Here is a 576,716-nt window from a genome sequence, read left to right as displayed (position 1 = left end):
ATTCCCGATGAATGCTGGATGGCTGAATAAGTACTGTATGCTCATTTTGCTTTGCAGAAGGAAAAACGTGAGAAACTCTGGGATCCAATTCATCGTGTTTGTTTGGCAGAAGCTTGCAAAAAACTTGATGAGTTTGACAGTGCACATACAAATTTGTCACAAGTTAGTACTTTTTCAGACTGGATTTATAGTATAATCTTTGAGCTATGAGTAATAATTAAATTAAAATTGTTGAATAAAAATTAATTGTTAAAGTGAGCTTCTTAACTTAGAACCCTCATTGTCACTCGTGAGAAATAATGCATTAGTATCTGATTTTAGTAAAATACTTAAAAGCTAGGTGACTGTTTCCTTAGTAACAAATGACCAGGTGATCTTTATGCATTAATATTGTAGTTCATGCTATCTCATTCATTTGCAGAATACTTAAGCCAATCATTCTTTCATGTAACAAATATATATATATATATATATATTGAATTGACTTTATTACTTACCTCCTTCATATACATGAGGAGTAAAAATCTTTAAGTTACGTCTGTCTAAATATGCAATTTATAGTAAATAGTATGTACAACAGAACAGTCAATGTAACATAGAAATACAGTTGAATCAGCTTGAATTAATCAGGCTGATGGACTAGTGGAAGGAGCTGCCCTGGAGCCTGTTGGTCCTGGCTTTAATGCTGCGGTACTTTTTCCCGGATGGTAGCAGCTGGAAGAGTTTGTGGTTAGGGTGACTCAAGTCCCCAATGATCCTTTGGGCCCATTTTACACACCTGTCTTTGTAATGTCCTAAATAGTGGGAAGCTCACATCTACAGATGCGTTGGGCTGTCCGCACCACTCTCTGCAGAGTCCTGCAATTGAGGGAAGTAGAGTTCCCATACCATCCAGTGATGTAGCCAGTCAGGACTAGTTTGTACTGTTATAGTGATCAGTGAGTGGTATACATGTGTAGTTATGCACCATATTAGCATGGCAAAGTATGCAGAGCAGGCATATCATGAATAGTTCTGCAATATTGACTTGGCAATGTTGCTTCGTAAATAGAGTTGAACATTCTAGCTGATGCCTGTCTTAACCTTGCACAGATGAACACAGGCTGAGCAATGGCATGAGCTGTCTCCAGTCCCAACCTGCCAACTTAAGAAAGCAATTGTGGACAAGTGTGTCCCTGCATAATTATTTAGTCTTTCCCAACCAGAAGTCCTGGATGAAGCAAGAGATCCTCAATTTACTGAGGGCCAGATCAGTGGCATTTATGACTGGTGACCAAGAATAATACAAGAGGTGCAAGTCCAACCTCTAGAAAACTATCCCACGTGTGAAGTGGCAATTCCAGACCAAACTGGGATCACCGAGGTACAACTGTGGCAGGGCTTGAATACTACTATTTCCCACAAAGTAAAACCAAGCAACACGTGACAACAAGGTTTCTCTCCGAGATGAGCTCAATGCCTTTTATGCTTGCTTTGACCTTATTAACTTCCACAGTCCCTGATGACCCTGTGATTCCAGTCTCTGAGGCATCCTACAGGAGGGTAAACCCACAGAGATCATCATGCACAGGTGGGGTGCTGATCACTTGGCTAGAATGTTCACTGATATCTTTAACTCCTTGCTTCGACAGTCTGAGGTGTTAATCAGGCTTCAGTTACATTGGTGTCCAAGAAGAACATTGTAACCTGCCTCAATGACTATCGTCACTGTGATGAAGTGCTTTTAGAGGTTGGTGTTGAAACTTATTAATTCCTGCCTGAGAAGCATCTTGGATCTGCTCCAAATTGGTTACCATCGTGGCAGATCAAGAGCATATGCCATTTCATTGGCCCTTCACTTGGTATGGAACATCTGGAGAACAAGGACAACAGGATGCTCTTTATCAACTGAAACCTGCATTCGTCCCCTCGAAGCTAATCAGTGAGCTCCAAGACTTGGGACTCAATACGTCCTTGTGCAACTGGATCCTCTCTTTCCTCACGTGAAGACCCCAGTCAGTTTGGATTAGCAACTTCTCCACAATCACCATTTGCACAGGTGCGCCGCAAGGCTGTGTGCTTAGCCCCCGACTCAATTCATACTTATTACTGTGAGGCTAAGCACAGCTCCAGTGCCATATTTAAGTTGCTGACAACACCACTGTCCTTGGCTGAATCAAACATGGTGGTGAATTAGCATATAGGAGGGAAGTTGAAAATCTGGCTGAATGGTGCCATAATAATAACCTCGCTCAATGTCAGTAAAACCAAAGAACTGATTATTGACTACAGAGGGAGGAAGCCTGAGGTCCATGAGGAGGTCCTCATCAGGGATCAGATGTGGAGGGGGTCAGTAACTTTAAATTCTTTGGCATTATCATTTCTAAAGTATCTGTTCTTGGTCCAGCATGTAAGTGCCATTGCAAAGAAGGCATTGCAGTGCCTCTCTTAGAAGTTTGCAAAAATTCAGCAAGTCATCTAAAACTGAAAAAACTTCTACAGATGCGCAGTGGAGAGTATGCTGACTGGTTGCATCACAACCTGGTCTGGAAACACCAATGCCCTTGAATGGGAAATCCTACAAAAAGTAGTGGATATGGCCCAATCCATCACAGGTGAAGCCCCTCTCTCCATTGAGCATGTCTAAGGAGCACTGTCGCAGGAAAAAGCATCCATCATCAGGGACCCCATCAGAAAGAAGGTACAGGAGTCTTAAGTGTAGGATAATGGTTGGTGGGATGCTATTACAGCCCAGGGCATTCCAGAGTTTAGAGTTTAATTCTGGTGCCATTCTGTAAAGAGTCTTTGCATGTCCTCCCCATGGAATATGTGGGTTTTCTCTGGGTCCTCCTGTATTTCATCCGTCTTCTGTGCAGTTTTTCATTGATTCTATCGTGTTTATTTGTATTTACTGTGAATGTTGGCAAGAAAATGAGTAAGTAGTTTTTGGTGACATATATGTACTTTGTTAACAAATTTTACTTTGAACTTTGACTTGTGTTTACAAACATTATGAATCATTTAGAGCTTTGTTATTTTAGTTTTTCTAGTGGCTGTTGTGACAATTCACTAGTGCTTGAGTTTCCGGAGTTCCTTCATTTTGTTACAAGATGTTGTTTGCAACATGCTGTTGAACTAGATTTCAAGTTTTTCTATAAACCAATTGCTCTTAGTAGTGAGTAGATATTTTCCCTCAAGAGTGTAGTGGAATAGGAAAATAGCAGGGAAACTGCGGGATTGGGATGCAAAAGTGATGATGTCTCAGAAAGGATATCCTCACTGAAATAACCAGATTTCTCAGAGCAGGCTAAGGGCCACCAAGTATTTGATGAGATAACTGAGCCAGTCAAATGAATTATGTTACTTCCAAAGTCAAGTTGGTGAAATTACCTGCTCCTTGTTTAACATCGATTGACTGTTCGAGTGAGATCCAGTGTTAGCTTCAATATTAGCTGAATAAATCCAACCCTTCTGAAGATTGCATTATTCACTGCATATGCGTCTGCTGTATGACCATGCATTACACATCATGCATGTAATGTCCAGTTAATAATCACGTCACTATCCTCATGCTGAGATTGATGTACAATTTGGTTGCCATGATAGGCCTAAAGGAGGACACTGGGTGACGAAAATTGCCACTGAGTACATGGCTGTGAACTGTTTTGGAGCAATAATTTCAAATGTGAGAAACATAAGTTACCAGGACTTGTGTGTTTGTTACCAATAATTCAGGAAATTAATTCCTTTGTCATTTATATCACTTGCTAAAAAAAATCCAAGTTCACGTGAAGTGTTTTCTAAGCAGTGTAACTGCTCAATTACACTTGTAAATGTTTGTGAACTGATATCAGATGGAAACAGTGAGTGCAATAGCCCCATTGTCATTTTTTGTGAAGGCAGAAAAGATGGAGCGTGAAGAACTCAACACTCAAGTAGAAATGCTGAACTCTATGGAAAAGAAATATTGTGATTTGGGTCCTTCTTACGACTGCCTGGTATGGCATGATGGTGAGACGTGGAGGTAACTAATGAAGTGATTTGTAATTTAAAAGAATGCATGTATTAGAGATGTATATTATAAAGGTGTTTTAAACCTTTTCAATTGCTTTTAATTTTGTAGTTAGAATATGTTAGTGTTTTAAGTGCCTCCATGTACACTTGTAATATCACAACAAAACAATCAATATCTTGGGGTTTAAAAAAATTTGTTGTTACTTTCAAATGTTTCTCCATGATTTATATTTTTATGCAGAGCCTGTGTGAATACAAGTGACTGTGGGAATCTCAGTAGCTGCATTGTATTAAGAAACTACAATGAAGCTCAAGAATATGCATCATTTGGCTTATCTGAGATGCTGAACTACTCAGTCAATATTTATGATGAAGGAAATACTCTCTGTATTGTAACAAGTGGAGGTAAGACTTGATTTTGTTCTATTAGGGTAAATGAAGGATTGAAGTAAGGGAAAATAAACAAACTCTGGCTGTATGGAATTTTTAACTGAATTTTTGGCACTGTTGTATCAAACACTCATTCAACCAATAGAGAGAGATGCTGGAGCTTTGATAGATCTGTCACTTGGTTTTGAAATGTTTCTGCAAAAGACCTTAAATTCTGATAAAATAGATATAGCAGCTAATGGTTTTAAATAAGTAAATGGATTTCTCAGTAATTTTGACTCATTATTTGTACAGTCTTGTCATTGCAGTATGGAATTTGCTCATTTTCCTGACACAGTAAAATCTATTACATAAATGCAATTCTATTAGGATTATTTATCGATTTTACATGGTAAAATCACTACGGTCCTTTCCAATGTGGTCGATAGTTATTTTCATATCATTCATGACATACATTATCCTTCTGCTTTGCAGTACTTTACATCCATTTGTGTGAAATCTTCTCTACTTTGTTCTATCACTTAATATGTTCTATACAGTACATCTCAAAGGAGACTTAGAATGTTGGATAAAACTCAAGCCCCTCTGACTTTCAATGTCATAGAAGAGGAGCACACAACTGTGTTCTTGCTGCTCTACCTGTGCAATAATAAAGAGAAGGGGATACTAGATAGAAGCCTCACTCTAGCCTCTACCTCTTTTCACTGAAGACTTTTGAACCAAAGCCTCAGTTTTGTACTCTAGTGCTGTCCACTCCAACAATGGCCACTCTACTTAAACCTAATTTGTTTTTGTGGCCTTCGCCAATTTCCTCATTATCCAATTTACAATTGAATAGAAAGTCCCGATGGTCTCCACATTTTAGATCTCCCACTACCCACAGCAAGTAACGACTCCTACTGCTCAAACCTGAACAGAAAATCCTGACCGGCTCCATTTTTTACTCAGAGAGATCTTTAGTGTCCCTGTCAAGTATACCTGTGGGAAGTGTATTTGGCAGCAGGTCCTTACAGACTATGTTAGGGAACTGGAGCTGGATGGCTTACGGATCATTGAGGATAATGAGAAATTGGTAGACAGGAGCTACAGGCAGGCAGACACACCCATATTGCAAGTAGAAGGCAGGTAGTTAAATAATTGACAGGAGAGGGAAAGGAAGATGGTGCAGACTACCCCGTGCATGTTCCCCTCGATATCAAGTATATCGCTTTGGTTACTGTTGAGAGGATGGCTTACCAGGATAAAACTGTGGTGACCAGGTCTCCAGCGCTGAGTCTGTCTCTGTGGCTCAGAAGGAAACTGGGTGAAGAGAAGAGCAGTGGTGATAATGGATTCTGTAGTTAAGGGAACAGACAGGAGATTCAGTAGATGTGAAAGAGACTCCTGGATGTTATGGTTGCCTGTCAGGGACATCTCAGATTGGGTCCACAACATTCTGAAGGGGAAGGATGAGCAGCCAGAAGTCATGGTACATATTGGTATTAATGACGTAGCTAGGGAAAGGGGTGGGGCCCTGAGAAGCGAATAAAGGGAGCTAAGAAAGAGGCTAAAAGGCAGACCTCAAGGGTAATCATCTCTGGAATGTTGCTTGTTCCACATGCCAGTTTGGGGGGAGGGTAACAATAAGATGGCACTGTCGATGAATGTGTTGCTGATGAATTTGTGCAGGAAGCAGGGTTTCAGATGTGTAGATTACTGGGATCTCTTCTGGGGAAAACATGACCTCTACAAAAGGGACAGGTTATGCCTGAACTTGAGGAGAACCATCGTCCTTACATGCAGGTTTACCAGAGTTGTTGGGAAGAGTTTAAACTAGGCTGGTGGGGATCAGAACCAGTGTAATGGATCAGATGTTGAAGCAGTTAGTGGATGATCTGGGGTTTAGATGTTTCAAAAGGGAAAGGGAGGGAGGGAAATGAAGTTAGGGGCCTTGTATACTAAACAGGAACTAATCACAGCTGCAGAAAGTGAGGATATTGTGGAGGGATTGTTTACTGCGTCATGGGTGGAAGTCGGAAACAAATGGGGAGCAATCACTTTATTGGGAGTGTTCTATAAAGCCATCTAATAGCAACAGGAACTGAGGCGAGAGCCGTTAAAAGACTTTGGAAAGGTGCAAACTTAACCGGGTTGTTGTCATGGGTAACTTCAGCTTCCCTAAACCTGAGTGTGAGAAGTTTAGATAGGGTAGAATTCTTTAGCTGTGTCAAGGAATGATGTCTGACATAGCTAGGGAAAGGGGTGAGGCCCTGAGAAGCGAATAAAGGGAGCTAAGAAAGAGGCTAAAAGGCAGACCTCAAGGATAATCATCTCTGGAATGTTGCTTGTTCCACATGCCAATCACTATATGATTAGGCTGACTGGAGAAGAGACCATACTGGATCAAGTACTAGGTAATGATCCTATTTAGGAAAGAGATCTGTTGGTGTATGAGTATTTCAGAGGCAGTAACCACAACTTCTTTCAGGATAGTCTGGAACAGGGATAGTCTGCTCTGATCATTTGATTTGGCTGATTTATTAAGCCTTTCAACTCCTGCTTTCCTGTAACCTTTGACACTTTTACTCATCAATAACCTCTGCTTTAAATATAGCCAGTGAGTTCATCTCCACAGCCACCTGTGGCAATGAATTGCACAGATTCACCACCCACTGGCTAATTAAATTCCTCCTCACTTCCTCTCTGAAGTGATGTCCTTGCCTCTGTTGGAGACTCACCTACTATTGCAAATGTCCTTTCCATGTAGATTTTCAGTATTTGATAATTTTCAATGACATTCCCCCTCATTCTCTTAAATTTGAGAGAGTCCAGGCCCAGAGTAATCAAACGTTTCTCATATGTTAACCCTTTTAGTCCCGGGACATTCCCATAAACATTCTCTGGACACTCTCCAATGCCAGTACATCCTTTCTTAGATCAGAGACCCACATCTGCTCATAATACTCCAAATCTAGCCTGAGCCATGCCTTATAAAGCTTCAGCATTACATCTTTGCTTTTATATTGTAGTTCTCTTGAAATGAATGCTAACATTGCATTTACCTTCCTCACTAATGACTCAACCTGCAAGCTAACCTTTAGGTCACTTTGCACCTTCAATTTGTGAATTTGCTTTCCATTTAGTAAATAGTTTATGCCTTTATTCCTTCTACCAGAGTGCATAACCATACACTTCCCTGCACTGTATTCCATCTGTCACTTTTCTCTGTCCAAGTCATTCCGCAATTTCCTGCTTCCTCAACACTGCCTGTCCTTCCACCTATTTTTGCATTGTCTGCAAATGTGGCCACAAAGCCATCAATTTGATCATCCAGATCTTTGACATATAATGTGACAACAAGCAGTCCCAACACCCACCCATGTGGAAGATCACTAGTTATCACCTGCCAACAAGAAAAATCCCCCCTTTTCCCACTCTTTTCCTCCTGCCAGTCAGCCAATCTTCTATCCATGCTAGTATCTCTCCTGTAATACCATAGGTTCTTATCTTGTTTAGCAGCCTCATGCTACACCATGTCAAATGCCTTCTGAAATGCAAGTAAACAGCATCCACTGATTCTCCTTTGTGTATTTTGCCTGTTATTTCCTCAAAGTGTTCAAACAGATTTATCAAGCAACATTTCCCTTTGAGGAAACCATTCTGCCTTCGGCCTTTTTGATCACATGCCTCCAAATACCCTGAAGTCTCATCCTTATTCATGGGCTCTTAACATCTTGCCAACCGCTGAAGTCAGGCTAACTATGCTCTAATTTCCTATCTTTTTTCCTCCCAACCCTTAAAAGAGTGGAATGACATTTGCAATTTCCCAGTCCTCTCAGTTCATTTCAGAATCTAATGATTCTTGAAAGCTCACTACTAATGCATAATCCATAATCTTTTCAGCTAACTATTTCAGAACCCTGGGTGGGCAAACAATTATAAAAGATTCTCAAAGTGAGGATTTATGAGCCTTTGGTGAGGCATCGTCTGATTAGGGATAGTCAGCATGGCTTTTTGAGGGATAGGTGTACCTCATGAGCCTGATTATGTTTTTTTTTCAAGGTAGTGACAAAATACATTGATAGTGGGAAAGCAGCAAATGTATATATGGATTTTAGTAAGGCATTTGTTGAGATTCCCCATAGAAGGTTTATCTAGAAAGTCATGAGGCATGGGATCCAGAGAAACTTTGCTACATGAAATTGGAATTGGCTTTCCCACAAAAAGCAGAGGATGGTAGTAGATGAAGCATATTCTACCTGGAGGTCCTTGAGTAGTATTCTGCAAGGACTAAAATGCCTCACTAAAATCCGTATACACACTTGCTGCTGGGATCCCTGCACTTTGTGATTTTTATAAATGACTTAGATGAGGAACTGGAATGGTGGATTAGTCAGTTCAAAGGTCAAAAGTCCGATTTAATGTCAGAGAAATGTATACAATATACATCCTGAAATGCTTTTTCTTCGCAAACATCCACAAAAGCAGAGAAGTGCCTCAAAGAATGAACGCAAGAACCCAAAAGTCTTTTCCCCCAGCTCCCCTTCCTCCTGTGCATAAGTGGCAGCGAGCAATGACCCCCCCTCCCCCCACCACCAGCAAAAAAATAAACAAACATTGGCACCGTCACTGAGCACTCAAGTGTGGGCAAAGCATTAGCAAAGACACAGACTTGCAGTTACCCCAAAGACTTTTCATTTCACCCAGCATTCAACATACCACAGGTTCTCTCTCTCCCTAATAAGGGAGAAGAAGGTGTCTCTATTTTCCCAGCGAGCAGGGAGATGTGACAAACAACTTTCTGGTTTACAATGTTAAAAGTCCATTACGTAGCTTTTTTTTTTAGCTCTGTCCCTGAAATTTGCAAAGATCCCGGGTCTTTAGGCACATAGCAGTAGATTTTCCGACTCCACTGACGACACACGGGTCTCCTGCCATGACACTGACCTGCGATCTGCCCATCTCCAGTGCCCCGAGATCATAGGCATCAAAATCCGAGCCAGACTCTCAGGCCAAACCCTTGGCGTGCCGAATGGCAAGTCCTGAAACCCCGAGATGGGGTCCCATTCCTGCAAAGAACCAAAGTCAGCGTGTAACTCCAGGTCAGGGTCTTGAGAAGAGTCCTGAAAGGGAAAAATAAAGATATTAAAGATGGAAATAGGGATAATGTGAAGGCTGGTGTGTTGATGTTATGGTTGTTGCAGATTACAGTGGGCCATTGATAGAAGAGCTGGGCTAAGAAATGGCAGATGGAGTTAAATGTAGAAAAAAAACTTGAAGTTATAGGGTCAGCATAGAAACAGTCCTTTAGGCTCATCTAGTCCATGCTGAGCTAGTAATCTTGCCTAATCCCACCAACCTGCACCTGGAACATAGCCTTCCACACACCCCATCCATGTACTTGCCCAATTTTCTCCTAAGTGTTGAAATTAAACCCATATCCACCACTTCCACTGGCAGCTCGTTCCATACTCACCACCCTCTGGGTAAACAAGTTACCTCTCGTGTTCTCTTTAAACATTTCACCTTTCACCCTTAACCCCTGACTTCTAGTTCTAGTGCCACCCAACCTCAGCGGAAAAAGCCTGTTTCCATTTAACCTATCTATACTGTTAATAATTTTGTATATCTCTGTGAAATCTCCGCTTATTCTCCTACACACTAGTCCTAATCTATTCAACCTTTCCTGATAATTCAGGTCCTCCAGTCCTGACAAAACCTTGTAAATTTTCTCTGCGCTCTTTCAATGTTATTGTTGTCTTTCCTGTAGGTATGTAGGTGACCAAAGCTGCATACTTTATGCCAAATTAGGCCTCATGAATGTCTATACATTTCCACATAACATCTTAACTCCTGTACTTTGATTTATGAATGACAGTGTGCCAAAAGCTCTATGAGCCTATTTGTCTGTGACACCACTTTCAAGGAATTATGAATCTATATTCCCAGATCCCTCATTCCTACTGCACTCCTCAATTCCCTACTGCTCACTGTGCAAGTACTACCCTGGTTTGTCCTCCCAAAGTACAACACTTCACACTTGTCTGCATTAAATTCCAGCTGATCCAGATCCTGTTGCAAAGTTTGATAGCCTTTCTCGCTGTCTACTACCCCGCTAATCTTGGTGTCATATGCAAATTTGCTGATCCAGTTAACCACATTATCATCCAGAGCATTAATATGGATTACAAGCAGCAGTGAACCCAATGCTGAACCCTGCAGCACACCACTAGTCACAGGCCTTCATTCAGAGAGGCAACCATCCACTGCCACTCTGGCATCTCCAGTGAAGCCAATGTGTAATCCATTTTGCTACCTCATCCTGAATGCCAAGCAACTGAACCTTCTTAACAACCTCACATGTGGGAGCTTGTCAGATGTCTTGCTAGGATCCATGTGGGCAATATCCACTGCCTTGCCTTCATCAGCTTTCCTGTAGCTTCATCAAAACCCTATAATACTGGTTTTTTCATGATCTACCACACACAAAACCATCTTGACTATTCCTAATCTGTTCTAATCTATTCCAAATACTTGTATATCTGTTCCTTTGGATTACCTTCCAATAACTTACCCACTACTGTATGTCAGGCTCTTCAGTCTATAATATCCCAATTTATTCTGAAAGCCTTTCTTAAACCACTGAGCAACATCAGATATCCCTCTGATACTTCACTTGTTGCTAAGGATTTTTAAATATTTCTGCTAATGCCCCTGCAATTTCTGCACTAACCTGCCACCTTTTCAGACCTTGGGGTTTATGCGCCCTAGTTTGTCTCGACAGCAAACATCTCCTCCTCTGTAATCTCTGTATAATTCATGACTTCACTGCTGTTTTGCCTCACTTGAATAGACCATGTTCACCTCCCAAGTAAATACAGATGCAAAAAATTAATTTAATATCTCCCCCATCTTTACTGACTCTGAATAAATGAGCACTGTGATCTTTAAGAGAACCAGTTTTGTCCCTTGCTATCCTTCTGTTCTTGACATACCTGTGGAAGCCCTTGGGATTCTCCTTCATCTTATCTGCTAGGGTAATCTCATGTCTCTTAGCCCTCCTGGTTTCCTTCTCAAGTGTTCTCTTGCATTTCTTATACTCATCAAGTGCCTCATAACCAGGACCTCAATATCTCTCAAAAACCAAGGTTCCATTAACATGTTATCTTTGCCTTCTATTCTGAAGGAACATGCAGACTCAGTACTCTCAAAATTTCATAGTTAAAGACCTCACACTTACCAAGTACATCTTTGCTAGAAAATAACCTGTCCCAATCCCCACTTAACAGATCCTTTCTGATACCATCAAAATTGGCCCTTCTCCATTTAGAATCTCATTTCGAGGACTAGGCCTTCTCCATAATTATCTTGAAACTAATGGCATTGTAATCACTAGATGCAAAGTGTTCTCCAACATACATTTCTGTCACCTGCCCTGTCTCATTCCCTAATAGGAGATCTAGTATGGCACTCTCTCGTGTTGGGACCTCTATGTAAAGATTAAGGGAACTTTCCTGAACATCTTTGACAAACTCAATTCCATTCAGTCCTTTTACAGTATTGGAAATGTATGTGATACACTTTGGAAGATTGAGTTTGAAGGCAGCATAGAGGGCTAATGGCAGGATTCTTAGCAGTGTGGAGGAATGGAGGGATCTTGGGGTCCACATCCATAGATTCCTCACAATTGCTGCAAAAGTTGATAGGGTGGTTAAGAATGCGCATAGTATGTTGACCTTCATTAGTCAGGGGACTGAGTTCAAGATCTGAGGTAATGTTGCAGCTCTTTGAAACACTGGTTTGACCACGCTTGTAGTACTTGTTTCAGTTTTAGTTGCCTTATTATAGGAAGGATGTGGAAGCTTTAGAGAGTGCAGTGGAGATTTGCCAGGATGCTGCATGGACTGAAGAGCATCATAACAGAAGTTTGAATGAGCTATGGCTTTTTTCTTTGGAGCAAAGGAGGATAAGAGGCAACTGGATGGAGGTGTATAAGATAAGAGGTATGGATAGAGTGGACAGCCGTTGCCTGTTTCCCATGGTGGCAATGGCTGATACATGAGGATATACTTTTAAGGGGATTGGAGGAAAGTATAATGGTGATGACAGAGGTAGTTTTTTTTTGACAGAAGGAATAGTAAATGAATAGAACACTGCTGGGTGTGATCATGGAAATGCATTAGGGGCATTTAAGAGACGCTTGGAGATGGGATGAAGGAAAAGTGGAGGGCTGTGTGGAATGGAAGGTTAATTTGATCTGGAGCAAGTTAAAAGGTGGGCTCAACGTCATGGGCCAAAAGGCCTGTTCTGTGTTGTACTGTTCTATTTTCTATATTCTAGCTGCTCCTTCCAAATGCTTACTGAGATCTTACATATTGTGTGTGTTTGTTACCCCTCACAATTACAATGCATTAAGATAACAGGGTGAAAGTATCGCCTCTTAAATATTCCATTAATCTTGTGTAATTGATTCAGTGTACCAGTGAAATCGTAGCGGTGAAAGCTATCTGCTGCATTTCTATTGCTGGCATTCTTTCTCAACAGGGGCCCATGGGACACATGTAGCTAGCATAGCTGCAGGTTTCTTTCCAGACGACCCTGAACGGAATGGCATAGCACCTGGGGCTCAAATTCTTGCTGTGAAAATTGGTGACACAAGACTTAGCACCATGGAAACAGGCACAGGGTTGATCAGAGCTGTGAGTGTTTTGTTTGTGAATTAATTTTTGTATCAACAGTAAAGTTAGAATGTTTAACATTAACATTTACTTGGATTTTTTTATGTCTGATCTCATATTTTGAAATAGAGGAGATAAAATTTCGATTTGCATGTTTTTAAATCTTTGAAGTTGAACATTCCATTTTTGGCAAATTAATGACCTTTTAATGATCTCTTAAGTTGAGTAGCCCTAACTGAAAACTCAAGTTACATCATTGCAGGGAGTTCTAAGCTCAGCTGTTCTTCTGCACAGAGAAATAATAAATAGAGAATTACCCAGGGTTATTTTAATGTGCCTCCAAACACCAGTCAGAAATGTTGATGATGTATTTCCTTATTTCTGAAACTTTGAGATTCATTTGTAAAGCTATGATCACCATCTAAACAACTGAAATAATGGCCCTTTTGTCATGCTCAGTGTTGGAGCGTTAGGCTTGGCTCTGTATTGCGAGTCAGATATGAGGAACACATTGGTTAGTTTTGCTACAATTTGATAGAGTACACAGCATAAGGTACTCGGATTCCAGTTGCAACTGACCTGAAATATGTTATTGAAACAGTACACTGAAATTAAATAATTGAAATCATAGAGAGACGTGTCTTCTCTGAAAAGCAGTATTATGCTAAAATATCAGTTTGCATAATCTGGAGTATTTTGGATTTTCTTTATTTTAGCACAGTTTGTTAAAATGATCAATAATACATTCTGTAAAAATTACGAGGAGTTAATTTGAAAGATTATTAGAACATTCATTTGGGCTTTTTAATAAGTATTTCGGTGGCATGAACATGTTAGTTTTTTTTATCCTTTTTGTAAACAAACACAGAAGATAGAAAATAAACCTGCTTTGTGTCTTTTTCACCATGACTGATTTCCATAAGACAAACTAAATTTCTGTTTGTCACAGATGATTGAAGCAATAAAATATAAGTGTGATCTTGTAAACTACAGCTATGGTGAGGCTACACATTGGCCTAATGCTGGGTGAGTACAACTGATGCTGTTTTTTTCAGAACTGTGTGTTCAACGTAGATTGAAAGAATAACTTGCGTTATTGTTGAAATAAATTTGACAGACCAAATTTGAATAGTGGCAAGAGAAATTAATTTGCTATTAATATCCCATAAGATATTCTGTCATTTTTGTAAGATAGTCAGGTACCAATGGTATATCTGGTAGAGCACATACAACACGTGCCAATTAACTAGCTGGAGTTTTCAAGGATATTTTCAATCTCTCACTGCTGTAGTCTGAGGTTTCCACATGCTTTAAAAGGGCATCAATTCCAAACATGCTGAGATTGGATTTTTAAAGAACAGTCAAGACTCCATTATACCCATGACTGAATCCATACTGGACTTTATCTGGTGTGTAAGATGGATACAAACCTGATAGGAGGTAGTAACTTACTGAAAGACTGGAAGAGCAATATTACAAATGTTACGAGCCTTACAAAGAACTGGAAGGATAACAGTAATTTTCCTGCATCCGTACATACAGTTCACACACAAGAACTATTGAGGAGTTGCCTGCCTAGTAAAGTGACCATTAAAACTTCTGCCCAAACCCTTTACTGTCATTAAAAGCAGGCCTGAACCAGAGTTGGGTGTCAGAATGGGTTCCCAAGGACTATATTCCACCTTGTACTCAAGTTGGCGTGTTAACTGGTCAGTAGCTCTGTATGTAGTTGATCGCTCTGTTGCGTTCCTCTGTAAGCTTGGATTTGGGATTGAACTTTGGACTTTTGGTCAAGCAACAGCAGCATGTGCCCATCAACTCCTTCTTGAAAAGATTGCCATTCTACTCATTTTATGCACACTTCAATAAAATGGAAAATATATTCCCTATTGTGAGAATGTACAATACAGTGATTTCTTTTAACATGTCAATGTAAAGAATCTGTCAGTTTCCAAGCCAGAGAATTAAAATTGTTTTGGTGTCTAATTTTCGAAATTCAACCTGATTCTGATTCTGATCTGACCTGTACCCAACACATATACTTGGAATGTGCTGGGCTTGTATCGAATAGCCCGGCTCAATTTTGTATACTTCATTGCATATGTCAGGAAGATTTTTTTTGTAATTAAGTTCACTTCCATATGGCATGCAATCCACTTTTTTTCATACCTTGGGTCTTCATTCACAGATACTTCACTGCTAGAGTGCTTGATTTGCATTTACCACACATATGTTTTGGCATACAGATAAATAATTGTCCTCTGTCCTCTCCAATTGGACTCCCCCTTCTCCATGAACTTTTCTTTCACTTTTCTTTCACCAATGAACTTCCCAGCTCTTTACTCCTCCTCCCTTTCCTGGTTTCACCTATCACCCTGTGTTTCTTCCTTCCCCACACCTCCCCATCTTTTAAATCTGACTCCCCAACTTTTTTTCTCCAGTCCTGATGAGGGGTCTCTTTTGCATAGATGCTACCTGGCCTGCTGAGTTCCTCCAGTATTTTGTGTGTGTGGCTTGGATTTCCATCATCTGCAGATTTTTTCTAGTTGGAAATAAATAATGGTGTCTGCTACTTGTTTGGATGAATAATCATTCTTCCATTCCTGTTCAACTGGATTTACTGATCCAAATGATAGGTCAGATGAATCACAATAATTTGACCTACAAAAATGTTCATCATGGCTCTTCAAAATATAGGCATTTCAGGATGATGGATGAATATGTCTCATATTTTGCTTGAAATTTAAAATAATGCATAATAGAAATATAGAAAACATACAGCACAATACAGGCCCTTTGGCCCTTAAAGCTGTGCTGAACATGTCCCTACTGTAGAATTACCTAGGCTTTACCTATAGTCCTCTATTCTTCTAAGCTCCATGTATCCATCCAAGAGTCTCTTAAAAGACCCTATCATTTCCGCCTCCGCCACCACCGCTGGCAGCCCATTCCACGCATTCACCATTCTCTGTGTTTTTAAAAAAAAACTTACCCCTGACATCTCCTCTGTACCTACTTCCAAACACCTTAAAACTATGCCCTCTCGTGCTAGCCATTTCAGCCCTGGGGAACACCCTCTGACCATCCACACAATCAATGCCTCTCATCATCTTATACACCTCTATCAGGTCACCACTCATCCTCTGTCACTCCAAGGAAAATAGGCCGAGTTCACTCAACCTATTCTCATAAGGCTTGCTCCCCAATCCAGGCAATATTCTTGTAGATATCCTCTGCACCCTTTTTTATGGTTCCCACGTCCTTCCTATAGTGAGGTGATCAGAACTGAGTACAGTACTTCGAGTGGGGTCTGACAAGGGTCCTATATAGCTACAACATTACCTCTCGGCTCTCAAACTCAAATGTTGTCAATAACCAGACTTGAAAGATTTAATGAGAAAGGTACTCAATTATATAGTGTAGATTGATTGAGTTGTTGGTGTAAAATTAGTTTGAATAGATTTAGGTGAATTCCATAACTTTAGGTGACTGTACTGTGTGCACAGTTACAAAAAGTCTAATGTGATGTTTCAACATTTTTAGATGTATTTGTGAAGTGATTAATGAAGCGGTATTGAAACATAATGTGATCTACGTGTCAAGTGCAGGCAATAATGGACCATGCCTTTCCACTGTAGGATGTCCAGGTGGAACTACTTCCAGTGTCATTGGTAGGAACTAGTTTTGTTCAAATCCTGTGAAACCATTTCTTTTTTACTGATGTTTTCCACTTGAAGGTGTTGACAATGGATTGAAGTGATCCAGTACATCTGTCAAATCCCTGTTAGCGTGTTTAATCTTAGATGATGGTTTTAAATCCATTGGATCACAATGAACTTCACTATTAAGCTATATTGTGTTATCAGCCACTGTTCCATTTCTTCAGTTACTTGTAGCCTTGTTATACAGAGAAGTTGTAGAGGGTGTATGGAGTATGGAGGGTGCCAGCGGTGGACCACGTTATACCAGAGATATCGGTATAATTGTAGTACAGTGGAGTCTTACTAGCTGAAATCAGCTCACCTGATTCATTCTGAACAGGCAAGTGGTCAAACTTTGACTTAAAGAATCCAGACTTTGCATGTATTTAAGCTGTGGAATTTTGACCAAAATAACGGTTCTTAAGTTTTAGGGATTGTTGGTTAATTTGCCAGTTATTTAGCTTGTGCATTTTAAAACATTTGCATTATTATAGTTTTACAGAATCATCCTCTATTTCCCCCGCACTCAGAAACAAACTACTGGAAGATATCTGAGCCATTTTACGTCTTTTCGAACCTTGGTTAAAGAATATAAATTGATTAAACAGAAAACTTCTTGTTGGACAATTGCTGAAATGTTTGTTATTACCTAATTGTTTAATCAACCTTTATTTAAATTCTATCTTCAGTAAAAATTCATTTTAGTAAATAAATATTCCTGTTCAGCCAGATGTAATCACTCTGCAAAATGTTGATGCTCTGGATGTTTTCTTATTATGAGGCTGCAATTTTCCATTTTAATAGGCAGAAAACTATAGGAGCCTTGAGTTTCTAATTGGAAATTCTATGTTCTTGAGTACTCTTTGCATGGTACTATGGGAAATTAAACTGAAAAAGCTGTCTAATTTTGTTGCCGTGTATGTCAAACAGTCAAGGCTCAAAGCTAAAAGGACTAAAATATTTGAAAACCAGTTTTGCAAATGCCTGCATTATAATATTTTAGTTAAAATACCATGTCTTAACTTGCATAGCTGTATGATGTTATCACTCTGTATGATACTAGTTTTTTCATGCCTTTCCTATATAATGCATGACCAAATGGTTGAATAGTTTATGTTGTGGTTCTAGTTTATTTTAGTTTGCATCCCTTCTTTTTCCTGAGCTTGTACTTGTGCATCATTCTAGCTGGATATTTAATGTAAAATTGAACGTAATGTACTTTGATACAGTACCCTGTACCACATTTGCTGGTCTGCACCATGTCGTCAATTGCGATTTACTTTGCTTCAGTTTGGCTGCTGTTTAAAAATTTCACAAGCAGTTCAGTGGAGAGAATTATGTTGGTTTACTGGTTAACTTTTTCTTGTCTTATTTTACCTTGATGGACGTTCTGTGATTTGGTACCTAAATATTGCATTTCAATGGTTGGCTTTCAGTTTTGGAATTCTTTGTAAATTATTGTCTGAAGTATTTGGAATAATGTTTGGGAGAGTCATGTAAAAAAAGCTTTAAGACAAGACATTTAATTTTATAAATGGTAAATATAATGAGAAATTAGCTGTTGAAGAATATCACACTTTGTTCATGCCTGTTAAACTGTAGCTGAGCTGTACATTTAGTGTTAGTGCATGGCTTTTTTTAATTAATTTTTTTTATGAGTATCTACAATACAACAACAAAAAGAAACATAAACAAAATGGAGATTTATAAAGTGCAAAACAAATGTGTCTAATATATCATTCATAACAATACGGAAAAAGCACCCAAAATAAAACCATATAAAGTTAGTGTCCTCCCCACCCTTCCACTACAAAACTCCAGGCCAACCATTTCAATGTGTAAAAGAAAAATTAATTAGAGCATTCGACCCCACAGAGCTGTAAGTATATATAAAAAAAGAAAATATAATGTCTACTACCGAAACTATAATACAATTCACGTAAACGTAAAACTTACAGAGGGAAAAAAAGCTCTACAAAAAAAAGGATAAACTTAATCTAAAGAGGAGTTATGAAAGTATTCAAGAAAGGGTCCCCAAACCTTATGAAACTTTATGTCCAAATTGAGAAGTGAATACTTTATTACTTTATTGTCGCCAAACAATTGATACTAGAGCGTACAATCATCACAGCAATATTTGATTTTGCGCTTCGTGCTCCCCGGAGTACAAATCGATAGTAGATATAATAAAAATTTAAATTATAAATCATAATTAGAAAATAGAAAAGGGAAAGTAAGGTAGTGCAAGTCAAGTCTGGATATTTAGAAGGTACGGCCCAGATCCGGGTCAGGATCCATTTAGTAGTCTAATCACAGTTGGAAAGAAGCTGTTCACAAATCTGGCCGTACAAGTCTTCACGCTCCTGAACCTTCTCCAGGAAGGAAGAGGGACAAAAAGTGGGTTGGCTGGATGGGTCGTGTCCTTAATTATCCTGGCAGCACTGTTCCGACAGCATGTGGTGTAAGTTGAGTCCAAATGAATCTTTTCAAGGTTTAAGCAGGACATAATATTACTAAGCCATTGAGCATGAGTGGGTGGGGCAACATCTCTCCACCTAAGAAGAACTAACAATCTAGCCAACAGAGAGGCAAAAGATATGTTCAACATTTAGTCGGACACAAATGCAAGTCTACTTCACCCAAGGTGCCAAAAAGAGCAATCAGAAGGTTAGGTTCTAAGTGGCAATTAAATAAAACTTCTCTCCAGAATTTCTCTAGACTAGGACAAGCCCAGTACATACGAATAAGAGAAGTCTCGCCCCCCTTTACACTTATCACAAATGGGACTAATGTCAGGATAAAACCACGATAATTTAGTTTTAGACATATTGTCAGAAACACACTGAGTCTCAGCAATTTGCAGAACGGTAAACTTTATTTCTCGAGTCTGCAGAGTCGGACCCAACCAGCTCCTGCTAGATTGAGTGCCGAATTACACTTTGCACAGTTTTTTATACCCTACTTGTTTACGACTTTGTGAGTTGCACCCATGTGAGGTGCAGACATTCTTCCTTAATCTCATTACAAAATTACAAATGTGATTACCCTTTGGCCCACTTATCAGCCTCAGCGCATTTTGACCGTTATTGTTCAACCGTTAAGCATGTCTTCCCGTTACCCGTATCGCTTCTTTAATCAGCAAGCTATTGTTTCATCCTCATTTTGCAAATTGGTTTATACGTTGCCCTGCAAGTTGCTTTGCACGCTCTTTCTGTGTCAGCACATACTAAATGGACTCCTTAAGTACCATCTTTAATTTAATCATTTCTCTCACATATGACCCCTATGTTCAACCTTAAACTGCAAAAGGCAGTGGCGAGCACTAAAGAGGTTGAATTAACTGACTTAAGAATTGAATCCTAAACTGCATCAGATAAAGAAATATTTAAATCGTGCTCCCAGGCCGTTCTAATTTTATTGAAGGGTGCACGCCTCAGGATCACTCATTTATCACGAATATAAGATATTAAACCTTTACCCAATGGATTAATACGAAGAAACGGGTCCACAATGTTTTTCTTGGGCATCTCAGGAAAGTTTGATATTTAAGGGTTAATGAAAAGTCTAATTTGAAGATATCTAAGGAAATGAGTATCAGGTAGGTTAAACTTTACAGATGGTTGTTGAAAAGTTGCAAAACGATTATCAATGAAAAGATCTTCAAAGCGCCTTATGCCTTTTCAGTACCAATCATGAAGCGTTGAGTCTTGCATAGAAGGTAGGAAAAGATGATTGTGTAAAATAGGACTAGAGAGAGAGAAAAACCATGCATGGCTTTACAGTACTAGCAGTCACTGATTGGGATTCAAGTCCCACCAGTGTATTGTGTGGAATTTGTATGTTCTCCCTGTAACCACATGGGTGTCCTCCGGGTGCTGAGGTTTCCTCCCATGTTCTGCAGGCTTATAGTTTGGATCAATGAGTTGGCGTGGAAGCATGACAACACTTGCAGGCTCCCTAAAGCACAATCCTCAGACTGCGTTGGTTCTTGGTGCAAAAACACTGCATTTCACGGAATGTTTTCAAGTACACATGACAAATAATGTTCATCTAGTCATTGTGTTATTGGAGCCCAATATATGTCCTGAAAGATAGATAAGATCCAGGGAATGCTTCCATTAATCCGTGCATGGCATCTGCACTATTCTACGTTGGTGCTCTGATGTTGAACTCGATACCTTCCACTTTTATGTGAGTGACTTTCAGAAATAATCCAGGTTAACAGGTTGTTAGTCTGGCCTTCTCTTAACAACAGTTGTGTATTCTCGGTATTGCAAATGGGTCCTGGGTTTAATTATTGATATGGTAAAATTAGCCATACATTTACAAATTATATGTATGTTTTTACACTACCACACAGCAAAATGAATAATGTGTATGCAAGCTAAAAGAATGTAAAAGAGGAGTTAGTAATGCAAATTCTCCAGGAATATTGGTATGATACTTGCTGTACCAAACACGGCAATGGTAATCGCTAATAATGTCAATAAATAATATACTGTGTTGGTTGTTGATGCAAATGGTTTATTTCCCTGTAAGTTTCAATGTGCATATGACAAATAAAGCTAATCTCTTTTATCTTTTATATAGGAACATCTGGCATTTATCAGCAGTTAACAGTTGCATTTGGAGAACATTGAAGTTTAAATGGTCATGAGGGATTTCTGAAGGTTAATCTGGAATTACTTGAACCACCACCAATTACCATTGAGATATAGTAGCTTTAATGGCAATCTGTCTGTAGTATGAAAGTGATAGTGAATATATGGAAAATGGAGTGACATTCTAGAGGATGTGGAGGACCAGAGTAGCAAAGGTTGTTGAGCAACTGGTACTGTTCAGGCTCCTTTTTTGTGAGCAATTCTCTGACGTTGCCTCTACTTCTCTAAGGAGATCCTTGTGCTGATCTGCAGTTTATCACAGTTGCATGGGGTGGTGGGGGTGGAGTGGGGTGAGCATTTGCATAGGTTTGCCAGCAGTAGCCAAAGCAGTGATTGCACAAATTTTTTAAAATATTCTTTCCAGGCTGGTTCTAAAGACATCATGATATAAAGAAGATAGCAGATTGGATGTAGGCTTTTTGAGGAGAGGAATAATGCAAGAGTTCATTGAAACCCACTGCATTGGAGGCACTACATCAGAAGCCAGAGTTGTTTCAAAACACAAAGGATATTACTTGCACATTGTTTAGCTCAGCTTTGATCATTAGCTGATGGTTGCCATATAATACCTGGGAACTGCCTTGGTGCATTTCTGATGGGGCAGTCCATTGTACCTTTTCTTTTATAGTTGAAGGTGTAAACCAAAGTGAATATTGAAAGTCAAAGATACTGGAAATTTGAAATAAAAACTGCAAGTGCTGGAAGCTGTAAACAGGTCAGGTTGCATCAGTGAAAGGGAAACAGAGGTAACATTTCAGGTTAAAGTCTCTTTAACCTGCCGATTGTTCAGGCCAATGTAGAGAGGGAAGTGGAACAATGAGTGTCATTTGTGAAATGACTGAAAATATATTGTGGTCAGTATGTGGGCTCAACCTTTGACCAACCCATGGAGTGCAGAAAGACAAAGAAGTTAATGCTATATCTGGAGCATTTTTCTACTGCCTGATTATGGAAAGGCGAAATGCATTGTATTTAAAGGGAGATGTAATCATTATTCCTCAGCTAATAAAATCACAAGGTAATCACCTGGATAGCAAATACAATGGGTTATTTGCATGGCAAGTAACATTCTGCTCTGGAAACTCTATACAAATGACCATTTCCATTAAGAAAAGCTGTGAAAATCTCCCTTCAATGTATTAACCCCCTTAGGCACCCCATTGGCAATGTAGTTCATTGTGGACTTGCTGGTATCTTTGATTTATGAATCTCTTTTCTATAATAATGCCATTCTCCACCCATGTGAATACAGTGCACCAAGTAATCATAATGCACTTTGTTGATATAAAACATTTTGCTTAACTAAACACTTTCCATTTCATAAATCAAGTAATGCTTGAACACCACCCTCATGCATAATGTTGTTACCTGACTTTTGTGTGTCTTTCCCAATTCTAGAATGCTCTTAAGCACCTGTGAACAAGCTGTTATTTGTTCTGAAGATTGTTTAGGCTGCTTAATTGACTTGACTACAATCTGTTCCCACTTCCTCTGCATAAAATCAGTTAGATTAATTTGCCAATAAGCAACAATAAGGACTTGGGTACAGTAACAAGCATTAGTGGAATGGCAGTAGTGAGAATATGAATACTATGAGAGAGAACAGCCAGTATGTTCTCCACAGAACCACTTCACTACCCTTTGGCAATATCTCAGTAAACCTAACTTTCTGTTTAGGATGCATTGCTTGAAAGTTGTGACAGTTTAAAATCTACTCCATACAACCATATTCAAAACCACAATGAATTGGAATCAGGTTTCGTATCACTGGCATATGTTGGGTAATTTGTTGTTTTGCAGAAAAAGTGACCTAGGTAGAAGTTTCTGAGGCACAAGAAAGTGTAGACGGAGACATTGGTGGGCAGTAGGTTTTTGTGACAGACTGGGCTTTGTCTACATCTCTGCTTTGTTTGTGGTCCTGGGTTAGAGCATTTGTCATGCAAGCTGTGATGCATCCAGTTAGGATTCTTTTTATGGTGCATGATTTAAATGGTATTAACTTGATTACTCTTCATTCTAGTTGGCTTTGACTTCATGGGATGACAGTTTAGAAGTAATTGCACTATAAAAAAGTTATACCAGCAATTCAGTTTTATTTTGAATCCACAGGTGTTGGTGCATACGTTTCACCTGACATGATGGTTTCTGAATACTCCTTGCGCGAGAAGCTGCCTGCCAACCAGTACACCTGGTCTTCAAGGGGCCCATGGTAAGTAACTTCTGTGTTGGTCAAGTAGTTGGTTAATTGAGGAAGATTTATAATGATGCATCATGGATTATGCAATAACATTACTAAACCCTAAAAAGTATATCTGAAACTATATCTGAAAAATTACATTTTTATATAATTGTTACTATCCAGATCTATAATGACTAAACACTGGCAATTCCTTTCAGAACAATGGGTCCCAATCAGCATAATTCACCTCAATGTAATAAACCGAAGTTCCTATGTTACCTGGCATTTCCAGTAAGCTCTTTGTTTTAGCATTCTGTCTCCCTCTTCTCACCTATGTTATGATTAATACGTGGAAATCATGCTCTCATAGATGACACCACCATCATTTGTCACCTGGAGCCAACCCATTGCAAACGTTGCCTTTGTTCTCTGAACCTTCTACTCCCCTCTGCAACATAAACACTTGTTTACTCACATACTTAGTTGAGATGAAAGGTGGTTGACCTGGGGGGATGTTCACAGATGCTGTCTGAGCTGCTGGGTATTTCCAACATATTCTGCTTTTATTTCAAGGCAGGCTGGTACTTTCTCCTTTATAAGATCTTGTGTAGCTGAAATGCAGAATTCATAATTGAGTTGCGCTCCAAATTTAGGTTAAGGATTTTCAAAATAATAATTAGGTTATTTTTCTGAACAGAATTGAAAGGGAATCAGAAGTAATAGAATATTTTCAAAAAGTATCTGAAACAGACTTTGAACCATAAAAGCTTTATGCTTAATATCTTAAAAGTTGTATGGTTTTTGATACTTTAAACCACTGGAAACCTACTCTTTATTTGTAAGAAAAAACTTGGGGAACTTGAATTAGCACTGTTCTGAAGTTATCAAGTTTCCGTTGTGGATAAAATCTAAATTACTTGTATTATAAGTACTCAAGTTTAATATTGTTTCATGATTTTTATAGTGTAGATTATTTAACTGTTAAAAATGTTTTTAAGTGCTGATGGAGCTCTCGGAGTGTGCATCAGTGCACCAGGAGGTGCTATAGCTTCTGTTCCAAACTGGACACTACGTGGAACACAGCTGATGAACGGTACCTCAATGTCTTCTCCAAATGCGTGTGGCGGCATTGCTCTTTTGCTTTCAGGTAACGTAATGTATTTTTGTGAATGACTGACTGAAAAAATGTGAACAGAGTAATGCTTTGCATATGCCTATATAAGCCAACCTATTATTAAATAGACATGACATGTTATGGCATGTTTGTAAAGGGAATCTCTTAGTGCTTTGTTGAATAACTGATTCCTTATTGGCTAGAAGTGATGTTTGCCTGTTGTAATTTTAAAAATAAGTAGTTTAAGTGTGGAAGAATTATTCTTCAAATCTTGTCGGCCTTATTTTGCACAGTCCATTATGTCACGTTGATCCTTAACCCTTATGCTACAGAATGCTTACCATAATGTGTTTGCTATGTAAGCTGGCACCATACTCTGAGAGTCACTGATACTGCATGATTCATCCCATTGTGAAATATTTAGATAAATGGCTTCCTCTGTCACTTAGAGCAAGGTTTATACGTCAAGGGTGTTATATATTTAGAACAAGTCACTGGAGTACTACTAGAATTTGTAGGAAACATGATTTGGACCAATAATTTTTTTCTGATTATTAGTCTCTTAGTGTGTTCTTATATTTTATGCCGCTGAGTAATGTCTATTCTGGCAGCTACTAAAAAAAATTGAGGTCAATTTGTGCCTGTTCTCTGCACTACTTCCAGAGGCTGATAGTTTTGTCTGTGTTTTGCCAATCAATATTTCTGATTATGGCTTCTTGTGTCCCATGCTATATTGTGCTGAGTATGTAATTTAGTATTTATATGTATTTTGATTTTAATACAACTTTTGCAGGCCTTAAAGCGAATGGTATTGGCTACAGTGTTCATTTCATTCGGCGAGCACTTGAAAACACAGCTATGAAGATTGATGATATTGAAATATTTGCACAGGGACATGGTGTAATTCAGGTACGTTTGTAATCTTTCTTTATTCTTTAAATTTGGTTATGATGTTGGAGTGATTTGAAGAAATCAACTCTTGTTAGTGGTGTATTAGTTAATGTCTGGATATGGAATCATTGTTAAGATCTAACAATTTATTGTTAGAAGCAAGGTAATGTAGTTACATCTCTTCGAAAGCATTGTGCCTTAACGCATAATTTAGCAATGTTTGTGACATAACACACACATTGCTGAATCGTGTGATGTGGCACATTTTGATTTTTACCTGTATTGTAATTGCAACTTCTGCATAGTTTTACAAATTAAAATTATTTGCCTTATTCTATATTTTCAAAGAGATGGCTACAGAGATGGTGGACACCTTAGCTGTGGTCCTTCCAAAATTCCCCACGCATTGAAATGATCTCAGCACATTGAAAAACATTACAAGTGTAACCCTCTCACTGGGCTTGTAACAAACTCCGTCTAATGGCCACACAACTCTGCATCACGTGGGTAACGGTGAGAAGGCCACCTTCAGTAAGCAACACACATCTGGGGTTGGTATGATTCGGGTTCAACCAACCAGGAAAGTTGGAATGTTCTGATGAGGGAACGAAAATTGTGGTGAATGTTGTGTAAATACAGTCCCATGCAAAGCCATCATTTGCCAGGAAATAACAGATTGTACACTGGCATACAATTACAGTGGAAGTATAGCAATATTCCAACTTCAACAGTTAACAGAAAAAGAAATACAAGATCTCTTTACAGTTAAACCAGTCTAAATGTGCACATAAATGTTGGAGCTAATTTCTGTAGTATTTGGGTGCATTGCTTTACTCACAGCTCTGAACCCCCATCATCAGCCACAGATCAAACTTCCCTCGAAGAACATCACAATCAAACTGGCTAACTCAGAAGTATTTGCACTTCCGCCTTGACTCCATTCATCTGCACAAAGCTCTACTTACAATAGGGTCTCCCCTTCAGGTGGGATTCTCCAAGCATCTTCACGTGCTCTCTCTCCACACCTCCTCACAAAGCTAAAACTCAAAACCAGATCCAGGAGAGAGATCAGTTGGGTGGGACGAGCAGACAAGGGAGTCGCATAGAGCAGGAAAGCAGGGGAGTGGGGTGGGAAATGGGTTTAGTGGTAAAATGCTGGGCAGACATTATGGAGAAAAATGTGCTGAATATGAAGGCTCATTGTTAGGTAAGGACAAGGAAAACCTATCGGTTATGGTGGGAGGATGGATGAGAGTAGATGTGTGGAAAATGGAGAAAATTTGTGTTTTAGAAACCTCATTCTTGGTAAAAGGAAGCTGTCTCAAATGTTCTGGAATGGAAAGCTTCATCCTGAGAACAGGTGTGTGGTAGTTACTGAGAAACCGAAAGAACAGAATAGTGTGTTTGCAAGTCACAGAGTAAGAACAGGTATAGTCAAAATAACTGAAAGTCAATTGGTTTTAAAAAGGTATCAGTAGACAGTCTGTTGCCAAAGATGGAGACAGATCAAGATCATAGGGAGCTGTCAGCAGTGGACCAAGTAAATTTGAATACAATAGCATAGCCATTCAAGAAAATAGGAAGAAAAAGGCCTATGTCTATTAGTCTGATAATATTTTGGTAGAAACATACTGGAATCCATTGTTAAGTGACAGCAATATACATGGAAAAGATTCATTCAGGTTTCTGCAAAACTTAAGAGCACTGGTGTGAGAGTAATATTCTAGCGTGAATAGTGGATTGGTTACTTGGGGAAATGAGTAGGGATAAATGGATTATTTTCAGTTCAGTGAACTGTAACAAACGGGTACCTCAAGAATCAGTGGTCTCTTTAACTATGATATGTACTAAGGCCAGCATTTAATGCCCTTTTCTTAATTGTTGTTGGGAAGGTGATGGGTGAGCTATCTTGAATTGCAGCAGTCATCCTGGTATGACACTCCATGGTGCTGCTGAGGAGAGAGTTTCAGGATTTAGACCCAGGAGTGGTGTTATTGCTGTGACTTTACTTGACTTTTTTTGGAGTAGAGTCTGAGGTTTGGAAGCTTGGATCAGAAGTGTGTTTTGAGGGTGGTAAATAATGCAGTCACTGTTTGGTGGTAGAGAAAAGACTGAATGTTGGTTGATGTGGTGCCTATCAAATGGTCTGCTTTCCCTTGAATTCTGTCAAGTGTCTTTAAAGTTGTTGGCACTACACTCATCCTGGTATGTTCTGCAGTTTTATTATGGATCATCTTTATTCACCAGATACATTTCATGTATTAGGAATTTGCCAAGGTGTGTTGGTCAGAGCATGACATGCAACAAAAAACAAAAGCATTCAACAATTATAAAGAATTATATAAAGTTAGTGGTTAAAGTCCAGATATGGAATAAAATGTGCATAAATACAGAATTATCAGTATTTACAATGTAAGCAGCATTATAAAAGTGGTTTGCAGTGCTTACAGTGCAGTGACAGGGGTAATAAGGGGGGGAAGTCTGGCTAGAATGTTGATCAGATTAACTGCCTGGGGGGAGAAGGGAGGTTTTGTTTTCGTAGCTGTATAGCACTTTCTAGAAGGGAGCATTAGAAGAGGCAGTTTGCTGGGTGGGTGGAGTCGGCAATGGTTTTGTTCTGCTCGCTTCTTTGTCCTGTACACACAAAAGTCTTGCAGTGATGGTATTAATGAGTCAGTGATTTTTTTTCTCTCTGCTGACCTGACTGTTTGCTTGTATGTCGTGAGAGGATCCTGCACCAAACCAGGCAGTAATGATTGATCTGAGAATGCTCTCTATGATGGCAATGCAGAAATGTACCAGTATGTTCTGGAAAAGACTGAATTTTACCAGCTGCTGCAAGAAGTACATCCTCTGCCGAGTGTTTTTGTTAATGAAGAAGACGCAGTTCTCTCATCTGAGGTCCTGTGAAATAATGAGGCCCATGAACCTGAATGTTGAAATGGTCCTAACTAGAGTTGCTGATGATGAATAGCTGCAGAGGAGATACATTTCTCCTGAAGTCAATATGCATCTCCACTGATTTGAGGACATTCAGCTGCGAGTTGTTGTGATTGCCCTGGGATACTAGCTTGTTTATTTCGTGGTGGTATTTGGATTTATTACCTCTGGCCATCAGTTCAATGACAGTGGTGTCCTCCGCAAACTTTATCAGCTTGATTGATGGATCTCGGGTGACAATCATTGGTGTAAAGAGAAAATAGGAGAGGGGAGAGAATTTGTGAACCTTGTAGAATTTTCTCCTTTTCTGCATAAATATGACCTACAATGTGATCAGATCTTCACGCAAGTACTAAAACTAGATAAAGAGAACCCAATTAAGTAAATAACACAAAAACGTTATATTTGTTCATTTATTTATTGAGAAAATGATCCAGATGAGACTAGGGTTGTGTAAACTGTTTGGTTTCATGATTATTAATACATTTTTGGTACCCCAGGTCACATTCCAGATCCTGCAGTTGCTAAAGTTTCTCAGTAATACGACCACTTGGCTGTACTTCTACTCCCAGCATATAGGCAGAGACTAAAGCCCACAGTGCCAGTAGTGAGGACCAAGAAAGTATGGTCAGGGGAGGCAGAGGAGTACTTATAGGACTGCTTAGAGACATTGGACTGAACAATATTCAGTGATACATCTTCAGATATAAATGAATTGCTCTGGATTTTCAGCTTCTGCAGAATCTCTTGTGTTTATGAATGCGCTGTTTGTCGCCAACTTCAAGATCTGTGTGGATGATCCAGGACTATACAAGAAGCCCATGTGTGACCTATGGAAGGCTATTTTAAGAGCAAATAAACAAATCTGTTTGACGTTAAAGACAGAATCAGATGCACATCAGCTCTGGCAGGGTTTGCAGACCATTACTTCCTACAAGGTGAAACCTAATGTGAATGGTTGTGCTGCTTCAGTCCCAGATGAGCTCAACCCCTTTTATGCATGCTTTAAAAGGGAGAAGAAAATTATACCTGTGTGAATTGCTGCAATATCAGCAATATCAGAACATCTTTCAAGAGGGTGAACACTCGTAAAGTGTTAGGTCTGTTACATCCGTAGCCCCCTCCTTTGTGAGAATCGCAAGATCACTGTTGGGTTGGGTCAAGGGGCCCAGGAAATGAGAAAAGAGACGTGCAGGCTAGCTCGTTTCCCCGGCGATTAAAGCTACGGGACATGGCCATTGTCTCTTGGAGACCAATTTGTGGATTGAGCTACTATACTACGTGAACGCCCTCAGGCAAAGTGGGCTGGTTGAGGGAGAGAGTGCACACCCACAAACTGATTGACCTACGACCCTGCGAGTCAGGATAAAAGAAGGTCTGTAGGAACAGTCCCTCAGACGCACCAGAAGAAACGTTAAGCGACCACGTAACAGCAGGAGGTCATCTGAAGGAAGTCACGTCCGTTCAATTCCGTGGCTGGAACCACAGAAAACAGCTTGTAGCTGACAATGGGAGAATCCGCTCCCCTGACTCAACGGATTGGCATCATAAAAGACCCGGGCAAGTTTAAACCGCATCGCTCTTAAACCCAACAACGCTGCAGCTTGAACGAACTGCTAGTGACTGTTATCTTTCCATCGGACAATACATTATCCCCTAGACAACAATAGAGCTATTTCTTATTGGTTATTATTATACCCGCGCTTTAGATTTAGCATTGACGACGTATATTATCTGTATGTTGGCATTAATCTTATTTTTGTGCCCTTTGTCAATAAATACTTTTAAAAATAGTACCATCAGACTTCAACGGACCTCTCTATCTTTGCTGGTAAGTGATCCAGTTACGGGATTTTGTAACAGGTCCTAATGGTGTACCTGTGCCAACCAACTGGAGGGTGTGTTCAAGAAGGTCTTCACTCTCTCACTTCTGCAGTCGTAGATTCCCACCTGTTTCAAAAGGGTGACGATCATACCAGTGCCCAAGAAAAGCAGATGAGCTACCTTAATGACTATCACCCAGTTGCACTCACATTTACTGTGATGAAGTGCTTTGAGGGCTTGGTCATGGTCAGAATAAACTCCTTCCTAAGCAAGGACCTGGACCTGCAGCAGTTTGCCTATCACCACAATAGGTCTACAAGCAGACGCAGTCTCATTGGCTCTCCTCTCGGCCTTGGATCACCTGGACAATAGCAATACCTATGTCAGCTGCTATTTATTGATTACAGCTCACAATTGAACACAATCTTGCCCTCAGTTCTAATCAACAAGCTCCAAAACCTGGGCCTCGGTACCTCCTCCTATAACTGGATCCTTAACTTCATCAGGAGGTGTGTGGATCGGAAATAATTTTCCCTTCTTGCTAACACTCAGCACTAGCACACCTCAAGGATACGTGCTTGGCCCACTGTTCTACTCTCTCTGTGTGGCTAGGCACAACTCAAACACAGTATATAAATTGCCAGTGACACAGCTGTTGCTGGCAGAATTTCAGATGGAGACGAGGAGGTGTGCGGGAGTGAGATAGATCAGCTGGTTGAGTGGTGTCTCAACAGCAACCTTGCAGTCAACATCAGAAATACCAAGGAATTAATTATGGACTACAGGAGGAAGAAGTCAAGGGAATGTGCACCAGTGCTCATCAGGAAACCAGAGAGAAAAGGATGCGCAGTTTCAATTTCCTGGCTGTCAACATCTCTAAGGATCTGTCCTGGGTTGAACATACTGATGCAGCTACAAATAAGGCACGACAGTGGCTATATTTCATTCGGAGTTCGAAAAGACTTGATATGTAGCTTAAGACACTTGCAAATTTCTACTGATGCACTGCGGAGGGTGTTCTAACTGGTTACATCACCGTCTGATATGGAGGAGCCACTGCACAGGATCGGAAAAGGCTACAGCAAGTTGTAAACCAAGCTAGTTCCATCCGGGCACTCACCTCATTAGCATCAATGACAATTCAAAAGATGATGCCTTTAAAAGGTAGCAATCATCATTACTGACCTCCATTCCCCAGGACGTGGCCTCGTCAAATTGCAGGACACTGAAGCCACACACTCAACTTTTCAGGAACAGCTTCTTCCCCTCCACCATCAGATTTCTAAATAGACATTGAACCTATTTTCACATGTTCTTTGTCTTTTTATGCTACTTATTTTTATATGTTGTTTTATAGTAATTTATAGTTTTTTAATATTATTATCTTTTACAATGCACTGCTGCCAAAAATGACAAATTTCACAACATATGTCAGTGATTATAAGTCTGATTGTGATAATACTTTTATAAGTTTTCAAATTTGACATATGAAATTTATTTCTGCTTTCTTAATAGGTTGATAAAGCATATGATTACCTCATACAAAACTCATCCATGCCCAGTAGTAATTTGGGTTTTAATGTTGTTGTTGGCAATCAACGGGGCATTTATCTCCGTGATCCACACCACGTAGCTTCACCTTCAGACCATGCAATATCAATAGAACCGGTCTTCCCAGAACATGCAGGTGAGAACAGTTTGCTGCTCACATGTTATTTCTAGTCAGTGTATTACATTCATAGAGCATTAAGTTTCATAGTTGAAATTCTGCAAAGCATCAATATTGTGAAACAGAACATGAATTTAGTTCCACTAGGCACTTTAAACTGCCTTACAGCCGATGATATTGTACTGCCATTGTTAGAAAGTAAGATAGATCATTGCAACTGGTGTTCTGTCCCCATGTGATTTCTAAATTTTCTTTCATGTTTGTGATAGTTGATCAATAAAATGTTGGTTGGGACACTGAATCCTACTCTTTGAGGATGCCTTGCATCCAAATGTGAAGGCAACAGGTCCTCCAATACAATTGTGGTAGTCATTTCTTGACTATCAGTAAACCTATTGATCAATTTTTTAAGTTGATTGTAATTCCTAACTACCTTTCTTGTCAGGTGTTCATGATAATGTTTCTCATGGCTGCTTTAGACTGATACTGGGCAGCTGAAACTGTATATTTGTGTATGTGTGTTTATTTTTGTAACATACTTTCACAACCACCTTTGTCTTTTCATATTAAGGATTAACTTATTTACAAAGCTTGCTCTGTTATTCAACCAGCTCACAAGCAATAATTCTTCTCCCTATTTTTTTTTGCTTCCTTATAACAAGTGTTTAGCTTTTGACACAGTCTTAAATAATCAACTGTGGTAATGCATTAAACAACCTTACAGATCTCTGATGGACAGCACGTTGTTATTGCAGGTAATGTTCCTGTTTCACACTTAAGACAAACTGGATTGGTTATGACTTGTGTTATCTGTAACAAGTTTGTATTAACTGATAGCACAATGGTCTTCTTGGCCTCTGTCCTGTCATCATTCAACATATCTATCTCATCCACAAAGTATCATTTTTATATTTGTTGAGCATAATTTTACTTTCCAAAATAGGTGTCTTCTGCGAATCATCTTGCCTTCTAGATAAATGAACATATTTTCCTCTTCATATATATCAAACTGATTAGTTTGGAAAAGATCTGGTTACCTTTGTCTTTTTCGAAGATGAGTGATCATTTTTCAATGCTGGAGTACCTCACTGCTTGAGCTCAGTGGTTCAATGAGACAGCTTACCATCTTGTGAATAAACTATGTAAATAGAGCCTTGAAATATTGTTACAGCTGTTTCTTCCTCTTCCTAATTCCCCTGAGTTCTTTTTTGGCTTCTTTATAATCCTCAAGTGTTCTGTTTGATTCTAGTTTCCTAAGCTTTAAATATTTTTCCATTTTCTTTGTGTCTAAATTCATCATTTCTCTTCACATCCAAGGTTCTTTTTCTCTTGTCCTTCATTATGTCCCCTCTGTGTGCAGCTGTGATAATGTCCCTGATTAATAGTAAAATTCCCCATCTCTTTTACCTCCCTCTATCTTTTCTAGAACATCAGTACCCTGGAACATTAAGCACCCATTCCTGTCCCTCTCTCAACCAAGTCTCTATAATGGACACAGTATTGCAGATCCATGTACTACTGATCCATGCTCGTAAGTTCACTCATAGCATTAAAACACGCACGCTTCAAAGTATCTGACCTTTTTATCAATTACTTTGCTCCTGCCTACTTTTATTGTCCTTGACATCTACATTCCCCTCCATCCCTCCATTTTCTGACCTGGTGCTCTGGTTCCCATCTCCTCTACCAAACTAGTTTAGACCTTCCCCACTTGTACTGGAAAACCTCCTGGTTAAGATATTGGTTTCCCTCCAATTCAGATACAAATCGTCCCTCCTGTACAGGTCAACCCTGCCCCAGAAACCTGAAGCCCACTCTCCTGCATCAGTTCCTTAGCCATTCATTCATCTGTACTGTTATCCTATTCCTGCCCTGACTAGCACGTGGCACCAGAAATAATTCAAAGTTTGCTACCATGTAGGTCCTGCTCTTCAGCCTCTTTGCTTACTCCTTATACCCACTGTGCAGGGCCTCTTCCCCTTTTCTGTCTATGTCATTGGTGCCATTGTGAACCACAACCTCTGGCTGTTCATCCTCCCCTTCAGAATATATTGCAGCACTCTGAGACATACTGGACCCTAACACTTGATGCCTTTCGCAGCCACAGAATCTCAGTCCATCCTCATAACTGTCAAATCTCCTATCACTATTGCCTTGCCTGACCTTACCCTTCATTGCTGAGCCTCAGAGTTGTCCAAAGTGCCAATGTCCTGGCTGCTGCTGTGCTCTGATGGGTGAATCCCTTGACCATTCCCCCCCCCCCACCCAAGCAGTATCCAAAGGGGTATACTTGTTACTGGGGGGAGCTGGCCACAGGGGAACCTTGCACTGGCTGCTTAATGTCCTTACTTCCCCTTGTGATCACCCATCTAGTATCTGAGTGACCACCACCTCAGGTTAAGTGTCATCTATGAGGTTTTCAGTCTCCTGAATGGTTCATGATGATATTTAAAGTTCAAAGTAAATTTATTATCAAAGTACATGTATATCACCAGAATCAACCCTGAGATTCATTTTCTTGCAGGCATACTCATTCATAATAGAATAACAACCATAGTGGGATCAATGAAAGACCACACCAACTTGGGCTTCAATCAGTGTGCAAAAGACAACAAACTGCAATTTCAAAAATAAAGAAATAATAAATAAGCAATAAATATCAATAACATGAGGAGAAGAAGAGTCCTTAAAAGTGACTCCATAGGTTGTGGCAAGTGAATATATCCCTTTTGGTTCCAGAGACTGATGGTTGGGGGTAATAACCATTTCTGAACCTGGTAGTGTGAGTCCTGAGGCTCCTGGACCACCTTCCTGATGACAGCAGCAAGAAGGGAGCAAGAGTTGGACGGTGGGGTCCCTGATGATGGATGCTGCCTTCCTGCAACAATGCTCTGTGCAGATGTGCTCCATGAGCTTTACCCATGATGGATTAGGCCATATCCACTATTTTTTATAAGGTTTTCCATTCTACACTGGGCTGTAATGCAGCCAGTCAATATATTCTCCACCTCACATATATAGAAGTCTGTCAGAGTTTTAGATGTCACGTCGAATCTGCGCAAATTCCTAAGGAAGTAGAAATGTTACCATGCTCTCTTCATAATTGTACTTGCATGCTAGGCCCAGGGCAGGTCCTCTGAGACAATAACAGCGAAGAATTTAAAGTTGCTGATCCTCTCCTGATTGGCTCATGGACCTCTTGTTTCCACCTCCTGAAGTCAATAATCAGCTCTTTGGTCTTGCTGATAATTGAGTAAGAGGTTGTTGGTATAACGCCACTCAAGCCAAATTTTGAATATCCTATATGATTTATCACTACTTTTGATTCGGCCCACAACTATGGTGGTGTCAGCAAACTTGAATACGGTATTGGAGCTATGCTTAGCCACGCAGTTATAAGTGTAAGGCAAGTAGAGTTAGGGGACTAAGCACACAGCCTTGTGGTGCAACTGTGCCGATGGAGATCATGGAGGAGATGTTGTTGCCAATCCAAACTGACAGGATGCAATTACACAAGGAGGTATTGAGGCCATAGTCTTGAAGCTTATTGATTAGTTTTAAGGCAATGATGGTAGTATATAACTGAGTTGTAGTCGATAAAGTGCATCCTGCTTTTTGTGCATCTTTGCTCTTCTTTGTAAATGTGCTTTACGTATCTTTGTTTTTGATAGAAAACTCTGAGCGGATATCTCTGCAACTTCACTTAGCACTAACCTGTAATGCTTCTTGGATTCAATGCCCTAGTCACTTGGAGTTGATGAATCAATGTAGACATATAACTATACGAGTGAATCCCTCTGGCCTTCGAGAAGGGGCGCACTTTACTGAGGTATCCTTTGCAAACTAAATTTATAATAAATTATATGAGTTACTTTTGATTATGCAAAAGGAAAACAGATTAATCTTGAAAAGAGCCTTTATTTCTTGTATCATACACAAAAGGAACTCAGCATGCCAGGTAGCATCTATGGAAAAGAATAAATAGTTGGCATTTCAGGCCAAGACCTGCCCTGATAAAGGGTCTTGGGCTGAAATGTTGACTATTTACTCTTTTTCATAGATGCTGTCTGGTCTGCTGGGTTCTTCAAGCATTTTGTGTTTGTTATTTGGATTCCCAGCATCTACAAATTTTTTTGTCTTTATTTCTTGTATGTTTTTCATTCAATTATTTTTCACTTAATTGCCAATGTTTAACTGATACTACTGTGTCATTCTGTCCCTCTTCACTAGCATTCATTTTCAGTTCACTTTTTGTTACCAGTGTGATTTCACTTCTAATTGATTGTTTTAATATATCATTTGTTGATAAGGTTTATGTCATTGCTTTGATGATTTTTAAAGTTGTTTCAGTCTCCTGGGGTATCTTAACCATGTCACTTTGTGTTTTTGCTGGTGTTAGTCCATTTTTACATTTGTACATGGTTTTCAGTATCATGGACACATGCTGTCTGTTGCAGGCCATTGTTGGGTCTGTTTTTTTTTAAATATCCGGGGGCCTGAGCAATTTAGCAAACAGAGTTTTCTGAAATTATTCAAAAGAATGTATCTCTAGTTGAAGGTTGTCATTATTATTGTCTACCTCTAAATTTGTCCAAATTTCATTAGGCTGTATTAGATGAAAATTTCTGATGAAATGGTCTGTTTATTGTAAAAATCAGAAGTCTTGAATTCTAAAAATAAAATTTGGTTTTGCTGATGTAAGTAATTGATTCTTGTATTATCAATTAATTCCCTTCAGACAATAACAGTTAATCACTGCATTGCATTTAGGAGCCTTGGGGAAGACTATTGGCTAATGCAATACAAAGTATATGAAAGTGATAAGTGTTTTCAAGGTCCAATTATTAACCAATTTTGTGTTGAGGGCCTTCTACAAAAATATGGAATATTTAAGCATTTGTCTTGTCCAAATACTACTATATTTGTTTATTGTAAAACTCAGATTCCCATTTAAGGAATTAGGTTAATCGTAATAAAGCCCAACATAGTTCTGAGTCATTAACAGTAGGATTAGCTTTCAGTTAATTCACTGATTTCTGCATATTTTGTTGGAAAACGTTGCACTGTGTGTGTGTGTGTGTGTGTGTGTGTGAGAGAGAGAGTGAGAGAGTCAGTGATATTCTCACTGCGAATTGGAGACTATATTTGTAACATTTTAAGGTACTATATGTAACACTGCATAGTTAGTTTTTCACTAGCAAATATGGTTATTTGTTCATTTATTGCAGATCAGTGGATATGATACCACAGCCCCTGATGCTGGGCCTTTGTTTAGAGTTCCAATAACAGTTATCATGCCCTCAAGGTTAGTAAACTTGTTTATCAATTAATTAACTGTTGTTACGGCCTTCATATTATCTTGAATTCATACCCTTCTGATTCAGGCAGAATAATTGATCTGATCTGTAACTTGGAGACAGAATTGACCGAATGTTTGCAAACAGGAATTGAAGAACAAATTACAAACTGTAACATTCTCATCCTGTCAACTTTCAGCTATGTAAATATAATACTTGCCTTGAATAGACAAGCTGTTTTAATGGCTGTCCACCAAATCACCAGAATACATATACTGTTGTATTGCAATATAGTCTTTCATTCAAATTTATACAGTGGGGAGTTAAACAAAATATAATAAATAAATGTGTCAGACCTCTGAGGTAGCTCTTGGACCTCGAGCACACTTATTTTTCAGTAGTTAACTTAACCTATTTAATCAAGATTTCATAGTTAACAGTAGCTGAAACCCATAAAATATTAATAGGTCACATTTTCAGAATCTTGCGTTATATTTATATAAATTGTTTTACACAAACTACATTTCATTCATCATACTTTTCAAGTAAAAGCTTTATGTATCCTCCAGAGCTGAAATTTGCAAGATTCATAATTGTCATGTGAGTCATCTGAACGGCTTACAACTGAAGTAAATACTGTGAAATCTGTAAGTGCTGTAAATTTAAGGGATCTGAAAGATCTTGGTGCAGGTGATGTTATTTTGAAAATAGTCAGCAAAGCTGCCATTTCTCCTTCAGGACACTTTTATAGCCTCTGTTGCTTGGTGTTCTAACTCCATGATATCTGACCTGGATCTCATGATAGCTATGAATGCTAACAGATCAACTTTTTCATTGCATTGTTCTAACAGACTGTAATTCATTCAGCACAAACTTAAGCCTTTTTTCTGGTTGCCTGCATTGTGCCAGGAAGTGCCTGTAAGATGGTGGGCTGTCCATTCCTTTCTACTCCACTGTTTTATCAAGTTCTGACTGCTATCTGTCAGTGTTAAAATTATTTCTGATTGAAGCCTTTTAAAATTGTGTAATCTATAAATTAATTGCTGTTTTCAGTTGTGTTCACTTGACCTCTCTGCCTGACCTTCCCGTCAACTCTTTTATCTTCACTGCCTTTCACTGAACTGTTCTTTTCCAAATTAATTTACTGTAGTTGCTCAATTGCACCTGTGTTAGCTTGCTCCCAAAAGCTTTGCATGCATCAAATTATTTCCTACTTCTTGTTTTGTTCCCTTCATTTTATCTTCAGCATCAACAACAAAAGGCCCCACAAATATTTTTGGATCAACATAAACAAAACACTGAAGGATCTCAGCAGTCAGGTAGCAGGTATAGAGGGAAGTGAATATCAATGATGAATATCGGGCCTTTCATCAGTACTGGAAGAGGAAAAGGCTGAAGCCAGAATAAAAGGGGAGCAGGTGGGGGAGGAGCACCAGCTGGTAGATGCTGGGTGAATCCAGGCACGTGAGGAAAGGCTGGAGAGTGGGACAGAGGGTAAAACAGGAATAACATGATAGCTGACAGGCAAAAGCTGAAGGAGGAGGAATCTGATCGGGGACACTATACCATGGAATAAAGAGGAGGGGGGGCAGAGAGAGGGAAAGTGATGGGCTGTTCATGAGGGGAGAGAGGGGAAAACAAAAGGGCAACAGGGACCCGGGGAAAAGGAAAAATGGGGCTGAGCAATCAGAAAGGAGTGGGTTGAAGTTAAAAGTAGCAGGGGTCGGTCTGGAGACAGCCAGTGCTGAAATATTTTTGTTAATGTCTCACTCCCTTTTCCAGTAATGACTTCTACCTATACTAGCACCTGTTTTCAATCCCTTATAGTCATGCATGCTTTCTCCCTTTTTATTCAATTCATTTATTCAATCTTAAAGTTCTGCTAAAATTACAAACACTCCCCTGCCTCTTCCTGAATTCTTGGTTGCAGATTACATGAAGCCTCGGGTTATGATCTTGTGTACACAGATGTTCACTTTAAACCTGGCCAGATCAGACGGCACTTTATTGAAGTACCTTGGGGAGCTACTTGGACTGGTAAGGGCACTTTATTTTGAAAAGTTTTTTTTTAATCCTTCTCAAAAACCAATGGATTTTGTTGTTTGTGCTTTTAAAGTATTTTCACCAGCTTGTAATTTTGGTGTATGACATGTGCTGACATTTGTATAAATGTTCTTATTTGTTGATGAGAATGGAATAAACTTCTCATCATTACATAGGCCAGTTCACCAATATTTTCAGTAAAGCATTATTAGCAAGAATTTGCAATGAAGATTGATCTGTGGGCTTGGTGTTTAGTTCATATTTTTCAGCTGACCAGGGTTAGTGGTCAAGCCTTAAAAGAAGCTGGTATGGAATGCTAGTAAAATAAAATGGACCAAAGATGTATTTTCAATATGACCATGTTGATTATAAATTTAAGTTGCTTTCACCCTTGGCATGTAGATAATTAAAACAGCTGGGAAGATACTCCAATCTTGTGCAACCCACATCATTTTGTGTGTAAGAATTGTGAAGGGGCGGTGATTGCCATCTTTGTTTAGAAAGCCTGAGTAATATGTACTCAGTTTTTTCAGTGGCACTGTGTCAAAATTTTAATCTGCAGAATCAGGAGACCAACGATGCCATGAAAAAGTGTTCAGCCCCACAGTTATTTTCACTTTTTACTCTCACTTTCTGAATTTAAAATATATTGAAGTAGGGTTATTTTGAGCTAATCTACAAAACATTGTGCATCATGTCAAATCAAAAGAAAAAAATTCCAAAACCTGTCATTAATTTTTTAAAAAATCAAAAACTGAAATTGTGAGGCTAAAAAAAGTATTCAACCCCTTTGTAATTACTATGCCAACTTTCCTCAGGTGTAATATACTGTATTATCCAACCAACTCACCCAGTTTGTTATTGTAGAAAATTGGAGGATCACCTATTTTCAATAAGTAAATATCTCCTCTTTCTAAGGTCCAACAGTATGGTAGATTTTCCGCAGACCAAACCAAAATGTAGAAAAAAGAACATTCACAAAAAGTCACGGAAATGAAAGTAGAGAAGCACAAATCTGGGGAAGGGTGAAAGACCATCTCAAAGGCACTCAATGTACTTCGGAGCTCAGAGCAGTCCATTGTGAAAAAGTGGAAAAACAATATATAAGTGAGGCTACTGTGATGCCAACATTCATTCTGACTGTGCTTCTGAAGTTAGTGGCTGCAACTGGTGATGAAGTCCATGGCTTCAAAATCTCTTAAGGTCTTGCACAGAAAGGATATCTTGCTCAGAAAGAGTGCCAAGGAAGAAGCCCTGGCGATATTTATTTTAAAAAAAAAGCATATCCTTGCTTGTAAAAACTTTGTAAAGCATCGCTTAAAATATACTGTAAAGATGTGGAAGAAGGTCTTGCGATCAGGTGAGATTATCGTGGAACTTTTTCATCTCAACACCAAGTGGTACGTGTGGCATAAATCTAATACTGAGCATCAGCCAGTAACACCATCCCTACTGTAAAGTATGGTGGAGGTAGCATCATTCTGTAGGGATGCTCTTCAGCAGTAGGCACTGGGAATCTGTTCAGGATTGATGGGAAAATGAATGCTGCTAAATACAGTGAGGTCCTGGATTAAAAACCTGCTGGCCTCTGCCAGGAAGCATGAACTGGGGAGAAAGTTAGTCTTTCAGCAGGGCAATGACCCAAAGCACACTGCCAGAACAACCATGGAGTGGCTTCAAATGAAGAAATTTGATGTCCTTGAGTGCCCAGTCAGAATCCTGACCTTAACCCGATTGAATGTCTCTGGCATGACCTCAAGATTGCTGTCCACTGCTGCTCCCCAAATAACGTGGCACATCTTGAACAACTTTGCAAGGAGAAATGAGTAAATCTTGCACTATCGTGTTGTGCAAAGTTAGTAGAGGCTTATCCAAAAATATTGGCTGTAATAGCTGCGAAAGGTGGTTCAACTAAGTACTGAGGAAAGGGGGATGAGTTGGGAGCTAAGGGCTCAAGAAGACGAAGAAAGGGGGAATGAATACTTTTGAACTACTGATATTTCAGATTTTGAATTTTTAGTTTTCATGTTTTACAATTTTTACCTGTTTTTTTTGGGGGTTCTACTGTGCAAGAAGAAGCATGTGATTCACAAGTAAAAGATCTCAGTTTAATTAATCAGAATCCCTGATTGTAATATTCATTTATATGAACAAATGATTAGGGCTGAATACATTTTCAAGGCACTGTATGTGAGCTCGCAAACCAGCATTGGCATCGGTGTAGGAAAGATTCTGAAGTTTTCATTGTTTTTTAATGCTTCCTCATTACCCATGTCATTCTACTTTTCCAACCAGATTTGGTTATGACCACAGAGGCTGAGTGGTATACCTGCAAGATACTGTACATACAAAAAGCGTCTTTGTCAGTGCTCTCAACGTGCATTGCCATCATTTAAATACAGAGTGCAGTGCCATTGCTTATTTCTATTTCTCTATTCTTTTAATTTCTTCTTACAGAGGTCACTATTTCTTCACTTTCACCTGATGTATCCTCAAAGTTTGTCCTTCATGCAGTGCAACTGGAAAAACAAAAAGCTTATCGCACTAATGAGTTCTATAAATTCACATCACTTTTAGAGAAAGGATCATGTTGTGAAGCATTTCCAGTTTTGGTGAGCATAAACCTAATAACATAAAAGCATTTCAATAACTTTTGCTTTAAACTCTTGAAAATTAATTTTGAAACTTGACCTTTTTTACTGTTGTTAGAATGGTAAAACGCTGGAATTTTGCATTGCCCGGTGGTGGGCCAATCTTGGTGACGTCAATATCAACTATACCATTTCCTTCCATGGAATCCTTTGTACTCCCTCCCAACTGCACATTGTAAGTTCTTATTTTTCATTTTACATATGAATACTTCAGTTTTCATTAACTGAACCCAATCCCTAGAGCTAAATTTTAATTAAAATGATATACAGTTTGAGGGCAGTTAAAAATTAAGCAATATGTATATTTTAATTACTTACAATGAACAATTTAAAACCCCAATTTTGTACCAAGTACACTAAATTTTATCTTGTGGCATTTGTCTAGTATGTACTTTTCTGATGATATAAGATAACGATACTGAACGTTAAGGTGTTACTGGGTTCTAATATTCATTTATGCTGATTTTTAAGTAAGATATTCAAAACAGTTGAACAATTTTCTTAAAGCAAGTCCATATTAGCCATCATGTGTTAACAAATGAAAATGAAAGATTGCAGATGCTGTAAATGGGAAGTAAAAATGAAACAAATATGCAAATACTTTTTGGTTAGTTCATATCTCTGCAAAGTTGCTGTTTGGGATCAATGACTTTTCAACAGAACTGCTCTTATGAAAGTTCATAAACCTGAAAATCAACATTTTTTCCTACACAGATGTTATTGAGTTGCTGAATATTTCCAGCATTCTTGCTTTTTTTTTTAACATTTCTGGTTAAAGGCTCTTCATTAGCTCTTCCATGCGTTTCCTCCCAATCTGTTTTTATTCTATTTAGCTTCTATCTTCTTCAGTGTGTCATTGGTAGGATCATCATCTTTTTAAGTGAAGATGTACCAAAAGTAAACATTTAACACCTTTACTGTATCCCCTGCTTACATTATTTTATGACCCCTACATTAACTATTCTTGTACAATTCAAATGACATTAATATTGCACTTCAACTTTTTTTATTTCTGTTTCCACCTGTGAAAACTTGCTACAAAATTACACCAAGTTCCATTACCTTGTAGAAAATCTGAAGTAATGTGCTGAACTATGTACTTTCTTTTCACAACTACAACTTTAGTAATACAGGTTATTGGCGAGATTACTGCATATGATATAATTTTCTTTCTTTAAGGTAGAAATTCAGAGAAGATTTACTAGACTAATAACTGGAATGGATAAGCATCTTGTGAAGAGACTGGATTTAGGCTCGTAGCTGGTGGAGTTTAGGAGAGCAAGAGGGAACTTGCTTGAAGTGTACAAGAATCTAGGGGTCTTAACGGAGGATATGAGTACACTGTTTTTCTTGTATGGTAATATAAAACTAAGGGGCACCTTTGCAAAAAAAATTTGTTTCTTAAAGGTGGCAGAGATTTTGTTTCTGCAAATCCCAAGTCTTTGGGACTTGATTTTAAGAAATAAAGCTTTTGTATAACTTAAGAGGTAGATAGCTCAAGAGGGTGAAAGGTTATCTATAAGGGTGGAAAAATGTAGTTGATCTTGCAGTCAGGTCAGTCATCATCATACTTAATGATGGAGTGGGCTTGAGAGGCCAAGTTGATTAAAATTCAAATTTCATGTTATGAAATTTCATGTTTAGAATTAGGTACAGTAATTAAAAAAACAAGTAAATCAAAAGACGTTTCAGAAGAGTTTTCATGAAATGTTTTGATTTCATGTACAGTGGATTCTAGTTAAGAGGGGCATGTTGGGACAAGTAGCTGGTCCAATTAGCTGAAATTTCATGGAAATAGTTAAAAAGATAAACTACTGTTTAACTGAGCAAAAAATTACATATTTAAATGAAATACAGAACAAATTAATACACTAATAATACTACTGATGGTTATCTGTCGTATCCGACAATGACGGGAAACCTGTGTGGGTGAGTTTTTAAAGTGAAAAGGCTGTTGTACTGGGGCAGTTCCACACTCTCAACCTCAAAAGTACAAGTCCAGTGGTGTAAGTAGTCATCACAACTTTGCTCTCTGGAGCATTTCAGAACCGTCTTCATTGCCTTTAGATCTCACTGCAGATCTCATCCACCCATCCACCCCGTCTGCTGGAGTTGACTTCATATGCTAGGACAGGCATGTCCTGTCCCAATTAAGCGGCATAATGTAAAAAGGGAATCCCAGCTATTTTCTCAATTAGTTTTTGTTCTTTAAGAATAATCCCAATATGTGGCTGCTCTGATTGACAGAAGGCCCAATTAACTGGAATCCACTGTATTTGATTTAAAATGTGATATATTGCAACAATAAAATGTTAGAATTGAAAGAGCGCTTTCATGTAACAGGAGTGATCAAAGAGTGCACTAAACTAAAAAAGAGAAAATGTTTAGCACAGTAATAAGTAATATTTTTATAAATAACCTTGGGCTTATTTTACCAATTCCCCTCCCCCCTCAAAGAGTTAATTAGTTTAATTTAGCTAAATTTGAATGATTGGCTAATCCAAAAAAAGCTAGTTACTTCAGTTTTAAATGTAAATATACATTTCTCTAAATATTTTGACCTATTGTTTCTACAATGTAGAATGCTTCAGATGGAATTACTCGTTTTGATGTAACATCCACAATGAAATATGAAGAAATTGCTCCCTCTATTAGTCTCAAATGTTGGATTCAATCCTTGAGGTAACTAATGACTTGTAGATTATCATTATTCTCTTCTTGACATTGAGGCTGCATACTTTATTGAGGATAATACTTTCTCTTGTTGATTTGCTTCATGTGCGTACTTCCTCGGAATACTCTTCTGGGATCACAGAAATCTATGGAAATGTTGCTGCAAGTTGATTTACTTTAACTGTGTAATTAATCTTTAATTTTGACAAATTGGTAAAGATAATAGTTGAAATGGTTAATCTTTCAAAATATGGTGATAAGATTGCTGGAAATTGACAAAGAAATCCTACTGTGACGTGTTGCTATGTGGGTTGATGTTCCATAAGTAATTGATCACTATAAGGTCATAAATGATTCTCTCATTTTTGAGTTAAGAGTTATAGTTCTGAGTTCTATAAAACAAAGTCAAGCTATTGAGTGTTTTTTAGAGTTCAGTGTAATGCTGCAGGAGTGAAATCTTTAGTAAGTGGATGCCAAGCTCAACTTGTCATTCAAGTGGATTAAAAAAGGACACCTCCTGCCCTTATTCCATGAATTCACTTGGTACATCACATTTATTCCTCAACAAACCAATCTTAAAAAAGATCAGCCTGTATCTTGCAAGAAAATATTGACATTCACTTGTATTAACTCTAAGCTTTTTAAGGATTTCCTTATGAATCTCATACATAACCATATAATAATCACAACACGGAAACAGGCCATCTCAGCCCTCCTAGTCCGTGCCGAACTCTTAATCTCACCTAGTCCCACCTACTCGTACTCAGCCCATAACCCTCCACTCCTTTCCTGTCCATATACCTATCCAATTTTACCTTAAATGACACAACTGAACTGGCCTCTACTACTTCTACAGGAAGCTCATTCCACACAGCTATCACTCTCTGAGTAAAGAAATACCCCCTCGTGTTTCCCTTAAACTTCTGCCCCCTAACTCTCAAATCATGTCCTCTCGTTTGAATCTCCCCTACGCTCAATGGAAGCAGCCTATTCACGTCAACTCTATCTATCCCTCTCAAAATTTTAAATACCTTGATCAAATCCCCTCTCAACCTTCTACGCTCCAATGAATAGAGACCTAACTTATTCAACCTTTCTCTGTAACTTAAGTGCTGAAACCCAGGTAACATCCTAGTAAATCGTCTCTGCACTCTCTCTAATTTATTGATATCTTTCCTATAATTCAGTGACCACAACTGTACACAATATTCCAAATTTGACCTTACCAATGCCTTGTACAATTTTAACATTACATCCCAACTTCTGTACTCAATGCTTTGATTTATAAAGGCCAGCGTTCCAAAAGCCTTCTTCACCACCCTATCTACATGAGACTCCACCTTCAGGGAACTATGCACTGTTATTCCTAGATCTCTCTGTTCCTCTGCATTCCTCAATGCCCTACCATTTACCCTGTATGTTCTATTTGGATTATTCCTGCCAAAATGTAGAACCTCACACTTCTCAGCATTAAACTCCATCTGCCAACGTTCAGCCATTCTTCTAACTGGCATAAATCTCCCTGCAAGCTTTGAAAACCCACCTCATTATCCACAACACCTCCTACCTTAGTATCATCGGCATACTTACTAATCCAATTTACCACCCCATCATCCAGATCATTTATGTATATTACAAACAACTTTGGGCCCAAAACAGATCCCTGAGGTACCCCGCTAGTCACCGGCCTCCATCCCGATAAACAATTATCCACCACTACTCTCTGGCATCTCCCATCTAGCCACTGTTGAATCCATTTTATTACTCCAGCATTAATACCTAACGACTGAACCTCCTTAACTAACCTTCCATGTGGAACTTTGTCAAAGGCTTTGCTGAAGTCCATATAGACTACATCCACTGCCTTACCCTTGTCAACACTGCTCGTAACTTCTTCAAAAAATTCAATAAGGTTTGTCAAACATGACCTTCCACGCACAAATCCATGCTGGCTACTCCTAATCAGTTCCCGTCTATCCAGATAATTGTTAATACGATCCGTAAGAATGCTTTCCATTAATTTACCCACCACTGATGTCAAACTGACAGGTCTATAATTGCTAGGCTTACTTCTAGAACCCTTTTTAACAATGGAACCACATGAGCAATATGCCAATCCTCCAGCACAATCCCCGTTTCTAATGGCATCTTAAAGATCTCCATCAGAGCTCCTGCTATTTCTACAAAAACTTCCCTCAAGGTCCTGGGGAATATCCTGTCAGGACCCGGAGATTTATCCACTTTTAAATTTCTTAAAAGCGCCAGTACTTCCACCTCTTTAATTGTCATATGTTCCATAACTTCCTTACTTGTTTCCCACACCTTACACAATTCAATATCCTTCTCCTTAGTGAATACCGAAGAGAAGAAATCGTTCAAAGTCTCTCCCATCTCCCTCAGCTCCACACATAGCTGACCACTCTGATTCTGTAAGGGGCCAATTTTATCCCTCACTATCCTCTTGCTTTTAATATAACTGTAGAAACCTTTCGGATTTATTTTCACCTTATTTGCCAAACCAACCTCGTATCTTCTTTTAGCTTTTCTAATCTCTTTCTTAAGATTCCTTTTACATTCTTTATATTCCTCGAGCAATTCCTTTACTCCATGCTGCCTATATCTATTGTAGACATCCCTTTTTTTCCGAACCAAATTTCTAATATCCCTTGAAAACCATGGTGCTTTCAAGCCTTTCTTTCCTTTCAACCTAACAGGAACATAAAGATTCTGTACCCTCATAATTTCACCCTTAAATGACCTCCATTTCTCTATTACATCCTTCCCATAAAACAACTTGACCCAATCCACACTCTCTAAATCCCTTCACATCTCCTCAAAGTTAGCCTTTCTCCAATCAAAAATCTCAACTCTAGGTCCTGTCCTGTCCTTCTCCATAATTATATTGAAGCTAATGCTATTGTGATCACTGGACCCGAAGTGCTCCCCAACACATACATCTGTCAGCTGACCTATCGCATTCCCTAACAGGAGATCCAACACTGCCCCATCTCTAGTCGGTACTTCTATGTATCGTTGCAAAAAACTATCCTGCACACATTTCACAAACTCTCAACCATCCAGCCCTTTTACAGAATGAGCTTCCCAGTCTACGTGTGGAAAATTAAAATCTCCCACAATCACCACCTTGTGTTTACTAAAAGTATCTGCTATCTCCTTACACATTTGCTCTTCCAACTCACACTCCCCATTAGGTGGCCTATAATACACTCCTATCAGTGTTACTGCACCTTTCCCATTCCTCAATTCCACCCAAATAGCCTCCCTAGAGGAGCTCTCTAATCTATCCTTCCAAAGCACCGCCATAAGATTTTCTCAGACAAGCAATGCAACACCTCCTCCTCTGGCCCCTCCTACTCTATCACACCTGAAGCAACTAAATCCAGAAATATTTAGTTGCCAATCACACCCTTCCTGCAACTATGTTTCACTAATAGCTACAACATCATAATTCCAGGTATCAATCCATGATTTAAACTCATCCACCTTTCTTACAATGCTCCGAGCATTAAAATAGATACATTTAAGATACTCTCCACCTCCTCCTCTCTTTTCATCCCTAATTCAAATTTATTATCCTTTTCTTTCTTCTCCCCTACATCTTCGGGCTGAGCGCATCCCTTCTCCATCACCTGCCTTTCCTCCCTCACACACTAGTCTACTTACTTGCTCTACTGGTGAACTAACCTCCTCTCCCATAGTTTCCTCAAATTGATTCCCGCCCCTCCCCCCCCATCTTACTTGTTTAAAGTCTGCCCTGTAGCCCTAACAAACCTTCCCGCTAGGATATTGCTCCCCCCAGGATTCAAGTGTAACCCGTCCTTCTTGAACAGGTCACGCCTACCCCAGAAGAGGTCCCAATGATCCAGAAACTTGAATCCCTGCCCCCTGCTCCAATCCCACAGCCACGCATTCATCCTCCACCTAATTCCATTCCTACTCTCACTGTCACGTGGCACAGGCAGTAATCCCGAGATTACTGCCTTTGCGGTCCTTCTTCTTAACTGCCTTCCTAACTCCCTGTACTCTCGTTTCAGGACCTCTTCCCCTTTCTTACCTATGTCATTGGTACCTACATGTACCACGACCTCTGGCTCCTCACCCTCCCACTTCAGAATATCTTGGACGCGATCAGAAATGTCCCGAACCCTGGCACCAGGGAGGCAAATTACCATCCGGGACTGCCGATCACCTCCACAGAACTGCCTGTCTGAACCCCTGACTATCGAGTCCCCTATTGCTATGGTCCTCTTTCTTCTATCCCTACCCTTCTGAGCTACAAGGCCGTCCTCTGTGCCGGAGGCCCGGCCACTGTCACTACCACCAGGTAGGCAGTCCCCCTCAACAGTACTCAAACATGAGTACTTATTGTCAAGGTGTACAGCCACTGGGGTACTCTCTAGTACCTGCCTCTTCCCCTTCCTGACTGTGACCCACCTATCTGCCTCCTGTGACCCCGGAGTGACCACCTGCCTGTAACTCCTCTCAATCACCTCCTCACTCTCCCTGACCAGGCGAAGATTGAGTAACTTGCATGAAATCACAAAATTGAAGTCAAACTGCGTGCAAGTGCTAAACTGTGTTGGGCATAACACAGAGAATATTCCCTTTAGGTAAACACTTTGCCTTTTTTGGTTTTTTTTTACAAAAGTAATCTTAATACTTTTTGTTTCTGAATACATTTACTTGTAGAAATTTACATTTTAACTTATTAACAATTCTAGCTAAGCAACTAGATGTGGTGGTTAGCATTTACTCCCAATATAAGTCTCTCTGCAAACATCGTGAACTGCAGTTTTTGCTGGGAGAATGACAGTACATGATTAAGAACTTGTTTGCCAGGAGTTATTGGCCAAAGTAGCCATAATTGGATGGCAGGAAATTTGGCACAATTTAATTTTTATGCAAATTGATGAAGAGCAGTGTTGACAGTATGTAGAGCAAATGAAATTTAATATTTCAGTTGTTGAGGAACATATAGATAATTAAGTGTTAGAGAAATTAAGGCGAATGATGGGCATGCAGTGTTCCAGGACAAAATAAGTCAGTTTTGCCAACAGATCAAGTGAGGGGTAGAATTCATAAGCCAGGTTTCTTAGTGAACTAAACTTTTTTTTATATTTAGAATAAAGCTATGTCATACTGAAGCAAGTTACCATCTTGCTGTGAAAAATATTTAGAATGGGAGAAACAGATTTGCATTTTAAATTCATTGAAATAAATTAACATTTTCTTAAATATTTAAATCAAAAATGTGTTGAAACATAAAACAAGAAAGCTATCTTTGATTTCTAAGATAATCCTACCTGGGGATGGAGTACAAACACATTTTCACAGACATTTTGAAGTGATACAATATCTTTTTCCTTTTGTTTTAGTAAATATATATAATTCAATTAAAATATTAAAACACCAATCGCTTTTATCATTTATTTTTAAATTTCAGACCACTAAGTGCAAAAACAAGGCCTTTGGGTCCACGAGATGCATTACCAAACAATCGGCAGTTCTATGAGATTATTTTGACATACAGTTTCCATCAAGTAAGTATTATAAAGTAGTTCATAAATAAAGTCCTGAGATATTCATTATTTTGTTGTACTGAACTTATGGAATTGATTGCTTTGTTGTACTGAAAATTATAAGAAAAATTCAGGACAAAATTCAGGGAAGCTGAAGCAAAAGACGAAAAAAAGCTTGCATTTGGCAAGTTGCCATCACAAAAATTATGGGAGCTTTTGTTTAACCTTCTGAAATGTCTCCAAGAATTATTCAAATTTTAGAAGAGCATTTTGCACAAAATGATTGCTTCAATGATAGAGTGACACAGCACAGAAACAGACTCAACTGGTCCATTCCTACCACAGCATCCTCCCTGCTAGCTCCAGCTGCCTGCATTCAGCCTGTGACCCTCCGAGCCCCTCCCCTCCATTACACCTCTTAAATGTTGGAATTGTACCTGCCTTGACCACTTCCACTGGCAGCTTATTCCAGGTATTCAGTGCCCAATATGTGGAGAAGTTCCCTCTCAGGTTTCTTTTAAATCTTTCCTTTGTCTTGTATCTGTGTACTGTCTAGTTCTGGATTGACTGTCAACCTTGGCCATACTCCTCATGATTTTATAGACTTCTATAAGGTCTTCTGCCATGGTCCAACAAATAAAGAGCCAGTGTGGCCAACCACTCCCTATAACTCAGGCCCTCTAGTCCAGGTGGCATCCTTGTACATCTCTGCTGCACCTTCTCCAGCTTGAAAAGGTCTTCCCTATAACAGGGTGACCAGAGTTGTATTCAATACTCCAAGTGTGAATGCGTCAGTGACTTGTATAACTGTAACATAATGTCCTGACTGATGAGCCCAAGTAATTTTTGTGCATCTCTGACTATGTGCCCATGCAGGAGAAAATGCTACTAAACCATCTATGTTAGTATCATCGTCCTGCTTTTTTTACTGTTGTTTGAAAGTTTTACTTCGTTTTTCTATTTTTCTCAGGTGGCTTTGACTAATGTTTGCATATATTTCAGCAGGCTGTTGATATGGTTCCAAAGTGTACAGCTGCAAACTGTAATTATAGATTGACTGTGTAACTTGTGGGTATTTCAGATAGTTTGTCACTGTTTTCCTACCTACTATACATATTTAAAAAATCCTTTATTTGTAATTTTAGCCAGTGATCATTAAGTAATCAAACAGCAAGTATCTCCAAATGCTAGAATTTTAAAATCGGAACAGAGTGCTGGTGATATTTGGTCCTCTCCTGTGAGAGAGATGGTTAATATTTTCATCAGGGTATTATTGAGTATTGGTCAATTTGGATGTTGAAGTTGGATTAATGAATTCTGAAAGGAATTGTAGGTCACTGCCATTATTTTATCAAGTAGTATAGTTTAGGAATTCTTAATTTGTATGGTCATCTGTACTATTTTGAATGAAACATTTATCAACTGAACAATTAGAGTTGAATTTTTTTCAAAATAATGTCAAGTTATGGAAAAATACTTTTGACATTGCTATTAGCACTATTGCCAGTCTGTGTGCCTTTTGAGAAAGTGATGTTACTACTTAAATCTTCAAATGGAAACAAATTCAGATTGTTCTTTATTTGCAACAGGTTAGCTACAGGAATTTTTTGTCTTGAGGCATTGATAGGATAGATAGAACCTTTTTCTTGGGGAAGGAATATACAGAACTGGAGGCACAACTTAAGGTGAGGGGGGAGAAATTTAATGGAGATATGAAGGGCGAACTTTTCACACACAGAGTGTTGAATAGTAGGAACAAGCTGCCAGAGAAGGCAGTGGAAACATACATTTTCAGTGGTTAAAATTTCTTTGGACAAGTAGTTTGGGATTTATAGAGGGATAAGGGCCTAATGCAGTTAAATGGGATTAGCATAGATAGGCATCACAGTTGGCAATGACAAAGTAGGCTGAATGGGATAGTTTCTCTGCTGTATAGTTCTATGATAATTTTGGATGAATAGAAAAACTGTTGATCAGAAAACAATCTAAACGTAAAGATATGGTATTTAAAAAGTTCTGTCTTCAGATTCATTTTAATTCTTTAATGTTCTGTGTGCATAATAACTATAGTTCATATAGTAAACATGATCGGTTTGAATGTTTTGCTATAAACGTTTTTTCAAAGTTATTTTGCAAGAAATTTGTTATTCTCAAAAGGCAATTATATTCATTTTTTTCTGATTATAGACAAAGAACGGTGAAGCAACAATCAGCTGTCCCTTGCTTTGTGAGCTACTGTATGAATCTGAATTTGATAGCCAGCTGTGGATGCTATATGATCAAAACAAAAAACTTGTGGGCTCAGGAGATGCTTACCCACACCAGGTAACTAAAGTGCAAATAATAATTAATGTACAAGAACTAAATAACTCCTGCAGAAACCACCTGCATTTTATAATGTTGCTATACTATGAATATCAGAGCTTAGTTTTATGACTATATTTTTGATTTCCTATGTGGATGCTTTTGCTCATAGCTTTTTGAAACAAGTTATTTTCAAAGTAGGCAGTGTTTCGTTTCAAAGGTTTGTTCTGCTCATTGTCCTGTGTATGAACTGTTAACATTTTAGGCAGTTCTCCCTCCAGTGTTGTTTATCCAGTGCTAGATAAGGAAAAGAGTAAAGAAAAATCAAGGAACTAAAGTCTTTATAGAATCAGAACTTTATGTTTTTTGTCCATCTGTGCTAAAATGCTAATTTCTTCTAGATAATTATGTTTTAATAAAGAACATTCCAGTCTTTTTTAACCACTGTCCTATTTTGATTGTCCCCTTTTCATCCTTACTGAATTCATCGGTTACTTAGAAATTAAATTACAGAAGTGCTTTTTTTCACAGTAAACATAGAAAAGATCTTTTTTTAAATTTCAGGTTAAGTTGGCTGCTTTCAACTCCATTGCATTGCAGGTATATTCCCAACTATATGGCTTTCTGTTGGCACTGGAACTGATTGCTGGTTCTCCTTTGTTGTGGACAAATGCCCATACTATCATGAGAGCTTCCTAAACATCTCCATGACAAACTGTTGCCCTCAGATTCATTTTACTGCAGCTTTTCCTTCGCTGCTAAAATCCTGCCAAATAGAGACAAATTTTAATTCTTCACTTATGGGTTAAGGATGTTGCAGGCAAGATCAACATTCATTGTCAGTATAAGTTTCTCTTGAGAAGGTGACAGTGGATGGTGGAAAGGCTAGTCAGTCACGAGTTGTGGGATTGGCTGCAGAATTGTGTTTTTGTACCTTCATATTTCCATGTGTGGTCTCAACTAAGATGACAGCAAACACTGATGATAATGATTAGGAAGCTGGTAATTAGTGATTAGACTTTCTGTTTTTGGAGATGGTCACTGTCAGGTTCTCAATCAGCTTTTATATTACATGCAAATTAAATTTGCTGTTGGTGACTTAAAGCATTGACCAAAGTTCTCTGACGCAAACATCCAAAACACTACTGCTCCTGACTTGGAGTGTAGCTGTGCAGAATTACGATTAAGCGTAGAAGGAAACTACACTTGCTAGACTAAAGCTGAATTGCAGCTTTCTTGCATTGTGTTTGTGTATTGTTGAATGTGATCTCCATGTGCTGACCTTTTATCTTGTTAACCCAATTCAAAGCTTGCCTGTTCACAGCTGTATTAATCATTTATTTGCCCCATTAACTAAAAATTTCACCTTAAATAGCTGAGCTACTCACTGTGCAACAATTTATCATTCTTCTCCATGTTGCTCCTCCTACAGCCACGACTGAATGTGTGGTATAACACCCTGTCTTTGATCTTACAGTATTCTCAAAATATTTGGCTTTGAATGGAGTGACTTGTCACAGACATGTGTTTTGGGGCCTTTTATCAAAACGTACAGAGAAAATCTGTCAAATTAAAGACCAAATTATCCGTCAGAAGTGTGCCTTTTAATCACAAGCAACATAATGGGAAGAAACCAATAACATAACAAACAAAAACTAATTATGCTTAACTTTCTGGATTGCTCTATTAAATTTTGGTAGTTGAAAAATGAATGATCATTTGACTACAAAATTATGTTCTGGTCTGAAGTAATCACTTCACTGGGCATTTCCACTGTACATTGAAGTTTGTGATGTTCTGAATGAGTATAGTAACCATCTTCATTCTATAAATATTACCTTTACATTTTACAGTAAATGGAAAAATAATATCAGATTTCTATTTCCAGGGTTAATTAAAATTATTTTGCAGCCTTTACTGTACTTGTGTCATTTATTTGGAATCTGAGTATTAATTGCTCCTTTACATCTTAAATTGAAATTGCCTGCCCTGGGGTTGGAGGACTTGTCTGAAGGGTTGGCTGAATAGGTGGGAAAAGGGCTTGTTTTGCCATCGCTGTCTTATTTTGTTGTTGTTTTTCTTGCCGCTTATGTTCTACTGAACACTGGGGCATTCTTTGTTAGCGCTGGAATGTGTGGTGACACGGGTTGCTCCCAACACATCTTTGGGTATGTTGGTTGTTAACAAAGATGACGTATTTAACTGTTTGTTTCATTGTACATGTAATAAATAAATCTGACAGAGCATTTTAATTGTTCATTTTCTTGTTTTGAATAACAGTATTCTCTGAAGTTGGAAAAAGGTGACTACACTATCCGTCTCCAAGTGCGAAATGAACAACTTAGTGAGCTGGAGCGCCTTAAAGATCTTCCAGTTATTGTATCCCATAGAATCCCCAGTTCTCTGAACTTAGATGTTTATGACAATCACAGCAATGCACTAATAGGCAAAAAAAAAGCCAACAGTTTAATTTTACCACCAAGTTGTTCTCAGCCCTTCTTTGTTACTTCTCTTCCTGATGATAAGTAAGTCATACTTCTTTAGTATTTGCATTATAATTATAAAATGACAAGTTGTGTTCAGTGCTTTAAAAAATTAAAATAAACTCAAGGCATTTCATAAAAGCTTTACTGTACAAAATTTAAAGCTGTGCCATATGAAGAAAGTTTAGGACAGGCAATTAAAGCTTACTTTAAGAAATGTAATAAATGAGAGAAAGATGAAGTTTGAAAGAGGTTTAGGGAGGGAATTCCAAAGTTTAGGAACTTGGTTCCTGAATACACAGTGACTATACATAAAGCATAGTAAATTGGTGTTGTCCGAGGCCAAAATTGGTGCTTAAAAGTAAAGAATTGCAAAGCTGCACAGTGTTTTGAAACAAGAATTATAAAATTATGGCACAACTTGACTAAGCACCATTGTAATTCTTTAAAGCCTGTGACCAGTGGAGTATCTAAGGGATATCATTCGTCATCTTCATTAATAATTTGGATGAGGATGGAGTGGACATTTTCTGTAAGTTTGTGGATGACACCAAAATTGCTGGTATTCTGGACAGTGCAGACTTGAATTACAGTAAATCTAGGCAAAGTGGGAAAATGTCAGTTTTATATGTTTACTGAGATACAGCACTGCTGCCCAGCAAACCCTGATTTAACCCTAGCCCAATCACAGGACAATTTACAATGACAAATTAACCTGTTAACTGATATGTCTTTTAGTCCGTGAGCCAGTAGGGTTAGTCGGTACCATCTGAGGGGAATAATGCTCATAGTGATTTTTGACAAGGTATACATTAGAAAGAGTTAGAAAATATGTGATAGCATTGCACCAGTGGTAGCTTTGTGTGCTAACATGCATTTTATAACACTAAAATAAGTGTTTCTGAAAAGTGGCCAATATAAAGTACAACACATATATTCAGCCTAGTGGTATTTTATCATCAGTGATCCCTGAATATTGAAATTTGTCACAACGATAGCTGAGTTCAAGCACTTTTCATCAAATGTTGTTATAAAATTCTACATTGAAAACTATGTCATTGGTGGCACTCGCAGTACAGTGCCCAATTTCAGCAGAGTGAATCATTTCAGTTTTAGAAAAATATTTGTCTTTTGTTTATTTTGGAAAAATTAATAAAAACCCTAGGACATATAATCACATGGATTTGTAGAGAATTTATTCAGGAATTCAAATAAGTAAATACTTTTTGTATATATTCCATGTTAACATCTGTACAGCAGAAAATGTTCCCCCTCCCCAAAAGGTAAAAAAACCTCATTTGGAGAGATTTCTGTTTTATCAATGTCATGATATTTTCCATATTGTTGTATCAAATCAAAACACTCTTAAGCTTTTGTCATAGCATGTAGAACTACAGTACAATAATTCAAATGTGGGGTTCCACACGGCCATAACCTAGCCCCCATTTAGTGGTAAAATGAATATATTTAATCAAAGATTGCTTTCCATACTTTGTTTTCCATACTTTCATAACCTATTAATAATCATAATAATTTTCCAAATCTTCCACATATTCATCTGAAATTTCCACACTCTCTGAGGTGGATGCCTGGTTCTCACAGTCTGCCAGACTACACATGTCAGTACACCTGAGGTCATTTGCAACACACATTCATCTTGGAAGTGAACATTTTTTTTTGGACAGCTACAGGCCAGTAGATCCAGGACAGCATCAGGTGCTGGCTGGCCTTCCATCCAGTGCACCACCAACTGTTCAGCTTCCTCTTCTCTCTCCATCTTCCATCCTCTGCCAACAGGATTTGGCACTTGTGGGTCCTTCTCCAAACATCTTCTCGCTGTGCATGTTTTGTTAAGCAGTCCTTGCATGGTGGAAGTTGATAACTTTTGATTTCACCTTTTTTGGCACAGAAAAGGTGATACCTGAGCTCATTGACCTTGGTGGTCGATGCTTTTGGGGCATACAGGAGACATGTAAATGCCTCCAGTTAGTCCATCAGTTCTGGGGAGAGGTCCCATTCCTGACCCAGCTCTAAGAATGTGTCTTGAGTTTCCTGTTGCTGGTCAGAAGTTTTAGAGCACTTGTCTTCCCTTTGTCTGAAAAAGTGTTTACAGTGTCACATCCTGTATATCCGTGCAACCCAATGAGAGCCATAGAAACTTCTACGCCAACAGTGGCAGCAACCTTCCTGTCATCTACAAGCCTTGTACGGGTTCTAGTTGCCACACTTCTGGAACAATGGGGCCTTAATCTTGTCACAAAATGCTAAAGACGTGATAAAGACATCTGTGTCTTCTGAGCAGATCACTACAGATTGGTATCCCTCACTTGTGGCATGGGCAGCAGGAGAAGTAGGCAGCCATCTGCTTCTTGTTGCCACTGAAGAGCTGACATCTCCTCACTGTCTTGAGATGTGATTCTGTAACACTTGTCATTCACAGTTGCATACAGAATCTTCTCCTGTAGTTTTGCTCTGTGCTCCGCCTTCCTCCATTCATGGACCATGAAGCTAATGACACTATTTTTGTGACTGACTTTGGTCAGGAAACTCCTCCACTGCCTCACCATCTGTGTGCCTGTGATATCTTGCAACTCATGACCAGTCTCTTCACCCCGAGAGATCTTGCACTATTCTTGATAGAGTTCTCCTTGTATATGTTCAACACAACAACTGTTTTGCTACTCTGACTGCCTTCCCTCAGAGCAATACCCAGAATTGTTGTGGCAACATCTCTGAAAGTAACTTAATCATCTTTCAATCTTTGGACCAAATTCATTCCATCAATCACTGTAGCAGAGTTTCCTGGAGTTGCTTTTCTACTGCTACATTTTTCTGCAAGGTTGTGGCTAAAGTAGCTTTATTTGTCTTTCTCAGCGATCCTTCTGGTGTGGACAGGGCCCAGGGCAATGGTCCAAGGGGATGAGAAAGGATATCCTCCATACGTAGACTGCGCCCTTGTGCCATCGCTATGATGCATCCACACAAAGACCGGTCTGCCTTCAAATGATTGCCCTCCCATTTGATTTCACTTCTCTCTTCTTACACATATCACTGAATGTTTTCAGCTTGTTGGTTTTCATTGGGTCATGGAATTTCTTTGCTGGTGGGTCTTCCTCTAGTCTCTCATTCTTGAAGGTTGCATAGCATTGATCACCAATCCCATTTGCCTTCATCAGGCCGGAGGCAGTGTCCTTGGGGGCTGCCTTTGCCGCAGAGATGCTAGTGAGGTCCTGCTTCTCTGCAAGTGGGTTGACCCATTCATGTATGAGGTTAACCACTGCTGAAACTGCTTCCTCATCTTTCTGGATTCTTGGCCGCTGTAGCTCTGCATGTCAAAGCTCTGATTTGTTGCCTTGCACCATCTCCCTTATCTGTCCCAGGAATGCTCTGCGGTGCTCAGCTGTTACATAGTAACACTTGATAGCTCCAGCGTTCAGGCTGAACTGTGATGGGCCTCCAGGAGTCTGTGTGTCTTTGTTCACTGTGGTTTCAATAGCCTGGTCCACAGGGATCTGCCCAAAGAGGTTGTTACTTGACAGCTACACTGAGAATTGGCCTGTCTTGAAGACCTCATATGCAAAAGGATTCTTCTCTGGGAGGTTCATCATCCAAGCAAAGTAAGGGGACAGGTACCTGGCATAATTCACCTTATCGTAGGCAAAGCACCATGGGATCATGGTTCTTATAGCATGGAGATTACCATGCAAGCCTACCACCAGTGCAAAGCTATCACATTTTTTCTAGCACTGGGGGTGTATACCTTGCCAAAAATCAGTATAAGAATTATTCACCCCAGATGGAACCAGTGGCCCAAATTTAGGTTCCTGGCTCATGGACTATTTGGACTGTGGGAGGAAACCAGAGCACCCAGAGGAAACTCTCACAGTCACAAAAATACGTAAAACTCCTTATCAGGCAGTGGTGGGAATTGCACCCAGGTCGCTGGTACTGTAAAACATTGTGCTAACCACTACACTGCAGTGCCACTCCATGGACGAAACTTAATTCTGATAAACATTTAGTAAAGCAATTTGTGAATTTAGAACAGGACAGTGAATGGCAGGGCCCTGGAAAATGTTATAGATGGAGAGACTTGTCTACAAGTGCAAGTACATATTTACTTGAAAGTGTTGACATAGGTTGACATGGTGATGAAGAGGTGTGTGGCATACTTGTTTAGGGAGGATGCTGAATACAAGAGCTGGGACATCAGTGTACGAATGGGTTGATAGTTATGTAGTACTGGGCCTCAAGTCATCACAGTGTGCATAAAGGTGAATGAAGCAATGCACATTTAGAGTGTGCACTAGACATTACCTCACAACACTCAATATCAGATACTTTGTCTTAGAAGTACTGGCGGGATTAAGAGCTGTTAACTACATAGTGAAGCTATAGCATTCCTATTTACAACTGAACGTCCAGGCATTAGTGCTTACAAGTGAATGTCAGTGTGCTACTAACATTTTCACCTCCACCGTCAAAGTTGGTTCCCACTGTAAGACAAGGTTAGCAAGAAAGATTATCAAGAAAAGTCCTCCATTGGGGTATAATAAACACAAGAGATGTTGGAAGTCCAGAGCAGCACACACAAAAGTGCTGGAAGAACTCAGCAGGTCAGGTAGCATCTATGGAAATTAATAAACAGTCAACATTTCAGGCTGAGACCCTTCATGAGGTTTGGAAAGGAAAAGGGGAGGTGCCAAAATAAGAACATTGGTGGGAGGGGAAGGAAGAGAAGCTAGAAGCTGATAGGTGAAGCTAGGTGTGCGGGGGAGAGGGATTAATTAAGAAGCTGGGATGTGATAGTTGGAAAAGACAAAGGGCTGGAGAAGAAAGAATCTCATAGGAGAGGAGAGTGGATCATGGGAGAGGAAGGAGGAGGGGCACCAGGGGAAGGAAATAGGCAGGTGAGGAGAAGAGGCAATTGGCCAGAGTGAGGAATAAAAGAAGAGGGGAGTGGAGAAAGAAATTACCAGAATTTGGAGAAATAAATGTTCATGCCATCAGGTTGGAGGCTAACTAGATAGAACATGAAACGTTCCTCCAACCTGAGAGTGGCCTCATCATTGGGGCATAATCTAGAATGAGTGAAATGTGCAATAGTGTTACACTTCTTTTGTTCCCTAACACAATCAAATCATGTCTGATTATTTCCAGGATTCCTAAAGGAGCAGGACCTGGTTGTTTCCTGTCAGGAACTTTAACATTGGCAAAGAGTGAACTGGGAAAGAAAGCAGTGAGTATATAGCTCTTCCAAACTGCTTGGAGGTGGCCTTTCTTGGGTGTGCAGAACTTTTTAAAATATGATTTATTGTTTTTTTCCAAAACTGCCTAATATAGTATTTAGACCCTGCTTCTCGAAGCCTTCTTCATTCTGTTCTGCTGCTTACTGGTCTCTGCTTTGCATGCAGCTTGAAACAGTTAAACTCAAAGATTGTTTGGTTTTAAGGTCGATGCGTTATTAGGAGATAATTTATTTCATGTAGGTATAAAGTTGTGAATACAATATTAAGACTTTTGAAAACCACAGTTTATTAGTTTGTGGTAACATATCTTGCTCTTTGTATAGAAACATCTTACAAATGAAACACAATATATTAGCAGCATGTCTTAAGTAAAATGCCCTGAAAAGAATAAAATCGCAGACTTTGCCTACAGCTACCAGCAGTGAAATGGTACGGATAAAAAAAAAGCTATAAATTCTTTAAATAACTTAAAAATGTCAAAATAGAGAATAATAAGCAAATGGTGTATATTACTGTCTGGAAATTATATATTTCAAGGAAAAATAGTTGTTGATTTTATCTTTCATTTGCTTCTATACCTACATGTCTGTTTGTACATTTTTTAATTTCATAGCCCAGTTACATCCAGCCTATATTCTGTACTATAGTTTATCAGATTTGAATTTTAATTGTAAATTAGCTTAACCATCAAAATCAAAATATTTGACAAGTCTGGTTGTGAGGCAATGTAAAATGTCATTTTAATGAGAAATTTAGAAATCATTGTACTGATTGGTATACAGATAATTTGATCTGAAGTTAATTCAAACTGTTGAGAATTTTATGTACCTTTTTGCTCATAAAATATAGTAAGCAAAAATAAGGGAATTCTTATAGATTTGAAGTAGGCAGATTTTTCCTTTTCAGAAAAGTTTGGGAACTGAACTCCGATAAGATTAGTGAGGGTGTCCAAATTGTGCAGTGTCTGCATGTTTTCTTACAATTGTTGTTCTGACTCCCAGGGGCAGGCTGCATCAAAACGTCAAGGAAAGTTTAAAAAGGTACTGCATTGTCATATATCACTATCTTACTTACTGTGATTCTATTGATATTTTACATTCTGGATGAAGTTTCTGAGATCTTTTAATGAGATTGGGATTACATTCACACATACCAAATCTGTTTTTTCACATTATTTCCCTGAATGAAGAACATATGAATAGCAATAAAAATGTCTCCGATTTTGCGATCAAGCTGTTGCCTTTATGGGGAAGTAAAACCTAATGTTTGGAAAATATTACAAAACTAAATTAGGAATTTTTGTGGAATTACTGATTTGATCCAATAATCAATTAGAAATCAGCATTTCCTGAGAAAATTAAGTGAACACTTGTAACTTTACTCTTGTCAGAAGTGCTGGAAGCACACACAGTGCTCTTTGACTGGAAATGTTAACTCAATTTTACTCCTAACAGATGCTGTCTGACCTGAGTGTTTCCAGCATTTTGCTGTTTTTGTATTGGATTTCCAGCAATTGCAGTGTCTTTATTTTCTTTAGCATAACATTTTATATATGTTCTTGAATGTTGTTATAATGGTGTTCTGCCTGGTTATGTAGCTGAGATCAATTAATCATTCACAAAATTGTGTGTTTCCTTTCTTAACTGAAAATTAAATCGTTGCCCACCAATTCTCAAGGTTTAATTTTATCTACAGTTTAATGATTAGACTCTACAAGTTATATTGTCAGCAATGGTTTCAGGGATATAGGATTCTGCAACTTCCTGGCACTCTTAACATATTGACTGCTTGAAAGTGTTTTGATAAACTGGGTTGGTTTTGTAATCTAAAACAAGTCATTTTGGATTGCATGATGTTTGTAAATGGTCTCTTTAAAGGTTTACTTAAAATATACTAAGTTACATATTATGGAATTCAAAAGTTTATTCATGTAGGATGGAAATATTTTATTGATTTACATCAACCACTTTTTACATAGTTTTTTTTACCACTATAGTACTTTTGTATCCAAAAAGTCTGGAGGTGTTAGTACAAAGTCTGCTCTTTGTTCAGAGCAGATAACATGTTTCTTCAAAATGTTTCACTTAATTGTTAATTTAGTTTTTGATTCAGATTCCCAAACAGTTCATTTTTGGAACAGAATGTGATTTTTTTAAATTTGTATATGAAAATTAGTATTTAAAATGGGAGTCTTTGTATGCTGATATTATATTTTTCACTTGTTCTACAAATCTGATATTAGCATCTTGATCCTATATTGGCACTAAGAAAGGACATAACTTCTTCACTGTGGACTAAGTGTGTGCCTTAATCTACAGTTTGAAATGTATAATTAGACGAAGTTAGAATTTTTAAAAACTATTGCTACTGCCTACTGTACTGAAGTTATTTTACTTAGCTTCTTGGTGCTTGCTCAGTAATAAGACTGTAGGATATAGGAGCAGATTCAGGCCATTCGAACAAGTTAATCTGCTCCATCATTTCATCATGGCTAATTTATTAAACATCTCAACCTATTCTCCCTGCCTTCTCCCCATAACCTTTGACACCCTTACTAATCAAGAACAAACTAGTAATGATATCAGTTAGTGTGCTATTGATTCAGAAATGAATTGCATATAAGACCATACAACCCCAAAATAAATTATTAACATGTTCTAATCTCTGTTATATTAACAATGTAAATGCATCTTTGTGCTAGAAGTCATCTTATTCTTCGGCCTCCCCTTGAAATTAAAAATGATTTACTTCTGGTTTTGGGAATTCCCAATTTGCTAACATGGCTAGTGTGGGAACCGTAGACTCTTCCACGAGTGGTGGCTCACTGGGTGAGTGGACTGATAGTTTGAAGTGGCACGTTCCTTTCTGCATGCTTCTGATGTCATAAGATATGGGAGCAAAATTAGGCCATCAAGTCTTGTCTGCCATATTTCATCATTTGATCCATTATTCTTCTCAGCCCCAATCTCCTGACCTCTCCCCATATCCCTTCATGCCTTGACCAACCAAGAATCTATCAACCTCTGCCTTAAATATTTGTGAAGACTTGGCTTCCACAGCTGACAAGAATTCCCCAGATTCACCACTCTCTGGCTAAAGAAATTCCTCCTCATCTCCTTTCTAAAAGGACACCCCTCTATTCTGAGGCTGTGTCTTCTGGTTTTCAACTCTCCCACCATAGGAAACATCCTTTCCACATTTACTCTATCAAGACCTTTCACCATTCAATAGGTTCCAATTAGGTCACCCTCGTTCTTCTGAATTCCAGTGAATACAGGCCCAGAGCCATCAAACACTCTTCATATGACAAGCCATTAAGTCCTGGAATCATTTTTGTGAACCACCTTTGAACTTTTTCCGGTATCTTTCTAAGGTAAGGGGCCCAAAGTCAGGCCTCACCAGTGCTTGATAAAACCTCAACATTACATCCTTGCTTTTATATTCTAGTCCTCTTGAAATGAATGCTAACATTGCATTTACTTTACTCACCATAGACTCAACCTGCAAGTTAACCTTTAGGGAATCCTATACACTAAGACTCCCATGACATTTGCACCTCAGATTTTTGAACTTTCTCTCTATTTAGAATATAGTCTGCCTGTTACTTCTCAGAACAAAGTGCATGACCGTACACTTCCCGACAATGGATTCACACTAGATTCTTTACTGTAACACCATGGGCTCTTGTTAAGCAGTCTCGTGTGGCACCTTGTCAGGGGCCTTCTGAAAATCCAAGTACACAACATCAATCCATTCTCCTTCATCTATCCTGCTTGTTATTCCTTCAAAGACTGTCAACAGATTTGTCAGACAAGATTTTCCCTTGAGGAAACCATGCGGACTAAGGCCTATTATATCATGTGCCTCTAAGTAGCTCAACCGCATCCTTAACAAGCCTTTCCAATATCTTCCCAACGACTGAGCTCAGATTAACTGGCTTGTAATTTCCTTTCTTCTCCCTCTCTTCTTGAAAAGTGAAGTGACATTTGCAATTTTCTAGACTTCCAGAACCATTCCAGACTCTGGTGATTCTTGAAAGATTATTACTAATAAAGCCTCCACAATCTTTTTAGCCAACTCTTTTAGAACCCTGCGGTGTACACAGTCTGGTTCTGGTGATTTATCTAGCTTTGAATCTTTCAGTTCGCAAGAACTTTCTCCCTAGTAATGGCAGCTTCACATGCTTCTGACCCCTGACACATTAGAACTTCCACCATACTGCTGGTGTCTTTCACTGTGAAGACAGATGCAAAATACTTATTCAGTTCGTCAGCCATTTCCTTGTCTCCCATTACTACCTCTCCAGCATAGTTTTCCAGTGGTCCAGTATCCACTCTTGCCTCTATTTTACACTTTATGTATCTGAAGAAACTTTTGTATTTTTTTAATTTTATAGGCTAGCTTACTTTCGTATTCCATCCTTTCATTAATGACTTTTTTAGTTGCCTTCTGTTGGTATTTAAAAGCTTTCCAGTCCTCTAACCCACAAATTTTTGCTCTATTATATGCCCTTAATTTGACTTTTACATGGCTTTGAATTTTCTTGTTAGCCACAGTTGTGTCATCTTGCCTTAAGAATATTTCTTCCTCTTTGGGTGTTTTATGTACCATGCCTTCCAAGTTGCTTCCAGAAATTTCAGTCATTGCTACTCTGGTGTCTTTCATGCCAGTGTTCTTTTCCAATCAATTTTGACCAATTCCCCTCTCATGCCTCTGTTATTCCTTTCACTCCACTGTAATACTGATACATCTGACTTTAGCTTCTACTTGTCAAATTTCAGGGTGAATTCCATCATATTATGATCATTTGCCCCTAAGGGTTCTTTTACCTTAAGCTGGCTAATCAATTCTGGTTCATTGCACAACATCTAATCCAGAATACGTGCCCAACGCTGGAAGAACCTGATGAAGGATCTCGGTCCGAAACGTTGGCTACTCTTTTTTCATGGATGCTGCCTGACCCGCCTAGTTCTTCCAGTGTTGTGTACGTATTCTTTGATCCACAGCATCTGCAGTTGTATTTTTGTGTTTTGATCCAATCCAGAAAAGCTGGTCTTATAGTGGGCTCAACCATGAACTACTCTAAAAACACATCTTGTAGGCAATCTAGAAATTCCCCCTTTTGGGATCCAGCACCATTCTGATTTTTCCCAATCTACCTGCATATTGAAGTCACCCATGAATATTGTAACATTGCCCTTTTGGCATGCATTTTCTATCACCCCTTGTAATTTGTAGGCCATGTTCTTACTACTGTTTGGGACTCCCATCAAGGTCTTTTTACCCTTCCATTCCTTGGCTTTAGTCACAACAATTCAATACCTTTTGACCCTATGTCACCTCTTTCTAATGCTTTGATTTCATTTTTTACCAACAGAACCATGCCACCCCTCTGCCTACCTGCCTGTCCTTTTGATGCAATGTGTACCCTTGGACATTAAGCTTCCAGCTATAAACTTTTCTCAGCCATGATTCAGTGATGCCTACAACATCATACATATCAATCTGTAGCTGTGCTACAAGCTCATCTACCTTATTCCATATACAACACACATTGAAATATAACACCTTCAGTTCTGTATTCACCCTTTTTGATTTTGTCTGCCTTTTACATTGCAGCTCAACCTATTGACTGCAGTTTTGCCCCATCATCAGTGTCTAGGACTGTCACTAAAAATTGCCTTTCTTTGTAAACCATATACCTCCTCCTCAGCACTATCACTCCGGTTCCCATCCCCTGCCAAATTAGTTTAAACCCTCCTGAAAAACTCTAGCAAACCTGCCTGCAAGGATTTTGGACCCCTCAGGTTTAGGTGTAACCCATCCCTTTTGTACAGGTTGTACCTTCCTCAGAAGAAACCCAATGATCCATAAATCTGAACCTCTGCACCAGATCCTCACCTGCCAAATCCTCCTATTCTTACACTCACTGGCACATAGTACAAGGAGCAATCCCGAGATTACTGCCCTGGAAGTCCTATTTTTCAGCTTTCTACCTAGCTCCCTAAAATTCCTCACCTTGTCTACGTATATCAGTGGTGCCAGTATACACCAAGACTTATTACTGCTCACTCTCGCCCTTGAAAATGCCATGGACACAGTCTGAGACATCCCTGACCTTGGCAGCAGGGAGACAATAAAACAGCCAAGTGTCTATCGCATCCACAGAATCTAGTGTCTTTTCTTCTGACTATGGAACCCACTATCAATGGTGCAACCCTCTTCACCTCTCTGCTCTTCTGAGCCATAGCACCAGACGCAGTGTCAGAGACCCCCTCATTGGTATGCAAATTGTATAATTATTATTGAGGGGAATGGCCACAGGTGTAATCTGCACTAGCTATACATTTCCCCTCCTCCTGACAGTCAGCCAGTAACTTGTCTCCTGCAGCCTAGGAGTGATGAATTCCCTGTAGCTCCTATCTGTCACCGCCTCATTCTCAAGTATGAGTCGAATGTTATCAAGCTGCGGCTCTAGTTCCTTAATGTGGTGTCTCAGAAGCTGCAGCTTAGTGCACCTGGTTTATCCGGGATACTGGATGTCTCCCAGGCTTGCCGTATCCCACACAGTAAAAACACTGCCCCTGGAGCCATTCTCACTACTACTACTAAGCCGAAACAGATGAAGAATGAGGAAATAAAAGCAGAAAGGGAGTAACTTGCTGGATACTTTACCTGGTCCAAGCCTGATCTTGCCTAAGCCCGATGAGTCAATGCCATTCTAAAGACTGGCACACTCACATGAATGTCTGCTCTGCTTGCACCTGCATTATTTTTATTCTCCCTTTCTGATGAATCCGTCTCTGTTGATTGAGTTGGACTGTGATCAGAGAAACTGCCGCAAAGCTCTGCTTTTTAAATCTTGATCACGGACCTAATTGAAAAGGTCACTGTTTTTACGCACTCCCTCTCAGGTGATGGGTCACCGCTCACCTCATGGCCATGAGGATCTCAATGCACCCCCCCCCGAGCCCAAACCCTCCTGTACTTTGGCTGATCATGGGCTAAGGATTACCAAGAGGCAGCAAGGTGTTGCATTTTTTTTGCAAGGAAGTTTTGAGCACATTCTTTAATCTTTTTATCTGTTTGCCAGTGACACACATTAAAACAGTGTGACGTTTTCTTGTAGGAGTTTGGTGTCAAGCTACTAAAAGGAGTATGTGTGATGTGACCTGTCCATTGTAGTCACTGAGTATAGTAACTCAGGCCTGAATGTTGTCATGGTTTATTTATCCTTCAGGTGAATCTGAAGGATTTTTGTGGAGAGCTCGTTTGTATTTTTCCAGTGTTTTGAGATGCCTGCTATAGTTAGTCCTGGTCGCCAAAGCGTGCAGGAAAGCATGAGTTTTGTGCCTCTCTGAGATGCTGACTTTCAAATACCTTTTACCTCAATTGACCAAAGGTTGTGTTGATGCATTGAAGTCTTTGGTGAATTTCATCATTGATGTCTGACTCCCTAGATACTGGAAGTGGTGGACATTTTCCGGAGACTTGCCATCAGCCTCTAGTGTAGTTCAACAAGGGCTCTAGTGTAGTACAGTAGTGGTCCTTTGCCGTATGGACGTGGTGTACAAGGTCCTTCCTCTCTTGCTTTTCAGTGCAAGTGTCATTGATAGCTTGGGCATTAAGCTTCTAAAGATGCTGGAAACACAGACAAAATGCTGGAGTAACTCAGCAAGTCAGACAGCATCTATAGAAGAAAATAAACCGCTGATATTTTGGGCTAAGACTTTCATTTGGACTGAAAAGGAAGAAGGCAAAAGCCAGACTTAAAAGGTGGGGGCGGGGGGAGAGAAATTACCAGCTGGCAGGTGATAAGTGAAACTAGGTGAGGAGAAAGATGGTAGTTTGGGTGGGGGATGAAATAAGAAGATGGGAGATGATAGGTAGAAGATGTAAAGAGCTGAAGAAGGAATCTAATAGGAAAGGACAGTGGACCATGGAAGAAAGGGAAGGAGAAAGGGATCAGAAGGAGGTGATGGGCAGGTGAGGAGAAAGAAGGTGTAGAGGGTAACCAGAGCAGGAATGGAAAAAGAGAGTGAAGGGGGAAGGTGTAGTAATTACCGGAAGTTAGAATAATAAACATTCATGCCATCAGGTTGGAGGCTACCCAGGCAGATAATGAGATATTGCTCCACCAACCTGAGTTTGGCCTCATCATTGCAGTAGAAGGGGACTATTTGGGGCTCTGAGTGGTGGTGAGAGAGGAAGAGTAGAGGCAAGTGTAGCCTTTGTCATGCTCGCAGGGTTAAGTGCCAGAAGGGAAATCAGTGGGGAGGGACAAGTGGACAACGGAGTCATAGAGAGCATTCCCTATGGAAAGGAGAGGGTGTAGGAGGGAAGGATGTGTATAATGATAGCATCTTACTAGAGGTGGTGGAAATTACGGAGAATGATGTGTCAGATGTGGAGGTTCATGGGGTGAGATGAGAATAAAGAGAATCCTATCCCTGTAATGGCAGTGGGAGGATGGGGCGAGGGCAAATGAGCGTGAAATGGAGGAGATGCAGATGAGGGCAGCATCAGTGCTGGTGGAAGGAAAAACCCATTCTTTGAGAAAGAGGATTTCTCAGATATTCTAGAATAGAAAGCCTCACCCTGAGAACTTACAGGGTGGGAAGAGGTATTGTCATGATAGCTGTGAGAGTCTGTAGGTTTATAAAATATATTAGGAGACAGTCTCTCCAGAGATGGAGACAGAGGGATCAAGAAAGGGGAGAGAGGTGTTAGAGATGGACCAAGTAAATTGGAAGTTGGAGGCAAAGTTGATTAAATTGACGGGCTCATCATGGGTGTAGGAAGTAGCACCAATGCAGTTGTCAATAGGGTTGTGTTGGGTAACCACTGAAGGCTTGGAATGTGGACTCTACCACATAATCAATAAAAATACATAGCAGAGGCCCATGTGGATGCACCTTTGATTTAGGGAAAGTGGGAGGGTGCAAAATTGTTGAGGATGAGAGGCAGTTCTGCCAGATGGAGGAGGAAGGTGGTGGAGGGGAACTGGTTAGGTTTGTTGTCCAGAAAGAAGTGGAGAGCTTTAAGATTTTCTGATGGGGGATGGAGGTGTATGGAGACTGGCACGTCAATAGTGAAAGCAAGTGTCGCCGACATAGATAAGGAAGGACTGAACCAAGAGGTACAAAACTAAGTTGAGGTATGTGGACACAAGTTCAGTAGGCAGGAGCTGGCAGAAACAGTGGGCCTACTGGGACATTTAGGTTTTTGAATCTTGGGTAGAATATAAACATAAGCTGATGCAGGGACCCCTACTCTTCTCAACTGTTTATCAGCTCCCTCTGGTCCCTTTCCTCTTTCCCTTTCGTCCAGGTTCTACTGTCCTCTCCTCGGATTCCTTCAACTCCTTACCTCTTCCAACTATCAACTGCCAGCTTGTACCCTCTCCCCCCCCCCCCCAAACTTGTTATTCAGGCATCTGCCCTCTTTCCAGTCGTGATGAAGGGTCTCAGCCCAAAATCATTAACTGTTTATTCCTCTCCACGGATGCTGCCTGACTTACTGAATTCTCCAAAATTTTGTGTGATGATAGTTTTAACTTTGACCTCACTGAGCCTCCACAAACATAAACATCATCTATTACTGCAAACCAGCTACTGGGGTTCAGGTAACCTTGGTTCTGAAGGGTTTCAACCCGAAAGGTCAACTAGCTTTGGTCTAATTGGATGGTGTAGACTGATTGGGCCAGAAGGGCCTGTTACTGCTTTGTATCTCTAAGTTTTTTTATATAAAGAAGTACCACATTGAGCGGTCCCACTCTGCAGAAGGGATGATGAGGCAAAATCACAAGAAACAGTTGTTGGCTAGAGGTGAAATGTAAATAGAGAAGAACTTGAACAATTGCATTTTTTTAAATAATGTGATTTACAGCATGAAAGGAGTAAGATTAAATTTGTGAAGTTAAGCACAAGTTAGGTAAAATATTTTACACTTGGAATTTTTGAGGTTGTGGAATGCAGTCGCATCATCGAGGACCGAAGCAGAAGACAGGTCAACATCTTAGACTAAAAAAGATAAATAATTGATTTAAGATAAATAAAAGAGTGAAGGATATATGGGTTTAGAACTTACGTTTATCTATCAGAAAAACACCATCAGTTAGATGGACCAAATATCTTACTTTGTTATATTTTTGTTTAATCTAGAATATATTTATTTTATTAAAGCATAGCATTTCATAAATTTGTTATTAGTACCTTAATGAAACAAGCTTCTGGTTGCATGAATAACATCTAGTTATCTCCTCTCTTCCTCTTTGTGTCCTAAGTTAAATGACAAAGTCATACTAAATTATTTTAGTTTATTACTATCCCAAATTAAAGGTGATTTTGCCCCTTTTTAGGTTCCCCCAACATGTATTACTATTCAGCTGAGAAGGTAGGAAAGCAGCCTGTTCCCGAGGCTCTTCAGCTGCTGCTTTGTCACTGCTGCTAGGGCGTGCAGGTAGTGACATGTCACGTTTTTGTTTTGTCTTGGTATTGCCTTTTTATTTGATCCCTTCTACCTTCCTATGTTCTTCCTCTGTATCATCTCCTACTTCTAAGTGATGCCCATCATCACCCTGGACAGCTTATGGTCTGAAATGGCCACCTGGAAGTTCACAGATGTGAATATTGACCCAACAATTGATACTACAGACAGATTATAAATTGAGTGCTAAATGAAGCAGATAATGTAGGAGACATTAATAGCAGAAAAGTTCTCTTCTCTAGAGAAGACTTTTTCAAGTAGGAGTAGAAGTAACTAGTTGTGCTAAATCAGGACATGGAATCATGATTCACGTAAAATCTGGCCAGAACGAAAATTCCAAAACAAGTTTTAAAAACATTCAGGAACAGAGGGATTTTGTTGTACAAGTCCAGTGATCCTGGGGGGTAACACCACAGGTAGATAGGTGATGATGAAGGATTACGTGATACCACCCCTTATTAGACTTGGTTAGACAGCTGTGTTGCCACACTATGCGAATGATACAATTGCCCTAGAATGGTTGGAAAGATAACTCACCAGAGTAGACCGTTTAAATCATGAAGTAAGATTGGATAGGCTGGGTTTGTTTTGATTGAACACCAGATGAGAGATGGTACACAATTATAAGGAGCCTGGTCTGTACAGATGGTAGAAAACTTCTACCCAAAGCAGAGGTACCTTTTTTATATATATATAAAAAAAAATTAGACTAGATAAATTTAGAGTGAGGGGTCCTGTGGCAATTTTTTATTTCACTAAAAAGCTGGTAGAATCTGGAATGCATTGCATGAGTGGAGGCAGGTGCTCATACAACATCTTAATAAGTAAGATTATGACTACTGAAGATTATGGACCTGTGCTGTTAATACCATATTAGATTAGTAATGATCGCAAATACATAATAGGCTGAAAGGCCTGTTTCTTGTGCTGTATGACTCTGTAACTACATCATGAAATCTTCAGACACATTTATAAATTCCTAGTAATGATCATTTAAGAAATATGCATAATCCATGCCACTGTACAGATGATGTGCGCTAGTGCTGTCAAATTTCTATGTAGGTATACAGATTCACATTTTCTTAAAACTCCTTTTTTGAAATATGACATTATGAAATGTCTTATTCATGGAATTTATATAGTTACTAACAGATGCCAAGACACCACTGTGGCATTAAGTTGATGTTAAAATGTACTTGGCTGGATTAGGCAGTGCTAGATAGCAAGCTTTTTAGGAAAGTAAAATGGATTGTTGGGGCATTAAGCACATATTGGTCTGGAATTCACAATCAGCAATTGGTTGACACAAGTTCTCATTTAATGAAAATTTACAATATTACAAAAAAAAAGAAAAGGATCCAATCTGGAGTCTGTGGCAAGTTTGTTGGCTGGGGCTCTGCTCTGGTGATAGTGAATTTGGAAACAGATGAAATAAGTAGTTAATGATTACACATTTTCCTAGAAAAATCGGTAATTAGAATCAGAATAATGTTTAACATCACTGATCTACACTCAGCGCCCATTTTATGAAGCACGCCTGTACACCTGCTAATTAATGCAAGTGTCTAATCAGCCAATTATGTAGCAGCAACTCAGTGCATAAAAGCACGTGGACATGGTCAAGAGGTTCAATTGTTCACACCAGTCATCGGAATGGGGAAGAAATGTGATCTAAGGGACTTTGACCACGGAATTAATGTTGGTTTCAGATGGGGTGGTTTGAGTATCTCAGAAACTGCTAATCTCTTGTGATTTTCATACACTATAGTCTCTAGAGTTTACAGAGAATGATGCGGGGGGGGGGGGGGGGAATCCAGTGAGCAGCAGTCCGTGGTGAAAATGCCTTGTTGATGAGAGAGGTCAGAAGAGAATGGCTAGACTGAATCAACCTGACAGAAGGTGACAGTAACTCAGATGATTACGCATTACAACGGTGGTGTGCAAAAGAGCATCTGTGAACACACAACCCATCAAGCCTTGAAGTGGATGGGTTCCAGCAGTGAAAGACCATGAACTTACACTCAGTGGCTATTGTATTAGGCACAGGAGGCGAGGAAGAAGCTCTTCTAAAAACATTGAGTGCGGATCTTTAGACTCCCATTAGGGTAGTAATGAAAATAGAATTAGAGTCGGAATAAGGTTTATTATCACTATACACTCAGTGACTACTTTATTAGGTATACTTGCTCATTGGCGAGGATCCTTCATGATAGATGTCAACTTCCTGAGGCACTACCTTTTGAGGACGTCCTTCATAATGGAGAAGCTTGTGCCCATGATGGAGGTGGCTGACTCTACAATGCACTGCACCCTTTTTCAGTCCTGTGCATTATTGTAGCCTCAATACCAGGTAGTGATGCAGCCAGTCAAAATGCTCTCCATTCTGCATCTATTGGAAAATTGCTAGAGTCTTTGGTGACAAACCAAATCTCCTCAAACTCTGAATGCAGTATAGCCACTGGGCTGCCTTCTTTGTAATTACATCAGTATGTTAGGCCCAGGATGGATCCTCTGAGAGGTTTGTGCCCAGGAACTTGAAGCTACTTATCTTTCTACTGCTAAGCCCTCATTCAGCACTGATTATCATGCTGAGCCAGATTAAATTGGAAAGCAAACTGGTGTTCAGCTCACCCCTCCATTTCAGCTGAGATCCCCTGCCCGAGATCATCCTGCCTGCCTGTGCTTGACCCATCTTCTCACTCTTACCATCAGGTGGGAGTTGCAGGAGTCCGGGTCCAGGAGCAGTTGTTATCCTACAGCCATTGGACTTCTGCACCACCTTCACTTCCTCAGTGCTGAACTGTCTGCAGCTGTGGCCTCCCTTTCGGGGACTTCGCAGCTCATGGTCTATGTGTTATTTGTTTACTTTTTATTATTTGCACCATTTGTTCTTTTTACGGACATTGGATGTTTGTCAGTCTTTGTCACTTGTAATTTTTCCTGGATTCTGTTGTGCTTCTTTGTTTAGTTAGTGCTTGAAAGATGAATCTTGTGATTCTATATGGTAAATATACTTTGATAATAAATTTGCTCTGAAATTTGAAGTGGCGCAAAAGCCAGTGAGATTTTATCTACTGTAAATCTGTTGTGGCAATAGGCAAATTGCAGTGGATTCAGGTTCTTTCTCAGGCAAGAAATCCTTCTTTTAACATCAAAGAAGAGAAAATCTACAGATGCTGGAAATCCAAGCAACACACACAAAATGCTGGAGGAACACAGCAGGCCAGGCAGCATCTATGGAAAAAAGCACAGTTGACGTTTCAGGCAGAGACACTTCAGCAGTACTGATAAAGGGTCCTGGCCCAAACCGTTGACTATACTCTTTTCCATAGATGTTGCCTGGGCTCCTTTAAATATAATGGCTTTAATCTTAATTCCTATATTAAAACAATTTTCCTATGCTTTTAGACAAATTCATATTCTGTTCATTTCATAAAGAAACCATCTTTTTGCGCAGTTTGGCTTATTCTATTCTATTCTTTGCATGCAGTTTGAAAATGAATCCTTTCAATATTGACCTTTTAAACATGTGTACTGTAATGACCAAATTTCTTTTCCCAAATGAAATATTCATCCACAAGTCACAAACATATTCATTACATTAATGCTGTGAGACAAAATTCGGGTTTCCCAACCTGAGGTTCATGAACCCGTCAGTTAATGGTAAGAATCCGTGGCATAAAAAAAGATTGGGAATTCCTGGTATTTATTGTTCCAGGTAAAAATTTTATTTCATCTACTTTTCAACACTAAAGTAGTTTAAGAAACCTCAGATATTCAAGACTGAAATATTCATTTTGAGCCAGAGCATTAAAATTGATCTTCACATGGAAGTTATGTTTGATGGGTGGTGATAGGGGGTTGAGTTACAGAAAAAGATATTACAGTGATGTTGAAATTTAAGGTGGTGATTATCCTCAGAGATTTGGCAACAATGAAAGAAATCCACAATTAATGGCAGTCACTCGCTTTAAATTGTTGCAAAGAATGAGCAACTAACAAGATCATCTAGTTTCTTATCAATACATTCTTTAACACAAAAACAAATCTTCCATTGGAGATCGATGCATCTGGTTATTGATTGGTTGAGACTTAGTTTAAAGATGACTGGCAGATCCTGATAGTAGGTATTGAGTTCAGTAATTCTCTATTTTATGGTTATTCATAGGGTTTTTCTTTTGACTAGTTTAATCTTTTTTGGTATTATTAGCCCAGAAATGGCGTTTAATGTATTAATTAGCACTTGAGGTATTGTCTAATTGTATAATGTTAAAACGCAAAAGGTGGCCAGTGTCTGTTATGGCTGTGCCACCAATTCAAATTATCCATATTTATGCTTGTGCTCTGGGTCTGTTGCTCATTGCCTTCAATTTCTTAACAAAATCATAACAATGCAGTTTCAGGTTTTTTTCAATATAAATACAATACAGAATATTTTAATATGAATCACATCATTCCACTTGTATGAGATCGGTTTTCTTTCTCTACAGTCCTTGTGCATTGTTTTGTTTTGCAGTGATTCCAGTTGTTTTATTGTAGCATGGCGAGAGGTGCTTAAATTGTGGCCCTTCTTCCAGCATTCTGTCATGACTAATTTGTTGTGTGGGAATATCAGTGACTTTCTGACAGACTAGTAGTTTCAGCAAGTTAACAGGAGTGGCTATCAGTCTCTGTATGTGTTTTTCAGTCAGTTAGGTAGAGCCTAGGCAAAGACCACAGCATCTCTTTCTGGATCATCTTGATAAATGTGCATTCCAGAAGGAGATGGATCTGACTCCTGGAATGCACATTCCAATATTTCTCATACCCATTACAGTCAGTGTATTGTGGCACTGGAACTCAAACCATATGTGAACAAAGGGCTTTTTTCATCACTGGCCAAGCAAGGTCTTGCCACTATGTCCCTTGTCCTATGTATGTGGTTACCTCAAGCTTTATATGATCTGAGTACACAAATTTCAGAAGTTAAGGTTTGATATGTACCTAGCGTTAAATAAGATAGCTGTAGTCATGTGGCTGCTGTGTTGTACTACCTGTCCTGCAATGAACTCTATTTAGAAGAACACATTGATGATAAAGCAGTTCAGCAGTGATCTGCATAAAATGTCTTCAAAGCCCAGCAGCCAAAGGAAATGCTATGTCCTCCTGAATGGTTCCTTGAGCAAGCTAACCAAGTTACTTGGAAGAATGATTCATTGCCAAAACTGTTAGACTCATTTCTTTCGGTTATTTTTGTTATTAAATCTGCTTCAATCACCTTTTCAATCAGATGGGTTTGCTGGCTACTTTTAACATTGACAGCTATTATAGTTTACCAAATCTGATATGTTGGGATGATAGAAAGCCATTACAAAGCTGCCTTTGGGATGGAATTTGACACAAAATGCTGCTAGTTTTCTTTAAGATTCTGCAGTGTCTGTTCGGTAACTTTAATATTAACTGAATCTAGTTTTTGATACTTTGAAACAGATATTTGAAGTTCCGTAAGAGTTTATAACTTTACAAACAATATTTATATGTTCAGAATGTATTCCTGTGTTTTTATTTCTATTAAAGTAAATGAAAGTAATTATTTTTATTTTAATTATTATTGTCAAGGAGGTGATACAGGAGCCTAAAGGCACACTCAACATTTCAGGAGCAGGTTCTTACTCTCTGCCATCAGATTTCTGATTAGATGATGAACCCATGAACACTACCTTTTTCCCTCTTTTTTGCTTTGCTTTTGTAATATACTGTGTATACTTACTGTAATTTATAGTTTTTAATATTATGTATTACAATGTATTGCTTCTGCAAAACAAAAAAATTCACTGTGTGCCAGTGATATTAAACATGATTCTAATTTTGATTCCTTTTCTAATTGGAAGAGAGGCGCTCTCTCTTAATGATAATGTTTATTTGTGTAATACCTTCAATTAAAAGTATTCCAATGTAATTCAGTTAATTAACTTTGTAATAATGCAAAGCCTCCTACTGTGGACTTACTTGTTCTTCCCTCCTCTCTTTCTATCTCTTCCTTTCAGTTATGGGCTTGAAATTCAATTGTTCTTAAAACCATCACTGCTATTGCAATTGTCACCATCCCTCCATTCTGGTGTTACATTCTTAAGTCCTCTAAATACCATGGCTGATCTACCTTGGATTTCAGTTCCTCTTCTGTGCATAATCCTTATTGCTGTCCATCAACTTACCTACCTCCACTTTGAATACTTCTAATAATGTAGCTGCCACACCTTCAATGACAGAGAATTCCACAGATTTGCTACCCTGTCCAAGAAAGAAATTCTACATATCATGGTTTTAAATGTTCTGCCCATTGCCCTGAAACTATCTTCCCTCATTTGGGTTGGAAAACTGCCATCAGAGGAATGAAGGGTTGCAGACCCAGAGGAAATAATGTTTATGGATTTAAATATAATCTTAAATTTGGTCACAACCCAGCAAAGAGACTCCACAAAGGAAAAGATGAATATGACCACTTAGACTTTTCTTTAAACTTATCCCAGCCTCAGTTTCTACTATTTTTCTTTGTGGTGTCTTATCTTGTTTTCACTTTAAAAAATGGAAATTTTATTAATTTATCATTTCCTTTCTTTTTTTTTGTTTTGTAGGATATGGTGTCTGTGCAGTATCATCTTATACCATCTCCAAATAAGCAGAAGAATGGAAGCAAGGATAAAGAAAAAGATGTAGACAAAGAGAAGGATATGAAAGATGAGTTCACTGATGCTCTTAGAGACCTGAAGATACAGTGGATGGTCAAGTATGTGTTTTCTCCTTGGAAGTGTGGGTAGACCAGTAAGGGCTATCTGGAAATTTATCCATAAATTTTGATGTTGTGAGGCAGCATCTGTAGAGAGTGAAATAGCTAACATTACAGTGTTAGTCTGAAATTGTTGAATTCTGTCTCAGTCATGGAGGTTACGATGTGTTTTTTTTTGGAGCTGAGATGTTGTTCTTCAAACTTGTATTAGTCTTCATTGGAAAAGGGCAAAGACAGATCAGAGTGAAAATGGGATGGGGAATTGAGATGACAAGCACCCATAAGATCTCTTGAAGTATAAGGAGTCACAGAGTTGGAAAAGTGAACCAGTTACATTGTTAGGGGAAGACGTATCTGTAATTACATTAAAGGTGGGAATTATGAAGATTAGTCAATTAAAAGTGGAAGCTGGTAGGGTGGAAGGTGATGACTAAGGGAATACTGTCCTGGGAGGAGGAGAGGTGATGTGAATATCTGTTGCAAAGGTGGAACAGATGCAGCGGCAAATCCTATCAGCTACGGGGAAGGGGGAACCATAGTAAAGTAAAATAAACTATCTGTGTGGAAAGTGTCAAGATCAAAACAGATACATTGGTACAGGAGAAAGATTGCATCTTCAATCCTGCACAGCTATTCAGGAAGATCATGATTCAATCTTAACCTCTGCATCACTTTCCCCACTCTCTCTTCATGACCCTTGACTACTTTTATAGTTTAATGTCTGTCAGTAACTACCTTGAATACAGTCGGTGACTCTCAAGTAGAGAACAGTAAAGCTTAAAGAAGAAAATCCTCTTTATTTCCATCGTAATTGGCGACCATTTAGTTCTGAATAGCCTACAAAGAGAAATAAATATTCTCTCAGCTCCTACCTATCCATCCCCTTCAAAATTTTATGCTTAAATAAGATCAACTCTCATTCTGCTGATCGCCAATGAGTATAGGCCCAGTCTTCTCCACCCCAGATGGACATACATGGCCTTGTTTTGACTTTCCACTCTAATTCACTTGCTGTATCTGAGGAAGATGTCTGACATTTTCTTCTGTTGCTGAGTTCCAACACAAGCTAAACTCCTATCAAGGCTTTCATGTTGCCCAACTTTGTACCAGTTTATTCTAGAAGATATTATAAGTAGGTAGACATTTGCTTATATTCTGATTTTTAGTGTAATATTAACCAGAATGCTTGTTTGCATTCATCATTAATCATTTATTCATTTCAACATCGTAAGGTATTTACCTAACACATTAGTAATTCTATGCATGTTTATATAGAATCCAATTAATTTTTTTCAGAGTGTGATGGTAACTGATATATGAAAGATTAACTTCATATAATGAAGTTTACTCATTATCTCTGGAAAACGATGCATTTTTATATGTTTGGAATATTCAAAGGTAGCCTTCATTCAGAAAATTGGACTGGCAATTCAATTTTCCCGACAAGTTTCACATTTTTCTTAAAGCAGTTTTCCAATGGACTGACTCCCCTTTATAATTATGTGATCAGATCTTCAAGTACGAAACTGCAAATACTTTGGGGTTCTGTAGCTTGATTTTTATGGCAATTATTATTGGGTGGTCTAAGGAAAAAAAAGAATTGTATATCTTAAAAAAAATTAAATTCAGCATTTTAAAATACCTCTGAAAGAATGGGCCGTTTTTTACAGAAGCATCTATTTAGTACTGTAATGTTAGCTGTGGTTGTCATTAGTTCATTTGCTTTTTTTGTAAGTTTTGTTATATTATTGAAATGGACAAAGCAATACATTTATGGCTCTGACTAAAGAAGAGAATTTAGAACTAATTTCAATGTGAGACAACAGACACAAAATAGACCAATAGCACACATAGAACATAGAAACAGAAAATCTACAGCACAATACAGGCCCTTCGGCCACAAAGTTGTGCTGAACACATCCCTACATTAGGAATTACTAGGCTTACCTATAGCCTTCTATTTTACTAAGCTCCATATACCTACCTAAAAGCCTCTTAAAAGACCCGATCTTTTAAGATCCGCCTCCACTACTGTTGCCAACAGCCCATTCCAAGCACTCACCACTTTCTGGTGTTTTAAAAAAAAACTTACCCCTGACATCTCCTCTGTACCTACTCCCCAGCACCTTAAACCTGTGTCCTGTTGTGGCAACCATTTCAGCCCTGGGGAAAAAGCTTCTGACTATCCATGCGATCAATGCCTCTTGTCATCTTGTACAGCTCTATCAGGTCACCTCTTATCTTCCTTCACTCCAAGGAGAAAAGGCCAAGTTCACTCAACCTATTCTCAAAAGGCATACTCCCCAATCCAGGCAACATCCTTAGAAATCTCCTCTGTATCCTTTCTATGGCTTCCACATCCTTCCTGTAGTGAGGTGACCAGAACTGAGCACAGTACTCCAAGTGGGGTCTGACCAGGGTCCTATATAACTGCAACATTACTTCTTGGCTTCTAAATTCAATTCCACAATTGATGAAGGCCAATACACCATATGCCTTCTTAACCACTGAGTCAACCTGCACAGCTGCTTTGAGCATCCTATGGACTCGGACCCCAAGATCCCTCTGATCCTCCACACTGTCAAGAGTTTTACCATTAATGCTATATTCTGCCATCATATTTGATCTACCAAAATGAACCACCTCACACTTATATGGGTTGAACTCCATCTGCCACTTCTCAGCCCAGTTTTGCATCCTAAGAATGTCCCACTGTAACCTCTGACAGCTATTTCACAACACCTCCAACCTTTGTGTCATCAGCAAACTTACTAATGCATCCCTCCACTTCCTCATCCAGGTCATGTATAAAAATCACAAAGAGTAAGGGTCCCAGAACAGATCCCTGAGGCACACCACTGGTCACCGACCTCCATGCAGAATATGAACCATCTACGACCATTCTTTGCCTTCTGTGGGCAAGCCAGTTCTGCATCCACAAAGCAATGTCCCCTTGGATCCCATGGATCCTTACTTTCTCAATAAGCTTGGCATGGGGTACCTTATCAAATGCCTTGCTGAAATTCATATACACTACACCTACTGCTCTTCTTTCATCAATGTGTTTAGTCACATCCTCAAAAATTTCAATCAGGCTCATAAGGCATGACCTGCCCTTGACAAAGCCATGCTGACTACTCCTAATCATATTATACCTCTCCAAATGTTCGTAAATCCTGCCTCTCAGGATCTTCTCCATCAACATGTGTGATAATTTCCTGTCCAAAGGTGCATCATTGTTTCTTTTTATGCCATTTGTCATGAAGCAGTATCTCTTGATGTTACAAGATCTTTTTCTTCTCCATGGATAATCATTTGATGCCATTTTCAATGTCAATGGCTTAATTCAAAGCTCAAATTAAATTTTATTATCTAAGTACAGCACATGTATGTCACCATATACAACCCTGAGATTCATTTTCCTTAATGCCATTTTCATTGCTTTTCAGAGGTTCTCCAGAACAGTATTTACTTTGGAATGTTGTTATTGCTATAAGATTGTGAGAAATTATCTCTGTTTCATCAAGTGAAGAAGTTTATTTGTTTGCAGATTGGACAGGAATACATTTTATGAAGAATTGAAAGAGTCTTACCCAACCTATCTTCCTCTGTATGTTGCAAGACTACATCAATTGGACAATGAAAAGGTGAGATGCATCTGAATGTTAATTCCAGTGCTATCTATGTAGAATTTGTGCATTCTCCCTTGACTGCATGTGGCTCCCCCAAATACTCGGGCTTCATTGAGAGATGCAGCTGACCATCAACCACCCGTTTTCACTAGTTCTACATTAATCCCATTCTCCCTTCATTCTGTCAATTCTCCCTAGATTATACCATTCACTAATACATGTAGGACAACTTGCATTCGCCAGTTAATTTACTAACCTTACACAGATGACGTCTGTGTCCATCTTACATGGGAGGGAATAGGAGCACCTGGAGGAAACCCAATCAGAGATTGTGTAAACTTCACGTAGGCATCACCTGAGGTCAGGATTGAACCAGCCTCTCTGGTGTTATGAGCTGATGGCTCTGCCAGCTGTGCTACTATGCCATTGATAATACTTCACATTAAAACGATGAACACTGCACCACATCACCAAGAGATGATGAAGTATGGCCAGACTAGTTCCTGGATGATTTCCTCTGGAAAAAAAGTGCAGTTAGATATGTTATTGTTTGATGTACTCAACTAAAGTTTAAATAGTTTCAGTATGGTGGTGTGACAAGTGCTGAGGATCTATGTTTTAATTTTAATCCCCTGCATAAGCCTGTTGAAAACCCAGCCTTTGAGAGCTGAGTATGACTGAGAGAATGAAGAAACTGTGCAGAACACGACTAGTTGCTAGAACATGGACACTGTAGAGGAAAAGAATTCCTAAGAGTATGCAATGAGCAGAACAAATTTAGGGTGCAGTTCAGGAAATCCAGATGGGTGTGATTGTTTCTTTTTTAAAGTAGGGGAATGGTGCCATTGTCTGTAGCTGCCAAGGTCATTGTGACCCTCTACAGTTTCAAATGCGTGTTGTCCCAGTTACACATTTTGAATTGGTTTATTATTGTCACCTGTACTTAGGTCCAGTGAAAAATTCATCTTGCATTCTGTTCATACAGATCACTGTGCATTGAGCTACTAGAAAGTAAATCAGTAACAGATTGCAAAACAGGGTAACACTTCAGAGAGTGCAGTGCAAGTAGACAATAAAGTGAAAGATCATAACACGATAGATTGTGAGGTTGTGTCCATCTTTCATAACAAGGTAGATATGTAAAAAAAAATACTGGCCCTCTTGTTCCAACCGAATGCATTGAAAATTGTTGGATTCGTATTCAAACCTTTCACAAGCTCACTTCATTCTACTTATGCAGCTTCTTGCTATCATTTTTTAAATCTGTTTCTATGTGCTCTAGCTTTCTGCTGTGACCTTTTATGCTTTCCAGCTGTTCCATTGGTATCAAAGCTTCCAGATGTTCTGGTTCTGAAACTCTTCAGACTTTCCTACTTCCTTCCTAAAGATGATCTCCATGTCCGTCATTATTACTGAAATTACTGGTGGTAATCACCACTAACCCATCCATCTTCGTTGAGTTTCTGTTTTCTCTACTTCTTACCTTGTTCTCTATCTGCCATGTAATGAATGATGAGGGATTTTCTTCAGTCGTGTGCTGCTTGTTTTAGCATCAAATTTGCTATAAGGTTCTAACTTTCATTTAGGAACGAATTAAAAGAATGGATGCAATAGCGGAAGCAGCAGACAATGTCATATCTCATATTGATCAAACCACATTAGCAATTCACCTAGCTATGAAGACTGATCCCAGACCTGAAGCAGCTACTGTCAAGAGGTACATAATTAAACACTGTCTCTACTTTTGTTGCTTAACCTACAGAAGAAATTAGAAATTAATTATCTGTGCAGCCTCAGTCATTTATTTCCCTGGCCAAATTTTGTATATTTATGATATGCAGTAGATCCTTAAATTTCTCTCATGATTTTGTCGGGTTTTAAAACTGTATTTACTGCTACTGATTCATGACTTAAAACTTAAGAATAAATGATTTATGTTCACATTTAAGTTTTACATTCTATTGAGGACAATTGGCTTGTAGAAATTAACTTTTGGAATATTTGTTTACAGAGGTTTCCTGAAAAAATGGATTCAAAACTGTAGCAGTTTATGCACAGATAACTAAATAACCTGACAGCTTTGATATCTGAGTTCTTAAAGGATTTTTTTTTTGCTGTAATTGTAAAATTGGGTATTCTAACAAAGGAAAATTCTTATGGGATGATGCTTGAATTAACCTTTGAGAAATTATTCAAAATGTATGATTTCTCGCTATGTTGAAATCTTTATGTCACTTTGGTATGGAGATCACTCTGTTCTTGTGTTTAGTGACATGGAAAGACAGAAATCGTCACTGATTGATGCTTTATGCCGAAAGGGCTGTGCATTGGCTGATATGCTTCTTCAGTTCCATTCACAAGATGGGGCAGCATCAGAAGAAATAGACAGCACAGGAGATGATCCCAAAGGCACCTTCAGAAGCTTGTCTGAAACCTTTTGGGAGATACTTAAATGGACAGATCTTACTGATTCTAAGGTAAATTTATTTTTATTGAATAATATTATGATAGCAAACTGCACTCAGTGGCCACTTTATTAAAGTACACCTGCTCATTAATGCAAATATCTAATCAAATACATGGGAGGATCTCCATGCAGACATGGTCAAGAGGCTCAGTTGTTGTTCAAACCAAACGTCAGAATGGGGAAGAGATATGACCTAAGTGACTGTGACTGTGGAATTGTTTTTGGTGCCAAACACAGTGGTTTGAGTCTCTCAGAACCTGCTTATCACCTGAGATTTTCACACAATCTGTCTCTAGAGTTTACAGAGAATGATATAAAAAACATCCAGTGAGTGACAGTTCTGTGGGTGAAAACGGCCTTGCTAATAAGAGAGGTCAGAGGAGAATGGCCAGACTGCATCAAGCTGTCATGAAGGTGACAGTAACACAATAACCACATGTTACAACAGTGGTGTGCAGAAGAACATCTTTGAACACACAACACATCAAACCTTTGAAGTGATGGACTACAGCAGCAGAAAACTGTGAATGTAAAAAAAAATACAATCAGTGGCCACTTTATTAAGTGCCTCTCATACCTCATAAAGTGGCCACTGATTGTATTTTTTTTTACATTCACAGTTTTTGCGGATAAAGTCTTTGATCACTCCATTATTTATTCCAAGCGCTTTTAACTGAGGGCAACAAGCTAAAACTCTGGAGATCCCTGTGTAAAACAAAACATGCTATAACTGGTTTACAAATTTAATCCTTTGGTTTTGACAATCCTGGGCTATGTCTTGCTCTTGGTATCACCTTTCAATTCATTTTCTGTGCTTGCCTACAAGTGAATTTTCCCAAGTTTACAAATGTCTTTTCAAATCTTTATAGACAGATTATTCAGTGTTCCTAAAATCCAATGCAAGCTGTCCATCTATTGCTGTATGATCTCAGTTCTCAGTGGCTGGCATCATATTCTAGGCCAGTGAACTCTGTTTAAAATCTTCAGCCAGGAAGCCACTTTTCAACCCCAGTCTGCCAATGAGGTTCGATTCGAACATACCTGCTTTCTTACTCCCTTGCAGCCCCTCACAGCACTGCCTTGCTCCTTCATGCCTTTGCCTCTTCCTCCATCATCCCGTGCCCCCCTCACTCTCCTCACCCTGCACCAACCCGACCCCTCACCTCCCCTCACATTCATTGATATAAAATGGGCAATGCTGGGGGCTAAGCATACAGTCATGTGATGCACCTGGGCTGATGGAGATTGTGGAGATGTTGCCAATCTGAACTGACTGGGGTCTGCAATTGAGAAAGTGCAAGCAGTTTGGCAGCATAACACTAATGCAACGCAGGTTCAATCCTGCAGCAGTCTGTAAGAAATTTATGCCTTCTGCCCAGGACTGCAGGTTTCCTCCTACCTTCCAAAGATGTATGGGTTAAGAGATTCAAAATACATTTATTATCAAAGTATGTATGCAGTATACAACCCTGAGAGCAGAGAATCACTATGGAACCTACTCAGAGAAAACATCGAACCCCCAATATGTGGGGAAAAAAGAAGAAATTGCATAAACAACAAAAACACAAGTGTGTATCACAAAAAATCTTAAACGTCAAACCGCAGAGTTCTTGAAACAGTCTAGGAATGTTCAGTTAATTCAGTTCAGTTCAATCTAGGTCTGTGTCGTTTGTTGGCTGTAGATCCAGACCAATCAAAGACGCGCAAAGTAGCAATTTTTAAAAAGAGTAACCAAAAACCAGAAACACATGTAACATGAACTATAGAGTCCTCTTAAAAAAAAAGGTCTAATACACAAGTTGCACCAGTCAAACTTTGCCCAAGACTCTTGCACTTTCCTCTGGCAGCAGCAAGTGAGAGGGAGAGCGGTCAAGTGAGCCAGACGCGCTGAACACTCGCTGACCTTCTGCTTTCATCCTTGTCAATTTCAGTCTTGCTCGACACTTTAATCAGCGAGTAATAGAGCCAATCGTGGGTTTGTGCTCCACCATTAGGCTGCACACTCCATTCTCAACCATGCCAAATTCCCTCGGAGACAGCAAGAGTGCCAGATCGCTCAGTTGGCCCAAAAACAAGTTACCAAAAAATGTGAATTGCAGGCTTCAATCGCACTCAGTAGTCGAAGTATATATGAAAGGAGGAGGAGGGGAAGTAGTAGTTTAGTGAACTGCCTGCAGGTTAATTAGTCATATGGACGTAATTGGACAGCGCAGGCTCATTGGGCCAGAAGACCCAAGTGAATAAATAAATTACTCAGAAGGGACTTAGGAAAGCCAGAGTCCACGAGAAGTCCTTTGTCAGATTAGGTTAAAGAGAGTCCCAAGTCATTCTATACAAACATCAAGAGCAAAAAGATTGTAGGGTGGGTAGAACCACTTGAATTGTCTAATTATGACAAGGCAAATCGGGACAAATATTAGAACTCATAATATTGAGGAACCCCAGCTTCCTAGACTTAATTGAATCCAATCAAAGAAATCCCAGATTGATGTATTTAAGCTGTTTCTTTACGAATACGATCAGCCAAATCAATTATGTCTTCAGACTCATCAGGTATGCAAGTACAACACACCTTGCCTGCGAATGTTCCCTCCCTAACGGCTAAGAAAAGATCTAATGCCATTCAACTTTGAAAACCATTTTGCGCATAGTGACTCCTTCTGAGTGTGTGATTCCTTTATTGACATGCCCAACAGCTGGAGGCATTAACAGCATCAGCAAATTCATTCAATACCTGCAAGTATACATTATGAGTCAACCCATTTGGCACATTTCAAGTAGGGAAAATTGGCAAAAATATAACAACAAATAATAATAGAATAAACATCATAATTTCCAGTAGCTATCCACTGTGAAGTCTCCTGGCTGGTTAGACATTTGCTCACTGTAGCCCAGCAGCGAAGGCACTGAGTCAGAGGTTTCTAGCACATTGGCCAGTGTTTTTATCCTTGTTGGATACTGCTTCAGCACACTTACAGTGAGTAGTGTGTGTCCATTTACTTTAACCTACTTTCACCACGGAGTCAATAAATAACAGCACTTGACAAGGACCTTCCCATCGAGCTCATTGGTTCCTTATGCAGTTTCTTAATCAGGACCCACTCACCAGGAATCATTGTGTTACTTCTCCTGTTGGGTCACTCCTAGCAGCAGAATCCGGGTGAGAAGCAGACTGTACAGATTGGGTTAATTTCACACAATACTAGCTTAATGTGTATATCAGCCTCTCTGAGATCAAGAGCTCCCAGTAGTGACATCTGTTACTACTTCAAATGGGGTTAGTTTAATTTTCCTGTTTGGGGTTCCTCTGATACTACAGAAGACCATAGGCCACGGTACATGTTCTTTGTAATACTTAGTCAGGTGTTGTTAGATTCCATTTGTTTGTTTAACCTGTCCTGATGACTCTGAGTGATGTGGATAATGAAAAGACCATTCAATATTTATCAGTCAACATAATTCCGAACAGGCGTTCTCAGAAAAATGTGTATCTTGGTCAGAGTTGATGTGACATAGCAATCCCCATTGAGTAGTTGCTTTTCTTGCTAGAAATGCTTCCACCCATCTTGAAACCTTGTCCATTGTTACCAGTGCATCTGATATCCTTGACACTTTGGCAAAGTAATGTAGTCCAATTGTATATATAATGATGGATCAGGTGGGACAGATATTCTTAATTGGAGTAGTTTTTTGGCTGCACCAGGATTTGTTTCCTGGCATATCATGCATCTTTCAAACCTTTGTTGAGCTTGTGCCCTAAACTTTGGATTCCACCACCATTGTGAGAATCCATTAATCATCCTTTGCACTCCAATATGCTGCGCCAATTCGAAAACAATGTAGTTGGAGCTGTTAGTCTATGACTTGTGTCATGTCTCCATACTCCATCACTGTTTAACTTCCCACCATTCTCCTTCCAGAACCACTTTTCCTGGTCGCTGCATCGAGCTTGCATCTCTGGAATATCTTATATGTTCGTCTGTGATACAATCCAACTTAATTTCCATAACTTCAGTTGCTGGGTCACTGCTTATGTTCCCAGTACTGCTTTTAATTCTTTGTCTTTTGTTTACTACTTTTACTCCTTCCCATGCTGCCTTCTTCACAACTTCATCTGTGAATGCATTTCCAAGGCTTTCCATTGTGGTCATTTTGGAGTGGCTTTTACATTTTAGTACAGCCATTTCTGACATCCATGACTTCTTGCACAAGTTGGCCATTTTTGACTGGGGATGCTGCAGTCATAACAAATCCCCTTTGTCTCCATAAGTTTCAAAAATTATGAGCAACTCCAAACGCATATTGAGAATCAGTGTAGGTATTGGCTCCTTTTCCTTGTGCCACTCTGTAGGCTTCAATCAGGCCTTTCAGTTCTATCTGTTGTCCAGAGCTACCAGGAACCATGCTCACTTCAGTTTCAAAAATAACAGCCCATCCAGCCATTCAAATTCCTCTCTCAATCACTGAGAAGCCATTGATGTACAGAATCAGATCTGGGTTCAGTAGAGTAATAATTTCAGTCCTTGCATATTATTGTGCAGCACAGTCATGATCATCGTAGTCTTGCATGGCCAACAGTAATAGTGCAGCTGAATTGACTAAAGTCACTCACTGAATGATGGTATTAGGTGACTCAAGAACAGTAGACCATTTGAACCACCAGGTGGCTGTTACTTGAGAGGCCCTATTCATAGTGAAGTGTATGCTTAGTGTTTACCTCGAACATTGATCAATGCTAGAAACATCCATGACTGTCATATAGGTTGCCTCCACTGCTCATAGACATGAACCCATTCCTAATGCTACATTATCTATTTGGCAGTAATAATCAACAGGATACTCTTGGTCTCCATGTTCTTGAGTTAAGACTGCCATCATGTAGCTATGTTTGTTGTTGACTTACAGGGTAGATGATTTACCCATATTGGGGATTCCTATGCAGGTGCAATACACAATGTCACCTTTAAAGTTTGAGACACTTGCAGTCGTTCTTCGTTAAGAGCCACTAGGTCATCAGAGTGCTTACTGTCCTTCAGCAGATCGTTTAGTGTTTGAGCAATTTCAACTTATGAATTGACCTTGTTATAGTTACACTATCCCAGAAAGGATTGGAGCTGCTGGACTGTTGTAGGTGGTTTTGCTGACTTAATGGCTTTTGCACGACCCTCAGTGATTTCATATTTACCTTGGGAAATTTTCTGTCCCAAGTAAATTACTACTACTTGTTACAATTGTGCCTTGTCTAGATTTGCTTTGTGACCTTTGGAGGATAGATAATCGAGCAAATAAAGCACATCATGTTCATGCTGGTCTGCAGCTTCGGATGCAATCAGGACATCATCCACATATTGTATGATAGTCGAATCAATGGCTGGTAAGTTCCTCAGATGATGTTGTCTGAAAGCCATGTGATAGACAGTGAGACTGTTGTGGAGCCCTTGTAGTCACTTTGTCACTGGTATGTTGACCATCAACTGCGAGAGTCAACAACAGTTGGCAATCAGGTGCCAGCGATACTGACTAGAATCTGTTGGCCAGATCAATAACCGTAAACCACTTGTGTGATACCTTCAGGGCATTGAAAATTGCTGATGGATCGGCTACTAAGGAGTGAGCTTATCAATACATTGACTAGCAACCCTGTAATCCAATCAGTCTCCAGGTACCATTTGCTTTTTTAACAGGACAAACTTGACACTTTGACAGACTGAGTTTTAACAAAGTCCCTTGGTCCTCCAGCTGGTTGACAATAGGTAAAATACCTTTTATAGATGCTCTGCTCAGACGATACTGCTTAGTACAAGGTGGCATCTTAACCATAAATTAACAGCATTCATTTCCAGCAGGCCACAGTCTTTCAATCATTTGGGATTCTTGGTTAGTTCAGATTTGACCAACTGCATGAGATTCCACATGAATTTACCCTCCACAAGCTCAAGGGTAGAGTTTAAAGTTAACAAGGCTTCCGTTCCAAGAAGAGGTTGGAAGACATTTCCTACCCAGGACTGTATGTCTAGTAGGGGAGGACGGGTTTGTTTTTGATCAGTGTAATTCTCTGGCTTCCTGTGCCATGTGCACAATTACAGATATTAGTCCATGGTACTTTACACCTTTCAGCGACAGATCTAGCTCAGCTTCTGTATCCAATAAGAATTAAGCACATTTGTGTGTGTGTGTGTGTGTGTGAGAGAGAGGATGGTGCAGTTGCAAACCCACCCAGTCCTGACATACCAGGCAAGGTCATTTGATTCCAAACAATTGGTTTATTGATCATTACAAGATCTGGTCTCTCTGGTGCTTCCCACTCCCTACCCTTTTACCCTCTCGCTGCCCCCTTCCCACTTTCAGTCCATAATAGGCACCCATATCAGCAGGTTTGCCATCCCTCACTGTCATGAAAGTTATATTTTTGCAGCACCAGTACTATGCATTACATAAAATTACTAAAGTACTGTGCAGGTTTTAGTCTCCCTAGCTATATTCAGAGCAACCCCCCCCCCCCCGGAATTTTTCATGTTCCATTGTTTTACAACATTAATCACAGTGGATTTAATTTGGCTTTTTTTGACATTGATCAGCAGAAAAAAAACCTGTTTGGTGTCAAAGTGAAAACAGATCTCTACAAAGTGATCTAAATTAATTACAAATATAAAACACAAAATAATTGTGGAAGTATTCACCCCCATTAATTTGACACACCAAATCATCACTGGTGCAGCCAGTTGGTTTTAGAAGTCACAGGACTTCTTAAATGGAGATCACCATGGGTAGTCAAGGTGTTTCAATTGATGGTAGTAAAACTACACCTGTATCTGGAAGGTACCTATGACAACTCTGGAGGCATTACAAGCTTCAGTGGCTGAGATGGGAAAGACTGTACATACAACTGTTGCCCAGGTGCTTCAGCAGTCACAGCTTTATGGGAGAAAGACAAAGAGAAAGCCTCTGTTGAAAAAACACTCATGTGAAATCTCAGCTAGAGTTTGCAAGAAGGCATGTGGGAGACTCTGAAGTCAGCTGGAAGAGCGTTCTATGGTCTGATGAAACCAAAATTGAGCTTTTTGTCCATCAGACTAAACACTATGTTTGGCATAAGTCAAACACTGCACATCATCAAAAGCACACCATCTCTACCATGAAGCAAGGTGGCAGCTGAATCATGCTGTGGGGATGCTTCACTGCAGCAGGCCCTGGAAGGCTCGTGAAGCTAGAGGATAAAATGAATTCAGCAAAATACAGGGCAATCCTGGAGGAAAACCTGATGCAGTCTGCAAGAGAACTGTGACTTGGGAGAAGCTTCATTTTCCAGTGAGACAATGACCCCAAGCATAAAGCCAAAGCTACGCAGGAATGGCTTAAGAACAGCAAAGTTAATTACCTCAAGTGGCCAAGTCAGAGTGTTCAGATGCCAACCCAATTGAGAATTTGTGGTTGGACTTGGAAAAAGGCTGTTCACTCACGATCCCTGTACAATCTGACAGAGCTGGAACAATTTTGTAAAGAAGAATGAGGAAAAACTGTGTAGACTATCACACAGACTCAATTGCTGCCAAAGGTACATCTACTAAAACTGAGTTGAAGGGGTGAATGTTTATGCAATCAATCATTTTGTGTTTTATATTTGTAATTAATTTAGCTCCCTTTGTAGAGGTCTGCTTTCACTTCGACACAAAAGAGTCTTTTTCTGTTGATCAGTGTTTTTAAAAAGAGCCAAATTAGATCCACTGCGATTCACTGTTGAAAAACAAAACATGACAACTGCCAAGAGGAGTAAATATTTTTTGTAAGCACTCTGTAGGTGCCTAAGACTTTTGTACAGGATTGCATGTCTGTGTCTATGTATGTGTGTATATAGCTTGAGTACCCCTTATCCAAAAACCTCTGAAATCAGATTTGTTTGAGTGCTGACATGACATTACAAACTGAAAATTCCACAAGGCACTGGGAAAGTACCCAGGTGATGCACAGGTCTCTACACATCACAGACAATTCTGAGAAGTGACCTCATATATGTTATGAACAGAAGTTACTGAAAAATAGAAAAATGCTACATAAAGGGAAAATTTAAGATCTCGCTTATGTATTGAAAGAATGGATTCGTCAGTGATGGGGTGAACATATGCTGCTTAAAGGTATGCTGATCATGAAGCAAGCAGAGGACTATCATGCCGAAATGAAAAATTGAATGTAATTGTGAGTATTCAGCAGGCTGGTTGCAGAACTTCAAGAAAAGGCACAGCATTTTTTAAAAGATTTGTGGTGATAAAGCATCTGCTGATCACAAAGCATCAGAGAAATTCATTGAGTTTGCCAAGGTAGTTGCTAATGAAAAGCTAACATGCCAAACAAGTATAAGGCAGATATACATCTGTTGTATCTAACACAGCTTGTTAAAATCATCAAATTAGAATTTCCTGACTTTTGCAAGGTAGGGGATTGTACCTGTTGTTGAGCTTGTTTTTGTTGTCCAGCTGCTTTCCTATGCCAACAACTTCTAGCCCAATGTCCTTTCTTACCATAGAGGAGTGGCTCAGAGTGAGATTGCTACGATACACATGCTGAAGTCCAGTCCTACTTTTCCTGTATGTTAATAGGTATTGACTATTGTCTGGCCTGTAGCAACTGTGGCTGTTGACTAACAAGCAATGACTGTTGTCCTATGGTCAGTGGCTGTTGATCAACAGGTAACTGACCCACCTACAATGATCTTATTCAGGTTTTGATATCTCATTCTACTTATTAGGTGGCTTGCACTAGCTCACTGTATGGAACACCAACTTCACTCCAATTCTCTTTTTTTTGTCAGCTTCACTGTTTTAGCAACATCCAATTTCAAGGCACCCATAAATGTTAATTTCATGAGACCATGTGTAGAGTACTCTATGTTAGCTTCATTTGTTCTCAGAACTCCTGAAAAACGTAGACATGTTGCCCTGTAGTGTTCCTCGTATTCAGAAACATCCTCAGAAATATTTTGCTTATAATCAGCCATCTTCCTCCAATCAGTCTGTATTGGGACCTGGTCTTCCAACCACATCTTAATAGCATTCCAACCATCTTGTATATGTTGTTTATCTCTCATGTTGTCATCTCTATGATTTAACTGCCTAATTTGCTGAGGAGACAACATAGTAGCCAATATGTGGATGCCTTCATGGGTGAAGTTTAATATATGTTCTTAATACACTAAAGCTCATCCCAAGTCTTAAAACTTACTTTTTTTTTGACCATGTATCAATCTTCTCTGGTTCAGGTGGTTAACAGAAAACCATCCTTTCATAGGTTCCATCTTCAGTCCTATGTGTCTTCATGTCCTGGTCTTTATTGGAGCAAAAACCGTGACATAGCTGCCAATCCTATTGTTTCATCACAGTCATCCTCACTTAAGGCTCTAGAGTTCATTTGTCCATGTTGTAATTTCTCGGAGTTTGGAGGGTGCTGCTGTCTTGGACGACTGCCCAACGTATGGGGTGTCTCCTAAGGAGAAGCTTCACTGGCAGGATCACTCACTTGAGGTCCTTGTAGGGCTTTCTTGTACCACTTCAGTTTGCTTCTTACCCCTGTACAAAGCGCTTCAATTGAATTACACTTATCATGTTTTTTCTCTCATCCAGTTAATGCAAAAATTTGCATTTCAGGCTTTTTCTATCATACTATTTTTGTTGTTTATCACACGTTTCACTTTTCTTTCCCAATTGATTAGTTAACTTCTTCACTCACTCTGCCAAGTCATAAATATTTTCGAACAGACCACGTGTTTGCTTAAACTCTCAGATACAACTTTCTAACTTGGTGCACTCGCGCTTTCTTAACTGCTACTGTCCTAGCAGTACTTTCTTTTCCAGAAGACATTCTTTGGATCTTATCACATACCTTCACTATTTCATTTAAAAACTATATGGTGCATAAATTTCATCCTAATTGCTTCATTAATCTTAAAAAAATTGGAATATTTATTCAGGTAAGAGCTCAATCCCTCAGTCATCTGATCATGCATAACTGTAGATTCTGTAGCAGATTTCACAACTTTGGCCATTGTCTCATTTCATTCTTGTGATGGGTGAAGGAGAGAGACCCACCCCCTTGTGGCAAGGGAATGAACAAAGAGGAAAGAGAACAACAAACAACGTGCCATACTGTTGAGGGGAGAAGCATCTTGTAAGAACAGAGCTGCAGTTATGATAAGGGATTTAATGGGGCAAAAGGATTTTTTTTAGAAAATTACTGTTCTGGCAGCTTTAATAAACTCAACCTGGCCATAATACAGGGATAACCTAAGAGTTCTTCCGTTCTAAATAAGGGTATATGTGGTAATTTGTTGAGGATACATCATTCTTTATCTCATTTGTCTCATCTCTTTATGATGCACTTTATTAGGTTTTAACTTTTGCATACAAGCATGCATTAGCGAACAAAATGTATGGTCGTGCTCTCAAATTTGCAATGAAACTTCTGGAAGATAAACCAAATAAGGAAAACTGGAAAAATTGTATTCAGGTAAGATGTAATTTATGTAATGAAAATCAAAAAAAAACTTAAGATGTTTGAAATCTATACAAAGCAGAAGCAAACTTATAATCTCAGCATTTCCTCTTCCTCGCTGCCTGACTTGTTGAGTGTTTCCAACTTTTTCTCACAACTTGTTGTTCTGTGGAATTAAAACATTGTGTTGCGATGGGAAACTGAAGTTTCTTCAGCAGAAACAAAATTGAAAGAGCAAAGTGGTTAAAAGTAGAGTAGTGACTTGTCCATTTATAACTCCACATTTAATTACTTATTTAAGAAGGCTGAAATCCCTCCATTAAATATACATTAATGGCTCATGTAAACTTCTTGAGATTAAAGAAGAGGCCAATGATCTATCAGGTTTTTTTTAACTCAGTAGATCTGAATTACATTAAACTACATTAATAAGCTATGAATATTCATTTAATTACCAGTAGCTTAAATATTTACTCAAACTTGTGGATCAAGGTTATTCAAGGAAATGTTACTGATATAATGATGAGCCAATTCAGAATTTTGTGTGGACATCAAGGTCCTGACACAGTTGATCATTCTGCTCGATTCCAGAATGCACAGAAGTATAACGTCACCACTGCCCCTCCTTGCCCCACTGTGCCCTCCCAGTCCCCACACAGGTACATAGAAACATCCCATTTACAGAGTTTTGCCATTACTTTCATTGTGGAGAAACAAGAGTGTAAATGAGCCAGATTGTGCCTACACCCTTTGTTACCTTCCCCATCCCTCACTGCAATGCCGTTTGCGTGGTTGTATTTACTTTCTGTAGCCCTGTGGTTCCAAATGACTTCATAGGCCCAAATCTGTAGACAACCCATCAAGTGGAGCGGACTATGAGATAAATAAATCTCAGGCAGTGCATCCTAAGGTCCTCTCCCTGAAAATCAGAGATGAATTAAAAAAGTAAATTAAAACAGTTAAAAAATGTTATTAAAATATGTAAACTTTTTTAAAAGTACATTAACACTATAGATTTATTAAAATCTAAAAAATAATTTTGACAAAAATCACACCAATTAACCAGTCAACAAAAATATCTTTGGACGTGTGAGGAATCCAAGCATTTGGGAGAAAACCTGCTGTCACAAGAAGTGCACGGGTTCCGTTTGACCACAGTGAGGTCAGGAACAAACCAGGACCACTGGAACTGTGAGGTAGCAGCATTACCAGCTGTACCACTGTGCTACCACCAACTAGTTACCTGTTGGAGGATGGCTGGCAGCCAAATCTGCTTATAATCTGAACTCATGGAACAAAACCAAGTTTATGGTGGGAATATTATTAGAGCTGGATATCCCAGACATGGGTTTACTTACTAAAAGTCAGTCTCTGACACTAATTGGCTCCCATCTAATATGTTGCTGAGCTCTGTGAATATGGCAATGAGGATACAATGTTGGATTTGACAATCAAATTCAGAATAAGCTAATCCACTTAATTTTTCCAGTCAATTGATATCAACCTAACAATCATCATCATTATGTGACGTGCTGTATGATGTGGGCTATCATGGTCTTTAATCTGAGAAGTTCTATTAAGCTCTATAAAACTTCTGCCTGTCCATCCCTTGATGTGTCTCATGAGTGTCCTGTGCTGTTGACTGAAAGATTTTCTTCCATCAATTTTTCCTGTCACTGCAAGATGTTCAAGCTTCTCTTTCTCAGTGCATGTCCCAGAAATTCCTAACAATAAATTCTTTAAAGAATCAATGGAAAAATCTGAGAAAAATTATTTTACATATTAATGTGAAACCCTTTTGTAATTGCTGTACATATCTCTCAAGCTAGCTGGAAAAGATATAAATCTGTAAATACACTTTTAATGTTATAATTAATAATAATAGACAAAGCCATAGAGACATGTGCTTGCTGAAAATTCATCGCAATTAATATCCCTGAGTAATTGTAACATCTGACTTACAAAGTGTATGTTAATGATTTAGCAACAGTTATTCAAATATGCAGTAACATTTGGTATTTTCTTTCACTTAGATAATGAAGTTACTTAAATGGAGCCATTGTGCATCATTTGCAGAGAGTTCGCTTCCTGTAATGTTTCCACCAGACTACGCCCCCTTCTAGAATAAATGTTACAGGCATCAAATTCAGTGAAGAAAATTAACAAGTTTTATACTGTTGTCTTTTTCTAAAAAGGCAGTTATTTTAAGTTTGGACTTTTATACAATATGTTTTCATTCATTAATGAATGCAATTATTATATGACATGGCTGTTATTGTTTGCCATGGTACCTACTCTATTTAAAAATTGTGTTCAGTTTTCTATCAAAGCATGGATAAGTAAGGTTCCATACTGCATCATTTCAGGGTTCCTTAGTTTAATTGCTACTGTTCTGAAGTACATCTGTATATTTTTTTTATTTATTATATTTAGGTTTATTGCGTTTGCATGTTTGGAAAGAGTAACATTTTTTTTGCCTCTAAGTGGGCTTAATCTGATTATGATTTATGTATCTTTTATCTCAGAATTTCAGGAAAATGTTTATTTTTAATATAAATAAATTCAGAGGCACTTTGTTTTCACAGCACAATTTTCCAGAAAGAAATTGAATTATGTTGGAAATTGTGCTTCATGCAAATTTCCATTTTATCATACCCGAGAAACTGAAAGTACACTCATAATATAAAAGAGGCAAGTTCTAGATGCATTATCCTAAATATGTTTACTGAAAGAAATATATTTGACATTTGATTATTTTCTTAAGTAATTTGCCTATACGTTACATATTCTTATACCATGAAAACATTTTTGAATACCTTTAGTGCTTTTCTACTTTGTTTGTCTAATGAAACAAAGTACAGGTGCCTAGAAATTCAGTTGCACAATAGTGTTTTCTGGCAACTTGATGCAATGGAAGATTAATTTTCTTCTCCTGAATGAAACACAATAATGACCAGATTCAGGTCAATTTGTATCACTCTGGAAATTCAACCTGGCACTTCTTAAATGTGTCATCTTTGTATCCTGATGCCCAGCATAACATTTCTTTTACTACCACTTGCTTTGGAGCACTGTGGGAGAACTCAGACCACATTGTTGCAGGAGGAACCATTGGACTAATCCTTGGAAAACCTGGTCTTCCAAATGCAGTATTGGACTTGGACTTCTTTGATTCCCTTATTTTCTTTCACACCCACCCCAAGATAGTGACCAACACTTTCCACACCTTCCGCAGCCCCCCCCCCAGTAAATTCAGTTCCATATCCGCATTACTCCTAAATGTGCCAATCCTGCTGTCCACTGAGTCCACCAATTACATGAAATGTAGTAGCCTGCCTTCACCACTTGCTTAATTCCCAAGCCTGACTATGTGAAGCTTGGTTTGATCTTTGGCAGCTGCCTTTTCCACCCGGTATCCTTTCTGTAACTTTCAGATCAAGGCCCCCAAACTACCCGATTCTTCTCTGCCCACATCTCCCACTTACCCCTGCAAAGGGCTTCAATGCCTCTCCCTTCCCACATTTATAAAGCTCCATCGCTTTTTCTTTCTCCTCAATGCCTCACCATCAGTGCCTCCACTCATTTCAAATGTTCCTAGCCAGAGCAAAAGCTCAGTGACAGAATGTGCAGTGTCTGGTTTAAGTTTGCAGTGTGGGAGCCAATGGTCAAAGTGTCATCGCCCCCTGTTGCAAACCCTGTCTGATGCACTGTTTTAGGTGCACTAAAACTTTAGGCCAGGCTTTTGATAGGAAATATCATTCAAATCCTTCTCATTCTGATAACCTAAGTAATAAAATTATAGACTGTGCAATATATAAAGATTACTAATTAATATTTAGAAAATTGTGCTAACTAAGCCTAATTCCAATAGGAATGTTTTGGTTATTTAGAAAATTCTGGGTACTTTGAATTTCAACTCTACTAATTTTTGAGGACAGGTTAAAAAAAAATTGGTACATTTAAAGGGTTTGCTTGTTCAGCAACGTAATAACCTAAACAAAAGTTTAACAAAGCAGAATTATTAGCAGTGGCAGTTACATTGGATAAAATGTTGTGGTACATTGTAAGTTGAAATTTAAAATCCAATATGCTATCTTCAACTTGAATCTGGATCCCAATTTTTAAAATGCAATAAAGGTTTTGATAGTTATAATGAAGGCCTATGAACTGCATCATTTAATGAGGTTAATGTTATGTGACCCTACATCATATAAGCGGTTTTAACCCCCCCCACCCCGCACTTCTATCAACATTTTTAGTTATCTAAGAATTGAAATTAACGATTGCTTTTACTACTACATTTCTGTGAAAACAAAGTCCACATTTCTTTTTGCATTTATGTGTAATGTTTCCAAGTATAACTCCTGAAAAGTATGACTGTGATTTAAAGACTGTTCAGTTGTATAGTGATTGTGATCCTTGAGCCCTCATCCAGGGCCATTAGCAATTCTTAATATCTCAAGAACTTTAAATCACTCCTTAATCTTTTTAATTCCAGGCATTCTGTAATTATTCCTCAACTTTTAACTGCTTAATATATGGAGTTTCTGTTATGCTATATTCCTTCCAAGTGTAATAGGTCATTGTAAAGAAGAGTTCTGAGTTGCACTAGTTCTCTTGTAATCTGACAGAAGCTTTGAATACCTGGCTACTTAGGTCCTAAGTGAATAACTATATATTTACCCACTTTGAAATCTATTTGTCATCATCTTGCTCTTTTATTCTTTAATAGTTCTATCCACCCTGGTTACAATACTGTCATCACTGGTAGACCTTGAATATGTGGCTTTCCATTATCTGAATTTTTTAATGTTATATATTGAATCGTGGGGACCTCAGCATAGATCCTCTTCCTAATATGCTAACCAGGTCATTAATTTGTTTTCAGTTGTTCGAGGATCAATTTTAATAATCTCTTATCTGGGAATTCTTCAATTGCTGCCTGTAAATCTATATAAAAATGCATTAAGACTATATCTCAGGCCACTAACTAACTTTTGTAAAAGATCGGTTAGATTTGTCTCAGGTGACCTTTCTTTTACAAGTCAATGATGACTGTCTCTGATACACCAAAGTTAAGATGTTCTGTTTTCCATCCTTAATTACAAGCTCTAGTAACTTCCTGACAACAGATGTTAGGTTAATTGGTCAGTATTGGTGGGTGGGGCGGGATTTAACACCTACTTTGTTCTAGTTAAAAAGATATCATTGCGAGTGATCAGGTTGAAAATGCCAGAATCAGTTCAGCTGTTACTGCCATACATGTGGTGTGGTGTTTTGATGTTGGAGACCATGGGAACATGATAACCTGTGCTGGTGCCACCAACTTCAGGAATATGTAAGCATGTACAACAAAAGAATTCTTTTAATAAAATGCCAAACCATGATACATAAAATGTGGATTTCGAGTTCTAAATCGGAGAATGCTGGCAAAACCTATGTTTGGTGCTTTTTTATGACTTCATGAACAGGGTCCAATTTTAAGAGTGAATAACACCACATAAAGTTAGTTGGTGTTGCTTAAAGCCAAGTGCTGGAATGTCAGGAATTTTGTGCTCAGTCTAACGATGAATGTCAGACCATGGAACTTGCAGCTAGCTGCAAGCCATAACTGAATGTGAGCAAAATCAGGCATGCTGTTATTCAGATTCAGATGCAGAATTAGCAGAATGAAAACATCCTACTCACCAGCTTTCCAGTCATGCACACACAACAATTGGAAGGTGAAACCCTGGGTTTCATTTCAAGGATTAGTCTCGGTTATTGAACATTTCTATGCATGTCATTTACTGCATATTGTTCAGTCCACCAAAGCCAATGATTCACTATAAACAATTTTTTGTCAGTCAGGGCATAAACATATCATAATTTTGCTTCATTATAGGAATCAGAATCAGGTTGAATATCACTGGCACATGTTGTGAAATTTTTTGTTTTACTGCAGCTGCACATTGCAATACATAATAAACTATAAATTACAATAAAAATATATACTGTATATAAGTAGTGCTAAGTACTACTTTACTATTTATTGAGAGTAGATCTCTCAAGCCATTTGGTTTTCTCCAGCCTGTCCACCATTGAATAAGATCATTAGATCACGGCTGACAGTCTCATCCTCTACTCTAGATTTTCAAATTCATCGGATCTATTCATTTCCATTGGGGAGAGTGTAGTATCTAATCAGAGTATACCATGTCAAGCACTTCAGGATGTTTCAATCAGTGTTTTGATTCTCTTTAGAAAAATTATAATTTATCAAAATTTCAATGAATAAAAGCCCAAACTGTACTGTAAAAAAACTTTTTCATCTCAGAAATCAACTAAGTAAACCTCTGAACTTCTACCCTTCACCACTATAAGTGTAATACTTAAATATATTCATAAAATAGTATAATTAGCTGATAACGGAGATCTAAATAAGTGTAAGTGTTTCCAAGATGTTTCTTTCCACAGTGTATTCTGTGAAGCTAAGATTAATTTAAAGCCTCATGGTGAAGGTGTCCCAGGTCGCAGTTTAAAGAAAGAGATGAATGAGTTCGAAACTGGACTTCAGAGTTAAAGAAGGGCTTGAAAGTAGAGCTTGTTAAACTTTAGATAAAGTAACAGGCATTTAAAGCAATTTTTCAGAATAGGTGCATTTGAACAAGAAGAAAAATATCCATAGAGAAGATCCACCATCTGTGGTTAACTAAAATAAATTTACAGATACTATGAAACATAAGGTTTGCAAAGAAGGATGACAGGTACAGCCTTCTACATAAAGTTATAGCCTAAAGGTCAGATCTGCACAAGGTGATCTGCAGCCAGAGCAGGACATTAAGGTCACCTTGCACAGTACTGTTGTAATTTTATGTAATGCACTGTCCTCTGCCACAAAAAAAAACAAATTTCATGATGTGAGTGATGATAAACCTGATTCTGATATGGGTCTCTATTGTGGTCAGAATGGGAAGGGGGCAGGGAGAGGGGAAAGATGGGAATCATAACACCATCAAACACTGAGCTTGCTCTGCCATTTCTTCATGACTAATCAATGTCTCTCTCAACCCCACTGTCCTGCCTTCTCCCCATAAACTCTCATGCCCCGCTTGTCAAAAATCTTATCAACCTCTGCCTTGTATATGCCTTGTAAATACCTGGCCTCCACAGCTGTCTGGCAATGATTTCTATAGATTCACCATCCTCTGGCTCAAGAAATTCTTCCTCATCTCTGCTCTAAATGGACGTTCCTCTACTCTGAGGTTGTGCCCTCTAGTCCTGAACTCCCCCACTTACAGGAAACATCTCTCCACATCCACTCTATCAAGGCCTTTCAATATTCAACAGGTTTGAATGAAATCCTCCTCCCCCCCCCCCCCCCACCCCACCATCTAAATTCTTGGGAGTACAGTCTAGGAGTCAACAGATGTTCCTCACGTAATAAGCCTTTCACTCAAGGAATCATTTTTGTGAAGCTCCTTTGAATCTTGTCTAACGTCTTAGATAAGGGGCACAAAATTGCTCACAATACTCCCAAGTAAAGCCTCACCAGTCCTTTATAAATCCTCAACATTACATCCTTGTTTTTATATCCTAATCCTCCCAAGATGAATGCCAACATTGCATTTGCCTTGCTCACCATTGACTCAACCTACAAGCTCACCTTTAAGGAATCCTGCACAAGGATTCCCTAGTCCCTTTCACCTCGGATTTTTGAATTTTCTCTGTTTAGAAAGCAGCCTACCTTTTTATTCCTTTTAGCAAAGCACATGATCATGCTCCCCAACACTGCATTGCCCTTTCTCCTAACCTGTCGAGATCCTTCTGCAGCATTCCTGCTTCCTCAATACTACCTCCCCCTCCATCTATCTTCATATTGTCTGCAAACTTGCCTACGAAGACTTACTGTACATTCACAAACCAAAAGCTGTGGATGAACCAGGAGGTACGTCATCTGCTGAAGGCCAGATCTGTGGCATTCAAGTCTGGTGACCCAAGCCTGTACCAGAAAACCAGGTATGATTTGCAGAGAGCTATTTCAAGGGCGAAGAGACAATTTCAAACAAGGTCGGAGGCAACATCGGATGTACGGCAACTGTGGCAGGGTTTGCAAGACATTACTTCCTACAAAGCGAAACCCAATAGCATGAATGGCAGCGATGCTTCACTATCAGATGAACTATGTCAGGATGTTGTTCATGAACAATAGGTCAGCATTTAATACCATCATTCCCACAATCCTGATTGAAAAGTTACAAAACCTGAATCTCTGTACTTCCCTTGGCAATTGTTTCCTCGACTTCCCAACCAGAAGGCTGCAATCTCTGCAGATTGGTGACATTTCCTCCTCGCTGACGATCAACACTGGTGCACCTCAGGAATGTGTGCTTAGCCCACTGATCTATTCTGTCTATAACCATGAATGTGTGGCTAGGCATAGCTCAAATACCGTCTATAAAGTTGCTGATGATACATCCATTGTTGGTAGAATCTCAGATAGTGACGAGATATGCCAACTAGTGGAGTGGTGTTGCAGCAACAACCTGGCACTCAACATCACTAAGATAGAAGAGCTGATTGTAAACTTAAGGAAGGGTAAGACGAAGGAACATATCCCAATCCTCATAGAGGGATCAGAAGTGGAGAGAGTGAGCTGCTTCAAGTTCTTGGGTGTCAAGATCTCTGAGGATCTAACCTAGTCCCACATATCAATGCAGTTATAAAGAAAGAAGCTGCAGAGGGTTGTAAATTCAGTCAGCTCCATCTTGGGTACTAGCCTACAAAGTACTCAGGACATCTTCAAGGTGTGATGTCTCAGAAAGGCAGCGTCCATTATTAAGGACTTCCAGCACCCAGGGCATGCCCTTTTCTCACTGTTACCATCAGGTAGGAGGTACAGAAACCTGAAGGCACACATTCAGTGATTCAGGAACAGCTTCCCCTCTGCCATCCAATTCCTAAATAGACATTGAACCCTTGGACACTACCTCACTTCTTTAATATATATTTCTGTTTTTGCATGGTTTTTAATCTATTCAATATACATATACTGTAATTGATTTACTTATTTATTTTTACTATATTATGTATTGCATTGAACTGCTACTTCTAAGTTAACAAATTTCATGACACATTCTGATTATAAATCTGATTCTGATTTAGCCAAATTTGTTACCCAAATCAAAGAAGCAGTCCCAACACCAACCTCTGTGAAACACCACTAGTTATCAGCAGCCAATCAGAAAAGGCTTCCTTTATTCCCACTCCTTGCCTCCTGCCAATCAGCCAATGCTACATCCGTGCTGACGTCTTTCATGTAAAACTGTGAGCTCTTGTTAAGCAGCCTTGTCAAAGGCCACCTGGAAATCCAAGTACACAACATTGACCTAAATGATTGATTAGCTCTCTAATAATCATGGTTGAGAAAAGGGGAAGGGAGAGGGGTAAGAGTAAGAAGCACCCAGAGGGACATTCTGTAATGATTAATAAACAAATTGTTTGGAATCAAATTACCTTGCCTGCTGTCTCAGGGCAGGGTGAGTCTGCGTCTGTGCCAACCCCACCTCTGACAATCCTTCTTTACCATCTGGTCCACAGTAGTGTTCCACCCTTGTCATTCCCAAAATCCTTTGCTTCTGCCATTCTCCCCCCACCCCTCATGTTGACAAATACGGTACTGTGCAAAAGTCTTTAGTGCTCTAGCTACAGATATGTTTCTGGGACTTACGCACACGGCTATACACCAGATGGTGAAATTAGCTACATGTCCCAATGTGGTGTTTTCTGAAAGGGGCTTCAGATGGAGTTAGGTGTGGGAGAGAAGGGTGAAGATTATAACAGGAGCTCGGAGATTATAGGCCGAGGCAATAGAGGGGTCAAGATCAGAATCATGTTTATTATCACCGGCATGTGTCATGACATTTGTTAACTTAGCAGCAGCAGTTCAATGCAATACATAATATAGAAGAAAAAAATAAATAAATTACATTATATATAGAATCATGCAAAAAAAAGAAATAATATATATTTTTAAAATGAGGTAGTGTTCAAGGGCTCAATGCCCATTTAGGAATCGGATGGCAGAGGGAAGAAGCTGTTCTTGAATCGCTGAGTGTGTGCCTTCAGGCTTCTGTACCTCCTACCTGATGGTAACAGTGAGAAAAGGGCGTGTCCTGGGTGCTGGAGATCCCTAATAATGGACGCTGCCTTTTTGAGGCACTGCTCCTTGAAGATGTCTTGGGTACTTCGTAGGCTAGTACCGAGGATGGAGCTGACTAGATTTACAAGCCTCTGCAGCTTGCTTCAGTCCTGTGCAGTAGCCCCCCCCCCCCCAATACCAGACAGTGATGCAGCCTGTCAGAATGCTCTCCATTGTACATCTATAGAAGTTTTTGAGTGTATTGTTGACTTAACAAATCTCTCTCTGAAGTCCACAATCAGCTCTTTCATCCTACTGACGTTGAGTGCCAGGTTGTTGCTGCAACACCATTCCACTAGTTGGCATATCTCATTCGCTCCTGTACGCCTTCTCGTCGCCACCTGAGATTCTATCAACAATGGTTGTATCATCAGCAAATTTATATATGGTATTTGAGCTATGCCTTGCCACACAGTCATGAGTTTACAGAGAGTAGAGCAGTGGGCTAAGCACACACCCATGAGGTGCGCCATTGTTGTTCGTTAGCGAGGAGGAGATGCTATCACCAATCTGTACAGATTGTGGTCTTCTGGTTAGAAAGTCGAGGATCCAATTGCAGATTGTGGAATCAGATTTTTTTTAAAAGGGAGGAGGATCATGGAACCAAATATGGGAGGAACAGTGAACAGTTAAGGCCAATGGGAGGAGGGGTAGGGGATACAAATGTCTAATTCCATCTGCCAACCACCCTTCCTCACCTGGATCCACCTATCAGTTGCCAGCTCCTACCTCTCCCACGCCTTCGTCTCTTTATGCTGGCTATCACCCCTTTACTCATTCAGTCCAAATGAAAGGTGGTCAGCTGTTAATTTCCTTCCACAGATTCTGCCTGACCTACTATGTTCCTCCAACAGCTAGTTTTTGCTCCAGATTCCAACATCTGCACTTTCTTGTATCTCAAACCATACACATCGAGTTCTGCATCATACGTGAATTAGAAGTTCTGTGCAAACTATTCTGAAGTGCTTCAGAGGTCAAGGATAACCTGTTTCCACCCACATCTTTGGATTCTACTGTAACTGGAGAAGTCGACGTGACTTTGAATGGTACTCAAGGGGGCAGGTGCTGGTGCAAGCTGGTTGTTTGGAATGCTATACAGCCCTTTTGTAAATGGCTTCCATCTGTAAAGGCTGGGTAGATTCCTGGATGTCTGAGCCAGAGATGGTTTTAACATTGTCATATTTCTCACTATTTCTTGATTTCTTTCCACCTATCATCTGTTCCTGGATTTTGACTCCTGTTGGACCTCAGCCTTCATGTAGCTGTTGATGTATTTTCTTGGATGGATAGATCGATACTTTATTGATCCCAAAGGAAATTTCAGTGTCACAGTGGCATTACCAGTGCACCAATACACAAATATTAGAGAAGTAAGAAAGAATAAAAGATAGTTACTTTAAAAATAAGATGTACAAGATTTACAAGTTCACATGGATAAAATGGTAGTGCAAGATGTACCCTAATATTATACAGTAATGGGTGCACATTCACACTGTGATGGTAGTATTGAATAGGATGTCTGCAATAGCAGGGTGTGGTAAATTGAACCTAAACAGAGGTTAGTAACAGTCTAACAGGAGGGGTCATCACTTCCCCAGCTATAGGTTGACTCATTATAGAGCCAAATGGCCGAGGGTAAGAATAACCTCATATAGCACTTTTTGGAGCAGCGCAGTTGTCTTAGGATACGTATTACTAAAAGTGCTCCTCTGTTCAGCCGAGATGGCATGCAGAGGGTGAGAAACATTGCCCAGAATTTCCAGAGTGTCCTTTGTTCTACCACAGCCTCCAGTGTCTCCAGTTTGCCCCCTACAACAGAGCCAGCCTTTCTAATCAGTTTATTGAGCCTGTTGGCATCACCTGTGTTGACACCATTGCCCCAGCGCACCACCACATAGAAGGCTGTACTGGTGACAACAGACTGATAGAACATGTGAAGGAGAGGCCTGCATACTCCAAAGAAACCTCAGTCTCCTCAGGAAGGCGAGGTGACTCTGGTCCCTCTTGTACACAGACTCTGTGTGGGTGTTCCACTCACGTCTATCGTCCAGGTGCACCCCCAGGTACTTGTAGGTGCTCATCACATCCACATCCTCACCATCGTAGTAACAGGGATCAGTGCAGCCTTTGTCATCTTAAAGTCCACCACCATCTCCTTTGTTTTACTGACATTGAGCTGCCGATTATTCAGCTTGAACCATTGGACAAAGTCCTCCACCAGGGCCCTGTGTTCGTCCTCCCTTTATACACCCAACCATTGCTGAGTCATCAAAGAATTTCTGCAGATGACGTGACTCAGTGTTGTACCTAAAGTCCGTGGTGTACAGGGTAAACAGGAAGGGAGTCAATACAGTCCCCTGTGGGGCCCCAGTGCTGCTTATAGCCATGTCTGACACACAGCTCTGAAGCTGCACACACTGTGGGCTGCCAGTCAGGTAGTCCATTATCCAGGATACAATGGAAGTGCCAGCCTGCATCGAACGGGGCTTCTTCCCCAGCAATGAGGGCTGTACAGTATTGAAAGCACTTAACAAATCAAAAACCATGATGCTCACAGTGTTGCCCGGGTTATCCAATGGGAGTAGGCTCTGTTCAGCAGGTAGATGACAGCATCATCAACTCCAATGTGCTCCTGTAAGCAAACTGTAGGGGATCGAGGTCAGAGGTGAGCCAGGACCAGTCTTCATGATGTGTGAGGTCAGGGCCACTGGACGGTAGGCTGCTTTAGTCTGTTCAAGAACACCAGACTTTCTATATGCCATTAAGATATAGGATCTAGGAGCAGAATTAGGCTTTTTGAACCATCGAGCCTGCCATCTGAACATGGCTGATTTTCCCTATTTTCCTGTCTTCTTATGATCTTTGATGCCCTTACTAATAAAAAAACCTATCAACATCTGCTTTAAATATACCCAGTGACTTGGCCTCAATGAATGTCTTTGGCAATAAATTCAGTAGATTCACCACCCTCTGACTCTAGAAATTCCTCCTCCTCTTTGTTCTAAAGGGATGTCATACTATTCTGAGGCTATGGCCTTTAGTCGGAGACTCTGCCACTCTGGAAACATCCTCTCCGTGTCCACTCTATCTGGGCCTTTAAATAGGTTTCATAGAGATGCCCCTCAATCTTCTAAACTCCAGAAAGTACAGGCCCAGATCCCAACTCTCCTCATTAGTCCTTAATCCCCCAACTAATGAAGTCCAATACACCAGACACTCTCCTAACCACCCTATCAACTTGTGCGGCACCTTTGAGGGATGTGGACGCCAAGATTCCTTTCTGTCCTTCCACACTGCTAAGAATTCTGTCATTAGTCTTTACAATGCCTTCAATTTTGACCTTCCAAAGTGTATCCCTTCATACCTAACTAGATTGAATTCCATCTGCCCAGTTCTATATCCTGTTAATGTCCTATTCTAACCTTCTACACTATCCACAATATCACCACCTTTGTGCCATCTGCAAACTTGCAAACCACTCTTCCACTTTCTGTTCCAAATAATTCATAAAAATCACAAAGAACAGTGTCCCAGTACAGATCCCTGCAGAACATCCCTGGGCATCAACTTCCAGCAGTATTTGCTCTATTTACTTCCACCACTACCTCCTATGGACAAGCCAATACCTAATACACAAGCCCACCTGACTTTCTGAATGAGCCCACCATGGATATCTGTTCAAAATTTACACTCTCAAGTTCTTGCCTAATAACATCAGAATTCACCCTCTCCCAAGTCAATATGCTATCTAATCCAAGGCGATAGTAAAAGGTCAGGGAGTTGTGGTCACTGTCTCTGAATCTCTCTGACAGAGCAATCTGACACCTCACCCACTTCGTTGCCTAGTACCTGATCCAGTATGACTTCTTCTCTAGTCAGCATGTCTACATATTGGACAACAATCCTTCCTGGACACACCTAACAAATTCTATCCCATCTAAACCTCTTGCACTAAGGAGGTGCCAATCAACATTAGGGAAGATAAAGTCATCCATGACAATAACCCCATTAGTTTTGTATCTTTTCTAAATCTCTCCCCGCCTCTGATGTGCTCCTCCCTGCTGCTATTGAGGGGTCTCTAGAATACTCCCAATATGAGGGGTGATTGATAAGTTTAAGGTGGAGGGAGTTAATTTTAGAAAACCTAGCACATTTATAGAAGTCGATGTCTTGGACCTCCAAAAGTGGTCCACAGCAGGGGTGATTGATAAGTTCATGGCCTAAGGTAGAATGAGATAAGTTATACATCTCTTGTTACATGCACGTGCAGTTCAATTCTTTGAGTGATCATGCAGAAAGTTTGAAGTTAATAACTCATCTCCTTCACCCCTCTGCTTTCTGGCTTCCACCTACACTGACTCACCAGATGATCCCTCCATGACGTCCATCTTTTCTGCAACTGTGATATTGTCCCTGATCAGCAATGCCACTGCCCACCTCTTTTACCTGCCTCCCTGTCCCTTTTGAAATATCTAAACCTCAGATCATCCAGCAGCCATTCCTGGGCTTGTGATAGCAAGGTCTCTGTGATGGCCACAACATCGTAGTTCCGTGGACTGACCCATGCTCTAAGTGCATCACCCTTGTCCCTAATTAAAATAGACACATTTCAACCCATCCAACTGACTGTATTTATGTTCTATCCACTGCTTGTCCATCATCGGTCTGTCTGCACACTGCATCTGTAACACAACTGGTCCATCCTCTGACCTATCAAATTGATTCCAATATCCTTGCTAAACAAGTTTAAACACTCCCCAACAAAGATATTGGTCCCACTCAAGTTCAGGTGCAACCTATCCTTTTTTGTACAGGTCATACCTTCCCGAAAAGAGATCCCAATGATCCACAAATCTAAAACCCTGCCCCCTGTACCCACTCCTCAGCCACACATTCGTCTGCATAATCATCCTATTCTTACCCTCACTGGCACATGGCACAGGCAGCAATCCACAGAGTTGCTACCCTTGGTCCTGATTTTCAGCTTCCTATCTGCCTAGTTCCCTATAATCTGCCTCCTGCAACGTGGGTGTGTTGCCTCCTTATAGTTCCTATCCGTCAGAGTCAAAGAAGGGAAGTGTTTAAGTTATTTCTGTGTGTCAAAGAACAATGTCAGTATTCTGAAATTTACCCCCTTCCTTAGCTATGTCTGTGTTAGCTGCACCAGTTTAATCATTTCCCATTTTAGTTGGCCATTGGGTTTTTTATTTGTATTCATTTATGGGATGTGGGCATCGCTGGCTAGGCCAGCATTTATTGCCCATCCGTAGATGCCCTTGAGAAGGTGGTGATGAGCTGCCTTCTTGAACCGCTGCAGTCCCTGAGGTGTAGGTACACCCACAGTGCTGTTAGGGAGGGATTTCCATGATTTTGACCCAGCGACAATGAAGGAACGGCGATATGTTTCCCAGTCAGGATGTTGAGTGACTTGGAGGAGGATTTCCAAGTGGTGGGGTTCCCAGGTATCTGTTGTTCTTGTCCTTCTAGCTGATTGTGGCCATGGGTCTGGAAGGTGCTTAGGAACTTCGGTGTGTTGTTGCAGTGCATCTTTGGATGTGCTGACGTCCAATCAGTGAGATCTATTGCCGAGGATTTATAAGGATGTACAGTGTGTCATAGCACCCAATTATGAAATAGTTCAGGCTGCATTTGTATCCCCAGCTATGATTAAAATTGACACCAGCATCTAATAAATATTTTAACAAACTTGAACTAATCCAATATCCACATCAAAGGTATTCATTTTAGGAAGTTTTAGTAGGTGAATTTCAATCAACTCACCACATCCTATGTTCTTGTAGCTATTTTCCCAAGTACTGAATGCAAAGCTTATCCAGCATTCAAGCTTTACAACTTCATCTGTGGCTGAAGAGCAATTTGAGAGCAGTTCTTGCCAATCACACACAACAGTATCTTTGAGATGTCGTGGTTTTGAAATACGCAGTGGGCAGCAGATTAAAACAATTAAAAGTCATCAAAGCCATTGTTCCAAAATTTGCAAAAAGGTAAAAATAAGTGATAAATAGAGAAACACTATACATATAAAAAATATTTAATAGAAATGCATGCAAAATAAAAGCTTAGACTTAATTATGCAAAAGAATATGAATGACTATATTTTGATAATGTAGTAGAAATAAAGAGCCTTATAATATTGCAAATGGTTTGGTGATTCATAACAATTGTGAAAGAAATTTATCTGACCCTAACAGAAATTATTATAGGATGAAATTTGCTTGTACTTTCTCTTAATTACATTATGTAAGTATTAAAGTTTTACTTCTTTAGTAATTAAACATCAATTTTAATTAGCTTCTACAAATTCTATAAAATCTGATCCAAAAATTGGCTATATTTCTAATTAAATTCTTTTCTATTTAAACATATCGGATTAAACATGCAAGCTATTCATAACTTGGAAATATATCCCAGATAGTTCAGTGTTACAATATGAACTGCTGTACAAGTGAAAGGTAATATCTCAAATAGAACTGAACAAAATGCTAAATTGATACATTTCATTTAAAGTACAGCTTCTAATTCAATGGATTTAAAAAATGGCAGTCTTTCCATTGTGAATGATTCTGTGAAGTTTTGAAAGGAAATTCCAAATTTAATTTCAACAAGTTTCATTATCACACTTTCTTGTTCCTTTAACTATTATCATTTCAGAATTTGTATCATCTGCCAGAATTATTGTATCAAAAGTTTGCTTGAATTTTTCCAAAAACTCATAGTCTGATTTAAATCTAAGTTTGTTTGCCCACAATATTACAGTGTCTGGTTGACAGAAATAAACAAACGTAGCCAGTAGTTCATCCAGATAGTCATGATGATAAACAACATCTGCTGCAAGGATGTAATCGTAACGAAGTTCAGAGTGAGGGAAGTTTTTATCCATATCTACATTCCAAGCCAACTCCTTAACCTGAGGTAGATGTCTGCTTCTGTTTCGTGTATTTCTCATAAGGTTACTTTGTAAATTACCCAATGAACAGGAGAGATCAGTAGCAGTCACACAGGCACCTGAAAGGAAGGAAAATTGAGACAAACTGGTTCAAACTTCATTGCCTCTATCAATTGTCATATTATTAGAAACATAGAAAACCTACAGCACAATACAGGCCCTTTGGCCCACAAAGCTGTGCCAAACATGTCCCCATCTTAGAAATTACCTAGGGTTACCCATAGCCCTCTATTTTCTGAGCTCCATGTACCTGTCCAGGAGTCTCATAAAAGTCTCCATCATATCCACCTCCACCAATGTTGCTCGCAGCCCATTCCACACACTCACCACTCTCTGCGTAAAGAACTTACCCCTGACATCTCCTCTGTACCTACTTCCAAGCACCTTAATACTGTATCCCCTCATGCTAGCCATTTCATTCCTGGGTAAAAGGCTCTGACTATCCACACAATCAATGCCTCTCATCATCTTATACACCTCTATCAGGTCACCTCTCATCCTCCAAGGATAAAAGGCCAAGTTCACTCAACCTATTCTCATAAGGCATGCTCCCCAATCCAGGTAACATCCTTGTAAGTCTCCTCTGCACCCTTTCTATGGTTTCCACATCCTTCCTATAGTGAAGCGACTGAAACTGAGCACAGTACTCCAAGTGGGGTCTGACCAGGGTCCTATATAGCTGCAATATTACCTCTCAGCTCTGAAACCCAATCCCACAATTGATGAAAGCCAATGCACCGTATGCACGTGCTTGCTGAGGTAAAAAAGGTAAGGTCGGTAGGTACTTTTTCATTTATTCTGACTAATCTGGGATCAGGTAATGGGGGAGACAGTCAGAGCAGTGGTGTGCTCCGTATGCAGTATGTGGGAGGTCAGTGTCAACACAGTTGTCCCTGATGACCACACCTGCAAAAGGTGCATCCAGCTGCTGCTCCTATCAGACCGAGTTAGGGAGTTGGAGCAGGAGCTGAATGAACTACGGATCATTCGGGAGGCAGAGGCAGAGATAGATAAGAGTTATCGGGAGGTAGTCGCACCGAAAAGACAGGAGATAGGCAACAGTCAAGAGAGGTAGGGGGAGCAGACAGAGAGAGCAGAGCACCCCTGTGGCCGTTCCCATCAACAATAAGTATACCGTTTTGGATACTGTTGGTAGGGATGAACTACCAGGAACAAGTTGCAGTGGTCCTGTCTCTGGCACTGAGGTTGGACCCTTGACTAGGAAGGGGAGGAGGGAAGAGAACAGAGAAGTAGTGATAGGGGATTCTATAGTCAGGGGGGCAGATAAGAGATTTTGTGGGGAAGATCAGGAGTCTCGGATGGTATGTTGCCTCCCTGGTGCTGGGGTCCGGGACATCTCAGATCGGGTGCAGGTTATTCTCGAGAGGGAGGGCAAGAACCCAAATGTTGTGGTCCATGTAGGGACCAACGACATGGGTAGGATGAGTGAGGGGGTCCTGCGTAGTGAGTTCAGGCAGCTAGGTGCGAAGCTGAAGGGTAGGTCCTCCAGGGTAACAATCTCAGGATTGCTACCTAAGCCACATGCGAGGGAGGCAAGGAGCAGAAGGATTATACAGATTAATACATGGCTGATAGGATGGTGCAGGAGGGAGGGCTTCAGGTTTTTAGATAATTGGGCTTTGTTCCAGGGAAGGTGGGATCTGTTCCGACGGGACAGTTTACACCTGAACTGGAGCGGTACTAACATTCTTGCAGGAAAGTTTGCTAGTGCTTCTCGGGGGGGGGGGGGGTTTAAACTAAATTTGCAGGGGGCGGGGATCTAAAATGAGAGAGAGGATAGCGAAATGAACAATAAAGGACAGGTGGGGACTACAGGTTCCGGAATATTAAGTGTGTAGTAGAGAAAGGTGAGACGGAACAAGTGATAAGGAGGACACATGTACAGAGGGATGGTCTTACGGATCATGGAGTTAAATGTGCAGAAAGAATAAGTAAATTTAGAAAGGACAACAAAATTCAAGGGGTGTATAGCCCGATGGGAGTTTGGGGAGCTGGGTTAAGCACAATAGGCAGCAATTCAAACAGAGAGAGGAGAAATGGGCTAAAAATTCTATATCTGAATGCACGAAGTGTCAGAAATAAGGCGAATGAGCTTGAAGCTCAGGTGCGAATGGGTAACTACGATGTTGTTGGGATAACGGAGACATGGCTACAGGGAGATCAGACCTGAGAAATGAATGTACAAGGGTATACGTGCTATCATAGGGACAGAAATGTGGGCAGAGGGGGTGGGGTGGCCCTGTTGGTGAGGAATGAGATTCAGTCCTTTGCAAGGGGGGACATAGGATCAGGAGAAGTAGAGTCTGTGTGGATAGAACTGAGGATCAGTAAGGGCAAAAAGACCCTAATGGGTGTTGTCTACAGGCCCCCAAACAGTAGCATGGATATTGGGTGCAAGTTGAATAGGGAGTTAACACTGGCATGTGGCAAAGGTAATGTCGCAGTAGTTATGGGTGATTTCAACATGCAGGTGAACTGGGAGAATCAGGTTGGTGCTGGACCCCAGGATAGGGAGTTTGTAGAGTGCCTACGGGATGCATTCTTGGAATAGCTTGTACGAGAGCCAACCAGGGACAAGGCTATTCTGGATTTAGTCTTGTGTAATGAACAGGATTTGATAAGCGATCTTGAAGTAAAGGAGCCATTAGGAGGTAGTGACCATAATATGATAAGTTTTTATCTGCAATTTGAGAAGGATAAGGGCAGATCGGAAGTGTCAGTGTTGCAATTGAACAAAAGAGACTATGGAGCCATGAGGGAGGAGCTGGCCAAAGTTAACTGGACAGATATCCTAGCAGAAAAGACAGTGGAACAGCAATGGCAGGTATTCTTAGGAATAATGCACAAGGCGCAAAATCAGTTCATCCCCCGGAGAAGGAAGGATTCAAAGGGGGGAAAGGGGCCACAGTGGTTGACAAAGGAAGTCAGAGATTGCATAGCATTAAAAAAAAGAAGTATGACAGAGCTAAGGTGAGTGGAAAGACAGATGATTAAGAAATTTTTAAGGAACAACAGAACTTAACTAAAAAGGCAATACGGGAAGAAAAAATGAGATACGAACGCAAGCTAGCCAGGAATATAAAGGAGGATAGCAAAAGCTTTTTTAGGTATGGGAAGAGAAAGAAGATAGTTAAGAACAATGTTGGGCCCTTGAAGAATGAATTGGGTGAAATTGTTATGGGAAACAGAGAAATGGCAGAAGAATTTAATAAGTACTTTAGATCTGTCTTCACTAAGCAATCTCCCAGATGTATGGATGGGCGAAGGACATAGGGTAACAGAGGAAATGAAACAGATTGACATTAGGAAGGAAACAGTGATGAGTAGACTGATGGAACTGAATGCTAACAAATCCCCAGGTCCAGATGATCTACATCCTAGGGTACTAAAGGAGGTGGCTCTGGAAATTGTGGATGCATTGGTAATAATTTTCCAATGTTCCTTAGATTCAGGATCAGTTCCTGAGGATTGGAGAATGGCTAATGTTATTCCACTTTTTAAGAAAGGAGGGAGGGAGAAAACAGAGAACTATCATCCTGTCAGCCTAACATCAGTAGTGGGAAAGATGCTGGAGTCCATTAATAAAGATGAAATAGTGGCATATCTAGATAGCAGTGATTGGATTGGGCCAAGCCAGCAAGGATTTACCAAGGGCAAATCATGCTTGACTAATCTATTGGAGTTTTTCGAGGATATAACCAGGAAGTTAGACAAGGGAGATCCAGTGGATGTAGTGTACCTCGATTTTCAGAAGGCATTTGATAAGGTCCCACATAGGAGATTGGTGGGTAAAATCAGAGCTCATGGCATCGGGGGGAAGACATTGACATGGATAGAAAACTTGTTGTCAGATAGAAAGCAAAGGGTAATGGTGAATGGGTGTTCCTCAGAATGGCAGGTGGTGACTAGTGGGGTGCCACAGGGCTCGGTATTGGGACCACAGCTGTTTACGATTTACATCAACTATTTAGATGAAGGCATTGAGAATAACATCAACAAGTTTGCTGATGATACTAAGCTGGGTGGCAGTGTGACATGTGATGAGGATGTTAGGAGAATTCAGGGTGACTTGCATAGGCTGGGTGAGTGGGCAGATACTTGGCAGATGATGTTTAATGTGAATAAGTGTGAGGTTATCCACTTTGGGAGTAAGAACAGGAAGGCAGATTATTATCTGAATGGTGTAGAGTTAAGTAAGGGAAAAATACAAAGAGATCTAGGAGTCCTTGTTCATCAGTCACTGAAGGTGAATGAGCAAGTGCAGCAGGCAGTGGAGAAGGCTAATGGAATGTTGGCCTTTATTACAAAGGAAATTGAGTACAAGAGCAAGGAAATCCTTTTGCATTTGTACAGGGCCCTGGTGAGACCACACCTGGAGTATTGTGTACAGATTTGGTCTCCAGCGTTAAGGAAGGACATCCTGGCTGTAGAGGAAGTGCAGCGTAGATTCACAAGGTTAATTCCTGGGATGTCTGGATGTCCGGTCTTACGCAAAGAGGATAGAGAGACTGGGCTTGTACATGCTGGAATTAAGGAGATTGAGAGGGGATCTGATTTCCACATATAAGATTATGAAGGGATTGGACAAGATAGTGGCAGGAAATATGTTCCAGATGCTGGGAGAGTCCAGTACCAGAGGGCATGGATTAAGAATAAGGGGTAGGTCATTTAGGACAGAGTTAAGGAAAAACTTCTTCTCCCAGAGAGTTGTGGGGGTGTGGAATGCACTGCCTCAAAAGGCAGTGGAGGCCAATTCTCTGGATGCTTTCAAGGAGGAGCTAGATAGGTATCTTATGGATAGGGAATCAAGGAATATGGGGACAAGGCAGGAACCAGGTATTGATAGTAGATGATCAGACATGATCTCAAAATGGCGGTGCAGGCTCGAAGAACTGAATGGTCTACTTCTGCACCTATTGTCAGACACCTAGACAATATTGTCTATTGTTTTCTTACCACAGAGTCAACCTGCACAGTAGCTTTGAGTGTCCTATGAACTCGGACCCCAAGATCTCTCTGATCCTCCACACTGCCAAGAGTCTTAACATTAATACTATATTCTATCATCATACATCTCACACTTATCTGGGTTGAACTCCATCTGCCACTTCTCAGCCCAGTTTTGCTTCCTATCAATGTCCTGCTGTAACCTCTGACAGCCCTCCACACTGTCCACAACACCTCCAACCTTTGTGTCATCAGCAAATTTATTAACCCATCCCTCCACTTCCTCATCCAGGTCATTTAAAAAAATCACAAGAGTAAGGGTCCCAGAACAGATTCCTGAGGCACACCACTGGTCACCGACCTCCATGCAGAATATGACCCATCTACAACCACTCTTTACCTTCTGTGGGCAAGCCAGTTCTGCATCCATAAAGCAATGTCCCCTTGGATCCCATGTCTTGTTACTTTCTCAAAAAGTCTTGCATGGGATGCCTTGTCAAAAGCCTTGCTGAAATCCATATACACTACAACTACTGCTCTGTTTTCATCAGCATGTTTAGTCACATCCTCAAAAAATTCAATCTGGCTTGGAAGGCACAACCTGCCTTTCACAAAGCCATGCTGACTATTCTTAATCGTATTATGCCTCTCCAAATGTTCATAAATCCTGCCTCTCAGGACCTTCTCCATCAACTTACCAACCACTGAAGTAAGACTCACTGGTCTATAATTTCCTGGGCTATCTCTACTCCCTTTCTTGAATAAGGGAACAACATCTGCAACCCTCCAATCCTCTGGAACCTCTCCCATCCCCATTGATGATGCAAGGATCATCGCCAGAGGCTCAGCAGTCTCCTCCCTCGCCTCCCACAGTAGCCTGGGTAGATCTCGTCTGGTCCCAGTGACCTATCCAGCATGATGTTTTCCTAAAGCTCCAGCACATCCTCTTTCTTAATATCTGCATGCTCAAGCTTTTCAGTCCACTGCAAGTCATCCCTACAATTGCCAAGATCCTTTTCCATAGTGAATACTGAAGCAAAGTACTCATTAAGTACCTCTGTTATCACCTCCGGTTCCATACACACTTTTCCACTGTCACACTTGATTGGTCCTATTCTCTCCCATCTTATCCTCCTGCTCTTCATATACTTGGAAAATGCCTTGGGGTTTTCCTTAATCCTGTCTGCCAAGGCCTTCTCATGGCCCCTTCTGGCTCTCCTAATTTTTTTATTAAGCTCCTTCCTGCAAGCCTTATAACCTTCTGGAGCTCTATCATCAGCAAGTGCTCATTAAATATCTCACTAAATTAATAAACTAACTATAATGACATCATAATGAAAGAGAATTGTCTAATTTAATAATCACATATTAAAATTTGCTGGTGATACCTCTAAAATAAAAATTTTCACTACTTCACAGCTTAATATGCTTTGGAGAAGTAAAAGCATTTAATATGCTTTTTGCATTGTTGGGCTCCGGCAGGATATAAAACATTAGAAGTATGAAACACAACGCAGCTCATGTGCACACCACTCATTTCTGTGTGTTACAGTGATGGGAAAAGGTGAAGGGCACTCTGTTCCCAGGATCAGGCTGGGAATTTATGTGCTTTAATGAGGATGGTAGCCTCCAACTTAAGCTTGTTTGCAAATTTAATTGTTGGCCTCAGCAGCTGAAAGGAACTGAGGACAGCTTGTGGGTCAGCAGAAGAGGCAGAACTTTGGCACACTGCATCTCGGAGAATGATTGGATTGAATGGTGGAACAAGCACGATGGGAGGAGTGGTCTACTCCTATTTTCTTGTGTTCTTCTATTATCTACTGGTCAGCCTGCTCCACCCCACACAAAAAAGTTCTTGGGTCAGGGACTGGACTCTTCAAGAACACTCCACACACACCCCCGCCCCTCTCCAGCACCTCCTGTGAGCTCTCCCCTTTCTTTAGCTCAGGGATTAGAGAATGGGCTTCATACCTTTCTCTCCGCTCAGAGAGAAGCCAAACCCACCAGTCAGGCAAAGCAGGAATCTGTCCAGTACAAAAGGTGAACAAAGGAGGTAAAATGGGTCTAGCTAGCCTTCTGTAATCTCCAGTGGAAAGTTGCCTGCAACTATCAACACCAGTCTAACTCAGTCCTACTAGTTTATCTTTATTATGGGTATTATCAGTGTCAATGATAGTACAAATTAATCAGACATGCATTCAGATAAAGTACAATAATACCTCTACAGTGCTGGCACCATTGACAACATATTACAGTTATTAATCGCCTTTAACATAGCAACACATACAAAAATTCTATATAAAGGCACCATTGTATCAATGTTGACACCACATTCCACAAAAAGAAATTGAACAGACTGGGTTGAAGGACTGAGAGTTTAACAGACATCACAAGAAGAGGGAGGTTTTTGAAAGGAATCCTAATGTTTAGGAGGGACAGCTACCGATGCCAAATCATTTAAAATGAGAGATGAATTGGCAGCTGACTTAAGGCATTGCCTGGCCAGGAATTGATATAGTGATGTGAGTCTGGGTGACAACTAACACCAAGGTATGGGTAATGATATAGGAAGCAGAGTTTAGGCTGGGCTTAAGTTTCTGGAAGTAGAAAAAGAGTGAAAAGTCCAAGCAGCAATCAATTCCAGAAGTAAGAAATGCACAGATGGGAATTGTTAACAGCTGTTATTGTAGGGTGGAATTGGTGGAATTGGTGGAAACGTATATAATTCACAACTACAGACATTGAATTGGGGTTCACTTTTGGGATTCACTGGTCTGACATGATGATGTAATTACATAAAGTACTTTCACTGCTGTGTGTTATGTGTTTGGAGTACAATAAATGAGTTGTTATTAAGTTGTTATTAACAGAGTTATATTTTCTTAAATATAAAATGCCTCACTATTTTATTTGTGAAAACCAACATTATGAGTGGGTAGCTAATACCTGCATCAACTGCTTCGGAAGCAAACTACAGGTTAAAATTTACTAGTCTGGTATTGTTGAGACCTGATGGTGCTGAGCCATCATCTCCCTCTGAGCGGAACTGTTCTAAGTACAGATGCTTTAGGCACACCCTAGATTACATGAGCATTCCGAGAACTGTGAATAAACTGAAGTGAAAGCACTGTCGGCTGAGACTGCAAAAGTTGGTAATTAGCTACTACAGATCAATGCACATCCTAGTTAATTTTAGTTCTTAGTTAGAATTGGTTAAGTAGTGAACTAGTGCAGATCTGTGTTGCAGATTCAAAACACGCTGGAGTGGGGTTTTGTCAGACCACAGAATGCTGGACTAGAGTTGCAACCTGTACTGACTTACTGTGTTCTTTTGCAACAACAGATACTTTTGGATGACCTGATAGTTTGGTTTTAAGTTACGTTTCTTGGCACTGTTTGCAGGGTGGATAATAGAAATGTAATTGTCAAACTAGAGTATTTGATCTTAGAAAACTGCGCTATATTCTTACATGACACAGTTCAATGACTTGTGAAAGCAAGAGTGATTTCTCTCCATTTCAAAGTAGGTCATTTAGCAGGTTGTTTGCATAATACCAGTTATGGAAAATCTCCCAAGTTGGCTGCTCTTCCACCTCTGAAGGACCCCCCAGGGCTCCCGTCACATCCCTCTCTCCTACATACTGCTTCCAAGGCAACACTTAGCTTCTGTAAGACGGCCAGCTCTCTCTCTCCCTGTGCTCTCCCTATTGTCACTACCTCATTGCTGTCAGACAATGAGGTGTCAAGTAAATGAATCATTAACGGTTACATTAAGAGAAATGCTAAACAAAGCTAATAGAAAGCTGATTGTCATATTGAGGAATCTGAAGCACAAAGGAAAGAAGTTATATTATGGCTCTGTGAAGACCACATTTGGAATCGTGACTATTGAAAGGCTTAGATAGAGTTGATGTTGAAAAGGTGTTTCCCATAGTTGGGGAGTCCAAGACCAGAGCGTACAGCCTCAGAATGGAGGGATGTGCATTTAGAAGAGATTAGGAGGAATTTCTTTCACCTGAGGGTGGGTGTCTATGGAATTCATTGCCACAGATAGCCTCAGGTGGAGGCTGAGTCATCGGGTATATTTAAAGCCGAGGTTGATAGGTTTTTGATTAGTCAGAACATTAAAGGTCATGGAGAGAGGCAGGAGAATGGTGTTGAGAGGGATAATAAATCAGCAATGATCAAATAATGGAGAGAATTGATGGGCCCAATGGCCTAATTCTGCTCCTATGCCCTAATGTGGGGCATATTGCAAGTTCTTACATCTTACAAGTTGATGGAGTCCAGCACAGATTTCCCATGTTAACCTTGACTCCAAGTGTTACAAAGTGAATTGCACATAGCTCTTGTCTCTGAGTTTAGGTAAAGGAGTCATTTGAACTATTTGTTTTAAGAAGTTCGGGGAACTGATAGGGTAGGAAATCCCTCTGCTTGATTCCTTCCTTAGATCTAATATCTCTCCCTGGGCTTGATTCCTTCCCTAGATATAATGTCTACCATCTTCCACTTCCTTCGCCTTCATTCTCCTCAAGGCTCTGGCCAAACCTTTGCTTCCTTTTGTTTCTTCGACTGGTGCCCATTTTGCCTTCATGCATCCAGGAAGTATTTCTACATTAAAGACACTGCATGGATGGAAGTTGCAATCATGGAATGACAAAAGGAAAATAGTTTTAAAATAAAATGTTGAAGTTTTATTATACTAACCTAGCAAACAAGCCACAACAGATAATAGTCCTGTTCCAGCTCCTAATTCTAATACATTCTTGTCAGTAAGATCAAATTCCTTCCAGTTGTTTTCTAAAAAGTGGCTCAACTCAATTGCCTGTGGGAAGAGACAAATAAAATGTCAATCAATAGTTATTTTTGTAAGATATCCTGTAACACTGTTCACATTAATTCGAATGGAATTACTCCCAAAACAGTGATTAAGATTACATGGTGATAACTGACCTAACTATCTTGAATAGGACATGTTACTGGTAAAGCACAGCAAAAAAAAATCTGAGGTTCAGACATGATCAATGATGAGACATGGCCATTGACTGAAACTGCTGCAAGCTGCTTCCGAACAGGAGTCTCCAGAGCTTGATGAAACTCACCTAAACAGTGGAATCAACAGCTTATCCTCCGGCCACATCTTGGCAAGAGCTGAATATCAGTTTCTATGGCTGAATCTATGTAAGATACCTCTCAGACACTTTCCATATTTTGATACCTTGTGAAGAGTAACTAACCTTATACATTATTGCACTGTTTCATCATGATTGCTATGTATGTGTGTCTACCTGTTTCATAGTAGATCCTTCTGCTGAAGATCGGGTGAACAATACTGGCCTGTGGTAGGTTCAATAACCAGGTTCTCTATTCAAACCGGAGCCTTGTTAACTTTCATCCAGGTACTGTATGTTTGTAAAAGGACTGAAGATAGTAAGTGTAATAATGTGAATATCAGATGGCACTAATCTAGAGCTACTCCCAAAGTGTGAGGTGAGGTTAGGGCCTCTGTCGGGGTCAGAGTTGATCGTTGATACTGCGTCCTTGTTGACCATGTTGGATACCAAAATTCCAGTTCACTGGTTCATTTGGTGAGAGCTGTATTGCCTTGTTTGTGGCAAGGATGGGCCAAGGCCATGGGGTCACCTGCAGCAGTGTCCCAGGAGAGGAGAGCTGAGTTGGTGTAAGAGAGAGGAGGGGCCTCTGTGGGGCTCATTGGAACCTGCGTTGAGTTAGGGGGTGTCCCCTCCCATCAGTGCTGCCCTCCAGTGTTACCTTGGTACCAGTCTCAGTGTTTGCTCAGTGGAAGAACAATATAAAATCATCCCACTCAAGGACATGGGCTATATTGTTATTTTTCTCTTTGTCACTGTAGGTTTTTCTGAAATTGTAACCCTTTGTGCTATGTGCTACATGCAGTGTGCTGTTGGTAATGTGTCTGGCACCTTGGTCCCTGAGGAACACTTTTGTTTGGATGTATAGTTGCATGATAATTAAACTTGAAGGAAACAGCAATAACACTGACCAACAAACCCTAAAAATTCCTGGCCCTGAAATTGGTCAATACGCTCAAAACATTGCTTCGTGGCAAACCAGCAAGTGTTTTGCTTGAGGGTCCGCAAGGGTCAGTTCACAGTGCAGAAGGCCTCTAATTTGTTTCTCACACTGGGGAAGATTCCCCTTCTGTTTCATGTGACTAGAGTCTACAAACAACATGAGAGACAATAAATGCCATCAGGGGTGCAGAGAGTCAGAGGGTGCAGTCCACACAGGGCAGTGGGATCAGGCTGAATTGGAAATCAGCAGGCTGAGGGTGGAGTGGCAAGGTTTAGGGGCTGTTGGGTGAATTGTGGATTAACAGCGGACAGTGAAACTGGAATTGGTAGTTTATCATCCTGAGAATAGCTTCAGGTTTACGTCCACTTAAAAACTCAGTACACACATGTTGTCACTTGGCAGAAAATTATTCTCAGGGTAATAAACTACCAAGTCCGGTCCAGTGTTCATTGTTTTCGGTGTAGCAGTTTCTACTGTTTCATTAAGCCAATATGTTTAGCAGTTCTTCAGCGCTTCGTGCCCTTTGTTCTTTGGAATTCAAAGCAGGGAATCAATCATTTCTTCAATAAAAATAGTGTAAAAAAGCCAATTCTAAAATCTGCAGGCAAATCATTGCAAACTCCACATTGTCAACGCTGTCCGAATCAGAAACCTGAAAAGGAAATGTGATTGTGTACGAGTGTGAAATTTACTTAACATGCCAGTGAGGTAGAGGGTGGCAGAGTCGAAATTCTTTTGTGTGTTAGTAGCAAAAAGTGTGTGCACACCTGAGAAGGAACATTGATTATACGGTTTAGAAACTGCAAGGCATCAGACTACAAGACCCTATGCAGGTGTCTCTCCCGCCACCCCCCCCCCCACCTTTACAAAGGTAGAGCGTTCCTATGAAACCTTTCTTAAGCTGAAATGGCGTAAGGCAAAGAACCATTAACTTATATGGGAAAAATGTTCGTTAAAGCGGAAATCCTCTTTGTAATGCGAAAACAGGTCTTTTGTAAAAGCGAAGTGGCATAAAGCGAACATTCATAAAGCGGGTGACACCTGCAGAGGATAGTTAAAATAACTGAGAAGATCACTAAGGTCTTCTCCCCCTCCATTTGTGACATTTACTGGGAGCATTGTAGATGAGGGGCTCAAAGTATTGCTGAGGATCCCTATCACCCATCCCTCAATCTCTTTGACCCACCACCATCAGGAAGGAGGTACAGGAACATCAGCACTAGGACTACTAGACTAAGTGTACCCTCAGGCTGTGAATACCCTGTCACCAGCGAGGTCTCGTCACTACGTCAGCAAGCTGTTCACTGTTTACCTGTGCTGCCCTTTACTACACGCATTTTGAATTATATTTTATTAACTTATGTATAGTATAATATTTTGGTTTGTGTGCTTTGCATGGTACAGCTATTGTGGGTACACTGTGGTCAGGAGGACCTTTGTTTCATTTGGTTATAAAGGTGGTGCTGAGGGACCAGGAGGGATCATTGTGTTATGTACACCCCACCCCCAGAAACTTGATGCTGCTAACTTTTGCCACAGAGGAGCCAGGTATGTGCAGCGAGGAGTGGTCAGCCTGAAGTCCACAATCATCTCTTTGGCCTTGTCTATGTTGAGACTCAAGTTGTTGTGCTTGCATCATTCTATCAGTCGCTCTGCCTCCTTCCTCTCTGTTCAGGTCTTGTCATTGTTTATGAGGCCAGCCATGGCTGCGTCATCAGCAAACTGGATGATGTGGACTGAACTGGATCTAGCAATGCAGTCGTGCATCGGCACGGGTCTGAGCACACAGACCCAGCTCAGCGTAATGGAGCTAGAGGTGTTTCTGCCGACCTGGACAGATTGTGGCCATTTTGTCAAGAAGTCCAAGATACAGTTACAGAGAGAGGTGATGAGACCCAACAAGGAGAGTTTCCTTACCAGGTTCTGCAGTATGATCATATTAAATTTATTTATTTATTGGCACACAGCATGGAATAGAACCTTCCAACCCTTTGAGGTGCACTGCCCAGCAACCCCCAATTTAACCCCAGTCTAATCACGGGACAATTTACAGTGACCAATTAACCTACCAACAGTACATCTTTGAACAGGAGAACCTGGAGGAAACCCATTCAGTCACAGGGAGAACGTACAAACTCCTTACAGGCAGCTGCAGGAACTGTAAAGCGTTGCGCTAACCACCACGCTAACACGCCACGCCAGGAAGTCGTGAAACAGCATCTTGGTATGAGGCACCATTTTCCAGGTGGGATAGGACAGAGTGGAGTGCTGAGGCTATACCACCCTCAGTGGACTAACAATAAGCAAAATGGAAAGGTCCGGTGCAGCAGGAAGATGGAATTTAATGCAATCCATAACCAGCCACTCAAAGAACTGCATTGCTGCTGAGGTCAGTGACACTGCACAGTTGTCATTGGGGCGGGTTACTCTCACCCTCTTGGGCACCGGGATGGTGGGATGATAGTTGCCTTGAAGCCCGAAGGGATGTGAACTGTTTCGGAGAGATATTGAAGACATATTTTGGAACCTCTGTTAACTGAGCTTCACGGTCCTTCAGCAGCAGGCCCGCTATGTTGTCAAGCCCCACAGCTTTACCTGGGTTGACCCTGGCTAGGGTCTTCCTCGCATCAGCCGCGGCCAGCCTGCTCCTCGGGAGGAAGGGGGGCCTCCCTCACTGGCACATTGTTCCGTGCATCGTGCCGGGAGTCAAAGACATTCAGCCTGTCGGGAAATGAGGCATCACAGTTGTTAACGCGCAGGCTGGTATTGTCTTCTGTTATGCCCTGCCACATGTGCCTCTTGTCAGAAGGGCTGTATATTCTCAATGAATAATACCGCTTTGCCTTCCTGACGGTGCGGGAAAGTGCAGCTCTCGTTATCCCATCTTATCCCCGATCTGAAGGCAGCGTCCCGATCTCTCAGCCGTTTGCTGTTAGCCATAGCTTCCGATTTGCCTTCACACAGATGCGTTTAGTAACAGTGATGTTCCCAATGCACTCCTTGATGTAGCCAGTAACAGATCTCATTTTCAGGGATGTTAATGAGGTAGCCGCCTCACTAAACATACTGCAGTCCGTGTTTTCAAAACAGTCCCACGATGCTGAGCTGTTCCTTCTGGCCTTGTCTTTATCTCCGTTTGAATTTGTCTGGCTTATTTAATCAGTGGTTAGTATGCAGGAATTAGCATTGTAGATAAATGACTAGAGGATTTGAAGTGAGAGCGGGTGGCAGCGTTGTATTTGTCCCGGGTGCTGGTATAAACCAAGTCTAATGTGTTCCCACCTCGGGTAGCAAAGTCAACATACTGATAGAATTTAGGCAGGTCTGAAAACAGAGCAATCTTATGATTATTTATGACATTTTTTCAAAAAATGAATCTAAATGGAGCAACTTCTTTGATAGAATGTTAACAATAATTGCAGATCTATGTTCAAATATCTTTAATTCATCAAGAATTGGATGAATTATTTTAGTAGTTTTAGAACATGAAGACTAGATTTGTGTTGCATGGATTTTAGAAGAATGAGGAGGTCTCACTGAAATTTACAAATTTGGTACTTGGCTCAAGAGGGTGCATGTAGAAAGCGTTGGCTCGTGGCCAAGTGGTTAAGGTGTTTGTCTAGTGATCTGAAGGACACCAGTCCGAGCCTTGGCTGAGGCTGCGTGTGTCCTTGTGCAAGGCACTTAACCACACCCACACATTGCTCTGCGACAACACCAGTGCCAAGCTGTATGGGTCCTAATGCCCTTCCTTTGGACAACATGGAGAGGGGAGACTTGCAGCTTGGGCAACTGGTCTTCCATAAAAAAAACCTTGCCCAGGCTTGCGCAAATCCATGGTCTATCAAGGAGGCCTACATTTACATGTAGAAAGGATGTTTCCTCTGGCTGAGGAGTGTAGATCTCAGAATAAGGGAAAGATTATTTAGAGTTAAGATAAGTTTGAGAAGTTTCTTCATTGAGTGATTTCTGTACTCTGGAGTGCCGCGGAGGTGCAGAGTTGATTGGTTTCTGGATCTTAGGAGAATCAAGGGGCTCAGTGAAAATCCAAGAGAGTGACGTTCTACAATTCTACCGATATGGCCCCGTGCACCATGGGTAACTCCCTCTCCTCCGCTGAGCAGATCTACACAGAGAACTGTCAGGGACCCCCACCACTCAGGCCACTGCTACCACGAAGAGGAAGGTACAGGAACCTCAGGACTCACACTACCAGATTCAGGGGCAGTTATTACCACTCAACCATCAGGCTCTTGAACTAGAGGGGATAAATTCATTCAACACACAAAGTACACTGCAGATGCTGGGGTCAAAGCCACACATACAACACGCTGGTGGAACTCAGCAGGTCAGGCAGCATCCATGGAATTAAATTTGTTCAATTTTGTTCCCACAACCTATGGACTCACTTTCAAGGTTTTAAATTATTTTTTCATCTTTTTAATTCATTTTTTATTTTTTATTTGCACAGTCTTTTGCATATTGGTTGTTTATCCGCCCTGTTGGGTATGGTCTGTCATTGAAACTGTTATGGTTTCTGGATTTATTGAGTATGCCCACAAGAGAACAAACTTCAGGGTTGTGTATGTACCTTAATAATAAATTTACTTTGAACTTTTAATTGAGATGGAAGATAAGCAATGATGAATGGTGGAGCAGGTTTGATGGGACAAGGGACCACCCCTGCTCTTATTTCTCATGCTTATATGTTGGAAAACTTGGAGATAGCTGTGACGCAGAAGGTATTGCTATGATTTCTTGCCACACCAGCATCTTCATTTATGGCCCAGATTTTGCTGGAAGATGCCAAGAGTTTCACCTAGAACTATCAACATCTCTCAATGTACGTGCCAGAACTTGTGAGCGAATGGAGACGTGCTACTTTTGCTGACTAAGCTCCAGTTCACAGTTCACAGCTGCACTCTGGCACTGAATTGCAACAAAGACCAGCAATACAGCAAGATCTTGTTGAGATCCCACAGCATTTAGACCGCAGAATCTGCCCATAGGTCCAGGTTAGACCTGATGCAAGAACTGACAGCACATTCACTCAACGTGTACAGTAGAGATGAATGCGACGGGTTCCTTTTATACCAACACAAGAAAGTATTCAGCTACTGGCCTGCTGAGTTCCTCCAGCATTTTGTGTGTGTTGCTTCCTTTTATTCAGGATTTGTTGTTGCTTTAATGTTTCTCAGCTCCTTAAATTTTGATTTTAGCTCTTTAGTTTTTGGAAATGCTTATTAAATGTTAAATACAATTCTTTATTTAATTTTTAACATCCATTACATATTTAAGGATAATTTAAAGATATTGACATCAGACAAAGCAGACCTTTGCCATCTGTCTAAGACTTCCAAATGAGTTATGGATGGGATTTGTTCAGGCACAGTCATTACATTAGAGTCATAGAAAAGTACAGCACATAATCAGGCCCTCCAGCCCATCTGGTCTATGCCAAACCATTTAAACGGCCTACTCCCATCAACCTGCACTGTGACAATATCCCTCCCCTACCTTCCGTAAACCTCACTAAACTTCTCTTAAGCTTTGAAATTGAACTTGCATGCACCATTTGTGCTGGCAGCTCATTCCACACTCTCATGACCCTTTGGGTGAAGATGTTTCCCCTCATGTTCCCATCAAACATTTCACCTTTCACCCTTAACCATGACCTCTGGTTGTAGTTCCATTCAACCTCAATGGAAAAAGCCTGCTTGCATTTACCCTATCTATACCCCTCATAGTTTTGTATATCTCCTTCAAATCTCCTCTCAACCTTCTACTTTCTTAGTCTTAACCTTTTCAATCTTTCCTTATAACTCAGGTCCTGCAGACCCGGCAATATCCTCTGTACTCTGTCAACCTTATTTACATTTTTCCTGTAGGTAGTTGACCAAAAGTACACACAATACTCCAGATTAGGACTCAACAATGCCATATGCAAATTCAATATAACATCCCATCTCCTGTACTCAGTATTTGATTTATGAAGCCAATGTACTGTACCAAAACACACAAAATGCTGGTAGAACACAGCAGGCCAGGCAGCCTATAGGGAGAAGTATAGATAGTATATATACTTCTATACTTCCCTATAGAAGTATAGGGAGAAGACCCTGTCCTGACGAAGGGTCTTGGCCCGAAACGTCGACAGCGCTTCTCCCTATAGATGCTGCCTGGCCTGCTGCGTTCTACCAGCACTTTGTGTGTGTTGTTGTTTGAATTTCCAGCATCTGCAGATTTCCTCGTGTTTACTGTACCAAAAGTTTCTTTATGACCCTATCTACCTGTGATGCCATGTTCAATAAATTCTGGACCTGTATTCACAGGTCCCTTTGTTCTGCCACACTCCTCAGTGCTCTACTGTTCACTGGGTAAGACCTATTCTGTCTGGTCCTTCCAAAGTGCAAACCCCTCACTCCTCTGCATTACATGCTATCTGCCATTTTCAGCCCATTATTCCAGCTGATGCAGATCTCTCTGGAACCCATAATAGTCTTCCTCGCTGTCCACTATGCTCCCACTCTTGGTGTCATCCGCAAATTCATTGATCCAGTTAATCACATTATCATCCAGATCGTTGATATAGATGACAAACAACAACGGACCCAGCACTGATCCCTGCGGCACTCAACTAGTCACAGGCCTCTAATTAGATGGGCAACCCTCTTGCTTCTCCCACAACCATTATGTCTAATCCAATTTCCTACCTCATCTTAAATACAAAGCGACGGAACCTTCTTGAACAAATACCCATGCAGGACGTTGTCTAATTCCTTACTTGAGTTGATGCCTTCATGAACTTTCCTGGTAGCTTGCTCAAAAACTTCTATAAGATTGTTTAAACATGACCTACCATGCACGAAGCCATGCTGACTATCCTTAATCTGTCCATGCCTATCCAAACACTTATATACGGAATCTGGTCCCTTAGAATACATTCCAATAACTTTCCCACTGCTGATGTCAAGCACACCGGTCTATAATTTCCTGGTTTATCTTTAGAGCCTTTCTTGAACAACAGAACCACTTTGACTATGCTCCAATCCTCTGGTAACTCACCTGTGGCCAAGGATGATTTAAGTATCTCAACTAGGACCCCAGCAATTTTTGCAGTTGCCTCCTGCAGGGTCCAAGGGAACACCTTGTCAAGCCCTGGGGATTTATCCACCCTAATTTACCTCAGGACAGCAAACACCTCCTCCTCTGTAATCTGTACAGGGTTGATGTTGCTTTGCCATTGTATGTTGAATTTCAGTCACAGTGCAGCACCTCACTCCAGTCTGAGACAGTCTGTGCAAGCAGGATTGATTCTGAGTCTGAGCCAGGGAACTAAGGTTGGAGGAATGGAGACCACAGAAACTGTGCACAGAACAGGAAGGATGTGATTGTATCCCGGAATGGAGTATTTGGTTAGGAGGAGAGACAGGATAGGTTGGGTTGGCTTTCCTGAAGTGGAGAAGACTGAGCAAGGCACCAGATAGATGTATACAAAATTCTGATAGGTTAGATAAGGTAGAAAATGAAAAGCTTTTACACATGATGCAGGTGTCTATGACAAATGAGCATAGGTTGCAGGCGACAGGTAGGAAATGAGGTAATTTTTTTATGCGGAAAGTCTTTAGAGTCTGGAATGTGCTGTCTGAAGAGGTAATGGAGGCCAGAAACCTCACAGTATTTCCAAAGCATCCAAACAATTATAGAGAAGGATATGGACCTAATACAGTTTATAGGGCTAATGTAGGTAGCTACAACAGATAGCATGAATATGATGGACTGAAGGGCCTGTGTCTTTGCTGTACAACTTAATGATCCTATCTACTTTCATCCATTATAATGTGAATCATTTCCATCTTTATACCTGTCTACGCCATTTTATGGAGCATGGAAATGCGATATGTTTTTGTGCTCTGTTTTTGGCTACTTGGCATCTTGCAGCCCTGAGGTGAATCATAGTGGCAAGGGAGTCTCAGTCCTGTGATGGAATGACCCTTGTCCAGCACCCATCACCAGCTCAGTCAGCCCTCCTTTTGAATGTGATCAGTAATACAACTAATGCGAGAACCCCTGAGATAATCCTGCTCCCTCTGAGTGACAAACACAACACTTGAGCTCTAACATCCCAAGAAAAATTAATCCAATAATGAAGAGTAAATTCAGATTGGTAAATAAGCTCGTGCAAAGCACAGAAAGCGTGTTTATCATTGTTTTCTATGTTCTATATTGCAAATGCTTTTTCCCGCCCAAGTTCAACATTCCAAATGACTCTATCTTGTATAACGCACCGCTGGCCAGATCACTGCTCCAAAGTGATCTGTCGATTCGTGGATGGTGATGTCATAACCTGCAATCAGATAGGACTCCTTTGGAATATTACAGAAAGTGGAGGGAATCCATTCCCTATGGGCCGTGTTGAAAGTTGTCTTGACGTCCTTGGGGGCTTCTAGTGGAAAGGAAACAGAAATACAATGTTCATTTTAACTGAAAATAACTGGTGCACTTGCAACAATCATTCACATACAGATTGACAGTACAATGCTTGTATAGTTGCCCTTCGGTGTTCCTGCATATTTTAATTCATAACTAAAAAGCAAATGTTATTACTTTATCAAATATTGTGTGATGAGGTTTGGTATGAACAGATCCTTGGGGAACTGTCTGGAATCTTTGCAATAGATTTGAAAAGTAATTTATCTGAATATTGTTCAACAAGTCATAGTTTTCCTTCACTCCATTGCTCCACGTTCTATCAGCCCTGAATTCTCTATTCCCTTCACTTTGATATTTTATGCACACACCCACTGTTGCAATCTTACCTTGATCCACTTAAACCTCCATCTCTGGAAGGAGGATTCCAGTCTCACCTGCCTTCTTCTCTCCAATGTCTTTCTTCTGATTTCGTTTCTTTGATTTATTTAAGTTTGTTTTTGCATTGTAAATGTGAAGTACAGAAGAAAGCGATTGTTGTTCAAGATATATTTAATCAAAGTAGAAGTTGGAGCAGTTTTGGGGATTCTGATTCTAAAAGAATAGCAAGTTCAATTTGCTACACGTAATAGATGTAGGTTACTTTTAAGGGGCAGAACCAATAGAAATTAAAGTATTTTTCAAAAGAGAAAGCTGACAAGCAGCACCAGTAATAATCGACTGATAAAGCTTTGATATTCTCTTCTTCAAGATTGCTGTTTTACGAGTTTATTATTGAACAAGCCAACAAAGAAAACTGGAAAAATATTGACTGCAGGTGTAAAGCTCCATACACAATCTGTCTTTGGGTCATGAATGCCTAAGTTATGGACACCACGCCGTTCAAAGAGATCATATAATACTTGTTAAATTCAGTAGTCTGACATATATGCATTTATTTGTCCCTCTGAACAGCAGAACTAGTTTCTTCTCTCTATTCATTTTCATTCATTGTTCTTTTTTTATCAGGCTTAAGTGTTTCTGATGCCTTTCATTACAATACTGTGGAGTACAGTTGCCATAGAGTGATTTTTGTGTATTTTCTAATTTATGGACAAAATACGGGCATCTGTAAGTAATGGGACCTATTTGCAACATGGGGCAGCATGCACTTGCAATTTGTTTTGTACCCTTAATTTGAAGAAAAATTAAACCTTCCGAATGTGATATTTATTCACTCAAAAGGTTATTGTTTCCTCATAGCAAAATTGAATATTAAAAGGTAAGTGACTGATGTGGAAACAGGGAGACATTATTATAAATAACATAAGAGAGAGAATTGAAGTCACATTTTGGTTGCAGTAATATCTTGCTGTGATTCTTCACGTTGGTGACTGAGCCTATTGCTTAGCAAACAGAGAGCAACAATATTGAAAACAGAAGACAGTAGAAAGGTACTTGAATATCATTTATTTTACAAATTACAAATTTGAAGTAACTGGGTCTGTTATTAATTGTTATTCAGATTTATGTTCCTCTAATAGATATTATCCCTAGGGTAATGGCTGATAATAAAGATCATTGCCTTCTCAATCTTAGTATAAGGAAATGACAGAGAAATGTATCTTAGAAAAATAAATTTAAAACTTCTTGACCTCCAGTCTCCCAGATAAACCGTCTGTAGCAGGTGCACTGAGCTGCACTCCTGACAGAATGTTTTAAGGAACTGAAGCTGCAGCTCGATGAGGACAAAGCAGAGGTGATAGACAGGAGCTTCAGGGAAGCAGTCACCCCTAGGTTGCAGGAGACAGGTAACTAGGTGACTGTCAGGAGAAGGAGGGGAGATGCACAGCCAATGCAGAGCTCACTTGTGGCCATTCCCCTCAATAATAAGTATACAACTTTAGATACTATTGAGGGGGGTGGCCTACCAGGAGGAGCCATAGTGACTGGGTCTCTGTCACTGTGTCTGGTGCTGTGGCTCAAAGAGCAGAGAGGTGAAGAGTACTGCAGTGTTGATAGGATATTCTTTAGCCAGAGGAACAGAGACAAGGTTCTGTGGGCGCGATAGAGACAACTGGATTGAATGTTAATTTCCAACACACTTCTTGTCCCACATCCCTCCGGGAGAAGGTTCAGGAGTATGAAGATACGTACGGCCAGATTTAGGAACAGCTTCTTTCCAACTGTGATAAGGCTGCTGAACAGATCCTGACCTGGATCTGGGCTGTACCTTCCAAATATCCGGACCTGACTTGCACTACCTTACTTTCCCTTTTCTATTTTCTAATTATGATTTATAATTAAAATTTTTATTACACTTACTTCAATTTGTACTTCAGGGAGCGCAAAGCACAGGAACAAATATCACTGTGATGATTGTACACTCTAGTATCAATTGTTTGGTGACAATAAAGTATTTCTATTCTATTCTATACGATCCTGATGCCAGGATCAGAGATGTCTCAGATCCTGTCCATGGCATTCTCAAGGGCAAGGATGAGCAGCAGAAGTCTTGTTACATATTGGAACCAATGACATAGGCAGACCTGAAGAGAGATTTTAGGGAGCTAGGTAGAAAGCTGAGAAACAGGACCTCGAGAGTGGTAATCTCTGAATCGCTGCCTGTGCCACGTGCCAGTGAGGGTAAAAATAGGATGATTTGGCAGGTGACTGCGTGGCTGAGGAACTGGTGCAGGGGGCAGGGATTCAGATTTATGGATCATTGGGACCTTTCTGGGGAAGGTATGAACAGTACAAAAGGGAAGGGTTACACCTGGACCAGAGGGGTCCAATTTCCTTGCGGGCAGGTTGACTAGAGTTGTTCGGGTGGGTTTAAACCAATTTGGCAAGGGGGTGGGAATTGGAGTGAGGGTGCTGAAGATGTGGTAGTTGGTTTACAAACAGAGACAATGTGTAGTGAGACTCTGAGCAAAGAGAGGCTGATGATAGGGCAAAATTGCAGGCATCAAGATGAGCTGCAATGAAAATGTGGACAAAATCGAAAAGGGTGAATACAGGACGAAAGGTAGTTAAATGCACGCAGTATACGGAATTAGGTCAATAAACTTGTAGCACAGCTGCAGATTGGCATCTATGATGCTGTAGGCATCACTGAATCATGGCTGAAAGAAGCTTAGGGCGTCCAAGGATATGCATTGTATCAAAAGGACAGGTATAAAGGCAAAGAGGGTGGTGTGGCTGTGTTCATAAAAAATGAAACTAAATCATTAGAAAGAGGTGACATAAGGTCGAAAGGTGTGCTGGATTATTGTGGATAGAGCTAAGGAACTGCAAGAGTAAGGATATCCTGAAGCCAGTTGTATACAGACTCATAAAACAGTAGTAAGGTTGTGGTCTACATGTTACAACAGAAGATAGAAAATGCAAGCCAAAAGGGCAATGTTACAATAATCATGGGGGATTTCAATATGCAGGTAGATTCGGAAACTCAGTTAATGTGGGAATAAAAGATGGGGAGTTTCTAGAAGGCCTACGAAGTAGCTTTTCAGAGCAGCTCATGGTTGAGCCCACTAGGGGATCAGCTATTCTGGATTGGGTGTTATGCAATGAACCAGAAATAATTAGAGAGCTTAAGATAAAAGTGAGCTCAGGATATCCCCTTAGGGGAAAGTGATCAAATTTGCTCTGAAGTTTGAGAAGGAGAAGCTAAAATCAGATTTATCAGTATCACAGTGGAGTAAAGGGAATTACAGAGATATGAGAGAGGAGTTGGCCAGAATTGATTGGAAAAGAATACTGGCAGGGATGTCAGCACAGCAGCAATAGCTGGAATTTCTGGGAACAATTCAGAAAGCATAGGATATATACATCCCAAACAGGAAGAAGTATTCTAAAGGCAGGATGACACAGCCATGGATAACCAGGGAAGTCAAAGCCAACATAAAAGCCAAAGAGAGGACATATAATAGAGCAAAAATTAATTGGAAGTTAGAGGATTGGGAAGCTTTTAAATACAACAGAAGGTAAATAAAAAGTCATTAAGAAGGTAAAGATGGAATGCAAAAGTAAGCCAGCCAATAAATTAAAGAGGATACCAAAAGTTTCTTCAGATACATAAAGTATAAAAGAGAGGTGACAGTGGATATTGGACTGCTAGAAAATGATGCTGGAGAGATAGTAACGGGGTCAAGAAAATGGCAGATGAACTGAATATGTATTTTGCATCAGTCTTCACTGTGGAAGACACTAGCAGTATGGAGGAAGTTTCAGGTGTCAGGGGTCATGAAGTGTGTGAAGTTACCATTACTAGGAAGGAGGTTTTTGAGAAATTGAAAGGTCTGAAAGTAGATAAGTCACCTGGACCAGATGGTATATGCCCCAGGATTCCGAAAGAAGTAGCTGAAGAAATTGTGGAGGCACTAGTAATGGTCTTTCAAGAACCACTAGATTCTGAAGTGTTTCTATAAGACCAGAAAATTGCAAATGTCATTCACTCCACTTTTCAAGACCAGAGAGAGGCGGAAGAAAGGAAATGTTAGGCCAGTTAGTCTGACCTCAGTGGTTGGGAAGATGCTGGAGTCAATGTTAAGGACGTGGCTTGGGGATACTTGGAGGCACATGATAAAATATGCATGGTTTCCTCAAGGGAAAATCTACCCTGACAAATCTGTTGGAATTCTTTGAAGAAATAACAAGCAGGATAGACAAAGGAGAATTGGTTGATGTTGTGTACTTGGGTTTTCAGAAGACCTTTGACAAGGTCCCACACTTGAGGCTGCTTAATAGATTATTAGCTCGTGGTATTACAGGAAAGATTCTAGTATAGATAAAGCAGTGGTTGATTGACAGGAGGCAAAGAGTGGAAATAAAGGGGGTCTGTTTGGTTGGCTGCTGGTGACTAGTGGTGTTCCACAGGGTTCTGTGTTGGGACTGATTCTTTTTACATTATTGTCAATGATTTGGATGATGGAATTGATGGCTTTGTTGCAAATTTTGCAGACAATATGAAGATAGGTGGAGGGGCAGGTAGTTTGAGGAAGTAGAGAAGCTACAGAAGGACTTAGACAGATTAGAAAAATGAGCAAAGATGTGGCAGATGGAGTACAGTGTCAGGAAATGTATGTCCATGCACTTTGGTAGAAGAAAAAAAGGTTGACTGTTTTCTAAATGGAGAAAAATACAAAAAAAACCTGATGCAAAGGGTCTTAGGAGTCCTTGTGCAGGGTTCCCTAAAGGTTATTTTGCAGGTTGAGTCTGTGGTGAGGAAGGCAAATGCAATGTTAGCGTTCATTTCAAGAGGACTAAAATATAAAAGCAAGGATGTAATGTTGAGACATTAGCTGAGGCCAAACTTTTACGTTCCATGAGTCAATTTTTTCATGCACAAGTTCAGATGCACCATACAACTCTTGTACTCTCATTCATTTCTTGTAAAAATATGTTAATATGGACATATTTAGCATTTTACATGATATATTGATTTAATATAAAGATAAGATAAACACTACTTACCTTAATGAGACGTTTAACAAATATATTTTGTCTTCTTTTGAATTCTTCCTATTTCTTAATCACATATTCTTTCCGTAACTCAGACCCAAGCACTATCTTTAGTTTTCCTTCTATTTCAGTCTGATGTTGTGTTTTATAGTGTCTATTAAGATCATGTCTTCTATTATGTGAGAAAGTGTTTTCACAAACAATGCACAATGGTTTTCCTGACGGTCCCGCTATAAATAAGAACTCATTTTCCCACTGTTCATTGAATTCATGCTTACAATCACTTTCTGATTTTCTTTTGCTCATTTTCTTTTGCACTGTGACGGGTAACTGAATGTAAAAACAAGGCTTAATTTTTGAAAAAGTACAAAACTGCAAATGTTCACAAAGGACAAACAAAGCACGACTCCATAGTGCACAAGTGTCAACTGTAAACTGAATGGCAAAATCCTGCGATGCACCGCTGATGCAGACGTTTGGCGCCTAAGGATCAAACGTGCATTGAACAGTTACGGAACGACTGCAGAACAAAAGTCCTTCTTTCATAGTTTGACCCATTGAATATTTTTTTTTAATTGAAAACAGATTATTGTGAAAGAAGATAACATTTGCCAAAAGATGTACACGAAATAATAACATCTCTAAAAGTAATTGCTACATTTTAGATTTATTCTCAGTAAAACCTATTTCTAGCTCTAAGCTACTTGAATTCCTGTTACAGATATTTTCTTCTACAAATCGGTTTTTGGTTAATACTTTTTGCATGAGTAGGCTTACTTTTTTATTATTATCACTGGGGTGCAATGCGCCACTTCTGGCACGTGTGCCATAGGTTGGCCACCCCTGCATTAGCTGGTGAGGCCTCACTTGCAGTACTGTGAGCATTTTGGGTCCCTTATCTTAGAAAGGATATGCTGTAAACTGGAGAGGAAAAAGGAGATTCACGAAAATGATTTCATGATGATTGTCAGTATCTTCAAATTTTTCATAGTTCCCAACCCGTTGAAGTAGTGAACTTCTTTAATTTTCACTCCCAGCCATTTCTGGAATTTCCAAATCCGAATGCTTAAAACCGCGGTGAGCAAAACAGTTCTGAATTGCCTTACTGTTTATTTCTCACCAACTGTTAGTGACAAAACTCTCTGCTTTTTGAACACATGCAACAAACACTATTAAAGAACTTCTCACTCCAAGCATGATTTAATGTCTAATGGCCACACAAGCCCACACGACTGACACTAGAAATGATTTGGTGCCAGTCTTCTGTCCCAAGTAAGAGGCACAGTGTCCCAAATAGAAATGCTGGCTTTTTCCTTGATTAATTTTTGTTCTTTAAGAGTTGTCCCAAATAACCAGCTGCCCCAATTAACTGACACCTCACCTCAACTAACTGGAATCCACTGTGTGTGTGTATGTACTATATATGTATGTGTGTGTATATATACATATATATATATATATATATTGCTCCCTACTACATTACATTATATAATTCTTCATGGGTTTCATTGTGGTCTAAGGTTTATTATATTGCTCTGAAAAGTGGTCGTTTTTACCAATTTTTAAATCCAAATTCTTTCTTGCAGCTTATGACCTTTTCCAAATTGATACCACATTTGTGCTTTGAGAGAAAGGTGAATATGCAGTAGAGTAAAGCAGATAATCAAATATATAGCCATACCTCGTTGTTCAGTTTCAGATTCTACTTCTACTTCCTTTTCTTCATGTTCATCTTCAAATTCATCTTCAATCTCTGTAGAGATATTTGCTGTAGAGGTGCACTCCATTGTCGATAGGTTACTGCACCAGTCACTGCAGAATAACAGTACCTCTCAGTGGTCAGTTGAGAGTGTTATGAAAATAATAGAGTTGCAGAAAAGACACTGTTAACCTCAACAGTGGGAAATCTATATTCAGTGACAGCTCAGCCATCGGATTATGCGGCAAAGTTTATTGTACTTCAATGTGGCCACAATGGAATGCAGATTTATTGTGCCCAAGTAGAAACAGGAATACTTAATGTATGTTAAGTAAAGCCATCCAATTGCTTGATGTTTGAGGTAGGCAATGGAATTCAAAAATAAGTGGATAAATATATAGACTAACAGCTAAGTAATATTATTTTAGTCTCATTTTCATTTCATTGCACATTCTTGTTTTTGTGTTTTTCAATCACTGTTATTTAGTCTACTGCATTATTACTGGACTGTTTCTAGTCGACAATAGCATTGTCTGAGGTTCTGCCAGGCTACAATAATGTTCTACACATTCAAAACAAATTGGATGTCTATCTGGGTTTCATGACACATTGCCTGAGATGCTGTATCAGCTCCAAAATGCTACTTAATGAATGCCTATGAACACAGCTTTGAAATAAGTTGCACAAGCACCATGTTAGTCAGGGTCTTGATGCATGAGGATCAGACAGATCATGTCAGTACGTCAGGGAGAGAGTGAGCTCTGGGTTCTAAGGGTAGAGTGGTCAACTTGGTGTTGAACAAGGTGTGAACTGTCTGCCTTTCAGTGTGAGTTATTTCTGTGAAGCCTCCTGTACCTTCTGCTCAGCTACAACTTCAATCTCATTGGCTGCCAAAGTGCCTGTAGCCATATCTCAGGGTTGCTCCACGTGGAGGATTTTCAACTATGCGGTTTGCATCCGCAATTGCACAAAGAATATTGTCACTGATCATCAAAAAGCACCAAGTAGGTCTGGAAGTCATTGCCAAGTCTTGCTTTCTCGCTGAACAGAACCATCAACAACTGTCTGAATTCTACTTAGCAGCTGCCACAGGCCAACTGCCACATCTTCGATATTTCACAGTCACAAGTGGTTTCTCCTTCTCAATTTCTAACCGATGCCTGCCCATTCCCACTCTCTCCTTTATTTCAGATTTCCAGCAGCACTTGCTCCTTAATCACCTACTCTCCAGTTTCCAACTGGGCCACTCAGCTTCAGACCTCATCACTGCCTTGGCTCAGTCCAAAGAGGTCAAGTCCAGGGATGAGGACAATCACCCGCTGACTTCAAGGCAGCACCAAGGACCCTGGTCAAACTGATAGGACAAAGGGACAAGTATTTCAGTGACTGGAGTTATGCCTCAGAAAGGGAGATGGCCATACTTACTGGTGGATAACCCTATCGCAGGAGGTTATTGCAGAAGATCCTTTAGGTAGTTGTGTAGATGCCACTACTTTCATCAATGATCTTCTTTCTCCCATAAGATCAGAAATGGGTGATTGCTTCACTTTCAGCTTCTCAGCAAATGGAGCAGTCCATGCCCAGAATCAACAAGTCCAAGACATCATCTAATAAGTGCAAGTAATACTCATATAATGGAAGAGGCAGGGTAATAACCAACTCTGATGAGAATCTAATCAACCATCCTTCACATTCAGGGGCATAACTAATATCATCCCCTACCACCAAGATCCTGGTGTCGACATTGATCAGAAATTCAACTGGACCAGACACATAAAGAGTATGTCAACAAGAGCAGGTCAGAGGATAGGTAACCTGTCATGAATGATACATGTTCTGACACTGCAAAGCCTTTCCATCACCCATATACCTGCTACGAGGTCACAATTCAGACGTACGATGGAATTCTCTCAACTTGCTGGGATGTGTGCGGCACTATTCACAACAAAGCAGCCAACTTCAATGAGCCTAATCAACCACCAAAAGCAATCCGAGTGCATAGGAACGTGAGGAGCTGGGCAGAGTATTGGACTTGGCCTAGTACTTCATGGCTACCTCCTTCCCTCTATTGGGGTTATCTACGGAGCGTGCTGCCTCAAGAAGGCAACATACAAATATCCCTGCCATCTGGGCCATGCCATCTCTTTTCTGTTCTCATTGGGCTGCGGTTTCAGAAGCTTGAAGTCCTATATCTGCAGGTTGAAAAACATCTCTTCAAGTATTTGGTGTGACAGTGGGAAGTGGAATTGAAATGGAGATCCTGGCTACTTTGTCCGATGAAGTGAGGGGACTCAATGAAGTGATCCCAGGTCTACATCAGGTCTCACCAATGTAATGGAGGCCGCTCTGGAAGCACTGGGTACAACAAAGGACCTCGAAGGATTCACATGTGAAGAACAGCCTCACCTGGAAGGACTCTTTAGAGCCCTGAGTGGTATTGAGGGAAGGGGAATGAGGCAACTATAACAGAGTGTAGTTGCAGGTATAAGTGCCTGGAGGTAGGGAAGAGCTGACAAGGGAGTCATAGACAAAGAGCCCCTGGGGAATGTGGCGAAGAAGAGGGAGGGAAGATATGCCTGGTGGTGGGATCCTGTTGAGATAGTGGAAGTTGTGGCAGAGGGCTCCATTTCCACAAAACCAGTTTCTATTTGACCATACCAATCTGCTCCAGCCAAATCCTGTTATATGCATCAACCCCTCTGAACCGGATCCTCATCACCTTCAGGCAGTTAGGCCTGGTGGTGAAGAGGACTGGATTGGTCAGTCAAGTTGCTAAAGAGCATAGCCTCAATTTTCCTGCCATTGATCTCTGGCCCAGGATGCCAACTCAAACTGGTCACAGATGCTGATCAATCTGCAAACCGTCCTGAGCAGAAGTGGGTGACATTGTTTATGTACAGGGAGGCTTTAACTTATGTGTCTCAATCACTCATTTTATTCTCTTGTCCGTTTCACGGATTGAAGGTTCAAAGTAAATTTATTATCAAAGTACATACATATATGTCACCATATACAACCCTGAGATTCATTTCCTTGTGGGCATTCATAGTAACTACAAGAAGCACAATAGAACCGGTGAAAGACCGCCCCCAACAGGACAGACAAACAATCAAGATGCTGAAGACAACAAACTGTGCAAATACAAAAAGAAATTATAACAATAATAAATAAATAAGCGATAAATATCCAGAACAAAAGATGTAGACTGTGGGAATAGTTCACTGACTGGGTGAGTGAATTTGAATTCAGTATTCCCTTCTAGCTCAAGAGCCTGGTGGTTGAGGGTAATAACTGTTCCTGAAGCTGGTGGTGTGAGTCCTGAGGCTCCTGTACCTTCTTCAGCAAAGAGTTGAATGCAACACATGAGACGGGAGAGTTGTCAACCGTAACTGATTCCAGATTTGATGGGGAAACCATCTGTCTCCCACCTATAAATTGTAACCCAGGTTAATTAAACCCAAAGATGTTAGAAAGCTCCACCTGTGGAGGGATGAAAACGAGGTTTACCGAATTTTAAAGAAGGAACTTGAGGAAAAAAGCTATGCGAGAACAAAGTGTGGTTGACGCAGCCTGAGAAAGCAAGAGGAGCTTGTTAGAAACTAAAGATATAAAGTGTTAAAGTGGAATTCGTAGTGAGTATCTGTACCCTGCTTACTTGAAAACCTCTGGGTGAAACCCCTGGAGGAGAGACGAGAGTGATAGAAGCTACGGTTATAACAAACAGCAGCTGTAACGAGACAGTATCGGCAGAAATGAGTGTCTAAGATCTCTACCGTGTAACCAGAACAATAGTTCTGCTGGATCACACCAAGGGTTTGGTCAGGTTTTTTTTGTACAAGTTCGTGGATCAACTTTCCGTGGATGATCAACTACTTCATCCAATGAACCAAGAAACAAGTTGACAAGCCACCCAAGATGAAGAACCAGTGTGGGAATAAGACCGGATCTAATTAGTTAGAGGAATTGGAGTAATAAAGGTAATTCTAATCAATATCACTGATTCTAGCTAAACAGGAATTTGGTTTTTGTTGATATCTGAGATTTGAAACCAAAACAGAATGTTAGAATTTTGATTTGTACTTACACATGTAAATATTTTGTATATTGCTTTTTTTAAAAAATAAACAAAACTTACCTCCAGAAGTGTGTGTTCTCTATTCATTGCCTCCTTCCAATATCTAGATGGCCTGCTAGCATCTAGTGTTACATAAGACTTGGCAAGCCAGCCAGGAGACAGATAACCAATTAGTATGCCAATTAGATAACTTATTAGTATGCAAAACACTAAAAGAATCTTATTGTTCAAACACACTTGTTCAATTAAGACCTACAGTGAAAGAAAATGGAAGTCGTGGAGGAAAAGGGTGTCAAAATCCCAAATGCTGTTTTAGTCAGAGGCATAACAGGAAGAGAAAAAGATGAGGAACTACCAGATTTCTAAAAGAATGTGGCTCAGTTGCCAGAGTTATTCCTCTAGTTGATCCCAGTGCAGAATTTCTGAAGTCCTTGATTGTAGGGTCCAATTTAGGTTCTGCCGTACAAGATCTCCAGCCCTTGATAGCCATGCATTCAACACACAAGCGGTGACCAAGAAGTTTCCTACCATGTAGTAACTTTAGCCAGTGTTTACACTCAGAAAGTTGGAAAAGACACCACTCAAGCTTATCTTGGTGAGTTGAAAACCTTAGTGAAGTGCAATGGGAAAGATTATGACAAAACCCTGAGAAAGATGTTAACCAGATCTGTGAAACCCTTACTACTGAGAGTAGGGAAGCAGTCACTGTTCAAACTGCTGAAGATGTACATAATAGGACCAGAACTCTTCAACTCAGAGCTGACTCCTCTGATACTAACCGGCCAGAAACAGCTCTAGCTGCTATGCAGAATAATTTGATCCCTGTAATACAAACTAATGGAGTTTCAGTGAACCCATTCCTCTCTCCCAGAGATCTAAACCCTCCAGATATTCAAAGCGTTGTAGTGGAGCACATTGTGCACAGTAATGACTTGCTGGCTCATGACAATCCACCAGTAAGGCTGGTAGAACCTCTCGTCCACCTAACGAGGCAGATTATGAGACTTGGTGTGCTAGTGTTGGACTGCTCTTGCAAGACCCAAGTGTGTCTGATCTTCATATAACACAGAAAATATCTGAAAGTGTTCTTCTACCAGCTTCTGACATCATCAGGTCAACAAGCCCCGGAGCTTCACCTGCCTGTTACATACATCTTCTAGATTCAGCTTTTGCCGCCTTGGAAGACAATGATGAATTTTTCACCAAATTCATGAACATGGTATAGAACATGGGTGAAAAACCATTCATCTACCTACAGCAGCTACAGGTAGCATTGACACTGACTGTAAAGTGAGACAGGGTTGTTGAAACTGAGGCTAACAAGCATCTCTTAAAGTAGTTTTGTAGGGGATGTTGGGACCACTCCCCAGTATTAGAGCTGCAACCGGAACAGAAAAAAGCAAAACCACCATCGTTTACTGAACTATTGACATTTCTATGAACAGAGGAAGACAAGCATGTTTCCAGAACCACATTTAGGAATAGTCACACAACATGTCATTATACAGTCTCAGATTGCAGGTGCCGGTAAAGAAAATGCTGTAGCACAGCCAGTTTCAGTTACTTCTCAACTGACTAAACAAATTGCTGAGCTAGCTACGTCACAAGCTACGGAGCAGCAGAAGGTAATAGCAAGCTCTAAAACAGCAAGAGATAAGCCACCAAAAGGAAAGGCTGAAACAAAAGATAAACAAGCGTCCACAACCACTGACAAACAGCCAAGTGTAAAACTGCTTTAAATGTGGTGAAGGTGGGCACATCGCCAGCTCTTGCTGCTATGAGCCCAATCCGGCACTAGTAACGGAAAAGAGAAGACAGCTTGAAAGAGATGGAGTGAGTGAGAGTCACGCCATGGTACTCCTAAGCTTCCCTCTGAACTAGAAATGATTCCTGTTGTGGGACAAACAGGGGCTGAAGTTAGCAAAGCAAATCTCAAAAGCTTCAAGATGTTGCTCAGTGAAGCAAAGTCCCAGAAGGAGTGGGAGCGCATCTTGAAGTTTACTGCATCACCTGGTGAACTCAGGCGATATGGTTGAAGTTATCACTGATGTCATGCAAGAGGTGTGAGAGAGTTATCACAGATGTTGCCACTGTATATGTCAGATCCTTAACAATGTATTCAAGTGCTATACCTGACAGTTACACACAAGGAGATCAGTGCGGGAGATTTCTCATCTCTCTGACACTGAGCTTACAGATTCCCAGTTAGCAGATCCTTGTATTAGGGAAGTCATCAAGCAGATGGAAACTGGAGAAAAAAATCCATCCCCTTCAGTGAGAAATGCAATCCCTAGACTACCCTACCGACTCAGAGAATGGGATCGTCTAGAGCTAAAAGACAGAATTCTCTACAGGGAAAGATTAACCGGAGATAAAACCACATACCAGCTTGCTTACCTGAAAAGTTTCAATCTGAGGTTCTTAAGAGCCCTCAAGATGACTTTGGTCACATGGGTATTGATTATACCCTGGACTTAGTCAGAGGCCCAAGAAGACTGAAGATGTGGAACACAAGATTAAAACATGTGGTTGATGGGTAAGAAGAAAGACCTTGCTTGAGAAAGTTGCTCTGTTAGTGAATATTGTGACTACTCGACTCTTGAGGCTGGTCTGCATGGACTTTCTTACATTAGAACCTGATCAAAGTAACACAGAGGATGTGTTAGTAATAACCGATGATTTCACTAAATATGCTTTGGCTATTCCTACACCTAACCAAAAAGCCAAGACAGTTGCAAAGTGCCTGTGGGAGCATTTTATCTACATTATGGTTATCCCGAGCACCTACATAGTGATAGACGGCCAGACTTTGAATCCCACTTGATTAAAGAATTGTGTGAGATAGATGGAATTCAGAAAGTCAGAACTACACCATATCATACCAGAGGAATCCCTGTTGAAAGGTTAACAGGATCCTCTTGAATATGTTGGGAACTCTGGATGTGAAAAATTAAAGTTGCTGGTGAGAATTTGTGAAACTGATTGTCCCTGCTTATAACTGTACTAGCAATGAGATGACTGGCTTTAGTCCGTATGAACTGATGTTCGGACAACAACCCAAACGTCCAGTTGACTTAGCTTTCAGACTACCCTTGAAAGACAAACATGGTAAATCACATTCTCAATGTGGTCAAAATTTGATACCTTATCTTGAGGAAAGCTTCAAGATAGCTACGGGGAACTCACGGAAAATGGCAGACCGAAACAAGACCAGATATGATAAACATGTGACAGCTTCAGAGTTGAAAGAAGGAGACGACATGCTAGTAAGGAATGTGTGCCTATACGGTAAAAAACTTGCTGATAAATGTGAAAAAATAACCAATGTACTGGTGAGCCAAGCTGGAGATCCGCCTGTCTACAGGGTACGCCCTGAGAACCAGGCTGGGGCCATACAAACATTACATGGGGATCTTTTGCTCCCTTGTGGATTTCTTCCTTCTGAAGACAATGAACATCTTTCTCCTGTCTCTGTTCACAAGAACTCAACTCGCAGGAGTACTAAGAATGAACAGCTGGTTGAAGAAGAAAATCCAATTGACTCTGGGAAGAGGATGAGGATGAGGCTTATTACATCAGACCAAGACTTGACATTGTAGATGAACCTTCGAAGAGTTGAGAAATTTCTGAACAGTTACACAGAAGAACTGTGGAATTCAACCCAAGCCCAAACCAAACATTTGCAACCACTCCAGTTGCGGACCCCGTGCTGGAGTCCCAGAGAAATGCAAGTTATGTACCTGATGTAGAGGAGCCCACTGTAGAAAATAACTTACCTATCAGTCCTGAAGAAAACCCTGTGGAAGAAACAACAAATGAGGAAGTATGTAATCAGGGTATCCTACCTGATGAAAGAAGATTGGAAACTTCGTCAACCAGATGAGTCTGAGATTTGTTAAGAAAAAGAGACACGTGACCAAGTGTTGACTAGAAAGGATACAACAAATGAATTCTCACAAAGAAGAGCCTGAACTCAGAATGTCTTCTAGACACAGAGAAAAACCTAGAACTCTAACATATCCTGAGCTTGGAAATCCTTTAGTGACAATAATTCGGTCCCTTTCCAAGCTTTGAGTTCAGCTATTGTAGAGTCTCTTCCTGTCATGGTCCAGACCATGAAATCCACATTCTGGTTCACGGTCTGGTCCATGTTCCTTATTCCAGGTTTTCCAGGTTTCCCCAGTTTCTGTTGAGGCAGCTGATTCTTGTTTGGGCTGGCTTCACAAATAACTTCAGGATTCAGCCTCTGGCTGCTGGATTGTTCCTGTCCAAACCACTTGTCTGTACCCTTCCCTTCACCTTCCTGCCTGGAGCCTCACATTACCTGGCCTTGCCTCTGCCTGGAGCCTTGCCTCGCCTCACCCATGTCTGGAACCTTGCCCTGTTTGGAACTGTCTGTCAGTGTCCACGCCTTCGCTAGGTAGGTCTGGCTGTTTTGCCACTACCTAACATTGGGAACTGTCTTGTTGTGTTCAGCATTCTGTGTTATGAGTCTTGGCCCTACATCCTGTACCCAAGGAGGGATCCTGGCTTGGTGTTCCATGTTCCTGTCTCTCCCTTGGCTCTGTGCTCTCATCATGCCCATGTGCCTTGCCCAGCACAGGAGTACCTTGCCCAGCCTGGTGCTGGGATTCCCTCATCTTGTGCTGGGGTTCCTTTGTCCAGGAGTCTCACGTCCAGTCCTGTGCCTCCCCTCGTCCTATAGCCTTGTCTTGTCCTCGTCTGGTTCTGGAGTCCGAGACTGAGTCAAGACCCAGGTTCTGGGTCTTTGTCCAGTCTGGCTCAGAGTCCATGCCCAGGCTCCTAGTTCCCGGTTCCATGTCCTGGTTCCCTATCCTAGTTAGGTCCTAGCCCAGGCCCAGAGTCCTTGTCTCATCCAGGGCTGGTGTCATGTCCATTGTCCTTTCTTACCCACTTTCCTTGCTTCCTTCTCACACATAGTCCTGTTCCTGGTAGTTCAGTGTCTGTCTCTAGCATTTGGGTGTACTCCCAATGCGCCCCAGTACGACACTCCCAGAGTTCATATATGTTGAACACCCCAAACCCACTCCAGTATAACTTGCATAAGTTCGAAGGGGGAGGGTGTAACCCAGGTTAATTAAACCCAAAAACGTTAGAAAGCTCTACCTGTGGAGGGATGAAAAAGAAGTTTACCGAATTTTAAAGAAGGAACTTGAGGAGAAAAGCTATGTGAGAACAAAGTGTGGCTGACACAGCCTGAGAAAGCAAGAGAAATGCCACAAACTATTAGAAACTAAAGATATAAAGTGTTCAAGTGGAATTCGTAGTGAGTATCTGTACCCTGCTTACTTGAAAACCTTTGGGTGAAACCCCTGGAGGAGAGACGAGAGTGATAGAAGCTACGGCTATAACAAACAGCAGCTGTAACGAGACAGTATCGGCAGAAATGAGTGTCTAAGATCTCTACCGTGTAACCAGAACAATAGTTCTGCTGGATCACACCAAGGGTTTGGTCAGGTTTTTTTTGTACAAGTTTGTGGATCAACTTTCCGTGGATGATCAACTATTCATCCAATGAACCAAGAAACAAGATGGCGAGCCTCCCAAGATGAAGAACCAGTGTGGGAACAAAGTGTTTCATGACGTAGAGGATTTGATACAGCTGGATATATCAATTTATTTTCATTTGAACAATCTGAATTTAAGTTTCTGCAGGAACTGATTATTTTAGCAAAGACTTTGATAAGTTACTGAATGAGATTTACTTTGTTTAAAAGCTGTGATGTTGGAGAATTGTTGTGAAAGGAGTTAAGCTGTATATATGTGTGTGTGTATATACACATTTGAAAGATTTGAGATTTGAAACCTAAACAAAATGCTGGAAATTTGAAATGTTCTTACTCATGTAAATATTTTATATATTGCTTTTTTTAATAAACGAAACTTACCTCCAGAAGTGTGTTTTCTATTCACTGCCTCCTTCCAAAACCTAGAGCTTCTGATGGCCTACTAGTACCTGATTTAGTAATATGCAATTTGATTTTTCTCATAAAGAGTGTGGCGACCAGCCACACAAAGATAGCATCAGCGCTACACAGGTGTTACACATCAGTGTAGAATAGTTGGATCCAATTTCTGATTCCCTCCCCAAAACCCATTTTGGAGAGCACGTCCATCTTGGACGTGTAGGATATCTAACATAGGCCTTCTCCTGGTTCAAGCGAATCAGGCAGGCAACTAATCCTCAATTCTGCACATGGCAATGGTATCTCTGAGCAGCAGAAGGCTGTCAGAGAGTTTCCTGCCAGGTACAGCATAGCTTTGGTCTGAGTGAATCACCTGTCCCAGACAGGCTTAACCGGATGGCAATACCCTTTTAGAGGATCTTATTGTCCACGTTCAACAGTGACATGAGTCTCTAATCCCTGATGTCCTCCCTCTCCCCTTTCTGCTTGCTCATGTGTGTAACATTGTCCTTCCTCATAGTCTGACAAGCTGCCAGCCCAGAGCATTACATAATTGCATTATAAACTTTCAGCAGGTCTGGGTCCATCCGGTCCCACGGTGCCAAATACAACTCTGCCAGAATGCGTTCGCTTCCGGGAGTTTTATTCATGCTGAAGGAACAGATGGTGGCCGTCAGCTCTGCCAAGGTCAGAGGCAGATCGAGACTCATCTACTTGCTATCATCTAACATCTTCCTGATAGAGGACGGGATGTTCAGGAAGGTCCTGTTGTCTGCTGATCCTCACTCTGCCTGCCAGAGAGGATGTTTCAGAGATGCCTTTTTCCTTAAGGCTGTGGATTACAGAGCTCCCCCTGTGCACCTTTTGCGATAGGTGTGTATTTTATATTTCAAAATAAGTATTATTCATAATAAAACAATATTCACAATAAACCATGCAGTGCCTTTTCATTCTTTATATTCATAGTCAATGCTTTCCATACTCTTCTATTCCATTCACACACACCAACAGCACTCAACCCCTGGGGTGGGATGTGTGTGACTGGAGTAACTAAGGGACTTGTTCACCAAACCTGGCTCCTCCCTCTCCAGTGGGAGAAGAACCCCACACTGTAGTTCTCCCCCACTGACCCCTGGTGGTGGCTGCACCAAGCTTCTATGTGTCCCTCGGCACGTACTCCTGCAGCCTGGTATGTACCAGCTGGTAGCATTCCTCCACAGGCATCTCGTGTGCGGGCGGACCAGACGATGGAACCCCCTGTAGCTTTTATGTACGTCCCCACACTAGTGTGCCAGAAACTGCTATAGCCACAGCGCACCTCTCCTTTGAGCATTGCTGGCTAGCTTTAATTTTTGTTGACCACTGGAAAAATGGGTCCTGTGCCGGGATGAAGAGCAAGAGTCAGAGGCAGAATTGGCTCCGAGCAGTCATTATGCAAATTGCCAAAACGCATGAAGTTGATGTGCTGTCAGTGTTAAATCAACAATTACAGGGCTATCTCATATCATAACCTCCACAGCCACTTGCAGAGATTATGATTTGTGATCTATGTAATTCCCTTTTCATTGTATATAAAACTTTATTGCATAGGGCTGGAAACTAGACCAGTGCACAGGAAACTAAATAGAAAGAGACGATTATCGCTGAATCTGGAACAGCAACCCGACTGTGTAGGTGGAAGGTGAATACATGCTTTACATCGATATTCACAGAAGGTGGTGGGGGGTGGGTTGTGCAATGGGCAGTCGAATGAAGGAGGGCCAAGGTGAAGTGAGAAAAAGAGCAAGCAAGAGAAGGAGAAGAGGGAGAGGAAGAGAGAGGGGTGGGAGGTGGTGGTAAAGGAGCATATTAACAGATCTGGCGTCTTTGAAAGTGAATAAGTCTCTCAGAGATAAAATGCATGCCAGACTCTTAAAAGAAGAGAGAGTGCTAATTTTGCCAAATGCTCACATGGTTCCAAATAACTAGTAGGTTGGTCAGAAGGTGACTATTTAAGAAAAGCTGATACATTGATAGCCGTAGGCACGCCAGCCTGATGATGCTGGACAATTGTCAGTACAGCTCTGTGAGAAGTTAACCAGTGTGGATTGCTAGAGAAATACTGTGGCTACAGCTCATTTTTTGAGGGGATTTCGAAACATGCCATGAAGTTAGAGGATATGATGTTATAAATTTGGATTTCTGTAAAGCATTTGACAAAGTTGATTTAGAAAATAACAACCCAAAGGAAATTGCAAGTTGGATTAAAAATTGGCAAAGAAAATATTTCCCCAGGCTCTTGCTTGTGTTAATTTAAGAATATGTCAACTTGTAGTCATGTACTGCATTACAGGTGCAAAACGCTAATGATCATGACATTTAAACCCTGTGAATGTTTACCCAAGGTACAGGAGCCTCAGGACTCTCACCTCCAGGTTCAGGAACAGCTATTACCTCTCAGTCATCAGGATCTTGAACCAGTGCGGATAACTTCACTCAATTTCACTTTTCCCGTCACTCAATTGTTCCCACAACTTATGAAGCACACACAAAATGCTGGAGGAGCTCAACAGGCTAGGGAGCATCTATGGAGAAGAGTACAGCCGACATTTCGAGTCGAGACCCTTCATCAGGTCACAATTTATGAACTCATTTTCATCGCATGTTCTTGATATTTATTACTTATTTATTATTGTTATTATTTCTTTTTTCTTCTTGTATTTGCATGATTTGTTGACTTTTGCACACTGGTTGTCCGCCCTGTTGGTGCAGTCTTTCATTGGTTCTATTATAGTTATTGGATTTATTGAGTATGCCTGTAAGAAAATGAATCTCAGGGTTGTATATGGTGACATATATGTACTTTGATTTGAACCTTGAACTTCGAACTATGGCAAAACACTTGAACTTTGAATTTGAACTTAAACACTCATCAGTGGCTGATATTAAAAACACTACAGTTCATTAGTGTACTTTCTTCAAAACAAATGTGGAGAGACTATCGTCCACTTAACAGGTTTTAGATTTTAACCGCAAGGAAAAGTTGGAATTTTCTTGTGACATGCAAAGCACACAATTGTCCAGAATTTCCTTCCAGTGCTAATTGGGTCTCCCAGTTGCAACACATCCTGAGCCTGCCCTGACCTTGGTGGCTTTGCTCTCTGTTATGCCAAGGCTTTCCATAGTGTAACATTGTAAGACCTGCGCATACCCCTCCCAGGAAAGAGCTGAAAACTTATTGAAGCTGTAATGCCTGTCTTAGCTGGCTGTTAAATTCATCAAACATTTTTTTATGAAAAAGACTAAAATAAAAGATAAAAATAAGAATTAAAACACTCAATATTCTCAAAATATTTTAAAATCTTTAATTACTCCCAATTAATTCAATCAATTATAAATTGTCTAATATGTACTTTGTTCCCTTGCAACCATTCCTCTTCATTCAAATGATTAGAGTCTAAGTCTATTCCCCTTGATAGTGCTGGGAAAGTGTGGCAATTTCTTGCTCGGAGAATTGTTGCAGAACAGTCAAGACATTGGCGCTTATGATTTCCAAAATGAATCACCTCTGGAACTAATCATCAGCAAGTGGCCCCAGTGCCAAATACATTCTCCCCGCTGTAAGGAGCACACTAAATCATGAATCTGTGCACGTAAGGCAACAGTGGCACTACGCCTTTCACCATTCCATGATACGCTGTGCAGGAACAGTGCTGGTGGGTGGGTGAGTGTGGTGTGGGGGAGGGGGACGAGGTGCGGTTGGATTGGATAGAAGATCAGTGATCAGGAGGCATAGTCAGACCAAAGGAAAAATGTAAATCCTGGCTACGCTCCTATAGAAGTAATGACGTCCCTCCTCACCTCTACCTTTTCTCAGCTTCCTCATAGTTGCTTATTAGTAATATTTCTCAAACTCTCTCAAGTTCTGATGAAAATTCACTAAGCTGAAACATCAACTGCTTTTCTCTCCAACCTGGCTTCGCTGTCCCAGGGCACAGTAGTGAAGTGCAGAAAGTCATTCAGTCTAAGTGATAACAAAGTTGGAGCAGTGTCAAAGAATCTCTTGTCAAAAATCTATTGATTTTGGATGAATAATTTATTCAATTACAGTATTTTAACTATGCAACTAAAAGTGTTACACTGATCAGATTACTTGGATCTATTCCCTCATATTAATATTACTTCATTATTTTACTATATTGTAATACTATTAGTTGGTTGTTTCTCAGTTATTACAGATTCTCTGGCAGTCAATGCAGTCAAAATGATCAGGCCTCTTCTTTAACGGACAGTACGTTTTCATTAAGTTGTTTTTACCTTCTTCACAGCTCTTTGTTTCCAATGGCTACCAGTAATGCAGAATTCAAATTAACTGCACATCTCAGCAAAGTACCAGAAAAAACGAACAAAAACAATCCAATTATAAATTATACACATTGAATCATTAAATTTGCAAATAATTCATGTAAAGATACACGAAATAAAATTTGTACCTTCTGTAAAGCAGTTTGAGAACGCTAATGTGTCTCCACTCCTGGAAGTGTCAGGAGGATTTGGAGTTGGACTGCAGTAAATAAAGCCAATGCAGGAGAACACTCCTCCCCTCCATCAAAAGCCAAGTGGTATTATTATTGTCAATTATCCAGCAACATTATCCAGTAACAACAGAATTTATTATCTAACAGCAACAGAATTCAAACACTTACAGCCTTTCTGCTGTTTATGGGCAGGTTTGTTGTTACACTGATCTCACTTGAGTGAGCTGTGCCAATGGTGTATCAAATCTAAAATGCCGAGGTCTTACGATTACTCCTCAGAGATGATAGGAAAAGAAGAGCACATTTTGGGAAAGGATTGCACACTATGTTCTGCCATTCTGTACATGAGGCAGCCAAAAGTCAGTTGAGTCTAGTTTAAATTACAGGAGAATTTATTAAATTGATGGTGTTTACTCTACAAAATGATTTGAAAGTTTGACATGAACATGGCCTTGAAGGCATCACCTTGAGTTTAAAGTAAAAATGTTTCTCCTTGTGTTCTCTAGACTATCTGCTGTAACTTTGATGGAAGATCCTCATAAATCCCGAGCCAACCATAGGCCACTTACCTTCTTTCTTTAGAACTTGTAGTGGGAGACTGGGAGGAGACATGGTAATTCTACCTCACATCTCTTCAGTTTAATTCTCAATGAGTCAGACTGATCTGACCAATGTACAATGTAAGGTGATATCTGGGAGAAATAATCTCAAACTTGCAGCAGTGAATCTTGTTTAATTATTTATGAATCTTAGTCAGGGAGTGAATTGTTGATATGAGGACTTCTTAGCTGAAAGTAGGAGCTAGTCCTCAGTAATGTGCAAACAGATAGATACCTGTGTAGGCAGGATTGAACTTCCCTGTGTACCTTTTTGGCCAGTGCATTAGTCAACAGTAAATCAATTGATTGTCTTATTGGATTAAAATCACATGATATTACATTTAAAATCTTTATCGGAAGTGCAATTTTAAATATCAAATAAATCAAGGGGTTTGGGGTCAGTGAATGGAAGTGACACATGACCTTATTGAATGGTAAAGCAGATACAGGGCAGCAGAGTGGTTAAGATGGTAGAAGAAAAGCCTCACAGCACCATGGTAGATCTTGGCTGAAACCCAGTCCAGGAGCTGTTTGTATGGAGTTTGCAGTTCTCTCTATATCCATGTGGGTTTCCTCCCGGAGTTCAGGTTTCTTGCGATTGTAGGTTACTAGGGTAATTGGCCACTGTAACTCACCCCTGGTGTGGAAGTGATTTGTAGAATTTAGGGCACGTCGATGCAAAAGTGGGGAGCATAAAATAAAATGGGATTAATTTCAATAGGACAAGGGATCTGCTTCTGTGCTGCAAGACTCAAAGACACCATGTGGTACAAAGTGCCAAGTGATCTACTCCTATATCTCTGCTTTACGTTCTCAAATCAAATACATTCAATGGATATAAAGTTTGCACGTGGCTGAAATTTTACAACATGAGCTCCTTGAGGTGTGGGCCATTGATCTAATGTGTCTTGCTATACAGACACAATAACATGGGGACAAAGAAGTGTTTAAAAAAAGCCAGAAAAGTAGAAGCAGGTTTTTGAAATGCATTTTAATTGGTGCAGGTTGTGGAAAGTGTAGCGAGTTTACAAGTTGCAATTTCAATGAATGAAACATATGAAAAATATACCAAGTCAAAGAATGATAAGAATTCAAGAATAATGAATTTTAGGCCTCCAACAGCTGGTGGGAGATAATGGAGGAGGCATTTATTTATTTAGAAATACAGTGCGGAACAGAACCTCCAAGATCAACAAGCCGCATTGCCCAGCAAACCACCTGTTTAACACCAGTACAATCACAGGACAAGTTACAATGACTAATTAACCGGTACATTTTTGGACTGTGGGAGGAAACCAGAGCACCCAGAGGAAACCCACGCACTCATTGTACAAATTCCTTAAGGATGCAGCAGAATTGAACTCCAAAATCTGGAATACCAGATAGAGTCATAGAGTCATGCTCACCACTGCAGTGATGCTAGAAAGTGTGTGAGCCCTGTAGAATTTTCCTTATGTCTGCATCAATATGACCTAAAATGTGATCAGTCTTCACATAAGGCCTAAAACTAAATAGAGATCCCAATTAAATAAATGACACTAAAACATTATACTTGTTTATTTATTAATTGAGAAAAATTATCCAATATTACCTATATTTGATGGAAAAAATATGTGAACTGCTGGGGTAATGCCTTCTACAAAAGTCAATTGGAGTCAGGTGTCCCTGTCTATGAGATTGGAGGTGTGGGTTGTAGAGGTGCCCTGCCCTATAAGAAAAAGACACACAAAGTCAGGTTACTGACAGAGCCTGCTCTTCTCAAGAAGGATCTGTATATGTGCCCCATGCCTCGATCAAAACAACTTTCAGAGAACCTTAGAAGAAGAATTGTAAGGATGCATGAAGCTGGAAAAGGCTACAAAAGCATTTCTAAAGACCTGAGTGTTCATCAGTCCACTGTAAGAGAAATTGTCTACAAATGAAGGGAACTCAGTATTGTTGCTACTCTGCCAGGAGTGGGTGTCCTGCAGTGATCACACCAAGAGCACAATGTGCAATGCTGAAGGAGGTGAAAACGAACCCAAGGGTAACAACAAAAGCCCTGCAGAAATCTCTAGAACTTGCTAAAGTCTCTGTTCATGTGTCTACTAGAGGAAAAACACTGAGCATACATGGTGTTCATGGAACGACACCGCAGAGAAAATCACTGCTCTCCAAAGCAAACATTGTTGCATGTCTCAAGTTTGCAAAAGGGCACCTGGATGTTCTACAATACATCTGGGACAATGCTCTGAGGACAGATGAAACAGAAATTGGACATTCTGGCAGAAATACACACTGCTACATTTGGAGGAAAAGGGTACTGCACACCAACACTAAAGCCTCATCCCAACTTTGAAGCATAGTGGAAGGAGCATCATGGTTTGGGGCTATTTTGCTGCCTCTGGGCCTGGACAGCTTGAAATTGTTGAGGGAACAAAGAATTCAAAATTGTATCAAGATGTTTTACAGGAAAATGTCAGGGTAGTAGTCCATCACCTCAAGCTTAATAGAAGTTGGATAATGTATCAAGACAATGATCCAAAAGACAAGAGTAAATCAACAACAGCATCGTTTAAAAAGAAGAAAATTAATGTTTTGGAATGGCCGAGTCGAAGTCCTGACCTTAATCCTATAGAAGTGTTGTGGAAGGACCTGAAGCAAACAGTTCATGCAAGGAAACCCACCTTCATCCCAGAGCTGAAGCAATTTTGTAAGGAGGTGTGGCCTAAAATTCATCCAAGCCAATGTATAGGACCGATCAACAGTTGCCAGAAAAGTTTGGTTGAAGTTATTGCTGTACAAGGGGGTCACACCAGCTACTGAAAGCAAAGGTTCACATACTTTTTCCAGCAAAGCATGTAATATTGGATAATTTTTCTCAATAAATAATGAGAAAGTATAATACTTTGTGTTATTTATATAATTGGGTTCTCTTTATCTAGTTTTGGGACTTACATGAAGATCTGATTACATTTTAGGTCATATTTATGCAGAAATTGAGAAAATTCTACAGGGTTCACAAACTTTCCAGCACCACTGTCACTACCATTCTCCCCAGGCAGAATTGGTAGTTGTAGTGGGTGACTTTAATTTCCTTAGTATTGACTGCGGACTCCTAGGTGCCAGAGGCTTAGATGGGCAGACTTTGTTATGTGCATCTTGGGGGGGCGGGGGTTGTAGACAGTCAACCAAAGGACTGTACTTGACCATGTATTGGGATGTGAGCCTGAACAGGTGGTCAGAGTTTCAGTGGGAGAGCATTTTGGGAGCTGTGATCATAACTCTGTAAATTTTCAGATAGTTATAGATAATGGTCAGACTAAGGAGCAAAGTGCTAAATTGGGAAAATACTAGTCGCAACAGCATTAGACAGGATAGATTAGGAGTGACTGTTACTGGGTCAGTCCATGTCCATCTGACAATTGGGAGGTCACTTAAAGACCAAATGTTCAGAATTTAGGGCCAACGAGACAAAAACAAGAATAACAAGGTCAAAATGAAAAATGGAATCACATGTAAGATTTAGAAAGATGATATCAGCCTCTGAGGAATATAAAGGAAGCAGGAGAGAGGCCAATAATGTCTTTGATGAACATGATTAAAAAGATTCCCAAAGAGTTTTATATTTACAGTAAAAACAGGAGGGTAACTAGGGAGGGGGTAGGTCCACTCAGGAAAGAAGTGGGTGAGGTAATTATGAGATGCTTTGCATCAGTGTTCACTAAGGAGTAGCACATGAAGGATAATGAGATTGGGGACAGATATAATGATGTTGTAGGACATCTTGCTATCAAAAACAAAGATATCTTAGGTTATTGAGAGAGGCAAGGAAGGAGGTTAACAGGGCACTGTCAGAGACCTTTGTATCCGGTTAGCCACAGGTGAAGTCCCAGAAGATTGGAGAATAGCTGATGTTGATCCTTTTCTTAAAGAAAGGCAATGGAGACAACTCAGGGTTATCGATGGAAACAGACACAAAAGAAATGTTCAGGAGGCGGTTGGACATATGAATACAAGTGGATGGAAGGGATGTAGTCAATGGGGTAGCAGATGGGATTAATTTGGATTGGCATAGCCATTGTGGGCTGAAGGACCTGTTCTTGTGATGTGCTATGTCCTGTGCTAGAAAGTGAAATTAAACATTTACATTGTTGTTGGAAGAACTTGAAGGAGCAGTACAGAGGATCTTCTGTGTGTCAAAAAACCTTATCTCAGACTTGCTTTCTCTATTATTTGAAATATATTGTGGTGATAATGACAATCTATTGTGGTATATAAGATAATGGGGAAAATCTTTGCACTAGAATAATATCAACTGTAATAATAAAAATTAAGAGGTATTTAAGAATTGCATGATAAATAAGAAATAAAATACGTAAATGTAAAAGAGAAGTATGTTGCTTTGAACTTTGATGGTTATCAGTCTGTGGAAAGGTCCCCATAACACAATGCAATGTAGCTCAGGTTACATCCAATAACTGTCAACATCCAATTTGGCAGTGGATGGGGCATTCAAACCAAAATTGAAGTTTGTCCACTCTCAGTGAGTCTAGCAGGTTAATTCCTCTCTGAGACATTGGAAGCTTCACAAATTATAGGATAACAATTCAATTTCCTCTATATTTGATAATTATCTGGGTATGTCATTTGTTGCTAATGTCAAACTGGAATCCACAAAATGTGGACATCTTTGCTTTAAGAAACTGCTGTTGTAATTTACTCCCTTTAAGAAGCATTGAACCTAATCTGCATATTTCTTAGGCAATGCACCTGCTGGATTCACAACAGCAACATTAGGGAAACAAGTCAGTGCTGTTAGAGTGATCTCCCCATACTTCATGGAGATGAGGTCAGGCAGGGAAGATTATAACAAAGGGCAGCAGAAGAACACGGGGCGAAGGTTGATTGTAGGTAATGTTGTATGGATTCCCTCTTCCCGTGGAGCGGGCTGATGTGTCCCAGGATCAGTGGCAACAGTGCACCCAGAGATCCCAGAACAGCAAAGTCTTGAATTGTACAGAGCACAGATGGCAAGGAATCTTACAGGACAGGGTGGATGCAAAAAATAATATCACAGGGGAAACTTTCACTCCTCTCTGTCAATAAGGATGAGGTTTCATCATCATAGATTTCATCATTAGATGTGTAAAATGTGACCAAAAAGTTGATGCCAGGGTCAGGGTGAATCATGATAGGAAGTCCAATTTCATGGGCCGGACCTCAACAGGAAATACATCCTAAACATGTCTAAAATTGTGTACAGTTTATAAATTGCTCATTTCTATTGGAGCTTAAAGGCATTGCAATATGCACTGACAGCCCACTTCAAGAGGTGAGGGTGTCAAAGATGATGGGTTTGGTGGAAGGGGTCTATCAAGGACTCTACAAGTCACATTTTCTGTATTATTTTTACTTGCACAAGCTGTCTTCTTTTGTGTTTTGGTTGTTCACCAGCCTTTAACGTTTTATAAAATTTCACTGTTTATTTTTTCCTGTAAAAGCCTTGAAAAAATTAATCTCAAGGTAATATATGGTAACTTTGAAAATAAATTTGTTTTAAACTTTGAACAGGAGCAAGTAGCAGATGCTCGTTGTTCAGTTTGGAGGCTTATGGCCATCATTTTGCTACATGAATCAGTGCTGGGTCCCCTGCTATTTTTCAAAGATGCTTGAATGTTCAGATGAGAATACATGAGGCATGATTAGTATGTTTGCAGGTGACACCAAAGTTGGTGGTGTGGTGGACAATGAGGAAGATTGCCTTGGGTTACAACAGGATCTAGATCAAATGGAAAAGTGAGCCAAGGAATGACAGATGGAATTTAATTCAGACAAATGAGAAGTGATGCATCTTGGGAATGCAGGATGTACACAGTAAATGACAGAGCCCTGGGGAATGTAGTAGAACAGAGAGACATAGTTTATAGTTCCTTGAAAGTAGACAAGATTGTGAAGGAAGTGTATGACAAGTATGTCTGTATTGGATGGAATGTCTTGTTACAGATGATAGTGTCATAGGACAGGTGTTGAATCAGGACCCAACTGCAGGACACAGACACTGGAGTCCCAGAAGCAGGACGAGATAGAACCCAAGGACGGGACAGGATGCAGTCTAGACAGGGGAAGCAGGACCAGGACAAGGGACTGGGAACAAGAAGCCTGGGGTGGACTTCAAGCCCAAGACCGGACAAGGACCCAGAACCTGGGTCTTGCCTCAGGCTCAGACCCCCAAATCCAGGCAAGGACATGACAAGGCTTGGCTAGGGACGGGGTCTTGAGGCTTGGGTCAAGGCTGGAGGCTGCAGGATTGGAGCTTGGGGAACTCAGATGCTGGAGCTAGGGGCAGACTGGGAACTGTACATCAACATGGAGCCGGGACTTATCCTCCGACAAGCCAGGACTCATCTTTAACAGGACACTGACATGAGACAGGACAGCACACAGACAGAACTGGGGCTTATACACCAACAAGCCAGGACTCATCTGTAACTCCACACCAAGGTGGGGCAGGACCATCCATCAGGTAATGGCAGAACAGCCCAACTTACCCCATGGAGGCAAGGACAAGACAAGACAGAACCCCCACAGGGCAACAGCAGAACAGCCAGACTTACCCCACAGGGCAAGGACAGGAAGAGACAAACACCAAGGAACAACCAACTGTTCCACATCTGCATCAGGGTAGCTCCAATTAGCCATTACAGCCAGCAGCCTTGGCTGGCTACAGAAGCAGCCAGATCCCTACCTAGCTCAGAGTGGCTGACAGCCACCCAGCTGGCCCAGGAAATAGCTGAATCCATACCACAATGACCGCTCTGACTACTACCAGCAAGGCTCCCAGAAGCCATGGTTCTCTAAAATAGCCCCAAGAGTCCATTCTAGCCTTCCACCAGCCATAAGTTTCTTGACAAAACAATCCCCAAACCACACTCAATACTAGGGCCACTTATATTCCCAGTTCCAATATGAGCCTCAGGTGTTTCAAGTGAAGTCCAACCGCAGCAAGGGGCCGCTGGAAAACCCGGAGCCCGGGTACACGGACCGGACCACAGACTTTGGACTGAACCGTCACAGATAGGGTGTTGCTGAGACTGCACCTGGAGTCACCAGTTCTGGGCACCATACTATAGGAAGAAGGTGATTAAGCTAGAGATGCTGCAGGAAAGATTCATAAAGACAATGTCTTTATGAGGGCTGCGTTAAAAGTGTGGGGGAAAGATGTAAAGGGAAGCTGAGAACCAAACTTCTCACACAGACCCTAATGGAAATGGGAGTTGTAGAGGGGAGTGCACTTCCAAGTTCAAAGTCACCATATACAACCCTGAGATTCATTTTCTTGTGGCCATACCCAGCAAACCTATAGAATAGTAACTATAACAGGGTCATAGTTAGATCAACCAGGATAACAAACTGGGCAAGTGCAAGTATGAATAAATAGTAATAAATAATGAGAACACGAGATAATCAGATAAAAAGTCCTCAAAGTGTCGGAACATTTCAATGATGGGGCAAGTGAGTGTAGTTGGCCTCCTTTGTTCAGGAGCCTGATGGCTGAGGGGTAGTAACTGTTCCTGAACATGATGGTGTGAGTTCTGAGGCTCTTGTACATTCACAATGAGGGCAGCAGTGAGAAGAGAGCTCGGCCTGGGTGGTGGGGATCTCTGATGATGGATGCAACACACACAAAATGCTGAAGGAACTCAGCAGGCCAGGCAGCATCTATGGAAAAGAGTGAACTGTTGACGTTTCAGGTTGATGAAGGGTCTCGGCCAAAACATCGACTGTTTACTTTTTTCCATAGACGTTGATTTCCTCCACCATTTTGTGTGTGTTGCTTGTGTTTCCAGCATCTGCAGCTTTTCTCTTGTTTCTGATGATGGATGCTGCTTTCCTGTGATAACATTTCATGTAGACATGCTCGACGGTTGGGAGGGCTTTACCTTTGATGTACTGAGCCAAATCCATTACCTTGTGTATGATTTTCTGTTCAAAGGCATTGGTGTTTCTGTACCAAGCTGTGATGCAGCAGATCAATATACCCCCCACTACACATCTATAGAAGTTCGTCAAAGTTTTAGATGACACGCCCAAACTCTGCAGACTCCTCAGGAAGTAGAGGCACTGCTGTCCCTTCTTAGCAATTGCTCTTACATGCTGGGTCCAGGTCAGGTCCTCTAAAATAATGACACCCAAGAATTTAAAGTTGCTAACCCTCTCCACCTCTGATCCTCCAATGGGGACTGGCTCATGGACCTCTGGTTTCCCTCTCCTGAAGTCTACAATCAGTTCCTTGGTCTTGCTGGCATTGAGTGAGAGTTTGTTGCTATGGCACCACTTGGCAAGTTTTCAGTCTCCCTCCTGTATGCTGATTCATCACCACCTTTGATTTGGCCCACAACAGTGGTGTCATCAACAAACTTGAAAATGGCATTGAAGCTGTGATTAGCCACACTGTAAAGTGAACAGAGCAGGGAACTAAGCATATAGCCTTGTGGTGCACCTGTGATGATGGAGATTGTGGAGATGTTGTTGCCAATCTGAACTGACTAGGGTCAGCAAGTGAGGAAATCCAGGATCCAATTTCACAAGGAGGTACTGAGACCTGGGTCTTGGAGCTTATTGATTAGCTTTGAGAAGATGATGGTTTCAAATGTATTTAAAATGTTTAAGACATTTGAGCGGGTTCATTAACAGGACCTGGGCCAAATGCAGGCAATGCAATTGGGTCAAGAAGGCACCTGGGTTAGCATAGACTGGTTGGGTTAGAGAGCTTGTCTGACTCAAACTGTTTGACACAAAAACAGCTTTGTGGCAATATTGATTTAATAAGATGAGATAATGATATAGATTATTGGACCTTCCTATAGATTGACTAGAAAATATTAGATACTTTTAAAATAGAACACATTGTCAGGGAAAGTGGAGGCAACTCAGTCAGACATTAGGATTAAAAGGATCCTCTCCGGGATCTAGTTTGCAGATGATTTATTTCGATTCCAGTTCCATGTTTTCTGGACTGGTAGAAGTGGATCCACAGATGCTGTCACTGGTGGGATAGATGTGCTTAGCAGGTTTCATGTGTGTGTGACATGGTGTTTGCTTCTTCCGAAACCTGTGCATCATCCCTATCGTAATGTCGTGAGGTGTTTTGGCCTTTCTGAATACTCATCCATTTTGATTGGTTATAGAGAAGGGACCCTCTGCATCTAAACTGCCTTGGTCAAAATCTCCCTGGGTTACACTTGCGAAGGACACGTCTAACCCAGGTTTTCAACACTGCAGACAAATACATTTTGTATAGGGTAGAAAGTTCAAGGCTAGAAACACAGAAGACTAATATAAATTTAGAAAAGAGGACAAATGCCACATGTCATGCAGGATCTGGAATTGTCTTTTAAGTGTTTACATCAGAACCTTGGTGAATATGTGTTCCATTCTCTGTATTGTTTCCTATTCATTGAAGGAACTAGAGAAACACATCTTCACTGCATTTTTCTGTCAAGCCTTCCTCCCCTTACATAAAGCCATCTTGATTATTCTAAGCAGAGCAGAGACCATTGTGCATAAGGACCTACTGTACAAATCCCTCTAACTTCAGTGGAACGCAGTATCAGCAGGGAATGAAAAGGAATGGCTGTTGTTGAATTATTCTCAGGGCCAGAAGATACTTACTACCCCCAAGGAGTATGGATTGTTATAAAATAGGGAGACGTTGTACCAGCTTTGCTGCTGACTATCAAAATAGTTTAATTCCCTTCCTCCTTTCTCATATTCCTGTGGAATTTTCTTGTTCAGATATTTATCCAATTCGCTTTTAAATTCGGTCTGTTTCACTGCTCTTTAGGAAATGTATACTTTGTACACTGTGTCAAAATTGAATCCTTACCTCACCTCTGGTTCCTGTGTCAATCAAACCTATGACAAATGGTGACTGACCTTTCTGCTATATGAAGCACCTTCTCTTTATTTATACTGTTGGAAGTTTTCGATTTCAAAGCTTGTATGTATGAATTTTTTTTAATCCCCCCCCCTACTCTAAGAAGGATTCTCCAAAATCCCCTAATAGTTGAGGTCTTTCATTGCTTTAGTGACACTATTCCAAACTCTCTCCGTGGTCTTACTATCAGGATGCCCAGAAGTGTGCACACCATTCGAAGTGAATGATTAAAGGATAAGTAGAAACTCCTTCTGCATGCTCAATATTCCTCCATCAATAAAACCAACAATTCTGTATGCTTACTCACAGCCTTGTTACCGTCAGTGCTTTTGTTTAAACATGCATAGAAGGCGTTCAACACCTATTTTAAATAATACCATTTGCTTTATATCAGCTTTCTTGAGGCTTCCCACTAAAAGATTACCCGCCTTCAATGAGTCCTGTCCATATCCTGCTGAATTCTTCTCTAAGCCTTTTGAATGTTTACTACTGTTCAGAATATCGTATGATGTATAAACTTTAACATCATGACCTTTGTACTGAGCACCAGGCTGTCAACATGTTTCAAAAGTAAGAGTCTTCCAAAAGGGAGCTTTGCTGATTACCGCTGTGAGAAATGGTCGCCCATTGTTGCTCTCTGCATTCTCTGCCTTTGCCAGTTTATCTCTATGCTGGCAATAGCCCTTTTAATCCCAATAATGTGGTACATTATTAAATGCTTTTTGCAAGTGCTTCAGCTGCACTGCACTCAATTCTCAATTACTTTATCAAATTATTCTGTTATTGCAGAATTAAAATTAATCTGTTTCTATTCCATTGCGCCTCGCAAATCTCTTCAAACACCATAACAATGCAAAAAACGGAGTAGGCAATGTTGTAAATTTGAAGTGATATGATTTAGCAAAAGAAATATGGAATGGATAGTTAAATTAAATTAATAAAGCATGTGACAGCAGAATGGGTGTTTAACAACAGCCACAGAAACAATTAGTCCTTTATTTCCAAGATTTTATTTCTATATTATAAACTTATATTGGTCTTTGTTCAATCACATCTTGAGCACATTTCTCTGCACACCCAAATCATACTGGGTAGTCTATAGGAGTGAAGCTTGCTAGATTATCATAAGGATTTACAACAGTAAGCCATGAGAAACATGTTGCTCAGAATGATTACAGAGAGCAAGATAAAGCTATTAAACTTCTAAAGGGTTTAAGTTGAAAAGTGAGGATGAGTGAAAAAAGTACTTTGTCCATCATATCTTCATCAATCCCATTCTCTGTCTTACTTAAACCAGCTTTAGTTTCCTTTATTCTTAGTTACTGGTGTTTGCATGCGCCTTGCTCTTCTTGATGATGAACTTACAGGTTTTGGAGTAACCCAGGTGAGCCATGGCAATGACATACAGCACAGTGAAATTTCTGTGTGCTGAGGCTGGAGGGCGTGAATTTGATGGAGTGCCAAGAAAAAAAACAATTTGTCCAGCTTTGTGTCAATCTTCTTAAGATTTGCTGGAACTGCACTCATGGAGAATATTCCAACACCATAAGACATAGGAGCAAAATTAGACCATTCAAACCTGCTCCACCATTTTATCATGGCTGATCCTGGATCCCACTCAACCCCATACACCTCCCTTCTCACCATAAACTTTGATGCCCTGGCCAATTAGGAAATTTTCAATTTTCACTTTAAATAAACCCATGGACTTGGCCACCACAGCCACCTGTGACAGAGCATTCCACAGATTCACTGCTCTCTGGCTAAAAAAAAATCCTCCTTACCTCTGTTCTAAAGGGTTGCCCATCAATTTTGAGGCTGTACCCTCTAGTTCTGGATAACCTCACCGTAGGAAACATCTTCTCCACGTCCACCCTATCTAGTCCTTTCAACATTCGGTAGATTTCAATGAGATTCTTCTGCATTCCAGTGGGTACAAACCCAGAGCTGCTTAACTCTTTCATTCCCAGAATTATCATCGTGAACCTCCTCTGGACTGTCTCCAAATATTAACACATCCTTCTGAGATATGGGGCCCAAAACCATTGACAATATTCCAAGTGCGACCTGACTGGTGTCTTATAAAGGCTCAGCATTATCTCCCTTCTTTTATATTCTATTCCCCCTGAAATAAATTCCAACTTTGCATTTGAATTCTTTACCACAGACCCAACATGTAAATTAACCTTACGGGAATCTTGCATGAGGACTCCTAAATCCCTTTTGCACCTCTGATGTTCAAATTTTCTCCCCATTTAGATAACAGTCTGCACTATTGTTCCATTTACCAAAATGCATTATCATACATTTCCCAACACTATATTCCATCTGCTACTTTCTGCCCATTCTTCCAATTTGTCTTAGTGCTTATGCAATCTCATTGCTTTCTCAGCACTATCTACCCTTCCATCTACCTTCATATCATCTGCAAACTTTGCCACAAAGACATCAATTCCATTATCTAAATCATTGACAATGTGAAAAGTAGTGGTTCCAATACTGACACCTGAGGAGTTTCACTAGTCACTGGGAGTCAATCAGAAAAGGCCCCCTTTGTTCCCCCTCACTGCCTCCTGCCTGACAATCATTCCTTTATCCATACCTTTATCTTGTTAAGCAACCTCATGTGTGACACCTTATCAAATGGCTTCTGAAAATCCATGTAAATGACATTAACCGCCTCTCGTTTGTCTACCCTGTTTGTTACTTCCTTGAAGAACACTAACAGATTTGTCAGGCAAGATTTCCCTTTGCAGAAACCATGCTGACTTTGTCTTATTTTATCATTAGTCTCCTAATATCCCGAATGGACTCCAGCACTTGCCCAGCTATTGAGGTTTGGCTAACTTTCTTTTGCCTTCTTCCCTTCTTAAAGGGTGGAGTGACATTTGCAATTTTCCAGTCCTCCAGAACCATGTCAGAATCAAATGATTCTTGAAAGATCTTAACGAATGCATCTGCTATCTCTTCAGCAACCTCTTTCAGAACTCTGGGATGTAGTCCAGCTGGTCCAGGTGACTAAACCACCTTCAGACCTTTGAGTCTGCCTAGCACCTTTTCCTTTGTAATAGCAATGGCACTCACTCCTGCTCCTTGACACTTGGGGACCTCTGGCACACTGTTAGTGTCTTTCACAGTGAAGAGTGCTGCAAAGTACTTATTAAATACAAAACCCATTTCTCTGTTCCCAATACCACCTCACCGGCATAATTTTCCAGAGGTCCAGTATCAACTCTCACCTCCCTTTTACTCTTCGTATAACTTAAAAAATTTCTGGTATCCTGCTTTATATTATTGGCTAGTTTGTCCTCATATTTCATCTTTTCTCTTCTTATGGCTTTTTTAGTTGTCTTTCGTTGAATTTTGAAAACATCTCAATCATCCAATTGCCCACACACTTTTGCTACATTATATGCCCTTTCCTTGGCTTTTATGCTGTCCTTAACTTCCTTTGTCAGCTATTGTTGCCTACCCCTGCCATTTGAGAACAACTTTTTCTGTGGGATGTATCTATCCTGTGCCTTGTGAAATTTTCCCAGAAACTTTACTCAGCTCTGCTCTGCCGTCAACCCCACCAGTATCTCCCTCAAATTAACCTCAGCAAGCTCATCTCTCATGGCTCTGTAATTCCCTTTATTCCATTGACCTACTGATAAATCTGACTTAATGCTTCTCCCTCTCAAATTGCAGAATGAATTTAATCATATTGTATTCACTGCCTCCTAAGTTTCCTTCACCTCAAGTGCCATAATAAAATTTGGATTATTACACACCCAGTCTAAGACAGCCTTTCCCCATGTAAGCTAAAGTACAAGCTGCTCTAAAAAGCCATCTCATAGGCATTCAACAAATTCCTTCTCCCATCATCCAACCCCAACCTGATTTTCCCAAACCCCCTGCACATTGAAGTCCCCCATTAAACTTGTTTCATTACCCTTATTACAAGCCCTTTCCAGCTCCCTTTGCAATCCCAACCTCACATCTTGGCTACTATTTAGAGGCTTATATATGATACCCATAATAGTTTTTTACCCTTGCAGTTTCTTAACTCCAACCATCGATCCAACATTCTCTGACCCTATGTCACCTCTTTCTAAAGATGTAATTCCATCTCTTACCAACAGAGCCGCACCACCACCTATGCTTTCCTGCCTGTCCTTTTGATACAAATTATACCTCCTTGAGCGTTTTCACCAGCGCTGCCTCCGCACCCTTGCACTGGAGTGACTTTGTCTCCAACATAGAGGTCCTCGAACAGGTGGAGGTCACCAGCACCGAGGCCATGCTGTTGAAGACGCAGCTGTGCTGGGCAGGCCACATCTCCAGGATGGAGGATCATCGCCCCTCCACTGGCCACCATGACCGGGGGGGCACTGAAGAAGAGGTACAAGAAATATCTGAAGAAATCCCTTGGTGCCTGTCACATTCATCATGCCAGTGGTCTACTCTAGCCTCTGATCGCAAGGTCTGGTGACACACCATTCACCAGTCTGTCTCCTCCTTTGAGAACTCACGCAGGGCTGGTCTTGAGGACAAAAGGAGGAGGAGGAAGAACCCTGACACAGCAGCACCAAACCCAGAACAGATTTTCCCTTGCAGCTGCTGCAGCCAGGTCCACGTGTCCCGTATTGGCCTCTCCAGCCACCAGCGAGCCTGCAGCAGACATGGACAGCCCCATTCCTAAATCTTCTTTCGCGAAGCCAAGCCATGTTATCCTTTGATATTAACTTCGACCTTTCAGCCACGACTGAGTGATGCCCACAAAGTTATACCGATCAATCACTAATTGTGCCACAAGTTCATTCACCTTATTCTGTATGCTATGTGCATTTAAATACGGCATTTTCAGTCCTGCATTCTCTGCCCTTTTGAATTTTGTCTCTTTGAGTGACTCAGCCACCAGTTACTCAGCCTTTGAGCTGCTCTTATAGCCACAATGATTGTGTGCTTGGTCTAGGTGAGTTCAAAGGATTCATAAGGTCAACAGGCAATTTCAAGTGATTCATGATATATTAATCTTCTTATGGACCAAGACAAAAAGGTAAAGTAAAAAAATCTCTTTACAAACAATCCATTTACTAAGTAAACAGTCCAGCAAAAATAAATTTTATGAATATATGGTCTTTATTAATTAAATATGCTTTAAACATTATATTGCATATATGTCTATAATTCAACAGGTAACAACTTCATTTTGGAAATAATTGTGTCATCATTAAATGAAAATGTATGCTGCTGTTGTAATCTTTCTGTAGAAGATGCTGAATCGTCTCTCCAGTAGAAGATACTCAAACCCTGTACTATCCATTGCTTCATTCAGGCTGCACATGGCAGGCACGTTTGACTGATTAATTATGAAGCTATTTTTACCAATCGATTAACTTATTTAAATATTAATCTCTAGAAAAATTAATTAGGTGTTAACATGCCACAGGAAGGTTATTTGCCATTAAGAACTGCAAAAAAAAAGGAAACATTTTATTCAGAATTATTTTTCTTCATGTTTGTAAAAGATTACTTTCATAAACAATAGAGACATTAAGAAAATGCCTAAAAGGAAATATAGAGTGCAGAGTGGTTAATTTCAGAGGAAATGTTGAGAGTGGTTGACATTTTTATAAAGTGGAGCATAGTGCATCAGTGTTCTCGGACAGTTGTTTGCCTGCTTGCTGTGCTGTGCTTGAGGAATGAATGCTAGTCCAATGAAATATAATAAATACAGACACTTGGTGATTGTGAGCAATTCAAGAGACATATCAGGAGGCATGCTCTGATCCAAAATTAATCTGTAAATGTCAGAAATCTTATCTACAGACAGATTTTAAATATTAGATCTTTAGATACATTTTCTCACGGCTACACTTACCCTAGAAGGCTTCTTAGCTGGCAACACTTGGCAACACTAACTGTACAAACTTTGCTGGAAGCAAAACACGTATCATTTTGTAAGTTTGATTTCAGGGAGTTAAATTTAACCATACAGCATAAGGATAATTATTGCTTTGGAGGTATGAGCAGTTAGATCTCATGTTTCTATTCCAATCCTTGTTTTTTTTCGTGTTGCTTTATACAGTTTTATCTGCAAACTTGGGAGGTCATATATAATGACTGTGTCAAATATATGTTGAAATCTGTGCACAAAGGTGTTGTCCTTATCAAGCCTAAATTTCATTGTCCATAAAATTGTGGTGTCATCCTGACATAAATGATCAAAAGTCATTAAAAGTTCATTCAAGTATGGGTGACTGTATACAACATCAGCTGCCAATAAATAATCATAATGACATGTACTCCTGGGGAAAGCTTTCTCCAAATCTATTCCCCATTTCAGTTCTCTGACCTGCGGCTGATATTTGCTTCTTGATTTTGTATTTTGAGATATATTGTATTGTAAGTTATCCAGTAAATGAGGCAGATCTGTTGCGGTCACATTGGAGCCTGGAAAAATCAGGAATGGACACTTAGCAAGCATGCAAATAGCAAGATCAATAATAAAGAGAAAGGATCTATTGAGTGCAAATCATAAAGTTTGTTATTATCGTTATGCATGGAGGCACATTGCTAGTATTGAAATTCATCCTGTTTGCTGAGATAGTACATTTGGAATGGAGCTATTTAGCCACCAGCATACTCAAAGCAAGCCTCAGTCACATAAATCTTTTTGGAAAATTGTACACCGTCTCTATGCTGCAGGCTCTAATGATAACAAACAAAATAGTGGAAGTATATTTGTGAATTCCTGGTGTTACTGAAGCTACCCTTTACTTGCATATTTGTCAAATTTCCTCCATTTACTTAAACAATATCATTAAGTGTTTCTTTATATCAGGGGTACTTTTTAATAAAGGATTTAGCAATCAAGACATTAATGCTGTACAACAACTAAATGCAATGACACTGGATTTACACTGTATAGTAATATTGTAGGGTAATGTCATTGGTGGAAGTGTACATAATTCACAACCACTGACATTGAGCTGGGGTTTCACCTTAAGGGGTTGCTCTGAAGAGGTGCTGTGATTACATAAAGTGCTTTTACTGTGCTGTGTTTGGAGTATAATAATGGAGTTGTTATGGTTTTGCTTAAACACCTGATGCAATTGTATTTGTGAAAATCTACAATATCAACAGCAGTTGTTAAAGATATCTCAACACAATTGTAATGCGGGAGTTTTTTGTTAGAAACAACTTTTATTTGTTCCCTTCTGTAAAAACAACATACAGAACAATTATTTCAGATGCTCTGCTCTACCTTCTTAACAAACTCTGTCAAGCTGGAGGTACTTTGTTGAAAATTCCTTTTACATTTGTATTAATCAAAAAGATGAAAAGACCAGCTTTGTTTGTCACGTGTACTTCAAAATATACAGTGAATTGTGTTAAACAACAACACACACAAAATGCTGGTGGAACACAGCAGGCCAGGCAGCATCTATAGGGAGAAGCACTGTCGACATTTCGGGCCGAGACCCTTCGTCAGGACTAACTGAAAGGAAAGATAGTAAGAGATTTGAAAGTAGTGGGGGAGAGGGGGAAATGCGAAATGATAGGAGAAGACCGGAGGGAGTGGGATGAAGCTAAGAGCTGGAAAGGTGATTGGCAAAAGTGATACAGAGTTGGAGAAGGGAAAGGATCATGGGACGGGAGGCCTCGGGAGAAAGAAAGGGGGGGGAGGCAGGGAAGAAGCACCAGAAGGAGATGGAGAACAGGCAAACAACTAAATATATCAGGGGATATAATCAGGGGAGGAGGGGCATTAACGGAAGTTAGAGAAGTCAATTTTCATGCCATCAGGTTGGAGGCTACCCAGCCGGTATATGAGATGTTGTTCCTCCAACCCGAGTGTGGATTCATCTCGACAGTAGAGGAGGCCATGGATAGACGTATCAGAATGGGAATGGGACATGGAATTAAAATGTGTGGCCACTGGGAGATCCTGCTTTCTCTGGCGGACAGAGCGTAGGTGTTCAGTGAAACGGTCTCCCAGTCTGAGTCGGGTCTCACCAATATATAAAAGGCCACACCGGGAGCATCGGACGCAGTATACCACACCAGCCGACTCACAGGTGAAGTGTCGCCTCACCTGGAAGGACTGTATGGGGCCCTGAATGGTGGTGAGGGAGGAAGTGTGAGGGCAGGTGTAGCACTTGTTCCATTTACAAGGATAAGTGCCAGGATGGAGATCGGTGGGAAGGGGAACCTTATCCCGAATGGGGTGGCGAGTGGATGGGGTGAGGGCAGATGTGCGGGAAATGGGAGAGATGCGTTTGAGAGCAAAACTGATGGTCGACGAAGGGAAGCCCCTTTGTTTAAAAAAGGAAGACATCTCCTTCGTCCTGGAATGAAAAGCCTCATCCTGAGAGCAGATGCGGCGGAGACGGAGGAATTGTGAGAAGGGGATAGCATTTTTGCAAGAGACAGGGTGGGTAGAAGAATAGTCCAGGTAGCTGTGAGAGTCTGTAGGCTTATAGCATATATCAGTAAATAGGCCGTCTCCAGAGATGGAGACAGAAAGATCAAGAAAGGGGAAGGAGGTGTCGGAAATGGACCAGGTAAGTTTGAGGGCGGGGTGAAAGTTGGAGGCAAAGTTAATGAAGTGGTTTGTGAATTGTGTTGTTTGTGTCAATATTTAACACAGTCTGAGATGTGCCGGGGTAGCCTGTAAGTATTGCCATGCTTCCAATGCCAACATCACATGCCCACAATTTATTAACCCTAACTCGGTAGTCTTTGGAACGTGGGAGGACTCAGAGGAAATCCATGTGGTCATAGGGAGAACGTGCAAACCCCCTACAAACAGCAGTGATAATTGAATCCAGATCTTACAGCTGGAACAGTACAGCATTGCGCTAACCGCTACACAATCGCACTACCCTGCCTGAAGACAGAAACCATGCAAACTGTCTTTTGTTTAATTAGTCTTCTCACTTCATTTGTATACTCCCTAGAAGTCCCAAGTCCCTTTGCACCTCTGATTGTTGAAACTTCTCTCTGTTTAGAACATTCATTCCTTCGACTCAAGTGCACGACCACACACGTCCTACACTATATTCCATCTGCCACTTCTTCTGCAGGCTCCCTGCTTCCTCAAAACTACTTGCTCTTCTTCATATCATCTGCAAACTTGGCACAAAGCCATCAATTCTGTTTCATCAGAAACCATTGATATATAATATGAAAAGAAGCAGTCCCAATACTGGCCCCTGCAAAACATGACTAGTCACTGGCAGCTAACCAGGTCCCCTTTATTCCCAGTCAGTCAATCTTCTATCGATACTAGCATCTTTCCTGCAATGACATGGGCTCGTATCTTCAGCCTCATGTGCAGCATCTTGACAAAGGCCTTCTGAAAATCCAAGTAGACTATATCCACTGATTCTTCCTTGTCTATATTGCCTGCCACAGTATTTCCTCAAAGAATTCCAACAGTTTTGTCAGGCAAGATTCCCCCAAGAAAACTTTGCTGACTTTGGACGATTTTACCATGTGCCTCAAAGTACCCTGAAACCTCATCTTTATTAATGGACTCCAACATTTTAAGGCTACCAGACACAGGGTGGCCCAGTAACGTAATGGTTAGCATAACACTTTATGGTACAGATGACCCAGATTCAATTCCCGCCATTGCCTGTAAGGAGTTTGAATGTTCTTCCAGTGACCGCGTGGGTTTCCTCTGGGTGCTCCGGTTGCCTCCCACAGTCCAAAGACATCCCAGTTGGTAGGTTAACTGGGCATTTTAAATTGTCCCAGGGTTAGGCTATGATTAAAATCATTGCTGGGCGGCATTGCTTGAAGGGTCAGGAGGGCCTATTCCACACTGTATCTCAATAAATAATTAATAAATATAATTTCTTCTGCCTCCTTCCCTTCTTAAAGAGTGGAATGCCAGTTGCAATTTCACATTCCTCTGGGACCATTCTAGAATCAAGTGAAAAATCATTACTAATGTCTTCACAATCTCTTCAGTTGCCTCTTTCAGAATCCTGGGGTATAGTCTGTCTGGTCTAGGTGCCTTATCTACCTTCAGACCTTTCAGCTTCCCAAGCACCTTCTCCTTAGTTATAGCAACTACACTCGCTTCTACCCCCTGACATTCTCAAATTTCTGGCTTACTGCTAGTGTCTTCCACAGTGAAAACAGTCACAAAATACTTATTAAATTCATCAGCCATATCGTTCTCCCCCATTACTACCTTCCCAGTGTCATTTTCCAGCAATCCAATATCCACTCTTATCTTTCTCCAGAAAACCTGCCTACAAGGAAATTGGTCTCTCTAGGGTTTGGTGCTGAGGGGAATGGCCACAGGGAAACCCTACATTGATTGCTTACTCCCTTTACTTCTGGTAGTCAGCTGCCTACTATCTGAAGTTTGCTGTCTGGGGGTGACGACATCATTAAAATTCTTGTCTATGAGATTTTCAGACTCCCAGATAACCCTGAGTACATCCAGCTCTAGCTCCAGTTCCTTAACCTTGTCACTTAGGCTGGATGCACTTAGGTACCCAAAATCCTGTACCTTATAGGAGGAACCTTAACTACCTCTCAAGCTTAAAGTCTAGCCTGCTCCTGTTCTCCCATCATCTGGTAACTCCAAAACTGTCTGCTCCACAATGGCCGCTTTGTTTACACCTCACTTCTTTTTATTGGCCCCTGTCGAGTGCTTAAGAGATCATTATGATTGCAGCCTGCTAAAAAGTTCGGAAAGGCCTCTTACTAACAAGCATCTTCTCACAATGATTGCAGCCCATCGATTTTCCATCTTAAGAATTGTATTTTGAAAAGTTGCCTTTACTTACCAAGTATAGAAGCAACAATTGACACCAGTCCTGTCCCTGATCCTATTTCAATTACGTTTTTATCAATTATCTCGTGCTGGCAGTGTTCCAGGTAATAGCTCAACACCATGGCCTGTGTGATTAATCAAACAAAGCATGTTAGCTTCCTCGTTACAGTCCAGAATCAGGATCAGGTTTAATATCACCGGCATATGTCGTGAGATTTATTGTCTTTGCAGCAGCAATACAATGCAATACCTAATAATAGAGATGAAGGGTCTGGTATGAAAAGTCGACTGTTTATTCCTTCCCAAAGATGCTGCTAGAATGCTGAGTTGCTCCAGCATTTGTATGTTTAACAGAGATGATCCCCTTCTTTAAGGAATGCGGTTTCCCTTCCCCCATCATTGATGGTACCCTCACTTGCATCTCCTTCATTTCTCAAACATCCACGTTCACCCCATCTTCCCATCACCTTCAGAATGATAGAGTTCCTCTTGTCCTTACCTACCACTCCATGAGCCTCCACATCCAACATATCATTCTCCATAACTTCTGCCATCTCCAAAGGGCCTAAACACATCTTTACCTCGCTCCTTCTCTCTGCTTTCTGCAGGGACTGATTCTCTTGTCCATTCACCCCTCCCCAATAATTTTCTCCTGGCACTTAACCTTGTAAGTGGCCGAAATGGTACACCTGCACATCCACCTTTTCCTTCACCTCCCTTCGGGGCCCCAAACAGTCCTTCCAGCTGAGGCAGTCCTTCACGTGTGGATCTGCTGGGGCTGCCCATTGTGTCCAGTTCCCCCAATGCTGCCTCCTCTACATCGTGGAGACATTTCGTAAATTGGGGAACCAGTTTGTCAAGCAGCTCCGCTCCATCTGCCTAAAGCAGAACCTCCAGGTGGCCAAACGTTTTAAATCCGATTTCCATTCCCATTCCAACATGTCGGTCCGTGGCCTCCTCTTGTGGCATGCTCAGGATGGAAGAGCCATATATTCTGTTTGGGTAGCTTCCAACCTGATGGCATGAATAATGATTTCTCCCCCTCCCCTCTTCTATTCCTCACTCTGGTCTCTTATCTCTTCTCACCTGCCTATCACCTCCCCCGGAAATCCTCCTCCTTCTGCTTCTCTTTGGATTCACTCTCCTTTCCTGCCAGATTCCTTCCTCTTGAGCATTTTACCTCCTTCCCCCCCCTCAACCTGGCTTCACCTATCGCCTTTCTGCAATCCTCCTTCCGTTCCCACCCCACTCAACCTTTACATTGGCATCTTACCCTTTCCTTCCAGTCCTAAAGAAGGATCTCGGCCCGCAATCCCGACAGTTTGTTCATTTCCATGGATGTTGCCTGACCTACTGAGTTCCTCCAGCATTTTCTGTGTGTTGATTTGTATGTGGTACTCTTTTTCCCAAAGGTAGAAATGTCAAATACAAAAGGGAATAGGCTTAAGGTGAGCGGGGAACACTTGCTCTTTTGGAAGAGGACAGCGAGGCTTTGAGAGGAAGTGCGGCGGCAGCCATTTTCAAATTGCTTCTTAGATCAGAGTTCTGAGAGGCGGGACTGCGCAGGTGCGTGAAGGAGGCCTGGGAAGGCGGGAAGATATAAAAAGAACGCAGCCTTAAGAAGCGGGCAGCTTCATTTGCGGGCAGCGGAGTGCGCCGGGAGCAGAGTGTAGGGCTTGGGCTCAGGGGGCTTAGGCAGAAGAGGGCACAGTAGGCTTATCTTTTAGTTCTTGTTATTGTCAGTTATACGGGAAGTATGAGTGTGAGGGCAGCTTGTTGTTCTCGGTGTCGGATGTGGGAGGTCCTGGAGTCTCCGAGCCTCCCGGACGTCCACATCTGCGCCAGGTGCGCCGAACTGCAGCTCCTGAGGGACCGAGTTAGGGAACTGGAGCTGCAGCTCGATGACCTTCGCTTGGTCAGGGAGAGTGAGGAGGTGATTGAGAGGAGTTACAGGCAGGTGGTCACTCCAGGGCCACGGGAGGCAGATAGGTGGGTCACGGTCAGGAAGGGGAAGAGGCAGGTACTAGGGAGTACCCCAGTGGCTGTACCCCTTGACAATAAGTACTCATGTTTGAGTACTGTCGGGGGGGACAGCCTACCTGGTGGAAGTGACAGTGGCCGGGCCTCCGGCACAGAGGACAGCCCTGTAGCTCAGAAGGGTAGGGATAGAAGAAAGAGGACCATAGTAATAGGGGACTCGATAGTCAGGGGTTCAGACAGGCGGTTCTATGGAGGTGATCGGGAGTCCCAGATGGTAATTTGCCTCCCTGGTGCCAGGGTTCGGGACGTTTCTGATCGCGTCCAAGATATCCTGAAGTGGGAGGGTGAGGTGCCAGAGGTCGTGGTACATGTAGGTACCAATGACATAGGTAGGAAAGGGGAGGAGGTCCTGAAATGTGAGTATAGGGAGTTAGGAAGGCAGTTAAGAAGAAGGACTGCAAAGGTAGTAATCTCGGGATTACTGCCTGTGCCACGCGACAGTGAGAGTAGAAATGGAATTAGGTGGAGGATGAATGCGTGGGTGTGGGATTGGTGCAGGGGGCAGGGATTCAAGTTTCTGGATCATTGGGACTTCTTCTGGGGCAGGCGTAACCTGTTCAAGAAGGACGGGTTACACTTGAATCCTGTGGGGACCAATATCCTAGCGGGGAGGTTTGCTAGGGCTACAGGGCAGATTTTAAAGTAGTAAGATGGGGGGGGGGGCAGGAATCAATTTGAGGAAACTATGGGAGAGGAGGTTAGTTCACCAGCAGAGCAAGTAAAGAGACAGTGTGTGAGGGAGGAAAGGCAGGTGATGGAGAAGGGATGCGCTCAGCCCAAAGATGTAGGGGAGAAGAAAGAAAAGGATAATAAATTTGAATTAGGGATGAAAAGAGAGGAGGAGGTGGAGAGTATCTTAAATGTATCTATTTTAGTGCTAGGAGCATTGTAAGAAAGGTGGATGAGCTTAAAGCGTGGATTGATACCTGGAATTATGATGTTGTAGCTATTAGTGAAACATGGTTGCAGGAAGGGTGTGATTGGCAACTAAATATTCCTGGATTTAGTTGCTTCAGGTGTGATAGAGTAAGAGGGGCCAGAGGAGGAGGTGTTGCATTGCTTGTCCGAGAAAATCTTATGGCGGTGCTTTGGAAGGATAGATTAGAGAGCTCCTCTAGGGAGGCCATTTGGTTGGAATTGAGGAATGGGAAAGGTGTAGTAACACTGATAGGAGTGTATTATAGGCCACCTAATGGGGAGCGTGAGTTGGAAGAGCAAATGTGTAAGGAGATAGCAGATATTTGTAGTAAACACAAGGTGGTGATTGTGGGAGATTTTAATTTTCCACACGTAGACTGGGAAGCTCATTCTGTAAAAGGGCTGGATGGTTGAGAGTTTGTGAAATGTGTGCAGGATAGTTTTTTGCAACAATACATAGAAGTACCGACTAGAGATGGGGCAATGTTGGATCTCCTGTTAGGGAAGGCGATAGGTCAGCTGACAGATGTATGTGTTGGGGAGCACTTCAGGTCCAGTGATCACAATAGCATTAGCTTCAATATTATTATGGAGAAGGACAGAACAGGACCTAGAGTTGAGATTTTTGATTGGAGAAAGGGTAACTTTGAGGAGATGTGAAGGGATTTAGAGAGAGTGGATTGGGTCAAGTTGTTTTATGGGAAGGATGTAATAGAGAAATGGAGGTCATTTAAGGGTGAAATTATGAGGGTACACAATCTTTATGTTCCTGTTAGGTTGAAAGGAAAGGTTAATGGTTTGAAAGCACCATGGTTTTCAAGGGATATTAGAAATTTGGTTTGGAAAAAGAGGGATGTCTACAATAGATATAGGCAGCATGGAGTAAAGGAATTGCTCGAGGAATATAAAGAATGTAAAAGGAATCTTAAGAAAGAGATTAGAAAAGCTTATTGACAAATAAGGTGAAAGTAAATCCGAAAGGTTTCTACAGTTATATTAAAAGCAAGAGGATAGTGAGGGATAAAATTGGCCCCTTACAGAATCACAGTGGTCAGCTATGTGTGGAGCTGAGGGAGATGGGAGAGATTTTGAACGATTTCTTCTCTTCGGTATTCACTAAGGAGAAGGATATTGAATTGTGTAAGGTGTGGGAAACAAGTAAGGAAGTTATGGAACCTATGACAATTAAAGAGGTGGAAGTACTGGCACTTCTAAGAAATTTAAAAGTGGATAAATCTCCGGGTCCTGACAGGATATTCCCCAGGACCTTGAGGGAAGTTTGTGTAGAAATAGCAGGAGCTCTGACGGAGAGCTTTAAGATGTCATTAGAAACGGGGATTGTGCCGGAGGATTGGCGTATTGCTCATGTGGTTCCATTGTTTAAAAAGGGTTCTAGAAGTAAGCCTAGCAATTATAGACCTGTCAGTTTGACATCAGTGGTGGGTAAATTAATGGAAAGTATTCTTAGAGATAGTATTAATAATTATCTGGATAGACAGGATCTGATTAGGAGTAGCCAGCATGGATTTGTGCGTGGAAGGTCATGTTTGACAAACCTTATTGAATTTTTTGAAGAAGTTACGAGGAATGTTGACGAGGGTAAGGCAGTGAATGTAGTCTATATGGACTTCAGCAAAGCCTTTGACAAAGTTCCACATGGAAGGTTAGTTAAGAAGGTTCAGTCGTTAGGTATTAATGCTGGAGTAATAAAATGGATTCAACAGTGGCTAGATGGGAGATGCCAGAGAGTAGTGGTGGATAATTGTTTATCGGGATGGAGGCCGTTGACTAGCGGGGTGCCTCAGGGATCTGTTTTGGGCCCAATATTGTTTGTAATATACATAAATGATCTGGATGATGGGGTGGTAAATTGGATTAGTAAGTATGCCGATGATACGAAGGTAGGAGGTGTTGTGGATAATGAGGTGGGTTTTCAAAGCTTGCAGGGAGATTTATGCCGCTTAGAAGAATGGGCTGAATGTTGGCAGATGGAGTTTAATGCTGAGAAGTGTGAGGTTCTACATTTTGGCAGGAATAATCCAAATAGAACATACAGAGTAAATGGTAGGGCATTGAGGAATGCAGAGGAACAGAGAGATCTAGGAATAACAGTGCATAGTTCCCTGAAGGTGGAGTCTCATGTAGATAGGGTGGTGAAGAAGGCTTTTGGAACGCTGGCCTTTATAAATCAAAGCATTGAGTACAGAAGTTGGGATGTAATGTTAAAATTGTACAAGGCATTGTTAAGGACAAATTTAGAATATTGTGTGCAATTCTGGTCACCGAATTATAGGAAAGATATCAATAAATTAGAGAGAGCATGCAGAGACGATTTACTAGGATGTTACCTGGGTTTCAGCACTTAAGTTACAGAGAAAGGTTGAACAAGTTAGGTCTCTATTCATTGGAGCATAGAAGGTTGAGGGGGCATTTGATCGAGGTATTTAAAATTTTGAGAGGGATAGATAGAGTTGACGTGAATAGGCTGTTTCCATTGAGCGTAGGGGAGATTCAAACGAGAGGACATGATTTGAGAGTTAGGGGGCAGAAGTTTAAGGGAAACACGAGGGGGTATTTCTTTACTCAGAGAGTGATAGCTGTGTGGAATGAGCTTCCTGTAGAAGTAGTAGAGGCCAGTTCAGTTGTGTCATTTAAGGTAAAATTAGATAGGTATATGGACAGGAAAGGAGTGGAGGGTTATGGGCTGAGTGCGGGTAGGTGGGACTAGGTGAGATTAAGAGTTCGGCATGGACTAGGAGGGCCGAGATGGCCTGTTTCCGTGCTGTGATTGTTATATGGTTAAATCAGAAGTTTACTTCACACAAGTAGCGTTAGGTGCCCAGAACTCACTGAAAGGGAAGTGGTGGAATTAGATATGATAACAACGTTTATCCATAATTTAGACAGGCACATGAACAGGGAGGGATATCGACCATGTGCAAGCAGGTAGGATTAGTTTGGACTGGCGCCCTCTAATCCACTGCCCAAATGGTCTGTTCCTGTGCTGTACTGTTCATTGTTTTATGTTGTATCTAATGGTCTTCTGTTTGCTGTTTTATCAGATGCATAAAACTAATTAAAAGAGCAAGCATTTTTGTATACCTGGCCACCAGTGATTGGGAAATAATTCAGAGTGATATTAAAACTTGTAAGTATGCCTACCGAAGGCCACACATATGCACCATAACAGTCAATGGTTTCTGTAATTTTGATTTCACATCCAGCAAACTGAAAGCCCTCCCAGGACATGCCTTTGAAAAGGTTTGGCACGAATCGCCTCTTCATGATTTCTGATGATATATCTTCATCTTTAGGTGTTTCTAAAAGTAAAGAAAGATATTAAACTTCACCCAGGAACACTCTAACAGCCATCCTCTGAATTGTAGAGGCAATAGGGGCTTTTGAACCATGAAGTGCCTACTATAATTTTATTTTGTTTGATTTTGTTTATTTTATTTTGTCACACTTGCTTCCTGCTATCATTGCCTACAACATCAAGCCAAACAATGTGGAAGATAAAATAGCATCCAGAACTGAACAGGAAAGTTACATTTAAATAACAAGGCACAAACTAAACTGTTGGTGATATAAGATATATATTCAATTATCCAAGGTCATCAATTTTTCTTATTTTATCATCTCAACAACTGTCTTTTAAGTATAGTGGATTCCAGTTAATTAGGCCAACAATTAATCGGGGCGCCACAAGTTTGGGTCAACTTTTAAAGAACAGAAACTAATCACGAATATAGCCAGATTCACTTTGTTATTTGGGACACCATGCCAGAAGAAGAGACTGTTACCGAATAGCTTTTAACTAGTGTCAGTCATGTGTGCTTGTGTGGATGTTAGACAGTACATCGTGCTTAGAGCGAAGTTTTTAAATAGTGTCAGTTGTGTGTATGTGTGTTCAAAAAGCAGTGATTTTTTGTCAATTATAATTGGCAACAAATAAGCAGTAAGGCAATTCAGAACTGTTTTGCACACTGCAGTTTCAATCATTCAGGCTTTAAATTGCCAGGCACAGCTGGGAGTGAAAATGAAATGATTTCACTACTTCAACAAGTTCAGAACTATGAAGAATTTGAAGATAACAACAATCATTTTGAATGTTGCTTTTGGTCCCCACTGGACACTCAGCTCTCACCTGTGGATCAAAGTATTTGTTTGCATGCGATAGTTGCCACACCGCAGTACATGCTTCGACAGGTGGGCTAACTCAGGTGAGAGTAGCTAGTGAGTCTGATATCCTGGTGATATAGGGACATGCCTGTCCTAGCTTGTGAAGTTAGTTCCAGAAGTCTGGGGGGGGGGGGGTGAGATCTACAGCAAAATCCAACAGCCAGGAAAGTGGTTCTGCAACGCTCTGTGTAGAGCGAAAGGCATGATGAGGCAGCGAAGAAGTCAAGGTCATCCACTGCGACCAAGAAAGACCCCGTTTGTGACAACTACCTGTATGTACCTCTAGACCCAGACTTCTGAGGTCGAGAGAGCAGAGTTGCCCCAGTGTAATGGCTTTTCCACTGCACAGGTACTTTTGCCATTGTCGGATATGATGGACAGCATTGGTAATATTGGTGGTGTTCTAATTTGTTCTGCATTTCTTTTAAATACTCGTATTTTTCAATTTTTTAAACTATTTCCATGAAATTTTAGCTATTTGGTGCAGCCACTTATTTGGACCTAAATGTACTGGTCCCGATTAACCGGAATCCACAGTATTCCTTCTTCCTGAAAGGTATCTTGAGTTTACATATAGAAAAAAGAATAGTTTCATAGTATAAAATTAGTAATGAATCAACATTCCAGACACAAAACTGTCATGAATGAGTGGATTACCCACTTCAATTATAACCCAGGCTATTCCATAATGGCATTTTCAGTCAAGAGAACACATGCACGAGAGATCTTGACTAATTACTTTTCACTTTAAACCACACTTATTGATAATCATACCTTCCTTAATGCTTGAGTTTTCTGATTTGCTCATTGCAATGAGTTCCAAATCTCTATGAAAGAAATGGAAAGTTTAACACCTAATTAAAATTGTCACATAATATTAAATACATAGAAATGTAAGATGGGTGAGCACAAGTAGAATTTTCGAAAAGATAAATCTTCAAAATGTCATTTTCTGTTGAGAAAAGTACAGATTCAGCAAAAAGAACATTGTTGTGTGAAGGGTATGTGCTGATATTAATTCTAGTTACTTGTTGAAAGGAATGCCAATTCCATGAATTGTGAACTCCCACTTATTATTGGACAATTTGCATGGTATTCTAAAGAAGGTTTCTAATATTTCGCTTTGCTGTTAGTCTACTGCATACTTTCCTCTTAAATTCACTGCAGAAATTTAAGTCCTGTAGTTAAGTAACGTGATATTTGTTAAACACATTGCACTAACAAGGCAAGCTATGAGTTGTTAACCTTCTGCAGAACCTGGCCTGTCACTGAGGCCTTGTTTCCCTATCCAGAGCATGTAGCCATCTGAATTCCCATCTGTCTGTTTTCAACCTCCTCCACTGCAAGGGTGAGGTCAAGAGCAAATTATAGGAACCGCACCTTATATTGCACAGGGTAGTCTATAAATCCATGGCATGAATATTTAATTCCCTATTTTCAGATCACTCACTTCCCCTTTCTGAATGTGATTGGTGAGGTTGAAGCATGGTTGGAGGGGGAAGGATGGGCCTCCACACCGTTGCCGGCAGCCCATTTCACGCACTCACCACTCTCTGCGTAAAAAAACCTACCCCTGACATCTCCTCTGTACCTGCTTCCAAGCACCTTAAACCTGTGCCATCTCATGATAGACATTTCAGCCCTGGGAAAAAGCCTCTGACTATCCACACGATCAATGTCTCTCATCATCGTGTACACCTCTATCAGGTCACCTCTCATCCTCCATCACTCCAAGGAGAAAAGGCCGAGTTCACTCAACCTGTTTTCATAAGGCATGCTCCACAATCCAGGCAACATCCTTGTAAATCTCCTCTGCACCCTTTCTATGGTTTCCACATCCTTCCTGTAATGAGGCGACCAGAACCAAGCGCAGTACTCCGTGGGATTTGACCAGTGTCCTATATAGCTGCAACATTACCTCTCGGCTGTTAAACTCAATTCCGTGGTTGATGAGGGCCAATGCACGATATGCCTTCTTAACCACAGAGTCAACCTGTGCAGCAGCTTTGAGTGTCCTATGGACTCAGACCCCAAGATCCCTCTGATCCTTCAAGAGTCTTACCATTAATACTATATTCTGCCATCATCTTTGATCTACCAAAATGAACCACCTCACAAATTGATCAAAGGGGAATTATTTGACTTTCATGCAACAAGCTAAATGAAATGCAACTCTATAAATACATGGAAGCACTAAGTAAAAATTATCAAAACCAATTCAGCTGTTGGACTCAAACATTACTTAATATAAAGTCAAATTTGTTACTGCCAAAGCGTGTGATCTACAGAAGATATTGCCTGGAGACTCAAGAGACTGTATATAATAGAACTTGGAGCATTAAAGCAAACTGTTGGAAGAACTCTGTGGATTAGCAGCATCTATGGGGGGGCAGCAAAGAATTAGAAACATAGAAAATCTACAGCAAATACAGGACCTTCAGCCCACAAAGTTATGCCGTACATGTCTCCATCTTAGAAATTACTAGGCTTACCCATAGCCCTCTATTTTTCTGAGCTCCATGTACCTATCCAAAAGTCTCTTAAAAGACCCTATCATATCCACCTCCACCACTGTTGCCAGCAGCCCATTCCACGCACTCACCACTCTCTAGTGAAAAACTTACCCCTGACATCTCCTCTGTACCTATTCCCCAGCACTTTAAACCTGTGTCCTCCTGTGGCAACCATTTCAGCCCTGGGAAAAAGCCCCTGACTATCCACACGATCAATGCCTCTCATCATCGTATACACCTCTATCAGGTCACCTCTCATCCTCCATCACTCCAAGGAGAAAGGGTAGAGTTCACTCAACTTATTCTCATAAGACATGCTCCCCAATCCAAGCAACATCCTTGTAAATCTCCTCTGCACCCTTTCTATGGCTTCCACATCCTTCCCATAGCGAGGCGACCAGAACTGAGCACGGTACTCCAAGTGGGTCTGACCAGGGTTCTATATAGTCTCTTGGCTCCTAAATTCAATTCCACGATTGATGAAGACCAATACACCATACGCCTTCTTCAACACAGAGTCAACCTGCACAGTTGCTTTGAGTATCCTATGGACTCGGACCCCAAGATCCTTCTGATCCTCCACACTGCCAAGAGTCTTACCATTAATACTATATTCTGCCATCATATTTCACCAACCAAAATGAACCACTTCACACTTATCTGGGTTGAACTCCATCTGCCACTTCTCAGCCCAGTTTTGCATCCTATCAATGTCCCGCTGTCACCTCTGACAGCCCTCCACACTACCCACAACACCTCCAGCCTTTGTGTCATCAGCAAACTTACTAACCCATCTCTCTACTTCCTCATCCAGGTCATGTATAAAAATCCCAGAAAGAAGGGTTCCCAGAACAGATCCCTGAGGCACTCCACTGGTTACTGACGTCCAAGCAGAATATGACCCATCTACAACCACTCTTTTCCTTCTGTGGGCAAGCCTGTTCTGGATCCACAAAGCAATGTTCCCTTGGATCCCATGCCTCCTTACTTTATCAGTAAGCCTTGCATGGGGTACCTTATCAAATGCCTTGCTGAAATCCATATACACTACACCTACTACTCTACCTTCATCAATGTGATTAGTCACATCCTCAAAAAATTCAATCAGGCATTGTTTATAATTTGGGCCAACACCCTACATTAGGACTGATTATGGAGAGGGAAAATAGCTGGTATAAAGAGGGGAGGAGTGAGACTCATTAGTAAGTCCAGGATGGGAAAGAAGGTAGTCAAGGATAATGAACAGATGGTGGGTAAAAGGTTGAAACGGATAAAGAAAAAAATAGAGCCAGACTGGAGGAGTCCATAGCTCCCTGAAAAAGGTTGTACAAGTTGGAGGGGAGGTAAAGAAGGTGTAGGGTAATTCTGCCTTCCTTAGTCAAGGCATTGGGTTCAAGACGCAGAAAGTTACATTGCAGCTTTGTAAAGCTCTAGTCAGGCTGTATATGGAGCACTGCATTCAGTTCTAGTTAACTGATTATAAGAAGGATGTTGAGGCTTTGCAGAGGCTGCAGAAAAGGTTTAGAAGAATGCTTGCTACCTGGATTAGACAGCAAGTGCTATGAGGAGAGCTTGGACAAACTTGGGTTGTTTTCTCTGGAGTGTCAGAGACAGAGGGGAGATCACAGAGAGGTTTATTAGGTTATAAGATGCTTAGAGCCTGTAGACAAGGTCAAAATAGAGGGCAGGCATTTAAGGTGAGGGGGTAAATTCAAAGGAGACATGCAGGCAAATTGTATTTACACATTCTTGATAGTGCATTCCAGGGTCCCATCAGGGGTAGTGATGGAGGAGGCTGGGTGCCAGGTAGAAATATGTCTCTATGAAAGGATGTGTAAAGCACTCCTTCCCTTGGGTAAGGTGTAGCACTGCCTCCCCAACTCCAATCAGGGTCACATCAAACCATGGGAGTAAGTGGTGGATGGTCGTATGAGCAGCTTGTGTATGTTACAAGTCCTGGCTATATAACACTGATGCTAGGCAGACAATCTCCGAAGAAAATTGATAATGGCTGGGGTCACCCGTCTTGTAAAGACACTATGCAGGTGACAGACAACTTGTCAACTTGTCATGACAGACAGTTGTCATTGACAGACAACTTCTGTTAAAACAAATTGCCAAGAACAATTATAGTCAAAAACCATGATTGTGTTCAAGAAACTTAGATAGGCACAGACATCCAAGATCCACTTTCAATTTCAAGAACATTTTCAAGGACTCTTCAGCTCATGAGCTCAATATTTATTGCTTATTTATTTGTTATTATTATATCTTCTTTTTTGTATTTGCACAGTTGTTGTCTTTTGCATACTGGTTGAATGTCCATGGTGGTGAGATCTTTCATTGATTCTTTTATGGTTATTATTCTCTTGATATATTGAGTATGCCTGCAAGAAGATAAATCTCAGGGTTGTATATGGTGACAAATATGTACTTTGATAATAAATTTACTTTGAACTTTAAATGTGCAGGAAACGGATATTGTGTAGGCAGAAGAAATTGGGCATTTGGTTACTAATTTAATTAGTTCTGCATAACATTGTGAGCTGAAGGGCCTGTGGCTAAACTGTTCCACAATCTGCTGTATGTTCAAGGTTGCTCTCTACTTCTTCAGTTCTTTCTTGAATGCCACAGTGGAACCTGTTGTTGCAGGTAAACGCATTTAGGTTCCAACTGTAAACGGGTTAAAAACTGCTCTAACTTCATGATACACTTACTTCTCCATCAGATTTATCCACCTCTGGTCCTTGACCCTACCACAATGGGAATAATTTCCCACTATTCCCTTAACCCCCTGTTGGTTTATATGATATACAGTATTTCTATCAAAGCTCCCCACATTGCGGTCTTCCTGAGCTATTTTTGTTACTGTAATGTCTTATCCCAGGAACCATTCTCAAAACTTTTCTTTACTCCTTCTTCACACCCAGAATTCAACACAGTATCACATTTTAGGCTGGACCAGGACATAACACAGATTCAGAATGAATTCCCAACTTTTACACTTGGTGCCTCTGTTGACAACAATGTGTATGCCTGGTAACTACTTCCTCAGTTTGTCCAGACATTTTCAAAATTCAAGTTCATTTATTATCAAAATACATATGTGTCACCATATACCATCCTGATATTCATTTTCTTGTGGGCATTCACAGTAAATACAAAGAAGCGCAACAGAATCAATGAAAGCCCAATGTGCAAAGTACAACATGTTGAGCAAATACAAATTTATAAAACAAAATAATAATAGGTAAATATTGAGAACGTGAGATGAAGAGTCTTTGGAAGTGAGTCTATAGGTTGTGGGAACATTTCAGTGTGAAGGGTAAGTGAACCCCTCTGGTACAAAAGCCTGATGGTGGGGGAGCAATCTCTATTCCTGAACCTGATGGTATGGGTCCTGAGGTTCCCAAATCACCTTCCTGACGACAGCAGCAAGAAGAAAGCACGGCCTGGATGGTGGAGGTCCTTGATGATGTTGATGGTGACTTCCATTTCAAGTTCAAGCTTATTGTCATTAACCATACTCATGTATAGTATACAGCTAAGCAAAACATCGGCAGTCTGGGGCCAAGAGGCAAAACAAAGTAAAATCACACTTTTGTTCATAAGCTTGTCATGTGGCACTTTGAAGGTTCAAAGGCTCATTTATTATCAACATATACCACTCTGAAATTCTTCTTCTCCAGATAGCCATGAAACCAAGAAAGAAAAGAATGGCACACAGTCATCAACCTGGCAAATGCCTCCTCCACACACATAAACAATGAATGAAAATGGAACAGGCACATCAACCCCCCCCAAATGCTCCCTCCCCACACATAAACAATGAATGAAAATGGAACAGGCACATCAACCCCCCCAAATGCTCCCTCCCTGTGCATAAACAATGAATGAAAATGGAACAGGCACATCAACCCCCCCAAATGCACCCTCCCTGTGCATAAACAATGAATGAAAATGGAACAGGCACATCAACCCCCCCCAAATGCCTCCTCCCTGTGCATAAACAATGAATGAAAATGGAACAGGAACATCAACCCCCCAAATGCTCCCTCCCCACACATAAACAATGAATGAAAATGGAACAGGCACATCAACCCCCCCAAATGCTCCCTCCCTGTGCATAAACAATGAATGAAAATGGAACAGGCACATCAACCCCCCAAATGCTCCCTCCCCGTGCATAAACAATGAATGAAAATGGAACAGGCACATCAACCCCCCCAAATGCTCCCTCCCCACACATAAACAATGAATGAAAATGGAACAGGCACATCAACCCCCCAAATGCTCCCTCCCCACACATAAACAATGAATGAAAATGGAACAGGCACATCAACCCCCCCAAATGCTCCCTCCCTGTGCATAAACAATGAATGAAAATGGAACAGGCACATCAACCCCCCAAATGCTCCCTCCCCACACATAAACAATGAATGAAAATGGAACAGGCACATCAACCCCCCAAATGCTCCCTCCCCACACATAAACAATGAATGAAAATGGAACAGGCACATCAACCCCCCCAAATGCTCCCTCCCCACACATAAACAATGAATGAAAATGGAACAGGCACATCAACCCCCCCAAATGCTCCCTCCCTGTGCATAAACAATGAATGAAAATGGAACAGGCACATCAACCCCCCCCAAATGCCTCCTCCCTGTGCATAAACAATGAATGAAAATGGAACAGGAACATCAACCCTCCAAATGCTCCCTCCCCACACATAAACAATGAATTAAAACGGAACAGGCACATCAACCCCCCAAATGCTCCCTCCCCACACATAAACAATGAATGAAAATGGAACAGGCACATCAACCCCCCCAAATGCTCCCTCCCCACACATAAACAATGAATGAAAATGGAACAGGCACATCAACCCCCCAAATGCTCCCTCCCTGTGCATAAACAATGAATGAAAATGGAACAGGCACATCAACCCCCCCAAATGCACCCTCCCTGTGCATAAACAATGAATGAAAATGGAACAGGCACATCAACCCCCCAAATGCTCCCTCCCTGTGCATAAACAATGAATGAAAATGGAACAGGCACATCAACCCCCCCCCAAATGCTCCCTCCCTGTGCATAAACAATGAATGAAAATGGAACAGGCACATCAACCCCCCAAATGCCTCCTCCCTGTGCATAAACAATGAATGAAAATGGAACAGGCATATCAACCCCCCAAATGCTCCCTCCCCACACATAAACAATGAATGAAAATGGAACAGGCACATCAACCCCCCCAAATGCTCCCTCCCTGTGCATAAACAATGAATGAAAATGGAACAGGCACATCAACCCCCCAAATGCACCCTCCCTGTGCATAAACAATGAATGAAAATGGAACAGGCACATCAACCCCCCAAATGCTCCCTCCCCACATATAAACAATGAATGAAAATGGAACAGGCACATCAACCCCCCCAAATGCTCCCTCCCTGTGCATAAACAATGAATGAAAATGGAACAGGCATATCAACCCCCCAAATGATCCCTCCCTGTGCATAAACAATGAATGAAAATGGAACAGGCACATCAACCCCCCCAAATGCACCCTCCCTGTGCATAAACAATGAATGAAAATGGAACAGGCACATCAACCCCCCAAATGCTCCCTCCCTGTGCATAAACAATGAATGAAAATGGAACAGGCACATCAACCCCCCAAATGCTCCCTCCCCACACATAAACAATGAATGAAAATGGAACAGGCATATCAACCCCCCAAATGATCCCTCCCTGTGCATAAACAATGAATGAAAATGGAACAGGCACATCAACCCCCCAAATGCTCCCTCCCCACACATAAACAATGAATGAAAATGGAACAGGCACATCAACCCCCCCAAATGCTCCCTCCCTGTGCATAAACAATGAATGAAAATGGAACAGGCACATCAACCCCCCCAAATGCTCCCTCCCTGTGCATAAACAATGAATGAAAATGGAACAGGCACATCAACCCCCCCAAATGCACCCTCCCTGTGCATAAACAATGAATGAAAATGGAACAGGCACATCAACCCCCCAAATGCTCCCTCCCTGTGCATAAACAATGAATGAAAATGGAACAGGCATATCAACCCCCCCAAATGCACCCTCCCTGTGCATAAACAATGAATGAAAATGGAACAGGCACATCAACCCCCCCAAATGCACCCTCCCTGTGCATAAACAATGAATGAAAATGGAACAGGCACATCAACCCCCCAAATGCTCCCTCCCTGTGCATAAACAATGAATGAAAATGGAACAGGCACATCAACCCCCCCCAAATGCTCCCTCCCTGTGCATAAACAATGAATGAAAATGGAACAGGCATATCAACCCCCCAAATGCTCCCTCCCCACACATAAACAATGAATGAAAACGGAACAGGCACATCAACCCCCCAAATGCTCCCTCCCCACACATAAATTATGAATGAAAACGGAACAGGCACATCAACCCCAAATCCCCCCTCCCCCACACATAAGAAAAATGGGAAATATCAGGTGAACAACACAGAATATTAAAAAAAAACTGTAAGACTGAAAAAAACATTCATAGTCCAAGTCCACATCCAAAACACAGAAAACCTGGGTAACATTCTCCAGTCTTGTAGTTTTTTATATTCTGTATTTTTCGCCCAATCATTCTCATATTTTTCATGGCAGGGAATAGGATTTGGTGGCATTTATCAAAAATCTTCTGCAAATCCATCCATAATACATTGACTGCATTACGCTTATGAGCTCTATATTATTTTATCAATAAGTTCCATGAAAATGGTGAAGCATCATTTGTGCCAAACACTTGTGTGCTGGCTTGCTTTATGTCCTCCATTTTGCTCCAGCTGATGGGAAATCCTATCCAGTATCACAGTCCCCATCACTGAGGTTAAACTGCCTTGCTTATTGTTGCTGGGCCTGTCCTTATTCTCCTTGTTGAACATGAAAGTAACATCTGTCACTCTCCAATCCTTGGCACTATCCCATATGTAAAGAACTTTGAAAGACCATGTCAATGACTCTGTGATTTCCTCCTGTACCTCCCCCGGAATACTAGGATGCAGTTCATATAGTGCCGGTAACATACCTACTTTAAGATCAGCCAACTTCTCTAATACCTTCATCTTTTCAATGTTTAGTGTGTCCAGTGTCACAACTAGCTCTGCCTTCACGATTACTTTAGAAATCCCTTCTTTCCTTCTTAGGGCCTTTAAACTGCCCTTAGCTGCCATGTGAAAATGCTGATTTGTGTTCCTAATGGGCTCCATTCCACCATGTACTAATATTTCTATTCCCATTTATGCCGGTAGTTAATCACCTAACTGATTCAAGTCAATATAATGACAGTCTATGTGATCAAAATTATATCATTGGTTCAATTCTATCATGTGGTGGTAATGGATAATGGGTCAAATTTTGATAGATTTTACATGCTTCAAAATGTGCCTGTACCATAAGTTCAAATCTTGATTTCACTTGAGTGTGCTGAACCTCCCAAATAACTCATCCTCCCACCTTGTCAAGTGGCTCCTTGACAAGTGGCTCTGTGGCAGAGCCTGCAGAGCTGAATTCATTTATCACCTCAGTGTCACAGAACTGGAGTTACCAAGGGACTGCCGAGTAACTGGCTCTCTGAGTATTTATTCAGCAAACTTTAATTATGTTTCTGTCAGCGATTGAAGGTATTGAAACCACAACTTTCAATATTTTTTATTTCTCATATAAATATAGCCTACCAGTGATTAAACATTTAGTAGTTACTTATTTCCCTAGCAAGTTTAACATACAACCCTCAGTCTATGTATAGCACTGAAATGCACATTCAGTGTCAACCCAATACTTTTGGTGTTCTACACATGTTATTAACATACCTAAACCATGAGCTCTTCTTGTGTAGCACAAGGATCTTTCCAGTGTCTTCCTCTGAACTTAAAAATACCAGAAGATTCGAAGTTTGCTTCAAAGGTGCAATATTTGCCAACAACTTCAGGGGGCTGAAAACAAACGGTAGCAGCTGTAAACTGACAAGGTCACTCAATCCAAAGTTATGAAATATCCTCACTAAAAATGGCAGTGGAAGCTCTTAGAAATGATCAGGTTTCACCTGGGATGACCACAGTTAAACAAGAACTCAAATCAATTCATTGGATTAATCAGTCAGATTTTCAGCTGTTATTCCTTAAATTATCAAAACTTTATCGTACTACTTTGAAACATCCAGTGTAATTTGAGTAATTGGCATTGAAAATAAATCATTTGATGCAGGAGACAGTATAAAGTATGTGGGACAATTTTACAGGGGTACATGATCAGGGACCTGAAAATTTATGTCCATAAATCTTTGAAGGTGGCAGGACAAGTGGAAAAGTCTGTTCAAAATGTGCATGATATCACTAGCTTTTTTTAGGGATCACAGAGTACAAAAACAAAGGAGTTATGTTAAACCTTTATAAATCACTTATTAAGCTACAGCAGGAGTATAATGTTCAGATCTGGCAGAGTGTCATGGACTTGCAGAGGATGCGGCAAAGATGGTTCCAGTTTTCAATTAAATGACTGGAGGCGGTGGAAGGTTCCTTTTAGAGAAGACACAGATTTGAAGTGTTTCAAAGGAGGATAAGAAGAAATTTAGTTTGTTCTCAAAGAACTGCAACCCTAGCTCTGGAAAAAGCTGTGGTTTTTTTTTTAACCAGCAGACACACTGAGCCAAATATCACCCTCCCCCACCTTTCATCCCTTATGTATCATAACACGTCATAACGTCTCTGAATGGAGTTCAGAAGAATTTTTTCCCCTCTCCCGTCGAGGTGTTAGGCTGAATGGCTTCCATGTTGTGTCATGCTGGGATCCCAAAATGTAGCAAGAATCCTACAGCACTTTTACAAGTAGAAATGTCACATAAATCAGTTTAATTACCATAGAGTGTCAGTTCAACTGGTGTATGTGCTATTTTCAGTTGGTAACTCAATGAAATTCTTGAAATCCTGAAGCATCCACAGACACTTTATTTTCTAATATTCCTCTCAGTACTAAATTGAAATTCACATCTACTGATTCATACCTGCTGGGTTAATTTCATAAAAACTACGAAATAGGAGCAGGTACCGGCTATTTGGCCCATCGAGTCTACTCAGCCATTCAATAAGATCATGGCTGATCTGATCATGGACTCATCAACCATTTCTAATTGAGTCTGATCGCAAACTAAAAAAGGGAAAATACTGGAGAGGAAAACATCAGAATCTGACCTTATTTGTAATTCTGTGTGGGTTGAAGGGTTGGAATTTGGGTAAAGATCCATATGGTATGAGTTTGCATCCAAAATGTTTACAAAGAAAATAGATGCGGCTGTCCAAAGGTGTTTTGTTCAACACCTCATTGAAAGCCAAAAGGGAAAGAGAAACCACTGAAGTTGAACAAGGCAAAGGGAATAGAGGAGGCATTTGTGAGTTGTTCAGACCTGGTGACCAATGTGAGCATATTTTACCTCAATTCAAACACACGGCTGTGACTGACAGTCACGCTGGAGCTTTAGTGGGCTCTTTCATTGGTACCAGCACAGTCTCCTCTAACCAACCAATTTTCATCATTGCAGAATGAGGCACTGAGCATTCAGAGAAACTATCTTCACATCATGTACAGAACATATAGGCAGCCTGGCCATATATATGTACCTAAGTCTTGTGCACAGGACTGTGTGCTCAGCATTCAGCTTAATAGAAATATATTGGATGGAAGCTGCTCAAGACAAGAGCCTCCCTGCATATCAGCTTCTCTTCTTAGAGAATGAGACAAAAGAGTGTGCAGCATAACACTTTGGTCTAGTGATCACCATTCCAGTAGTTTGAAGATAACTATGGAGAAGGATAGGACTGTTCCTCAAGTTGAGATTCTAAATGGAGGAAAAGCCAACTTGATGGCATCTGAAGAGATTGGCAGGCGTGGATTGGGATAGGTTGTTTTCTGGCAAGGGATGCTTGGTAAGTGGGAGACATTCATTAGTGAAATACTCAAGATACAGAATTTGCATGTTCCTGATAGAATAAAAGATGAGGCTAAAGATTTAGGCGACCTTGAGTTTGAGGTGTATTAAGGCTCTGGTTAAGAAGGAGGTAGATATCAGATATAGGCTGTTAGGATCCAATGAGGCACTAGAGGAGTATAAGAAATGCAAGAGGACACAGAGAGAAATCAGGAGGGCTAAAGGATGATTTGAGACTGCTCAGGCATACAGAGTGAAAGAGACTCCCAAGGGTTTCTATAGCTTTATTCAGAGCAAAACAATAGCAAGAGAAAAAATTGATCCTCTAGAAGATCAGTGTGGTCATCTGCATGTGGAGCCAAAATAGATGGGAGAGATCTTAAATGTATATTCTACATCTGTAGTTACTTGAGAGACAGCCATTGTCTATAGAACTGTGGCAAAAGATTGGCGAGATCATGGACTGCATCTGGAGTTTAGAAAAGGTGGTGCTTGCTGTCTTTAAGTAAATCGGTGTGGATAAATCCCTAGGGCCTGACAAAGTGTTCATTCAGAAATTGTGGGAGGCTAGTGCAGATATTGTAGGGACTCTGGCAGCTGTATGTAATACATCCTTATCCACAGGGAAAGGACTAGAGGATAGCTCTAAGAACAAGCCAGTAAGAAAACTATTGGAATTTATTTTATAAGATGCATAAGTAATTTGATAGACGGGATCTGATTAGAGATAGTCAACATGGCTTTCTGTGTGGCAGATGGTGTTTAATCAATCTTAGAGTGTTCAGAAGAGATTACAAGGATGAATGATTACGGAAAGGAGGTAGACATTGTCAAAAGCCTTTCTAAAGACTATGTAGACAAAGTCCCACATAGGATGCTGGTTTGGATTGGCAGCAACATCTCCTCCACAATCTTCAGCAGCACAAGTGCACAACAAGGCAGTGTGCTTAGCCCCTAGCTCTAATCGTTTTACACAGGATTGTGTGGCTAAGCACAGCTCCAATGCCATATTCGAGTTTGCTGACAACACTGTTTTAGGCTGAATCAAAGGTAGTGATGAATGAGCAACAACAACCTCTCACTCAATGTCAGCAAAACCAAGGAGCTGATTATTGACTTCAGGAGGAGGAAACCAGAGGTCCATGATCCAGTCCTCATCTGAGGATCAGAGGTGGAGAAGGTCGGCAGCTTTAAATTCAATGGTGTTATCATTTCAGAGGACCTGTCCTGGGCCCAGCACACAAATGCAATTACAAAGAAAGCAGAGTAGCATCATCTAAAACATTGACAAATTTCTACAGTTATGTGGTGGAGAGTATATTGACTGAATGCATCATAGCCTGGTATGGAAACACCAATGCCCTTGAACAGGAAATCCTACAAATCACGGTGGATACGGCCCAGTCCATCACAGATAAAACCCACACCACCACTGATCACATTTACATGAAGCACTGTCGCAGGAAAGCAGCATCCATCATCAGGGACCCCCACCACCCAGGTCATGCTTGCTTCTCACTGCTGCCATCAGTAAGGTAGTACAAGAGCCTCAGGACTCATACCTCCAGGTTGAAGAATAGTTAGTATGCCTCAACAATTGGGCTCTTGAACCAAAGGGGATAACTTCACTTGCCCCATCACTAAAATGTTTCCACAACCTATGAACACACTTTCAAGGACTCTTCATCTCATGTTCTTGATATTCATTGATCATAAGACCATTAGATATAGGAGCAGATTTAGGCCATATGACCCATCAAATCTGCCCCGCCATTTCATCATGGCTGATCCAATTTTCCTCTCAGCCACAATCTCCTGCTTTCACCCCATATCCCTTTATCCCATCAGGAATCTATCAACCTCTGCCTTAAATATACATAAAGAATTGGCCTCTGCAGCTGTCTGTGGCTAAAAATTCCAGAGACTCACCACTCTCTGGCAAAAGAAATTCCTCTTCATCTCCATTCTGAAAGGACGCCCCTCTATTCTGAGACTGTGTCCACTGGTCTTAGACTCTCCCACCAAAGGAAACATCCTCCCCACATCCACTCTATCAAGGCTTTCATTAGGTTTCAATTAGGTCACTCCTCGGTCTTCAGAATTCCAGTGAATACAGGCCCAGAGCCATCACATTCTCTTCCTATGACATGCCATTCAATCCTGGAATCAGTTTTGAAAACCTCCTTTGAACCTTCTCCATTTTCAGCACATTCTTTCTAAGGTAAGGGACTCACAAAACTCCAAATGAGGCCTCACTAGGGCTTTATAAAATCTCAACATTACATCCTTGCACTTATATTTAGTCTTCTTGAAATGAATGCTAACATCACATTTGTCTTCCTTACCACAGACTCAACCTGCAAATTAACTCTTACGGAATCCTGCACAAGGATTCCCAAGTCCCTCAGTGCCTCAGATTTGTGTATTTTCTCTCCATTTAGAAAATAGTCAAGCCTTTCATTTCCTCTACCAAAGTGCATGACCATATACTTCCTGCCACTGTATTACATCTCTCATTTCATTCTCCTAATCTGTCTAAGTCCTTCTGTAGTCTCTCTACTTCCTCAAAACTACCTGCCCCTCCACCTATCTTCATAACGTCCGCAAACTTTGCAACAAAGCCCTCAATTCCATCATCCAAATCATTGACATGTAACATAAAAAGGACCGGTTCCTACACAGACCCCTGTGGAGCACCACTAGTCACTGGTAGCCAACCAGAAGAGGCTCCCTTTATTCCCACCCTTTGCCTCCTGCCAAACAGCCACTGCTTTATCCATGCCGGAATCTTTACTGTAATAGTTTGTTAAGCAGCCTTGTGTGTGGCAACTTGTCAAGGGCCTTCTGAAAATCCAAGTATATAACATCAGTTGATTCTCCTTTATCTATCTTGTTTGTTATTTCTTCAATGATTTCAACAGATTTGTCAGGCAAGATTTTCCCCTGAGGAAAGCATGTTGACTATGGCCTACTTTATCATGTGCCTCCAAGTATCCTGAGACCTCATCCTTAATAATCAACTGCAACATCTTCCTAACCACTGAGGTCAGATTAACTGGCCTATAGTTTCCTTTCTTTTGCCTCTCTCCCTTCTTGACGAGTGGAAAGACATTTGCAATTTTCTAGTCTTTGGGAACCATTTCAGAATCTGGTGATTCTAGAAAGATCATTACTAATGCCTCCACGATCTCTTTATCAGCCACCTCTATCAGAACCCTGGGGCGTACACTGTCTGGTCGAGGTGACTTATCTATTCAGACCTTTCAGTTTCCCAAAAAACCTTCTCTCTAGTAATGGTGACTTCACACACTTCATGACCCCTGAACCTGGAACTTCCACCACACTGTTAGTGTCTTCCACAGCAAAGACTGATGCAAAATACTTATTCGGTTTGTCAACCATTTCATGGTCCCCCATTACAACTGCTCCAGCATAATTTTCCAATGGCTCCATATCCATTCTCACCTCTCTTTTACACTTTATGTATCTGAAGAAACTTTTGGTATCTTCTTTAATATTATTGGCTAGCTTACTTTTGTATTCCATCTTTACCTTCTTAATGACACTTTTAGCTGCCTTCTGTTGGTATTTACAACCTTCCCAATCCTCTAACTTCCCACTATTATATGCCTTCCCTGGAACTTTTATGTTGTCTTAGATTTCTCTTGTTAGCCACGGTTGTAACATCTTTTCTTTAGACTACTTCTTCCTCTGGGAAGTAAATATCCTGTTCCTCCTGAATTGCTTCCAGAAATTCCAGCCATTGCTGCTCTGCCATCATCCCTGCCAGTGTTCTTTTCCAGTCAATTCTGGCCAACTCTTCTTTCATGCCTCTGTAATTATTGCTTACTGATTTTTTTTTTGTATTTACACAGTTTGTAGTGGTCTTTCATTGATTCTATTATGGCTATTGGTCTATTATTGAATTGTTGAGAATGCCCACTAGAAAATAAGAAAATGAATCTCAAGGTTGGTATATGGTGACATATATGTACTTTGATAATAAGTTTACTTGGAACTTTGACAAGGCCAAGTTGCCTTGCATTCAGGATGAAGAAATAAATTGGATTCAGCATTAGCTTAGTGGGAGAAGTCAGAGAATGGTAGTAGATGGTTGACCCTCTGACTGGAGACTGGTGACGAGTAGTGTGCCATAGGGATTGGAGCTGGGTCTATTGTTGCTTATTACCTACATTAACGATTTAGATGAAAATGTGGTAAACTGAATACGCACATTTCTGAATTACACAAAGATAGGGGACATAGTAGACAGTGAGGAAGGCTATCAAAGCTTGCAATGGGATCTGAACCTGCTGGGAAAATGGCAGATATAAATAATTTAATACAGACAATCGCCAGGCATTGCTCTTCAGCAGGACTAACCATGGTAGGACTTACAAAATGAATTGTAAGGCTAAGTTTTGCAAAGGAACAAAAGGATCTAGGAATACTGATCAATAATTCCTTGAATATGGCATTACAGGTATATAGGATTATAAAGAGAGCTTTTGACACATTGGCCTTCATACGCAGGAGCACAGAATACAGGAGTTTGGATATTATGTTGACGTGTATAAGTCGGTGAAGCTGAATTGTGCAAAATATGCTGAAAAAACTTATAAGGATCATGTGAACACTTGAGGACTTGCGTTATAGGAAAGGTTGAATAGGTTAGGACTTTATTCCTTGGAGTGTAGGAGAATAAGGGGAGATTTTATAGAAGTATACAAAATTACAGATAGGGTAAATACTTGCAGGATATTGCCCCTGAGGTTGGGTGAGACTAGAACTGGAGGTTATTGGTTCAGAGTGAAAGGTGAAATAGTTGAGGGGAAACTGAGTGGGAATTTGTTTACTCAGAGGTTGGGGCAAATGTGGAACAAGCTGATAGTGAATGTGAATGACGTGGGTTCAACTACAACATCTAAGAGAAGTTTGGATAGGTACATAGATGAGGGGGATATGAAAGATTATGGTGTGGATGGGACTAGGCAGAAAAAAAGGGCAGCATGGACTAGATGGGCCAAATAGCCTGTTTGTGTGCTGTAACATTCTATGAATGTACCTTCAGAGATGAAATATTTTTATGTGGCCTCCAACCATCAGAAAGTAGTGAAATGGACACATGTTTTACGGTGGGGGAAGGTGCTGAATGCATTGTCGGTTAAGACATTTGTCATGCAACACCCATTATTCACGATGCAACACTGTTATAATCAAACGTGACACAACAGGCAATGTCCTCTCTTAACCCTGGATAGCTAAACCCAGCCTTAAACATAAAGCAGTACTTAAAGGAGTCAAGTTATTTAAAGATTGGATAATTATATATTTTTTCTGGCTGTTAGTGCAATGATACACCGTTTTAAAGCTCTCTAGTACTTGCCTGAAATTGGAATAATTGACAGAAAATTATTTGACCAATATTAAAGGTATTTCATTATTCATCTAAAATCCTGATTTGAAATTGGTTTCTTCCACATGTGGATAACTTGGGAGCACTTCATGCTGGAATTGAGCATGCCTGGCTACAAAGGGTAGACGTTCCTGGAGAGGGACAGGAAGAGTGTTTAGCAGCAGGCTGAAATTCACATGAGAAACTCGCACAGTGCTGGACTTTTCTGGTCAAGACCCTTCAGCAGGACTAGAAAGATGGAGATAGCCAGCATAAGGGGGGTGTTGGGGAGTGGCAGAGCAAGAGCTGTCACGTGATAGCTGGATCTGGGTGGGTGGGGTAATAGGAAGGTGAGGGAGGGGGTGAGTGGGAATGATGTAAGATGATGGGAGGAAATAGTAGAGGTGACAAAGGGCTAAAGAAGGTAGAAGCTGATAGAAAGGGCACAGACAACGAAATAAAGGGAAGGAGGTGGACGGGGAACCAGCGGGGAGGAATGTATGTGTGATGGGTAGATGGAGAGGATAAGAGAGGGGAAAGAAGTAAGGTGTACAGAGATATATAGGGGTATACATGATATATATTCATAATTGCTGCCTGTCTCTCTGGGTTCACCAGCTCCTTTAAGTGTTGTTCCAGATTTCCAGCACCCTCAGCCACAATTAGCACCACTGGCAAGTGTGTTCTTTAAGAGTCTTTAGCCTATCATATTCCCTTTGTTCTCAGCATCCTTTGCCTTTCTCTGCAACTTAAAATGTTTGACATGTTTGACTTCTTAATCCTCTTAATTTTAATATTTAAATAAATCTACCTCTAAGATTAAGGGGGGTCCCTGCACAGATGTTGTTATCTCTTAAGTATTTCCAGCACTTTTTTGCTTCTAATGTAAACACATTCTTGAAAGGGTGACTGCCTCCAATTAAAATTGGTAAAAATAATGTGCATAGATATTGTACAAACTAGCACTAAGTCCCAGAGTAAGACTGCAAATATCTCATGTTATGTAGTCAACTTTACTGCAATGTGTATAGCTTAAGGGATCATTTTCAATACAGGTTTTCCCCACTATTCAAAGGTAGAGTGTTCCTATGAAACGGTTCGTAAGCTGGAATGTCATAAAGTGAAGAAGCAATTACCAGTTAGCTATATGGGAAAAATTTGTGAGCGTTCTCAGACCCAGAAAATAACTTACCAAATCATGCCAAATAACACATGAAACCTAAAATAACAGTAACATATAGTAAAAGCAGGAATGATCTGATAAATACACAGACTATATAATGTAGGAATACTTTTCTACAATTATTGCAGCACTGTCCATCACAGCGAAAATCTCATGCAAATGCTCTCAGCAGTGCTCGCGACAGAAACACATGGCGCAAGCACTCCCGGCAGAAGCACTTTTTCCAGTAACCTTTAAGCTATGAAGCTACCAGATAACGCATAAAAATACACAGCCTATATAAAGTAGAAATAATGTACGTCCAGTGTAGTTCCACTTACCAAAATCGGGAAGACAGTAGGCACACTGATGATGGAATACGGACAGGACACTGGAAGAACTCAGCAGGTCAGGCAGCATCCGTGAGAAAAGAGTACCAACGTTTCAGGCCGAGATCCTTCATCAGGAATGGGGGGGGGGGGTGGAAGAGATCCAAAGTCCAGTAATAGAGATCAGGGAGGGAGAAGGGCTAGAGGCTCCAGGTGGAAAACCAATCAGAGGAAAGATAAAGCGGGGTGGGGGAGGGGATAAGCATGAAAGAACTGTAGAGGTAAAGGAGCAGGAAGTTGAAAGGGGAGAGAAGCAGAGAGGGACCTGGGATAGGGGGAGGGGGGGGAGAGGGAATTACTGGAAATTGGAGAATTCAATGTTCATACCACCAGGCTGGAGGCTGCCCAAACGGTAGATGAGGTGTTGCTCCTCCAACTTGAGTTTGGCCTCATCATGGCAGCAGAGGAGGCCATGTATGGACATATCTAGATGGGAATGAGAGGCAGAATTGAAGTGGGTGGCAACCGGGAGATCCTGTCTATTGTGACGGATGGAGAGGAGGTGCTCGACGAAGCAGTCCCCCAATCTGCGTCGGGTCTCGCCGATGCAGAGGAGGCCGCACCGGGAGCACCGGCTGCAATAGACAACTCCAGCAGACTCGCAGGTGAAGTGTTGCCTCACCTGGAAGGACTGTCTGGGGCCTGGAATGGTGGTAAGGGGGGAGGTGTGGGGACAGGTGTAGCATTTGCGCTTATAGGGATAAGTGCCAGGTGGGAAATCTGTGGGGAGGGACGTGTGGACCAGGTAGTCACGGAGGGAACGATCCCTGCGAAAAGCTGAGAGGGGTAGGGAGGGAAAGATGAGCTGGGTGGTGGGGTCCTGTTGAAGGTGGCGGAAGTTGCAGAGGATAATGTGTTGGATCCGGAAGCTGGTGGGGTGGTAAGTAGGTGAGGACAAGGAGAACCCTGTCCCTGTTGTGGTGATGGGAGGATGGGTTAAGGGCTGGAAGTGCGGGAGGTGGAGGAGATGCGGGTGAGGGCATCTTTGATGACAACAGAAGGGAAACCATGATCCTGAAAGAAAGAGGACATTTGAGAAGACCTGGAATGGAAAGCCTCATCCTGGGAGCAGATGCAGCAGAGACGGAGGAACTGGCAATAGGGAATGGCATTTTTGCATTGGGCAGGGTGGGAAGAGGTATAGTCAAGATAGTTATGGGAGTCAGTGGGTTTGTAGAAGATGTCAGTGGACAGTCTGATAGACTGATAGAGATCAAGAAAGGGGAGAGAAGTGTCCGAGATGGATCAAGTGAATTTAAGGGCTGGGTGAAAGTTAGAAGCGAAGTTGATGAAATTGACGAGCTCAGCATGGGTGCAGGAAGCAGCACCAATGTAGTCGTCGATGTAGCGGAGGAAAAGTTGGGGAGTGGTGCCAGTATAGATCTGGCGCATAGACTGTTCCACATAACCCACAAAGTGGCAGGCATAGCTGGGGCCCATGCGAGTGCCCATAGCTACACTGATGATAGTGTGTCAGGCTGAGTCGTCGGAGGTTCGGGTGGTGGGAGACTGGGGTGTCATCTCATCGTCGTCTGCTTCCATCAGGGCAGGCAGGTCACCTTCTTCTATGTCTGTCTGCCTCGATGTCGAAGATCGAGTTTCGTCGTCTGCTGTGGCTGATGTGGAAGGCTTGAAAAACGACAGTACTTTGTCATGTACATAATGGAACCGGACAATTATCACCGAAGGTTTGTCTGTAACACTCGGTGATCGACGCCGAATTCTATGTGCCCGATCCAATAAAGGAGTTATAAGAGCAGCTCGTCGACTAGGAATGATTAAAATCAAAGATTTTTCCTTCCGTCTGATCGAAGATTTTAGTTCAGATCTTTTAAAAAGAAGGCTTCTTTTTAAACCGTTGATGGCTGAATGTTATGAGAAAAATCTGAAACCTGCGCTTCTATACCCTGCGAAGCTTCGAATTTCTCCGTCGAATGCTCCACGACAAGTTTTCCTTTCAACTTCAGAAGTGAGAAAATATCTGGAGGAGAACTTCCCTACTGCTACAGACACCAGTCTTTAATAAATGAATGATTCTGATTGTATAAGATGGTTCTCGATCTCTTAAACCAGAATTATAATCTGGTTATTGGTGTAGGTTCATCCTACACTTTATACTCAAGTTAAAGTGTGTTTGCGTCATGTTAATTGTTTTTGCCTTATACACTTTAATCATTTAACTACATACTTGTCTATTAACTTTGTTCCTTCGAAGGTATATTTTTAATTCTTTGAAGGTAAATTTTTCCTTGATTAAGATGGTGGTTTTTTGGAAAAGATTTTTGGTTTTGCTTAAGATGGCATTATGTTTATATTTTTCGTGTTTCTTCTAGACAAGGCATCGCTTATCTTAGCTTAAATATTTTTTGTTTTGTCTGGGCCAGAGCCCGAGTTATAATTGTTTTTAGTGATTATATTTTTATTCTTTTTACAACTAACTATACTTAGAAATAAGGTTTTTATTATAGCGATTTTATTTTTAAAGTCGGGGTGATTCTTTTATATATATCCTTTTTATATGGAGTGTTCTTCAGCTGACATGGGGGTAGGATTAGTCTTACTTTTTCTCTTTTTAAGTCATATTTTGGCTTTTTCTCTTTTTCTTGGGGGGTGGGGGGATTGTCTGTTTTCTAATTCTATTTTTTTTGTACCAGTTTGTGTTAGTTTTTTTATTCGGGCTGTTTTTGAACTTCAAATATGTCTGTGTTGTCGTCACTTCCGGGTCTTCTCACTACTTTTGTTCCTCTTCCGGGTGCATGAGTTTATAAGTTGGTTAACCCTTTCTATACCAAAGGGTTGATTATAGAATTATGGCTCAGACCATTAATTTTGTGTCTTGGAATACTAATGGTTTAAATCATCCAATTAAACGAAAGAAGATTTTCAAAGTATTCCAAAGACTTAATGCTCATATCATTTTTGTACAAGAAACTCATGTGAGGAGGGAGGACAAATTTCATTTTTTTAGATTTTGGCGGGGTCAACAGTATCATGCAAATTCGAATGCTAAAGTAAAAGGAGTTTCAATTTTTATTGACTCCTCTATTTCATTTGTTCAACATGATATTTTTTCGGATCCGAATGGCAGATTTTTGTTAATTACGGGTTTACTTTGTAATAAAAAGGTTGCTTTGGTTAATGTTTATGCTCCAAATGTGGATTGTCCTGACTTTTTTAAGTCTTTATTTACTTCTTTACCCAATCTAAACGAATATAAGTTAATAATGGGTGGTGACTTTAATTGTTGTTTAAATCCTCTGATGGATAAATCTTTATCTATTCAGACTTTACCTAATAAGTCGGCCACTTGTATTAACTCCTTTTTGACTGACAATGGAGTTTTTGATGTTTGGAGATTTCGGCATTCTAATGACAAAGAGTTTTCTTTTTTCTCACATGTTCATCACTCTTATTCAAGAATTGATTATTTTTTTGTAGACTCTTGTTTTATTCCATTGGTAATCGGTTGTAACTATGATATTATAGCTATCTCTGATCACGCTCCGTTATTACTTTCTATGAAATTTAAGGATACAGCTTTTAATGCTAGACAATGGCGATTTGACTCTACCTTGTTGCAAGACTCTGACTTTATTAAATTTATGGAGGAGCAGATCGACTTCTTCTTCTCAACTAATTCTATGGATGATATTTCCTACGGAACACTTTGGGACACTTTTAAAGCTTATATACGTGGACAGATTATTTCTTATTCTGTTGGTTTGAGGAAACGTATCAAGATGGAAACTCTTTTATTGGTTGATAAAATTAAAGAGATTGATAAGAAATATTCGATTTCTCCTAGTAAGGAGCTTTACAAACAAAGGGTTGAACTTCAAATGGAACATAGTTTATTACTTACATCCTCGATTGAAAATCAATTAATGAAAACTAAATCTGATTTTTATATACATAGTGATAAATCTGGTAAACTGTTAGCTAGTCAATTGAAGAATGCTCTGGTTAAACGTCAAGTCACTAAGATTGGTCAGCAGAATGGGAATCTGACAGTTAATCATGATGAGATAAATAAGGCATTTCAAGATTTCTATACCTCCCTGTATCAATCTGAATTTCCTCAAGATTATAATACCACGTCTGATTTTCTGGGGAAATTAAATTTTCCAAGGTTATCATCTGATGATCTTTTGATATTGGATACTCCTATTACGGATGTAGAAATTAAAGGGGCCATTTCCTCAATGAATTCTGGGAAAGCACCGGTTCCAGATGGTTATACAGTTGAATTTTTAAAATTTTTTTCCGCTACTCTTTCCCCTTGGTTAGGTAAGGTTTTTGAGGAGGCCATTAGATTAGGGAATTTGCCACAATCTTTTTATAGAGCTTCCATTTCTCTAATATTGAAGAAAGATAAAGACCCTACTAATTGTGCTTCTTATAGACCTATATCTTTATTGAATGTGGACTCCAAGATTTTTTCTAAGTTACTGGCATCTAGATTGGAGAAGGTATTACCCAAAATTATTTCAGATGATCAAACTGGCTTTATTAAAAATCGTTATTCTTTTTTTAACATTAGGAGATTGTTGAATATTGTTTATACTCCCTCACATGATACTTCAGAATGCGTGATTTCATTAGATGCGGAGAAAGCATTTGACAGAGTTGAATGGCCTTACTTATTTAATGTGTTGGAGAAGTTTAATTTTAGTCCGATATTTATATCATGGATTAAATTGATTTATCATACTCCAGTAGCCTCAGTGGTTACCAATAATCAAAGATCTCCCTTTTTTCGCCTATTTCGGGGCACTAGACAGGGATGTCCTCTTAGTCCATTACTATTTAACATTGCCTTAGAACCTTTGGCAATTGCCATCAGACAATCACAGGATATTTTGGGTATTAATCGTGGGACAGATATTCATAAGTTATCTTTGTATGCAGATGATTTATTACTATTCATTTCTAACCCGGAGAAATCCATTCCAGCAGTTTTATCATTATTGGCTCAATTTAGTGAGTTTTCTGGGTATGTTAAATCTTAATAAAAGTGAATTGTTTCTATTAAATAAACGGGTCCCAATTTATGGAAATTTACCCTTTAAATTAGTTAATGACTCTTTTACTTATTTAGGGATCAAAATCACAAAGAACCATAAAGATTTGTTTGGATTTAATTTTTTACCCTTAATTGATCAGATTAAAGGTTTGTTTACTAAGTGGTCACCTTTGTCTCTATCTCTAATAGGCAGGATTAATGCTATTAAGATGGTTATTTTACCTAAGTTTTTATATATTTTTCAAGCGATACCAATTTTTATCCCGAAATCTTTTTTTACTAATGTTGACTCTAAAATTTCTTCATATATATGGCAGTATAAAAATCCCAGGTTAGGTAAAACATATTTACAGAAGACAAAAAAGGAAGGCGGGTTAGCATTACCTAATTTCAGATTTTACTATTGGGCAGCTAATATTAGACATTTGTTATGCTTGTTGAAAGATGGGGGTGGATCTTTTGGCCCTTGTTGGGTGAGTTTAGAAACTAAATCGGTATCAGCTTATGCTTTGGGTACTATTTTAGGGACTTCTCTCCCTTTTGCTCTTTCTAAATTGCCGAAACGAATTGACAACCCGATAGTTAAACATACATTGCGTATATGGTTTCAATTTCGGGGATTTTTTGGGTTGACTCAATTCGTTTTAAATAGTCCTATTGTATCTAATTGTTTTTTTCACCCTTCCATTATAGATCAAGCTTATTAAGCTTGGAAAACTAAGGGATTACTAAGATTTTCTGATTTATTTTTAGATAATTGTTTCATGTCTTTTGAACAATTATCCAACAGATATAACTTGCCGAGATTTCATTTTTTTAGATATTTACAGATTAGACATTTTTTAAGTTCTGTACTCTCTACGTTTCCAAATTTTGTGCCTTCAGATACTTTGGAGAGTTTATTTGAATTAGACCCTTTTCAAAAAGGGCTTATTTCAAAACTTTATAATATAATTATGAAGATACGTTCAGAGCCCCTTTATAAGACTAAACAGGATTGGGAAAGAGAGCTTAGTTTTAGTATTTCTAGTGAGAATTGGGATAGAATTCTTCAATTAGTTAATACATCATTGTTATGTGCCAAACATTCACTAATACAATTTAAGGTTGTACATAGGGCCCATATGTCCAAGGATAAATTAGCTCATTTTTACTCTCATATAAGTCCTATTTGTGATAGATGTCATTCTGAAATTGCGTCTTTAACTCACATGTTTTGGTCGTGTTCATTTTTGGAGAAATATTGGAAAGATATTTTTGATATTATATCTGCGGTTTTGAATATTGATTTACAACCTCATCCTATTACCGCAATTTTTGGTTTACCAATGTTAGATTCACAGCATTTATCTTCTTCAGCCCGTCGAATGATTGCATTTCTAACTTTGATGGCTAGAAGATCTATATTGTTGAATTGGAAAGAAATTGATCCTCCCACTGTATTTAATTGGTTCTCTCAAACTATGTTATGTTTGAATTTAGAAAAAATTAGAAGTGGTACTTTTGAGACTTCTATTAAATTTGAAAAGTTATGGAGACCATTTATTCAACATTTTCATATGATGTAATATGACCCTGTGCCAAGTACATTTGATTTCCCAGCTTTTAGCTTATGTATTTTGAGAGGACCGGAAGTGACGGCATTGATGAATACTTATTTTTGTGAGATATTATAAACAGCCCACTTTTTTTTCCTTCTCTTTTGTTTGTTTTTTTTTCTTTTATATTACTTATTAGCTATAGTTATTAGATTAGATTAGTTAGTTTTGCATTATATAAATTTTTTTTTGTTTTTTTTTCTTTCTTTTTTCTGTTTTTTTATATTATACATTATGAAATATTTAGATTTACTATGTCCATACATATATCTTATGGCTTATGTCTTGGTAAACTCATTTATATTGTAACTATTATGTATGTTTTTTTTTCATATGTAATGGAATGTGTATGTTGGTAATTTCTTTATCAATATATCATCTGTATTCTGTCCATATTATTAATATTAATAAAAAGATTTAGAAAGAAAAACGACAGTATGCTTGACCGCTTAGCCTCGCGCATTTTTCTATCATAGTTCTTTGTAAGCACTCAAACTATCCTGCAGATATGCCCTAAACTTACGCGCCCTTTCAAAATTAAAGTCATACTTCTCTGCAATCATTGCAGCGTTGTCAATCGCAGTGAAAATCTCACGCAATTGTATCCCGTTCAGTTCCTGGGCATCTTCACTTTCGGTCCGTTCGCTACTGCGTTTAGCTTCAATTGTTATCCTTTCCTCTTCATCAGTCAGTTCTTGGTCATGGGATGCCAAAACCTCTTCAACATCATCTTCGTCAACTTCCACAAACCCTTAGCCAAACTCACTATGTCCTTACTTTGTTCACCACGATCGAAACGCTTAATTATGTCCAGTTTTACGCTACGTGTAACACCCTTACGCACTCTTTTAGGCTTTTCCGATACCTTAGAACTCATCTTGCTAATGGATGAAATAAATAAATCAAATCGACATAAAGCACAGATGCTCACAGGCATGTGTTTAAGCATTGCCGGCTAGATTGTAGTTCCGGGGGAGGAACTGCTTTTATTTCAGAACAGTGACAACACCTTCTGTTAGCGAAAACAGGTAACTAATGTAGGTCTTTCGTAACAGCGAGGTGTCGTAAAGTGAATGTTCGAAAAAAAAAACGGGCGACACCTGTACAATGGTAATCATAGAAATAATAATCCTTATTAACTGATTATATCTTAAAAGTCTGCATGTTGTCCAATATCTTTTGAGATGCACTGTTTCTGAAAATTGTATCATTTGATACTAGAAGCATATTAATAACCTTAGAACATGGAATACAAGTAATAGGTTTTATATTTTGACCTGGGATGAAATTGAAGATGGGCTACATTTCTCCCCACATGGTTATGAAGATACAATGTGAAATTGATGATTAGTTTCTGACATACTGCACCTATGGGCCAAATGCTAGCAAATGGGACTTGTTTGGATGGGGTATCTTGGTCAGCAGGATATCTTGGGTCATAGGACTTCCATCCGTGCTATATGACTATGATTCTTCCTCACAATTTGGAATGGCACAGTGAAAATTGTATACTATACATTGGAATGGGTTTAGGTTACTTCATATTCCTATCCTCTGACCTCAAATTAGAAACACTATGTATATACATAATCTTAAGTTACAAAGCAACCAGTTATGCATAGTTACTATTCTAAGAATGATTAAAGTAAAACCTCCAAAACTCTTAGAATTAAATAAAGGCTTGGCAAGAGAGATTGCATATGCATAAAAAATGTTGGAATAACTCAGCAGGTCAAGTAATATGGGGAGAGGAGAGAGGGACTCAACAAATGGAGTCTGGTTGCATCTGTATCAACAGGAGAACACAGACAACCATCCATGATCTGATAATGAAATATTCAAAATTGATACCACTGGGCTGCAAGCATAGAAAGTGGTTTTCCAATTTGCATTTGGCCTCTCTGTGGTAGTGGAGATGACCAAGAACAGTCAAATCAGTGTGGGAGTGGGAAGGAGTATTTAAATAACATGACATTTCTGGAAGCTCAAGGTGGCCACTACAGAAAGTATGCAGATGTTCTGCAAAACACTAATCTATACTTGGTTTCACCAATGTAAAAGAGGCCAGCAAATGCAGTAGACAAGGTGGAACTGTCTCATCTGGTAGGGTTATTTAGGTCCTTGGTTGGTGATGAGGTGAGAGATGGAAGGACAACTGTTGCACCCCATTCCGTTACAGGAAAAATGCCATGGGATGAGAAGGGAAGGGTGGGTTGGGGCAAGCACACCAGCCAGTCACAAAGAGAGCTGTCTCTGTGGAAAACAGAAAAGGAGGTTGGGGAGAGATGTGACTAGCAGTGGGATTGTACTGGAGCTGGCAGAAATGGTAGGGGACGAGGTGCTAGATGCACAGAATGCAAGGTGGAAGTTGAGGGCAAGGGGAACTTTGCTGTTCTGCCTGTAGAATGGGGGTGGTCAGATGTCAGAATCAGAATCAGTGTAATATCACTAGCATTTGTCGTGAAATTTGTTAACTTTGCAGCAGCAGTACAATGCAATACATAATAGAGAGAAAAAACTAAATTACATTGTGTATGTATATCAAATAGTTCAATCAAGTAGTGCAAAAACATTAATAAAAAAACTATGAGGTAGTATTCATGGCTTCAGTGCCCATTTAGAAATCTGATGTCAGAGGGGAAGAAGCTGTTCCTGAATCACTGAGAGTGTGCCTTCAGGCTTCTGTACCTCCTTCCTGATGGTAACAGAGAGAAGAGGGCATGTCCTGGGTGATGGAGGCCCTTAATGAGGGACGCCATTTTTTTGAAGCACCATTCCATGAAGGTGTCTTGGATACTACAGAGCCCCATGTTTGTGTTCTCAGTCCACTGCTGTTCACTTTGCTGACCCATGACTGTGCTGCAACACACAGCCTGAACCACATCATCAAGTTCGCTGATGACATGACCGTGGTGAGTCTCATCAGCAAGAACAACAAGTCAGCTTACAGAGAGGAGGTGCAGTGGCTAACGGACTGGTACAGAGCCAACAACCTGTCTCTAAATGTGAACAAAACAAAGGAGATGGTTGTTGACTTCAGGAGGGCACAGAGTGACCACTCTCTGCTGAACATTGATGGCTCCTCAGTAGAGATCGTTAAGAGCACCACATTTCTTGGTGTTCACCTGGCGTAGAATCTCACCTGGTTCCTCAACACCAGCTCCATAGCAAAGAAAGCCCAGCAGCATCTCTACTTTCTGCGAAGGCTGAGGAAAGTCCATCTCCCACCCCCCATTCTCAACACGTTCTACAGACAGGAGTTGTATTGAGAGCATCCTGAGCAGCTGCATCACTGCCTGGTTCGGAAATTGCACCATCTCGGATCGCAAGGCCCTGCACTGGATAGTGAGGTCAGCTGAGAAGACCATTGGGGTCTCTCTTCCAGCCATTACAGACATTTACAATACACACTGCATCCACAAGGCAAACAGCATTATGAAGGACCCCACGCACCCCTCATACAAACTCTTCTCCCTCCTGCCATCTGGGAAAAAGCACTGAAGCACTTGGGCTCTCACAACCAAACTATATAACAGTTTCTTCCCCCAAGCTATCAGACTCCTCAATACCCAGAGTCTGGACTGACACCAACTTACTGCCCTCTACTGTGCCTATTGTCTTGTTTATTATTTATTGTACTGCCTGCACTGTTTTGTGCACTTTATGCAGTCCTGGGTAGGTCTGTAGTCTAGTGTAGTTTTTTTTCTGCGTTGTATTTACACAGTTCAGTGTAGCTTTTGTACTGTTTCATGTAGCACCATGGTCCTGAAAAACGTTGTCTAGTTTTTACTGTGTACTGTAGCAGCAGTTATGGTCGAAATGACAATAACAAAATGACTTGACTGGACTATTGATGGAGAGGACTAGTTTTACCACTCTTTGCAGCTTACTTCAATCCTGTGCAGTAGCACCACCCCACATACCAGACCATGATGTAGCCAATCAGAGTGCTCTCCACCATATGCTGGGACCAGATTAGGTCCTCAGGGATACTAACACTCAGGAACTTGAAATTGCTCACTCTATCCACTGCTCCTCCCTCTATAAAGATTGATGTGTGCTCCCTCATCCTACCCTTTCTGAAGTCCACAATCAGCTCTTGGGTCTTACTGACATCAAGTGCAAGGTTGTTGCTGCGACGTGTAGGAAATTCAGATAGTTCAAAAAGATGAGAAGAAACAAATTTACTTAAAACACAGTAAAATTTAAAATTCAAGATTCGTCAAAGAATGTATAAATTACATAACTTTGAGATTTATTTGCTCACAGGTAGCCACAAAGCAAGAAACTCAAATGAACCCAATTAGAGAAAGAGAAGGAGAATAAAAGACCAACAATCGAAGTGCAAGAGAAAAACACAAGCCAGGTAAACAATTGAAGCAAACAGCAGCATTGCAATCCAGTTTGGTAGGGGGATGGGAACCAGACTGATTGGGCTGAGGAAGGAGAAAACAGAAATGAATCAAAGATAGCGTGCAACAGAGATGATAGAAAGGACAGGCAGGAGATGAGACATAATCACAGCCAGTGGGATGAGTTACAAGACAATACAGGTGTGGTGCAGTTAAACAGAAAGCAACAAATACTGGAATGAAAGTGGTATACTTGAATGCATGCAGCATAAGAAAGAAATTGGACGATCTTGAAATTCAGCTACAGATTGGCAAGTATGACATTGTGGCCATCTCTGAAACTTGGCTAAAGGAAACTTGCCATTGGGAGCTGAACATCCAAAGATATACGGTGTATCAGAAAGATAGATTTGTAGGCAGAGGGGGTGGTGTGCCCCTGTGTATAAGAAATAATATCAAATTATTAGAAAGGGATGTCATAGGATTGGAAGGTGTAAGAGTCTCTATGGGTTGTGTTAAGAAATGACAAGGGTAAAAGGACCGAATGGCAGTTGTATACAGGCCGCCCAACAGCAGACGAGGTGTGGATTACAAATTACAGCAGGAAATAGAAAGGCGTGTCAGAAGGGCAATATCATGATAATCGGTGAGGATGAAAGTGGGTTGGGAAAAACTGGCCAGTACTGGACTTCAAGAGAGGGAATTTGTAGAATGTCTAAGGGATGGCTTTTCAGGACAGCTTGTTGTTGAGCCCACTAGGGGATCGGATGTGCTGGACTGGGGGTCGTGCAATGATCTGGAGGTGATAAGAGAGTTTAAGGTTAAGAAACTCTTAGGGAACAGTGATCTCAATACGATAAGAGTTCACTTTGAAATCTGAGGAGAAACTAAAATCCAATTTGTCGGTATTTCAGTGAAATAAAGGAAATTACAATGTCATGAAAGGGGAATTGGCCAAAGTTGACTGGAAAGGGGGGACACTAGCAGGAAGGACAGCAGAGCAGCAATGGTTGGAGTTTTTGCGAACAATAGGGGAAGCGCAAGACAGATATATTCCAAGTAAGAAGAAAGTTTCAAATGGAAGGACACTACCATGGCTGACAAGTGAAATGATAATCAGAATCAGGTTTATTATCACCGGCATGTGACATGCAATTTGTTAACTTAGCAGCATCAGTTCAATGCAATACATAATATAGAAGGGAAAATAATTAATAAATAACTCTTATTCAGTATCCTTTATACAGTATGTGTATATTGAATAGATTAAAACAGAAATACTATATAATTTTTAAAAAGTGAGGTAGTGTCCAAGGGTCAATGTCCATTTAGAAATCAGATGGCAGAGGGGAAGAAGCTGTTCCTGAATCGCTGAGTGTGTGCCTTCAGGCTTCTGTATCTCCTACCTGACAGTAACAGTGAGAAAAGGGCATGCCCTGGATGCTGGAGGTCATTAATAATGGACGCTGCCTTTCTGAGACTCCACTCCCTAAAGGTGTCCTGGGTACTTTGTAGGCTAGTACCCAAGATGGAGCTGACTAACTTTACAACCCTCTGTAGCTTCTTTCGGTCCTGTGCAGTAGCACCCCCCCCCCCCATACCAGACAGTGATACAGCCTGTCAGAATGTTCTCAACAGTACATGTATAGATGTTTTTGAGTGTATTTGTTGACATACCAAATCTCTTCAAATTCCTACTAAAGTGTAGCCACTGTCTTGCCTTCTTTATTAATGCATGGATATATTGGGACCAGATCAGATCCTCAGAGATTTTGACACCCAGGAACTTGAATCTGCTCCCTCTCTCCACTTCTGATCCCTCTACGAGGATTGGTATGTGTTCCTTTGTCTTACCCCCTCTGAAGTCCACAATCAGCTCTTCCATCTTACTGACGTTGAGTAACACGATTGTTGCTGTGACATCACTCCAGTAGTTGGCATATCTCACTCCTTTACGCCCTCTCATCACCACCTGAGACTCTACCAACTATGGTTGTATCATCAGCAAATTTATAGATGGTATTTAAGCTATGCCTAGCCACACAGTCATGGGTACAGAATGGTGGGCTAAGCACACACCCCTGAGGTGCACCAGTATTGATTGTCAGCGAGGAGGAGAGGTCATCACCAATCCACACAGATAGTGGTCTGCTGGTTAGGAAGTTGAGGATCCAATTGCAGAGGGAGGTAAAGAGGCTCAAGTTCTGCAACTTTTCAATCAGGATTGCGGGAATGATGGTATAAATGCTGAGCTATAATCGATGAACAGCATCCTGACATAGGTGTTTGTGTTGTCCGGGTGGTCTATGGCCATGTGGAGAGTCATTGAGATTGCATCTGCCATTGATCTATTGTGGCGATAGGCAAATTGCAATGGGTCCAGGTCCTTGCTGAGGCAGGAGTTCAGTTTAGTCCTGACTAGTCTAGTCTCGAAGCATTTCATCACTGCCGATGTGAGTGCTACTGGGCGATAGTCATTAAGGCAGCTCACATTATTCTTCTTAGCACTGGTATAATTGTAGCCTTTTTGAAGCAAGTGGGAACCTCCGCCCCTAGCAGTGAGAGGTTGAAAATATCCTTGAATACTCCCACCAATCAGAGCCAAAGTAAAGGCAAAAGAGAGGGTATACAAGGAAGCCAAAGCTAGTGAGAAGGTAGAGGATTGGGAAGCTTTTACAAACTTGCAAAAGGAAACTAAGAAGGTAATTAGGAAGGAAAAGATGAATTATGAAAGGATGCTGGTGACTAATATCAAATAAGATTCTAAAAGTTTTTTTTAAGTATATAAAGGGTAAAAGAGAGTTGTGAGTAGATATAGGACCAATAAAAAATTATGCAGGAGATATTGTAATGAGAGACGCAGAGATTGCAGAGGAACTGAGTGCATATTTTGCATGAGTCTTAACAGTGGAAGACATCTGCAGTATACTGGACATTTAGGAGTGTCAGGGGAGTGAAGTATGTGCAGAGCAAATTACGACTGAGAAGGTGCTCAGGAAGCTTAATCGTCTGAGGGTGGATAAATATCGTGGACCTGATGGAATGCACCCTTGGATTCTAAAGGAAGTAGCTGGAGAGATTGCGGAGGCATCAACAATAATCTTTCAATCATCGATTCTGGCATTGTACTGGATGACTGGAAAACTGCAAATGTTACTCCGCTATTTAAGAAGGGTTGGAGGCAGCAGAAAGGAATCTATAGACCTGTTAGCCTGACATCAGTGGTTGGGAAGTTATTGAAATCAATGGTTAGGGATGAGATTATGGAGCACCTGGAGGCACATGACAAGATAGTCCAAAGCCAGCATGGTTTCCTGAAAGGAAAATCCAGCCTGACTAACCTACTGCAATTTTTTTGAGGAAATTACAAGCAGGGTAGATAAAGGAGATGCAGTGTACTTCAGAAGCATATGAGGCTGCTTAGCAAGAATCCATGTAATTACAGGGAAATTACTAGCAAGGGTGGAACATTGGCTGATCAGCAGAAAAAAAGAGAGTGGGAATAAAGGGATCCTATTCTGGGTGACTGCCCGTTACCAGTGGAGCTCCACAGGGGTCATTGTTGTGACTGCTCCTTTTTGCAATGTATGTTAATAATTTGGACAATGGGATTAATGAATTTGTGGCTAAATTTGCCAATGATACAAAGATAAGTGGAGGAGTGGGTAGTGTTAAGGAAACAGAGAGCCTGCAAAGAGACTTAGATAGTTTAGGGGAATTGGTAAAGAAGTGGCAAATGAAATACAATGTTGTAAATTGTATGGTCATACACTTCAGTGGAAGAAATAAACTGGCTATTATTTAGATGGAGAGAAATTTCAAAATGCAGAGATGCAAAGGGACTTGTGAGTCCTTGTGCAGGATACCCTAAAGGTTAACCTCCAGGTTGAGTCGGTGGTGAAGAAGGCAAATGCAATGTTGGCATTCATTTCTAGAGGTATAGAATATAAGAGCAGGGGTGTAATGTTGAGGTTTTATAAGGCACTTGTGAGCCCATACTTGGAATACTGTGTGCAGTTTTGGGCTCCTTATTTTAGAAAGGATATACTGCCATTGAAGAAGGTCCAGAGGAGATTCACGAGAATGATTCCAGGAATGAAATGGTTGCCGTATGAGGAACATCTGACAGCTCTTGGGCTGTATTCCCTGGAGTTCAGGAGAATGAAGGGGGAATCTCACAGAAACAGTCCAAATGTTAAAAGGCCTTAACAGATTAGATATGGCAAAGTTATTTCCCATGGTAGAGGAGTCTAGGACAAGAGGGCACGGCTACCGGATTGAAGGTTGTCCAGTTAGAACAGAGGTACCAAGAAATTACTTTAGTCAGAAGGAAGTAAATCTGTGGAATTTGTTGCCACGAATGGCTATGGAGGCCAAGTCAATTGATGCATTTAAGGCAGAGATGGACAGGTTCTTGTTTAGCCAGGGCATCAAAGGATATGGGGAGAAGACCTGGAAGTGGGGATGACTGGAAGAATTGGATCAGCCCGTGAATGAATGGCGGAGCAGACTTGATGGGCTGAATGGCCCACTTCTGTTCCTATACCTTATGGTCTTTTTGACTATTAGAACCTGTTGCACACGCTCAGTAGCGACATCTTAACCACAAGCGGAGAGCAAGCAAAATTGGCTCTTGCCTCCGATCTGGGCTGGCGTTTAAATTGTCTATACCTTGCACTAGGACAAACCCACCATGCGGATATAGATTTTGTCACCCAGCCCAAAGCTGCGCCTAAGATCTTCATCAGCTCAACACCCCTTGCATCCGGATTAGAAGTGTTGAAATGTATTAGCAACATTAAGATTTTAAAAAACTATTTACTTGTATTTACTTTTCCAATAGTTTCTTTACTGTTTTCTAATGAATGTTGTAAGGTATAGGTACCGAAGTCAGACTTGCACTCTGCACGTAGCCAGAAGCTAGCTATTGAAATCATTGGTTTAAAATAATCAGTATGTTCTGATCTGCCAAAAATTGAACTAATATGCATTTATACTAATTATGAATTCAATCACTGGAGAGTTTATGAATGGCGAGATGGACAAGGAAATGCAACAAGTGCTCATAATTATAATTATAATGTAACTCAGATTGGAACCTTTGACAACTTATGCTTACTTGCAGATCTACTCCCTGAAAGAAATTACCACTACCATTTGAATGCAAATAGTGTGTTTATTTTGCAAGCATGTTCTAATCCATTAGGACTGCTTGAGAGCAACTGGATAGCCTGTCAGCACTGTCAGTCAAGAATAACTGCAAGACCCATTAACTATCTCACCCTACAAACAGATAAAACCAGGAGGAGTATGTGCTGTGAGTGAGGAGTTAGCGAAAGGAAAGAGGAAGTGAGTATGCAAGACAATTTATATGAAAAGTACAACTTGCAATTAGACAGATCTGAAAAAAATAATTTCCACAAATCAAACCAAAGGAGAGATTTGTAAAACCTCTGCTATTTTCTACCAAATATTTTGATTGCATTTATTCCTCAACATCAAAGTGCAACAATTTATACAAAATGATCCATCAGCAGGTAGGAGCAAAATGAATGAGACTTCTAAATTAGCCATAATTTATTACCATTCCACGACAAGAGCCAAATAGTCCCGCCGGCAGTTGTCTCTGGCATATCAAATCTGTCAGAAGTCTTGGAAACATATTGTCTGCATTCATGAATATTTCTATTTTCAAACATTTCACAAGTTCTAAAAAAAAACAATTATAGAAATAAATTCCACAATAGTCCACATTTGTAAATTAATCTGTAGAATGTCACAATACAGTACCCAGAAGTTTCAGAAACCGGAATGTTTAAAAAGTATCAGTGGATTAGTTAATGTGCAACCTGATCAATGGCTTAAATAAATTTTGGCAGTAGCTTTGTCCCAGATACTTTGAAGATCACAATAATGTATTTTCCTATAAACAGAAGTTGTTGTGGGTTGATTTGTACAAGTCACCATTTTGTGGTATAAATTTAATCAATACAACATATTCACATGGTTTTCCAGGTTATCTTCTGCTGCACATGATCATGATGTCTTTAAAAATGCCTTTAATCTACCCTGCATAGTAAAATTGATTTTTTTCCCACACTGAAACATGATAAATCATTCAAAGTAGCAGCTTTGAACCAAAACTTCAGATAAATTACAAACTTTAAAAGTTTTTCAAGCAATATTTCACATGACAAGCATACATTTATTCCAACTGTGAATTGCTTGCAAGTTGGATAATCAGAACTTTGGGCCTCTAATAGACAGCAATGGGATTTAACCTTGAATTAACAGATTTTGAAAGAGACAAGTCTTCAAATTTCATCCTGCTGAAACATAAGTACTTCAAACCAATATCTATTTACCAGTTACAGAAAAGGCTGTTGTACTGGCGAATACTTATTTCTTTAATTTCATTCTTTGCTTTGTTTTAAGTCCTTTCATCTTTCCTCTATGAACAAACACAGGTTTAGCTGTCACCATACAGTTATCATCTTCATTCTCCTCACTTGAGCTACCACTCCTATGGGCAGTTTTATCTTTCATCTGCTCTTCTGGTATTTTTCTAACAAAATTCATTGTTTTGGAGTATTTTTTTGGCATAAATTCAGACTCGTCATCTTCAGAATGGCTTGACTCTTCAGAGAGATTAATTGGTCCAATGAAACCTCCTCCAGTTAGCTGACCTGGAGATTTCTTTGGCTGCTTTCTCTTTCTGCATTTTAATTGGGAATTGCTGAATTTACTTTTGGTTCCCAAGGCAACTTCCTGAGACTTTTCTGCTGAGTTAGCAGTCCCCTTTGGTGTATCAGTAGTTACATGTCCCTCTGTTGAAGTTTCTTCTTCTTCTTTTCTCAACATGCATGTCACAGCTCTGCGAAGCCTTTGGCTTTTTATTGTTTGCTTCTCATATTGTTCCACCCTGAAGAAGGTGTCAATACGTGGTTGTGACTGCAAAATAAATTAAATGCTTACAATAGTTCACAAAATCAGAAGTTAATATCAGCAATGGTGCTTTTAGGAATCTTATGACTGGTTTCATGACAAAATGAATATAGAAAAGAAAAATGATTAATCATTAAACTCTCTTCTTTGGCAGGTGGTACCTGTACAAGAGAAAAGGGTTGCATCCTAACTGGAGGAGCTGCAGTATCCTTGCAGTGAGGTTTGGTAGGTTATGCAAGAGGATTTTAACATATAAAATCACTAGAGCAATAGGCCAACAAGTGGAGAGATTGAGGAGAGCATAGAGAATCAAACAAGCAGGTCTAACAGAAAGTACAGGCAGAGAAAAATTAATGAGCACGGCAGGACTGATTGTGTTTATTTTAATGCAAGGGATCCAGACTCTAAATAGATGAGCTTATGGCCTGGATTAGTACTTGGCACTGCGGTTTTGTAGCCATTACAAAAACTTATTTGACATAAGGGCACAACTTGGCAGCTCAACAATGCAAGGTTTAGATAGTTCACACATCACTGAAAAGGATGTAAAGAGGTGAGGAAGCTGTATTACTCATTATTGAGAATGTCATAGATATTTTGGAGGAATCATCCAGCAAAGTCAAATGAGAAGAGCTCATTTTGAGACAGGAGAACTTACTTGGCCCTATAGGCACCCCAAACAGCTAGCAGGAGATAAAGGATCAGATATATGGACTAATGATGGAAAGATACAAAAACGTTTGTGTAATGGGTGATTTTTAACTTTCCCAACATTGAGTAAGACTTCCTTAGCCCCCGAGAAATGAGCAGAATTTGTTAGGTACATTCAGAAGCATTTCTTGAAACAACATGCAGATAGTCCAACTATCTGTAGTAGACATTGTACATTGTGATTGAAACTTTGGTGTGTGTATGTTGGGGGGGGGGGGGGGGTTGTAGTGATTAAATTCCGTAAGTTTGAAAATATTTATGGATAAGGATAAGACTAGCTCTCAGGTGAAAATGCGTAATTGAAAGAAAGCCAATTACAACAATGTTAGGTAAAACTTGGGAGAAGTAGATTGGAAGTAGCTGTTTGGCAGTAAATCCTTATACGTGATATGTGAGACACAGAAAATTCTAGAGGAACACAGCAAGTCAGCATTTTGTGTGCGCTGCTTTGGATTTCCAGCATCTACAGACTTTTCACGTCTTCATGTGAGAGTCTCTTAAAGGCCTGCTGGTTAGAATTCAGGATGGCATGCAAGTTGGGAGCCATGATTAACAAATGATATTGTATGTTTAATCAAAAAGGGAAAAGAAAGTGTACGCAAGGTTTAGGAAGCAGAAATCAGACTAGCCCCTGAGGAATATATAGTGAGCAGGAGAGAACTTAAACAGGGAATTAGGAGAGCTAAAATCCCAGGGTTACTGAAAGAGGCAAGGGAAGAGATTGCTGGAAAACTGAAAGAGATTTTTGTATCCTCTTTAGCGAGAAGCTGGGAGAATAACTAACATCCCTGTCTAAAGATAACAGGGATAATGCATGAAACTATGGGGCGGTGCGTCATTCAACAGTGATAGGGAAATTATTTAAGATTCTTAGGAATAGGACTTACTTGAATGTGGAAAAGAATGACTTTGCACAGGCAAGGTTCTGTCTCACACATTCAAGCTTTCTGAGGAAGCAACAAAGATAACTGGAAAAGAGTAGGGCAATGGATGTCTGCATGGATTGTAGTAAAACATTTATCAAGGTCCCTTATTGAAGGTTGGTCCAGAAGATTAAGCCATTTGGGATTGACAGTGGGTTGACAGGTTGGATTCAAAAGGGATATGGTAGGGTTGGAGGTACATTTTTGACTAGTTGTCTGTGAAGAATGGTGCTTTTAAACGTTTTCAATGAAAATGCAGATGGTTAGATTGGTAAGTTTGCAGGCAGTGAACATTGATGAAGTTGTGGGTAGCAAGGAAGGTAGTCAAAGGATATGTTACGATCAGCAGGAAGTTTGGATGGAGAAATGGCAGATGGAGTTTAACCTGAACATGTGAGGTGATGCATTTTGGGAGGTCAAATGCAAGAGCAGTACAGGAAATGGCACGTCCCTTTGAAGGGGGGATCTTGGAGCACAAGTCCATCATCTTCCTGAAAGTGGAAACACAAGTGAATAAGGTAATCACAAGAGTATATGGCACACTAGCCTTTCTCAGTTTGGGCATGAAGTATAAAAATTGGCAAGTCATGTTGTAGCTGTATAAACTTTAATTAGGTCACATTTGGAGGACTGCAGTTCTGCTCTTCAGATTAAGAAACAATGGGAGGTTTTGGAGAGGGTGCAGAAGAGATTCATCAGGATGTTGGGCAAACCTAGATAGAGGTATATAAAATTATGAGAGGTACAAGTGAGATAGATAGTCAAAGAAATGTTAAAAACTAGAGGGCAGACCCAGAGATAAACAGTTGGAAAACAGTTTCTTCAGCCCAACTCATTCCATGTTGATCAAGGTAACTTACGGTAACCCCATTTCCCTGCTTTTAGCTCCATATTCCTCTAAGGCTACGTTCACACTACACCGGATAAATCCATAACCAAAGCCTTTTCTCTTCATTTTGACCCTCCATTCACATTAAAATGGTGATTTAGTCCACTGAAAGCGGAGCTTTTCTGAAATGCTTTCCAGGGTGGGTAATTTTGAAAGTGCCGGATTGGCTGAAGCAGTGTGGACGGGGGTAACTGGAGAAATCTAAAAATGCTGTCATGGTGATGGCAGTGCGCCATTTCATTGTTTTCTTGAACGCAACCTAACAATTTCAGAACAGATGACAACGAGACTGAAGCCAGAAGAGTTAGAAATGTACTCACCAAACACTTTGACCCATAACTTACTGAATAAATAAGTATACTCACTTTGCCCTGTTTTCTGTCCTTGCTCGTATGAAGGTGGTTACCAATTTATGCAAGTTCCTCTCTGACAATAGATGTGTAACAGCCTAATGTAACATTGTATCAAAATACAAGATAATACTGATGCAGACATGTTTTATACATTTAACAAGGTGCTTTATTAATGCAACAGAGTTTCAGTTTTTCAATGTTCGTCATCAGCCGGGTCATACTGTCCTTGAACTCCCTGTCGGTTGCCTCCATACACTCCAGTATTTGTTTTTTTCAGTTTTAAGTCCTCCTGTGTGAGAACCAACAGCCGTCCGTTGTTTAAGTTTTTCTAGTCCGTAACTGAACAAACACGCACTTTCACAGCGAGATTCGACACCAAACATGTCGCTTATTTTCGGTAGATGTATCCTGTGCATGCGCAGTAGGAGGTGATTCACTGTAATCTCTGTTTCAATGTGGACGGAGAAACTTTCAAAAACACTTGGTTTGAACGCCTATCGTTTTTACGCGAAACCAGTATTTTCAAAATTATCTGGTCTAGTGTGGACCTTAGGCTACGTCCACACTAGACTGGATAATTTTGAAAACGCCGGTTTCACATAAAAACGATATGCGTTCACACTATGCGTTTTAAAACATATCTCTGTTCATGTTGAGACGGAGATTTCGGCGAATCTCCTCCTACTGCGCATGCGCAGGACACATCTACCAAAAATAAGCGACATGGTTGGTGTCTAATCTCGCTGTGAAAGTGCGTGCTGGTTCAGTTATGCACTAGAAAAACTTGAACGACGGACAGCTGTTGGTTCTTACGCAGGAGGACTTAAAACTAAAAAAACAAATACTGAAGCGTATGGAGGCAACCGACATGGAGTTCACGGACAATCTGACCTGGCTGACGACAAACATTGAAAAACTGACCAACTCTGTTGCATTAATAAAGCACCTTGTTAAATGTATAAAACATGTCTGCATCAGTGTTATCTTGTATTTCCATACAATGTCACATTAGGCTGTTACACATCTATTGTCAGAGAAGTACTTGCATAAATAGGTAAACCATTTTCACATGTGCAAGGACAGAAAACAGGGCAAAGTGAGTACACTTATTTATTCAGTAAGTTATAGGTCAAAGTATTGGTGAGTACATTTCTAACTCTTCCAGCTTCAATCTCGTTGCTGCCTATTCTGAAATTGTTAGGTTGCTTTCAAGAAAACAATGAAATGGCATAATGCCGTCACCATCTGTTCTGGCAAGTCATGACAGCGTTTTTAGATTTCTCCGGTTACCTTGTCCACACTGCTCCGACCAATCTGGTGTTTTCAAAATTACACACTCTGGACAGCATTTCTGAAAATTTCTGGTTTCAGGGGATGAAAACGCTGTTTTAGTGTGGATGGAGGCTGAAAGCGAAGAGAAAAAGCTTCCATTATGGATTTATCCGGTGCAGTGTGGACGTAGCCTCAGACTTTCCTACCCAATGTACAAATATCTTTTAAATGGTGTAATTGTACCTGCCTCTAGCACTAAGCAAGTCAGACAGAATTTGCATATAAAAAGAGAGAAACATAAATCAAGAGTACACAGTCCTTTATTAGGAGAGTGATAAAAACAAGATACGTGTAAATTGCAGAGAGGGTGGGATGGGATAGCTCAGATCAAGGACACACTTCTGAAAGGGCAAGGCCATCATTGCCTGGGAGGGAGTGGTAAGCAATTGACAAAGCCATCTGTTTGACTTTTAATTGGAGCTATCAGCGCATAACACTGGTCTTCATCTGATACATTCAGTTAATGAATGATCAGCATGGCTTACACTGGTTGCATGCTTAAATCACTGAAATTGCAGCGGAACCAACTAGCTACTAGTTAATCACATGAGTAACATTATATCTCTTTCAGGGATTAGAAAATTTAATACTACCCACTCTAGGTAGCCAACCTAAAAAATTGCCTGTGATATTTATATTATTCTGGTTGAGAATCAGATGCATCCATTACATTAGCATTAGGTTTCTACACTTCAAAGTTTCTTAAGTAAAAAATACAGGCAGATTACCTGCAACCAAGTGCTGGATTTCTGGACTGCTGCTGCTGCTTGGACTTGCTACCCATGATATATATTCACTTTGTATTTTTGCTTTATAGATACAGAAGACAATGCTGTGAACGACTGACAGTCCTGCAAGGACTGTCAACTTAATATGGTCCAGTATATCAAATGCCAAGGAAAAGAATTGACATCAATTTTTTTTTTAACAAGATTAAATGTTTTTCAAATGAACCCTGTGGGACATTATTTCCCCAGTCAAAAGACTCTTACTGGATGCCGTAGTAGTATAGCAGTTAGAGTGATGCTATAACAACTTGGGACATCGGTGTTTGGAGTTCAATTCTGACATCTTTTGTAAGGAGTCTGTAGGTGTTTTCCTGGTGATCCGGTTTCCTCTCACTGTACCAGTTAGTAGCTTAATCGGTCATTGTAAACAGGGTTGTTGGGCGGCATGGCAGGCCTACTACTCACCATACCTCAATAAATAAACAAAAATAAGTAAATCTCATTTCCTCCTTAGGGAAAAGGGGCCTTATTCATCATTCCTGAATTTAAAACTAAAACTTAAATAACAAAGCACTAATTACAGTACTCAATTTCTTTTCAACTTCATTGAATTAGTGAAGCACCTTTGACAAACTTGGCAAGTCCAGTGCACTTCACAGTCAAGGTAATACTTTTCATTGTCCTGATGTAGAAAACACCAGAACCCATTGTTAAATAGCCTAGCTTCCATAAACAGCCTAATAATTTATTTTGTTGAATGCCAGTTAAGAGATTAATGCTGGTGAGAGAATTAACTTCCTTGTTCTATGAATCTTATACGGCTAACCATTTAGAACCACATCCAAAAGGCAGTGCTAGTTTATCCCAGAAACCTATAAACAAGATCTGAATGTAGAAACTTCTGATTTAGAAATGAAAATGATTATCAATTGAAGCATAGAAACCCTAGGTCAACAGTATAGCTCCTAATGTACAAATACCAATAGGAAACAAAACAATTTACTGGAATAAAACACTTCCTGCTGTTCATTTCAGACATACTTGTTGAGCGTTGAGCTGCTTCATTACAGGTAAAAATACTTCATCAGTCTTCTTCCTTGTCCAACCAAAACGATTCTGACAAAATTTGCCAGTAGTCAAAGATAAACCAACAAAGTTTTAATAATTAAAAGAAGTGAATGAAAATAACAAAATGGATCAGTCTGGATATACTACATTGTATGAGAAAACCACAACCTGGCCAGATTCATTTAATTACTTGAATTTAACTCCTCCAGTTAATGGTGAGAATCTTACATCTCTGGAACAGATATTAAGAGATTAGTTCTATAACTTTAACCAGCATGTCCAGTGAAAACTGTGGAGAAAGCTTAGAGGGCACGTCTAGGATTTGATTACCACAGGCCAGTCAAAGGACTAAGCTGACATGAATGAAACATTTAACATTGTTTACATTTTGTCAGTTCTGAGCAATCACATTTGAAAGGCTTTTCAAACTTCTAGATCACTGGGATGGTGAGAATGATGATGATTCAGTTTGTTCTGCAGATTAAAGGGGTTTGCCAAGTAATAATTTGTAGGGATTGAGAAAAAAAATTGCAGAAAGGAATGAGATAAAAATTGAAATTATTCTGCTGCAGTTCCCACTTATGGTATTTTTCCAGTGGTATCCAAAATTCACAGGAGATGGATGTCTATTTTATAGCTTGTGGAAACAAGTGCTACATGGCCAGAACTTAGTTAAGCTCTGTTTCCAATATTTTTCATCTGCTTTTTGCATAACAGATATGTTGATACATAATACAAAGTAATCCAGTTTACAAATGTAGCCCAAAGAACACTACCATTAATACATAAACAGTGGTGCTAGAAAGTTTGTGAACCCTGTAGAATTTTCTCTACTTCTGCATAAATATGACCTAAAATGTGATCAAATCTTCCTGCAAGTGCGAAAACTAGAATAGAGAACCCAATTAAATAAATAACACAAAAACATTATACTTGTTCATTTACTTATTAAGAAAAATGATCCAATATTACATGTATTTGTTCGAAAAAGTATGTGAACCTCTGGGTTAATGCCTTCTACAAAAGCTTTTTGGAGTCAGGTGTTCCAATCAATGAGATGAGATTGGAGGTGTGGGTTGTAGAAGTGCCCTGCCCTATAAAAAAGACATTAAGTTAGGCTACTGACAGAGCCTGTTCTTCTTAAGATCTGTTTAAGTGTACTATGCCTCAATCAAAACAACTTTCAAGCATCTTAGAAGAATTGCAGAGATGCATCAATCTGTAAAAGGCCCCAAAAGTATTTCTAAAGACCTGAGTATTCATCTGTCTACAGTAAGAGAAATTGTCTACAAATGGAGGAGATGCTCCCTAGGAGTGGACATCCTGTAAAGATCACACCAAGAGCACAACGTGCAATGCTGAAGAAGGTAAAAAAGAATCCAAGGGTAACAGCAAAAGACCTGCACATATCTCTTGAACTTGCTAAGGTCTCTGTACATGAGCCCACTTTAAGAAAAACACTGAACGTACATGGTGTTCATGTAATGTCACCACAGAGGAAACTACTGCTCTCCAAAAAAAAGCCTGCATGTCTCAAGTTTGCAAAAGACCATATGGATGTTCTACAATGCTTCTGGGACAACGCTCTATGGACAGACGAGATAGAAGTTAAACTTTATGGCAGGAATGCACATTGCTATGTTTGGACAAAAATGGGCACCGCACACCAACATCAAAACCTCATCCTAACTGTGATGCAGGGTGGAAGGAGCATCATGGTTTGGGGCTGCTTTTCTGTCTCAGGGTTTGGTCAGCTTGCAATCATTGAGGGAACAATGAATTCAAAATTGTATCAAGATATTTTACAGAAGAATTTTACAGGGTAGCAGTCTGTCACCTGAAGCTTAATAAACGTTGAATAAAGCAACAAGAAAACGATCCAAAAGACAGAGTAAATCAACAACAGAACAGTTTAAAAAGAAGAAAATTTGAGTTTTGGAATGGCCTAGTCAAAGTCCTGACCTTAATCCTAAAGAAATGTTGTGGAAGGAGCTGATGCTATCAGTTTATGCAAGGAAGACAACAACATCCCAGAGTTGAAGCAGTTCTGTAAGGATGAAATGCCTAAAATTCCTCCAAGCTGATGTGCAGGATAGGTAACAGTTACTGGAAACGTTTGGTTGACATTATTGCTGTACGGGGGGGGAGAGTCAAACTGAAAGCAAAGGTTCACATACTTTTTCCAACACATAAATGTAATATTGGATCATTTTTCTCAATAAATAAATGAACAAATATAATTTTTTGTGTTATTTATTTAACTGCATTCTCTTTACCTACTTTTAGGACTTACATGAAGATCTAATCAAATTTTAAACATGAGGAAATCTGCAGATGCTGAAAATTCAAACAACACACACAAAATGCTGGTGGAACACAACAGGCCAGGCAGCATCTATAAGGAGAAGCACTGTCGACGTTTCAGGCTGAGACCCTTCGTCAGGACTAACTGAAAGGCAAGATAGTAAGAGATTTGAAAGTCGTGGGGGGAGGGGGAAATGCAAAATGATAGGAGAAGACCGGAGGGGGTGGGATGAAGCCAAGAGCTGGAAGAGGTGATTGGCGAAAGTGATAAGAGAGCTGGAGAAGGAAAGGATCATGGGACGGGAGGCCTCGAGAGAAAGAAAGGCGGTGGGTGGGGGGGGGGGGGGAAGAAGCACCAGAGGGAGATGGAGAACAGGCAAACAACTAAATATATCAGGGATGGGGTAAGAAGGGGGCTGGGTAGCCTCCAACCTGGTGGCATGAACATTGACCTCTAACTTCCATTAATACCCCTCCTCCCCTTCTTACCCCATCCCTGACATATTTAGTTGTTTGCCTGTTCTCCATCTCCATCCGGTGCTTCTTCCCGCCCCCCCTTTCTTTCTCCCAAGGCCTCCCGTCCCATGATCCTTTCCCTTCTCCAGCTCTGTATCACTTTCGCCAATCACCTTCCCAGCTCTTGGCTTCATCCCACCCCCTCTGGTCTTCTCCTATCATTTTGCATTTCCTCCTCCCCCCACTACTTTCAAATCTCTTACTATCTTTCCTTTCAGTTAGTCCTGATGAAAGATCTTGGCCCGAAACGTCGACAGTGCTTCTCCTTATAGATGCTGCCTGGCCTGCTGCGTTCCACCAGCATTTTGTGTGTGTTAATCAAATTTTACGTCATTTATGCAGAAATGTGGAAAATTCTACAGGGTTCACAAACTTCCTAGCAGCACTGTAGCAAGTAACTAACTAGCATTGAAATAAATCAAATGTGGACAATAAGAAATGTATTAACTTCCAATAAATTATATACATTCAGTGGCCGTTTTATTAGATACACCTGTACACCTGCTTGCTAATGCAAATATCTAATTAGTTAATCATGTGGCAGCAACCCAATGCATAAAAGCATGGATACATAGTCAAAAGATCCAGTTGCTGTTTAGACCAATGTGAAAAAATGTCATTAAATAATTTGCCATGGAATGATTGTCAAACACGGTGGTTTGAGTATTAAAAACTGTTGATCTCCTGGGATTTTCACACACAACAGTCTTGAGTTTACAGAGAAACATAAAACATCCAATAGGCAGTAAGCCTGTAGGAAAAAATGCCTTGATAATAATATAGGTTGGAGGAGAATGGCCTGACTGGTTCAAGCTGACAGGAAGGTAACAGTAATTCAATTATCCTCACATTACAACAGTGGTGTGCAGAATAACACCTCTGAATTCACAATACCTTGAAGTAGATGGGCTACAGCTGTAGAATACCATGAATATAATCAGTGGCCACTTTATTAGGCAAGGATGTATCTAATAAAGTATCCACTGAGTGTATGCTATTTTTTGTTACACCTTTCTACAAAAGGATATTCTCTGATCTCATCAAGGTCTGGTCTTCCCCAGGAGAGTGATTCTTTGGATTCATCGACAACCGGTTTTAAATATGCTTCTGCCACATCTGGATTTGGAAACCCTGAAGAGATGTCCAGGTGACGCAGTTTTTTCTTCACTTTTGTATCACTTGGATTCTCTCTTAATTTTTTATTTTTCTGGGCTTCAGTCCACCAATCTCTGAAGAACATAAGTTTTAGCAATCCGTAACTAATGCTGCATTTTCATAGAACTATTCCACAGATCTGGAATATTACAAATACTTTCCAATAATATATGCAATTCCAGTAATTAAAGATGGGTAAAATTGTCACATACTGAATTCACAGGGGCCAAATTCACAATTGGAATGAAATAAATTTCATTAAAACTGATAGAGCAGAAGTGACAGCAGCAGGCAAAGAGTAGAGAGATCTGGACCTTGTGCTGGCAAAGTGATATCAGCTGGACTGGCATCATGGTTAGAACAGACATCATAGGCTGAAGGGCCTGTTCCTGTGGTGCACATTTCTGTGTTTTAGGACAATTAATATTTCATACAAGTACTTTTTATTTGTAATTAGAACTTTGACAATGACTACAGCACATAAATAAAACATCCAAACAGTGAGCCTTTATCCCCAAATGCTCAATGCTTCAAGGTAAGAATAAGCGAAAATGCAAAAGCAAATATATTTTATATAGTAGATGGTAAAGAACTGCAAGTGCTTTTTCTTTGTAAAAATGTGTACAACATTCAATAAATCTATATATTCAGCAGTGATTTCCTTACCTAATAGAATGCAGCTGCAGAATACCATTTGTCATAAAGATCAAAAGACTACAAACAATATATCAGCATTTTCCATTGGTGCTTGTTCACAAGACTAACATTTCCAAAAATCCCATGTGCAGACTTTGGAAGGATCAGGATGAAAATGTTATTTTTATCTATTACATGATAAAGATAGCTATTCAGTTGGTTCTATGCTGCTCCATTTAGCACGATCTTACAAACTATTGGTTACAATGATAAACATAGAAACAGATGATCAATTACCTAATGGAACACTGCAGAGTCTGGAAATGTCTGCTGTCATGGATCAATCATGCAGGTTACAAGGTTAATCTAGCACACTGGAGCTTCCCCCCCCCCCACTAAATTTGGCGAGCTCAAGAAAAAGAATTTGGAGAGCTTAATTTATTGGAATTTATTACTCACAAGATTAAAAATATTGATTAAAGTCCACATCGAGATAAATATTATGTGAACAATCAAAGGAATGAAGGTATGGAGCCAACTGGACTCATAATATTCACATTCTATTCTGTTGCTACTGACCAGTAAAAGTCAACAGGATAGAATCTCTGACATACGATACCACATTATAACCTACCGAATACGATAAAGTGGCTCTAGTCCAGACCCAAGGAATTCGTTGAGGAGTTCCATTGCTGTTACGTAACCTACACCAGGGATCCCCTCCGTGTAGTCACTGCCCAGAAAATAAGCAAGGTTGATCAGTTTTCGTCTATCAAGGCCTGGAACACAAGAACGTGAAAAGTGTAATTAATACTAATAACAAAATTCTTATGTTATGACTTTTACTCCAGCAATAACCCACAAGATGAGCCATTTTCAACCTCATGGTGAACTTTAGATCAAATACAAAATTTCTGTTATTCACCAGATACTGGAAGACCAAGTGCAACAAATACTCAGCAAGTCAGGCAGCTTCTGGGGAGAAAAATAAAATATTCTGAAGCAATTTTGTTAATCTGAAATATTAACTCATTTTTCTTTTCAATAATGCTGCTTGGTTGATGAGTATTTCCAATACTTTCATTTACTTTGGACCAAATATCTATGGCATTAAGGATTTCTATTTCTAAAGTACCACCCAATGTTGTTCATGCTTTGGATCACTAGCAGCCAAAACGCTCAACCTTCATCAACTCTTGACTTCACAATAGTTGATAGTATCCTAACTCACACCAAATTCATTCCATTTAGGAAACTGGCTGATTTACATTGGTTTTTGATTGGCAATATCTCCATTTAAATATTCTTGTATTTTTTTCTGTATCCTCTTTTCTTCATCACTCTTCATCTCCAGTATGACAACACAACATCACATATTCCTCTAATTTTGCTCTATTGTCCATTCTTATTTTCACAGCACTGTTTCCTTCTCCATTAAGATGCTATTTAAAACCATGGGTAGTCAATGTCAGATTTGATTTGATGAGGCTCAGTTAAACCCTTTTGAAATACTTTACACTTTAAAAATTTTTATCAGTGTTATTGGTGGAAATTGGAATCTAATGCAATCCTTATAACATATTGTTGAAGATTCAAAGAAGTTGTCAATTTTGCTGACATTTGGGATGCAAATTTAATATTTTCAATTAACAGTTATTCTGTTATCCTTTGTGTATTAGAGTTAATTTGATTTTTTTTTGGTAGTTTACTGCCCTTAAGACAGAGCAGTTTACTGATAAATTACTATTGTGATAATTTTACTTTATTTTTCACAATTCTGTTGAAGCATCTTTGACTTGAAATATTCTGCTTCCACAAATGTTGCATAACCTGCTGATGTTTTGTAGCAGTTTGTTTTTATTTCATAATTTATAATTCAGAAGAACAATACTTTCACCCAATAAACTTATTTTCAAACAATGTATTAATAAGTTACATTCAACCATATACAGTTAATTGGGACACATCAGGACCAGAATATTTTGGCCCAATTAGCTGAAGTTTCATGGAAAATGTAAAAATCATATTAAAACAAATAATTGTTCGAGTGACCAATTATGTATTTAAATGAAATAAAAACTAATTAGAACACTATCAATACTACTATAGTAAACAAAACTGTGTATTAGTTCCTAATTGTTATCAAAGGAGAAATGATACTGCAGTGTTTTTTGATGGACCAGCGTATACACCTAGTGCAGATAATAGACTGGCTTCATACAATTTTCAAGATGATGATTGATATTTCCAAATTCTTTTTTAGTTCCTAACTTATTGAAGTAGTGAAATAGTTCCCTTTTCACTCCCGGCTGTTTCTGGGATCTCCAACCGCTAATTCTGAATTGTATTACTGCTTATTTCTCAACAACTATCAATGATGAAAATTGCTGCTTTTTGAACATAAGTGCACACAACTAACGCTATTTAAAAACTGTTTGCTCTAAGCACCGTGTAGTGTCTAAAGGCCACACAAGTGCACATGACCAAAGATAGTTAGAAACTGGTAACAGTCCCCTGCTCCAGTTACTGGCATAATGTCCCAAATAAACAAAGGGAATCTGGTTATTTTCTCGATTAGTTTTTGCTTTTTATGAGTTGTCTCAAATAAACGGCTGCCCCGATTAACCAGAATCCACTGTACTTACGTTACATAAGCTAAAACTGAAACAATTACAGTAGTTTGTTTTAGTTTTGAACAGATGAAATTGATAAATTAGCTAGTCCTGCTTTGCATGTTCAAAGAATCATGTACAGAAACTTCTTCTTCAAAAGTTTAAAGTAATTTTATTATCAAAGTATATACGTGTCATTATATACAACCCGGAGATTCATTTTCTTGCAGGCATTCACAGTAAGTACAAGAACATCGCAAAATCAATGAAAGACCACCCCCAACAGGACCGCCCACTAGGGGGCAAAAGACAACAAACTGTGCAAATAGAAAAAGAAAGAAAATAAATAAATAAACAACACTCAAGCAAAAAACACCAAGAACATGGAATGAAGTGTCTTCGGACAATAGGTTGGGAGAATATCCACCGTTCCCATCCACACTTTTCATTACATAATAAACTAAAAGTATGGGGAGAAAGTGGACTAAAGGGAAATATTAATCTCAGGCCCTTCAGGAGACTGAAACCAATCCTGGAGATCAGAAGCTTATTTTCACATCTACAAAAATGGTGCTCACCAAGTTGGTTATGAATATGGATGTACTGATAATATTCCACATATTTATCTTGACTGAAGAAATTCTTATACACATGACGTGCTCCAAACAGCCATATATCGCTATCATCAGTGATGGTTCCACTAGTTTGGTCAGTCATATCCAGGTAAGCACATTGAGCTTCTGCCTCCATGGGAGCAACAATATAAGGAATTCCAAAAATTCGCAACAACTCCTACAAACAAATAAATTGCAATAGTCATTAAAATAAATCAAATCTTCACAGCATAGTGGCAATAGTTTGCTTCCTTCCCAATATGAAGAGTTGCAATCATAAAACCCTATTGTAGGACATCTCTGGCATTACAGTATCTGCACTTTAGTATCAGGCATGTTTACTTATAACTTTACATCATTGTATAAACACAAATCTGGCATCTTTAATTGAAATTTCTAGTGCAGTGACTTTCAGCAATATTTATCACACCATATTCTGAAAACCAGGAGATTACTTTGGAACACAAATGATTTTAAATAAATCACAGAAAATACTTAGTGTAATTTACTTTAAATTTTTACAATTTTCTCAATTAAGTAAAATTAGTAGCAGGCAAATTAATGGTTCAGGAAGGAAGATTGCATCCATAAAGTGTAAAGAAAATTTAAACACGAGAGAGGTCTGGAGTGGGATGAAGACCATCACTGGGTTCCGGCAAACTGGCAATAGAGTAGCTGAAAGCAGTGTTGACAGGGCCAAAAAACGTAACCTGTTCTTCCAACAGATTTGACATTGTGGCCCTGCCCATCCCCCACATGATTCATCTGTTGTCGGCCCCCAACCAACACATACTCCACTCTCCCCTCCTACCCCTCCTCACAGCCCCCCACCCTGCTCTCATGACTACACCCCTCCCCCACCTGAAACCACCACGGTGGGCTTCACAACTGAACAGGTGAGAAGACAGCTGAAACGTCTCCACCCAAGCATGGCTGCAGGCCCAGATGGTGTCAGCCCCAGGGTGCTCAAAGCCTGTGCCCCCCAGCTATGTGGAGTACCTCACCATATCTTCAACCTGAGCCTGAGTCTCCAGAGGGTTCCTGTGCTGTGGAAGATGTCCTGCCTCATTCCTGTACCGAAGACGCCACGCCCCAGTGGCTCCAATGACTACAGACCGGTGGCATTGACCTCCCACATCATGAAGACCCTGGAGAGACTTGTTCGAGAGCAGCTCTGGCATATGGTTAGGCCACACTTAGACCCCCTCCTGTTCACCTATCAGCCCCGACTAGGAGTTGAGGATGCCATCGTCTATCTGCTGAACTGTGTCTATGCCCACCTGGACAAGCCAGCAAGCACTGTGAGGGTCATGTTTTTTGACTTCTCCAGTGCGTTCAACACCATCTGCCCTGCTCTGCTGGGTGAGAAGCTGACAGTGATGCAGGTGGATGCTTCCGTGGTGTCATGGATTATTGATTACCTGACTGGCAGACCACAGTACATGCGCTTGCAACGCTGTGTGTCAGACAGAGTAAGCAGTCAGCAGCACTGGGGCTCCACAGGGGACTGTCCTGTCTCCCTTTCTCTTCACCATCTACACCTCAGACTTCAACTACTGCACAGAGTATTGCCACCTTCAGAAGTTTTCTGATGACTCTGCCATAGGTGGAAGCATCAGCAAGGGAAATGAGGCTGAGTACAGGGCTACGGTGGGAAACTTTGTCACATGGTGTGAGCAGAATCATCTGCAGCTTAATGTGAAAAAGACTAAGGAGCTGGTGGTGGACCTGTGGAGGGCTAAGGTACCGGTGACCCCTGTTTCCATCCAAGGGACATGGAGGATTACAAATACCTGGGGATGCAAATGGACAATAAACTGGACTGGTCAAAGAACACTGAGGCTGTCTACAAGAAGGGTCAAAGCCATCTCTATTTCCTGAGGAGACTGAGGTCCTTTAACATCTGCCAGACGATGCTGAGGATGTTCTATGAGTCTGTGGTGGCCGGTGCTATTATGTTTGCTGTTGTATGCTGGGGCAGCAGGCTGAGGGTAGCAGACACCAACGGAATCAACAAACTCATTTGTAAGGCCAGTGATGTTGTTGGGGGGGTGGGGACTGGACTCTCTGACGGTGGTGTCTGAAAAGAGGATGCTGTCCAATTTGCGTGCCATCTTGGACAATGTCTCCCATCCACTCCATAATGTACTGGTTAGGCACAGCAGGACATTCAGCCAGAGACTCATTCCACCGACATGTAACACTAAGCATCATAGGAAGTCATTCCTGCGCCTGTGGCTGCCAAACTTTATAACACCTCCTTCGGAGTGTCAGACACCCTGAGCCAATAGGCTGGTCCTGGACTTTTTTCCACTTGTCATAATTAACTTACTATTATTTAATTATTTGTGGTTTTATATTGCTATATTTCTACACTATCCTTGGTTGGCGCGACTGTAACGAAACCCAATTTCCCTCAGGATCAATAAAGTATATCTGTTTGTCTGTCTGTCAAATAAAAAGCATTTTCTACATGTTTAATGTTGAAACCACTTTCCTCAATTAGTGTAAAATTCAGATTTTGTTTCAAGGTAAAGCTTTGATTTTTAAATGAGAAACTCACTAAACCTGATTGGCTGTTAAATCCAGTTGGTTCTGGAATCAAGTCCCTAATTTTTTTTTAGAAAAATAGCTATCAATGACTCAAATAAACCACTTTAAAAAGGACAGTTAATAATGAATTTAATCGATTTAAATGAATGGTGAGACTATCCCAGAACCAGTTTTAACCTGTCATGGGTTAACTAGGGTAGGTTCTCAAAAGCAAGGATTTTCCCATCAAAAATGGAGAAATCTTAATAACTTTGCACCTACTGTATTTCCTAGACATCCCAAGGAGTTCACCTTTGGAATGCAGTAGGTCCAAATCATTGGCAAAAATCATTGCTGTAAACACATTTGCTCTTATACTGGTAACACTTGAACATTGAGGAATGGGTAGTTCTCCGCAGATGTCATATTTCTCTGAAATATCTAAATCATTCACTGGATTAAATTGGATAAGTTTGAAAATGGCTGTGTTGCAAAAAGAGGAAACATTGCAGAATTATAATGATTTTAGGACATGAGAAAACCTGGGTGGTCTTCAACTAAACAAGATGGAAGAAACACAGTGTGTACAAGAAAACTACAAAATACTGTAAATATAGCATGCAGTATCACTGGAGAGAGAAAATTAATTTTTCAAGTTAAATGTACAGAATATACCCAATATACCCTATTTGTTATAAATGCAACATTATTGAGTTTACAGATGGGTACTTACTCCATCATAGTTATTTTACCTGAGTTTCCAGGTACATTTGTCCTGTGATAGTGGCAGCAACACGTTCCTGCTTTTGTTTCTGAGATTGTAGACCAGATTGTTCCAAGAACAAGCTGTTTTCTAATTCCTCTACATCACCCTGCATAATAACAACAAAATTCCAGTTATGTTTCATTTAATAAGATTGCATCTATACAGCACAATAAATATGCTGATAATACTTAAGTTGTTTGATAAATAATGCCTAGACATCAAGTATCCCAAAAGACATAGAAAGAATCTTTAATCCCCAAAGCTGGCAGTACAACTGTAGCTGTGGACAAAGAGCTACTTTGCCAATGCACTATCTTCCACATTCAACTAGCCTCCTGGTAAACTTCTTGACAAAGGATTTTAAGTAAACTGATCTATAAATTCCTGGTCATATTCACAAACTAAGAAAGCATGAGAAAATTAAAATTGATGCATCTGCCTTGTATGGGATTGGTTGGTAGAGACAGAGGAAATTGTCCTGTAGGCAAATTGGAGTAAAGAATAAGTCATATGGCAAGCTTCATCTAGAAATTACATTAACAACAAATCTGATCTTAAAAAACACCAAGGCACTTTGAAACACTTTTTAAACACCCGTTCCTATCACAATAGTAAGAAAACACATCAGATAATTTCTGAACAAGGCCTCACAAACAGAAATGAAATAAATGATCAACTAACTTGTTTTGGGAATTCTGGTTAAGAGACAAGTATTGACCTAGGACTTTCTCTTTCATCTCTGGTCATTAATGCCCACCAAGGGGTCTTCAGTCTGACAAAATATTTAAGTATGAATGTATGTTCATCTTTACCAGATTTAGTTCACTCCATTCATTAGTTGTGGCTTCTTCCACATCTGCCCATTTGGGTTGATCAGTCTCTTCCTTCGTACCTTGTTGAACAATTTTCTCAATTTTGTCCACATGATCACCGATAACTGCAGATTGTTCCTCGACTATCTGTGTAGTTTCAAAACTACCTTCCAGATCATCAGCAGGCTTCAGCATGGGTTCACTTGCCGGAATCAAGGGTACGAAGATATCAAGAGGAAAGAGCTCATTTTTCGGTGGGGTTTTATTGGTATTAATGACTTCAATGAAGCTACCTGGACATCAAAACAAGTATTAATTTCTGGGACAGAAAATGGTAAAAGTAGAAAAAGTGACCCTAATGGATTTCACACTATTCCTGTAATTTAACTATGAAGTGATGCATTTTGGAAAGTTAAAGCAGGGCAGGACTATCCAATTATTTAACACCTTATGGAAATTACCCAAATATGTAGAATGACATTTTTAGAACAGATTATGTGTACCATCATCAGTGGTATAATTTCAACTCCCATAGTGAGAGCCCACAATAGTATTTTAGTATGCTTCCATTTCACTCTTATCCCCTCACAATGCTCCTTAGCCTTCCAGAGTAAAAAAAATTACCCTCTGAGTCACTTTGGTCTTCATTGTTTGCATACTTTTCCTGATCTCCATATGATTCTTCAGTAGAGTCTTCATCTAGTTCTCCTTGTATCTGTGGTGAGGGAAGCTTTTTAGGATCATCAGAAGGCTGAGTGCCCAGAGCAGGAATAAATAAAGGTTGTTGTACACCTGGAATAGTTTCACTGTTCATGCTCTGATTTTCTAGGAAATTAACTGTCCCAGGTGGGTGAATACATTTCCTGCTGTTACTATCCAAGTGCTCCTCATTAATACTCCTGTGCTCCTTCACATTTTCCAAAGTTTGAAAACTTAACTGTTCAATTTTATGTTTGGTTGCATCTCCTGTTGCAACATTGTTATTTTGTTCTGTTGTACTGACTGGAGAAACTCCCTCCGCTGCAGGAAGCTTCGATTGCATTTTGCAATTTTCACCATTTCTGTGTTCTCTAGATTTTCTTTGAGTGGTCTTTGGACTTAATGGTATTGCAAGATCTTCACAATCACTGTCAAATACCTCTTGATCTTTATGCTCATCATTTGAGCTGCAGCTTTTGGCTACTTGCTTTCTACCATTGCTGCATTCACTTTCATTGCCCTTCTTTGCAATATTTATTAATTCATCTTCTTCTAAAGCTTGCTGTATGGCTTGATGTGTCCTCGGTGACACGTTTATATTTTTGGAAGCAGTATCAGCTGAATAAAGAGTGCTACTACATCCAAGTGGCAATAATTTATCTTCTCCAGACTCTGTTCCATCATCTGAACCACTTTCTAACATGGCAGCCTCAATAGCAATCATTGTCCGTGGAGAAGGACAATCCCTTGCAGCAGCACCATCATTCTCAGCTTTCATCATGTTTGTTGTTGGAAGCGATGTTGGATTTAAATTTTTAAAGGGATCCCAACCAGCATTTGAGAGTGCCTTTGTAACAGCTGAATTAGTATTTTTTTCTGGTGTGTTTTGTTTATGTCCCTCCGAACCTTCATTGTTTTTTGATTGAATTCCTGCAAGTTAAATTCATATTTTAATTTATGTATAGTCTACTTAGATTCTTTGACCATACAGACTTGTGGAATTTCAATAATGCAGAGTCAGATATCTTCCATGCACAATTTACTTAAACAATGGTCATTATCATTGTATAGTAAGAGAGGTTTTCAGTTTTCACCATGATTATTTAGCAAGCCTAATAACTACTGGCATCCTTACAAAAGCAAGTAAGTGAAAAAAATCTAGAAGACACTGCTAGACTTACTCTGATCTGCCTTATGGTGTGCTGTTATGATTTTAGAATCAATAAAACCTTATAAAAATCATTGTTAAGATATATACCAATTTGAAATTAGTTGCTAATTGTTTTAAGACAAATTAAGGCATATGCAGAGATTGGTGAGCTTAAACATCACAGCAAATCATAAAACAGCAATGAATAATCTCTCTAAAGTATAGCTCCAAAATATACAAGCTGGACACTTATTCTCTTAAAAAAAAGTATACATTTAAAAAATTGTATTCTAAGCATTTTCCTAATAAATTTTCACCTATAATTTCATGTTGCTGTTTCAATCTTTATTTCAGTTCTTGCACAGCTACTTGTGTTTCGTACCTGGCTGCTTGTCTTGCTACTTTAACACGATAGGTTGATCAGCTACCCCACTGCCTGCATTGTTCCTGGACACTATGAATCTCATGTAGAAAGTGCTGAGATATCAACACTCCATAGCCTAAGTAAATTTTGTGAGCCTTTGTTTTAAGCTCAGGTAATTGCTGAGTCCTATTCTTCATTTCAGACAAAACAACAGTCACTGCTTATAATTTTAATGTTGTACAGATAAATACAACAGGTTCTACGATATTAATTTAGTTTGTTGGATTGGTTTCATTATTTTTTTAGGCAATAAACCACCAGTACTCAATATTCCTAGGTAGCCCAAGAATGCTTAGCTGCATATTTAGATAGACACTGCTAACAACACTGTAGCCGTGTTCCCTTTAATTAAAATGGAGGACAGCTGTTGTATTGATGGAGCTACAACCAACTTCAATAAGATAGTTCTGTAAAGATAGGATAAAGTCAGAGTAGTGATTAACATAATGATATTACATTATCATTAATATGTTCAATTCCACGCTGTCTGTAAGGAGTTTATATGTTCTTGCTGTGACTGTGTGAGGTTCCTCTTGAAGCTCAAGTTTCCCCCTACATTCCAAACATGCAAGGGTTAATAGGCCAATTGGTCACAGGGTGTAGGCAGCATGGACTTGTTAGGCCCAAAGGACCTGTTACCAAGCTGTATCTAAACAAACAGAATTGTTTTAATTTTCTGGCATCCATCCTGTAATCAGGTTTCATCTGTTGATGCACAACAGTAGAAGGAATATTTCCCACAGTGTAGCCATTGTATCAGTCCTGATAGGTGATACGCATTTGGAAAGAGATGATGTTTGATATTGAGTGTTTCAAGTGTAAAGCACCAATATGTTAATCATTTAAAAAATATGAAAAACTCCACTATTATACAAAAACACAGTTGCATGTTTACCCAATATATATTTGTTTAAATCAACGCAAGTGATTTGTCTATTTCAATATTAGTAGGTATTCATTTTGCATAATTTTCTACACGTTGCCACATGCTCTTTACAGCATCACTGTATACAAGGTAGAAAATACACAGGGGGAGAATTAGACAAACTCCATTTTCTTTCTCCTTACTGAAGCACTTCAGAAGCAGAGAAATATTTTTACTTGGACAAACTACTGTTAAAAGTTTGAATTTAAAAACTAGTTGATATAAAGATAATCTGAATGAAACAGAACTGCTACATAAAAAATGACATTTAATCAATATTCTCTGTACCTTTTAACAGAATGTAGTGTGAAGCATCTTCTGATACAAGCCGCCTGGCTTCTATATCCTTAAAGAATCCCCCTTCGTTATCCCCCCACTCTACTTGAATTTCACCACAGTACTGTCGGTTCATCTCTTTCTGAACACCTTCAATATGTTGGTTAAGTCTGTTGCGTTTAAGTAAACCAGACAACTGGTACTGGGAAAAATCAGTTGACTCCTTTGGGAAAGAGCACAAAGGTTTGTTAGAAAGTGTTTAGACATCCTGATTTGAAGATTGTTTTTTCTTAGAAACCAATACATTAATTTGATAGGAAGGAAGTAAAGTCTGATGTAGCAGTATTTCAGAGGAGTAAAGGAAACTACAGTGGTATCTGAAAGGAATTGGACAAAGTAAATTGGAAGGAGCTGCTGGCAGGGATGACAGCAGGGTAGAACTGGCGCGAGTTTCTGGGAAAAATGAGGAAATTGCAGGATAGATGTATTCCAAAACCCAAGAAATACTCAAATGGCAAAATAGTAAAACCATGGCCGACAAGGGAAGTCAAAGCTAATGTAAAAACAAAAGAGAGGGCATAAAACAAAGCATGGTGCTAGAGAACAGGAAAACTGTAAATGTCACTCCACTCTTTAAGGAAGGAGGAAGGCAGCAGAAATGAAATTAGAGACCAGTTAGCCAGTTGACCTCAGTGGTTGGGAAGACGTTGGAGTCAATTATTAAGGATGAGGTTATGGAGTACTTGGTGACACAGGACAAGATAGGACAAAGTCAGCATGATTTCCTTAAAGGAAAATCCTGCCTGACGAACCTGTTGGAATTCTTTGAGAAGATTGCAAGTAGGATCGATAAAGGGGATTCAATGGATGTTGTACAAAATACGTCAACCTACCTGAGGCAGAGGCTCCATCAAACTTCTCCGACGCTTGCTGAATTCTTTCAGGTCTGTCAAGATTTCATGCCTTACCTCTGGAGGCAAACTTACAAAGTCTTCAGAATCAATGTCCACAGAATTAGGATTCTCAAGAAATTCATTCTTAAAATATATTTGGAAAACACAAATTAAAAAAATACTATTTATTGCTTATCATTTAAGTATTTTCAGTAAGATGGTGGCATGTTCGGATGCAGTGACCTCAGTGTTTTTGTCTTTTTTCAAAGATCTTTTTTTATGCTTGCAAGATAATGCTGGGTGTTAAAAGAGCTTCAAGTATGGCAGGTGGACAGAGGAGCTGGTCTTGGTGTGGATCATGTTACTGCCTGCTACAGAAAGGTTTCGGAGCCAAGCACCGAATGACTGTCTTGGATGCCTCACTTGCAATCACGAGACCCTGTTGGACATTGATAATGTAAAATAATGCAAGTCTGTTTCCCTTGCTTATTGGCAGGACAGATGATGGGAGCAGTGTGGCCTCGGTTGCACTGAGAACTACAACATAAGCCGTGGACTTGCCTGTTTGCAGCAGTCCAGGAGAGGAAACACTGGAGGCAGTATAGCATAGCATCCATGCTGGGTTGGGGGCTGGCCTCTCCCGTCGATGCAGCAATCCAGTGTTCGCTCGGTACAAGACAAGCTGGGTTATGTGCAGTGTGCATGTTTGTCTACAGACTGCTGAGCACAGCTTGTTCTTATGATAACACTTGTGCACCATCAATTGACAGGATATGTCACTCAAGAACTTGGGTTATATTTTTCTTTGTATGTTTACTTGTTATATGTATTATTCATACCTTGTGCTGTGTATGACTATTGGTACTGTGCTTTGTACCTTGGCCCCAGAGGAATGCTGTTTCATTTGTCTGTATTCATAGATGCTTGAATGATAATTAAACTTGAAAACACATGAATTTGTCTATGGATCAAAGGCCTGTGCTGCAAGGAGCAACAGAAAGTATTGCAACCACTTGTTAAGGTGATAGATGTAGATATATGTAGAGCCTGACATTTTCACAGCTTTCCATTTCTTTGTGGTTCAGGAAAAAAACCAAGTAAAATATTTGAAAAAACAGATGGAATTATTGATTTAGTTTAAAAAGAATTGCAGGAGAGTGGATTATAGGGTTGGCTAACTTGTTAAAATCCCCCAATATTTCTTTCCCACCACATTTTAGGCATCTACTCCCAAATGCTATGTCACTCTTCCTCTGACTCCTCTCCCTAGCTCCATGCTACCTCATTATTTATTCATTTTCCCATCTGAGCAAAGTGAATAAATAATGAGGAAGAGTGGAGCTAAGACGAGGGAGAGAAACATAGCAATTCTTCACAGGCTTGGAAAGAGAAACAGAGAAAATGCTAGAGCCAAAGACCCTTTGGCCCCAAACAATTGCTCTGTTTTTAATCCAGATTCCCATCCACAGCTACTTCTTCAAATTTTTCTATCATGAGTCTTTCCCTTTTGTTCTCAACTTCTGCCCATTTCCCTCTGGCTCTGCGCTTGCTAACACGTGAATTCTAATGAAAAAATCATAATTACTTTTTCAAAAAGATGAATTGACTGCTTTAAGCAAATTAAGGTGTAATGCCCTGTTTGATATTTTTTACTGTTATGCTGCATGTGTTTCATTTAGTGCTGTTCTGTGCAAGCTGCTTATTTTCAGCTTATGTTTGGGTTATTGTTGAAGATATGAAGAGAAAAGTCTGCCATCCAATTAGGATGGTCAAATTGAAAGGGAGGACTCTCTAGTGAGGGACATTAAGGTTGGGCTTGGGTTTTTTTTTGTGTGGTTCGAGAGAGATGAACAGAGAAGGCAACTGAGAGAAACAGTGTAGGATTCAACACAGAGCGGGACAGTGATTCGACAAAGCCCAGGGTGAGATCTATTGACTTGGGAAAACCGTGAGCTCCAACTTCTGCACATTACACTGTTTCATTAAAATAGGCCCTTTTTTTTGTTCTTTTCTTTACTAACCCTTTAGTCAAATCAAGAAATATATAGCTAAGTCATTTAATTGTATGCAGTGTATTGTCTTATTTCATGGCGCTCATTTATAACAGTAACAAATTACACAGCATCCACACAAACAGAAGGTTTGAGGTGGACTCGCGCCCGAATCTCATATGTTTGGCGGCGCCAGGGATTGTTTTCCCTGGACTTACACAGCCGAGGAAACCAAGGTTTTCCCAAAGGTAAACATTCTCTCAGGAACTGATCAATTACCTGCAATAATTTTTCATTCTTCATCCTCTCTTCCCAGTCCTTCTCTCTCTCTTCATCTGAGCTACAAGTGAAAAGCTACTTCTGAGTTGCATGTCAACAGTGTAAATAGATTTATATATCCTCTCAATATCAATTTAACATTGCAAAGAAAATAACAATCTAAAATTAAAACAAAAAAAGGAAAAGGAAACATTTACTACTATTTCCATTACTTGGGGAAGGATTACTTGTTAAGTACTGCTCCATTTCTAGACCGATCCCCAAGTCCCTGTGGTTTAGGAAAACTGTTACGTCAGCAAAGGAAACAGGAACAAGTTGATAGCACAAACTTTTAGTACTGACTTTGCAAGGTGCAAGTTAGAACTAAAAGTGCAACATTGTCCTAAATTAAGCTGCCTGCTTGGTTGGCACCAAATTCTCCAGATCCAGCACTCTCAAGGAACATGTGCCATCAAGAAAATGTACTCCATTAATTAACCACAGTTTCTTTGATAGGACCTCAACTCAGCATAAGCATGAGCCCACCATGTAATATCTCTGTTGAAGATTAAGTATATCATACTTAGTATATTCTTTTAAATATTCCACTCACTGGAGAAATCATGATTCCCAAGGGCAAGAATTGTCTTATGTGTTAATATCAAAATATTTTGGGGAAGACCGAACAGATCCTAGGGTTTTATTAACCCAGACACTCAATTCCACCAGACCCTACAAATCCATGCTCTCATTAAGTTAGGTCCCACCAAACGAGATTTCAGAGCCTGGACTGACACCTTACTGCCCTATTGTCCTGTTTATTATTTATTGTAATGCCTGCACTGTTTTGTGCACTTTATGCAGTCCTGGGTAGGTCTGTAGTCTAGGGTAGTTGTGTGTTTTTTTCTCTGTGTTGTTTTTTTTTATGTAGTTCAGTCTAGTTTTTGTACTGTGTCATGTAACATCATGATCCTGAAAAACATTGTCTCATTTTTACTATGTACTGTACCAGCAGTTATGGTCGAAATGACAATAAAAAGTGACTTGACTTGACTTTTTCTTTAAGCCAAATCTCACAGTCCATTTCCAAGGTCTCAATGAGCCACAAGAAGTGTACATGCCCAGAACCTTTCTGAACAAGATAATCCATTTGTTTCTCAGATTAAGGCCAAGCTCCTTTAAGTTTCTTGAGCCAGGCTAGTCTATTCATGAGTCTTCACTGATCCAGGTGAACTCCAGTCCCTTGTCTACTAACGAGTTCTCAATCATAAAGCCTTATTCCTTTCCACATTCTCATTTAGGAGGAAGCCTCTCATCATTCAGTCCAGCTGACAGAATGACAATATTCATTCAAATCATGTCAATTGTCTAGATTGCCAGTATTGGATCAATCCACCAACCCAGGGTCAGGAATTCCCACTGTAATGCTAACCTTATTGGTGGACTTGGCTTGTATTGTATGCTGTACTTAAATGTTAGTGCTATTTGTCATGTGCACATCAAAACAGAGTGAAATCAGTTTTTTGCATCAAATCAAATCAGCGAGGCAGCCGCAAGTGTTGAGAACATATCTAATGCCAACAGCATGCCCACAACTTACTAACCTTAACTGTTTATCTTTGGAATGCGGAAGGAAACTGGAGCATCCAAAGGAAATCCACGCAGTTACAGAGAGAACATATAAACTCCTTACAGCCAGCAGTGGGATTTTAACCCAAATGATCGCTGGCATTGTAAAGTGATTGTACTGACTGCTATACTACTGTTCCTCCCCATGGTATTATACAGTACTTTGCTATTGTAGCAGAGAACACCAAAACTCAAGAGGTCCTTTGGCATTACCTCAAAAGCATCAAATTACAGCACAAAATATGAGCTTGTTTACCTATCTCCTGGTAAGAACAAATTCCAACAGTTATATGAGTAACTATTAGCTGGTCATCTGAAGATCCAGCTCTAAGTTAATGTCATGCAGGCAATACAATGAGTTTGTACTTGGGTTTTGGAAAATACCACAACAGTCTTTCAAATGATTGAACTTGCCACTTAAAGTGCAGTAACATCATCAAATCCATCATATTCCTGAACCTCTTAAAATAAGCAGGTTGCAACTAATGGAATTTCATTACAAATCAGAATATACATAATACGGGATTTTAACAAGTGCTGCAATTAAAACCAAATTTTAAAAAGCATCATACAAACCTATTTTCCTCTTTCTGTGACAAGGAAGGCAGGTTGAAAATATCATCAGTTTCTCCTCTTCTCACCTGAGAAAGACTGGGGATAATCTCATCACTGTTCACAAGAAAAAAAGAAAATGCCTCAGAAACTAATTTCGAAAATGAATTTTTTTTCTTGGTTGCTGATGCAATTAGAAAAGTTGATCTATATATAAACTGAAATATCTGTCCATATTTGCTCTGTATTTCTCACTCACTTGAATGAATGTTGGTTGTAATACTTACAAACAAACTTAAAAAATCTACAGATTTAATCAGCTCAAAATATAATTTTTCATTCCATATTTTCTGCTGTAGTAATATTTTAAAATTAGCTCATGATTATTCAGATATTTCATGGAAATATAGATTCAGTGATAACAGTATTATCCACAAATAATAATTAGGATACAGCAATGTGTTGGAAATTATTTGAACTTTTAAAATAGGTATATATTTGGTGGTTCTACAGCTGCTCATTATGTACCATTACTGCCAAGGTATCACTTTCTATGTGAATCCTAACTGCAAAGTAATTTTAAGCTGAGAATCTACTAATTGCTAAACAAATAAGCCTACAAAATCTAGACACTCAGGTTATTTTCACAAGAAAATCCAATTAGACATATATAAATAATATTTTAAATTCAGGACTGTGGGTAATGGAGGGGCCAGAGGGAGGAGAAGAGCTTCAGCTTCCAGGTGTTCATCACTTTAATTTGCCATCTGACTTCCATTTTGATTTCAACCTGTCAGTGGTCTCTTGCACTGTTCCAAGAAAATCCAAGCAAAGTTGAGACACAACACTCCATATCTGGCAATATCTGGGCAGAATGCAGCCCTTGAAATGCAAAGCAGAGTTTAACAAGACCATTAGATATACAGTTGCAAGAAAAAGTTTGTGAACCCTTTGCAGTTACCTGGTTTTCTGCATTAATTACTCATAAAATATGATCTGATTTTCATCTCAGTCACAATAATAGACAAACACAATTTGCCTCAATGAAAAACACACAAATAACTTACTTACCATATTTTTATTGAACACATTGTTTGATTATTCATCGTCCAGGCTGCAAAAGTATGTGAACCCTTGTATTTAATAACTGGTAGAACCTCCTTTAGCAGCAATAACTTCCACCAAACATTTCCTGTAGCCATTATTCATACTTGCACAATGGTAGAGAGGAATTTTAGACCATTCCTCCATACCAAACTGATTCAGTTCTACAATATTTCTGGTTTACCTTGCATGATAGCCTTCTTCATGCCACAGCATCTCAATTAGGTAAGGTCTGGACTCCAACCTGGCCATTTCAAAACACAAATTTTCTTCTTCTTAAACCATTACTCTTGTCTTTTGGATCACTGTCTTGTTGCATCATCTAACTTTATTAAGCTTCAAATGATGGACCTCTACCTTTACATTATCCTGTAAAATGTCATGATACAATTTTGAATTCATTATTTTCACAATGATTGCAAGCTGTCCAGGCCTGAGGCAGCAAAGCAGCCACAAACCATGATGCTCCTTCCACCGTGCTTCACTGCTGGGATGAGGTTTTGGTGTTGGTGTGCAGTACCCTTTTTCCTCCAAACACAGTTGTGTGTATTTCTGCCAAAAAGTTCAACTTTTGTCTCAGCTGTCCACAGAACATTGTCTCAGAAGTGTTGTGGAACACCCTGGTAGCCTTTTGCAAACTTGACAGTACAGTACAGGCCTTTCAGCCCAAAATCCTGTGCTGAACTTGCCCTTACTTTAGAAATTACCTAGGGTTATCCATAGCCCTCTATTTTTCTAAGTTCCATGTACCTTGAAAGACCCTATCGTATCTGCCTCCATCACCGTCGCTGGCAGCCCATTCCACGCACTCACCATTCTCTGCTTGGAAACTTACCCAACATCTCCTCTGTACTCACTTCCAAGCACTGTGCCCTCTCGTTCTAGCCATCGCAGCCCTGGGAATCCACACGATCAATGCCTCTCATCATCTTATACACCTCTATCAGGTCACTTCTCATCCTCCCTTGCTCCAAGGAAAAACAGCCGAGTTCACTCAACCTATTCTTATAAGGCATGCACCCCAATCCATAACATCCTTGTAAATCTCCTCTGCACCCCTTCTATGGTTTCCACATCTGTCCTGTAGTGAGGTGACCAGAACTGAGCACAGTACTCCAAGTGGGGTCTGACCAAGGTCCTATATAGCTACAACATTACCTCTTGGCTCTTAAAAGTCAATCCCATGATTGATGAAGGCCAATACACCATATGCCTTCTTAACCAGTCAACCTCAGCAGCAGCTTTGAGTGCCCTAGAGTCTCAGACCCCAAGATCCCTCTGATCCTCCACAATGCCAACAGTCTTACCATCTTATCATTAACACTATATTCTGTCATCGTATTTCACCTACCAAAATGAACCACCTCACATTTATCTAGGTTGAACTCCATCTGCCACTTCTCAGACCGGTTTTGCATCCTATCAATGTTGTAACCTCTTACATCCTCCACACAATCCACAACACCTCCAACCTTTGTGTCATCAGCAAATTTACTAACCCATCCCTCCACTTCCTCATCCAGGTCATTTATGAAAATCAGGAAGAGTAGGGGTCTCAGAACAGATTCCTGAGGCACACCACTGGTCATCGACCTCCATGCAGAATATGACCTGTCTACAACTACTCTTTGCCTTCTGTGGGCAAGCCAGTTCTGGATCCACAAAGCAATGTCTCCTTGGATCCATGCCTCTTGACGTTCTCAATAAGCCTTTCATGGGGTACTTTATCAAATGCCTTGCTGGAATCCATATACACTACATCTACTGCTCTACCTTCATGAATGTGTTTAGTCACATCCTCAAAAAAATTCAATCTGGCTCATAAGGCATGACCTGCCTTTCACAAAGCCATGCTGGCTATTCCTGTTATATTATGCCTCTCCAAATGTTCATAAATCCTGCCTCTCAGGATCTTCTCCATCAACTTATCAGGCACTGAAGTAAGACTCACTGGTCTATAATTTCCTGGGCTATCTCTACCCCCTTTCTTGAACAAGAGAAAAACACCTGCAACCCTCCAATCCTCCGGATCCTCTCCCATCCCCATTGATGATGCAAAGATCATTGCCAGAGGCTCAGCAATCTCCTCCCTCACCTCCCAGAGTAGCCTGGAGTATATCTCGTCTGGTCTTAGTGACTTATCCAAGGTCCTTTTCTGTAGTGAATACTGAAGCAAAGATTCCTGAGGCACACCTCAATCAGGCTCATAAAGCATGACCTGCCTTTGATAAAGCCATGCTGACTATTCCTAATCTTATTATGCCTCTCCAAATGTTCACAAATCCTGCCTCTCAACTTACCAACCACTGAAATAATACTCACTGGTCTATAATTTCCTCGGCTATCTCTACACCCTTTCTTGAATAAGGGAACAACATCTGCAACCCTCCGACAGTCCAGAACCTCACTTGTCCCCACTGATGATGCAAAGCTCATTGCCAGAGGCACAGCAATCTCCTTCCTCACCTTCCACAATAGCCTGGGGTACATCTGATCCAGTCCCAGTGACTTATCCAACTTTGTGCTTTCCAAAAGCTCCAGCGTGTCCTCTTCCTTAATATCTATATGCTCAGGCTTTTCAGTCAGGCTGTTAAGTCATCCCTACAATTGCCAAGATCCTTTTCTGTAGTGAATACCGAAGCAAAGTATTCATTAAGTACCTCTGCTATCTCCTCCAATTCTATACACCTTTTTCCACTGTCACACTTGATTGGTCCTATTCTCTCATGTCTTATCCTCTTGCTCTTCACATACTTGTAGAATGAATTGGGGTTTTCTTTAATCCTGCCTGCTAAAGCCTTTTCATGGTCCCTTCTGGCTCTCCTAATATCTTTCTTAAGCTCCTTCCTGCAAGCCTTATGATCTTCTGGACCTCTATCATTACCTAGTCTTTTAAACCTTTCGTAAGCTCTTCTTTTCTTCTCGACTAGATTTATAACAGCCTTTGTACACCACAGTTCCTGTACCTTACCATCCTTCCCATCTCATTGGAATGTACCTATGCAGAACTCCATGCAAATATCCCCTGAACATTTGCCAAACGTTTCCCTGATAACATCTGTTTCCAATTTATGCTTCTTAGTTCTGCCCGATAGCCTATTTCCCCTTACTCCAATTAAATGCTTTCCTAACTTATCTGTGCCTACCCCAAGATTTTGGTAAAGGAGATAGAACTGGGAACTGACACCTGACCAGATCTGACACCTGACCAAGTTTATTTCCCAATACCAAATCAAGTACAGCCTCTCCTCTTGTAGGCTTATCTACATATTGTGTCAAGGAACCTTCCTGAACACACCTAACAAACTCCACTCCATCTAAATCCCTCTCTCTAGGGACATGCCAATTGATATTTGGGAAATTAAAATCTCCCACCACAACAACCCTGTTATTATTACACCTTTCCAAAATCTGTCTCCCTATCTGCTGCTCGATGTCCCTGTTACTATTGGGTGGTCTATCACAAACACCCAGTAGAGTTATTAACCCTTTCCTGTTCCTAGCTTCCACCCACAGAGACTCAGTAAACAATCCCTCCATGACTTTGTCCTTTTCTGGAGCCGTGACACTATCCCCGACCAACAGTGCCACGTCCCCATCTCTTTTGCCTTCCTCCCTGTCCTTTCTGAAACATCTAAAGCCTGGTACTCAAAGGAACCATTCCTGCCCCTGAGCCACCCAAGTCTCTGTAATGGCTACAACGTCGTAGCTCCAAGTACTGATCCATGCTCTGAGCTCATCCACTTTGTTGATAATACTCCCTGCATTAAAATAGACACATCTCAAACCATCAGTCCGAGCGCGTGAGCACATCCCTTCTCTATGACCTGCCTATCCTCCCTCTCGCACTTTCTACGAGCTTTCTCTATTTGTGAGCCAACTGCCTCTTCCTCCATCTCTTCAGTTCAGTTCCCATCCCCCCGCAATTCTAGTTTAAACTCTCTCCAAATAGCCTTTGCAAACTTCCCTGCTAAAGTATTGGTCCTTCTGGGATTCAAGTGCAACCCACCCTTTTTGTACAGGTCAGGCCTGCCCCAAGGATCCAGAAATCCGAATATCCACCCAGTGCTCCAATCTCTCAACCACGCATTTATCCTCCAACTCATTCTATTCCTATACTCGCTGTCGCGAGGCATGGGCAGTAATCCCGAGATGACTATCTTTATGGTCCTGCTTCTCAACTTCCTTCCTAACTCCCTGTGGTCTGTTTGCAGGACCTCCTCCCTTTTCCTACCTATGTCATTGGTACCAATATGTACCACATCTCTGGCTATTTTCCTTCCCACTTCAGGATATCGTGGACACAATCATAAACTTCCCAGAACCTGGCACCTGGGAGGCAAATTATCATCCGTGTTTCTTTCCTGCGTCCACAGAATCACTTGTCTGACCCCCTATCTATAGAGTCCCCTATGACTGATGTATTCCTCTTACTTTCTCTACCCTTCTGAGCCACAGGGCCAGAATCTGTGCCAGATACGCGGCCACTGTTGCTTCCCCCAGCTAGGCCGGCCCCCATTCCCCAACAGTGCTCAAGCAGGAGTACATACTGTTAAGGCGAACTGCCAAAGCCTGTGACTCTTGCCCTTCCCTCTCCTGGCTATTACTCACTTATCTGTCTCCTGAGGCCCTGATGTGCAGCAATTTTTTTGAAGAGCAATGGTTTCTTCCATGGTGTCTTTACATGAAAATCACTCTTGTTCACTGTTTTTTCTTATAGTGGACAAATGAACAGGAACTTTAGAAAGTTCCAGAGATTTCTCAGTTTTGCTGTTACCCTTGGGTTCTTTTTCAGAATGCCCATTCCTAGGGAGAGTAGCAACAGTACTGAATTTCCTCCATTTGTAGACAATTTCACTTACTGTGGACTGATGAACACTCAGATCTTAGGCACACCTTCATAGCCTTTTTCAGCTCCATGCATCTCTATAATTCTTCTTCCAAGGTCCTCTGAAAGTTGTTTTGATTGAGGCAACTGCTCTGATCATACTGCAGTCTTTACATGTCTCTTCATTTTTTTTACTTCCTCTCTGTGTTGTAAATTTCCCTCGTTAACCTGACAGCTCAAAACAGCCACTCTGTTCCTGGAATCAATGGGAAGTCAAATGGCAAATGGAGATGCTGGAATTTCCTAACATCTCTTGACCAGATATTTAGAAAACAAAATACTACATTTTCTTCCTAAACTTAAAGTTTAATGGTTTAGTATAATTTAGTTGAAAAGTAAAAATAATTTAAAACAGTTCTTAAAGATCTGAATATTAAAAACATTTTAAAAACTTACAATACTCCAAAGTCTTTGACCAGAGATGTAGCTCTCTACCATCACTCCCCCCTTATACTCCAGCAATGGCTGAGGCTCAGTGTGTGCATTAATATGTAGCAGCCTTTAGGGTAGAAAACTTGTATTTACATAGCCCTTGAAGAATCCATAAAAATATTACTGTTAATGAAATGTTTGGAGACCAGATATATCACTCCCTCACTCTTTTCTTTAAAATAGTATCACACAATTTCTCATTTTGCTGAAGAGAACTGACAGCTGCCTGGTGTTGTGTCATCTAAAGAGCATTCTCAGTGCTGCACTGGACCACCCAGTGCTAGGACTTGGACTTGAAGTCTTAATTTTGCAAAGTAGCATGGAAATGCTACAAAGCAATAGCTGACACTACTCAACAGGAGTCAATTTAGATTGCGCAAATTCAATTTTCCAACTCTTTTTTACAAATCAATACTTTTAACACCAGTTTAACATTCTGACACCACATCATTGAGAGTGTCAAGCCCTTTACATTCAACTTTTTTGTTAAAAGAAAACAAAAAAAAACTTTTTCAACTACGCCAGAAAGCTCCATTGATGCTTCTTGCTTTGGACATGCCCACTAAAAATCAGTATTTATTATAATTATTCAAATCTATTGACTAACTAACCACTGGCAAATCTAGACAAATAAGGAAATGGAAACAAAAACCACAAGTGTGGTAAATCTGAAAAATAAACTGCAAATGCTGGATAAACTCAGCACATCAGGTAATACCAGTGGAAAAAGAGAAAGAATTAATGGTCCATATGAAGACAGCAAATTCTGAAGAAGACTCTGCAAAGGAGAAAGAGTACATTATGTAAAAAGTTCAGAAACCTTTAAAAGGTACACCACTGTAATCTAAATAATCCTAAAAATTAACTCTTTACTAACCTTTTGCCTCCTAATGCTGTTTTTAGTGCATGCCTCTTCAAAAAAGTTCTCATTAGTTTGTCTGTGGTTTTCTTTGTGTCTTTCACTGCCAGTTCCTTTCTCTTCCACCTATTTTCCTGATATAAGCACTGACTTCAGTTTAACCAAGATCAATTATTATTGCATAGTAATACTGATTAATTAAAGCCCTATTAAGAACATCTCTATTTGGGCAAAATGACAAGTTGGATTAGTCAGTAAGCAGCTGAAACACAAACTGAAATTTTTTTACCATAATGTAACACAAATCTTATGTCTATACATCAAAATATCCTTTTAAAAAATGTTTGTTATCTTTTCCGATTATAAATTCATATTCCAACATTCATGACGGCTAATATCAAAGTAAATCTACCAACCTCTGCCAATGGGAGTGCTGCGGCATTCAGCAGAAAAACTTAACTAAAACTACTTCACAGCTTCCTAACTGCAAGAACAAAAACATGATATAGCAAAATAACACGTAGCACTAACTAAAGAAAAATACTTGCGCTGATCCTAGTATACCTGCAAATATGCTACACAATAGATTTGGGCTAGTCTTTATACTCTGTAATAGAGTTAGGGATAATACAAAGTTAGATTTACATTTTTATTAATATGAAATTAAAATAATTATAAATGTCCTTTAAAATGAAATATTTAAAAGGCATAATACGCCATTTGGAAAACTTGGAAATATACACTTTCTTGTGGCAGATTACACTTTTTTTGTTCCTATTCTTATATTCCATACTTTGATACAAAAGCACAAAGTGAAACCTCTCCAGAAACGATACTGCAATCACTAATAATAGTTCAAATTCAAACATTATAAAGGTCATATAAAGGCCTGCTCTTTTCCTAAAAAAACACAAAAAGCCTTCTGAAAAATCAAGAATATGACACAGTCGTGTCATCGCTGATGTTCTAGAAACAATTCAGCGATTTATAAAACTTAGTCATAAAAAGCCATCTTATTTAAGAGTTTACTATCCATTGCATACCTCTCATATCAAAGATTACTGATATATATTGTGAAATAATTCATTTTGTACCATAATCTCTTTCATACATCATATCACTGAGGATCTCAAGCTCTGTATATTGAAGATAATTGTATTCACCTGGAGTAGATGTGTCAGAAAAAATGCAGAGTATTAAACTCTTCAAGCCAATCACTTAAAAATGTTAAAAATAATTCTTAACTGTTTATGATGAACTATTAACCTACCCAAGCATGCCGTTGTTCTCAGCTTTTAAAAGAAATTTTATTGGAAGCCTGGAAGACAACCTTTTTACAGCATTGTGGATAACTAATACAGATTGTAGACTTATAAAACAAGTATGGACTTTGCTATCTAGCGAGTGAAATAAAGATTGCTTGATTAGACAGCACTTACCAAAGTTTGCTTCTTCAGTAGTGGCATCTTTCCATCAAAAACAACTAATGGTCGTATTCGATAAAACAACAATTTACAAAGTCGATGGAACAAAATCAAAAGGTGAGCATTTGGTAGAGAATTACCATGGCGATCTCGTGCTCCTTTCATGGCTTGGTTTAACCAAATGCTGATATCTTTTAAAAATGTAGTTAAGAAAAATATGGAAAAAAAATTAAAATATTAAATTAAATAACATTGTTATTTCAAATCATTTAGGAAAGTGCTATTAATTCATAGCATAACTCTTCATAGCATCTATGGAAAAGACCACAGTCGACATTTCGGGCCGAGACACTTCATCAGGACTGGAGGAATAAAGATGAGGGGGCAGAGTTAGAAAGTGGGGGGGGGGGCAGAGGGAGGAAGATACACTAGGTGAAGCTGGTTTGGGGGGTGAGGGGTGAAGTAAATAGCTGGGAAGTTGATCGGTGAAAGAGATTGGAGAATTGGGTTGGAGGAGTGGGGGGGGGGGGGTGGATCTGATAGGAGGACAGAAAGCCATGGAAGAAAGAAAAGCAGGAATAGCATCAGAGGTAGGTGATGGGCAGATAAGATGAGAGAGGAAAATGGAAATGGAGAAAGGTGAAGTGGAATGAGGGGGGTGGAGGGCATTACCAGAAGTTTGAGAAATTGATGTTCAAGCCACCTGGTTGGAGGCTACCCAGACGAAATACAAGGTGTTGCTCCTCCAACCTCAGTGTGATCTCATAGCATCAGTCCAAGGCTGCTTCTACTGTCGCAATGAAGCCACACTCAGGTTGGAGGAGCAGCACCTTATATTCTGCCTGGGTAGCCTCTAACCTGATGGCATGAACATCAATTTCTTGAACTTCTGGTTCTGACATGTCCGTCCATGGCCTCCTCTATTTGAGGTCTCACTCAAGTTGCTAGATGATCATACGTCCCAAAATGCAGTATAGGGATGAAACGGTAGGCATTTCTGATCGTAGTGTAAAAGTGGCCAAATGTGTTGGAACCTTTAGTACTGCAGGTGAGAACTGGACAGTTTCTTCAAGCAAGCCTGACTGAAGTCCTTGGCAATGACTAGAAAACAGTCCTGCCTCAATTTTATCAACATACTGACTTTGCTACTAAGGTGAAAACAAAATATAGCTGGTTTATACCAACATTCCTGGTACAAATAAGACTGTTCTGTATCCCCACATTGGATACTCTGACCACTTAATCTGTTATGCTAATTTCTGCATCCATCTAGTTTAAAGGGAGGTTAAGACCTCAGTGTTGTGGGACTGTTTTGAAAACATAGACTGAATATATATATTTCTGAGGCACCACTCCTTGAAGATATCTTGGATACTATGGAGGCTAGTACCCATGATGGAGCTGACTAATTTTACAACTTTCTGTGGCTTCTTACAATCCTGTGCAGTGCTGCACCCCTGAGCAACCCCCCCTCCCCATTGATGCAGCCTGTCAGAATGCTCTCTACAGTATATCTGCAGAAGTTTTCGATTGTTTTAGGTGACAAACCAAATCTCCTCAAGCTTTTAATGAAATATAGCTGCTGTCTTGACTTGTTTATAGCAGAGATCGGGGGATAAGATGGCTCTCAGGTCAAAAGGCAAAACAGGACTGTTCACAAATATACAGTCAGAGACATGAGGTGCATGTTGTAGGGCATTCTAATGACAATGACGCCTCTCTTCCTGATAGACTGCGTGTCTTTTGCATACTGTTTGATGCAAAGAACAACGTGTTGGCGAGGAACGCCCCTCTTCCCTCTGGGAGCAGGCACTCTGTCTGGCAGTAGCTGATGTGAGAAAGACCTATCCAAGGTCAACCCTAATGAAGCTGTGAGCCCTGATAACACACCTGATCAGGTGCTGAGGGACTGTGCAGCCCAGTTAACAGAGGCTCAAGCAGACACCTTCAGCATCTCTTTGGAACAATCTTCTGTTCCGGCAGGCTTCAAGGCAGCAACCATCTTCCCAGTGCCCAAGAAATCAGCAGTAATCTGCCTCAACAACTACAATCCGATGGTACTGATCTCAGCAATAATGAGGTTCTTTGACTGGCTGGTTATAGATTACATTAAATCTCATCTTCCAGTTACATTGGACCCTTTCCAGTTAGCTTATCACTCAAATCAGTCCACTGATGATACCATAGCCTCTGAACTCCACTGTGTCTGTCCCACCTGGAAAATGGTGCCTCATATGCCAGAATGTTGTTTATCGATTTCAGTTCAGCGTTTAATATGATCATCCCTAAAAGGCTCCCCCATTGGGTCTCAACACCTCTCTGTAACTGGATCTTGGATTTCTTGACAGAAAGACCGATTTCAGTCAGTCCATGTTGGCAGCATCATCTTTAGCTCCATCAAGCTGAGAATTGGCATGCCCCCCCCCCCCCCCCAACCCCTCGTGTTGCATTCTCAGTTGCTACTGTTCACACTGCATGATGTATGAACAAACTGCTAGATTTAGCTCAAACTGAATCATCAAGCTCACTGATGACATAACAGCACCTGGCCTCATCAACAATGACAAGACATCATAGAGAGAGGAGGTTTGAGCAGCCAGTAGAATGGTACAAGAACAACAACTTGAGTCTTAGTGTGGACAAGACCAAAGAGATGATTGTGGACTTTAGGAGGGTGCAGGCTGACCACTCCCCACTGTATATAAACTGATCCTCTGGAGAGAAATAGAAGCACCACGCTTAATGCATGATCTCACCTGGTCTCTCAACACCACCTCATTGTTCAAGAAAGCACAGTAGTGTCTCCACTTCCTGAAGCGACTGATGCAAGCAAGGATCCCCTGCCCTCACCAATTCTAACCAATTCTAACCATTCTAACCATTATGTTTCCCAACCAGTTCCATCACCATCTGGTAGGAGAAGACATCTGACCATGTCCCTACAAAGGACTGAAAGGATTGCTGAGAGGATTCCTGAGGACTCTCTTCCACTCATCAGATATTTATCAGAAGCACTTCATACACAGGGCCCTTAGCATTGTCAATGATCCTTCCTATCAGTCCAGCAATCTCTTTGACCACTGCCATCAGACTGGAGAGACTGTAGCATTAGGACAAGGACTTAAGGATGGGAAACAACTTTTTCCTCCAGGCCGAGAGACTACTGGACTACCTGTCATCACCTAGGTCTCATCACGTATGAAAAGCCAACAACATTATGCTGTTTACTTTATAACTTGTATCATAAATGCACCTTATTATTTGCTAGTTTATATGTGATAATATTCTTGTATGTTGTGTGTTATATGAACTGTGTGCGAGTTATATATACAGTGTTGTTACACCTTGGTCTGGAAGAATAACATTTTGTTTGGTAGTATACATGTGTACAGTCCAGTGATAATAACATGAACTTGAAAGGCATCAGAGTAGACTGTTTCTTGTTTGCCAATCGTGGCACTCAATATAGCGAATGCTCACTTAAATATCTGCCATTGGTGGTGCGTAAACTACAGTCAGAATCACTGAGAGCACTCCCATAAGTAGAATGGACAGCATTTAATCATCCAATGTTCCAGGTCAAGAGAACAAGAATGCAACAAGACCACTATGTTCAAGCACCACAAGAAGCTTATCATGGAACATACACCCTCACCTCTTGCGTTCTCCAGTTCAGTTCATCTGGTACATCGAGAAGCCCTGAAGCCTGACTGTCAGAACGTTTACTGAGATAAACAGGTATAATGCAATAAATTTCTAAATCTTCACCTCTGAAATTACCAGTCCAGGCACCAATCAGCAAACATTTTATGTTGGGAATGTCATTCATTAAAAACAAGTTGAACAGGAAAAATTGATCTGCATTTCCACCAGGATAACAATAGTGTTAATTGCAAACACTAACTTTACACTGAATGCTGCATCAAAAGTAAAAAAATGAAACTTGAATTTGGTGTCAAGCACTTAATCATCATTTCTTTCTTTCAGATGAAATTTGGGCCTCAAAAATATGGATTTAATGAAATAACTTTAAGACTAAAACCATTTTACTTTCATGCTGAATTTGTGATCCCAAAACACATGTTCCTTTTGCCTCCATTAAATATGAGCACAGACATATCCAGCTTCCAAGAATAAAGTAGTAAAGGATACCGACAGCGAGTATTTTTCCTTCAAGACATTCTGGACTGATAGGTTGTCCTGTACACCCCAACAGTTTCCACAGTCCCTGAACTCCCATAATGCAGCTCTCCGGGGTTAAAATTTATCATTCATCAAAGAAAGAGAAACACTGAAACAACACAAGCAAGAGGTGTTTTAGGTTTGATTCGTATACTGACAGTTTTATTAGAGAGTTATAGAAATCTTCTGTTTAACGTGGAAGATAGTAAATTTATTCTGAACAATAATCACAAAACTACTTGGAATCATTTTTCATAGCAGAACATGCTGAGTTACATTTTAAAAATATCACAGGACTTTGAGAAGCACATTAAAAATATGACTAACTTTAGTTTGAATTGTCCTATCCACAAATACAAATAATGCACAATCTGAACAACTGGGTCGGTCAGATAAGTCTCCTTATAAAAGAAGTGTATTTTATACGAGAGTAAGCCATGTTCAACTTAGATCATAAAATTAATAAGCTACTATGTGGGCTATGGCAAATCCTACATAGTCAACAAGTATTCATAAAGGATGTGGAATTCCAAACATTCACAATCTGCTGAGCAGTAAACATTTTTTCTTTAATTCCAAGACATCTCTGGGTTCTAAACACTTATGCAATGTGAAAGTGTTTAACCATTTTCTCATCAAATGCATGCAATGCGTTATTTACTTTTATGCACTAAACTGCAAAAAATCTGTCAATTTCAATCAATTCCTTTTCATGATACAACCACCAGAACACAGAAGCTCCAGGGAATCGATATAGCATGGCCTCCCAGGTAGGTTATCCATCCTTGGGCATGGAAATTTCTCCACATAAGACTGCACTTAAGAGTGAGTTGCAGAATTGTAACAAGATATCCTTACTGTTCCACTCAAATTTCCCTGGAAAGAAAGTTAAATATTTGCTGTGCCTGAATGCTGACTTTGTTTCATAACAACATATTACAATATCTCATGTACCAACATCGGTATAAAATATTCTGTTTTCTATTCTCCCTACCAAGGTGATGGGCCTGCTCCAACACCCCCAGGACTTCTACTTCCATCTGCCACCATTGGAATGAACACAAGCTTATGAATAATATCAGGGCTTTAAGAGGACATGAGGACAGTTACCTGAACTACGCTTGATTTCCTATGTCATAAAAATATAGGTACAACCAGTCAATTTTTAAAAATACTTTTTAGAGTTAATAAGTAAAGAAAGCCTGTGACATAGGAGGGAATTCAGAACAAGATGGCAGTATCTTAAAAGTTGGAGGCAGGGCATTTAGGATTGAAATCAGGTAGCACTTTCTCCACACAAAATGTGAAAGTTATGTTAAAATAATTAGATAAAAGTGTTGGCCATTTCTGTGGAGCATAAATACATGGATGACTTGGACAATTTTTATGCTCCATATTACACACAGATCTTTGTAAACAACTTGGGACGAAGCTGAAATAAACCAAGTGACTTAACATTAGAATAGCACAGAACAGAAGGAGTTTACATGGCCCACTGTGCCATAGATAGAGCAATCTCATTGAACTCATAGAAACATAGAAAACCCACGGAACAATAAAGGCCTTTTGGTCTACAATGCTGTGGTGAACATGTACTTACTTTAGAAATTACCTAGGTTACCCATAGCCCTCCATTTTACTAAGCTCCAAGTGCCTATCTAGGAGTCTCTTAAAATACACTATTATATCCGCCTCCACCATATCACAGGCAGCCCATTCCATGCACTCAGCACACTCTGCGTAAAAAACTTACCCCTAACATTTCCTCTGTACCTACTTCCAAGCACCTTAAAACTGTGCCCTCTCGTGTTAGCCATTTCAGCCCTGGGAAAAAGCTTCTGACTATCTACACGATCAATGTCTCTCATCATCTTATACATCTGTATTAGATCACATCTCATCCTCTGCTGCTCCAAGGAAAAAAAGCCTAGTTCACTCAACCTATTCTCATAAGGCATGCTCCCCATTCCTAGTAACATCCTTGTAAATCTCCTCTGTACCTGTATGGTTTCCACATCCTTCCTGTAGTGAGGCGACCAGAATCAAGCACAGTACTCTAAGTGGGGTCTGACCAGGGTCCTATATAACTGCAACATTACCTCTCAGCTCCTAAAGTCAATCCCATGGTTGATGAAGGCCAATGCACTGTATGCCTCCTTAGCCACAGAGTCAACCTGCATAGCAGCTTTGAGTGTCCTATGGACTCGGACCCCAAGATCCATCTGATCCTCCACACTGCCAAGAGTCTTACCAATAATACTATTATCTGCCATCATATTTCACCTACCAAAATGAACCACCTTACATTTATTTGGGTTGATCTCCATTTGCCATGTCTCAGCTCAGTTTTGCATCCTATCGATGTCCCGCTGTAACTTCTGACAGCCCTCCACACTGTCCACAACACCCCTAACCTCTGTGTCATCAGCAAATTTTACTAACCCATCCCTCCACTTCCTCATTCAGGTCACTTATAAAAAAAAATCATGAAGAGAAGTCCCAGAACAGATCCCTGAGGCACACCATTGGTCACCAACCTCCATGCATCTACAACCAACCACTCTTTGTCTTCTGTGGGCAAGCCAGTTCTGGATCCACAAAGCAATATCCCCTTGGAACCCATGCTTCCTTACTTTCTCAATAAGCCTTGGTGAAATCCATATACACTACATCTACTGTACTACCTTCATCAATGTCTTTAGTCACATCCTCAAAAAATTCAATCAGGCTTGTAAAGCACCACCTGCCCTAGACAAAACCATGCTGACTATTCATAATCATATTATGCCTCTCCAAATGTTCATAAATCCTGCCTCTCAGGATCTTCTCCATCAACTTAACAACCACTGAAGTAAGACTCACTGGTCTATAATTTCCTAGGCTATCTCTACTCCCTTTCTTGAATAAGGGAACAACATTCACAACCCTCCAATCCTCTAGAACCTCTCCCGTCCCCATTAATGATGCAAAGATCATTGCCAGAGGCTCAGCAATCTCCTCCCTCGCCTCCCACAGTAGCCTGGAATATATCTTGTCTGGTCCCGGTGACGTAGCCAACTTGATGCTTTCCAAAAGCTCCAGCACATCCTCTTCCTTAATATTCACATGCTCAAGCTTTTCAGTCTGCTGTAAGTCATCCCTACAATCGCTAAGATCCTTTTCTGTAGTGAATACTGAAGCAAAGTATTCATTAAGTATCTCTGCTATCTCCTCCAATTCCATACACACTTTTCCACTGTCACACTTGATTGGTCCTGTTCTCTCATGTCTTATCCTCTTGCTCTTCACATACTTGTCGAAAGCCTTGGGGTTTTCCTTAATCCTGCCTGCTAAGGCCTTCTCATGACCCCTTCTGGCTCTCCTAATTTCTTTCTTAAGCTCCTTCCTGCTAGACTTATAATCTTCTGTACCTCTTATCATTACCTAGTTTTTTTTAAAACCTTTAGTAAGCTTTTTTCTTCTCGACTAAATTTTCAACAGACTTTGTACACTACAGTTCCTGTACCCTACCATACTTTCCCTGTCTCATTGGAATGTACCTATGCAGAACTCCACACAAATATCCCCTGAACATTTGCCACATTTCTGCCATACATTTCTGAGACTGTCTGTTCCCAATTTATGCTTCCAAGTTCCTCCCTGATAGCCTCATATTTCCCCTTACTCCAATTAAACGCTTTCCTAACATGTCTGTTCCTATCCCACTCCAATGTTTTAGTAAAGGAGATAGAACTGTGATCACTATCTCCAAAATGCTCTCCCACTGAAAGATCTGACACCTGACCAGGTTCATTTCCCAATACCAGATCAAGCACAGCCTCTCCTCTTGTAGGCTTATCTACATATTATGTCAAGAAACCTTCTTGAACACACCTAACAAACTCCATTCCAACTAAACCCCTCGCTCTCAGGACATGCTAATCAGTATTTGGGTAATTAAAATCTCTCACCATGACAACCCTGCTATTATTACACCTTTCCAGAATCTGTCCCCCTATCTGCTCCTTGATGTCCCTGTTACTACTGGGTGGTCTATAACAAACACCCAGTAGTGTTATTGGCCCCTTTCTGTTCCTAACTTCTACCCACAGACACTCAGTAGACCATCCCTCCAGGACTTGACTCCATGAAGGAGTGAGAATTGCTGGGCGGGGGTCGCGCGGGTCTGGTAATGGCGGACAAGGCGAGGGAGGGATTGAGGGAAAGAGAGTGGAGAAGGAGCGGGATAGGGATTTGGGATCAGAGGTAGGCAGCTGGGGAGAAATGGATTATTGTGAAGGGAGAAATAAAGGGAATGAGGAGATAGTGAGGGGATGGATGAATGAAAACCGAGACAAAGGGAATAAAAGAATAAGAAATGACAGTGGAGAGAACTCTGAAAGTGAGGAAGATGAACAAGTTCAGAGAGGTGTTGTCATAATTAGGTTTAATGAGAAGACTCAAAGACACATGAAGAAGATTAACCCGTTTGGGCTAACAACAACTCTGGCAAATAAGATAGGGGAAATAGTATATGCAAAAGTCCTTAATGATGGCAACTTATTGGTAAGATGTGCAAATGAGGAACAACTTGAGAAAGCACTCAAGTTAAAAGAGATAGGAAAATGCAAGGTGGAATACACAGGGAGGGTGGGAGCATGAAATGGTGGTTGTAAAGAAGTGATCACAGGTGTACCAATGAGTATAAATATGGAGGAGTTAAAGAAGAATATCAAAGGAGGAAAAGTAATGAATGTTCTAAGACCGAAAACAACAAAAGAGGGATTGAAAAAGGAAAGTGAAACAGTATTGATTGAATTTGAAGAAGAAAGAGTGCCAAGGAAAGTGTTCCTGGGTTTCACGAGTCACCCAGTAAGGGTGTATGTGCCAAAGCCATTGAGGTGCTATAATTTTCAAAGGTTTGGACACATAGCTAAAAACTGTAAAAGGCAGAGGAGATGTGCTAGATGTGGGGGTGATCATGAATATGGAAAGTGTGGAACAGGAGTGCAACCAAAATGCTGCAATTGCGGAGGAGCTCATAATGTGGCATATAGTGGGTGTGAGGTTATGAGACGAGAGAATAAAATTCAAGAAATAAAAGTTACAAGAAAGAACACTAATGCAGAAGTTGTAAGAATGTCAAGAGAACAGAATAATGCTGCTAATGAACAGGGAGCAATATGGATGCGAGAGATGCAACAAAGAACAAATGACAGGATTTGTATAGACAAAAAGGCTCTAGTAACATTCATTGCAGGAGTGATTAATAGAACGGCTGAGGTAAAGTCAAAAAGTGACAAAATTCAGCTGGTGGTCAAAGCAGCAGTAAACCATTTAGGGTTAGTAGGACTGACATGGGAAGAAGTGAGGGAGAACCTCACTAATCAGTCAAGCCAGGAAGTGTCATGGGTTGGTTAATACTCCTTATGGTGATTCTTTTGCAATGGAATGCAAGAAGCTTACTGACCAATAGCCAGGAATTAAAGCACTTTATTAAAGAAATTGTTGTAAAACTGGATGTAGTGTGTATTCAGGAAACTTGGTTGAAACCAGCTTTAGACTTTGTGGTATATGGGTATACAATGATAAGGAAAGATAGAAATCTAGGGGGAGGAGCAGGTTGTGCTACGTTAATCAAGCAAGGTATACCATATAGGGTACTGGAAAAAGGAGATGATCAGGAATACATAGTGGTGGAAGTGTGGGAGAGAGGGGAGGGAGTGGTTATAATTAACTACTACAATCCATGTAAAAGGTTGCATTTGGACAGCCTATTAAGGATACAAGGACAAAACAGACATAAAGTAGTGTGGTGTGCAGATTTCAATGCTCACAACTCAACATGGGGGGATCCGATTACAGATTCAAATGGAAAGGTAATTGAAGATTTGATGGAAGAAAGGGATTCGGTATGTATGAATGATGGTAGAGGAACAAGGATAAACATAACAACAGGAACCGAGTCAGTATTAGATATTACATTAGTGTCTAATATCTTGGCTGGCATTAGTAACTGGGGAGTTTGGACTGCTTTAACAGTAGGCAGTGATCACTACCCAGTTTTATGTTCAGTGGGTGAAAGAGTTGAAGTAAGACCAGGTGGTGGAATCCCAAAGTGGGTGTTTGGAAAAGCAGATTGGGGTAAGTTCCAGAAGTTGAGTGAAGGAGCATTGACAAAGATTGACATTTCTGGAAATATAGATGAAATAAACAGCCAGCTTACTTCAGCAAATATTATGGCAGCAGAAGGATCTATATCCAGAAGTAAAAATGGGATGAATAGAAAACTGGCACCATGATGAACAGAGGAATGTTGTCAGGCTGTAAAAAACAGAAATAGAGCATTCAGGCTAGTTAAAAGAAACCATAATATGCAGCATTTGATTCAATATAAGAAGGCACAGGCAGTAGTGAGAAGAACTATATGTCAAGCTAAAAGGGCAAGTTGGAGGAGTTTTTGCAACAAAATAGGAAGAATGACGCCTGTGGGAGAGGTATGGGGAATGAAGATGGGGGGAGATAGAAGGGAATGGGAATATCCCGTAATGATATCTGAGAAGGAAACAGCAGTCTCCAGCAGGGATAAGGCTGAGATCATGGCTAAGTTGTTTGTAAAGATAATAGTTCAGAAAATTTGACTGAAGAAGGGAGAAGGAGAAAGGAAAGAACAATAAGTCAATACTCAGTGTGTGTGTTAAACAGGAGGGAAGAAACAGATGATATAATTGATGATCCATTTACTTTGACAGAAATGGTGAGAGCAATAAAGAGATTGAGACCAACCTCACCAGGGAAAAATCTGATATGCTATGTTATGCTAAAAAATCTAGGAGAAGGAGTGCTCTTGAAGTTGCTGCATCTTTACAACAGTGTGTGGGAGAAGGGAAGATTACCAAGTGCATGAAAAGAAGCAGTAATAATTCCAATAAGGAAATCTGGCAAGGATCCGTCAAAACCCACTAGCTACAGACCAATAGCACTAACATCAAATATATGTAAGATAATGGAACGGATGATAACAGAAAGGTTATTGTATGAGCTTGAGAAGAGAGGAATGCTGGCAAGTTATCAGAGTGGTTTTAGGAAGGGAAGGAATTCCATGGACTCAGTGATAAGGTTAGAGACTGAAATAAGAAAGGCCCAGGCAAATAAAGAATCAGTAGTTGTAGTGTTTTTTGACATTGAAAAAGCCTATGATATGATGTGGAAGGGAGGATTATTAATTAAACTGCCCAAGATGGGGGTTGGTGGGAGAGTTTTTAATTGGATTAAAGATTTTTTGTTTGGTAGAAAAATTCAAGTTCGGATTGGATCAGAATTATCAAAACAGTACACAGTGAGAAATGGCACACCTCAGGGTAGTGTGATTAGCCCGTTACTTTTCATCATTATGATCAATGATGTCTTCACAAAGATAACAGTGGATATAGGTAGGTCAATGTTTGTGGATGATGGGGCCTTGTGGAAAAGAGGCAGGAACATGGAGCATATAATCAGGAAACTACAAGGAGCAATTGATGAAGTGGTGGAGTGGGGCTATGATTGGGGATGTAGATTTTCAGTAGAAAAAACTCAAAATGTATTTTTCACCAGGAAAAGAATTGAGGTAGGGAAGAAGTTAAGGATGGATGGGATTGAATTAGAAAGGGTTGGATCATTTAAATTTCTGGGAGTTATACTTGATTCACGATTAACATGGGCAGACCATATCAGGAAAGTTGAGGAGAAATGTAAAAAAGTAAAAAATGTGATGGGATGCTTGACTGGTAGGGAATGGGGAGCAAGTTGTTCAGTGTTGAAGAGAATGTATGTGACTTTAGTAAGATCTGTGTTGGACTATGGAAATATAGTATATGGATCAGCAGCTCGGTATCTTATAAGGAAACTGGATATGATTCAGGCTCAGGTTTTGAGAGTGTGCAGTGGGGCTTTTAAAACATCACCGGTATCAGCCCTGCAGGTAGAAATGGGAGTAATGCCTCTGGAATTAAGAAAGATGCAATTGATGGCAAACTACTGGGCTAATTTGCTGGGGCATAATGATTCTCACCCTGCTAAAGGAGTGTGCAGGAGTCCTGGGAAAATGGGAGGTTTCAGAAGGATAAGTTTAGTCGGGTAGGGAATGACATTGCTAAAGAATGTGGAGTGTTTGATCTAAGGATAAGTCCTTCAGTAGTTTATCCGGTTGCAGCTCCATGGAAGCTTGTATGGCCTGACATAGACTGGCATTTGTTAGAGGTAAAAAGGAAAGGAAAATATAAAACTGATTTGGTAAGTGCATTTAACTGTCATGCGATGGAAAAGTATAATGATTATACTCAGATTTATACGTATGGTGCTAAGGAACCTGAAACAGGAGTAACAGGATTTGGGGTAGCTATACCATCAAAAGAAATTGCAATCAGCAGAAGAACATCTAATAAGTTAGGGGTGTATACAGTGGAGATGCTGGCAGTGTTGGTTGCGTTGCGATGGGTGGAGAAAGATAAACAAGTTAAAGTGCTGATATGCTCAGATTCATCATCAGTTCCAGCAATTTTAAGGTCTTTTCACTCAAACAGTCGGCAAGACGTACTTTAAGAATTGCAAATCAGGGAGGTCACGTAAAATTTCTATGGGTTCCAGCACATGTAGGGGTGAAGGGGAATGAAAGGGTGGATGAGTTGGCAAAGAGGGTGTTAAAGAAAGAAAATATAGAAATGCACATTAGTATCAGTAAAACAGAGGTTAAAGTGTGTAATCTGGGAAAAAAATCAACCAAATGTGGCAAGAAAGATGGGACAGGGAGGGAAAAGGGAGGCATTTATATCAAATACAAAAGAGTGTTACAGGTACTAGGGTAGGTAGTGGATACAGGAGAGAGGAAACTGTGTGGACTAGGTTAAGGCTGGGGCACTGTGCACGAAACAAAACAATGAAGATGATAGGGAAACACCAGACAGGATTGTGTGAGGAATGTCAGGAAGAGGAGTCAGTAGAACATGTAGTTCTGAGTTGCAGGAAGTATGGGATACAGAGAGAGATTATGAGAATTAATCTAAGGGAATTGGGGGTGCAGGAATTCAATAGATAATAGATACAGGAGTAGGCCATTCAGCCCTTGGAGCCAGCACCGCCATTCAATGTGATCATGGCTGATCATCCACAATCAGTATCCCGTTCCTGCCTTCTCCCCATATCCCTTGACTCTGCAATCTTTAAGAGCTCTATCTAACTCTTCCTTGAAAGCATCCAGAGAATTGGCCTCCACTACCTTCTGAGGCAGAGCATTCCATAGATCCACAACTCTCTGGGTGAAAAAGTTTTTCCTCAACTCTGTTCTAAATGGCCTACCCCATATTCTTAAACTGTGGCCTCTGGTTCTGGACTCGTCCAACATCGGGAACATCTTTCCTGCCTCTAGTGTGTCCAATCCTTTAATAATCTCATATGTTTCAATCAGATCCCCTCTCATCCTTCTAAATTCCAGTGTATACAAGCCCAGTCGCTCCAATTTTTCAACATATGACAGTCCTGCTATCCTGGGAATCAACCTCGTGAACCTACACTACACTCCCTCAATAGCAAGAATGTCCTTCCTCAAATTCACATTAAAACGGTTGCTGGGCATGGGTGAGAGAGCAGATGTTAGAGTATTTTTAGCTTTCAAGTCAAGTCACTTTTATTGTCATTTCGACCATAACTGCTGGTACAGTACATAGTAAAAATGAGACGTTTTTCAGGACCATGGTGTTACATGACACACTACAAAAACTAGACTGAACTACGTAAAAAAAAACAACAGAGAAAGCTACACTAGACTACAGACCTACACAGGACTGCATAAAGTGCACAAAAACAGTGCAGGCATTACAATAAATAATAAACAGGATAATAGGGCAAGGTGTCAGTCCAGGCTTCGGCTATTGAGGAGTCTGATAGCTTGGGGGAAGAAACTGTTACATAGTCTGGTCGTGAGAGCCCAAATGCTTCGGAGCTTTTTCCCAGACAGCAGGAGGGAGAAGAGATTGTATGAGGGGTGCATGGGGTCCTTCATAATGCTGTTTCCTTTGCGGATGCAGTGTGTAGTGCAAATGTCCGTGATGGCGGGAAGAAAGACCTCGATGATCTTCTCAGCTGACCTCACTATCCGCTGCAGGGTCTTGTGATCCAAGATGGTGCAATTTCCAAACCAAGCAGTGATGCAGCTGCTCAGGATGCTCTCAATACAACCTCTGTTTCTTAAGGGGTACAGGGTTTTTTTATAGGATACAATGCATAAACAAGAATAGGGTCCTAGGGTGGCTCAAAAATGAGGACAAAGTGAGGATTAGGGTATGTGTGTGTGCAAGATTGGGTGAAGGGATTTACAATGTGAGTCTATCGCACACTCTGGAGCAGGAGGTGGCGGTAATGCATCATTAAGCTGGGTGCCAACCGCCGTAAAACAAGATGGAGAGATGCCTACATTCTGGGAATTTGTCCAATATGCCCTTCTTTTTCCTTAGAGAGGACATCCTTCACTGTGGTTTTTATGTAACGCACTGTAAAGGGTCACTGCCAATGTAACAGTTATTCTGTAGCAGCAATGTTCGGGTTATGGCTGGAGATAACAGGATTGTGGATGCATGTTAGCCAATCAGGATTCTGTTGCCATGTCTTGTGATTCTGGAAGCCAGAGAGGGAGAAAGGTGAAGAGAGAAGACGCGAATGGAAAGATTTGGTAGCCCACCAGACGGGGTGGACTCCGAAGGTCAGCGATGAGTGGAGGAGACCGATGGTGGAAGAAGGACCACTGAGTGAGCTCCAACTTTGTGCGTAGACTTTAAATAAGATTCGAGCCCTTTTTCGTTTATATTTTGTTTTTCTACTAACCATATAATCAAAGTAAGAGTTATAAAGCTTAAGTGTTGACCGGGCCGGGGGTTATCACCCCCTAGATTAAGCTAGGCGAAGTGAGTGTTACATTTATTTCTGTCTAGAAAAACAATAGTGACTTATCTACCTTCATCCTCTATCCCACTAGTTTCCAAATTAAATGGCTTACTCTCTTCCTTCTGTGACAGTCACAATTTCCTCGCTCCTGTCAGCATTGCAGAGCAGTCGCTCTCTGTGACAATCACCTCCAACACATCCCATTACCCATACAAGTCTGCGCAAGGACAGGAAATCCAATGTCTGCATGCTTAACTACTCTTTTCCCACTCTTTCTAGACGAAACTGCATTTCTTTTCTTTCAATCTAATGCACAAGATTGAAAAGCAAAAATAAAACCGCAGACATATAAACAAAACTCTACTAACTGAACTGGTCAAGAGGAGTTCATTTAGAGAAGAGTTTCAGAAATGACCTTTTGGTAAACATAATCAAAGTTGCAGAGGCAAGCGGTAATGGGGATCAAGAGAGCGAGGTGGCGCAAAGAGCGGTGCTACCACATTGAGAGGTTAGTGATGGTTGTTAACGTTGATAAACCATTTGAAGAAATACAAACGTACTTCAGCTTCCGGCTACCTGATTATTTACTCCTGCTGCCATTCTCATCTCACCTTCAGCCTCGAAACTAAATTTAGCATGTAGAGAGATCCGGAGACCCTCTCGTTTTTAATTTAATTCTATTTTTTACCACTCCCAAGGGTTCATTTCTTGCTTCTCAACTCGACCCATTAATCTTTCTTTTTTGTGTTACAGCATGATGTCCTTCATCTCTTCACCTCTCCTTCCCCTCAACTCTATCATCCATTCCTCTAACTACCCTCACTCATTCTCCGATCGTTACTAGCTGTTATGAAAGCCGGCGGGCCTATAACATTCACGGGCTGACTACGGACAACCCCAGTGCTCGCTCGCTCGTCATCCATGAACTTACAGACTGCAAACATCCTCAACGCCGGCAACTGAGCAACAAACAACACTCGCCGTGGTCAGAACAAGAGGCGATCGAAGGCCGACAGCACTGTCATCGCCGAAACACATTTACCTCAGTCTCCGCCGCCTCGACCCGCCCATCAACCTACCCGTGATTGGTCATCCCCCTCCCCAGAGCATCGATCTATTGGCTGCAAGGAAAGCCGATCAAGTGATGGCGGACCGGAGTGAGATGAGGATAGTTGATGGCGGGTTGGCGACGGAGCTCGAAGCTGCGGGGCTGAACATACAGGTGGGTGGATGGAGGGGAAGCGCGGGGAAAGGTTTGAGAGATTGTCACACGCTTTGTATATTCTCCACACCGTCTTCCCTCCATTAAAGGGAGTGAACCTTGACCTCGGAAAGGAATAAACAACCGGAACACGTTCGATTCAATGCTTCTGAACGTGGAACATTCGCGTTTCCCTTACTATTTTCTCTGCCTTTCGCAAATTTAAATATCAATTAAGTCTGCATTGTTTGGAAAAAAAGTAGTTCAGGCTCTTCCATAACTATAACTTTTTAGACCTGGCTGTGTTCGCAGAAATCCCCTATGCAGCCTCTCCAATGCAATCGTTTTGTTTTTTTTTGGAGTATGGTGACCAAAATTGTCCTCTGCGTTAGCTGCAGCTTAATATTTTAGAAGGATCTAACCTGGCTGCCTTGTTCTTGCCTTCTTCAGCTCACACGATAAATGTAGCTCATTATCTATATTGCTATCACAGAAACAAAAAGCAGATGTAGGCTAACAGGCTAAGCCTGCCCTGCCATTCCTTCTATGCATGGCTGATTCGTGCTGGTCCCAACTGTTCTTCCTGGCCAGTTCCCCACAACCCTCATTTTCTCAATTTTTTAAAAATGTAGCTATCTCCAACTTAGATATTTCTAATTATCTGTCCTCCACAACCCCCTGGAGCAGGGAATTTCAGCGGATCATTGATCTCTGAGTGAAGATATTTCTAGACACATCAGTTTTAAATTACCAGCCTCTCACTAGTGAAACATCTCAACACCTTAAGATCTTAAAGGGAAATTAAAAATAAAATTTTAAACGTTAGATTGTGCATAATCTGTGGGAAGCAAAACAGCTAGTGTCTCAGCTTGGACACCCCCACATCAGAATTCAAAAGGAGACAAAAGAAGCTTGTTAAGCTGTGGAGGGGACACCAATGTGTCTGATAGGGTAAAACCAGAGTGACCTTGAGAAGAACAAGGTTATCTAGTCAATGAGTGAATGGGAGCAGTTAGAGGCTGAGAACATAGACAAAGTAACATAAACAAAAGAGTGGGGGAGCCCACTTGGGTCCATAGTCACCCTGCTATATTATGCTTTCAAAGATAGCATCTCCCTGAAACTGTACTAGCTCTTTTTATTCATACTTTTGGGCTTTAGAATAACTAGGCAGAATATAAGATATTGTCGATCTGGTTTGCTTAGGCCTCACCCTGGGACTGGAGCCAGCCCAAACCCCGGACCCTCTGTGGGAGTCTCCTCGCTCTCCCACCTGCTTCCAGGTGCAAGCTTAAATCCCCAGTGCTCCACAGGGGCCTTGTATCTTTTCCCTTTGTCACAGCATCCCATCCTCCTCTGATCTTCCCATTTCCTACATTACCCTCTACCCTTCTCTCATCCCACTCCCCAATGAGTGCCCTATTCTCACCACTTTAACCCCTCTCCAGCCCTTACTTCTTCCCACATGCCATTTGTTGAAGATGGGTTGAAGGGCTTCCGTTCCAATCCCAGCTGTGCCTTTACCATCCCCTCTATTCTCCCTCTCTGAAGCTGAGCAGTCTGTCCTCAGCTTTATATCCTTGCACCTACACCTCAACAAGTTCAAAGATTGTCATGATTCTATCTCTTCTTTCATCCCTACTGGTTCTGTGTCTGTTTCTTCGACAAAGTGTTCTCACCCCCTTCACTGATTAGTCTTCCTCAAATGTTCAACTCTACTTTTCATTTTAAACACCTCCTTTCCTTTTATCCTCCTGACCTATCATTTCCATTTGTTGATGTGACTTTGAGTTCTGTACTCACCTACTCCAAATTCAGCTGTTCTGAAAACACAATTCTTTACTGGGAGAAGGTGAAGTGAAGAGCTGGAAAGTTGATTGATGAAAGAGATAAAGGGCTGGAGAAGGGGAAATCTGATCAGAGAGGACAGAAAATGATGGAGGGGGGAGGAGCGTCAGAGGGTGATGGTGGGCAGGTAAGGAGAGAAGGTGTGAGAAGGAAATAAGAATGGGGAATGGTGAAGGGGGAGACATTACCTGAAGTGAAGAAATGGATGTTCACACTATCAGGGTGGAGGCTACCTAGACAGAATATAAGATGTTGCTCCTCCAAATTGAGTGTGGCCTCATTGTGGCAGAAGAGGAAGCCATGGGCTGCCATGCCGTAACAGGGAGTGGAATTGAAATGGGTGGCCACCGGGAAATCCCACTTTTTATGGTGGATGGAGTGAAGGTGCTTGACGAAGTGGTCTCCTGATTTACCTCAGGTCTGATTGTTACGCAGGAGGGCACAGTGAGAGCACCAGATACAGTAGATGACCCCAGCAGACTCACAGGTAAAGTGTTGCCTCACCTGGAAGGACTGTTTGGGGCCCTGAATGGTGGTGAGGGAGGAGGTGTAGGACTTGTTCTGCTTGCAAGGCCAAGTGCCAGGAGGGAGATCAGTGGGAAGGGACAAGGGGGTCATGTAGGGAGCGATCCCTGGGGAAAGTGGAAAGAGGGGTGGAGGGAAAGCTGTACTTGGTGGTGGGATCCCACTGGAGAAAGCAGAAGTTATGAAGAATTAAGTGCTGGATGCGGAGGCTGTTGGAGTGGTCAGAGAGGACAAGAGGAACCCTGGTGTGGTAGCAGGAGGATGGGGTGAGGGCAGATGTGTGCAAAGTGGAAGAGAAGTGGGTGAGGGGAAGGGAAGCCATTTTTGAAGAAGGAGGGCATCTCAATTGTTCAAGAATGAAAAGCAGATGCAGCAGTGGTGGAGGAACTGAGAAAAGGGATGGCATTTTTACAAGTGACAGGGTGGGAAGAGGTACAGTCCAGATAGCTGTGAGAGTCAGTGGGTTTACAAAAGATAGGAGTAGATAGACCGTCTCCGGAGATGTAAGTAGAGAGACCGAGAAAGGGGAGGGAGGTGTCAGAAATGGACCAAGTAAATTTGAGGCCAAGGTGGAAGTTGGAGGCAAAGTTGATGAAATTGATGAGCTCAGCATGGGTGCAGGAAGCAGCACCAGTCGTCAGTGTAGTGTAGGAAGAGTTGGGGAGTGATGCCGGTTTAGGCTTGAAACTTGGGCAATTCATCATAACCAACGAGAAGGCAGGCATAGCTGGGGTCCATGCCAGTGCCCATAGCTACAGCTTGCACTTGAAGGAACTGGGAGAACTGAAGGAGAAATTGTTGAGGGTGAGGACCAGTTCTGTCAGACGGAGGACAGTGGTGGTGGAGGGGGACTGTTTGGGTCTGTTGTCAAGAAAGGAGCGGAGAGCTTTAAGGCGTCCTGATGGGGGCGGGAAGTGTATAGGCTCTGGACATCCATAGTGAAAATGAGACGATCAGGGCCAGGGGACCAAAGGTAATTGAAGAGATTGAGGGTGTGTGAAGTGACATGGATATAGATAAAAAGGGACTGAACCAAGGGGGATAAAACAGCCGAGGTATGCAGACAGGAGTAGGCAGAAACAATGGGTCTACCTGCATAGTCAGGTTTGTGGATCTTCAACGGGATCCCACCACCATCTTTCCCTCCCCACCCCCACTTTCCACAGGGTTTGCTCCCTTGTCCATTCGTCCCTCCCCACTGATTTTTCTCCTGGCACTTAACTTTGCAAGCGGAACAAGTGCCACATCTGCCTCTACACATCCTCCCTCACTACTATCCAGGGCCTCAAACAGTCCTTTCAGGTGAGGCAATACTTCACCTGTGAGTCTATTGGGGTACCGACAGTAACTGGTTTGCTATTGTGGCCTCTTATATATTGGTGATACCCAATGTATATTGGGAGCCTGCTTCTCTAAGCACCTTCATTCCATCCACCACAAAAAGCGGGATTTCCTGCTGACCACCCATTTCAATTCTCCTTCCCATTCTATTCTGACATGTCAGTCCATGGCTTCCTCTTCTGCCATGATGTGGCCACACTCAAATTGGAGGAGCAACATCTTATATTCCATCTAGGTAGCCTCCAACATGATGGCATGAACATTAATTTCTCAAACTTCCAGTAATTCCACCCCCCCACCATTTTCCATTCCTATTTCTCTCTCTCACCTTATCTCCTCACCTTGCCCATCACCTCCCTCTGTTGCTCTTCCCCATTCCTGTTCTTCATGGTCTTCTGTCCTCTCCTATCTGATGCTTCCAAGCTGAAGGCATGAACATTAATTTCTCAAACTCCCCCCCCCCCCACCAAAACTCTTTCACCATTCCCCATTCTTGTTTCTCTCTCAGATCTTCTTCCCTGCCCATCATCTCCCTCTGGTGCTCTCCCCCTTCCCTTTCTTCCATTGTCTTCTGTCTTCTATCATATTCCCCCTTCTCCAGCCCTTTTTCTCTTTCACCAATCAATTTCCCAGCTCTTTATTTCACCCTGCCCCTCTCCTGGTATCACCTATCACCTTGTACTTCCTCCTCCCCTCTCCGCATCTTCTTATTCTGACTTCGTCCCACTTCCTTTCCAGTCCTGATGAAGGGTTTCAGCCTGAAAAGTTGACTGTTTATTCATTTCCATAGAACTCCCTGGCCTGCTGAGTTCCTTCAGCATTTTGTGTGTGTTGCTTATCCCTCAACTCTATTTTGTAGTCCTTGTTCAATCCCTGTCCACCTACATCTCCGCACCAATTTGACAAATTCTAATTCCCTGCTCCCAATGTCTCATCAGCACCATGTCTACTTAGTCCACATGCATCTCCATAACCCTTGATACTCTCTGCTGCTTTCTGGAATGTAGATCCAACCAGTTTCCTTCCTGCAATACACTTACCTGCCTTGCAAAATTTGTTCTTACTCTGAACAATTTCTCTTAATTCCTCTTACTTTCTACAAATCAAAGGTGTAGCCAAGGGCCTTCCCTCTGCTTGCCTTTTTGTTGGCTATGTTCAACGGACCTTGTTCCAAACCTACTGCAGCACAACTCCTCAGCTCCTTTGCTGCTACGTTGACAACGGCATTGGTACAGAGCTTGTCAATTTTATCAGCTTCACTGCTATTTTCCACCCTGCTGTCAAATTCAGTTAGACCATTTCTGAGACCTCTCTCCGCTTCCTGGGGAGATAATCTATCCACTGACATTTACTATAAATCCACTGACTTCCATAGCTGCCTGACTTGTCTGTTGTAAGGGCACCATTCCTTTCTCTCATTTTTTTCTATCTCTGTCACATCTGTTTCAAGATGTTTTCTGTTTCAGGCCATCTGAAATGTATTTTTCATGAAGCCCTAACCTACATCCCCTCCACTTCACACTCTTAGCTTTACATGCCTCCCCTAGATAGACTATTAGTAGAATTTCCTTTGTCTTATCTTCCACCCTACCAGTCTCCATATGGCACATTATTCTTAACCTTTTCTACCAGTAACTACATGATTCCACCAACTGTCATATCTTCCCCTCCCCACCCCTTTCTGCTTTCTGCAGGGACCACTGTATCTGTGTGAAACCCTGATTTACTAATCTCTTCCTGTCGACTGGCACTTCCCCCTGCAATCATAGGAAGAGCAACACCTCTCCTCTCTATTCCTCCTTCACTCTAATCACCCCTTCCAGGTGAGGCATTACCTCCAACTTTATCTATTTCAAACTGTGCTGGCATTATGACTTCCACTATTAAATGTTCCCAATAGTGTGCATTGCAAATGCCTCTCATAACCAAGTCCAGCTTCTGGCCTTCACATGTGGCTTGGCTACCAAGCCTGGTGGAACCATTTTTACTGCCAGGAGAAGGGGCACAGGAGGGTTACTACCTTCAAACCAGTCACTTTGGGCAGATGGGTCTCGTCGGCCGTGGTTGGCAGCTCATCTAGGAGAATGATAACTGTAACCTCAAACCTTCGCTACCTTACAGATTACCCACTCATGGGGAAGGTTTTGGGAGTAAATGGTGTGGAGAAATCCAGCGTTAGGGTCCTCACAACAGTCATAGGTTGAGTTCAACACTGGTTGGCAACTCCTACGACACCACTTGGTGCAAACTGTATCAGTTTCTGGCATCTCTTTGGATTCATCAGTTGTGTGGAGAGAGGGAGCCTGCGACATGGCTAACAGTTTGCTCTCCATATAATACTGCCCTGGCTTGCATATCATGTAGACAGATAGGATGCAATATCCATGGTCGGTCCAAACCAGTGGAGGGCCTCTCACTTTATTCCCTTTTTTCAGTACATTTCCCTTTGTACCTTTTACTGTAAAGTGACCTGCTGCTCAATTTAAGCTTTCTTTCACTTCCTATCTCATTCTGGCCTTGATTATCACAGGCAACATACCATGCACAACATACTATGACACAGCAATCTGCTTTCGGACTTTTATAATCTAGTTTATGTTTAAAAATCTTTGTGTGTCTTTTTAATTGAAGCTTTTGAATAAACTGCCTTTCATTTACTGCTTTTGATCCATAAAATATACTTTTTCTGAAATTTCCTAATCTGACAATGAAAGCTACAGTTTGATCTCACTGCCTCATCAGTCAATAATCTGTAACCCTTATTGTGAAAAAGAGAAGCACTGCTGTACCCTATTTTGTAGCCTGTGGGCAGGCATTTTGGAATTGGGTAGTGGATGTATGCATATTGAAGTGAATTTCATTATAGTCCTTTGAGCTAGCAGCTCAAAGAAATGTACTTTAATAATCAAAGCTTTTATCTGTGATAGGGTGATCCATTATGGAGTGCCAGAATATTGCAAACAAATCCACAAGCTATCAAAAATGTGCATGCAAGGTAATTTGATGCAGCAATTTTTCTTTTTTCTTTTGAAATGTTTACTTTATTTTCAATATTTTTTTAAAAATACAATGAAATATATGAGCACATGCCTTATCTACACTAAGGCCCCTGTACAGGTATCCATTGTAAGTGTTTGAGAAGAACAGTAAGTACTAAAGGAAACCTACCTAATTCCTTTCTCTTTTGCACATGCACATTTGAAATGGAAAGACGCAAAATAAGCTTTAGAATTTATTAAAATAAGCTGAATTCAAAGGGATGAAACAGAGGTCAATCAAATACTGAACAGTGTGTCTTAAAGTTGTAAACATTAAGATGGTCTGTTTTCTATTAAATTGTAAGGCCATATGATACAGTATAGGACCAGACTGGGCCATTGAATCCACTTCACCATTGAATTATGGCTGATTTTATTTTCAACCCCGTTCTCCTGTCTTTACTTGTAATTCTTAATCCTCATAACAATCAAGAACCTATCAGTTTCTGCCTTAAGTACTTGCAATGATTTGGCCACCACAGTCTTCTGTGGCAACAAATTCCACAGATTCACCACCCACTAGCTGAAGAAATTCCTCCTCATCTCAGTTTTAAATACTGTTTATACTGAGTTCACCAAGTCATTTTCTAAAACTACTTTTGTACTTAAAGCAGTGATTGTTATCTTGACTCATGAATAATTGATAAAAATTGAATATCTATAGTTATTCATATTCATAATATATAAGGGGTTTGTAGTAGTTTTGCGGTTAGCACAAGATTATTATAGCTCAGGGTGTTCTGAGTTCAATTCTGACGTCATCTGTGAAGGAATCTGTACCTCCTCCCTTTGAATGCCTGGGTTTTCTCTGGGTGCTCCAGTTTCCTCCCACAGTCCAAAGGTGGTTAGTAGCTTAATTGGTCATTGTAAATGGTCCCGTAATTAAGCTAGGATTAAATCAGGGGTTGCTGGATGTCGCAGCTCGAAGGGCCTATTCTATGCTGTATCTCAATAAATAAATTAATTAACACTAATTTATTAAGCTATTAAAGCAAAGAGCTCCTGTCTGAGCTGTAGGTGATACTATATTAACAGATACTTTATTTTAAATCCTCATTCAGTTCTGTTAAAAGTAGAGGCTTGTATACAACAGTGATCTTTAAATAAGGGCATGGGAGATATTGAAGTCTTAAAATGCAGCAGCAATATTGAATAAAATAGCTACAAGAAGAGGTGCGCTGTTCGGTAGCTCTCTCTAAAAACATTATAAAACCAAGGAATTAAAGAAATCTTCAAGATTAACGCTTGTATATCATGTAAGTTGTGCAATGCAAAAGTTAATTTTTACTCTGTAATTGTCTGCTTTTTGACAGCAAACAGATCCAGAGAAAAGTTCCATCAGAAGATTTATTGCCACTTAGTGAACAATTTTTCTCCAGTTTAATGCTATGACTAAACACAACTAATTTCAACTCCTGTGATTGTTAGCCAGTTTACCAATATTTACTAGTGGTACTGCCTAAACATTCAAAAATCACCAATTCGGGATTAAAAGTCAAAAGATCCAACAAGGTAATTTTCCCAATTACCCAGAAAGTTCACATGATTTAGTCATTAAAATTAAGGAATGAATAATCTACTGTAACACACACAAAATCCTGGAGGAATTCAGTAGGTCAGAGAGCATCTAGAGAGAGAAATGAACTGTTGACATTTTAGGGCGAGACCCCTTTATCAGGACTCAATATATTGTGCTTCAGCTGGTAACAATAGATCAGTTTACTTTGAAAATAAATTATGAATCTAATTTCAACTTTAAAATTATGTTAATTTTCCCTTCTAGTTACCTTTGGCATGGAGCTAATGTCATCACTACAGCCACATACCAGGCGAGTGTGGTAGGATTTATGAAGTACCTTGGTTTGACACCAGAGGAGGCAGACCAGCTTTTGCAGTCAGGAGTACAGCTTGCCAAAGAGGTCATTGCTGAGTTTCTGGCAGAATCCGGAAGCGTGGGTAACTTGTACAGTAACTTGTTTGTTTTTACTTGGGGGATATTACAACAACTTCCAATTTTTTTTTAGTTTTGACAAAATATTATGCAGTAGACTGTGTTGAAATTTTGCAATTTCTTTCTAATCAGACTGATATGTAAACATGTAATTGTAAACCTTTTAGGCAGTTGGTAGTAAACATGTTTGTAAAGTAACAATATTTAGGTATATAATTTCCTAACAATGTTAAATTTATCAATGTTTTATTGAATTTTAGCTATTAATCTTTTTTTTGCGATGCTTTATTTTTGATCAAGTGACATTAAGGAATGAAGCATTTCTGATGCCCACCCCTCTAATGATAAAAATTTAATTAGTTTGGAGTTGTGGATATCTCCCATTGCTTGCAATGTCATTTGAAAGCACATCAGGTTTTTTAAAAATATATATAGGATGTGAGAATGACTTGAAAAATAAGGTTTTGTTCTCATATTTCCCCAGAAATAAAATTCCTTCACAAAATATCCTGTAGTGCAATCACAACAGGCAGTATTCCTCATTCACTGTACCTCAGAATTGAGTGCATTCAGTTGTATGTTGACAGTACTTGAGGAATGTTTGTGTTGAAACATGTGAGAGCTTGTAAACAGGCCCAGCCCTTCAGTGTCCAGAGGTGAGAGGTTTCTGAACTCCGGTCTTTTCTTGCCGAACCTTTGTGGGTGCCTGCACAAAACTTCAGTGCAATGTCTTTAGAATGTGCCTGTTAGCATTATAATCAATCTGCCAATGTATCTCTTTGCACTAATGTGCATCTTTCACTCTGTTGATGATCTCCCCGCCGTCAACATGGCGTCAGACCATTGAGGTCGTAGCTTGGTTCCTGGGACAGAGAGATGAATTAGGACTGAGGTTAGTGTTTAGGGTCAGGGATGAGGGGGAGTTAGATGTCAGGCTGGTGTCTAGCCTCCGCTCTGCGTTTGAAGGCCAGTGTGTGGACATGTGACAAAGGAAATCTATGGATAGACATTGAGCTGGTAGGCACTGTGGGCAAAGACCAATGAGAATGAGGAATTATGATCCTCCAGGTCAGCGAGTTCCCCTCCATGACATGCCCCAGGATGGGAGGTCTGTGTGGACAGGAGGCACAAAGGCCGGTGGTCTCCAAGATGTGCGAATCAGCAAGTCTGGAGTTTGAGGCCTAGGGGATGGGGTCCCATTGTTGATAAGTCCTGAATTTGAGGCCTGGAGTGTAGGGGTCCTGTCATCGGCGAATCCTGGGATTGATACCAAAGATCAAAATCTGAAGGTCGATCAGGAGTCCAGAGGTTGAGGACTGATGGCTGAAACCTTGGGTCTTGATTTGGCAAATCCACTGGGGAAGTCAGAGACGTGGTGTCTGCAAGTCTTTGAGTCCACTGGAACCTGGAGGCTCAGAGGTGGCCGGTCCTGGGACTAGAGGATTGTTTGTGTGTGTGTGTGTGAGTTGGGGTAGTGGGTGGGTGGGAGAGAGGAGAGGAGCTTGTGTTGCTGTGTTCTGTTGAACATAATGGGCATACTATGTTGATGCTGGAATATGTGGCAACCCTTGTGGGCTGCCCCCATTGCATGCTTAGTTATTAACACAAGCAGCACATTTCACTGTATATTTCAATGGACATGTGATAAAAGTTTAAACAAATAAATAATTAAGTATGTTTGTCTCTGCATGCCATGGAAAAGGTCATAGAGTACAGAGTCTTGAGTCATGTTGCTTGAGATGAATTGTGACAAACACCTCTATATCTCTTTGTAGACCATCTTGGAAACTCTGTTTCCTATCCGCATCTGCAGATAGACTCCTTGTGTATTTCCAGCATTTTTTCTTTTTATCGCAGTTGTATTCAATTCTGGATTTCCTCCCCAAAGCTCATTTGGGAAGCATGTTCTTTGTACAATATTATATCAATTGTACTTAAGTAATTATATATCTGAACAAGATCTTTCTGCCAAGTACAATACAGGTTTTGACTCAAAAAATCCCTTGGCTTAGAGCAAACTTGATTTGACTGGCAGAGAACTTGGATGGGATCTTCTAATCCACCTTCAGATGGGTTGCCAATTTATGAGTGCTTCCCTCTCTCCCCTCTCCCTTCTGCTTGTAGATGAATCTGATGATGTACTTTCTTGTGGATTTTCATATGCTGGCAGCTGGAGGCACACATAGCATTATATACTTCCAGCAAGTCTGGCTTCACTTAATCCCACAAAGTACAACTTGGCCAATATGCTTTTGTTTCTAAGAATTTTATTGTCAAAGTTCAATCCAGAGTTGGCGGCTGACCTAGATTCTCCTATTTACTGTAATTCAAATACCAGTATAAAATACAGGACGTTCTGGAAGCCATGCTGTCTGAGGTCTCCAAATTGCACAGATCAGCCAGGAGGGATTTGCGGATCCTTTGTGCTGTATATTTGGCTGTGTGGGATATTATTGAGCTGTCCTCTTAGCTAAGGCTACCAATTATAGAGGTAACACTGTGAACTTCACAGAATATGAACATGACTCATCCTGCTCCATTGAACCGACTCTGGATTGGAAGATGACCTTGAAAGCAAAGAGCTTCTTCTCTTCTTGGAGTTCCATTTCCTTAGTCACCCTGATCAACTGCAGCAGGAGCAGCTTCAGTAATCTTTCCTGGAGCTGATAAAATTCCCTCTTTCTTTATCGCAGTTGCTGAACACCTTTAAAGATGAAGAATTTCTTAATGTTCACCTTGATTGCTTCCTACTGGTGCACTGGGGAGTTAAGGAAAGGTTCCACGGTTCTCTAAACTGTTCAATACTATTTAAGTTCCTTGGTATTTCCTGAGCTTAGGTTTACTCCAGCAGAAGGCAGTGCCTGAGGAGAATACCCCTGTGATGTTGGATTTGTCAATGAGTGCTTGGAATGGAGAGGAAACATATCTGGGGCCAGGTGTAACCACCTGGATTTTACCAGGGTTACTGAGGATATTGCAGAGCTCAGCATCGTTTACCACTTCCATCAGGACCCTGAAGCAACATCTAGTCTGTTGTTGATTCTGCCAGATCATCCAGCCATATTGATGATAAGGTCACCAGATCAGGACATCGTCAACACGAGTGAGAACTGCTAGAAAATGACCAGCTGCTTGTTCTACAGAATTGGGGTATAGATAATGATTACCTGAAGTGAAGTATTTGTATTTAAAGTCAAACTTAAGTTTATTACAAAATATGTATACTCACTAACAAGAGAAAATCTGCAGATGCTGGAAATCCAAGCAACAGACACAAAATGCTAGAGGAACTCAGAAGGCCAGGCAGCACCTATGGAAAAGAGTACAGTTGATGTTTCAGGCCAAGACCCTTCTTCATCAGGACTAGAAAATCAGAGTAAGAAAGTGGGGGGAGGGGAGGAAGAAACACAAGATGATAGGTGAAGACAGGAGGGTGGGGAGGAGTGAAGTAAAGAGCTGGGAAGTTGATTGATTGGAGAGGACAGTAGGCCATAGAAGGAAGAAAAGGAGGAAGAGCATATGAGGGAAGTGATGGGTAAGGAGATGAGGTGAGGGAGGGAAATAGGAATGGAAAACGGTGAAGGGAGAGGAGCACTTGGTGGTGGGATCCTGTTGGAGATGGTGGAAGTTATGGAGAATTATGTGCTGGACATGGAGGCCTGTAAGGTGGTAGGTGAGGACAAGAGAAATGCCATCCCTGGTGGTTGAGGTTGAGGGTAGTGTTGATGATGGAGGAAGGGAAGCCATTTCTTTGGAGAAAGAGGACATCTCCTTAGTTCTGGAATGAAAGCATCATCCTGAGAGCAGATGTGGCGGAGACGGAGGAATGGAGAGAAGGAGATGGTGTTTTTACAAGTAATAATTTGGGAAGGGGTATAGTCCAGGTAGCTGTGAGAGCCTGTGGGGTTATAATAGACGTCAGTAGATAAACTGTCTCCAGAGATAGGGACCGTGAGATTGAGAAAGGGGAGGGAGGTGCCAGAAATGGACCAGGTAAATTGAGGGCAGAGTGGAAACAGGAGGCAAAGTTGATGAAGATGACGAGCTCCACATAGGTGCAGGAAGCATCACCAATGCAGTTGTCAAGGTAGCATGGGAAATGTTGGGAGTGATATCAGTGTAGGCTTGGAATATAGACTGCTCCACGTAACCAACAAAAAGGGAGGCATAGCTGGAACCCATGTGAGTGCCCATGGATGCACCCTTGGTTTGAAAGAAATGGGAGGAGCCAAAGGAAAAGTTACTGAGAGTGAGGACAAGTTCTGCCAGATGGAGGAGTGTGCTGGTGGAGGGGAACTGGTTGGATCTGGTGTCTAGAAAGAAATGGAGTGCTGTGAGGTCTTCCTGTTGGGGGATGGAGGTGTATAGGGACTGGATATCCATAGTGAAAATAAGGTAATTGGAACTAGGGAACTTGAAATCATTGAAAAGATCAAGACTGTGTGAAGTGTCACAGATGTTGGTAAGAAGGGACTCAACCAGAGGGGATAAAACTGAGTTGTGGTATGCAGATATTAAGTTCAGTGGGGCAGGAAAAGGCAGAAACAATGGGTCTACCTGGACGGGCAGTTTTGTGGATCTTGGGTAGTTGAGGGGTGAGGGAACTATGACGTTGGTGGCAGTGGATGGGAGATACCCAGAGTTAATAAGGTTGGTGATGGTGTGGGAGACAATGGCCTAGTGCTCCTTTGTGGGGTCCTGTTCAAGTGGTAAGTAAGAGGAGGTGTCTGAGAGTTGGAGGTGGGCCTCAGCAAGGTGCGCCCCCCCCCCCCCCCACTTATCTGTGGGTTTGATGGTGAGGTTAGGGTTAGTGTGGAGAGCAGTGCATTAAGGAGTGAGGTTGGAATTGGAGAGAGGAGTGTTAAAGTCAAGACAGTTGATGTCCCGTCGGCAGTTAGCAGATCCAGAGCAGGAGGGAGACCAGTGCGGGTTTCCACGAAGAGGAAGAGGGTTGAAGATGGGAGAACTAGTCATCTGTGTGGGGTGGAGAGTTCTCGCCAAAAAAAGTATGCCTGGAGATGGAAGTGGCGGAAGAAGAGCTGAATGGTGGGCACGGAACACACTGAGGTGGGCACAGGAGGACTCTGGCCACTTCATTAGTTACACCTGTACACCTGCTTATTAAAGTAAATATCTACTCAGCCAATCATGTGGCAGCAACTCGTGCATAAAAACAGGCAGACGTGATCAAGAAGTCCAGTTGTTGTTCAGACCAAACAGCAGAATGGGGAAGAAATGTGATCTAAGTGACTTTGGCCAAGGAATGATTGTTGGTGGAATACGGAGTGGTTTGAGTATCTCAGAAACTGCTGACCTGGGATTTTCACACACAACAGTCTTTAGAGTTTTTGGAGAATAGTATAAAAACAATGAACACTCAGTAAGTGACATTTCTGTGGGTTAAAATCACCCAGACTGGTTCAAGCTGATAGGAAGGTGACAGTAACTCAAATAACCACAGGTTATAACAGTGGTGTGCTCAAGAGTGTCTCTGAATGTGCAACTCATCGAAATTTGAAGTGGATGGGCTACAACAGCGGAAGACTATGGACATACACTCAGTGTATGTTTCTGTATACTGACCTGACATTCATTTTCATGCAGATGTTTACAAGAAAAAATACAGTAGAATTTATGAAAACCTGTGCATATATAAAGACTGACAAATAACCAATGTGTAAACTAACACAAAAATAGTAGAGTCCATAAAAGTGAGTCTGTAGTTTTGTAGAATCAATTCAGAGTTGTGGTAGGTGAAATTATCAGGTCCAGGACCCTGATCTATTGACACCAGGGAATTTAAAATTGCTGATCCTCTCCACCTCCAATACCCTCATGATGACTGGCTCATGGACCTCTGACTTCATCCTTCTGTAATTGATAATCAGCTACTTGTTTTTTCTGATGTTGAGTGAGGTTGTTATTGTGGCAACATTCGACCAGATTTTCAATCTCCCTCCTATATGCCAAGTTGTTGCCACCTTTGATTTGGCCAACAACAGTGGTGTCATCAGCAAACTTAGATACTCATTACCTCTACTTCGAGATCCCCGCCAACCACTTCTATGACCTCAGTGACAGTGAAGCTGCCTCCTGCAGTAGATACCCAGTATTCTGGTTGTTATGGGAGCGTCATTGCAGCCACTGCCAGTAATTGATGAGCTGCAAAATCAACATGTCAGCCTTGACATTGGTGGGGTATTCCAAGGGTCAGAATGTATCATCTTCTGCTTTATGTGCACATTAATCAATCCAATCTGAACCCATTTTGAAAATTTAAGGCCTGGAGTCACATTACCACAGTTAGTTGCTCTGTCCCAGCATCTGTAAACTTATACAGGCAGTCCCCGGGTTACGTACGAGTTCCGTTCCTGAGTCCGTCTTTAAGTCAGATTTGTACGTAAGTCGGAACAAGTACATCCGGTATTATTTAGCGTCAGTTAGTCAAATGTTTGTCTTAGTATACAGTATATTTTTTACCTTTCTATGCATATAAAACATTTATGAGACGTATGTATTCCATTAATTAAGCCACTGCATTGCTTAGGGGACAGGGTGTTTCATATGCTCCATTATTCTCACTTTATCCGCTATCCTTTAAAATTGTTCAAATTGTTGGCTGACTATAGCCTAACGCTTTTCCAATGACCAATAGCATTTCACTTCTTTCCAAATACTTTATTATTTCCACTTTATTTTCAATTGCGATCGCTTCTTGTCAATGGAACAGAAACACTGCGGGCGGCAGGTCCCAACCTCCGCCGGCTCTCGAGGTCCACTGGGTCCTAAGGACCATTGCACTGGACAAGCTATGTGGGACAAGTGGGGGCTGTGCTGGGTTTGGGTATTTGATCCTCCGCAATATTCCACGTGGGTATTTAAACAGGAGGTGGCAGTGTTTTTTTTTGCGAGGTCAAGTTGTGAGCTTGACATCAACCCGGCACGGATGGTACAGGAGTCAGTAGTTTGACATCATCCTGACCCAGGAGTGGCCTGTCACTAGATCAAACTCGCTGATCTCACTGCGCCACCAGCCGACCAGAACGGTGGGGGGGTGGGTCTGGGTGAATCTTACTAAGAAAAATTTAAGCCAAATACAAAGTTAAACACTCAACACAGTGTCAATGGCAACAACTTAAAATGGCGTATGGCGTCACGATCCAACTTAAAATGGCGGACAGCGTTCTCCTTCCTCGGTTCATAAGTACAAGTTGTCTGTAAGTCGGATGTTCGTAACTCAGGGACTACCTGTATTTACAATACATGCCCTGTTCATCTATTGTGGTATCTAGATTCCTAAATGGTTGTTTGTGTTGATGAATTTTTCTGCTGCAACAGTGTATCTGAAATGGAACATCATGCCATCCACAACTTGACTGTGGGACTGAGCATGTGCGATCTTTTGCATGGTCTTCCTGTGCTAGGAAGATGAACTGAAACTCTGCTTTTAAAAGCAGCAGTGGCACTTTATGCCCTTTTTACCAGAAGGCTGGGAGCAGTTTTAGACATTTCTCAACATTTCCAAAGGTAATGTGGAAGTATTGCAAAGTCCGACAGGCAAAAGTTGCCTATGCCTTTCAAGGTGCAGTAATCATGAACACTTAACTTCAAACTGACTATGAGGTTACCTTTCATCTTTTCCTTCTGCTTGTAGATGAGGACAATGATGTTCTTCGTCAGGGATTCTGATCTGCCAACTGGAAGCCATTGGGTTGCACGGTGATCTAGCAGTTAGCACAATTGCCCTTGATCCCAGAGGCTTTTTGGGAATAGGCCTGCATAACATCGAGGGCCAAAGGGCCTGTACTGTGCTGTAGTATTCTAGTGTCTAGAATTTTACAACCACATTGTTCCATCGAGGACCCATATAATTCAGTTTGGGCAAGGGTGGTAAATTTCCTTCCTTCAAAGGGCAGGAGTTGAACAAGCTGCTTTTGTTTTGCAAGATGTTGTTAATTTTTATTATCACTATCATTGATGCCAGAATTTACTAAATTAACTGAATTTGAGTTCCCTGCTGCCAAGGGGTTTTTGAACTCAATGATTTGAAGTTCAGGTTGGACCATAAGACATAGGAGCAGAATTAGGCCATATGCTCCATCGAGTCTGCTCCACCATTCAATCATGGCTGATCAGTTTTTCTATCTCCTCCTCAACCCCAGTTCCCACCCTTCTCCCCTTGTCCGATCAAGAACCTATCAACCTCTGCCTTAAATCCACCCTGGCCTGGCCTCCACAGCTGCATGTGACAACAAATTCACCACCCTTTGGCTAAAGAAATTTCTCTGCATCTCCGTTTTGAAAGGGTACCCTTCTATCCTGAGGCTGTGCCCTCTTGTCCTAGACTCTCCCACCATGGCAAACATCCTTACCACATCTGCTCAGTCTAAGCCTTTCAACATTCAAAAGGTTTCAATGAGATCCTCCCTCATCCTTCTGAATTCCAGTGAGTACAGACCCAGAGCCATCAAACTTTCCTTGCAGGATAACCCTTTCATTCCTGGAATCATCCTTGTGAACCTCCTCTGGACCCTCTCCAATGCCAGCACATCTTTTCTAAGATGACAGGCCCAAAACTGTTCACGATACTCAAGTGAGGCCTCACCAGTGCCTTATAAAGCCTCAGCATCACATCCTTGCTCTTGTACTCTATATATCTTGAAATGAATACTAACATGGCATTTGCCTTCCTGACCACTAACTCAACCTGCAAGTTGACCTTCAGGGTGTTCTGCACAAGGACTCTAAAGTCTCTCTGCAGCTCAGATTCCTGGATTTTCTCCCCATTTAGAAAATAGTCCGCATGTTTATTTCTACTACCAAAGTGCATGACCATGCATTTTTCAATATTACTGGAACACAGATTACTGGAGCACTGAACTATTGTACAAAGTTCAAGGTAAATTTATTATCAAAATATTAAAATATGTCACCATATACAACCCTGACATTCATTTTCTTGTGTGCATAATCAGTAAATCCATAACAGAAATTAACCATAATAGAATTAATGAAAGACTACAGCAACATGAGTGTTCAACCAGTGTGCAAAAAACAGCAAACTGTGCAAATACTAAAACAAATATTAATAATAATAAATAAGCAATAAATATGGAGAACATGAGATGAAGAGTCCTTGAAAGTGAGCCCATAAGTTGTGGGGAAAGTTCAGTGATGGGGCAAGTGAAATTGAGTGAAGTTATCTCTTCTGGTTCAAGAGCCTGATTGTGGGATAATAACTGTTCCTAAACCTGGTGGTATGAGTCCTGAGGATCCTGTACCTTTTTACAAATGACAGCAGTGAGAAAAGAGCATAGCCTGGATGGTGGAGGTCCTCGATAATGGATGCTACTTTCCTGCAACAATGCTTTGTGTAGATGTGCTCAGTGGTGGGGAGGGCTTTACCTCTGAGGGACTGAGCTGTATCCACTACTTTTTGTAGGATTTTCTGTTCAAGGGCATTGGCATCTGTTAACATATCCTGTATTGAACTATTTCCCATATGAAGTTCAATTGTAACTCACCACATTTCTCTTGAATCCTTTAATGTTTCTGATTAATCGTGTTCTTTGTGTTTTAATGGACTTTTATATGTCTCTTTTGCTGCTTTGCGTTACTTTATTTGTCATTCAGTTTGAGGATATTGATTCATACATAGGTATAGAGCAAGGGGTGTTAATTATCTTTGAGTATTTAGATTAAGTGGGTGGCTTTATGTATGATGCTCAACAGAAAATACGTGTAGGTTATTTAATCACAATGTGTGCAGGCCCAGGAATGATCTTGTCCAAGCACAGCATCAGTATTTCGATTTTAGAAAGAAGTCACAAATTAGTGAGGAGGGGCATGAATGTAGACTACTTCTCCCTTCTTAACCTGGGATGCATAAATGGTTTTTATCAGCCTGACCACTCTATTGCCAAATGAATGCCAATTCAGACTTAAACCTGAGAATTTCCAGAGCAATATGCCTAAGCTAGTCACTTGATTAAGGTTTGCTTAACTCTCTACAGATTTTTAATGCAATTAATTCTATTTGCTTACATTGGCTTATTAACAAACAAACTAAAATGTTTTTCTACTGTTTTAAAGAGAGGCAAAAGCCCCTCATTGCAGGATCCATTGGACCCTATGGAGCATTTTTACATGATGGTTCTGAATATTCAGGAATCTATGTTGAACACATGTCTAAAGAGGTAACGAGCAAATTTGGCATTGTTTCATTTCAATGACTTAGTCAGTGCTAGCATTAGCGTCTATTTCATTAGAAAACATGGCATACACTATGCTTTTAAAATTATTTTGATCCTGTCCACGTGGTTACCTTTTCCAGGAATCTTTATTTCCTGAAATTGACAAATTTATTAACCCATAAATTTAATATACTCTGGGCTGGAGAATACCAATTATTCATGCACCACTGAATAAAGAGCCCCAACTCAGCTTTGAATATCCTGAAACTGCCTCAAACCAGGATCTATTTGGTTATTAAACATCTGTGAGGAATAAATATGGATGTTTGAGAGGTCGCTGGGCAAAAAGTTTGAAATTCACATTTAGAGGGAATCTGATAACTCCACGCTGTGATTAATTTTTAATACCCTCTAAAAAGCTGTGGAGTTGCTCAGTAAGTGAAGGCATGACAGTGGCTGTATTTCAAAGATTCACAGTACAGTTATTATCGAAGTACTTATGCAGTATTGGGCCCTGAGATTCATTATCCCACAGACAGCCACGAAACAGAAAACCATGGACCCCATTCAAAGAAAAGCATTAAACCCTGCCCCCCCATGCACAAATGGCAGAAGCAAAATTAGTGTAAAACAGTTTATAAAACACCAGTCCACAAAATCGTCATCGAAAGAGTCTAGGCATATTCAGTTCAGTTAAATCTAGCATTGTGTCATTCATTATCTGCAGCTGTCCCGATCAAAATTGCATTTATCCATTTTGCGATGCAGTTTGCAACTGTATAATTAAAGTATTCATTTATTGGTTTTCATTTACAAATACATAAATATAGGAAATTTGCAAAGAATTTGTAAATCTTCTATATTTATATGTTTGTAAGTTAAAACATATTCATCGTGATGCTTTAAAATATTATTTTCTTCAAACAAGTTTGGAGATGTAACATTTTAATTAGAGTAACATTTGCTGATGTATACTTTATGATAGCATAATACTATAAATGTTTCTATGAATGTAACCAGGGAAATGTATGACTAATTTAAGTAATTATGTTAATATTGTACTTACTTAATAATTATTGCTTTAACTTCACAGATACTTAGCAGTAATCATTTTATTTATGTTTGAAATGCTGCATAATGTTTTTGGCTTGGTGCAGGAATTAAAGAATTGGCATCGACCGCAGATGCAGTCCTTAATAACAGCAGGAGTGGATCTCATTGCAATGGAAACAATTCCGAGTCAAAAAGAAGGAGAAGCTCTGGTGGAACTTCTTAGAGAATTCCCAAACAGCAAAGGCTGGCTGGCATTTTCCTGTAAGGTAATTAAACATTATTATTATTTTTGATTGATTTCCAAATTAATTAAGATTTGGCAGCAGAATCAGACTTAACCTATTTTAAATTATGTCAAATTAGATGGGGGTGAGGGTAAAAGAGATTTGAGTGTCAGTGGACTTAACATGTTGAGCCACTGCAGAACTGCAATCAGTATGTGAACTGGAGGGTAGGAATGGGGTATCCAGTGGAGCTGCTGTCTCACAGGTCCAGCATTCTGCATTCAATTCTGATCTCTAGAAGTGTCTGTGTGGAGTTTACGAGTTCTCCATGACCGTTTTGACCAGATACACTAGCTTGCTATCACATCACAAAAAATGGGTAGGTAGGTTATTTGCCCACTGTCTGTTGACCCCACTGTGTCAGTGTGTTGGAATCTGATGGGAATTAGAGGACAATCAAAAGAATTAGGGTAGAATCACTCTAATGGGTTCTTGATGGCAGGCATTGGCTTAATGGCCCGAAGGGCTGCTTCCATACTTATATGACTGTGAATGTGAGCTCTACTCAAAATCATAAATTCTGAGTCTGTTATGTTAAAGCTAACTAAAAGCATTAGTTATGAGAGAATTTTTAGATCTTTAAATACTTTGGATCATGCTGAATTGAAAGCTTGATTTTTGCCAATGGCGTGGAATTCATGACAGAACCTGATTTTGATTAGTTTTCATCAAATTTGAGCAGTGTTGTTGCCAGGACTCCTGGCACCTCCAAAGTACAACAGTTCAAAATAAATTTATTACGAAGTACATATGTCTATGTCCACCATGAGATTCATTTTCAAGTTCAAGTTTACTTATCATTCAACCATACATGAATATAGCCAAATAAACCTGTGTTTTTCTGGGTACAAGGTGCGAAGCACATTACCAACAACGCAAAGTACAGTGCATATAGCACATCTCACAAATTAAGAGCACATATGGTTATGATTTCAGAAAAACATGCTGTCAAAAAAAAAATCGTAACCTAAGTCAGTCCCTGAGTGGCATGACAGTAGATTGATGGTAAGTTGTCTTGGTTCAGCTTGTTCTTCCACTGAGCGAATGCTGGAGGGCAGTATTGAGCAAATACCAGAGGGTGGCACCGAGCAAACCTTGGAGAGCAGCACCAAGAGAACTCTGGAAGGCAACACCAACAGGAGGGGGCTGCTCTCAACCCAGTATGGATTCCAGGGCTCATGGACCTCTGGTTTCCACCTCCTCTAGACAATAATCAGCTCCTTGGTTTTACTGAGAGTTTGTTGTTGTGGCTCCATTCATCCAGGTTTGCAGTCTTCCTCCAATATGCCATTGTGTCAGCATTTTTGATTTATTCAACAATAGTGGTGTTGACAGCAAACATAAATATGACATTGGAGCTGTAAGCCTCAGTCATAAGTATAAAGTGATTTCAATAGAGGCCGAAGCACAAAGCTTTCTGGTGCACCTGTGCTGGTGGTGATTGTGGAGGAAATGTTGTTGCCAATCCAAACTGACTGGGGTCTGCATGTGAGGAAATTGGAGATTCATTTGCACAAGGAAGTATCAAAGCCTAGGTCTCAGAGCTTATCGATTAGTTTTGAGGGGATGATAGTGTTGAATGCTGAGCTGTAGTCAATAAAGAGCATCCTGATTTATGCTTCTTCACAGTCTAGATGTTCCAGAGCCCTCTCCACTGTGCCCCCTCAGTTATGGGAAGAAAATTAATGATCCTTCAACAGCATGCACAATCACATTACCTGGAAAGATGAACAACAGTTGACTAATGCTATTCTTGCACATAAACATTGTGTTCTGATGCTTACAGAATTTGCCCTGCACTGAAAACATGTAATCATGAGTAGTTGTCATTATCATTCCATTCTCCATTGTTTCAATGATCTTTGTCATTGATTAATGTTACAGAACATTAGGTCTTTTAAAGCTATTGATAATCACATGATGAGGATTTAATTCTTCCCTCAGATTTATCCTCTGACCTCAATTTAAGTTCAATTGTCATTCAACCATATACATGCATATGGTTAAGTGAAACATCAATCTTCTGGGGCCAAGGTGCAGAACACAGTATATATAGTCACACATAACATATATAGTTACAGTAGTACATATATTCACAAAATAATATTAGCACAAGTCCCTAAGTGGCATGATCTGAAGATTGATAGTGCATGGGATGTCGTTCTGGAGCCACATATTTTTAAGAACAAGCACACAACAGCCCCTCATCTCACACTGGGTCAACCGCAGGCGAAGGCAGTTCAGCTTGTCTTTTGGGGGTGAACGCTTGAGAGCAGCACCAACAGGAGAGCCGACCTGCGGGGGCCAGCCCCCAACCCAGCGCGGCCGCTGTGCCTCTGTTCTCTCTCACAGTGCCTCCTCCCCTAGGTGACTGCAACAGGCGATACTGAGGCATTAGGGTCGTTGGTCTCATCAATGAACTAATGATCTGGACTTGCAGTATTTTGTATTACCGATGTCCAAGAGGGCCTTGTGATCATAAGAAAAAGAAAATTTACGACAACCATTAAGACCTAGGTGTCAGATCACTGATGTGCTTTTAGGGTTGTCACATCTCCAGTGTCCTGGGCTTGATCTTGATCTCTGGTGATGTTTGTGGAGTTTATGTCTTTTCTTTGTGAATGTGTGGATTTCTTCTCTTATCCCAAAGACATGTAAAAAGGTAGATAAATTAGTGTGTAGGTGAGTAGTAGAATGTGACGGTAGTTGATGGGAATGCAGGGAGAATAAACTTGAATTCATATAAATGGGTGCTTGATGATCTGTGCAGATTAATTGCAGGAAGGGTCAGGTTCTGTATTGATTGAAAATCTCAGTGAAATTGTGGGGGCTTCTTACTGATGCAGAGATTAAGAGATTTTGGTTCTTGGCAGCTTAGTATGCTGTTGGCTTTGCTGGTTAGGAAGGGATTAACGTTGAGAAACTTCTGTGCTGGTCTTGAATTATTTAACTGGAAAACAGGCAAAGTTTTGACTTTTTAATTCCCATTTCTGGAGCACTTTGATGCACAAGATTAAAGTGTCGAGGCCAGAGAGCGAAAAGTAAACCAGTGTTCAGTCCCACTATTTTATGGCAGCCAAGACCCCTCACCTGAATTGTCCCACCTGCCTATGTTTGATCCCTCTTCCTCTCTTCAATTACAATGGCTATTACATTGGACAGGAGGTACAGGAGGAGTCTTGGGTGCCTGCCACCAGGTTTGAGAGCAGTATTTGTCTTGCTGCCCTTAGGCTTCCGGATGGAGTTCACTCGCCTCAGCACTGAACTGATTCCATAGCGTGTGGACTCACTTTCAGGGACTCTGCAGCTGTGTGTTATATCTTTACTTTTTTTCAATTACTTGCACGTTTTGTCTTTATTTTGCAGATTTGATGCTTTTTGTCTTTATTGTGTGTGGATTCCATTGTATTTATTTGTTTTCCTGTGGGTTCCTACAAGAAAATGTATCTCAAGGTTGTTTAAGGTATATATTGATAATAAGTTTACTTAGAACTTTGGAACTTTGAGAAACTGCCATCTACTTGTGACACTATAGTGATAGTTGTGTTCTATATAGCTACATTAATCGACTCACTCCTCACAGGAGAAAAACAATCTTTCTGTTCTATCAGTCCAATGAAGAATTTTTAAACCTCATGAAAAGGTAATAAGTCTGGTGAGAATAGTCAGAGTGCTTCTTCCTCTATGTAATTATTCTATGAAATGTTGAATTTGAGCTTGATTTGATTTTGCTGCACTTGTTAGAAAAATGATAGAAACATAGAAAACCTATAGCACAATACAGGCCCTTCAGCCCACAAAGCTGTGTCAAACATGTGCTTACCTTAGAAATTATCTAGGGTTACCCATAGCCCTCTATTTTTCCAGGAGCCTCTTAAAAGACCCTATTGTATCCACCTCCATCACTGTCGTTGGCAGCCCATTCCACACACTCACCACTCTCTGCATAAAAAAAAACTTACCCCTGACATCTCCTCTGGACCTGCTTCTATGCACCTTAAACTGTGCCCTCTTGTGCTACCCATTTCAGCCCTGGGAAAAAGTCTCTGACTATCCACACGGTCAATGCCTTTCTTCACTTAATACATCTCTATTAGGTCACCTCTCATCCTCAGTCACTCCAAGGAGAAAAGGCTGAGTTCACTCAACCTATTCTCATAAGGCATGCTCCCCAATCCAGGCAACATCCTTGTAAATCTCCTCTGCACATCCTTCCTGTAGTGAGGTGACCAGAACTGAGCACAGTACTCCCAAGTGGGGTCTGACCAGGGTCCTATATAGCTGCAATATTACCTCACAGCTCCTAAACTCAATCCCACAATTAATGAAGGCCAATGCACTGTATGATAGTGCGATCAAAATTGCAATAGTTGATTATTCAACTATTGTGACGTCACCTCATAGTTCATAAGCTCTCTTCTTCTCTCTTCTGTATTTTCATTCAGGTGCTGATTGAGCACTGTGGACTGTCAATACAAAAAGAGCTGGGAAGATGGGGAATGAGGTAGGAAAGATGAGCATTTAACTGATTTCTCTAGAGCCAGGAGAAGAATACTATTCTAGATTTCACAAGAAGTACATGATCAACTACTGTTGCGAGTTTCTACTCACCACGTCACACCTCCTTTCCAAGATCCTGCTTTTTGCTGACTGGATTATTCTCTATGCTGCTACTTTTGATATGGATTTTAACAGTTCTGTAGTGAAATTTTCCACAATAATTTTCTAACTGCTTTGCAGGATGAGCAATGTATTTCCCATGGAGAGAAGTTTGCTGATGCTGTGAAATTTCCTGTCGATTCTGATCAGTTGGTGGCAGTAGGATTAAACTGCTGCTCGCCTGATGTAGTTGGTCCTGTCCTTGCCACTGTTGAACAAAATAAACGTCCAAAAGGTGGATGGATTGTATATCCAAACAGTGGAGAAGAATGGAATCCTAATAAGGGGTGGGTTATTTAAACTAATAAATTGTCCTATTTTGTAATGTAAAGTTACAATGCAAGGTGTATTGTCTGTTTCTCTTTACTTGGGAAAAATAACCTCTCCCCTTGTAAATTCAGCTAGGCTTTTAAGTCTTCTTTGAAAATGTGGACCTATTTTTTATGTTAGTTGAAGATTCTTGCATAATGTAGCAAGAAATATTAATTGAAAATTGTTTAAAATTATTAGCTTAAGATTAGCCACTTGTTTTGCTTGACTTTTATACAAATGGATGAAATAATACAAAAACCTCACTGGGATATATAAGTTCGTGGCCATATTTTACAGACACATTTTTACACCTATGATTAAGAGAAAATACTGATTCTGCCTTGCAGCATATATTATTGATTCACTTCAATACATTTTTACATCAGGAAGTTCAAGACTGATAATTTGGAAAAATGAGTTTATGAAACCCCATAAAATAATTTTCTATGGCCTTTTTGGTGATGTATATAATACCAATTTTCTTAATTTTGCAATTCCAAATTCTTTTTATTTTTCAAAACCAGCTGGATAAGTGGTCCAGTCAAAAGTAAACTAGCAAAACTTGCATTGGAATGGAAAGAACATGGCGCTAAATGGATTGGTAAGTTTTTTAGAAACACTAGTTATATGACTAGGATCAAGAAGACATTCAGAAAAAATAAAATGTGGCCTTACTGATTCCTCACTAAGGACATTTCCAGGAAAGATTTTCAGTTCAATATTAATTATTATATTTTCAAAGAAAAACTGCTGCTATACTGAATATCTAAATCTTGTGTCTCCAAATAATTTTTTGCTGCGGAAGTGAGCTATTTTTAGTTAATTAAATACTGTACTGCCTAAGCACTCTTAACAAGAACAATATAGCAACTTTAATTGAGAATATGTTCACAGAGTTTCATAAAACAATGTACAAAATGAAAGAGCAGTACATCAAATTAGAAGATGACTAAAATATGAATTTAGAAGTGGAAAAGAGGGAGGTGGATAGACTTAAATATGTGTGCTTTGTTCTGTGAATGACTGACAAAGCTAGTATTGATCACCCAATCTATTACCCTGGAGCTGCCTTCCTGAGTCACTGCTGTCCTTCAGATGAATGTACTCCCTCAGTGTGTTTGGAGAGGGAGTTCCAGGACTTAGATCCGCTAACAGTGAAGTAATAGCACTGTATTTTCCAAGTCACAAGATGGTTCAACTTGGAGGGGTGATTTTTTGCAAACACCTGAAGCATAAGTATTTCTGGGTGGTAAATGATGCAGCTGGAATACCCTTGGAAAATAACTTCAACCACTGGATGTGGGTAGTGAAGGGATGTATAGTTAGGTTGGTGAAAACCATGTTCGACTTCCTTGTTTTACTTAACAATGTAACTTCTAGCTGTCTAAATGTCATTTGAAAATTCTAAGCACTGAACACTTACTCTACATGCATAGTCTACCAGACCACGGCTTTCATAAAGCTGAATGATCACCTTTTCTAAGCAAAGTATAGAAAATAAATGTATTCACATATCTCCTGTACTCACTCTCTGAAAATCATTTTAGCAGGTGTCTTGTTGAATTACTAAAGTTCTTAAGACATAATCTACCACCCTGCCTTCATTGCTCTTTTTTGTTGATTAACTCCTCAAAAAACTCAGTTGAATTGCAGAGAATTTCCCTAGCACAAAATCATTGTTGACTATCCCTGATCAAATCACTTCTAATGTACATAAATTAAATCCTTTTGATTTTCTCCAGTAATTTCCTTACACTGACATAAGGCTTATTACATTGTAGTTACCTCGCTTACCGCTGCTGTTTTTAGAAAAAAAGACAACATTTGCTATCTTTCAGTCTGCTGGTACCTCAGCTGTGGCTATTGAAGATGCAAGCCTCAGGGAACCAGCTATCTCCTCCTCGCTTCACAATGATCCTGACGGATCTCTTCAGGTCTGGGGGACTTATACACCCTAATATGTTCCAAGACATTTAACACCTCCACCTTCATTATATTGACATTCTCAAAATTACAATTGTACCCTTCTCCAAAATCACTGCCTTCCATGTTCTTCTTGTGAATACAGAGAGAAAGTATTCATTTAAACTTTACCACATCTCCTAGAAGATGATCTCTTTGCAGATTCCAAGGGGATTGACTCTTTCCCTAGATACTCTCTTGCTGCTAATGTACATACAGAATGTCTTGAGATTGGGATATTTCATGAGCCCTTTTCTTAAGCTATCTCCTACACCATCTATATTCCCATCACTTTCACTTGTCCTTTATACACAGACCCTTTAGTTATTTAACTCAGTTGTTTCTTGCTTTTATATATTATGAATGCAAATTGGTTGCATAGTATCAACTGCATTTCCAAACTAAATCAGATATGCTCTGGGAGATAACATGATATATAGATGTAAAATTACTCTTTGTCTCCAGATTGTGGATGTGGTTAACAGACTTTCATTCACTGCAGTCATCTCTAGTGCCTCACTCATCGATACATGTGAGTAGCTCGTGAGTGCTGAACTGAACTATCAGGTTGTAGGTGCAGCGTAGCCATTCTCCAAGATTGTTCTTGATGGTGAAGTTTCCAACAGGGATCGTTGAAGAGTAATGAGGAATAAGATCCTAATTGTTTGTCTCCTTGCCATCCTAGGAAGAGTGGAGCCAGTTATACACCATGATCAGATAATAATTGTTACAATAATCTTAATTGTTATAATAGTTAAATGGTTTGTATTTTATGTGCAATAATACTATTTCTTTATGATCCTGGCAAGTAATTTAAATCATCTAACATGATGTAATATTTATCTTTATGTTGGTTGAATAATGTTACTATTATAATGTTCAATAATATTGAGGAACATTACTAATTGTACTTATAAAATAAAAATTATAGGTGGCTGTTGTCGAACAACTCCAGCTGAAATAGCTGAGCTACGAAGTACACTGAAACCGAATTTGTCACTTAATTGAGCTTCAAGTATTGCCAGTACACCTACCTCTGAACATCTATATCAACCATTATAAAAATCTTATTAAAACCTGCTTAAATAATAAATTGTAACTTGGTGTATTTAATTTCTTATGTAGTGTTTATTCAACTTCATGCTCTAATTTCCAAGTTGCTTGAAATAATTCACTGACTTTTTAAATTAAAATAAGAGAAGCTTGAAATATTGAAATATAGGCTTCTTTGTTTCCTATTAGAAAAATTACCCATGTTTGATTAGAGACTGATTACTGTTATGGTAGCAGTATTAGTGTAAAACAGACTAGAGCAAACATGGAACATAACCATACAGTATGTAACACTCGCTTCACCTAGCGGCTTAATATAGGGGGTGATAACCCCCTGCCCGGCCAAACTTAAGAAACCACATTTGGGTGGATGCTGTGCGATGTGTCCCCCGTTATAAATCAGTACCCCGAGATAACAAATAGTACACAATATGCGATTAAGCTTTATAACTCTTATTTTGACTATATGGTTAGTAGAGAAACAAAATATTTTAAAAAAGGGTCCAAATCTTATTAAACAGTCTGTGCACAAAGTTGGAGTTCACTCATAGGCCGATTGGTCCCCATTGACCTCCTCCAATCGTCGCTGCCCTTCGGACCCTCGCTCCGAGTCCACACTGTCCGGTGGTCTACCAAATCTCTCCACTCGCATCTTCTCTCTTCATCTCTCTCTCTCTCGCTCTCTCTCTGGCAAAAGCCTGCAAAAATCACTGCTTCCAGATTCACAAGATGGCAACAAAATCCCGATTGGCTAACATGCATCCGCAGTCCTGTTTTCTCCAGCCATAACCCAAACATTGCTGCTACAGAGAAACCGTTACTTTAGCAATGACCATTACAAAAAATCTATTACATTAGCAGTAAAACCTTACAGTGCAATACACCTCACCAAATTTAGTCATGTCCTCCTGACATTGAGATAGTTTGCCAACCCTTCCTGCAAAACACTAAGCCCAATCCAAGTGCAAAAGGCAGTGACATAGCTCCCTAGGACAGTAGAGATCACACCCTGTTCTCAGGCACTACATTGGCCAACCTATCTGGTGGTCTCCTAATTCTCTGAGAGCTCTATACCTCCTCACCTAACTCTTCAGGCTCAGACACTACTGGGATTACTTCGGGTCTAGTTGGTGAATCCTCCCCCGATCTATCACTTGTGCCCCCCTGCAACTCGGTTCCCTCTATCCTGTGTCCTGGCCCCACTTCCTCTCCTTCAAGGTCCTGCTGTAACCCAGGTTGCTCACAGATAGCACCCCCCACCCCTTTCCCCTGACTCAGTGGGAGAAGGGCCAGGAGTCTCTGCCTCAGTCAATGGGGAATTAGTGAATGCCAGCATGTACCACATGATCATCATCCTCCAAATCAGTATCCCTCTCATGGATGGGGTCCGGCCCAGCCTCTCCTGCTGTGGGCCCTGCAGTCGCCCTGCATTTTCACAGACTCCTCTTACTAGGTGTAGACTCCAAGTCAGGCTCTGGGTCTACCTGCACCTCTTGTCCCGGGGCATCAGGTGGTTCCAATGGAGAATCCTGACAGGCCCTTTCCCCTCCTCTGGTTTCACCCGGAAAACTGGTAGGTCTGGCATCTGACTCTCCTGCACGTAGGGGGTGGCCGCCCAGCGGTCAGCCAACTTGTGCTTTCCCGATAGCCCCAAATTCCTTATGAGGACTCGATCTCCCGGCAGGAGTTGGGAGAACTTCAGTTTCTGGTCATACCTCCTCTTATTTCCTCGATTCTGCTTGGCAGCCACAAACCCAGTCAATTCATAAGTCCTTTTCAGCTCTCTCCTCATATTCGACACATACTTCAGATAAGGCTTTGGTGGTAAGTCACCCTCGTCAGTCCCAAAACAAAGGTCAATGGGCAACCTCGCCTCGTGCCCAAACACCAGATAATATGGCGAGTACCCAGTAGCTTCATTTCATGTACAGTTGTAACAGTGAGCCAGAGGCCCAATATGTTGACTTCACCTGCTCTTCTTGCTGATCTCCAGGGTCCCAAGCATGTCTAGCAAGGTCTGATTAAACCTCTCAAGCTGGGGATTGCCCTGTGGGTGATAGGGCGTGGTCCTCGACTTTTCAAGCAGGTCCAGTAACTCATGGATGAGTCTGCTCTCGAAGTCCTGTCCCTGGTCACTGTATCCACCTGGGAAGGCCATAATGAACAAAATATTTCTCCCATAACACTTTTGCCACCGTAGTTGCCCTCTGGTCCTTGGTAGGAAAAGCTTGAGCATATCTGGTGCAGTGGTCCATGATGACTAAGACACCACGTTGCTGGCACCGGGTTCTATGGACAGGAAATCCACACACACCAGGTCCAGAGGCCCTGCACTGCAGGTGGGACAAAGGAGCTGCCCGTGTAGGCAGCATCTTCCACTGTATGCAGCGAATGCACGACTTGCAGTATTCTTCAACCTCCGACTTCATTTGGGGCCAGTAAAACCGATCTCTAAGCAATCCATAGGTCTTTCCCTCCCCCAATGTCAGGAAACATCACAAAGTGACTTCAATGCAGTCCTCTGATATTTCTTGGAAAGAACCATCCGGCAACGCCGAGGTTGGTTCGGGGGTGATGTGACCCGGTATAAGATCTGGTTCTTCAACTCCAACCGAGGTCATTCTTTCAGTAATGGAGGCAGTGAAGAGTGTTTCGTCTTCTCTGCCTGAGCCATGTCTCCCTTTTTAACCACTGACCAAATAGTGCCAATGCCTGGATCATCTCGCTGAGCAGCTGCCACTTCCCCAGGACTCAATTCCAGCAGCTGATTTGTCTTCAGAGCAGTCAGGTTACAGTGAACTTGGGGTAAGGCATCATCAGAAGCCCCCAACTGATCCACTGCTCGATCCTGCCTCTCCTTTCCCTCTGCCTTCATGGTGATGGCAAGCTGACACATGGCCTTCACCCCAGGGGCAGGAATGCTCTCCCACTCCTCGTCCATGTCTAGTCTCTCATGCACCCATCAGGACAAAGCATCCACATCAATGTTCCGGCTCCCCAGCCGATACTTCAGGCTGTAATCATAGGCACACAATGCTGCCAACCACCAATGGCCTGTGGCATCCAGTTTCACTGAAGACAGGATATAAGTCAGGGGGTTGTTGTCCGTCTGCACCTCAAACTTGGCCCCGTAGAGATAGTCACTTAACTTATCCACCACTGCCCATTTCAATGCCAGGAATTCCAACTTGTACGTGGGATAGTTTCTCTCAGAGGGCAACAAATTCAGGCTGACAAACAGCACAGGTCTCAACCTGGTGCCCTGATTCTGATACAGAATGCTCTCAAACCCTCTCGGCTGGCATCAGTGTGCAGTATATACAGTAATCGGGTCCACAAAAGCCAGCACCAGCACCTGGGTCAGCAGCTCCTTCAGCGACCAAAAAGCCTCTTCACAGTTTACATCCCACCTCTGTCCAAAGGGCTCCGATGGGTTTAAATATTCTCCACCCTCCTGTCCTTTCTTCCCCAGGGGAGGGTAACCACACAGAAGCTGATTCAAGGGGTGACTCACTTTGGCATGGCCCTTCACAAATCTCCAATAATAACCACAGAACCCAAGGAACGAGCACAGAGCGCTCACGGTCTGGGGCCTTGGCCAGGTGGTCACCGTTTCTATCTTAGCCGGGTCTGTAGCTACTCCATTTCATATGATTATGTGTCCGACATAGCTAACAGATGTCTTGCAGAACTGGCACTTGTCCAGGGAAGGTTTTAACCCTTCAGCTTTCAGGCAGCTGAGCATCTTCATTGGTCTCGCTTCATGTTCTTCCAAGGTGGATCCAAATACACCAACACCTCAAGCAAGTTCATATCCCCCACCATCTTCTCCATGACCCGCTGGAAGGTTGCAGGGGTTCCCGATATGGCCTGGGGCATCCTTTCGAACTGGAAGAATCCCAGCAGACATATAAATGCCGTCTTCTCTTTGTCAGCCTCACTCGTGGGGATCTGGTAACATCCACTCCTCAAATCCAGCACACTAAACCACTTCACACCACTCAGACAGGCCAATGTGGCTTCGACCCTCGGGACGGTATACAGGTCAGGGACGGTGCACCTGTTCAGTCCTATAGTCCACACACGTGTACCTTCCCGTTCCTCTTCTGGGCCACTACTGTTGGGGATGTATAGGGGCTTCGGACTCAGTGATGATCCCAGCTTCCTTCAACTTACACAAATGCTGCCACACTTCTTCCACGTCTGCAGGGGCCAGTCGCCGTGACCTCTGTCTAAACATGGTGTCCTCGGTCACCCGGATAGTGTGACGAGTGCTCTTGGAACAACCCACATCAAACTCGCCAATGGAAAAGACACCTTCCAGCTTCAACACCTTCTCTACCAGCCTCCTCTTCCAACCCAGTGGCACCGGGGAGTCCTGAAGTTGAATGACTCAGCGATCAACTTTCCCTCCTCTTCCAATAGTTTCTCCCCGCCGTGCCTCACAGCGGCACTCGACATCACCGTCACTGGGAGCAAATGCGCCAGGGGCATCCCCTACTTGAAGGTGACCTCTCTCTTCGTAGTATTCCTGACGATCACTGCCACCCTGCTCACCCGTACAACCGAGGGCTTCTGCAATTCGTACCTCACCAGCACCCCAGCAGGAAATCCCGACTCCCCCCGTGGTCTTCCGGAGCGTCCACTAAAAGGGCTTCGCCCTCAGGCACTCCGGGAAATCTGGGGGTCCCCATCACTTTCGCTACTTCCCTGGCCGTACCACCATTGGCTTCGACTAGGTGATCCACACAGTCCTTGGTTTAAATTCAGTATCCGACCCAATGCTGCCACACACTTCCTCAAAAGCAGCTCGAAACCCCGGGTGCATGGTGAGCATTCCCAGAAAGCTCTCACCCGCCTTCTCCTCGCAGGCCCCCATGAGCCTCCTCACAAGAGGGGTGTTGGTCCCCACCTCCCATCCACAGACAATGTCCCCAGAAAGCTCTCACCCGCCTTCTCCTCGCAGGCCCCCATGAGCCTCCTCACAAGAGGGGTGTTGGTCCACACCTCCCATCTCAACAGGGTCCGGACAAACCAGCGCCAACGTATCAAGAACCTCAGACACTCCCACATCGGCCTCCGAGAACTCCAGTTTCACTGATAATAAACAACCGTTGTATGGATAATCACCAGCACTAAACCTCCAGATCTCCAGTGCACTGAATGGTCTCAAGGGTAAATGCTTCAGATACCCGTTGTAAAATGAACTCTACAGTAACGTGACCTGTGACCCGGTGTCGAGTACAGCTTTTGCGTAAGTACCCTCTATCCGTAGTGACACACTGGAGCATGGTCCCACAACTCCTTTAGGAATAGGATCTTTTGCTTTCGGGAGTTTCTTGTTACATTGCAGGGAACATGTTCCCCCAGAGACACCAGGCCGTTACCTCACTGGGTCCCTGCTAAGCTTTCCCTACGACTCTCCCTGCTGAGGTACCTGGGGGCTCACTCTCCTTTTGGTGTGACACCCGCTGCCAGCAGCCCTCCGCATTGTCCGTCCCTACCAGCAGCTCTGTCATATGGGGGGGGGGGTCACACCCACTGATAACAGCTGACATATCTCCGGTCTCATCTCTGCCACAATCTCCTCTACCGCTCCCTGGAGTAGGCTATCTGTGGTCACTTCACCGCAGGGGACTACTACTGAGGACTATTCCCTGCTGACTGACTCCTCCCACGCCTCCACCACATTCTTCTCTTCCCGTACCTCTTTGATCAGCTCAACAAATATTGGGGAGGGGGGCATGTCTTACGAGACTGTCGGAGACCCCACGCAATCAGATCATGGGACTGGGCACCTTTGGCTATCTGGTCCATTCATAACTGATCCTCCTCAGCCGCCTGAATGACCCCTCTGCCCTGCAAGCAATTTAGCTGCCTCTCTAGCCGAAAGCTTCTCCCCTTCTCCTGACACGTGTTCTGAAACCCCACCATGAGCTCCATTGGGCCATCAGTCAGACCAAAAGCATTGTCCAGTTGCCACAAGATAATTTAGTCTGACTGCTCTCACAACGTCAGTGACCCACCAATTCAAACTTACAACTCATCTCTGTCGCTTTATGTCATCAGAGTACTGCCACTCATCTAACAACTGAGAGGTCCACTCCACCCACGTCCTCCTCCACACACTCCTCCTCCCCTTTAGGGGTGGGCGTTATTCCAGAGAATAGGCGGAGCCTGCCATAGCTGGGACTTTGAATCTGATTTTTCCATTTATTCACCAAAGAAGGGTGGATACTACCTCAGAATTCTTACTCTTCACCGGGGGACGTGGACTAATTAGACATTCCAAATCCGACCACTCTTTCCCCTCACTCCTCAGAAATACGAGAACCCTGTCTTTGAAATCTCTACCCCCAGCTACCTCAGTGCTGGTCTGAGAGCTGCGCCTGCCATTTTATCAAACCTCTGCTCACAATCGCAACTTTAACAGTACTTAACAGTGGAATTAACAATTCATCTGGAGTACAAATATCTGCCCCACTGGTTCATTGCTCAGGGTAATCGCACAGCATCCAATGGAATCAATCCCGAACGTAGCCCCCACAATTGTAACACTTGCTTCACCTAGCGGCTTAATATAGGGGGTGATAACCCCCTGCCCAGCAAAACTTAAGAAATCTCATTTGTGTGGATGCTGCACGATGTGTCCCTGTTACAAATCAGTACACCAAAGTAACAAACAGTACGCAATATGCGATTAAACGATTAAGCTTTATAACTCTTACTTTGACTATCTGGTTAGTAGAGAAACAAAATATTAAAAAAGGGCCCAAATCTTATTAAACAGTTTGTGCACAAAGTTGGAGTTCACTCGTAGGCCGATTGGTCCCCATTGACCTCCTCCAATCGTCGCTGCCCTTCGGACCCTCGCTCCGAGTCCACTCTGTCCGGTGGTCTACCAAATCTCTCCACTCGCGTCTTCTCTCTTCATCTCTCTCTCTCTCGCGCTCTCTCTCTTTCCCTCTCTCTGGCAAAAGCCCACGAAAACCACTGCTTCCAGATTCACAGGATGGCAACAAAATCCCGATTGGCTAACATGCATCTTCAGTCCTGTTTTCTCCAGCCATAACCCAAACATTGCTGCTACAGAGAAACCATTACTTCAGCAGTGAACATGACAAAAAGCAACCATTACATTAGCAGTGAAACCTTACAGTGCGTTACAAGTACATGCCCTTTAGCCTACAACATTGTGTGGACCTTTCAATGTACTCTAAGATCAATGTAATCTTTCCCTCCCCCATAGCCCTCTATTTCTCTATCGTGTATGTATCTAAAAGCCTTTTAAATGTCCCTAATGTATGTGCCTCTATCACCATTCCTGGGATCATTCCACGCACCCACCACTGTGTCAAAAAAACTACCTCTGACATCTTTCCCCCTATCACCTTAAATTATGCCCTTCGTATAAGCCATTTCCACCCTAGAACTAATTTAATAATTTTTGCTATAAATCATTTTCATGGAAGTTTGTTGTGAAATATTAATGTTTTAAGTTGCTGAAAGACTTAATCCTCAATGATGTGCCAGTTTTGTTAGTTTGAATAACTAGTGGCAGAGTGTAAAATTTGGAAGAATATTTATGGTAAGGCATATTTTGGCTTTTGTCACTTCTATGCTTATCTTATTTTTAATTTTATTTTTATTTTAAATTTTATTTTATTTTATTTTTAGGTTCGTAGGGATAGTTTTGCACACAATGTGGGGATTTAGGGGTCAGAGAGGGATGAGGGGGAGTTAAAAGTCAGGGGCAGGAGCTAATTGTAGGATTCCAGGTCGGAACACTCAGTAGTCAAAGGCAAGTAATCCCTAGGGTTGGGTTAGCAGAGGATGAGGACAAAGACCAGTGATCCCTGTGGTTAAGGACCTTGGTCGGCAGGCCTCGAGGAAGAGGGCTGGGTCCTCCTGGTTGGTTTCTGGATTTGAAGGTCCATATGGACAGGAGACATGAGGGCTGATGACCTCCTCTCCCCTTCCCAGGTTGGTGAGCCTCAGGGTCAGATGTCTGTGCAGGCAGGAGACATGAGGCCTGGTGATCCCCACCTCTCAAGTCCCAGAGTCAGAAGTTCATACGAGTCTGAAGATCGAAGCCAGAGGCCTGATGTCTGCAAGTCCAGGCTAGGAATTAGAGGTTGGAGCTTGATGTATGCAAGTCTGAGAGTCCAAGGCCACGCACTGGAGGTCAGACACAGCTTGTCCTGAGGTTGGAGAACTGTCTGTGTGTGAGAGTGGGTGGGAAAGGGGCTTGTTTTGCTGTTGTTGTGTTGTTCTGAATATTGTGACAACACCTGTGGCCTGGCTCCAGCACATCTTTAGGTTGTATTGGTTGCTAACACAAATGACACATTTCACTGTATGTTTTGATGTACATGATAAATAAATGCATTTGAATTATTTCACCCAGCCCCACTAAACATAAACTTTCCACAGCTAATTCCATGCATCATGGTAGACATAAATTCTTTTGGCACAACTATCACATTCTATAATGGTTTGATCATTTGAAATACTTCATTCCTTTGTAATTTTTTGGTCAGCTTTAATTGAACAGAGATTTGAGAGAGCAGTAGGTTGAAATACATAAATCTTGGAAAAATTGCATTTAGTGGTAACCTTAGCCATTGACAATTGGTTATCTTAGATCAAGTAACCTTAGACATTGTCTTTTGGTTATCTTAGTTCATGTAAGAACTTGAACCTGGTCAGGGAGAGTAAGGAGGTGATAGATAGGAGCTATAGGCAGGTAGTTACCCTGGGGCCTGGGGAGACAGATAAGTGGGTAAGAGTCAGGAGAGGGAAGGGAAGGAGTCAGAGGCTAGAGAGCACCCCTGTTGCTGTACCCCTTGACAGAGGATGACAGAGAAAGAGGATGTGCTGCAGCTTTTGGAAAGTATCAAGTTGGATAAGTCACTGGAACTGGATGAGATATACCCCAGGCCACTGTGGGAGGTCAGGGAGGAGATTGCTAAGCCTCTGGCAATGATCTTTGCATCATCAATGGGGACAGGAGAGGTTCCAGAGGATTGGAGGGTTGTGGATGTTGTTCCCTTATATAAGAAAGAGAGTAGAAATAGTCCAAAAAATTATAGACCAGTGAGTCTTACTTCAGTGGTTGGTAAATTAATGGAGAAGATCCTGAGAGGCAGGATTTATGAACATTTGGAGAGGCATAATGTGATTAGGTCAGCATGGCTTTGTGAAAGGCAGGTCATGCCTTACGAGCCTGATTGAATTTTTTGAGGATGTCACCAAACACATTGATGAAGGTAAGGTAGTAGATGTAGTGTATATGGATTTGAGCAAGGCATTTGACAAGGTACCCCATGCAAGGCTTATTGAGAAAGGAAGGAGGCAGGAGATCCAAGAGGACATTGCTTTGTGGATGCAGAACTGGCTTGCCCACAGAAGGCAAAGAGTGGTTATAGATGGGTTATATTCTGCATGGAGGTCGGTGACCAGTGGTGTGCCTCAGGAATCTGTTCTGGGACCCCTACTCTTCGTGATTTTTATAAATGACTTGGATGAGGAAGTGGAGGGATGGGTTAGTAAATTTGCTGATGATACAAAGGTTGGAGGTGTTGTGGATAGTGTAGAAGACTGTCAGAGGTTACAGCAGGATATTGATAGGATGCAAAACTAGGCTGTGAATCAACCCAGATTAAAGTGTGAGGTGGTTCATTTTGGTAGGTCAAATATGATGGCAGAATATACATAGTATTAATGGTGAGTCTCTTGGCAGTGTGGAGAATCAGAGGGATCTTGGGGTCCAAGCCCATTGGACACTCAAAGCTACTGCACAGGTTGACTCTGTGGTTGAGAAAGCATATGGTGCATTGGCCTTCATCAATCGTGGGATTGAGTTTAGGAGCCAAGAGGTAATGTTGCAGCTATATAGGACCCTGGTCATATCCCACTTGGAATACTGTGCTCGGTTCTGGTCGCCTCACTATAGGAAGGATGTGGAAACCATAGAAAGAGTGCAGAGGAGATTTACAAGGATGTTGCCTGGATTGGGGAGCAAGCCTTATGATAATAGGTTGAGTGAAGTCGGCCTTTTTTCCTTGGAGCGATAGAGGATGAGTGATGACCTGATAGAGATGTATAAGATGATGAGGCATTGATCGTGTGGATAGTCAGAGGCTTTTTCCCAGGGCTGAAATGGTCAGCACAAGAGGACACAGGTTTAACGTCCTTGGAAGTAGGTACAGGGGAGATGTCCGGAGTAAGTTTTTTAGGCAGAGGGTGGTGAGTGTGTGGAATGGGCTGCCAGTGATGGTGGTGGAGGCAGATGCTATAGGGTCTTTTAAGAGAGTCCTGGACAGGTACATGGAGCTCAGAAAAATTGAGGGCAATGGGTAACCCTAGGTAATTTCTAAGGTAAGGACATGTTCAGCACAGCTTTGTGGGCTAAAGGGCCTGTATCATGCTGTACATTTTCTATGCTTCTAAGTAGTTCTTCCAGTGAGAACCTCTAGAAATCTTGAAAGGTGGGTTTCTGTGCACCAAAAAAGGCTCCTATGACCTAGTGTCACGTGAGCTAAAGCCAATTCTAATGAAAAAAATAGTTTTTAAATGTTTTGTTTGAGATATAGAAATATCCAAATATGCTTTACTAAAATAAAACCAAATGTCAGAAAACAAACCTAAACTGTACAAATTTCTTTAAAGAATAAATTAACCAATTTGAAATTTTAGTATGTTTTTACACTGAGAACTGATCAAAACACTTATCAAAATAAAAGACTCTTGCAGTTATATCCGTCAAGATTACCTCAACATACAAATACCAGTATTCACTGAACCACTCTGGAGCACAGCCACAAAAATAAACTATTGCCGGTAATTCCAGGATTTTTACCATGAACAGAAATGTGACAGTTGGTGACAGCTATTCCAGTGTATTTTTTTTCTATTGTTTTTTTTTGTTTCCCTTTGAATGGAAACACTGAACCAAATAGGAAATATCATTTGCTGAAACATGTGTGGCCAGAATAGCAAACTATAGCTACTTTATTGGGTGGAGTCAGTTATGATGCTGTCAGTATTCTGACATTAGGTTGTGCATTCTTCCTCTCACTGCTGCCATCAAGAATTAAGACCACCAAGTTCAGGAACAATTATTACCCCTTGACCATCATGCTCTTGAACCAGTGGGGATCACTTTACTTGACATCACTTGCCCCCTCACTGATATGTTTCCACAACCTAGACACTTTCAAGAACTCTTCATGTCATGTTTTCGATATTTGTTGCTTATTTATTTTTTTATCTTTGTATTTTCATAGTCTGTTATCTTTTGCACACTGGTGGACCACTCTGTTGCTGTAGTCTTTCATTGATTCTATTATGGCTATTGGATTTATTGAGTATGCCCACAAGAAAATGAATCTCAAGTTTGTATATGGTGACATATTGATAATAACTTTACTTTGAATTTTGTGTTATGCAGTATTTGGTAAGTATCCGGTTAGAAAATAGGACTTATTCAAAACAGGTTTCCACTTTATTTAAGGACAGCATTGGTTGCCATAACCAGGCGAAGTAAAGGGGATAAGCTCCCACTCTCATTAAATGCTCCCAATTGCATGTGTCTCAAATAACTTCTCACAACCAAGTCCAGCTCCTGGCCTGCACATGTGGCTTAGCTACTATGCCCAAGAGAACTGTCTCCACTGATAGAAGGGGTAAAGGGGGATACTGGCACCTTAAAACCAGTCACTTCGGGCAGATGGGCTTATCAGCTGTGGTTGGTAGCTCATCTAGAAGGAAAACTCTGATCTCAAAGCTCCACTGCCTTGTGGCCATACTCACACATTGGGAGTAAATGCTTCGGGAGTAAACACTGGAAAAATCTAGCGGTGGAGTCCCTAAGGCAGTCCTGCATTGAGTTCAATGCTGACTGACAAACTCCGGCAACACTGCTGGTACCAAACAGTGTTGGTCTGTGCTGTTCCTTTGGACTCATTAGCTGCTTGGAGTGAAGGAGTGTTGCTGCATGGGCAACAGCTTGCTCTCCATATTATACATATAGCTTGCATATCATGTAGACAGCTAGGATACAATACCTATGGTCAACCCTGACCAGTGGAGAGCCCAGTCAGTAACACTGGTGAAAAACTGGTTTTAAATTTTTTTATGGATAGGCAAATACCAGTTTATAAATCATTTATTCTATATCGTACATGAAACTATTTTCAACATTATCAGTGCTGCTGTTCTCCTTCAGTAATTTAAATTATCTCTTACTTAAGCTGCACAGAGAAGAATTCACATCCTGGATACATTAGAACATTTTATTAACTGTAAAATGTAGTCTCTTAAAAAGAGATGATAATTTCTTTTACAATGGTTTTTGGATTTCCACTTAAAAAAAAACTACTGGAAATCTGAAAAAAGAGAGGTGTCTTTGATCATCCCTCAATGTGCTTATATTGATATTAATCTCTACATTTGCCCAGCAGCAATGTAAATAAAACTAGCCTGTGCATCACATATTATTACATAGGTTTTCCACTGTTTCCAACACTTTTATCAATGTCACTTTCTATTGATCACACAAACTTGCTACACCAACTGCAATTCTGAGTTTAAAACATGCCAAAATCATTATGCTCCAACTATCCAAACCAAAAACACATTCTATTTACAGAATTGAATTCATTCAATGCTCTCTTCATCTGTCTCACTTTCAGGAGAGCCACAATCTCTGTATTCATACGGAGTTGCAATGTGTTTCCATCCGGATGCTTGTTGAAATCCTTCGCCATTATTCTTGTCATTCACTGATGGTTCTCGATCACTTAAAACTCTTTCCAAACCAGTGGTAGAGCTACTGGCTTTGCATTCTAATACTTTAGAAAGTGGTTCACATCTAAAATTTCCAATATTCATCATCCAAGTGCTTAATTTTTGCCAGTTCAGTTTTTGGAATGCTATTATGCAATGCAAATTTCCTCCGACCTAATTATAAACCATAAAGAGTAATTGGTTAAAATTAGTTACATTTTAAAGCTGAATGATAATAAATAAAGCTAAATGTATAAATTTCATTGTGCAGTGGTGCACTAATTGCAAATAGTAATAGAACATTCATACCACATTGACCCTGCAGAGGAAGGAACAGTGCATAGTTCACAAATACAGGTTGTAAATTATTGAACCTGCTTGGCAATCTGCTTGCCATATCTAGAGGACTACATAAGACAAAGTCCTGAATTTTGTTGGTACTACATGGATTCATACAAGTACTGGTAAATGATAGCTAGTGAACATGTACTTTTGTTAACCTGGGCAGTGTCCACCACTGGTTTCTGCATGGAGTCCAGTAATAGTGAAACAGCTCTTTGGAATTTAGCAGCACTTATGGTGGGGAATCTTCTCCTCAATCTGAGCCAAACTAGATGGTACGGTGATTTATACTGCTGCAAGAAAGCAAGCTGAGAATATGGTACAATGTTTTTAAAGCACTAGGATGACTTGTTTTCTATTTTTAAAGAACACATAGCTTTTTCTTTAAATTCATTTGAGCTTTTAAGAATGAAAAACTGTAATAGATGATAAAGCTGGGTGGGAGAGTGATAGTTTCGTTGTCTAAGATTTTCAGAGAAACTAAGGACCAGGTTTGTTAGGATCTATTATATAGTCTGAGGCCCAGTTCCATAGGACTACTTGTTTGTTTTCTGTCCTTACTGAAAATCTTTGTTGAACTTCAATAGATTAATGTTATTACGAGATTAGGTTTACAAGCACCAGTTCCATATTTCAATCATCGTAGGCCATGCATTGCTTCCTACTTCACATAGTTTTCACTTTATTGGAGCCTATGCTGATAGCTGACCTTATCCAGGTATCACTATGGAAGATGTAAAAATACTAACATTGGCCTGAGCCAGAGACAGCATTTATTGTGTTACACAGTACACACTTCTGCAGGCATCCACATTCTCGGGCTGAGAAGCTTGTGCCAGGTTAAACCTGCAACTAAACCATTCAAGTGAACAGAAGTCATTTTCTGGGAGAAAGATTAGTTTTTAAGGTACTTTCGTGCTTTAATTAATTTTGTGTATAAATGCACATATTTGGTTTTATTAGCTTTCAAAAAAAAATCTTGTCCCAAGTATTACTTAATGTCTCTGAAAATAAATGTTCTGGCAGGAGACTGTGACAGACACCATGCTAGAATAAATTGTGTCACTGAGCAAGTAATAAATAATTTTTGGTAAATGGATTATCTCCCCAAATATGGTATATACTGTAATTTATTTCATTACTTTTAAATCTGATAATGGCTATTGAACATTATACATTTAACTGATTTAATAATAATAACTTACTTATAGAGCAGTTTTCATACAGACAATGAGATAATGTGCAAACATGAAAATAAAAAAATTAAAATCTTAAAAATAAAATACAAAAGTTAATTAAAAGCAAGGTTAAATAAATAGGTTTTGAGGTGGCATTTGAAAGTGTCAATTGTGTCTGCATCCTTTATAGTTTTAGGAGCGTAGTTCAAAAAAAGCTGACTGCCAATTAACTTCTGAAGGAAATTGTTTATATTTATGAGACTGGTGAAAGAGGACCTGAGATCTCAAGCAGGATTATAAAACAAAAATGTGATGTACTGTGATGTACTCCCATCACAGAACACTAGGAACTTTAAAAATAAGTAAGAGAACTTTAAAAATCAATTCTAAAAGGTACAGGAAGCTAATGCAGAGTAACTAGGACAGGAGTGTTATGTTCCCTCATCCTGGTTTTAGTCTAAAATCTAGCACTGGCATTCTGAATGGGTTGAAGTTTGTCAATAGATTGCTTTGGAATGCCAGTAAAAAGTGCATCGCAGTAATCTAGTCCATTCAATATAGAGGAATAAATTAGGTTTTCGGTACATGACAAAAACAGATGTACCTTTGCAATATTTCTTAAGTATAGAAATGCTTTCCTTATGGGGGATTTAAAATTCCAGTCTGAATCAAGGGTAACAGCCAGGCTAGTTACTTCTGACTTTACAAGTACTGCTCTGTGACTCTATGAAGCCATTCTACATGAAGCACTATTCAATTATTACAAGATCATTCCACCAATCTGGTCTATGTCAGCTCCCAGCAAAATCCCATCAGTCCCATTGCTACCCCTAACTTCATGTAACCAAAATGTCCATCAACTTCCCACCAATTTTTCTGCCATCCACCTACACAAACGTAATTTACAGTTACCAATAAACACATTACCAATTACTAATGAACACGTCTTGTGGGATTACAAACTGGTTTGTATTTGCGCATTTTGAAATTCCCAGCCAATATACAACCAATAAACAAGTTATTATTTACAATCCTCATGCAGTCTTTAATAAAGACTGAAAATTTTCTTTAATACCTTTTTGGTTTTCCTGTATTGTATACCCTTTTCAGGATTTCGAATATCAAGGTATTCAGGATTCTGTGTGTTGAGATCTGTCACTATGTCTGTCCACCTGAAATTAGAAGTAAAAATTATTATATTAATGGAAGCATACATATTTTAATCACAAACAGTTTACAATTTAGACCTGTTATTCATTCATTTAAAAGATTCCTTCCCCACAGTTCAAATTATTTCAAAACATTAACTACAAATTTCAGATAAACTAGTTTCCAACCATGTAACCCAAGACCTAAGAATGATAAAGATTAGCTTAAATAATGTAGTAATTAGAAGTCCTGTACAATAATTACACACCAAAATAATTAAAATGTCCATATATTTCTTACAGGAAATTTAAAAAATGGATTCATCCGCCATATTTGGAAATGCTCTACGAAAATATTTTGTTGATAATTAAGATAAGAAACACAACCAATCAGCATATTTTAGAGGGTCCAACAAACTACAATGTGATGATGACCAGATTATCACTTTTAAAAAATTACTGCTGAATGCAGCAAATATAGCTGAATAAAATGCTGGCAAGGCTCCAATGATCATTAATTCCTCTCACCAAAAGAACTGGAAAGTCAGAAGTAAAACTGAAACTTGAATTTGAATTAGTGGATTCTTCCCAGTTCAGAGTCATACAGCTTGGGAAAAAAAAACCTCAGCCACTGAGTCCGTGCTAAACATCTAAAATCTATTTACATTATTTTCCCTAAATTCTACTGCTAACTACAGTGGTCAATATAAGTTACAGTGGTCAATATAGCTACTAGCCTGCATGTCTTAGAATCAGAATCGGGTTTAATTTCGCTGGCATAGTATGTTGTGGAATTTGTGGTTTTGCAGAGGTAGTATACTGCAATACATAATAAAAAAAATTAGAAATTATTATGAAATATATATATATATATAAATTCAATTTGTGCAAAAAATAGTGAGGCAGTGTTCATGGGTTCATTATCTATTCATAAATCTGATGGTCGAGGGGAAGAAGCTGTTCCAGAAACGTTGAGTGTTTATCTTCAGGCTCCTGTACCTCCTCCTGATGGTAGCAATGAGAAAAGGGTCCTTAAAGATGGATGCCGCCTTTTTGAGGCATTGCCATTTGAAGTTGTCCTGATGCTGGGGAGGCTAGTGCCCATGAGAAACCTTTTGCAGCTTTTTCCAATCCAATGCAGTGGCCCCTCCATACCAGATGGTGTTGCAACCAGTTAGAAAGCTGTCCATGGTACACTTGTAGAAATTGGTGAGCGTCTTTGGTGACAGTCCAAGTCTCCTCAAACTCCTAATGAAATATAGCCATGGTTGTGCCTTCTTTTTGTAATTGTGTAAATATGTTGGGCCCAGGATAGACTTCAGAGATGTTGACACCCAGGAACTTGAAACTGCTCACCCTTTCCACTGCTAATCCCTTGATGAGGAATGGTGTGCGTTTTCTCGACTTCCCCTTCCAGATGTCCACAATCAATTTGTTGGTCTTACTGACCAAGACAAGAAAATTATCCAAGTTATCTAAATTTAATTATGACCAGAAAAGTTACGTTTGGTATACTGCAATTTATCTTGTTTATTTTCTTATTTGAGCACGAGATTTAGGGAATATGTTTGGTAATTGAGGTATTTTTGGAAAGTAACAGTTCACTGCAGACATCGGCACCAGTGGTGAGGATGGTGTAGGTGTGGTTATGGAAGGCATAGCAGTTCATTCACTCTATGAATGAGTTCACTGGACCATATTCAAGGATTCATCTTCACATCTGAATGAATATGCCACAGATGCCACCAACCTCATCAAGTTCTCTGTGAATGATTGTGTGCCTTTGAGGACATACCAAACCAGAAGTCCTGTGTGATCTCAGAAATTCACAGTCTGCTGAGGGCTAGATCTAGAACTGTACAAGAAGTCCAGTTACGACTACGAAAGGCTATTATGAGAACATAAAGGCAATTATGGCGAAGTTAGAGACACTGATGCACGATAGCTGTGGCAAGGTTTATAAGACATTACCTAGTTTAAACTAATATTGAGGGCATCTTCCAGGGGCGATGCCTCAAGAAGGTAGTATCCATCAGTAAATACTCTCACCATCTGGACATACTCTCTCAGCATTACTACCATTAGGAAAAAAGTAGAGGAGCTTGAAGACCCACAATCAACATTTCAGGAACAGTTTCTTCCCCTCTGCCACAAATCTGAATAGTCCATGAACACTCCCGATGAGTTGCCTTTTGCACTGTACTGCTACTGCAAAACAATGAATGTTATACAACAATAAACCTGATTCTGATTCACTATTTCTAGTTATTAATGGAAGACATGTTGAGCATTGTTTACCCTCCTGCAAAAATTACAGTTGAAGTTAGAAGTGAACAATTATCACTTGAATTACAAAACAGAAAACAGTGAAATTACTTAGGTCAAGCAGTATCTGTGGAAAGGAAAAGAGAGTTGATGTTTCAGTTTGACCTTTCATCTGCTGCCCCTGGAGTACAGCCTACTCATGACGAACAACATAATGTTTAAATGTCAAACTTACTTTTTGCAGTGAATGGCTGGATGTTTCTTACTTGGTTCACCAATTAAGATCCAAAATTCCATTTCTTCAATTGGGAGTTTGCCTCTGCCATCAAAGGACAGAAGGTAGTCAAACACAACGCATTACTAGAAATGATTTGATTTTTAATGGGTTTCTGATGGTCTATTAATAAAGGCAGTAACCGTTGTCACTTGATTTTAAAATAGAAAGCTTTAAAGCATTTTAAGAAAAAGCATCTTTAATATGAAAAATTTTAATACACCACTGAGCAGTTTTGATAAAGCTTAAGGAGACATACAAATCCTACACAAAGTATGAAGGCATATAATAGCTGCCAGGCAACTTTACATTGCCAGCATCCCTTCTGGCATCTGCTGGAATAGGATTCTCTATTTTGGGCTTCCTAATAGAACAATAAAGGATGCATTATATGTTTAGCAGGATTTTATTAAGAACAAGGTATCAAAATTCAGATGATCAGATTTGATAAACTCAAGCTTTGATCTTGCACCTTTATGCTGATAAGATTTCTAAAATGCCATTAAGATTGCTTTAAATATTATTTCACGATTGTAAGGGTACAAATTTGGAATAGTTCAAACAGATTCTTAATTTGATCTTAAACATGAACTGTTGCTCAAAAAGATGACCAGACAAAAGTACCAAAAGCAACACACACAAAATGATGGAGGAACTCAGGAGGTCAGGGAGATTCTGTGGAAATGAATCAACAGTCGATGTTTCAGGCCAAGACTCTTCTTCAGGACTGGAAAGGGAGGAGGAAGATGCCAGAGTAAAAAGTTCAGGGAGGGGAAGGAGATTGGGTAGAAGGTGATAGGCAAAGCCAGGTGGGTAGAGGGAATCGGAATGGAGAGGAGAGTGGATCATAGGAGAAAGGGAAGGAGGAGGGGATGCAGGGGAGGAGATAGGCAGATGAGAAGTGATAAGAAGCCAGACTGGGGAATAGAAAAAGAGGGGAGGGTAGAGGAATTTTTTTTTTAAATGGTAAGGAGAAATTGACATTCATGCCATCAGGTTGGAGGACACCCAGCCTGAATGTAAGATGTTGTCCACTCTGAGGATGGTGTCATTGTGGCACAAGAGGAGGGTGTGGACCAACATGTCAGAATAGGACTTAAAAAGTTTGGCCACTGGGAAGTTCCACTTTTGGCAGATTGAGCGGAGCTGCTTGACGAAGTGGTCCCATAACTTATGATGGGTCTCACCGATGTAGAAAAGGCCACATTAGGAGCATCGGACACAACAGAAGACCTCAGAAGATACACAGCAAAGTGTAGCCTTACCAGGAAGGACTGTCTAGGGCCATGAATGGAGGAGAGGGAGGAGGTGAATGGGCAGGTTTGGCACTTAGGCTGCTTTCAGGGATAAGTGCCGGGAAGTGATTAGGGGGAGGGACAAATGGACAAGGGAATTACAGAGGGAGCAATCACTGCAGAAAGTGGAGAGGGGAAGGCAAAGTATGTTTGGAGGTAGGATCCCTTTGGAGAAGGCATAAGTTGTGGAGGATAACGTCTTTGATGCAGAGGCTCATCAGGTGGTAGGTAAGGACAAGAGATACATCAAAAGTACCATAAGCACTTTCTTTAGCATAATATATTTCAAACACTGATGCCTAATACTTATGCTATGGGGATGCAAAGATCTAGCTTTCAGAACAAAATAGCTCAAATGTGTTCAATAACATTTTATTGATGATTACTAAATTAACTGAGAACTATGCTTTGTCACAATATTCCTGACAAGCATTTAAGTTAATGGTTATTCAAATGATTACTTAAAAATGATGGTAGTGCTATTTCTATCTATAAATTTTGGACATTCCTGGAAGCTGAATTGTAGTTTTAACATTCAATTTTGTATAGTAGTCCTGTCCAGAAAGTTATGCTAAAATTGCAGTGCTAAAATTTTCAAAGGAATCATTCTTTCTGATAATCCAACTTTAAATGATACAGTGCCTATAAAAAGCATTCATCCCCCTTGGAAGTTTTCATGTTTTATTGGTTTACAACATTGAATAACAGTAGATATACTTCGGCTTCTTTTGACACTGATCAACAGAAAAAGACTCTTTCATGTCAGAGTGAAAACAGATTTCTACAGATCTAAATTAATTACAAATATAAATCACAAAATAATTCATTGCATAAGTATTCACCCACTTTAATATGACACACCAAATCATCAATGGTGCAGCCAATTGGTTTTGGAAGTCACATAATTAGTTAAAAAGAGATCACCTGTGTGCAGTCAAGGTGCTTCAATTGATCTAAGTAAAAGTACGCCTGTATCTGGAAGGTCTGACTGCTGGTGAGTGAGTACCCTGGCAAAAATCTACACCATGAAGCCAAAAGAACACTCAAAGCAACTTCACAAAAAGGTTATTGAAAAGCACAAGTCAGGAGATGAATACAAGAAAATTTCCAAGCCACTGAATACCCCTTGGAGTACAGTTAAGTCAATCATCAAGAAATGGAAAGAATATAGCACAGCTGTAAATCTGCCTAGAGCAGACCATCCTCAAAAACTGAGTGACCATGCAAGAAGGGGACTAATGAGGGAGACTAGCATGACACCTATGACAACTCTGGAGGAGTTACAAGTTTCAGTGGCTGAGATGGGAGAGACTGTGCATACAACAACTGTTGCCCGGATACTTCACCAGTCGCAGCCTTATGGGGGATGGCAAAGAGAAAGCCACTGTTGAAAAAAGCTCACATGAAATCTTGGTTATAGTTTGTCAGAAAAGTTATAGGACACTTTGTGGTCAGATGGAAGAAGGTTCTATGGTCTAATGAAACCAAAAATGACCATTAGACTAAACGCCATGATTGGCATAACCTAGTGGTCGCCATCTGGTCAATTGTGATCGACCGGTCGCTCTTTGAGACTTCCCCAGTAGATCCCGAAAAAAATGAAAAATAAATACACAAATACTGTGGTAATGTGAGCATTATAAAAATAAGTAATACTAATTAGGATAATGGTAATATAGCAATACTCCGGCTAAGGAAAGCTGTTTGTAAAGAGAGATTGTTTCCGGGTTGCGGGGTTTTAGTTCCGTTCTTTCTGCCCAGTGCACATGTGTGTATAGCTTCCCCGTCATGCACCGTGGTAGAAAAGACCGGAAGTAAAACCCCACAACCCGGAAGCAACCTCTCTTTACAAACAGCTTTCTGTAGTTGGAGTATTGCCATATTACCATTATCCTAATTTGTATCAACTAATCTTTATAATGCTCACATTACAACACTTCTCCCCCTTTAAATTCCAACATTCCCCAAATGAAAATAACTGGGAAACAAAAAACAGTGGTGTCATTATCTTGTATACCTCTGAAACTTATGTTAGTGTCTCAGAAACAGTTTACCAATACAAAACATCTGAACAACGTGGCAGATTGAACATTCAGTCTAACAAAGGAAACTGTCCATTCAAATATTCAGCCTGTCAGAAGTTTGCGAGGGCGCTGTGCTGCAACAGATGGAAACTATGAAATCTAAGTATAGGATCTCTCTTACTGACAGAATGTCTCAGACTGGCTGTCTGTAATTATGAGTCAAATTTCAGGGAACTAGCAGAAAGTATTCAGCCCCAGTCATCACACTGGGTGCAACAATCAATTTTTATTCATTTATTTTTCATGTTGAACTAAAATTAAACAATGAAAAATAGAATTAGAGGTGTTGTAATGTGAGCATTATAAAAATAAGTAATACTAGTTAAGATAATGGTAATATAGCAATACTCCCGTTACGGAAAGCTGTTTGTAAAGAGAGGTTGTTTCCGGGTTGCAAGGTTTTACTTCCGGTCTTTTCTGCCTGGTCCGCAGGTGTGTGACTAAACGATTTAGTAGGTCAATCTTGCCTTTCACTAAGGCTGAAGTAGGGGATCTTGGTCTTAAAAAGGTTGGCGATCACTAGTGTAACCAAACACTGCACATTATCAAAAACACACTATCCCTACTGTGAAGCATGGTGGTGGCTGCATCCTGCTGTAGAGATTCCCTCACTGTAGCAAGCCCTGGAAGGCTTGTGAAGATAGCGGGTAAACTGAATGCAGTAAAATACAGGGAAATCCTGGAGGGAAACCTGATGCAGTCTGGAAGAGAACCACGACTTAGGAGAAGATTTGTTATTCAGCAAGACAATGACCCCAAGCATAAAACCAAAGCTGCACAGGAATGGGTTAAAAACAACAAAGTTAATGTCCTTAAGTGGCCAAGTCAGAGTCCAGATCTCAATCCAACTGAGAATTTGTGGCTGTACTTAAAGGGCTGTTCACTCACGATCTCCATGCAATCTGATGGAGCTTGAGCAGTTTTGTAAAGAAGAATGGGGCAAAATAGTGTCCAGATGTGCAAAGCTATAGAAATCTATCCAAACACTACTCAAGTCTGTAATTTACTAAAGTGGTATTTACTAAATACTGATTTGAAGGGGATGAGTAATAATGCAATTATTTTGTGTTTAATAATTGTAATAAATTTAGACCAATTTGTAGAAATTTGTTTTCATTTTATCATTAAAGAGTCTTTTCTGTTGATCAGTGTCAAAAAAGCCAAATTAAATCCACTGTGATTCAATGTTGTAAAACAATAAAACATGAAAACTTCCAAGTGGGGTGAATACTTTTTACAGAGACTGTATTTTAATGAGATGACAAGCAACCAGAGGAAAAAAAAATGTAGTTAAGAGTTATACATACCGAAATGCTTTGCATGCCTTCAAGGGGGTAGCCTCAAATCCAATGGGACAGAAGTAATGATTCTGGCAATGATATATAAAAGCCATTGATTCATCCTTCAGGCCTTGAGTTAACTTCAGTAAGGCACCTTCAGCTGCAATGGAAATATTATTCCGAATGACTTCATAAACATTCTCATGAGTTAAAGCAAATTGATAAATGTTCAGATTAATCTTAATTGCCATTATTAAAATATAAAAGACATCATCTAATACCTGGCTTGAGGAAATGTTGCCTTCTGGACTTTCTACTTGCGAGTCTTAATTGGAATGGCACTTCTATGAATGTTTAACGAGAAATGTTCCTGTCGCTTCCTGTAAGGAGTTTATATGTTCTCCCCGTGACCACATGTGTTTCATCCAGGTGCTCTGGTTTCTTCCCACGTTCCAAAGACGTACTGGTTGGTAGGCTAATTGGTCATTGTAAATTGTCCTGTGATGAGGCTAGGATTAAATGGAGGGATTGCTGGACGGCATAACTCGAAGGGCTGTAAAGGCCTACAGTGTGCTATATCTCAATAAATAAATAAAGTGTTCAGCCTTACAAAGCTCACATGAAAGAAAATCAACTGGCATGACATTGAAGAACATATATGGAACTTCAAGCAGAAACCAGTTAGTTTAGGAGAGGGAAGCAACTGGAGGAAATAATTTTTGAAAAATGTGGTTGGAGTCAGGTCAGAAGGCTACATCTCAAAATCACATTTTGCTCACCAAGAGACCAGTAGTTTAAGACTTTGAGGGGTTTTAGAGAGCTGCTGTTGAAAACTAAACTAGAAAATGCTGAAAATACTCAATTGGTCCACTAGACACCATAAAAGAGAAACAAAAACCACCACACAGTTCTTTTCTTTCTTCTGCCATCAGACAGAAGGTACAATTTCCTCAGGACTCACACCACCAAATTAAGAACAGCTGCTACCCCTCAAACATCAGACTCTTGAACAAAAGGGAGTAACTACACTCATCTATTGAGAAGATTCCACAACCAATGATCTCACATTAAGGACTCTTTATCTTATTATTTCATGCTCTCACTTTTGATTGCTATTTATTTATAGTTGCATTTCAACAGTTTGTTGTTCTAGGTTCTCACTCTTTCATTGAACCTATTTAGTTACTGTTCTATAGACTTCTTCAGTATGCCCGCAGGAAAACGTTCTCAGGGTTGTTTGTGGTGACATGTATGTACTGATAATAAATTTTACTTTGAATTTTGAAGTTAACATTTTAAGGTTGATAACCTTTTATCAGAACTAGCAAAAGTTAGAAAACCATCATGTTTTAGATTGTACTGGAGTGGAAAAAGAACAAAAAGAATGCCTGTGATTGGATGGCAAAGGTTGTCATCTGCAATTAATCTGTCTGGATGTGGTACAAGTTAGAGGGGGAATAATGGAGAGTTAGAATATACAGTGGCTATAAAAAGTCATCCACCTGTCACTAGAAAGAAAACACTCTGGCTTGCATCATCTATTTGTATCCATTCCAGAGTTCAGCAACTAATTCAATATGAGCTGAATATACAGTGCCTATAAACACTATTCAGCCCCCTTGGAAGTTTTCATGTTTTATTGTTTTACAACATTGAATTGTTGTGGATTTAATTTGGCTTTTTTTGTTACTGATCAACAGAAAAGACTCTTGTGGCAAACTCTAGCCAAGATTTCATGTGAGTTTTTCTTTCCAACAGTGGCTTTCTCTTTGTCACTCTCCCATAAAGTTGCGACTGGTGAAGCCCCTGGCAACAGTTGTATTGGCAGTCTCTCCCACCTCAGCCACCAAGCTGGAGAAGCTTGTAACTGCTCCAGAGTTGTCCTAGGTCTGTTGGTGGCTTCCTTCATTTGTCCCCTTCTTGCATGGTTACTCAGTTTTTGAGGACAGTCTGCTCTAGGAAGATTTATAGCTGTGCCATATTCTTTCCATTTCTTGATGATTGACTTAACTGTACTCTAAGGAATGGGAATCAGAACTGTACTTGAAAATTTTCTTGTATCCATTTTCTGACTTGTGCTTTTCAATAAGCTTTTTGTGGAGTTGACTGGAATGTTCCTTTGTCTTTATGGTGTAATTTTTGCCAGGATACTGACTTAACAGTATATGGACCTTCCAGATACAGGTGTAGTTTTACTACATCAATTGAAATACCTTGACAGCACACGTCTCCAAAAACAGATCTCCATTTAACTAATTATGTGACTTCTAAAACCAATTGGCTGTAACAGTGATTATTTGGTGTGCTATATTAAAGGGCGGTGAATACTTGTGCAATCAATTATTTTGTGTTTTATATTAGTAATCATTTTGTAGAGATCTGTTTTCACTTTGACATGGAAGAGTCTTTTTCCCTGTTGATCAGTGTCAAAAGCCAAATTAAACCCACTGTGATTCAATGTTGTAAAACAGTAAGACATGAAAACTTCTGGGGGGGGGGGGGGTGAATACTTTTTATAGGCACTGTATACATGAACTGAGAGATAAAGAACAGAGGTGTTGCTGAAAATCATAAAAATGTAAACATGAGAAATTCTGCAAATACTGGAATCCAAAGCAACACACACAAAATGCTGGAGAAACTCAGCAGGTCAGGTAGCATCTATAGAAATGAATAAACAATCAATGTTTCAGGCCTGGAAAGGAAAGGGAAAGACTCCAAAATAAAAAGGTGGGTGGGGGGGGGGGGAAGAGGGATGAAGGAGAATAGCTGGAAGGTGATAGGCAAAGCCAGGTGGATAGGAAAGGTAAAGGGCCATTTTGGCAGATGGAACGGAGATGCTGAATGAAACAGTACCCCAACTTACAGTGGGTCTCATCAATGTAGAGGAAACTGTATTGGGAGCACTGGACCCAACAGATTTGCAGGTGAAGTGTTGCCTAACCTGGAAGGTCTATTTGGGGCCCTGAATGGAGGTAAGCAAGGAGGTGAATGGGTAGGTGGAGCACTTAGACTGCTTGCAGGGATAAGTGCCAGGAAGGAGATTAGTAGAGAGTGATAAGTGCACAGGGGAATCATGGAGGGAGCAATCCCTGCAGAAAGCAAGGGGGTGGGGAGGTAAAAAGATGTTTGGTGGTAGGTTCCCTTTAGAAATGGTGGAAATTGCAGAGAATGATGTGTTGGATGAGGAGGCTCACAGGTAGTAGGTATGGACAAGAGGAACTTCATCACTGTTAAGGTGCTGGAAAGCTGGGGTGAGCGCGGATGTTTGGGAAATGGAGGAGATATGGGTATAAGTAGCATCAATGGTAGAGGAAAGGGAAAGTCTGTTCTTTGAAGGAGGAGGAGGACATATCCTGGAAAGAGAAGTCACATCCTGGGAACAGATATGGCAGAGAAGCAGGAACTGAGAAAAGAGAATAAGAATTTTACAGGAGATAGAGTAGGAAAAGGTATAGTCGAGATAACCATGGGAATCAGTAGGTTTGTAAAAGATGTCGGTTGACAGTTTGTCTCCAGAGATGAGACAGAGATTGAGAAAGGAGAGGAGGTGTCAGAAATGGACCATGAATTTAAGGGCAGGGTGGAAGTTGGAGGCAAAGTTGATGACATTTTTGGGCTCAGCACAGGTGCATGAAGCAGCACCAATGCAGTCAACAACGAAGAGCTGGGGAGCATTACAGGGGAAGGCTTGGAACATGGATTGTTCTACATAGCTAACAAAAAAGCAGGCAAGGTGGGCCCACGCAAGTGCCCAAGACTACCTCTCAAGTGCAGAGAAAGTTGAAGGACCCAAGGAAAAATTGTTGAGGGTGAGGACCAGTTCTGCCTGTCTGAGGAGGGTTGTGGTGGAGGAGAACTGGTTAGTTCTTTTATTGAGAAAGAAGTGGACTGTTTTAAGGCCTTCTTGATGCAGTATAGAAATGTATAGGGACCGAACATTATGGTAAAAAAGAAGCCATCAAGGCCAGAGAATTGTAATTTAGTGAGGAGATTGAAAGCATTGAGAAGTGCCACAGATGTAGATCAGCAGGGACTGAAGCAAGGGGAATAGAATGGAGTTGAGGTAGGTGGGCAGGAGTTCAGTGGGTCAGGAGCAGGTAGAGACAATGGGCAGAAAGGTTTGTGGATGTTGGGTAGGAGGCTGAAGTGAGTAGTGTGTGGTAATGGAACTGTGGGTTTTCTGGGAGTTCTCCAGAGTTGTTGAGGTCAGTGACGGTGGTGGAGACAGTTTTCTGATGGTCCGGAGTTGTGACCTCTTCAAGGGGTAGTATGAGGCATTTGAGAGTTGCTGCCTGGTCTCAGTAACGTAGAGGTCAGTTTGCCAAACTAGACCAGCACTCCCTTTTTCTGTGGGTTAGATAGTAAGGTTGGAATTGGTGCGGAGAGAGATCACAGTGCGATCAGAGGGGCTAGGGTTCGAGGAGGAGAGAAGAGCGCTGAAGTTGAGACGGTTGATGTCTCGTCAGCAATTCAAGATGAAAAGATCCAGAGCAGACAGAGAACCAATAAGAGGAGGAGGGTGAAGACGGGAGATGGGAGTCATCAGTGCAGGGTGTAGAATTCTTGCCAAAGAAGCCAAAGGTAAGGATCTTGCCGAGGACAGAACATTCCACCTCAAATTAAAAGAATATATTGAGAAAATTAAGCTGGTCAGGCAGTACCTGTAGAGAAAGGACTGTTAATCTTTCAGATTGATGAGATTATAAAAAAACTGGTTAACTAGCCACAAACTGAAAAAAATATTGTTACCTAGAATTGTTTAATTCAAACTCAAGTCCTGAGGCATGCAAGTATACCTCCACAGAAATCGGGATGTTATTTGTTAACTTTTGAGTGGGCTTTTTTAGAACAGTACAAGTGGTCAAAGATGAGTCATTAAAGTGGGAGTGGGATGGAAAGCTAAACTGAGAGGCAACTGAAAGGTATTCTCCACTGCTCTGAGTTTGAGGAGATTTGGTTTGTCGGCTAAAGCACTTGAAAACTTCTACTGATATACCGTGGAGAGAATTCTGACAGGCTGCATCACTGTTTGGTATGGAGGGAGGCTACTGCACAGAGTTGAAAGAAGCTACAGAAAGTTGTAAAATTAGTCAGCTCCATCTTTGGTACTAGCCTCTGTAGTATCCAAGACATCTTTAAGAAGCATTGCCTCAGAAAGGTGGCGCCCATTATTGAGGGCCCCCATCACCCAGGACATGCCCTCTTCTCATTGTTATCATCAGGAAGTACAGAAACTTGAAGGCACACACACACACACACACACACACACACTCACATTCAGGTACAGCTTCTTCCCCTCTGCCATCCGATTCCTAAATGGACATTGAACCCAATTAACACTACCTCATCTTTTTTCTTAATACACATACAAACACACACACACAATTGCTTTTTATTCTATATTATCATGTTTTGGACTGTACTGCTGTCACTAAGGTAACAAATCTCACGACATGTGCCAGTGATATTAAACCTGATTCTGATGCGTTATTCACATTCATTTGATCGCCACCATATCACAGGCACTCTCTTTGTTCCCTCCACCTCTCGCTTTTCTGAAAATCAGCATGTTTTCCTAGATGTGAAAGGTGATCCACCAAAAATGTTAATTGTTTTCTCCTGACAGACCTTATTTGACCCATTGAATATTTCTAAGATTTATTTGTTTTTAGTTTCAGATTTCCAGCATTTGCAGCTTTTTTTTTACTTCTTGACTGTGAATGACAACAGCAAGATAATAAACTACAAATTGTTTTCCGTGCAATGTTTTCGAGATAAAACACTTGACAAAAAATATCTGAACCCCTGTCATACCCAGACTACAACTCACCTCAAACTTGCACAGTGAAAAAGATATTTGGCAGATAATAATCATGATTAAAAAATGATTCAATAAAAATTAATACTGGTACTTAAATTTTATACATTCTGCAGCATTTTATAACTTCAGAAGATGCAGCATTAACAGACCAAATGATGTTTAAATAGGAAAAATAAAATGCTTAAATTACCAGTTTCTCCAGCTGTTCTGTTTTTTCCATGGGGTTTATACAGAACATAGGAACAGCCTCTCATATGAAAATGCTCATTAAGTTGTCTAAACCATCTGTGAAAATATAGAGTTTAAGTAGGTTTTAAATAAATAATCATTCAAATTGAAATAAATTTAGTCTAATTTTGGTAGAAATATTTTTCAGGCTAATGCTACTGTGGCAACATTACCTCTACAATCCTGGTCAATTTTAGTAACTTTCTTCCTTGTTTTTGAATGTGAGACAAATTGCTATTGCTGCATAAAATTATGAATTTTGTGCATAAAACTGTGATCTGAAATAAGTTCTCTGAGTGAAATTATTTAATAATTCCTTAGAATGAAATATTGTTGCATTCTATACTGAATGTAGGAACCTTATCCTACCATATACTACTTTAGCGTGTGCCTCTCCTCATTGGATCCTCCTGAGCCAAAACCTCACTACTCTTCCCCATACTAACCTTGTCCACTCCCACAACAGTGGTCCCTCCGCTTAAAACTAACTTCTTTATACTGGCCCTTGCCAACTGTATAATGAAACAATGATCTCAAGCCTGCTGAAAGTCCTGAAAGGCCCTGCTTGTTTTTGACAATGTCTTGAATGTTGCTGCTGCTGCTGTGAGGTCTGGGTCTCTGCTGGGAAGAACAGGTCCCCAGTCCTCGGGGTCGCGTTGCCGATGGCCATTGGCAGGACCATCTTAATATGCTCGGCAGAGGATGGTGCTTGGAGAAGCTGTGCCGGGGGAGATGGTCGGAGGCTCGGAGGTTCGACGGACTCGGAGTCCGCTGCGGTCAGGTCGCTTTCAGTGTGCGCTGCGTCTGCGAGGCTGAGTCGGGTGGCGCTGTGGAAGTCCATAGTGGGGGTATTCCCTTCTGCCGCCGGCGTGGGATGACGAGTCAATTGGGGACCCTGAGGACTTGTGGAATCTGTGTGGTGGTTTCTTTTGAACTTATAGTCTTTTAACATCTTTGGACTATTTTTACTGTGCCCATGGTCTGTTTTTTTTTATCAATTATGCTATTGTTTGCACTGTTGTAACTATATGTTGTAAATATGTGGTTTTGTGTAGGTCTTGCAGCTTTAGTTTTTGGTCCTGTTTGTCTGGTGGGATTGGAGCTCCTTTCCGGGGAACGCGCTAAGATGGTAGCATGATATTAATACGCAGCAGCCTCTCCGGACTCTGGATTGGGGATTGCCAAACGTTCTGTGAATTTTCTAGTGTAGTCTGTTTTGTCATGTGTTTTTGTGATATCATTCTGGAGGAATGTTGTCTCATTTTTTAACTGCATTGCATTTGTAGTTTTTAAATGACAATAAACTGAATCTGAATCTCAAAATCTTGAATTTTGTTTAATCTTACTAAAAAACTGATCAAATAACTATATTTGCCACATGAACACACTATAACCACTTTATCATGATTTTTTTCTCCCCTGTGAGCTTAAAAGAACCACAAATAATAATGCAGTTGGCCCTCCTTATCCGTGGGGGATTGGTTCCAGGACTCCCCCCCACCACGGATACCAAATCGCAGATGCTCAAGTCTCTTATTTAACATGTATCAATACAGTGGTCTTTAGGACCCAGCGGAACCCCGGACTTTATTTAAAATGTTCTGTGTGGTGGACACTAGATCTGGCGGTGCAGCTCTGAATGCGCAGTGTTTCTGTTTATGAAAATAATCGATTGACAATAAGGTGAAAGTAATAACGCGATCGGAACAATTTTAATGGAGCATGTGAAAGGCCCTGCCCCGATGAAAGCTACAATTATTACTAAGCAACGCAGTGGTTAAATTATTGAAATATGTATGTTTCTTAAGTGTTTTATATGCACAGAAAGGTAAAATATGTACTATATACTAAGAAAAGCGTTTGACTAACTGACACTAAATAATACCGGATGTACTTGTTCCGACTTCAAATCCGACTTAATGACGGACTCAGGAATGGAACTCATTCATAACCCAGAGACTGCCTGTACTTGTACTTTTAAGTCATTTCTAGATTACTTATAATACCTAATACAATGTAAATGCTATGTAAATAGTTGTTATACTGTATTGTTTAGGGAATAATGACAAGAAAAAATAGTCTGTACATGCTCAAGCAACGAGTGCTGGAGAGAGAACTTCTGAGTTTTCCCGATCTGTGGTTGGTTGAATCCGCGCATACAGAATCTGTGGATAAGGAGGGCCAACAGTACATCACAAATTCTCCGGTAAAATTGTTCATTAATTTATTTCATTTAAAAAAAATTCCTAAAATCCTTTGTAGCTGTTAAATTGTGAGTCAAAAGCTGTTAAAACTTATATTGTTCACAAGTTCTCATTAATAAAAAAATTTGTACAAAATAGGCATTAAAAATTAAACTTGTGAACAGCATGAATGAACAAATCTTACTGTAGTGGGGCATAAGTAGCAACACTTAATTATGCCCCACTTTGCTATATTCTAATCTTCTCTCATAAGATCACCTTGCAGTAAAAATGAAGTTAGTTAAATTTGATTCTAAGACAGTAAGATGAATGGCAGAACTTGTGGCAGAGGAGTCTACACCAATTTGATTAAAAAATTAGTGTTTATATTGAATAACTTCAACATAGTGCATAATAAACTTGATAATTTGATTATTTTTAGTTTCATCACATGTCTACAAAGTACCCAGGATATCTTCAAGGAGCAGTGTCTCAGAAAGGCAGCACCCAGGGCATGCCCTTTTGTCACTGTTACCATCAGACAGGAGGTACAGAAGCCTGAAGGCAGACACTCAACAATTCAGGAACAGTTTCTTCCCCTCTGCCAACCATTTCCTAAATGGACAATGAGATCTTAACCACTACCTCACTTTTTTTATATTTTTTGCATGATGTTTAATATATTCAATATACATATAACTGTAATTGATTTACTTATTTATTATTTTTTCTTCTATATTATGTATTGCATTGAACTGCTGCTGCTAAGTTAACAAATTTCATACCACATGCTGGTGATAATAAACCTGATTCTGATTCTGAAGTTCTCTAAAAACAAATCATACTGGATGAAACAACCAAATTTTGATGAAAAATACTTTGGCATTGCTATAAAACAGAAAAAGTATTAGTCATCAAATAAATTTCACTGTGATAAGAATTAGTGCAACTAATTTGATTGTAATTTATGATACAGAATAGTAAAAACAACATAATCTTTCAGCAAAACACGAAGGTTGTATTTTTAAAGGAGATATACAGAGAAATGTAACAGATAAAATTGATAAAGGAGAATAAAAGGAGTTATTGGCAAAATGAAAATTCTGATCAAAGTCAGAAACTTGGAGAAAGAATTCCAAAATAAGAGTAGTTCTACAACCTATGATGGAGTACAAGTTAAAACAGATGTTATATTGTGGAAATTGTTTTGAATTTTGTCATTTGCTTTCTTCTTTGCTAGTTGGTTCACCTTCTATAGCTTACCTCATTAGAGTTGCATTTCCTGTAAAGGGCCCAAATTTAATATCTTCAAAGGGCTGGTGAAAACCCAAGATATGCAAAGCCTCCTCCTGTGTAATTGGTGGAAGACTGTGGAAAACACACAAAAATACTTGTATTATACTAATCAGCAACAATCTGTTTTAGAAATTATATTTATGAAAAATGCTGATTTTTTGTACAATTAACAGACTTTATTTCTACTTAATATTGCATTAAATATTGCTTTGTGAAAAGCAAGTCATGCCTTACGAGCCTTTTTAAATTTTTTGAGGATGTGACTAAACACATTGATGTAGGTAGAGTAGTAGATGTAGTGTACATGGATTTCAGCAAAGACATTTTAGGCTTATTTAGCCCCATGCAAGGCTTATTGAGACAGTAAAGAGGCATGGGATCCAAGTGGACATTGCTTTGTGGATCCAAGATTGGCTTGCTCACATAAGGCAAAGAGTGACTGTAGATAGGTCATATTCTGCATTGAGGTCGGTGACCAGTGGTGTGCCTCAAAGATCTGTTCTGGGATCCCTTCTCTTTGAGAATTTTATAAATGACCTGGATGAGGAATTGGAGGGATGGGTTAGTAAATTTGCTGATGACACAAAGGTTGGGGGTGTTGTGGATAGTGTGGAGGGATGGGTTAGTAAATTTGCTGATGACACAAAGGTTGGGGGTGTTGTGGATAGTGTGGAGGGCTGTCAGAGGTTACAGCGGAACAGCGATAGGATGCAAAACTGGGCTGAGAAGTGGCAGATGAAGTTCAACCCAGAATAGTGTGAGGTGGTTCATTTTGGTAAGTCAAATATGATGGCAGAATATAGCATTAATTGTAAGGCTCTTGGCAGTGTAGAGAACCATTAAGATCTTGGGGTCTGAGTCCATTGGACATTCAAAGATGCTGGGCAGGTTGACTCTGTGGTTAAGGTGGCATACAGTGTATTGGCCTTCATCAACCATGGGATTGAGTTTAAGAGCCAAGAGGTAATGTTACAACTATATAGGACCATGGTCAGACTCAACTTGGAGTACTGTTCTCAGTTCTGGTCACCTCACCACAGGAAGGATGTGGAAACTATAGAAAGGGTGGAGAGGAGATTTACATGGATGCTGCCTGGATTGGGGAGCATGCCTTATGAGAACAGGATGAGTGAACTCGGCCTATTTTTCTTGGAGCAACAGAGGATGAGAAGTGACCTGATAGAGGTGTATAAGATGATGACAGCCATTGATTGTGTGGATAGTCAGAGGCTTTTCCCCAGGGCTGAAATGGCTATCACAAGAGGGCACAGTTTTAAAGTGCTTGGAAGTAGGTACAGAGGAGATGTCAGGGGCAAGTTGCTTTTTTTTAAAAAAAACGCAGAGAATGGTGTGTGCATGGAATGGGCTGCTGGCAATGGTGGTGGAGGTGGATACGATAGGGTCTTTTAAGAGACTCCTGGAGAGGTAATGGAGCTTAGAAAAACATAGGGCTACAGGTAACTTCTAAATTAACTAAATTAAGTACATGTTCGGCACAGCATTGTGGGCCAAAGGGCCTGTATTATGCTGTAGATTTTCTATGTTTCTATCTAGGCCTTTCAACATTCGAAAGGTTTCAATGAGATCCCCCGTCTTCCTTCTAAATTCCAGCGAGTACAGACCCAGAGCTATCAAACATTTCTCATATTCCCGGAATCATGCTTGTGATCCACCTCTGGATCCTTTCCAATACCAGCACATCTTTTCTTAGATAACGAGCCCAAAACTGTTCACAATACTCAATGTAAGGCATCACCAGTGTCTTATAAAGTCTTAGCATCACATCCCTGCTCTTGTATTCTAGACCTCTTGAAATGAATTCTAATACTGTATTTACCTTCCTCACCACTGACTCAGCCTGCAAGTTACTTTGCATCTCAGATTTTTGGATTTTCTCCCCGTTTAGAAAATAGTCTGCACATAGAATAAGAATACAGGAAATTTTGCATTGTTTCTTGCAATGGAGATTTTCTCTCAAGACAATATAGGATGGTCTATTCAGGTTATCATTACATATTTTTTCCAGACACAAGCTAACAAGATCTTCCATGCTTTTTGATTCCAGTCATTCTCCTGTTAACATCACAGAATTTCTTGCAAAGATAATTCATCTCCGGAGTGCCATCTTTTGTCACAGCATTTGCGGTCTTTTCACTTTTACCCCTTTGAGAGTACCTCTAACAAGATATCTACTATAATGGCTCCTACATCTGAGAAATATCACTGTTATGAAATATCGACTCTACTTTTTTCTCTGCAGGTTGGTTAAACATTTCCAAGATTTAATTTTGATTTCATATTTTTAAACAATTGTCACATTTTACTTAATGTATTAAGGTTAGGGATGTTGTAATGTTCAATGGTTCAGCTTAAAAATACATCAAGTGAAATTAGATCAAGGTATGAAACTTTATCTTAGTGTCACAAATGGCTTATTTCAGTACTTAATTTTGGTTGAATTCAGGAATTACATTATACTTTTAGTAGTGTTCAGCAAAACTGGATATTTTCACGGGTAAAAACTTCACTGTAGAGATGCATAAAAACCTTAGTACAATTAAATAAATGTAGCTAATAAACTTGTAATATTCCAGACTCTTAATTAACTAGAGAAATTCTTCATTGGTTCCCCCCACATATAAAAATATCTTCTGCAAATCACACCGTTTTTGGCCATACTTTTTCTTCTATGGCATCTTTCCCAACTGTTATACTAATGATACAGTGGCATGCAAAAGTTTGGGCACCCCTGGTCAAAATTTCTGTTACTGTGCATAGCTAAGCAATTAAAAGATGACCTGATTTCCAAAAGGCATCAAGTTAAAGATGACACATTTATTTAATATTTTAAGCAAGATTACTTTTTTATTTCCATCTTTTACAGTTTCAAAATAACAAAAAAGGAAAAGGGCCTGAGCAAATTTTGGGCACCTTGCATGGTCAGTACTTAGTAACACCCCCTTTGGCAAGTATCACAGCTTGTAAACATTTTCTGTAGCCAACTAAGAGTCTTTCAATTCTTGTTTGGGGGATTTCACCCATTCTTCCTTGCAAAAGGCTTCTAGCTCTGTGAGATTCTTCAGCAGTCTTGCATGCACTGCTCTTGAGGTCTATCCACAGATTTTCAATAGTGTTTTGGTTGGGGGACTCTGAGGGCCACGGCAAAACCTTCAGCTTGCACCTCTTGAGGTAGTCCATTGTGGATTTTGAGGTGTTTAGGATCATATTCCTGTTGTAGAAGCCATCCTCTTACCATCTTCAGCTGCTTGTTTTTTTCACATAGAGACAGTGTGATGTTTGCTTCCAGAATTTGGTGGTATTTAATTGAATTCATTCTTCCCTCTACCAGTGAAATGTTCCCCGTGCCACTGGCTACAATACAAGCCCAAAGCATGATCGATCCACCTTTGTGCTTAACAGTTGGAGATGTGTTCTTTTCATGAAATTCTGCACCCTTCTTTTTTTCCCAAACATATCTTTGCTCATTGCAGCCAAAAAGTTCTATTTTTACTTCATCAGTCCACAGGACTTGTTTCCAAAATGCATCAGGCTTGTTTAGTGGCCAGTGCTATCATGTTTGCTGTAGTGTGCTGGGGCAGCAGGCTAAGGGTAGCAGACACCAACAGAATCAACAAACTCATTCGTAAGGCCAGTGATGTTGTGGGGTGGAACTGGACTCTCTGACGGTGGTGTCTGAAAAGAGGATGCTGTTCAAATTGCATGCCATCTTGGACAATGTTTCCCATCCACTCCATAATGTACTGGTCAGGCACAGGAGTACATTCAGCCAGAAACTCATTCCACCGAGATGCAACACTGAATGTCATAGGAAGTCATTCCTGCCTGTGGCCATCAAACTTTACAACTCCTCCCTTGGAGTATCATGACACCCTGAGCCAATAGGCTGGTCCTGGACTTATTTCCACTTGGAATAATTTACATTATTATTTAATTATTTATGGTTTTATATTGCTATATTTCTACACTATTCTTGGTTGGTGTGACTGTAATGAAACCCAATTTCCCTTGGGATCAATAAAGTATGTCTGTTTGTCCGTAGATGTTCCTTTGCAAATTTCTGATGCTGAATTTTGTGGTGAGGACACTGGAAAGGTTTTATTCTGATAACTCTTCCAAGAAGGTTATATTTGTGCAGGGGTCGCTGCACAATAGAACAGTGCACCACCACTCCAGAGTCTGCTAAATCTTCCTGAAGGTCTTTTGCAGTGGAACGGGGGTTTTGATTTGCCTTTCTAGCAATCCTACGAGCAGTTCTCTGGGAAAGCTTTCTTGGTCTTCCAGACCTCAACTTGCCCTCCACCGTTCCTGTTAACTGCCATTTCTTAATTACATTAGGAACTAAGAAAACAGCTACCTGAAAACACTTTGCTATCTTCTTATAGCCTTCTCCTGCTTTGTGGGCATCATTTATTTTAATTTTCAGAGTGCTAGACAGCTGCTTGGAGGAGCCCATGGCTGCTGATTGTTGGGACAAGGTATGAGGAATCAGGGTATTTATAAAAGCTTTGAAATTTGCATCACCTGGCCTTTCCTAACAATGACTGTGAACAACCCATAGCCCTAACAAGCTAATTAAGGTCTGAGACCTTGGTAAAAGTTATCTGAGAGCTCAAATCTCTTGGGGTGCCAAACTTTTGCATGGTGCTCCTTTTCTTTTTTTCCCTACTCTAAAATTGTAGAAAACAAAAATAATACACTAATCTTGCTTAAAATATTGAACAGAATGTTTCATCTTTAACTTTAGGACTTTTGGTGATCAGTTCATCTTCTACTCACTTAACTATTCACAGTTAAGTTCACAATCTTCATAAGTTCACAATCTTTTTTTTTCAGCAAATAAAACAACAGATAACATAATAGTTAAGCAAACTTTAAGGATCTGGTCTCAATTTAGAAAAATTTTGGTTTAGCAAATTTTTCATTATCATCTCCCATTCTCCTTAATTATTTTTTTTATCCCTTCCATGACTGATAAAGTCTTTAAAGATTGGGATGAATTAGGTATTAAGTGTTTTTGGGACCTGCTTATCTCAGGATTTCTTGCTTCATTTGACCAATTGTCAAACAAATTTGCACTCCCAAAATCACATTTTTACAGATACCTTCAAATTAGAGATTTTCTACGTTTCCAATTAGTTACTTGTCCTATAGGTCCTGATAAAAATTTACAGGACGATCTTTTAAATTTAAAACCTTTTGTTAATGGTTCTATTACCAGTATCTATAACTTGTTGATTGATTCTAGACAAGACTTTTTAGATAAAATAAAAAAAGCTTGGGAGGATGACCTAAATTGTCAGATATCTGATGATGGAATAAAATTCTTAAATGGGTAATAAATCATCTTTCTGTGCTCGTCATTCTCTTCTACAATTTAAAGTGGTTCATAGAGCTTACATTTCTAAACAGAAGCTCTCCAGTTTTTACCCAAATGTTTCTCCACTTTGTAATGAATGCAACTCTGCTGATGCCTCTTTAATTCATATGTTTTGGTTTTGCCCTACAATTGAGAAGTTTTGGCGGGAAGTATTTCATACCTTCTCTCAACTTTTTAGGGTCCAATTTGACCTAAATCCTCTTACTGCCTTGTTTGGTATTATTGCAAATGAAGATATAACTTTAAATACTCCTAACCTACAGGTTTTAGTTTTTACCTCTCTTTTAGCAAGAGGAAGGAGTCTTGCTTAAATGGAAGGAGTCTACCCCTCCAACACATCTTCAATGGCTACGTGATATTATGTCGTATTTAAATTTAGAAAAGATTTGCTGCTCGCAGTAACAGAAATTTTGACCGGGGTGCCCAAACTTTTGCCCTGCCACTGTAAGTGTATCCCAATAACAAATGAGATTGATCAATGTGCTACACAAGAAGTTTGAAAGGTCATTCTCTAAGTGAATTGTAAGAAAATGTAATTTCTGCATGATTGATGTTGCCAATACCAATTTTTATTTGGTTAAGAAGAACATTTTCCTGGTTGGCCTTTGGGGACGGATGGATTTTGTTTCCATTTTTATCTGGTTAAATCTAAAGAAAACTTGAGCCCTTATACACTACATTGTTACAGTGGTAGAAATTCCCACAGCTTCTGATGTGGAATATAAAATGAAACTAAAAACACAAAGATAATGATAATCCACATGAGGGAAGCATAACTGCACCTTCCTGTTCCACAGGTACTAAATAGATAGTTCCAGCATGAAACCAAAGAGGATATTCCACATGAAGTCTTGTACTGCGGGCGACTGATGCAATACCTGTAATAGGACAAGAGAAAAGTAAAATAAGTATTACAGCATTCTTATTTATATTCTAGTGAACTGTCTTCCAAATACAAAACAAGGATTAGATTCAAACACAAGACATACAAATTTCATGGCTAAACAACTTTAATAACAAGCTTTTAGATGAGCCAGGAGTTAATATTCATAATTTAAATCAAAAACTTCCCTTAACCACTGATTTCCTCTGGTTATTCTATTAAAAAAAAATCCACAATCCCATCCCTCATCTCTACATTCTTCTAAATAACTGTTTAACCTCCAGTCACCTGCCCATTTCCCTTTAACCCAACCACAAGAGCAACCATGACATTCAGACACCTAAATCTTATGCAATGGATTTACCTTCACAATAACTTGGTTTGGCATCTTGCCAGAGATGGTTCTGGATTAGGATGAGGGAATGTAGAAAATAGGAATGACTATGGACAACATGGATTTTTCAAAGCAAAATCAGGCCTGTTTTGTACTGTACACCTGTAAGAGCTTTCTGAAGCTGTAACTAGCAGAATAAATAAGGGAGTGAGTGGGTAACCGGTGGATGTGGACTATTTGAACTTCCAAACAGCCTTTGATAAAAGTGCCACATATGAGGTTATTAGATAAAATTACAGCACTTGGTTTTGGGAATATCATACCTACATTAATGTCTTCATGTGCAAACATACGCACAAAACATCTGTTTAATTTCCCTGATTTTTTTTTTCTCCAGTAGAAGTTTTCAACAAACTTTGAAACCTGGGTATTTGTGTTTTCCTCTGCAACTGGATATTTGATTTACACACCAGGAGACCTCAATCGGTGCTAATCCATAAAAATCTCCTCCTTGCTGAATATCAACACAGGCGCATCTCAAGGATGCTGGCTGAGCCCAATGCTCAACTCTCCCTATACTCATGAGTTTTGTTCTTGGGCACAGCTCAAACGTGTCATCTATAAATATGCCAATAACACCATCATTGTTGGTAGAATCTCAGATGGTGATGAGGGGGCATACAGGATTGAGATCAGCTGGTTGAGTGACATCACAGCAAGTCCTCATTGAAGGGCCTCACACCAATATGTTTTGAAAGGCAACACGAGTGAATCTGCAGATGCTGGAAATAAATAAAAACACACAATGCTGGCAGAACTCAGCAGGCCAGACAGCATCTATGGGAGGAGGTAATAACGACGTTTCAGCCCGAAACGTCATTATTACCTCCTCCCATAGATGCTGTCTGGCCTGCTGAGTTCTGCCAGCATTTTGTATTTTTTAATATGTTTTGAAAGTTCAGCAGTTTTAAGTACTTGGGCATCAACATCTTAGATGATCGATCCTGGATCCAGCATATTATTGCAATCACAAAGGCATGCCAATGGTTATACTTCATGAAGAGTTGGAGGAGATTTGGTATATCATCAAAGATTCCAGCAAATTTCTACAAATGTATGGTGGAGAGCATTCTGTCTGGTTGCATCACTACCAAGTATGATAACTCCAATGTGCAGGATCAAAAGAAGCCCCAGTGGGTCATAGACTCACTCACAACCCACCCACTCGTTACATACCCTGTGGGTATCTTGTAACTGTCACATGACCTTGATGTAATTTTCCCGCCAGTGAGAGGTCATGTGATGGCCTGTTTCAACAGGTGTAAAAGGGGAACGCTCTGTGGTGACGCAGGTCAGTTCGTGGCTTAATTCGTCAGTGACTCCGTTATGCTAAGTATTCGTCCCATGATGCAGTTTTGTTTTAAGGTGGAGTTTTACTTTCTGCCTTAAGTCTCAAAGGTTATTGCTGGCAGTTTTGCTACAACACCGCCAGTCTAGTCCAGTTGGAGAGTGAAGAACTTATTGAAGTGCGGAAGACCTGAAGGATCGAGAAAAGTTGGTGTTGACGGCGGTAAAACAGGTTCAACCTTATTTGATCCTCATTTGGAAGGAATTAGTAACCTGCATCTGAGATAGTCCCTGCTAAAGAGCAGAAAGGACTGGAGCAGGGCTTCACCAAGGAAAGGTCAGTGCCTTTAAGCCGTTTTATTTCCTTCGTCAAAAATCCTTCGGGCAAGGCATATTTCAGCAGTAATGTTGTGTCATCGAGGAATTCGTTACTTCTAGGAAAATCTCTCCTAATTGACTGTGTAAATCATTTGGACTTTTAAGAACTGCATTCGCATTTAATGCTTTAAGAACTATTTGAGTTGCCACATAGCAGTTAACTTCCGGTTAAGTTAGTCATTTGTTTACTTTTGTTTTTTTTATTGAGCAGTGTTTAATAAATGTTTTATTTGTTTATAAAAACCTGTCTCAATTCTATATTCGTTGTTGCCGAATCGTAACACTCTTACCAAGTACCGTAGATTCCGGACTACAGAGCGCACCTGATTAAAAGCCGCACGCTCTAATTTTAGAAAGAAAATCAATTTTGTACTTGTACAAGCCGCACCGGATTTTAAGCTGCAGGTGTCCCACGTTGTAATATGAGATATTTACACAGAAAGATATTACACGTGAGGATTTTTTAACTTTTAATTAAATCCGTATGGTAACATAAACAAATATATATTGCAAATGCTTTTTTTCGAACAGTGCCTGTAACACAGCTACTTTTAAATATACATACATATCGGTAACACACAAATTACATTGCGTATACTTTTTTACTGAACAGTGCACGAACAACATTCCAATATCTCCTAACGACTGGTAAAAAAAAATATATATACTGCAGCCTACCAGGAAAAGTTATTGATCAACTTCTTCATCTTCCTCCTGCGCACTAAAACCATCAAAGTCCTCTTCTTCAGTGTCCGAATTGAATAAAACCTCAGGATCACTCACTTCAGTCTCTTCGTTGTCGCTCTCACTTGAGTGCACGCGGTCCTCTTCATCACGCAGCAGTCCAGCCTTTCGAAACTTGTTGGTGATGGTGGATGTTGTGACACGGCTCCATGCATTTAGGATCCACTGGCAGACTTGAGTTAAAGATGCTCTTTGCATGCGTCCTGTTTTGGTAAAGGATTTCTCGCTGCTCGTCATCCAAGCCTCCCACTCAACGCGCAGCGCCACTTTAAATGCCCGGTTCACGCTGATGTCCGGTGGCTGCAAATACTTCGTGGTGCCCCCAGGAATCACAGCTGGAATTGAGTTTGTACTCTTGATGGCAGCTTTCACTGAACTTTCATTGTCAGCCGCTTAAAAAATCACCATCGGTGGAAGCTTTAGTCCGGATGCTGTGCAGCTCAGAACACAAGTAAAATGCGTTCTCTCATGGCCACTTGTTTTCAGTGTGATGGACGAGTCACCTTTTTTATTAACAGTCCGAGTGAGAGGCAGGTCAAACGTCAAAGGTACTTCATCCATATTTATGATATCATCTGGCCCGATGGAATTCTCCGCTATCTTTGTTTGAGTGAATGTGCGGAAGTTAGCAAGCTTTTCCTCGTGGTCGGGAGGGAGCTGCTGACACAGAGTCGTGCGTATCCTGACGGACAGGCCTTTTCGTCTCATAAATCTAAAACACCATGATGGCCCACCTCTAAAATTTTCGATTTTCATTTTGGTGGCGATTGCTTTAGCCTTTAGTCTGATCTGCATGGTGGAGACACCGCGGCCGCCTGCTCTCTGTGTGTTAACCCAGTCTTCAAGAAAGTTTTCAAGTTCGGGCCATCTGCTATGATTACCTCTGAAAGCTTTTGTCGTCTTTTTGCATTGACTCAGTTCTTCACGCTGGCGTCTCCACCATCTCAACATCGATTCATTTATGCCAAGATTATGTGCAGCAGCTCGATTTCCTTCTTCAACCGCCAGATTGATCGCCTTTAACTTAAAAGCTGCATCATATGCTTTTCTTCGAGTGTTTTCCATGTTGATGAGGGTGAGTACAAATGACTGATTTACAATAATTTAATTGTGAAAGTGCGCTTGATTTATCATACAATTTCATTGGACCTCTGTGAACTACTCATCAATTTTATTGGTCTACTGTTACGAGGCAAAATGTTTTTGGCGGCATGAAAAAAAAACATGCATTAGCCGCACCGTAGTATAGGCCGCAGTGTTGCCGCAGTGTTCAAAGCGTGGGAAAAAAGTAGCGACTTATAGTCCGGAATTTACGGTATATCTTCAATGTCAGTAACCTCAAGAAGGCGGCATCCATTATAAAGGACCCTTACCATCTGGAACATGCCCTCTTCTTATTACTACCATCAGGGAGGAGGTACAGAATCCTGAAGACCCATACTTAAATGTTTTAGGAACAGCTTAATCCACTTCAACATAAAATTCCTATTTCACATTATTTATTTATTGTAACATTGTTTTATATTGTACTGCTGCTACAAAACAAAAAATTTCAGAACATAAATCAATGTCAATAAACCCAATTCTGATTCTTATTTCCAATTATCCCACACTTAAGTGCTCTGGATCCACGTGGTAGATTTTGCTCTTTGAAGTTATCCTGTACCCATTGGATACTCCTCTGAAGCACTTAATAAATTCTGTAATCAACTGCACAGCAGCAGGAGGTTAAGAAAAGGAGTAGATTACTCATGACAACCATATACATATCAGTAGTGTAATATTCCTGGTTTAAGACCATGTGTTATTTTATTAATAAGTTATACTGTTAGATAATTTATTTTTTGCAGATTTTCTTGAAATGCAGTAAGTGTTCCTTTAATTACATTATACAATTGAGTAATTCAGTTGATTGTTAAGTTAGGCTTGTTTTAAGACAATAGGATTTGTCTTGTTAACATTTTGGCCAATTAGATGCCCTGGAACATTCTAAAGGGGTTGGGAGGGGGGGCGGGGTAGCTATTCTCTGGAGAGAGTGCAGGAGTTTTGGAGGAGGAAGGAGAAAGAAGGAAAATGGAAAAAGACAACAAACATAGCAGAGGAACATGAACTCATTTGGAAAGACAGATTCTATTGCTGAAAAATCCTCATGCAGACAATGGTCTCACAGAGAATGTACGGATAAGTTTTAATCAGCCAGTTATCACACTACCTTGGAGAAAGTTCCAGACGACTTGTACTTGGACATTTGTTGTTTATATTTATGTTTTGCTTATTATGTGCACACTTTAGGCTAATTAATATATGTGTAATTGTCCAGACCTCTGTTTTGTGCTCGAAGAACAGCAATGTGAATGTGAAGGTGAAGGAGATCCATGATTGTCAGGCTATCCCAAGTCAATGCGCGCATGTGCAAGCGGAGACACGACAGCCAGTCATTTGGTGCACTTGGAGTTTGAGACACAGGGCCCTGTGGTCGGCTAGCCTGGGTGTCAATAACTAAGATCAAAGCCTGAAAATCAATTAGAAGTTCAAAAGTCATAGCCCAATGGCTAAAACCCAGAGGCCTGTCCTGGAGTTGGAGGGCTGACTGTATGTGAGGGTGGGAAAGAGGCATATTTTGTTGTTGTTTTCTTGCTTGTTGCGTTCTGGTTTGTTGTGTTCTATGTTAATCTGCTGAACATTTTGGACACTGGAATGTGTGGGGACACTTACGGACAGCCAGCACAACTTTAGGTGTCTTGGTTGTAACACAAACAACACATCACACTGTGTTTTGATGTGCATATGATAAATAAATCTGAATCTGAACCTTACTGTTATCCTTGTGCTCCAATCTCTGTTTAGAATGCTGTAAAATTTTTAAAAGATAATCTGAAATTTGTGACTTTTATTTCTGGATGAGCATCTACGAAAATTTGTCAGTGTAATCTTACAATGTCACTGTTGTTGAACACCAGGAATCCAATTGCAAAGGGTGTCAGAAAGGCAGAACTGCAAGTTTGAAAGAGATCATGGATATTTGTGTGCAGTCTTTTTTCAGGCTTACTGGCATGTTCTGTCACTTTTGTTGCCACAGGAAAACTTTCATCAACAAAAGTGAAAATGCAGCAGGAAAACACAGCACCTGCAAGACTGAGATGTTGCAATAATTAGAGCCCAATTTAATTTAGGAAAAAAAGACAAAAGATTAAGGGAAAGAGAGGAATTAAAATTTAAACAATTGGGTAAGTCTTAGTTTTCACTTGTTGATGATTAAGTTTACATTTGTTTTTCGGATGTGTGAGATTAGCAACAAGTTGATGCTTATGAATATCCTGTTAAAAAGTCACAAATCAATGCTGCCAAACATTTTTCAATGTATTGCTTTCAGACCAATGTTCTCCTCATCTACTACTGTAAACAATAAAATTAATGAAAATTTAATCTTGTTGAAGAGAGCACAATAATTATTTAGCACCAGAAGTACTTCAGAGGAGGAATAGAGCATGAAATTACATATATTATTTAACATGGTAAAATATATAAATACTGTTAAGTATTATAAGTATAATTATATTCATTCTTCTGGCCCCACTCATAACAAGAGAGTAAAACACACAAATAGCTAGGGATATAAGAGAATGAAAGATCTGAACCAGAGATGTTCTATTTTGGGATAACTGCAAAATAATATGATGAATAAAAATAACAGGATTGCAAAATCAAAAGAATTTCTAAAAATTTTAAAAATATAGTGCCTAAGAAAATATTCACTCCCCTTGGAAGTTTTCATGCTTTATTGCTTTACATTGAATCAAATGGATTTAATTTTACTTTTTTTGATACCGATCAACAGAAAAAGACTCTTTCGTTTCAAAGTGAAAAATGATCTCTACAAAGTGATCTAAATTAATTACAAGTATAAAACACAAAATAATTGATTGCACAAGTATTCGCCCCCTTTAATATGACACACCAAATCATTACCGGCGCAGCCAAATGGTTTTAAAAGTCACATAACTAGTTAAATGGAGATCACCATGTGCAGTCAAAGTGCTTCAATTAATTGCAATAAAAGTACACCTGTATCTAGATTCTAGAAGGTCCAACTGCTGGGGAGTCAGTATCCAGCCAAAAACTACACCAAGACGACAGAATACTCTAAACCACTCTGTGAAAAGGTTATTCAAAAGCACAAGTCGGGAGATGGATACAAGAAAATCTCCAAGTCACTGGATGTCCCTTGGAGTACAGTTAAATCAATCATCAAAAAATGGAAAGAATATGGCACAGCTGTAAATCTGCCTAGAGCAGGCTGTCCTCAAAAACTGAATGAGTGCGCAAGAAGGGGATTAGTGAGGGAAGCCACCAAAAGACCTAGAACAACTTTGGAGGAGTTACAAGCTTCAGTGGCTGAGATGGGAGAAACTGCGCATACAACAGTTGCCCTGGTGCTTCACCAGTCGCAGCTTTGTGGGAGAGTGGCAAAGAGAAAGACATTGTTGAAAGAAAACTCACATGAAATCTGTGCGAGATTTTGCCGGAAGGCACGTGGGAGTCTCTGAAGTCAGCTGAAGAAGATTCAGTGATTTAGTGAAACAAAAATAAGCTCTTTGGCCATCAGACTAAAGGCTAAGTTTGGAGTAAGCCAAACAATGCACATCTTCAAAAACACGATTCCTACGATGAAGTATGGTGCCAGCTGCATCGTGCTGTGGGGATGCTTCACTGCAGCAGGCCCTGGAAAGCTTGTGAAGGTACATGTAAAATGAATGCAGTGAAATACAGGGAAACCCTGGAGAAAAACCTGATACAATCTGCAAGAGAACTGCTACTTGGGAGAAAATTTGCTTTCCAGCAAGGAAATGACCCCAAGCATAAAGCCAAGGCTACACAGGCATGGCTTAAAAACAACAAAGTTAATGACTCGGAGTGGCCAAGTCAGAGTCCAGACCTCAATCCAATTGAGAATTTGTGGCTGGACTTAAAGGGTGTTCACTCATGATCCCAATGCAATCTGACAGAGCTTGAGCAGTTTTGTCAAGAATGTGGAAAAATTGCAGTATCCGGATGTGCAAAGCTAATAGAGACCTATCCATATAGACTCAAGGCTGTAATTGCTGCCAAAGGTGGCTCTACTAAATACTGACTTGGAGGTGATTAATTATGCAATCAATTATTTTGTGTTTAATAATTGTAATAAATTATGTCTAATTGTTAGTGAAATTTGCTTACTTTGACACAGAAGAGTCTTTTCTGTTGTTTAGTGTCAAAAAAGCCAAATGAAATCCACCTTGAATCAATGTTGTAAAACAATAAAACATGAAAAGTTCCGAGGAGGGAATACAGCTCAAACTAAATTGGTTGCTGAAGTCCAGAATGGATACACTTAGATGATGCAAGCCAGAGTGTTTTCTTTCTCGTGACAGCTGGATTACCTTTTATGCCTGGGTCTCTTTTACTCCTACATTGGGACTTACTTTAAACTGAAGATATTATAGCAATGATAGGCACATGAATAAAGTTTACCCCACTAGAACAGATTAATACGGTAGGACTAAGAAGGAAAGGCACAAAAATCAGAGAGAAAAGGTGAGGAAAGAAAAGAATAAAAAGGAATCCTTTATTTTAATGAAATTGCAAAATTTTGGTACATCTTCAACAGGCAACCCAAACTTTGATTGTCTGTAAAATCACCACTCTTGAAACTGCATGGTCTAAAGTACTCTTACCAGCATTGCTCCCTACACCAACACAAATGTTAGTAAATAAAATATATAGCCATCGGTCCCTTTGTATGATTTTGTGCAGAAGCAGCCCCTATAGTTGCTTAAATTAATATTAAATGCACTTAAATTTGTCTGATGGAGTAAAATAATAATGAAATTTAGAGCAACACACACAAAATGCTGGAGGAACCTAGCAGGTTGGGCAGCATCTATGGAAATGAATGAACAGTGGCAGTTTGGCCAGAGACCCTTCATCAGGACTTGCTACAACAGATTTATAGTCAGTCCTATGATAAAAATTAATAATTAGATGCAATGAAATTTATTTTGCTGTGTGAAACAAGTCACATAAACACAAGGAACAGGGATGGCCATTTTATTGTAGTAGTCACAAAATATCCAACTACAAGTTACCTATTATACTGCATGAAGATAATTTCACAAGTCAATAAACTGATGTTATCCTAATGATTTGCACCAGAAGTTAGAAGCTGTGGTCTATTTTCTAATTGTGAGCACAATAAAGAACAGAATTTTAACTCTCAATAAATATTACTTCAAATTAACATAAAATTGAAATGCATTATTCTATAAGCAATATATTTTTAAAAACTCCTTGTAATTATAAAACAGAACTATACAGTTTGGGAGCATGCCTTTTGGCCCACAATATACATGTCGACCACGATGCCACTCCAAATGAATCCAAATCAGCTTGCACGTGATCCATATCCCACCGTTCCCTCCTTGTTCATATATCTGTCTAAATCCCTCTCAAATGTTACTATTGTATCTGCTTCCACCATTTTACCCAGCATGATGTTTCAGGTTCCTTCTCAAAACGTAAGAACATAAGAAATAGGAGCAAGAGTAGGCCATCTGGCCCTTCGAGCTTGCCCTGCCATTCAATAAGATCATGGCTGATCTGTCCATAAACTCAGCTCCATCTACCCGCCTTTTCCCCCATAACCCTTAATTCCCTTACTTTGTAAAAATCTATCTAACTGTATCTTAAATATATCTAGTGAAGAAGCCTGAACTGCTTCCCTGGGCAAAGAATTCCACAGATTCACCACTTCCTGGGAAAAATAGTTTCTCCTTATCTCCGTCCTAAATCTTCTCCCCTGAACCTTGAGGCAATGTCCCCTAGTTCTAGTCTCACTCACCAATGGAAACAACTTTCCTACCTCTATCTTATCTATCCCTTTCAAAATTTTGTATGTTTCTATAAGATCCCCTCTCATTTTTCTGAATTCCAGAGAGTATAGTCCCAGGCGACTCAATCTCTCCTCACAGGTTAACCCTTTCATCTCTGGAATCAACCTGGTGAACCTCCTCTGCACTGCCCCCAAAGCCAGTATATCTTTACTCAAGTATAAACCTCCATATCCTTTCTGTAATGTGGTGACTGAGTGTCACAGAATATTCTAAAAGTGGCCTAATTAAGGTTTTATACAACTGTAACATGACCTCTTGACTTTTATAATCAATGACGCAAACATTGAAGACAAGCATGCATTAGGACGATTTTTAACCACCCTATCTACAGCTGCAGATACTGGAATGTATAACAAAAAGAAAATGCTGGAAATACCAAACAGATCAGGGTTAATGTTTCACATTAATAACCTTTTATTAAAAATCAGAAAAATTAGAAATCAAACACATCTTCAGTGGCAGTAAAGAGAGGGGTAGGCAGGGGGTGAAAGAGACGAGGGGAATATCTGTAACTAAATGGAGACTAATAGATATGGAATGAAGTGAGTACTGGTGGAAGTCCTCTCCATAAATGGAGCCTGAATGGTGGTATTCCCCTTCATAGATGCTGACTGATTTGCTAAGTTCCTCTAGCATTTGAGAGGTTGGTGAAGACTTGTTAATTGCAGATAACAATCTGGAGAAGATGAACTCGTTTATACATAATGCTTTCATTATAGTAAAGTATCCCAAAGCTTTAAACAATTTTGGCAAGTACAACCTTCATATTTTAATAGTAATCAAATATGTAGTCCCCAACTAAAATGCAAAATGATGCATGCAAGTCCATTGAAAGCAAATTTACAGTAAAAATTGATAAAAACACTGACCATCTCCTAAGATCCAAAACTTTGCGCTGTTTCATTTCTTCCAGAACCGTATACGGAGAAGAATCATTTTTTTTGTTGTGTTTCTCAAGTGGTTTAATCTTTTTTGTACTTTGCTTCTTCAGGCTACCTGTAAATAAATAAATATAAAAAAACAAACATTATTGTGTATGTCATAAAACCATTGGAATGCAATTCTACATGGCTTTAGCAGATCCAGGTTCTCAAAGCCACCACTTTATGCACATTCAAGAGCAGACTGCGCATGTGTCATGCATAGGATAAGAGTGAAGCGCATACAAACTAGATGCCAATTTTTACCCCAATTGATGTAAATGTATTGTCTCTTCACAAATTAACATTTTCAAGCCATTACATTATAGAAATGCTCAGCTGATGTCATTTAATATTGCTGAAAATATTGTCAGAACTTGACTTGAAAATTATTGAATGAGAGAAATGCAAGCAGGTGAGGGTTATAAAAATCTATTGTACTGAATAGCAAACCAAGGACATTTAAAAAAAATGAGCTTAAGTTGGTCTTACTTAACTAATTATAAAACACAAAATTGCTGGAAATTTTTGTTCTGTAATTGTGATAGAATTGGTAACAGGGAGATGTGTGGGAATAAGATTGATGGAAATATTCCATGAGGCAGCATTAACTAGTTAAGTCCGTAAGAATAGGAGCAAAATTAGGCCATTGGGCTCACTGAGTCAGCTCCACCATTCTGTTTCATCATGGCTGATTTATTATCGGCCTCAATCCCATTCTTTTGCCTTCAGCCTGTAATCAAGGGCACCCTTACTAATAAAAAACCTATAAACATCTGCTTTAAGTATACCCAATGATTTGGCCTCCATAGCTGTTTGCAGCAATGAATTCCACAGATTCACCACCCACTAAAGAAATTACAACTCTTCTCCATTCTTACAGGAAGTCCTTCTATTCTGAGGCTCTGGTCCTAAACCTTCCACTATAGGAAATGATCACTTTCACATACACTATTCAGTATTCGATAGATGTCAGTGAGATTGTCTCTCATTTTCTAAACTCCAGCAGGCATAGGCCTAGAGCCATCAAACACTCCTCATACGTTAAGCCTTTCTTCCCTGGAATCATTCATGTGAACCTCCTCTAAACTCTCTCCAATGCCAACACATCTTTTGTTAGAGGAGGAGCCCAAAATTGCACATAATACTCCAAGTATGGTCTGACTAATGTCTTATAAAGCCTCAGCATTACATCCTTGCTTTTATATTCTAGCCCTCTTAAAATGAATACAGTACTATCATTGCATTTGCTTTCCTTACCACTGACTCAACCTACAAGTTAACCATTTGGGAATTCTGCACAAGGATTTCCAAGTCCCTTTTCACCTTTGATTTCTGAATTTTCTCCCTGTTTAGTAAGTAATCTATGCCTTTATTCCTTCTACCAAAGTGCATGACTATACACTTCCCTACATTATATTCCACCTGTCAGTTCTTTTCCTATTCTCCTAAATTGTCTAAGCTCCTCTGCAGATTCCCTGCTTCCTCAACACCACCTGCCCCTCCACCTATCTTTGTATCGTCTGCAAACTTGGCCACAAAACCATCAATTCCTTCATCCAAGACGCTGACATATAACATGAAAAGAAGCAGTCCGTCTGCAGAACACTACTTATCGCAAACCAGAAAAGGCCCCCTTTCTTCCCACTCTTTGCCTCCTGCCATTGCCTCGACCGATCTTCTATCCATGCTAGTGTTTTTCCTGTAATATCCATGAGCTCATCTTGTTTAGCAGTCTCATGTGCAGCATCTTGTCAAAAGTCTTCTGAAAACCCAAATAAACATCCACTGACTCTCCTGCCTGTTATTTCCTCAAAGAATTCCAACACATTTATAGTCAAGATTCCTCTTAAGGAAACTATGCTGACTTTAGCCAATTTTATCATCTGCCTCCAAGTACCCTGAAACCTCTTCCTTAATAGACTCCAACATCTTCTCAGCTACTGAAGTCAGACTAACTAGCTTAAAATAACACACACAAAAAATGCTGGTGGAACACAGCAGGCCAGGCAGCATCTATAAGGAGAAGCACTGTCGACATTTTGGGCCCAGACCCTTCTCAGCCTGAAACGTCGAAAGTGCTTCTCCTTATAGATGCTGCGTGGCCTGCTGTGTTCCACCAGCATTTTGTGTGTATTGTTTGAATTTCCAGCATCTGCAGATCTCCTCGTGTTAACTGGCTTAAAATTTCATTTTTTTTGCCTCCTTCCTTTCTTAAAGAATGGAGTGACATTTTTAATGTTTCAGTCCTCTAGAACCATTCCAGAATATAGTGGTACTTAAAATATTATTACTAATGCCTTCAGAATCTCTTCAGCTACCTCCTTTAGAACAAAGGGGTATAGTCCATCTCGTCCAGTTAACTTATCTATCTTTAGACCTTTCAGATTCCCAAATACCTCCTCCTTATTAATAGCAATTACTCCCACTTCTGACTCCTGACACTCTTGAATTGCTGGCATACAGCTGGTGTCTTTCACAGTGAAGACTGACACAAAATACTTATTCAGTTTGTATGCCATTTCCTTATCCCTCCATTACTACCTCTCCAGTGACATCTTCCAGTGGTCTGATATCCACTCTCACCTCTCTTACTCTTTATATCTGAAAAAACTTCTGGTTTCCTCTTTTGTACTATTGACTAGCTTACCTTTATAATACATCTGTTCTCTCCTTACTGCTTATTTTAGTTGCTTTCTGTTTTTTTAAATCTTCTCAATCTCCTAGCTTCCCACTAATTTTTGCTACATTCTACACCTTCTCGTTTGCATTTATGCTATCTTTAACTTCCCTTGTCAGCCGTGGTCACTTCATCCTCATGCTAAAATACTTTTTTTTTGGGATGCATCTATACTGCACCTTCCAAATTGCTTCCAGAAACTCCAGCCATTGTTACTCTGCTGTCTTTTCTAATCAATTTTGGCCAGCTCTTTTCTCCTGCCTCTAATTCCTTTTGCTCCACTATAATATTTGGGCTGATTATCATGAGAAGATACCAAATATCATATCAAATGGGCCAACATTAAAAACAATGCTTTTTGAATTTAAAACAATTATTTTATTTTATAGCCCTTTACTCTTGGTGGTATGCAGCAAGACAAATTTCAAGCAAATTCAAGCTCAGCAGGTAGACAAGATGGGCCTACATCATGCAGCATTTTCCTGTGGTGCCATGCTCTAGACTGGGAATTCACCAATGTAAATTAAAAATGTACTTAATATTTCAAAAAAAGTAAACCATCACACCTACACCCACTCCACCCATGTCAGATTGTTTCTTTCTCGTCCTCCATGCTCTCCATTTGTATATCCTCGCAATGGTTTCCCTCTTCCACTATTCCCATCTGCTCTCCCCACCTCCACCCTTTAATTCCATGCTCCACATTCCTCTCCTACCAGATTTCACTATCTTTAGCCCTTAGTTCCCTCCAAACTTGGCACTACTGTATTTCCATCCTCCTCTCCTTAATCCACCTATCACCTGTTAGCTCTTGCTCCAGCCCTTCCCATCAAGTTTTTATACAAGTTTTCCCTGCTCTATGTTTCAGTCCAGACAAAGGGTTTTCACCCAGAATTTGACTGCGTATTTCCCTCCAAATTTGTTGCCTGATCCACTAAGTTCTTCCAGCTTTGTGTGCTTTGCTCTGATTTCCAAATACAGTTTTTGGAGCAGACACCCAGTACTTCCATACTTTTTTTTTACAACAGCAGTTGAGGTGATTCAGGCTCTCAGAATGTTCCCATCATTGATTTCTCTATAATACATTAATTGGAGCATGCACATCAAATCCCGCATATTCTCCTGCTAGTGATGCTCGGAGTAATTTATAGTAGCCAATGCCTGCTTTTTTAATAATCTACCAGCACATTTTTCATATAAGGGAAGAAACTATGACATGCAGGGGAGATATATGTATTGACAGGGAGAACATGCAAACTCCACTCAGGCAACACCCAAAATCAGCATCTAACTACTGTTCCATTGTATCCCCCCCCCCCAACCAAAAAAATAATATTATAAAAGCTGCATCCACAATTCACCAGTCCATCATTTAAGTTTAAAAGAAATTACTTTGAAACACCAGCAGTTTTACTGTGATGAGTCTAAAGCTGAAAAGTGTTTCTGGCTTGAGTGGAGAAAGAAAGGAACTCCAATTATTTGATATGTAACTAGTCATGAAGATATCTTTACCAGCTTTTAATAGTGGTCAACTTGGATTTTTGGCAAGGCTTGTGATAAAATCCTAGTTGTTAAGGTGGTCAATAAAGTTAAGGAAAATTAGAATTCCAGGGAAAGCATCGATCTGGATCCAAAATTAACTCAGTGACAAATATGTAGAACACTGGTACCAGGTCTAGTAATAGTAAAGTCTGTGGCATAGAGTAAAAATGTATATCCTATAGCTGTGACATTTTTGTATCAAGCAGCATTCCTTTAATCTTATTTCATGGGGTCATGTATTTAACAAAGTAGTGTTGATTCTGGAAGGTTTTATGAAGGTCCTAAAGCTGAGCTTGTTTTGATTAGAACAAATTTTGCTAGGTTGATCCACAATTCAATTCACTTGAACAATCCATCAACAATAGCACTATCATATGACACACCTAGACTTCCATAAACTTAAGGAAATCTACATTAAAAATCTACATTTATAAACTATGCATAAACAGGATCAGGGTAATTAATATTTAAATAATGCAAATAACAACTAAAAATTGTGAAGTTGAATAAAATCAAAATGAAATTAGCACTTCTAGAAAACTGTACTGCAAATACTGTTTTTTAAAAAATTTTTATGACACTATTTGTCCTAGCTGAATGTTACTAATCACTCATATAAACAGTATCACATTTCTTGCATACAAGAGGGTGCTTTTATTTGTCCAGCATCTCAGTAAACACAAGACCTGCTGAGCTGAAAAGGGCTCTTTAGTTTACTTTGCAACAATGCTCCACATGCACTATTTACGCAGCTCATGTAACAGTAAAACAAATGAAAGTTAATCAGCATCAATATATCTACACCAATTATAGCCAATATTAACATGGAAACTTTTGTTAAATACCATCAACAATCCAATCCTTGAAATTAATAAGCTTTTCTATGTAATTAAATAGAACTAGAGAAGTTTTGAATAACCTGTCACCTGGAAATCAACATACAATACAGTTCATTCAAAAGGGTTTTAAGCTGTATTGCAATGAAAGTACCCATCATTCATGCAGCTCTTTAATTATTTAAGACTATTTTTTATTCATCTAGCTTCAGTTAACAATATGTATCCAACATGGTGGTGGATGCGGTGCTAATAAAGTAAGATGTCATAGCCCGGATTGTGCCAAGCCTCCACCCACACTATGCTTAATCTCTTTGTCAGAATGTCTGATGGCCTTAAGCTGAATCTTTGTATAACGTGCTCAACATTTCTACCATTTAGTAAAATATCACCTGTGGATCCAGAGGCACAAAAAATAAATCATTGTAGAATGAGCAATCATCTCTTTTGATTATCTAGTACTCTGGCCAATGTTTAGGTTCAGAGAACTAAGTGTTCAACATGGGGAAAATATCTTGTAATAAACTGTAGTAAATGTTTGTAATGTTTTGTGTTGTGTCTCATGCCACTAATTCTCAATATTGAGCAAAGTATTTAATTTATCAATATTAATTAAGATGGAGCTTGCATTAATGTTTCAATTTAGCAGCTGTTGATATTTTCAGAGTACCTTTTATTTCAGTATAAAATATTCATAAATTTGCCTTATAGCTAGCTTGGTTATAGAAAGCGAGAGAGATCATAGCAGCGTGGTTTTACAAAGAAATAAGAACATTTTGTTGGCTCATAATTTATAATGTGAAAAAGATACTGAGACACTTAGCTAGCTTGAATAAATTAATAATAAATAGTTTGAGTAAGTGAGTAATAGCTGGAATACATCATGATTAAATGAAAATGATGAAAAGTAATCGTAATTGATGAATACTCATGCAAATTGAACGGTGAAACTGGTCAATATGTTAAAGGCAATGTATGATTCCGCCAACTTTTCCTTCTAAAACTAACATGACAAATTAGCAATAATGGTCAATTAGACAAAAACTAACATAAATCTCACACTCAAATGACATGAAACAAATACACAATGAAAAAATACCAAGAAGAGAAATTATTATGCAAAATGTAAAAGGAACATCATACTTTGAAAATAGTCTGATATCTTACAATTCATTACAAGGACTCTCAAAATTATTAGTTCCAGCTTTAAAATGGGTGCAACGATGTGTGCTTCCAATAGTTATAAATCCCTCTCGATACAGTATGTTAGTTAATTAATTAGTTATTAATTTGTGGCATTTTCTCACCTGTTCTACTTTTCAATTTAGATGTCACTATATTAAAATCTGATGTATCTATCTCCCAGGCAAGCAGCTGTTTCCCTTGGCTGACAGGCATAGCAACCACTTCTGCATTACCTCTGTGGGTTACATCTGGACAATCAACTTGAAGTTGCACATAATTAGAATTGCGTCCCACAGCACCAACTGAAGAAGGTCCATCCTGGACAGGAGTAGATTCACTGGAGCCGCAAGGTGTATTGGCAATAATGGAAGCTTTGTTTAGCAATCCATAATCTGAACAGACATTGTAAAACACTTCTCGTGCCTGGACAACAGGAAATATCCATGGCCCATGTCCTTTTGCACTGGAACTTAGATTGAATGATGGAGCACCATAACAGGAAAACAGACTGGAATTAGAAGGTCCTGGTGGATCGCCAGCAGCAATCTCCTCAAGAACATCAATATTCTTTAAGTTTCCAGTTGGCTTTGGTGGTCGATATTCACTAGAGTTGGGCATTGAATGATGCCAACAGGAGTTAGGTCTTTGGTAAACTGTAGCCTTCCTTCAAGAATAGTAATCAACTAGATGATTGTTTCTATAATTCATGCATTTCATCTCAATGTAAACATCCTTCAAAGGAGATGGAACCTAAAGCATATAACAAATAATAATTTTAAAATGAAGACAACAAACTATCTTAAGCACATGCTGTATCTATAGGATATCTATGACAGAAGCAATTTTAACATAGATATACAAAGTTTTGCTATTTAATCACTTTAAGTTTCCACATAGCACTGGATTTTGTGATTCTGTGCAGCAAAATTATCAGCCTTCGCCATCATGACATTGTGAAGATGGCAGCAACTTTAGGACTTCACGTGTATATTGCTTGGTGTAGAATCCAAAAACTGCTTTTCAAGATTCAATACTGTAATTCCCCAGGATAATTATTTAAAAGCGCTACAGTTATTAAAATTGTTAAATGTGTTTAAATTCTATGATCCTTCATTATGTACCCTAACATTCTAATTTTTATTTTCCAATTGGAACTGCCGTTTGATGACTTTTGACTCGCATGGGAGAATGAGGTAATAGATAGGAGCTACAGGGATATATTCATCCCTAAGTTGCAGGAGGCAGGTACCTGGGTGACACAGGAGAGAGAAAAGGAATAGGCAGCCACTACAGTGTACCCCTGTGGCCATTCCCCTTAATAACACATATACTGCTTTGGATACTGCTGGGGGGGGGGGGGCAACCTATCGGGGGAAAGCCACAGCGAATGGCTCTCTGTGGTCCAGAAGGCAGGGGGTGGGAAGAGAAGTGAGAAGTGCAGTAGAGATAGGTGATTCCATAATTAGAGAAGTAGAAAGCAGATTCAATGGATGTGAAAGAGACTCCTGGATGGTGTGTTACCTCCCAGGTGCCAGGGATGTCTTGGAACAAATCAACAGCATTCTAAAGTGGGAAGGTGAGCAGACAGATGTCATGATACATATCAGTACCTACGATAAAAGTATGAGAAGGGAGGAGGTACCGAAGAGAGAATATAGGAAGCTAGGCAGAAAGCTGAAAAGCAGCACCTCAAAATTGCTGCCTGTGCCATGCGCCAGTGACAGTAAGAATAGGATGTTCAGGCAGATGAATGCAAGGTTGAAGAATTAGTACAGGGTCCTGGTTTCAGATTTCTACACCACTGGAATCTCTTCCGGTGAAGGATATGACATGTACAAAAATAACGGTTACACCTGAACCCAAGGGGGACCAATGTCCTTACAGGCATTTGGCTAGAGTTGTTCGGAAAGGTTTAAACTAATTTGGCTGAGGAAGGGGCAGTTGGTATACAACTAGATGCAGTGTGTAATGAGACTAAGAGGAAGGACAGGCACATGAAAGGCCAATCAGTGGAATGAGTTAAAGTGTAACAAGGGGGCAAAAATCACAAAAGGATGATAAATACAACACTGAAGGTGTTATATTTGAATGCACACAGTTTAGTCAGCTCCATCTTAGGTACCAGCCTACAAGGTACCCAGGATATATTCAAGGAGTGGTGTCTCAGAAAGGCAGTGTCCATTATTGAGGACCCCCATCACCTAGGCATGCCCTTTTCTCATTATTACCACCAGGTAGGAGGTACAGAAGCCTGCAAGCATACTCTCAGCGATTCAGCAACAGTTTCTTCCCCTCTGCCATCAGATTCCTAAATGAACATTGAACCCATGAACACTATCTTTAAACATATATTATTTGTTTATGCACAATTTTAGATCTAGTCAATATACATATTCTATAATTTACTTATTTTTCTTCTATATGATGTATTGCATTGAACTACTGCTGCTAAATTAACAAATTTCATGACACATGCCAGTGATAATAAACCTGATTCTGATTCTCAATAAGGCAGTTAGAGATTGGCAGGTATGACATTGTGGGTATCTGTGAGTCATGGCTGAAAGATCATAGTTGGGAGCTTAACATCCAAGTATCAAAAGGACAGGCAGGTAAGCAAAGGGGATTGGGTGACTGTGGTTAAAAATTAGATCAAATCCTTAGAAGGAAGTGACAGAGATCAGAAGATGTAGAATCCTTTTGAGTAGAGTCAAGAAACTCCAAGGGTGAAAAGACCCTGATGGAAGCTATATACAAACCTAGTACATGCCTCTGAACGGTAGCCAGGATGTGGGAACAAATTACAACGGGGGATAGAAAAGGTATGTAAAGAGGGCAACGCTATGATAATCATGGGAGATGTCAATATGCAGGTAGATTTGGAAAATCAGGTTGGTGGCAGATCCCAAGACAGAATTTGTAGAAGACCTACAAGATGGTTTTTTAGAGCTTCTTGTGGTCGAACACACTAGGGGAATTGCAATTCTGAATTGGGTATTACATATGCAGATGTGATTAAAGAGCTTAAGATAAAAGAACTTTAAGGGGACAGCGATCAAAATATGATAGCATTCACTCTGCAGTTTGAAAAGTTAAAATTGGATGTATCAGAATTACAGAAGCCTGAGAGAAGTAGACACTACCAGAGATGACAAAAAAACAGCAATTGCTGCTGTTTCTGTGGTGAAATTTGGAAGGAGCAGAAAGATATATACCAAAGCTGAAGATGTATTCTAGAGGGAGGATGCTGCAACCATGGCTAACACAGAGGGAAGTCAAAGGCAGCATAAAAGCTAAAGAGAGGGCATATAATACAGCAAGAATTAGTGGGAAGGTAGAGGATTGGGAAGCTTTTAAATAACAACAGGAGCAACTAAAAAAGTTAGAGAGAAAAAAGGAAATATGAAAGCAAGCTAGCTAATAATATCAGACAGTACAAGAAGTTTTTACAGATATATAATTGTAAATGAGAGATGAGAGTGGATATCGAACCATTAGAAAATGACACTGGAGAGATAGTAATGGGGGACAAACAAATGGCAGATTAACTGCACAGGTATTTTCTGTCAGTCTTCACTGTGGAAGATATTAGCAGAATAACAAAAATGTGCATCATTATTATTACCAAGAAGAAGGTGCATGGGAAGCTGAAAAGTCTGAAGCTAAGTCACCTGGACCAGTTGGACTACATTCCAGGGTTCTGAAAGACGTAGCTGAAGGCATTGTGGAAGCATTAGCAATGATCTTTCTAAAATTACTTAAGTCAGGAATGATTCCTGATGACTGAAAATTTGCAAAAGTCACTCCATTCTTTAAGAAGGGAGAGAGGCCAGTGATGTCAGTGATTTGAAAGATATTAAAGTCTATTATTAAGGATGAGGTTTGAGTACTTAGAGGCACATGATAAAATAAGTCAAAGTCAGCTTAGTTTCCTTAAGGGAAACCTTGCCTGATAAATCTGTTGGAATTCTTTGAGGAAAAACAGGTAAGATAGACAAAGGAGAGTCAGTGTATGTTGCTTATTTGGATTTTCAGAATCCCTTTGACAAGGGGTTGCACATGAAGCTGCTTAACAAGAGCCCATGTTATTACAGAAAAAGTACTAGCATGGATAGACCATTGACTTGTCAGGAGACAGGGAGTAGGAATAAAAGGGACCTTTTCTGGTTGGCTATCAGTGACTAATGGTATGCCACAGAGGTTGGTATTGGGACCACTTCTTTTCATACTATAAATTATTTGAATGAAGGTATCGGTGGTTTTGTGGCCAGGTTTGCAGGTGATATGAAAATAGGTGGAGCAGCAGGTAATGTTGAGGAAACAGGGTATCTGCAGAAGGACTTAGACAGACTAGGGGAATAGGCCCTGGGCCTGTACTCACTGGAATTTAGAAGAATAAGGGGTGGCCTCATTGAAACCATATCAAATGTTGCAAGGCCTAAATAGAGTGGATGTGGAGAGGATGTTTCCTATAATGGAATGGCAGAGCAGACAAGGTGGGCTGAATGGTCTAATTTCACTATTCCTCATGGAAATTAGTATTTTATTTATTTAGAGATACAGTGCGGTACAGGCCCTGCCAGCCCAATGAGCCACACTGCCCAACAACCTATTTAACACTAGCCTAATCACACAATAATTTACAACGAGACAGCACCAGGATTGAACTCCAAACTCTGGTATGCCCCAAGGCGTAATAGCGTGGAGCCCAGTTAAAATATTAAGATTCATTAATATATTATTTTTCTTTTATGGTTTGAATACAAATTTGTTCGATTTTGACTATGTGATTATACCTATACTGTAAAGTGTTGCCCGTGAAGGGATACAAATACAAGAGGGGAGAGATTTAAAAGAGCTGAAAGGTACCTTCTTTACACAGACTGAATACTTGGAACGAGCTGCCCAGAGGAAGAAGTGAGGTGGGTACAACTACAACATAGAAGAGGTATTTGAATTAGAAGAGAAGGACTAGGAGGATTACAGGCCACTGGATGTTGTGGTGGACATGGACAAGTTGGACTGAATGGCCTGATTTCACACTGCTTGACTCTATAATTTTAACTCTGAATAATTCTTATTTCTGAATTATTAAACAGCAAAATACTTTGATCAAAAACTCTGCAGGGACATAGTTACTCCCAAACAGATTTTCACACAAAGTTCAAAATTTTATTTAAAAGTCAGACTGTTCATCTGGAATCATGTTAGAGGGATAGTAAAAATAGTAGTTTCTAAAATCCCTAAAAACACATCCATCCCAAATTATTTTGCTCAAAGAATTGTGGTACAGATATATTAACAAAAAAACAAAGTGTTTAAAATCTGACAACAGTGAATGAAGGCAGATTCGATTCCATCAAATGGGGACTGGATAGACCCAGTATTAAGAAATACTGCTCACATATTTCACCATATGGCTCCATCTGCCCTTCATGTTTTACATTTATTGTATCATATACTACCTTGACACTTATTTTCTTGCAGGAAAATATTAACAGAAAAGGATTTAAGAAAAACTATGCTGTACATAAGCAATTGGATCCCCAAAATAAAAATCAAATAACTTCCAGAAATGGAAAGAGAAATAGAATAAACTTTTCACATCTAAGAATTCCGACATTCCACAGATGCTTCCTGACCTGTTGAGTATTTCTACCTTTTTAAAAAATACTATTAGCATTGGCTTTAGGTCAGTAACCCAATTTTGCTTTCTTTCTCCCCAGCTTCTAAATCAGGTTGCAACTGCGGTCATAGTGATAAAATAGTTATTAACATTATTACTTATAGCTATCATATGATATTTTACATCCCTTAAGCATTTGCAATTTAGGCTGACCGCAGTATTCCATTGTCCAGTCTCTTCCATCCATCTCTTTTTCTGGAATCTATTACTTGAAACCTACCTCCGAACAAGCTATTGGTCGTCAATCCTAACATATTATGTGGCTCAGTGTCAAAATTTACTGGCGATATTCTTGTGGTTGATCCTTGAAAGACTGAAGATGCTCTATTCATGCAATGTCACAGCAACCCTGTACTTCCTCGAACTAACGCCCACTGACTAGCATGAAGCTGCTTTCCTTGGACGATATTGGAAGCGTTAACCTGCCGTCCTGTAGGCTGAGGGCCCGGAAAATCTACCCGCCTCCTCGACCCGACCACTTCAGCCGCCAACAGTCAGAATAAAGCACGCTGGACGTTTGTCGCGCTGCCAACAGAGCGCCTGGTGGTTTAATCGACACAATTTTTACTTTCAGTTTAGGAACAGACAGTAACAGTCCGCGAAGTAACCTAACTCCTGACAGGGTGAACAAGTTGCTAATGAAGGGCCATCTCCCCTTCTTTCGCTCGACTTTGCAGTGTCCCAGCTGAGGTGGAGCCACACGACGCCTTGGCCTTGTAGAGGTAAACAGGCCGTAGGACGCTGCAGGTGCCAGATAGGCATTATTGTTCTCTCTGTTCCTTATTCATTCCGAGCAGAGCTAATACTACATCATCATGTTCGCAATGTGAAGATAACTTTCCAACAGGGCCAGATTTTAAATTTAGTTTTTAATCGTCGCCGCTGGTTTCCTAGCAACCAGAACTACGCTTCCCAGCGTTCCTCACGCACGACCGCGCCGTCCAATCAGCTTTGAGTATTGGGAAGCAGGCGCTCAGGGTGCGCATCGACGCCCAGGTGCTGTGTGGCTGAAACGCAAAGTATGGTTGCAGAGTCTTGTTGATAAATATTTTCTGAAGATATGGTAAACAGTGCGAAATTGGGCAAATGAGCTACAAAATGTTTGCTTTGTGTTAACATTTAGTAAGGAACTTTAGACAGTTTTTTCATTGTACCACACGTCGAAGCTATTTTCTCATTTCATTGCAAGCAGTACAAAAACTTATTTTACAATGTCAGAAAAGTGGTTATTTTGCATTCTTGTTATAATAACGAGTTCTGCAACTGAGAACATAACTAAAATAAGTCCAAAGAGAAGTCTAGTATGGGGTCCTGGTCTGGATGCCAACAAAGTACTTCCAGTTCGCTATTTCTTTATTCAGGCTGTTGCAGAAGACAATGTCAAGTAAGTAAAGCATGCTTTACACTTTTTTAAATTTGTAAAGCAGTTTTGTATTTAGGCTGTTCGGTGATAAACTGGATTCAAAGAAAAAATGTTAGAAGATTTAGGAAAGAGGTGTGGCTGGACTAAAGTTTGGGAAATGAGCCAGAACAATTGGACTAATCATCATTGAAGGGAGGGGGAGCATTTAGGAAAAAGTGACTGTAATGCATTATTTAGAAAAATGTATATAAAACATTACTCTACACTGTCAGATAAAAATAATTTCAGAGAGATGGTGGTGGATGTGGCCAAGGTGAAATTGGAATCAAGATTATTAGAGAAAATTGTAATTGAACAATGGGGGGCTTTAGAAAGTTGATGGTCCATATGGAAGAAGAGTTGGAAAATTAAAGCCAGATGACCAATGGATGACAAAAAAGATAAAGACTAAACTTATTCACACAGAGTGGTAAATCTTTGGAATTCTCTGCCAGTAAAGATTAGACCATAAGCCAAAGGAGCAGAATTAGGCCATTTAACTTGTCGAGTCTGCTCTGCTATTCAATCATGCTATTCTTTCTCCCCCTCCTCAACCCCATTTCCTGGCCTTCTCCCTGTAACCTTTCATGCCATGTCTAATCGAGAACCTATCAATCTCTGCCTTTAATACATCCAGTGACCTGGCCTTCACAGCTGCCTGTGGTAACAAATTCACCACCCTCTGGCTAAAGAAATATCTCTGTACCTCTGTTTTGAAAAGGCACCCCTCTATCCTGAGGCTGTGCCCTGTTGTCCTAGATTCCCCCACCAGGTGAAACATCCTTTTCACATCTATCCTGTCAAGGCCTTTCAACATTCAAAAGGTTTCAATGAGATCCCCCCCCCCCCCCCCACCATCCTTCTAAATCACAGCGAGTACAGACCCAGAGCCTTCAAACATTCCTTGTATGATAACCCTTTCATTCCCGGAATCGTCCTTGTGAACTGCTTCTGGATCCTCTCCAATGCCAACACATCTTTCCTAAGATGAGGAGCCCAAAACTGTTCACAATACTCAAGGTGAGGCCTCACCAGTGCCTTACCACACCCTCTCCCAGTGTAGAGTGCTTTCCTGCTTCAAAACCTCAACCGTTGTCCCTGTACCCAAAAAGACCAAGGTAACATGTCTGAATGACTGGTGTCGTTCACTCACCTGTTGCACTCACCTCAATAATAAGTAAATTCTTTGAGAGGCTGGTCAAAGACTATTTCTGCAGCATGTTACCACCCACACTAGACCCCCTACAATTCGCCTACTGACACAACCGATCAATAGAGGACGCAATAGTCACAACTCTACACACCATCCGTGCACATCTGGAGAAGAAAGATGCTTATGTGAGAATGCTGTTCTTGGACTGCAGCTCAGCATTCACCATGATTTCCTCCAAGTTCACCAAGAAGCTCAGAGACCTCAACGTTCACCGTGCCTTGTGCAGCTGGATCCTGGGCTTCCTGTCAGATCGCCAGCAGTGGACAGCGTGGAAAGCCCAGCACATCTGCAGATGTGAACTTACCACTTCAGGTCAATTACAAAGACAGGTGTGTAAAAAGGGTCCGAAGAATCACTGGGGACCCGAGTCACCCCATCTACGAACTGTTCCAGCTGCTACCATCTGGGAAAGGATACCACAACATAAAAGCCAGGGCCAACAGGTTCCGGGATAGCTTCTTCCACCAGGCCATCAGACTGATTAATTCATGTTGACACAATTGTATTTCTATGTTATATTGACTGCCCTGTTCTACATACTATTTATTACAAATTGCTATAAGTTGCACATTTAGACAGAGACGTAATATAAATATTTTTACTCTTGTATGTGAAGGATGTAGGTAATAAATTCAATTCAATTAGAAAGCCTCAGCATTACAACCCTGCTCTTGTATTCAAGACCTCTTGAAATTAATGCCAATATTGCATTTGCCTTCCTCACCACTGATTCAACCTACAAGTTAACCTTTGGGGTGTTTTGCACAAGGACTCCCCAATCCCTTTGCATCTCAGATTTGTAGATTTTCTCCCTGTCTGCACATTTATTTCTACTATCAAAGTGCATAACCATGCATTTTCCAACATTGTATTTCATTTGCCACTTTCTTGCCCGTTCTCCTAATCTGTCTAAGGCGTTCTGTAGCTGACCTGTTTCCTCAACACGACCTGCCCCTCCATCAATCTTTGTATCATCTGCAAACTTGGCAACAAAGCCAAGGTGATTTCATCACCTAAATCATTGATATACAGCATAAAAGGAAGTGGTCCCAAAACTGACCCCTGTGGAGTACCACAAGTTGCTGGACTTAATGGGGTATTTGAAGAAGATGCAAATACATTTTTTTTTAAAGATTAGTGAACAATGCTTATGGAAAACCTGCACAGAAATATATCCAAAATACAGAGAACTAAACAGAGTGCAGAAAGCTGGAAGAGAAGTCGAGTTAATCAGAGGTTAAATTTAAAAGTACTCATGGAAGCAAGATGGCATGACTGAGATCCAGTTGTGTAATTTAGTCTTTGTGTGGACACAGTGAAAGAATATTTAATTGGGATTCTGGTTAGGTTCTAAATGGATAAAGGGAAGTTAAGAGACGGCCAGTGGCATTTAGTTAACCAGCTGGTCTAAACGTGACGATTCCTAGATTGTACAGGGAACCAAGAGACAAAATTGTGGAGTCTGTGGATACAATTGTTTTTGATTCATAGCAATACTTGGCATTCAAAGTGAAGTTTAGAGATGAACCCAGTACTGCATTTAACTTAATTTAACCACCATGGAGGGAAAAGTTCTAGGAACAGTCATCAGGGATAACAAAATTGGCAGTCTATTGAGTATGGCACCATAAGACATAGGAGCAGAATTTGGTCATTTAGTCCATCGAGTCTGCATTGCCATTCCATCATGGCTGATTTATTTTCCCTCTCAACCCCATTCTCTCCATAACCTTTGATGACTGTACGGGTTGCAGTTGAATCTGAGGAGGACCAATATCCTTGTGGGCAGGTTTGCTAAAGCTGTTGGGAGTCGTTTAAATTAATATGGCAGGGCATGGGAACCAGTATGATAGAACTGAGGATGAGCCACCAGGATTCCAAGTAGATGATGGGTGTAATATGAATATAAGGAAGGACAAGCCAATGATTGGGTACAAGTGCAGACAGTGCAAGGAGTTAAACTGTACCACAGAGGCAGAATGCAGGACTGAAGGTGCTATGTTTAAATTCACGCAGTATTTGGAATAAGGTAGATTAACTTGTGGCTAATTTAGAGATTGGCCATTATGACGTGGGCATCACTGAATCATGGCTGAAAGAAGGTCAAGGTTGGGAGCTTAATATCAAAGGATATACTTTGTATTGAAAGGACATGCGGGAAGGCATAGGTGGTGGTGTGGCTCTGTAGGTAAGAGATGAAATTACATCTTTAGAAAGAGGTGACATAGGGTCAGAGAATGTTGAATGGATGGTTGGAGTTAAAGAATCTGCAATGGTAAAAAACTATTATGGAAATCATATATAGGCCTCCAAATAGTAGCCAAGAGGTGGGTTTGAAATTGCAAAGGTAGGTGGAAAGGGCTTGTAATAAGTGCAATGTTGCAATTGTAATAGGATATTGCAAAGAATTGGGAAAATCAGATTGGTATTGGATTACAAGAGAGGGAAGTTGTTGAATGCCTAGGAGCTGGCTTTTAGAGCAGCTTGTACTTGAGCCTTCTCGGGGAAAGGCTGGCTTAGATTGGGTGTTTGGTAATAATCCAGATTTTATTAGGGAGCTTAAGGTAGGATTTTCTTTAACCAGAGAGTGGTGAATCTGTGGAATTTGTTGCCACAGGCAGCTGTGGAGGCCAAGTCTATATGTATATTTAAGGCAGAGGTTGATAGATTCTTGATTGGCCAGAGCATGAAGGGATATGGGGAGAAGGCAGGAGATTGGATCTGAGAGGAAAAATGAATAAGTCATGATGAAATGGCAGAGCAGACTCGATGGACCAAATGGCCTAATTCTTCTCCTATATCGTATGGTAAAGGAATCCTTAGGAGACAGTGAGCATAATATGATTGAATTCATACTGCAGTTTGAGAGGGAGAAGCATTAAGTCAGATGTATCAGTATCTCAATGGAATAAAGGGAATTGCAGAGGCATGAGAGAGGAGCTTCCCCAGGTGGATTGCAGGGGGATACTGGCAGGGATGACGGTAGAGCAGAGGTGGCTGAAGTTTCTGGGAATAGTTCACAAGGCACAGGATAGATATGTCCCATAGAAGAAGTAGTTCTCAAATGGCTGACAAGCGAAGTTGAGGACTGCATAAAAGCTGAGAAAAGGGCACATAATGTAGCAAAAGTGAGTGGGAAGTTTTTAAAATCCAACAAAAGGCAACTAAAAAAGCCGTAAGAAGTGAAAAGATGAAATATGAGGGCAAAATAGCTAATAATATAAAGCAGGATCTTAAAGTTTTTTCATGTTATATGGAGAGTAAAAGGGAGGTGAAAGCTGATATTGGACCAATGGAAAATGATGCTGGTGAGATAGTAACGAGGGACAAAAATGGTGGAAGAACTTAAGGAGTACTTTGTATCATTCTTCGCTGTGGAAGACACTAGCAGCATGCCAGAGGTCGGACAGTGTTAGTGAGTGCCATTGCTATTACAAAGGTAAAAGTGCCAGGCAAGCTCAAAGGTCTTAAGATAAGTCACCTGGACCAGATGGACTACATACTAGAGTTCTGAAAGAGGTTGCTGAAGAGATAGCAGATGCATTGGTTATGATATTTCAAGAACCCTGATTCTGGCATGGTTCAGGAGGGCTGGAAGATTGCAGATGTCACTCCACTATTTAAGAAGGGAGGAAGGCAAAAGAAAGGAAATTATAGGCCAGTTAGCCAAAGCTCAGTGGTTGGGAAAGTGTTGGAGTCTATTATTAAGGATGAGGTTTTGAGGTGCTTGGAGAGTAATGAAAAAAATAAGTCAAAGTCAGCATGGTTCCTGTAAATGAAAATCTTGCCTGACAAATCTGTTTGAATTCTTCAAAGAAGTAATAAGCAGGGTGGACAAAGGAGAGGCAGTGGATGTCATTTACTTGGATTTTCAGAAGGCATTTGATAAGGTGCCACACATAAGACAGTTTAACATGATAAAATCCCATGGAATTATAGGAAAGATACTGTCATTGATAGAGAAATGGCTGACAGGTAGGAGGCAGTAAGTGGGAATAAAGGGGACCTTTTCTGGTTGGCTGCTAGTGACTAAGGTAACAGCTTACAGACCCATGAGCACTACCATCTAGAAGGACAAGAACAGCAGATACCTAGGAGGACTACCACTTTGAAATCCCCCTCCGAGTCACTCACCATCCTAACTTGGAAACGTGTCACTCTTCCTCATTGTCACTGGGTCAAACTCATGTAATTCACTACCTAACAGCACTGTGGGTGTACCTACACCTCAGCAACTGTAGTGGTTCCAGATGTCTGCTCATCACTACCTTCTCAAGGTAACTAGGGTAATAAATGTTGATTTAGCTGGTGACACCCACATCCCATAAATTAATAAATAAAAAGCTTGTGGTGTTCCTTGGGTCAGTATTGGGCCCATTACTTTTCATATTGTTTGTCAATGATTTAGATAATGGAATTGATGGCTTTGTCACAAAGTTTGCAGATGATAGGTGGAGGGATGGATAGTGCTGAGGAAGCAATGCAATTGTAGAAGGACTTAGATAAATTGGAAGAATGGGCGAAAAAGTGGCAGATGAATACAGTTTTGGAAAATATCTGACATTTTGGAAAAAGGAACAATAGTGCAGATTATTATCTAAATAGGGAGAAAATTCAAACATCAGAGGTGCAAAGGGACTTGGGAGTCCTCGTGTAAAACTCCCAGAAGGTTAATTTACAGGTTAAGTCTGTGATAAAGAAGGCAAATGCAATGTTGGCATTTACTTCAAGGGGAATAGAATATAAAAACAAGGAGATAATGCTGAGGCTTTATAAGACACTAGTCAGGCCACACGGAGTATTGGCAACAGTTTTGGGCCCCATATCTTAGAAAGGATGTGTTATCATTGGAGAGAGTCCGGAGGAGGTTCATGATGATGATTCTGGGAATGAAATGGTTAACATCTGAGGAGTATTAACCTGTCTAGCTGTGGGAATTGAACCCCAATCACTGGCACTGTAAAGCATTATGCTAGCTGTTGTGCTACTGTGATGCATGTGGTAGTGAAAAGTTTTCCAGATAGTAAGGAAGTACAGTGGATTCCAGTTAATTGGGACCTGTACATTTTGATCCAATTAAATGGCTGCTCCAATTAACAGAAGTTTCATGGAAATAGTCACAAAGGTATAAAAATACCATTTAACTGAATAACAAATGTATTTAAATGAAATGTAGAATAAATGAGAGCACTACCAATACTACTACAATAATATAAAACTATTAGTTTCTAATAGTTATCGACAAAGGGTTCATCCAATGTATGCTGTCATGTTCTTTGATTGTAAATGAACAAAATCGGTGCGGGCACCTAGTGCGGATAATGGACTGCCTTTATATACTGGTTTTAACGACTGCATCCTCTAAATCTTCACTTTCATTGTTACATTCAAGATGATTGTTGATACCTTCAAATTCTTCATAAGTCCTAACTTGTTGAAGTAGTAAAATTGTTTCATTTCACTCTCGGCTGTTTCTGGCATCTCTCAGCTTGTAATCGCAGTGAGCAAGCCAGTTCTGAATGCCGTAACTGCACATTTCTCCCCAACCATCAGGAACAAAAATCACTGGTTTTTTTAAACACAAACACACCCAACTAACGCTATTTAAAAACTGTTTGATCTAATCACAGTGTAGTGTCTGACAACCACACAAATGTACTCGACCGATGCTAATTAGAAACTGTTCAGTGACAGTCTCCTGTCCCAATTAAGTGATGTAGTGTCCCAAATAAATGAAGACTCCTTGAAGATAAGTTAACAAATTTCATGACACATGCAGGTGATAATAAACCTGATTCTGATTCTGAGAATTCCAGTTATTTCTCTATTTTTGTTCTTTAAGAGTTGTCCCAATTAAGAGACTCAATGATAACCAATGGGCCAATTAACCAGAATCCACATGTATATGGTGATCTACCCTAGTGTTTCTACTCTGGCATTTCAGGTTATGTATTTATGATCTTGTTTTGCTACATAGTGCAAAATTTCAAAGTTGGCAGATGTCAATTTTTGGAGGCATAGTAAAGAATGAGTATGGTAATAAATTTTGAAGATGTATACAGGCTGCTGGAATGGGCTCTCCATAGGAGGTCAATGAAATTTAATGCTGTAAAAGGCAAAAGTGTCAACTTTGTGTAGGAAGACTGAGAAAAAGAAATATAAATTAGAAGGCACGACTCGAAAATAAGTGCAAGAATATAGAACAGTGCAGCACAGTACAGGCCCTTTGGTCCATGGTATTGTACCAGCCCTCTAATTTACTCCCAAGAGCAATCTAACCCTTTCCTCCCATGTAGTCTTCAATTTGCCGATGTAAAGGTCTCTTAAATGTCTCTAATATATCTGCCTCTACCACCACACCTAGCAACGCATTCCATACACCTACCACTCTTTCTCTGACATCCCCCTTTACCTTCCTCCAAGCACCTTAAAGTTATGCCCCCTTGTAGTAGGCATTTCCAGCCTGGGAAAAAGTCTCTACCTGTCTACCTCTACTTAATCTATGCCTCTTACCATCTTAAAAACCTCTGTCAAGTTGCCTTTCATTGTTGTCCTCTTCAAAGTGAAAAGTCTTAGTTTGCCCAATCTATCCTCATAAGGTCATGCTTTCTAATCCAGGCCTTATCCTGGATTATCTCCTCTACACCCTCTTTAAAGCTTCCATGTCATTCCTATAATGAGATGACCAGAACTGAGCACGATATTCCATTTGTGGTCTAGAGTTTTATAGACAGTCTAATGAGAGCAATCACACTATACACCTTTTAACCACTCTATGAGCCTGCACTGCAACTTTGAGGGATCCATGGATGTGAACCCCAAGATCTCAATGTTCCTCCATACTGTTAAGAATCTTGCCTTTAACTCTGTATTCATCCTTCAAGTTCAACTTCCCAAAGTGTATCACTTAACACTTTCCTGGATTAAACTCCATTTGCCAATTCTCAGCCCAGCTTTGCATTCAATCAATGTCCTGTTGTATCCTACAACAACCTTGTAAACTATCAACCTTCTGGTCATCTCCAGACTTACTAACCTAGCCTTCCATTTCCTCATCCAAGTTATTTGTTTAAAAAAATGTCACTAATAGGAGGGTCCTAGAGCAGATCCCTGCAGAAAATCACCTCCTAAAAAAATTTTTTTAATGTTTTGTTTTATGCCAGGTTCTTTGTAAGTGATGGGCCATGTTGAAAAAGTGGTTAAAATAAATGCATATTTGCTTTATAAATAGCTGTATAGAGTAAATGAGCAAGGCAGTCATGATATAAAACTGAATTAGCCACAATTGGAGCCATACTGGAGAATTATATACAGAATAAATTTACCTATATTTTTCTAAGGCATTAATTATGTGAGTTGACTTGAAGAAGTGAGATTTGTTATCTTTGGAAAATGGAACGTCACAAGGCAATCTGATACTATTAATTGCATTCATAAGGGTGTAGAAGGGTGAATGGAGACCTAGTGTTCCTATTCTGCTTGGGTTAAGGATCAGGACTTATGGAATGAAAGTGATTAGTAATAGATCCGAAAATAGCATGAGCATGATTTTTTTAAGTTTGCAGTCAGTGGCTTGGGTCTGAAATGCTTTGCCAGGAAAGAACAAGAAGCAGTTTTGATAGTAATTGTCAAAAGGAAACTGGAAATGTATTTAAGAATCTGCATCAGGTTTATTATCACTGATGTATGTCATGAAATTAGTTGTTTTGTGTTAGCAGTACATTGAAGGTTACAAAAAATAAATAGTGTGAAAGAGGAGTAGCAAGGCAGTGTTCATGAATTGTTCAGAAATCTAACAGCAGAGGGAAGGAAGTTGTTCGTGAATCGCTGAGTGTAGGTCTTCAGGTTCCTGTACCTCCTTTTCGATCATAGTAATGAAAAAAGGGCATATTCCAGATAGTGAGGTTCGTTGGTGATGGATGCACTGCCTTGAGATACCATGCCATGAAGATGTCCTTGATGGACGGGATTTTGCTCGTGATGGGTTTGACTAATTTCAATCTAGCTTCTTTCAATCCTGTTCTTTGGAGCCTCCATACCAGGCAGTGATGTGACCAGTCAGGATACTCTCTATGGTACATCTACAAAAATTTGTGAGAGTCTTTGCGGACATACCAAAACACCTCAACCTCCTAACACAGTATGCCACTGGCAAGCCTTGTTGCTGTTTATATCTTTGTGTTAAGCTCAGAATAGATCTTCTGAGAAGTTGTCACCTTGGAACTTGAAGCTGCTGACCAGCTTTCCACCACTGAGCCCCGCCCCCCCAAGGTCCCAGCTTCCCCATCTGAAGTTCACAATGAACTCTTTGATCTTGCTGACATTGTGGGTGTTGTTATTGTAGCACTGCTCAGCCAGCCAATCAATCTCCTGCATACCTTCTTGTTGCCATCTGACATATTGCAGATTAAGAATATCCAAAGATAAAGGAGGGGGGGGGGGAAACAAGTGGGTGGAACATATCTAGATGGAATGATCGTGCTTTGTTATTATGGATTGGACAAGCTGCATGACCTCAGCTGTATCCTTTTGTGTGATTTTATAAAGCGCATTTCACATCTCTTTGTGTGCTAAACTGGAGTATGGCCAGTGAAATGGCTTTTGAAGTTATCTAAATCAGGAAATGTAGCACAGCAGTTTGCCAAAATGCTGATGTAATATTGATCAGATAATGTGTGTAATGTTAGTTGATGGATGAATATTGACCAGCACATTGAGTTTAACTGTCTTGCTTTTTAAAATAATACACTGGAATTATTTAAGTGAGAGAACAATTTCAATTTCAGTTTAGAATCCCCCTGCAGGTTGACAGCTCTTAAAGAACTGTGCCATAAAATCAGTAATTGATACCATTGTACACTAGTGAAATATGATTTTCAATAGTATACAGTGGATTTCGGTTAACTAGGACATCTCAGGTCTAGTACGTTTTGGCCCGATTAAGTGGCTGCTCCAATTAGCTGAAGTTTCATGGAAATAGAAACATAGAAAACCTACAGCACAATACAGGCTCTTTGGCCCACAAAGCTGTGCCGAACATGCCCTTACCCTAGAACTACCTAGGCTTACCCATAACTCTGTTTTTCTGAGCCTAATGTACCTGTCCAGGTGTCTTAAAAGACCTTATCATTTCCGCCTCCACCACAAATGCTGGCAGTCCATTCCACGCCTCACCACTCTCTGCGTAAAAAAAAACTTGTCCCTGACATCTCCTCTGTACCTATTTACAAGCACCTTAAAACTATGCCGTCTTGTGCTAGCCATTTCAGCCCTGGGAAAAAGCCTGTGACTATCGACACGATAAATGCTTCTCATTATCTTGTACACCAGTGGTTCCCAACCTTTTCTATGCCCTACACCCCTAGGAAATATTTGATTAATGTTCGCACCCCCTACAATAGTAATATCACATTTGAAGATGAAGAAGTCTAATTTCTAATTTTTGAACCACATACAATACTCCGGAGCAATTAGATTCTAATTTATTCAGAAAAAATTGTAAACAGTAAAATCAATCCCAATTGTAAACATAAAATTCAATAACTTCTTTGCTCCTGCTTCTCGTTCATGATTTTGTCAAAACGTGGAACTTCCTTGCTGACTGCGATCCGCAAGTCTGCCTGTGGATTCAGGCGATTCCTAGATTTTGTCTTGATTGACAAAAGAGAACTGAATCCAGATTCACACAAGTATGTTGTTGCAAATGGAGTGAGGACACGGAGTGCTTTTCCACCAAGTCTTGGGAACATATCCAGTGCTGCACACCAAAACTCTGCCAAAGTCTTGCTTTCAAATTGCATTTCAAGAGCTCAATTTGTCCACAGATCAATAAGATCTTCCTTCAGCTCTTGATCATCTGACATTTTCTCCAAATTGTGGGAATATGGATTCATGATCCATTCTTCTGAAATCTTTGGGTCTCCAGCAGCAAAATATCCATCAAACGATTCTGACAGCATTTCCAAATGAGCCACAATTTCTTCATCATCAACCATCTCTTCTAGTGAAGGAAAATTTGAGAGACTGCCTCTTTCCATCCTTTGACGCCAAAGGCGTAACTTTTCTTTGAAGGCATTCAACTTTTCACAAGCCTTCAATATGTTTATCCCTTTTCCTTGAAAAGAAACACTCATGTCATTCATACAAGTGAAAGTGTCAGCTAAGTAAGCCATCATTTGGGCGAATTCCTGTGATTTCATTGCCCCAACCAGATCACATTATAGCTCCTCCAGAAAAACTTTGATTTCTTCCCGCAGTTCAAAGAAGTGGGTTAAAGCTTGTCCTCGTGACAACCAACAAAGTGTGGAAAAGCAAAACTGAATGCTCACTTTTCAGATCCTCACAAAATGACTTGAAGATGCGAAGGTTCAAAGCACGCCCCCTGATCCAGTTGATGATCTTCACACAAGTATCAACGACTTTCTTCAAATTTGGAGGCAATGTTTTTGATGCCAAAGCATGCCGATGAAGAAAACAATGGGTAACTTGCAAGTCTGGAATCTCCGTTTTCGTCAATGCAGAAAAGCCAGATTTATTTCCGAGCATTGCAGGTGCCCCATCAGTGCACACAGAACCAATGACTTTGATATCTAAATCATGTTTGGCAAAGATGTCTTTCACCAGCTGCATCACATCCTTTGCAGTTGTGTTTGTTTTCAGATCTTTACAAAACAGGAAATCTTCCTTCACAGCACCATCATTGACATACCTCACTAATATGAGTTGACTACAATTGGAGACATCAGTTGACTCATCCAACTGAATAGAGATTTTAAGAGGACTAGCTCTGACATCTGAGATGACTTGGTCCAAAATATCTTAACTCTAATCACTGATTCGATTGTGAATGACATTGTTTGATAGGGGCACCTGTTCAAATTTTTTTCTTACTACTTTGCCCAGGATAATTGTTGCCATTTCCAGTGCACATGGCTTGATGAGATCTTCCACAATTGTATGGGGCTTCTTGGATTTGGCCACTTCATATGCCACTTGGTATGAAGCAAGAAGTAGTGGTTTTTCAACAGAAACGAAACCTAATTTTGGAAGTGTTCCTTGTGAATCAAAACGAGCTCTTTTGATTTTCAATGACCCAACATCATGTCCTTCAACATCAGCTCCGCCATGCTTGTTTTTGAAGTGTTCTTGAAGCTTGGATGGCTTCAAGATTTGAGTTGGAAAACACAACACTACAAAGAATGCACTGGGGTTTTTGCAAGCCATTATTTCCTGTTGTGCAAGTGAAATGAAAACACATGTAGTCATCATTCCATTTCCCTCTTTTTGACATGATGAAGGGTTAATGAAGGGAAAAATATGAGCTAATATGAGAAAAAACTATCTGACTAAGTCAGGGATGACCACTTTACTCAACCTGACACGCCGATAGCAAAGTATCATGAGAAATACGCTTCTGAATATTATATTACGATATTATCTGCGGTTAAGCCAAGATAAATTGTCAGGTGGAAATGCTACAGGGACGTAACGCGAATTATTAGGCTACTTTCTATTGAATTTACACACCTATTTCTGATGATTACTGGAGATATGAACTCCCATCATACGATTCAAAATCCTCGGTGCTAACCATGATACCTCCTCAACTAACATAATTCAAAATTATCAACGATTCAAGAAAAAAAACCTTTTAAGAGAAAAAAACCTTTGAAATTCAAAAACTTTAATGCATTGAGACAAATACGAATGAATGACTTCAGCTGCTTTTTATCAAAATGCGGCTTTTTAAAATTTTATAATTGAATAAGTTACCTACTGTCTGCGGGTTTGGTTTTAACGCCAAGTCGTTACTTGATGGTTATTCCGGATATATAAAGATTTTGGCATTATGAGGTGATTTTTAACTCTGAGATGTAACCTTCTAACTAACAATGATGAGGCTCCTCGACTCTGAGGTGTAACTTCCCAGGTAACACTAATGAGAATCCTCAATGCTGACTCGGGCAGTGGGAGACTGGAGTGAGTTTACATCTCTCTCAACTCAGGCAGCGGGAGACTGGAGCATGCTTGGGACAAACGTTACTACCACTTCTCAAGGCACACTGGCAGCTGGCTGAGTGATGACTCATGACTCATCACTCAAGCACACAAGCCACTCTTTGTTGCACCCCCAGAAATTCCATCTCACACCCCAGGTTGGGAACCTCTGTTGTACACCTTTATCAGGTCAGCTCTCATCCTCTGTCGCTCCAAGGAGAAAAGACAAGGCCAAGTTCACTCAACCTATTCTTATAAGGCATGCTCCCCAATCCAGGCAACATCCTTGTAAATCTCCTCTGCACCCTTTCTATGGTTTTCACATATTTCCTGTAGTGAGGCGACCAGAATTGAGCACAGTACACTTAAGTGTAGTCTGACCAAGGTCCTATATAGCTGCAACATTACCTCTCAGCTCTTAAACTCAATCCCATGGATGATGAAGGACAATGCACCATATGCTTTCTTAACCACAGTCAACCTGCTTTGAATGTCCATGGACTCAGACCCCAAGATCCCTCTGTTCCTCCACACTGCCAAGAGTCTGACCATTAATACTATATTCTATCATCATATTTGACCTACCAAAATAAACCACCTCACATTTATCGGGGTTGAACTCCATCAGCCACTTCTCAGCCCAGTTTTGCATCCTATCAATGTCGCGCTGTAACCTCCAACAGCCCTCCAGACTATCCACAACAGCCCCAACCTTTGTGTCATCAGCAAATTTACTAACCCATCCCTCCGCTTCCTCATCCAGGTCATTTATAAAAATCAGGAAGAGTAGGAGTCCCAGAACAGATCCCTGAGGTACACCACTGGTCACTGACCTCCATGCAGAATTTGACCCATCTGCAACCACTCTTTGCCTTCTGTGGGCAAGCCAGTCCTGGATCCATAAAGCAATGTCCCTTTGAATCCCATGCCTCCTTCCTTTCTCAATAACCCTTGCATGGGGTGCCTTATCAAATACTTTGCTGAAATCCATATACACTACATCTACTGACCTACCTTCATCAATGTGTTCAGTCACATCCTCAAAAAATTCAATCTGGCTTGGAAGGCACAACCTGCCTTCCACAAAGCCATGCTGACTATTCTTAATCATATTATGCCTCTCCAAATGTTCATAAATCCTGCCTCTCAGGATCTTCTCCATCAACTTACCAACCACTGAAGTAAGACTCACTGGTCTATAATTTCCTGGGCTATCTCTACTCCCTTTCTTGAATAATGGAACAACATCTGCAACCCTCCAGTCCTCCGGAACTTCTCCCATTCCCATTGATGATGCGAAGATTATCGCCAGAGTCTCAGCAATCTCATCCCTCACCTTCCATTGTAGCCTGGGGTACATCTCACCCGGTCCTGGCGACTTATCCAACTTGATGCTTTCCAAAAGCTCCAGCACATCCTCTTTCTTAATATCTACATGCCCAAGCTTTTCAGTCCACTGTAAGTCATCCCTACAATCACCAAGATCCTTGTCCATAGTGACTACTGAAGCACGTACTCATTAAGTACCTCTGCTATCTCCTCCAGTTCCATGCACACTTTTCCACTGTCACACTTGATTGATCCTATTCTGTCACATCTTATCCTCTTGCTCTTCACATACTTGTAGAATGCCTTGGAGTTTTCCCTAATCCTGTCTGCCAAGGCCTTCTCATGGTCCTTTTTGGCTCTCCTAATTTTATTCTTAAGCTCCTTCCTGCTAGATCTCTATCATTACCTAGTTTTTTGAATCTTTTGTAAGATTTCCTTTTCTTCTTGACTATACAGGTTTCCCCCACTATCCGAAGGTGGAGTGTTCCTGTGAAACTGTTCGTAAGCTGAAATGGCGTAAAGCAAAGAAGCAATTACCATTATTTTACATTGGAAACATTTCTGAGTGTTCCCAGACCCGAAAAATAACCTACTAAATCATACCAAATAGCACACAAAACCTAAAATAACACTAACATATAGTAAAAGCAGGAATGATATGATAAATACACAGCTATATAAAGTAGAAATGATGTATGTACAGTGTAGTTTCAGTTACCAGAATCGGGAAGATTGAGCCAAAACCGATTTGTAGAAAATAATCAGCACGTACACGCATGCGCGCACACATTGCCTTCACAAGGCTTCACGGTCATGGTAGTCTTTCTCAGGGTAAACACAAGTTTAAAGCGAGTGTCTTTTCTCGTAAAAGTGAAAATCCTCTTTCGGTTAGCAAAAACAGGTACCAATGTAAGTCCTTCATAAAAGCGAACATTCGGAAAGCGGAGGACACCTGTATTTACAACAGCTTTTGTACACCGCGGTTCCTGTACCCTACCATAATTTCCCTCTCATTGGAATGTACCAATGCAGAACTCCACACAAATATCCCCTGAACATTTGCCACATTTCTTCTGTACATTTCTCAGAGAGCATCTGTTCCCAATTAATGCTTCCAAGTTCTTACCTGATAGCCTCATATTTCCCCTTACTCCAGTTAAACACTTTCCTAACTTGTCTGCTCCTATCTCTCTCCAATGCTATGGTAAAGGAGATAGAATTATGATCACTATCTCCAAAATGCTTTCCCACTGAGAGACTTGACACCTGACCAGGTTCATTTTCCAATACCAGATTAAGTACAGCCTCTCTTGTAGGCTTATCTACATATTGTGTCAAGAAACCTTCCTGAACAAACTCCGCCCCATCTAAACCCCTCTGTCTAGGGACATACCAATGGGTATTTGGGAAATTAAAATCTCTCACCACAACAACTCTGTTATTATTACACCTTTACAGAATCTGTCTCCCTATCTGCTCCTCGATGTCCCTGTTACTATTGGGTGGTCTATAAAGAAAAACACCCAGTATGAGTTATTGTCCCCTCCCTGTTCCTAACTTCCACCCACAGAGACTCTGTAGACAATCCCTCCATGACTTCCTTCTTTTCTGCAACCGTGACACTATTTCTGATCAACAGTGCCATGCCCCCATCTCTTTTGCCTCCCTCACTGTCCTTTCTGAATTATCTAAAGCCTGGCACTCGAAGTAACCATTTCTGTCCAAGCCATCCAAATCTCTGTAATGGCCACCACTTCACAGCTCCAAGTATTGACCCACGCTCTAAGCTCATCTGCTTTGTTCATAATACTCCTTGCATTAAGATAGACACATCTCAAACCATCGGTCTGAGCGCATCCCTTCTCAATCATCTGCTTATCCTCCCTCTCGCACTTGTCTTCAAGCTTTCTCTATTTGTGAGCCAATCGCCTCTTCCCCAGTCTCTTCAGTTTGAGTCCCACCTCCCCCCGCCAACAATTCTAATTTAAACTCTCCCCAGTAGCCTTAGCAAACTTCTGTGTGAGGATATTGGTCCCTTTTGGATTCAAGTGCAACCTGTCCTTTTTGTACAGGTCACCCCTGCCCCAAAAGAGGTGCCAATGATCCAGAAATCTGAATCCCTGCTTCCTGCTCCAATCCCTCAGCCATGTATTTATCCTTTACCTCACTCTATTGCTATACTCACATTCATGTAGCACAGGCAGTAACTCCGAGGTGACTACCTTTGTGGTCCTGCTTCTCAACTTCCATCTTAACTCCCTGTGGTCTGCTTTCAGGACCTCCTTCCTCCCTTTTCCTCACTATGCCATTGGTACCAATATGTACCATGACCTCTGGCTGTTCTCCTTCCCACTTCAGGATATCGTGGACACTATCAGAAACATCCCAGACCCTATCACCTGGGAGACAAACTACCATCCGTGTCTCTTTCCTGCGTCCACAGAATTGCCTGTTTGACCCCCTAAGTATAGAGTCACGATGGATTAGTAAACTTGCTGATGACAGAAAAGTTGGAGGTGTTGTGGATAGTGTGGAGGGCTGTCAGAGGTTACAGTGGGACATTGATAGGATGCAAAACTGGGCTGAGAAGTTGCAGATGGACTTCAACCCAGATAAGTGTGAGGTGGTTCATTTTGGTAGGTCAAGTATGATGGCAGAATATAGCATTAATGGTAAGACTCTTGGCTGTTTGGAGGATCAGAAGGATCTTGGGGTCCAAGTCCATAGGACACTCAAAACTGCTGCGCAGGTTGACTCTGATTAAGAAAGCATTCAGTGCATTGGCTTTCATCAATCGTGGGATTGAGTTTAGGAGCTGAGAGGTAATGTTGCAGCTATATAGGACCCTGGTCAGACCCCACTTAGACTATTGTGCTCAGTTCTGGTTACCTCACTACAGGAAGGATATGGAAACCATAGAAAGGGTGCAGAGGAGATTTCCAAGGATGTTACCTGGATTGGGGAGCATGCCTTATGAGAAAAGTTTGAGTGAACTCAGCCTGTTTTCCTTGGAGTGAAGGAGGATAAGATGTGACCTGATAGAGGTGTATAAGATGATGAGAGGCATTGATCGTGTGGATAGTCAGAAGCTTTTTCGCATGACTGAAATGGCTAGCATAGGAGGGCATAGTTTTAAGGTGCTTGTAAGCAGGTACAGAGGAGTTGTCAGGGGTAAGTTTGTTACGCAAAGAGTGGTGAGTGCATGGAAAGGGCTGTTGGCGAGGTGGTGGAGGCGGATACGATAGGGTCTTTTCAGAGACTCCTGGATAGGTACATGGAGTGCAGAAAATAGAGGGCTATGGGTCCCCCTAGGTAATTTCTAAGGTAAGGACATGTTCGACACAGCTTTGTGGGCCAAAGGGCCTGTATTGTGCTGTAGGTTTTCAATGTTTCTATTATGTATTTAAATGAAATACGGAACAAATGAGAACTCTACCAATACTACTACTCTACCATAAAACTGTGTATTCGTTCCTAGTAGCTATTGATGGAGAATTTCATCTGCTGTATGCTGCCATGTTCTTTTGATGGACTAAATGAACAAAATCAGCCCAGACACCTAGTGCAGATGAAGGACTCCCTTCATTCACTTCATTTTCATTATTACAGTCAAAATAGTTGTCCATACTTTGAATATTTTTTGTAGTACCTGACTTGTTGAAGTAGTGAAATAGTTTTTTTTCACTCCTTGCCATTTCTGGCATCACCAAGCCTAAATGCTTGAAACCACAGTAAGTCAAAACAGTTCTGAATTGTCTTAACTGCTTATTTCTCCCCAACTATCAGTGATAAAAGTTGCTGGTTTTTGAACACAACTGCGTGCAACTTAGACTAAAAACTGTATTCTCGAAGCGTAGTGTAGTGCTTAACGGCCACACAAATGCTCACGACTGACTCTAGTTAGAAAATTTTCATCAAGTCTCCTGTCCCAATTAAGCAGAATAGTGTCTCAAATAAACAAAAAGACTCTTAGCTATTTTCTCGATTAGTTTTTGTTCTTTAAGAGTTGTCCCAATTAAGTGCTGTCCTGATTAACTGATGGCCCAATTAACTGGAATGCACTGTTTAGTGTTGGTGTGAAATGAATTCTTGTACTTCTCTGCAAAATAAAACTAAATATTTAGTCACACCTGAGTAAAACCGTTTTCTTTTGATTTTTAAAGCAATGAAGTTCATGGACCCAGTTTCTGAATGTATATGAACTTTCCATCTACAGTAAACCTCCAACGATCCAGCATCAAATTGTTGGCAGAAATTTCTGCCGTCTAGTATCTCACTAACTCATAACTGTTGTTGGTTTCTGGCATACTATGGGTAGATTTGTTGTTGTTTCTAGGGTGCTGAGTATTTGTGTACTGCTTACTTTCTTTGAAGTTAGCATGTTCTCTGTCATATTTGTAATACTACTGTAACAAAAAAAGTAAACATGCTTTTGGGTTTTAATAGGGGGAACATCCAAAAATCAGTTTTAAAAAAAACCCATCTTATCCAGTACCACCAATTCTCAAGTGTGCTGGATTCAGATTTTCTTTTACTCCTGTGCCTTCAGCACTTTTGCCTTTTTTTGGGCTTACAATGAGAACGAATTACCTGTTCACTTTCTCAGAAGAGGAGTAATAGTTAAAACATAGAATAGTTGAAACTTAAGGAAATCAGCAAGAGAAAGAATTACAATTAAAGCTTTTTTCCATTTGCTGTTTTAATTCATCGAAGTAAATCAAGAAAATAGTTTAATTTTCTTAAAGTGGACTTCGATTTTCAAGGAGATAGGTTATAGTTTCTTAATTTTATATTTTCAGAGGTAAAATGGACAACACATTATACAAAAACAGATATACCATGATATTGATTTCTGCATTAATATCAGGTATTGACCAGTGGGTAGCACTTGTCTGAATCAAAAAAATTCAAGTTCAAAAGCAACTCCAGAGATTTAAGCTGTTTGTAGATCCAACAGCACACAAGGAGTTCCAACACCATCCAGGATAAAACAAAGTACTTGATTAGTATCTTTTCTGAGCATATGCTTCATATCCAGTGCATTGTGACTGCACTGCATACAAGATGCATTTCAGTAACTTGTAAAGGCTTATTCAATAACATTTCCTAAATCTGCAATGACTGCGACCAAGAAGGACAGACGGTCAATGCATCTATACATTTCCTTACAAGTCACACAAGGATCTTGACTCAGCAACGTAACTTGTAGAATTAAAGAACCAAAATTCCCAACACAACTGATTATTAACCACAAGGACTGCAATAATTCAAGAGGATGGGTCCCTGAAACCTTGGGGTAATTAAGTAGGGTAATAATTTCTGTTGGTGCTAACAAATAAAACCTTTTTTGCCATTGGTAGGCTAGCACATTTTTTTTATCCCTACATCAACGATTTTTATTTTGTTACTTTCTCACAAAATACCACATCTTCTTGCCATCTCACTTATCCTGTCAGAAACTTGTCTAATCCTGTAGTTACTATGTAGTATCCACAGACTTCACTGCATTGCCCTTGCTGTTTTTAAGTCTTCCACATTAATTATATATTGTTGAGGGCAAAGTACTGATCTTTGTAGTATTGCACGAATGCAGCCGACCAGCCCGGAAGCGACCTTTCTATTATTCCTCGTACAACTATGTTAAAATTTTGTGTCCCACCATAGAATTCTTAAGTGATGGCTCTGTACATCCACACCATAGCAAATGCCATTTTTAAAAGTATCACAGTATATAATCACATAATTAAAGACATGAATTTATTAACATGTTAGGAAAAAATGAGAAGTGAAATCTTTGCCATTATATGTAGATGTGCTTGACTCCATCCCCATTTTTTTCCTCTTTTCAAACAGGTGATTTATTCTTGGATGCAGTCCCAAATTTTTAGTAATTCTTTCAAGTTTAAAAATTAGAATTTACAATCATTTTGTACCCTTCATAACAACATGACATCAAATATTACACTGTCAATGAAATATAATAACTATTGAACTATAATGACAAATTTTGAAAAGTAATGTTCCACAAATGTCAATCAGAAATAATTTCAATTTATTTAGTGAAGTTGCTTGAGACATGTGTTGTTCAGACATAAGCAGGCTGTACAGAATTCCAATTTTTTTTAATATAGTAATGTTGGACTATAAGTATGTGAATGGGGATATGAAATCTTGGCTTACACATCTCAAAGGGTGTAAGTTCCAATTGTGTAATACATCCCTCAGCATAATGCTGGACATCAGCTGAGATAATATGTCTTGAACCTCAATCTTTTAACAAAAAGTGATAAGTGATGTCAGCTTTTCAAGGTTTAGTGTCAAATGTTTGCTCTTTAATTCCATAATAAACATTAAACTTCTAGCAGAATTTGGAAAGCTGTTTCTGATTTTAAAATGGCTGTTTTGTCAAAACAATGAGCAGTTTACAAAAACGTTTGAAATTGTATATTCTCAAATACATACATACTGTTACAAATAGCATTATTTTCACTAACCTGTTCTCTGCAGACATGCACATTGCATCAAATGCATTGTAATGATTTGTCATTGTTATCTTACAATCTAATCAGACTGACTTTAGTAATTGTTAAAATTCTGTAGTGTGTAATAAATCGTCATTTCTGACAGTGATAATACCTTCATTTTAGAGTTAAGAGAATTGTAAGCAAGGCTACCATTTTTGTTGTTCTTAGTGTGTTAGAATAATTTACATAAGATATTCTGTATTTTGTAAATAAGTGTTCAATCAAAGGAGATTGTTCACATGTGCAGTTAACTTCATTAATGAAATTCATACATTTGTGAGTGTAAAGTTCAGGATATTTGTATAGTCATGTGTGGTTTTGATGTCATGTTTATCTCATGTCTACATCCTATACAGACCTGTTAATTTCAAATGTTTTCCTTTACAATTCATATATATTTTTTTTGTACTGATTCCTGTGTAACTTATTCTCCTTTCCCTGTAGCTTTACTTCTTCACCAGGTGAAGACACATTTACAGTGAGCTTTAATTCCCCGGGTGAGGAATTCACTCGCATTTGGGTGCAAGTGTTGGATCGGAAGGATGGATCTTTCCTTGTCAGATACAGAATGTATTCAAGTTACAGGGATCTGGTAATTGAGATTAAGTTCCAAGATGCTCATGTTGCTCAGTCACCATATTTTTTAAAAGGTACTTGAGATTTTTTATATGTAATTATAGAGTATCACAAAGGCACAATATGGCAGTACACAAACACATTGTTAAAATAACCTGATATTTCCAAGAAGTCATTCCTGTGAAGCAGCTTGCTGAGTAAATCACTTGACCATTGTGAGTTTTTAGCTCAGTAACTGGCTGGAAATATGAGTAAATGTGGCAAGAGCACCAGACAACTATAGTATTCTAAACCAATGAATTCAAGGTTGAGAAAGCAACAGAATTGACTGTGTAAAGGCAGGTCATGTAAAGAAATAAAATAAGTCCACGGATACAAAAATTTTATTAAAGAGAGGGGGGAAAGACAAAGGGGAATGTAAGAATAATATCATAAACTTTGAAAATCTCCCTAGAACAATTTATGAAGAGCAGGAATTAGATTATTCATTTAAAATTGTTTCACTTTCTGCCATTGTGTTAACAATACTGAGGTCATTTAAAAGGATACATGTAATTAATAGTCAGCCCTAACTTTTCTGTGACAAGTTTAAAGGATAACTAATTAACAATAACAGAAGAACCTTTGGTGAGACCATTTATGTGAAGAAAATGGAACAATGTGAATAACTACCAAATGCTATAATTATTAACCTCTGAGACATGCCAGTTTGTGCATTAATGATGGTATTTGTCATGAACAGTTATATGTCTGTTAAGATCGGTGACAGAATATCTTGGAAAAATTCAGAATCAAGTTTAATGTCACCGCCAAATTTCTGCCCATTCAGAAATCTGATAACAGAGGGGAAGGAGCTGTTCCTGAAATGTTGAGTTTGTGCCTTCAGGCTCCTGTAACTCCTCCTTGATGGTAGTAATGAGAAGAGGGCATGTCCTGGTTGGTGGTGGTGGGGCAGGGTGGTGCAGTCCTGAATGATGAATGCCACCATTTTGAGGCATCACTTCTTGAAGATGTCCTAGATGCTGGATAGGCTAGTGCCCATGATGGAGCTGACTAGTTCACAACTTTCTGCAACTTATCTTGATCCTGTGTGCAGTGTCCCCCTTCATACCAGATAGTGACACGGCCAGTTAGAATGCTCTCCACATTGCATCTGTAGAAATTTGCGAGTGTCTTTGGTGACGTACCAAATCCCAAACTCCTAATAAGATATAGCCACGGTCTTTGTAACTGCCTCAATATTTTGGGCTCAAGATAAATCAGCAGAGATGTTGACACCAGGAGCTTGAAATTACTCATCTTTCCACTTCTGATCCCTCAATGAGGATTGTTGTACGTGCCCTCATCTTAGCTCATCTTGAAGTCCACAACCTATTCTTTGGTATGACTGACGTTAGTGCAAGGTTGTTGCTGTGAAATCATTTAACCAGCTGATCTCCTCCACAATTCCCATTGAACAGAGGCACCACAAGAATGTATACTTAGCCCCCATGTTCTATGACTGTGTGGCTAAGTACAGCTCCAACGCCATATATCAGTTTGCTGACAACAGCACTATTGTGGGCTGTATCAAAGGGGTGATGAATCAGCATACAGGAGGGAGATTGAAAACTTGGCTGAGTGGTGTAATAACAACAACCTCTCACTCAATGTCAATAAGACCAAGGAACTGATTGTAGACTTCATGATCCAGTATTCATATAGGATCGGAGGTGGAAAGGGTCAGTGACTTTAAATTTCTGGATATCACTATTTTGAGGACATGTCCTGACTCCATCATACAAATATTATTGCGAAGAAAGCACAACAATGCCTTTACTTCCTTAGGAGACTACAGAGGATTGGCATGTCACCGAAAATCTTGGCAAACTTCTATAGATGTGTGGTGGAAAGTGTGCTGACTGGCTGCATTACAGCCTGGTATGGGAGCACCAATGCCTTTGAACAGAAAGTTCCACAAAAGTTAGTGGATTTGGCCCTGTACATCACAGGAAAACCCTCCCAGCCATTGAACACATCTACATGAAACATTGCCGTAGAAAAGCAGTAAAGATCCTCATCACCCAGGCTATGCTCTTTTCTCGCTGCTGTCATCAGGTAGAAAGTATTGGTGCTTCAGGATTCGCACCACCAGGTTCAAGAACAGTTATTACCCCTCAACCATCCAGCTCATGAACAAAAGGGGAAAGCTACGCTCACTTATGGACTCATTTACGGACTTTGTTATATTGTTACTTCATGGTTCTTATTTATTGCTATTTATTTATATCTGCATTGGCACAGTTTGTTTACAGCCCTCGCAATCTGCGCAGACTATGATCTTCCAGTGAGGAAGTCGAAGATCCAGATGTAGAATGAAGTAGCTCTGTTTTGGAGCTTTTTGATCAGAACAGTAGGAACGATTATTAAGTGCTGAGCTGTAGACAATAAATAGCAACCTGATCTAAGTTTATTGTCCAGGTGATTCAAGGCCACATGAAGAGCCAGTGAGATCGCATTTGCTAGAGACCTAATATGCATAGACCTATTTTTTGGCATCTCTGCATTCAAAGACAAAAGTAAATTTATTATCAAAATACATATATGTCACTATATACAACCCTGAGACTCATACTCAGTAAATCCAATAACCATAATGGACTCAATGAAAGACCATGACAACAGGGTAGACAAACAACCAATGTGCAAAAGACAACAAACTGCAAATACAAAAGAAAAAATAAATAGCAATAATAATAAATAGACAATTAATATCGTGAACATGAGATTAAGTGTCTTTGAAAGTGAGCCCATCAGTTGTGGCAAGTGAAGTTGAGTGAAGTTATCCCCATTGGTTCAAGAGGGGTAATGACTGTTTTTGAATCTGGTGGTGAGACCTGAGGCTTCTGAACTTTCTTCCTGATGGTAGCAGCGAGAATAAGTCTGACCTGGGTGGTAGAAGTTCCTGATGATGGATGCTGCTTTCCTGTGGTTATGCTCCATATAGATGTGCTCAGTGGTGGGGAGGGCTTTAGCATTGATGAACTGGGCATATTACTACTTTTTGTAGGATTTTCCATTCAAGGGCATTGATGTTTCTGTTCCAGGCTATAATGAAACTAGTCAAGATACTCTTCACCACACATTTTTAGAAGTTAGCCTAAGTTTTGGATGTCATGCCAAATCTTCGCAAACTTCTAAGGAAGTAGAGATCATATTGTTCTTCCTTCATAATTGCATTTAAGTTCTGGGCCCAGGACAAGTCATCTGAAAGGATAGCACTGAGGAATTTAAAGTTGCTGACCCTCTCCACCTCTGATCCCCTGATGAGGACTGGCTCATGGACCTCTGGTTTCCTCTTTCTGAAGTCAATAATCAACTCCTTGGTCTTGATGATGTTGAATGAGAGGTTTTGGCATTACTCAGCCAGATTTTCAATCCCTTCTGTATGCTAATTTGTCACCAGATTTGATTTGGTCAACAACAGTGGTGTCATCAGCAAGCTTAAATATGGCATTGGAGCTGTGCTTAGCCACACAGTTATAGGTATAAAGTAAGTAGAGCAGGGGGCTAAGCACACAACCTTGTGGTGCACCATTGTTGATGGAGATAGTGGAGGAGATGTTGCCAATCTTGTACTGACTAGGGTCTGCAAGTGAGGAAATCGAAGATCCAGTTGCACAAGGAGGTATTGAGGCCAAGGTCTTGGAGCTTATTGATTAGTTTTGAAGGGATGATGGTATTGAATGCCAGGTTCTAGTTGATAAAGAGCATCCTGGTGTATACATCTTTTTGGTCCAGATGTTCCAGGATTGAGTGAAGAGCCAGTGAAATAGCATCTGCTGTGGATCTGTTATGCTGGTAGGCAAACTGAAGCAAATCCAAGTTGCAAGAGTTCATATGTTTCATCACCAACCTCTCAAAACACTTCATCACAGTGAATATAGGTGCTGCTGGACAATAGTCATTGAGGCAGGTTGCCACGTTCATCATGGGCATCGATATAATTGAAGCCTGCTTGAAGCTAGTGGGCGCCTTAGACTGCTGAAACAACAGGTTAAAGATCTCAGTGAACACTCCAGCCATTTGATCAGTACAGGTCTTTAGTACTCGGCTTGTACACCATCTAGTCTGGATGCTTTCTGTGGGTTCACACCCTCTTGAAGGATGCTCTCGGACACTGAAATCAAATCATCTTTTCCGGCTGTGGGGGTACATGAAGGTCCCTCCATGTTGTGGTGGTCAAAGTGAGCTTAGCAGGCATTGAGCTCTTCTGGAAGTAAATCTCTCTGAAATTAAAGTGTCATTTGATTTCACTTTGTAAGAGATAATAGCACTCAGCTGTTAGATGCTTCACAGTCATAGAATCATAAAGTTGTACATCACAGAAACGATCCCTTTGGCCCAATTTTATCTTTATTTATCAACCCCCTCCCTCTCCCCCCTTTCTCTCCTTCTCCCATGGAATAGACCCTTGTTGCACCGCCCAATTTAACCTGAGCCTAGTCCAGCACAACTTATAATGATCAATTAACCTATGGTACCTCTTTGGAATATGGGAGGAAACCGGAGGACCCAGAGAAAATCCATGCATTCTACAGGGAAGACGCACAGAGAACACCAGGCTTGAACTGTGAACATTGATATCCTGGGCAGTAATAATGCATAGGAGAGTTTAGGATAGAAGGACATCCCTTTACAACAAAGATAAGGAGGATCTTCTTTGGCCAGAGGGTGGGTGAATCTGTGGAATTCATTGCCACAGATGGCTGTAGAGACCAAGTCATTGGGTATGTTTCAAGTGGAGGATGGTAGGTTCTTGATTAGTCAGGGCATCATAGGTTATGGGGAGAAAGCAGGAGAATTGGGAAAATAAATCAGCCAGTATCGAATGGTGTAGCAGACTTGATAGGCCTAATAGCCCAGTTGTGCTCCTATGTCCTTTTAAGCACTGTATTGTGCCGCTACTATCACTTCATTTGGGAACTTGTTATATATATCCACACACATTTTAGGTGAAACTTGTCTATCAAACCTTTATATTTATTTCTTATCACCTTTAAACTCTAGTTGTTGACTCTCCCACTAGGGCAAAGACTGATTAAAATGTGTCATTTTTCTACAGATCATCATCTCTGCCAGTTCTGGTAACATTTCCTGCAGATATAAATGAACATCTTAGTGTTTGATTTTACTGTGTTGCGTAGGAATAATCAATACCAAGTATACTTTTAGAAGAGGTATTAAAAGGCATGCATACTTTATCAAAGGCATTCCAACTTAGCACAATCTTCTTTTTAAGGCCATGCAGTCCATCTTCATTTTTTAATATATTTGTTGATTGTTCATATCAAAATAAAAAAAAAGCTGAGATTTGTAAGTGGAGTTGGTTGAAGCATAAGAGCTTATCTCAGATCATTAAGGAGTAGGGTAATTCAGGTTTATTACAATGCTGACATTAAAACTAATTGAAGGATGTATATGTTATATGTTTTATGCAAGTAACTCTTCCCAAATTAGATAAATTGAAAGATTATTTGATGCAGAAAGAAGCAGATCAGAAATATGTGACCACACATTTTAATTCCATGCCCCATTCCCATTCTGATAGGTCTATCCATGGCCTCCTCTACTGTCAAAATGAATCCAACTCAGGTTGAACAACACCTTATATACCGGCTGGGTAGCCTCCAACCTGATGGCATGAACATTGACTTCTCTAACTTCCGTTAATGCCCCTCCCCTTCTTACCCCATCCCTGACATATTTAGTTGTTTTTTTTTCTCTCTCTTTGCCCATCACTCTGCCTGTTCTCCATCTCCCTCTGGTGCTTCTCCCCCCCCCCCCCCCCCCTTTCTTTCTCCCAAGGCCTCCCGTCCCATGATCCTTTCCCTTCTCCAGCTCTGTATCACTTTCGCCAATCACCTTTCCAGCTCTTAGCTTCATCCCACCCCCTCCGGTCTTCTCCTATCATTTTGCATTTCCCCCTCCCCCCACTATTTTCAAATCTCTTACTATCTTTCCTTTGAGTTAGTCCTGACGAAGGGTCTCGGCCCGAAACGTCGACAGTGCTTCCTTCTCCTTATAGATGCTGCCTGGCCTGCTGTGTTCCACCAGCATTTTGTGTGGGAAATTATGCTGTTATTGGTTTCTTGAATGTTATTTATGTCCACCGAAGATGAATCTCTGCATCCACTGCAAGTTGTGGTGGAACTGTGCATTTGGAAGTACATCATGAGCATAATATCAACCACATTTCAAATTGTTCTGATTAACAGCCTGAATAGGATTAAAATCAAGGGAAGTTTAAAACATGTACTTTAATATCAATTTTCACGTTATCTAGATTAAATTTTATCTAGATTATAGTGCATAAAACTATGATTAATTTACTGTCTGATTCATTCTCCATACTTTAGTGAGTAGGCATTTATAAAATTCACTCCTGCATGAATAATGCAGACAAACATACATTTGAAATACAATATATAAAACCTCTCTACACTATGCTATGTATAGTGCATTTTGAAAGTTTATAGCATAATGGCTTAAGAAAGCGACAGACCATAACCTCTCAAGGGCAATTATGAAGTCAATAAATGCTGGCGTTGGCAGTAATGTCCATATCCTGCATTAAAGTACACTTGTTTTCAAATCAGGCATTTAGCACAACATAGTATTTAGTATTTACAGGAGCAGATCATTCAAATTATATTTACTAATTTGATTGTATGCCTTTAGTTCTCTTTTTCCTTCAGTGATATATCCGTTCCCGCTGTAATATTAAATGTTAATGTTGTTTCTACTACACCACTATCCATGAAAGTGAATCCCATTGTCTTATAACCTTCATGTGGCTGTGTCTTAATTCAGAAATTCCTTTCTCTCCAAACTCACTTCAATCTACCTGCTACCTTAGATTTAGATATCTACATTATATGTAATCTGTTCTCCAAAAATGAAAAAATATATATACAATATGTAAATTTTCATTTGTACTTTCTCATACCAGTAACCTTGTGTTGAATCTACTGTATTTTTTTTAAAGTTCCATAAGTTCTAAGTCCAATGTTGTTAATTTTCTCCCAACTGAGGTTTGGTTAGTAACTCCTATAAACTTACCGTAACCTATTATTTATGCGCCATATCTGTTAAGAAAACGAAATAAAATTTCAATGGCCTTTTCTTCTCAGTCTATTAACGAGTTGTTGTTTTTCTTTTGCTATCATTTTTGGTGATTTTTGTACACATTTACATTCAGTGTTTCATTTGTTGCATTAAAAATTAGCTAGATCCTGTGCATCTATTTCTCCATCTGATCTTTAAATAGCTTACCCTGACTAATGCTCCTTAGCTGTTGAGAGAAAACAACATTTGTGTATCTGCCTTGACAATCCCACACCTTCTAGATTTCAATGCTTTCTTATGGGATTTTTAAAAAAGATATAATGCTGTGTTTGCTTTATCTGGTTCAACTTTTTATTGTTTATATTTTAGGAGGTTGGTGGCAGTAGTAAATGAATGTTTCCCTTTGCAGGGTTTGTGTACCATGAATCCTGTAACTGTGCACAAGAAGATGGAAGCAAATGGTACAAGGATATGCAGTGTCCTCTGTCTTTTCCACAGATTCAACGAGATTTGGCTCATTTTCCTTTTGTCGATCCAGACCGCAATGCTGTAGAAATTGCAAAAAGATTTGGCCAAAGACAAAGTCTGTGCCATTACACAATAAAAGATAATAAGGTACTTTGTGCTTGATTATATCTGCAGGTTTAACACTGGTAGCAAATATACAAAGAAAATTTGAGAAAGTAGTTGCAACTTTTAATTTAAACAATAATGTATTCTCTAATGTATTTATTGGGAAACTAGGTAGTGTCCACATGTGGAATGTCATTTATAGACAAATGCTATCTTTTATGTGATAAATATTTAATGCAAAATAAAGGTGCTGAGATAGTTAATACCTGAGGTGAACCAACCAGGTGCTTCCTGATTGTGAGATTGCTTTCCATGAAATTCCAGATCTTTTGAAAGGCACAATAAATTTCAGATTCCAACTGGCACCCCTTATAAGACAAGTGAGCTTTACTTAATAAAGGTCATGATTGTGTGCCTCCTCAATGAGTCAGACTGGAACTTTAGGCTAAAGTATTTAAAAATAACTAATATGAAAATATATATATATATAACAATTAAAATCAAGTAGGATGAGAATTCATATGTACTTGGTGTTAATTTTTAGTGCTGGGAGTTTGTCAATATTAAGGCTTGCCATAACATTGAAAGGAGTTTTAGTCGGGGTGATGGGCATAGGAAGAAGTAGAGAAGGAAAGAGTAGGGGGTTTCAGGAAAAGTTTTTTTTTGCATAAAGTGATGGGTGTGTGGAACATGCTACCAGGGGAGGTGGTGGAGACAGATACATTAGGGACATTTAAGAGACTCTTCGACACATGGGTGAAAGGAAAATGGAAGGCTATACGGGGGGGGGGGGGGGGGGGAAGAGGTTAGATTAATCTCAGGTTAAAATGTCAGTGTATCATTGTGAGTCGAAGACCCTGTACTGCTGCACTGTTCTATGTTCTATACATTATTTCCTTCATCTGAGTCATTTATATAAATTGTAAAAGACTGCCACATCAGTTCCTGAGGCACACCATTCATTTCATTTTCCCAACTAGAAAAAGGTCATCTCCCTATTTCCCGTTAGCAGGCAATCATCTATCCATCCCATTTTGTTATCTCTTGTATCATTAGCTTTCATTTTCCACAATGACCTTCGACACTATAGCTCGTGAAATGCCTTCTAGAAATTTAAATTCATACTAGTTCTATTTTTACCAACAGCTGTAAGTCTGTTTTAGCTATTAGTCAGAAAATATACAAAAATCACTTAGATTGGTAACCATACCTCCACAGTATTGTAATAAATGGCATCAAAAGCACATAAAAGAAAGAAAAATGACTAAAACTGAAGGGTGACGACATGCTTTGCCATTCATAGGGACAAATGTATGTACTTAACTCACACTCCTAAATTTAATAATATTATGGCAGTTTTTTTTTCTCTTCATATGTCAGGCATTTGTAACCTGGGTGTAGGAGCCAAGTATCCGTTTTCCATCTGTGTTGTATTTTGTGGTGCATTTATTATGGTAATCTGTTACATGGTTCAGTTTATGGTAGAAGCAAATAAGTGTAGTTACGTATTATTGCTTGGTCTCGGTAGTTTGGTTGAGGGGGGTAAGCCACGGGGTAATTTTTTTTGTTGACTGCTATCATTACACTTAGTATCGTGCAGTTAAATTGCTAATTTAGTTTGGCCACTTACTATGCCAATTGGAACGCTTAGTTATGCCAATTGAGATTATATTGGATCGCTAACTTAATTACTTCACTGATTTGAATGCTATATCATTAATTTTAGTTTCGTTAGTTCTTTATCAATACAAGGTTGTTTGGCCCTGCTGGTTTTATAATAAAGGATTGAACATACCTTTTACGATTTGGAAATTCATTATTTGGAAGTGCGTCATACAGTGTCGATTACCCTGATTTAGTCTCTCAGCAGTTTTGGTTTATTCTGTCAAGTTACATTTTGTCAAAAGATATCTAGTTATACCAAGCAAACACCAGTCTACGGCAAAGAATTGCCTCAAACCCATTGATGGAATTGGAATCGCAACACTGAAAGCAACACGTCAGAAACTCTTTCAGCTTGCAGCAAGTAAATGTGTATTTGCTGTGTATTTGTGGTTTGAACGCAGTTTTGAATGGTCAGTGCAGCTTGATCATGTGATGCTTGCCTGAGGCTCCGTTGCCTTGCTTTATTGAAGTGCCGAAGTATTCTGGTTGCTGATGTTTGAATTGAAGGCTATTTGTACAGTCTGGTATAAGCACTGTGGATGTGCGGACAGTTTGCTGCCTATGTTTATTGAATCAAATATTGCCAGTGCTGCAGGCAAGCAAAGAGCTAATTGCCAGTCACTCAACTTGCGAAAGTAATGTGAGTGTATCGAAATGTGAAATTGATGCCAATGATTGCAGATGGGGTTTGCAAAAGAGGTTAAACTTACTTTGAAAGCTTTAGCAGGTAAAATCAAAAGTTTTTTAAAGGAATATAAAACAAATGCAAACAATCTTATGGCAAATAAGGAAAATGCCTTACAAGTGCAATGTCATCTTGAGGACTTGACTAGTCTCTGTAAAGCTGTTGCTAAGCAACATCACATGTTGATCTCACTACTTCCCAAAGTCGGGCAGGAAAAACAGAACCAGTGCTTTTCAAACATTGGATGTCTTAGTAGTACACTCACAAAGGATGCGAAACAATGCTTGACGCAGGCATGTTCCATTGAAGGTTATGTTGAATATATGTCTCATCTTCCATCAGTGTTTCTCAAATTCCAAGGCATGTTTTGACTACACATATAGCAGAGGACCCACAGGATGATATAGACCCAAGCAACAGTGTGGCAAATGTCAATGCTTCAATTACTGATGCAGACATCTTCTGTTTCTAATACCTCCTCTGCGCGCATTAAAATAGAGGCTGATTTAGCTGCATTAATCACACGTCAACAATTATTGAAAGACAATCATATCCAACACTCGAAGAGCTCATAGGGACATTCACTTACAGCACGGAAGTACTTGTTTCAGACAATAGGTGTCAGAATATTATTGTTGATGTTATGAGGAAGCAAAGTGAAATAACCTTATTGGCACAACAACAATGCATTTCATCTTCGCCTAAAAGAGAGATTAAAATCTTCAATGGTGATCCATTGCAGTATCACGCATTCTTGAGGGCTTTTGAAAATAGTGTTGAAGACGAGACTGACTATAGTGACTGCCTCTATTTCCTTGAACAATATACTAGGGGTCATCCTAGAGAACTTGTCAGAAGTTGCCAGCATGTCGATCCTAAGAAAAGATACATAAAAACTAAGGCTTTACTGCAAGAACATTTTGGTATTGAATGGAAAATTGCATCTGCTTTCATGCAAAAGGCTCTTTCTTGGGTACTATTAGGTCTGAAGACGTGAAACCTCTTCAAAATTACAGTCTTTTTCTTAGAGGCTGTTGCAATACCAGGGAAGAAGCGCAGTACGTTCGTGAGCTGGACATGTCTGCAAATATATCTATTGTTATAAAGAAATTGCCCTATATGATTAGGAATAAATGGAGAATGATGATCTGCAAACTGCAAGAAAGGCACAACCATAAGACTACTTTTGCTGACTTTGTTGATTTTATTGAAAGGCAAGTAAAGATTGTAACAGACCTGTATTTGGGAATCTACAGGATGTTCCATCGCTGGCAATAAACAAAGGTGTGAACAAAACTAAGTCACAACTTCATTCTAAGGTTAAAGGAAACAACTTTGCCTCTACTGTGGCCCCTGTGAGAAATAAAGGTGAAACTGAACCTGGAACTAGTGGAAAGGAAATGGTCGCTTGCCAGAAGGGTTTGTCTGACCTGTGAGGGTGAACACACATTGGATTCATGCCCACAGCTGGAGAAAAGAGTTCATAGTGAGAAGCTTGCCTTTCTAAAGGAAAATGTCTGCTTTGGCTGTTGTGTACAGGACACATCAGCAAGGATTGCATCCCAGCATAATTCATATTCACTCCAATGAAAAGAGTGCAGAATCAAAACAAGCCAAGAAAGAATCAGGCACAGCAGTGAGTAGTGCCCTAGTATCTAATGGCCTTAGGTACTAGTGATCATGATTGTAAACGTCCCGTAATTCCAGTACAAGCGAAGTCTAAGAAGGATAATGAAACAGTGGTTACGAAGTACAGCAGTGTTCTGCACAGTGGGTTTCAAGAACAATCTCTTACGCACATTGGGTCAAGAGAAGATCATGAATAGCTACATTGTCTACTTTGTTTCAGGATTGGAAGTGGCTGGTTTAGATGGTGAAAACTATTGTGAACTACCTAACATGTATGCACAGGAAAGTATGCCTGTTCACAGAGGGAACATTCCATGGCAGAGGGATCTCCAGGGATGGTCTCATCTAAAACATGTCCATTTCTTAGACAGTTAACAGGATCTCAGTTTTAAACTTGGATGAGCTTTGGCAGTGGCAGTTCGGTACAAACTTCCCTGAGTACAGTCAGGATGCACAACTTGGTTTGTCAAGAGAAGATCTTTCAAGCAGGCTCCAATTGTAGTGGTGCCCAAGAAGAGCATGGTAACCTGCCTAAATGACTAATGCCCAGTGACACATTCACCCACAGTGATAAAGTCTTTTGAGAGGCAGGTATTGAAGCATATCACGTCCTGTCGGAATGGCGACTTGGATCTGCTCCAATTTGCCTACTGAAGCAACAGGTCTACAACAGATGCTATCTTGTTGGCTCTTGGCACACAACTCTGGAACCTGTGGACAGCATAGATACATACATCAGGATGCTCTTTGTTGATTACAGCTCAGCATTTAATACCATCACCCCCCTCAAAACTAATCAGTAAACTCCGAGACCTGGGCCTTAATACACTCTTGTGCAATTGGATCCTGAATTTCCTCACTTATAGACCCCAGTCAGTTCAGATTGGCAAAAACATCTCCTCCACAATCTCGATCAATACAGGAGCATCACAGGGGTGTGTACTTAGCCCCCTGCTTTACTTGCTTTACACTTGTGTGCCTAAGTACAGCTCCAACAAAATATACAAGCTTGCTGATGACACCACTATTGTGGGCCAAATCAAAGTGGGTGATGAATCAGCATACAGGCGGGAGACCTAAAACTTGGCTGAGTAGTGTAGTAATAACAACGTCTTACTTAATGTCAATAAGACCAAAGAACTAATTGTAGACTTCAGGAGAGGGACTTCAGTCGACTTCATGAGCCAGTATTCATCAGAGGAGCAGAGGTGGAGAGGGTCAGTAACTTTAAATTTCTGGGTGTCACTATCTCAGAGGACCTGTCCTAGACCATCATATAAATATTACAGCAAAGGAAGCACAACAGTGCCTCTACTTCCTCGGGAGTCTGCAGAGGTTCAGCGTGTGATTGAAAACCTTGGCAAACTTTGATAGATGTGTAGTGGAAAGTGTGCTGACTGGCTGCATTACGACCTGGTATGAGAATATACCATACCTTTGAACAGAAAATCCTACAAAAGGTAGTGGATTCGACCTGGTACATCATGGGTAAAAACCCCCCAACCATTGAGCTCATCTACATGAAACACTGTTGTAGAAAACCAACGTCATGGTTTTCTATGGCAGTGCTGTGGATGAACCACGATGTACGTTGTTTGCTGAAGGCTAGATCTGTGGCATTCAAGTCTGGAAACCCAGGCCTGTGCTAGAAAACCAGGTATGACTTATGGAGGGCTATTTCAAGGGCAAAGAGCATGGTGGGCAGAAGCTGCGCTATAAAGATGTGCTCAGGCGCCATATGAAGAACACTGACCTGTCAACACCTGGGAGAAAGATGCTTTGGACAGAAGAAGTTGGTGCTGCATTGTCAAGAAGTCAATCCCAGCTATCAAGGAGAAAAGGCAGAAGAAATATGAAGCAGGTCATGAATGCAGACATTTGGTGCTAGACCAGTCAAATCACAAATGCGACCGATGTGGGAGACGGTGCCAATCCAATGCTGGTCTTGTGGCCCATAAATGTGCCTGCAGGGACTAAACTCTCAGCACAGTCAACATCGAAATCGATGGAGAGCCGAAGAGATGTATACTGTAATTGAGTTATTTATTATTATTATTATTTTAATTTGTTTTTTTCTTCTATATTATTATGTATTACATTGAACAGCTGCTGCTAAGTTAACAAATTTCACAACACATGGCGGTGTTAATAAACCTGATTCTGATTCATCTTTCATCAAAAATCCGTACCACCCAGGCCATGCTCTTTTCTCGCTGCTGCCATCGGGTAGAAGTTATAGGAGCCTCAAGACTCACACCACCAGGTTCAAGAACAGTTACTACCCCTCAACCATCAGGCTCTTGAAGAAAAGGGGATAACTACAGTTGTTTTAGGACTCATTTAAAAACTCTGTTATATTGTTAATTTGTGCTCATTATTTATTACTGTTAATTTATATCTTCATTTGTATAGTTTGTTTACAGTTTGTAGTTTTGGATGTTTACAGTTTCTAGTTACTGTTCTATAACAGTAACTATAAATTTTACTTTGAACTTTGGTTCACTTTAGAATGGGACATCTCTTTGAAGCAACTTCTCCACCAAGCTGTGTCAACTTCGCTCTGTAGAGATACACAGAAGACAATGAAGTTCAGCCATGAGATGGTGGATAAGGTTTTGCATTGCTTCTATGCTGATGACTGCCTTGTGGTAGTGTCCTCTGAGGAAGAAGCAGTGTTTCTCTGTCACGACCTTCCATCAATTTTTGTGCTAAAGGCAGCACTAAAGTGAATAAGCAACAGACGTTATGTGCTAGCTGTGATACCAGAAGAGCAAAGAGCTAAAGTCATGAAACGTCTGGATTTGTATCAAGATATTTCTTTGGTGGAGAGAGTACTGGGTGTGTAATGGTGCATTCAGTCTGATACTTTCAAGTTTAAGATCGCAATCCAAGATAGACCACTCACTACAAGGGAGATCCTCTCCACAGTTAGGTTCATCTATGATCCTTGAGAAATTTTGAGTCCAGTGGTGCTACCTGCTAAAAAAAAATCCAACAAGATCTATGTAAGGAAGGGTTTGGCTGGGATGACACTATACCAATATCAGTTGCTCATGAGTGGTCCAGTCATAAACGAGAAAATCTGCAGCTGCTGGAAATCCAAGCAACACACACAAAATGCTGGAGGAAGTCAGCAGGCCGGGCAGCATCTATGAACAAAAGTACTGTCAGTGTTTCAGGCTGAGACCCTTCATCAGGACTGGAAAAAAAGAGCAAGAAAGTGGGGGGAGGGGAGGAAGAACCACAAGGTGATAGGTGAAATCAGGAGGGGGAAGTAAACAGCTGGGAAGTTGATTGGTGAAAGAGATACAGGGCTGGAGAAGGGGGAATCTGATAGGAGAAGCCATCTTTCCCTCCCCCACCCCCCATTTTCTGCTTTCTGCAGGGATCACTCCCTATGTGACTCCCTTGTCCATTCGTCCCTCCCCACTGATCTCCCTCCTGGCACTATCCCTGCAAGTGGAGCAAGTGCTACACCTCCTCCCTCGCTATCATTCGGGGCTCCAAACAGTCCTTCCAGGTGATGCAACACTTCACCTGAGTCTGCAGGGGTCATCTGCTGAATCCGGTGCTCCCGGTGTGGTCTTCGATATATATCGGTGAGACCCAACACAGACTGGGAGACTGCTTTGCCAAGCACCTATACTCCCATCTGCCAGATCTCCCAGTGGCCACCCATTTTAATTCCACTTCCCATGCTCATTCAGACATGGCAGTCCATGACCTCAGGTTGGAGGAGTAACACCTTTTACTCCATCTGGGTAGCCTCCAACCTGATTGAATGAACGTTGATTTCTTGAACTCCTGGTGAAAGCATTCCTGAAGAATGAGATATGGGTGTCAGGGCCTCGTTATCTTCTTCAGTCTGAAAGTGAATGGCTTGTGAGTCCCAATTATTGTGGAGAACTTGTGCCAAATGATTCAGAAGAAAAGAGGAGTGTTGCAATGAATGCCATGCAGATCGAAGAGGATGTGGATGTGGTAACACATACAGTCCATTACTTCTCATCTTGGACCCACTTGAGGAAGACAGTGACCTAGATTCTTAGATTTAAGAACCTGCTCTTCTTTCTTTGTCAGAAGAGGAAGCAATTGAGCATTGCTCTAGCTCAGCATGGAGAGAGAGATTGAAAAGGCCATAGATCAGACTGGCCGAGGTTATCTCTTGGTGGAAGAGCTGAGAAAGGCTGACATGGAGACTATAGGTTTTGCCAAAGAGAGAGATTTCCATGTGAATTCTCACATTATGGAGGAACATGGGAGAGATTGATTAGGTTTGTGAGAAAGGTCCTCAATTCCAACATGAAGGTACAAAACTTTGATGAAGAGGGTTTCCACACAGGCCTTTGTGAGGCAGAGACTGTTATCAATGGTCATCCAATTCCTAAAGCATCCTCTGATCCCAATGACTTGGAAGCACTAACACCCAACCATCTGTTGCTTCTGAAGATCTCCCCATCCTTACCACCAGGAGAGTTCCAAAAGGAAGACATTTATGCTCTTCGTAGATGAAAGCATGTCCAATACATGTCACACTTGTTTTGGAAATGGTGGGCCAAGGAGTATTTACCACAGTTACAGGTGCATCAGAAAAGTTCTGTCACGTGGGTGGGTTGACGTGGTAGAAGCAAATGAGTGTAGTTATGTTTTCTCATTTGGTCTCAGTTAGTTTACTTTAGACTAGTTGAGAGGAGATAAGCCATGGGGTGTTAAATTTTGTTAACCGCTATTATTTTGCTTAATTACATTGCTAATTTAGTTTCATTAGTCTTAGATTGTTTGTCTTTTGCTAGTTCGGTAATAAAGAATGAAACGTACCTTTATCAATTTGGAACATTGTTATTTTGGAAGCATGTCATACAGTGTCAGTCTCCTGGTTTAGTCTCTCAACAGTTTTGCTTTGTTTTAAAGTAACAAAAAGCTACACTGGGAATGGCTTGTCTAGTCCATTTGCTGGTTATGCTGTATCCACAACCTGCATTACTTATTCAAAGATCTCCAATGAAATGGTTTAATTGGAAAATATATCATAGAACCGTGGCAGCAACCACCTAGACAGCATAATCTGTGAACAATCCTCTCAGCAGAAAATCCTTTGACTTTAACCAGAGAACTTACCTTTATTTTTTTTACATTTACTGCATATTTTAATCAAACATGTCTTCTTTTTGGTCACCCTTCAAATTTACAAACTGCCATAGGTAAACTTTAAAAATATTTAGAGCAGAATTTAACAGTTCTGGTCTACTGAAGGGATTCCCAGAACTACAGCTTAAGCTGGCTCTTATTTTATTGTTTCACAGACAAAACCAAGATTCATCTTGGACTGGTAGCTTAACTGCTCCATGCTTGTAAACACCAGGGTCGCAGGAACTGATTAGAGGCTGGAATATCCTAGCAATTGGCTCACTTTCTGACATCAAAGAGCTATTCTGCTGTCAGCAAAGCTCAAGTCAGGACCATGATGGGGTATTGTGTTCTTGCCTATATGTGTACGCTGTTAGCAATTCTTTAAAAGCTAGACACCATCTGGAACAGAGTGGCCACTTGGTTATTCCCCATCAACCACTTTTTAAACATTCATTCCCTCCACCACCAGTGCAGTTACTCACCCAAGCTGCTGTCACGGCACCTCCTAAACCCGCAAACCCTTATCACCTGCAGGTTCCCTTCGAAACTGAATACCACAATGACTTGGGAATCTGTCACTGTTGATTCAACCTCTAGGTTGCAGCCTCTATCCAATTGCAGTTCAGAATATGATCACCAGAAAGATTGCAGCTGTTCACCACCTTGTACAGGTGGTTGGGGGTGGACAACAGATGCTGCCTTTGTCAGTGATGATGACATTTCAAAAATTAATTTTAAAGCTAATCGATAGAATTGGTTATTGAAAACATTAGCAGAATAGAAAAAAAAGATGCCTTATGATAAATGATAAGTTGATAATTCAATTGAGAATCAATCTGTGTATTTAAAAGTCCAGGAGTCAAATAATGAAAGGCAGAGACTGCATAAGAATAGTTTTGTGCTTCAAGATTCAGTGATATCATCTGTCTTGAACAAGGAAAGTTATTTTGAATATTTAAATCAAAATCAGAATCAGGTTTATTATCACTGGCATGTGTCGTGAAATTTGTTAATTTAACAGTAGTTCAGTGCAATACATAATATAGAAAAAGAAAAAAAATTATAGTATACATATATTGAATAGATTAAAAATCATGCAAAAACAGAAATAATATATATTTAAAAAGTGAGGTAGTGTTCATGGGTTCAATGTCCTTTTAGGAATTGGATGGCAGAGGGCAAGAAGCTGTTCTTGAATTGCTGAGTGTGTGCCTTCAGGCTTAACAGTAAGAATAGGGCATGCTCTGGGTGCTGGAGGTCCTTAATAATGGATGCTGCCTTTCTGAGACACTGCTCCTTGTGAACACAAATCAGATTTTAAAATTTTATTTAAAAGAATTTTCAGTTGAGTAATTTTTCAACATTTTTGACAAGGTTTAGATGTTTTTGAATGGCAGAGACATTTAGTATCATAACAATTCTGACAATTTTAAAATTTGAAGAACTGGCTGGTGGGTATCAAGGTTTTCCAATAGATCTTTATGGCTGGGTGTGTTCCACTAGAGCCAACAGCTCAGTGATATATTTATTCTTCAGACCCTACTGCTGGCACCTGAGGCTAGATAGAGAAGCAAGATTGACTATGGAAATGTTAAGTTTGGGTGAGTAGTGATAAGCTTCTGGCCATGGTAGTAAAATCTTGGTCTCTTTTGACTTCTTTCTCTTCTACTGCCATTTTTTTGGGGAGAGGAGTGATTTCAATTATGTCTCCCTTTTTCTATTTTTGTATCCATTCCCCTTCCTTTCTTGTCTTTCATCTCTTTTTTTTTTTATCCTTAAAATACATAAATGGAGACAAGATTTATAGATGTAATGGTTGTGGTGGGCCTGTTATGTGCTGCATAACTTTAGACTCTGACCATTGCTGTTCGAGTCGCTTCGGATTTTTCCTTTAAATACCTCAACATTTTTTTATACACCTTACCTCCACTGAAAGGGTATAGCCATGGTGTAAGACTAGGTGACTATCAGGGATATGGTCGCTCAGTCAAATCAAATAATTGCACATATTCAGCCCGAAACTTGATGGTCTACCAGCACATGGAGATGCCTGTGGGGGAATGCTGCCGACTGGCACATTCTCGGCTGTAGGAACACGTGCTGAGGGACACATTCAAACTTGGTGCAGCCACTGCAAGGGCCCGGTGGGGTAGGACCCGCAGTCTAGGGTTTTTCTCCCGCGGGAGTTGAGGGGCGGTGGGGGGCAGGGTGTATAACCCTGAACAAGGGAATATAAATATGAAATAACAGAGTGCCACATGGGTGGTGAAAAGTGTGAAAATGTAAAGACAGTAATGGAAACAGTTGTAAAGGATTGAAAGTCATTGAATGGTTTATTGTATATAATTTTATTTTTGAATGAAGTATATTTTGTTTAATTAAAAAAAAGTAACATAATATTCCAGTAGACATAATTTAAGAAAAAATCTGCCATTTTATAAAATGCATGAGATATGCATAAGCAAACAAAGCAGAAGGAAACAGATCAATAACACAAAAGCAAATGAACATCAACTCATTAAATACACAACTATTATACCCCAAAACATAAAGTGCCAAGTTTATTCTAACTGTACAAATATATCAGTGAAATTCTCAAATAGTGCTTATGACGCAAGATAATTCAAAGTACTTGATAAGCATTTAGCCAGCAAAACAAGTACCAATTAGTGAGCAAAAGGTTAGAGTTAATTAAAGACAAGATTGAAAAGATGTTTCAGAAGGGCCCTTACAACATGGGGAGTTTTAAGTAGGTGAGGTAACTCAAAGCACTGCAATCAATGGTAAAGTAATGTAGAATATTCAAAGGGTATGCAAGCAATGACGGCTGTTATGTAGCACTTTTCAAAGTTTATAATATGAACTAAATTTAATGAAATTTGATTTTTGTTTTGATCATATAAAATATTTTAGGTTTACGTGAAGACATTTGGAGAACATGTTGGCTTTCGGATTTTCATGGATTCCATTTTGTTGTCTCTGACTCGGAAGGCAAGTAGTTTTGTCGGTGTATTTAAATACATTTTAGAAATCATATATTCTTAGGTTAGTTTAATATTTGAAAGAAATATTCTGTTGTTGCACTGTGCCTCTGTTCTACATTCAAACCTTACTCCAGAAACAGTAAGTGAAATCCTAGCGGAGTGCTGTAATGCCAGATAAAACACTAAACCCTTTCATGATGGTATAAGAATTATGGCACTTTTGGAAGAAGAATTGAGAGTTCCTTTGATGTGCTAACCATACCTATCTTTCTGTCCTCATCTTGCTACAAAATGTGTGGTGTTTTGTATATTACTGAAAAATATTTTGGGATGTCCCGTGGATATAGAAGGTTTTCCATAGCAGTGAAGATTAGCTTTTATCTGGATTTCTATAGTCCTTTGCAAAGCACAACTGGGAATTTAAGTTTTGTTTTATTTAGAGGTGAATCATTCAAAGCATCAGTGTCTGATTTTAATCTGTTGTATTCAGTGTTAACATTTATTTGTGATATTTCCCCTTTTGCATGGATACTAATATTATCTTGGTACAGGTTGAGCGCTCTTTATCTGAAATGCTTGGGGCTGGTCGTGTTTCGATTTAAGGATTTTTTTCACATCTTGGAATATTTGAATCTATATAATGGGAAAACTTGGGGATAGAACTGAAGTCTAAACACAAAAATCTTTATATCACTGAGGTACCACCTGTTCCTATAAAGATAATTATTTTCCAGATTTATTTTAGATTTACAGCATCTGCAATATTTTTTATTTTTAAATTTTGTTCTTATGAGTCCCGGTGTACTTTGGTCTCTCCTTGGGTTTGCAACTACCCACATGCCCATTTTCCCTCCTCCACTTTCCACTCTTCCTCCTGCTCATTGTGTTGAAGGCTTATACTAATGAGTTACATTTTTAAAGGATTTGGGACAGCAAATAGTTAAGTGCAGATGGGCTAGTCTTTGTGTTGTTTTCCTATAAGTAGTGGATCTTAAGCAATCAACAGATTATGATAATAATGCCCAAACACTTTGGGTGCTCTTTGATGTATTATCAATATTTAATTTATCTTCCTTTTCTGGTCTAAGTAACAGGAGATTTAAAACTAGAAGCATACTAGATGCATTTTACAACATGGAAAGCTTGCTATCAGAAAGGATAGAGATAATAAACACTTCATTTCAGTCAAATCAGAGAACCCAGTGATGTGGAACATTTGATGTAATACTTATTTTGTTTTATCACGGAAAGCCAAATTCCACAAAATGAAGGAAAAGGTGCCAGTAAATGCAGTGGATTTGTATAAAACACTTGAAGAATTTATGTTAAATCATCTCTCACAAAATATTTGCTTCATATAAAATGAAGCTGTTCATTTGTAAACACAAGAAGCTTTGCAGATGCTGGAAATCCAGATTAACACACACACAAAATGCTGGGAGAATTCAGCAGGTCAGGCAGCATCTATGGAAAGGTGGAGTCAACATTTTGTGCCGAGACCATTCGTCAGTACATTTGTAAAAACTGAATATCCAGTTTGGGTCACAAGGGGGCAGTGTTGTACTCTGATATGTGCTATGATAGACAGTAAGTACTTAGCAAAGATTAATTTCGCTTCTGAGAAATTAAAGTGTTCACATTGTCAATGGATGGACTTCCATTGCAAAATAGGTAGCATGACAGGCCTTCCAGATTAGTATTTCTGTTTCTTTTGCTTTTATTCTGTAAGAATATTGAGACAGTAGGTAAGAGAATATGATAAGAACATTTCCATGAACTGTCTTGTGATAGTTAATGTAGATTATCCCAAGACACTTCACAAAAGTGTAATGACAGAAATCTGGGTTGAGTCAAAGATGGAGACTAAAAGCTTGGTGACATATCTGATAGAAGAAAGGTGAAAGGGAGGAATAAGTAAGGAACAAAAATAAGGATTTTAAGTTTGAAATTTGGGAACAAAGGCAGCTTGTGAATAGAGAATGGTCCGTGAGCAAAACTTGCTGGAAGAAAGTGAGCCGGCAAGCAGAGTTTCAGATGAACTCATGCATCTCATGAAAGGAAGCCAAAACTAACAGATGCGAGGAGGAAATGTTCAACAGTGACCATTCTGAGGCAGAAGTAAAGACAGGTCATGTTAAAGAACTTGAAGAGTACATGGTCTGAATCTCAGGTCAGATTAAAATATGGTGTTAAAGGTTATATATAATCTGGTTCAGTTTTTGATACTATAAGCAAGAAAGAGACAGAAACATTCAGGAGAAAGAGACTTGAGGGTCTAACGGTGTCATTCACTCCAGGAGTGGATGCCAAGGGAGTTGGGGTATACATAAGCAAGTGTTTCAGTAATGACCTTGTCTGTGATTGAACAATTCAATGAGAGAGGCCTTCTGAGATAATATGGCTGAAGAGTAGGAATGAAAAGGGGAGGACAGTTTGCATGGAGAGATTAGAGAGAGGGAACTGGAAATCAGTGAGATTAGAATAGAAAAGGCAACGTGAGGTTGGAGTTAACAAAGGTGATGAATTGCACCATGCAGAGACTGAGGAAGGAAAAGGGAGAAGCTGCATGCCACAAGATTTATATGGACAGTTTAGTTCACAGAAGATTTTTTTTCCCCATTCAGATTAAGATCCACTTGGTTGAAATGAGATTATATTGACATTCATTACAGAATGATACATAAGGAATTTTAGTGTTTTTCAGAAAGAACTGCTCTTGTATTATTTGCTGAAGGTATTTTTAATGCTAAATCTTTACACCTTTTCAAGGATTGAATGATACAATTTCACTTTAAATGTGAAGATGAAGCAGGTTGCTGACATACTGATAAGGCTGTGGTACAACATGTTCATGCTAATGTATTTTGCTTTTAGGTAAAGTTACAAGATGTAGAGTTCTATGTAAATCTTGGAGATTGGCCTTTAGAAAAGGGAAAAATTACAGAGAAACTTCACCCTATTTTCTCATGGTGTGGGTCAGAAAATACAAGAGATATTGTGATGCCAACATATGATATTACTGATTCAGTTCTAGAAACTATGGGACGGTAAGATGTTATTTAATTTAAATATATTAGATTACTTAAAATTAATTAATCCCAGGAGGGCCCTGGCTGGAAACATCACAGTTTTTGTTATTTCAATTTAATTTGAAAAATGTGTAAATGATCCACAGTAAAACTGTAAAGGAAAAATATATTCTGCAGCATTTCCCTATTGCTTGCATGTCCAACCTGGTGTTGGAAAAGAAAACTAGAAGTTGTATTCATATTGATAGTCAGAATATGAGCAAATTAAGCAAGGAGGTTTTCTGAGCCATTTTTAGGGAGGAATGGTCTAACAGCTGTTCCAGAAACCTGAAAGTAAATGAATGGTTCTGATCCTGCAATTTTAACAATGGTGATATTTCTGCAGTTTACAGTGATTGCCATTAGCTGTTGGTTATTGAGCCTCTTTCACATTTTGCACTAATACAGCCTTCTCCAATGCATTCAGGACAAAACCATTTGAGCCAAAGTGAGCTTAAGATATTTAAAAGTATGATAACTAGAAAATAATATGTAAACATTATGCCATGTTGTTCAAGGTCAGAGAGAGTCTTAATGACGTACTAAGTTATAACAAATACTTTAAAAGATAAATTGTGATTTCATGTATGTCAGGTAAATATATCGACATCACTGGAATCTTAAACAAAACACTGGCTCTCAGCAAAACAACTACTAGAATAGCACTAATGTCTAATACATTTCTTTTATTGCTCCCTTAAAAATTCAAATGTTGCTTTTAAGCATCAGTTTAAAAACAGCTACAACTCTGGCTAAAAGTTGAATCTCAAAATACTTGAGGAATTTGTCCTATTGTTATAGAATTGTACATCTGAGAAATGGAACCTTCCAGCCCAACCTGTCCATGCCAACCATGATGTCTATTTACAGCAACTCTGTATGCCTCTTTTATGCCCATGTTCTTGTGTACCTTTACTACCCAAGTACTTGTTGAAATCCATTTTAGAAGCTGCTGATGGTTTGACTGAATAATTTTTAGAAAATGATTCTGAATTTTTATTTTAGTGATATGACTGGAGTAGGCCTTCCGACCCTTCGAGCCATGCTGCCCTAGCAACTCCCAACAAACCCGATTAACCCTAACTAAATAGCAAGACAATTTTACAATGACTAATTAACTTACGCGGTACGTACGTCTTTGGACAGTGGGAGGAAACCAGAGCACCTGGGAATGACCCACACATTCTATGGGGAGGATGTACAGAGACTCCTTACAGAATTTTGCCGGAATTGAACTCTGGATTCTGGAAGGCCCCACACTATAATAGCTACCATGATACCCATCCTTGACTGGTTCAGCCATACAAACTACTGTCACATTATCTCATTGTTCTCCTACTATGATCATTGCTACCTATCTAAAACTAAAAATTTAAAGTTCATTTATCCATATGTTGTCCATATGGGCAACAGTGACAATGTTTTCATTTATCTTTGATACTTTTAAGGGTTGGCTGGTGGTGTAGTGGCACCAGCACCGAACTTTAGAGCGAAGGTTCCTGAGTTTGAATCCAGCCGGCTCCCTTGCCCAATTTCCATCTGTGCTGGGTTGGGCATCAAGCTAGCAACTCAACCTTATAAAAATAAGAAAGCCTGCTAAAAAAAGACTGCTGTCAGGATGGCATCCCGATGACTGCACTCGGAGTTAAGGGCTTTCGTCCTCTTCTTGATGCCTTTAAGAGACTGCTTTCATCCTTCTTTACACAGCTTTGTGTTTTTGTTTATTTAATCTGCTAAAGTAGTTAAATTTTTATACAAATTTAACCTTAGCAAGAAAACAAACTGCAAATAAAATTCAGATCATAAAACATAAATTAGTTATGGTTTATGTTTACCAGTTCTGCTTTACTACATTTATATTTATCCACAGGTAGCTGATACAGTTTCAATTATTTTGGCAGATGCATGCATCTTGGAACTTTTTTTATGATAGCTATTTTCAATTTTAACTGTTTGATTGAGTAGTTGAATACAGAAGGTGGATAATTTGCTTCAATTAAATATCACCAGGAGTTTCTGTGTTTTGACTATTTGTTATGCTTTATTAAACCTTTTTTGTGATTTGTGTGAGATCGAGCTGGGCTCAGTATATTTCTTCTCATTTAATAGCATAGCATGTTGGATCTGTTAATATTTAAACAGAGTATCCATGCTGTAGCTCAGAAATGATCCCATTTTAGATTTTGTGTTCATGTATATCTACCAAATTCCTTTCCTCTGATTGAAACTCTCTTTAAGGCAAGTTGTATCTTGCACAACATTTATTCATTCCTATATATCTAAAATTAGTATTTGAGCATTGGACGAACTTACAACTTAAGTAGTCAATTGTATATCAATTGAATAAATGTATTTATTTAAAATAGTGTAAGTACCGGAGAAGGTGGAGGTATAGATAAAATGATGTATCCATTCAATAAAGAGTTAATTTCATATATATATTATACCCAGCTCAGCTTATCTCAGTAGGTCAGACTACATATATTAGCCACATTTACATAGACAAAAGAGATTAACTGTCCAGTCAAAGACTATCAGTCATTTTGCTCTGTTCTATCAGATGACCTTCCCCACATTCTCTGTTACTTAGATTAACTTCCATTCTATCTCAGCTTTGATGAAGAGTCTTTGACCTGAAACAGGAACGGTTTCTGTTTCCACAGCTGCTAAGTGTTTGACTGAATTCTTCCAATATTTCTGTTTTTGTTTCAGATTTCAGCAATTGTAGTTTTACTCATTTTCCCAACCTCCTCACATTCCCATCGGCTCTTCTCCACAATTTCAGCCATTCATCTACACAACAGAAGCACTTGACAATGAGCAGTTAGAGTCATAGTTATACAGTACAGAAACAGGCACTTCAGCCCCTTCTGTCATGCCAACCTTTTGACTCGCCTACAATAGACCAATTTTCCTGTGTTAGAACCATAACCTTCTATGTTTTGCCTATTTGTAAGCCTGCCCAGATGCTTCTTAAATGTAGTAACTTTATCTGATTTCAGAACTAGAAATAGGTTTATTATCACTGATGTGAAATTTGGGTTGTGTTGTGGCAGCAGTACAATGCAAGACACAAAAAATTCTATAAATTACAAAAATAGAGTTCATTCACCACTTCATCTGGTAGTGCAATCCAGATATCATTCACTCCTGGTTTAAAACTAAATGGACCTCTCTGGTCCCCTTTAAAGCTCTTTCCTCTCACCTTAAGCATATGTTAATATATTTTTGATATCCCTAACAAAGAAAAAAGATGTCTTTCTACCCTCTCCATGCCTCTCATAATTTTATATACTTCTGCAAGGTCACCAATCTGTCACCTTTGCTCCAGGAGCAACAAGCCCAGACTATTTAATATCTCCCCATAATTAAAGTCTTTAAATCTAGGCAACAGTCTGGTAAAATCTCCTCTGCACCCCTATAATGTGCCAACAAGAACTGCACACAGTAGTCTTAACTGTAACCTACTAAACTGTGTTAATTAAATGGATTTGTGTAAGTAATTGTCCTACTATGAAAAACACTATGCATTATATTTGACAAAATCTTGGGAAGCAATATAATGCTCTAGCCTGTAAGTTAATTAGTGATATTGGTAGTTCTTAAATTCCACAATATCGTTAAGGTGATTAAAGCATTCTTTAGGAATTTTAAAATCTTATTATTGAAATTCAATGAGGATTATTCTTTACCATTGGAAGCACAAATAATCTGGATATTATTTAACTGATTTATATTATGATATAATAGCAGCTGAATTATTCCGTCCCTCAAACTCAAGGTTATTCATGATATATGCAATACTCGGAGTTCATCTTTAATCCTCATGTTTTGATTAAGCAACAAGGTATTTCAGATCCACACAACAGCAGTGTAATTACTTTGCTCGGTAAAACAATTCAGTTCAATTTGTTTGAGCATTGCTGTTGCCAAGAGATTTTATCACTGTTTATCAAACAGATAGTTGAAGTTCTACCATGACAGTGATTGGTACTTCTCTCTGTCATTACATATATCAATTAGAAGACTTGCATGGGTGGGTTAGTCAGAGTTGTGGTTCATTACTGCTTATTTTATTTACACTTGCTGTGTTTTACTTTAATTTTTTTCCAATTCAAAGGGAAAATGGCTACTAAGGTGGGACATAAAAGCAACATACCACAGTTGATGGGATTCTAAGATAAAAGCAGAAAATTCAAAACATACTCTGCAGTACAGTTAGAGACTGAAAATGGAAATAGTGATGTTAGTTCTGTGACAGAAAGCTAAAGTGGAGGTGTGCTGGAGTTATAAGCAAGGGAATTTGTTACAGTGTCATAGATAGAATGATTAACTTACAATAGGGATAGTGCTATGGGGCAACATGCAACAAAAACTGAGTCTGTGCCAATGTTGTATAAGAATAGCATAGTTATCTACTGTCCAAATAATTCAGAGCAGTTAACCAATCACAAACGAGAAAATCTGTAGATACTGGAAATCCAAGCATCTGTCTAAAGTCTACAGAACCTGCTGTCTCCAACGCCAGCAGCCACAGACATTCCCAGACCACGATAATTTCCAAGTGGATTCAGATCTCAGACTCTGCCATCAATGCAGATTCCAATGACCTTTTGCGCGAACTCCAACCATAATTCCAGCTTGGACCTTGACCGACAGGCCGGGACTTTATGCGCTGCTGCTGGAACCCCCACCTCCCTTCTGCAATCCCATGTCTCTCAGCTCTTGGGTCCTCAGAGATTCCACCTTCCTCTCACCCCAGCTTCCCTGAATACCACAACCCTCCCCTCTCCTCTGACACTACCAACCTCCTTCTCCCCTCTGATCCCATCTCTCATCCATGGTGGGTCTTCACCATCCCCTCTGACCTTCTTCTCTCTGAGGCAGAACGTTCTGTCCTCAGTAGGGGTCTCACCTTTGTCCCCTTGCACCTACACCTCAGTGAGTTTTGTGCCCACCACAACATTGAGCTCTTCTTCTACTGCCTCCGTCTCCAAGCCTACTTTCTGGCAAAGACTCTCCACCCCACACCGATGACCCCTTCTCCCATCTTCAACCTTCCTCCTCTTCATGGACACCCCACTCTGGTCTCCTGCCTGCACTGGATCTCTTCATTGCTAACTGCCGAAGGGACATCAACCGTCTCTCCCCGTTTCTAACCTCACTCCTTCTGAACACACTGCTCTCCACTCTCTCCATGCTAATCCTAACCTCACCATCAAACCCATAATTGTCTGGCAGACTTACCTCTACCTTGCTGAGGCCGGGCTACAACTCTCAGACACCACCTCTTACTTACTCCTTGAACAGGACCATACCATGGAGCACCAGGCGATTGTCTCCTCCTTCCAGTAATTGACCCCCCCCCCACCATTCCCCATTGCCATTTCCTTCTCTCACCTTATCTCCTTACTTGCCCATCACCTCCCTCTGGTGCTCCTTCACCTTCCCTTTCTTCCATGGCCTTCTGTCCCCTCCTATCAGATTCCCCCTTCTCCAGCCCTTTATTTCATTCACCAATCTACTTCCCAGCTCTTTACTTCACCCCTCTCCCCTCCTGGTTTAACCTATCACCTGCTACCTTGTATTTCTTCCTCCCTTCCCACCACCTTCTTACTCCGACTTCTCATCTTTTTTTCTCCAGTCTTGATGAAGGGTCTCAGCCCGAAATGTCGATTGTTTATTCTTTTCCATAGATGCTACCTGGCCTGCTGTGTTCCTCCAGCATTTTGTGTGTTGCTCAGAGCAGTTGAGTCTGGATGCTTTACAGGTATCCTTTTAAAGATCAGATGCATTTATTTGAGTTGATACCTGGCTGCCTAGGATCATAAAGGAGACTGAGGACAAAGGAGTCTATGAGGGAGAGGGGATACAAATAAAAAAAAAACTAGGAGATAGGGTGGTGACTCCAGCAGACTCAGCTTCAACATTACAGGCTGAACAAAATTCTGCATCTGGCCTTTGGCAATAGGAGATGTGAGCAATGAAAACATTGCAGAAAATTGACAGAAATGCAAATAAATTGTTGTCTCAGCAGGTAGTAGGGAAGGAAGTAGGTTTCTGTAGTTGCTCGCTGTAGGTTTTTAAAACCTTCCCAATCCTCTCTTCCCACTAATTTCTGCTTTGCTGTATGCCCTTTCTTTTGCTTTTACAATAGCTTTGATTTTTCTTTCAGCCATGGTTGTACTGTTTACCATTTTGAGTATTTCTTCATTTTTGGAATACAGCTATCCTGCACCTTCCTCATTTTCCCCAGAAATGCACACCATTGCTGCTCCACTGACCCTGTCAGGAGCTTCTTCCAGTTTACTTTGACCAACTCCTCTCTTGTACCACTGTAATTTCCCTTACTCCACTGAAATACTGCTACATCAGACTTTACTTTCTCCCGATCAAATTTCAAGTTGAACACAATCATATTGTGATCACTGGTTCCTAAGGGTTCTTTTACCTTAAGCTCCCTAATCGCTTCCAGTTTATTACATAACACCCAATCCAGTGTAGCTGATCCCCTAATTGTCTCAACAACAAACTGCTCTAAAAAGCTATCTCTTAGGCATTCAACACACTTGCTCTCTTGGGATCCATTACCAACCTGATTTTACCAATCGACCTGCATGTTAAAATCTCCCATGACTACCATAACATTGCCCTTTTGACTCGCCTTTTCTATTTCCTGTTAAAACCTGTGGTCCACCTCCCAGCCACTGTTGAGAGGCCTGTATATAACTGCCATCAACATCCTTTGCAGTATCTTAACTCAACCCACAAGGATTCAACATCTTCCAATCCTATGTCACATCTTTCTACTAATTTGATGCCATTCTTTACCAGTAGAGCCATACCACCCCCTCTGCCTACCTTCCTACCCCTCTGATACAACATGTAACCTTGGACATTCAGTTCCCAACTACAACCATACTTCATCCAAGATTCAGTGTTGGCCACAATGTCATACCTGGCAATCTGTAATAGTGCAACAAGATCATCCACCTTATTTCTTATCCTACACATTTAGATACCACACTTTGAGTACCGTATTTTCCATCCTTTCTGATTCTGCATCCCTCATGATTTGATAGTCAGCCTGTTGGGTGCAACTAAGTCCCATCACCTGCCTGTCCTTCCTGACAGTCTGACTGCATGCTATCTTTACTTTTTTACCATCTGTCCTATCCGGAGTACCTTCACTCCAGTTACCACCTCCCTGCCAAATTCATTTAAGCCCTCCCCAGCAGCTCTAACAAACCTGCCCGTGAGAATATTGGTCCCACTCAGGCTCAGGTGCAACCTGTCACTTTTGAACAGGTCATGCCTCCCCCCGAAGAGATCCCAATGATCCAAGAACCTGAATCCCTGCCCCCTACACCAGCTTCTCAGCCACACATTTATCTGCCAAATTATACTTCACCACAGGATGCTGACACCTGTAAAAGTAGTGAAACCATAAGACTTTTGAGGTAGTTAACTGTGGCTTCTTTAGAATGACTAATTATAACTTCTGGTAAATTTTATGTAAATTAGAAATGAACTAGTCAGAAGAAATGTTGGTAGGTAAACCAGCTGTACTCATGGCCCTTACAACTGGGTATATCAAAATTGCTGACCAAAACTTTGACAATGAGGTAGGTTTTAATAAGTATCTTAAAGGAAAAAAAGAACATGGTATTTTTGGTAAGGAACTTTAAAGCTGCTAGAGTGGCAAAATTTGGAATATTGCGTGCAGTTCTGGTCACCTACCTACATCTTAGATATCAGTTATCTTGAAAGAGTGCAGAGGAAATTTACAAGGATGTTGTCAGAACTTGACCTGAGTTATAGGGAAAGGTTAAAAAGGTTAGGATTTTATTCCCTGAAGCTGGGGAAATGAGGGGAGATTTTATTAAGATATACAAAAATTATGAGGTGTATGTATTCAGGATTTTCCCCTCAGGTCGTATGAGACTGGAGCCAGAGGTCATAGGTTTAGTGTGAAAGGTGAAATATTTAAGAGGAATCTGAGGGGGAGCTTCTCCACTCAAAAGGTGGTACAAGTGTGGAACAAGCTGCCAGCAGAAATGGTGGACATGGGTTCAAATTTAGATAGGTACATAGATGAATTAGGTATTGAGGGCTATCGTCAGGGCACAGACAGATGGGACTAGGCAGAAAAAACAGGATGGCACGGACTAGATGGCTGAAGGACCAGTTTCTGTGCAGTAGTACTCTATGATTTTATAAAATTAGAAATTAACCTGCAAATCAAGTTCAATGGAGTGAGGAAAAGACTGAGTTGTTGCAGGGTTCAGACTGCAAATTATTGCTGGCGAACAGGAGATTTCAGTGGTGGTTCTTTGTGTTCCCCCTAGCCTGTCACACCCTTCATCCACAATACATTCATAACCCTTCACATTTTCATGCCTCTGCGCAGCTACTAATCAGTGTTTTATGTTTGTTGTTTTATCTTTCATCGGAGAATGCTTATCTAGCATTTGCAGCAAGTGAAAGCACTGAGTGAGATTATCAGTCAAATGAGTTCAATGATATGCAGTAAAACTTCTACATTTATGTGATTACTTTTCTCCTCTTAATAGAAGTTGGATATATTGATCAGCGGTTATTTCTAATTGTGAACTGGGGATTTTCTTAAGCAAAGGTTGCAAGCAGGAGCAGTAATTATTTCATTGAAAATGGGTCATTGTAATTACTCCTTAATTAGTGATTAGTGAGTTTAACAGTTCTTCATCAGATTGATTTTAAACAAAATTATTTCTGCATAAAAACGTGACACTGGGTGTAGTAATCAGAACATAGTGTGTTCATTATAATGACTTACTGGTATATGAGCAAGTGCTCACAACCCATTGCAACGAGGGATATTAACATACTATCCTGTGTTTTTTGATTTTGGTTGTCCCTGAATATTGTACCCAAGGGACATTATTTATACTTGAGTGAATATACAATGGGGGAGAAAAGTGGAATCTGAAATTTATTTCACTGATGTGAGGGAATTTATGCTTGCTTTGCCTTTTCTGGCATTATATTAGATAATAAGTTTCACTGTTCCTTGTTAAATCTTAAACTTGTTTTTAAAGCATTAATTTTATTCACTACTCCTTTATATCAAAATGATCTTGACTGAGGATTCTCATATACTTTTTAATCACTGTTACTTGATTTTCTCAGAGTAAGTCTGGATATGATGTCTGTACAAGCCAATACTGGCCCTTCTTGGGAAAACAAAAATCATACTGCATTTTGGAGAGGACGAGACAGCCGACGAGAGCGATTAGAACTTGTAAAACTTGGGATCAAGCACCCTGACTTAATTGATGCTGCATTCACAAATTTTTTCTTTTTTCCCCATAATGAGAGCCTTTATGGTCCAATTGTAAAGCATGTGTCATTTTTTGACTTCTTTCAGGTATGTGGATTTTGCTTCAACACCTTATCCATCTTTTATTTAAAAAAAAGGTACTGTCATGTATGTTGAAATTAATTTAGCAACAGTGCAATTGCTGTACTAATTTGATAAGCATGCAGTTTTAATAACATTGCATCCTTACTGACATTACAAAATCAATATTGCAGGGAGGATCTCTGTTTGCAATAAATCTTTTTGTATGTTTTATGATTCTCTCTAGTCAGCTCCAACCCCACCTTCTCAACTCCCCTAATCTTCACTCATTCCATATATATCGGTATTAATTTATTTGTGAAAAATTGACTTTATTCAAGATGCCTTTTGCTTTGCTCACTTATGGGAAGTGAACGTTGCTAATTAAAATTGGAACTTATTACCCATCCCTAACGTTCCTTGAACCACAGACCAAAAGAGACCCAGTAGAATCCCTCTAATGAGGGTGCTCTCACATTGTTGGATAAGGGATATAGAGACTCAATGTGGTAATGATGAAGAAATACGGATGCATTTTCAAATCAAGATGTGTGGCTTGAAAGAGAAACCACAGATGACAGTTCTGCATTCAACTGCACTCTTTCATGGTACCCGAGACCATGTATCTGTTAGAAGAGACTAGGCAAGTTACTGCAGTTGATTTTCTAATACAGTGACCTACTAGTAGAGGGAGTAAATGTTGAGGGTAGTGAGTGGATGTCATTCAGATAGCTTTCTTCACCGAATGATATCAAACTTCTCAAGAGATGTCTAAATTGTACTCATACAGGCAAGTGGTATGTATTTTGTCATACTCATGTCTTGCGCATTGTAAATGATGAGTTGCCAGGATTTGTGACAGGAGTATGTGGTTATAGCCAAGTGCTGTGAGAGAAGACACTGAGGCCGATAAACAGTTCACTAACTTTTAATAGGAACTGTGCAGAAATAAGGAAAAAAATAATAAACACTAGGCCAACAGAGCTGTAAACTAAAACTTTCAAACTAAAGCTAATGTCGATAGGCGGCTTGGCAGCAGTAGCTAATACTACATAAGTGACACTGCTTAACAGTGTCAGTCTAAGCAATAGTCCTCTTTCCCAGAACCAGAACACAGGTAAACAGGGAGCATTGATATTGCTGTGCTACTGGTCAAGTGTCAACAAGACTGAAACACGAGGAAGGGAGTTAAATACCATACAATGCTGGAGTGTGCATTCTCACGAGCACGATTGCCAAAGCTGTCCTGCAGAGTCTGTGGTTGTGACAGGGCTCCCCTCCTGAGGTGCCGGAGACCTATTCCTGCTGGGTCTCAGACGAGAGACTTGTCCAAGATGTTCGTGGGCCAGAATCCAAGAACATTCCACTGGGCCATACCACAAGGAGCCGCACAGAATAGACCAGGGAGCCATCCAGCAGGTGGGGAGGAGGAGGAGGGTGGGGTGACTGGAGCAAGGGAGGATGTAGTCACCAGCTTGAGCTGGGAAACATGGAACTTTGGGTGAATTTTTATTGATGATTGTAGGCACAATCTATGTAGGACCTTTATGATGGCCTTCTCCACAACGAATAATCCCTCGTGGTGTGGGGTCATCATGTGGCTCTCAGTTTTCAAGGGAAGATCCTGAGATGCCAACCAGATTTTCTTCCTGGGCTTAAGAGGCCTCACCTGTCAGCGGAGCTGATTAGCATGCTGGGCATGTTCTTTCTTAGCTTGCACCAGAGAAGCCCTTGCCAGTCTCCACTTGCACTTGCAGCGTTTTATCAACTGTCAGCAGCAGGAACTCCCATATTAATCTCTTGGTCAGGGGAGAGTGATGGCTGCAATCCATTCTGGGATTCAAAGAGAATCATGCCACAGGAGGTTATTGTGAACAATCTCCATTCAAACCAATTGGCAGCTCGAGAACATGGGGTTTAAGAGATGAGGCAGGGCAAGGTTGCCTTCAACTCCTGATTCACTCTTTGACTCTGGATGTTAGAATGGGGGTGGAAATTAAATGAAAGGCTGTCTGTAGCTATACCCATAAGAGAATAGAAGGCCTTCCAAAAACAGGATGTGAACAGTGATCCTCGAGCAGACACTATGTCCTGAGGGAAGCTGTGCAGTCTGATCATGTGCTGAACCATGAGGGTGACGGTCACACAGGCCAACCAGAGCTTAGGGAGAGCAATGAAGTGAGCAGTCTTAGAGAATAGGTCCACAACCACCAGAATGATAGTGTTTCCATTAAATGGGTAGACCAGTGATGAAATTCCCCAAGAGGTGAGACCAGGGACATTGAGGCACAGTCAGTGGATATAGCAGACCCATAAGGCACTGGCGTGATGGTTTCTTCTGGGCACAAGTGGATAGGCAGAGACAAAATCGTGGACATCCTGGGACATAGGTGGCCACCAAAATCGTTTCTTGATAAATTCCAGTGTCTATTGAGTTCCTGGAAGGCCAACCAAATGGGAGGAATGGCACCCATTCCAACACTCATGTGCTCACTGTGGCAGGCACAAACAGCCCATTGGGGGTCCCTCCAACTGTTGGGTGGCCCTCACCACCATCTCTCTTCCCCAAATCACTAGAGCAGCAATGCACCAGCAAGGAAGGATGGGCTTTGGATTAGCGTTTTCCTCGGACATTTTGAACTGCTGTGAGAGAGCATTGCCCTTGATATTCTTGATGCTAGGACGGTAGGTGAGGATGAAGTTAAACTGAGTGAAGAAGAAAGCCCAACGGGCTTGATGAGTCTCTTGGCGTCCCGAACGTAGGAGATTCTTGTGATCTGTCCATACAAAAAGGGGTTCCCTGCCTTCTCCCGCCAATGTCATCATGCTTCCAAGGCCTCATTGACAGTCACAAGTTCTTGGTTCCCAACATTGTAATTACACTCAACCCAAGTCAAGTGACAGGAAAGAAAGGTACAGGAAATCAATAAATTTGTGGGATTGTGCATAAACAACTATCTGGATGTGAACCCCAGTAAAACTAAGGAAATGGTAGTGGACTTTAGAAAGTAGACTGTCCCAACCCTGGATGCAAGTGGCCAATCAACAGAGCATGTTGGAGAATACAAGTACCTCGGCACAATTATAGATAACAAATTCACCTTTATGACCAATGGTGGGTTGATACTCTCCAAGTGCCAACAATGACTGTTTTCCATCAGGAAGATGTGGTAACTTCAGATCCAGCCATCGATTCTCAGATATTTTATAAATGCTTGATTGAATCAATATTGGCCTACAACATCAAGGCATGGTTTGGAGCAATGAGCACTATCAACCTCAGCACACCCAACAGAATTGTAAGAATAAGTAGTAAAATCATTGGCCAGGAACAAGAATCGCTGAGCAGCATCCATAAGAGACAGTCAATAAAGAAGTAGAGGACATTACACATACTCTTCACCCATACTACACTCTCATGCCATCTGGATGGTGCTACAGGTCCCTGCCCATCGGCACCAGAAGAGCCTTATCCAGTTTTGTGCCTTCCTTGATTTGCCTCCTGAACACCTGATTTTGAATATATAGTTTGCATAGTACATTTGACAGTAAAAACAGTCAGTTTTCTAAAGTGTATTTGTATTTTAAATCATTTCCATTAATTCTTAGTGTTTATTATCTATTGTGAGTATTTTATATTGTGTTTAACTAAATGTGGTGTGGTGTTGTGTACCTTAAGTTCTGTGATGTTGTCCTGACCACTGCACAAATGAGGTCTCTTACGGAAAATAAAGTGAATTGTATTGAATAGTGGTGCAGTTTGTTTGGAAGAAGAGTCCTCAGAGAGTACAGCTCCAATACCAACATCCGATGCATCCACCTCGATGATGAATTCACCAGATGGGTCTGGGCCAGTGGTGAAGCGTCACTTTAGTTCAGAGAATGCTTGGTCTGCTTCACCTTCCCAAGTGAATCCTGCAGAGGCCTTGGTGACTGGTTTTAGGAGCCGTGGAGGAACTGAAGTTTCTGATGAGGTGGCAATAAAAGTTTGCATGATACGCCAGACCTGTTTGACCATAGATGATTTGGGCCACCCTGACTGCCATTACACAGCTGCATTTGAACACTGGGGTGGTTGAGAATATAGCCTAAGAATGACACCTGCTCCTTCTGGGACTCTCACTCTCTAGCTTGGTGTAAAGGCTATTCTTGAGGAGCCATCTCAGAACTCTCCAGACATGCTGGACGTTTCCTGGCAAGAGCAGGAATAAATCAGAATATCACCCAAGTACACAAAAACTAACTGATTCAACATGTTCTGGAGCATTTTATTGACCAGGCCTGAAAAGCAGCACAGCCACTGGCCAGATCAAAGGGCATCAGGAGATACTCAGTGGCCAGTGCAGGCGTTGAAGGCTCTCGTCCACTCATCCCATTCTCAGATATGAACCAGGTTGTAAGCATTGCACAGATCTATCTTGGAAATGATGGTTGCTCCCTGGAGGTGTTTGGCTGCAGAGGGAAGCAGGGTAAAAGAGTAATGGTTCTTCACTGTGAAGTTGTTGAGAGTCTGCTAATCAATTCAGGGACAGAGTTTCCCCATCCTTGTTGCTCACATAAAGAAGTCCACCCCTCCTGGCAAGTCTCAAGGCCAATACCTCTTTGATGTACTCTCCCATGGCCACCATTTCAGGCTGAGAGAGGGAAAAGAGCTGATCCTGGGGAGGACTAGTCCCGCATAAGAGTACAATGGCACAGTTCTGTGGCTGGTGTGGAGGCAGGGAGGAGGCCTTCTTTTTATTGAATACCTCAGTAAGGTCAGCATATTCAGCCAGAATGCTAGACACTAGCAGTTGGCACAAGAGGGGATACATTGACAAGGGCTTGAGCTGGACTCAGACAGGTAGGCAGTCATGTCAGTCCCCACTCTTGAAGTTGTTCAATCAATCTGTGGGTTGTGTCAAGATGACCAGGGAAGACAGTTCAGGAGGATCAACAGATAGAAGGAGAGCTGGTCCCTGCAGCGCAGAAGTTGGAATGGTTCTGTGGAAAGACGGATCTTGCCAGTACCTAGAAGTGGACTATTCAGGGCCTTGACGTCAATATTCTCTCTCAATTGCCGTTGGAACTCTCCATCTTTGAGTTGGTGAGATATCCCGGAGGTTCCTGGTTGACCCGGAGTCAGTAAGCGCCTGACCCCCATGACAAGGAAGTGGGAGCATTACACAATTAAGGGAAGATGCTTGGAGGGACAACTCCCCTTCCTCCTTCCTGGTATTCTCTTTTATTGGGTGCATGGGACATGAAGCCTGGAAGTATCCTGAATCATAACAATAGAGGCAGAAACTTCCTCCAGCATCAGATCTTGCTGTCGCTAGTAAGCTGCTGAACCACGGCTGTGAGAACAGTAATCATTGCCACGGCTGTCTGGGGTGAGTTGTTGAAATGTCATTGCAAGGGCTGACACCTGATCTTGCTGCAACTGGGCTTGTTGCTCTGAAAGTAGCTGTCGCACTGCGTGAGATACATCGGCCGACCCTGTGTCTACTGATTTTATTTTCTCCTCTATGAACTTCGTTTTGCACTGGGATTGTCGTCCTGCACGTATCTGTCATACTGCTAAAGTCACCCCTGCCAATGCAGTGTCAACTGACTAACTTATTTCCCATCTGACCAATGAATAATCAGGGATAAGGTCAGTTGTTCTCTCTCTGCTGGGTTCATTTTCTTTGGTCAAGACTTGCTGACAGGTCTGTGCAGTTATGGCTCAAGCGCTGTGAGGGAGAGAGAGACACACACACACAGTGAAATGGACTGATCACTCACTTTTAATTGGAACTGTGTGGAAATAAAAGAAAAACAATAAATGCTAGGCCAAAAGGGCCATTAACTAAAACTTTCAAACTAAAGCTAACGTCGATACAGTGGCTTGCCAGTAGTACCTTAACCACTCCTTAACAGTGTTTATTTAAACTGTAATCTTTACCAAAACAAGGACAAAGCAGGGAATATTGATTCTTCTGTGCTTTTGGTCAAGTCTTGACAAGACTGAAACAAGAGGAAGGGAATTAAATACTACCACAATGAACATGCATACTCACGAGCGTGATTGTCAAGTCCATTCCACAGCCTGCCTGTGATAGAGTGCAGACTCCACAGCAAAGTCTGTGGTTGTGACATATGAGCCAGTTACTACAGGAATGCCAGCCTCTGACCATATTACTTACATATGGCTAGTCAATTGAGTTTCTGGGATGACCAGGCAGGGGACAATAGTTATGCCACTGAATGTCAAAGATAGGTGATTGAACTCAGTGTTATTGAAGATGAATTTGTGTTGTGCAATTGTTACTTGCCACTTATCTTAAGCCCATGACTAAATTTTGTTGAGGTTCTATTATATACTGGTATAAATGGTTTCATTATATGAGGATGTATAAACACAAAAATCCAGAAATTCTCTCAGTCATATCCTGCTCTTCAAACTTTACCTCACAGATTTTTTTTTGATATCACTGATTGGCTGAGAATTTAAGCTTTTTGGTCTCATGTTTTGCAGTAAATCACTTGAAAAAGGTTAAATCTTGTTGAAATATATCTAACTGTTTTTAAAGTAGTGCTAAGAACTTCCCTAGTTCTAAAAGTAAGCTTTATGCTTTGTGTCCAATTCTTTACAGTAAACTATTACAATCAACTAATTGTTTTTTTATTAATAGTATTTGTACTTTAAATGTATCCGCATGTTCCAACTCTTATCTCACTTCAGTAAAGTACTCACAAGCAAGAGTTGAGATTGACATTTGTCTATGTTTTTCATTTCTGGATTAAATATCACTATCAGATCTTGGTATGTCATTTAAGAAAAATTACAAAATCCTACGAAATCCTACCTTGGCACCTCACCATGGCGTAGGATTGACACTGGCTGAACATCAGCAAAGTACGGCGGAGATTCATTCTCTGGCAGGTCTAACCTAGCCACGAAGGTGATATTCCATTGGTATACTACTAGACTAGATCTAGTAGTAGGATTGTGGCTAGCTAAGTCAAGGAGGTAAGCATGCCTTTGCTACTTTGTAGGTTATGCCTCTTCAGGCAAAGGCTGCACCCATTGAGGATGCTGGCAGCAGGGCGTCTGATGGTGTCTGTGGCAGATGAATCCAAAAGGGTCAATGGTACAGCCACCTTGGTGGCATACGGAGAAACTAGAGTGCTGGTCAACAGATGGCGTCACTAGGCTACTTAGTTGTCACTGTGAGGCAGCTTCCTTATCTGTTACAACACACACAAAATGCTGCCTGGCCTGCTGTGTTCCACCAGCATTTTGTGTGTGTTGTTTGAATTTACAGCATCTGCAGATTTCCTTGTATTTGCTCCTTATCCGTTACCACTTAGCATCAGATTCATCAGATTTGGAAGCCTGGAGAAGCTGTGTGGTAGACTGTCTGTCTTATTACTGTAAAAAGCATGTTGGAGTAGAGTTTCTGGATTGTGTGGAACTGGTCTTGTGGCCCATAAACATGCCTGCAGAGACTAAACTCTCAGCAGAGTCAACATCGAAATTGATGGACAGCCGAAGAAGAAGAATTAGGAGTTTCTAGTGGGTTGAAGTTTCCTTGAAAACAGCACAGCAGTTTTATTTTTTAAAGCTCATCATTTGATTTATTTTCACCATTTTTAATTTTTCATGGTGCTAATTATCTTACCATTTTGGCTGAAGGACAGAGGAGTAAACTAGTTCCATATGATCCTCATGTGATATTCTAACATGACAAAAGTAGTTCTGAGCCATATCCATCAAGATCTAAGGTAGATGTTCTGAGCTAGAACTTTAATCACCCTGCCCAACTAATTAAATATTCTTCAAACAAATTTGCAATAAATATGAAACATATAGCAAAGTACTGCAGCAATTGAAGGTCACAAAATTACAGAAAGGTTACACAATGGAAGCCTATTTAGACCAGCTGGAAAAGTAACCTGGCCGGTCCTGTTGCGCTTCCACTGATAGCTCTGGAGTATTTTTTTTCTTTCCAAGTACAGTTCTCTTTAGAATGTCATCATCTGAATTTTGAAATGTCCTCCACTACACTGGCATTAAGTTCCTGATCCTAAATCTCCCTGTGCAGCTGGGTCAGCACAATGGCAAAGACTCTCAGTACCAATGCACAGCTTCGTTCCTGACCTGTGCTGTTTGTGTGGAGTTTCCACACTTTCCCTGTGACAAGGAATCTCCAGGTGCTTCTTGTTTCTTCCCTAGTCCTAAAAACGTGTGGTTAGGTTAATTAAACTAAATAGCTTCTAGTGTGTGGCTGGATGGTAGAATCTGGGAAGAGTTGAGTGAATGTGAGGACAATAAAATGGGATTTGTGTAAGATTAGTGTAAACTGGAGCTGATTAACAACACGGACTTAGTGACCAAAAGGCCTTCTTCTGTGCAGTAGGACTCCAAATAAGTATCGACTTTTTTATTCCTTGCCCTTCCATGCCCTCTATTTCTTGATCGTTCAACCAATGGGAATAGTTTCCCTCTATCTACTCGGGCTGAACACTTTGGATTTAAATACCTCAATCAGATCCTGTTCTAGCCCTACTCCTTTGCAGAAGACAAACACAGCCTTGTCAGTCTATCTTCATAATGAGCGTCTCTCACCTTTGGAATTATTCTACTAAATCTCTTGGACCTTAGGCTTTCTACCTCTGCTAAAGTGTGTGCCCTGAAGTGGATACCATAGTTGTGACCAAACCAATATTTTATAAAGTGCACCATAACTCTGTGTGTATGTTGTTGTGTATGCCTCTATGTATAGTGGTCAGAATCCTGTCCAGTTTTTAAATCTCTTTCTCAATCTGCTCTGCCTCTTCCAAACATTTATAGACATATTGCCCAGATCCCTTGTTCCCATAGTCCTTTTAAAACTGTGCCATTGAGTTTATTCATTCTTCCTACTGAATTGTTACACTTTGCACTTTCCTTTGATATATTTCACCTGTCAAATGATCTTTTCCCCCTATTGTACCAGCTTGTCTACAAACATGCCAAATCTCCACCCTTCCAGGTTTCACCCTTTCGACAGAATTGGAAACTGTTCATTATGTCATATCATTAGTGTATGTGAGTTATGGTGTGCTAGTGTCTAGTGTGAGTAAAGAAGTGCTAGGTTACAATTGAGGCATCAACAAATCCAAATATTTATATCTTCATGCTGTGGCCTAGAGGTTATAAATACGCCAAGCTCCACTCCCCCACCCCCTTTCTGATTCACTGTTCAGCTATGTTGCTAAGATGGGGTATCTGGCCAACTATAGCTATATAGCTATAGCAAATGTAGTGCTGATTTCAATCAAAACAAAAAGGCAAGTTTTTTTGTTTATTTAAATTTAACTAGAAAGTTTCTAAATATTTGTTATTTTGTTAGCTTATAGAATAACTTTTAATTAGTTTCTTTTGTATTTTTAACTAAGTGTCTCTGATGAACAGTGACATTTGGAAACAGTAAAGAGGTCTAATAGAAAAGGTATTGGAAAGTCATCAGTGGATTCTGTAAATAGACCTCAGTGTACTGACGGAGGCCTAATTGTCATTTAGTACTTACTCCATTTTAAAAATGACTTATCCCTGCATTGTGGTGTTAGAAGGTCTGGGCTACAACAAAGATCCAGCCCATTAAGAAAAGCAATATGCCAAGTCTTGCCCTCAGGAACGTTTCCCTATTGTCCGCAAACAACCATACTCTGCTACTCTTTGCTTCCTGTAACTTGCCAATTCTCTCTCCGTGCTGCCCTATTAATTCAGTGGGTCAGTCTTGATGGCAACCTTGATAAATGGCACTTTATCAAATGCCATTTCAAATCTATATATACCACAGCAATAACTTAGTGACCCTCTCAATCATCTTATCAAAACACCTCTATTGTTATTTAAAGATGATTTTTCTTTAACAGTCCATGTGATAACTCCAATAGCACCACACTTCAAAGTTCAAAGTAAAATTTAATTCCAGAGTACATACCTGTGACCATGTACAGCCCTGAGATCCTTTTTCTGTGGGCATACTTGGGCTACATCCACACTACACCAGATAAATCCGTAACCGAAGCTTTTTCTCTTCGTTTTTACCCTCCGTCCACACTAAAACGGCGTTTTCGTCCCCCGAAGATGGAGATTTTCAGAAACGCCCTCCAGAGTGAGTAATTTTGAAAACACTGGATTGGCCAGAGCAGTGTGGACGGGGAAACAGGAGAAATCTAAAAACGCTGTTATGACGTGTCAGAACAGATGGTGACGGCATTGTGCCATTTCATTGTTTTCTTGAACACAACCTAACAATTTCAGAATAGATGGCAACGAGACTGAAGCCTGAAGAGTTAGAAATGTACTCACCAAATACTTTCACCCATAACTTACTGAATAAATAAGTATTCTCACTTTGCCCTGTTTTCTGTCCTTGCTCGTATGAAGGTGGTTTACCTATATATACAAGTACTTTTTTGACAATAGATGTGTAACAGCCTAATGTGACATTGTATGGAAATACAAGATAATACTGATGCAGACATGTTTTATACATTTAACAAGGTGCTTTATTAATGCAACAGAGTTTGTCAGTTTTTCAATGTTCGTCATCAGCCGGGTCATACTGTCCGTGAATTCCCTGTTGGTTGCCTCCATACACTCCAGTGTTTATTTTTAGTTTTGAAGTCCTCCTGCGTGAGAGCCAGCAGCCGTCCGTCATTTAAGTTTTTCTAGTCTGTAACTGAGCAAAAGCACACCCAGTCTTTCACGGCGAGATTCAACACCAAACATGTCACTTGTTTTCGGTAGATGTGTCCTGCACATGCACAGTAGGAGGGGATTCACCGAAATATCCATTTTAATGTGGACAGAGATATTTTTAAAAACGCCTAGTGTGGACGCCTATTGTTATTACACGAAACTGGTGTTTTCAAAATTATCCAGTCTAGTGTGGACGTAGCCTTAGTAAATCTATTGAACAGTAACTGTAAAATGTAAACATCAAGAAATCTAAGAGGTAAACAAACTACAAATGCAGATGATAAATAAATAACAAGCATGAAATAACAAAATAAGAGTCCTTAAATGAGTATAGTTATCCCTTTTGTTCAAAAGCCTTATGGTTGAGGGGTAGTAACTTCTTGATCTTGGCAGTCTGGGTCCTAAGGCACCTGTACCTTCTACCTGATGCCAGCAGCGACATCCATATGATTGCTAATTCTATCATTTCTAAAAGGCTTTCATCACCATGATGAAACTGACTAAATCCTAGTGCTGGTTTTATCTTTGTATCTTCCTTAATCAATAATGTAATATTTGCATATTTCTATTGCTCATGCACAACCCTACATATCCACAGATGAATGGAAGATTCTGGCCAGTCTTTGATCTCCAACTCTAATTTCTTCAGAACCCAGGTTGTATCAAGCCTGGATGAGTATAATTTGCCTTTAGGGTATCTCCTCTCTATTAATTTTTAGCCCGCCTTCATTTGCATTAACTTCTTCTTTGGTAGAGACAAGTGTACTGATAAAGTCCTTTGATTATATCCTCTGATTCCATGACTACATCTTCTTTGGGTCCCCAAAACAGATCACACAGTTACTGTTTACGTACAGATAAAAGATATTTGGTTTCCTCTTTAAGTTGCCACCAGACTTTTCTCATACTCTGCCTCTCTCAATTCTCTTGTACTTCCTCTCAGCTTTCTATAACCTGGTTGAAATAAAAACACAAAGCGTTTTCAACAGATCAGGCAGCATTTATGGACAGAGATAGAGACAATGTTTCAGGTCAATGACCTTTAATCAGAACTTAAAAAGTTAAAGATGTCACAGATTTTGTGCAAATACAGGAGTAGTATTAGCTGGGTGGGGAGGAATTAGCACAGCATAGTGTAGAAAGCAGGAGAGAATCAATGCAATTGGATAATGCTGCAATAAAAATAGGATGAGGAGGAAAGTTGATGCATTAACTAGAGCGATAAATGTTTATTGCTTTATTATTATCAGAACTGCTGAATTGAAATTGTCAAATACATTTTGAGTCCAGAACGCTATGAAGTTCCTAATCAAAATCCATTAAACTTCATTAAATTATTACAGGGGTTAAGTCAGTGAGGTCAGGGTGGAACTGCATATGAACTGCATTTCAATTTTTGATTAGGCCTGCTCCTTTTATTTCCCTAAAATTCTGGTGCTCACTCTGCAGTTCTGCAATTCCCTTTTATGAATTTCTGGACCTACATAGAATTGTTTCTTTTTTCTTTTGCCCCATTCCTGCCTGCTTTAATATTCATCAGTGTTGATAATAACCCAGTTGTTCTTTCTTCCGCTTTTTTTTTCTAGGTCTGGTGAAAGGTTATCACCTTGAAAGATGTACCAGTTAGTAGGTTAATTGGTCATTGACTTTTGTTTATTTCTTTGCAGATGTTGCCTAACTACTTGAGTGTTTATGATACATTCTGTTAATACACATAATCAACAATCCCTTTGTCCAATACAGTACTGTGCAACTTTATACATTAATAGTTAGGTGGATATAGTAAAAGGTTTGATAGATTATGATCTTATGAACAATGACCTTAATGTCACAATCCCAAAAGTGACCTTGAGCATCACACTTATTAAGTAACATTTTATGCCTGCATTTTACAGGGTAATAAAACAGAGTTACTTTTATAGACATATGAAACTACACACCTCAAAAACCTTGAGGTTTACTGACGTTATAGATGATAATAAAATTTCAACAGCTGAGATGTGGATTTCTAAAATGCCTCTGACTTCAGGATTGTAATAAAAAGTTCTCAACATGAAGTACTGGAACTTTGTTCACTACACTAATGTAAATATGATAATCACAGCATAACTTTAAAAAATATATAAATATTTTAATATTGGCACTGAATTTAAAATTAAGCTTTACTTCTGAAAATCATGCTTAGACAAATTGGTCAGTTTCTTATTGAAATCATTTGGAATTAAAGGGCGGCACCGTAGTGTAGTGGTTAGCACGTTGCTTCACAGGCAACCCGGGTTCAATTCCTGTTGCAGCCTGTAAGGAGTTTGTACATTCTCCCCCATGATTGTGTAGGGTTTCCTCTGGATGCTCTGGTTTTTGCCACTGGCCAAGGATGTACCAGTTAATCGGTCATTGTAAATTAGGCTGGGTTAAATCGGGAGATTGCTGGGCGGCATGGCTCAAAGGGCCGGAAGGGCCTACTCCACGCTTTACCTCCATAAATGAATAAATAAATAAACAAACCCTATTTCTATACTAATGGAACTGTCCTCTTGTATAGAAAGTATAATAATGCTGAAATTCCTTGTTAGATTTTGTAATATAACAACAGAAGTACTATGGTCAATTACAATTTTCCATATTCAGTTGTTCAATAAAAAGATTCCTAGGATGACCGAGAAAGCTAGTGAAGAAATTGAGCAGAATGAGAGATGATCTCATTGAACTGCTTTGAATTTTGATTGTTTGACAGGGTAGTTGCTGAAAGGATGATTCCCCTGGTTGGAAAGCCAAGAAGTAAAAGTTACAATCTCAAATTAAGGGAATACCAGTTGAGTTGAGAAGCTATTTCTTCACTTCCATAGATTTTCTGGAATTCTGTAATTATATTCAAGACTGATGTTGATAGATCTTTGGGAATTTGGGATACAGACGCTTTATTAACCACGACGAGATGATATTTAAGTTCATTTGTGATCCTGTTGGGAGGAACAACTTTGAAAATCTGTATGACCAGAATCTCCTATTTCTAAAGTTAATGTGTTTCTTTCCTAGAAAGGAGGATTACCTAACAAATATCAAATTTAAATTCTTAATATTAAATAGAGATAACAATTATCAGAATGCACAAGGATAATTAAGAAAGTTGAGAGGAAAGTAAGTACTATAAATATTTACTCACATTTATTTAACAAAGTGGCCCAATATCAATTAATTAGATCTAGGTGTATAGTTTACAGCGCCTATAAAAAGTATTCACTCCCGCCCCCGGAAATTTTCATGTTTAGTTTGGCTTTTTTGCCTCTGATGAACAGAAGACGACTCAGGCCAACATGAAAACAGATCTCTACAAAGTGATCGAAATTAATTACAAATATAAAACACAAAATAATTGATTGTGTAAGTATTCAAACCCCCTTTAAGATGACATACCAAATCATCACTGGTGCAGCCAGTTGGTTTTAGAAGTCACATAATTAGTTAAATAGTGATCTGTTTTTTTGAGACCTATGTGCAGTTAAGGTGTTTCAATTGATTGTAGTAAAAATAAATCTGTATCTGGAAGGTCCAACTGCTGGTGAGTCAGTATCCTGGCAAAAATGACACCATAAGAACAAAAGAACACTCCAAGCAATTTCGTGAAAAGGCCAGGAGATGGATGTGAGAAAAATTCCAAGTCTCTGAATATCCCTTGGAATACAGTTGCCAATCATCAACAAATGGAAAGCATATGGCACAGCTGTAAACCTGCCTAGAATAGGCTGTCCTCAAAAACTGAGAGTCCGTGCCAGAAGGGAACTAGTGAGGGAGGTCACTATGACAACTCTGGAGGAGTTGCAACTTCAGTGGGTGAGATGGGAGAGACTGTGCATATAACAACTGTTGCCTGGGTGCTTCACCAGTCACAGCTTTATTGGAGGGTGGCAAAGAGAAAGCCACTGTTGAGAAAACCTCACATGAAATTTCAGCTAGAGTTCTCAGAAGGCATATGGGGAACTCTAAAGTAAGCTGGAAGGAGGTTCTATGGTCTGATGAAACCAAAATTGTGCTTTTTGGCCATCAGACTAAACACTATGTTTGGCATAAGCCAAACACTGCACATCATCAAAAACGTACGATCCCTACAGTTTAACATGGTGGGGATGCTTCACTGCAGCAGGCCTTGAAAGGCTTATGAAGGTAGAGGGTAAAATGAATGCAGCAAAATACAGAGAAATCCTGATGCAGTCTGCCAGAGAATGGCGACTTGGGAGAAGATTTGTTTTCCAGCAAGACAATGACCCCAAGCATAAAGCCAAAGCTGCAAAGGAATGGCTTAAAAACAACATAGTTAATGTCCTGTAGTGGCCAAGTCAGAGTCCAGACCTCAATGCACTTGATAATTTGTGGCTGGACTTGAAAAGGCCTGTTCACTCACGATCCCCATACTATCTGATAGAGCTTGAGCAGTTTTGTAAAGAAGAATGGAGAAGAATTGCAGTATCCAGATGTGCAAAGCTGATAGAGACTTATCCACAGGGACTCAAGGGTGTAATTGCTGCCAAAGGTGCATCTGCTAAATACTGACTTGAAGAGGGTGACTACTTAAGCAATAGTTTATTTTGTATTTTTGTAATTAATTTAGATCACTGTTTTTACTTTGACACAAAAAGTCTTTTCCTGTTGGTCAGTGTCAAAAAAGGTAAGTTGAATTCACTGTGATTGAATGTTGTAAATGTAAAACAATAAAACATGAAAACTTCCAAGGGGATGAATACTTTGTATAGACATTGTATGTACTGACCTAAAATAATGGCTACTGCATATCACACTATTTCTTGTTTTAGCTATGAACAGTTAATGATAGTCACAGAACACAGCAGCACAGAAACAGCCCTTCAGCCCATTTAGTCCATGCTGAACTATTAATCTGCGTAGTCATCCACCTGCACCGAGGCCATAACCCTTCTTACCCCTCCCATCTATGTACCTATCCAAATTTTTCTTAAATGTTGAAATCAAACCCATATCCACCAATTTTGCAGGCAGCTCGTTCCACTCTCTCATCACTCTGAGTGAAGAAGTTCCCCTTAAAACATTTCACCTTTCACCCTTAACCCATGTTAACCTAGTTCTAGTCTCACTGAACCTCAATGAAAAAAGCCTTCTTACATTTACCCTATCTATACCCCTCATAATTTTGTATACCTCTATCAAATCTCTCTCAATCACCAATGTTGTAGGGATTAAAGTCCTTATCTTTTCAACCTTTTCCTATAATTCGAGCCCTCAAGTCCTGGCAACATCTTTGTAATTTTTTTTACTTTGCTCTCCTTCAATCTTATTTTAGGACTGCACACAATACTTTAAATTAGACCTCATTAATATCTTATTCAACTTCAATTTAACATCCCAACTCCTGGACTCAATATTTTGATTTATGAACGCCAATATGCCAAAAGCTCTCCTTACCACCCTATCTACCTGTGATGATACTTTCAAGGAATTATCAACCTGTATTCCCAGTTCCCTTGTTTGATCACAAGCTTCAGTGCCCTATCATTCACTGTGTCGGTCCTATCCTGTTTTGTCCCCCTAAAGGGCAACACTTCACACTTGTATGAAATAATTTCCATCGGAGATTTTTCAGTCCATTTTTCCAGCAGGTGTAGACCCTCCTGTAAGCTTTGATACCTTCCTTGCTGTTCACAACACCCCCAGTCTTGGTGTCATTGGCAAATTTGCTGATCCTGTTAGCCACATTATCACCCAGAACACTGATATACATGACAAACAACAATGGATCCAGAAATAATAACTGCGGCACACCTCCAGTCACTGCCATCTGGTCAGAGAGACAACCATCTACTACCACTCTTTGGTTTTTCCTGCAAAGCTAATGTCTAATCCAATTACTGCATCATTCTGAATGCTGAGCGACTAAACCTTCTTGACCAACCTCCTTTGTGGGACCTTGCTAAAGTCCATGTAGTCAATATCTGCAGCGTTGACTACATCAGCTTAATTAGTGATGTTTTTTTATTTTGTAGGAATGAACACCTCTGTTGACATTTTTGATTTTTGTTTTAGTTCAGAATTTGATAGCATTACTGTAAATGGACAGAACCGCTGCAGTGTTTCCAATTTTTTAATCAAAAATAATGTACCTCACTTTAAAGTTTTTTTTTCTTTCTGCACGCCATGTCAAATCTGATGCTCACAGATTTTTTTCTTTTTCAGTATAAGTATCAAATAAACATTGATGGCACTGTTGCTGCATACAGAATGCCTTATTTGCTGGCAGGAGATAGTGTCATTCTAAAGCAAGATTCCATCTACTATGAGCATTTCTACAATGACCTGACACCATGGGAACATTACATTCCATTTAAGAGTGACTTGAGCGATCTTCTGGATAAAATTCAGTGGGCAAAATCTCATGATAAAGAGGTATTTTTAGTTATGTTCTGTTTTCTACATTCAGTATTAATAATTGTATACTTTTGTTTTATGACTGCCATACATTAAATACAATTCAAGTACTGACTGAAATAAACACCATTTGATATTTATAGTTGTGATATGATTAGTTGGATTGATTATAGAAGTTAATGTTTGTAAAAGCAGATATATATGTTTATGTAGGGGTCTTCAATTGGCACCTTGCAAGCAAAAAATAATGAAATATGGTTCCACTGTGGCTCAAATCAAAGTTTGATCTGGAAGAATTTCAGAATGACCCAAACAAAAGAACTTTGGACATTTGGGCTCCAAATTTTGGAGCTTTCTTAGTCGGTATCTCTGCCTCACCTAACTGGTGTGTATTTATTTGCTCCTGGTAAAGATGTAATCCTTCCATATTTTTCAAAGTCAAAGGAAATTTTCTTGTGGGCAATCACAGTAAATACAAAAAGAACCCAATAGAATCAATGAAAGACTACAGCTAACAGGGCGGACAACAACCTATGTTAAAAATAACAACAAACTGTGCAAATACAAAAAGAAATAGAAAAACAAATAATAATAATAAATATGCAATAAATATTGAAAACGTGAGATGAAGAGTCTGTGAAAGTGAGTCCAACTGAGTTGGAACAGTTTAGTGATGGAGCAAGCGAAGTTACCCCTCTGGTTCAAGAGGGGTAATAATTGTCCGTGAACCTGCTGGTGTGAGTCTTGTACCTTCCTGATGGCAGAAGCAAGAAGAGGGCATGGCCTGTATGATGGGGGTCTTTGATGATTGATGCTGCTTTCCTGTGATAGCGCTCTGTGTAGACGTGTTCAGTAGTGAAGAGGCTTTACCCATGGTGGGCCATATCCATGACTTTAGAGGATTTTCTATTCAACACATTGCTGTTTCCATATCTGGCCATAATGCAACTGGTCAATATGCTCTCCATTACACATCTACAGTATAGAAGTTTGTGAAAGTTTTAAATGACATACTGAATCTTAAATTTCTGAGAAAGTAGGGGCATCGCCATGTAATGGCACTTATGTGCTGGACCCAGGACAAATCCTCTGAAAGGATAATAACAATGAATTGAAATATACTGACCCAGCTTCCCCGCCCCATGAGGACTGTTTGATGGTTCTCCAGTTTTCTCCTCCTGAAGTTAATAATCATCTCCTTGCTCTTGCTGACATTGAGTGAGAGGTTGAGTAACAAGATGTACCTTCATAAATAAAAACACAAGATGCTGGCAGAACTCAGCAGGCCAGACAGCATCTATGGGAGGAGGTAGTGACGACATTTCAGGCCGAAACCCTTCATCAGGAGTGAAGTAACGTGATGGTGGACAGGGAATAAGAAGTGGGGGGAGGAATGAAGTAGAGAGCTGGGAAGTGATAGGCTGGAGGGAAATGAGCTAGGGGGAAGGTGGAGAATTATGGGAAATAAAAGAGAAAGAAAGGTAGGGCTGGGGGGAGATTATAGTGAGGGGGGAAAAAAGAGAAAGAGAACCAGACTAAAATTATAGATAGGGATGGGGTAAGGGGGGGGGCAGGGGTATCAACGGAGGTCTGTGAGTTGGATGTTCATGCCAGCAGGTAGGAGGCTACCTAGGCGGGAGATGAGGCATTGCTCCATCGACCTGTGTGTGGCCTCATCTCAATTCCACAGACCACTCCCACTCCGACATGTCTGTCCATGGCCTCCTCTACCGTCAAGATGAGGCCACACGCAGGTTGATGGAGCAATACCTTATCTCCCGCCTAGGTAGCCTCCTACCTGCCAGCATGAACATCCAACTCACAGACCTCCATTGATACCCTTGCCCCCCTTATCCCCATCCCTATCTAATATTTCAGTCTGGTTCTCTTTCTCTTTCTTTAACCCCCTCACTATAATCTCCCCCCAGCCCTACCTTTCTTTCTCTTTTATTTCACAGAATTCTCCACCTTCCCCCACTAGCCTATTTCCCTCCAGCCTATCACTTCCCAGCTCTCTACTTCATCCCTCCCCCCACTTCTTATCCCCTCTCCACCATCCCATGTTACTTCACTCCTGATGAAGGGTTTCGGCCCGAAACGTCGTCACTACCTCCTCCCATAGATGCTGTCTGGCCTGCTGAGTTCTGCCAGCATTTTGTGTTTATTTATTTCCAGCATCTGCAGATTCACTCGTGTTACCTTCATAACGATCATTTGGAGGATTTTGTGGGAAAGGATTAAGTGCTGTAGAACTAGAAGAATTTAATGAGTTTTTCCGCTCCACTTAATGCTATCGTCCGTGGAATCTGCTGACAAAAAAATCAACTATTAACAAATGATATTTTTCAAATATCATTTAGAATTTCTGTTGAATCATACAGTATACTGAGCCATATGAATGATTATACTGGCATCATGAATTACAGATATTGACATGTTCCTCACTTTACCTCTACGATTCCCGACACCCTGTTCATATCATTGCATTAGTGTCATGATACACCTCTGGCTCTTCTGCTTCAAGTTGATCACCCAAACCACTTCAACAGCCACTTTATCTGACGACTTAGTTAATTGACTGCAGGTTTTCCCCGCTATCCGAAAGTAGAGTGTTCCTATGAAACCGTTTGTAAGCCGGAATGTCGTAAAGCAATTACCATTAATTTATATGGGAAAATTTTTTGAGTGTTCCCAGACCCAAAAAATGACCTACCAAATCATACCAAATAACACATAAAATCTAAAATAACACTAACATATAGTAAAAGCAGGAATGATATGATAAATATACAGCCTATATAAAGTAGAAATATTGTATGTACTGTGTAGTTTCACTTAATAAAATCAGGAAGACAGTGAGCCAAAATCAATTTGGTGAAAAAAATCGGCACGTACACGCCTACGCACGTACACACATACATACGTACATGCATACGCACATGCATGTACACACATGCATGTACACACATGCACACATAACTGCTCGCACAAGGCTTCACGGTCATGGTAGTCCTTCTCGGGGTAAACACACGTATAAAGCGGGCATCTTTTTTTCGTAAAAGCGAAAATCTTCTTTGGTTAGCAAAAACAGGTACTAATGTAGGTCTTTCATAACAGCGAAGCTGTCGTAAAGCGAACGTTCGAAAAACGGGGGCCACCTGTATATGGAATTTTGACATTTTTCAGCTGAGCGAAGTTTTCTGTGCCATGTGCATGTGCCTACATAAAAGGCAACCAGATTCTATTCAAATAACTTCCTTTTCTAGCCTATCTGTCATTGAATTTATTTTCTATTCCTACTCCAGATTTTATTATTCTGTTGCTTTCTTGGCTGACTTTCCTTACTTTACCTAATATAAGCTAATATAAAACTTTGTTTACAATATCTTTTTCTTCATTTCTCCAAAATCATGTCACTCTTCTTATTGAGTTTGAATCCTTTGTGTGCGTACTCCTAAGTTTCTGGTCAACCACTTGTATTGCAATTTCCTTCACTCCATGACCTCCTCTGAATATTTACTTGTATCCCTCTTTTTCCCCTCATTTGGCAGTTATGCCTTTAGTGGCTCCATGAATTGAAATTACGTCCCTAATTTTTCTGGTCCATGCATTATCCTTACTAACATCTCCTTACTACACCTCATATTCACCTGGATTAACCTTTCTCTTTTTTATTAAATATAGACATTCTTGTTGTCCTAGGTTTGCAAATCTTGTCATCCTTTCCCTTCTTCATCACAAGAACATGTTGGTCCTAAGTTTTGACCAGCTGGCCTTCAAGCAATTCCACATGTCAAGTATGGATTTACCTGATAATTGCTCCCAAACTACTATCCTGCTTGAGACTGCTGTAGTTAGCCTTCCCCAAGGTCCACTGTCATTCTTATAAATTTTAAAAATGATCAGTGTTCCCAAAACCTTCCATGAAAACACTGATTATCTAGCCAGGCTCATTTTCTAATACAATGTTAAATATGGCCCCTTCTGTGGTTGTTCTATTTATATACTGGAATGCATCTCACAGATTCTGCCCCATCTAAGTTTCCTGATATGAAAGTGCTGGCATTGTCAATGGATTAAGTGCTTTCTTTGAAAAGTGAACTTTTTTTCCATTTTTTCTTTATTATTTCATAGGCCAAAATGATTGCCAAAGCTGGACAAGACTACGCTAGGAACAATCTTATGGCAGATCACATCTTTTGTTATTATTTTAAACTTTTCCAAGTAAGTAGAAACTTTTCTTGCAAGAAAGTGCCAAATCTTAAATGTGCTACTTAAAATAAATAGAAAATTAGTAAGAGTATAAAATAACATGTATAGTGTATGCTATGGTTTGAAGTCCTAGGTTATGAAATTTTGGAGTTTAAAAATTGCATTTCAACCTTTTCCATTTAGTATTTTTGTAACAAATTTTAATTTCAGTGTACACTATTGATTTCCAGTTTACTGTTTAAAAGTGTTCCAGCTACTTAAGTTACATGGTAGAAAATTGCGAAGGACTTACAGTATATGTTTTCTATAAAGAGATTCTTTAGAATCTGATAAACAGAAACAGAAGTTTAAGCTTGGAGCACAAATAATTATCTTGGTTAAACAAAAAGCTTACTTTAGTGACCATTGCATGACCAACAATCTGAAATGGAGGTAGTTTCCAGTTCATTGAAATTTGTTCTTCAGTTACGTTAACTTGTCCATTCTTGGTTGTAATTGTTTTATGAATAAGCTGATTATGTTTGCTTCACAGCTTGTAGAATTTTGCAAAAACTGATCAAAACTGTCAGTCTTATTAAAAGATGAGGAGAATCTGTCATAACATAAAAAAGAGGAGCTAGATTAAACTATTTCATCCTTCATGCCTGCTATGCAATTCAATTAGATCAAGGCAGGTCTTTTATGTCAGTGCCACTGTACAGAAGATGTAACCAGAAAATAGTAAAGTCTTTACTGAACAGAAAAAGTCTGGAGAAAATTCCCTTGTATGAATACAATGCTTTATACTTTTTAAGCGCAATAATAATAAATGATTACAGTTCCAATAACTATAATCACATACTTCAACATTTTGAACCAAGATTGATATCTTCGCACAATTCTGCATATACAATGTTAGGAGAACCCCTTTGAATATCAAATACTGGTGGCTGATACAAAAGTGTTTAAACACAAATTCCAGGCACCCAAAATATATCTCTTTTGTTACAGTTTTGAGGAATGGGTCCCTGAATATACAACAAGTGACAAAACAAACCTGTCCTGTACTGTGAATTAAGTGGTGGTGGGGGGGATACACCTTTACTGATGCATTAATACAGGAAGTGGCTACTCAGTGCCTTCCCTGTTCTCCTGAAGTTTTCATTGATCACCAACTAAAATAAACCTTCATCTATTCAAAGTTCAAGTTAAATTTATAATCAAAGTACATACATGTTAGCATTGAGCAATCCTCCTTGAGGATTATTTTCTTTATAGGAGAAAGGTACAATTGAATTTTTATTAATAGCTATACATAAACAAAGACCGCTAAACAATCAAATCAAAAGAAAAGAAACTGTATATAAAAATAATGCTGAGAACATGAGTTGTAAAGAGTCCTGGAAAATGGGTCTGTAGGTCATACAGTCAGTTCAGATGAACGATGAATTAAAGTATCCATGCCAGTTCAGCAGCCTGATGGTTGTAGAGTAATAACCGTTCCTGAACCTGCTTCTGTACCTCTTTTCCAAATGAGAAGAGGGCATGGCCTGGATGGTGGAGGTCTTTGATGATGAATGCTGTTTCCTTGTGGTGAGGAGGGCTTTGTCTGTAATGGACTGAACTGTTTCCACCACTTTCTGTAGCTGTTTCCATTCCAGGGCATTGGTGATTCCATACCTGGCCATGATGCAACCAGTTAGGATATTCTCCACAGTGCATCAATAGAATTTGGTTGAAGATTTTGGTGATTGCTGGCAACTCACAGAAAAGCTACTGGATATACAGTATATCTTCTATCGTCCTCCCAACATTGTTTCAATGGTACAGAATCAGAATGTCCCATGCCAATGATTTGTTTCATTAGCTGTAAAGTACCAGTCGAAGTTAAAATAGAACAAGTTTTATTTCATAAAGATTGGTTCACCGTTTAATTGATATCTGCTCTCTGTACTGTCATGACTCCGGAATAACCTCTAACACCTTGTCTTCTCAAAATCTAAAAATCTCTCAATCTTTATCCTAAATATAAAGAACAAATGAACCTCCACAGCCTTGCTAGATACTGAATTCTAAAAATTTACAGCCCTGAATGGCTAACTCCTTATTTAAATTTTGTTCAGAAGATCTTGGTGAAGAGGTTGTGAATAAACAAAACTGAGAACAGAACAATTTCAGAAAATCCTAATGTAAAGATTTAGCCATTTCAATTGTTGTGGAGTTGCCAATGATGCACTTTATCAACTTTAATCAATAACAGAAGGAAATTTTCAATCACATTTTTGTACTGGAAACAGGGTGACATATATGAAGTCATAACAATCAGTAATATTTAGTTTCACGTTGTAACAAACTTCTTCAAGGATCCCTCAGAAACATTAGTCATCCAATCTCTAAATTCTGTACTGCACCCCACACCACCCCATACAGCCAGGGCTGTTTCATTCTCTGGCATAGGCTTTTTGTGCCTTTGTGTTTCTGTTTGTCTCACTTTCAGTAGCATCAATTCCCCATACTTTGGTCCTTCTCTGAAATTCATCATTAACTCTACCTGCCTCTTTATTTTTTTGTCTGTTAAAACAAATATTTTTTGATATCTCTCCCTCCCCTTCTCTCTCCCCCTCCCTCCCCAGATTGAATGACTATTTCCACTGCTGAAGTGCGTACACAATCAATATTACAGAAGCTATATAATTGTAAATTTTAGCTGTGTCGTCCATTTCTGTATGTGTTATGGTAGCTGTAAGTGGTGTTTGGTGGGAAGTAGCATCACAAGGATTAGAGAAATAAAAGGAAGCAATAGGTAAAGGGAAAAGAATTGCTGTGTTCACTGTAGTAAAATCATGTGTTTAAGCAACTTATTGCTAAGATTGTTACAAATGAAAAAGCAAATAATTTTTCCTCAGGTGATCATAATTTGAGGTATATTACATTGTAATTAGCATGTAAATGTCAACAAACAGATTTGTTCATCAGAAATTATCATCAAAAGAATTTTTTAAATCAGCAGCTCCTGCACTTTGACTGTTGTTGGCTCTGAATACCCTGAACATTTGTTTAATGTTCTCATTTTTAGAGTCTTGTACCTTTTTCTGATCAGCTTTCTGTGAGATATAACTAAATTACTGAACACTTTTTATTGTTCTTTCTGGAATGTCGTGAGAAGCTCTTTGTATTTTAACTATATATCTTTTTTCCAAATTGCAGCTTCAAAAGATGATTATCAAAATCTCATTATCATTATCATCTGTAGATGCCTCCTTATCAGCTTTCTATAGCTCTTGTGACTTGTTAAACTTTGGAATTTCATAACTGAGGGAGCACTGCCACCATAACTTGACCAGTAGCTGTTAAATTACATGACTACAAGATGGTCTGCTTCGGATTAAAGCAGTTACCTTGACTTTTGAACAGATTACTCTTTGAAAAATGGAAAACATTTCTTCAAATTGATTTTATCATAAAGGCACATAGTACTAAACCTATGCTACCAGTGTTCAGATAACAGTAGCCACTATTACATTTATCTTTGATGATAACAATTTGTGTATTCCCAACTACTTCAATTAGTTGTTATTACAAGAGGAATTCAGGAACACTGTTGAATTTAAGTGGGTCATGTCATGCAAGATAATTCTCCAACAAGTCAAAATATATAAAGCACTTTTAAAAAACTTAGTTTTATTAATACTCATTTACCTTTGAACTGAAGCCCCAATCTTTATTCCCTGTCATATTTTGATTAGCATGGCCAAGATTACAGCAGATGCTTATTTTTCCAAAAGGACAATAAACATTTTATGTAAACTTGTTACCAACTTTAAATTATAGTTTTGCTTTTGTTTACAAATAATGTTGCACAATCTTCATGTCGTTACTTGTATATGTATCTAGATTAAAAATAACTTTCTGTTAACATTTTCATATGATATCTATTAACAATGCAAGATTCTTAAACATGGTTATACATCTTTCTGCCAGAGGTGTTGCTGTAGTCCTACCACAGGTGTTTTCCGTTTCAATGCCATGTATACACAAAAATTGGTTATTTTGAAAGTTCAAAACAATTGCAACAACTTTCAAGTTGAATTACACCATTCAGGATATTAGTCTAGGTTCTTGCTGTCATAAATCATGTGTACAGCATTAACTTAAATTCCATATTAAAAGTGCATAGAATGAAGATGTTTTTTGTGCAATACTTCTTTAGACCATGTTCCAGTAGTGCTCTCCCTGAGCATGTTACTACCTTGTGCTGGGTATCCCACTCAGTTAGCTACCTTGATTTTCTTTCTCCCCTTCACTAGCTGTTCCAAAGCATCTTCCCCACCACAACAGTACCAAGCTCTTTATCTTCTAATCTCATTCCCTTGGTTCTTCCTGTCCTCTTAATGCAGACTCTGTAAAACAACCCTCACTCAACCCTGATCCTGGTCTTTCTTGATGCTTTCCTTTACGAGCTCCACAGAAGATCGGAAATGTTCAACCTTGTTAGACATGGGTGTTTTCCACGTATTAACTCTCTGGTTTTGAAATTTGTCTGCATCATTGTTTTGTCTACATTAACTTAGAGGTTAGCACAATGCTACTACACCTTGGGCCATTCTGGAGTTTGAAGTTCAATTCTGGTGCTATTTTGTAAGGAGTCCTTGTGGAATGTGTTGATTTTTTTTGTGGGTCCTCTGGTTTCCTCTCACAGTACAAAGATGTACCTGGTTAGTTAACCGGTCATTATAAATTGTCCTGTGATTAGGTTAGGGTGAATCTGGTTTGTCAGGGGTTGCTCAAAAGGCCAGAAGAGCCAACTCCACACTGTATTGCTAAATAAATAAATAGCAGAAAAATTTAACAGCATCATTTACTATCCAGCATTCTCAGCCACTTATGTAAGCCAAATCTTTTCACAAAGAGAAGTGGTTACAGAAAAAGCTCTGCTCAAATGCCTTATAGTTCCATGCAACTGAGAGCACAACAGCCATCCTTAAGGGGCATAAGTGCTTCCAGACAAGTAGAGTTTTGCTTTTTTCACCATTGTTGCCAAAGTGAAGCCAGGGAAAATACTCCCAGGTTGAGAGGCCATAAGAGAGATTTCATGTGACAGGGGGCTACAGGATGATTTCAGCATTATCAGTCCTTCACGTGCCTTCAAATGGAATGCATGTGAATATCTGCCTCACCTGCAAGGTCTTTTGTATGTGCCAGGATGATTGAGAGGGAAGGGGTACAGGGACAAGTGTTGGCCCTCCTAGAAATTGTTTAGGTCCCAGGATGGCGAAAAAGGAGGGGGTAAAGGGACATGTTGCCCCTCCTACATCTGCATGATAAAGTGCCAGAGACAGGGAAGGAATGGGTGAGGAGGGACAATTAGACTAGGAAGTCACGGAGAGAGAATGTCCCTATGGAAAGGACAGAGGGGAAGGAGGGAGGAAGATGTGGCTGGGGTTGGGATCTCAGCAGAACTGGTGAAGTGATGAAGCTGATATTCTGGAGGTGGATCGAGGATCAGGGGAACTCTGTTCAGTCTGGTGTGGGGTTGGGGGGGGGTGAGTCAGGCATGTGGGAAATGGAGAAATATGGGTGGCTCCATTTTAAAATCTCATCATTGTTTTCAATTCCCATACAGCAGCACTCCTCTCTATTTCTGCATTATCCTTCAGTATTGTGGTGTGGTAAGCTCTTTGCACTCATTGAATTGTAAATTCCTCATCATATCCAAATTTAATCATTCTATTATTAGTATTCATGCTGTAAGCTGCCAAGGCCTAAGCTGTGGATTTTTTCTCCTAATTCTTTATACCTCTGTTTCTTCATTTGTTGAGCTTCCTCTATCTCTTTGATGACCTTACACATCAGGTGTCACTTTCCTGAAAAGCAGCTTGGGACATTATTGCTATATTAAAAATGCTGTATGAAAACAATTAGATGATATGTAACATATTGCTAACAAACTTTGCTTCCTAATTTTTTTTTTAAACAGGAATATGCTGATCTTCAAATAAATGAACCTAAGATTCGGGATGGCATGGAACTAGTGGACCATCCAAAAGATGACCTTTTCCCTTGTGTGTGTCATAGAACAAAGGTATGGCACAAATTAGAAAGAGAATATGTGCTTACAGTTCTGTAGTAGACTAAATATTACAGAATTAGGAAAATATTGATAAGCTGGATGAGCTAACAAAAAATCCAAGCAGTACTGACTGGCCAGTTCCATGACCAAAACTTCTTACCTTCCAGAGTGATCATGAATCCATCAATAACAAACTGACCTCTATTCTTCATCTCTTTCATTCTCACTGATAGTAGATTCCCATCCCCAAGTCATAAACTGTTGTACTGTAGATTCTAAGTCCATGTCCAATCCTTTATAAGGCCATAACACTTAGGAGCAGAATTAGGCCATTTGGCCCATGAAGTCTGCTCCGCCATTCAATCATGGCTGATCCTTTTTTTTCTCTCTCCTCCTCAACCCCAGTTCCTGGCCTTCTCCCTGTAACCTTTGATATCATGTTCAATCAAGAACCTATCAACCTCTGACTTAAATACACCCAATGACCTGGCCTCCACAGCTGCATGTGGCAATAAATTCTACAAATTCACCACCCTTTGGCTAAAGAAATTTCTCTGCATCTGTGTTTTGAAAGGGTGCTCCCTGTTCTGAGGCTGTGCCTTCTTGCCCCAGACTCTCCCTGCATGGGAAACATCCTTTCCACATCTACTCTGTCTAGACCTTTCAACTTTCAAAAAGTTTCAATGAGATGCCCCCCATCCTTCTGAATTTCAGCAAGTACAGACCCAGAACCATCATAAGTTCCTCGTATGATAATCCTTTCATTCCCGGAATCATCCTTGTGAACCTCCTCTGGACCCTCTCCAATGCCAGCACATCTTTTCTAAGATGAGGGGCCCAAAACTGTTTACAATACTCAAGGTGAGGCCTCACTATTGTCTTATAAAGCCTCAGCATCACATCCTTGTTCTTGTATTCTAGACCTCTTGAAATTAATGCTAACATGGCATTTGCCTTCCTCACCACTGACTCAACCTCCAAGTTAACCTTTACAGGGTTCTGCACAAGGACTCCCAAGTCCCTTTGCATCTCAGATTTTTGGATTTTCTCCCTGTTTAGAAAATAGTTTGCACATTTATTTCTACTACACAAGTGCATGACCATGTATTTATTACGTCTTATTACTCTGTTTTTCTCCTTTCCCCTCCTCCCCCCTCTTCCTCCTTGTATTTTCTGGAATTCCAGCATCTCCTTTATCAATCCATCCATAACAAGATCTTGCTTCATAGCAGACATCAGTGAAACAGGTTTTCCTTATTTAAGCACTACCTTCTTTCAAAGCCACCATATTTCTTCCCTTTATTTCTGGAAAACCTGCTATCTTCTTGAAATCAAAATCAGGCTCATAATCATTGAAATATGTCATGAAATTTGTTGTGTTGTGGCAGCAGTACAGTGCAAGGCTGTAAGATATGAGAAATATATACAACTAAATAGTGCAAAAAGAGAGCAAAATAGTGAGACAGGGTTCATGGACCATTCAGATGGCAGAGGGGAAGAAGCTATTTTTAAAATGTTTGAGTGTATGGCTCCTGTACCTCTTCCTTGATGGTAGTAATGAGAAGAGGGCATGTCCTAGATGGTGAGGGTCCTTAATGTTGGCTACCTCCTTCTTTGGCACCCTCTCTTGAGGCTGTTCTTAACGGTGGGGACCAACTTCCCTTTCTTTGCTACAGTTTTGCTTTCTAATTCTTTACTTAGTTCTTGTTCTATATTTCCTGTTTGATCCAAATCAATCCATCACATTAGTCTTGAATTTCATTCCTTCTGTCACAGCTACGTTACGGATGTAGCTCTACACATCCATGATCTTCACCATTGATAATGAGTTACATTGACACCAAGAGGTTTTCTTTTGAATAATGCACACCCCTTATTTGGATAGATGTTGTTTTCAAAGCAAGAATTTGTAGCCCCCATCCAAATCTTTGCGGTTGCACCATTAGCACTAGTACTGTTACAGTGAACTCATGCCACCTTGGAGCAACCTTGACGATGAGAATAAATGTTTTAAAAGCAATTAAATGTAGGTGGCACCCATATCTCAAAAACAAGTAAAAACTTCCTGGCACTGTCATATCTTTCTAAAATACAGAGCCTGGAGCTATGCATTTTTGTGCATGTTTTTTGATGAAGTTCTTAAGAGTCTTAAGCAATGAAATTTAGTTATGCTGCTGTGTAAAGAACATTTGAAAATAATTTTCGTGTTTCCATTGTTTCTCTTCAAGATACTCTCAACTTGGATATAAAATATCAGAGTCTGATAGGTTGGTCTAATCTAAATTTAAGTAACTCCTTTCAAACTTTTTCTCTTTAAATCACTTTCATTTAATATTCTACAGCTTCTTTTGGTAGTTCGATAGTGTAGGTGTTAAATTTATTTGCAAACCGAGGCAATGTCTGTACTTAGCAGTTTCAATATACCCTGAAAAATATTCCTTTACCCAAGTGGTCTGAATAGTATCATCAATGCTCATTTAGTCTCACTAATTATACTAAAGCTTTTTTTAATTATTATATTTTTTTCTGCTTCTATCTCTTCTTTTACCCTTTCTTTATTCCTTTGTAGCTTTTCCATGTAATCAGAATATTTAATATAGCTTTTCCCATAATATCTCTTTATAAGTACTAAATATTCTAGTATTTGGATGTTAACTTGATTTAATTTTTTCATTTATCAATGGAAACCAGACATTATTTATATATATTTTTGGACCAGATTTAATTTATATACTTTCAAACATTTAATCATTTTCCATTGTTTAATTTCAGTTTTTTATTGCTGAATCTTCTTGCATTTAATCTGGTTTGAGAAAATGTTTCCCAAATATTTCCATAGCTTTGGGTGATATCAGTTCTAATTAATTATCTAGAAATGAAATATATGACTTTGTTTTGATATGAAGATGATATTATTCTTATAATGGACTTTATCATTAAATTGTTATGGTCTTCAAGTTTTAAAGAACACATTTAACATTCATCTTTTTTCCCAAAAATGACACTAAAATTCTCTACAAAATTTTGTTTTCAGTCTAGAGATGAACTTTGATTTGAAAAGTCACAAGGAGGACAATAGAGCAATTGGCTTCTAAAACCTATTGGATTCTAGTGTAACTGCATCAATATTCATATAATAATATGCAATTTGGAACATCTAGAAGATTCTCTACAGGCTGCTGCTATAAGTGCCTCTACAGTAGGATTTGACCCTATTGTAAAAATATACCTCGTAATTGCCACAAAACTGTTATTCAGCTGCATAAAATACTTGTTTATTGATCTGTAGCCACTAAAATAGTTTAGTTTACTGAAACTTAAGCAGTTTACACGTATCTTAAAACTATTGTTATGCATTAAATAAAAGAGTTTGCCAGAAGTTGTTCATGGATTGGAAAATAAAACTTCTTAAGGGCAATGTGATCTATTTTGTAGTTTATGGATTTTGACATTATTGGTTTGATTGTATCAGCCTCAAATCATGTGAAAATGAAAGCTATATGCATTTGTGCACATACTCAGTTTTTCTTGTGATGCGTTTTAAAGATATTCAGGTGTGTTTATTGTAAGCACAATTGAACAAGAAATATAACTATTGGTGATTTTGTAGTATTGTCTCAATATGTGATGTTATGAAGTGGTTAGCTGATTATTAATCCTTTTTTAATAAAAGCATGATTATTTTTATATCTGTTTGCAATATTTAATCATTACCTCACTACACACATTTCTGTTTAGATCCTGGGATAAATCATGAAATATTCTTGAAATTAAATGCCATACACTTTGTATTTAACAAAGCGGTTACTGTATAACGGGGATTGTGCCGGAGGATTGGCGTATTGCTCATGTGGTTCCATTGTTTAAAAAGGGTTCTAGAAGTAAGCCTAGCAATTATAGACCTGTCAATTTGACATCAGTGGTGGGTAAATGAATGGAAAGTATTCTTAGAGATAGTATTAATAATTATCTGGATAGACAGGAACTGATTAGGAGTAGCCAGCATGGATTTGTGCGTGGAAGGTCATGTTTGACAAACCTTATTGAATTTTTTGAAGAAGTTACGAGGAATGTTGACAAGGGTAAGGCAGTGGATGTAGTCTATATGGACTTCAGCAAAGCCTTTGACAAAGTTCCACATGGAAGGTTAGTTAAGAAGGTTCAGTCGTTAGGTATTAATGCTGGAGTAATAAAATGGATTCAACAGTGGCTAGATGGGAGATGCCAGAGAGTAGTGGTGGATAATTGTTTATCGGGATGGAGGCCGGTGACTAGCGGGGTGCCTCAGGGACCTGTTTTGGGCCCAATGTTGTTTGTAATATACATAAATGATCTGGATGATGGGGTGGTAAATTGGATTAGTAAGTATGCCGATAATACGAAGGTAGGAGGTGCTGTGGATAATGAGGTGGGTTTTCAAAGCTTGCAGGGAGATTCATGCCGGTTAGAAGAATGGGCTGAATGTTGGCAGATGGAGTTTAATGCTGAGAAGTGTGAGGTTTTACATTTTGGCAGGAATAATCCAAATAGAACATACAGGGTAAATGGTAGGGCATTGAGGAATGCAGTGGAATAGAGAGATCTAGGAATAACAGTGCATAGTTCCCTGAAGGTGGAGTCTCATGTAGATAGGGTGGTGAAGAAGGCTTTTGGAACGCTGGCCTTTATAAATCAGAGCATTGAGTACAGAAGTTGGGATGTAATGTTAAAATTGTACAAGGCATTAGTAAGGCCAAATTTAGAATATTGTGTGCAGGTCTGGTCACCAAATTATAGGAAAGATATCAATAAATTAGAGAGAGTGCAGAGACGATTTACTAGGATGTTACCTGGGTTTCAGCACTTAAGTTACAGGGAAAGGTTGAACAAGTTAGGTCTCTATTCATTGGAGCGTTGAGGGGGGATTTGATTGAGGTATTTAAAATTCTGAGAGGGATAGATAGAGTTGACGTGAATAGGCTGTTTCCATTGATGGTAGGGGAGATTCAAGCGAGAGGACATGATTTGAGAGTTAGGGGGCAGAAGTTTAAGGGAAACACGAGGGGGTATTTCTTTACTCAGAGAGTGATAGCTGTGTGGAATGAGCTTCCTGTAGAAGTAGTAGAGGCCAGTTCAGTTGTGTCACTTAAGGTAAAATTGGATAGGTATATGGACAGGAAAGGAGTGGAGGGTTATGGGCTGAGTGCAGGTAGGTGGGACTAGGTGAGATTAAGAGTTCGGCATGGACTAGGAGGGCTGAGATGGCCTGTTTCCGTGCTGTGATTGTTATATGGTTATATTATAGACGAGTTCGGCAGCCCTGTAGTTAAACTGCTAGGCATGTAGTTCATGGACCTTCCCTGAGAATCATACAGCAATTCAAATCTCACCATAGAAGCTGAAACATTTAAATATGGTTATATGATTCCAGTTTTGAGGTGGCTGCCAAAGCCAGTTATGATATTAGATAATTTCAAAGTCTCAGCGTAAAAATAAATTGATTATTTAATATATTTTCAAGACAAAAGAACTGCTTTTCTGTGATAAGAACAACTAAACATGTCATTTGAAGTAAGTCCAAGCTAATGTTTAGTGAATGCTAATTCTTTGGATCATTAAAAAACTATTAAAATGGAAAAAAAAACAGAAATCACTGGAAATACTCAGCAGATCTGGCAGTGTGAAGAGAGAGAGAAAGAGATGAATACTTGAACCATTAACTTTGTTTCTCTCTCCACTGCTGCCGACTGTCCATTTTCAGAATTTTATGGTTTTATTTCAGATTTCTGGCATCTGCAGTAATTTATTTTCAGATTGTTATAATTCATCAAAGTAATTTGGAATTTATTCTTCATTTAAACTACCAGGTGTTGCATTTTGGGAAGACAAAACAAGGTAGGACTTCCTCAGTCAATAGTAGGACCTGGAGGTGTTGTAGAACAGAGGATCTAGGAGGCCAAGTACATGGTTGCGTGAAAGTGGCTTTGCAGATAGACAGGGTTCTGAAGAAGGTTTTTGGCATGCTGGCCTTCATCAGTCAGGGCACAGAGTATAATGGTTGAAGTGTTGGAGTTATACAGGATGTCGGTGAGGCCACATTTGAGATACTGTATTGGTCATCCTTATATAGAAAAGATGCCATTAAGTAGGAAAGAGTGCAGAGCAGATTTATGAGGATGCTGCCTGGATTTGAGGGTTTTTGGTCTGGGGCAGATCAGCCATGTTTATATCGAATAATAGAGGCTTGAGAGGCTGAGTAGCCCACTGCTGTCCCTATTCTCTTATGTTCTTGTTCTAACAGGGGAAGAGCACACAGTCAGAGAGAGCGAGTATGTAAATTGCACCCAGTCAACTCTGAAGTGACAACTGAATTTCAGATGCTGGAACTATGGGGCAGCAGCTCTACAGGCTGTGTCTCTGAGCACCCATCATCCACCCTCTGTACGGCTCCCTCCATTAAATTAGCACTGTGCGGTTTATTAACCAGGCTATTGTATGCAGCTGTGTGTAGTTGTTTTCTAGCTGTCCGCTTTGAAGACAAAATTAAAGTGAAGGCATGGAACGGAAGATTTTGATATTGGGAGAAGCTTGAAGCTGCAGAATTTAACTCAGTGGTCCTTTAAATTTAAAAGTTAAAAAATTGCAATTTTAGGATTAAAGATTTTACAGACAGACAATATGCAACAATTTCCAAAATATAGCTGCAAAAATATGAAAAAAATCATAAATGGAATCTATATATACTAACAGTAAAAATTTGTAAGCATAGGTCACAGTTGGTAGCATCAAAATCTAATAAAATAACTGCCATTCTTCTAAACTACAAGAGCGACCATAAGTAATTTAATAATGCGCTTGGAAATATTTTACCACTGTCGATAATTCTTTGTTCTGAGATGATTGACGTCTGGGTTGGCAAATGACATTGTCGTTGGCCGCGCACGCGCAGTTTTTAACTGGGAAGAGAAACTTGCCCCGGTTACCATGCAGGAGACGAAGGGTTCGGAGTCGTATAAAACGGTGTGCATTTTAATTGTTTTCGTCACATGGGCATTTTGCTCTGCTCTCACGATGTAGCTTTTAAAGGGGGAGGGTTAGGGTGAGTACTATATGCTGGTCGCTGAGGGTTGGTCTTTGTGCTCGTCACAAACCGGAGAAAATCCGCAGGTGCTGGAAAGCTAAGCAATACCGGCATTTTGTGTGTGTTTCTTTGTAGTTGTGTTCGCCGCAACAAGAGCCACACAAACTGATGGCTCCCAAACGATGGAACATTTGAATTCCGTCACTGATCTTGCGACTTTGGTATCCGAAACCCTCATTCAAGTAGATTCACATTACAGTCCTGTCGATTGGGCGATGCAGACCAGGCTAGAGACCACTACTTTCTAGTGGATATAGTGGTTCAGGTAACGGATATCATTTTAATTGACGTTGTAGTCGATAAAATGATTCAGGTTACAGGTTGAATAAAACTGATCTGTGCTGGTGACCTGTTATCATGGATTCTATAACAGGTTTCTAATCAATTCTAATGCCTTTTCCCGTTATCTCTCTAAACCACAGTATGGTAATGCCATGAGAAGAAGCTGTATTAGTTCTGTGTAAAAGCATTCCAGCTTATCCTCTTTCTCTGTCAATGGCCCTGCCAATTCATTTCTTGTCTAGCATCTCTTAGGGACAGTGCAATTGAATCTGCACGTCGGACCTTAAATATTTGCCCTGAATGTTTCTTTTAGCTTTTTTTTCCTCTGTCAGGGTCAACTTATGTTTTCTTGACACCTCTTTTGATGAAAACATTATTAATATTAAACTACTTAGTATAGATACCTCATTGGCATATATCGAACCAGAAGGTTGGATTCAACCATTTGATGCATGATAATAAATTATTTCAACCTGTAATGGCTGCTAGATGGAAAATATTAAAAACAGGTGATCAATTCTTCAGAGAGGCAATTAATCCAAAACTGCTGAATAGTGGTGCAGCTATAAGAAACCTGAAAAGGGCCACCTAATAATGAGGTCCTTCAGTGTTACTAAGTAGAAAAATTTGAGGTCGGAAATTTACGTTGGGGGAGAAAAACAATGTTTTACGAAAGACCATTGCAATACTATTTTTAATGCAAAAGCAGTAATCTGAATCATTTTAGGACTAAGTTGTGAACAAATTACACATTAGTTTTCTTGCTTTGTTCTCAGATATTATTGTGTTATTGGAAGTAACAATTTTCTGTTTTGATCTTTCAGGTTAAATTGAAAATACCATTTGGGGAGAAAAATCTAGATGCAATCTACACAATTCCAAATGCCCCTCTCAGACATGGAGTGATCCTTACTCATGGTGCAGGTGGAGACATGAACTTTCATCAACTGGTGTCCATGACAGAATTTCTTGCATCGAATGGGATACTCTGCCTTAGGTTCACCTGCAAAGGGCTCAACTTAGACTATAGAATTAGAGCTTACAGAGCAGTCTTGGTGAGATTAATAATGTATGTTACTGTTTCAGATCATATTCTTGACACCTTTAGGTTTCAGCGCTTTTCCCTTCTCATTAATTTACTACTTGCTATTTAGTCTCTGTATTTGGTCCATACCACTTTAAACTTTTTCTATCCTTATGCCTTTTAACATTGGCTTCCTCTGGCAGTATGTTCCAGATGCTTACTACTCTCTGTGTAGAAAAGTTTCCCCTCAAGTCTCTTAAATCTTTCTCCTCTCACCTTAAATCCATGTCCTCTAGTTCTAGACTCCACTTCCTTGGAAAAAAGACTGTGCATAACCACCATATCTATAGGCCTTGAGATTTCATGTACCTCTATAAGGTCACCATATCTATAGGCCTTGAGATTTCATGTACCTCTATAAGGTCACTGCTCAGCTTCCTATGCTCCAGGGACAAAAGTTCCAGCCTGTCCAGCCTCCTATTATTAGTTAAGTTTTCCAGTCCCCGAGTAAGCAACCAGAATCTTTTAACCCAAGAAGAAATGTTGAATGCTAGAGGGCATAGCTTTGATGTGAGATGGCAAATTTTTAAGGGATATGTGGGACAATGCTTTTACACAGGGAATGGTAGGTGCCTAGAATATGCTTCCAGTGATGATAATGGAAGCAGATATAATAGTGGCATGGAAGAAGTTTTTAGGTAGGCATGTGAATATGAAGAGTATGAAGGTATATTAGTTTTATCCAGGCAGAGGAATTGGTTTTAATTATGCTTAGCAAAAGTATTATGGGCTGAAGGATCTATTCCTGTGCAGTACTGTTCTATAACCATAACAACCATGTATATATGTTCTGCTCCCCTTCTCTAGAACTGCACACTGTGCTCCAAGTAGTATACAGTCGTAGAATGATATTCCAGCTCTTGAACTCAATGCCATGATGGAAGCCAAGATGCCATGGGCTTTCTTCAGTACTTTGTCTACTTGTAACACAACTTCCAGGGAACTATCTACGTTTACTCATAGATCTCTGTTTTTTGGATCCCATGTGATCAAATCTTTCAGACTAGCCTTCGATGTAGGAACTAGTCAAAAGCCTTGTTCGTGTGGACAACATCTACTGTCCTGTACCTCTTCAAATAATGCAATAAATTTTGTGAGGCACTATTTACCACATACAAAGCTATGGTAACTCTCCCTTTTTCATTCCCAAATGGAGGTAGATCCTGTCCTCAGAATCCCCTTCAGTAAATTGTATAATTTTTAAACAGTTTGTGAGGCTCCATTTTGGTCACCCTGTTTTAGGAGAGGAGTGGTTAAACTGAAAACTCTGCGGTAGGTAGTTATGGGGATGTTGCAAGGAAGGACATGATGGTCTGAATTGTAGGGAGAGGTTAGCCAGGCTACATCTTTATTCCTTGGAATGTAGGAGAGTGATGGGTTAACTTGTAAAAATGTTTAAAATTATGAAAAGCTTATATAAGCTGGATGGTAACAGTCAGGTGAGTCCAAAACTAGAGGGCATAGATTTAGAATGAGGTGAAAGATTTAAAAGGGAACCAAGGAGCAATTTTTTTTCAGCAGAGTATTTTGAGTATCTGGAACAAGCTGCAAAAGCAAGTGGCAGAGGAATGTATAGTAGTATATTGTAAGAAGCACTGTCAAGTCAAGTCACTTTTATTGTCATTTCGACCATAACTGCTGGTACAGTGCATAGTAAAAATGAAACAACGTTTTTTCAGGACCATGGTGTTACATGACACAGTACAAAAACTAGACTGGACTATGTAAAAAACAATACAGAAAAAAACTATGCTAGACTACAGACCTACCCAGGACTGCATAAAGTGCACAAAACAGTGCAGGCATTACAATAAATAATAAACAAGACAATAGGGCAGTAAGGTGTCAGTCCAGGCTCTGGGTATTGAGGAGTCTGATGGCTTGGGGGAAGAAACTGTTACATAGTCTGGTCTTGAGAGCCCGACTGCTTCGGTGCCTTTTCCCAGACGGCAGGAGGGAGAAGAGATTGTATGAGGGGTGTATGGGGTCCTTCATAATGCTGTTTCCTTTGTGGATGCAGCGTGTAGTGTAAATGTCCGTGATGGCGGGAAGAGAGACCCCGATGATCTTCTCAGCTGACCTTACTATCCACTGCAGGGTCTTGCGATCCGAGATGGTGCAATTTCCGAACTGGGCAGTGATGCAGCTGCTCAGGATGCTCTCAATACAACCCCTGTAGAATGTGATGAGAATAGGGGGTGGGAGATGGACTTTCCTCAGCCTTCGCAGAAAGTAAACCTGGGCTTTCTTTGCAATGGAGCTGGTGTTGAGGGACCAGGTGAGATTCTTTGCCAGGTGAACACCAAGAAATTTGGTGCTCTTAACTATCTCTACCGAAGAGCCATCAATGTTCAGTGGAGAGTGGTCGCTCCGTGCCCTCCTGAAGTCAACAACCATCTCTTTTGTTCACATTCAGAGACCGGTTGTTGGCTGTGCACCAGTCCGTTAGCCGCTGTACCTCCTCTCTGTAAGCTGACTCGTCGTTCTTGCTGATGAGACCCACCACGGTCGTGTCATTTGCGAACTTGATGATGTGGTTCGAGCTGTGTGTTGCAGCACAGTCATGGGTCAGCAGAGTGAACAGCCGTGGACTGAGCACACAGCCCTGGGGGGGCCCTTGTGCTTAGTGTGATGGTGTTGGAGATGCTGCTCCTGATCCGGACTGACTGAGGTCTCCCAGTCAGGAAGTCTAGGATCCAGTTGCAGAGGGAAGTGTTCAGGCCCAGTAGGCTCAGCTTTCCAATCAGTTTCTGAGGGATGATTTTGTTGAATGTTGAACTGAGGTCTATGAAAAGCATTCGAACGTACATATCTTTTTTGTCCAGGTGGGTTAGGGCCAGGTGGAGGGTGGTGGCAATGGCGTCATCTGATGAGTGGTTGGGACGGTACACAAACTGCAGGGGGTCCAGTGAGGGGAGCAGCAGGGTCTTGATGTGCCTCATGTCGAGCCTCTCGAAACACTTCATGATGATGGATGTGAGTGCAACGGGACAGTAGTCATTGAGGCAGGACACTGAAGACTTCTTCAGCATGGGGACAATGGTGGCGGCCTTGAAGTACATTGGAATGGTGGTGCTGCTCAGGGAGATGTTAAAGATATCAGTGAGAACATCTGCTAGCTGGTCTTCACATCCTCTGAGCACTCTACTAGGAATGTTGTCTGGTCCAGCAGCCTTCTGTGGGTTGACCCTGCATAGGGTTCTTCTCACATCGGCCGCAGTGAGACACAGCACCTGGTCATTTGCAGGAGGGATGGACTTCCTCGCCGCCACGTCATTTTCCACCTCAAAACGGGCGTAGAAGTTATTCCACGCATCTGGGAGGGAGGCATCACCTGCACAGTCAGGTGATGTTGTCCTGTAATTGGTGATGTCCTGGGTATGTTTGTGCAGGAGTGAGACTTAGAGGGATATAGACCAATTTGCAGGACATTGTGGCTTACTGTGTGGGCATCTCGTCAGTGTGGACTCGGGTTAAAGAGCCTTTATCCATGCTGTATTGCTCTATGACTCTCTAACTTTCCCACCACCAATGTCAGGCTCACTTTCCCAGCCCTGTCCTTGAATAAAGATATAACATTAACAATCCTACTATTCCAGATCCTCATATGTGGTTAAATATGATGCAAATATATCTTCCAGGGACCCTGTGATTTCTAGCTTCCCACAATGTTCTAGGAAACTCTTGATCAGGTCCAGGGATTTATCCACCTAAACCTACCTTAAGACCTCTAGTATCTCCTCTGTTGTAATGTTCCAGTACAAACTGTTTACTTCTCTTAATCCCTTAGCTTACATGACTTCGGCATGGTCAAAGCAGACGAGAAATATTTACTTAACACCTTATTTGGTAATGAATAAGATAGACTAGTCAGAATTGTAGATAAAGTATTTCATAAATTAATTGGTTAGAGTAATATAAAGCAGAGTAAAATTCCATAAATAGGCCAGTAAAATGGTTTGATGAGTATTCAAAAAAATATAATGCAGTTTTTATTTGATTTATTGTCATCTCCATGTACCTTGCCTAACTTAGACTGGAAATTTACATGAGGAATTTTACACTTCCAATAGCAACTTAGATCCTTGGCAATAATATATTGCAGGAAGGGGTCACTTGTGGAGTAGACGTGTGTCCGGGAAGCTGTGCCTACCTCACCCAAATAGCAGCTAATTCTATTTCTTAAGTGACTGAAGTGAACTGTAATGGGCTGAACAAAATGACGAAGCCAGGTAAAGGGAGGGAACAAGAAAAGGGTGCAGGAGAAGAAGATTCTGGCGTGGGCTCTGCGAAGCTCGCGGGCCCAGGAGAAGCTAAAGCCAATGCTGCTCGGGCCCTGGTCCCAGCTACCATTGAAGAAGTCCTTGAGGCGGTAAACAAACTGTACAGTTTGGTAGACGGGAGACATGCAGAGTACAATAAGTCAATTGTGAACTTAACAGTGGCTCTAACCGAGGTCAGTAAGCATGTTTCTTTAATGGAGGATGCTGCCGAATCATATGAGAGAAGAATCAAAGAGTTGGAGAGGTGGCTTGGAAGTCTAATATCCCAAAACACGCAGCTACAGGCTAAGGTGGATTACCTTGAAGCCCAGTCTCGCCGTCAAAACATTCGCATTATCGGGGTTCAGGAGAAAGCCGAAAATAATAAGCTGACGGATTTTGTAGCTACGTTGCTTCTGAAGTTGCTGGGGGAAGAACATTTCCATCAGCTGATTAAAGTGGACCATGCCCACAGGCGCCTAGCACCTGCTAAAAATGGTAGGCCAAGAGCTATTATTGCGAGGCTACACCATTTCAGGTTAAAGAGCTGGTGCTACAGTTGCAGGGAGAGAGCTCCACTGCTATATGACAGGCGTCCGGTGTTCACTTACCTGGATTTAACCTCGGCAACCATGAGGAAACGTCAAGATTTTCAGCACGTTGAGGAGAAATGTAAAGCAAGGAAAATTAGGTGTGGATTCCAGTATCCGGCGATGTTCGTGGTTACAGTTAACAATAGCACCAGTACATTCAGCACTGCAGCCATAACGGAGGAGTTCCTGAGCCGAGAAGTTAAAGATTGGCATTTGGACACCGTATAAACCTAAAAACGGATTAACCCTGGATTACTGGATTCGTCGTTGATCGATAGCAGCTTCATCTGGAGATTTATGTTCAGCGCATGAGGAACTGAAAAATAAGCTCACAATAAGATGTGGGTGAGGACTGATTGTTATTGTTTATTTTTATATTTCATGGTGTATTTGTGAAGAGGTGTTTCTCCTGTGTTTAGTGAGTAATGGGTAGGTATCTTGCTATTCCGGGCCATGTGTTGGCCCGTGAATATAGCTTTAACTCTAGGTTAAGGGTATGGAATTACTATTCCTGGTGTGTTTTTTATTTTTGGGAGGGTTTTTTGTGTTTCTCAAGGGGTTGTTACAGCACATCTATTTGTTTGAGTTACAGTTTGCGTTAGGCCGCGACCATACTGCATATTTTTTTTGTTAAGCAGCAGATATGACATCTAATTTGCATATTCACAGCACTGGTGAGGCTAAGCTTGTCAGCTGGAATGTACGGGGGGATGAATAGTGGGAAGAGAGGGAAAGTGTATACACATCTTCGTACACTCAAAGCTGATGCTTGTTTTCTCCAAGAAACGCACATTAAGAAAACAGCGGCGAAAGTGCTTTGTCCCTCCTGGGCATCTCAGGTCTACCAGTTGAACTTTAGTACTAAAACTAGAGTTGTTGCAATCCTAATAAGAAAAACCATACTTTGTTCACACACAAACTATCGCGGACCAGAGGGGTAGATATGTAATAGTAAGTGGAATATTAAATTCTATACCATTGACTCTAGTAAATGTGCACAGGCCCAACTTTGATGATCCATTTTTTAATTTAGAATCTCTTTAAGGCCATGCCTAATCTATCTGACTCTAACATAATTGTAGGTGGAAACTTTAATGGCATCTTAAACTACCTCCTAGATAGACAACGTCCCCAAGTTAGTTCATTTAAAAATAGTGTAACACTTAATAATCTCATGCAATCGTATAACATAGTGGATATTTGGAGGCTTCTTAATCCCACAAAGGAGGATGTTTCATATTTCTCCACAGTACGTAAATCCTACTCTAGGATTGATTATTTTCTGTTAGATTCGAAATTGGTCTCATCAGTAGTTGGTTGCACTTACCATAATATACTTATATTAGATCGTACTCCTGTCTCCCTTATAGTGAACCATAAATACTGAACCATAAAGGTGAATATAGTTGGTGGTTAATTAATGCTTTGCTAAAGGATAAGGATTTTTGCTCTTATCATTTAGATAAGATAGATCTATACTTAAGCACCAATGATGTGGGCGATGTTGATGATTCCACTCTTTGGGAGGCCATGAAGGCGGTTATTAGAGGTTGCATAATAGCATATGAGACAGCAGAAAAAAGAAGATTCAAGAAAATGTTAACTGAAATAGATGATCAGTTGGCAAATCTGGAAGCCTCTTATAAAATAAACCAGGAAGCAGAATTACTTAATGAGATTACTGCCTTATGGTATGATATAATTGTATAATGTCCAAGAGTGTTGCAAAACTACTGACACAATTCATTCAGAGGTATTCTGAGCTTGGTGAAAAGCCCCATAAGTTATTAGCCCGTCAGTTAAGACAGATGCAGGCCTCCAGGGCCATACATCGTATAAAGGCAAAAGATGGCTTTTTATTGACAGACCCAGAAAAAATTAATAAGTGTTCTGCGGAGCTCTATGTTAGTGTTTACCAATCACGAGGAGGTCCAGATGTTGAAGTTATGGAAGCTTTTTTGATAATCTGAATCTGCCCGCGCTGTCAACAGATTCAGTAAATACACTTGATGCTGATATAAGCCTAGATGAGATCAAGAATGTCATCTCTTAACTCCCTAATAATAAGACAGTGGATCTGGGTGGTTTTAGCATGGAATTTTTCAAAGTTTTTGGTCCAAAATTGTCACCTCAGCTCTTATGTACATTGAATCAGTCCAGGACAGCTTCCAGATTGCCACCTACATAATGTAAAGCCAATGTTTCTCTGAGTCCAAAACTAGGCCGTGATCCCGAAGTGGTTTCATCAAATCGCCCCATTTCACTGCTGCCCATTGAAACCAAAATTCTTGGGAAAGTCCTGGCCAATAGGTTAAAAGAATGCATTTGTTCTATTATTCATCCAGGTCAAACTGGCTTTATGCCAGGTAGACATATGCATTTTAATTTGCGTTGTCTTTTCAATATTTTATATACAAAACATGCAGAAAAGGCTGTAGTCATTTCATTAGATGTGCAACATGCATTTGACGAAGTGGAATGGCCATAAATGATGTTTGCACTTAAGGAATTTGGATTTGGACCATCTTTCATCAAATGGATTGAGATAATTTTTTCACACCCATCTGCCTCTATTATCACTAATCAGAATATTTCCTCCCCTTTTGCTATTCATTGTGAAGGCTGCCCCCTTTCTCTGTTTTTGTTTGCAGCTATCATTGAGCCACTGGCTGTTAGCATCAGACAGGACCCTTTGATATCTCCCATTGATATGCATGGACATAAACATCAGCTTTCGTTATACGCTGATGATGTCCTCTTATACATCTCCAGCCCAGGTACATCAATATCTGCCCTTCTGACTCTTAATTAATAATTTTGGTAGTTTCTTAGGTTTCTGTATTAATTGGGATAAGAGTGAACTAATGCCAGTCACTGTAGTGGTTAATACAGCATATGTACAGTCCATTCCCCTTAAAATAACTTGTGATAATTTTTCCTGTCTTGGTATGTCTATTACAAAAAACCCAGATGACCTTTTGCAAGTGAATTGGCGTAGAAGCCATATTGACTTTTGGAAAACCCTTCTAATTTCTTTGGTGTGGAGGGGTAACGCAATCAAGATGATTGTACTGCCACAATTTCTTCATCTTTTCCAGTCAATTCCATGTTTTATTCCTCTGTTATATTTTAAGCAATTGGATTCAATTATTATACCCTTCATTTGGAATTATAAAGCCATAAGAATTACTGAAAAACACTTGTCAAAGCCCAAGGAAACAGGTGGTTTTGCCCTACCAGATGTTAAAATGTGTTACTGGGCTGCCCACCTATCCATTCTTGCATAGTGGGAAAAAAGCCCACCCTCTACCTCAGACTCATGCCCAGCATGGTTACTCATAGAGAAAGTGCTTCGTAAGAAGACTTCCTTATCTGCTCTCCTTAATAGCCCCACTGCAGTTAATAAGTCACATTTTAGTAACAGCTTTGTGGTTGGCAGCACTATAAGAATTTGGAAGTAGATTCAACTACACATTAAGGCCCCAAAAACTTATATTGACACTCCGATTTGTGACAATCATTCCTTTTTGCCTGGCCTGAATGATTCTGTTTGTTCGTCCTGGAAACAGAGTAGCATCTGTAGTGTAGGTGACCTATACGTTAATGGAAACTTTGCCTCATTTGTGCAGTTACAAGCAGTTTACAATATCCCTGCATCTAGTTTTAGATATTTACAAATTTGAGATTATGTTAGGAAATATATACCTAATTTCAAAGTTTTAGACAAACATGAGTCCCTGGAGGCAATAAATAAATTTGATTTGGTTACTTGTAGTGCTGTATCAGATCCTACATAATAGAGCTCGGGTGAATACTGCAGATCTTAAACAGGCATGGGTGGATGAATTGGGTATAGAACTGACAGAGGAGGTCTGGGATGAGTGTTTAAAGAGTATACATGATTGTTCAGTCAACATCAGACACAGACTTGCACAGTTTAAAACATTACATATACTCCATTATTCCAAAGAAAAGTTGCACAGCTTCTACCCTGATGTTTCACCAGTTTGTAATAGATGTAAATCTGAGAACAGTAACTTTTCACATTCATTCTGGTCATGTTTTAAGCTTTATGCATACTGGAAGTTTTTTTTCACAGTTTCTCTGAGGCTTATGGGAAGCGGTGGGAACCAAGCCTGCTCATAGCCATCCTTGGAGCAACAAGCTCCCTATCTTCAGCCAATAAATATGAAAAAGTGGCTGTATTGTTTGGAATGATGATTGCTAAGAAGTTAATACTGCAAATGTAGAAAATGGATGTGCCTATGTATGATCAGTGGCTGAGAGAACTGGCAAATACTTTACATTTGGAGAGACTGAGACTATGTAATGAGGACAGAGGGGACATCTTTGAAAGGATATGGGGCCCTGTATTGGGCTTTCTTACGGGGTGAGGACTGAGGTTTTCTGGTGCGATGCACCTCCGCTGTGTATGTTTACTTTCGACTTTATATTTTTCTCCCTTTTGCTGCTCAATATTTAATTTGATTAAGGTCGTGGTTTTTGTGAATATGCTGTATTATTTTGTTTATTTGGAAAAAAAGAATAAAAATATTGAAACAAATATATTGCAGGAATATGTAAAGTCATCAAAGGAATATAAACTGCAAAGCTGGTTTCTTGGGGGTAAGTAAAAATTTTGCCTGTAATCCCAATACATATAATTTATTAGGATAAGTTGCTTTTTCAAAAAACTTAATCAGAATTGTGGATGCTTAAGAAATTTCTCTTATGTAGGTCGTTCCATGGGATGTAGAGCCGCTGCCCGTATTGTTAAAGAGTGTAATGACTCTCCAGATGAAGAGTTTGTGCAAGGTCTCTTTTGTTTGTCTTTTCCACTACACCCTCCAAAGCAGCTGAATAAACTTCGAACAGAGGACCTGCTTCTTGTGCGCCACCCAGTCCTTCTCATTTCTGGATCAGCAGATGAAATGTGTGAGAAAGTGAGTCAAAGTGAAATAATGATTTAATAGATATGCTGAGGGATAGCCTTGGGACAGCTTTGCATTAATTTGCATTGTTCGAAAAATGTTTTAAAAATATACTATCACCCTACAAGTTAATAGACTTAAGTTGATAGTTTTGATGAATAGTAAAGTTTGATGTAGTCCTCTTTTCCATCTACACAATCCATTGATGCAGTAACATTGGATTGCAATATGTAATAATGAGAATTTACACAGGTGAATTCATTTTGTCTGCTATCTCTGTCATTCTCACTGATATGCAGTGCTTCATTATGAGATGCTGCAAATTTCATTTTTAACCATAATCAGAACACAGGAGCTTTTAATTGAATTGACTTTATTTCTTACATCCTTCGCATACATGAGGAGTAAAAATCTTTACATTAAGTCTCCATCTAAATGTGCAATGATAGTAATTTATAATTATAATAAATAGAACAGTCAGTGTAATATAGAATACACTCAAATCAGCATGATTTCATCAATCTGACGGCCTAGTGGAAGCTGTCCTGGAGCCTGTTCGTCCTGGCTTTTATGCTGCAGTACCGCTTCCTGGGTGGTAGCAGCTGGATTAGATTATGGTTGGGATGATTTGGGTCTCCAATGATCCGACTGGCCCTTTTTACACACCTATCCTCGTAAATGTCCTGAATCATGGGAAGTTCACAACTACAGATGCGCTGGGCTGTCTGCACCACCCTGTGCAGAATCGTGCGACTGAGAGAAGTACAGTTTCCATACCAGGCAGTGGTGCAGCCAGTCAGGATGCTCTCAATTGTGCCCCTGTAAAAAGTTCTTAGAATTTGGAGGCCAATACCAAACTTCCTCAACTGTCTGAGTTGAAAGAGGTGCTGCTGTGCCTTTTTCACCACATAGCTGGTGCATGCAGACCACATGAGGCCCTTGGTGATGTGGATGCTGAGGAACTTAAAGCTGTTTACCCCCTCAACCCCAAATCCATTGATGTCAATAGGGGTTAGCCCGTCTCCATTCCTCCTGTAATCCACAACCAGCTCCTTTATTTTTGCGACATTGAGAAAGAGCTTGTTTTCTTGATGCCACTGTGTCAGGGTGATGACTTCTTCCCTGTAGGCCACCTTGTTATTGTTTGAGATAAAGGCCAATCAATGTAGTGTTGTCAGCAAATTTAATTAGCAGGTTGGAGCTGTGGGTGGTGACACAATCATGGGTGTACAGGGAGTAAAGGAGGGGACTCAGTACGCAGTCCTGAGGGGCTCCTGTATTGAGAATCAGAGGGTTGGAGGTGTGAGAGTCCAGTCTTACAACCTGCTGGTGAACTGACAGGAAGTCCAGGATCCAGCTGCACAAGGCAGGGTCAAGGCCGAGGTCTCTGAGCTTCTTGTCGAGCCTGGATGGAACTAAGGTGTTGAAAGCTGAACTGTCATCCAAGAACAGCATTGTCACATCAGCATCCTTCTTCTCTAGATATGCAAGGTCAGTATTTAGAGCAGTGGCTATTGCGTCATCTGTTGATTGTCTGTGTCAGTAAGCGAGTTGTAGAGGGTCCAGTTTGGGTGATGGCAAGCTGCAGAAATAATCCTTGACCAGCCTCTCAAAGCATTTGCGGTGAGTGCGACTGGACAGCAGTCGTTCAGGCATGATACCTTGGGCCTTTTTGGTACGGGGACAATGGTGGAGAATTTGAAGCAGGGGGGCACTCTACACTGGATTAAAAATGTCTGTAAACACACCTGCCAGTTGTGCTGCGCACATCCTTAATACTCGCCCTGGGATGCCGTCCTGTCCCGCAGCCTTGTTGGAAATGTCTGTGTACCTCGGCCTCAGAGATGACCAGATTGCAGGTTGTAGCAGTGGCTTTCCTCGGAGGCTCTGAGTTAATGACATTGAATCTAGCATAAAACCGAGAGAGGCCGCAATGTTAGCAGCACCACAACGTTTCGCTTTGAAGTCTGCGATGGTATGCAGCCCTTGCCACAAGTCATGTGTGTTATTCGTTGTGAATCTTGACTCAATTTTAATAGCTTTATGCAGATCATAGCTGCATTTCCTGAGCTCTAGTTGATCTCCAGCGATATAAGCTCAACGTTGCGCTGTAACTGCTGTTCGCACAGAACTATTGATCCAGGATTTCTGGTTCAGGAAGACCCTGACTGACTTTTGGGGGACAACATTGTTCGTGTACTTCCAGATGAAGCATGTGACTCCATTAGTGAAGTTGGAGACATCCTCATCATGGAAGACATTCCAGTTGACATCATCGAAGCAGTACTGCAGCATGGAGGCCGATTGGTTGGACCAACAGTGGATGGTTTTAACTATGGCCACCTCTTGCTTCAGCTTCTGCTTGTGTGTGGCAGGAACAGGATTGAAGTGTAATCTGATTTTCCAAAAGCTGGGTGAAGGAGAGCTTTCTAAGTGTTGTGGAAGGGAATATAGCAGTGGTCAAGTGTGTTATCTCCACAGGTGCTCTCCTAGATGTACTGACACAACTTTGAAGAGACTTTCGTTAGCGATGGTCATTTAAAGTCACCAGCGACGGTGAAGGCAGCCTCTGGGTGTGATGGTCTTGTACAGTTACTTGAGAGCCAGGAACGTTGCTGCGAAGGCTGAGGAGAGTCCATCACCCACCCACCCCCCCCCCCCCCCCATCCTCATCACATTATACAGGGGTTGTATTGAGAGCATCCTGAGCAGCTGCATCACTGCCTGGTTCAGAAATTGCACCATCTCGGATCGCAAGACTCTGCAGCGGATAGTGAGGTCAGCTGAGAAGATCATCGGGGTCTCTCTTCCCGCCATCACGGACATTTACACTACACGCTGCATCCACAAAGGAAACAGCATTATGAAGGACCCCATACACCCCTCATACAATCTCTTCTCCCTCCTGCCGTCTGGGAAAAGGCACCGAAGCAGTCGGGCTCTCAAGACCAGACTATGTAACAATTTCTTCCCCCAAGCTATCAGACTCCTCAATAGCCGAAGCCTGGACTGATACCTTGCCCTATTGTCCTGTTTATTATTTATTGTAATGCCTGCACTGTTTTTGTGCACATTACGCAGTCCTGTGTAGGTCTGTAGTCTAGTGTAGCTTTCTCTTGTGTTTTTTTTTACATAGTTCAGTCTAGTTTTTGTACTGTGTCATGTAACACCATGGTCCTGAAAAACGTTGTCTCATTTTTACTATGCACTGTACCAGCAGTTATGATCGAAATGACAATAAAAGTGACTTGACTTGATAACTATTAGACTACCGAATAGTACAGCTCAGGAACAGGCCCTTTGGCCCACAATGTTGTGTCAAACTAATTAAATTAATGCCCAACTGAGCTAATCACTTTGGCCTGCACAATGTCTACATCCTTCCATTTCCTGCATATTTCTGTGCATATTTAAGAGTGTCTTGAACACTTCTATTGTGGTCGCCTCCTCAATCACTATCTCTGATAGTGTACTCACCACTCTGTTCAAAAAAAAACTTTTCCTGCACATCTCTTTTGAACTTGCCTCCTCTCACCTTAAGTGCATGCCCCTAGGTATTAGACATTTTAACCCCTGGCAAAAAGATACTCTATCTGTGCCTTTCTTAATCTAAAAAACTTCTATCAGACCTCCTTTCAGCCTCTGCTGCTCCAGAGAAAACAACCCAAGTTTGTTCACACTCCCACTATTGCCCACATATGCTCACTAATCCAGGCAACATCCTGGTAAACATATTTTGCACCCTCTCCAAACCCTCAACGTCCTTCCTATAATGGGGCGACCAAAACTGAATGACATTCACGTGGCCTAACTAGGGTTGCATAAAGCTGCAATGAAACTTCCCAATTCGTGAGCTTAGTTCCTTGACAAATAAATGCAAGCATACCTATCAACATGTGTAGCCACTTTTAGGGAGCTATGGACTTGGATGTCAAGATCCTCTGTTAAAGGTCCTGGCATTATCAGTGTACTCTTCCTTTACATTTGATCTCCCATTAGTGCAACACTTCATATTTGGCCAGGTTAAACTCCATCTGCCATTTCTTCGCCCAGATATGCAACTGATCAAAATTCTGCTGTACCCTTTGCTTTTCTTTTACACTATCAACAATGCCACCAATCTTCATGTCATCAGCAAACTTGCTAACACATCCAGCTATGTTTTCATCCAGATCATTAATGTATATCACAAACAGTAAAGGCCCATGTACACCAGAACACCACTGGTCACAGATCTCCAGCCAGAATAAGGCCTATTGACCTCTACCTTGGTCTTCTATTTGCTAAAATCCATGTAGACAACATCTATAGCTCTATCATCTTCAAACACCATCGTCATCTCAAAAAAACTCAATCAAGTTACTAAAACATGGCTTGCCCCACACAAAGCCATGCTGATTGCCCCTATTAAGGCTGTAGTTTTTCAAATGTGTGTAAATCTGATCCCTAAAAATTTTCTTTAGTAACTTCCCAACTACTGATGTGAGACACACTGGTGTATAATTTTAGGATTAGTCATATTTCATTTTTTGTTTAATAGAAGAACATTAGCTATTCTCCAGTCCTTCGAGACCTCTCCTGAAAATATTTAACTAAGCCATTAAAATAGTTTGGTGACTGTTTTGAAAAATACAATGATTTATTGTTATATCTATGTACATTGCGTAAGTTACACTGAGAGCTGTATTTAACCATCTTAAAACAATTTGAACATGCAGGATTTGCTGGAACGCATGTTGAAAAAGATTCCACTGGTTGCCAGAGTACATTGGGTAGAAGGAGCTAGCCATGGAATGGAAGTTAGAGGACGAGCAGCTGAAGACATCATGGCTGAGATAAACACTGAGGTCCTTTTATGGATTAGGAAAATCGTTGAAGAAAAAGCAAGTAGTTCTGAGTATATATAGGTGAAACTTAGATTATAATATGGTTATGGTTTTAATCAACTAATGAGAAACTCAATCCAAAATATTGGACAGGTTTTACTTTACCTTAATTTTAATTGTTACTGGAGGGAAATGGGGCTTCTAATGCATCAACACTGAAACTTAATTTTATTCTAGTTTATACCTCAGTGCTTATGTAAATAAATGAAAAATTCCAACTTTACCTGTCAAATATTCATTCACAGTGTTTGAACTCAACATGCCATTAAAGAATTAAAATGTCTGTGAGGTGAAACAAAATCCTACATTACTTTTTATTGTTAGAAACGAACCATAGAATACTACAGCCCAGTATAGGCCCTTCAGCCCTTCATGTTGTGCTGACCCATATAATCCTTAAAAAAAAAAGTACTAAACCAACACTACCCCATAACCTTCCATTTTTCTTTCATCCGTGTGCCTGTCCAGGAGGCTCTTAAATACCCCTAATGTTTTAGCCTCCACCACCATCCCTGCCAAGTCATTCCAGGCGCTCACAACCCTCTGTGTTAAGAAAAAAAAACTGACCCTTGATGTCTCCCCTAAACTTCCCTCTCTTAATTTTGTACATTTGCCCTCTGGTGTTTGCTATTGGTGCCCTGGGAACCAGGTACTGACTATCCACCCTATCTAAGCCTCTCATAATCTTGTAGACCTCTATCAAGTCCCCTCTCATTCTTCTACACTCCAAAGAGAAAAGTCCCAGCTCTGCTAACCTTGCTTCATATGACTTGTTCTCCAATCCAGGCAACATCCTGGTAAATCTCCTCTGCACCCTCTCCATAGCTTCCACATCCTTCCTATAATGAGGTGACCAGAATTGAACACAATACTGTAAGTGCGGTCTCACCAGAGATTTGTAGAGTTGCAACATGACCTCTCTACTCTTGAACTCAATCCCCCTGTTAATGAAGCCTAGCATCCCATAGGCCTTCTTAACTACCCTATCAACCTGTGCAGCGACCTTGAGGGATGTATGGATTTGAACCCCAAGGTCCCTTTGTTCATTCACACTCTTAAGTAACTGACCATTAATCCTGTACTCAGTCTTCTGGTTTGTCCTCCCAAAATGCATCACCTCACACTTGTCTGGATTGAACTCCATCTGCCATTTTTCTGCCCAACTGTGCAGCCTGTCTATATCCTCTTGTAACCTTCGACAAACTACAGCTCCATCCACAACTCCTCTGATCTTCGTGTCATCCTCAAACTTACTCACCCATCCTTCCACCTCTACATCCTGGTCATTTATAAAAATCACAAATAGCAGGGGTCCCAGGACAGATCCCTGCGGCACTCCACTAGTCACTGACCTCCAGCCAGAATACTTTCCTTCTACAACTACCCTCTGCTTTCATCCTTTAAGCCAATGTTTTATCCAAACAGCCAAGGTTCCACTTATCCCATGCCTCATGTCTTTCTGGATGAGTCTCTCATGAGGGACCTTGTCAAATGCTTTGCTAAAGTCCATCTAGACCACATCCACTGCCGTACCCTCATCAATTTCTTTTGTTACCTCTTCAAAAAAACTCAGTCAGGCTTGTGAGGCACTATCTTCCCCTCAGAAAGCCATGTTGACTATTCGTGAGTAGACTGTACTTCTCCAAATGCTCGTAGATCCTATCCTTAAGAATCTTTTTCAGTAGTTTGCATACCACCGACGTAAGACACACCAGTCTATAGTTCCCAGGTTTCTCCCTATCTTTTTTAAACAAGGGAACTACATTTGCCATTCTCCAGTCCACCAGCCCTTCCCCTGCAGCCAAAGAGGATTCAATGATCATAGCTAATGCTCCTGCGATCTCTTCTCTCAATTCCCATAACAACCTGGGGTGTATCATATCCGGCCCTGGGGTTTTATCAATCTTAATGTTTTTAAGAAGATCCAGCACTACTTCTTCCCTAATCTCCACATTGTCCAGCATACAGGCCCGCTCTACTTCGACCTCATCCTGATCAAGATAATTTTCACTTGTGAATACTGAAGCAAAGTATTCATTTAGGACCTCCCCAACCTCCTCTGCTTCCAGGCACATGTTGCCCTCTTTATCCTTTAGCAGTCCCACCTTAATTCTCATCATCCTTCTATTCTTCACATACGCATAGAACGCCTTGGGGTTCTCCTTAATCCTACATGCCAAGGCCTTCTCATGTCCCCTTTGAGCTCTCCTAAGTCCTTTCTTTAGCTCCTTCCTGGCTACCCTATATTTCTCATAAGCCCCTCTTACTTCCTGCTTATCATATCTAACATATGCTTCCTTTTTCCTCTTGACGAGTTGCCTCACATTTCGTCAGCCACGGTTCCCTTTTCCTACCATTTTTTTCCTTGCCTCAGTGGGACAAACCTATCCTGAACCCAGCTCAAGTGGTCCCTAAACTTCTCCCACATTACTTCTGTGCTTTCTCCTGTGAACATCTGTTTCCAATTTACTCTCGCTAGTTCCTGCATCATCCCTTCAAAGTTCGCCCTTCCGCAGTTAAGCACTTTACCACTTTGATTTCATCCCTTTCCATAGCTATGCTGAAGCTAAGGGAGTTGTGGTCACTCTCACCAAAATGCTCCCCCACCAAGAGGTCTGTCACCTGACCAGGTTCATTACCCAGAACTAGATCCAGCATAGCTTCTCCTCTTGTCGGCTGGTCCACATACTGTGTCAGGAATCTTTGTTGAACACTCCTGACAAATTCGGCCCCATCTATCCCCCTTGCACTCAGGAGGTGCCAGTCAATATGAGGGAAGTTGAAATCACCCATAACTACTACCCTGTATTTCCTGCACCATTCTAAAATCTGCCTGCTTATCTGCTCCTCAGTGTCCCGAGGGCTATTTGGGGGACTATAGACTACTCCCAGCACAGTGATTGATCCCTTCTTATTTCTGACTTCAACTCAGACTGACTCCATGGACACTCCTTCTGCAGCGTCCTCCCTTTCTATAGCCGTGATACTATCCCTGACCAGCAATGCCACTCCCCCTCCCCTTTTCTACCTCCCATCCTATTCCTTTTAAAACACCTGAACCCTGGGACCTGCATCATCCAATCTTGCCCTTCCTCCAACCAAGTTTCAGTAACGGCCACAACATTGTAGTTCCACGTACTAATCCAAGCTCTAAGTTCATCCTCCTTGTTCCTAATACTCCTAGCTTTGAAATAGACACATCTCCATCCCTTTAACTTACATTCTATCCCCTGCCTGTCCTTCCGCATCAATTCAGAACTCTTAGCATCATGTCCTTGTCCTTCTACCTTAATCCCTGCACTCACATTCAGATTCCTACCCACCCTGCCAATCTAGTTTAAACCCTTCCCAATAGCTTTATCAAACCTGCCTGCCAGGATATTGGTCCCCCTGGGATTCAAATGCAACCCATCCTTTTTGTACAGGTCACACCCACCCCAAAAGAGGTCCCAATGATCCAGAAATCTGAATCCCTGCCCCCTGCTCCAATCCCTCAGCCATGCATTTATCCTCCACCTCATTCTATTCTTATTCTCACTGTTGCGTGGTACAGGCAGTAATTCCGAGATTACTACCTTTGAGGTCCTGCTTTTCAACTTCCTTCCTAACTCCTTGTAGTCTTCTTTCAGGACCTCTTCACTTTTCCTACCTATGTCATTGGTACCAATATGTACCATGACCTCTGGCTGTTCTCCCTTCGACGGCAAGATACCTTGGGCATGATCAGAAACATCCTGGACCCTGGCACCTGGGAGTTAAACTACAATCCGAGTTTCTTTCCTGCGTCCACAGAATCGCCTGTCTGAACCTCAGACTATAGAGTCCCCTATCAATACTGCCTTCCTCTTCCTTTCCCTACCCTTCTGAGCCACAGAAGGGGCACGGCCACTGTCGCTTCCCCCAGGTAGGCTGTCCTCCCCCCAACAGTACTCAAATGGGAGTACTTATTGTCAAGGGGTACAGCCACAGGGGTACTCTCTAGTACCTGCCTCTTCTCCTTCCCTCTCCTGACTGTGACCCATTTCTCTGTTCCCCGTGGCCCCGGAGTGACCACCTGCCTGTAACTCCTCTCTATCACCTCCTCACTCTCCCTGACCAGACAAAGGTTATCGAGCTGCAGCTCCAGTTCCCTAATATGGTCCCTGAGGAGTTGCATCTCGATGCACCGGGTGCAGATGTGGCCGTCCGGGATGCCGGGAGACTCCAGGACTTACCACATCTGACACTGACCACAGAAAACTGGCCTCACACACATACCACCTCCTTTTGCAATTGTAAAGAGGGTTTCTTCTTTTTGTTAACTAGCAGGAATGCTAATTTACTGATAACGAGAATGGTATTCCTTTGTAAACCAAATGGGGATTAATGTTCTTTCTTCTGAGTCTGTAAGCTTTTGTTGACGGGCTTTTGGGCAGATCGGCGCGAGGGGGGTCAAGAGAGAGGACGCAATGCTCTAAGCTGGGCGAGGATCGGACCCCAAAGGGGGGTCCGAGGCCGGGAGATTCTCCGGGGGGGGGGGGGGGGGGATGAAGCTAGATGTGCTTGGTTGACCACTCGGAGGGTCCTGAGCTGTTTGGAGAGTCGAGGAGTTCGGAGGGGATCGAATGGTGGCCAGAAGACTTCAGAAATTCAGCTCCAACGATTGTGCACGAAGTGGTTTGGACTTTGATAAGTTTGGCGCCTTTTCTTTATTTTTTTTCTCTTCATATATACTGTATCGTTATTAATCACTTAGTTATAGTAACTATAAATTGTACTCATTTAATCGCATATGGTGTACTGTCTGTTTTTGGGCGAGGCGGGGACATCACACAGCATCCACACCAGCTGATTACCCAGTTTGGCGGGGCTGAAGGCTGCTCCCCCTAGACAAGAACGAGCTGAGCGAGCCTGAGGCGACCCAGGGGGTTACACAATCAACAACTGCCTCACCTCGTCCCGTTACCTTCGAAGCCTGTGGAGCCAAAGCACTCACACTCTGCTGCCTCTCACTTCGCTGCCCGCTGGATATGGCTAACACGAGGAAATTTGCAGATGCTGGAAATTCAAGCAACACACACAAAATGCTGGTGGAACACAGCAGGCCAGGCAACATCTATAAGGAGAAGCACTGTCGAAATTTCGGGCCGAGACCCTTTGTCAGGATTGACGAAGGGTCTCGGCCCGAAACGTTGACAGTGCTTCTCCTTATAGGTGCTGCCTGGCCTGCTGTGTTCCACCAGCACTTTGTGTGTGCTGCTGGATATGGCTGTCTTCTTTTTAAACTGTTTGTGCTCAACTGGCTGACATCACGCGCCTGCGCAGTCTGGCCTCTCTCTTCCCCCAAGAACTCAAAATGTCTTCCCACTGGAAATCTTTAGGTGCTCTCCTGCTGCCTTCTTTTTCCAAATCAAAACCTGGACATATGTCAGGTGGCATAAAATGAAAGACCTGGTAGGTTAACTTTGTTTGGCTCTTCACAGGTGCTGCCTGTCTTACTCAAGATCTTCAAAGCCCACAGTATTTGGCTTTCTCAATATCAGATCAGCTGCTACAGTTGAAAAAAAGGAGGAATATATAATTCATATTAATTAAAATTAGTTTTCAGTAGCTTCCAAATAAAAATTCTGATGTGATTATCTAAGTTGAATCTAGGAAGAACAAATGTCTTGTCCTCGGAAATATCAGATCTGGTATACTTGGAACCTCTTTTGATAGTGTTAGGAATTGTCAGGAGCTATGGGAGCTATGGAAATATGTGAATATAGCAGATATTAATTCAAACAGGAACCAGTCCAGTTCTTAATGTAAATAGCAAGCAATAAGCAGTTTGTAGGTAAAAGGATATCTTTGCAAACAAGCTGTACTGTCTTCTGAGCTCAGCACAGAGCAGAGGTTGGCTACTAAGTGATATGGTTTGCAAAGTGGTGACCATAAGATCAACCAGACTTTAGACAATGGGGTTATGTCAATTTGCCAGCATCAAACCAGGCAACTGTGGGCTAAGTTACTTGCACCATTGTAACCAAGTTCAAGGTGGTTTGCAGACTAGATTGATACTGTCACATAACACATCAAACATGGTCACAAGCATAGCTGAGCTATCAACAGTTGGGATATTTGTGCATTCATAAAGTCTGCCCTTGCAACACTAATCATGGGCATTTGGGTTCTCTTGTCAGAAGATTTTAGACCATCTGTGTGAATCAGTTTGTCTTAGCAAAAGTGTTTAAACTTTTGAAGGTGTAATTAATTACTGATGAATTCCTGCAAGACAATTAATCTCAGGGTGGTATATGGTGTCATATACATACTTTGATAATAAATTTATTTTGAACCTACATCAACAGCTTTGAAAGCACCTGAACTCTCAGTCACCATTATCGACTTAAGACCAATCTTCTGGAGAGTGAACCCCTTGAAAACAACTGGCCTGGATGGCATCCCTGTCTGTGTTTTTAGATTCTGCGCTGTTTAGCTGATAGGGTTATTTGCAGACATTTTTAAACCTCTTCCTGCTTCAATATGAGGTTCCCACCTGCTTTAGGAAGACCAGGACCTAAGAAAAACAAGGTAATGTGCCTTAATGACTATTGCCCAGTGATTCTGACATCCACCATTATGGAAGTGTTTTGAAAAGTACACCAGCCTCCCAGAAAACCACAACCCATTACAATTTGCCTTCCTCTGAAACAGGTCTACGGCAGACGCTGTCACCCTGGGAGGCTGGACAGTAACACTATCATTTATCAACTACAGCTCTGTCTTCAATACTATAACTCCAAGCAAATTCATTTCCAAACTCCTAAACCTGGGATGCCACTCCTCCTTTTGCAACTTGATACAGGACTTCCTGACCAGCAGACCACAATCAGTAAGGGCAGGCAGTAAAACCTGCCCTAAGGTTATGTTCAACACAGATGCTTCACGAGGCTGCGTCCTTTCCCTCCTATTCTAGTTGAAGATTGTTCAATTTTTAATGTAATTTCCAGTACATTCAGGACTACGTGGCAAGATACTGCTCTAACTCCATCTGCAATTTTGCAGATGTTACCACCATAGTGGGCGGTATCTCAATGAAGAGTCAGAGTACAGGAAGGAGATAGAAAGTTTAGTAAACACAATGTCCTGACAAAGGGTCTCGGCCCAAAACGTTGACAGTGCTTCTCCCTATAGATGCTGCCTGGCCTGCTGTGTTCCACCAGCATTTCGTGTGTGTTGTCATGACAACAACCTTTTTCTCAATGTCAGCAAAGAGATTGTTGACTGGGTTGGGGGGGGGGGGGGGGGGAGGGTGTGACAGTGCACACGTTTCTGTCTTCATCAAGTGCTGAGGTTGAGAGCTTCAAGTTCCTAACACTGAATGTGACCAAAAGCCTGTCTTAGACCAGCCATGGCCAAAAAAGCTCACCAGCACCTTCATTTCTTCAAGAGGTTAAAGAAACCTCACATCCTGTCAAACCTTACTCATTTTTATCAATGCACATAGAAAGCATCCTGTCTGGATGCACCATGGCTTTATATGGCAACTAGTCTGTCCAGTGACTACACACATGTGAATTGAAGATGTTCAGAAGCAGAGAATTTTGTCTCTTGAGTGTATCTCTGGAAGAGCCTGTTAATTAGTGTAATGAATTTGCAAGATCACTGTGCCCCTTTCCACCATCTTCATTCCAACTACACAGTTCACAAAGGAATTAGATAATTTCCTGCGCCACAGCTATTTAAAAGCAGTATCCAGTGGGGCTGAGATGCTGGCTGTGCGTGGAAGTTGTAGGAGAGACGTTCTCCTCATTATCCAAATGTTTGAGGATTTTGGTAATGAGTCATTCTGCCAAATGGCTTTGACAGTCTGCCCCAAGAACTATCAGGTAAGATCTACCATCCTGTGTTACTCAAGAGTCTAGAACATATTTCCTGTAGACCACTGACCCACTTGTGGTCAAGACACTCTTTCTGCACCAACTTCAGTAGGTAATACACGATCCAATTAAATACAATGGCCGTGGCCACAAAGGCAGGCTCGTCCTTTGCAGGAATGGGTTGAACTGGAGTACCCAGCTGATATTTTTGGACCCGGGGTCTATGGGCACGGCCGCATTTCAGAGAAAACGGCTGAGGTAAATAGCGCAACCCAAAAGGGATGTAGAGACCCATTCTGCATCAACCCCAGCAACACAGAACCCTTCCAGCCTGATGACCAAATTCTTTCCTTCGATGGAGGGAAGGGGACGGAGAGGCCGGGCTGACCAGCCCTTCCGCTTCGCGCTTGCGGCCTCCCACCTTGAGCCCGCCCCCTTTCTGCTTGCGGCGCTGTGATTGGACGAGGCGCCGCGCGTGCGCGAGGGCGCTTCCTGCGAGGGAAGATGGCGCTCGGGAGCGGGAGCGGGAGCGTGGCGGAGGTTTGGAACAGGGCGGACATTCCGTTCCCGGAATCTTCCTCCCTCACCGTGGCGGCCACCGACTTGGGTAGGGGCGGATCGCTGAGCCAGAGCCGGAGCCGGAGCCACACAAAGGCCCTCTATTTCGACAGCCGGGAAGCTTTAAAATTACCAGGGAAAATGCAGTGTAGAAGTCTGCCGCTTAAGTAAAAGTAGGAAATGGGGACAACCCCCCTCCCATAGTTCCCGAGTTTTCATCCTTATTTCCGATGATAGCATTTTACCTAGACATGAGCAGTTTTTATTTCGAAATCAAATCTTGTGACCTACACTAATAAACGCAAGAGATTCTGCAGTTGCTGGAGATCCAAAGCAACACACACAATGCTGGAGAAACGCAGCAGGTCAGGCAGTGTCTATGGCAAGGAATGAAAAATCGACGTTTCAGGCTGAGACCCGTCTTCAGCAGCTCCAGCATTTTTTGTGCGTGTTACTCTGGATTTCCAGCATTTGCAGAATCTGTGTTAATGTTAATCTCTCTTCTCAAATGATACGATTAGTATTTTAAACATTTTCTGTTTATTTTCAAGGTTCTTAATGATTTATCTCCTAATTTGAATGCTCCACATTATGTAAATGTTTTGTGCCCAATTATGAGGATGGTGTGGTGCAGCGTTTAGCACAGTTCATTACAGCATCAGCGATCCATCCATCAGGGTTCAGTTCCCATCGCTGTCTGTAAGGAGTTTATACATTCTCCCCGTGACCGTGTGTGTTTCCTCTGGGTGCTCCTGTTTCCTCTCTCATTGCAAAATCATACAATTGTGGTTATTTAGTTGTGGGCATGCCAAGCACTGCAGGTCAGGCCCATCAGCAAGTTGCTCGATAGTCGAGGAGCTGGACTTTGTTGCTACCTGTTACAGAAAAGCGGCGGAGTCGGTGCACATTCTAACAAACGGTGCGAGTGATTGTCTTGGATGTTTTTCTTGTGTTCGCAAGACCCTGTTGGACGTTAGTAATGTAGAATACTCCCAGTCTAGTTCACTTGGTTTACTGGTTCATGGGTGGGGGGGGGGGCTGTGTGGCCTCTGTTGTTGTGCGGACTAGGCCCAGGCAGTGTGGTGTGGCATCCATGCTGGTCTGGGAGCTCCCCCTCCCAATGCTGCTGTTCTCTAGTGTTCACTGTGTGGAGGAAGGCAACTTGGATTGCGCTTGTCTGCAAATGCTGTGAGCTTGTTCTTGCCAACAACATCTGTACGCCATCAAACTCCAGAATGTGTCGCTCAGAGATTTGGGCTATATAATATTTTTTTTTGTGTGACTATGTTTACTACAATCTTATATGTGCCTTGTGCTGTCTATGACTTGTTACTGTGTTTTGCAACTTGGCCCCAGAGGAATGGTGTTTTGTTTGGCTGTATTCATTGATATCCCTGAGTGACAATTGAACTTGGAAGTGTGGCAACATTTGTGGATCCTCAGCCTGTTTTGGCTTTTGACACAAAATCTGCATGTTGATGAATAGGTACCACCTTTGGCAGTCCCTTGGGATTGGGATGAATTGCTTCTGCTTCTGCTGTTAGGGATTCTGGCACTATGAGGTGAAGCCAATTTAGGAACTGTTGACTGTGGTAATGGGCCAACAGTTCCCTGGAATCAGTGGAAATGTTGCATTGTTTTATGGAGGAGTTTAGAATGGAATATCAGCTTCAGGAATTTTGTTTGGCATGTGAACATTATGGTCTGCCCAGCATGGCCAACTAATCGTAACTAAGGCCTCAGTGTCAAGGAGATGACACTGGCATCGGTTTGCCTGTCCTTGCAGTGAATTTGGAGAGCTCTGTACAGGTGCTGTTGTGCTAGTTTTCCGGTGTACCTGTTGTAGGCACTCCAGGTGACAAAACATATTTGAAAGTGTAGATCACTACTGCCTGGAAGATCATGGGTTTAGTTTGTGGTCTGTAATTGTGATTGTGACCTTCAGTGTTCTTTCCCTCAGAGGACCAGAGACTCTGATGCATTGAGGAAGAAACTCAGCACTTTCAGTGTTGCCTTCATCCAGAGCTGGTTCCTGAAGTATGGGGAGTAGTTCACATTTTTCCTGGGTCTTGTGAACTTTTATAGTTTGAGGGCAATGTGGGCAGGTTGGTGGAAGATAGTAATCTTGTGCATGTCCTCTCCCATGCTTCATTTGACATTGTCTTGAAACTGAAGTTTCCAATATGTGCAAATGCAAGCACTGCATAGGGCAAGTGGGCTAACAAGGTTTGAGTGACGGTGGTTGTGGAGAGTACCGACCGCAGGATGAGCCATTTCCCATTAGTTCCAAAGATCGTCTCCACTCCTTTGGGAAGTTTGTGGGAGGTGAAGTTCTGCATTGTATGAGAAAGATGGAGAAAACTAGCATGATACTGCTTGATTTGGCACAGGCCTTCACTGTGAATGGTTCTGTTGCAGACTCTTGGTTAATATTACGGCTTGCGTGTCATGGTGGAATAACTGTAAGATGAGAGTGGGTATTTTTGTGTGTGCAGTCTAATTCACAGAGGGTGTTCTAACGCCCCTCCTGATTGGTGACAAAGGATTCACAAGGTCCTAAGATCCTCCCTCATTCTTTTAAGCTCTGTCAAGTACAGGCCCAAATATATCAAATGCTCTTTGTACATTAAGCTTTTCATTCCCAGGGTCAATCTGGTGAAACACGAGGAAATCTGCAGATGCTGGAAATTCAAACAACAACACACACAAAATGCTGGTGGAACACAGAAGGCCAGGCAGCATCTATAAGGAGAAGTAGTGTTGACGTTTTGGGCCGAGACACTTCATCAGGACTAACCGAAAGGAAAGATAGTAAGAGATTTGACAGTAGAAGAGGCCATGGATAGACATATCAGAATGGGAATGGGATGTGGAATTAAAATGTGTGGCTACCTGGACTATTCCTCTTCCCACCCTGTCTCTTGCAAAAATGCTATCCCCTTCTCACAATTCCTCCGTCTCTGCTGCATCTGCTCTCAGAATGAGACTTTTCATTCCAGGACGAAGGAGATGTCTTCCTTTTTTAAACAAAGGGGCTTCCCTTCTACCATCAACTCTGCTCTCAAGCGTATCTCTCCCATTTCCCGCACACCTGCCCTCACCCCATCCGCCTGCTATCCCACTCGGGATAGGGTTTCCCTTGCCCTCACCTACCACCCCACCAGCCTCCAGGTCCAACGTATAATTCTCCGTAACTTCCGCCACCTCCAATGGGATCCCACTACCAAGCACATCTTTCCCTCCCCTCTTTCTGCTTTCCGCAGGGATCGCTCCCTACACGACTCCCTTGTCCACTCGTCCCCCCATCTCTTCCCACCGATCTCCCTCCTGGCACTTATCCTTGTAAGAGGAACAAGTGCTACACCTGCCCTTACACTTCCTCCCTCACCACCATTCAGGGCCCCAGACAGTCCTTCCAGGTGAGGTGACACTTCACCTGTGAGTCGGCTGGTGTGGTATACTGTGTCCGGTGCTCCTGGTATATATTGGTGAGACCCAACGCAGACTGGGAGACAGTTTCGCTGAACACCTATGCTTGGTCCCCCAGAGAAAGCAGGATCTCCCAGTGGCCACACATTTTAATTCGACATCCCATTCCCATTCTGATATGTCTATCCATGGCCTCCTCTACTGTCAAAATGAATCCAGCCTCAGGTTGGAGGAACAACACATTATATACCGGCTGGGTAGCCTCCAACCTGATGGCAAGAACATTGACTTCTCTAATTTTTGTTAATGCCCCTCCTCCCCTTCTTACCCCATCCCTGACATATTTAGTTGTCTTTGTTTCTCTTTCTCTCTGACCATCACTCTGCCTGTTCTCCATCTCCCTCTAGTGCTTCCCCGTCCCTCTTTCTCCCGAGGCCTCCCGTCCCATGATCCTTTCCCTTCTCCAGCTCTGTATCACTTTCGCCAGTCACCTTTCCAGCTCTTAGCTTCATCCCACCCCCTCCGGTCTTCTCCTATCATTTTGCATTTCTCCCTCCCCCACTACTTTCAAATCTCTTACTATCTTTCTTTTCAGTTAGTCCTGACGAAGGGTCTTGGCCCGAAATGTCGACAGTGCTTCTCCTTATAGATGCTGCCTGGCCTGCCGTGTTCCACCAGCATTTTGTGTGTGTCAATTTGGTGAACCTGAGTTGCACCCTTTCCAGGGCCAATACGAGGCCCAAAATTGTTCACAATATTTCCGAATGTGGCCTGACCAAGGAGTGCTGGTGAGATGCTGCACTGTACAGGTAGTCCCCGAGTTACGAACGTCTGACTTACAAACCGAGGAAGGAGAACGCCGTCCACCATTTTAAGTCTGATTGCGACGCTGACTGCCATTTTGAATCGGATCGCGATGCCATCCACCATTTTAAGTCGTTGCCATTGACACTGTGTTGAGTGTGTAACTTTGTATTTTGGCTTAAATTTTTCTTAATGAGGTTCACCCTGACCCCTCTTCTCCCTCCCCCCCCCTCCCCCCCCCGTTCTGGTTGGCTGGTGGTGCAGTGAGATCAGTGCCGGGCTCGTGAACAGAGGTTCCTGAGTTCAATCCAGTGACAGACCGTTCCCGTGCTGGGTTGATGTTGATCCAGTGACTCCTGTACCATGCCGGGTTGATGTCGAGTTTGCAACTCGACCTCATTAAAAAAAAACACTGCCACCTCCAGTTTAAATTCCCACGCGGAATATTGTGGAAGATCAAATACCCAAACCCAGCACAGCCCCCACTTGTCCCATTTAACCTGTCTCAGTGCGGTGGACTTTAGGAGCCAGGGAATTCAGTGCAGTGGTCCTTAGGATCCAGCGGAGGTTGGGACCTGCTGCCTGCAGTGTTTCTGTTCCGTTGATGGGAAGTGATCGTGATTGAAAATAAAGTGGAAATAATAGTGTTTGGAAAGAGGTGAAACGCCGTTGGTCATTGGAAAAGCGTTAGGCCACAGTCGGTCAACGATCGGAACAATTTTAAAGGATAAAGTGAAAATAATGGAGCAAGTGAAAGACCCTGCCCCAATGAAAGCTACAATTATTACTAAGCAACGCAGTGGTTTAGTTATTGGAATACATATGTTTCTTAAGTGTTTTATAAGCATAGAAAGGTTAAATATATACTATATAGTAAGACAAGTGTTTGACTGACACTAAATAATACTGGATGTACTTGTTCCGACTTGCGTACAAATCCAAGTTAAAGGCGGACTCGGGAATGGAACTCGTTCGTAACCCGGGGACTGCCTGTATTCTATAGAAGCCATGAAGTGCTGCTACTTTGCATCAGTGATGGAGAGATTGAATGTTTGTAGATGGGATGCCTATCAAACAGACTGCTATGTCATCTGTTGTTGGGCCTTGTGACTAGTGTTGATGCTGAGCAAGTGTAGAGTATTCCATCAAACTTCAGACTTGAGCCTTATGGTGGACAGTCTATTCAGAATTAAGAGATGAGTTACTTGCCATAGGATTGACGTGATCTTGCAGCCACATCCCTAACTAGCAGCTCTGATTCAGTTTGTGGTCAGTGGTAGCCCCAGAATATAGATGTGTGGGTTCATCCCTATCAAGCCACAATGACTTACATTGTGTTTTCATTATTCTACTAAATTCTTATTAATTCTTAATTATTTCAGCATTACATCTTTATAACTTTGTACTAACTCTGTACACTTTAAACAAAAAAAAAATTGCTGTTTTTAAAATGGTGCCTATATATTGATTGTAGTTTCTGTTTTGCAGTGGTGATTCAAAGCATGGCGTGGGTGCTGTTAAAGATTATTTGTAGTGAAAGGAAGTGTAATTGTGCTAGTTCAGCACTCTTACTTTAGGACTTGCCTTTTGAGAATTTGGTAGAAAGTCATACCTAAGTAGAAGATCTCAGGTGTAGATTGTCTGACATTTGAGTTCATTCATAATGGTTGGAGTCAAATGCTAAAAATATTTAAAATGCATATGTATTGAGTAACATAATTGCACTTTATGTTGTTTCAGATGTCTTCATAACTGATCTCCATTCTGCCTGTGAAAATGCGATTAGAGTATTAACTGATAAATCCCTTACAGTGGAGCTTCTTGTCCTGCGCTCTGTGATTTATACTTTCCATAACAGGCTACATCAGCACAAGTCTTACCTTGTCATAAAGCAGGTTAGTGTCCTTGTAGAGAAATTTGTAAGTCTCAATTGAGTGCATGATTGCTGGAGTGCAAAAAAAAACTACACCAAATTAGCTAAATTATACTGAGTACTATTTTACTCTTAGAGACCATTCAAAAATAGTTTATTACTCTGATGGAGAAGATGGAGCAATTCACAACATACAGGCTTGAAATTTATGCAGCAAAAGTTCTCAACCACACATCAACATATTTTATTTATTTCTATTAAAGCATTAAATTGATGAAGTTATTTTACTTTTCTCTGCCCCAATAGGTTGAACAATGTGTAAATCGTCTTCACAAAATGCAACTTAATCATTCAGTTCAAAGTCTGATCAACTCGTGTTCAAGGTAAACTTTGAAAGGAAATGTAAAAATACACATTCTTTAATTAGTGCATCTTGTAACTTTGATCTTCATTTTTAGAGTCACCAGAAAGCATAAGCTGGAAAGCAATCGCCCGAAGCAGGTTCCCAACCAGGCAGTCCTGGAGTGGATGTCACTGAAAGTATTGGGAGGTAGTAAGCTGATACTGCGGCTGATGGATATGTGCTCCAAAGCATTTCTGTATCCTTGAGTATGACAATTTCCTGCCATTCCCCACTACTTACGTGTGCTATAGTGTCCAGTCTGAAAATTGATGTGGCATTGGTGCTGATAATAAAGCCACCATTACTGACCTTCATCAGAAGTACTGTTATGTGAAGTTGATTTATATGTGTGTGTATGTGTGTTTGACAGATTTTTTAAAAAAATCAACACTTGTAGGATATTTGATTATGTACTGTGGACTTTGGAAATTATTAAGCTTACTTTTGAAGTTATTAAGCTGTATTCCTCTGGACATGATTTGTATGCAGCCAATTGACAGCTATTTGGAAATCCCTTTGAAACATTTATATGGTCCTGTTTGTTATTCTTGTCTACTTGACTGACAGCCATGAATATAAATCCCACATTCATCTCTGCCATGTGATGTATCATACGTCTTCAATTTATTTTGTAAGGAAATGGCTGAAAATTTTGGAAGAAAGTTTGAAAAATCCTTTTTGCCTATGTGGTTAAAAGTGAGGGAATTACATGGGGTGGATGACTGAAAAGTAGACTCATTTTAGACTCTAATAGAAAATGGAGGGCAGAGTTTAAAATAAGCTGATATTAATGGTGAATTAAAGATGGGCTAGGGTATCCTTGGAGTACTCAAATCCAGAAATGGAAAACGTATGTGAGGGGAATTTAGCACTAGGCGGGCCGATTGGATCATACATATATGGTAATGACACCCAGGGCATTCTAGGCTTTTCTTGAACCTTAAAATTTCTTTTCCTCTGATGATCGCTTCATATTCCACCACATATTTGACCCCTCCCAATAGTGCAGAGTTGAAGATGAAGAGTGGGGCAATGTCATTAATAATTGCACAGAAGTTTAAAGTTGGAAATTGAGGCAGTAAATCCATCCTCAAGTTCCACATGATTCCTTCAACAGTGAGCCAGACGATTTGATGCTTGATTTATAAACACCATCTGGACTTCTGATCTTCCTTTCATTGAAAGTATTCACTTTTATTTCCCCAGCATGATCCAAGCATCTTGCCAAGTGCTAAATTCCCTTTTATTATGTTTTCTATTTCTGGATTGGAGTACTCCAAGCAACATAAGCAAAATGCTGGAGGAAGTCAGCAGGCCAGACAGCATCTATGGAAAAGAGTACAGTGGACGTTTCGGGCCGAGACCCTTCAGCAGGACTGGACTTTTTGTCTCCAGTCCTGCTGAAGGGTTTCGGCCCAAAATGTTAATTATTCCCTCTTTTGCATAGAAGCTGCCTGGTCTGCTGAGTTCCTCCAGCATTTTGTGTGTGTGCCTGGATTTCCAGCAACTGCAAATTTTCTCTTGTTTGTGATTAAGCACTCCAGGGCTCTTTTAGCCCACCTCCTATTCAGCATAAATATAAGCTTATTTTAAACTTTAGTGGCTAAGTTTTTATTTTCAAGACACAGTAATGTGTGTATTAATAAAAGCTGGCATGAAGTTACCATTGAAGTGAATTCTTTGATCTTAATCTAATGCTTAATTCAAAACATTTTCAAATGTTGGTTATCTTAATTGTAACAAATTGCAGTTTGACTGGTCAATTTCTTCGTTATGGAAGATACATAGTCCTAAATGTGATTATGACAGGAATTCTCAGCAGACTCTGGTAAGTGAATAGTTCATTTGGTGGAAATCCTATTTGTAGTCATTAAATTTCGGTAAATATTTTTAATGAAAGATTCATAGTATTTTACAGCTGTGTTTTGCTTTTCTTTCTAGGGTCCTGTTTAAAAGAATCCTAATATATCTGGATGTTTTATATGACAGACTATTGGTGGCAGTAAATGAAGTATCTAAAATTCAATATTTGCCTTTTGTGAAGGACTTTACCTTCCCTGTTAGCCTGAGGCAGTGGCTTGGTCTTTCCTCGATCAAAGGAATACAAATTAAAATGCCAAGCTTTTTCTCTCAGACCACTGGAGTACCTTTGGGAAAGCCAAATTTACTTGATGAGTTGTTTTCAGAACCTGAAGCCTTATTGGTGACAGATGATCAAAGTGTAACGTTAGATGAAAATAAAATGAATTACAACCACGTCCCTAAAATCGCCAGTCAGTTTCTGGATATCGGCATTCCTGTACAGGGTCAAAGACTCTGTAAAATTGGTGAGCTTTTGTATAATGTTATGACAGTTAAATATTGCAACACACACAAAATGCTGGAGAAATCTGAAATCCAGCAGCATCTATGGAACAAAATGAACAGTTCATGTTTTGGACTCAGACCCTTCATCAGGACCCTTCACTTCCCTCTTAGATGGCCTGACCAACTGAGTTCTTGCCGCATTTTGTGTGTGTTGCTCAAACTTTTTCCAGTATCTGCAGTCTGTCTTGTGTCACAGTTAGTTACTGTATTGCTTTGTTTGTCTAATAAGAATGTGTGCAGTTCTGGTTTCTGCGTTATAGGGAGATTGTGGAGGCATTGTGGGTACAGAAGAGGCTTAACAGGATGCTGCCTGAATTAGAGGGTATTAGCTATAATGAGTGGTGGGTTGTTTCCTCTGGAGTGTCAGGGGTCGAAGGGTGACCCGGTAGAAGCTTATAAGCCATAGAGAACGTGGACAGTCAGAAATTTTTTCCCAGGGAAGAAATATTAAATCCTAGATGGAGTAGCTTTAAGGTGGAGTGGGAAAGGAGATATGTGAGATGTGTGTCTGTACACAATGATAGCTACCAGGAATATACTGCTAGGGGTGGTGGTGGAAGCAGATATGCTATTGGCATTTCAGAGGTTTTAGGTGGACATGTGAATCTGCACGGAATGGAGGGGTATAGAGCATGTGCAGGCAGAAGGGGTTAGTGTAATTTGTCGTCATGTTTTTGATATACATCTCGGGTTAATGGGTCTATTCCTGTGCTGTATGGTTCCGTATTTAAATGATAATCTTTGCCAGAATTTCATACTGTCCTGGTGTTTTCCACAACTGGTGTGCTACATTTTTTAAAAATGCAAGTTGTATTGGAATTGAACTAATTATTTTGTTTATATTGAAGGAACTGACAGACAATTTGGGTTTAAGATGACATTTCAGCAGGCTCAAAGGCACAACTTTGCTGTGGTCAGTATGTTTCTTTTAATTGCAGTAAGAATGATTGATTAAAAGTATGCATATTGCTGTAGGTATTTCACACCATCTTTAACATAAATGTTTTATGTTTTCAGAAAAGTCTGAAGTCTGAGGGAGAATTTAGCTGCAGAAGAGCAAAGAGGAATGAGCAGCCACTTGTTCCACTGACTGAGTTTTTGGAAAGGATTACCGCAGCACAGACTTTAAGCAAACTGTGTCGGGAGCTTAAAACAATATTCCTTTGGTTTAAGAAAAGAAAACTGAAGCACAAAAGTTACTATTTAGGAAATCAGTATCTGAAATGTCACAAATTAAAAATGGTGGAATCCCTTGGCTACAGGTCTGTATAACTAATGGGCAGAGTTAGAGATGTACTAAAATTGTTCTGATAGCATTTTGATGATCAACCATTTAGTTGCAGCATTTGCTTGTCAGTGGTTTTGCTATCCTGCATTTAAGAACAAAATGCTGAATCATTTGTTGCTTCTGTCAAATAACATCGATTGTAATTGGTGCTTTGCGTAAATCAGAGGATAGTTTTTTGTATTTCCAAGTAGCAGATGAAAATAATAATTTCAAAAAAATTGAGCCAGTGCTATCTGAAGTGGGACGGGCACCATGGTAGTGTAGCAGTTAGTGAGACTCTATTACAGCTTGGGGTGTGGAGTTTGGAGTACTACCCCAGTCTTCCCCGTGGAAGGCGTAGGTTTTCTCCAGCTCCTCTGGTTTCCTCCCACGGTCCAAAGATGTATCAGTCTGTAGGCCATTTTAAATTGCCCTGTGATAAGGTAGGGCTATATTAGGGATTGTCAGGTGGTGCGGCTCGAAGGGCTGGAAGGATTTATTCTGCACTCTATCTCTAAGTAAATAAATGTAAATCCTATGAATTTTGGTACTTAATCCCCAACTGGGAACCATGCAAGATGTTTGATTTTTAATGAGGAGCCATGACAATGTTCTCCTCAGTTATTTGCCTCGTCCTTGGAATTGTAAAATATCTTTACAATATAGGGTTGCACAGTTACACAGGTAGTAGAACAGCAGCTTCACAGTTAAAGTCAATCCTGACCCCTGGTGTTGTTTGCGTGGAGGCTGTATGTTCTCCCTCTGACCATGTGAGTTTCCTTCAAGTGTTTCAGTTTCCTTCCATGTCCCAGGGACACAGGGATTGGTATTGTACATCACCTCTGTGGTGGGGAGTGGTAGCATCTGGTGAATAAAATGGATTGGTATAAATGGGTGATGAATGGATTTGGTGGGTTGAAGGATCTATTTGCTCTAGCTCTATAACTATATTAAGTAATTAGAAACTCCTGGAAATGTTTTCAAGAGGGAGAGATTTTGCTCAGCACCTTTTTTCCCCATAGGCCAATGTCACTTGATCAGTTAGTCAGAAATCAATTATTATTTCTTTATGCTGCCCTGGAGTTGGGATGAAGGTGTGGGACAAAGTGTCTGAAAATAAATGGGTAGCTACTTGCTTTAAAAGTTGGCTTTTGCAGTACCTGACTGAAGTTGATAACTTGTGCTTGGTAAGAGCACCCACCATCCCACAGCTCCTCTCTCTGCCTCACCCAGCTTCTACTTTTCCAATCTGCAACCTAGACATGTGTCTTAATTCTGTGCAGAATTATAGACAGTACTGCAGAGTGCAGGCAGAAGGACTAATTCATTGCATTTCAACTTGGGCTGACAAATGGATTCAGACCTATGGCAGAGGTGCAAGTAACTTGTCATGTTTTGCTACTGTTTGCTTCTCTTTATATTTCAGCTTTCCAAAGAAGATCAATTTCATAAAATCCTCTGTCTGCAAATGTCTCATCAAGAAGTCCCAGAGAACTTTTGAATCAGACAAGGTATTCAAAAAACATCTGAGTGGAATGACCTTTCTTCAGAAGTATAAGATAAAATACAAGAGACAGCTAAAGTTGCGCAAATTACAGTTAAGGAGGCAGAAGTCTTTGCTGAAAGCGAAAGCCTCATTCTTGAGTGTTAATACAGAGAAGAGGAGAAAGTTGCATGCAATACCACATTTTGATTGTGATAGGCAAGTTTCTGTAAAGAGACAGAGTATTAGAACAAATACGGCTGCTGAATTCGTTGGAGACTTCGGTCAGGATCAGAAACTGAAGAATGTGCCATACGCATCGGGCTCTCCAAATGTGACAAATGAAGATGATATTGATGATATTTTTGCATCAATTGGAGTATAGTTTGTTTTGTAAGTTTAAAAACCTCTGTAAAGGACTGGCAAAACAATATATGGGAAGCGAACCTTGAAGTGCCATCATTGTGCAATGAACTTAAAAATAATTATTATGATAATAATTCAGTTCTTGTTACTAAAAGCCTGGATATTATGAAATCTATAAAACTTGCTTCTGTGGAAGTGTTTCCTCGTCCAGAACTTCTCAGTGAGAGTTTGCAATGAAGAAGGAATTAAAATAATGTCAATTACATCGTCTGAATTCTGTGGTTATAAGTTTATATTGCAGTACTTCAAGACCTAGATTGTGTCCCTCACAATTGCTGAAAACACCTTCTGTCAGTTGCTTCCTGTAATTCACTTGTATAGATTTTTTTTTAAATTGCAAGATTGAGAATTTTGGAAGGTTTCCATCAGATTACAACAAAAAGTCAGTACAAAATAGACTATATCTTACTTTCAACCACACATTTAAGTTCGATTTTAATACTCTACAATATTTATTTCATTAATAATTATATTAACATGCAAGAGTGTAGTACCTGTCGAATGTTAATATCCAAAGTGCAGAGCTTCTGGGAATGGCTTCAATTTACCCAGATAGTGAACAGATCTGTTTCAGCACTAGAGTAAATACAGGCTTTCCCATGAGCTCTTAACATCAAATTCCTGCTTATCTGTTTGGTATGAAGGCTTGCGGTGTCACTTAAACTAAAATTAGCATCATAGGACTTAATTCCTTCCTTCATTCTACCCTGTATTCATTAATTTCACGAGTTGAAAATTTTATTATTTTTTCTCTCATGGGGTGATTACCAAAATAAAATTAATTTATAATTACATAAAAGTAAGCAATCAGCTACCAATTTTTTACTCTCCCATTTGGTTAAATGTTGCTGATGGAACAGCCTTTAATATTAAGTTGATTTTTCTAAACAAGTTTGGCCTGTGGAAAGCATGATAATTATTATGTTTTTTACCCACTAATTACAAATTCCGAAACTTAAAAAAATTAAGAGTGAACAGTCAACATTCTCACTCATGTATGCTTCCATTTTGTTTTCCCTTCTCCGATTTATTTTTGTTATTTGTTATAATCAGATGCCAGGGAAGAAACCAAGGTGAGCTGGCATGAATATTGAACAGTAAGTAAAAATAGGTGATAGTTGTGGGACCTCATTCCATTTTATTGGACCTAACTGCCATAATTTCAGAAACTACTGTAAGATATTTCCTGTCCCTTTCTGCACTCTTCTGCTTATCAGAGAGCAAGGGAGGTACCTGAAGGATGAAACCAGGGTGAGGTCATGATAAAGGTGCGTAAATTGTTCTTTTGAAACAGAACTTCCGCAGTAGTATCTGTAAGGGCAGATCCATAATGACCTATGGCAACACGTATGGTATCAAGGGACATAATAAGCAACAGCCTTACAGGTTGGTATTTGTGTCCAAGCTAGAGGTTGATGACTTTTCTTCAGTTGGGGGCCCTCTTTTCAAGATGCCATTGAGTAATTTCCCATCTGTGTGGGAGTCCCCTTTAGGTAGTTTTTCATCTGCTTCTAATCCTCCATTTGTATAAGCAAAGGATATGTCGTTTTCTTCATCATCTTGTTTATTGCAGTCGCCTCTGGTTCTCTTGCCATGCCATTTGTACAATTGATAAGCTGAGTGAAATGTATAACGGTAACATTTTCACTTATGTAAGATGAAGGAATTTAATATAGGATGACATTCCAATATACTTCAAAACCATCATTAGGCAATAAAAGTCAAGTAATGGAAAATGAAAATTTAAAAACCCCAGATTCTGAAAATATGAAATAAAATAGTAAATGCTAGAAACACTCTGGAAAATATCATGTCAGTGTATCAGGTGACGAATATTGTTTTCCATCTGAAATGTTAAATCTTTCTCTTTCCAAGAGTGCTGCATTATCTTTTTGAGTGTTTATAGCATCTTCAGCTTTTATTTCAGATCATCTTGATTTTCAACATGATCAATGATGAGTATTTTATGGAATGTCTTTATGGAGGTAAAAGTTTGAGAGGATTCCTAAGCAGAGGGCCAGATGATAATGTGTGAGATGTTTGAGTGGTTGTAAGAATTTGGGCAGTGAACAGGCAATACATATACTTTACCTTAAAGGCATTGACATCCTGTACAGGTCTCAAGCCCCATGCTAAGCTAATTCAGAATCAGGTTTATTATCACTGGCGTGAGATGTGAAGTTTGTTAATTGATGGAAATGGTAATAGAATACAGCATAAGGTGGGATAAAGCAGGTAGCCTGATCTCCTTCCAGGTTCAGTAGAAGTTGTAGTGGGTGTTAGGCCTTGGAACTTTAAAGTAGGTGGGGCTGGGTGAGGTTATTGGTAGGCTTTGCAATACAGGGATTTTTGCTTTTTCCACCTATTTCTCTGGTGATTTGCTTGGAAGTATGAGTAAATATGTTGTCTACCACAATATTTATTAGAAGTGTAGCCAAGAAAACTTAAGTCAGTAAATTTTTTGAACATCCTCCATAGATGGGTATCTTGAATATTTATCAGTGTAAGAATTCCAACATAGATTTATATTGCGCCTTTTATAGACTTGTTCTTTCATTCCTGTTGATAAAAGTCTATTCTGGGATATGGGAAAAGGGTAGTTACGTAGAGCTAGGTAATGGATTTGATTTGTATTGTTTGTAGTGTTTGTATTTGCCCAGTGTTTGGAAGTGTGATATGCTGAGGAATTCAATGGCTTACTTCAATGCTTGTAGGTGCCTCATTACTTAACCTCTGGATCCTGTGTCCCTGGTCTAATGTATTTTTATTTCCCTTTTTCAGTGTAGTCATACCCAGACCAACAGATATAAGTGGTAACATTCAGTTTTTAACATTAAAAATTTATCCAATGTCAATGTCCTTTTCATCAGAGCCAGTTCTGTAGTTCCATAGAACATTACAGCTCAGAAACAGGCCTCTTGGCCCTTCTTGGCTGTGCTGAACCATTTTTCTGCCTAGTCCCACTGACCTGCACCCGGCCCATATCCCTCCACACACCTCTCATCCATGTACCTGTCCAAGTTTTTCTTAAATGTTAAAAGTGAGTCTGCATTTACCACTTCATCTGGCAGCTCATTCCACACTCCCACCACTCTGTGTGAAGAAGCCCACCCCCATGTTCCCTTTAAACTTTTCCCCCTTCACCCTTAACCCACGTCCTCTGTTTTTTTTGCTCCCCTAGCCTCAGTGGAAAAAGCCTGCTTGCGTTCACTCTATCTATACCAATCATAATTTTATATACCTCTTGTCAAGTCTCCCCTTATTATTCTGCGCTCCAGGGAATAAAGTTCTAACCTATTCAACCTTTCTCAGTTTCTGAAGTCCCGGCAATATCCTTGTAAACTTTCTCTGCACCCTTTCAACCTTATTAATATCCTTTCTGTAATTCGGTGACCAAAACTGCACACAATATTCCAAATTCAGCCTCACCAATGCCTTATACAACCTCACCATAACATTCCAACTCTTATACTCAATACAGTACTTTGATTTATAAAGGCCAATGTACCAAAAGCTCTCTTTACTACCCTATCAACCTGTGATGCCGTTTCTAGGGAAATTTTGTATCTGTATTCCGAGATCCCTCTGTTCTACTGCATTCCTCAGTGCCATACCATTTACCTTGTATGTTCTATCTTGGTTTTTCTTTCCAAAGTGCAATACCTCACACTTGTCTATATTAAACTCCATCTGCCATTTTTCAGCTGGTCCAGATCCCTCTGCAAGCTTTGAAAACCTTCCTCACTGTTCACTACACCTCCAAACTTCGTATCATCAGCAAATTTGCTGATCCAATTTACCACATTATCATCCAGGTCATTGATATAGATGACAAATAACAATGGACCCAGCACTGACTCCTGTGGCACACCACTAGACACAGGCCTCCACTCAGAGAAGCAATCCTCCACTACCACTCTGGCTTCTCCCATTGAGCAAATGTCTAATCCAATTTACTACCTCTCCATATATATCTAGCAAGTGAATCTTCCTAACTAACCTCCCATGCCGGACTTGTCGAGGCCTTACTGAAGTCCATGTAGATAACATCCACTGCCTTCCCTTCATCCACTTTCCTTGTAACCTCCTAGAAAAACTAATAGATTTGTTAAACATGACTTACCACACACAAAGCTGTGTTGACTCTCAATAATAAGTCCCTGTCTGTGTAAATACTTGTGGCTCCTATCTCTTTGTACTCCTTCCAATAATTTACCTAGTACCGATGTCAAACTTACCGGCCTATAGTTTCCTGAATTACTTTTAGAACCTTTTTGAAACAACGGAACAACTTGAGCTATCCTCCAATCCACCGGCACCTCACGCGTTGATACCGACATTTAAAATATATCTGCCAGGGCCCCTGCAATTTCAAAACTAGTCTCCTTTAAGGTCCAAGAGAACACCCTGTCAGGTCTTGGGGATTTATCTACTCTGATTTGCCTCAAGATTGCAAGCACCTTCTCCTCTTCAATCTGTATAGGTTCCATGACCTCACTACTTGTTTGCCTTATTTCCATTGACTCCATGCCAGTTTCCTTATTAAATACAGACGCAAAAAAAAAAACCATTTAAGATCTCCCCTATTTCTTTTGGTTCCATACATAGCTGACCACTGATCTTCAAGAGGGCCAATTTTATCCCTTACTATCCTTTTGCTATTAATATACCTGTAGAAGCTCTTTGGATTATCCTTCACCTTGACGGCCAAAACTACCTCATGTCTTCTGTTAGCCCTCCTGATTTCTTTATTAAGTATTTTTTTGCACTTTTTATACTCCTCAAGTACCTTATTTGCTTCCTGTTTCCTACACATATCATACATCTCACTCTTCTTTATCAGAGTTCCAATATCCCTAGAGAACCAAGGTTCCTTATTCTTATTCACTTTGCCTTTAATCCTGACGGACATACAAACTCTGCACTCTCAAAATTTCTCCTTTAAAGGCCTCCCACTTACCAATGTTACGCCTGTGGCCCCCTCCTTTTTGAGAATCGCAAGATCACTATTAAGTCAGGGCAGGAGACCCAGGAAATGAGAGAGAAACGTTTGGAATGTCCTGGCCGCCAGCGATACAAAGCTACGGGAAAGGTCATTGTCTCTTGGAGACGGAATTGTGTATTGAGTACTATGCTTCGTGGAAGCCCTCAGGCAACGTGGTCTGGTTGGGGGATGGCATCATTCCCCCCTGAGTGACATCTGAGACCCCGTGAGTGGGGATAAAAGAGGGTCTGTGGGAACAGCCCCTTTAGACGCACCGGAAGAAACGCTAGAACTCCTGTAACAGCGTAATAGTGAAAGCCGGTGGAAAAGCCCACGTGCGTACTTTTCCGTTTGCCTCGGAATTGGTGGGTCTTACCACGGAAGAACAGCTTTAGCTAACACAAAGGAGAAATCAACCCCCACCGACTCTCGAAGGATTGACATCATAAAAAGAATGGGCAAGTTTAAACTCTCTCTCTTGACTCCAACCAAAGGCTGCATGCAGCCTGCAGCTTGAATGAACTAAAATGACTTTTATATTTCCATCGGACAATACATTATCCTCTAGACAACGATAGCGCTATTTCTTATTGATTATTATTATACCTGCACTTTTAGATTTAGTATTGACTACGTATATTAACTGTATGTTTGCATTGATATTATTTTTGTGTATTTTTATCAATAAATACCATTAAAAATAGTACCATCAGACTTCAACGGACCTCTCTATCGTTGCTGGAAAGTGACCCAGTTACGGGGTACGTAACAATTGGGGTTCTTGTCTTGAGATTTGACACCAAATTGGGAGGCCAGTGAATCGGGCTTGTAAGTCCAAATTTGGATCTGGTTATGCGGGTAGCCAGACGGGAAACCAGCAAAGATGGACGTGGATGAATTTATAGAAAACCCGACTCTAGAGGCGGCCACCAAATCGGACTTGATAAATCTGGCAAAAGGGCTAAACCTCGCAGAGGTAAGGTTGTCCATGAAAAAGCGGGAGGTGCGAAGGGCAATATCTCAGTATTATATTGGGAAGAATGTGTTTGCAGCTAAGGTGTTGGAAAATAGCCCTGAAAAGGTACCAGCTGGTGGGATGGCTCAGTTAGAGTTGGAGAAATTAAGGTTGGAACATGCAATTAAGTTAAAGCAGCTGGAAGCAGCTGAGAAGGAGAAAGAAAGAGCCGAGAGAGAGAAAGAAAGGGCCGACAAACAAAGGGAGCATGCGCTCCAGCTAAAGGTGTTAGAGGTGAAACGTGAGCATGAGTTCCAGCTAAAGGTGTTAGAGGTGAAAAAAGAGCAGGACAGGGCTGAGAAACAAAGGGAGCATGAAATTCAGTTAAAACAGCTGGAAGCAGCTGAAAAGGAGAGAGAGGGCCAAGAAAGAGAGGGAGAGAGCTGAGAAAGAAAAGGAAAGAGCCGAGAAGGAGAGGGAGGCAGAGAAACAGAGGAAACATGATTTGGAGATGGAGAAGTTAAGGCAAGAGCGAAGAGATCAAGGGTCAGACCAAGAGGAGTGGTTCAATGTTAGTCGGGAGTTGAGGTTAGTACCTCCGTTCGAGGAGACAGATGTTGATAGTTATTTCTTGCTTTTTGAGAAGGTGGCAGTGAATCAGAAGTGGCCCAGAGATCAGTGGGTGGCGCTGTTACGAAGTGTGTTAAAAGGGAAGGCACAACGAGCATATACGGCGTTGTCCATGGAGGAGGAAGAGGCAGAGAGTTATGACAAAGTAAAAGCGGCCATTCTCCGGACTTATGAATTAGTACCTGAAGCGTATAGACAAAAGTTCAGAAATTTAAAGAAAGGGTGGAATCAGAAGTATACCAAATTTGCCTATGAGAAGGTTGTGCTCTTGGACCATTGGTGTACAGCAGAAATAGTGGAAGAGGATTTTTGGCGTCTCAGGGAGTTAATTCTGATTGAGGAATTTAAAGGTTGTGTTTTGGAGGATATCCAGATGTATTTGAATGAGAAGCCGAATAAGTCCATCTCAGAATTTCCTATGGAAGGAGCAGACGAAAGCCTATTTCGCCAGGGTGCACAAGCTCCCCACTTGGGAATTAACTGGAAAAGAGGCGAGGGTTAATGGGGACGCCATTTTTAAATAGCAGAAGCCGGTTTTAAGGGATTTCGACAAAGCATGTGAATAATAAAAGACAACCCCCATGGAAGCCTGCCTGTTAAGTTTGAAAGCAACATAAAGATTAGTATTTGCATGAATTTTTGTAGTATACCCACAAGCTAAGATCACAACTCTTTAGTTTTGTTTGCTAAAGAAAAATAAGACCTAAAAATAGGTGGTTATTAAATTGGAGTCTGATGCCACAAGACTTTAGTAAGGTACAAGATATTAAAGGAAGTGACAATGCAATCGGTAACTATCTAGATACTGAATTGAATGTATAACTGTATTACTCTGTAGAAAAAAAACTTTGGTATTGTGTTAGATTCTAAAATCCTGTAAGACTCTGTATTACTTTGTTTTTTTCCGATGGTTAAAAATGCGTTGAAGAAAGGGGGTGTTACACCTGTGGCCCCCTCCTTTTTGAGAATCGCAAGATCACTATTAAGTCAGGGCAGGAGACCCTGGAAATGAGAGAGAGATGTTTGGAACGTCCTGGCCGCCAGCGATACAAAGCTACGGGAAAGGTCATTGTCTCTTGGAGACGGAATTGTGTATTGAGTACTATGCTTCGTGGAAGCCCTCGGGCAATGTGGGCTGGTTGGGGGATGGCATCATTCCACCCTGAGTGACATCTGAGACCCCGTGAGTGGGGATAAAAGAGGGTCTGTGGGAACAGCCCCTTTAGACGCACTGGAAGAAACGCTAGAACTCCTGTAACAGCGTAATAGCGAAAGCCGGTGGAAAAGCCCACATGCGTCCTTTTCCATTTGCCTCAGAATTGGTGGGTCTTGCCACGGAAGAACAGCTTTAGCTAACACAAAGGAGAAATCAACCCTCACCGACTCTCGAAGGACTGACATCATAAAAGGAATGGGCAAGTTTAAACTCTCTCTCTTGACTCCAAGCAAAGGCTGCAGCTTAAATGAACTAAAGAGACTTTTATATTTCCATCGGACAATACATGATCCCCTAGACAATGATAGAGCTATTTCTTATTGATTATTATTATACCTGCGCTTTTAGATTTAGTATTGACGACGTGTATTATCTGTATGTTTGCATTGATATTATTTTTGTGTATCTTTATCAATAAATACCATTAAAAATAGTACCATCAGACTTCAACGGACCTCTCTACCTTTGCTGGTAAGTGACCCAGTTACGGGGTACGTAACACCAACGACATCCTTGCCAGCAATCAACCTGTCCCAGTCCATGCTTTTTAGGTCCTTTCTCATTTCTTCAAATTTGCCCTTTTCCCAGTTTAGAACCTCAACCGGAAGACCAGATCTATCTTTATGATCAAGTTGAAACTAATGATGTTGTGATCACTGGGACCAAAGTGTTCCCCTACACACACTTCTGTCACCTGTCCTCACTCCTTTCCTAATAGGAGATCTAATATTGCATCCTCTTTAGTCGGTACCTCTATATATTGATCTAGAAAACTTTCCTGAACACATTTTACAACTTTAACCCGTCTAGACCTTTAAAAGTATGGGAGTCGCAGTCAATAAGTGGAAAATTAAAATCCCCTACTATCACAACTTCAAGTTTCCTGCAGTTGTCTGCTATCTCTCTGCAGGTTTGCTCCTCCAATTCTCGCTGACTATTGGGGGGTCTGTAATACAACCCCATTTATGTGGTCATACCTTTCCTGTTTCTCAGCTCCACCCACATGGCCTCGGTAGACAAGCCCTCTAACCTGTCCTGCCTGAGCACGGCTGTAACATTTTCCCTGACTAGCAGTGCCACCACCCCCACCCCCCCCCCCCCCACCCTTCATCCCTCTACCTCTATCAAGTCTGGAACATTGGAACATTAAGCTATCAGTCCTGCCCCTCCTGTAGCCAAATTTCACTAATGGCTACAATGTCATAATTCCACGTGTCAATCCACGACCTCAGCTCGTCAGCCTTCCCCACAATACTCCTTGCATTGAATTAGACACACTTCAGAAGATTATTACCACCACACACAACCCTTCTATTTGTGACTTTGCATGAAACTTTAATGTTATTTATTTTCACCCCCGCTCCACTATCTACTCTGGCACTCTGGTTCCCATCCCCCAGGCTCAACCCAGGCTCCTGTGTATTTAATAATATTTCGCCCTGAAACTTTCAGATTTGGCATTATTTCATTCATATCCAGAGATTTGAATAACCTATTCCATTATAAACCCAGGGCTAGGTGGAAAGCATAATCTGCACACAACAATAATCTACTTGCTGTACTCTGTGCAGTTACAGTGTCTTCTAAATTTATCTTTTCATTCTAAATCTGTTCTATTTATCCCTTCCCACTAGCTCCCTCCTTGAATAACTAATTCTCCACCTAACCTCAATTACCTTCTCAACAAAAATAGTCTAATTCAGATGAAAAGTTTGTGTGCATACATACAGTGTTGCCTTTTCTACACTTGTCATTGTCATGAGCTCACTAACCATTTTGTAATATCTGATGTTTTCCTTTTGAACCCAGACCCGAACCCACTTTCCAATCATCAATCCCCAGCTCATTTCAATACTAGCCAAAGATCTTTGTGAAAAAATAAGGAATAAAATCTTGCCTCCAATCATTATAGCTGCAAACAATATTTGAAAAATGCTGTAGATGAGCGGGAAGGTGAACATGAGCACGAGCTGCTCAGGTGAGAAGGAGATCTGAACGATGGTCGTGCAGAGCTGAGTGTTCTGTGCACCAGTTTCCAAAGCTACAGTACGGCATCTGTAAGGCAGAAGAATGTTAAAAATCCTGAACCATGCTGAATGCCGTACTAGTCAACATCACAAGGCCTTTCTATGGAATATGCACTAAGATATTGCACAGGGTTAGGTAAATACATATATTCACAAACTCATGTTGGATTCCTTTAGGAAGATAAATTTTCAGTTCTAATATGATTTTCCCTGGAGCAGAGGAGGAGACTGGCTTAAGGTTTACATAATTATTGATAGGATAAAAAGAGGAACACTTCTTCCAAAAGCAGATGTGTAGACCAAGAGGGCTTTGGTTTAGGGCAAGAAGCAACAAGTTTAGAGGGCATCTGATGAAGAATGTTTCACCCAGAGTGGTGGAAATCTGGAACCCACGCTCTGACGGAGCAGTGGAGGCAAGGGCCTCTCAATATTTCAGTAGCCGCTTGACAGCGAAGCATAGACGGCTATGGATGAAGTGCTGGTAAATAGGATCAGTACAATGCATAGGTCAAAATGCTTGATACTATGCTTTGTATCTATGACTAGTTATTTTTTTCAAAGTCATTTTAGTAAGTGTAAATTAAAACCAAATGGAAACAATACACTGATTTGCACATGCTGTCACGAGTGTTTATATAATGATACATAGCTAGTGCTTAAAATAGATAGTGCATCTAACTACCAAACCACAAAATGAACTGTATTACACTGATAGCAATTATAATGGGAATTGGTAATGCATAATTAGATGAAATATATGGGCTCAGTAGTGGTGCAATATTAGACACTGCACTCAGCAAGATTCATTGAAGAATGAAGAGAAATATATCACTAGAGATCATTTAAAAACACATTTTGGTTTCAGATTGGGTTAGGTTTTGATAGTGAAATCTGATCTAATCCAAATTTTATCCAAGGAGGTGAGAACCATAGATGGAAATCTGAAAGGATGAAAAAAATGTGGATTGCAGCATTACTGAATCTATGCTTGTGAATGTATAGACAATTCATGTTATCTGCCGGAAACTTTAGAAATGAAATAGGAGTTGCAAAGTATATTAATAGAAGCAGTAAATATAGGACAAGAGAGAAGAAAAACAAGTACCGAAGACAACTTTTATGTATTGTTTGTTGGGTGTTGATGAAATAATGGTCCTAGTCTCAGATGTCCACGAGGCACACTGTAACTTCCAAAAGTTGATTGATGGACTTTTGCTTAAAAGGTCTGTGGTTAAATATGGGGTTCAAGGAAGTCGCAGTCAATCTTGAGTATGTAGGGATCTAAGGTGCTGATAACAGTACTCAGTAGAGAAATTAGCTTGGAAAAAGAATATCATATCTCACTAATGAAAACTGTCCAAGTTCAGAAAGGGTATTTTTTTAAAAATGATACCAAACTGAATTTGCTGTAGAAATTGATCAATAGCACAAACATTACAGAATTAATTATTAAGTGCTTGCATTGATAAAGGCCTTATAAAATCTTAGGACCTCCCAAAATGCTTTGCTGTCAAAATAATCTTATTGAAGTATATTCAGTACTGGGATGCAGTACTACACAGTCCAGCATCTTGGGAACAACAGTGAGATAATTGCCCATAGTACAATGACACTACATTGCCCTCATTCAAAGGTTAAATATATAAAATCGCCTTTTACAATACATTCTAGAGAGGGTTTGCACCTAAACCTGACTCAAAATAAAATTGTTACTGTGAAGACACAGTTGATAGGCATGTATCTTGAACTTGAAACCCCACTATCTTTGGCAGATATGCAACCATGAATGGACTCCTAAAGCAGGTGTGCTTTTTGTTGGTATTAACTCATAGAACTGGAGATGACATTTTTTATACTCGATTCACTGTTCTCCCAGGTGTGTACGGCTGTTACTTTCAGTGCAATAAACTAGATGTAATCTTATAAATACGGTTTTACCAGAACAAATTAAACAGTAGGAAAAAACATATTCACTCCTATCTCTGAAACCGAATCTAATATAAATGATTAAAAGTGTTTTGTTTTTTTTCTTAACATACTCTTGACCTCATAATCTACCTGGTTTTAACCTAACAGTTTATTGTTTGCCTGTACTTCACTTTGTCTGCAACTGTGAAACTATTCTGTATTTTATTATTGTTTTCTCTTGAAGTATCTCAATGCATTGTTGAAATAAAAAGGTTCTTTATGGATGGCATGCAAATCAAGGTTCTTTACTACATCTTGGTACATATGACAATAATAAACCAAATTGCTAGTTTCATTTTTAAGTAGCTATGGCTGATGGTGTAGTGGCATCAGCGCTGGACTTTGGGGTGCAAGGTCCCAAGTTCAAATCCAGCCGGCTCCCGGGCATGCTTTCCGTGCTAGTTGAGCTAGCAACTCAAGCTAGCAACTCGACCTCGTAAAAAAGAAATTGCCTGCTACAAAAACATCAACAGCAAAAAAGTTGATGGCCTATGCTCTCTCATGAGTTGATGGCAATTTCTCTCTCTCTTCTACTGTATACTTGCCTGGATAAGTTGTAGACAGAGTACGTTTGTAGATGGTATAATGGCAAATGAAGTTTAATGCAGATCAGCAAAATTTTTGCATAGCTTGACACAAAAACGAGGAAACCAAAATAGACTAGGAATCTTGGAATATTCTTTATGTTCAGTTTTCAGAAAAAGTCAAAAGAACATCCTAATACTTATCATTAGTTTAAATCTACCCTGATTTTTTTTTACGAATAGTACATCAATGTAATGACAAAATTTTCAGACAGATTACTGGGGGCAAAATTTGGACACAATTAAGGAACAGGTGAACAGTAGTATTTTTGTAACTGGTAAATTATACATTTAATTTATAGTTTATATGTGTGACATGGGCATGAAACAAATTAATAAAGGGCTTGTGAGCAGCTGGGGTAATAGGAAAATAAAGAAAAAGGAACCCTAATTTCAGGATGAAATTTAAACAAAGAACATAGTGAATAGGTCTGACAAGAAAAATGTTTGGTAAAGCTTGTGTATTTTTTTAGAATGCATTTTAATATGCCTTTGCTTTTAACATCAAGTGTGATCTACCTATCCCTGTCACTTGCACCTTTTTAAAAAAGTGAACAGTTAATTTCTAAGTACTCTATAATTTCAAAACTAGGCTGAGTTAGAGCTGCATTCAATCTGACATAAATGTATTCAATATTTCCATATACTTTAATTTTGTCATATTTTCCCTCACTCATTTATTCAAACCATTTTGCTTTAATATCTCTTATACATCTGCCCATTATCTAATTATTAATTATTGCAGCCACCTCTCCTGTCTACAGGTGCTTTTGTTTACTTGTCTCTCTCCTTATTCTGTTTATAATTCACTTTTCTATTACTTTTCAAATCTGTGAAATGATGAGATGCTCAAGCATCAATACTTGTTTTCTCTGCATGTTTCTGTTTTCTCTTCTAGAAGATGAACATAGAAATTAACAGCACATTACAAGCCCTTCGGCCCACAACGTTGTGCCAGCCATCAAGCCTACTCTAGAGACTGCCTTGAATTTCCCTAGCGCATAGCCCTCTATTTTTCTCAGCTCCATGTACCTATCTAAGAGGCTGTTAAAACACCCTATTGTATCCGCTTCCACCACTGCCACTGGCAGCCCATTCCACACACCCACCACTCTCTGTGTGAAAAACTTATCTGTGACATCTTCCTTGTACCTATTTCAAAGCACCTTAAAACTATGCCCCCTCGTGTTAGCCATTTCAGGAAAAAGCCTCTGACTATCCATACAATCAATGCCCCTTATCATCTTATACACCTCTATCAGATCATCTCCCATCCTCCATCGCTCCAAGAGAAAAGACCAAGTTCACTCAAACTATTCTCATAAAGTACTTCCTCCAAACTAGGCAACATTCTTGTAAATCTCCTCTGCACTCTCTCTATAGTATCCACATTCATCCTGTAGTGAGGTGACCAGAACTGAGCACAGTACACCAAGTGGGGCCTGACCCAGGTCTTATATAGCTGCGACATTACCTCACAGCTCTTGAACTCAATCCCATAGTTGACGAGTGCCAACACACTAAACACCTTCTTGGCAACACTGTCAAGCTGCGCAGCCGCTTTGACTGCCTTATCGATACGGACCCCAAGATCTCTCAGATCTTCCACACTGCCAAGAGTCTTACCATTTATATTATATTATGGATTGTGAATTATTAGCATGTGATGTTTGATCAATAATTTTACAAAGTTTTTGTACCTAAACCAAGGCAGACCAGCAATACGAGCTAAAGCAAATCCTAGTCCATAACCGATAGCTGGATAGATTGTCCCAATGATCCACAGGGAAGCAGCGGTTGCCCAGGATCCTCTATACAGTAAGCCACCAGTCACGGCTATACCGACTATGAGGAAAATTCCAGTAATAGAGCCAATCTAAGAGAACAAATTATTTTGGAATTAGAAGACAAGAGCATAAAAATATACACATTTAAAATTTTGAACAATTTTAATTTCTAAACATTCTATCACAGGGAGGACATTTAGCAAAATGACTGATTGTATCACAGACTATATCAAATTCTGTGTGAACACCAACTTGCCAGCCAGCACCGTACGCGCTGTTTCCCCAACAACAAGCCCTGGATCACCAGCGACCTGAACGAACTTTTAAATATGAAGAAGAAAGCCTTCAGGTCTGGAGATAGACAAGTACTGGATGAGTACAGAGTGAACTGAGGGTAAAGCTGAGGGGGTGTGAAGACTCCTACAAGAGGAAGCTCCAGAAGAATAGCATAAGGGACATGTGTTTGGGGATGAAGCAGATCATTGGCTTCAAGGCTAAGGAAAGGAAGATCTGCTTGGATAGGGCCAACAACTTGAACTTGTTTTTCTCCTTGCTGTCCTCTCCCTCATTTGCCCCAACCACACACCCTCCCTGCCCCTGAAACTTTCTCCCTCCACCCCTCCCACCCATCTGGTGAGCGCTTGTGTTCCAAATCCCCAACTTTGGAGTATCCTGCCTCCATGGGGATGACCACCCTCTCCCACCTGACTGTGACTGCAGGTCAGGTTAAGAGACAGCTGGAGAGACCACATCAAGGCAATGCTGCTGGACCGGATGGTATCAGCCCCAAGGTACTGAAGGCCAGAGCAAGCCAGCTGTCTGGCATTTTGCAGCACCTTTACAATCTCAGTCTGAGTCCGGAGAAGATACTGGTACAATGGAAGACTTCCTGCTTGGTTCCTGTACCCACGAATGCGACTCCATCTATGGACCAATTGCCCACATCTCATATGATGAAGGTGCTGGAAAGACTGGTCCTGACTTATCTTGGACCGCAGGTGAGATCTTCATTGGACCCTCTATAGTTTGCCTACCAACCTCATGTGAGAGTGGATGATGCCATCATCTACGTGTTGCGGAGAGCTCACTCCCACCTGAATGCTGCTGCTGGCATTGTGAGAATCACAAGTTTTGATTTCTCTAGAGCCTTCAATACAATCCAGCCACTTCTTCTGAGCGAGAAGCTGCAAAGGATGGGTATCGACAAATCCACTGTCTCCTGGACTACTGACTACCTGACAGATAGAGTCCAGTTTGTACAGCTGGGTAATTCTCTGTCTGAGATGGTGGTGAGTGGCACTGGAACACCACAAGGGACTGTCCTGTCTCCATTTCTGTTCACACTATACACCTCAGATTTTCAATACAACTCTGAGTCTTGTCACCTGCAGAAGTTCTCTGATGACTCTGCGGTGGCTGAGTGAATCAGGGATGGGTAGTAGTCAGAGTACAGAGGACTGGTGGACAGATTTATGGAATAGTGAGGGAGGAATCACCTGCTCCAGAATGTGGCCAAATCCAGGGAGATGGTGATTGATTTTAGGAGGAAGAGGACTGTGACGAGTCCTGTATACATTCTGGGAGAGGAGGTTGTAGTGGTGGAGTAGTACAAATACTTGAGTGTTCACCTCAACAGCAGCCTTGACTGGCCAAGGCTGTTCGTAACAAGGGGATGAGCAGACTACTTTGTAAGGAAGCTGAGATCATTCGATGTATGCAGCAGGACGTTGGAGATCTTTTACCAGCCTGCTGCAGTGAGTCCAGTCTTCTTTGCTGCTTTATGTTGGGGGAGCAGTATCGGTGCTGGTGATGCAAAATGACGAAATAAGCTCATCAGTAAGGCTGGATTCGTCCTTGGCTACAACCCAGAGTTACTGGCAGAGAGGAGGTCACTAAACAAACTGTTATCCATTATGGACAGTCAGGCACATAGGGATAAATTTGTCCCGGTGAGGAAGATAAAGAATGGTAGGGTGAAGGAACCATGGGTGACAAGTGAGGTGGAAAATCTAGTCAGGTGGAAGAAGGCAGCATACAAGAGGTTTAGGAAGCAAGGATCAGATGGGTCTATTGAGGAATATAGGGTAGCAAGAAAGGAGCTTAAGAAGGGGCTGAGGAGAGCAAGAAGGGGGCATGAGAAGGCCTTGGTGAGTAGGGTAAAGGAAAACCCCAAGGCATTCTTCAATTATGTGAAGAACAAAAGGATGACAGGAGTGATGGTAGGACTGATTAGAGATAAAAGTGGGAAGATGTGCCTGGAGGCTGTGGAAGTGAGTGAGGTCCTCAATGAATAACTTCTCTTCGTTATGCACCACTGAGAGGGAACTTGATGACAGTGAGGACGATATGAGTGAGGTTGATGTTCTGGAACATGTTGATATTACGGGAGAAGAGGTGTTGGAGTTTTTAAAATACATTAGAACAGATAAGTCCCCGGGGCCAGATGGAATATTCCCTGGGCTGCTCCACAAGGCGAGGGAAGAGATTGCTGAGCCTCTGGCTAGGATCTTTATGTCCTCATTGTCCACGGGAATGGTACTAGAGGATTGGAGGGAGGCGAATGTTGTCCCCTTGTTCAAAAAAGGTAGTAGGGACAGTCCGGGTAATTATAGACCAGTGAGCCTTATGTCTATGGTGGGAAAGCTGTTGGAAAAGATTCTTAAAGATAGAATCTATGGGCACTTAGAGAATCATGGCCTGATCAGGGACAGTCAGCATGGCTTTGTGACGGGCAGATTTTGTCTAACAAGCCTGATAGAGTTCTTTGAGGAGGTGACCAGGTATATAGATGAGGGTAATGCAGTGGATGTGATCTACATGGATTTTAGTAAGGCATTTGACAGAAGGCATGGGATCCAGGGAAGTTTGGCCAGGTGGATTCAGAATTGGCTTGCCTGCAGAAAGCAGAGGGTTGTGGTGGAGGGAGTACATTCAGAGTGGAGGGTTGTGACTAGTGGTGTCCCACAAGGATTGATTCTGGGACCTGTACTTTTCGTGATTTTTATTAACGACCTGGATGTGGAGGGTAGAAGGGTGGGTTGGCAAGTTTGCAGATGACTCAAAGGTTGGTGGTGTTGTAGATAGTGTTGAGGATTGTCGAAGATTGCAGAGAGACATTGACAGGATGCAGAAGTGGGCTGAGAAGTGGCGGATGGAGTTCAACCCAGAGAAGTGTGAGGTGGTACACTTCGGAAGGACAAACTCCAAGGCAGAGTACAAAGTAAATGGCAGGATACTTGGGAGTGTGGAGGAGCAGAGGGATCTGGGGGTACATGTCCACAGATCCCTGAAAGTTGCCTCAGAGGTAGCTAGGGTAGTTAAGAAAGCTTATAGAGTGTTAGCTTTCATAAGTCGAGAGATAGAGTTTTAGAGTCATGGGGTAATGATGTAGCTCTATAAAACTCTGGTTAGGCCACATTTGGAGTACAGTGTCCAGTTCCGGTCACCTCACTATAGGAAGGATGTGGAAGCATTGGACAGGGTACAGGGGAGATTTACCAGGATGCTGCCTGGTTTAGAGAGTGTGCATTATGATCAGAGATCAAGGGAACTAGAGCTTTACTCTCTGGAGAGAAGGAGGATAAGAGGAGACATGATAGAGGTATATAAGATATTAAGAGGAATGTATAGAGAGGACAGCCAGTGCCTCTTCCCCAGGGCACCACTGCTCAATACAAGATGACATGACTTTAAGGTAAGGGGAAGGAAGTTCAAAGGGGATATTAGAGGAAGGTTTTTTACTCAGAGAGTGGTTGGTGCGTGGAATGCACTGCCTGAGTTGGTGGTGGACGCAGATACACTACTGAAATTTAAGAGACTACTAGACAGGTATATGAAGGAATTTAAGGTGGGGGCTTATATGGGAGGCAGGGTTAAGGGTTGGCACAACATTGTGGGCTGAAGGGCCTGTACTGTGCTGTACTGTTCTATGTTCTATGTTCTACATCTTCTCCATGACTTACTGAATAAGCAGCGGAGCACCTTTTTGAACAGGCTTACTCAGCCCCGCTCCCACAAGGATCATTATAGAAAATGCTTCCTACCAAATGCAATCATCTCTGTGTGTTAGGATAACACTCATCATAGTACAACTGTCTCTGGTTTATTACTTTGTACGTTCTATCATTGCACTGTATTGCACATTAGTACATTATTATTGTGTATATTTTTATTCTGTACTTTATTAGTAGTTAAGTCTGCACACAGAGAAGTGTGTTTTTAAGTGTTGCCGCTGTAACTAAAGAATTTCCCATTTGGGATCAATAATGTAATTACTATTACTATTATTATTATTATTATTATTATTATTATTATTATTATTATTATTATTATTATTATTATTATTATTATTATTATTATGAGAAATGCATGGTAGTAACCAGAAGTGATATTGGATCTCACACAAATGCAGACAAACGTGAATGCAGAGATTATCATTGTTGTGTATTGTACATGTAATATGATAGCTAATGATAATAATAGGAATTGTTGATTTGATTTTATTTTTGTCTTAGTGCCTAAAATTTAGTAAAAATCTACTTTATACCAATGGCCTTAATTATAAGCCCATTTTAGAAGCTTGCAAATTAATCAGAATAGAGTAAACAACTAATAATTAAAAAAATTTCTAATGTATTGATTTCAGAAGAATTGTCTGCTAATGGTGTTGAATATAAATAATGAAAGTTGGAGGACTGTAGTATACTATATTTCACAAAATTCAAAAATTTTGGTCAAATTTTAGAGCTTGCTATGTTCTTCAGTAACGTTGCAGGTAATCCACCTTTCTGACCAAACTCCCTGAATCTTTGATTCCTTAGTGTCTCAAAGGTCTATTAATCCACGTCTTCAATATACTCAATGGTTAATTCTTGTTTAACAAGTTTTATTCTTGAAGTAATTGAAGTAAATCTGAAAAATACATTTTCTAGAGTAAAGGTCAAAGGACTTAAACTGTTCTTAAAACCCTGTGTCATTTATAATGGCTATGTTCCTCATTATTTGCTGCAGCCTTGTAGAAAGTAAAAATTTCTTGTAGAAATTGCAAAGCAAATCCACAAGGCTATGCTTCTCCAGTTCTTCAACAATTGTCAGTGTGTTTGCTCCACCCACACACAGCTGATTGAATATGTAGAAATACTACATTAATTCAATGCTCCTTTCAATCTCAGAGATGCTGAGATAAATCTTGGGATGCACTGGGACGCACCATCAGTGATGTAACCTGGGATGATTTCAGCATTGGACCCTCTTGCCCAGGCGATCCAGCCAGGGTCGACCAGGCCCTGACTTGAGTCCCAGCAGTATTGGTCCATGGATCACACCTCTAGATCCACAGCCATCTGGAGGCTCGCTCAGCAGCCTCTGTGATGGTCCTGATGGCTCTTTTCTTTGCAGCTTCCATAATGCCAAGGAGTGAGTAGGTTCTGCACATTGAGCAGCCTCCAAAATCTCTATTTCCCACCTCTTAAGGCTGGCATTGTGTCCTCCTCCCCTGTCTCTTACTCTGCTCTACCAGCTCATGGTATTTGGATTTAGAAACATAGAAACATAGAAAACCTACAGCAAAATACAGGTCCTTCAGCCCACAAAGTTGTGCCGAACATGTCCCTACCTTAGAAATTCCTAGGCTTACCCATAGCCCTCTATTTTTCTAAGCTCCATGTACCTATCCAGGAGTCTATTAAAAGACCTTATCGTATCCACCACCACCACCGTTGCTGGCAGCCCATTCCACGCACTCACTGCTCACTGAGTAAAAAAAATTACCCCTGACATCTCCTCTGTACTTAATCCCTAGCACCTTAAACCTATGACCTCTTGTGGCAACCATTTCAGCCCTGGGAAAAAGCCTCTGACTATCCACACAATCAATGCCTCTCATCATCTTATACACCTCTATCAGGTCACCTCTCATCCTCCGTCGCTCCAAGGAGAAAAGGCCAAGTTCACTCAACCTATTCTCATAAGGCATGCTCCCCAATCCAGGCAACAACCTTGTAAATCTCGTCTGCACCCTTTCTATGGTTTCCACATCCTTCTTGTAGTGAGGCGACCAGAACTGAGCACAGTACTCCAAGTGGGGTCTGACCGGGGTCCTATATAGCTGCAACATTACTTCTCAGTTCCTAAATTCAATTCCACGATTAATGAAGGCCAATACACAGTATGCCTTCTTAACCACAGAGTCAACCTGCGCAGCTGCTTTGAGTGTCCTATGGACTCGGACCCCAAGATCCCTCTGAACCTTCACACTGCCAAGAGTCTTACCATTAATACTATATTCTGCCATCATATTTGACCTACCAAAATGAACCACTTCACACTTATCTGGGTTGAACTCCATCTGCCACTTCTCAGCCCAGTTTTGCATCCTATCAATGTCCCGTTGTAACCTCTGACAGCCCACCAGACTATCCACAACACCTCCAACCCTTGTGTCATCAGCAAACTTACTAACCCATCCCTCCTCTTCCTCTTCCAGGTCATTTATAGAAATCACAAAGAGTAAGGGTCCCAGAGGCACACCACTGGTGACCAACCTCCATGCAGAATATGACCCATCTACAACCACTCTTTGCCTTCTGTGGGCAAGCCAGTTCTGGATCCACAAAGCAATGTCCCCTTGGATCCCATGCCTCCTTACTTTCTCAATAAGCCTTCAGTGGGGTACCTTGTCAAATGCCTTGCTCAAATCCATATACACTAGATCTACGGCTCTACCTTCATCAATGTGTTTAGTCACATCCTCAAAAAATTCAGTAAGGCTTGTAAGGCACGACCTGCCCTTGACAAAGCCATGCTGACTATTCCTAATCATATTATACCTCTCCAAATGTTCATAAATCCTGCATCTCAGGATCTTCTCCATCAACTTACCAACCACTGAAGTAAGTCTCACAGTCAAACGTCTCCTAAAGCTGTTGTTACTTACCTTCAGTATTATTTTGGCCTTTTTTGGCCACCTGTGGTTCACATAAACTCCAGCAGCAACAGGAATTATGAGGCTTGCCAGGGTAATACCTGAAGTACATAATGCACAGGTTTATTCAGTTCCCATAAATAAACATGTTAAAATATAAGTTCCCGTTTTGACAGTTACAGAGTAATTCACATGTAGTTTACCTATGCTGTCATAAGGGATCTGAATGATGTCTGAGTCAACCCAAGTTCTTGTGTAGAGGAAGAGGCAAAGAGGCATCATTCCCATTCCCAGTACTGTGGAGCATGTTGTCATGCTGATACTGAAAGAAGGACAAATATATGAATAATTACAGTAGGTATATCGACACATCCTAAAGCCTCAGTGAGCAAACAGGTACAACGTTATTTATTTGGATGGGATTGCCGACTTTATTAAAAGGATAAGTGCAGCTAAGTTGTTTATTTATTTTATTTACCTTGCCATTAGCATCACAATTTAATTGATTTTTAGCAATTGAAGACATCTAAATAAGTTTATTTGTATTTCTGATTTTATAAAATAATTCTTATCTTTTAAATACGAGGGGTGGTTGATAAGTTTGTGGCCTAAGGTAGAAGGAGTCCATCTTAGAAAACCTAGCACATTTATTTTTCAACATAGTCTCCTCCTACATTTACACACTTAGTCCAGCGGTCATGGAGCATACGGATCTTGGATCTCCAGAAAGAGTCCACAGCAGGGGTGATTGATAAGTTCGTGACCTAAGGTAGAAGGAGATGAATTATACAGCTCTCGTTACATGCACATGCAGTTCAACTCCTTGAATGATTCTGCAGAAAGTTTCAAGTTAATAATGCATCTCCTTCTACCTTAGGCCATAAACTTATCAATCACCCCTGCTGTGGACACTTTCTGGAGGTCCAAGATCTGTATGCTCCATGACCTCTAGACTAAGAAAATAAATGTGCTAGGTTTTCTAAACTTGACTCCTTCTACCCTAGGCCATGAACTTATCAATCACCCTTTGTAATAATGTAAAACTATTTAAACTCTTGTTATGTTTCTCTTATTAACAGAGAGTTTAAAACAGTTCATGACATTGACAAGGCCATCAGATATGGATAGGGCTTGCAAATTCAGCTTACAGGATCACAATGGAATTCAAACCTCCAGCTCAATTGATCCCATAGAGCAGCAAAAGAGGGGTCATGGGGGAAACACGAGGAAATCTGCAGATGCTGGAAATTCAAGCAACACACACAAAATGCTGGTGGAATGCAGCAGGCCAAGCAGCATCTATAGGAAGAAGCACTGTCAACCTTTCAGGCCAAGACCTTTTGTCAGGTCATGGGGAAAGTCTGGTGGTGATTATAGGTGTATAAAATATAATTTATTTCATTAAATTGAATAGTGCTATATTGCAACAATCAAATCGTGTGGAATTACATCTTTTATAAAGCATGTTAATTGCTTCCAGTACCTTTCAGAGAAGACTGAGGTAATCTTTAAACACTACTGATTCAGCAATTGAGGGTAGTAATTTTGTACCCTCCTGCCCCCAACCAAGTTTGATTTTATTTGCATGTTCCTGATTTTCTCCAAAACAGAAGAAAGTAATTTAATTGCTTCCATATATGTCCTATTGAGCTGCCATTGATTTAAAATAACATTTTTCTCATTATTGTACCTAATTATTTTTGATAATAGAAATATAAATAATAACCATAAGACTATAAGATATAGGAGTAGAATTAGGTCTGCTCTGCCATTCCATCATGGCTGATTTATTTTTCCTCCCAACCCCATTCTCTTGCCTTCTCCCCATAACTTTTCATGCCCAAACTAATCAAAAACTTATCAGCCTCCACTTTAAGTATACTCAATGGCTTGGATTCCACAGCCATCCATGGCAATGAATTCCACAAATTCACCACCCTCTGGCCAAAGAAGTTCCTCTTCATCTCTGTTCTGAATGGATGTCCCTCTATACTGAGGCTGTGCCCTTTGGTTTTAGCTTCACCCACTATAGGAAACATCGACTCTATCTAGGCTTTTCAATATTCAGTAGGTTTCAATGAGATCCTATTATACTCGCTTCTAAACTCCAGTGAGTGTAGGCTCAGAGTGTAGGCTCCTCATATCTTAACCCTTTCATATCCAAAATCATTCTCCTGAACCTCCTTTGGACCCTCTTCAATGCCAGAACATCCTTTCTTGATTAAGGGGCCCAAATCTGCTCACAGTACTCCAAGTATGGCCTGACCAATGTCTAATAAAGCCTCAGCGCTACATCGTTGGCTTTCTATTTCAGTCTTCTCAAAATGACTGATAACATTTTGCCACAGGGGTCAGTGCTGGGCCCGCAACTGTTCACGATATACATTAAGAATCTGGCAGACAGGACCAAGTGTAGGGTGTCTAATTTTGCTGATGACACTAAATTAAGTGGAAAAGCAAATTGTGCAGAGAATACGAAGAGTCTGCAGAGAGATATAGTTAGGTTAAGTGATTGGGCAAGAGTCTGGCGGATGGAGTACAATGTTGGTAAATGTGAGGTCATCCATTTTGGAAGGAAGAATGGAAGATCAGATTATTATTTAAATGGTAAAAGATCGCAGCATGCTGCTGTGCAGGAGAATTTGGAAATTCTTGTGCATGAATCACAAAATGTTGGTTTTCAGGTGCAGCAGGCTATGAAGAATGTAATTAGAATGTTTGCCTTCTTTGCTAGAGGGATTGAATTTTAGAGCAGAAAGGCTATGCTGCAACTGTACAGGGTACTGGTGAGGCTGCACCAGGAGTGCTGTGTGCAGTTCCGGTCTCCATACTTGAGGAAGGATATACTGGCTTTGGAGGAGTTTCACCAGGTTGATTCCAGATGTGAGGGGATTAGACTATGAAAAGTGATTGAGTCACCTAGGACTATACTCACTGGAATTCAGAAGGATGAGAGCAGATCTTATAGAAACATATAAAATTATGAAAGAGATAGATAGATAGAGGCAGGAAAGTTTTTTCCACTGGTAGGTGAAGTCAGAACTAAGGGACATAGCCTCAAGATTCAGGGGAGAAATTTAGGATGGAGATGTGGATGAACTGCTTTTCTCAAAGAGTGGTGAATCTGTGGAATTCTCTGCCCAATGAAACAGAGAAGGCTACCTCAGTAAACATATTTAAGAGAAGGTGGGATAGATTTATACATAGTAAGGAAATTAAGGGTTATGGGGAAAAGGCAGATAGGTGGAGATGAGTCCATGGTCAGATCAGCCATGATCTTATTGAATGGCAGAGCAGGCTCAACGGGCCAGATGGCCCACTCCTGCTCCTATTTCTTATGTTCTTATTGTATTTGCCTTCCTTACCACTGATTCAACCTGAAAACTAATCTGCACAAGGACTCCCAAGTCCCTTTGGGCCTCTGAGTTTTGAATTTTCTCCCCATTTAGAAAGAAGTTGATACCTTTATTCCTTCTACCAAAATGCACGAACATACACTTCCCTACATGAGATACGATCTGCCACTTCTTTCCCCATTCTCCCAAACTGCTTTGTCAGCAATATCTGCCCTTCCATCTAACTTCATATCATTGGTAAACTTGGCCACAAAGCCATCAATTCCACGATACATATCATTGATATATAACATGAAAAGAAGTGGTCCAATGTTGAACCCTGCGAAACACCACTAGACACCAGCAGCTAAGTAGAATAGGCCACCTTTATAAAGACTATTTGCCTCCTGCCAGTCAGCCAGTCTTCTATCCATGCTAGTATCTTTCCTGTAATACTATGGGATCTTATCTTGTTAAGCAGCCTCATGTGTGGCACCTTGTTAAAGCCCTTCTGAAAATCCAAGTAAACAACATCAACTGACTTTGTCTATCCTGCCCGATATTTCCTCAAAGAACTCCAACGGATTTGTCAGGCAAGATTTCCCCTTAAGGAAACTATGCTGACTTTGACCAACTTTATCATGTGCCTCCAAGTACCCCAAAACCTCAACCTTAATAAAGGACTCCCAACACTTTCCCGACTACTGAAGTGAGGCTAACTGGCCTGTAATCTGCCTCCCTCTCTTCTTAAAGAGTGGAATGACATTTGCAAATTTGCTCTCCTCTGGAACCATGCCAGAACCCAGTGATTCTTGAAAGATCATTACTAATGCCTCCACAATCTCTTCAGCTACATCTTTAACAATCTTGATATCAAACAAAAAATTGAATGAGGGAAAATCCTCCCTTACACAATATTCAGTCCAGAAAACACTACCTACAATTCATTTATGTTATAGCTCTGCGCTTTCCTTTCTTGATGCTTCAGTCCCCCCAATGATATAGATCTCTCTTAAACAAAGGAGAGCAATAGAAATACTGAATTGCAGCAAAAGGGCCATTTTTGCAAATATGCAATATTGCCCCTGCTGAAATCACAAAGAGAACAGAAAATTCTGGAAAGGAACAGCAGGTTGGTCAGCATATAGAGGATATTTCGGTAGTTTATAACCTTTGGCCAATTGTAAAAGAATAAAATTTGCACAAGATCTTATATATAGAAGTAAAGTCATAAACACATTCAGGAAAAAATATTGTAAGCATGTAATATGCAATGGCAGCAATAATCATGAATCAGGAGTCTACTTGGAAAGGATTTGGACAAGAAATAAGGGTTTTAAAGAAATGCTTAAGGGTAGGAATATTTTAAAAATTGTGGGGAACATTTGCAATTTACTTCTTCAACAAAAACATTGAATAATTTCTCATTGCAGGAACTGCCTTTTTAAGATTGCTCAATCTGCAATCCCACATTCAAACCCTGGTGGAAAATTGAGAATCCATTCTAATGGGTTCCCAAGGTTAGTTAATCAGAACACGTACATGATTATGAGAACACAAGAAAATAGGAAGATGAGTAGATTCCCCAGCCACTCAATATGTTCAGAGCTGATTTACACTGGTCTCAACACTTCTTCAGCAACAGATTCTGCAAAACCCGAAGTACCACAATCTCTCAAAAATTTATCTATCTTCAACTTAAATATAATAAATGACCTGGTTTCATCATCATTGGATAAAGTATTTTAAATAACCAGCCCCCTATTTTGCAGCCATGTCCTTTTCTATGTGACATTTTCACTATAGTCCAGTTGTCTTTCTCCTGTTTCAAGGTAAATCAGAAGGGGCTAGCAGTATTTCTGCCATTCACTATTAAACTATAAACCATGCTCTAAAATCTGTGGATGTTAATATTATATAGGTTTGGGCCTGAATTTGGGTATAGATAATCGTTAATGCTGCCTGGGCTTCTGTATGAAAGACTTGGAGAGATCCTAGTGGATATCATTTTAGTGCCAGAACGAGTTAGGCCCTTGGACAGTAAAACAAAACAATAAGGAATCAGCCAAATAAAAATAAACAGTGGTTATTTAATTTTTGATTCAATATAATAACCCATAACAACAGAAGTAATTTATGCTTACTATCTATTAATGAAGAAATTCTATGTAAAATTCGTCATCTTATTGATTTTAGTAAAACTTGCCTATTTCTGCAACATGCCTCAATATAGTTTTAATGCACATTTCCACGGCAAAGATGAGTACTTTATATGATGGGTAGGGTTAATACACAACAGTAGTATTCTGATGCAAGATTATAAACTGAATTCTGTCTTTCCATATATGCTGCTGGATCTGTGGGGAATTTCCAGAATCTTTTTGATTTACTTCCAATCAGAATAGAGTCAATATGTGGACAATCACATAGTTGTGTATAAAATGTTCCTGTTGTGGTAATTGTACATAGACCTGACTCATGGACAGACCAATTGAGGTCTTCTGTGTTCATTGCCCTGTGAATTTGTAGAAAAATATGCTTGCTCCTGCATGTACTGCAGAAAACTTTAGCTGATGAGCTGTAATCCACACAGCATAAAGCACTTCCCAATCAATTCACTCTATTTTAAATATTACCAAAGTGCAACAGAATATTTGATAGCTACCTTTCACAGATTTGAACAATATGAGGATTTGCTTCTTCCAATCGACCTCTAACCATTTACATTTTGCATCATCTTCCTTAAATGAAATAAATCCTGCATTATTTAATTCTAACTGTTATGAATGTGCCGCAACTCTGAGGGGCCAAAGGGTACAAAGTCGCCCCCTCCTTTTTGAGAATCGCAAGATCGCTATTAATTCGGGTCTGGGACCCAGGAAATGAGAGAGAATCCACAAGGTTTGGAATGTGTCCTGGCCTCAGCGAAACAAAACCGTTGATAACGGCTATTGTCTCTTGGAGACAGAATTGTGTATTGAGTACTGTACTATTCATTGAAGCCCCTCAGGGGATGACCAGAATGGGCTGGTTGAGGGATTGCATCATCCCAACCTGATTGACATCTGAGACCCCGTGAGTAAGGATAAAAGAGGGTCTGGGGAACAACCCCTTTAGACGCACCAGGAGAAACGCTAGAAATCCCGTGACAGTGTTTAATAGCGACAGCCGGTGGGGGGCTCGTGTGCATCCTTCCCTTGCCTGGGATTGGCCTCACCACGGAAGAACGGCTTTAGCTAAAGGAGAGGCCACGAGTGAACAGCCACACCAACGGGACTCCTTACGGATCAAAATCATAAAAAGAAAGCCGACAAGTTTTTCTCCCAAAACTCTCTCTCTTTCCAACCATTGAAAACCCAGCGGTCCCCAAAGGCTGCAGCCTGCATGAACTGAGTGACTTTTATATTTCCATCGGACAATACATTATCCCCTAGACAACGATAGAGCTATTTCTTATTGATTATTATTATACCCGCACTTTTAGATTTAGTATTGACAACGTATATTATCTGTATGCTTGCATTGATATTATTTTTGTGTATTTTTACTAATAAATATTGTTAAAAATCGTATCATCAGGCTTCAATGGACCTCTCTACCTTTGCTTGTAAGTAACCCAGTTACGGGGTACGTAACATAACTCACACTCAGTGATTTAGCAGCAGCTTCTTCCCCTCTGCCATCCAATTTCTGAATGGACGTTGAATCCATGAACACTATCCCACTACCTTTTTTTAAAATTTCTGCTTTTGCACTGCTTATCTTAATTTAACTATTTAATATAAATATATATACACTACTGTAATTCATTTTTTTTCTATACTTATCATGCATTGGACTGCTGCCGCAAAGTTAACAAATTTCATGCCATATGCTGGTGATATTAAACCTGATTCTGATTCTGATGCACAAAATGCAGGGAATTGCCACTCTGAAAATGCCTGTGTTTAACATTTAGAAGGAGCATGTACCACTCCAACAGATTACTGCAGCATTGTTAAACTTACTACGTAAACCAGGCATAATAAGACATGAGCGAAGTCTTCTTACCTAAGATCCATGTCTCCATCCATCCAATAGGACATAATGTTAGAACCAGTTCCACCAGGACAACAGCCCATTATTAATATAGCAACCGCTTGAACAGGGTGAACGTTGAAGGCTGTTGACAGTGCAAAGGCTGTAAGGGGCATTATACCAAACTGACAAAGAAAGCCCACACAGATACCCCATGGTTTCTTAATATGGCCCCAGAGTTTCTTCGCTTCAACAGTGCAACCCATGGAAAACATGACCAAGGCCAAGAGGGTTGTCAGCACAGTGCTTAAAGCTAAGTTCAAAAGCTGGTTGAAGTTGTCGACTGGCATCAGGCAACTTGTGTCATTACAGTTGGTGGCATGTTCAGGACAGAACAGATAAGTCATTGCTGGGCTTCCCACAGCCTCCATAGTCACAATTTCTGCTGTCTTCTTTGATCCACAGTCAATGAATGCTTGCTCCTAATCACAAAAAAATTGTTATGAGAAAGAAAGAAATTTGGGAGCTGTTGGTTATATTCAACACAAAGAGAAGGAAATGAATATGCAGTACCTTTTAATATAGTCAGGCAGCAATAAAACAAAGTAGTAAACACCTACTCATATTTTATTGGCTGGGTCTTTGGAAATATAGCGTCAGTGTGATTAGTGTCTGAGAGAGATGATAGTATTGATTCACTTGAATACTACATTTAGTTTTCAATGTATTGCACTGGCAGTATCAGTAAACGAGCTGTAAAGATACTTGATAGACACAAGGGACTGAAGATGTGATAATAAGGAACAAAAATACACTGCTGCTGGAACAATATTTTTAGGCATTGATAAGTAATCCTTTAACAACATGCAACCCTCAACTCAAATTCGTAACAATCCAACCACCCCACTCCGTCACACACTGCCTTTGCCACCTCACTCCACCCCACTCCAAGACACTTCCCCCTACAGACTCACTCTTTCCAATTTAAAGGCCGTCAGCCATCCATTCCAATCCACCTAGCCATCCCTTCAACAGACCCTGCCCCACACCCAGCCCAGCCTACTCCATATCATAATATTCCATAAGATTGCAAAGCTGAATTAGGCCTTTTAATTTAATTGACTCTGCTCCACCATTGAATTATGGCTGATTTTGTAACTCCAATCTCCTGCCTTCTCCCCATAACACTTAACCCTCTTACCAATCAATCACACCAGCAATTTCACACATCGGTCCATCCTTTCAACTTACTCTGCCGCACCAACGAAGCAAAAACTTCACTGCCCTACATGGCAACATTCATATTCATTCCATTCCACCTCTCTCACCTTAGAACCTAATCCCACCATCTACTTTACTTCAATAAACCTGCACCCAACCCAATTTTCCACCTGCCCTTCACCCCTTCCATTCTCTGCTTTACCACATTCAACCCAACATTTCAATGGACTCATTCTATCCTATTACCTCCACTCCACTCCCTCTTCCACCTCATCACCCCTGTTCCACTCCTCCAATTCTACCTTCCAAATTCCATCTCATCACCTCTTTCCCCTCTTTCCATAACCCAGCAAGCCAGTACTAAGCTATCTCATTACTCCATGCTCTTCATTCCACCTTAATGTCTTCAGCCAACCATCTCCCCCAAATCCACACATCCACCGCTCCTGACCAAACCAGGTCCACCTCACTCTGTTCTTCTCTGCTGCCCAAACGCACTCCACACCACTTCATGCCGTTCCAATTCTCTCTGCATTCTGTTTCATACCAACACCCCAAATTACCCCCCCCGTTCCCCATTCTATTTGACTATCCAATGCCTCTACACTGCTATACTCCACTTCACTCTGAATCACTCCATTCCACACTCTTCCACGTAGTCTTACTTCACTCCATCACATCTCACTCCCTCCCATTCAGCCCACGTCTCTTCAATCCTCTCTGTTCTCACACTTCCCTCTGTCCTGCACAAATTCCACCCCCCTCTAGCTCTCTATCCTGCCCCTTTCCATTATTCCATTTTCCTAGACCTCATTGAATGCTGTTTTTTACCTCTGCACATTGCCCACCCTTCTCTGAACCATTCCAACCTGCCTACCCACCCCTCACTCTCTGCCTTCTCTACAAACCCTGATTCACTCCAATCCTGACTATTCCACTCCTATTTGATCAACTTTCACCCCATTCTGATCCTCGTGACTGTATTCATCACTGCACACTCCCTCATACTGCCCCATCCCACTCCACTTATACCATGTTTCCTCATTACTTCTCCCATTCACTCAACACTATTCTACCCTGGTACCCTCCATTTCTTCTCACTCCTCCACAGCCTGCCTCACCTGTCTTCTATACTTAATCCAAATCTTCACAACACTATGTTCCATTCCATCCTGACCCACTTCATCCTGCTCTGCAGTCCTCTCCTCATGATCCTCCCACTCCTTGAACCTCTCCCTTCTGTGACGGACTGCTTTTCACTCTGCCCTACTCCAATCGGCCATGACGGTTATCTCTTCAGCTCGCTCTACTCTGTGTCCATATAACAATGTAACAATCACAGCACGGAAACAGGCCATCTCGGCCCTCCTAGTCCTAGTCCTAGTCCACTCCCTAATTTCTCTCTGAAGTGGCCTCCACTGTCCACACCACTCCAATGGCCTAACCCCAAGCCCCAACCTGCAATGGAATGAAGCAACTTCAGTCTGTCACTCCAGTCCACCCTACCTCTCTGCCCATTCCTCTACACTAGCTCTATGCATCCCCATCTCCACTCCACTCTGTCCACTCCTCAGCACTAGTCCTACCTATCCTCAAATCCGCTCTATTCTGTACAAAAACCGACCTCTTTAATCCAACTTTTCAGCTCCATCACAGTCCACTTCCTTCCTCTTTGTTCCACACCCTCTCTACATCACTCTGCTCTATTCACCCATCCAATCTGCACCGCCCCTCTCCACTCTATCCCACTCCTTCTTTTAACCACGGACCCTATTTACATGCTCTTCTCCTCATCCATGAACTAATTCTATCCCAGTGTGAGGAAGAAGGTATGGTGGACGGTATCCTCTGCTTCACCCTGATCTGCTCTGCTCCACCCTCTCCACTCTGTCCCACCTAATTCCTTCCAGTCAGCCACATGGTTTCCGGTCCACTCCAGGTCTCCAGTCTCCATTCCACTGCTCTCCATCTCCTCCAATCTGGCTCAGTGCTCCACTGCAATGTCCTCTGCACCATGCCAGTGGGTTCCACAACACCTTGCTCAACTCCACCACACTACCTTCTCCCTCACACGTCCATGTGGCTGCACCCTGTTCTACTTCAGTCTACCCAATTCCACCCTACCGAGTCCACTCACTCCATCTTGTTGCAACCACTCTTCCCCGCTCTACTTTGCTCCAGCTCACTGACTGCACAACCCCTCCTCTATTTTACTCTACTTCATTCCACCACACCTGCTCTGTTCTCCCTGCACTCTTCTCCTCTCTATTCCACCCAGACTCTAACCATTCAAACCAGCAGCACCCTACCTTATCCCAGTCCTCTCTGCCTTGTCTCATTCTGCTCCTCTTCACTGTGTTCCGTTCCTGTTCCTCCAATCCACAAGGCACTATTCAACACCCCACTGCTCCTCCCTGCCCTGCTTTAACCTACTTTGCTCCCGTCTGGTCAGTCCGAACCACTCCACTCTACCCTGTTCCAACCTGTACCATGCTTGTCCACTGCCCCTCTCTACTCCACAGTACTCAGATCCACTCGGCTCCGCTCCGATCTGCTCAGCTCCACCGCCCTCCGGTCACTCCACACCACCCCAGTCTACTTCATCCTGGTCTTCTCCACCTAACCCCTCTCAGGTGCCCACCACCTCATTTCCCTCTACCCCACCCTACTCCAATTCACTCTTTCTCATCAGGGACATCTGCTCCACTGCACTTTGCTCTTCCCTATCCTGTTTCATCCCGTCCCACTCCCCTCCACTCACTCCATCTCACTCCACTCCACCCGATTGATTCTGCCACACTTGCTCACCCTGAAGCCATTTACTCAATCACACTCCACTGCAGTCTGCTGTGCTCCAGTCTGCCTTCACCTCCCCGTGCTGGTTCACTGCCCAAGATGACATTGCCTCATCCCAAGCTCTCTACTCTGTGTCCCAACTAACACTTCTGCAATATGCACAATAGACCCTCTCCGCTACATTTCCACCTCCCTCAAACTTTGCTTCTTCCACCTGGCTGAGACCACCGTACTGCTCCACCCTCGGCTTAACCACTCTGCACCTTGTCATCCTATTCCTCTCTGTTTTAGTCCTCCCCGGTCTTCCTCACACTACCACACTCCAGTTCACGTTGCTACAATCCATGTTGCTTCATCCTACCCTGGCCCCACATGACCTCCACCCCACTGTACTTAATCCCACTCCAATCCGTTTAGTTTCAAACCATCCTACACCACTCACCTCTGCTCTGTCTCACATTGCTCATTTCTGTCCTGCTTCGATCCATTCTACCTCACTTGGCTTTTCTCAGTACTAGTAAACCCAGTCCACTCCACTGCTCTTCACTCCTCCCCACTTCTATTCCACACCACGTCTCAAGTACTCATGGATACAGTACGAAACAGGCTTGCCATTAACATATATTGTCCTAGATTTCAAAAGGAAAGAACAAAATACATTTTTACAGAAACTTTCATTTCAAACAGACTGTTTGACTCAACTGAAATGAAAAGGTCGATCAGGAAACTTCTTCCTTGATAAAGAAGGAACCTTGTTCTATCCTCACTAGGGATTTATTAAAAAACCGTTTTAACTTTGTACAGTATAATAGTCATTAAAAATTTACAAATCTTAAATCATCAATGCAAAATGTTGCTTATCTGAAACGTTATCTGTAACATCACTTCATCTGTAAGGTGCAATCTGCATCAGAATGAGGGTTTATCAGCTGACTATCTGAGTCCAATTACCGAAAGATAAAGCTAATGGGACACTAAAGTAATAACAGAGCAACGTAAGAGTGCCTGAAATGAGGAAGTGTCCTTCAGTCTGATTATAGATTCATAGAACTTTACAGCATGGATATGTTATATTCATGTGTTTGGTCTAACTTCCTATTCCAGCTCTTGATCCATCACCTTGTAGTTAAGGCACTAGTGCTCATCTGAGCATTTGTTTCTTCCTTAATAGGCAAAATCCCAAATGCCACATGCCTTTGTATTTCACTCATGCCATTTAATCATTCTACAATAAAATTGATATCTATTTCCCCTAATCATTAGTCTCCCTTCTAAAGAAGGTAGTGTTTTCCTTTCTGTCTACTTATAATTTTATGCACCTCTGTTAAATCCCTCTTCGGCCCCTATTCTTCTTAATGAAACAAACCCAACCTAGCCAATCTGTCACCGTATCCTCACAAATACTGTCACTTTCTCCATAAATGTGGTGAGCAGAATTGGACACAGGACTTCAGGAACGATCTAACTTTGATATCATTCCAGCTGGCTTGTGTGCTCATGTTAACGATCAAAGTGGGCTAAATAATCATCGAGAAAAGGGAGGAATAATTGGAGACACATGATATCTCCAACTGGATGGGCCATCTGACGTGTTGGCATTTTCCTGTGATTCTTTGCTTTTTTCTCTATATTACAAAAGAGCTTAGACAACTGCTTCTGGCAGGACTATAAAAAGCTGTCGTTCCTACTCCGACCTTCATTCTTATTCAGTCTTTCATTCTGGAAATTATCAATAAAAGTTAAATTGAGTCCACTACATCAAACACTGGGTCTATAAACAGTGAGGATCTCTGAGATGAGCACCTACCTGGAGAATCAGAATCAGATTTATCAGCACTGTCTTATACAATATGGCAGCAGTACAGTGCAAAGCCATAAAATTACTATGTTACAAAATAATTAAACAAGGCAAAAAAGGGAACAATGAGATAGTGTTCATGGATTCATTGACCTTTCAGAAATCTAATCACAGATGGGGAAAAGCTCTTCCGGAATTATTGAGTGTGGGCCTTCACGCTTTTGTGCCTTCTCCCTGATGTGAGACAAAAAGAAGGCATTATCCCAGATGGTGAGGGTCCTTAATGAAGGATATCACCTTTCTGAGGCACTGTCTGTTGAAATTATCCTTGATGCTACGGACGCTTGTGCCCCCGATTGAGCAGGCTGGGTCTACAACCCTCAGCAGTCTCTTGAGATCCTGTGCACTGGAGCGTCCATAATGCAACCGGTCAGAATGGTCTCCACCATACATCTATAGGGATTTGCAAGAGTTTTTGATGACATACTGAATCTCTTCAACTGCCTAGTGAAGTAAAGTTGCTGGTATACCTCTTTCCTGATTACATCAATGTATTGTGGCCAGGTTGAATTCTCTGAGATGTTAGCAACCAGGAACTTAAAGCTGCCCACCCTTTTCACTGCTGACCCCTCAATGACAACTGGTGTGTGTTCTCCAGACTTTCCCTTCTTGAAGTCCACAATCAGTTCCTTGGTCTTGCTGATGTTGAGTGTGTGGCTGTTGTTGTGGCACCGCTCAGCCAGCTGACACCTGTACCCTTCTCGTTGCCATGTGAGATTTTATCAACAGCAGTGTTGTCACCTGCAAATATATGCTTTAATATGTTTTCATTTTTACAAGGATCAAAAACCTTATGATGGATCTATGGCTGTGGATAGATAGTCTCAATCACAATAACTACAGTATTTGGAGTTCTTGGCCCAGCAATGTCACTGCCTGCCTATCCCACACGTATTACCTGTGAAACCACCAGATTAATTTCCTGCTTTGGATTTGAACATTTCCTTGTGCATTCCTATGTTTTTCTTAAATAAACTTTGTAAAATTTAAAGTATATTTAAAAATACAAAACAAGGCAGAACATTTTATATTCATGGTCAATACATTCAGTAATATTAACTTTTGTTTAGAACAATAGCAATGTTACCATTGCTTAACTCTGCTTCTCTCTTTCTCTGGGTGCCAAATGACTTGTTAAGTATTTCTAACATTTTCTATTTTAATTTCTGACACATGGCATCCATAATTTTCTGTTTCCAATTACTTCCTCATGGGAAGATTCCATACCAATACCAGAAGCAATAAAAATTATGAGTGGTATAGATAAAGTAAATAGCAGAATATTTCATAGTAGTTGAAACATCAAGATCTAGAGGATATAGGTTTAGGGTAAAGGGCAGATGGTTTAGAAAGGATTTAAAGAAATTTCTTGCTCAGTGGATGGTTGGAATCTGAAGCTTGTTGCCTGAGGGAATGACGGAAAGATGCTCTCCCAAACCACTTAGGAAGTACTGAGTATTCAGTATTAGAGTTGCCAAGACATAGAAATCTATGGATCAAGAACTGGTAAATTGGCTTAGTGTAGATTGCTACTCGATAGTCAACGTGAACAAGTTGGCTATGGTGCTGTGTAACTATGACCGTGTAAGTGGCAGCAACAGTTTTCACAAATACCCAGCAGGTGGCTCCAAATGCTTAAATAGTTTTTCATGATGGGAAAACACAACACAAACTTTATATTCAAGAAGTTCTTTTTATTTTAAAATATGATTATAAGGAAGCACTTGCATATATATTGCACATTTTATTTTACCTCAGAATGTCATATTTGATAGCTAATCATACACTTTTAAAGTGTAATTGTGGTGTGGAAATACGGCAGCCAATGTGAGCATAAGTTCCCGCAAAAGCAGTGACAGAAATGACCAATTTATCTGCTTGAGTTTGGCTGAGGAATAAATATTAGCCAGGTTACTGAGAGAATATTACATGATGTTATATAACCATTAAATCAGGTGCTTGAATCAACTGTCCTACTGCCAATCCAAAGGTTTATTTCCCCAGGTGCCCAACACTACAAAATGGAAAATCTGACTGTGGCTTACAATTTACAGAAGTTATGTAGACTAGTCATGATGTTCTCAATTGACAATGTGGTTGCTAAAGCTTTATTGTTAAACCTCCTCTTCAATGCATTCACTCAGCATATTGCTTTCCGCCTTTACAGGTGGATAAAGAAACAGTCAATGTTTCTGATCAATGTCTTTTAATCAAAACTAGGAAAAAGAGAAATCAAGCTTTAGGTAGACAGAGTGTGGGAAAAGATGGATAGGACAAAGGGAATGCTTGCAATCATGAATATTTAATTCCTCATCTGAATTTTGGAGTGTTTACATGAGGGAGTAAGATGAAACATCAAATTTATACTTTTTTCCACAAATCCTGCTTGGGGATCTGCAGGAAGAATCTACTGAGCATTTATAGCATTTTCTGTATTTATTGTAGAATTCAGATCATTAGTAATTATCTTACAAGAATCACTAGATTGGGGGGACGTCACGTGATGACGTAGGATCGAGATGTGGAAATCCAGCCCTCCCGTAAAAAAACTAATAAATTAATGTTTAAGTGAAGAAAAGTTAGTAAATATTTTCTAAAAACTACATCTAAACTACTCAGGATTCTCCTTAGATATACCTCCTCAACAGACAAAGAAGAAAACTTCTACTTTGCAGACAGTACAAGCTGGGCCCGCCGCCATGAAGAAGCCTCGGACTCAAGTGCATCTTACCTCCAGCGATATAGAACAGGAATCGGCCGCAACATCAACAGTTTCCAAAATGAAACAACAGGAACTGCGCGTGCGTGCAGGAAAGGGCATGCGCAAACAAGAGCAATTTGAACTACAAATTCCAGCTATGATTGGAAGCGGAAGTGAAAATAAACCCGAAGAAGATTTGGATTCTCTGGAACATACAGATGAAGATGAGGAGGTAAAAGAAGAACAACAGGAAAAGGTAGGAGGTGGAAGATATTCTGGACACATAAGAGAAGCTTTGGCGCTAACAATGCATGAATTAAAAGAATTAAAAACATTAAAAATAATAAAAGAAGATATTAAAATATGAAGACTATGTTTGATAAAATGGTGAAAAAACAGGAGAAAATGGACAAGAAAGTTAAAAAGTTGGAAGAAATAATGGGAGACACTATTGATAGAGTGAATAAAATGGAAGATAATATTCTTGCCTGGACATCAGAAAGAAAACGACGGTTGGAGAAAATAGACGTGTTTGAAAATTTTAGTAGACGAAATAATATTAAAATTGTTGGCCTTAAAGAAGGGATAGAGGGAGAGGATCCAATAAAATTTTTTCAAAAATGGATCCCGGAAAATTTGGAAATGGAAGAGGGAACCCAGTTGATTAAAATCGAAAGGGTCCACAGAGCCTTAAGACCAAAACCTCAACCTGATAAAAACCCATGACCAATCTTGATAAAATGCTTAAGATATCAAGATAAAGAAAAGATCCTGAAGGCGGCTGCCCAATGTGCCAGAAAGAGAAATGAGCCATTGATGATAGAAGGGAAAGCAGTTCTTTTCTATCCTGATATAATTTATGACCTTTTGAAGAGAAAGAAGGAATTTAACCCAGTGAAAAAGTTTTATGGGAAAAGGGTTATAAATTTATATTGCCACTTGGCAACACTGATAATTATTTTGGATGATGGAAAAAGAAGATTTTTTACTGATCATCGGGATGCAGAGGAGTTTGCACAAGAACTCCCAAATATTCACTAGACACAGTAAAGATTTAAAAGTGAAACAGATTAAAGATGAAGATGGGAACACTGAAGTGCGCGGATGGACATTAAGGACAGAAGAATATTTAAGTATACTTTTAATTATATGATACAGGGGGAGAAAGGTAAAAATTTGAGAAATATTAATCGAGAGTAGTGATATTATTTTTTCTTCTTTTATATATACTTTTCTCATGTTACGAGGGACCTGGGGGAACTTCGGATCGATCGCTACGGGATTCACGTGTGTTACTCCAGTGTGTAATTCACCGGAGTAACCCCGTTATACCAAATGAAAATGATGTAAAATTAATACAAGAGGCTTTTTTGAATTTGGTTGACGCACACGATAAAATATTAATAGATGGAGACTTTAACTTTTGTCTAGACCCATGTTTTAGATAGATCAACAAAGGTTGTTACGAAACCAAAAGTAGCAAAATTAACTTTATCATTGATGAAAGATTTAAATTTGATTGGTATATGGAGAAGAATTAACCCAAGAGAAAGAGATTATTCATTTTATTCAAATAGACATAAAACTTATTCAAGGATAGATTTTTTCCTATTATCAGTGAATATTCAAGATAGAGTGAAAAATATGGAATATAAAGCAAGAATATTGTCAGATCATTCCCCCTTGATAATGACAATGTTGATGATGGATAAGGAGGAATCGATTTACAGATGGAGATTTAATTCAATATTATTAAAACGTCAAGATTTTTGTGATTTTATGAAAAAACAGATTCAGTTTTTTTTAGATACAAACTCACATTCAGTTGATGATAAATTTATATTATGGGAAGCGATGAAGGCATATTTGAGAGGCCAGATAATAAGTTATACTTCTAAAATTAAGAAGGAATATATGGTAGAAATAGATCAATTGGAAAAAGAGATTACAAAATTAGAAAAAGAATCTCAAAGATATATGACAGAAGAAAAACAAAGACAACTTGTTAATAAGATGCTACAATATAATACACTTCAGACATACCGAACAGAAAAAGCAATTATGAGAACTAAACAGATATTATGAACTAGGTGAAAGATCACACAAGATTCTTGCTTGGCAGTTAAAAACAGACCAGGCCTCCAAAACAATAAATGCAATTAGAACAAGTGTAAATAAAATTACTCGTAAACCTTTAGAAATCAATGAAACTTCAAAATTTTTTTATTCTGAACTGTATCAATCAGAATCACAAAATGATATTGTTGAGATAGAAAGGTTTTTATCACAAATAACTCTCCCAAAATTGAATTTGGAAGAACAGAACGGATTAGATGTGCCTTTTACATTAAAAGAGGTTGAAGAAGCTCTAGGATCACTTCAGAATAATAAATCTCCAGGAGAAGATGGTTTTCTGCCTGAATTTTACAAAAGTTTTAAAGATTTATTAATTCCTCCTTTTATGGAGCTAATACACCAAGCGGAAAGAACGCATAAACTTCCAGAATCTTTTTTGACAGCTATTTTAATAGTATTGCCAAAAAAAGAGAGATCTTTTAAAGCCAACATCATATAGACCTATTTCTTTGTTGAACACGGACTATAAAATAATGGCAAAATTTTATCTAATAGATTACCTAAATACTTACCAAAATTAATACACATGGACCAAACAGGATTGATTAAAAATAGACAATTGGCAGATAATGTAACTCGGTTACTTAGCATAATTCATTTGGCACAAAAGAGGGAAGAAATGAATGTGGCAGTTGCTTTCAATGCAGAAAAAGCATTTGATAGATTGGAATGGGATTTTTTATTTAAGGTATTGGAAAAATATGGATTAGGAATATCTTTTATAAAATGGATTAAAACCTTAAATACTAACCCCAAAGCTAAAGTGGTGACAAATGGCCAAATTTCAACATCATTTCAGTTAATAAGGTCAACTAGACAAGGTTGTCCATTATCACCTGCTTTATTTGTGTTGGCGATAGAACCATTAGCTGAATTAATTAGAACTGACTCAGATATTATGGTTTCAGAGTTAATCAGGAGGAATATAAGATTAACTTATTTGCTGAAGATGTTCTGATTTCTCTAACTAACCCATTGCATTCGTTGTGTAAATTATCTTCTAGATTGGAAGAATATGGGAAAATATCAGGGTACAAAATAAATTGGGATAAAAGTGAAATTCTATCCCTTACTAAAGGAGATTATAGTCAATGTCAATTAATAACTCAATTTAGATGGCCGATAAATGGTATAAAGTATTTAGGTATAAGAGTTGATAATGATATAAAGAATTTATATAAATTAAATTATTTGCCATTATTGAAAAAATTCAAGAGGATCTTGATAAATTGATGATGTTACCAATAACATTAATAGGTAGAGTCAATGCTGTAAAAATGAATATTTTCCCTAGATTACAATATTTATTCCAAACATTACCAATACAATGACCGCAGAAGTTTTTTTCAAGAGTTAAATAAATGTGTGAGGAAATTCCTTTGGAAAGGTAAGATGTCAAGAATATCATTGGAAAAATTGACATGGAAATTTGACCTAGAAGGGTTATAATGACCAAATTTTAAGAATTATTACAAAGCAAATCAACTTAGATTTATTGCATCTTTTTTTGATGAAGATAAACCAGCATGGATTAGAATAGAATTAGACAAAATAGGAGAAAATATACCAGAAGATTTTATTTATAAATGGGAATCTAAATGGATATGGGAAAAGAAAGAATCTCCTATACTAAAACATTTGATCGATTTATGGAATAAGATCAATGTTGATGATGAGATAAAGAAATCTTTATTAGCAAAGAGACCTTTAATTCAAAATAAACTTAACCCTTTTTACAATGGATAATCAACTTTTATATAACTGGTTTCACAAAGGGATTAGATATATAGGAGACTGTTTTGAAGGAGGTATATTAATGTCATTTGACCAATTCAAGAATAAATATAAAATATCAAATAACACTCTTTTCTGTTATTTCCAATTAAGGGCTTATTTAAGAGATAAATTGGGTCAAACAATGTTATTGCTGAAACCTAATGAAATAGGAACTTTAATTCATAAAGGAAAAATTAAAAAAATTATTTCTGGTATGTATAATTTGATTCAAAAACAGGCAATTAAACAAGGAATTCATAAGTCAAGACAAAAATGGGAAACTGATTTGAATATTAAAATTGATGAAACAAGTTGGTCAAGATTATGTCTTGATAGTATGACAAATACAATAAATGTTCGACTAAGGTTAGTACAATATAACTTTTTACATCAAATATATATTACACCACAAAAAAATAAATAGATTAAACTCAAATTTATCTGATCAATGTTTTCGATGTAATCAAGAAATTGGTACTTTTTTACACTCTACCTGGTCTTGTTTTAAAATTCAACCTTTTTGGACAAATTTAAGAGTTTTACTGGAACAAATTATTGGAATACAACTTCCACATAATCCAACATTATTTTTACTAGGCGATATTGAAGGGATAATATTGAAATCCAAATTGAATAAATATCAGAAAGAATTCATAAAAATTGCTTTAGCAGTAGCCAAAAAAGCTATTGCAGTTATTTGGAAATCAGATTCATACTTAAGTATTGATCTTTGGAAAAATGAAATCTTTAGCTGCATTCCACTTGAAAAAATTACTTATAATTTAAAAGTTAAATATGAAATATTTCTGAAAATTTGGCACCCTTATTTACAAAAGATAGGATTAAATATATAGGTGTTCTGAAGATAAAATTATTGGTTATCTGGGGAAAGAAATAAATATACATATTAAAGCTATTATGAACTCCGTGGAGCATGTGGGGATCTTCTGATATCCAGGCATCTTTCTTTCTTTCTTTCTTCTCTCTTTTTTTTCTAGAGGGATATGTTAGGGGGAGGGGGTAAGGGGAGGCGGGAAAGGTTGATAATTTTTTTTCTTTTTGTAACCCATTTGAAAATTCAATTAAAAAAATTAAAACAGGAAAAAAAGAATCACTAGATTCTGGAATGATTCCAGAGGACTGGAAATTTGCAACTGTCTTCTCTACTTTTCAAGAAGGGAGGGACGCAGAAGAAAGGAAACTATAGGCCAGTTAGCCTGACCTCAATGGTTAGGAAGATATTTGAGTTGATTGTTAAGGATGTGGTTTCAGAGTAATTGGAGGCACATGATAAAATAGGCTGTAGTCAGCATGGTTTTCCCAAGGAAAAATATTGCCTAACAAATCTTTTAGAACTCATTGAGGAAACAATAAGCAGGATAGACAAAGGAGAATCAATGAATATTGTGTACTTGGATTTTCAGAAGGCCTTTCACAAAGTGCCACACACGAGGCTGCTTAACATAATAAGAGCTCATGGTATTACAGGAAATATACTAGCAAGGATGGAAGATTTGTGGATGAACAGGAGGCAAGGAGATCTTTTCAGACCTTGACTGATGATGTTCTTCAGGGGTCAATGTTGGGACAACATCTTTTTAAGTTGATAGTTTAGGTGATGGAATTGATGGCTTTGTAAACAGTCAATGTGTCAGGCTGAGGCTTTTCATTAGGACTGATGAAGGGTCTCGCTCTGAAACGGTGACTGTTTATTCTTTTCCACAGATGCTGCCTGGCTTGCTGAGTTCCTCCACCATTTTGTGTGCATTACTTTGATTTCCAGCATCTACAGATTTTCTCTTGTTTGTGATTAGACTATTTTCTAGGCAAGGAGAAAATTCAAAAACCTGAAGTGATAAGGGAATCCCCGTGCAAGATTCCCTGAAGATTAATTTGCATATTGAATCAGAGATGAGGACAGCAAGTGCAATGTTGTTATTCATTATGAGAGAACTAGAATATAAAAGCCAGGATGTAATACTGAGGTTTTATAAGGCACTGGAGAGTCCTCTCTTGGTGTATCAAGAGCAGTTATTTAAGAAAGGATGTGCTGACATTGGAAAAGGTTTAGAGGTTCACAAGAATGATTCTAGGATTGAAAGGAGTGATTGATGGCTCTGGGTATTTCCTTGCTGGAATTTAGAATTTGGGGGGATCTCATTGAAACCTATTGAATGTTGAAAGGCCTAGATAGAGTGGATGTAGAGATGATGTTTCCTATCAAGAGGGAGTCTAGGACCAGAGGGCACAACCTGAGAATAGAAGGATGTCCATTTAGAATGGAAATGAGGAGGAAATTCTTTAGCTAGAGGGTGGTCAGTCTATGAAATTCATTGTCACAGGCAGCTGTGGAGACCAGACTTTTGGGTGCGTTTAAGGTGGAGGTTGATAGGTTCTTGATTAGTCAGGGCATGAAGGGATAAGGGGAGAGGGCAGGAGAATGGAGTTGAGAGGGAAATGGATCAGCCATGATGAAATGGCAGAGCAAACTTGTTGTGTTGAATGGCCTAACTCTTATGGTCTTATGTCTTTATGCTTCTGATAATCTGCTGGAGATTGTCAGTGAAGTAGAAGTGGAGACAATATTGTGATATATAGATAACATTGCAAACTAAGGACAAAAGAGGCATTTGATGGGAAGGAAGCAACCGGTGATGTTTTTCAAAGATCTTTACACTCAGCTCAACCTTTCACTAGAGTATCGATTCAGAGCAAGTTTGCAAATAATGGTGAATTAAACACAGTATTTATGTACATCGAAACAGTAACATTTCAACTAAGGGAAAGCGATCTGTTGAGAAAAGTGAGAAGCTCCCCCCTCTTTCTTCAGGGAATTCACATCAGACTGTTTCTTACGCAGTGAGGGAAGAGCAGCAAGGGGTTCAGGTACCTAAAAATTAAACACAGCGGCAAGCTCTGACCTTTATCTCAAGGAATTTTAGAAGTGAAGAGGGGAGATGAACACAATCAAAAATTGGTGACCCATTCTTTCGCTGAACATTAATTACAAGATTTTGCTCTGAATCTGCCCGGACCGGATTTACTCCTCATTTTGCAAGATCACTGCACAAGGTTACAGCTCCTGACAGTTTATCGGAGGAGGAGTGTCCACACCAGTGTTACAGCTCAGCAAATAAAGATCAGGCTACTGACATATTTAGTTGTTTGCCTGTTCTCCATCTCCCTCTGGTGTTCCCCCCCACCTTTCTTTCTCCTGAGGCCTCCCGTCCCATGATCCTTTCCCTTCTCCAGCTCTGTATCACTTTCGCCAATCATCTTTCCAGCTCTTAGCTTCATCCCACCCCCTCCGGTCTTCTCCTATCATTTCGCATTTCCCCCTCCCCCCACTACTTTCAAATCTCTTACTATCTTTCCTTTCGGTTAGTCCTGATGAAGGGTCTCGGCCTGAAATGTCGACAGCGCTTCTCCCTATAGATGCTGCCTGTCCTGCGGTGTTCTACCAGCATTTTGTTTGTGTTGTTGTTTGAATTTCCAGCATCTGCAAATTTCCTTGTGTTTGCTATTTATTTACTTACTTGTTTGTTTGTTTATTGAAATTTCCTTCTGACCCTTTAAGCCATGCTGCCCAGCAATTCCTAACCCCCCCCTCCCCTCCAGATTTAATTCTAGCCTAATCATGGAACAATTTAAAATGACCAATTAACTTGCAAACTGGGATGTCTTTGGACTGTGGGAGGAAACCAGAGCACCCAGAGGGAACTCATGCGGTCAGCGGGAGAACATGCAAACTCCTTACGGGTAGCAGCGGGAATTGAGCCTGAGTCACCGGTACTGTAAAGCGTTGTGCTAACCACTATGCTATCGTGCCACTAAACACATTCAGTCAGTAGTGTGCAATGGATGTTCATCTTCACACTACAGAGGCCAGTTTACAGCCAACTTGATTTAATCCACATAAAATGCTTGAGAGCCCTGGATACAGCGAAGACCAAGGAAACAGAGCCTAGTGAGCTGTTCCAGTACAATCACATTTTCATTGCAATGTAGATCGTTGCCCAGGCATGCCTGTTCACTAAAGGCAGAACAAATCCAAGCTAATTAATTGCTACTCAGTCATCACCAAACCGACAGTGTGTCATCATCAGGGCTATTGTGTGGAATTTAGTCTCTAGTAACTTACTCACTGATGCCCTGTTTGGCTTTCACCAGGCCACTCATCTTTTGTCCTTTCATCAGGACCTGCCTTGCAGCAGAAGATATTTGCTGATGATTCCCCAATGTTTAGTTCTATTTGCATTTAATCATCAAGGAGATCTATGTACCAAGATCCAGAAAACATTTAGCCAGGAGTTAATTAGTGGATATTGCATGTTGTGAATACACTCAAAGAATACAATAGCAAGAAAGCTATGATACACCCCTTTGAAAACGTTGGTTCTGTTGCAATTGGTGTATAGCTAGAAATAATAAAAATAATAAAATGCTACATATACTCAGTAGGTCAGGCAGCATCTGAAAAGAAAATAAAGAGTTATTGACTCAAATAAATATCATTGATATGAAAGATCTTTTCTCTCTCCATAGATTTAAAGTTTGTGGAGATTCAGCAGATCACCTAAAACTTTGACAAACTTCTATGATGCATATTGGAGAGTATCCTAACTGGTTGCCATGATATGGAAACACCAAAGCCCAGTAATGGAAATGTCTACATAAAGTGATGGATATAGCCCAGTCTGACACAGGAAAAGCCTTCTCCACCATTGAGCACACTTACATGGAAAGCTGCCACCAGACAGCAGTACTATCATCAAGGATTCCCACCATCTTGGACATGTTCTTCCTTCACTATTACCATTGGGCTGGAGGTACAGGAACCTTGAATCTCACAGCATTGGGTTCAGGAACAGTTATTACCTTACAACCATTAGGCTCCTGAAGTGATGTGGATTAATTCACTCACTATTGTATATTTCTGAAACGATTCCAAAATCTACAGTTTCACTTTCAAGAATTCTACCACTCCTGTTTTCAGTCTGAGTCTATGAATCAGGTGGTGATGCTGGAGCTGACAGTCCCGTGGGAAGATCGCTTGGAAGAGGCCTTTGAAAGGAAGATCTCTAAGTACGCAGGACTGGTCAGCAACTGCCAGCAGGCTGGATGGAGAGCGAGGTGTCTCCCAGTGGAAGTTGGTTGTAGGGGATTTGCAGACCATTCCTTAGCCAAAGCCTACTGCAATTTGGGCATCGAGGGAGAGAGGAAGAGGAGAGCCATCCGCAGTACCACCGATGTGGCAGAGAGGGCCCCAAGGTGACTGTGGCTCAAGAGCGGGGAGCCATGGAGTCATGTGTAGCTAGCCATCCGGACACAAGCTGGGGTCTGATCAGCCCCGGTTGGGTCACCTGGAGAAGGGTGTATGATGTTGAAAGACCCGAAACACCCGATGATTCCAGGAACATCACTGATGATGTGTCCAGAAGCATCAGTAGAAGTATGCACAGAGCATTTATTTTATTTCACATTGGTTGTTTGCTCGTCTTTGTTTAGGTATTGTTTCTCATGAATGCTATGATACTTTATTTTTCTGTAAGTGCCTGCAGAAAAATGAATGGTAACATATACATACTTCAATAATAAATTTACTTCAACTTTTGCCTTTGATGCAGATGCGACCTGTCCTGTTGACTATTTCCAGCACTTTACGTTTTTATTTTAGATTTGCAAACTCTGCAGCTCTTTGCTTTTCAATTATTGTGTCCTAATGTGATCATTGAACTTTAAGGCCTTTGAGAGAGATTAGAAAAAATTTCCAAGAATGGACTTGTGGTGAACTACATATACCTGTCTGGACACACCCCCTGCTGACTGCTCCTGTGGCTCCTCCCACTGACCCCGGTATAAAGGCGATTGAGGTCTGAGCCCGGCCTCTCAGTCTCCAGGATGTAGTATGGTGGTCAACCACTGCTTGTTCCTTCTTCCAGTCAATAAAAGCCAATATCTCACCTTTACGTCTCAGAGTGAGTTATTGATGGTGCATCAGGACTGAAGAACTTCCGTTATGAGGACAGAGTGGATTTGTCGTCCTTGGAACACAGGAAGTTGTAAAGAGATCTGATAGATTAATTTAAATTATCTTTTAAGATTAAATAGAGCAAACTCACTCACATTGATCAGGGCACATCAAGCAAAAACGGTTTACAAAAATAATAAAAACTGGCGCAGAAAACCTTTTTAGACAGTGAACAGTTAAGGTCTGGAATGAACTGTCAGGCGTTGTGGAGCCAGATTCAATTTGGCATTCAAAAGGGAGCTGTGTAACTATTCAAAAGTAAAGAAAGGGGGGGCTCTCAGCATATGTGAAACTAACTGCATTTGCTCTTGCAGAGAGTCAGCTTGGAGCTGGCAGGCCAGTTGCTCTTGCTTAGTGTTGGCAGTCCCACAATCTGGTTGGATGTGCTCACACCTGAAGCTGTATTGACCTTCGTACCTCCAAAACTGACTGGGCCACCTTAGCTCCAGAGGTCATGGTACCTCACAACCTCTCCTCCAAGTATACAGTATGTGCTGTTCTTCCAGGTCGTGGCTACAAGCAGCTTAGCGCATTCAAGCTTTGTAGGTAAGTTCTGTGTCTAGAGGTCCATCCCTATCTGCGTAAAATCGTTGCAAAGCTAATTAATGACCTTCTAGAGAGTCGCAGCTCTCTTTCAGAGCTGGGGCTGTGATATTGGTTATTGGCTGATTTCTGCAGACACATCACACAGTAAAACATTGATAATCCAGGAAACATGGGATTTTGGTGGGGTTGGAATGCAGATGTCCTAGACTATTGGATAATTTTATTAATACTGCAGCACACTTTTAATTCAGTTGTTTTGTGGTTACATAGAAGTAGGATAAAATTTTCAGTGAACCAGCCAAGCTTAAAGGTTATGTAGGAAGCAAAAGCCAGAGACTTTAAAGAGAGTGGGAGATTGGGGACCTTAAAAACAGCATTGGAGGAGGGCCGCAATGAGTTTAAAAGGGGAATGGTTTATAAAATGTACTTTACTTGTTGCAACAAAATGGCAGTTTTGTCTGTAACAAAATGCTAATGGTGTTTGTGCAACATAACGCCAATGGACCTTGCGTATATGATAAACTGCAGAAAAAAACAAGCAGATGTGTTACTGGAAGAATGTGAAGTACACTTATAAAGCGGATTGACAGAATACACCTTGGCCTTGAATTGGCACAGGTGGATAACATTTGTGAATATAAAGGTGACTATGCTGTTTGTTTTGTTTTGAAACTGTCAGAGGAGGATCAGAGTCCATAGGACATTCAAAGGTGCTACTCTGTGGTTAAGAAGGCATATGGTGCATTGGCCTTCATCAATCCTGAGATTGAATTTAGGAGGCAAGAGTTAATGTTGCAGCTATATAGGTCCCTGATCAGACCCCGCTTGGAGTACTGTGCTCAGTTCTGGTCACCTCACTACAAGAAGGATGTGGAAACCATAGAAAGGGTGCAGAGGAGATATACAAGGATGTTGCCTGGATTGGGGAGCATGCCTTATGAGAATAGGTTGAGTGAACTTGGCCTTTTCTCCTTGGAGCGACAGAGGATGAGAGGTGACCTGATAGACAGGTATAAATGATGAAAGGCATTGATTGTGTGGATAGTCAGAGGCTTTTCCCCAGGGCTGAAATGGTTAATATGAGAGGACTCGGTTTTAAGGTGCTTGGAAGTAGATGTCAGGGTTAAGTTTTTTTACGCAGAGAGTGGTGAGTGTGTGGAATGGGCTGCCGGCGATGGTGGTAGAAGCAGATACAATAGGATCTTTTAAGAGACTCTTGGATAGGAACATGGAGCTTAGGAAAATAGAGGGCTATGGGTAACCCTTGATAATTTCTAAAGTAAGTACATGCTTGGCACAGCATTGTGGGCTGTAGGGCCTGTATTGTGCTGTAGGCTTTCTATGTTCTATCACTATCTCTTGTGTGCTGATGGCCTTCCTTTGCAGCAAGTAAAATAAATGTACTAATGATTGATCCACTCTAGTTGTTATTTTAAGATGTAGCAAAAAGATGGTGGACTGAACTTGGAGGTCCCTACTAGAAGTCGTGTTTGGGTGCCAGACTGGACCAAGTGGGATTCTGGTGACCACCTGCTCCTGGGTGAATTCCGGTGGAGGAGTGATCTCCAAAAAGTAAGTTTGGTTTTTGCTCTGTGTGTCCTTTCCAGGCAAGTGACAAGTGCTGGATTCTGCCATGCTCCCATTCTATACAATGCAATCTGTGCTACTGTCTATTGAGTGGATCGGCTTCTCTCTCGGTGATTCTGGGCCTTTTGGGATGGCGACCAGAAATATGCGGGTATCAATGATTAGGTTTGACTGGCAAGAGTGCCAGGGATACACCAAATTCATAGAGTAAGAGTGTCAGGGACACCCAAGCTCTGGCATCAGGAGTGCACTGGTACCACTAAACAGAGAAAGCAAGACTGGGAACGTAAGATCGTGGAAACTGAGTTCATGAGTTTAAAGCCTACAGGACGCTGTAGTGAGAACACGGTAGGTAGGGTGAGGGAAGAGAGGCTAGAAACTGATAATAATGGGACAAGGGAAGTCCTTCCCTGTCCCAAATAAGGGGCACCATCATGATCTACGTTTAATAATTATGGGAAGGGATCGGAGGAATGTTTGCCCAGATAGGTTTAATGGACTAGGGATATTGACAAACACTTCCCAGCAGACAGGTCTTTTAATCTGGATAGGATTCAGCAATTGAAGATCATACTGGAGTAAAGGGACCTCTTTAATGAGAGAAATAAAGCATGTGAGATGGCCAGTATTTGAGGATTGGGAAAAGAAATCAGAGTGATATTCTGAGAAAAGTAAGGACTGTAGTATAATTGATATTCAGCTTAGAAAACAGGGGAAGGAAAAGGAGGAGGGGTTGGCCGCCGTGGTATCAGTTTCCCCTGAGGAGGGTGATTCTTGGAATCTTGCCCCTTATCCATATACATCTCCCCAAACACAAAGTGGGGGAGCGATGTCACCTAGTCCTGAAAATCTTGCTCCACATTCATCAGTCAGGGTCAGGATCACCTCCTGAAGTGTTCCCCGTAAGATATTCAGTATGTTGATGACGTTTTATGGGCTTCCCCGGACACGGAGGAATGTGAACAAGACTCCCTTTGTCTCCTCTGGGAGCTAGCCAAAAAGGGTCATATGGTCTCCAAGCAGAAACTGCAATGGTCAGCCATTACATACCCAGGGTATGCCTTGTCTTGTGAAAACCTGGATGGAGGCTATAACTAAGGCTCCACAGTCCAAAACGTACTGTGAAATGCAGCAGTTGTTGGGTATGAAGGATATTGTAGACTGTCTGCTCCAGGGCATCTCCCTGCCAAAGCAACCAGACACACAGGTTTGGAGCCCTGAGGACATATTTGGATGCATGGAGATTGCAAAGCTTTCTGCCCCTGGATTGGGGTTACCAGACTACAATAAAATACTCCACCTCTTCATACGCCATAGGGAGGGGTTTGCACAGGCGGTCTGATGCAGGATCATGGAGGAAGAAATGGCCTGTCGCTTATCATAGCATCCAGCAGGATCTGAATGCCAAGGTACTGCCAGGCTACCTGCCACTTATTATGCTGTACAACTGGCCCAGTCTGTAACCGTAAACCATTTCACAATTGTCCATGTACCCCATGCAGTTGAAACATTGCTAACTCGCTGTACTACCTAACACTTCTCTCCAGCCACACAGACCAAGTGTGAAGTTGAACTCCTGGCAAATCCTGAGGTTCAGATTATCTAGTACATGACTTTAACCTGGTTACCTTTTATGAACCGAAGACAACGTTGTGACACAGTCACTAGAGAAGTGAGTAAACCCCACATTGATTTGACTGAGGACCTATTACTAAATGCTAATCTGGTTTTCTTTATGGAAGGTTCTGCTATGTGTGATGATTCTGGTAAGCCTTGTGTAGGATATGCAATCACCAGCCCAAGGAGATCATTGTGGACTTCAGCCCTGCTAGGAGCCACACTCAAGTCCCCATCTACATCAATGGACCTGTAGTGGAGCGTGTATCAAGCTTCAAATTCCTTGGTGTCCACATTTCCGAGGATCTCACCTGGTCCCTGAACTCCTCCACCCCGATCAAAAAGGTGCGACAGCGCCTTTATTTCTTGTGGAGCATCAAGAAAGCTCACCTCTGTCCCAGGATACTGACGGACTTTTACTGCTGTGCCATTGAGAACATACTCACCAGCTGCATCTCAGTGTGGTATGGCAATTATCCTGTATCGGACCGCAAAGCACTCCAGCGTGTGGTGAAAACTGCCCAGCGGATTATCAGCACCCAATTGCCCACCATTGAGAACATTTACCATAAACACTGCCCGGGCAGGGCGAAAATCATTATCAAAGCTGCATCTCACCCTAACCATGGACGTTTTACTCTCCTCCCATCCAGTAGGTGCTACAGGAGCCTCCGCTCCCGCACCAGCAGGTACAGGAAGAGCTTCTTCCCTGAGGCTGTGACCCTGCTGAACCTCACATCACAGCGCTAAGCAGTATTGCACCAATATTGTACTGTCTCAGTACTTTTATATTTGTGTGCTGTAGCACTTACTTTTTATTCACAGTTATTTTGTAAATAACACTATTCTTTGCATTTCTGGTTAGATGCTAACTGCATTTCATTTGGCTTCGTATCTGTACTCGGCACAATGACAATAAAGTTGAATCTAATCTAATCTGCCTGTGTTGTTGAAGCTTCTTCTCTTGCTCGATCTCCTTCCACCCAACAGGCAGAACCTTTTGCTCTTTTACCAGAGTGTATATCCTGGCCAAGGATCAGTCTGTCAATATATATACTCACACGTATCTATGTGAGTATGCTTTCGGGGTAGCACATGACTCTCCAGCCTTCTCTCGCCGTCCCTGAGGCACAGTCATCCAGAACAACGTGGCTCTGATGGAGTCTCCTGGCAAAGCTTATCAACTAGGGGCCTTCCCTGACAAGCAACAATTCTGGACCCAACAGGGAGGTGACCAATATATTGGCTTTTGGTGTCACTCAGATGGACAGCCTGTCACCCCTGTGGAATTGTTATTATGGATTGCCTGCTTTGTTCACAAGTTCACACATGTGAGCAAGAGGGGATTAATAGACCGCCTAATTCGAACACGGTATGCCCCGGTTTATCACAGGCTATATATTAAGTTTCTGAATAATGTACGATCTAAATTTTACAAAATCCAGGGTGACTACTGAAGGTAGAAAGATCTCATACAGTGCTCTCTGATGGGCCATTCGTGCATTTACAGAAGATTTTTTTGGAATTATCTCAGTGTGAAGGGTATTACTATGTTTTGGTCATTATTGATGTGTTTTCATGATAGGTTAAAACATTTCCTTGTAGGAAGAATGGTGCAGTTATAGTAGCTAAATGTTTATTGAAGGGAACCATCCTGAGGTTCAGAATCCCTTGGAAAGTATCTTGTGGCAACAGTACCCACTTTACGGGAGGGTAAATATGTAAAGCCTTACAGATTGACCCATAATTCCATTGTAACTATCATCCTCAGTTAGCAGGTTTAGCTTTAAGGATGAATAGAACAAGTGAATACAAGCTTTGCGAAATGTGTGAGGAAACTGGATTGAAATGGAAACAAGTATTAACTTTGGTTTGTATGAGCATGAGAGCCACAGCCAATGGGACTGCTGGATTGTCCTCCCACAAAATCATAATGGGGCAGCCACTGTGCCTGCTGTTTGATGCCTGACTAGGAGTTAAGCAAATAAACTTACTTTAGATGAAAGCATGTTGGCCTATTGTGTATCCTTGACAAAAAACTATTACCAAGAATCATCAACAGGTGAAGGGAGCACAACAACTGATGTCCGACACTATGTGTCATGACATAGAATCTGGAGATTATGTGATTGTCCAGACATTTAAAAGGAAGAATTGTTTGCAACTTCAGTTTGAAGAACCATTCCAGGTACTGTTGGTGACTAATGTATCTATCAAGGTAAGAGAGAAACCATTGTTGATACACACTTCACACTGTAAAAGACTTCTGAGGCAATAAAACTATGGTACCTCTCAACACTGCACTTATCTCCCTGCTCACACTGGCAATGCTGGAACTACCTGATGCTTCAACATATCTAAACAATGCCCCTGCTCATAATTTGTTCCTTTCACTCAGTTATAAATACTCCCAATGATTGAACATTTCGAGTGTTGGATTTATACTTCCATTCCAGAACTGTGACAGAACAGATTGACACTACTAATTCTACCGCTAAGCTTGCCTTTTGACCGGTTAGACATGCCTCCTCGTTCTGTCCCTGGTCTCGTTTCCACAGTAGTTCACACACTTTGCCCTCCCATTCTGCAGTTTGTGGGAGTTCACCATTTACACACTCCAACAGTAAAACAATCGCTAGTTCAGCTAATCAAAACAATCCCTTCAGTTAACATGCTCCTCTCATTTATAACTCATAAAAATAAGGATTCTAGACACAGGCTTTCCAAACAGTTTCATTTATTTTCACTCACCCCATTACATCAGTTTGTAGATAGCAGAATGGCCCCAAAAAGACCTGAGGGACAGTTTGGGCGTCCTAAAGTAATGCCTGAGTTAGTGGGAGCAGGCACACTACCCCCTACACAGGTAACTCCACTGGTGGGGGGGGGGCATTATTCTGTTGTATTCATCTGAGCTTGTGGACACTGATCTATGGGTTTAACTAAGAAATTTGTTGCAGAATGAAACAGCAGAATGTTAGAATCCCTGTTTAAAATGTTCCAATTCTGCATCTGAAATAATTATTATGGTCTGGTCACATGATGTGCACCCCCAGCCCCCTCCCCTAGACCAACACTAGAGTTTCCTGACCCTTCTAGGCCAGGCCGAGGCAGAGTTAAACCCTCAGTCTGGCTAGAAAGGTGTGGAGGTTGGAGTTGATAATTGGTAAATGGCTATACTGGGAAGTTAAAGACTAAGTGTGTTGTAGAGAAAGCCTCTGTATATTTGTAAATTTTCATACGCACATGTTTATTTTTCATTTGCATATTTGTAAGTGCTTCTTCACAAATTTTGGGAAGCTTTTGCACTTCTTTCACCTGGCACTAACGTGCTGTTGTGCATTGCCATCTGCTTTATTTTCAATGGGTGACCCTCACTGGGCACACTTACCCACACTGGATAGCGAGGTGTGACAATGATGAAGGAGGAATCCCACTATGGGCAGTTCCCTTTAACTCCAGCGAATGGCTTTCAGCGTACACGTTTAGGAATAACTCAGGGCTGTGTGGAGCTGAACTGAAGAGTCACAGGGCAAACACTGATCATCATGGTGAGTGTTTTAATGGATGGAATGTTCTTTTCCCCCCCCCCCCCCAAGTGTGACTGGTGCAGCCACAATAAACATTGGGACCAGATTTCCCATGTGAAACTGTCTGGGCGGCGGCCAAGGGCACAGATCAGGTAACATGCTACTGGAACTGGAAAGACAAGGGCCCTGTCTGTGGAGCAGTGAAGGTAAGTGTACAGAACTGACAAATGTCAATCCTTCCTGTCCACTGGACGGCACTTATTGGGTAAGTGGTTACCTGGCCTCCCCCTGGTTGCCGGGCATGTGAGAGGAGGTGGAGAGGGCGTGGTCCTGGGAGGGCTGCTGTTATTTAGTTTACATAGTGCTTCACATGCAACACTTGGTATCACTGCCTCACCACCCTCTCAGAGTGCGAGGGATTCTGGACGATTACCCTTCTGGACACAGGGCTGCGTGGCTGTACCGGGAACTGATCAAAATGGTGAATGAAACTGCATATGCCTTTGATCAAAGCCAACAAGCATTAACCAGGTTGTTGGCAGAACTGGTGGCTGTTTGTACAGCAGCATTATGGAACAGAATGACTTTGGATTTTATTCTATCAGTAAAAAGGGGCACATAGGGCAATAATGCTGTACTTATATATCTGATCAATCAGAAAATATAACTAACTTGGCAAATCATATCCAAGAAGCTACCAAAGAGATTAAGTAGGTCAAGTATTAGTATGAAAACTATTACACTCTGGGAGGTGGATGGTGGCCATTGGCATGATGAAAGGATGGTGGTCAAGTATTCTGCATCATGGTATAATTGGTATTGTAATAATGGCTGTTGTTCTTTTATGATTTTTGTGTGAAATATCGAGATGAAGGAGAGGAATGGGTACTTGTTGAAGCAGATGGATGAATAGGGAATTTTGGGTATGCTTTGAAACTGCATCTTTGCTTTATATACATATTTCAATTACTATATTTGGTGAAATGCAGTGTTGTCGTGAAATGACAAAAAGGAGGAATGTAGTTGTTGTAACAAAATGGCATTTTTGTTTGTAACAAAATTGAACCTGTATCGTACCAGAGTGCTTCGCTGATAGTGTTCATGCAATATTTTACTGATGGGTCTTGAGTATATGAAAAACTGCTGAAAGACAAGTGGTTTTGGTTACTGGAAGAATGCCAAGTAGATTGATTAAGCAGACTCACAGAATGGACCCTGTCCTGGAACTGGCATGGGTAGATAACACTTACGTATAAAGAAGTGACTATGCTGTCTGTTTTTTGAAGCTATCACCGGCTCTTGTGTGATGCTGTTCCTTTGCAGCAAGTAAAATAAACACATTTCTGATTGATCCACTCTGAGTTAATTGTTGTTTTGTGGTGACCCTTTTCCTGGCACATCCGAACCAGCTCACAATTAGATAGCCTACGGGGGTTTGCGAGCACAGAGCTTTGGAGCCTCTGCACCACGGGGGGCAGGTTGGGGGAGGCTTAAAAGTGAGGCTGAGGATTTCGAATAAAGCTTTTTCCTTCGACCGCAGTTACTGACTCCGTGTCGTAATTTTAGCGCTGCATGTAGCACACCGCTACAATTGGTGACCCCGATGGTCCAAATGATTTTTGGACCAGAAATGACCGACGCCGCCTCTGTTCATGCAGTCTCGTTGAAACTGCCGGGTTTCTGGACACAGCGACCGAACCTATGGTTCCAGCAAGCCGAAGCCCAATTCCACGTTCGCCAGATCACCTCAGAAGACACCCGCTACTACTACGTGGTAGGCTCCCTCGACCAGGACACAGCGGCCCAGGTCGCGGAGTTCGTACAGTCGCCCCTGGCAGACGGCAAGTACACAGAATTCAAAGCCCTGCTCCTCAGGACTTTCGGACTCTCTCGGCGCGAGCGGGCTGCCCGTTTACTGCACCTGGATGGCTTGGGCGACAGACCTCCATCGGCTTTAATGAATGAGATGTTGTCTCTAGCCGACGGACACACACCCTGCCTCATGTTTGAGCAGGCATTCCTGGAGCAGCTGCCCAAGGACATACGCCTGCTGCTGTCCGACGTGGATTTCAGTGACCCCCGGAAGGTGGCAGCCCGGGCGGACTTGCTGTGGAACGCCAAAAAGGTGAGCGGGGCGTCCATCGCACAGATCACCCAGCCACGCTCCCAGCAGCAAACCAGTCCAGGCCCGGCCGCAGAGCCCGCCAACCCCCGGCCCAAGGAACACTGGTGCTTCTACCACCAGCGGTGGGGCGCAGAAGCCCGCCGTTGTCGCCCGCCCTGCAAGTTCCCGGGAAACGCCAGGGCCAGCCGCCGCTGATGGCTATGGCGGCTGGCCATCAGGATAGCCTCCTGTATGTGTGGGATAGAAGGTCGGGACGCCGGTTTTTGGTCAATACTGGTGCTGAGATCAGCGTTTTACCTCCGACGAGTTACGACACCCGCAGCAGGGCATCGGGTCCCCCCCTGAGGGCCGTGAACGGCAGCACAGTAAGGACCTATGGCACCCGTCAGGTGCAGCTACAATTCGGCTCCAGCCAGTTCACGTGGGACTTTACACTGGCCGCCGTAGCCCAACCGCTTCTGGGTGCAGATTTTTTGCGGGCTCACAGCCTACTGGTCGACCTGCCCAGGAAGAGACTGGTACATGCAGAGACCTTTCAGACATTCTCCCTGGGTGCGGCCCAGTTGCCAGCCCCTCACCTCGGCTCCATCACGCTGTCCGACAACGACTTCACCAGGGTCCTGGCGGATTTCCCATCGGTTCTGGCACTGCAGTTCACAGCGGCCATGCCCCGACATGGCGTACAGCACCACATCCCAACCCAGGGACCACCCCTCCACGCCCGCGCTCGGCAGCTTCCCCCAGACAAGTTCCGACTGGCAAAGGAGGAGTTCCAGAGGATGGAGGAATTGGGGATCATCCGGCGGTCCGACAGCCCATGGGCCTCCCCCCTGCACATGGTGCCCAAAGCGACGGGGGGCTGGAGACCGTGCGGCGACTACTGCAGGCTGAACGAGGCTACCACACCGGACCGCTACCCTGTGCCGCACATTCAGGACTTTGCAGCAAACCTGCATGGCGCACGGATCTTCTCCAAGGTAGACCTCGTCCGAGGGTACCATCAAATCCCGATGCATCCTGACGACGTCCCCAAAACGGCTCTCATCACCCCGTTTGGCCTTTTCGAGTTCCTCCGCATGCCGTTCGGCTTGAAGAATGTCGCACAGACGTTCCAGCGGTTAATGGACGCGGTGGGACGGGACCTGGACTTCGCGTTCATCTATTTGGACGACATCCTCATAGCCAGCAGCAGTCATCAGGAGCATCTGTCCCACCTCCGTCAACTCTATGCCTGGCTGAGTGACTACGGTCTAACAATCAACCCGGCCAAATGCCAGTTCGGACTCGATACCATTGACTTCCTGGGCCACAGGATTACTAAAGACGGGGCAACTCCTCTGCCTGCTAAGGTAGATGCGGTCCGCCACTTCCCCCGACCCACCACGATCAAAGGCCTTCAGGAATTCGTAGGTATGGTCAATTTCTACCACCGCTTCCTCCCTTCAGCTGCCCGGATCATGCGCCCCCTGTTCGCCCTGATGTCGGGTCAGAGCAAGGACATTACCTGGGACGAGGAGTCTGCCGCCACTTTCGTTCAAACGAGGGAAGCTTTGGCGAACGCCGCAATGCTAGTACATCCCAGAATGGACGCCCCTACCGCCCTCACAGTGGATGCATCTAACACGGCAGTCGGTGGGGTGCTGGAGCAACTCATCGCAGGTGGCTGGCAACCCCTGGTGTTTTTCAGCAAAAACACCTGCGGCCACCCGAGCTCAAGTACAGTGCTTTCGACCGGGAACTGTTGGCGCTCTACCTGGCAATCCGGCATTTCAGGTACTTCCTAGAAGGTCGGCCCTTCACCGCGTTCACGGACCACAAACCGCTTACCTTTGCGTTTACGAAAGCGTCCGACCCCTGGTCGTCCCGCCAGCAACGCCACCTGTCCTACATCTCTGAATACACGACGGATGTCCGGCACGTCTCGGGTAAGGATAAGGTCGTGGTGGATGCGCTCTCTCGCCCTACCGTTCATGCCCTTTCCCCAGGGGTAGACTTTGAGGCACTGGCAGAGGCGCAGCAGGCGGATGGGGAGATTCTGAGTTACAGAACCGCAGTCTCCAGTTTGCAGCTCCAGGACCTCCCCGTAGGCCCAGGTGAGAGGACCCTACTCTGTGACGTCGCCACCGGCCAGCCCCGTCCTGTCGTCCCGACAGCCTGGCGGCGCCGTGTTTTCGACTCCATTCATAACTTGGTGCATCCCTCCATCCGGACAACTGTCCGGATGGTTTCCAGCAGGTTCGTTTGGCACGGACTCTGCAAACAGGTCAGTGAATGGGCCAAAACGTGCATGCACTGCCAGACGGCCAAGGTGCAGTGGCACACCAAAGCCCCACCGCAGCAGTTCCATCCCGCCCACCGGCGTTTCGACCACATTCATGTGGATATCGTGGGCCCCCTGCCAGTGTCGCGCGGAGCACGGCACCTCCTGACTATTGTGGACCGGTTCACAAGATGGCCAGAGGCGGTCCCGCTCACCGACACCACGTCCGAATCTTGCGCCCGAGCCCTGATCGCCACCTGGATATCTCGCCTTGGTGTACCAGCCCACATTACCTCTGACAGAGGCGCCCAGTTCACCTCCAGCCTGTGGTCAGCTATGGCCAGCCTTTTGGGGACTCAGCTGCACCACACAACTGCCTTCCACCCACAGTCGAACGGGCTAGTGGAGCGTTTCCACCGTCACCTGAAGTCGGCCTTCATGGCCCGCCTGTGAGGAGCCAACTGGGCGGACGAGCTTCCCTGGGTCCTACTCGGCATCCGCACAGCGCCCAAGGACGACCTGCACACCTCGTCGGCCGGGTTGGTATACGGCGCGCCCCTGGTCGTCCCCGGGGAGTTCCTACCAGCCCCACAGGGGCAAGAGGAAGATCCCGCAGCAGTCCTGGGCAGACTACGCGAGAAGCTCGGTAACCTGGCCCCCATACCCACTTCACAGCACGGGTGGAACCCGACCTGTGTACCCAAAGACCTGCAGAACAGTAAGTTTGTGTTTGTACGAAGGGGCGGGCATTGGCCAACGCTGCAGCGGCCATATGAGGGGCCGTTTATGGTGCTCCGGAACAACGAGTCCACGTTCGTGCTGGACGTTGGGGGGAAAGAGGAGGTTTTCACGGTGGACCGCCTCAAACCGGCCCATGTGGATCTGGCACAACCGGCCGAGTTTCCGGCACCTCTGTGCAGAGGCCGACCTCCCAAGCAGGTTCTGGCCCAGACTGTGGACATTGGGAGGTGTATCACTGGTTCTGGGGGGGGGGGTGTTATGTGGCGACCCATTTCCTGGCCCATCCGAACCGGCTCACAATTAGATAGCCTATGGGGGTTTGCGAGCACAAAGCTTTGGAGCCTCTGTGCCACGGGGGGCATGTTGAGGGAGGCTTAAAAGTGAGGCTGAGGATTTCGTATAAAGTTTTTTCCTTCGACTGCAGTTACAGACTCCGTGTCGTAATATTAGTGCTGCATGTAGCACACTGCTACAGTTTGTTACAAGATGTAGCGAAAAGGTGGTTAATAATGGGACTAGGGCCCAAGAGAATTTGAAAAGAAAATAAGGTTGGGCTGTGACTGTGTTGTTTCACTCTTAGATGAGCTCAATACCTTTTATGCACGATGTGAAAGAGAGAATAGAACTACACCTGTGAGAATCCTTGCAGCATCTGGTGACCCTGGGACCCCTGTCTCGTAGGCTGGTATCAGAACATCTTTCAAGAGGATGACACTTCAAAAGGCATCGGGCCCTGATGGTGTACATGGTAGGGCACTGAAAACCTGTGCCAGCCAACTGGAGGGAGTATTCAAGGAGACCTTCAACCTCTCACTGCAGCAGTTGAAGGTTCCCACTTACTTCAAAAGGGCAACAATCATACCAGTGCCCAAGAAGAGTGTGGTGAGGTGCCTCAATGACTATCGCCCACTTGCACTCACATCTGCTGTGATGAAGTGCTTTGAGAATTCGGTCATGGCCAGAATAAACTCCTGCCTGGACCAACTGCAATTTGCCTATTGTCACAAGACATCTACAGCAGATGCTATTTTCTTGGCTTTTCACTCGGTCTTGGATATCCTTGACAACAGCAACACCTACGCCAGGCTGTTTATTAATTACAGCTCAGCATTCAACACGATTATACCCTCAGTTCTAATCAACAAACTGCAAAACCTGGGCCTCAGTGCCTCCCTCTGCAGCTGGATCCTTGACTTCCTCATTGGAAGACCACAGTCAGTGCAAACTGAAAAATTACATCTCCTCCTGACTGTCAATCAACAATGGTGCAGCTGAAGGATTCCTGCTGCTCTACTCTCTCTACACATATCATCTGTACGTTTGTAAATGACACATCCATTGTTGGCAGGATTTCAGATGCTGACTGGAGGTGTACAGGAGCGAGATTTATCAGCTGATTGAGTGGTGTCACAACAACAACCTTGCACCAGCGTTAGTAAGACCAAGAAATTGATTGTGGACTTCAGGAAGGGGAAGTCCAGGGAACAAATACCAGTCTTCATCAAGGGATCAGCATTGGAAGGGATGAGCAGTTTCAAGTTCTTGAGTGTTCTTAGATCTTTTGAAGATCTAAACTGGGTCAAAGAAAGGTCAACAGTGGCTATATTTTGTTATGAGGAGACTTGGTATGTCACCAAAGACTCTCACAAATTTCTACAGAGAGAAACTAGTTACATCACCATCTGGAATGGAGGGGCCATTGCACAGGATTGGAAAAAGCTGCAGAAATTTGTAAACTCAGTCAGCTTCATCATGGGCACTAACCTCCCCAGTATGCAGGACACCTTCGAAAAGCGATGCCTCAAAAAGGCTGCATCCATCATTAAGGACCCCCATCACCCAGAACATACCCTCTTTTCATTGCTGCCATCAAAGAGGAGGCACACACTCAGCATTTCAGAAACAGCTTCTTCCCCTCTGCCATCAGATTTTTTAATGGACAAAGAACCCATGCACACTAACTCACTACTTTTTCTGTTGCTTTCTTTTGGCACTACCTATTTGAATTAATTTTTAAAAATCTAATTGTAATTAATAGATTTTTATTATTATGTATTGAAATGTACTACCGTTGCAAAACAACATGTTTCATGACATATGCCAGTGATATTAAACCTGATTCCAATTCTGGCCTCAACAAGTTTATAGAGTACAGGAGATGGGGCCCAGTTGATGCAGAGTTGAAAGTAGAACATAAGGATGGGGCTCTAGTGAGTTTATGGGAACACAGGAATAAGGCTCCCATGGGTTTAGAGGGTGCACAGGGAATATCTCCCAACAAAATTAACGCTAAACCATTGGAATTACTGAATGTGGATAACTGAAGGTTTGCTGTATGTGCTAATTAGCAAATTAATACACTATATGATTCAGCACCATTGCTCTAGGGAAAATACATTCCGCTAGCAACAGGACAAAAGAGATTGATATTTCATGTGGTTTAAAGCATGCTATTGGGAAGAATAGAATTTCTAATCCAATGTGTTTATTTCAAGAAGGTATGAATAGAGTGCTTCTTGTTGCTTTTCCAGATTTTGTAAAGTAATAAATGAAGAGTGGGAGAACTACATGGAGGTTTATGCCAAGTTGTAAAGTGTTCTTGTTACCTTAGGAAGCAGTATATAATTTAACAAATATAACCTTTGGTACTCACATTAAATGCTTTTTCTTTGACTCATCTACTTCAAATCATGGCGTTTTGGTGCAACTTGCACGTAAGCACATCCATAATTTGGTTATTGATTGCTTGTTGCTTACATATTGTATACTCTTGGCTCAAGATCAGAGGAAATTACTGTTTTCTTCTTGTGTTAATTATATGCTGAAATATACAATAAGTATTATATCGGTTAGACCAATGATCTAGTAGACTTTAAACTCCAGAGCTTCTAGCTTACTGCTGCCACCCCCACACATTCTGTATTTTTTATTACTGACCTTTTTAAAAAGAACTTGAGGTCCTTGATCTGATTAGGAATTATTCTATAACACTGGGAGCAGGTGTATCCACATGCCAGTTACACCACCATCCACTGGGGATCATTTCAGGGGGTCTGTCCTTGGTCCAGCGCGTAAATACCATCACAAAGAAGGCATAACAACATCTCTATTTTCTTAGACATTTGTTTAGATTTTGTATGTCATCTAAAACTTCAATTGTTCAGTGGTTCCATTTAATATCAGACAATGTATACAATATACAACCTGAAATTCTTACTCTTCACAGACATCCACGAAAAGAGAAGAAAACCCCAAAGAATGAAAAATAGAAAAACTTTAGAAAAATGTTAGAACCCCAAATCCCCCCAGCCCCTCCCATGTACAAGCAGCAGCAAAGCATCAACCTACCCCTCCTTACTCGAGTAGGAAACATCAGTACCCACCACACACCAACCAATCTCCTAGAACCCATGATCTCGTCCAACAAAAAGCTACAGTCCACAACCCAGCATTTTGACCTGCTGCAGACTCTCTCTCAGAGAGAGGTGTCACCCTTTCCACAGTGGGGGGGGGGGGGGGGGGCAACGGATTGCTGTTTCGATGTTACAGTCTGAAACGACACATGCAAGCTCACCCAATGACAGAACCAGCAGATGCTTCACCCACCCCCCATTGAGAGAGAGCAGAACAATTGCTCATGTGCAGAAGCCCTTCTGTACTGATGTTCTGATCTCTGCAGCGTTCCAGCTGGCGACACTGGAGAGAAATTGAGTCACCCACAGCCGCACCCCCAAAGGCACACACCTTCCAGGCTGCTCCTGTAGGTATCAAAGATGCTAGGTTGCTTTGCACGCTGCAGAAGCGGGAACCCATCGCCCTGTGGGACCGCAGTTTGAGTGCGGCTGTAGATCACAGATTCCGACAGGGCCCCTGCCACCTAGAAAAGGGAAACAGACACTAAAGAGAGTAAATTTAAGCTACTTCGCAGATGAGCTTGAAGAAGTCACCCTCTGGCACCAGCTTAGCTCCTGCCCCTTTGACAGACTTCTCTAGATCCACAGTGGAGAGTGTTCTAACTGGTTGCATCTCAGCCTGGTATGGAAACACCTATGTCCAGGAGTGGGAAAGTCTACAGAAGTGGGGGATGCAGCCCTCCCCACCATTGAAAACACTTACTATACATGAAGCACTGCAACAAGAAAACTGCTTTTATCTTCAAGGACCCCCATCATCGACTTCTCTGCCCATTTCTGTAACTGATCTATTCCCACTGTATTCTTTGATAGTCTTTTACACTATCAACAACTCCACCAATCTGAGTGTTGTACACAAACTCGCTATAGACAATAGACAATAGGTGCAGAAGTAGACCATTCGGCCCTTTGAGCCTGCACTGCCATTTTGAGATCATGGCTGATCATCTACTATCAATACCCGGTTCCTGCCTTGTCCCCATATCCCTTGATTCCCCTATCCATAAGATATCTATCTAGCTCCTTCTTGAAAGCATCCAGAGACTTCAGTGACTGATGAACAAGGACTCCTAGCTCTCTTTGTATTTCTCCCTTACCTAACTCTACACCATTCAGAAAATAATCTACCTTCCTGTTCTTACTCCCAAAGTGGATAGCCTCACACTTATTCACATTAAACGTCATCTGCCAAGTATCTGCCCACTCACCCAGCCTATCCAAGTCACCCTGAATTCTCCTAACATCCTCATCACATGTCACACTGCCACTCAGCTTAGTATCATCAGCAAATTTGCTGATGTTATTCTCAATGCCTTCATCTAAATCGTTGACGTAAATCGTAAACAGCTGTGGTCCCAATACCGAGCCCTGTGGCACCCCACTAGTCACCACCTGCCATTCCGAGAAACACCCATTCACCGCTACCCTTTGCTTTCTATCTGCCAACCAGTTTTCTATCCATGTCAATGTCTTCCCCCCGATGCCCTGAGCTTTGATTTTACCCACGAATCTCCTATGTGGGACCTTATCAAATGCCTTCTGAAAATCGAAGTACACTACATCCACTGGATCTCCCCCATCTAACTTCCTGGTTACATCCTCGAAAAACTCCAACAGATTAGTGAAGCTAATCCACTTATCTACATTTTCATCCAAATCATTGACCTAAATCACAAACAGAGGCCCTTGCAGAAAACTACTGGTCAGAGGGTGTGAGGAAAAGCATCTGTCTAATTAGAAAATGAGGTTGAAAAATTTTCTTTAAAAGTTTAGATGTAGCTTAACCTAGAATTCGTGATAGTAAACAAGAACCAAATGTGGGTCTGGCTGAAGCAGCCATTTTGGATTACCCCAGTTTGTGTCAGGTAGAACAAGGAGTAGTAAAATGTCACTTGCTTCTAATTTACTCTGGCTTAATTAAACTACCCATTTTCTGGCCCAGAGAATGCTCAAAACAATCCAGACCTTGTAGCACCAGTTTCATTCCAGATTCCTGGAAGTAGCATCAGTTTTTCTATTCTCTGGTAGTTTTACCTAAACACCATTGTAGAAAGCAATGTTAGCATTAAGGAATAGAGAGTTAGGACTATCATTCAGGAAATCTCTGAATTCCAGAGGACACCAGTCAAGCAGTCTGTAACTAAAAGGGGGGTGTTCTGAAATCAGTTCCAAATGTACTTGCCCATCCGGAGTTGTCACAGAACTTACAGAAGCATTGATGCTCATACTGAATGACTCAATCCAATGTGAGGCCACGACGGCAGAGGCACACTCCTTTGCTAAATATGTGACATGCAGCTAGATCCAAACGTTCCCACAGGCAAACTAATAATTAACTCTACTGTAACCCAGCCAACTCCTCTTACATGGATGCCTAACACCTTTTGGCTCAACCTCAAGTAAATCCATACACGTCCTTCCCTACAACAGACTGACTTGCTGCAGTGTCAACATGCATGACTATTCTCAACTGATAAGGTGGCTTTAAGAATGTTGCCCTTATTCTTCTCCCCAGAGATTCAATAGATGCCATTGTCTTTCCAGTTTCCACCTCCTTGTTATCTGATTTTAATGTGTGTATGTTACTCCAGTGGGTCTGATCCATACCGGAAAATCATAAGACAAAGGAGCAGAATTAGGCTTTAGGCTATTCTGCCTGTTGAATCCGCTCCACTATTTGAACATTGCTGATTGATTTTTTTCTCTCTCTCAGCTCCATTCTTTTGTAATGTAACCTTTGACACCTTTACTAATCAAGAACCTATTGACCTCCACTTTAAATTTGACCTGAGCTCCACAGCCAATGAATTCTACAGATTCACCACCCTCCGGGTAAAGAAATTCCTCCTCATCTCTCTTTTAAAGGGACATCCTTTTAGTCTGAGATTCTAGACCCTCCCATTATGGAAAACCACCTCTCTATATAGATCTTCCTTCTAAACTTCAGCAACTACAGCCGAGAACCATCAAACACTGTCCAAACATTAACCTGGTGACGTGGGACCTCAGGATTCTCCACCTCCTGCCTGAAAGTAGCTGTAAAGAAATGCCATGGCCCAGATGTGAGATGGTGAGGATCTTTCATGCCTTCTTGAGGTAATGCTGATTGTGGGGATGAATGTGCCCATGAAGTATTGGGCAGAGTCGACTACTCTTCAGCTTCTTATGTTTCTATACATTTGAATTGCCATCCTACAGCAATCCTCTTGAACTGTTCTAAAAAAGTTCGAAAGTATGGTGCAAGCAAACGCTACCAAAGGCAACACCTTCGAGACAGTTCACAAAGCAGTTCCTTTACTTCCTTTACATCTTTTTATTTCAGATGTGGTTCTGCTGCTGTTAGAGCCAGGTATCTGCATTCTGGGGTGTGATTTCAGGCCAATCGGGCAACCTGGCACTTTGCTGTCTCCGAGAGTGTCCCATGAGGCTGCGACCAAAGTGTGCGGCACGGAGGCCAGGAAGCCAGGACACCATCTCTTGCCAATCTTGCTGATTAAAGCACTGGAGAAGATTGAATTCATCGAGGTTGGTGCAGAAGGCAATCAAGTGTTCAGCGCCATCTACCAGCCTTCCACTCGCTGCTGCCGAAGGATTTGTCTGCTTGTGGCAATCTCTCGCTCTCTCTCGCCCGCTGCTCCCAAGGGATGGTCCTCGTGTTTGAGTGATCTCTCCCTCCATTGATGCTGTCAGCGGATAGTCGGAACAAGATTTAATGGACACTGGTTGTAGATTTGGACTCTAATTCTGGTTCATGATATGTTCTGGTTGCTTTTTGTTACTATCTCTGGGTGATTTTGAATCTGGGCAGCCTGCAGGTAATGAACACTGAGTTGAACTGAACTGAAATCTGCCTTTTGATTTTGTGTTTTATATTCTGTATGTTTACTCTTTTTTTTGTTGCCACTTGTGCAAATTTTTTTTGCACCTGGGGGGATCAGGGAGGAGGGTTTTGACATCTTGGCCTGAAATGTTGACTCTTTTCCTGCATAACCTGCTGAGTTGCTCCAGCATCTGTGTGTGTGTTGCTTTGGTTTTCCAGCATCTGTTGATTTTCTCGTTTGGAATTTTGATGCATGATGTTTTTCTTTGAAATGGTTGGCTCCATGGTTCTGTTGGTGAGGAAGACCAATTTCAGGGCTATTTGTGCATACATACTTTGATTATAAATGTACTTTGAAGTTTGTTATAGCCCAGTTACGCGTTTCCTCTGATTTTCTGGCTGCTTATGCAAAACTTGTGGCTTTTGAAAACCTCTGATGGGGCTGAGTTAAAAGATTCCCTCGGGTTTTAAGCATGCCTGTATGAGAGACTTGTCTAGAGGATCTGGCACTGGCAGAATCACCACATCAAGTGGGCAGAGAATGACAACACCGTCTTTCTGTCCTCACTGTAGCCACATTGGTCTTTTCTGTATCTTCTCCCAGAAGCTCACTGTCTTCAGAAGTAATTCGAATTATTCTGTGTACAGGAAATACAACAGACTGTCATATCCTCTGCCTACCAGCATCATTGTTCTACTGATGTTCTCTTCTTACCATAATGTAGTGCCTAAGGACTGGAGTTGCTGTTTCCTGAAGCAAATAACCAATGTGGATCCACAACCAAAATATTCTCAACAGACATCAGCTTTTGAGTAAATGGCTAAGCCTGGTACAGCAATGTTTAACACTTACATTCACTAATACAGCTCATGGGAATCAGAGTTAAAGGATGTTAAAATGAATAGATTAAAAAACATTAGGTAGAGCATTGAACAAACAGTACAGAGCCTTCAGCCCACAACTTTGTGCTGACTTGTTAATCTGCTTTAAGGTCAAACTAACTCTTCCTTTCTACATAAATCTTCACTTGTCTATCATTTGTGAGTCCATCTAAGAGTTTCTTAAATGTCTCTAATGTATCCATTTCTATCACTATCCCTTGCAGACTGTTCCAAACACCCATTACTTTGTATGCAAAGAACTTAACTCTGAGATCCTCCACCATACTTTCCTCCAATCACCTTAAGATTATGCCCGCTCATATTAACAATTTCCACCCTCTGGCTATCCACTCTATCTATACCGCTTATTTTGTACACCTGTATCAAGACATCTCTCCTCTTTCTTCACTCCAAAGTCAAAAGCCCTTGCTTACACAAACTATACTGGTAAATCTCCTCTGCACTCTCTCTTAGGTTTCCACATTCTTTCTCAAATGAGATGACCAGAACTGAATCCAATATTCCAAGTGTGGTCTAACCAGGGTTTCATAGAGAACATTACCTTGTAGCTCTTGACCTCAATCCCTGACTAATGAATTCCAACACACCAAACACCTTCTTAATGATCCTATCAACTTGTGCAGCAAATCTATGGATGTGGACCCAAAGATCCCTCTATTCCCCCACACTACCAAGAATCCTGCCATTAACCCTGTATACTGCCTTCAAATTCGATCTTCCAAAATGAATCACCTCACACTTTTCTGGGTTGACTCCATCCTGCCACTTCTCAGTCCAGCTCTGCATCTTGTCAATGTCCTGTTGCAACCTACAACAACACTTCACACTATCTACAACTCTATCAACCTTCATGTAATCTGTAAACCTACTAACCAAATCTTCTACTTCTTCCTCCAAATCACTTATAACAATCACAAGAAGCAAGGGTCCTAGAACAGATCCTTGTGGAACATCACAGATCTCCAAACAGAATACTCTCCATCTATTACCCCATTCCGTCTTCTATGGGCATGCTAGTTCTCCAGGTTTCCCTGGATCTCATGCATCACGACTTACTAAATGAGCCTACCATGGGGAACAAATGCCTTACTAAAATCCATATACACCACATCTACTGCTCTACTTTCATTAATGTGCTCGCATCCTCAAATAATTCAACCAGGCTCATGAGGCATGATTTGCCCCTCCCAAAACCAGGCCAACTTGAAAAAGTCACTAAAAAATTATTGTCAACAAATCACTTGTAATACCAGAGGAAACAACACACTAGACCATTGTTACACTAAGAACAAGAGTGTTTACCGTGCTATTCCATGCCAACACTTTGGGAAGTCTGATCACCCGGCTGTACTTCTACTCCCTGAGTATAGGCAGAGACTGAAGACTGCAGCACCAGTAGTGAGGACCAAGAAGTTTTGGGCAAGGGAAGCACAGGAGCACCTACAGGACTGCTTTGAAATAGTGGACTGGACTGTATCCAGGGATTCATCTTTGAATCTAGATGAATATGCTGCAGTTGTTACCGAAATCATTATAGGCTGTGTGGATGAGTATGTGCCTACAAAAACTTGCTCTACATTCCCAAACCAAAAGCCAGGAGGTCCGTCGTCTGCTGAGGGCTAGATCTGTCGCGTTTAAGTCTGGTTACTCAGGTCTGTACAAGAAAACCAGGTATGACTTTTGGAGGGATACTTCAAGAGCGAAGAAACAATTCTGAGCAAGATTGGAGAAAACATCGGATACACATCAACTCTGGCAGGGTTTGCAGGACATTACATCCTGCAAAGCGAAACCCAATAGTATGAATGGCAGTGATGCTTCACTACCAGATGAGCTCAATGCCTTTTATGCCTGTTTTGAAAGGGACACTGTAACTAGAGCTGTGAAGATCCCTGCTGCACCCAGTGACCCTCTGTTCTCTATAGCCAGAGGCTGATGTCAGATTGTCTTTCAGGAGAATGAATCTTCACAAGATTGCAAGCCCAAATGGAGTACACGGTAAGGCTCTGAAAATCTGTACCAACCAACTGGTGGGAGTATTCAAGCAAATTTTCAACCTCTCACTGCTATGGACAGAAGTTCCCACCTGTTTCAAAAGGGCAACAATTATACTAGTGCTCAAGAAGAGCAGGGTGAGCTGCCTCAATGACTATCCAGTAGCACTCACATCTATGGTAATGAAATGCTTTGAGAGGTTGGTCATGGCTAGAATCAGCTCCTGTCTCAGCAAGGACCTGGATCCACTGCAGTTTGCTTATGTCCACAATAGGCCTACAGCAGGTGCAATGTTAATGGCTCTTCACACGGCTTTAGATCACCTGGGCAATACAATCGCCTCTGTCGGGATGCTATTTGTTGACTACAGCTCAATGTTTAACACCATCATCCCATAGTTCTGATCGATAAGCTACAGAACCTGGGCCTCTGTACCTCCCTCTGCAATGCGATCCTCAACTTCCTAACTGGAAGAGCACAGTCTGTGCGGATTGGTAATAATATCTCCTCCTTGCTGACGATCAACACTGGCACACCTCAGAATTGAGTGCTTAGCCTAATGCTCTACTCTCTCTATACCTATGACTGTGTGGCTAGGCACAGCTCAAATGCCATCTATAAATTTGTTGATGATACAACCATTGCTGGCAGAATCTCAGATGGAGATGAGAGTGGGTATAGGAGTGAGATATACTGGCTGGTTGAGTGGTGTCACAGCAACAGCTTTGCACTCATGATCAGTAAGACCAATGAGCTGATTGGCGTCTTCTGAAAGGGGACGATAAGGGAACATATGGTAGTCCTCAAAGAAGGATCAGAAGTGGAGAGAGTGAGCAGTTTCAAGTTCATGGCTGTTGAGATCTTTGAGGACCTAACCTGGTGCCAACATATTGATGCATCTATAACAAAGGAAAGACAGTGGTTTTATTTCATTAACAGTTTGAGGAGATTTGGTTTGGCACTGAAAACACTCGACAAACTCACCAGATGTGTTCTGATAGGCTGCATCACTGTCTGGTATGGGGTAGGGGGCTGGCGGTTACTGCACAGGTTCAAAAGAAGCTTCAGACAGTTGTAAAATTAGTCAACTGCATCTTGACTACTAGCCTCTGTAGTATCCAAGACATCTTCAAGGAGCGGTGTCTCAGAAAGGTGCCGTCCATTATTAAGGACCCCCATCATCTAGGTTATGCCCTTTTCTCAATGTTACCATCAGGAAGGAGGTATGGAAACCTGAAGACACACACTCAACGACTCAGGAACATCTTCTTCCCCTCTGCCACCTGATCTCTAAATGGACATTGAACCCGTGAACACTAACTCACCTTCTTATTATTTCTGTTTTTGCACATTTAAAAAATTTAACTATTTAATATACATATATATTTACTGTAATTGATTTACTTATTTTTTATATTATCATGTATTGTATTATACTGCTGCTGCTAAGTTAATAAATTTCATAACATATGCCAGTGATATTAAACCTGATTCTGATTCTGAACCGTACTGACTATCTCTAATTAGCTTATGCTTCGTCATTTACTTGTCAATACTGTCTGTGTGTATGGAACAGAGGAATCTTGGGATCCTTATCGATATGTAGCTGTCTGTAAGAAGATGAATCTCAAGGTTGTATAATGTATACATACTTTGATAATAAATGTATTTTGAACTTAAGAATCATCTCCAGTAATTTGCTCACCACTGAAGTAAGACTCACAGGCCTATAATTCCTAGGATTATCCCTCCTCCCCTTCTTGTTCAAAGAAATAACATTTGCCGCCCTCCAATCATCTAGTACTACTTCTGTGGCCAGAATAGACCCAAAGACCATCACCTCGGGCGCAACAATCTCTTTCCTCATTTCCCATAGTAACTGGGTGTATGTCCCGTGGACTCAGCGATCCTAACCTTTCCCAAAAGTTCTAGTACACACTCTTTCTTAAAATCAACATATTCGAGCATATCAGCCTATTTTATGCTGTTCAGACAATCATCCAGGTCTCTCTCACGAGTGAATACTGAAGCAAAGTACTGTAGACATTGAGGACCTCCTCCTCCTCCTCCTTTGACTTCTGGCACATGTTTCATCTTTTATCTCAGATTGGTTCTACCCTCAATCTAGTCATCCCCCTGCTCTCCATGTAGGTGTAGAATGTTATGTGTTTTTCCTTAATCCTGCTTGCCAATTCATTCATTCATAATCATTCCCCCCTCTAGCTCTGATATGCCCTTTCTTCAGCTCCTTCCTGGCTACCTTGCAACTCCCTAGAGCTCTGTCTGATTCTTGCTTCCTAAACCTTAAGTGGGCTTCTTTCTTCCTCTTGACTAGGTATCCCACATCTCTTGTCATCCATGGTTCCTTCACTCTACCATCCTTTCCCCTCCTCAATGGGACAAATCTATCCAGAACCCCATGCAAGTACTCCCCATAGAACCTCCACATTTCTGTTATGCATTTCCCTGAGTACATCTGTCCCAATTTATGCTCCTCAGTTCTTGCCCAATGGCATTATAATTTCCCTCCCCCCCATTAAAGCCTTTCCCATACCATCTCCTATCCCTGTCCAAAGGCTATGGTAAATGTCTCTGAAGAACTCTCCCACTGAGAGATCTGACACCTGACCTGGTTCATTGCTGACCACCAACTCCAATATGGCCTCTCACCTAGTCAGTCTGTCCATATATTGAGTTAGGAATCCTTTCTGGCCACACCTAACAAATTCTGCCCCATCCAAACATTTTTTCACTAAGTAAGTGCCTATCAATATTAGAGAATCTGAACCCTACCCCTCCCCCATGATGAAAACCTTGTTATTTTTGCACCTTTCCAAAATAGGCTTCCCAATCTGTCTGTCTCTCAATGTCTCTGTTGCTATTGGGGTGGGGGAGGAGGAGGGGCAATCTAAATGATTTGCAAGGCAATCTTTCTGAACAGACTTCTTAATTACAAACTAATATGAATGATCTAAAATAATAATAGGTTTGAAGTACAAGATTGATGGATGAACTATAGTATCAACATGTAAAATTACTGTTAATGGAATAAAACAAATTCCCTCTGAAACAGAAAAGAAGCCTGGGTGTTTATGGAGTAGCTTTTCTGTGGAAGATGGTTTTCAGAAACAGCACAAGGTCTGATCCATAAGTTAGTGCGGTTGAATGAGAAAACTCATGAAAAGTAATAGAAATCTGAAGGAAAACTCATTCAAAAAGTGGCAGTATATGGAGTGAACTGCCAGAGGAAGCAGGTACATTAACCACTTTTAATAGGTACAATACCTGGATACCTCCATGGAAAGAGGGTGTTTAAAAGACCATAGGCTGAACACAGGCAAATGGGACTTAGCTTGGCATGGATGTGTTGGACTAACGCCCTGATATCCATAAAACATAGAGAATATTGATGATACAACCATTGTTGGCAGAATCTCAGATGGAGGTGTGAGGACATACAGAAGGAAGATATTACCTGCTGGTTGAGTGGTGTCGGCTGATTATGGTCTCAGAAATGGTAAGATGAGGGAACACAAACCAATTCTCATAGAGGATCAGAAGAGGAGAGAGTGAGCAATTTCAAGTTCCTGCGTGTCAAGTTCTCAGAGGTTCTAACCTGGTCCCAGCATGTCGATGCAGCCATAAAGAAGGCAGGATAGCAGCTAGGAGTTTGGGAAGATTTGGTTTGTCACCTAAAACACTAAAAAACTTCTACAGATGTAGAGTGGAGAGTATTCTGACAGGCTGCATTGCTGTCTTGTATGTGGAGGGGGAGGGAGCTACTGCACAGGATCAAAAGAGGCTACAGAAAATTGTAGAATTAGTCAGCTCTATCATGGGTACTAGCCTCTATAGTATTCAAGCAGCAATGTTTCGGAAGAGTGCAGTCTATTACTAAGTGTGGTGAACTATGTGCCTGTCGGGACACGCCCCCTGCTGACTGCTCCTGTGGCTCCTCCCACAGGCCCCTGTATAAAGGAGATCTGAGGCCTGACGCTCAGCCTCAGTCTCCAGGACATTGTATGATAGACACTCACTCCTGGTTCCTTCTTCCAGTCAATAAAAGCCGATATCTCGCCTTACGTCTCAGTGTGAGTTATTGATGGTGCATCACTAAGGATGCCCACCACCCAGGACATGCCCTCTTCTCATTGTTACCATCAGGGAGGTAGAGGAGCCTAAAGGCACACACCACCCAGTGATTCATGAACAGCTTCTTCCCCTCTGCTATCCAATTTCTAAACGGACATTGAACCCTTAGACTCTACCTTATTTTTATTATTTTAATGTCTGTTTTTGCACTACTTAATTCAACAATTATATATATATAGCTGTAATTCCTTTTTTCCCTATGTTTATCATGTATTACATCGTACTGCTGCTGCAAAGTTACAGATTTCATGACATATACTGGTGATATTAAACCTGATTCTGATTTCTGAAATAGAACACAGTACATAAAACGTAGGACATAGTACCTAGAATGTAGGACATGTTACATAGAACAGTACAGTATAGAACAAACCTTTGACTGAGATGATGTGCTGAATCTTTAACCTACTCCATGATCAATGTAATTCATCCTTCCTGCATAACCCATACCCTCAGTTTTTCTTTCATCCATGTGCCTCTGCAAGAGTCTCTTAAATGTCCCTAATATATCAGCCTCTATGACCACCCTCTGCAGCATTTTTCAACCATGCTTCATGACTTTCTGGCTGAGTCTTCCATGGTGACCCTTGTTAAAGGCCTTACTAAAATCCATACACTTTACAGAGAAAATTTACAAGGATGCTATTGGGACTTGAGCACCTGAGTTACAGGACAAGTTATATTCCCTGGAGCATAGGAGAATGAGTGTAGAATTGATAGAGGTGTACAAAGTTATGAGGGGATTAAAGATAGCAAATGCAAGCAGGCTTTTCCATTCAGGGTGGGTGAGACTAGAACTAGAGGTTAAGGGTGAAAGGTGAAATAGTCTAGGGAAACATGAGGGGGCCTTCTTCACTCTGAGGGTGATGTGAGTGTAGTTCAAGCTGCTAATGGAAGTGATGGATATGGGTTTGATTGCAACATTTGACTGAGTTTGGATAATTACGTGGATGAGAGGGGTATGGAGGGATTTGGTACAGGTGTGGATGGATGGAACTAAACAGTCTATGAGCCAGTCCAATCAGGTTATCAGGGGTGAAGAGGGTTAGCAATTTTAAATTGCTCAGTGTTATCATTTCAGAAGGAGATATTCTGGGTCCTAATTGCCATTACAAAAAGAAGGCATCTACATTCTTTGAAGTTGCGACAATTCAGCAGGTCATCTAGAACTTTGACAAACATCTATAGATGTGCAATGGAGAGTGTATTGACTGGTTGCATCAAGGACTGGTATGGGTACACCAATACCCTTGAATGGAAAAGCCTACAAAAGTAGTGGACACAGCCCAGTCCACAAGTAAATTACTTCCCAGCATTGTGTACATCTACAAGGAGCTCTTTTGCAGGAAAGTACTGTCCATCACCAAGAAACCCCACCATCCAGGCTGCCTTACTCCCACACTGAATCGATACCCACATGATAGATTCGTTTCTAAGGGCCCTACAAACTTATGTTCTCGCTATTTATTTATTTACTATAAATTTTATTTTCTTTTGTATTTGCACTGTTTACTGTCTTTTGCATTTTGATTGTTTGTCCACCTTTGTTGTGTGCAGTTTTTCATTACTTCTATTGTGTTTCTTTGTATTGAGAACATAGAACAGTACAACAGATTAACAGGCCCATCAGTCTATAATGTTGTGCAGAAACAATTAAATTAGTAATCAAATGGCTAACTAAACTAATCCCTTCTGCCTACACAAGGTCCATATCCTTCCATTTTCCTCACATTTATGTGCTATTTAAACATCTTTTAAAAAGTCCTATGTCCCTGTCTCTCTGATATCATAATCCAGGCACCCACCACTCCCTGTGTAAAATACTTGCCCCTCACATCTCCTTTGAAATTACCCCCTTTCACTTTACATACATGCCTTCTGTTATGAGACATTTCAACCGTTGGAAAAATATCTTGTCTGTCTACTCTATTTATCCCTCTCAATCTTATAAACTTCTAACAGATCTCCCCTCAGCCTCTGCTGCTCTAGAGAAAACAACCCAAGTTTGCCCTGCCTCCTGCTGTAGCACATGCCCTCCAATCTAGGCAACATTCTGGTAAACCTCCTCTGCACTCTCTCCAAAGCCTCGACATTCTTCCTATAATGGGGACCAGAATTACATGCAATACTCCAGATGTGGCCTAACTAGAGTTCTATAAACCTGACTTTTGAACTCAATGCCTTGAGTAATAAAGGTAAGCATGTCATTTGTCTTCTTAACCATTGTAACAACCTGTGTAGCCACTTTCAGGAGCAATGAACTTGGACCCCTTTGCTCTTCAACACTGTTTGTGATCTTGTCCTTAATAGTGTACTGTCACTTTGCATTGAACCAACAAAGGTGCAACAGTTTACATTTGACTGGGTCAAACTTCTATCTGCCATTTCTCTGCCCAGATCTGCAAATGATCTATATCCCACTATATTCCTTGCCAGTCTTCTATGCTATCCACAACACCACCAATCTTTCTCAAACTTACTAACCCACCCATTTCCATTTTCACCCAGGTCTTTGATATACACTACAAACAGCAGAGGTCCCAGTACAGATCACTGTGGAACAACACTAATCACAGACCTGCAGCTAGAATAAGTCCCTTCAGCCACTACTCTCTCCCTCCTATAGGCAAACCAGTTCTGAATCTAAATGGCCAAATCAACGTGGATCCCACACACTTTAACCTTCTGGATGAGACTCTCATGAGGGACCTTGTCAAATACATAACTAAAATCAATATAGACCACATCCACAGCTCTAACTTCATCAGTCACCTTTGTTACTGTCACAAAATTCCATCAAATTAGTAAAGCACGATGTACCTTGTGCAAAGCCATGCTGGCTCTTCCCAATTAGGCCATGGTTTTCCAGATGCTCAGAAATACTATCCCTAAGAATTCTCTCCAGTAACTTTCCTACCACTGATGTAAGACTCACCTGTCTATAGTTTCCAGGATTATAAAGTTCCCTACTTGAATAATGGAAAAATATTAGCTACCATCCAGTCCTCTGGAGCCTCACCAGTGGCTAGGGAGGACACAAAGATATTGGTTAAGGCTCCAGCAATCTCTTCTCTTGCCTCTCTCGATAACTAGGTGTATGTCCCATCAGTCCCTGGGGACTTATTCACCTTGATGCTCTTTAACAGTCTCAACACTAGCTCCGTCTTTATCTTGAAATACCATACCACACTGATCTCCCCATCCTCCACATCCTCCTCTGTGGTAAATACTGATGTAAAGTACTCATTAAGAACCTCCTCTGCAATCATGCAAGTTTATCCTAGAGTGGTTCTACCCTCTCTTTATTTATCCTCTAGCTCTTGATTTATCTATAGAGTACCTTGGGATTCTCCTTAATCTTATTTGCCAGGGAATTTCGTGGCCCCTCCTGCCTTTCCTAATTCCATAGAACCTTAGAACATTACAGCACAGAAACAGGCCTTTTGACCCTTCTTGGCTGTGCCGAACCATTTCTCTGCCTAGTCCCATTGACCTGCACATGGGCCATATCCCTCCAAACCCCTCTCATCCATATACCTGTCCAAGTTTTTCTTAAATGTCAAAAGTGAGCCCACATTCACCACTTCATCTGGCAGCTCATTCCACACTCCCACCACTCTCTGCATGAAGAAGCCCCCCCCCATGTTCCCTTTAAACTTTTCCCCCTTCACCCTTAACCCATGACCTCTGTTTTTTTTCTCCCCTGGCCTCAGTGGAAAAAGCCTGCTTGCATTCACTCTATCTATACCCATCATAATTTTATCACCTCTATCAAATCACCCCTCATTCTCCTATGCTCCAGGGAATAAAGTCCTAACCTATTCAACCTTTCTCTGTAACTCAATTTCTCAAGTCCCGACAACATCCTTGTAAAACTTCTCTGCACTCTTTCAACCTTATTAATATCCTTCCTGTAATTAGGTGACCAAAACTGCACACAATACTCCAAATTCGGTCTCACCAATGTCTCATACAACCTCACCATTACATTCCAACTCATATACTCAATACTTTGATTTATAAAGGCCAATGTACCAAAAGCTCTCTTTACTACCCTATCTACTTGTGACGCCACTTTTAGGGAATTATGTACCTGCACTCCTCAATGTCCTACCATCTACCTTGTATGTTCTACCTTGGTTTGACCTTCTGAAGTGCCATACCTCACACTTGTCCGCATTAAACTCCTTCTGCCATTTTTCAGCCCATTCCTGCAACTGGTCCAAATCCATCTGCAAGCTTTGAAAACCTTCCTCACTGTCCACTACACCTCCAATCTTTGTATCATCAGCAAATTTGCTGATCCTATTTGCCACATTATCATCCAGATCATTGATACAGATGACAAATAACAATGGACCCAGCACTGATCCCTGTGGCACACCACTAATCACAGGCCTCCACTCAGAGAAGCAATCCTCCACTACCACTCTCTGGCTTCTTCCATTGAGCCAGTGTCTAATCCAATTTACTACCCCTCCATGAATACCTAGTGGCTGAATCTTCCCAACTAACCTCCCATACGGGACCTTGTCAAGGGCCTTACTGAAGTCCATGTAGACAACATCCACTGCCTTCCCTTCATCCACTTTCCTGGTAACTTCCTTGAAAAACTCTAATAGATTGGTTAAACATGACCTGCCACGCACAAAGCCATGCTGACTTTTTCTAATAAGTCCCTGTCTATCCAAATACTTGTAGATTCTATTTCTTAGTATTCCTTCCAATAATTTACCTACTACTGGTGTCAAACTTACCGGCCTATAATTTCCCGGCTTACTTTTTGAGCCTTTTTTAGACAATAGAACTACATGAGCTATCCTCCAATCCTCCAGCACCTGACCCGTGGATATCGACATTTTAGACATTTCTGTCAGGGCCCCTGCAATTTCAACACTAGTCTCTTTCAAGGTCCGAGGGAATACCCTGTCAGGTCTTGGGGATTTATTTACTCTGATTTGCCTCAAGACAGCAAGCAACTCCTCCTCTTTAATCTGTATAAGTTTCATGACCTCCCTCCTTTTTTGCCTTGTTTCCATAAAATTCCCTTCTTGAGTTTACATAATTTAACTTTTTCTTCTTGACTAAATTCATCACATCTCTCAGAGTCCAAGGTTCTCTTACCTTGCCATCCTTGTCCTTCTTTCTAACTGGAACACACTGGTTGATCTTTATATATCCTCCACACATCAGAATTGTCTAAAGACAGTTGTTCTCAATTAGCTCTCCCTAGTTCTTGCCTAATGCTCTCATAATTTGCCCTGCTCTAATTTAATACTCTCCTGTGAGGTATATCCATATCCTTATGTTTACCTACCTTAAAACTTAAGGAGTTGTGTTCACTGTTCCCTAACTGTTCACCCACTGAAATGCTGGCTAAGCTCCTTACCTCTTGCCAGGACCAGTACAGCCCCTCCTCTTGTTGATCTAAGAAACCCTCCTTGATGCACGTACCAAGTTCTGTCCCATCTGAACATCTTTCACTCAGAAGGTCCCAGTATTACTGTGAATGCCTGCAAGAAAATGAATCTCAGGGTAGCATATGGTGACACACATATATATATATATATATAAAAATTTGATAGCACGTTTACTTTGAACTTTGTAAGGGGTAGTTCGTGCTTCACTCTTGATTTTTTCAAGGAAGTGTCAAAACAAATTGATGGGGGTAGAGCCATGGATGTAGTGCATATGGATTTTAGTAAGGCATTTGACAAATTTCCCCATAGTGGGCTCTTTCAGGAAATCAGAAGACATGGGATCTAAGGAACCTCAGCTGTGTGCATTCAGAATTGGCATGCCCACAGAAAGCAAGGTGGTAGTAAATGAAATGTATTCGGCCTGGAGGTCGGTGACTAGCGGTGTTCCCCATGGATCTGTTCTGGCACCCCTTTTGTTTGTGATTTTTATAAATCACTTAGATAAGGAAGTGGAAGAGTTCTTAGATCAGCAAGCAGAAAGCTGATTTTTATAAATGATTTAGACAGGAAGTGGAAGGGTTCCTAGATGATGAAATGGAAGATTGGATTAGTAAGTTTGCAGATGACCTGAAGGCTGGTGGATAGTGCAGAAGGATGCTGTAGGTTACAGTGGGACACTGATAGGATGCAGAGCGCGGTTGAAAAGAGATGATGGAGTTCAATCTGGAAATGTGTGAAGCGATACACAGTGGAAGGTCAAACTTGAAGACAAGGTTAATGGTAGGATTCTTAACAGTGTGGAGGAAAAGAGGGATCTTGGGGTCCAAGTATATAGATCCCTCAAAGTTGTCGTGCAAGCTGATAATGTGGTTAGGGTTACGATCTGTTGGCCTCTATTAGTTGAGGGAGTGAGTTCAAAAGCTGCAAAGTAATTTTGCAACTTTATAAAACTCCAATTAGATCTCACTTGTAGCATTGTATTCGGTTCTGCTCCCTTTGCTAGAGCTTTTTTCTCTTTGGAACGAAAGAGTATGAGGGGTGACTTGATAGTGGTGTAAAAGATGATAAGAGGCAATGCTGGAGTGGACAGCCAGTGGCTTTTTCCCACAGTGGTAATGGCTAATAATGAGAGGACATACTTTAAGGTAATTGTAGTAAATTATGGGGGGATGTCAGAAGCAGGTTTTTTTATGCGTCTGGAACAGGTGATGGTAGAGGCAGATACATTGGGGATATTTGTGACTCTTAGTACATGGATGTTAGATAAATGGAGGGCTATGCAAGAGGAATGGGTTAGATTAATCTTGGAATAGTTTAAAAAGCTGGCTCCACATTGTAGGCTGAAGGGCTTGCATTGTACTGTACTGTTGTGTTGTATTGTACTGTACTGTTGTGTTGTCCTGTTGTATTGTACTGTACTGTTGTGTTGTCCTGTTGTATTGTACTGTACTGTCCTGTTGTGTTGTATTGTACTGTACTGTCCTGTTGTGTTGTATTGTACTGTACTGTACTGTTGTGTTGTCCTGTTGTATTGTACTGTACTGTTGTGTTGTCCTGTTGTGTTGTATTGTACTGTCCTGTTGTGTTGTCCTGTGTTATTGTACTGTACTGTTGTGTTGTCCTGTTGTGTTGTATTGTACTGTCCTGTTGTGTTGTCCTGTGTTATTGTACTGTACTGTTGTGTTGTTGTACTGTACTGTTGTGTTGTTGTACTGTACTGTTGTGTTGTTGTACTGTACTGTTGTGTTGTGTTGTATTGTACTGTCCTGTTGTATTGTACTGTACTGTCCTGTTGTGTTGTATTGTACTGTCCTGTTGTATTGTCCTGTTGTGTTGTACTGTACTGTTCTACTGTGTTGTCTTGTTGTATTGTACTGTACTGTTGTGTTGTCCACAAAGCTTTCAGGGACTGGCTGCTCCATCCTTTTCATGAGACAGAAATCAGCAGTGCAACAAATACTATGAGTGAAGACTGCATTGTGTAACTGATCAGTTCAATCCCATAATTGTTACCACTTTGTTTCTCAGCATTTGAAAACAGATTTTTCATGCATGAAGTACAGAAGCCATTATTTAGAGGTAATGTTGCATTAATTGAAATCATTGACCTTGGACTTCCTGTTGTGAGCCATCCTGCTGGTCCTGATGTAATCTTCATGTCACGATTGCAAGGGAAATGCCTTTCTCCACGTAGGTCTTAGTTTGAAAGCATTCCCCACTATCAGCAATCTTGCTCAGACCCACCTCCCCTAAACAAAGAAGACCATAGAAAATCTGTTTGGAGCAAAATACACAATTTTTTTTCTTGCCCCTCCCTTTCAATTCATTGAACTACTCACATTCTTGCTTTTTCCTCATTAACCTCAGACCCCACCAAGACATATCCACCTTCCCCTGGATTCTTCTCTCTCCCTGCCTGAGTTCAGCAACTGCTAGCATTGCTTCAGATTGTGCCATTTCTCATCCAGAACTGTCATGGCATATCAGTCAGCAGCTTCATGTTATAGAGAATATACCTGTCAGTTGTAACACATTCTGCAAAAGTGTGTGAACGTTCCTCGGAAATGATAACATGAGGAATTTAAAGTTGCTGACCCTCTTCACCCCTGATCACCCAGAGAGGACGGGTTCATGGACCTGTGGTTTTCTCCCTCTGAAGTCAATAATTAGCTCCTTGGTCTTGCTGGCATTGGGTGTGAGGTTGTTGCTGTGGCACCACTCAGCCAGATTTTCAATTCCCCTCCCAAATGCTGATTTGTCACCACCTTTGATTCAGCCTCTTACAGTGGTGTTGGAACTGTGTTTAGCCTCACAGTCATAAGCATAAAGCGAGTAGAGCTGGGGGCTAAGCACACAACCTTGTGGTGCATCTGTGCTGATGGAGATTGTGGAGATGTTGTTGCCAATCTGAACTGACTGTAATCTGCAAGTGAGGAAATTGAGTATCCAACTGTACAAGAGTTATTGGGGCCTAGGTCTTGAAGCTTATTGATTAACTTTGAGGGGATGATAGTCTTGAATGTTGAGCTGTAGTTGATAAAGAGCATCTTGATGCATGCATCTTAGCTGCCCAGAAGTTCTGTGGTTGAGTGAAGAGCCAATGAAATGGTATCTGTTGCATCAGTAGGCAAAGTGGAGTGGATCCCAATTGTTCCTCAGGCAGGAGCTGATGTGTTTCATCGCTAACCTCTTAAAGCACTTCATCACAGTGGATGCAAATGCTACTGGACGATAGTCATAGAGGCAGGTTACCATGTTCTCTGAGGCACTGGTATGGCTGCAGCCTGCTTGAAGCAGGTGGGTAGCTCAGACTGCTGAAGCGAGAGGGTAAAGATCTCAGTGAACACTCCAGCCAGTGGACCAGAGCAAGTCTTTAGTACTTGGCCAGGTACCCATCTGGGCTGGATGTTTGCTGTGGGTTCACTCTCCTGAAGGATGCTTTCAGTCGCATCCTCAGAGACTGAAATCATTGGATCATCAGGGCCTGTGGCAGTTCATGATGGTTCCTCCATGTTTTGATGGTCAAAGCGAGCATGGAAAGCATTGAGCTCACCTGGAAGCAAAACCCTGTTTTCACCTTCATAGCTTGGCTTTACTTTGTAAGAGGCAAAGGCATTCAAGCCCTGCCACTGCTGTCGAACATCCTTCAACGATGTAAGTTTGGTCCAGAATTGCCTCTTCGTGCATGAGAATACCTTCCAGAGATCGAACCTAGACCGCTTGTATCTGACCTAATTACCGATGTGGCCTAGGCTGTGGGTCAGTCATTATGTCGAGTCTGACTCTTTGTGACCTCATGGACTTGTGCACAACAAGCCTTCTGGTTGGAAACTGCCTCTCAAAGACCCCCAAGGTCATAAGCATTGTCTAAGTGATATTATCTATCTATCGTAGCCTCTGTCATCCTCTCCTTCTTTTACCTTCTGCTTTACCTAACATGAGAGTCTTCTCCAAGGAATCCTGTCTTCTCGTGATGTGGTCTGGTAATTCTATATACTAATTAACACTAATATTTTGAGGGAAAACATACATCACATTTCTCATGGACTTGGGACATGGAGAGAGCTGGTTTCAATAGCTGACGCAAGCCTGGGCTAGCCTCTGTAATTCCCACTGGCAATTCTGTGAATCCTAGCCATTTACCTGACACGCCCAGCCTCCAAGCTGTTGTTACCCCGGAAACCAATGAAGCAACATGGCCCTACCCTATGGAGGCAAAACCGCTTAGCCTGTGTGTATCACAAACACAAGAAAGTCTGCAGAAGCTGGAAATCCAAAGCAACTCACATTCACAAAATGCTGGAGGAACTTAGCAGGCCAGGCAGCATCTATGGAAAAGAGTAAACTGTCAAAGCTTTGGGCTGACACCCTTCACCAGGACTGGAAAGAAAGAGGAGAAGTCAGAGTAAGAAGGTGGAGGGAGGGGAGGAAGAGTACTAGGTGGCAGGTGATGGGTGAAACCGGGAGAGGGGGAGGGATGAAGTAAAGAGCTGGAATGTTGAGTAGTAAAAGAGATAAAGGACTGGAGAAGGGGGAATATGACAGGAGAGACAGAAGACTATGGAAGAAAGGGAAGAGGGAGGAGCATCAGAGGGAGCTGATAAGTAGGTAAGGAGATAAGGTGAGAGAGGGAATCAGAAATGGGGAATGGTGAAGAAGAGGGTGGTGAGTATTTACTGGAAGATTGAAAGATCAATGTTGGAGGCTACCCAGTCAGAATACAAGGTGTTGTTCCTCCTACCTGAGTGTGGCCCCATTGTGGCAGTAGAGGAGGCCATGAACTGACATGCAGAATGCAACTGGGAAGTAGAATTGAAATGAGTGGTTGCTGGTAAATCCCACTTTTTGTAGTGGACAGAGTGAAGGTGCTCGGCGAAGCAGTCTCCCAATCTATGTTGGGTCTCACTGATACACAGGAGGCCGCACTGTGAATGTTGGATACAGTAAATGAACCCAACAGACTCACAGGTGAAGTGTTGGCTCACCTGGAAGAACTGTTTATTGTCCTGAATGGTAGTGAGGGAGGAGGGGTAGTGTAGGCGTGGTACTTGTTCTGCTTGCAAGAGCCAGGAGGGAGATCAGTGGGGAGGGATGAGAGGACAAGAGAGTGATCCCTGCGGAAAGCAGAAAGTGCAGCTGTGGGCGGGGGGGGGGGGGGAGCAGGGGGAGGGAAAGAAGTGCTTGGCGGTGGGATTCTGTTGGAGAAGGCAGCAGAAGTTATGGAGAATTATGCACTGGACACGGTGGCTAGCGAAGACAATAGGAACCCTTTCCATGGTGGGGTGATGGGAGGATGAAGTGAGTGTGTGAAATGGAAGAGATGCGAGTGAGGACAGCATTGATGGTGGAGGAAGGGAAGCCCTTTCTTTGAAGAGGGATACCTCAGTAGCTCTGGACAGAAAACTTCATGCTGAGAGCAGATGCAGCAGCGCAGAGGAACTGAGAGAAAGGTATGGCATTTTTACAAGTGACAGGGTGGGAGAATTAGCTGTGGGAATCAATAGGTTTATAAAGAATACAGTAGACAGACAGCCTCCAGAGATGGAGAGAGCGTGAGATCGCGAAAGGGAAGGAAGGTGTCGGAAATGGACACCAATGAAGCACGTGTGTGTGTGGATTCGGGCTGTCAATCATTATCTTTACTCCTGCTTGACACAAATCTCTATTTACACATTGCAGGATGGGCCTCTGAACCCCACTCCACAGCCACCCCCAAATCACAAACTGCATCTTGGACAGGGCTGTCTGTAGCAAGGCCAGTCAATGAGTATGCAGCAGTGGGCTTGCTCTGCCTGCGTTCCACTGAACCGTGCGTGTTATAATACTTACAAAACTTGACATGAAGGCTGTAGTTTCTGCAGTGGAGTCACCTGTCAGAAATGGCTAAACCACAGAGAGGTGACAACATGTGAACTCTTCCACTGCCTTAATATCTACCCGTACAACTTTAATTAAGTCCCTGATATTTATCATATTTTGAAAGGATGTTCAATTCTCTTTCTTGGTGAGTATCTGACTTCAATGAGCACTGGTAACTAGAATTGTATGATGATGATTTTGTATGACCTGACCATTCAAACCAACTGCACACTGCAATGCAATTCTGGTTCAGAGACCTGCTGGAGATGTATGTCCCAGTTTGGCTGGTGGATCCATCTTGGGAAGTAATGTGAAGGATGTTGACGCCACATTGCAAGAATGTCTTATTAAGTTGCTGGGTGACATAACTGCTCAAGCAAAACTCAAAAAGCAGCAAGAAAAATTCTTGGAAAACTAGTGATATTCACAATGATTTTTCACAGCTCTCGGAGAAAACGAAGTTGTTTTTAACTGAATCCCCCGTCTAGTTGCAACCAGATATTCAAAAGCTTGTTAGTTTGCAGCAGTCGCAAGGATCTCACAAGATACCCAAATACACAATATTAAGTACTTTTTTGTTGCAGGTTGGCAGAATGTTGTATATATTATAAATAAAATATCCTATCCTATTCAGAGATCCAAAATAGTTTTATTTCTCATATATACCTGTAACATTATATTTTATATATAATAATACTTATAAACTGTTAAACATGGATATTGACTGTATATTAGAATAATTAGTACAGCTGATCAAAGAAAAACCTTTAGCAAATAATGGAGACTATGGAGGATGGGAGCCACAGAGGTAAATGAAAATCACAAGCGGACCACAAACAGAAAATGTTAGAGAACCACAGTGTGAGAGAATAAAAAATAACAAATTGTTATTTTACTCAGTAACACTGATGTATTTATATGCAAACATGAGGAAATCTACAGATGCTGGAAATTCAAGCAACACACACAAAATGCTAATGGAATGCAGCAGGCCAGGTAGCATCTATAGGAAGAAGTAGTCAATGTTTCGGGCTGAGACCCTTCGCCCTTCTCCCAAAATGTCGACTGGACTTCTTCCTATAGATACTGCCTGGCCTGCTGTGTTCCACCAGCATTTTGTGTGTGTTACTATTTATATGCACAGCTGTTTTCATATTTTAAGCATACAGTTGAAGAAAGGAAGATACTATTTATCAGAAATCAAATAGCTAGAAACTTAATAGATCAGGCAACATCTGTGGAGGCAGAGGGATAGTTAGCTGATGAATTCGGTTGAGACCCTGCATTGTGATGACTGTCCCTCTGCCTCCGTAGATCCTGCCTGACCCTCTGATTTACTGCACTTAATCAAGGGAAACATCCTGGTGAGACTCTTCTGCACCCTCTCCAAAGCTTTCACATGTTTCCTGTAATGTAGGTGACCAGAGCTGCAAAAAATAACCTAACTAAACTTTTATACAACTGCAACGTGACTTGTCATCTTCAGTATTCAACGCCCTGACTAATGAAGGCAAGCATGCTGGATGCCTTCGTTACCATCCCATCTGCTTGTGTTGTCACTTTCTGGAACTTACACCTCAAGATCCCTTTTTACATCAATAGTCATAAAATCCTGCCACTTACTATATACGTTCTCTTACATCTGACCCCCCCTCCCCCAAATGCATCACCTCACATTTTCCTGGATTATATTCCATCTATATTCCCAACTAATCTAAATCCTGCGAGATCCTTTAACTAATTTCTCTGTTATCCATAAACCACCGATAATCAAGCTCCTTCATGTTTTGTGAATGGCTTGTAGTGAGCAACCTCTGGTAAAACAGCTTACAGTACTTCCAAAAATCTTTATATGAAAATGTAGATGGGTGGGTTAGTAAGTTTGTAGATGATACCAGAATTGGTGGAGTTGTGGATAGTGTTAAAGACTGGCAAAGAATACAGCTCGATATAGATCAATTGCAGATATGGGCAAAGAAATGGCAGGTGGAACTTAATCCAGATAAATGTGAGGTGTTGCACCTTGGTAGGGCAAATGCAAGAAGACAGTGCACTATTAAGGGCAAGATCCCGAACAGAGTTACTGAACAGAGAAGTCTTGATGTCCAAGTTCATAGCTCCATGAAAGTGGCTACACAAGTGTTTAAGAAGGCTAATGGAATGCTTGTTTCTTTAGTCAAAGCACTGAGTTCAAGTGTCAAGAGATTATGTTCTAATTTTGTAGAACTCTGGCTAGGCCACATCTGGAGTATTGCACAGAGTTCTGGTCATCTCATTATAGAAAGGAAGTTGAGGCTTCGGAGAAGGTGTAGAAGAAGCTTACCAGAATGCTGCTTGGTTTAGAGGTCATGTGGTGTCATGAGGGACTATACGATAAAGGAGCAGAATTAGGCCATTTGGTTCATCAAGTCTGCTCTGTCATTTCATCATGGCTAATTCATTTTCTCTCTCAGTCTGAATCTCTTGCCTTCATCCCATATCCATTCATTCCCTGACTAATCAAGAATTGATCAACCTCTGCCTTAAATACACCCAATGACTTGACATCCATAGCCAACTGCAGGAATGTATTCCATAGATTCACTACTCTGGCTAAAGAAAATTCTCCTCATCTCTATTCTAAAAGAATCCCCCTCTATTCTCAGGCTGTGTCCTCTGGTCTTGGACTCTCCCACCATAGAAAACATCCTCCCCACATCCACTCTATCGAGGTCTTTCAACATTTGATGGGTTTTCAATGACGTCACCCCTTATATCTTCTGAATTCCAGTGAGTACAAGCCTAGAGCCATCAAATGCTCTTCATATGACAAATCTTTGAATCCTGGAGTCATTTTGTGAACATCGTTTGAACCTTCTCCAATGTCAACACATCCTTTCTTAGATCAGGACCCCAAAACTGTTCACAATATGCTAAGTGAGGCCCTTTCTTTGTCTATGAAAGTACATGATCATACACTTCCCAACACTGTTTCCATCTGTCACTTCCTTGCCCATTCTCCTAATCTGTCTAAGTACTTCTGTAGCCTCTTCATTTTCTCAGAGTTACCTGACACTCCACCTATCTTTGTATCATCTTCAAACTTAGCCACAATGCCATCAATTCCATTATTCAAATCACTTAACGTAAAAAGAAGTGGTCCTAACACAGACAAATGTGGAAATCACTAGTCTCTGGCAGCCAACCAGAAAAGGCTCCCTTTATTCCCATTCTTTACCTGCCAATTAGCCACTGCTTTATCTGTGCTAGTCTCATTCCTGTAATTCTACGGGCTCTTACCTTGTTAAGCAGCCTCATGTGTGGCACCTTGTTCTGGAAATCCATGTACATGACATACACCAATTCTCCTTTTTCTATCCTGCTTGCTATTTCTTCAAAGAATTCCAACAGATTTGTCAGGGAATAATTTCCCTTGAGGAAACCATGTTGATTAAAGCCTAGTTTATCATGTACATCTACAATCAGACCTTTCACTCACCCAAGCACACTCTCCCTAGTAATGGCAACTTCACACACTTCTCTCCCGACACTCTCAAATTTCTGGGACACAACTAGTGTCTTCCACAATGAAGACTGATGTAGTTTGTTTGCCATTTCCTTGTCCCCTCATTACTACTTCTCTAGCATCATTTTCCAATGGTTTGATATCCACTCTTGACTCTTTTACACTTTATGTATCTGATGAAACTTTTGGTATCCTCTTTAATATTAATGGCTAGTTTAACTTCATATTCCACCTTTTCCTCCTTAATAACTTTTTGTAGCTGCCTTCTGTTGGTTTTTAAATCTTTCTAATCCTCTAACTTCCCACTGATTTCTGTTTTATTATATGCCCTCTCTTTGGCCTTTATGTTGGGTTTGACTTCTCTTGTTAGCCACCACTGGGTCATCTTGCCTTTAGAATATTTCTTCCACTTTGGGATGTATATATCCTGCTCCTTCTGAATTGCTTCCTGAAGTTCCAGCCACTGATGCTTTGCAATCATCCTGCCAGTGTTCTTCTCCAATCAAATTTGGCCAACTCCTCTCTCGTTCCTCCTTAATTCCCTTTACTCCACTGTAATACTGATACATCTGACTTTAGCTTCTCCCTCTCATATTGTAGGGGGAATTCTATCATATCATGATCAATTGCCCCCAAGGGTTTTTTTATACCTTAAGCTCTCTAATCAATTCCAGTTCATTGCACAACACCCAGTCCAGAAAAGCTCTCGTGGGCTCAACCACGAGATGCTCTAAAAATCCATCACATAGGCATTCTAGAAATTGCTCCTCTTGGAATCCAACAGCAACCTGATTTTCCCAATCTACCTGCGTATTGAAATCCCGCCTGATAATGGTAACATTGCTCTTTTGGCATGCATTTTCTATCTCCCATTGTAATTTGTAGACCACATCTTTACTACTGTTTGAGGGCCTGTATACAACTCCCATCAGGGTCTTTTTACCCTTGCAGTTCCTTAGGTCTATTCACAACGATGCAACACCTTCCGACTCTATGTCACTTCTTTCTAATGATTTGAATTCTTTTTTTGCAAACAGAGTATCGTCACCTTCTCTGCCTTCCTGCTTGTCTTTTCAATACAATGTATATTCTTAGACATTAAGCTCCCAGCTATAATCTTCTTTCAGCCACGATTCAGTGATGCCCACAACGTCATACCTGCCAACCAATCTGTAACTGTGCTGCAGGTTCATCTACCTTATGCCATGTACTGCACACATTCCAAAATAACACCTTCTATCCTGTATTCACCCTTTTCGATTTTGTCCACCTCTTACATTGCAACTCATCCTGTTGACTGCAATTTTGCTCCATCATCAGCCTCTCCTTGCTGGAAGTCCCACTACACATTGCCTTTGTTTGTAAACCAACTACCTCATCCTCAGTACTATCACTCCAGTTTCCATTCCCCTGCTAAATTAGTTTAAACACTCCTAAACAGCCCTATCAAACCTGCCAGCAAGGATATTGGTCCTCCCGGGTTCAGGTGTAACCCATCTCTTTTGTACATGTTGTACCTTCCCCAGAAAAGATTGCAATGATCCAGGAATCTGAACCCCTGCCCCCCACCCCCCATACCAGTTCCTCAGCCATGCATTCACCTACCAAATCATCCTATTCTTACCCTCACTGGCACATGGCATGGGCAGCAATCCAGAGATTACCACTCTCGAGGTCCTGTTTCTCAACTTTCTACCTAGCTCTCTAAATTCTCTCTTCAGGACCTCCTCGCCTTTTGTGCTACTATGTACCAAGACTTCTGACTGCTCACACTCCCCCTTCAGAACGTCATAAACCTGTACCAAGACTTCTGACTGCTCACACTCCCCCTTCAGAACGTCGTAAACCTGTACCAAGACTTCTGACTGCTCACACTCCCCCTTCAGAACGTCGTAAACCTGTACCAAGACTTCTGGCGCCTGGAGGCAGCATATCATCCGGTTTTCTCTATTGCACCCACAAAATCTCGTCGCTGTTCCTCTGACTTTGGAACGTCCTGTCAACACTGTAGTCCTCTTCACCTCTCTGCTCTCCTGAACCACAGCACCAGACTCAGACACTGTGGATCCCCGGTAGGTCATTCCCCTCAATAATATCTAAAGTTATATACTTATTATTGAAGAGAATGACCACTGGCTGTTCATTTCCCCTCCTTCTCCTCACAGTCACCCAGTTATCTGTCTCCTGCAACCTCGGGGTGACTACCTCCCTGTAGCTCCCGTTTATCTCCTCCTCATTCGCCCATATGAGCCAAGAGGTCATGGAGCTGCAGCTCCAGTTCCTTAATATCTTTTCTGTGGAGCTGCAGCTTGGCACATGTGGTGCAGATGTGTTTATCCGGGAGACAGAATGTCCCCCCCCCCTCATTCCCACATCAAACGCACAGGACAAATTGCTGCTCCTGGAGCCATTCTCACTGCATTACTATGCACTAACAGATGAGCAAGGTAGAATTAAGTACAAAAAGAGAAACTTACCAGATACTTTACCTTGCCTAAGCCTGATGAGCAGAGGCACTCCAAATATTCACCCACTCACAACAACGGCTGCTCCGCTTGCACTTGTGTTATTTTCATTCACCCTTTTATAATGAATCCCACTCAGCGATTGGTCACAGTCCAACTCCAAAAAACTGCTGTAAACTTAGTCATTTTTAATCTTGAATACAGACCTGATTGAAAAGGTAGTTGTCTTTACGTACTCCCACTCAGCAGTTGGTCGCAGTCAAACTCTGAGAGGCTGGACAAACATGGGTTATTTTCTTTGGAGCAGTGGAGGCTGAGGGGAGATCTGATAGAAGTTTACAAGATTATGAGAGGCACAGATAGAGTGGACAGGGAATATCTTTTATCAGGGCAGAAATATCTAATACCAGAGGGCATGCTCTGAAGGTGTGGGG

At 40.7% G+C, this 576,716-nt stretch overlaps 9 protein-coding genes across 21 annotated transcripts in view; 5 read left to right on the top strand and 4 right to left on the bottom strand.

Annotated features, from left to right (window-relative positions):
- tpp2 (tripeptidyl peptidase 2) overlaps positions 1-98,357 on the top strand; it is a 112,414-nt gene extending 14,057 nt beyond the window's left edge. Inside the window, exons 4-30 of one of the 3 annotated variants that reach the window (XR_009511222.1) lie at positions 58-162; positions 3,879-4,003; positions 4,235-4,398; positions 12,907-13,061; positions 13,990-14,066; positions 16,584-16,711; positions 23,512-23,611; positions 24,580-24,728; positions 25,489-25,604; positions 31,866-32,037; positions 35,691-35,848; positions 37,248-37,324; positions 39,247-39,353; positions 41,817-41,971; positions 42,069-42,185; positions 44,592-44,692; positions 50,148-50,244; positions 52,411-52,548; positions 54,808-55,052; positions 60,171-60,249; positions 61,261-61,299; positions 77,362-77,513; positions 81,064-81,160; positions 82,732-82,862; positions 83,415-83,622; positions 88,859-88,986; positions 93,990-94,109. Coding sequence is in view for 2 of the 3 variants with exons in the window: in XM_059964729.1 (XP_059820712.1) it covers positions 58-162; positions 3,879-4,003; positions 4,235-4,398; positions 12,907-13,061; positions 13,990-14,066; positions 16,584-16,711; positions 23,512-23,611; positions 24,580-24,728; positions 25,489-25,604; positions 31,866-32,037; positions 35,691-35,848; positions 37,248-37,324; positions 39,247-39,353; positions 41,817-41,971; positions 42,069-42,185; positions 44,592-44,692; positions 50,148-50,244; positions 52,411-52,548; positions 54,808-55,052; positions 60,171-60,249; positions 61,261-61,299; positions 77,362-77,513; positions 81,064-81,160; positions 82,732-82,862; positions 83,415-83,622; positions 93,990-94,109; positions 96,128-96,217 (3,402 nt within the window). In the remaining variant the exon portion in view is untranslated. Of the gene's footprint in view, positions 1-57; positions 163-3,878; positions 4,004-4,234; positions 4,399-12,906; positions 13,062-13,989; positions 14,067-16,583; positions 16,712-23,511; positions 23,612-24,579; positions 24,729-25,488; positions 25,605-31,865; positions 32,038-35,690; positions 35,849-37,247; positions 37,325-39,246; positions 39,354-41,816; positions 41,972-42,068; positions 42,186-44,591; positions 44,693-50,147; positions 50,245-52,410; positions 52,549-54,807; positions 55,053-60,170; positions 60,250-61,260; positions 61,300-77,361; positions 77,514-81,063; positions 81,161-82,731; positions 82,863-83,414; positions 83,623-88,858; positions 88,987-93,989; positions 94,110-96,127 lie in introns of those variants that run through there. The other 2 variants (XM_059964729.1, XM_059964730.1) reach the window with 2 other exon arrangements.
- A 12,489-nt stretch (positions 98,358-110,846) lies between these two features.
- On the bottom strand, positions 110,847-152,346 carry LOC132390780 (protein-lysine methyltransferase METTL21C-like). The gene is made up of 5 exons (XM_059963329.1): positions 152,309-152,346; positions 137,817-137,947; positions 130,552-130,709; positions 120,917-121,034; positions 110,847-111,300 (listed from the first exon to the last, which is right to left on the bottom strand). Exons 2-5 carry the CDS (start codon positions 137,920-137,922, stop codon positions 110,894-110,896), a joined length of 789 nt encoding a protein of 262 aa, XP_059819312.1. The 5' UTR covers positions 137,923-137,947; positions 152,309-152,346; the 3' UTR covers positions 110,847-110,893.
- A 15,719-nt stretch (positions 152,347-168,065) lies between these two features.
- mettl21e (methyltransferase like 21e) lies at positions 168,066-191,263 on the bottom strand. The gene is made up of 5 exons (XM_059963328.1): positions 191,184-191,263; positions 181,569-181,621; positions 179,775-179,932; positions 173,668-173,779; positions 168,066-169,309 (listed from the first exon to the last, which is right to left on the bottom strand). The coding sequence occupies exons 2-5, from the start codon at positions 181,600-181,602 to the stop codon at positions 168,897-168,899; spliced, it is 717 nt and encodes a 238-aa protein (XP_059819311.1). The 5' UTR covers positions 181,603-181,621; positions 191,184-191,263; the 3' UTR covers positions 168,066-168,896.
- A 25,503-nt stretch (positions 191,264-216,766) lies between these two features.
- ercc5 (excision repair cross-complementation group 5) lies at positions 216,767-359,584 on the bottom strand. Its single transcript, XM_059963446.1, has 26 exons — positions 359,380-359,584; positions 353,596-354,223; positions 347,180-347,306; positions 336,478-336,573; positions 330,265-330,369; positions 326,781-326,875; positions 320,794-320,926; positions 316,069-316,152; positions 313,496-313,592; positions 310,777-311,074; positions 303,061-303,208; positions 257,766-257,875; positions 253,629-253,804; positions 252,208-252,323; positions 244,931-245,023; positions 242,747-242,807; positions 240,477-240,620; positions 239,596-239,806; positions 236,734-237,738; positions 236,110-236,402; positions 235,284-235,403; positions 231,964-232,177; positions 229,408-229,552; positions 228,012-228,211; positions 224,136-224,221; positions 216,767-218,164 (listed from the first exon to the last, which is right to left on the bottom strand). The coding sequence occupies exons 2-26, from the start codon at positions 354,089-354,091 to the stop codon at positions 217,613-217,615; spliced, it is 5,205 nt and encodes a 1,734-aa protein (XP_059819429.1). The 5' UTR covers positions 354,092-354,223; positions 359,380-359,584; the 3' UTR covers positions 216,767-217,612.
- Positions 269,094-298,186, top strand: zgc:172121 (uncharacterized protein LOC337599 homolog). Of its 3 annotated transcripts, XR_009511221.1 has the most exons (10): positions 269,094-269,199; positions 269,445-269,913; positions 276,534-276,601; positions 278,428-278,600; positions 288,688-288,791; positions 289,946-290,107; positions 294,866-295,071; positions 295,621-295,697; positions 297,524-297,590; positions 297,990-298,142. XR_009511221.1 is itself a non-coding variant. In XM_059964728.1 (9 exons), exons 2-9 carry the CDS (start codon positions 269,836-269,838, stop codon positions 297,538-297,540), a joined length of 885 nt encoding a protein of 294 aa, XP_059820711.1. In that variant the 5' UTR covers positions 269,094-269,199; positions 269,445-269,835; the 3' UTR covers positions 297,541-298,153. The 3 variants fall into 3 exon arrangements, 2 of the variants coding, with proteins under 2 accessions (XP_059820711.1, XP_059820710.1); XM_059964728.1 differs by having other exon boundaries at positions 297,524-298,153; XM_059964727.1 differs by lacking the exon at positions 297,524-297,590 and having other exon boundaries at positions 269,096-269,199; positions 297,990-298,186.
- Positions 359,585-359,760: 176 nt separating the features above from the next.
- poglut2 (protein O-glucosyltransferase 2) lies at positions 359,761-445,478 on the top strand. 5 transcript variants are annotated; one of them, XM_059964725.1, is made up of 10 exons: positions 359,761-359,881; positions 382,069-382,274; positions 389,717-389,922; positions 401,903-401,980; positions 404,848-405,020; positions 414,210-414,447; positions 431,339-431,548; positions 435,665-435,754; positions 441,699-441,803; positions 444,826-445,478. In XM_059964725.1, exons 2-10 carry the CDS (start codon positions 382,193-382,195, stop codon positions 444,841-444,843), a joined length of 1,200 nt encoding a protein of 399 aa, XP_059820708.1. In that variant the 5' UTR covers positions 359,761-359,881; positions 382,069-382,192; the 3' UTR covers positions 444,844-445,478. The 5 variants fall into 5 exon arrangements, with proteins under 5 accessions (XP_059820708.1, XP_059820704.1, XP_059820707.1 ...); XM_059964721.1 differs by having other exon boundaries at positions 359,869-360,543; XM_059964724.1 differs by having other exon boundaries at positions 359,879-360,155.
- Positions 445,479-448,733: 3,255 nt separating this feature from the next.
- Positions 448,734-465,167, top strand: tex30 (testis expressed 30). 4 transcript variants are annotated; one of them, XM_059964720.1, is made up of 6 exons: positions 448,734-448,790; positions 448,987-449,176; positions 450,018-450,248; positions 459,707-459,758; positions 459,870-460,075; positions 464,782-465,167. In XM_059964720.1, the coding sequence occupies exons 3-6, from the start codon at positions 450,126-450,128 to the stop codon at positions 464,968-464,970; spliced, it is 570 nt and encodes a 189-aa protein (XP_059820703.1). In that variant the 5' UTR covers positions 448,734-448,790; positions 448,987-449,176; positions 450,018-450,125; the 3' UTR covers positions 464,971-465,167. The 4 variants fall into 4 exon arrangements, with proteins under 4 accessions (XP_059820703.1, XP_059820702.1, XP_059820701.1 ...); XM_059964719.1 differs by lacking the exon at positions 448,987-449,176 and having other exon boundaries at positions 448,735-448,790; XM_059964718.1 differs by lacking the exons at positions 448,734-448,790; positions 448,987-449,176; positions 459,707-459,758; positions 459,870-460,075; positions 464,782-465,167 and adding an exon at positions 451,085-459,691 and having other exon boundaries at positions 450,113-450,262.
- An 8,088-nt stretch (positions 465,168-473,255) lies between these two features.
- Positions 473,256-485,631, top strand: nepro (nucleolus and neural progenitor protein). 2 transcript variants are annotated; one of them, XM_059964715.1, is made up of 9 exons: positions 473,256-473,397; positions 479,322-479,476; positions 479,761-479,837; positions 479,913-480,053; positions 481,608-481,685; positions 481,799-482,184; positions 483,073-483,137; positions 483,242-483,486; positions 484,918-485,631. In XM_059964715.1, exons 1-9 carry the CDS (start codon positions 473,295-473,297, stop codon positions 485,357-485,359), a joined length of 1,692 nt encoding a protein of 563 aa, XP_059820698.1. In that variant the 5' UTR covers positions 473,256-473,294; the 3' UTR covers positions 485,360-485,631. The 2 variants fall into 2 exon arrangements, with proteins under 2 accessions (XP_059820698.1, XP_059820699.1); XM_059964716.1 differs by having other exon boundaries at positions 473,381-473,521.
- A 1,014-nt stretch (positions 485,632-486,645) lies between these two features.
- Positions 486,646-514,256, bottom strand: slc10a2 (solute carrier family 10 member 2). The gene is made up of 6 exons (XM_059963327.1): positions 513,859-514,256; positions 506,677-506,795; positions 506,486-506,574; positions 499,465-499,640; positions 495,083-495,240; positions 486,646-487,016 (listed from the first exon to the last, which is right to left on the bottom strand). The coding sequence occupies exons 1-6, from the start codon at positions 514,254-514,256 to the stop codon at positions 486,781-486,783; spliced, it is 1,176 nt and encodes a 391-aa protein (XP_059819310.1). The 3' UTR covers positions 486,646-486,780.
- Positions 514,257-576,716: the final 62,460 nt, after the last annotated feature.

Source organism: Hypanus sabinus, chromosome 3, assembly GCF_030144855.1.
Source record: "Hypanus sabinus isolate sHypSab1 chromosome 3, sHypSab1.hap1, whole genome shotgun sequence".
Lineage (NCBI taxonomy): Eukaryota > Metazoa > Chordata > Chondrichthyes > Myliobatiformes > Dasyatidae > Hypanus > Hypanus sabinus.
Note: the sequence above shows the minus strand (reverse complement) of the source record. Positions and strands in the feature narration are given on the sequence as shown.

What these genes read in the sequence shown, in the direction of transcription:
- LOC132390780 (XM_059963329.1), bottom strand. Translation starts at nt 137,922, where the DNA reads ATGGAGTGCACCTCTACAGCAAATATCTCTACAGAGATTGAAGATGAA. An exon ending in ATCTGAAACTGAACAACGAG is followed by an intron (nt 130,710 to 137,816) that starts GTATGGCTATAT and finishes CCTTTCCACTAG; the next exon opens with AAGCCCCCAAGGACGTCAAG. An exon ending in GAGCAGTGATCTGGCCAGCG is followed by an intron (nt 121,035 to 130,551) that starts GTGCGTTATACA and finishes CTCTTCCCACAG; the next exon opens with GCAATTGAGTTGAGCCACTT.
- mettl21e (XM_059963328.1), bottom strand. Translation starts at nt 181,602, where the DNA reads ATGAGCAAATCAGAAAACTCAAGCATTAAGGAAG. An exon ending in AAACTCAAGCATTAAGGAAG is followed by an intron (nt 179,933 to 181,568) that starts GTATGATTATCA and finishes CTTTACTTTTAG; the next exon opens with AAACACCTAAAGATGAAGAT. An exon ending in AATTGTTGCTTCTATACTTG is followed by an intron (nt 169,310 to 173,667) that starts GTAAGTAAAGGC and finishes TGATTTTTCCAG; the next exon opens with GCTCCAATGTGACCGCAACA.
- zgc:172121 (XM_059964727.1), top strand. Translation starts at nt 269,836, where the DNA reads ATGGCGGACCGGAGTGAGATGAGGATAGTTGATGGCGGGTTGGCGACG. An exon ending in GGCAGAATCCGGAAGCGTGG is followed by an intron (nt 278,601 to 288,687) that starts GTAACTTGTACA and finishes ACTGTTTTAAAG; the next exon opens with AGAGGCAAAAGCCCCTCATT. An exon ending in GAATGGAATCCTAATAAGGG is followed by an intron (nt 295,072 to 295,620) that starts GTGGGTTATTTA and finishes TTTCAAAACCAG; the next exon opens with CTGGATAAGTGGTCCAGTCA.
- ercc5 (XM_059963446.1), bottom strand. Translation starts at nt 354,091, where the DNA reads ATGCCCAACTCTAGTGAATATCGACCACCAAAGCCAACTGGAAACTTA. An exon ending in GTTTTGGATCTTAGGAGATG is followed by an intron (nt 336,574 to 347,179) that starts GTCAGTGTTTTT and finishes GTCCTATTACAG; the next exon opens with GTATTGCATCAGTCGCCCGC. An exon ending in TACTGAAGAAGCAAACTTTG is followed by an intron (nt 252,324 to 253,628) that starts GTAAGTGCTGTC and finishes TGCTTATATCAG; the next exon opens with GAAAATAGGTGGAAGAGAAA.
- poglut2 (XM_059964721.1), top strand. Translation starts at nt 360,371, where the DNA reads ATGTCAGAAAAGTGGTTATTTTGCATTCTTGTTATAATAACGAGTTCT. An exon ending in TGTTGTCTCTGACTCGGAAG is followed by an intron (nt 401,981 to 404,847) that starts GCAAGTAGTTTT and finishes TTTTGCTTTTAG; the next exon opens with GTAAAGTTACAAGATGTAGA. An exon ending in GTTCTAGAAACTATGGGACG is followed by an intron (nt 405,021 to 414,209) that starts GTAAGATGTTAT and finishes TGATTTTCTCAG; the next exon opens with AGTAAGTCTGGATATGATGT.
- tex30 (XM_059964718.1), top strand. Translation starts at nt 454,497, where the DNA reads ATGACGAAGCCAGGTAAAGGGAGGGAACAAGAAAAGGGTGCAGGAGAA.
- nepro (XM_059964715.1), top strand. Translation starts at nt 473,295, where the DNA reads ATGGCGCTCGGGAGCGGGAGCGGGAGCGTGGCGGAGGTTTGGAACAGG. An exon ending in CTGATCAACTCGTGTTCAAG is followed by an intron (nt 479,838 to 479,912) that starts GTAAACTTTGAA and finishes CTTCATTTTTAG; the next exon opens with AGTCACCAGAAAGCATAAGC. An exon ending in TCAAAGACTCTGTAAAATTG is followed by an intron (nt 482,185 to 483,072) that starts GTGAGCTTTTGT and finishes TTTATATTGAAG; the next exon opens with GAACTGACAGACAATTTGGG.
- slc10a2 (XM_059963327.1), bottom strand. Translation starts at nt 514,256, where the DNA reads ATGGAGGCTGTGGGAAGCCCAGCAATGACTTATCTGTTCTGTCCTGAA. An exon ending in GATCCCTTATGACAGCATAG is followed by an intron (nt 506,575 to 506,676) that starts GTAAACTACATG and finishes TATGTACTTCAG; the next exon opens with GTATTACCCTGGCAAGCCTC. An exon ending in AGGCCAAAATAATACTGAAG is followed by an intron (nt 499,641 to 506,485) that starts GTAAGTAACAAC and finishes TTGTTCTCTTAG; the next exon opens with ATTGGCTCTATTACTGGAAT.